Genomic DNA, 575354 nt, shown 5'->3' with positions numbered 1-575354 from the left:
TTGTTGATCAAAAGAAGCGCTGTGTATGTTTGTCATAGTTCCATGGAACGGTAACTGGGGCAAGCAGCGCCCACTGCCCGCGGCACCTCCACCCCAGGCCCCAAGCCTCTTTCCAGAGCCGAGAATCCAGGCCCTCCCCCGCCTGCCACCTGCCGCCCCTGCCCGCTGTGGGCTGCACGCTGCCCAGTGCACACTCACACCCTGCATCTAGTTCCTTAGACTCCCACACAAGCTTCCAGGCATTGGTGGTTGTGTCTTACCCCAGAGGGGCCCTAGTGTTGGGGTGAGTGTAGTAGCCTAGGAGAGAGGACCCCAAAGCTGTGGCGCCTTGGCCGGCAGGGCGGACCTCTAGCAGGTTTGCCGCTGTTGGGCTAGAGGCACTTTTAAAGCCCTTAGCGAATGTATGAGGTCAGACTTTTTATGCTTTGCAGAACCCATGAATTCCAAAGTCCAACAGTAAAATGTTGACCTGTGGCTCAGAAACATAATTCTAGTAAGAAGGACATCTCTGCTTTTGGACACATACTGCACTTTCCTCCTGGTCTGCTGGGAGCCCCACGGAATCGCACAGGCAGCGTGTGCCCACTCCCTGGGGCTGCCGAGATGGCCCACAGGCGCGGCGCGGCCCAATGGGGGAGAGATGCGCGTGCCAGCAGCAGGCCTAGGTGCGCAGAGTTTGGCTGTAAAGTCGGCCTGTGTGCGTCAGCCATGGCGGAGCGGGCTTGGTCGCTTCTGCTCCTTTGAGCATCACCCCCTGGGACATGAATGGCCGCATGAGCATATTGCTGGGCCTCTGCATTGTGGGTGGTAAACTTTGGGATTTTGTCAGTTGGCTTTTTCTTAGCTTTTCAATGGACTGTGAGAATGTAACAAAGAAGGAAATATATTCTTTACCCAGACACACCCAGCCTCAAACATTAAAGATTATTCTAAAGCTGGAAATAAAAATTGCTTAACTCTTACAATAGATGTGTTTGAAATAAATTAAAAAAAAAACTTAACCCAAGCCTCTTCCCTCTGCAAGCCAAAGAAAATCGTGTTTCATCAGGCTTGCTCTGAATGCTGGAAGGCTGAACCAAGGTCCCTGGGGCGGCCCAGAGCCGTGCATCTGAGTCTGACAAACTAAGAAGATACAGAGAATAAACCATCCCCAGTGGCCCAGGGCTGCTTCCCCCAAGTGCAGTCAGGCTGCAGCCGTTTGTCAGGAATGAGATTTCACTGCCTCTGGTCAAACTGGGTGGGACGAGTGGTTTGGCTGCTGCTCCAGACCGCCCGTGAAGGTGACTGCTGTCCCCGTGCGGAGGGCCCAGCTCCTCTGGTGCAGGCTCTTTTCTGCCCAGAGCTACACAACCACGTGGAGAGTGGTGACATGGGAAAGGAGAGAGAATGTCCTTCCTAGCTCAGCCTTGTCCCCAAGCTGTCCCTTCCTCAAGCAGGACTTGTCTCACATCCATCTGTCTGCTCCTTATCAAATGACAGCCAAGCACAAGGAAATAATTTTACATAAATAAATTCACACTAGTGTGTAAATGTCTCATGGATCCCTAATAATCATGGAGGGATTTGCACTGGTAAATGAGGTGCTTTGCTAAATGAATTGAATCTCTACCTACTGAATTTAAAAAATTTAAAATTTTGACTTCATTACAGACTCACAGGAAGTTAGAAAAATCACACACAGAGATTCTGAGGACCTGCCCCCAGCTTTGCACAATGGTGGCATCTTGCATAGCTGCAGTATATTATTAAAACCAGGAATGGCTAACAGAATCACAAATGTGGTCCCCAAGCACAGCGGGAAGCTGGGTGGGGTGACAATGTCTGCTTGACAAGTGTGGGGACGGAGTTGCACGATCATTTCTCTGACTCATCTCTCCTCCCCCAGCTCCTTTCTCAGCTCCTCTGACTGCCAGCAGCCTCCGAGGCTGCAGCCCCATCACTCTTCCCCGTACCCAGCCCTCCCCACCCCTGCTGCCTCATGGCATTGGGGTTGTGGGCTGAGCCTCTGGGGCCCCTGGGAGAGGGTTGCTTTCTTTGCTGGTCAGTGTCCTTAGCTTCCACTCCAGCTGGTCGCAACCCCTACTGTTCTGGGGTCCCGGGCTGGCCCGTCAGCAGCTGGGGGGGCTCAGCAGAAGGGGTGTCTCCTGCTGAGGCAGAGCCCTCAGGGGGCACTGTCCCTGGGGAGAGCAAGACGTGGCTTTAAACTGTGAGACCTCAGGTGCCCAAGAGGTGGGCGGGCAGGGTGTGATGACAGACCTGAGCTGGCAGGCGTGGGCAGTCCAGGCAGAGGGCACCCCAAGAGCTGATGGATCCCACAGTGTCCCAGGTCTTTCTCCCAAATGGTCCAGGACCTTGTAAACGCAGCTATTGCCGAATTTCATCAATGTCCTACCAACCGGTCTCCCTGCCTGTCCTGTCAGCAACCTGGGGACATCCTGCCAGGCCTCAGCGTGGGCTCAGCTCCCTGGCCTCGGCCACCGGTGGTGTGGGCACAGGGCATCTGTGCCCAGAGCTTCCTTGGGACCCGCCTGGCTGCACTGCCCGCAATCTCACCATGCCTACCTTTCTCCTCCCTGTTGCTCCGTCCCCAGTGATCTCTCCTGGGAGCCAGTCTTGGGGAACCTGGTCTCGGGGCCCCATCTGGGGAACCTGCCTGGAGGGAGCCCCCGTGCGGCCGCATGTTCTCCTCCCGCAGCCTGGGCGTCCCACCTGAGCACGCCCTCTCCTGAGCGCCATCAGCCTCTGGTCCACTCCCGCAGCCTGCGCAGGTGAGCGGCAGGGACTGCAGTGCCTTCTCAGGTGACTCGCAGGCTGCCCTTAACCACCGTTTCCCTTAGCTTTGCACGTGGTTGCTAGAACTTTCTCAGTGGATATATCCTAGAAGGAAAAATACATTAAAGGTTTTGCAAGCACCTTGAACCCTGTTGCGTTGTACCTTAAATGATGCATCTGTGCCTTCTGTGGGTCACCGGGAACAGCAGGGCGGTGCGTTAACCAACAGGAATTGCAGTCTGTCATCGCTCAGCTGTTTCCAAGCATGGCCCTTGCTCCAGTCACCTGGACGTGTTCCTCCATCCAGAGGATTAGCATGTGGGGCCCTGTCTGGATGTGGCATTTTACAAAAGCGTGTTACACTCCTTTAGACCTTGTGAACAGCAGGCTGCCGCAGTGCACAGACAGCAGGTGACACAGGTTGGCAGCTATGTGTCCTTTTCCAGAGTGACATTAGTCCTCAGGGACTCAAGGACCTTGGAGGGAGCTGGATCTCAGAAAGGAGGAGATCTTTACATCAGCTGCAGCAGCAGCTGGCGGAGATGCACTGGGTGCTTCACACCTGTCGCCGTGGCTGAGGGGCACTGAGCTCTGGCATGGGGCTGGGGACCAGGGACCTCTGGGGACTGACCATGGACAGTCAGGAGGGGACAGTAAGAGTTTCAGGAGGTGAGAGGGAGGCTGAGAGCCACCTATGTATTTCCTCCAAAGTCTGGTTTCGGTTGGATTCTGTTCCTGCAAAAATAAGAGAAATTGATAATAGTGTACCAACAACAAAAATCTCCCAGTGGGTCTGTAGGGAAAACAGCCTGGTGGGGAGAAGACAGTGAAGCTCCCAGGAAACCGCTGCTGGGGAGACACAGGTGCCCCCAGCGCAGCCGCTGGCCCGGAAGGCTAAGGCTGCGCTGGGCCCCGGCTCCCGCAGGAGGAAGAGACCCGCGGAGGGCCCGCTCCCCCCAGGCGGTGTGGCGGGGCCCTGGCTCCGGGCGGCACCCCCGGGCGGTGGTCTCTAGCCCTGGCCGTTTCCTGGGATTCAGACCCTCCACCAGCCGCCTGCTGACAACTCTCCCTGAGGGTCTCGCAGCCTTCCTGGTGGGCCGCTCGGCCCCAGCTGTTATCCTCCCCGTGGACACTGCTGCCCGCCGTGGAAGGGTGGGTCTCCTGGCCGCGCACTCCCTGCCCATGGCCCTTTGTGTCCACACTCCCGTCTGTGGCCTGTCGCGCCCTCGTGCCGCGTGCCTGCACCATCCCGTCACCCACAGCTGTCGCTGGGCAGCCTGCCGACTCTGACTTACAAAATCATCTTTCGCAGAGGCAACTGCCCATCTCCGTTCTGCTGAAATACCCTGGAAACTTCTCGCGGCCACAGGACGGAGGCCACATCGGTGGGCTGGCCTCCCAGGCCTCCCGGCCTTCCATGCGAGCTGCTGGCACCCTTCCCCTAAAGGCCCCGGGCAAACCTGGAGGACTCTGGCCCACCCACAGGCCACAGGGGACATGCAGCCAGCCCAGAAAGCGAGGCCGGGGCCAGAGACCCATTAGGACTGCTGGCTCTGAGGCTGGACACTGAGGCCCCTCGGTGCAGTCGCCACCCGGCCACTCCGGCTGAGGTGGCCTGGGGCTCCATGGGAGCCCGGTGGGAGTGGGGGTCAGGGGTCATGCTGCTGGCCGGCCTTGGGTGTCCCCCTGACCCCTGTCTCCAGACGTCTAAGTCCTAATGCCTTTCCTTCCAGGTCATTCTAGATCCCCCCACCTTCAAAACTGCCCCCTCCGTGCTGGCCCCTGACCGACCCCCTGCTCCTGCAGTCAGAGTTCTCTTTCCAAAGTGCACGTCCGATCCAGTCGCTGCGTTTCAGTGCTGTCCCACTGCTTTCGATTCACAACCTCTTATTTTGAAAAATTTCATATCTTCCGAAAGTTGGAAGAATGAGACATTGAACAACCTTGTACCTTCACAGTGACGAACATTTCGATCAAATCTCCCTTCTTCCTTCCCTCCCTCCCCCCCTCCGCCTCTGTCTCTCTCCCTGTCTCCCTCTTTCTCCCTCTTGGTCTCCCTCTCCCCCACCTCTGCCCCTCGACCTGTAAGTATGGAAGCACGCACCCTAAGCAGGCCACTGCCTGGGTCCTGGCCCAGCATCCCACCCACCGAGCGCGGCGCTCCACGTAGCGGGTGGGATTCGGAGCGCGGACTGGACTGCGGAGGCGGCAGAATCAGTCTCCCAGCCATGCTTCCCGCCAGCTGTGCCACTACTCTCGCAGGTGGGCAGCTCTGAGGACTGTGGCATGTGATGGGAGCAGGCGTCCCATGAACACACACCTGTGCTGACCCCAGATTCACTGTAAAAAGCATTCCTGGGTCCAAGGTGAGGTAGTGCAGGACCCACGTCACTGAGTCTGACCATTACCAAGTGTGGCCATTGCACTTATACATTTGGGGACGAGGGAGGCAACTTTCAGGTGGGTTTTGGGCCCAGGGACCCCATTTGATCCACACTGGGGCCAGGCTACCTTCATCATTTCACGGCCCGCACACATCCCAGCCTAGCAGACGCTTACGCTTCCTGTCCCAGGTGTCAGTGCCGATACTGACAGTGTCCAACAATCTCCTAAAAATTTGGATGCCCTCCTCCCCCTGGCCTGGAGGGTCAGGTGCCCCACCCGGCGTCTGTTACTTCTTTGTGCCTCTGGGAACCCCATTCTGTAATGCCATCTCCTCCCCGCTGCCCGTCTCCCCTGAGCGTCCAGGGAAGCCGATGCCCCTGTGTCACTGCATTCCAAAACATCCTGGCAAGTGGCTGTCCTCTGGCCCTTCCCACGGGGCCCGGTCACCTGGCACGCTTCTGGCCTCGCGTGTAGCAGAGCCCCTCCAGGGCGCCCGTTTCTCTGAGGCTCTTCATTCCTTCTTCCAGGATTCTCCTGCGTTTAGTGTGACCATTGCTCTCTCCAAGCCGCCATGAGCCGACGTAAAGGCGCGCCAGCCCCGTCTCCTGGGGCCCTGCCGGGATGTAAATGCTGGGTCAGGGAGAGTGCTCTGTGCGAGCGAGTTCCCTTGGCCAGCCTGGCCTGCCCTCTGCTGACCCTGCTATTCCAGAGTGGCTGGGCACTGCATTTCCTGTGCAATGCGGCCCCTTTCTTTTCTGAGGGTGCCCCGCTCATTCCGTGTGTGGCATCGTCGTGCGCCGGCCCTGGTCCGGTGAACCAGGAAGGGGCTGGGCTGACATGCACCATGGCACCATTCCTATTGCTCCACTTTAAACTCAGGTCCACGGGGTTCTTGCTTAATCGTGTTGCTCTTCCATCTGTTGAAAACCCTGGTTGCCACCAATACCACGCCTCTGTCTTATCTCACAAGACGTACGGGGGGCCTCTCGTGGCCTTACCAACAGCGACCTCAGTGCTTTGCAGTCCTGCCCGTCCTTTGCTTCATCCCAAGAGCAGCAGACCTTGCCATTTATTCCCAGGTCTACTTTGTGTCTTTCAGGAGAATTTTTCAGTTTCCCTCATATAGGTTTACCACATTTCTTGGTTACATTTTCCTGAGCATTTTATCTTTTTTACTGTTATTGTAATCTCCCCTTGCATTCTGTTTTTCTGATGACTGTATGTAAAAGTGTATTACTTTTGCCCAGATACATTGATGAGTTCTTTTATCATTTATATTAGTTTTATCATTGGTTCTTTTAAGCTTTCCAGATAGACTCTCATCATCTGAAAATAGAGGTAGTTTTATTACTTGTTTTCTAACTCTTAAGCTTCTAAATATTTCTTTGGCGACTGCGTTGCGTAGCACGTCAATGCACTGCCCTGTAGAAGCAGACAGCGGGACTTGAGGGCTGATGTTACACACTTCTCTGGTGAGTAGCAATATTTTATTTCATAAACATAACTTGAAAGTTTTTCTCTTTTTCTGGGTCTTGAACAAACTGAACAGCATTGGAATTACCTGGCCTTTGAAAGTTTGGTGGAATTCCCTGTGGATCCACACTGGGGCCTGAGGCTCTTTGGGATTTAGTTGTGTGATAACTTTGTATTAGTTTAGCTATAAAATGGGATACTTAAACTTTCTGTCTCTATGGGGATTAATTTTAATAAGTCAGATTTTCCTAGGAAGTTGTCACTATTTTGAAGTTTTCAAATTTATTTGCACAGTTTTGCAAAGCAGTTTCTTGTTTTAAAAAATCCTTTTATTTCAATGGCTATTTCACCCCTGTCATTTCTTATTTTGTGTGTTTGTGTTTTCCCCCTTTTTCATTATTAGTTAGCTTGTGGTTTTTTTCTTTTTTCAAATAACTGGCATTTAAATTTATGTATTAGTTCCACTGTTTTTTATTTTCCCAACTGATTAATTTTGGCTTTTATCTTTATTATTTCCTTCTTTCTGCTTTCTTTTAGAATACTTCATTATTATTATTTTTTGATTTACTAGGTAGAATATTTAATCTACTTCTTTTTATTGTCTCTTTTTAAGCAATGTAGTCATTAAACTATGAACTTTCTTCTGATTATTTCTTTAATTTTATCCCATTGATTTCACTGTGGCTTTTCCATAATTATCACTTTTTAAAGAAAGTCTACAGTTTAGGTTTGTTTTTAACCTTCGACCCTAGAGTTTTTAACTGACAGGTTTTTCTAATTGTCTGGTGGAAGGGACGTTTTGTTATTAATTTTGAGTTTTGTTTCATTACAAAGAGGAAATACTGCTTGTATTAATTCTGCTTTGTGGGATTTACTGAACTTTGCTTTGTGGCCTGAAATGCAGTTGGGTTGGAAGAACATTTTGAAGGCACATGCTCTTTGCCATGGAGATCTGAGCCTTATGTACACCTCACTCGGTGGGCTGCTCAGGTTTTCTTTTGGATCTGTTACTCACCTGACCCGTATTTAGCTGAGAACAGCATGTTCTGTTTGTGAGCCGGTTCCTAGCTCTTTCTCTTCCCTTCTTTGTAGTTACTATCTACTAGTGCTATTGCAACATTTGGAACTAGATATGAACATTTAATCTTTATTCTAAATTTGATCTTTTAGCACTATAAACTGTCCTTCCTGTCTCATGTAATGCTTTTTTTTCTTTTGCCAGAGTTCTGCCTTGTCATATATCAAGAACAGAGCCCCTGCTTTTTTTCTGTTTGTGTGTTCTCTGTTATTAACTTAACTAATCGTTTTCTTATAGGCATGTCTCTTACATGCAGCCTAGAATTCAACTTGGCTTTTTGAGTTAGTCTTAAACTATTTTTCATCTAATTAGAGAGTTATACTCTTTTAACTTATTCCTATGACCAAACTCTAAACTCTCCACCTCTGTCATATTATTTAATGTATATTAATCCTGTAAAATATGTTATCTTTCCTTGAGTTGTCTTACCATCTTGTCTGTTTTATTTTTCCTTTTTGTTTTTTCATTTGGCATTTAGGAAGGTTTGCATTTTTAAATAATTTTGGGGTACTTTTTAACTTAATATTTATATAAAATTTGTATTTATACACTATATCCCTTCATATACTGTCCTTAGTCTCCCCTTTTTATGTTATTTAGACTTTGACTATTTGGTTTGTCCGTCCTAATTATGTCTTTTGACCCCACCCATTACCACTTATTACCTATAAATCAGTCAGTGAACTTACGCTATTTTTCTGTTTATCTTCTCACTTTTCCCCCTTGTGAAAGCATATAACTTATACATACTGTTTTTCACTCATATCCCCACTGCTTTTCATTGTTGATGGTCTTAATTCTATGGAGTATCCATTAGTATGGAAATAGAGGTAATATACTTTTGTTTTTACAGATTGAAGATGTCCTTGAAACCATTGTGTATATTTGTCTGTTTCTAGATTTTAAAGAAATCCTGTGCAATTCAATACATTCTGTACTTGCTGGCACATTTTCTCTCTTTTCTCCCTCTAGGAACCCAGGAACATCTTAGATCCTGTTACCCAGTGCTATATATTTTTCTCTTTATTCTTTCTTTTGCCTCTCTGCATTTGAGTCTGGATATTTTCTTCTGCCCTTAAATTCCCTAATTCTCTCTTCAGCTGTGTCTAATTTTCTATTACTTTCATCTGTTGTGTTCTTCTGTTGATTATCTTTTATCACTTCTACAATTTACGTTTTAAAAAATTACAAGCTCTTTGCAAAAATTTTCATCTTGTCTTTCATTCACTTAAACATATTAATGATAATTTTAAAGTTTGTGTCTGATAACCCCATTATCTGAATCCCCTTTGGGTCCATTTCTTTTGTCTGTTGTTTCCCTTGGTTTTGATCCCTCCCTCCCTTCCTTCTTTCCTTTCTTTTTTCTTAGAAGCTTGGTTATTTTTCTATTGAGTGCAAGATATGGTATATGAAAAACTGTAGAGATAAATGACGTAAGGGATGAAATAATTGTTTCTCCAGAGGGGATTTACATTTGTTTCTGAAAGGCGGCTGAAGCATCAGTGATCCCGGACAGCCTTAATCCGGTCAGGATTGGGGGGAAGCTCGATGCTGTCCCTGTAAGAATGATTTATTTCTGGTCCACACATACTCTATAATCTTTAGATATTCCAAGAACTGTCTCCTTGGCAGACTCTAATTTTCCTCTTATCCCTATGAATCTAAAGCACTGCTCAGCTTCTCACTCCTTTTTCTGGAATGGATATAAGGCTCTGGGGAAAAGATGGGCTCTCTGAGTTTCTTCTTTTTTTTCCTGGATCTTTGCCTTGTAATGATCCTTTGCTTTGTTAGCCGTTTGATTTTTTTTTTTTTTTTTTTTTGGTTCAGCTTCTCTAGTTTTTCTCAGCTGAAGTATTTTCAGGAATTAGCTATTCTATCACTCCTGGAAATGGAACTTTCAGGTAGTTTTCTTACTATTTGGCATTTTCCAAAATTTCTACAGTAAGCATGTGTTGAGTTTACAATCATGGATAATTAAGGTATTAAAAATAACAGGTAAATGTAGAGAGGTATATTCAGGGATTGTGGATAAGAATCCCTGATCATTGCACTCTGCATTTCATTAAAGAAATAAAGGCTTCTGTATGTGGGGGGGCCTTTTAGCCTCTGCTCTGCGGGGCTCTCTGTCCGTTAGTTTTGCAGGCGGAAAACAAAATGACTGGGAGACTAAAAACACTGCAGGAATGTATAGTTGGCTGTCCTGTCGACCAGATGTCTGTGCTGCTGCCTTAAAATATATCAGGAACCTAAGGACTTTCTGAAAATCAGTCCAATGTTTGTAAACAGGAAAGTTACAATATGGACGGTGGAGTCACCTGGATTGTTTTTAAAAATAAATATTTTGAGTACTTCTTTTCATGTATCTTGAGCTTTCACCTCCTTTTTTTTATTGAACTTACTTTCTCTCCTTAGCTTTTGGATCAGTTGAAAACCCATATAAGTTTACAACATTAATAGCATATAACATTGCAATATTTTGCAACTGGAAGCCAAGTTAAACATATGGCCATTTTAATGTTATTTTGCCAAAGACCTTTCTTGGAATGTCTTTTATTCACTTTTAGGCAGATCTAATTATAGATGGAGTTTTAGCTTGCGTGTTAAGCACATGATCTGGTATTTCTGAACAAGAAAGAAGGGGCCAAATCTCCCCTATGGGAGCAGGCAAATCCTTGGGTTGTACTGGAATTTTTTTATATTAACTGTTCCTCCAGTAATATTAGTCATTCTCTTGGGTTTCTAAATATCTTACTTATAACACATCTCTATTATAATAGTTAATCTGCATAATGAAATGTGTAAAATTAAATTGGCTATCTTAATTTTTATGTTTATTGTCAAGTTAAGTTTTCAGTGAAACAGAATTTGCTTGTATGATGCCCAAATAACTATTGACAGCATGCTCTGCACCCTGCCTGTTGTCCAGCTGGCTAACAGTGACCTCTGCAACAGGCCATACAGCCCTGCTTTAGTGGGTGCCTCCTGTATGCTTATTCCAGTGCTGGGGCCTCTGCAGGCTATAAGCCTTGAATAAAGTGTGGTTCTTGCAATCTTGCTAGAAGGCCAGGGTCCTATCCAGTAGCATGAGGTGGAGCCCAGTGTTCACAGATACTTTATGTAGGTAACTAACCTTTCTGAGCTCCACCTGTAACAGCATCTACACCGCAAGGTTGTTTAGAGAGTTAAATAAGATCATACATGATAATAAATTTAGTTCATTGTCTGGCTTGTAGAAGCCATATATATATATGATTCAAAAGTTATTTTATTATTGGTAAACACTTTTGATTAAATTCTAGTGTTATTATATCTCTTTTTTTTCCACTTAAGGTTTCTGGCCTCTTTTTTTCCAGTTTAATTGGCATATAGCATTGTTTCAGTTTAAGGTTTACAACATAATGATTTGATATATGCATATATTGTGAAATGATCACCACAATAAGTTTAGTTCACATCCGTCACCTCACTTGAGTTTTTTTCTTGTGATGAGAACTTTTGAGATCTACTCTCTAAGCAATGTTCAGATATACAACACAGAATTGTTAACTGTAGTCACCATGCTATACATTTCATCCCCAGGATTTATGAATTTTGTACCTTTGACCCCCCCTTCACTCATTTCCCCTACCCGCCCTGACCCCCCCACGTCAGGCAACTGCCAATCTGCCCTGTGTTTCTGTGAGTTTGGTTTCTTAGATTCCACATGGAGGTGAGACCGTATGGTATTTGTCTTTCTCCGGCTTGTTTTTACTCTTGCACAGCCTCCCTTCCCCCTCCCTCCCTCTCCCATTTCTTCCATTGCACTCCTTGTCCAACGTGGGCTGGGCCTTGAAGAAACAGATGAACAAGGCAGGTACGGCCCTATGCTTAAGGAGGAAGGCCTCCGAGAGAAGACTGGCATTTTGAGTGGTGTTTTCAGTGCAGGGTGAGGGAACTGGGGAGAGGACTTAAGGGGTCGGAGCACAGGCTGATCCCTCTTCTGGCCTGTGCAGAGGTGGTTTGCCACTGGTCCGGGAGGATGGGTGGGTGGGCATGGGGAGGGAACCGGATTCCAAGTAGAAGAAAGAGCATATGCCGAAAGCCAGTTACTCCTTAGCGCTGGGTGAGGTTGAAATTCTTCATACTTATGCCTAGAGATAAAGGCAGTCAGACTTGTGAAGGTCAGAAATATTTTTGGAAGGGGGAGGGCCTAAGAACTTAACTTTATCCCAAAATTATTTAAAAAATAACTGGTCAGAATTATTTTGGGGGAGAATTTTCTGTACCTTGTAGACATATTAGGTACAGCCATTTAAAAGCAAATTCAGTTGTATAACTTTCAATATTCTTAGGCCAATGAACAGATTCTCAATCATTCAGTGTTACACATACATCACTATATTTTTTAAATTCCTACATCCCTACCCCCCAGCACGTGCACACAAAACATTACCCCAGTAGCCTCAAAATTTTCTGAAAAGTTGCTTCTCCTAAACAATTACAAATTGACTTGTACCCATGTCTACTTTTTCTTTTTTGCAGTATATTGGTTCTAAGGCTTTGAAACTCTTCAGTTCCTGGAAATGTGGAAGAGCCAGGCCCCCATTTCCATAGCTCCGATTCTAAATAGCTGATCTGTGTGGGTTTGGCTCAATCATGTTTAAAATTTAATAAAACTAGACAAACACTAGAAGTATCAGAAACCTAATGTGCAAGATAGATTGAATTTTCTAAGCAAGGAATGTTTTCCCTTTCTACTTGGCATTAAGAAATTAAGCATCTTTTCTTGATGTTTGCCTGGGCTGCCTGCCGCCATCCTCCAGGTCCCTGCGTGTGCACAAGAGCAGAGGAGAGGGCTCTGGCCGGAGGCCCACAGCGGGCGGGCAGATGCTGCCGCCAGGAGGCCAGCCAGGCGTCCTCGTACATCTGGCCCAGCCAGCCAGCAGCCCGGAGGTGGCCCTTATGTGCACAAGATGCCAAGTTGCTACATATTTCCAAACATTTGGAATCTTAATCCCTTTAGGAAGGAAGTTTTTTCTTAGATGCCATACCAAACCTGAATGGCAAAAATAATTCACATTGTTTGGAGTGGGTGGTATTGCAAAGAGAAAGGATCCTGAAAAAAGGGATCTGGGGTTTGGTCTGAAAATTTAGGGGTTGTGATTGGGCAAGATTCTTTGGTGATTTGGCCTTGATCTCCTCAACAAAATGTGAGTGAGGTGAGCCACCCAAGGCCATTTCAGCCCTGAGGCAAATCTGAGGAGAGAATAAGGTCTCTGCAAATTCCATTATAGCCATCCACCTCGCAAATGTTTCTAAGTAAAAAGAAAACAGAAACACTTGCAAGGTACCAATCAATGGTCCTCTCACCCCCTCATCCCCTCAATAAATAAGACCAGCAGATAAAATAGAGAAAGCCAGTGAACACTAGAACTCTCCAGAAACAGCTGTTGATAAAGCCTATCATGGGGCAGGGGGCTGAGCAGCTTGGCCTCAGATGACGCCCTCTCTGCCCCCTGCAGTGTCACATTCCAATGGAGGGAAGCAAGGTGGGTTATGACCCAGACCCGCTACCCTATGCCCACTGTGAGCTCTAAGCAGGGTGACTGAATGAGTAGGCAAGTCACCACCCGGCTTGTCTACACTTATCCCTTCTTCCCACTTCAGCTAGAATGAGACGACACCTACCACACAGCCCAGTGTTGTACAGGGCGGGAGGACCAGTAGGTGGTGTCTCCAGCTCAGAGAGCAATGGGCTCAACCTGGAGGCATGAGGCTAGTCCTGAGCGGGCCTAAGGGCAGCAAGGTTGGGTGGGACTGCAAGTCCTACATCAGTACCGACCAACCAGCCAACCAGCAGAAAACCCACAGAACACACCAGGTCCTGTGGTGCCTTTAGAAGCCTGACAACACAATGTACGCTCCCCTCTCAGCTGTTAGAGCCAGATACATGCCTTCAAGTATCAGAACCAACAGGCTGTACCTTGAAAACTTTGTGCAGGAAAGCAACTATAAACTAGTTCTCAGGAAGGCAAGGCGCTGTCAGGCATCACTGAATCTCATTCCTGAAAGAGTTACCCCGAAATTCCACTAGGCTATCAGAAGATAAATCAAGATTAAGAATTGCAAATGGAAAGTCCTCATATAGGACTAGAGGTAGATTTTCAGCATTAAGCATTAGAGATGAGCAGAAAATAACTGATTTGATTGCAAAATTGAATGAAAACACTAAAAAATGGATTAATGTATTCCATCACATTACAGCCTGAAAAAAAAAATTGCATGATCATTATCAATAGACGCAAAAAAGCATTTGACAAAATCCAACACGCATTCATGGTAAAAACGCTCAGCAAAGTAGGAACAGAGAGGAATTTCCTTAACTTGATAAAGAATAAAAACCTGCAGCTGACATCATACTTAATGGTAGGAAACAAGAAGCTTTGCCACTAAAATCAGGAACAAGGCCAGGATGTCCCATCATCTCAGCACTCCTTGTCAGCAGCACGCTGGAAGTCTGAGCTAATGAAATACAAAAACAACAACAAAAGAGGACATGCAAGTGACACAGATTGGGAAGGAAGACAGACACATGTCTTTGTTCACAGATGATGTGAGTGTCTATCTGGGAAATCCAAAAGAATTGACAAAAACCTTCTGGAGCTAAGGGATCATAGGAAAGTGGCAGGATGCAAATTAATATACAAAAGCCAATTGCTTTCCCACATATCAGCAGTGAACAAGTGGAATCTGGAATTTAAAAACACAATAGCATTTATGTTAGCACCCCCAAAATGGAAATACTTAGGTATAAATCTAACAGAATATGTATAAGATCTATATGAGGAAAACTACAAAACTATGATGAGAGAAATCAAAGACTTGACTATGTGGATAGATGTTCTATGTTCATGGATAGAAAGACTTAACATTATCAAGATATCAGTTCTTCCTAACTTGATCTGCAGATTCAGTGCAATCCCAGTCAAAATCCCAGCTAGTTATTTTGTGGATAATGACAAACATTCTAAAGTTTATAAGGAGAGACAAAAGACCCAGAAGAGCTGACACACCATTGATGGAAAAGAACAAAGTCGGAGGACTGACACCAACGCAACTGTAAGACTCACTATAAATCTGCAGGAATCAAGACAGTGTGCTGTTGGCAAAAGAACAGACACATTGATCAATGGAACACAATAAAAGTCCCATAAATAGCATCCCATAAATATAGTCAATCAATCTTTGACAAAGGAACAAACAGCACAATGAAACAAAGATAGTCTTTTCAACAAATGGTGCTGGAACTGCTAGACATCCACATGCCAAGGAATGAATCTAGACACAGACCTTAAACTCTTCACAAAAATTAACTCAACAGGGACCACAGACCTTGAATTTAAATGTGAAACACAAAACTATAAAACTCCTAGAACACAAAATAGGAGGAAACCTAGATGACCTTAGACATGAAATAACTTTTTAGATACAACACCAAAGTCATGATACATGAAAGAAATAATTGATAAGCTGGGTTTCATTAAAGTTAAGAACTTCTGTTCTCCAAAAGACAATGTCAAAAGACAAACCACAGACTGGATGAAAAATTTGCAAAGGACATATCTGATAAAAGACTATTCTCCAAAATACAAAAAGAACTCCTAAAACTTAACAAGAAAATAAACAACCTGATTAAAAACTGGGCCAAAGACCTTAACAGACATCTCATCAAAGAATATATACAGCTGGCAAATAAACACATGAAAAGATGTTCCAGGGAAATGCAAATTCAAATAATGAGATACCACTACACACCTACTAGAATGGCCCAAATCTGGAACACTGACAACATCAAACACTGCTGAGGATGTGGAGCAACAGAAACTCATTCATTGTTGCAGGAATACAAAAGGCAGCAGCTGCTTTGGAAGGAGTTCAGTGTTTCCTTGCAAAGCTAAAATTTGCAATACTCTTACCACATGATGTAGAAATTGCACTCCTTGGTATTTACACAAAGCAGTAAAAAATGTATGTTCACATAAAAACCTGCACATAGATGTTTATAGCAGTTTTACTCATCATTGCCAAAAACTGGAAGCAACCAAGATGTCCTTCGGTAGGTGAGTGCATAAATAAATGTTAATGACACTAAAAAGAAATGAGCTATCAAGCCATGAAAAGACATGCAGGAAACAAACGAATATTGCTGAGTGAAAGAAGCGAATCTGAATAGGCTGCATCTTCTGTGATTCCAACTACATGACACATTGGAAAAGGCAAAATTATGGAGACAGCAAGATATCAGTGGTTGCCAAGGGCTGGGGGGAGGGAGGCATGAATTAGCAGAGTACAGAGGATTTTTAGGGTGTGATGATGCTTTATGTGGTACTATAATGGATGCATATCATTATGCATTTGTTATTCCTGATTGTTTTTTTTTAATCTATGGATTTATAATTTATAAATTATGTTTGTAACTTGCAACAGATTTGAAAAATTTCAACCATTATTGCTTCAAATATTGTTTTTCATCCCCTCTTCTTCCCTTCTGATATTCATATGTTAGGTAGATTGATATTGGACTCAAGTTTCTGAGGCTCTGTTCAGTTTATTTGGGTCTTTTTTTCTGATGCTTCAATTGGATAATTTCTTCAAGTTTATTAATTAAATTTATGCAATGTTCTGTACTGATAATCTCATGGAGTAGAGTTTTCCTTTTGGATGTGGTATTTTTCATAGCTGTAAACTTTGTTAGAGTTTACAGATTTCTTCAATATCTCTTCCTATGCTTTCCTTTAAATCCTTGAGCAGCTTGGGCATGTTTATGACAGCTACTTTAAAAGTCTTTGTCTTCTAATTTCATAATCTCTGTCATTTCTCTGTTCTACTGACTGATTTTTCTCCTGGTCATGGATCACATGTCTCTGCCTTCTTGTGTCTAGTAATTTTAGAGCAGGTACTGGACATTGAGATGATGCCTTGTCCAATATTAGATTGCATTCTCTCCCTTTAAAGAATCAAGATAGTGATTTGAGCTGCTTGTGGGCCCATCTAACCGTTTTGAGGCTTATTTCTAACTTCTGTTAGGGCAGATGTCAGTCAGCCTTTACTCTCCAGGTAGTGAGTAAGTCCTACCCACTTCAGCTGGTCAGAACTAAAACACTGCCAACGCGTGTGAGTTCTGGCATCATTTTGCTTATAACTTCCCAGAATTTCTTTGTCTACCTCATGGAGTTTCACTCTGTCTGTGTAAGCAGCTTAAAGCTGAGCAAGAAGGGACACCTTTGGGGTTTGTGGCTCTTTCTCTGTGTAGCCCCCTTCTCTCTGGTTCTCTGCCTGCAGGTTCTACCCATCCAGAGACAGGGAAAGAGAAGAACAAAGATTTGGGGGAGATGGAGAAATGTGTTTTTAGTGGCTTAGTTTGTTTTTAAGATAAGTACGTGAAGCATGTTTATATACTGTGGCTGAACACCCACATACCCAGCAGGGAGGGTGGGATGAAGATTCAGAAGACAGAAGAGGCCACTGATGAAATGAAGTTTCCAATGAGAGCTGAGACGAATCCAGAGCTAAGAGTGAGTTTATGCTTAGACAAGAGGACAGACCTTTGTCCTCAGAGAAGGGGACAGTGTGGGGGAAGCACTGAACCACAGGGCCCTCGCATGTCCCACACAGGCCACGTGGGCTGGGCTGTACCGTGGTCTGACCCAAGGGGCGGCAGAAGGCCTGGGGTCCTAGGAACAACTCAGCAGTCTTGAAGGAGCGCGTCTGGGGCCCATTTCCCCTCCACCTCCCTGTCTTGCAGAAAGCTCCCTCTCGTGACGGGCTGCACAGGTCAGCGCCTCATCCACCTCTCTGTTCTGATGAGACCTGGGACTCCCCCCGGGGCCCCTTAGGGCACAGCTGCAGCTATAAAGCCACTTAGGTGTATTTCAGAGTTGGCTGTTCTGTGACAGAGCGGCTGCTGCTTATGGTTGCCACCTGCTCCTCTGGTTTGCTGTTGTCCTGGGAGACTAGGGATGCGAGAAGCTGATAAGATGGTCTTGCTCCTGTTGCTTGTGTAAGTCATAACTCTTAGTAACTCTTACAACTCTGTGCAAGTCAGACTCGGGCAGAGTCCGTGGGAGCAGGGCAGCTCCGGCTGTGCTCAGGTCACCGCTGCCTGGGGACAACCTGACTGTGTGACAGAAGCAATGTGTGGAAGCAGAGCATCTGGGGAGACAGACAAGTCTGGAGTCACTCATGGTGGTGCTCATTTTGTGCCAGAAGAAGTAGGCAAGTTTTTGTGGGGCAGTGGTAGGGAGAGAGCGTGCAGGAGGCATGGAAGTTGGCATGGAAACCGTGGAGCAGGACTGGCTGGCACTGCCTCGGAGTTAGGTCTTGTGTATCTGTTACACAGCGGGTCTGTGTCCCGCCGGGGCCACTGCCTGCGGAAACGCGGGCCTGGCTGCGGCACATGCCGTGACAGCCTCCCGCAGAAGTGCAAGGCGGAGCTGTGCGCTGCCTGGTTTCGGGTATTCTGCCCGGGGCGGCACGGTGACTGTCCCAGGGGGCATATCCCCGTGTCCCTCACAGTCCCAGGAGGGCCCCAAGTGTCACAGAAGCGTGAGGAGGGACTCGGGGGATTGCTCAGTCCATAGCGACAAAGCTTTAGAAATAACACCCTTGGTTCAAGCAGCATCTTTCTCAGAAGCTGTCACAGTGGAAATGCAAAAATAGAACAACTCCACTGGGGGTCCAGAATTAGGCTCCAGAGGTCCTGGTAGGAAAGCCATCTAGGGTTTTTGTGGGGTACAGTTCAAAACCTGCAGCCTGGTGCAACCCCATCTTTGTGCAAATGGGGAAATACAGGCCGAGAGCAGAGAAGGGCATGCCCGAAAGCCACACGGGCGATCAGAGGCGGACGGGTTTCCCGCCCTGTTTCCGGTCCTGAAGCCGGGGCCTCTGTCCTCACCATGTTTCTGGGGAAACACCCCAGGGAGGTGGTAGGCGGCACAGGGCCCAGCAAGGTGTGTGCGGAGCAAGGTGGCGAGGGGACTCCCTGATGACACCAAAGGTGGCTAGAGGGGGGGACGTGTGCCACCTCTTCCCTCACTTAACAAATACTTGTTGAGCACATGCGTGTCCATGTGCCAGTAGGCACAGGGACTTGGCAGTGAGGATGCTTCTGCCCTGTGAGCATGAATCCTCACAGGGGGAGAGCCCCCAGCAATTCATGCGTCTTTTGAACATAATACTTACACATGATAATAAAATTCTGTGTTCACCATGTTCTACATGCACTCTTTTGGGGTATGTATACAGTCAACAGTTAATTCTAGTAGTTTATTTGCTTCTCAGGCCCACATCAGCTTATGGATGAGAAATCTGGAGGTTGCAGTTTAAGTGACTTGTCAACCTGGCACAGCTGGGAAAGAACCAGAGCTGCTGCCCAGCGGGGTGGGGCCCCGGAACCCACGCCCTGGTGCCTGCCCAGTGCTGTTGCGCACCACGTCTGACCATGTTCCAGTGCTACCTTCTCTCTGCGCTGTGTGAACCCACCATCCTCGTCTTCCCCCTCCTCACAAGCTCAAGGCCATGGTGGGAAGGCCTCTCCTCTGGGGTGGCCACAGTACTCTCAAGTGGGCAGCAGGGACCCTGGGAGTGGCACTGAGCTAGCCCAATGGGGCGTACGTGGGAGCACGTGGATGGCAGGGGCTGCCTTCCGACCCCGGAGCCATGTCACCAGGAGCCAGCGGGCCGGGGTCGCTCATGCTGACTCCCGGGCCTGGGGAGTGGCAGCTAGGCGGGCAGTTCCTTCATTCCTCCTGTCCTTTCCTTGGCAAATGCCACCACCAGGGGTCTAGTTGGAAATCTTGTTAGGATTTGCTCACAAGTACAGGGTATTTTCTGGAACACTGAGTGCAGCTGAAGAGTGAAATTCCTCCCTCGAGAGTCCCCAGGAGAACGTTTGAGTTTACTGAAATCTTAGCAGCGGGGAGATCATCTCACATCACAAACGCAAACACCGCCAGCCTGGGAAGTCTCTGGTCGCTTAAAGGTCCTCGCCTCCTCCTCTCCTCTAGGAGAAAGGAATGCTTGCTTACGACTGGGGCTCTTTGAACGTTAGCCTGTTAAGCAACAGGATGGTCTCATCAGGGTTGATTGTTTGAATGTAATCCCCGAACTCAGAAAGTTTCTGGGAAAATGGAGCATTTGTATGTGGATCTTAGGCACAGGGCATTTCCGTGAAGTGGACTCTTTCCCTGGGTTTCTGCGTGATTCGCGGTGGCCTTCGCCAGAAGCTGGCGGGTCCAAGTGTTCCACAGATGGAAGTTTTCAGTCAGGCTGCACAGACCCGAGACCAGGCATTTGGGTTCTCCCCCAAACATGATTCATCGTGTGATCACCAGGATTTTGATGAAAGGGGGAAAAGCAAACTCACTTTTTTTGCTTGTGTGATTCGTGTAACTGTTATTCCAGAACCTGGGTCCCGTTCCATTTTGGCCTTCCCCTCGGCAATAGCTTCCTTCGGCATTCTATTTTTGGTCATGAGCGTTCATTTTTTCCTAAACTTTCATAACGTGCAAGCCGTCTCCACGTCCTTCCCCAGAAGGCTGGCCATCTCAGAGCTCCTGCTGGAAGCAAGAACTCCTGGCCCTAATTGTGAAACATGTTCTAGTGCAGACAGGCGCCTCGAAAAGCAAGCTTTCCTTGGAAGCCTGGGGCCTGTGGAGCCCAAGCACTCGGGGAGGAGCCTGAAGTCAGGGCCTGCGGGAGGCCACGGGAGCCCGTGGACAGGAAGCGTCCTGCCTTAGCACGGCCAGTGCGTGAGTGCAGTCCAGCCTCCACCGTGACCAGCGAGGAGATGCCACGCCAGCGGCCTGGCTGGCTGCGTCAGCTTCCTCATCTCACAAATGGCACGTGGGCGGGAAGTGCCTGATACAGGCCGGGTGGCTATGCTCCTGGTCCCTTAAATGCCCAGAGACAGAGGCAGCCCCTCGGGGAGCTCACAGTCCGGCTCAGCGGTTCTCGGGCATCTAGAGACTGCTTCCGCTGTCCTGACTGAAAGGGGGTGTCGCTCCTGGCATCCCGCGGGGCGCTGCTGAACGTCCTGGAGGGCAGCCCTCATGACAGAGAATTATCTGGCCCAGATGTGGGTACAGCTGAGGCAGAGACACCCCGCCCTGACCAGGCAGAGGCCCAGGTAAGCAGGCCTCTGAAGTTCAGTCCGACGAAGGTTGCAGGAAATCCCTGAGCCAGGAGCCCAGGGCCCCTGCCTTGTTTACTCTAAGGCTGAATTAGTGGGTCAGACTTGCAGTGACCCCCCTACAAAGCCCCCAGGGCCCACCCATTTGTTAGGAGTGCCTGCTGACAAGGACTCCTACCTGCCCCCAGCACCCCATCCAAGGAGAGCCCAGCACAGTGTGTGCATTTGAAGTGCAATAGCTGCCATGTGCCAGACGCATGCTGTGCATGTGTGCTCCATGGGGTCATTCACACCTGCACAAGCCCTGTGAGAAACGTCCTAATCTCAACCTACATTTGAGAGCCAGTGAGTGGTCAGCCTAGGGACCTGCCCACGTCTTTCTGCCCCTGAGGCCTGTGGCTTAACCATGATACCATGAGTGTCTCTGTAAAGGACTGCCAAGGCCTGCCGTCCAGGTGGTCTCCCAGAACAGTGGCTCAGGGAAAGGGCACCCCAAACCAGTGGAAAGTTCCAGAAGCTCTGAGCCCTGGGAATAATTCAGTGAAGATCTTAGGCAGATGACTCAGTGGCTGGTTCTGTGAGATGGAGCCCGTGCACAGCTGGTCCCCCAGCCCTGCAGCCCTTGGCATGGAGTCCGGGCAGGCGCCAGCCTCCCGGGAACACAGCAGTTCTGAGTGTGGCCCCCAAAGGTCGCATCCACATTGCCTGAGATTCAGAATCTTGGGCCCCACCTCAGACCTACCGAATCAGAAACCCCGGGATTGGGGCCTGGCTGGCTGTTCTGGGACGAACCCCCTGGGTTATTCTTGGTGGCCAAGAGGGAGGAGAGGAGACCCACAGCGGGTCAGCAAAGTCCCACGACGGTTCAGAGAGCTGTGCCCATGCAGGGGGAGCCCGGGAGCCCGTTCAGGGCGGCTCCTCCCAGCTCAGCAGCGAACTCAAACCAAACCTGGTGCCGCCACAATTCTGCAAGAAGCAGAGGATCATTTCTAAGATATTTGTGTACTTTATGTTAAGTATGGTATGCTTTAAATTTTAGAATTTACAGAAAGCAACTGTCAAGTGAATCTTTGATAAAATGGCAAGGAGCAAACAGGCTTGTAGGGGGCACTGTACGTACACTGCCACTGGAAGCTCCGTGGGCCAACGGGGGTCTTGCAAAGGCCGCATGAAGACCCCGCTACCAGCCTTTAGGTGCATATGCCAGGTAGGAACGGGGTAGGAGCTGGGAGGCCTGCGGCAGTCATGCCGTGGCGCTGAGTTTGAGGAAGTCGAAGACAGGTGATCAGGACTTCTTTGGGTAAAAGCAGGTGGGGGAACCCCAGACCACGTTCACTGTGCCTTTGTGGAAAGGAAGAGCGGTAACTAGACTTCTCCTTGTGGCTGAGAGGCGCCACGCAGTGCCGAGTCGGGGGACGTCTGTGCTGTGAGTCAGGGGCTGCTTGCTGCTGAATGAGATGGATTCAAACGCCCATTCCAAGCCCTGGCACAACCCAGTGCTTCTCAGAAAGTCTGTAACTTCCTGATAAAGTTTGCCTTTCTTTCTCTCTTTCTTAAGCTTAAAAAAAAAGAAAAGAATGTACATTATTTTTAGAAGAGTTTTAGACTTGCAGAAAAATTGAACATGGAGTTGCATGAACTTCCCAGCAGTGCCCATGCCATTAACTTGTTGCGGTAGTGTGCTACATTTATTACAATTAATGAACCGGTATCGCCACGTTACTAGTAACCAAAGCCCATACACTTTATTCAGATGTCCTTAGTTTTCACATATGTTCTTTTTCTCTTCTGGGACCTTGTCCTTTGTATTTAGTCACTGTGTGTCCCTAGCTGCCCTTGGCTGTGAAGTTTCTGATTCCCCTCTTTGACGATCTTGACAATTTTGAGGAGTAGTGGTCGGCTGTATTGTAGGGTGGGCCTCCGGAGAAGTGGGTCTGATCTTTTTCTCACGATTAGGCTGCAGCTGTGGGTTTTGGAAACAAGACCACAGAGGTAAAGCGCCATTTTCATCGAGAATACATACTCTCAACATGGCTTGTGAACAGAGATGTCGACCTTGATCACCTGGCTAAAGGGACGGCCGGGTCCCTCCGCTGTGGAGTCTGTCCCGCCTTCCTTCCCACACTGTCCTCTCTGGAAGAGCGCCCCTGGGCACAGCCTGCCCTTGGCGTGGGGGGCTGTGCTCCCCTCCCTCACAGAGGCGGCCCTGCACACTTCACTTGGAACTCCGCTCTGGCGGTGTGTCCCTTCTTACCCACTGATTTGTTTTTATGGAGATACAAGTGATAGACAACATTATATTAGTTTCAGGTGTACACCGCAGAGATCTGGTATTTGTACATGTTGCAAAATGATCACCACGTAAGTCTAGTCAACCTCCATCGCCACGCATGGTTACAGACTTCTTTTCCTTGTGATGAGAATGTCTGAGACCTGCTCTCCGGCACCTTTCAGACATGCAGTGAAGTTAAGTGTCCCCAGGTTGTGTCCTTGTCTCTTCTCACCCACTTGTTAATCTCACCAGTCATCTGTGTCCGTCTGGACTCGTGGATATTCACTTTGTACTTTGGGTCACGATCCAGGACCACATTTTGTGGCTCACTCTGGGCCTTCAGCCACTGGGGCTCTTACGTGGCTCCTGTGTCCCCGTGACAGGCCATCATCACAGTGTTTCTTCCCTTCCTTCCTTCTTTCTTCTAAAAATTTTAATTTTTAGTGTACTAACTTTAAATTTTCTTATTTTTATTCTTTGGAGCACTTTTAGGACTGCTTTATTTTTTTAGAGCAGCTTTGAGTTCACAGCAAAATTGAGAGGAAAGCACCAAGATTTCCCAGATTACCTTCCTTGCCCGCCGGCCTGCACAGCCTCCCCCATCGGCATTTGTCACGGCTGGTGAGCCTGCACAGAGACACTGTCACCACCCACAGGCCACGGTCTCCATGAGGTTCTCTTTTGGTGTCGTGAGTTTGGACGAACGTGCGGTGACGAGTTCCCACCTCTGTGGTTTCATACAGAGCAGTCCATCCGCTTCGACAGCCCTCTGTGCTCGGCCTGGTCATCCCTCCTCCTCCCCAGCCCCAACCACTGATCATTTACTGTCTCCATAGTTTTGCCTTTTCCAGAACGTCACAGAGTTGGAATCACACAGTGTGCACCTTTTCAGATCGGCTTCCTTCGCCCGGTCATGTGCATTTAAGGTCGCTTCATGTCTTTTCATGGCTTGACAGCTCATTTCTTTTTAGTGCTGAATAGTATTCTACTGTCTGGATGGATGAGTTTATCCATTTACCTACTGAAGGGCATCTTAGTTTCTTCCACTTTGGGCAGTTATGAATGAAGCTGCTAGAAACATCTGTGGCAGGTTTTGTGTAAACCGAAGTTTTCAGATCCTTTGGATCCTTCTCTCCCTTCCTTCTCTCCATCCTTCCCTTCCTCCCTCTCTTTTTCTCTCTCTCTTTCTTATTTTGTGCTCCAGGCTTATCTCACTTTCTTCTGCCCCAGTCCTAGCATCAGCCATTTCCCTAAGGACCCCTGGCCCCTTTGCCTGGGAAATGATATTAGAAACCAAGATCTGGGTGTTAGGTGTGCTCGTTGCTGCTCAGGAGCCTTTTAGGTTCTTTAATGGCCACACAGCAAGGAAATACATGTGTATATATGACCCCGTGTGCATACATATGTTTATAAATATTGCTCCATGCAGCCACCTGTGTGCGTATTAGAGTAAGCATGGGTTCTTACTGATGTCTCTGTGACCCAGCACCTCACCAATCATTCTAGCCTCCCCCCATACTGATTTGCAAATTTCAGCTCCAATAGTGGGAACTGACTTCCAACACCCGCCATCTCTACTCAATCACTCAATTGCAGCGTACATGTATAAAAGAATCAGACCTGTTAGCGTAGCCCGATGGGAATAAATTCTAAGAACGGAGCACAGTTCAAGTGTGCCATCTCTTTTGCCTTTAGTCTTACAGACTTTGCTCATCTACAAACTTATTTAAGTCAGAACTTTTTCACTCACCCCTTCAGTAGTGGTTTCATATACGTGTAATAAATTCTGTTCTCTTATCAAAATCTGCATCTTTTTCTGGGATTTGCAAAAGCTCCTAAATAATTTTTAAAATTTGCATACATTAAGATTTAACAACTATATTGTAAAGTTTTATTTATTTTGACAAATGCATGTCATTACAGTGTCCCTGAATTTCACCTACTCATCCCTTCCTGCCTGCTTCCAAACTCTTGACAGCCACTGATCTTTTTACTGTCTCCACAGGTTTATCTTTTCCAGAATGTCATATAGTTAGAATCATACAGTATGTAGCATTTCCAAACTGGCTTCTTTTATTTAGCAATATCCATTTAAAGTTCCTCCCTGTCTTTTCAAGTCTTGATAGTCATTTCTTTTTATAGCTGAATCCCATTGTATGGATGTACCAGTTTGTTTATCCATTCACCAACTGAAGAAGACCTTGGTTGTTTCCAGTTCTTGGCAATGACGAATAAAGTTGCTATATCATCCATGTACAAGTCTTTTTGTGTGGATATAAGTTTTCAATTCAATTCAATTGCAATTTCTAGTTTGTATGGTCAGACTATGTTTAGCTTCATAAGGAATTGCTAGATTGTCTTCTAAAGTGGCTGTGCTCTTTGTCATCCCTACCAACAGTGAATGTTAGCTCCTTGCTCTGCGACCTCAGCAGCATTTGGAATTGTCAGATTTTTGGATTTTAGCCATTCTAACAGGTGTGTTGTAGTATCTCATTATTTTAACTTACAATTCCCTAATGATATAAGCCTCTTTTTATATATAATTTACCATCTGTACATCTTACTTCATGAGTTGTCTGTTCAGATCTTTTGTTCATTTGAAAATTGAGCTGTTCATTTTCTTATTTTTGAGTTTTAAGAGTTCTTGGTATATTTTGGATATGAGTCCTTTATCAGATATGTGTTTTGCAATTATTTTTCTCCCAACCTGTCATTTGTCTTTTTATTCTATTAACAGTGTCTTTGGCAAAGCAGAAATTTTTAAATTTTAATAAAACCTAACATCAATTTTTAAAAATCACGGATTGTGCTTTTGGCGTTGTATCTAAAAACTCATCACCAACCCAAAGTTATCTAGATGTTTCTCCTGAGCAATAGTCTAAGAATTTTATAGTTTAGCACTTTACATATAGTTCTGATCCATTTTGAGTTAATTTTTTTTTTTTTTAATAACTATTTTTTATTGAAGGGTAGTTCACACAGTATTACATTACATGAGTTTCAAGTGTACAACACAGTGGTAGAACATTTATATACATAATTCTAGGTTCCAGCTATCACCCTACCAGGCTGTTACAATATCTTGACTATATTCCTTATGCTATACATTACATCCCGGTTACTAATTTATTTTACCATTGGAAGTCTGTCCTTCTTTTTTTTTTTTTTTTTTGTGAGGGCATCTCTCATATTTATTGATCAAATGGTTGTTAACGACAATAAAATTCTGTATAGGGGAGTCAGTGCTCAATGCACAATCATTAATCCACCCCAAGCCTAATTTTTGTCAGTCTCCAATCTTCTGAGGCATAACAAACAAGTTTTTACATGTAGAACAAATTCTTACATAATGAATAAGTTACATGGTGAACAGTACAAGGGCAGTCATCACAGAAACTTTCGGTTTTGCTCATGCATTATGAACTATAAACAGTCAGTTCAAATATGAATACTCATTTGGTTTTTATACTTGATTTATATGTGGATACCACATTTCTCTCTTTATTATTATTATTTTTAATAAAATGCTGAAGTGGTAGGTAGATACAAGATAAAGGTAGAAAACATAGTTTAGTGTTGTAAGAGAGCACATGTAGATGATCAGGTGTGTGCCTGTAGACTATGTGTTAATCCAAGCTAGACCAGGGCAATAAAACATCCACGTATGCAGAAGATTTCTCTCAGAACAGGGGGGGTGAGGTTCTAAGCCTCGCCTCTGTTGATCCCCAATTTCTCACCTGATGGCCCCCCTGCGACTGTGCCTGTCTTAGGTTGTTCCTCCCTTGAGGAATCTTACCCGTCTCTGGCTAACCAGTCATCTTCCGGGGCCATACAGGGAAATGTGAAGTTGGTAAGTGAGAGAGAAGCCTTATTGTTTGAAAAAGTTAGCTTTTTACTTCTTTGCATATTTATGCCCTGTGGCTTCTATGCCCAGCATTTGTCTTGAGGTATCTTTACCACTTGGAAGAATTATGATACTCGGTAAATTTGATATGAGGCACGAATTCTATTTAAGGGTTGTAATTAGGAAGGAAGAAGAAAAGCTATAGAAGTAGCAGGCGGAAGAAAACATGGGGAGATTGATTATTTCTTTGACATATCTTCTTGTAGAGTAACTTCAGCATGTATAGGTTTTAAGCTACTACTTAGATTGCGCACACACATTAACATAATAGGAGTATAGTTACATAACCAAAGCATATCTGTAATTACCAGCCATCTGCAGTGAAACCAAGAAAACCAGTTAGGCACCTTAGGCATTTGTGAAAACTTATCTATGATATGGTGGATATTGTCCAACTGAACTTGAACAGTCTGAGAGAAATCAGACAAATTAAAACAACCCATTCCTGGGGACTGTTCACATGCCATATGTTCTTTTAACAGTAAATAGTTTGTAGTTGTAAGACTTTGGAGCGCTACAATTTGCACTTCTCTAAATTCTTGGTTGAGTTCCAACAGTATAGATCCAGTCCAATTTTGTTGTTTTACTGTATGCACAGGCCAGCTTAGATTCTCCTTCCTCATTCCCATGGCAAGTCCAGGAACTGGTGGGATGAGTGCATCTACAGCTGTAGCAGTGCGTGGATCTTTGTTGGGGTTTTTTGATGATCATCTTCTGGCATGAGTCTTCCAGAGAGTGCAGATGATGGAAGTTCTTTTTCATATCGTATCTTAGTTCATTTTCGGGGTAGCCCAATTAGGCTTTGATCCTCTGTATAAACACAAACAGACCCTTTGCCTACACTTTTATATGCCCTTTATACCCTTGTGTAGAACTCGTTGGAGGTTACCACACAGGAACTGCCCTTTTTTTTTTTTTTGCTATCACTAATCTACACTTACATGACGAATATTATGTTTACTAGGCTCTCCCCTATACCAGGTCTCCCCTATAAACCCCTTTACAGTCACTGTCCATCAGCATAGCAAAATGTTGTATAATCACTACTTGCCTTCTCTGTGTTGTACAGCCCTCCCTTTTCTCCTACCCCCCCATGCATGTTAATCTTAATACCCCCCTACTTCTCCCCCCCTTATCCCTCCCTACCCACCCATCCTCCCCAGTCCCTTTCCCTTTGGTACCTGTTAGTCCATTCTTGAGTTCTGTGATTCTGCTGCTGTTTTGTTCCTTCAGTTTTTCCTTTGTTCTTATATTCCACAGATAAGTGAAATCATTTGGTATTTCTCTTTCTCCGCTTGGCTTGTTTCACTGAGCATAATACCCTCCAGCTCCATCCATGTTGCTGCAAATGATTGGATTTGCCCTTTTCTTATAGCTGAGTAGTATTCCATTGTGTATATGTACCACATCTTCTTTATCCATTCATCTATTGATGGACATTTAGGTTGCTTCCAATTCTTGGCTATTGTAAATAGTGCTGCAATAAACATAGGGGTGCATCTGTCTTTCTCAAACTTGATTGCTGCATTCTTAGGGTAAATTCCTAGGAGTGGAATTCCTGGGTCAAATGGTAAGTCTGTTTTGAGCATTTTGATGTACCTCCATACTGCTTTCCACAATGGTTGAACTAACTTACATTCCCACCAGCAGTGTAGGAGGGTTCCCCTTTCTCCACAGCCTCGCCAACATTTGTTGTTGTTTGTCTTTTGGATGGCAGCCATCCTTACTGGTGTGAGGTGATACCTCATTGTAGTTTTAATTTGCATTTCTCTGATCATTAGCGATGTGGAGCATCTTTTCATGTGTCTGTTGGCCATCTGTATTTCTTTTTTGGAGAACTGTCTGTTCAGTTCCTCTGCCCATTTTTTAATTGGGTTATTTGTTTTTTGTTTGTTGAGGCGTGAGAGCTCCTTATATATTCTGGACGTCAAGCCTTTATCGGATGTGTCATTTTCAAATATATTCTCCCATACTGTAGGGATCCTTCTTGTTCTATTGATGGTGTCTTTTGCTGTACAGAAGCTTTTCAGCTTAATATAGTCCCACTTACTCATTTTTGCTGTTGTTTTCCTTGCCCGGGGAGATATGTTCAAGAAGAGGTCACTCATGTTTATGTCTAAGAGGTTTGTGCCTATGTTTTCTTCCAAGAGTTTAATGGTTTCATGGCTTACATTCAGGTCTTTGATCCATTTTGAGTTTACTTTTGTATATGGGGTTAGACAATGGTCCAGTTTCATTCTCCTACATGTAGCTGTCCAGTTTTGCCAGCACCACCTGTTGAAGAGACTGTCATTTCGCCATTGTATGTCCATGGCTCCTTTATCAAATATTAATTGACCATATATGTCTGGGTTAATGTCTGGATTCTCTAGTCTGTTCCATTGGTCTGTGGCTCTGCTCTTGTGCCAGTACCAAATTGTCTTGATTACTATGGCTTTATAGTAGAGCTTGAAGTTGGGGAGTGAGATCCCCCCTACTTTATTCTTCTTTCTCAGGATTGCTTTGGCTATTCGGGGTCTTTGGTGTTTCCATATGAATTTTTGAATTATTTGTTCCAGTTCATTGAAGAATGTTGCTGGTAGTTTCATAGGGATTGCATCAAATCTGTATATTGCTTTGGGCAGGATGGCCATTTTGACGATATTAATTCTTCCTAGCCACGAGCATGGGATGAGTTTCCATCTGTTAGTGTCCCTTTTAATTTCTCTTAAGAGTGACTTGTAGTTTTCAGAGTATAAGTCTTTCACTTCTTTGGTTAGGTTTATTCCTAGGTATTTTATTTTTTTTGATGCAATTGTGAATGGAGTTGTTTTCCTGATTTCTCTTTCTGTTGGTTCATTGTTAGTATATAGGAAAGCCACAGATTTCTGTGTGTTGATTTTGTATCCTGCAACTTTGCTGTATTCCGATATCAGTTCTAGTAGTTCTGGGGTGGAGTCTTTAGGGTTTTTTATGTACAGTATCATGTCATCTGCAAATAGTGACAGTTTGACTTCTTCTTTGCCAATCTGGATTCCTTGTATTTTTTTGTTTTGTCTGATTGCTGTGGCTAGGACCTCTAGTACAATGTTAAATAACAGTGGGGAGAGTGGGCATCCCTGTCTAGTTCCCGATCTCAGCGGAAATGCTTTCAGCTTCTCGCTATTCAATATAATGTTGGCTGTGGGTTTTTCATAGATGGCCTTTATTATGTTGAGGTACTTGCCCTCTATTCCCATTTTGCTGAGAGTTTTTATCATGAATGGATGTTGAACTTTGTCAAATGCTTTTTCAGCATCTATGGAGATGATCATGTGGTTTTTGTCTTTCTTTTTGTTGATGTGGTGGATGATATTGATGGACTTTCGAATGTTGTGCCATCCTTGCATCCCTGGGATGAATCCCACTTGGTCATGGTGTACGATGGTTTTGATGTATTTTTGAATTCGGTTTGCTAAAATTTTGTTGAGTATTTTTGCGTCTACATTCATCAGGGATATTGGTCTGTAGTTTTCTTTTTTGGTGGTGTCTTTGCCTGGTTTTGGTATTAGGGTGATGTTAGCTTCATAGAATGAGTTTGGGAGTATCCCCTCCTCTTCTATTTCTTGGAAAACTTTAAGGAGAATGGGTATTATGTCTTCCCTGTATGTCTGATAAAATTCCGAGGTAAATCCATCTGGCCCGGGGGTTTTGTTCTTTGGTAGTTTTTTGATTACCTCTTCAATTTCGTTGCTGGTAATTGGTCTGTTTAGATTTTCTGTTTCTTCCTGGGTCAATCTTGGAAGGTTATATTTTTCTAGGAAGTTGTCCATTTCTCCTAGGTTTCCCAGCTTGTTAGCATATAGGTTTTCATAGTATTCTCCAATAATTCTTTGCATTTCTGTGGGGTCCGTCGTGATTTTTCCTTTCTCGTTTCTGATACTGTTGATTTGTGTTGACTCTCTTTTCTTCTTAATAAGTCTGGCTAGAGGCTTATCTATTTTGTTTATTTTCTCGAAGAACCCGCTCTTGGTTTCATTGATTTTTGCTATTGTTTTATTCTTCTCAATTTTATTTATTTCTTCTCTGATCTTTATTATGTCCCTCCTTCTGCTGACCTTAGGCCTCATCTGTTCTTCTTTTTCCAATTTCGATAATTGTGACATTAGACCATTCATTTGGGATTGCTCTTCCTTTTTTAAATATGCTTGGATTGCTATATACTTTCCTCTTATGACTGCTTTTGCTGTGTCCCACAGAAGTTGGGGCTTAGTGTTGTTGTTGTCATTTGTTTCCATATATTGCTGGATCTCCATTTTGATTTGGTCATTGATCCATTGATTATTTAGGAGCGTGTTGTTAAGCCTCCATGTGTTTGTGAGCCTCTTTGCTTTCTTTGTACAGTTTATTTCTAGTTTTATGCCTTTGTGGTCTGAAAAGTTGGTTGGTAGGATTTCAATCTTTTGGAATTTTCTGAGGCTCTTTTTGTGGCCTAGTATGTGGTCTATTCTGGAGAATGTTCCATGTGCACTTGAGAAGAATGTATATCCCGCTGCTTTTGGATGTAGAGTTCTATAGATGTCTATTAGGTCCATCTGCTCTACTGTGTTGTTCAGTGCTTCCGTGTCCTTACTTATTTTCTGCCCAGTGGATCTATCCTTTGGGGTGAGTGGTGTGTTGAAGTCTCCTAGAATGAATGCATTGCAGTCTATATCCCCCTTTAGTTCTGTTAGTATTTGTTTCACATATGCTGGTGCTCCTGTGTTGGGTGCATATATATTTAGAATGGTTATATCCTCTTGTTGGACTGAGCCCTTTATCATTATGTAGTGTCCTTCTTTATCTCTTGTTACTTTCTTTGTTTTGAAGTCTATTTTGTCTGATATTAGTACTGCAACCCCTGCTTTCTTCTCACTGTTGTTTGCTTGAAATATGTTTTTCCATCCCTTGACTTTTAGTCTGTACATGTCTTTGGGTTTGAGGTGAGTTTCTTGTAAGCAGCATATAGATGGGTCTTGCTTTTTTATCCATTCTGTTACTCTGTGTCTTTTGATTGGTGCATTCAACCCATTAACATTTAGGGTGACTATTGAAAGATATGTACTTATTGCCATTGCAGGCTTTAAATTCGTGGTTACCAAAGGTTCAAGGTTAGCCTCTTTAGTATCTTACTGCCTAACTTAGCTCGCTTATTGAGCTGTTATATACACTGTCTGGAGATTCTTTTCTTCTCTCCCTTCTTGTTCCTCCTCCTCGATTCTTCATATGTTGGGTGTTTTGTGCTGTGCTCCTTCTAGGAGTGCTCCCATCTAGAGCAGTCCCTGTAAGATGTTTTGTAGAGGTGGTTTGTGGAAAGCAAATTCCCTCAGCTTTTGTTTGTCTGGGAATTGTTTAATCCCACCGTCATATTTGAATGATAGTCGTGCTGGATACAGTATCCTTGGTTCAAGGCCGTTCTGTTTCATTGTATTAAATATATCATGCCATTCTCTTCTGGCCTGTAGGGTTTCTGTTGAGAAATCTGACGTTAGCCTGATGGGTTTCCCTTTATAGGTGACCTTTTTCTCTCTAGCTGCCTTTAACACTCTTTCCTTGTCCTTGATCTTTGCCATTTTAATTATTATGTGTCTTGGTGTTGCCCTTCTTGGATCCTTTCTGTTGGGGGTTCTGTGTATTTCCGTGGTCTGTTTGATTACTTCCTCCCCCAGTGTGGGGAAGTTTTCAGCAATTATTTCTTCTAAGATACTTTCCATCTCTTTGCCTCTCTCTTCTTCTTCTGGGACCCCTATAATACGGATATTGTTCCTTTTGTATTGGTCACACAGTTCTCTTAATATTGTTTCATTCCTGGAGATCCTTTTGTCTCTCTCTATGTCAGCTTCTATGTGTTCCTGTTCTCTGATTTCAATTCCATCAATGGCCTCTTGCATTCTATCCATTCTGCTTATAAACCCTTCCAGAGTTTGTTTCATTTCTGCGATCTCCTTTCTGGCATCTGTGATCTCTTTCCGGACTTCATCCCATTTTTCTTGCGTATTTCTCTGCATCTCTGTCAGCATGTTTATGATTCTTATTTTGAATTCTTTGTCAGGAAGACTGGTTAGGTCTGTCTCCTTCTCTGGTGTTGTCTCTGTGATCTTTGTCCGCCTGTAGCTTTGCCTTTTCATGGTGATAGGAATAGTCTGCAGAGCTGGGACGAGTGACGGCTGGAAGGACTTCCCTTCTTGTTGGTTTGTGGCCCTCCTCTCCTGGGAGAACAGCGGCCTCTAGTGGCTTGTGCTGGGCAGCTGCGCGCAGACAGGGTTTCTGCTTCCTGCCCGGCTGCTATGGAGTTAATCTCCGCTGTTGCTGTGGGCGTGGCCTGGCTCGGGCAGCTGCTCCAAAATGGTGGAGTCGTTGGAGGGGGAGCTGCTGGGAGGCTATTTATCTCCGTAAGGGGCCTCCCTGCTCCCTGCAGCCCAGGGGTTAGGGTGCCCAGAGATCCCGGATTCCCTACCTCTGGATTAAGTGACCTGCCCTGCCCCTTTAAGACTTCCAAAAAGCACCCGCCAAAACAAAACAACGACCACAAAAAAAAAACAAGAAAAAAAATTTTTTTTTAATTAAAAAAAAAAATTTTTTTAATTAAAAAAAAAAGGTGGTCGTTCGTTTTTCTTTATTCTCTGGTGCCAGCCTCAGGCCTCTGCTCACCAGTCTTTCTGCCCTGTTTCCCTAATATTGGGGTCCCTGTCCCTTTAAGACTTCCAAAAAGCGCTCGCCAAACAAAACAGCAAAAAAGCAAAAAAAAATGCTCGCGCGCTTTTCTTATGTCCTCTGTCGCCCAGCCTCCAGTGCCTGCTCACTGTTCTTGCTGCCCTGTTTTCCTAGTATCGAGCGCCCTGCGCTCTGGCCCGGATGGCGGGGGCTGGGTGTTCGGCAGTCCTGGGCTCCGTCTCCCTCCCGCTCTGCCTGCTCTTCTCCCGCCGGGAGCTGGGGGGAGGGGCGCTCGGCTCCGGCGGGGCCGGGGCTTGTATCTCACCCCCTTCGCGAGGCGCTGGGTTCTCTCAGGTGCGGATGTGGTCTGGATATTGTCCTGTGTCCTCTGGTCTTTATTCTAGGAAGGGTTGTCTTTGTTATATTTTCATAGATATATGTTGTTTTGGGAGGAGATTTCCGCTGCTCTACTCACGCCGCCATCTTCCGCCCCTCCCATTTTGAGTTAATTTTTGTGTGTTAGGTTTACCTCTGTCTCTGTCTCTCCCTATATACCTACATAGGTGGATATCTGTGTCTATATATTTTTTGCATATAGGCATCCTTTTAGAACTATTTGCTAAAAGGAACATGTTTTCTCTATTGAATTGCCTTTGTATCTTTATCAAGGACCATTTGACTATATTTGTGTGGGCCTATTAATGGGCTTGCTATTCTATTCTATTGGTCTATTTGTTCTTTCATCAATACTACACAGCCTCGATTACTGTAGCTTTATAGTATATATTGAGAATGGGTAATATCAGTCCTCCAGCTTTGTTCTTCCTCTTCAGTATTGTGTTTGCCATTCTGGATCTTTTCCTATACGCTTCAGGATCTGTTAGTATCTATAAAATAACTTGCTAGGAATTTGACTATGATTGCATTGAATCTGTAGATCAAGTTGATAAGAACTAATATCTTAACAATATTGTCTTCTAATCCATGAACATGGGGCATCTCTCCGTTTATTTGGATATTCCTTCATTTCTTTTATCAGAGTTTTTTTTAACTTTCCCCCTTATAAATCTTATATATGTTTTATACTTATACTTAAGGGTTTCATTTTTATGTAGATGTAAATGGTAATTTACAGTACATTAATTTCAAATTCCACTTGCTCACTGCTGGTGTATAGGAAAGCAACTGACATTAGTGTATTAACTTTCTATAATCACTTCCAGAAGATTTGGTTGCTGTTATTGATCCTCTCATAATCATGTCATCTGTGGATTAAGTTTTATTTCTTCCTTCCCAATCTGTATACCTTTTATTTCTAGTGCTTATCTTATTGCACTAGCTATTGTCATCAGTCTGTAGCATTTCCAAACTGGCATCTTTTATTTAGCAACTTTTATTTAGGACTTCCAATACCATGTTGAATAGGAGTGTTGGAAGGGGACATCCTTGACTTGTTCCCAATCTTTAGGGTAAAATATCCACATTTCTCACTGTTAAGAATCATATAGCCATTGGATTTTTGTAAATGTTCTTTATCAAGGTAAGGAAATTATCTTACATTTCTTGTTTGCTAAGATCTTTTATCATGAATGGATATTGGTTTTGTCTGAAGATCTTTCTGAATCAATTGATAAGGTGTTATGACCATTCTTCTTTATCTTGATGTGATGTATTACATGAATTGATTTTCAAATATTGAACCAATTTGTGTATGTAGAGTAAATCTGACTTGGTTGTGGTGTGTAATTCTTTTTACACATTGTTGGATTTAATTCGCTACTATTTTGTCAAGGACTTTTCCTTTTCTGTGTAGGAAATATTGGTTTGTAGTTTTTCTTTCTTGCAATTACTTGTAATTCTGCTCTTGGTATGAGGGTAATATTGACCTCATAGAAAGAATCAGAAGTGTTCCTCTGCTTCTGTTTTCTGGAAGAATTTGCAAAGAATTGGCAATATTTCTTTAAATGTTTGGTAGAGTTTACTAGTGAAATCGTCTGGGTCTAATACTATATTTTGGAAGATTATTATTTGTTGATTTATTTTCTTTAGTAGCTATAGGTCTTTTCAGATTAGCTGTTTCTTCTTGTGTGAATCTTGGTAGTTTGAGTCTTTCAAGGAAGTGACCCATTTCATCCTAGATATCAAGTTGGTGGGCACAGAGCCATTCATATTATTCCCTTTTTAACCTTTCAATGTGCATGAGATTGGCAGAGATGACCCCTCTTTCATTTATGATATTAGTAATTTGTTTATTTCCTTTTTTCTTGGCTAGCCTGGCTAAAGGCTGCCCAATTTATTGGCCTTTTCGAAGTGTCAGATTTTGGGTTTGTTGATTTTTCTCTATTGATGCCCTGCTCTGAATTTCATTGATTTCTGCTCTATAGTTTCTTTTCTTCTGGTTGCTTTACGCTTAAAGACAAGACCTTTAAGCTCTGTATTTTTCTGAATTCCTCGTGGTGTTCTGTCTTACTGCTTGTTTTTTCATTCTTTTTATAAAGAATGTGACCTGAACTGCATGGAATAAGGTGAAACAGCAGATGTGTGGACAGCTACCTGTAGTTACCCTGAAACAGCAACTGAATGCAGTGTGACAATGTGATGGCATTTTGAAGAGGGGGGTACCTCCCTGACTGCTGTTACTTAGCCTTGTTACTGTTGGAGCTGGAAAATCCGAAGCACAGCTGAATGCTGTGTGTGCCTCAAAGTACCCCCTCCTTGTCAAGGAGTATTTTCACAGAGCCCCTTCTGTCATGGTGAGACCTCTCAGGACGCAGATCTTGCGGGAGTAAGCATCCTAAAGCACATCTCCACCTCACCACCACCCAGAGGAGGGAGGGGAGCCTCGGTCTGCAAGCAGCAGGATCCACTCCTGGCCCCTTCTCTTGCAGATCAGACCTGCTCAAGTGTCACTTAGCAGTCAGAGTAATGGAAAATCGGACCCCTTGTTTTGCAATCCCTGCCATTTTCTTGGAGATTAACTGAGGTGTCAGTTTCATTGTGATAGCAGGGTGGTTTGGAGGACAGCTCAAGAAACATAAAGGAATCATTGTTCAAAATCTGAATAAGCAACAATGCCATTTTTTTCTCCACTGCAGACCTATCTTCTTTTAAGTATGCAGGGTTGCCTGGATTTCCTGTGGGAACTTCCAGAACAAATCAGGTGATGTTGGGCCGTGTGAAGTCTGGGGAATCATGTCTGCAGTCTTACTGGCCAATCTCAGTTAAACTGAATGGTGAGAGCGATTCTGGAGTAGAGTCCCCGGAGGCTGGGGGAGAGTCAGGTCTCTCTGATTAACCCCTTGCCGTTTGATCGGGCCCAGAACAGTGGGGCTGGAGCACAGACTCTTACATTCAGACCTCATTTCTGCAAATGCTAAATTTTTATTCACTCTGATTCCAAGAGTGCACTTAAGCCCCTGGGCAAGGGAGGAGGGGAAGGGCTTTCTAAAGGGTAGGGGTGAGGGCATGCTCCATGTAGAGATGTGCCAGCCTCCCTTAGACGGGCCACTCCAGCAGCAAGCGGAGACGAAATGGCCCCATCTTAGTCTGCCAATAATCATAAGTATGCAATGAAGCGCGAAAACCCATGGGAAGAGCGTGACTCGATGGCATGTCTCCTGCTTCTGGAGAGACAGTGGGAAAGAGCTTCTACTCTAGGGGAGTCAGAAAGTGTCCACACTGCCACCCGCAGGCAAGCCAGAGCTGGGCACCATCCTGGCTCTTCCCTTCCCTCGAGTCCATCACCCACCCATCCTTATCAGCGTTAGATCTAACAGCCTCCTTGCCCTGTCTCCCTGCGTCACCACCCCAGTGAGCTAAATGGGACTGTGGTTACTGCCATGTTTCCAAAGAGGGGCCTGAAACAAGTAAGATCTGCCCCAAAATCTTATGCCGAGGGGGTGGACGGTGAGCTGAAAACCCCAGTCTCCTCGTACTGTGTCTTTCTTCTATGATACCCCGGTAGCTGTCACCTCTCCTTCAGACACCAGACATCCACAGTGCGGTCAGCTGCGGATCCACCCTGGCTGAGCGAGGCTGAGAGTGCAGATGAGGCTACAGAATGGGGCAAAATTGGCCAGCCTTAAAATTATGTCACCAACCTGGGTTCTACCAATGGATAGAAACAGACGACCACCTTTAGACAGAAACAATGAGGTTTAAGTGGGCAGTCTCCACTTTGCGTTTGGAAGATGTGACTTGTTCAGGGTCACCCCGCTGGCTGGTAGCAAAGCCAGACCAGAGCCAGGTCTCGTAGGTTCAGGTCAGCATGCGCTCAGCTACACTGGGCACCCGGGACTGGCACAGTGCAGCTGTGGATGCCAGTGCAGCCAACACCTTGCTCTGGGCATCTGTTCCTGTATAATAACCCACTCTAAATCCTAGTGGCTTAAGGGACTAGTTGACGTGATCTCTTGTGGTCCGGTGGGTTGACAGGGCTCATCTGGGCAGGTCTGACTTGGGAGATGCACTGTCCTTGCAGTCAGGTGGGGCCTGGGGACTGAGTCACCTAAGGGCTAAGCTGGGCTGGCCATCCAGTGTGGCACGCTCATATGGCCTGCAGTGGATGCCTGTCAGCTAGGTGCCCCCCAGACCCTGCATGTGGCGAGCCACGTGGCTTGAACCCCCCACAGCATGACGGCTGTGTCTCAAGGGCATGCTGTCCGGAGAGTGTCCTAGGAAGCGGGAAGGGAAAGCTGCCAGACCAGCTGGTGGCTACACCAAGCCAATCCCTTGTGCTCAGTGGTTACAGGAGCCCTGGAGTCAGCCTGGTTCCAGGTAGGAGGAAGTGCATTCTGCCTCTTGGCTGGGGGAGACACGAGGTCAGCTGCCAAAGAGCCTGTGTGGTAGACGATGCTGCGTGAGGCCGTCTTGAGAAAAATATGATCTGCCACCCAATCATGGCAACCGAGGTCCGACAGGCTGAAGGGCTGGGCCTTTGGAGAAAGCCTAGGAGTCCCACCCACTGCCCACGGAGGAGATGGAGCGCACCCTCGTGCGCCGCCAGGCCGGTAGCTGTGTGGGGCTCTGGACAAGCCTGGATCTGGGCTCAGGAGACTGTCCGAGAGTCGTGGCGCTTGCCCAAGCCCAGCTCCCTCAGGGCCCCAGGTTCTCATTGGAAACCGGGGACAGGACCACACGGAGATCCCTCTGGGGACAGTCAGTGAGTCCACCTCATCCACGGACTGACTGCTCATGCAGGCCCAGCCGCCGGTCAGAGGTGTGGTCCAGGCACTAACTGGAGCGGGAACTGTGGAGGACGGAGCCCTTGGTGAACTGCTGCTCTGTGTGGGCAGCACCCTTGGAGGGTGGGAAGGGAGATGCAGGTGAAGGCACCGGGAGCAGCCATGGGCCAGCCGGTCAGCTAACGTGCAAAGCAGAAGGGTCAGCTGCAGGCTGCTGGGTGTTGATGGTCTCCTCGGTTGTCCTGGGGCCACAGGGGGCCCAAGTGCTGCTTGCAGGTAATGGCTTGGTGCGGTGGTAAGTCCTGTGTTTAACAGGCTGACTAGTGGGCCAGAGGGGACGGGCTGTGGCTAATGAAACATGCAGGTGGCCACTGGTGGGTCAGTGGCCACCAATGCCACAATGGTCACCGTGAACTAAAATAACCAGCAGGTGGGAAAGTCCTGCCCTCAAAAGTCCCCTCCTCCACCTGGAGGTGAGGAAGCCATTTGTGGTTCACCCACTGGAGACTTTGGGAGCACCCACCATGTGCCGTGCTCCCAGGAGATGGGCACGGCGAGGTGTGGTGAGATGGGGCCGCCAGCCTCTAGAAGGTCACAGGCTGGTGAACTAAAAACTGGTAACACTGAAGCCTCTGCCTGGTGAGAACAAAGTGCTTTTCCTGATGATGTCGGAGAACTTCAGGGACCAGCACAGCCCTGCCCTCAGGGATGAGGGACCCCCTCCTGTCGGTGTATCCCCGAAGGTTCCTGATAGTTGAGCCAAGGGCAGTGCGAGCCCCTCGTACTCCCCCAGAGTGCATGCAGGGCCACAGCCCAACACGCTTCCCATGCCCCAGGGCTCTGGCCGTAGGGCCTCTCGGACCCTCTGGGTCACCACCTGCAGCCTTGGCCCCGCCGTCCGTCCCTGTGTGATGCTTGCCCTCCTTTTCCCCTTCTGCCACTGTCCCTTCTCCCGGACAGGGGGTGACTTGTGCTGGCCCTCCTGCCTCTTGGAGCCTCTCAGCAGGCGGCGCTGCCCACCCCCTTAGGTCCCCAGCAGCCGCTGGCCTGAGTCCTGCCCCGCCTCCCGCTTCTCAGGTGCCAGGGTGCTGGCCTGGGGTCCTCACTGCTCTCTGCTGTCGCCTTGCTGGGCTGGGGCCTCTCCACCCCTCACCTGCTCCAACCACACCTTCTCAGCTCCTTCAGGACCCTGCCCGGTTCCTCCTCCCTCCCGAAGGCACGTCTGACCCTCGCGGCTGAAAGCTTGGCTAAACCTTGGCCAAGCGGGGTCAGGGGTCAGCAGGCCTCTCAGGGAGCAGCCCCTGGAGTGAGGCGGACCAGGAGCTGAAACTCGGGCTCTTAGCTCAGGCCCCACAGGTAAAGCGAGGGACCCACTTGACTGAGGGGTCCAGTTCTGCAGTGGTCTTTCCAGAAGGGGGGGCCTGCTGCTTACGACATCCTAAATGAGCAAGCACGGGGCCGATGACGGGAGCCTCGCTGGGCCCTGAGCCGGGCCAGGGACGCCACCTGCCTCTCAGTGATGTGGCATCCCGGCAGGAAGGAATGGGTGCTATCCTTGATGTCACGGGGCATGTGGTGACTGTGCAGGCCACCCACTGGCACATGGCGGGGACCCCAGGGTCTGTGCTCATGACCATCACCCCCGTGCTGGATGGTGGGACAGTCTCAGCACTCTGCCTCTGCGGGGCCTGTCACGGGGAGTTGCATCCCTGCCCCAGCCAGACCTGCCAGCCAGGCCTCCCCCTGCCTGCAAGCCCACCCTCCAGGCTGCCGAGTCCCCCTCCGAGATTCCCTGCGCACCACTCCTTCCCCAGCGCTGGCCGTGGGGCCTGCACTGTCCCAACAGCGCCCTTGCCAGCCTGAAGCCCAGTCCTGCCTCTCCAGCCTGTGGCCCGCACATGCCCCATGTCTCTTCTAAGTGCAGACAGGTCCCATGCTGCCCCCCCTTCCAGCCCTTCCCAGTGCCCTGGGGTGACCGTTGGCAGGGACTTGGAGCCCTCTGCAGCCTCCCTCCCACTGCCCAGCCTGGGCTCCACATCCAGGGCCTTCCCTGGCACACACACTCTGAGAGCACGCTCTCCTGGCACCTTCTGAGGCAGCCCTTCCCAGGCCCCAGCTCTCAGGCTGGCCATCCCTCCCCCAGGCACCTTCCCTCACCCCCAAAGGCTGGGTGAGGTGTCTGCTTGCCCCCACCGCACCTGGTACTCCTGGCCCATCGCCCAGCAGCCATACGAACAGGGCAAGGCCTGCCTGCCTTTGGAGGGAGTCTGCAGGCCGGCGGAGTCAGCGTGTGCCCTGCCCTGCTGCAGGGCGAGGCTCAGTCTGCCTGTGGGGCTGCCCTGTGCTTTCCTGCTGGCTTTCCGGATGTAGTGCCACGTGCAGCTGCCAGGCAGGAGCTGTGCTTGGAGCTGCCGCACACAAGGGGCAAAATCCCCTGACCTCTGGCAGCTGAGAGCTGAGCTGGGCAAACAGTGGGCGTCAGGGACAGGATGATGCCCTGGGAGACCACCGGCTACTCTGCTTGGGGTCTGCAGTGTTCTGAGGTTACCACTGCCCCCTGGGAACTCCTCAAAGACCGTGCTTGGGGAGGCCTGGAAGGCCTCCACCCGGTTTGCTTTGCTTGGCTGGCCAGCGTGATCTCCGGGAGAAGGCAGGCTGTAATTGATCTGTAAAGTTGTTCATCTTCACTGGGTGCCTCTGAGCCACAGAAAAGTAGGGCGAAGGGTGAGCCACGAGCCAAAGGCCAGACTCCACCCTGACCCTCCCCTGCGCAGGCTCCAAGTCCACCTTCCCGTGCCTCAGTCCCCCCACCTGCCGGCAGGGTGGCGATCCAGGCTCTGCCCCTCACGGGGCGTTCAGCTAACACCGAGAAGGCTGGTGGAGCACCCCGGGGACCGCCCAGGTCAGGGGCAGCCCGAGGCCAAGGCCAGAGGCTGCGGGCAGAAACCCTGACTGTGCAGCCCCAGGGGCCGAGCTGTAACCCTGGAGCCCGAGGGCAGCCAGGTTTGGTGGTGACACCCTGTGGCGATGTCCCGGTCCCTTCCTGACCTTCCAAGCATGGCTGTAGGGCTTTTACTGCTTAAACACACGCTCCTTCCATTGGCTGTCTTCCGGTTGAATCTTACAAAAGAAATGTTGCAAAGTGAGAAAGGCCGCGGGGCCGGAGAGGCGAAGCCCAGGGCGCCCTGCCAGCGCCGTCCCTGGAGCCGAGGGTGGCCCCGTTGAGGACCCGCCCCGGGCGCTCTCGCAGACAGACACCCCCCGCCAGGCGCGGCTCTGGTTCCCAGGTGAACATCTGCCGTGCCCCGTAAGCAGCAGCGGTTACCGGTCACCCCGACGTCACTCCGTAAATCTGCACGACAAGTCGGTGAGCTGGGAGGGGCCGGCAGGTTTATGAGGTGCCGTCGCTGTGAGTAATGGGCCCAGGAGCTGGGCAGGAGGGAGCGGGGGAGGGGAAGGCGAGAGAACAGACATGCGTGCGAGTGTGCGCGCGCACACGTGCACACGCGGGGTTGCAGGCCCCGCCAGCGTGGGCGAGGGACGCTGAGCGCATTTCCTCTCAGTTTACTTCTCAGCCTGCATCTGCCTTGCGCTAGAACATGAAAGTCAGGAGGGGGACAGGGTAACTGGGCATCCAGGCGCTTGCCTTGAGAAGACTGGATGCTCGTAGTGTATGTTTGTTTCCTATTTTGCAATTTTGATTAGATATTTGGGCCTCGAGTAGATGCATTTGGGCCTCGAGTAGAGAAAAAACCATTAGCCTATTGTTCACAACAGGAAGGCATAGGAATGAGAGGAAGCAACGTGTACCGCGTGCCTGCTGTGTGCTGGGACCCCACCGCCTCCGCGGTGCACACGTGGTGCTCCAGGTAGTCCTTATGGCCTCACTTTGAAGAGGCGTTGCTTTCTGCCTTTGCCAAACAAACAAAATGAAGCTTAATACAGTGTCCAAACTGAGATAAAAGGACAGTGCAGGGCCAAACCACGCTTGCTGGTACCACTGCGTGTGCTTGGTCTCATACATCCTGGCGCATATAATGCGTGCTTACTACGCGGGCAGCAAAACACAGCTGCACACCTCACAGATCCTCCCCAGAGCTCATCGGCTTTACTAAGGGTGTGAGTTATGTGTGAAACTGTACAAATCTTTAGAATCCTCCCCTTGGAAACTTGCATTTCACTTGGAGCTGCTGTCGATGCCTGGTATCTGTTCAGCTTCGCCCGTTGTCATAGCCTACAGCACTGAAGCTGGGGAGCTTCCGGCTCAGGAACCTTCTCAAGCCGCGAGCCAACGTGCACGCTGAAGGGGCTCACCTGATGCTGGCTAATCAGAGACGGCGCGATGAAGGCATAAGTGAGTGAGACCAATTTTTCTCGATATTATGGTTTAACAAGTGGGAGCACACTTGTCAAGTTCAAGGTCATGTAGAAATGAACAAACATGTGCAACAAAGGGCCATCACTCTGCTGTCACTACTAGTGAGGTCAGTGGGCTCCTTGGAGCCCAGAGCCCTTAACGCTGGCCGGCGGGAGGCAAGCCTCACCCGTCTGCACACTGGGGGCACCCATTCTCCGACAGCCAGACGCTCGGGCGAGAGGCGGGTGCCACTGCCTGCAGGAAAGGAGGCTCTGGCGGGGGGCTGCAGCAACGCCTCACCTGCACACAGCAGGGGCGACAGGCTGGAGGCGAGGGGACGGCAGGAAGGCACAGCGGCCCGTTCAGCAACAGGTGATGAGGTGCGGCAGCAGGGACGGAGGAGGACGGGACAGCTAGACGGGCAGGAGAGCGTGAGACAACGCTGGCTCCGATGGCGTGTGAGGACGAGGACAGGTCAGTGGCGCCCCCAGGTCTCTAGCGCGGCTGTTGAGGTGAGTGAAAGGGCAACCTTTCTGGGCAGAGGGAGAAATGAGGGCAGAGACCATTGTCTCAGAAACCAAATGAGGAGAAACGTTCCAAATGGGACATGGCCCACAGGGCCCACCTCCGCCTTGGAGCAGGTTTGGGAATACTGGAGCACGGGCGCAGCGATTCTTCTGTCTGTACCATGTCTGCAGACGCCAGTGCCCAAAACACTGGATAAAGTATGAAAAGAAAACTGCTTTTCATAGGTGAGGCTGGGTTAGTGCAGAAGGAGAGGAGCTTGTCAGAGGCTGGAACGAGTGTGCTGGAGATGAGCGTGGTGGAGAGGGCCCTTCGCTGGGGTCCCGCCCGTCCCTGCAGGCCTACAGCCTGCACGTAACGGGACATTAGCTCGGCGACAGAGTGCAAACCTGGGGGCTCGAGCCAGACTGGGAATCAAATTAGAGAAACTTAAATAAAGCCAGAACCCCTGGCATATGCACTTGAGGAGGTAAAACCTGGGAGAAAAACAAGACAGCTCGCCATGCTCAAAGGACGGCCTCAGTCTGGGGGTCTGAGTAAAGGAAAAGTATCCTCAGAGAATTCCTGACTTAAAGCCCATTCGCATGACAGTTTGGGACTGGAATCCACACTGTGACACTCCATGTGTGGGGAAAAACAGCTGCCTTTAGTTTAAAGAAGTTGCACGTGGGCTGATTCCCCAGGCACATAGAAGATGCAAATTAGGAGTAAGCTTTAAACTCAAGCCTCAACAGATAAAATACTACAGAACACGAATGAGCTATCAAAAATACAATTCACTCAAAGAAACAAGCCATGAAAAGTAAGAGTCAATCAGAAAATTTCAGAATATGATCCACAAAGATCAAAGATGCAATGATCAGATACTGGAACATAAAGTACACTTTTTATTTGTTTCAAGAAGTAAAAAAAATTTGAACACATTGTGGCAAGAAATTATCAAATAAATGAACAAGAAGAAACAAAATAGAACCAATCAAATTACTAAATATGAAAAATATAGCTCAAGCCAAAATTCAGTAGACGGAGTAAACAAGAGATTAAATACAACTGAAGAGAAACTAAGGAAATTAGGAGATAGAGCTAAATAATTTACATGGAATATAAAATGTAACAGATGGAAATTATGCAGAATAAAGAGATAGAGGATGGAGAGATTGGGAAAGAAGCAATATTTGAAGAGATAATTGAAAAGAATTGTCCACAACTGTTGACTCTAATACTCAGATTAAGAATCTCTAGAGAACAGAAGGCAAACCATTCATTCTAGAAGCCTCATGGTGAAGTGAGGGAGGCCCCAGACAGAGAGCATCTAGAACTGGAGAGAGAAAACAGGTTGCTGAGGGGGTAACTGCTAGACAGCTGACATTTCAGCAAGAGAAGCCAGAGGGCAGTGAGTCACGGCTTCAAAATGTTTAGAGAAAATAATTCTTGATCTAAAAGTCTACGGCCAGAGCATCTGTCTTCCAAGAGTTAGGGTGAACTTCCACTAATGAGGAATCCCGAGATTCCTCAGACTAAAAAATGGAGAGAACTCGCACCTGAAGGCCTCTTTTGCATGTAATTCTAAAGGCTGTGGCTCAGGAAGGGCAGTGGTCCCAGAAGGAAGGGTTGGACTCGGCAGGAATGGTTTGCAAGCAATAGTGCCACATGGGTGAGTTTGAACAGTGATTGTCAAAGCAATAGTAACAATGTGTGATCTGCGGATGGAAGAGAAACAAGATAGCCGTACATCCATGAAGCCGTGAAACATTCTGGAGTCCTTTTCTAGAGAGAAAGGTAAAGATGTTGTTTTTAGAACTTAAGTTAAAGAAAGTTGGGAAATAAAGGGATAGAAAAAAGGCAACTAGCCAAATGAAGCTGTTATGGCTATACTAATATTAGATCAAATAAAAGCTAAAGTGAAAAGCTTTACTAGAAATAAAGAGGGTCAACATATATTGATAAAATGTTCAGTTTAGCAGGGAAATACGGTATTTTCAGTCTTGGTGACCTAATAACATAGCTTTACAATGTGCAAAATAACAGTTAGCTGGACCCCTAAAAGAAATTGACAAAAGTCACCATTAAATGAGTATTTTAACTTACCACTGCTAGTAATCAGTAAGTGAAAAAGATGATGTTCAGAAAGGTTAGACAAGACTTAACCAATGTGATTGGGAGACTGGGTCCACGGAGCACACGTAAAGCATCGCACCCAACAACTAGGGGGTGCCTTCAGGGCATTTCCAAAATCTGGCCCGATATTAAGCACAAAGCAAGTCTCAACAAAATTTAAAGAATTGATACCATGTGGACCCTGTTATTTAACCATATTGCAATGAAGTCATCGGCAAACCACAAAACAACAGCATGGCTATTAACTTGTCACTAACTCTGGCCCAGCCTTGCTGACAGACCGACTCGGCACGGTTGAGGACACCAGGCCAAACCAGCACTTCTCTTGATGAACCAGAGGCAAGTTTTGGCTCCAATCTGGAATGGTTCCCGGGGTCCCCCATTACTCTAGAACGTTCCTTCATCATCATTCTGCTCAGCAAGGTCATCTCCATGTCATGTATTCATTCAGCAAATACCTGTCAAAGTTTCTGAGATTAAAAATTCTCCCATGCTGTCATTCTTTATTAGTTCATGGGCAAGTCTCCCTGCGCCCGAGTTTTCAGCGTGAACCACCCCACAGCCTGGGAGGGTTGCAGGGACGGAAATAAGGGGTGCCCAGTAATGAGAAATTCTGTCCTGGGGCTGTGCCGAGGGCTGAGGAACACAGACTGGCAGGTTGACCTCGCGTGGCATGTGTGCGCACCCAGGCTGGTATGGGCGCTGCAGAAGCAGAGTGCCCTGCAGGGTGACTGGCAGTTTTCTGGGCAGCTATGAAGAGCTTGCTGTAATGAAGGGAGAACCGAGGTGAAATGTGGGGACCTGATCACACCACCAGTACATGTTCAAGGGCTTCATTCCGTGGGGCCGGCAACACTAGTGCTGACCAAGCTTGGGTGTGCAGAAGCATTCTCAAGCAGAATTTTAAAATTTTGACTATAGGAGGCCAAGGGTGGGCTAGAAGGCCAGCTTTAACCAACAGAGCCACGTGATCCCGGCACTGAGTTCACACTTGCGCTCAAGGTTAAAGGGAAAGAATGTCCGCAGACCGTGAATAAACAATGCATTTGCCCCAGGTGAGAGCCAGAGGATTCCATGGCTTAGCGAGAAAACTGCTGTGAAAGCACAAAGCACACGGACCCACGTGTGCAGGGCCGCAGGCCCCGGCTGACCTGGCTTAGTGCCCCATCCTCTTTGGGAGAGGCAGACGAATCTCAGCAAAATAACATCATCCACTCATTAATTTGATGCTGTAAATAGTGTCTTAATGGTTTTAATCTTATTACATATATTTATTTCCATTTTTTGTTTTATAAGACCTGTTATAAAGGGTCAGTACTCTGGTTTATGTTTCAAGTGATACTAGAATAAGAATAATGTAAAAAAAATGCTGGGGATCCATAAAAAGTGATTTCCTTAAATGAACCCATATAGTCTTCAAGTTTGAGAAATCCTGATCATTTTATTTTTCTTCCTAAAAATATTTGCATATATGCACCATAACACTGATATGCTATAACATTTTGCTTTTTTCTTACTTTTTTCAATGTTTAAAGCTCTGCTTTTCATTATCAAAAAAGCTAGGCTGTTCTCTCAGATGCACACTGTCAAATAAGGAGCATGACATTCCATTGAATTAGGCTTCATAAAATGTTGCAGCATACTTTTTAAAAAAGATGATGAAAAATGTGAAAACATCAATGACTTTTTATCAGACTTGCCTTCACCTCCAGAAAAGACTGGAATTAATTTATGGAGCCCTGAAACAAGAAAAGGGAGACCGAACAGGCCAAGTTCTTTTTCAAATAGTAAAATGGAAACTTTTAAAGGCAAATTTTTCTCATAGTTGTCATTCTGGCAAAAGTAACCTTGTAGATCCACACCATACTTTTGAATTTGGACAAATCCTGTAGCTGTCAGGTGAGTGACGGCTTGTGTCGGGCGTGTGTAAAAACCAGCTCACCCTGTGTGCATCGGGCAGGTTTCACTTAGAAGTCACTCTGGCTCCTCCAAAGGAGATCGTGTTCCTTTGAAATTCCCTTACAGAATAAATTCCATCTCTGCTTTTTATTATACATTGCATTAACTCTTATATTAGGATAAAAAGAAACATACTCAGTTCTTTAAACAATAGAAAAGGGCAGTGTCACTCTCACCAGGCTTTTCTTTTGGAGGGGATTCTAACAATCCATATCCTCAAAGGCATTTTCATTCTTTGGGGATATTTGCAGGCCAATTAACAGCCCCTTGAAAATAGTATAAAAGTTTTCTCTCCATGCTTGAAAAACCACCCACCCTCTTCCTGTTTTATCTGAATAAGGACACACATGCTATTTAAGAAGCTTGGGACCCCAGAGGACAGAGGCAAAGAATGTTGAGGTGCTTCTGTGTGGAATGTTCTGGAAGGAGACAATCTGTGGCCCGGGGGAAGCCGCTCAGTCTATGCTGCAATAGGCTAGCCAGAAAAGGACAACCTCGGGCTGTCCCAGTTTACCAGACCTGCCTCCTCAGTGTGCCAGAGCCCTGGTTGGCTATTGGGAGTGGATGGGATATGCAGCGAGGAAGCGTCGTTCCATTTTGGCTTTAGGGTAAAAAGTTCTTCCTGAGTCAATGCTGATGTCCCTGAGTAAGGGCTGAAGGCTCAGCATGGGGTCTTGATTATTGCTATAAGAATAAACAAGAACTTTTTAACTGGAAAACTAGTTTTCAACTCAAACTCAGAGAATGAAGAATAGTGGATGATTTAATATATTCTTAAGTCACTGTCATACGGGCAGTAACACTCTCCTTTGCTTTTAACAGTGCAGCTTTCTGCATATTTTATGTCTTCTAACTGTGCTTTTCTTTGAACTTTGTAATTTCTAAGATGTTTGTATTGAACATCCAAGTGCGAGCTGAGCCATCATCAATGTATTCTTTTACCCAGCATATTATTTATTATAAAAATATGAGAAAACATGTCATAACTTATTTTTGAGAAATGCCACCAGTATCATTATAAAAAAAAATTTGGTACTTTAGGTCCATTATCAGAACTAGCGCAGGATAGGATTCCTGCACCCGACTGGATTTACTGATCAGAGTCTTACTGTTGGTCAGCTGAGCTTCAGAGGTTTACCAGGCAAAGACCTGCACTTAATCCATAGGTCACCCTCCCGTTTATCAGCGAGATCTCATTATTGCTGCTGCTTTCTTCCTTCCCTATCAGATGGCATGAAAGGGACGGAATGGATACGTGCTTCAACACGCAGCCGAGCTACGAGACAGCAGCAACGACGTCCTTGCCTGTGTCCCCCTGCGCCCTCTTTTCTCTTGTGCAGTAGACAGAGGGGAGCTGCTGTCTGACCACTTTCACTCTCTTCTCCTGCTCACTCTGCCTGCTAGCACCCTCCAAGCACTTTATTGGCAAATCAGCGGTATATTTAGGGTTTTATTATGACCTAGGTTTGATCCAGCTTGTGAGAGAGCAGGTGAAGCAAAAAAACTTTGAGAGTTGAAAAAGTACAATATCTGAAATACAAATTGTGCTGGTGGGCTTAACAGAGGATTGGAGTTGGCAGAATCAAGGTTGGTGAACCTGGAGAAAGATGAACAGAAAAGGCTCAACCAGAAAAGTAAAGAGAAATAGTAGAAAAGAATGCAGGGTTCAGTGACCTGGGGGTGCAACGAATCTGGAAGTGACTGTCCCCAAAGCACGGTGTTAGCTCTTTGCTATCATGCTGTTACACATGAAGTGCACGCCTCCCTTCCTTCAGCCTCCTAAGAGCCCCCTGAGAGGGACTGGGGCCTAATTGCTCCTGCATCTCAGCCAAGTGCAGCGTGCGACACATCCAGTGCTCAGTAGATGTGCAGCAAATTGTTTGCAGAACTACTTAGAAGTGTGAAACAATCCAAGTTCCCCAAAGTAGGGAAGTGGTTAAACCAGGTACCTCTGTGTGATGGAACAGATCACAGACACTGGAAATTTTATTTTTGAGGAATATTTAATGACATGAGAAAATTCTCCTGATATGGTCTTAAATGAAGAGAAGGTATACAACCTTTATATACAACATGAGCTTGCTTTCCCTTACAAATTATATCTTTTCTTTCAATCAGCATGTTTGTTCCATGCACATTACTGCTAACCGTCACTGTTCGAGGTGCTAGCTACAGGTATGCGTGTGTGCATATATATATATATATAAACAAGCCATGTTCTCATGGAGTTTGAATTCAAGACAGGGTAAAGAGACAAAGCAAAATCCCTAAGTTGCATATTTAAATAGGTGACAAGTGCTATGGGTTAAACAAGACAGGAAAGGGATGTAAGTAGTTACCTGGGAAAATTTTTAACAGGATTATCAGGAGAATCATGCAAACACTGAGCAAAAACTTGAAGGATATGCAATGAAGCCATATGGATATCTGAGAGAAGACTGTTTCTGTGTGTGTCTGTACACGTGTGCTGTGTGTATGTGTGTGTGTGTACCTGTCATGTAACTCTGGGCAAGGCCAGAGGCACTCAACTTCAAGGGGATGTCTCGGCCTCTTCATCTGTGAAATGCATTGATCACTTACGGTGTCATTCTGGGGAAAGAATTTGAGCAAGCCCTCTGTGAACTGTAAAACAGCATAAATCTTAAGAGAACCTGGAGCAATGGTCACCTATGCATTTGAAGGGGTGATACACTTCTTGAAGTACATATTTTTCAGTTCTTTTGCTGAGATAAAGACCAGGTAGTTGGGGAGAGGTTAGTTGCAGGGGGTGGGGTTTGGAGTGACCCTATCTTAGGATCAAACCACACTTAAACATGGGCAGTGGCTCAGAGAACGTGTTAGAGTCTGTGCTGTGTTGTCAGCATTTCCCAGTTCTTCTGCTGTATGTGGCTGGGCATTGAGTGACCTCAGGTCTACATACAGGAAGAATGTAGTAAGGAAACTCCAAGTGCCCCTTACGAGGTCCTGGCGGCGTGCAGTTCAGTGCCGTTTCTAGTCTACAGTAAACTGGCTCCATTATCATCCTGTGGAATGAAGAAAGTTCAATTACTCTTTTTCACTCCTCTCTCTTCCCATCGCAGAAACTTAAATCTGAACATCTTCATGAAGTTCCTCCTGTTAATTTTAGTGGGAAATTAAACCCAGTGAGGATGTTTGGAATAACTTCAATACTCCTTTCAACTGAAGGATTAAAGCTCAGTCCTTTCACTCTGAGTCCTGCCTTTCGTTGAGGGTTACTTTGGTGAAGCCAGGAACGTATGCCCTGGTCGCAGTGAACGCACCAGTATAGCCATGAACCCTACCACCCAGCAGCCCAACTGTGTGCCCCAGTGTCATGGGCGGCTATCCCATGCAGCCCTCTGATGCCAACCATGGCTACGGAGTCCCTTCAACAAAGTAGACAGTTGGTTCATGGCCAGGAGGGCACTCCTAGAGGCCTTTAAGGTGACATATTGTGGATAAGCCCACCCATGGTTTTGAGCAAGACCTCTGATTAGATTTTGATTTTGGGGGTTGCATGGATTCAAACCCTGCACAGTGACCCCATGAGGGGGACTGCTTTTCCCTTAACTGCCCTTCTAGGGTGGGTCGTCTGGATCCTTGGCCCGCATACCCTTATCTGCCTGCCTCTTCTGAAGGCCAAGCTGCATGCTCGGATCCGGATGCCCAGGTGCCCAGGTGCCCAGGTGCAGCCCTGGGGCCGCAGTGCTGAAGAGGACAGCTCCCCACAGCCCTTTGCGACAGGGCCGGCCAAGCCATTGGAAGCCAGGTGCCTCTCCCCCACAGGGGCAGAGGTGAGAGCTACCATCAGGGGCAGGAAGTGCATGTTTGGCGTCCCTGTGCTTTGGAGGAGCTGCGGTGACACATGCCAGCTTTTCCTTATGCAAAGCTGGCCTCCAAATGGACACCCTCCGCTTGGCGACCCCCTGCATTGCTTACCCCCTGACACACTCACCCCAGGCTGTGACCCCAGCGCCTGCAGAGCTGTGTAGCAGGTGAGAATTCTAATTATAGCAGAAGTTATCATCTGGTGATTATTCCTTCGAAACACTACATGGAACCACATGAAGTCATAATTCATTAAATGACTGATTAGAAAAGGAGAAGTGAGGAAAAAGGGAAAAGGAGAAGTTCAGAGGTTTGCGGGATCTCTGAAGAGAGGTGAGGCAGCACCTGCTTTAGGAAAAGCAACCGTGTGTATAAATTAACTGGCTTCTTCAGGTTTGTTAGCTAGAAAAGCAGAGGAGAATGTTAGAACAGGCTGTTAGTTTGTGATACATTATTCCGCTCTCTATACGTTATTTGTGATGCATTATTCCACTTTCAACCTCCCAGCTGCCCGTACCTACTGGTTTTGTGAATAAAATGGTTTTCAGAACAACAAAAATGGGAGCTAATATTGCTTTCCAGCTGGATTAGTTAGTGATTGATTGTGATCAGTTTGCATGAAGATTAAATCAATGCACTCAAGTCTCTGGGCGAGGGCTTCTCAGGGGCACTCAGCCGACTTGCTCAGTTATCATTGAAAACATTTTCTCCTGGAGGCCTGCAGGCCAGTAAGCTCACAGCGCAACATCTTTGAATTTGTCTGGTTCTTTCATATCTGAAACATAATGTCACTGCTGTTAGGTTTGAACTTCCTCGTGGCATCCCAAGAGGTGGACAATAGAACTGTTATTTTACAGAAGTTGGGACATTGTGTCAAGTTCTCATCAAACCTCACATCAGGTGGACTGGCAGAGAGCTGCCGGGAGCAGACGCTGGCTTTGCCCCTATGCGGGGCACACAATCAGGGTCTCGGCATTTGGTCAATGTTTCATGTTTTTCTGTTTTCCCTCGTTTGTGTGATGCACTGTGGGGCCTGTAGAAAAGGTAAGCAGGCCTGGGTTTCTTAACAACCAGCTCAACCACACAGTGCAGAACATAGAGCCAGAGTCTGGGGTGGGGGAGGGCGGGACTGAGTTTAGCAGGTAGGGGACATGAACCAGGAGCTTGAGCAGGGTGTCCAGTGGCCCCGAGCTTGGGTCCTTCAGTCCTAAAAGGAGCGATCCTGACTCCTCGGGACTGCTGTGGGGATTGAAGGAGATGATACCTCAGCACACCTCTCCTGAGCCTGACACGTAACACACGCTTTCTGACTACTAGTCACACTCTGAATCATTACTCAGAGTATTGGCTCTTAAGGGAAGTGCCTCTATGTCCTGTGTGCCTGTTAGCTGGGTCTACATAAATTTTGCTATGTGTGGAGACGATACATTCAATCTGTTCATTGGCACCTTTTCACATTCCAGGTAGCAGAGCTCCTCGGGCCCCCAGGCCTCCATAGCAGGAATGGGGAGACATCTGCAAAGCCCTGGGTGCTCCAGTAGGGCCCCAGCCCCTCGGTGAGTCCCCACCTCAGCACGCCGTCTGACGTGGAGGTCGTGTGGTCCAATTCCAACATGCTCAGGGTGGCTCAGGCTCCCAGCAGGCTCCCTCCCCGCCTCTCACCTTTGGAAGTCCTGTCTCCACTCTGTCACTGAAAGGGCCCCTCACTGTCCTGCTCTCCCTTCAGGTCAGAGGTCCTCCGAAGCCCCACTGGCTGAGGGCTGTTTCCACTCCCAAACCTGTGCACCCGAGGCCTGCAGATGCTGTAGGCGTCCCGGCTGCATCGCAGTCACGGACCCTGCTCACCCCCCAGAGACCCCTCACTGCACTCCCGCCCCTCCTTGCTGCTGTCCCCTGAAGACCCACACTGCTCCCTCCCTAGCTTAACGATTCCAACTGCTGGCTCATGGCCACTCGCACCAGCAACATTTCTCTCTTAATTCTGGAATGTTCTTTATCTTTGTAGATGATCCTGCCCATGACCTGGTTCCTCTATGCTCAGTCTACTGCCCCCATTGACCCATGTGGCATACTTTTCCCATTGTCACTAGCCATCAGGTCACTCTTGATAAGAGCAGCCTGCCTGGTCTCAGGTGCCAACTTCCACCTGCTCCTTACAACTCACTCTCCCAAGGGCACTGGCTCAATGTTGGGGCCAAAATCCCATTCCTTCCAACACCTCTTCATGGCCCCACATTCTCTCACATCCTTGCTGCCCTCCCTCCCCAGCCGGAACGTCACAATCTATCACCATCATTCCTACCTTGCCTACTTCCCTGGCCCTGCTCCCCCATCACCATCCTCACTCTCAGACCAACTGTCAACAGCACCTGGTCTGGCCACAGACACATGTGCTCAGAGAAAAACACAAGGCATGCCGGCCAGTCTCTCTACGTTCATCCCCACCAACTCCAGGCAGGCCCCAAGGCTGCCCAGCAATGCTCCTCTACCCCTCTGGGCCCTCTGTGACTTCACCCATTACTCTCTTGACCTCTCAGACTGTCACCACACCTCCCATCCCATCCCTCTCCACCACAAAGGGTCCAGACAGCCTGGAAGCCCCATGTATCCTGGATAAGACTCCCCTTTCCCTGCTTCCACTGCCAGTGAAGAGGAGGGGACCCAGAGCTCTGCAGCCCATGGCACGCTGACTGCCTCATCCTTCCCTGCCCTTCAGCCCCTTCATATGCCATTCTCCTTTCCTCTTTGTAGGTTTTCTATTTCCACCCTTTTCCTTCTGCCTGAAAGACTGCCTTTAACATTTTGTGTAGCTCAGATTTCCTGGAGGTGAATTCTTTCAGCTTTTATGTGTCTGTAGAAATCTTTATTTCACCTTGTCTATGAAAGATAGTTTTGCTGGGTATAGAATTCTATGTTGACAGTTTTCTCTCTCAGTACTCTATTATAGATTATATAATTATATATTGCCCCTCTGTTTTCTGGCTTGTATTTCTTCTGACAAGAAGTCTACTATCATTCTTTTCCTTCTTCCTCTCTCTGCAATGTGTCTCTTTCTCCAGTTGATTTTGGTCTCCTTTTTTCATTGGTTTTAAGCCATTTATAATTTCTTCATATTTCTTGTGCTTGTGATTCATTGGATTTCTTGAATCTAAGGGTTTATAGTGTTCATCAAATTTGGAAAAATGTTGGCCATTATTTCTTCAGATACTTTTCCTATCCCTCTTTCTCATTTCTCTATTTGGGGACCTCCAGTTAAACATTTTTTAAGGTTTCATGAAGATTCCCTTCAGCTCCCAGATGCTCCATTCATGTCCCTGTGTTTCATGGTGGCTAGTTTCTATTACCATGTATTCAAGTTTCACTGATCTTTATTTCTGTGATGGGCTATATGGAAACAGTTTGCTCCATTTGGGTCTTGTTTTTAAGCAGTGTTAGGGCCAGACCAGTGTTTAGACTTGTTTAATTTTGCGTGGCTACTAAGCAAACTCCTGAGAGCTCTTCCTGGGTCTTCGTGAACTTTGAGTCTTTGTACTCTGGCTGGTGGTCATAGGATCTGTCTGAAATCCACATATTATTTCCTTTGAACCTTTAAAATGGTTCTTTTCTGTCCTCTTGCAGTTTTCTCACATTTATGTGCTGACCAGTCCTTGGTTTTAGACTCCAGAGGAGAGCCCAGGGCAGCCCTATGGAGCCTTCTTCTCTCCCCTCTTTCTTTCTCTCTATGAGGGCCTTCCCTGCAGTATTCTGCCTCACACAGTCTCGCCATCCTGGACTTCCCAGATGTCCAGTTCCATCTCCTCAACTTAGACAACCCTGGGTTCCCTTTCCTGGCACCATGGTCTATAAATCCTTTCTAGGTCATAAACTGGGAAACTTTGGGAATTACCTCATTTATTTTTCATCTCTTAAGGGTTACCATCTTTTATTACCTGATACTTAATGTCTTAAAAGCCTTTTTAAAAATATACTTTGTCTGGTAAATTGGCTGCTTCAGACAGGAAATAAATCTAGTCCCTGTTATTCCATCTTGGTTGGAAACAGAAGTCTGACCAACTGTTAAAATTTCTGTGGATTTAATCTTAAATTATTTACTACAGAAAAATTCCAGGAACCCTTAAGAAGATAAGATAATTCAAAGAAAGTTGTGAGAATGAGCATCTTAAATTATAAATTGAATCAAGTTAAGAAAGTAGTAACAATAGAGTAATCACAGTGTGTTTGCTCTGATTCAAATTAATGAAATTTCTTATCATAAATACACATCAACACAAAAAGCAGGGCTATAAAATTAATTTGGGGTAAAGAAAATCTGGGACATTGTTTTTACAATTTAGAGTAAAACCAGCCAGGAAAAATAAATTCAAAATCAATATGTGTAATATGTATAATCTAAATCTAAATGTGTGTAAATCTAAATCAATATGAATAAATAATTATTTTTTTGCTGGAACATTAATATTTATAAAAATCAGCTTGTTAGCAATTAAACCAAAATGGGTGACATAAAGACATCACACTTTTTAAGACACTTTATTCATATGTACGAAGTACTTTTAAAACTCAGCAATAATAAAATAACTGATTATAAAATGAGCTGAAGACCTTAACAGACACTCACCAAAGGAGATGTACAGATGGCAAATAAGCACATGAAAAGGGGCTCCAGGTCATACGTCATCAGAGAAATGCAAATAAAGCAGCAGTGAGATACCACTACACATAAAGTAACCAAAATCTGGGACACACTGACACCCCCAAATGCTGGTGAGGATTGGAGCAACAGAAACGCTGATTCGTCGCTGGTTGGGATGCAAAATAACAGCCACTTTGGAAGACAGTTTTCCAGTTTCCTACAAAACTCAATATGCTCTTACCATACACTGCTGTGATCATGTTCCTTGGTATTGACCCAGAGGAGCTGAAAACATGTTCACACAAAAACCTGTATGCAGATGTTTATAGAAACTTTATTTATAATTATCAAAAATTGGAAGCAACCAGGATGTCTTCCATTAGGTGAATGGATAAATAACTGTTGCAATACAGACAATGGAATATTATTCAGCACTAAAAGGAAATGAGTTACGAAGCCATGAAAAGACATGGAGGAATCTTAAATGCAGAGTTCTAAGTGAAAGAAGCCAGTGTGAAAAGGCTACATACTGTATGATCCACACCCGCCCAGCACCCTGCCCCCGCCACGCCCACTGGGATCCCACGTAACACAGGCCTGAGCCTTTCATTAGCGCTTGTTATAGAGCAAGTTAAATTTGACCTCTGGCCCTCAACTCCACCCACCCCGTTATCACGCCAGATCCTAACTTCAGCTGCAGAAACTGCTAACCACTGCCAGAAGGGCAGCCCTCACCTGGCCCCCAACAATTTAAAATACTTCAGAAGACCATAAATGTCTTCAGAAGAAGTCACAGTCAGTCGGGAAGCAGCACGGAGAGCCCTTGGGTCAAAAGCATGGCACACAGGGATGACCACAATAGCCAGATTCACGCTCATGCTCCAGGCCCTGGGACACTGCAGCCTGGTGGGACGCGGTGTGCTGCCCCTTCCCCATTCCCTGGCTTTGGCCTTTGTGTCTTGGATACCTGAGACCCCCCTGCCCCTGCTACCATCCAAGCCCCCATGGGCACATGTCTTCAAGTGCAGACTGTTGGGCATGACTGTGACCATGCAGGAAAGCAGGTGTCCCCTTGGCTTCTTCAGTTCGAAGGAGAGTTTGAAGCCCAATAGCCAAGGCAGCTGCACCCAGAGGAGGCTTGTGGGGGTCACCCACCATCACCCGTGGCTGCCAGGGTCTGGGGAATCTGGACACAGCCATCCTTACCATGCAGCGGGCATCAGTGGAGGGCCACCCTTTTCAGCTGGAGCTCCCCGGGCACCAGCAGACCCGCTGCTGGACTCACCATCTCCAGTGGGAACTCAGAAAGGTAAGAATTCTGGCTCCCAGTGCACAACAGAAGGGGAGGGAAAGTGAGGCAAGAGAGCAAATGATGACCAGGGGACAGCCTGGAAGACTTCCCAGGGGAGGTGATCCTTAAGAAGAATTCCATAGGCAGAGAAACATGGGAAGAGATGTTAATAAACATGGACAAAATTGCAGGGTATGAGTGAAACCGACTATTGCAGTTATTCATTCAGTGATAGATCTTATTTGTGCTGAGCATGTCCTGGCAGAGGGCCTGCGCTGGGGGCAGGAAATAGATTCGCCCTGGCCCTGCGGGGTTCATACTCCTGTAAGAAGGGACCAAGTCAAGACTAGTTACTACGAGAGTACCTAGTAGTGACAAATCATGAAGTGCTGTCAAGAAGCAGACAAACAAGGCCCTGTCACAAGGAGTAGTGGGGTGAGACCCACTGAGGTGGGGGGCCGGGGAGGTGGGCAGCCAAGGAGCACTGACCCCACATTCGGGCTGGAGGAGCATCCCAGGGACGTGCAGGCACGGAGTCGGCGCTGGAGCCGGGAGGGAAGGGATGGGGGAGCGGGGCCGGCGTCTTACCGTCTCCTTTCCTGGGGGGAGAATGCCGCTTGGCGCTCAGCGTGCCCTAGGGTCTTCAGCGCAGGAGTGAGTCACGCCCTCTTGGGGTTAGAAACGTGGCTGCAGGGGGTGTGGCCGGCAACTGCAGCTGCCCAGGGCAGGAGAGCGATGGGCGTGCAGAGGAGCAAAGGGGCAGCTGGGAGACGCACGGGGCCGCGCGGATGGCACCAGTGGACCGTTTACAGTCATAGAGTCACAGCTGTGGAGTCTGAGATGCCAACCGACAAAGGGACATGAAAGGGGGCCAGGGGCGCCCACTTGGGAGATGCCTGGATGTATTTAACTCCATGGGAGAAAGGCGAAGTGGCCAGGACTGAGCCCCGGGACCGTGGGTGTTTAGGAGGACCCTGCTGAGTGGTTGAGGGGCAAGTGGCAAGCTGGGCTGGGGTAGGCGACGCGCCAGCAAGGCTGACATGACTGTTAAATGTCACAGCGCCCCCGACTGGCCTCTGGGGCAGAGTGAGGCCTGTAGCCACCGAGACCGCCACTCTGGAAGCTTTCTTTTCCTCCCCTGTGGACTGGGACGGGGCCAGTTGGGCTCCTGACTCCAGACCCAGGGTGGGCTCAGACCCCCCGAGAACAGATTCTCACTGGGCCCAGGAGGAACGTCTGTCAGAGAAGTGATTCAATACTAAGGCCCTGAAAGCTGCTCGTGAGCTGTGAGACGGGGGTCATGTGCGAAGCTGCAATCAGGAGCCTCTTGTTCTGCTGATTTCTGAGAGGCCAGCGTCCCCGGGCCTGTGCCCATGGCTCTCAGCTCCCAAACAAATGTCAATGGCAGCCACCAAGGAAGCCCAAGCACTCAGAGCCTCAGACTTAAGGCCACCTTGTGGTCTAAGGCTTGGCTGGGAACCAGGGTCCATTCAAGCTCGAGGCAGCATGGATCATTCTAGAAGGTGGGATGTGGCTCCTAACTCTTTCTCTGGCCTCATCCATTTACTGCATTTTCAAGTTTGCAGTCAAGTGTCAGCAGATTGCTTTCTTTTAGAAAATGTATTTCTTTTACCAGCAACTTTCTGCAGAAGAGACTGGGGAGGATGTTCCACGTGGGATCAGTGGGTGTCCGGGAGGCACCACTCGGCTAATGAAAAACACTCCCGGTGTTCCCGGCTAATTTGGTTTCCTGCCAAGACAAATTTGCCTGAGTCACTCCTCCGTCCCAGGGGCCCTTTGGTCTCCTTGAAGCTGTGAACCCCTCTCGCCATCAGGCTGCACCCCGGAGAGGGCTGCGCGCTGTGCAGTGGCCATGCAGGGCAGCCCCCCTTTGATATTAGCCAGAGGTGTGGCTAAATGGAGTGCAAGAGAGAAGCGTCCTTCCTTTTAGTGCCAGCCTCTCGGCCCATACCTGGCCCTCTCCTCTGAAGCCCTAGGGCAAGGAGGGGTCTGAGAAGCGGTCATGGATCGGCATGACCCACGAGGGGTAGGTCCACGGGGGACAGCGTGACGTGAAATGACAATCTCCACCTTCCCGCTTCACCAAGACCCTGTCGTTTTTCTCTTGGACTGAGAAAACCCTTCCTGGGCCTTGGACGGGCCTCTGCCCCTCTGGCTGCACACACTCACATGTCTCACTGCATACAGTGGGAGGAGGTGACCAGCACCCCTGGTTCCCACTGGGGATATCAAGCTTGCAGCCCTAAGCAGGCTTTTATGAATGACCCACACGGCCCCACTGGGGGACTGGGCTCAGCACAGTCATGGTTCTCCCGTGGAGCCCTAAAAGACTGAGTTCTGATCCCATGTGACCTCACAGCTGTGGAGACCGAGGCAAGCCCTGCCCCTCCCACGGAGCTCAATGGCCTACACCCAGTGCCCCTGGGCCCTTTTGTGCAGGACCACCTGGAGACAGGGGTGTGAGCTCAGGCTGCAGACTTGGACAGGGGGTGCCCAGCCCCAGCCTCTGTCATACATCTCCAGGTGGAGATGGGATTGGTGGCTGAGAGTACCAAGGACAAGCTGATGTGCAATTATGTTACGTGTAGCATAAACCGTATGGGATGCGATTAAGTCAGCAGAGTCCACCTTCAAGTATATTCTGCCACTTCAGGCAGAGTGTAGCACTTACAGCGTGTGCTTGCGTTTCTCCATCCTGGCCTCTATGTCAATGTTTTCATACATCCGGCTTATACATAAGCATAAACCCTGTAATATGTTGCTATTGCTTACAGTCAACTGTATTTTAAAGAGATTTATATAATAAGAATAAAAGTAATATATTGACTCCTGTGGTTACCACTTCTGGTCTCTACATTCCTTATTTCCACATGGTGTCCTTTTCCTTCGGAAGGACTTTCCTAAACATTTCTTGTATTATGGGTCAGCTGGCGATAAATTCTTTCAACTTTTGTCTTTCTGATTTTAAGAAGGCTGTTTTTACCTTCTTTCTTGGAAGATACTGTAGTTGGGTATAGAATTAAAGGTTGATAGCTTTTTTGTTTTTGTAATTTAAATATGTTGCTCTACCATCTTCCCATCCACAGGGCTTCTGATGAGAAATCTCTCATTTTTGTGCCTCTATACATAAAATGCCATTTCTCTCAGGTCATTTTTTTAATCGGTGCCTCCATCACTGGCTTCAAGCAATTTGATTATGTGGCTTGGTGTATGTAGCTTGATTTATGTTCACTGAACTTTGCTCTTTGAGTTTAGAGTCTTCACATCAAATTTGGAAAAATTTTTGACTCTTATTTCCATTTTTATTCAATTATGTTTATATGTTCAATATCTTTTCTTAAACTTTGAACATATGAAATATAGCTATGATAACTGTCTTGATTTTTTGTCTGATAATTCCAATATCTGCATTGGTCTTGGATCTGTTTTGATCTATTAATTTTTCTCCTAATTATAGGTCCTGTTCGTCTTTCTCTTTGCCTGCCTGGTAATCTTTGATTGGATGCCAGATATCAGGAATTTCTCCTCATTGGGTGCTAGGTGCTTTTATACTCCTAAATATATTACTGAGCTTTTTTCTGGGATACAATCGAGTTTCATGAAAGCAGTTTGAGCCTCTTGAGTCTTGCTTTTAGGTGGGATGGGGGCCTTGTTTAATTCAGGGCCCTTATTCTGCATCACTGAGGCAGGGGCTGGTCCTCCACCCAGTGCCTGGTAGAGGGGGTTCCAGTCTGGCTGGAACAGGCACTGTTCTCGGATGTGTGTGAGTGCAGGACCCTGTCCCTCTAACCTTTCAGGCAATTCTTCTTCTGGGCTTCTATAGTTTTCCTCCATGTGTAGATTAGAAATCAGCTGAGCACTTGAGGGTGAGTCTCTGCAGACCTGGAAGTGCCCTCCTCTCTGGGACACTGCCTTTCAAAATGCAGTGGCATTAATCTCCCCAAGCTCTGAACTCAGGGAGTCCACTGGGCCAAGGTGGGGCCCTCCCTGTACTGAAAGCCCCAGGCGTGAGCTGAGCTGCTGGGGGACTCCCCTTGTTTTCTCACCAGCCCTCAGGGAACACTGCCTCTCACTGCTTGAGGCCAGTGTCTTACAAAATGTTCTTACATATACCTGGTCTGTTTTCTGTTTGTTTTTGTTTCAGTGACAGGGTCACTTTGATCCCTGTCCCTCTGTCTTGGCCAGAGCAGGAAAGTCTTCAATCCTATTTCAACTCTGTCCATCCCTGCTAGGTTGTTCTAGGTGTTGCATCTTTCATCTTTTGTGGAATGGTGACTGGCACTCAGTAGGTGCTGAATACCTGCTGGTGACATGGATAAAGGAGCACATGAACTTAGCCAGGAGTAATGAGGCAAGAGGAAGGCCTTTTTCACAAGCGTAAAGCACGCACCTACTTTCTCATCCTACACTTACTGTATGGGTTTTGTTTCTTCTCCACGATGCTCTTGAGGCCAAAGAGTCTGCTGCACTTATTCTTACAACTCCCATAGGGCTTAACAACTTTGTCTTGAGTACTTTAGGCTTTTAATAAATATTCGTTTAATAAATAAACAAACAGAAGACATTCACACATGCATGTAAACAAATTTGGGTTGAAATATGAATATAGCAAATTATATTTCCACCCAGCAGCACCCCTGCACTGGCACTCCCAGTGCCAGCCAGTCGCTGCCCCTGGAAAAAATGATGATTTGAAAGATGCAACGTAACTTTCAGATGAGAGCCCTGAGTCTTTGCAAGGATTTCAGGTCATTGTGGGATGGAAAGAGTGAGGAACAGAGGAGTTAAAGCAGAAATGTTAGCTGCCATTGAAATCAACCACAAATAAAATCTTAAAGCAAATCAGTTGGAAAACAAGTGAGTCTTTACAAATGTGAAAATGGGGACAGTGCCTGGCAGACAGCAGCTGCTCACTACATCGCCTTAATTCAATAGTCATTCGGTTACTACGGACCGAACTTCTAGAAGGAACTCTGTCACCTCCGGGACAGTCTTTTATGCAGATGTGGCTGATGGGTACGCAAGCAGGCTGATAGCAGGAGCTTCCAAGCCACTTGTGACAGGGACAGGTGTCAGCCTGCAGGGAGGGAATCACACCTGTTAGCTGGGGAAGGAGCTTTTCCATTTTCCTCCCCTTTTAGGCAAGTGCTCCCTGTTTCTGATCTGGTACCAGAACTGGTCACCAGCACAGCCCTGCAGACACAGCCTGTAGGTCTCATTGGGATGAAATCAAGCTCCTGGCATGTGGCGAAGCGGGAGGCCCTCAGAGCCTTGCCCCCCAGTCTGCACCCCCTCCCCAGAACCTGCGAGATCGGGGTGCACAACATTCGATTTTTAAGCCCTGAGAATTTTGTCACCTGGATGACTTTGCACGTAATCCGTATCTAACCCTAAAATATTTTATAGCAAGTTTTACTGTTAAATGGATTCTTTTTGGTAAGTACCAGAGCTTCTATTTTTGGAGAGTCTCAGCTCTTCAGCGGCCTACGCATGTGTTCTTCCCCGGAGCCTTGAAGAAGCTGTGGGAGGCGCCGAGCCCCCTGAGGCCCTGGGGGACTCCAGCAGGAGCAGGCAGCCCCGCGTCCGCCCGGGGAGCTGACAAACCGCTGCGCGCATCGCCCTCTCGTGGCCACACAGCAGCTGCAGCTGCAAGGGCACGTCTGAGCTGCGGACACGTGTTCTCCATTAGGAGAGGCCTTGCTGACGGCCGTGCACACACGCACAACTGTGAGCAAAGGAGCCGTCACATCGGGATTAGTCTCCCCTGTCCCGGGGAAATAACGTGAGCATTACATTTTGTAAATCTCAGAACTGTAGACCATCATTTTGGATGTTCAAAATCACAGGATGTCCAAGCTGGCAGGAATGTGCGAGATGATCTTGTTCCAACCCCTCTTTTGTAAAAAGTTAGAGGTTAAAGTCCAGAGAGATGAGTAACTTACCCACGGGGAGCTGGGTCTCCTTTCCCTTGGCGTCCAGCCTTCCTCCCGAGCTGGGACAGTCTCTTCCCCCAGCCTGGCACAGGGCCTTTGTGCCGGGACCAGACAAGAGAGGCTGATGGCTGGGGTGACGTGCAGTGAGGTGCTGGGGGGTGGGTGGAGGCGGCCGGGATCAGGGCCCTGGTCTTGTCCTGGATCAGTTTTGTCTTATTTTCTCTGCTTCTGTCTCATCAGCTGGGCCACTGATGGCTGCTCTGTGGCCTCGTGAAGCAGTTCATGAGTTTTGGTGTCTTTTTTTTTTCTTCAGTTTGATGTAAAAATAAACTGTTATTTTTTTTTAAGATTGTGGTAAAATATACATAAACAAAATTTACCATCTTAACCATTTTTAATTGTACAGTTCAAGGTCATTTAGTCCATACACACTGTGTGCGACCATCCCCACCATCATCTCCAGGAGCTGTCACCTTCCCAAACCGACCCCCACCAGTCAGACACCGAGTCCCCAGGCCCTCCCTGAGCCCGAGTCTAGGAGTTCCACTTTGTGTCTGTATGACACTGTATTTATTTGTATCTCTGTCAATGTGACTACTTTAGGGACCTCACTCAGTAGGTGTCCTTTTGTGACTGGCTTATTTCCCTCAGCATAATGTCCCCAAGGTCCACCCACATTGTAGTGTCTTTCAGAATCTTGTTCCTTTTTAAGGCTGAATAATATTCCTGTGGGTGGGGAGACCATGGTTTGCTCCTGTATCCCACAGTGGACGGACACAGGGCTGTTTCCACAGGGCTGCGGTTGGGTTGAAGCCCAGCACTGGGGCCTCCCGCTCACCCTCTGAAGGACGGGAACTTGCAGCCAGGAGGAGGAGGGCAGTCACACGCTCTCCGAGAGTGAGTGTGTGTGTCCCCTGGAGCCAGGCGGCCGGGCAGCCCTCACTCGAGGTCCTGGGTGTGCTGGGCAGCCTGGATGCCCTCCTTCTGCTCAGACTGCAGCCCAGGCCCAGATGCTGTTTGAGGTTTGCAATTGAATTCTGCTGGATCTGGGACCTGAAATATGCCTTCAGTTGATCGGAAAACTGGTTGATTTGTTGAATAGGAAGTTCTCCAGTGAGCAATCACCAAGTGCATCAGACAGAAATATCCTCAGAGGGAGTGGGTGGTAATGATTCTGTTCCTGTGAAGTTAAGTGCTGGAGTCAGCGTCAGGAAAATGCGACATGGCCCTGAGCGTGTCTCAGCCATTCTCTCTCCACGTTGTTCTATTTCTCTGAAAAAAACCAAAACCTGCCCAGAACTCGTGCCACCTCTGCCTTCTCACCTCCGTTCCTCCTGAACGTAACCGTGCAGGAAGGCGCGTGGGCAAACCTCCCGTGGGTGCCTGCTTCCTGTTCGTGTGTGGCTCACCCTTCAGCATCTCCATCGACTGGGAAGGTCCATTCCTCGCCTCAGCATTCATGCGAGCCGGGAGCCTCCCCAGTCATACCTACAGCATGGGGCCAAATCAAACATTGTATCGCCCTTGCTGCAACTCTCCATGTTCCTTGCTCTCTGTGAACTTCCCTTTAAAAACCCTGCAACATCATCACGATTTTCAATCAAAACAGGATTACTGCTCCTCCCAGATCACTACAAGCTCAAGGAGTCATATGTAAATGTCTCCTTTCTTTGGTTTCGCTGAACGAATGTCCTTTGTCCAAATGAGGCAGTAGCCCAGGAGGACCTGCAGTGTTCGGGCACCAGACGCAGGGAGGCCCTGCCCACCCAGGGGTCCCCACCCGCCCACACCCTCTCTCCCTGGGCTGCAGGCGCCACGCAATTTCAGGCCCTTGAAATGCAACAGGCAAAACGTTAGGAGGTTACTTCTTGTTCAGTCCACAAATATGTGCAAAGAGAAAAAGTTATGAAAAGCTAAGAAAAATGCTCAACAATGAACCGTGAAGCTGTTCTGTCTTTATGAGTTCTAGCAAATTGCTTCAGAAAATGAAAGTGCCGTACAAAAACTATTGGGAACTAGGGTGTCCTGTGTGAAGCCGTCACTTGGTCATATTCTGGAGGAAGAAACGGCTATGGTGACTTTAAAGTTCTGAATATATTTTAACTATAGCCTTGGTTAATTATGACAGGATTTTTAAACAAACTTTTGAGTTTTCTACCTAGATGATACTCCACTGAAGTCTTTGAAAAACTAATTTTTAACACTGAAAATGTGTTCTCATAGCAATTCCTTAATTTCTAATAAACTTAAGACAGATGGTTTTGTACTTAATGGAGTTTTAAAAATTATTTTTAATTTTCACTTACTTGAGTTCTTAGAAAACTGCCAGTTGCTAAATTGAAGCTTAAATGAATAGTTTCTTTATAACAGTTAAGAAGGTAGCAAGGCCTTACCGAACAGTTTCATATTTTATTAATTAAACATAAGAAGTAATTTAAAGTTATACAGGAAAAGATCCATTGAGATCATACAGCTTTCTCTTTTGGTAGAGCTGGGTGAGGTTTGAATTTTGAAATGCTTGAATGCAATTATTAAAATGAAGCAAAACCTCTGAGTATAATATTGGCAAATTGGGTCAGCCCAGGTATAATTTCATTTTCATTATCTTGCTTTGAAAAAAAAAAATCTTTGGCTTTATTGAAGGCTCTTTTTACACTTCACATTTTGGTAGAAATATTGTTAATTCTGAGCTTATTTTCCTAAAAGGTTTCCCTTGGAGGAAAAAGGAGCTGGCTTTAAATTCTATCTTCCTATTTTTACGGCAGTGTCCCTGACACAGCACAGTGATATTTTTGATGAAAATGTCTGTACCAAGCCTCTCAGTTTTCCTGAATTTGTTTAGATAAAAGAGGACAAAATATTTTCCATCTGTAATTTTTTAGAGGTATAAGACATTAAAAAAAAAAAACCTGCCTTAAATTAGCAATGGAAATAGTATTCTTTGTCTCCAATCATTACTAAAATTGAAAATTATTTCTTTTCTCTAATTCTGGAGCATATATAATCCTTACACAACATCTGTGCCCATATGTACACATAGATACACTAACATAATCATTGCAGAGTAGACCGTTTTACTAAAATACATGCTCCTAGTGTTTTAAAATAAATGTGTTTGGCCTATCAACTTATTATATAATAAGGACTTTATTTAAAGATTTAGGCTTGGGATTATGGGTTCTAAACTGAGCCCTGTCATGGGAAGTACATCTTATAATGAGAAAACAATATAAGGGGAGTGGAAAGTTTACTGAAGCTGATTCGACACCATGTTCCAGTTGACGTTCACCCTGTAGAAGTAAAATGGGAAGTCAGCCCATCCAGCCTAAACTCTGCATGTCAGCAGCCCAGGATGTTTGGAAAAGAGTTGATTGTCCCTTTGTCTGGGCACGAGTGAGCCCACTCCCCTCTCCCGGCCCAGACCACTGTGCCTTATTCTATCTCCGTGATTTCCTCGAGCTGTCTTCTTGAAACAGGCTGTGGAGTCCTTTATATTATCATGCAAGTGCTCCCAACAGATTTATGGCAGTGGACACACCTGGGGGGACTCCCACCCCCACATACACATCTAAAATTCCTGCCACGTTGTCTCTATCTTTGAGGAAAAACAAATCTGTGTACTTCCTTTTGGATTCATTCCAAAAGCTGACTGGCCCGCGTTAGGTCCCAGCACTGCTCCTGCTTGTAAAACTTTGCAGGTGTGTGGACTGTCACGCAGTCCGGCTGGAGGGACCCGCTCCAAGATTTCCCTGTAATTAGCAGGGCTTCCTCTGGCTCCTGTAATCAGCTGGTAACACCTTGCTGTTTAATATCACAGGCAGGCAGTTACAAACAAGGAAGGACCTACTCCTGAAACTAGAAAAACCTCAGCTTAGTAACAAACATAAAATCCATCCTTATTCAATACAGAGGAATTTTGTTTTATTGTAACAAAACACAGGTCTGTTCCCGATGCTTTATTTTGATGGAAATTCTTTTTTTTTTTTTTTGAGCAAGCAATCTCTCTGAGCAAGAAATAACGTATCTTTTATTTTCATCACTGTGATCTGACACAAAATAGGGAACAATCTTTTACTCTAATCAGTCCTATTCCTGTTTCAGAAAACGTTTGAGCACATAGGTTTAAAGAAGTGAATATTCCTTCAAAAATTACCATTATGTCGTAAAGATGACCTGCAGGTTATTTTCATTTAGCAAATAACTGTGATTTCCTTGAAATCCACTTTTTTATGTAATTAAAGGTATTCATTTGAGGATTTAAATGTGCTTTAACATTTTAAACGGCCTTAGTGTCTGTGCAAAATGCAGTATGTTGAGCCCAGCGCTGAGTTCAGTGGCACATATAATTTTACCAGTGCCCTGTAATGCGTGCTGTTGTTCTCGTAATAACAGTTTAAAATGCTAGCGCTCCAAGGGAAGGAATTAGGAGATGGTTTGTGCTACACCGGGGCTGAGGCTTCTGTTATCCTGGCCTCCTTTGAGTCTCCCAAATGAGTCCCAAGGCTTGATTTCTTACAGCAAGGCAGAGAGAGGGTCTCCGAGCGTGTTTATTGATACAGAATGTTCAAGACTGACAGACAGGCCTTTGCTTATGATCAAGCAACTTTCTGTGCAAATCTTATGGAATGTGGCATTCCAGACTTTAAAGGGAAGGGGAAATCGCTATGGTAACGGCACACGGGGGCTGGAGAAGGGGAGCCCCTTGGGAGCTCAAAGGCCAACAGAATTTTAAGCATTTGCAACTTAAAGAAGAAGAAGGGGAAAACTCCAGGACTCTGCCAATTCTGTCTACAGAAATGGGATACTGTTAGAGGGTCCTTCAGAAAGATCCAAATAAACACAGCTCAAGCCTGCACAACAGGAGCTGGAAAGGACAGTTGGCTGAAAAGGTAAGGTAGGTCCTGGCCTTTTCTGTTGAGGGATATGCTGACGCTGCTTAATGTCCAAGAAGGAGCAGAGTTTGGGAAAGAGGCCAGTGACCGGCCAACAGGTGTCCTCGGCTGGGGCTGCCCCACCCGTCCGCTGCTGGCCGCCCAGGCGCCGGCCTCTCCCAGCTGGAAAGCCCAGTGCGTCCGAGGGCAGCCTGGGGGCCCGGCTGGCAGAGGTCTCCGGCGGCCAGGCGAGCACACAGCTCAGAGACATGCAGAGCCTGGCCCAGCGCAGCCCGCCCCTGGGCTCTGTCTCCCAGCACTGTGGCAAGTCTATGTTTGCAGCAACAGCTCTGATCAGCACGGAAATCTCGTAGGATCCCAAATAATAAGCTTAGGTGAGTGGGTGGAGTGTAAAGGCGACTATAAACGGGTGTGATTTGCGGCTGTGGTACCTGCAAAAGGGTAAAAAGGTAGCAGATTTACTGACGGGCCTACTGCGACCTCACAAAGAAAAGAACTTTAGTACAGTCGCCCACCCCATGCCCCAGAAAGGCCATTCTGCAAGTGGAAAGCAAGAGGCCAGTGGTAGCTGGTCAACCGAGTCAGCGCGCTGGTGTCCGAGGGCCTGTGAGAGCTCCGCAGCCCTGGCCTGAGCAGGAGCCCCACATCCACCCGGGGCCTCGGCAGGGCGCCCAGGCCCAGGCTGGGGTATGGACAGTGGATGCAAAAGGCACTGGAGGCCAGTGGGACAATCACAGGACGCAGGGGCCACAGGCAGGGCCTCCTGGTGCAGGGGACGCCTGGGCAAGCTGGGGGCTCTGCACAGTGAAGGCAGAGCGTGCTGCTGTCCTGGGAATTCGGGCAGGGTTAATGCAGCCCTGTGTTCCATGGGGCCGGACCCCAGCAAGCACACAGCTCTCCCCAGACATCACGACCGCCACCTAATCTCACAGTGCTATTCAAGGCACCCGCTGCAGCTATTTAAAACAACAGTAGTGCCAGTAGAGATGAGGACCGGGGGACGCAGGGCTCCAGCCAGCCCAGGCTTCGGCGGGAAGGCAGGGCCGGGGGAGCTCTGATGCCCCCGCAGGGGCCTTTCTTGGTTCCAGGCTTTCCCACCCAGCTGGTGACCTTGGCTGACTCATGCTGACTCTCAGAGTTTTAATTTTGTTGTCTGTAAAGTGGGTCTAACACCCTCTTTGCCGCCTCCAGGAACAGGCAGGCAGGAAGGACAAAAGCAGGTGCCGGCGCAGTGAGGGAGGGGCAGAGGTCGGCAGAAAGGGGAGTCAATAAGGGGCCTTGGGTCTCCTGATTGTAAAAAAGACCAATGGCTGCCACAACAGTGTTGAAGAATGCAGGGAAAAGCGTGAAGGAGAAACTGAAGACAATTCCTAACTGACTCGGTGAAGCCAGAGGGAGCTGTGGGTGATCCCACCTTCTGTCCCTCCGCACTTGCAAATGGGCCACGAGGTACAGTTTTTGTTGTGGTAAGATACCCGTTTTAACCATTTGGAAGTGCTTGGTTCAGTGGCATTAAATACTCTCACGTCATTGCGTCACCAGCGTCGCCAGCTCCGGAAGCGCGTCATCTTCCCAAGCTGAAACTCTGTCCTCATTAGACGCCAGTCTCCACCCCCCCTTCCCTGCCCCCGCCCCCATCCCACTTTCTGTGTGCACGAATCTGATTGCTCCCCATACCTCATCCGAGCGGACCATATAGTATTTGTGCCTGTGACCGGCTTATTGCATTTAGCAGAAAGTCTTCAAGGTTCATCCAAGTGGGAGCGTGGGTCAGAACTTCCTTCATGAGGCTGAGCACTCATGTACCCTAGGCCACATTTTACGTACTTACCCATTTACCCGTTGATGGGCGCTTGGGTGCTTCCACTCCTTGGCTGTTGCGAATAATGCCGCTGTGAACTTAGGTGCACAAATCTCTCCGAGGCCCTGCTTTCAGTTCCGGGGGATGCATGCCTAGAAGTGGAGCTGATGGATCTTACGGCGATTCTGCATCTGGTTTCTCTGAGGAACCTCCATGCTGTTTTCCAGAGCGGCTGCCTCATTTTACATTCCCACCAGCAATGCGCGATGTTCTGATTTCTCCGTTTCCTTGCCAACACTTGTTATTGTATTTTATTTTTTTTATAACAGCTACCCTAATGTGTGTGAAGTGGTATCTCATTGTGGTTTTGATTTGCAATGACCTATGATGAGTGATATTAAATATGTTTTCATGCCATTATTGACCATTTGCATGTCTTCTCTGGAGAAATGTCTGTTCAGGTCCTTTGCTCATTTAAACATTGGGTTATTTGTTTTTTTTGTTGTCTGATATGCATAGATTTATAAAGGGTTCTTCTTATCCTGTATATGGGAGACCTCTCTCCTGGGAGATAAGCGGGCATCTGTGTCCGCGGTTCCCAGTCTGTTTTTCGGCCACGCCCTTGCTCATGACACAAGGGTCCTGTCATGGTTAGAAATGCAGGCTCTGGTTCAGACCTTGGTTCCAGCCCTTGCCAGCTATGGATTCCTGGGCAGGGACATTAGTTTTCTCACCTGTAGAATGGAAATGTAATGCTCACTGCACACATTGTGTGGATGGAATAAATCTATATAAAATGCTCAGAACCTCCTTGGAACACAGGAAATCCGCAGGAGAGTCAGCCTCCTGGTGCGCCACCACCGGCCCTCGTCCCACACGGTGAGCCCTCAGTCTGGTCACAAGACAGCCCAGAATCTTGGGGAGGGGGGCTCCTGGATGTGCTGACAGAGGACCTCTGGCAGCCACAAGGACAGCCGACAGACGGAGGTGCCCGGAGCTGCCTACGTGTCTCCTCTCACCTCGTCTCCTCCCCACATGACTCCCCTTGGGTGGGAGACCTCATCACCTCCATCTGTGGCTGGAAAAACCGACGCCTTCAACAGGTCAAGTCACTTTTCCAAAGCCCCTCAGTTGCCTAAAGCACGGCCAGGCGTCACCTGGTATTAGAGGGCTGCCGTTGGCCAGCCCCACAGGAGGGGTTTGTCCTGACCTCGAGCCGCACTGTGCGTGACCAGAGATGGTATCTTGGTGGTGGTGGTGCTCACACAGCTGTAGCGGCTTGTCAAAAGTAAAAAGGCTGAATGTTACTGAATGCAACCTTAATACAAAGTGGGAAGAAATCAGCTACACATTTCTGAGTTTGCATGGACATTTTTTGTTTTAGTTTGAGGGCATTTTGTGCTGTTCACATGGTGAGAGACCCTCAGTCTGCAGACGTGGGAAGATCAGGATTCACCCAGCCAGCCTCATCCTTCCTGGGAAGGCATGAGGCCGCCGGGAAGTCCACGTGCTGATGGCGGGCTCCAGGCTGGGCATTCCTGCAGCACGTGAGCCAGGCTTGGACGAGCAGCTGCCGGGGACCTAGGACGCTGCCTATGCCTCCCCTTACTTCTGAGTGCCGTCATTGAACTGAGGGCCTCAGTCTCTTCTGGCTTTAATACCTCACTTCTTTGACTCTGACCCTGGCTGAGTCTAAACTGACATAACCTGTGAGGTCTCTGGTGCCACAGCTGCCTTCTGGAAGCATCTGTAACCTCACTGCTGCTCTATGGGGAGGATGCTCGCAGAGCAACCGAGCATGTGTTGGAGAGAGACAAAGCCAAGGGAGCAAAGGGGCCCTCCTCTCCCCTGCCCCCGCCCCGTGCCTGCTTGCCCCTCCAAGGCCTGGGCCCTCTCCCCCTGCACCTGGACCTCTTCCGTCCACCCTGCTCCATGTCGGCCCCTCTCTCACCCCTCCCCGGTCTTCCCACCTCTCTGTAGCCTTCTCCCGGCTCCTTGTATCTTTCCAGACTCAGAGCACAATTCTCTCTCTGCTCTGCTGTTCCAGAAAGGGAATTTCAGCCCAGCCTGGGTAGGCATTTCAAGGATGTGGGACTGTGAAATGCATGTTGGCAGGAGGCAGAACGCCTGGGTGGCTTTTGAAGGCAATTTTGTTGAATTAGTGTTGTTGGCATTAAACATACACACCACATACACTTTCTTTCTGCTATCTCCACATTTTGAGCAAATTCAATGTAAATGTGATGGAGGGTGACCATAATATCTCTTTACATGTCAAATATTTTAAAACCAAATCTAATTTTCTGATGAACCACTTACTGATTCAAAAATAGGTAGGAATTTTGGCAGGTGATGGACGTTTCATATCTTGGTTGTGTTCATGGTTACACACCATGCTTTTTAGTTCTGACAAATGCCAAATTCGGTCTTTTGAGGATGTTTTTTACTGAATGCAAACTATGCCTTAAAAAAATTAAAGGAAAAACAATAGGTCACATAATGAAGACGTCAGTGCATTCGACAGATATTTGAGCCACATGGCACCATCAGCCCATTGACAAACGTTTTCCGTTTAATTAACTGACTCCATGGTAACTCTGAAACCTTAGAAAGAGCCCACGTCCAATTCTAAATGTAGATCAGGCAGTGGGCGCACACTCTGTCTCCTGTCTTTCTGGTCCTCCTCCTTTTTCTAGGACCACCCCCCCACCCCCACCCCCGTCTGGAGAAAGCATCTTCCGCTAGAGGACCAGTGGTCCTAGAAGGGGCAGGCCATCCAAGCAGCCCGCCCTTGGGCTCTGGGGACAGGAATAATACCTGCATGGCTGTCAGCCTGCTCCCCCAGGCAGGGGGCTGGTCGTCTGTGGGGAGCAGGCACAGCACCCCGGCAAATTGCTAGCAGCCAGACCCTTCCTGGGTGGAAGAAGACAAGAAGCAGGTGGTGAGATGGAGCTCACGGACCTGGAGGAACAGGGACGAGAGAGCCCCAGCAGAGCCCTGCCTGGCCCCCCTGCGGGAACTCAAATCCGGTGCGCAGCACAGGTGTGCTCAGGGACATCTGTCCTCAGTGGTCCCGTGGCCTGACCGTCTCTGCAGCGGAATGTCCTAAGCAATGAGCCACGCCTCTTGGTTTGGAAACAGTACTGACTTTTTAAAGTGCCCCTACCAATTCAGCCTTTTAAAAAAAGCCATAAATTATACATATACTTTAATCCAGCAATTTCCTTCTAAAACATTAACCTAAGGAAATAATTATACATTTGTGCAAATATTGATCTGGAAGCATGTTCATTGCAGTTTTGTTTGTCATCATGAAAAGACAGAAATAACCTGGAGGTAAAATAACGGGGGATGCAAACAAGCCACCCACACGAAGGTTAATGCTATGCAGCCTCTACGGTGACGCTGGAGGAGAGCTGACAAAATGGAAAGATGTCAACAGTGTGATTTTAAATTTTAAAAGCAAGCTTTAGAAGAGCAGGGTGGCCTTTCTGTTGCATAGAAACGATACGTGAGGGAGAGGAGAGGCGAGGATGTTCTCTCGAGACGTGGACAGTGAGTGTCTCTGGGAGCAGGATTTTGAAGAATTCTTTTAAAAAAGCCCATATTTACTGTATTTTTCAGCAATGAACATGTACTGCTTTTGTACTAAAAGGAAATAACAAATTTTTTATTAAAAAGTAACAAATAAAAGTAATAGCCACCGTTCCCTTTTCTAAAGATCTCATGGCACAGAGGAAGAAATCAAGGCCAAATGTAACTGAGAAGCGAGCCCGGGGGGCGCTGACCTGGAGCCACTCGGGTTGTCAGGGGTCCTTCTGGAACATGGGCACCGGGTGGCCAGTAAGGGAGGGATGGCTGCAGCTGCCCCGGGGCCGGGCATCCCCTGGAGACAAGGTCCTGGCAGGGCCCCAAGGTGACTCCTTGGCACTTGGGTCCCATTAAGGGAAGAAGGCCCTGGATCAGGCTGGTGGAACGGCAGGCACACAAATTTGATTAGCATCAATTCTTACGAAGAACACCCCAGTTTATAAATATACTGTGCTCATTCTTTCTAAGTGTACAGTTTGTGGCAACATTTTGTAGTTTTCAGTGTAAAAGTCTCTCACCTCCTTAGTTAAACTTATCCTAAGTATTTTATTCATTTTGATGTTAATGTACATGGAATTATTTTATTAATATCTTTTTGAGATTCTTCCTTGTTATTGTATAGAAATGGACCTGCCTTTTGTGAGTTAATTTTGTACCCTGCAGCTTTGCTGAATATGAGTTCTAACAGGTTTTTGTTTTTGTTTTTGTTTTGGTGGAATCTTTAGGAAGAGGGAGGTGGGCCAGGGCAGACGGGCATCAACAGCGGGAAGTGCAGGGAGGCCCAGCGAGGCTTTACAGGCATTAAAAGATGCCTCAACAAGAAAGGCAGGCATGCCTTGCACCATAGTCCAGGCAGAAGGGCTTGAGAGAGCCTCCTACCAAGACCACGTTCTTTGGGGGTGTGGGTCATCCCTGCTGTCCTTCTGAGGCCGTAGCAGGAAGTGCAGCTCTAACAGAGAAGCTATGTAGGAGTGAGGAGCAACTTCTAATAGCACGGCGCCCAAGAAGGTGGGCTGAGCAGCAGAAACGACGATCACAGCGTGCTTTCTCGCAGGAGAGCAGATGTGATGAGGCCGGAGGTGAAAAGTCATCCCATCCCCGCATGCACCCCGTTTACTCCTAGCTCTGGGTCTGCGTCAACCTCTGGGTCCTAGCACAGTGAGGAGCTGCGGGAAGGGGGCAGGGGGCAGGAGACCACGAGGAGTTGCAGGCCTGTCAGTCACAGTAGTGAGACCAGGCTCACGTGCAGAAAATGGACTTTGTAGGGAAGAAAAGAAATTTCTAAACATTATCTCAACATGCAGAAAAAGAAATTACAAGACAAAATGATAGACAAAGAAGACAGAGAATAAAGATCCAACATTGAAAAACAGAGAAGAGACAACAGATATCAGAGTGACAACAGAAGGAGCCTGTCCTGGGCTGTTGGCAGACGCCTGAGGGTGCCGGTCGGGAAGCTTCACCAGCTCACTACCTGGAGTGTCACTCACGTCCTAATGAACACTTTGGGGAAAGGGAGAGAAAGCAGAAGAGTAAACGACAGAAGAGGGAGCATGAAGCTTAGAACTGATCATACTATGTTTCAGATAACAAGACTAGATATCATAAAAATATGAATTCTTCTTGAATTCAAACTCAAATTCCTACAGGACTTCTCTAACTTTATACAAATAGGTGCATCTGGAAAGAGTGAAAATGGCTTCAACAGATAAGGAAAAGAGAGGGAAGGAAAGAGGGGCAGGGCAGGGAAGCCAGGGGACCAGCCCATCTAGACCCACAGGATTAAATGGCCTCCTGCTCCTTACAAAGGACCCAGCAGTCATATGTCTGTGTCTGCTCCAAACACTTAGAACTGCTGATTTGAATTTAAAATATTGAGTCAAGAGAAGCAAGAAAGGGAATTCTGCAGTTCCCAGAAATAAAGAGGAAACTCTTAGCTCAAGCAGTCAGCAGAAGTTGCAGTTGCATGTTCCAAAGAGGTGGTGGCCGCCAGTGATCATGAACCCCGAGGGCCTGGAATCGCTCCCCTTATTGGAGTCTAGGAGAAGAGAAATTGGAGAGTTCTGCACCATGCTTACACAGGGCAGAAAAATTTCTGTGTTTTGGCCCCAGGTCATGGCTTGGAAGAAAAACTTCCATAAAAAAGCTCTGAAATGAGAAGATACTCAGTTTGTGCTCTATGTAGGTGTGAGGCCCAAATTCACACTTATCCTCCTGGGATGTGGAAGCACCAGGCTGCAATGCAAGCTCACACACAGGAATTCAAAACAGGCAAGTAAGTCCCTGTCAAATGAGAGCAACCACAGAAGCCACCCCACTAAATGGGAGAATTCACACACAGAGAACTAGACTTGAGTAATCTGAATGAAACTCTAAACTAAAAATACTTCAAATACTCCAAGAGCCAAAAGAAGAGGAAAAAAATCCTTAAGGTAGGCAATTATGAAATAAATATAAGCAAATTTGAAAAACAATCAATTAGAAATCTTAGGTCAGTGAATTAGGCAAAAAAAAGCTCCACTAAAAGACATGACGTAGCTAAAGAGAGAAGTTGTCAACTGGAAAAAAGTTTGAAACCTCATTAGCATACAGCACAGAGAAAGATGGAAATGGAAATAAAAATAAGAAAGTAAGAGACATAGAGAAAAAAATCAGAAGCTTATATATGTATCTATTGGGTGTTCTAGAAAGAGAATTATGAGACTTGGGAATAGGTGATATTTGTAGAGGAAATGCCTGAGATGTTTCCAGAATCGAAGGAAGGCATGAGTGCTGTGATCTAAAATTATCCTCAAGTCCTAGAAAGGGTAACTCCAAGCAGACTCATGAAGACAGAGCACAACAAAATGCCAACTGTCAAGGATAAGGAAAAATATCTTAAAAGCTACCAGGGATAAAAGGACAGACATGCAATAAAAAATAACAGTGAGGTGGCTTTTGAACCTCATCAGCAGACCAGATGCTAGAACATGGTGGGCTAATCTGCACAGTGATCACACTCGTGGACGCTGACCTAGGGCAGACAGACCAAGGGAACGGAGTAGCCAGCCAGAGAGAGGGAAGGGTACTCGACAGAGGAGATGGCACAAAGTAATGCAGGTGGGGGCTAGTCAGTAAATGGTGTTCATGTACTTGGTCAGCCATATTGAAAAACATGCTCTATAGCTACCTCATACACCCGCCATCATTAGAATGAAGAGTTAATTTTTTAAGTAACAATAATACAAAATGTGCTATGATTAAGTAAAAAAATGTGTTTAGACATTGATGATGGTCAAAGAAATGCAGATCAAGGCGGTAAGTTCTCAGTAGCAGAGATGTTTTTAAATGTTAATGTCCTGCTCTGGGGACAGGGAGAGTGACCCAGTATTCTTGACCAAGGCAGGGGAGGGGACACAAACTGATTGAAAACTTTCGGAAAGTGATTTTGAAGGATGTATTAACAATGATCAAATGTCCATTGTCTTTGACTCGGTAACGCTATGCTGAATCATCTACTTTAAATAAATAAGAAAAAATGGAGACAATGATTTATGAATGAAGATGTCCGTCGCAATGTCTTTTATAGTGAAATTGGAAAATAACCACAATAGCCATCATCAGAGATATGTCTTTAAAGAAGCAATGGAAAATTAAGTGATGAAATATTATACAGTCAGTATAAACTATTTCCCAGGAATTTTTAGTAGCAGAAAATGTATGTGGGATAATGTTCAGTGCAAAAAAGCAGGTTATGTTATTGCATATAAAAAATGGCCACAGGGATCTTTTAAAGAGCATATGCAGCTGTGCAATATCTTCATGATTATCTCAGTGGTAAATTACGGAGGACTTCTGTTCTCCTCTTTCTGTTTTTCTGTATTTTCCAAGTTTTCTGCCATAAGTATGACTGCTTTATAAGCACAACAAAATAATGAATGTTCAAAATAGTAAAACCCCTGCTAGAGAGAACATCCTCCGATGTGAACTTGCCCTGTGGTTTAAAGAGGGGCAGGAGATATTGCCCACGGATCCTGGGTCGGCGGGTGTCAGAAACTTTTCTCTGGGGTAAAAGGATGCTGGGCAGAGCAGCTGTGAGTGAGTGACTTTGATGACAGTCTTTGTTCTGGGACCCGCCGTTCGTTTGGTGAGAAAGTTCTAGAACAGTAAGTGCCCTTAGGCCTTAGATCTCTGCCCATGAACTAGGCTGCCTGTCGCCTTCTCTCCTTTCCACAGAGGATCGAGTCTCAACTCAAAGAATTACGTCCATTGCACCGAGGCTGCCAAGAGGGAGACCAATTAGTACAAAGTAAATATTTCCCCATCAGGAAAGTGGATGGAGGCCACCAGAGCACTCCTCTGAAGGCAGAAAGCCCGTGGTTTCGCACACTCCGGGCCAGCCACTGTCAGGGATGAAAAGACGGGAGAAGGCCCCGCAGCCTCCTGGGCCCGGGCCGGCTGGGCAATTAGACCTCAGCATTTACTCATGGAACTAATTTTGCATGTATTGCTCCCATTTCCGTCTGCAGATAAAAAGCAGAGATAATCAGCTTGGCGCTGCGCGCGGATGCGTCAGCAGCCCCTGGCGGGACCCCTTTAAAGCAGAAGGACTCGCAGGGCCGGATTCTGAGTCAGGGTCAGACCGTCCCGCCCCACGGCCGGGCATCGTCCTGGGCGGGTCTGTCGGGGACGCCTTCGCAGGGTGCCCACCGTCTGCGGGAGGCACTTCGGGAAGCAGAAGGAAGGCTGCAGCGGGGCATCTTCCCACGAGGAGCCCATGGCCGCCGCCGCTGTCCTCACTGTCCCGAGCCCCCTCTCCACTGCCCCCCAGCCCCCCTCACTCTGCTCCACCCCACGGGGGCTCACCGACTGCCTCCCTGGATTCGGCTCTCGCCGAGTCAATAGTTAATAATGAGAAAGCCGCCTCCCCAGCTGTGAACCCCCCTGGCCAACTCGGGCTCCTGCAGAAGCGCCCCTCGGGGAGCGCACGGGCTGCGGGGCCCCTGGGGGGCAGCTGGGAGTCTGGAACTGTGTGAGATGCGGGCTCACGAATGTCCTCACCTGTCTTCCGACCCCCCTTTATGACCGTCAGGGCAAAACAGCAGCGACGGCCGAAATCAGGCCTCGCAGACCCACAGGGCAGCAGCCGGCGAGACAAGTGCTTGTAAAACTGAAGTGTTTTTGAGCTAATTGAAAAGAGAATGGTCTGTTTCTCCCCTGGAGTAATAACTACTGCCTCTTTGAAACTGAAATTAAAATACCAGAAAGAGAAATAGATTACTTAATATGTTTTGAGATTTAAAGTTAACTTTGTTATTTTTAGAACGTAGGACGGTGTTTTCCCTGCTCAATCATATATCAGCTTCCTCTGGAAGTTTCTGAAAGGCCCTACTACCACTTGTACTGCCTTTTCCAATTAAAACGTACTTAGAGGAACGTGAAATGATTCGTTGATTCAAACATACTCTATTAATCTGTGCCGCAGTGAGGACCTTAATATTGACGAAAATTTGCCTCTTGGGACAAACAGACTGAGTCTGGGGTATCTCCCAGGGTGGGGGATCAGATCCAATAACTTTTGGAAATAAATATGGCGATTCTCCTATAAACCTTAAAAGTTGCTTTCTGTTAGCTTCATTGTATTTGAAAACAAAATAAAGGGGGCTTCAAGCATACAGTTGCTGTTCGAAACGGACACGAAAAATCTGAAAGCGCAAAGGAACAAACAAAGGTAGCAAGCCAGGCGGACAGGCCAGTTTAGTGTCTGAAAAGGGATAACCTGGGTTTGTATCGATGCACGTTTTTACCCCTGAAGTCAAATAAACTGCGTTTGAGAGACCCTGCACCTTGTGCGGCATTTGGCTCCCAGAATGCACACGGGTGTCCAGCCCATTTTCTGCCTGAGCTGTGTCTCTGAACAGTTGCTACTCGCTTTGTGGTGGTTACTGTTATAAGCAGAAGCTTATCTAAAAAACGTTGAAGGAAATAGAAGAAACAGCCCCTTGAAAATCTGGTGGTGAAGGTTCTGTAAAGAAGAGTCGTCTCTTCTGCTCCGTCCAGGGGAGGAGGGGCTACCTGCGGCACCTGCTCCCTGTCCTCGCAGGCAGGCGCGGGGTGGCCATGGCCTGTCCAAGCTGGGTGCTGCTGCGGAGTGTGGGTGAACTCTCTGAACTCTCTGAACCGCGCCTGGGGGCTTTCCCGCCGTGCCTGAGCCCTGAGCTGTGCTGTGAGCCCGGGGCAGAGAGGCACCCAGGAGACACCAGCTTTAACAGGACCCTTGTTCCGAGGCAACATTGGTGTGTGTAAGGCACCCCTATCCCACTTCCATGCCCCTGTACAAGATTTCCAAAAACTGAAGTCTGGTGCACTTATGCCGATGGCGAGAGAGTGCCCAGGATGTACGATACGGTGACAGCAGCCTCCAGGGTGTAGGCCACGTCGACCTCCTACTGGCCAACTTCAGCCGCCAATGAGGAGCAGACAGGTGCTCCCCGGCATCCGGGCTCCTGGCCGGCACCTTCTCGGCTGGAGCCCACAGGCCTCCCCCCTACTCATCCAGGAGGCTGGTGGGATTCAGGTCCGGGCAGTCATGGGACTGAGGCCCTCTGTGCCCCGAGGCGGAAGTCCACATGGTGGCTGTTGGCTCTTCAAGGTCAGCAGGAGACTCTCTCTGTCCTCTGGACCACCATGCACAGGGCTTGTCTGATTAGGCCGGGCCCGCCCAGGGTACTCTCCCTTTTGCCATGCTCAGAAGGAGAGGCTTACACGACCTGGACACCGGGGCCGGGCACTCATGGAAGCCACACTGGAGTGTGCCCACCATGTCCTCCTGTCCCCACGGTCTCTCCCCCCTACCCCGCGGCACTTTCGGAGCAGCTGGCTTCTCACCTGGCGGCTCGAGGCTCCAAAACGGCAGTCCCCCGCCTGTATCCTTCATGTGTCCTTTCTTCCCTCCTCATGTTCCAAGCCCTCCATTCTCCTTCTGCTCGGAGAAAGTCCTGTGGTATTTCTTTCAGAGAGGGTTGGCTGGCAAGAAATGCCCTTGGTTTTCCTTCATCTGAGGCATCTTTGTCCCCGTGCATTCCTAACGGATAATTTTGCTAGACATGGAACTCGGGGCTGGCAGCTCTTTCATTCCAGCTCTCGGGGAATGTCGTGCCACTCCCTCTGGCTTCCCTGACTTCTGCCGAGATGCCCACCGGCGTTCAGACTGTTTTACCCTGGGTGGGGCCTCACTTGTCCCTCACTGACTTCAAGATCTTTGCTTGGTCCTTAGTTTTCCGAAGCTTAGGTGTGATGCACACCGGCATGGGTCCTCTGAATTGTTTCCTGTTTGGGGCTTGCTCAGCTTCTTGGATCTGTAGGTTTATGTCTGCCAAAGTTGGGAATTTTCAGCAATAACTCTGAGTACTGTTTCAGGCTCTCCTCTTTCTCTCCTTCTGGGAGTCCAGTGACATGAATATTAGATATTTTGCTGTGATCCCACAGGCCCCTAGACTCTGTGGTGTGGTTCCCAGCCTATTTTCTCTCTGCTGTTCAGACGGGGTAATTTCTGTTGTTCTCCATCCAGTCCACACGTCCGCACTGTGCTGCTGAGTCGGCCCACTGAATTTTTATGTTCATATTTCAGTTACTGTATTTTTCAAGCATCCATGGACTTAAATCATATCTTTATTTTAAATAGATTACACGTAACTTTCAGACTGCTATATTTCTCACCATGTCCTTCTATCCCATATTTCAAACCTCACTTAGGGTGGAAATGCCTTTTAATGATTATTGTGCACTTTTAAAACCGCAACACCAAGCCCCCAGAAATACTGACTTGAGAAAAGGTCAGCTCTGTGCTGGAGAGATGCCGGCCCAGTGTCCGGAGCATTCCTGACTCATGACTTGCACGCAGTGAGCCTCTGTGGTTTTTGCTCAAAGACACAGGTCTTCCTGTGCACAGCTTGGTGAGGAGATCAGGTCTTCCACCCTACTGCTGTGCTGGTCCTAATTTAAAGATCCTTAAGATAGAGCCTGGAGTTGTGGGGAAACCCCTTTAGAGGCCTGGGGGCCTTCCTGCCAAACAAGCAGGCCTGGGTTATGAGACAGCCTGCCCTCAGTGTGGCAGACCCCCCACTGTAGGTGGGGCTGTGGGTCTTAAAGGTACAAATGGCCGATACAGCCTGACTTGAATGCAGGAACTTGAAATCAGGCTCAGACACCCAAATTAGAAATGCCAGAGTGTGAGTGACCTTCAGCAGTGTATTTTGAAGGGTCTGTAGGTCAGTTGTGCCTGGGAACACCCCCGGAGGCTCAGTCACTCCGGCCAGGAGTCCAGACCCCAGCTTCTGGGGCACTCAAGCTGACGAGCCTGCAGCGAGCTCGCTGGGGCAGCTGGGCCAGGGCCCACTCATCTGGGCCGTGACCAGGGCCTCTGCTGGCTCTGCGGAGCCCCAGCCGGGTGTGCTGTCCTCCCCTCAGGGGTGCGGGAACTGAGCCCCCACCTCTCTGCTGTCTTACAGCCCGGGGAGCAGCCTGCGGTGGCACACAGCTGCCACCTCTGCCCTGTCTGTGCTCCAGCCCCTCCCTCGCCTCTGCTAGTGGGTCTTCAGAGCCTGGGAGGGGCACCAGTGTCTTGGCATCTGCATTCTCTGTGTCAGGGCTTTATGAAGTGTCCTGGGGCTGCCGTGACTATCACAAACTTGGTAGCTTCAAACAACAGAAATTTGGTCTCTCAGTTCCAGAGGCCAGAGGTCCAGAGCCACAGAGGAAGGCTCCAGGGAGGGTCCCTCCTTGTCCCTCTGGCTCTGGTGGCTCCTGTCAGTGGGCTGCCTCAGCCCACCCTCTGTGTCCACCTGCACTGGCTCCTCTCCTCTGCTGTGTCTTCCCTGTCCCGTGTACAGACGCCTGTCATTGATTGACAGCCCATCAGATAATCCAGGTGGCCTCATCTTAAGATCCTTAACTTCATTACATCTGTGAAGCAAGGTCACAGTCACAGCTCCAGGGGTTAGGACGTGGACATATCTTTCTGGGGGCCACCACTCACCCCACCACAGGCCGCAGTCACCCTGAGGGACAGTGTCTTCTCCCAGTCCACCCAGAACCACCATGGTGGCGCTCATTCAGCTCCTTCTACGATCGTCCTCCCCTCTTGGGAACTTCGTTCTCGGGGCTTAGTCGGCTCCAGGCCCGCCTGGGAGTGATGCTGGCCGCCTGCTCATCCCGACAGTACCCCACACAGCAGGAAGTTTTCACCTACCCCCTAAGCTGAATGCACTCCATGATAAAAACATTGTTTTTTTTTCAGTCATCTGGGAATCAGAACAAGAAAGTTCTCCAGTTGACTTTGCCACATCTGGGTGCTGATGATTCATGAAAGCACAGCCTCATTCTGGTTTCCATTTCAAGTGATGTTTACAAGGAGTTTAAGCGGTTGTCCCTCAAAGAGACCTCTTTAATGTACGGCCACTTGCTTCTCTCAGAGCCTGGCTTCTCCGTTTAAAAGCAGAATAACATTTTCCACAACCATATCATAGGAAACATTGGAAGGATTGACAAAACTCCTACTGGCAAATTCATTTCAGATCTACTGGTCTGCAAGTATAAGATGTTGCTATTTTATTTGCTAATTAAAACCGGTCCCCCACCCCCACCCCGATTTTGCTTTCCTCCCTAATTTGAATAACAAAGAGAAACAGAAGGAGCACATCTGCTGAATCTTCTCAGATATTTCTGAATGTGGGGTAGAGGGAAAACATGAGACAGCAGCACGGACGCTGCGGAAACCGAGGCTGTGCTGACGGGCGGCTGGTCAAAGCCAATCGAACAAACGTGTCGCCATTTCTGCCCGCAGTGAGGCCTCGGCTCTCCGACCTCAAGCGCGGACCTGGGCCCTGTGCTGCCTCCTGCTCCCTGATGACAGGACTGAGTCGGCGCAGTCCTGGTCGACATGTATTTCTTGATATACTTTCTTCCTCGTCTCCACCCTCACCTTCAGTTTCAGCTTAAAAAACAATGCTACTTACATCAGAATGTCCAAGGATCAACTTGGAAAGGACGCGATGGAAGGCCGACAGATTAATATGAAGTTAATAGGAGCCTAAAACTAAACATTTAAATATGTTGCCGAATAAGATTTTTTTAAATGTCTGTTTAAAATGCGATTTGTGATTCCATATTGCTAAATAAGCCAAAAATGAACTTTTTTGACATCTTATCTCAGCCATTTGGCATCGTACCCCCAGTGCCCTTTCTGACTCTTTTCTTGTGTCCTGATCTTAGTCGTGACCATTCAAACACAGATGGAAACCACCACAACCCTGAGGGCGAGGGCAGGGTCTCCGCTCTGATGGACACGTGTTGCGTGCTTCCTGTACAAGGACCCCCCTTTCCGGAGGCCAAAGGCTCTGACCAAGCAGCCCTGGACAGAGGGTTCTTGTCTGCGTTGGAAAGCCTGAACAGAAACCTCCACAAGGAGACGGCTCTCTGCGGGGGCAGCTATAGGCACGGACGTGGGTGACCGGCTCTTAGCCGCCTGGGAGACAAGGTGGACGGGATACAGCAGAGCCCAGTGGACTCTCTCCCTCCTTCAGGCGGCGGCAGGAAGTCACGCTTCCCCGCTCTCATCCTAGTGATGCGGGCGGGAGTGGGAGCGGGGCTGACCCCGCGGGTTTGTCCCCGGTCCTGCCCGTGGTTCCGCCTCAGCCAACCAGCTGCAGGGCCTTCAGAGGCCTCCGAATGCTGCCCGCAGGGAGCACTGCTGCCGCGTCATTTAGGGCCGTGTGCCAGCACCTGTGCCGCCTTTTTACCCACCAGTTCTCTTAGAGCCCTTGAAGTTCATCTGCATGGTAGGAGGGGGAGGGGCAGGGGGAGCCCAGGGAGGTGGGGGAGGGGGAGCAGGGGATCCACAGTCTGAAGAAAACCGGGGCTTACGGGGAGCCGGTGTCGGGAGGCAGGGAGCGCAGGGTTCGGATGGGGCGTCCGCACCCGCCCCTCTGCGTCCTCCGTCTGTCCCCGCCCCAGGGCGCACTCAGGCCCACGGGCCGCTGTCCCCCCGGCTGTCACAGCACCTTTCTGCCGTGCCTGTTTCCAGCCCTCGCAGCATTTCCCCCACCGTCTGCACCAGGGCAATCCCTTCTCCAAGTCGTCAAGCAGTCAAGAGCAAAGCCCTGGCCCCGCATCCCACGCACCCCAGCCCGACCGCTTCGCACGTCCTGGCCCTTCCCTTCGGCTCCCAGGGAGAGTCTGTCCCTCCCCGGGGACAATTCTCCCACCCTCCATCACGGCCCGTCTCCCAGGAGAGACTGCCGGCCACCCCTGTCCTGGGAGGCCCTGCCCGGGGCCCTGCTGCTGCTCCCCTCCTGCCCACCCCCGGGAGCCAGGCACGCCCACCTGCCCAGGAACCTGCCTGACATCGGGGACACCGCTGCCCGCCTCGCCCCGGCGTACGCCAGCGGTCCTGCCCATGCTGCGTCTCTCCCCCGCCGTCTGGGCGCTAGCAGAGTCAGGGCGCGTCTTCCTTCTCTGTTGCCCCCAAGAGATTTTCTGGCCCTTTCCTTGGCTGATTCGATCCATCTCTTCCCAGCCGACCGCCGGGCCCTCAGCAGCGCTGCTCGGGGTGCTTCCCTCCACTGGGGTACTCCCTGATGGACGGGGACACGCTGGCTGGTTGCCAGGACTCCCACGTCTCTTTCTATCCATTCTCGGAATTCTCAACTGCTTCCAGAGCCTCCTGTCCTCTCTGGGGTCTCCTGACAGAATGGACCCGGGCTGATGGGGGTCCGAGCCTCCAGCCTCCTCACCCGACCTCCAGCCAGAGCAGGGAGTCTTATGTGCCCCATTCCCTGAGCCGTTATTGACCTTCCCGGGCAGACCGCCTGCTTCAGATCCTGGGTCCGCCTCTTTCTCTCGGCGGGGTCCTTGGTGACACACACAGCTAGCCTGTCGCCCCCTCCCCTCACCTGAAGGCTGGAGAGAACATCAGCCCTCCCTCGGAGGCACTGTGTCAGCCGTGGGGCTGCGGCTGAGTCGGGGGACCGGCCTGCAGAGGCGGGCCTTGGCTCTCGGGTCCCTCCTGCTCTTAGGGCTCACGGCCTCTCGGAGACGACGGGCCGTCCGTGGCAAGAGCTCCGCGCCAGCTCGGGCCAAGGTGGCACTGCTTCCGCCTCCAGGGGGCTCCAATGACGGGTCTTCACTTTCTGTGGAAATCAGAATCAGCCCCTGTTGCTGGGGCCTCCTGGTGACACCTCATGAAAGCAGAATCAGTGACTACTCGGTGCCTAGTCCTGCACAAAGCCAGTTGCAGGCACCCCTTCCTGAGCCCAGGCAGCCCCGGGGCCTTACTCTCCCCACCTCGGGCAATGCTAGTCCTACAGGGCTGACTCAGCACTTCCCTCCTGGCCCATCTCGAAGGCTGCCGCTCAGCCACTCTCTAGGCCACCATTGTCCCCACCTAGGGCTAGGCTTCTTTTCCAAGAAGTGAGCCAGAGAAATCCCATGTGCCCTTGACACCAGAGCCAGCTGGTGCTAATTCACTGCAAAGCCACCCCCTCCTCGTGCAGACCTTCTGGGAGGTGTGGTGCCTCCCACAGACCTCGGGAAGAGCTGTGTGGCACCACAGCGCTGAGGGCATGAGCTCCGTTCAAACTGTGCGACGTGCCTTCCAAGGAGAAACTGTGACCCAGGCAGAAGCAGAGGCCCAGAGTTCTGCTGAGTCGACCAGGCACAGGGTGATTCGTAACTCCAGGATTCAAATATTCTCTTATCCAAAAGCTCAAGACACTTGCTCCAGACATACACATTTTTTTTCACTCAAAACTGTGGGAGACGTGTGGTGGCTGGGAGACCTTGTTTCAAACCGGCTCGAGCTCTGACCAGCTCCATGGACGTTAAAGTAGCTTGACCTCTCCAGACCTTGCAATAAAAAGATCTAGATCATAAATGTTACCACACCGAGTGGTGACTGGGGAGGGGCGGCATGAGAGAGGGACACTGGGGGGTCCCCACCTTAGTCTCCTGAGACTATTTAATTTCCAGGAGCCCAGTGTTTCTATCTACATGGTGACACGTTAGTAACTACGACTTCCACAAAAGGGCAGGGGGCGGGGGGAGCTTATCAGGAACCTTAAAAAGGAAGATGGAAAGTGGTAATTTACTTCTGATTCCACTTTCCTCGGCCATCAACCTCTCTCAGTGGTTCTTCAAAGAGGACTTTGAAGAAAATGTGTTTTTCTAATATCTTTATTTGCCAAAAATGGAAAGAATGATCTCATTAGACTCAGAGCTGTGATTTCACTTTAGGTTCAGTGGGAAGGAGAAACTAGCTCCTTGGTAACAAAGCCCATTAAACACACACATGTTCGCTAACAGCAAGTGGACATTGGCAGAACCCCTGTCATTTAATTCTAAAAAAACACTTTATATTCTGTATTGCAGACTATTAAAGAAGAAAGTACATTTGATTCCATTTCAATTCAAGGAGAGTTTAATTAGCATCTGTGATGGCAAGTGGTTCGGCCCATTTTGTCAGGGGTGTGGAGCATGTGTGTTGGTGCCGGGTCCCGCTTAGGGAGCACACAACCTTGTTGCGGGGACAGGAGCTCCTCACGTCTGATCGTTGGTACTGACTATAATAACCTTACTAAAGCAGCAGCGGACGCTCTCCGGGCTCTGTGTGCACGGGGCTCTTCTAAGGCACTGTCAAGAGCCACATGCACCGGGCTCATCAGTCAGTCGACCAGGACTCTGTCAATGCACGTTAGTTACCAGTCCGAACGACTTTGCTCTTGTTCGGTGCCGTTGGAAGGGGCCAGTTGTACTTTGACCACTGACTGGAAAGACCTCAGTATGGCCTGAGCTCTGTGGAGGGGAGGGAGCAGCCCCGACACTGGGCGTGAGGCTGACTCAGAGCTCTCGCCTTAGACCGGCTTCCTCACCGCGGACATTTCAACTCCTTGGAGTGAGTGAACTAAGAACACTCCAAAGCAGACCTCCTCATCCTAATCTGTTCCCATAGATTTTTCATGGCAGCCTGCATTTTGCCAGGCGTCCTGACTCCTTTACATCTTGACGAGAGCTGACCATGTGCTGGGAGGGCATGTGGCCATGAGGCAGCGGTAAGTGTCGCCCTGACTGCCCGCACACCAAGCCTCCTAAAGGCTGTGCAGTTTGAAGTCCACTGCCAAGCGGTCGTGGAGACATGTCAGATTTGGACAAGACCCCGCCTTTCACCCCAAGATCCTGAATAAGACAGGTTTTCATGCCCAGTTGGTCCCAGTCATTATTCTAATTGAAATTCAACTTCTTCTAGAGTCACACTTATTCCTTAATTTTACACATCAGACAGCAACCCTGAATGTCAAAGCTAGAGCAGTACAAAGTGATTTTTAAATCAACAATAAACCAGTCAGATTTATCTGTAGCAAATGTCACTGTTTCCTTCATCCCAGGTCCTAAAACACACTGGTGGCTGTTTCCTAGGGTATCCTGCCTGTGTGTCTGGAGCTCAGTATGTTTAGGAGAGGGGCTGTAGCAAATATGTAAACAGCATTTGAAGGATGCGGAGTTGAGTCTCTCTGTACCCCTCCTGCCCAAAAGGACCACTGCTGATACCACTGGACGGCATCATGGGACAGCTCCACATCTTTTGGGGGTAGATTTTGACAGTGAAAGAATAATTACTGATCATAATGAAGCGTCAGTACATAGCCATCAAAACCACTGCCGCATTCAGTCAGAGGTGTCACACGGGGCCCTGGCAAGGATGACCCTTAGAAGGAACACAGCAGTTAAGCAAATCTAATTGCCTGGAGGAACAGAGGCTCCTCAGACCTACTTCAACCAGAAAAGCAAACAGTATTAATGGGGCTGCAAATGCCCGTTCAGCCCCAGCAGTTGGATTTACCCTAGGCAGGTGGTCCAGAAAGAAGCTGTATTAGTTTTCTACTGTTGCTATAACAAATCACCACAATCTTGTGGCTTAAAAGAGCACAAATGTATTAACTTACAATTCTGGAAGTAAGAAGTCTCAAATGGGTCTCAAGCATCTAAAGCTAAGGTGTCATTTGCATTCCTTCTGGAGGCTCAGGGAAGAATCTACTTCCTGGCCTTTTCCAGCTTCTAGAAGCTGCCCGTCCCCCCTGACCCATGGCCACATCACGTCACCCAGCATCTGCCTCTGTCGTCCCACTTCCACCTCTCTGACTCAGACCGTCCTGCCTCGCTATCGTGAGGAGCCCTGTGATCACAACAGGCCTGTCCAAATAACCCAGGACAATCTCCCCATCACAGGACCCTAAACTTGGTCACGTCTACAAAGTCCCTTTTGTCAGGTAAAGCACCATACTCAGAGGTTCTGGGAGTTAGGACATGGATGTCTTGGGGTGCCATTATTCTGCTTCTGCAAGAATTGCGCCCTGATTCAAAGGACAGTGGTGCTCCTTCTGGGAGGGGAGTCATGGGAAGTGAGGTCCACCGTTAGACCCCACTTGGGGTCATTTGTGAAGAGGGAACAGGGGCATGAAGGAATAGCCTGGAAAATGCAAGGCAGTACGTGTGGGGATGAAAATGAGAACGATATCTAACACCTGCATTAGGCTTCACTCTTTTGCACTCTGTCCTAATGATGACAGTTTAGTGGGAGCATAGCATTATCATCCTAAGTTATGGAGAAAGAAATTGAGGTTAGAAAATTTTGAGTTATATGCACAAGCTCACAACTCTGTGCATCTGTCATAAGTGGTGAGATCTGAATACAAATTGAGGCCTGAGTGCTCATCTTTCTCTTTATGGTGAGTTTAAATATTTAAGAATCATGAAAATAGAAGACCTAGCTAATGCAAGAAAAGAAATAAGGTGTATATCTATTGGGAAGAAGGAACTCTGTCTTTGTTTGCAAATGACATGAATGCCAATGTAGAAAAATGAGAATCTACCCAAAACTCTCTGAACTACTAAAGAATTATATCCACACAATGATAAGATACAAAAGGCACTCACTTTTCTATATACCAGCAATGAACAAGTGGAATGTGAAATTCAAAACAGAATACCATTACATTAGCACCACAAAAATATGTCTAAGTATAAATTTTAAAAATCTGTACAAGATCTATATGAAGAAAATTATGAAACTGATAAAAGAAATCAGACTAAATGAATGGAGAGCTAGTCCATATTCATGAAAAGGAAGAGTCAGTATTGTCAGCATGTTGGTTTTTCCCGACTTGATCTACAGATTCAACCCTAATTGAAACCCTAGCAAGTTATTTTATGGATATTGACAGATTCTAAAGTATATGTAGAGTCAAAAGGCCCAGAATAACCAGTACAATACTGAAGAATGTTGAAGTTGGAAAACTGACACTACTTGACTTCAAGGCTTACTATAAAACTATGGTAATTAAAAATAGACAGAGTTTTGTAGACAAAACTACAGTAAACAAAATAGATAAATAGATCAATGGGGCATAACAGAGAGCCCAGAAATACACCCATGTAAATACAATCAACTAATATTGACAAAAGGGCAAAGGCAATACAATGGAGCAAAGATATAGCCCAGTGGTGCTGGAACAACTTGACATCCACATGAAAAAAATGATTCTAGACACAGACCTTATGCCCTGCACAAGAATTAACTCAAAATGGATCAGAGACCTAAAGCAAAGTGCAAAACTAATTACTGCATTCCTAGAAGATAACACAGGAAAAACCTAGATGACTTCAGTTTGGCAATGAATTTTTAGGTACCACACCAAATAAATGCACAATCCATAAAAGAAAGAAATGATATGCTGGATTTCATTAAAATTAAAAACTTCTGCTCTGCAAAAGACAATGTCAAGAGAATGAGAAGGTAAGACAGAGTGGGGAAAAATATTTGTAAGAGAAATATCTGATAAAGGATTGTTATCCAAAAGATACAAAGAACTTTTGAAACTCAGCAATAAGAAAAGAGACAATCTAATTCTTAAAATGGGCCAGAGACCTTAATAGACATCCCCACTAAAGAAGATACATTTGTAGCAAAAAAGTTGCACCACCTCCTGTATCATCAGAGAAATGTAATTAAAACAAGATGTCACTATACATCTATTAGAATAGCCAAAATCCCAAACACTGACAACACCAAATGCTGGTGAGGATGTGGAGCCACAGGAACCCTCATTCATTGCTGGTGGTGATGCAGAATAGTACAGCCACTTTGGAAAACAATTTGGCAGTTTTTTGTAAAACTAAACAAATTTCTTTCATGTGATTCAGTAAACATGTCCTTTGGTATTTACCCAAAAGACTTGTAAAAGTATTTCCACACAGAAGCCTATGCATGGATGTTTAAAGTGGTTTTACTCATGATTTCCAGAATGGACACAGTCAAGAAGTCTTCAGTAGGTGAATGCACAAATAAACCGTGGCACATTCGGACAATGGCATGTTATTCAGCACTAAAAGGAAATGAGCTATCAAGGCATGAAAAGATATGGAGGAAACTTAAATGCATATTACTTAAAAAAGCCTATCTGTCATGACTATGTACTGCATGATCCCAACTATATGACATTCCGGAAAAAGGAAGCTATGGAGATAATTCATAGGTCAGTGGTTGCCAGGGGCTTGGGGGAGGGATGAAAAGGAGGAGCACAGGGGTGAAATACTCTAATGATGCTATAATGACAGATATATGGCATCATACATTCACCCAAGCCTATGGGACGTGCACCACTGAGTGACCCTAATGCAAACTGTGGCCTCTGGGTGCTGAAGGTGTATTGGTGCAGTTTCATCATCGTGATGGAGGTGTCAGTCTCCTGGGGGATGTTGACAGCAGGGGAGGCTGTACATTGAGGGTTCAGGGGGCATCTGGGAATTCTCTTCCTCTCAATTTTGTTGGGAACCTACAATTGTTCTAAAAACAAAAATTAAAAAAATAAGAATCATGAAAGTATCCTTTCCATGGAAAGGAGGCATTTTTCATTATCACTTTGCAATGGCATGGCCTTATAGGAAGGAGCCATCAGGTTTAGACCCTCAGATACCAGAATGAAGCATCTGCCTGTGATACCAGGATCTTTAAGGCCATGATGCACGATGCCAACAATTTCCTGCTGATTCCTGTAACTTTAAGTCACTTTGACAATGTGCGCTGTCTGTTTCATGTGCTGTTCACAGAACTGTGCTTCATGACGTAAGCTATAGACAATGCAAATTTGTAAAGTATGATTAATGTGCCATGTGTCAGAGGAAGGATCAAAGGCTGAGTGTGTGCGTGCTCCAGTGTGGTAGGACGTCCTTCCAGAAGTTCAGGGCTCTGAGGCTCTGTTCCCTGCAGAGAAGAGAAGGGGGAAACACAGCTCTGCTCAATAAGAGGAGAAAAATCAAAGCAAAATTTACATGGTATGAAACATTTTCATGATCCAATAAAGATCAGGAAAGTTGGAATGGTGAGAAGAATGGGGCCAGAGGCCAAGCACGAGCTGCCGTGTGCCCAGCACTGGGCGCCTCTGGGGAGAGGTGAAGACGCCGATGGCTCCGGGTCCGTATGCAGCCCAAACCCGGAGGCGCCCTTCAGCATCTCTGTACCTGCCCTGGGCCAGCTGTCCTATGCAGTGCAGACTCCAGCTGTCAGAGTTCTGCCTCTTCAGGTTCTGGCCTCTTTACGGCAGTGCTAAGACAGCCTCGGTAGTACAGTAGGAAGGGTCCAGAGGACGTGGGCCTGCCAGCCAGCACCAGGGAAGGGACCTGGAGACTAGGTGGGCAAAGAAGGAAACTTCCCCATGGCTGCTTCTAAGAATAGAATCCAGGCCAGGGAGGGTGAGGGCCAGGGTGCAGGGACCTGAGCGGTCATTGCCCAGGGGGAAGGGAAAGCTTGAAAGAGGCTGGGGTCCGGAGAACACAGGAGCAGCCCAGGGACAGGATGCACAGAGCACCAAGAGGCTTTGGCTGTGCTGGGGTGTCTGATCCCCTAGGAGTAGGTTGTCTGTTTAATTGTCCAAAATTGTCACTTCTGAGAGTAACAGGGAGTGCTCTAATATTCACACTACCTGTGAAATGGTTCACACCACCCATGAGGCGCTGTGGGTGGAAGAGGGGAAGCAAGGACCCCACAGGGGCCTCCGTGACGCGCCTGTCTCACCCAGTGCACGGCAAGGATACTTAGGACTCTATCCGTATGGGCCCCGAGTAGGATGAATGGCGTTACTTTGTGACATTAGTTTTTGCATGGGAAAGAATCACATTTGGAAAACTGCAGGAGTCTCACTTTTGAGAATTTACAGGTTAGCTTCCTTCAAGACTTGGAAGACTAGTGAAATTATTCTGACAAAGAGATTCATCTGATGCAAGTTGAATATGAACTTTGGTGATGAGTGATCCAAAGACAATCTAAGTGCTTCTGCCGACCGCAGACAGTTAGGACGGGGGAGGCAACCATGCCACGTATCTTCACATGCCCGCAACAGAGACCAGCTGGGGGGCAGCTGCAATGAGGCATCAGAGAGAAAGGCTTTCAAAATCCAGGGAGGGAGTTGTTTCTGCTTAGGCTGTAACAAGCCGGGAGGACATCGCTCTGACGCTCACCATGAGAAGCTGCGTAATCTAAGGATCGTAATTTTCTTGAGTCCCTTAGGGAGCTGGTCATAGGCAGCAGGTAAACTAAATTGCCAAGAGTGACAAGCCCCCTGGGGAGATCTGGGACACATGATTTATTTCATGTTTGATGGGGCATAAAAAGAGGTTGTTACCATACAAGCAGGCAAAAAATAAAGGGCTGAGATGTAGTGATTTCTTAAATGCTGAATATAAGTGCATTGGGTTGAATGGTGGTTCCTAAAAAAGCCATGTTCATGTCCTAATCCCTGGAATCTATTACCTTACTTGGAAAAAGGGTCTTTGCAGCTGTGATTGTTCAGGATGTTGAGATGAGAGATCATCCTGGATTATTCAAGGGAGCCCTAAATCCAGGGACAGGTTTCCTTAGACACCGACAGAGGAGGAGACAGACACAGAGGCAAAACTGATGTGAACACGGGGGCGGAGGTTCGAGTGGCCAAGGATGCTGGCAGCTGCTAGAGGGAGAAGAGGCGAAGGATGGAAACCCCCCTTAGGGCCTCGGAGGCACTGTGGCCCTGCCCACATCTTAATTTCTGACCTCTGCCTTTCAGAACTCAGAGAGTAAATTTCTGTTGTTTCAAACCACCATCTGTGTGGTAATTTGTTACGGCAGCACTAATAAATGGATACAATGGGCTGAAATGACAGCTTAGAATCTCTGGTCATTCTAGACATGAGGGGAGTCTGAAACTCATCTATCAACTTTTTTTCTATAGCCCTTTACCAAGTACTTTCAAGAAAGGCCCTAATGGAAGGGGCCTTGAGAGAGTCTGTCTCAGTGGTGCTCAGGCACAAAACCCTGCCTGCCTCGTGGACCTTTGTCTGCTATGGAGCAAAAGCCACATGGTGGAAGGGCCATCCCAGGGCCCAGGAAAAGGTGCTCTGCCTCAGGGCAAAGGAGGAAAAGCAAAGGCAGCTCCCTGCAGCGGGGTAGAGCCCAGCTTGAGCCCAGGACCCGCACCGATCTTCCCGCACACTAACAATGCAGAACCAGGCTGTCACGGGGCAAAGGCAGGAACGCTGGAAGGCCTTGCTCCCGAGACCCAAGAGCATAGCCGTCACCTGGAATCTATTACCTTACCTGGAAAAGGGGTCTTTGCAGGTGTGATTAAGTTCAGGATGTTGAGATGAGAGGTCATCCTGGATTATTCAAGTGAGCCCTAAATCCAGCGACAAGTTTCCTTAGACACCAACAGGGGTCTGAACGCCACCACAAGGGTCTGAACCAAATAAACTGTCACAGCCCATCCCTGGGCGAGGGTCGGGAATGTGGAGGAAGCTCCTTTCTATGCACAGACGTACGGGGCACCCTGAGAGGTGAGGGTACGGCAGGTGTGTGGAGGAGCACACCGCAGTATTGCAGACCTAAAGTAAGCACAGAGGAGGGGCAGCCCTCCAAGGAAGACATTTAAAGCCTGTGGTCACTGAAGGTAAGTCTAGTAACAAAAAACACCAGTCACTCAACTACTGAACAGATGGGCTCAACTTCTGCACCAGCACCCTGTCAGGAAAGTCATGCCCATTTCTGGGCATAAATACTATTTAAGTCAGTCTCTACCATTCTCTCACATGCAATGTCCCATATTTAATAAAAAGCAAAAATTGAGAAACACACAAATCTTATTGTCAAGAGACAAACAACCAGTAAAACCAGACCCAGAGATTATCTAAATGTTGGAACTATCAGACAGATTTACAATAACTAATTAATGTAACAAAAGATAGGAGATACGGTGGACAACATATATGAACACATAAGTTTCCGTAGAGAGGTATTATTTTAAAAAGTCAAATGGAAAGTCTAGAAATTAAAAAACAATTTATTTTTAAACCCTCACTATATCAGAGAAGAATTCCTTTGGCAAGCTTATTAGAAATTTGGACACAGCAGAGTAAAAAAAAAGTCATTGAATTTAAAGTTAGGTCAATAGAAATCATCCAAGCTGAGCCACAAAGAAGAGAAAAGAAAAGAGTAGGAGAAAAAAAAATAGAACATCCAATATGCCCTGTGAGGAAATAGAAAATGATCTAACATGTAATTTTATTCCCAAAGGAGAAGAGGGATTAAGAGATTTGGATAGGACAAAATTTTGTGTGTTAGTAGTGGATAATTTACCCAAATTTAAAAAAGCAGCAAACCGAAAATCAAAGACACTCAAAGTATCTCAAGCAAAATTAAAAAAAGAGAATGACACATTTAAACACATGACATCTAGAAAGACAATAAAGCGACATCTTTGAAGGACTGAAAGAAAAATGCTGTCCGACCAGAATTCTAAATCCTGAAAGCAAAATGGAGATTTTTTAAGATCAGCAAAAGCTGAGTTAATTCATTCCCTGCCTCCTTGCACTACTCAAAGTATTACAGCAAGTTCTTCAGCCAGAAAAGGTATGACATCAGGGGCACCAGATGCATATGTGGATCCACACGAATGAATGAGGAATGAACATAAATTATACCTTAATCTCTTTCAAAGATTATCAGCTATCTAAAACAAAAGAAGTAGCAATGTATGAGAGGATTTATAACATATGCTGAATCAAAATGCATGATAATAAAAGTACAAAGAATAAGAGAGAAAAATGGAAGTATTGTACTGTAAGTTTCATCTACTATGTGGAAATGGCTTAAAGTATTTGAAGATAGATTGTTAAAGATGAATATTGTAAACTCTAAGGCAACCACAGAAAGAGAGAAAGACTTGTAGAGATAAGCCCATTGTAAGGTAAACTTTAATACACAAAAACATTTAATTAATCTAAAAAAGGCAAGAAAATGCAAAAAAAGAAACAATGCATTTATTCCAAAGATGGAATAAATAGAAAACAACAAGCAAGATATGATTTAAAGTCAACCATATAAATATTTACATTAAGTATAAACTCTGTTTAAAATTCCAATTGCAAAATTGGAAAGAAAGCAAGAAGACCCAACTATATGCTTCAAAACATTTTTTAAATATAAAGACATAGAAAGGTTAAAAGCAAAGGTATAGAAAAATATTTTGCAAACACTAATAAAAAGAAAGCTGAAGTAGATATTTTAATATCAGGAAGACTAAACTTCAGAACAAGGAATATTATAAGGAACAAGAAAAAAGAGGGACCGAAAAAATTAAGCATTTGTCAGTTCAAGACAACATCATAATCTTGGACAGTGACTGTAATGGGGTGTGGGGGGGACTTGATAATATGGGTGAATGTAGTAACCACAATGTTGCTCAAGTGAAACCTTTGTAAGATTGTATACCAATGATGCCTTAATTTAAAAAAAAGACATCATAATCTTAATTGTCCCTATTGACTGTACTTCAAAATACATAAAGAAAATGCTGAAAGAACTAAAATGAGAAATGGACAAGTCCACACTGTGAGCTGGACATTTCAACACCCCTTGTTCAGTAATTGATAGAAAAATAATATACGAAAAAATCAGTAAGGCTGTAGAAGATTTCAAAGGTAGTGTCAACCAACTGGACCTAACTGATATTTTTTAGAACTGCACCCAACATTGTCTTAAAGTGCACACAGAATATTTGCCAAGGTAGAACATATTCCGAGCCATAAAACAAAACAAAATTTAAAAGAATGAAATAGTACAAAGTATATTTTCTGACCACAATGTAATTAACCCAGAAATCAGCACTAAAATAAATACCTGGAAAACCCCCAATATTTGGTTATTAAACAGCAAGCAATCCTTGGGTCAAATAAAAAAATACAAGATAAATTAGAAAATAATTTGAATTTAAAAGAAAAATGAAAATAAAACATACCAAAATTTGTAGGATGTAATTGTTAGTTCTTAAAGCAGTTCTTGGAGGGCAATTTATGTCCTCAACTGTTCGTATTAGCAAAGAAGACAGAAATCAGCTACTTAAGCTCCCATCTAATAGACTGTAAAAAGAAGAGCAAATTAAATCCAGAGCAAGTATAAGAAAGAAAATAAAGATAAGACCAGAAATAAAGAAAACAGAAACAGAAAACTAATAGAAAAAATTAATGAGATAAAATTGATAACCACTTATCCAGACTAAAAAGAAAAGAAGAAAGCCCAAAGTGCAAAGATGAGAAATAAAGCAGATTGTATATAAATTAGACATAATAAGAGAATGTTATTAACAACTTCACAACAAAAAATTGTATAATTTAGATGAAATAGAACAATTCCTTTAATGACACAAGCCACCAGGAATTCTCCCAAGAACAGGCAACCTGCATAAGTCTCCATGTGTTATAGGAAGAGAATTTATAGGGAATTGAATTTCTCTGGGTTCTACAAAGAAAAGGATAGGCCCAAATGGCCTCAAGGACATATATTACCAAACAGTTAAAGAAGAAACAATACGAGTGCCACACAATCTCTTCCAGAGTGTAGCAGAGGAAGAAGGAGTTCCAGCTCACTTTAGGGAAGCCCCATTACTCCACATCCAAACAAAAGAAAAGATACTGCAAAGAAAAGATGAACAGACCAATGAACCACACTAGATACAAAAACTCCTAACAAAATGTTAGCAAATTGATCTGACAATATATAATAAAGATAATGTTTAAATAGGATTTATCCAGGGATGCAAGCTTGGTACAACATTTAAAATCAATCAATGTAATCTGCCATATCAACAGACAAAAAAAGAGAAAAAAAATGACCAATTTAGTAGACAGCAAAAGAATATTTGGGCAAAATTCCATATCTATTCATTATAAAAACTCTTAGAAAACTAAAAATAGAATGGAACTTTCTCAGTCTGATAAAGAGAAGCTATGAAGAACCTGCATCTAACACCGTACTTAATGACAAAAAAATGAGTGCTTTCTCCCTATAACTGGGGGGAAGGAAAAGATTGCCACCGTCACCATGTTCTTTAACATTGTGCTGTAAGTCCTACCCAGTGCAGTAAGGCAAGAAAAAGCAGTACAAGGAACACAGGTAAGAAACACCGAAAACCCTTTATTTGTAGGCAACATGATTGTGTAGAAAATCCCCCAAAAGTTTAGAGACAAAAGCTCCTAAAACAATAAGTGAGTTTAACATGGTCACAGACATTGGTCAGCATACAAAAATGAATCTGTCTATATACTATTATTGAAAATTGAAAAATAAGAAAATTTAAAAGCACCATTTACAATAGCACCAAACCAAAAAGAACAAAAATAAATGCACAGGTGTAAATCTACCAATATATGTACAGGATCTATATGCTGCAAAGTATAATACACTAATGAAAGAAATCAAATAAAACCTAAGTAGATGTAGATATACCACATTTATGGATTTGAAGACTCAATATTGTTAAAGTCTCAACTCACCCCAGACTGATCTGTGATTTGCTGAAATTCCAATCAAAAGACCAGCAGACTTTTTTTTTGTAGAAATTTAGATTCTAAAATTTATGCGGAGATGCAAAGGACCTAGAAGAGCCAGAACAATTTTGTAAAGGAAGAGCAAATTTGGAAGACTTCCACTATCTTACTTCAAATCTTACTATAAAAGTACAGGAATCAACAGTGTGCTTTAATGTAAAGAAAGACATATATATTAATGGAACAGAATAGATAGTCTAGAAATAGTCTTGCACATATAAGGCCAACTGATTTTTGGCAAATTTGCAAAGAAAATTAAATTGGGAGAGAATATTCTTTCTAGTAGTTCGTGCTGGAATATGAACATCAATAAACCTCAACTATTAGTTTACACTGCACACCGAAAGTAACTGGAAGTTAATCACACACCCAAATATAAGGGCTAAAGCAATAAAAATTCTAGAATTACATATAAGAGAAGATCTTTGTGACACTGAGTTAGGCGAAGATTTCTTAGATAAATGATACGAAAAGAACAAACCATAAAAGAAAAAGTGATGATAAATTTGACTTCATCAAAATTGAAATCCTTGGCTTTGACACTGTTAGGAAAATGAAATGACAATCTGAAAACTGGGAGATAAAACATTTGCAAAATACATGTTAAATAAAGGGCTTACATCCAGAATTTATAAAAATGTTTTGTATATTCAATAAGAAGAAGACAAGTGGCCCAGACAAAAATGGGCAAATATTTGAACAGACCCCTTCAGCAAAGAAGACATGCAAATGGCAAGTAAGGGCATTTAAAGATGTTCAAGTCTGGAAATACTTACAACGCCAAAGACTTAAGAAGTGGTCAAAAAAAGGATGGGGGCTTATCCAGAGCACACAGGAGGCAAAGGGAAGGTGCCCCAGGGACCCAAGCTGGGACAATCAGAGCAATTAACTAGTTAATGATAGCACTGAATTATAACCGATAGTGTAAAAGAAATATGCATGAGTCAGTTACTGATGCAAATAAGCAACTGAATGAATTCATGAGGAAGAGGAACCGCTCTTCCTCACAGTAGAAATCTAATTAATCAATGTAGAAGAAATAACGGAAATAAAAAATCACCACTAGGCAAACAATATAGTAATTGTTGTTGGCGAGAATTGTGAATAGATGTTATAGTTACTGAATGAAAATATGATGAAAAATAGCATATCTGCCCAGTATCAAAGTACCACCCTCCCACCCCCTGCAGAGATAGTTATTAATTCGGAGTGAGCAATTTCCTAGCCAAAGGGAAAGTCGCTTCACAGGGGAGAAAACTTGGCAGACGCGCCCTGGCCTGAGGCACAGCGTCGCATGCCAGTGTGAAGCAGCTCCCATCAAGACTTGCTTCTGTGGTCTTGCTGCCCAGGTGCATAAACGCCATCTGTTTGTGAGGAAACGCCGGAAGAGCTCAACGGGAGAGACACGCTTTAAAATGACTGGTCAGAACTTGTCAGGAGCGTCAAAGCCGTGAAAGACAAAGAGAAACTGTCGCATGTTGGAGAATATCCGGAAATCTGACAGGTAAATGCCACGTGGTTGCCAGGATCAGATCCTGGCCAAGAAGGGAACATCAGCGGGTCTCAGGTAGGTTTCCAGATGAGGTCACCGTGTCACCTGTCAGTGTTCGTTTCCTGGTTTCCACAGGGACACTGGGTTTTCCAGGGTTGGAGGAAGCTGGAGGGAGGGCATAGGGAACTCCGAACTCCTGCAGCTTTCGTGTGAATCTAAAATCATTTCTAAAAATGGCATTTGGTAGAAAAGATTGCCAACACCATTCGTCCTTATGGGAATGGAAATGCAGACCACTCGGAGACACCAGACGCCCACCACAATGGCCAAAATCGACGACTGACAACCGCAAGGGTTAACAAAGATCTAGAGGAACTGGCTTTTTTTTTCCATTTTTTAAAAATTGTGGTAAAATACACTGTGATGATTAATTTTGTGTGTCAACTTGACCTGGCCAAGGGGCTCTCTACGTCCGGGTGTATCTGTGAGGTTTGAGATTTGCGTTTGAATCCCCTGTGTGGGTGGATGTTAGCCAATGGCTGAGGTCCTGAGTGGAGCAAAGAGAGTGGGGGCTGCCGGGCCACCCCCTGCCGGCTCTGCTGCAGCCGGGACACCAGTGTCCTGCCTCGCACCCGGACTCGCACCGTCCCCTTCCTGGTTCTCAGGTCTTCAGGTTTCCCAGGTCTCCCACTTGTGGACGGTAGACTAGGCATTTTTTAGTCTCTGGAATTACATTAGCCAAGTCCCCATAATAAATCTCTTCCTGTATTTATATATATGTACATATGCATGTCTATATATACATGGGTTCTGTTCCTCTGGAGATCCCTAATACCCACAACATGACATAAAATTTGCCACTAGAGACGATTGGCAAACTCACAATGTCATGTGGCCACGCCCACTACCTGATTCCAGAGTGCTCAGCACCCAACGGTAGCCCTCTACCCACTGAACAGTCGCTGCTCTCTAGCGCCTGCCCTCAGTGTACCTGGGCTTTGTTTTAATCAGGTGTGCTAAATACGAAGACCCTCATACACAGGCATGACTGCCATGAAAGAAGAACGTTTTGTTCTCACAGACCCCTGGGAATAGGAGGCTGGGCATGCCCCGCGGGCCATCCAGGAAACAACAGGGTCAGTCAGGAGGCAGAGCGGGGGAAATGGGAGCGAAAACATTGACTGTGGTTTTGTAGGAAAGGTGAGGCAGGGTGAGCAAGCTGAGCAGCTTTAGGGTGCTGGGTATTTAATACTTCCGTAAGACCCCAAGATGTCAAACATCATAAAATATAGAAAATAACAAACATGATTAATACTCCCTCCTACCAACCCTTAGCAATCACTAATCTGCTTTCTGCGTCTTTCGGTTTGCCTGTTCTGGACATTCTATATAAAGGAAACCATACAACATGTTACCTCTTTTCTGACTTCTCTCCTTGAGCGTCATGCTTTCGATGCATGTCATGGCATGCCTCAGCGCTTCACCTTTAGATGGCTGAATAACACCCCATTGTGTGGCTGCATCACGCCGTTCGTCCGTTCATCCATTCATGGACATTTGCGTGGTTTCCGTATTTGGGCCATTGTGACTAATGCTGCTATGAACATTTGCGCATGACTTTTTGTTTGAACACCTGTTTTCAGTTCTTTTGGGTCTACACCTGAGGGTGGAATTGCTGGGCCGTATGGTCATTATATAATCAACTTTTTGAGGAACCACCAGACCACCATACACAGTGGCTGTGCCATTTTCCATTCCCACCAGCCATGTGTGAGGGCCCCAGTTTCTCCACATCCTTGCCAATGCTTGTTATTGTTGATTATAGCCATCTGCCACTGAACCTTCAGACACTGTGGTGGGAATGCAAATTGTCCAGTTAAAATGGAGAATAGTCTTGCTATTTTAGCTAACTTTAGTTTCTCCTAAAGTTAAGCATATCCTTACACAGGGCTCAGCAGTCATAGCGGTATGTCCATATAATGGAATATTCAGCAACAAAAAGGAGCAAATTGTAGATTCATGCAGCAATGTAAGATGAACCTGAAAAGCATTATGCTAAGTGTAAAGAGCCAGACACAAAGGCCATGTCCTGTGTGACTTCATGTGTAGGCCTTGCAAACCAGGAACATGATGAGATTAGTGGCTGAGAAGGGCTGGGTAGGAGGAGGCGCTATAAAGCACGAGGGAACTTTCTTCAGTGATGGGAATGTTCTCGATTGTGGAGGTGGTTCCACATTTGTCAAAAGGTGTCAAAGTTTAGACTTAAATTGGGTGTGTGTTTATTGCTGGTGTATTATCCCTTGAAAAAAATGGTTGATTAAAAAAAAGTTGACTGAAACCCAGTTCCCCAGCCCACAGACAGATCCCTTTTCCTGATTTAGTGTGTGGAATATGCTTGCTTGCTGGCTTAGGATCTCAGCGTCACAGGACACAGCCAGGGAGCCAGAGGAGGCCACGCCTGTGCGGGAAGTGGGGCCGGTCACACTGACGTCAGCTGCATGTACGTGGGCTGGTTTTTCGTTTCTGTCTCACTTGATGTTCATTGGCTCCCTCACCTGCCCTTTCTCTCTCCTCCACCACCCCCCTCTTCACCAAGCTGACTTAAATTTGAGCATAAAGATAATATCTAGTTGTTAGAGGAATTCCCACTCCTTACATTGTTAATGATGATGAACTGAAACATTACACATGGAATTTTCCTAGAAGAAAATACAATATTCCAGGTTCCTTACATAAATTATTTAAAAGTGGAAAGTTAGTGCAAACATTTTATTTCTTTAAATTGCTAGGCCCTATACAGCCACAATATGAGCGGTGATGACATATACCACTTGGTGGTGAGCTACCTGGCCATGGGCTTCAAGGCAGATTCACGGTGTACGAGCAATACTAATCGTATGGCCTTAGAGATATAACATATTTTATATTCCAGATATTCCTGTCTGACCCAGAGAAAGGAAGGTGACATTTTCATCATTTGATACTGTGGTTCATTAATTTTTTCTCAGGGAAATGAAGTATCAATCAAAAAAAAAAATAAAGCTAGTTTCTTTTTTTTCCCTTCAGATAGTGTGTCCTTCGAGGTTAAGCATGAGGGCCTTTTTGAAGAGGAGGAAGGAAAACTCATCAGGGCCAGAAGAGGAAAGACAGGATTAGAAGGAGAGGCCTGGAGCCAGCAGGCCCCGCGCCCCTCCCGGCTTCCAGCCAGAGCAGGCCCAGAGCCCCCGTCTGCACCCACGAGGGGGGGAGCGGAGCCCCCCCGGGCCGCCCGGGCACCTTCTCCGGACCGAGATAAAGAAGGAAAGAGGGAAAATGGAATTGAATGAAGTAATTAAAATCCTTTAAAAAATTGTGTAGCCTAGAGAGGTTATGTCTTGCCTCATATCCCTATGTAAACATACACACACACACACACACACACACACACACACACACACACACACACACATTTTCTTCTTTAAACAAGGATATCCAATCACTCTCTCTCCCGGTCACTTGGGAGTGCCCTGCAGCCTGGCTCCCCGCCACTCTGGTGACCTCTATAAAAGAGAAGTTTGCCATACACCCAGAAGTGTTTCCCCCAGACCACTTCTTTGATGCATTTTTATATTCAACATATAATCAGAGTTTTGACACACACGTTTATTTCCTTAAAATGGTTTAGGTCAAACCTGTATGTTTATTTAGATAAGTGTTCAGGACTTTTTAAGTCAAATTTTCAACTCATGAGTTTAAAGTTTTCCGAAGGACATTTAAAAACATGTACACAGTTTTAACTTAAGATCTGCTAAAGCTCAAAAGTGTCACGCAGAAGAGAGACTGTAATCTTTAATGATAAAGTACTGGAGACGGTAAATTCATGTGCCCTTTTCAGGAAAGTTTATGACCAGGCCGCAGCAAGGCAGGGACTTTATGAGGGGCTGGGGCGTGTGCGGTCACCAAGGGCGCCCTGCACATTATTTAGACAGATTAAAGAAAGTCACCCCCGGCCCCATGGCCTGGCAGTGCCTCCCCCTGGCCCCAAGTGTTTCTAAAATACCACCAACACCAAGCATTCAAGTGAGATTTTTCCCAAACAGGGATCCAGTTTCCCAAAACAGAACCTAGATCTCATCGTGTTATGGGAAACTTGGGGATCACTCACCCCAACCTGTTACTTCCCAGAGGGGAAACGGAGTACTGTGGAGAGGAAGGGACTACTGAGGTCATCCCCAGTGGATGACGGGATTCAGAATCCCGACTCCTCCCCACTCTGTTCCGTTTCTGCTCTTCCACACAGCCTGGCCGAGGATAGGTTTTAACTGATTTTCTTACAAGATAAAGCAGTGTTTAAATTGCGTGTCTTCCCATTCCCGACTAGTATATGTGAAACTTAAAATATAATATGCAGCAGGAGGAGAAATGGGTGACTGCGACCTGCCCAGTTAACCCCAAGCCTGGCTCTAGGGGACTCGTGATCATGCCAAGGCAAGTCAGATCCTGCAGCTTCCCCTTAAATGCCCCTTTTCCTGTCCCCCACCCCCTCTCCAGCCCTGCTGGTCCCTGGTTCCCGAGGGCCTGGTTTCTTGGCTGGCTGGCAGGCTGGGTTTAGCAGCCTCCTACTTGGCTGTCATCTCCCAGCTGCTCTCAAAATCAAGGCCGCTCATCATTTCTTTCTTAGCACTCTCCTGTGGCTCCCACGGCCTCCAGAAGGAATCCAGACGCAGTGACTGGTCCTGCAAGACCCTTGACTGCGAGGCCCCACCCTTCCTCCGCGATGCCCCCACAACGCAGAGCACGTGGCTTGTTCACGGCCCAGCCTCTCTCCCAGAGGGAGCCCCCCATGCTCAGGATGCCCCCCCCACCCTTCTGGTGGCCCCCCACTACGACCCACACAAACCTGGTTGGTTCGTTGGCCCCCAGGTTCCGCCCACATGGCAGAGGTCCAGCCAGCTGGGGTCCCGTGCCTGACTTGACTTCCGTGCTGGAGCAAGAGGAGGACTCATGTGATTTGTGGTGCCATCCCAGAAGGGTGGCCTGGGAGTGTCATGCCTGTCATCCTCAGACACAAAGGGGAGGCCCCTAGCCCCAAGAGAGAGTGGGAGAAGAGGAATGCCTGTTGTGAGAACTCCTGGATCCAGCTGGACCTGAAGCCGCCTAGCCTGAGCTCCCTCAGCAGTGGGCCGACAGATTCCTTTTCTGGTAAGCAGGCTCAGGTTGCATTTGTATTGCCTGCAACCAAGACAGTGCTGGCTACTGAGAATCTGACCCTTCCAGCCACAGGGGTCCCCATGGAGGGGACACAAATGCCTCTGGTCTCGACACATTCTCTTCTCTTCCTCTGAATGCTGTTCCCCACCCCACAGATGGTAGACATGGTAGACTTACCCTTTGCTAACGTCTTTTTCAGCACCCCAAAACTGCTGAGCTCCCCATTCAGTCCTCAGTCTGGGTTCGTAACTACTCTACCCCTCACTGGGCGGCACTGTGATTTATCTGTTTATGTGGCTCCTAATCTACTTCTTAGCACAGTTTTAAACACAGTGATAATTAATTAAAAGGCACTGCATTCACAATCTTTTGTCTTTAATTAGTTTCTTCCCACACTGTGCAAGAAGTGTGTGTTTTTTATTAGAGCATAATTGCAAGTCCTATTATCTCCCCACCAACCAGAGTCAGCCTCATCTGCTGGCCTCCAGTTGAAAGTGCAAAGTTTGAAGAGTAGAGGCTGGGTGGGGGTGGGGGGTGGAGAGGAGAAGGCAGAAGATGGGGGTGGAAAATTTGAGGATTAAAAGCAAACAGCGCAGGACAGTGAGAACTTGAGCAAGGAACTACTTGAGCAAACATCTACTCAATTTATATTAAATGATGGAAATGAGGTTCCCATCTGGGTGATCAGGATTTGCATTTGTCGCATTTCTTGCAGGGGGTGCTGGGGAGGGGAGAAAACGTGCTTTCCTGATTCATGAATTAAAGGTAAGCTAAACTAAATCTGGCCACCCCAGAACAACACTGGATGATAACCTTGCCAGTCCCCTCAGTCGGGCAGCTCCTGGGAGGTGAGACCTTCCCAGCAGGACCAGGATGGCCTTTCAGGGGACTCAGCACCACCTGGTACCTGAGCGCCTCTGTGGGACAGAAAAGGAGAGGGGCCAGAGCTTCCACAGCCTGCGGCTCCAGTCTTCCCTGTGGGGTCTCGCTTCTGGCCCCAGGGCACTGCTGGCTGCTGGACCGCCTACCCTGAGGGATCCGAAATGAATGGCTGCCCCTGAGAGTTGCGGACACAGAGGAGGTCACAGGGCAAGCTGTCTCCTGGGTTTACCTGCAGCCTTCCACGCTAAGGAGGGAGAGCGCAGAGTCACCTCCAAAGCCTGCTATTTCTGCACTTGCATTTTAGCTTTTAAACCATTGATTTTGAGCAACTTGCAATTAGAAAGGATGGCTTGCACCTATGTGTTTATCTCTGCTCTCTCCTCAAGTCCACCTAAAATTGGACTAGAGGAACCAAAAGGCAACAACCAAGATCTCCAGGAAAACAGGAGAGGAGGGGGCAGCAGGCATGCTCAGGAAGGTGGGCGGAGGCTGCAGGAGGTGGGGAGCGACTCGGTGGCTAGGGTAGGACACAGATGACAGAGCAGGCCGGGGGCTACCACTGGGGAGCAAGCCGGCTAGTCTGGGTGCAGAAGACCCCCCCACCCCTTAGCCAATGTCAAGCCATCTTCTGAGTCCCCTCCCTCACCCCAAGAGGCCAGGTGCTAGCCCTCCCCCAACCCTGGAAGGAGCGGGAGGTACTCTGGAGAATTTGAGTCAGAAACCATTCAGATGGTGGGTGAGGTGAGGGGTGGTACCAGGCAGCGCCGAGAGATGCGAGGGCCTAACCTGAAAACAGGGCAGCTGTGTGAAAGTCGCATTCTGAATGGTGAGAGCCCTGCCCACACCTCTTCCTCCCTTGGTGCCCAGGACCCTGGAACCTGGGCTGATGCCCCAGAGCAGGTGGAAGAATTGCTCCCTAGAGACAGCAGGCGGCCACAGTGAAAAGGGACAAACGTGGACATGCACACGCACACACACACACACACACAGCTGCCAGTCAACTTTTTAATGCTGGGCTTGGCTATGGGACTGACGTTAGCCCAGGGGACATTGCAAATCCAGTCCAAGTTGGAGGCGCTGCTCAAGGGGGCTCGTTCTCTTTGGGCCGTGGTTGGAGTCCCGAGACCACAGTGGGAGCGGGCCTAAGCTAGCTTGCTGGAGAAGCCACATGCAGCGGAGCTGAGGTGCCCTCGCCGGGAGCCTACCCACCGCCAAAGCTGTAACTGAGGCCATCTTAGAGCCACAGGGTGATGGCAGGTACGTAGTGACACCAGGCAGGACTGACTAAAAACCCACACGGGTGGATGCAATCCAGAGGGCTGCCCTACGCCCCCGTGAGCAAATGAAACAGGCGGTGTTTCTAAATACGCAGGTGGCTCGTCATGTGACGGTCGATACCTGAGACAGACTAGAAGAATGTGAGGAAGTCACATGGCTATCTGGGCGGCAGAAAGTTCCAGGCAGGTTCATGTATGGGCACCTGCACTGTGTGGGGAAGGGGCCGGGAGGCCCGCTGACAGGAGCGGGAAGCCAGAGTCCTAGGGCAGGCGGGCAGAGCAGAATAAGGCAATATCACTGCCAGGTTGGGCTGGCCTCACAGATCATGGTAAAGACAGGCTCCTCCTTCGTGTGAAACAAGGCCTTTTGGGGCTCAGAGAAGGGCTAGATCTGATTGCATCACCTTGATGCAGCTTAGCCATGTGAGTGGTGTGCCCTGGATTTCCTGGGACTGGCTGCCACATCCTGGGTTAGGTGAGCTGGCAGGAATCCTTCATAGTTGGTGCTGGGTCCTGCCACAGGGGCATGTCTCTCTTGCGACATTCATTGGCACGGATGAGGTTTGCAAAATGGTAAGGCAGTCTAACTGTTCAACTCCATCTACTGGCTGGCATGCATCAACAGAGCCATCCATATTCTTAGCAACTCTTACGTTACTTTGCAGTATTATGTGATAAGAGAGGCTGGTTACACTCTTGATTCTTTTCCTTGATTTACCAATTTTTGGAATCTTGAGTCAATTTCCTACCATCAGCTGCAGGTGGTCAATAACGTTTTTATTTGGTTGACATGATACACTCGTGGATTTTTACCATCTGATATGTCTCCGTCCACCGCAGTGATTGTTCTTACTGACACTCACCTTGTGCCATGTTTGGCCTGTGGAGACACCTTCAGGTTCATTCCTGAGTCCTTCTGATGTGACCCCAGTGGTCACTGGTCTCTTCCTGGCTTTCTGGCATAACATGATGCTCCAGGCTTATCTTGTACATGTATCTTAAGTTGATCTTAAGTTGATCACTTCAAAGAGATACCAAAGTCTGGTGTTCACTGCCACTGGATCTAGGTTTTTCCAGTAGTTAAGAACAGAAATACACTGTTTGAGAGAAACTACACAGTGAGTTCATACTGTTATTTCCAACAGATTTAGAATAACATGGTCTTACCTAACTTCTTTCATTTTGTATTTGTATTTCGTTTTCTTTTGGCTGGAAATCAATTCTCAAAGACTTAAACATAATAACTTTTCTTTCCCTTACAGTTTTAGAATGACTGTAGCAATATTGTTACTAGAATGAATGTGGAAAACAGGGTAAGCCTTTTGCCATTCTTTTTGGCCTTACAATATCTCCCATGTAGGGGTGTATAGTCAAATTACTGTGTGTATAGCTATCTTAAATTTTTCCTGTCTGTATGGTGAAGCCACTAAGATGGTACAAAAATTAGGTACATCTGTCTGATTTTGCCTCTGACATTTTGGGATTTTTTTTTCTCATTTTGATTTAAATTTTTATGATTATGTAAAATGTGCATGATTCCAAAGTCAAATCTACCAAAACAGGGTTCATGGCGGGGAGCCCGGCTTCTGCCCCAAGCCCTGCTCTGGCCCCCTTTCTGTTTATGTCATCATTGATCTTTCCATTGTTGTTTCTCAACTAAAATGTGGTATATGTTCTAAGTGAAAAAAAAATCCTAACATGAGCTTGTTGCAAGAACAACTTTGACTAGATCTTAAAGGCATTTATAAAGCCAATGTCAGTCCCACATTACAAGCAAATGTTGTTAATGTCAAGAAAGCCCCACATCTCAGGGTGAGGCCTACTGTCCACCTTCCAGATCAGGCCAGAGTGTGGGGGCCCCAGTCACGGCTCTGCTGGGGAGAACAGGGCCCATGCTGGCTGCTTGGTGCAGGAAATGACTTATTAGAGGGTCTGATGGATTTGCTGTGTAGCTGAGTAAACAGGCTCTCGGCAGAGCTGACTTCCAAGCTGTACCCTAGAATCAGAGATGCTGCTTCCCAGCACCAGGAAAGCAGTGACCCCAGAATCACCCTGGAAGCGAGGAGCTGCCCCCACCGCATGCTGCCAGCTCTCAGGCCTGCCACCCTTGCTGGGCTCATGGCAGAAAATGGGCCCTCATGCCCTGCCTCCAGGCACCCGGTGACCAGACACCACTGCGGAGGAACACCAACCATCTCTAACCCCGGCCTGGCGAGGATGTGGCAGAAGGCACGGTGCTTTGTCTCCCACATCCCACAGAGTGCATCTCGCAGACCAGGGCTGCCACGGTCTGAGCAAGGCCATTTTAGCCTGCCACCCCCTGGCCCTTGGGAGGGAACAGTATGAGGATGATGAGAAGGCCAGTGGGCACCCCCCCGCCCCCCCACCCCCACGGAAGGAACGTTGTTGCAGGTAACATTAGATTTGCAAAGGCAGAATCATTATCACCGCTGCTGGCCATGTGCCTTCTTGAGCGATTTTCAAGGGAATTTTTTTTTTAAAGGAGACTCTTGCCTCTATGTTATGTGCGCCTCGGACACTGGGTCCCTGCTCTCTGAGTCGGACACCCCCTACCGGTGTTACTCCGGTGACACGGCAGGTGAGTGGCTCTCAGGCCTGACTGCCAGACAGCGTTGTTCCTACGCCCATCAGCAGGAGGAGAGGCAGCGGGGCGGGCCGGCTCCGAGGCAGGCTCCCTCCCCGCTGAAGGCTCTCCGGTTCTGGGACGGCGGATGCCACTCATTTGCGCTGGGCTGGAAACACGGTCCGGGGCCTCGGACTCCCTCACATGAGTGACACAGGGAGTCGGTAAAAGAGCAGCAAATCCCGCGCAAAGGCGGGTCCGGGAAGGAGCAGGCCTGTGCGACGCGCGAAGCCCAGGAGGGGCTGCGCCCCAGAGCGGACGGGACGGCGGGGCACCGGGCTCCTCTCGCGCTCGTTTCTTACATTTTTATCTCCGCAGTTTCCAGAAAAATATGTGGAAAGCTACTTGGCTGCGCGGCGTAAACCTCGGGCCTGCGGGGTGGGGCTGGACGTGGAGGCTCCGGGGACCCTTAGTCCCGGGATAGCGAGGCCCGCCGCTCGGGAACAAACAGCGCTGGCACGCGGCCATCCGCGCGCGAGGCCTTCCCTCCCCGGGGCTCTGCGGGGCCCCGGGGCCCGCCGGGGAAGGTCCCCTGGAGCCGCCCGGGGTGGCCCGAGAAGCCGTGGAAGCCGGGCGCTGCGCAGGCCCGAGTTCAGCGTCAATAAAAGGGCCCGGCCCGCCCTCGATCACGCGGCCTGCCTGACGGCCCGGCTCAGGCCCGGGCCTAATTGAGCCCGGGTCACCTGGGAATAGGTTCAAAGGCATCAAAGCCGTAAACCACCTCCAGGCCCCGAGCCAGAGCGGCCTGGCGAACAAAGAGCCCCCCCCGAACCACTTCAAACGCGCCCGCGCTCGGCGTCCAGATGGCGCGGGGCCGGGGTCCACGGTGCCGCCCGCCGAGGCTAGGCCCCACGCTCCCGCCGCCGCGCGCCTTCTTGCTGGGCTGCCGGCGGGGCCGCGCATCTCCCCGCAGCGCGGAGCGGAGGCTGGGCTCCGGCACCAAGGGCCTAGCGGCGCCGGCGCCCTGCTGCCCGCACCCCGGGCACGGCCGGGCAGGTGGACGCGGCGGCACCGGGCGCTCCCGCAGAGGCTTGCTGTGGCGCTGAGGTTTTGAAGCACTTAGGGTCTGCGAAGGCCGTCGCGACCGGGGCTCCCCAGCAGCCTGGGGTGAGAAACGGTTCCCGACTGGAGGCCTGGGCAGAGCGGGCGCGTCTCCAAGGATCCCCGTGGCGTGTGCGCGTGGAGCTGCGTCTCCAAGGAGACTCCTGAGTCCGCATGCCCGCTGTAGGCGCACCAGGACCCCTGCTCGCACAGGTCCCCCAGCCCAGGACTCACTGCGCGCCCTGGGCATCCGAGGAGCACACAGGCCCGGGCGCCTCCGGAGGCTCCCCGCCGCGTCCTCACCTCCTGGGAGCGCATCTAGGGTAAGACTCGCCTCCCGCGCCCCTGGTGCCCCGGGATACAGCCCCGCAGCCCAGCGGGGCTCGAGCTCCACGTTAGGAGCCGACAAAGCTGGGTGGGCAGAGCCCAGGGCGCGCGGAGGCCGGAGAGTGGACCGATCCCGGGGAAGGGGAGAGAAGGCCAGCCTCCCGGGTGCCCGCAGCGGCCGGAGCCGACCGGGGAGGCAAAACTGAAAGTGCCGCGCCGGGGGGCGGGGGCGGCCGGCGAAGGCTCCAGAACTTGTCCTGCCCCCGGCAGCGGCGGCCAATCAGCGCGCCGCCCTCGCTCCTGACAACTATTTAGCAACCCAGCCCGGCTAGAGTTTCCAAAAAAGTTAGAATAACTTCCTCTCCCGGAGACCTCGGTTTTGCACAAGCCGGCCTTGAAATCAGAGCCTTTCGAGCAGCTCCGGGAGCGTGTGCTCGGCGACCGCGGGCTCGGCCAGCGGCGCGCGCTCGGCGCCCGGCGCCCCCAGCCCCACGCGCGCCGGGCGGACGTCATGGAGGGGGGCTCCAGCTCGCCCGTGTCCCCCGTGGACAGCCTGGGCACCAGCGAGGAGGAGCTGGAGCGGCAGCCCAAGCGCTTCGGCCGGAAGCGGCGCTACAGCAAGAAGTCGAGCGAAGATGGCAGCCCAACCCCCGGCAAGCGCGGCAAGAAGGGCAGCCCGAGCGCGCAGTCCTTCGAGGAGCTGCAGAGCCAGCGCATCCTGGCCAACGTGCGCGAGCGCCAGCGCACCCAGTCGCTCAACGAGGCCTTCGCGGCGCTGCGCAAGATCATCCCCACGCTGCCCTCGGACAAGCTCAGCAAGATCCAGACGCTCAAGCTGGCCGCCAGGTACATAGACTTCCTCTACCAGGTCCTGCAGAGCGACGAGATGGACAATAAGATGACCAGCTGCAGCTACGTGGCCCACGAGCGCCTCAGCTACGCCTTCTCCGTGTGGCGCATGGAGGGCGCGTGGTCCATGTCCGCCTCGCACTAGCGCCGCGCCACCCGCGTCTGGACCCGCGCGCCAGGGTAGGTGCTGCGCGCGACGGACGCCCTCCGCTGCGGGGGGCGGGAGGCAGGCGTATCCGTCCTCGTGGGGGCCCCGTGGGCGCGGTGGCGAGGATGGGTGCGCTCTGCCTTCCAGACACAGATAGGGGATGGGAGGTTCCGTGGCCCAGGGGCCCCCTTGGGGCCATTTGCAAGCTTCCCTGCAGGGTGTCAGTTGGGAACGGGCGGACTGGTGACAGTGCCTTTTCGGTCCTTGGTGCTCCTGGGGGTAGTGGGTGACAGTCGGGGAGCGGGCATCAGGAGAACCGCCTGGAGCAGGCCAGGCGCCGAGAGAGGGGAATCAGCTGCCTTTGCGTTCCTCGGAGCGGAGGCCGCCCGGGCAGCCGCCCGAGCCGAGTGGTGCGGGGCTGTGGCCTCGCGCCCCTCCCGGGAGCAGCAGAGCGCTTCGTCGTGCGGTCACCCGTTCTGGCCGGCTGCTCGTGCAGGGCGTCCCGGCTTCGAGAGCCCTGCCGCCGGTGCCCTGGCCGGCTCGTAGGCGCAGGGGTGCGGGCCGGCGACCGGGTTTGCCTGGGGTGGGCGGGAGGACTCTGCCCTGCGCCCGCGGCTCCGGGGTCGGCGCAGCCCAGAGCCGGGACCGCCCTGCGCCTGGAGCGCGGGAGACAGAGCCGAGGCCGGCCGGGGCAGGCAGGTGGAGCGGCCCTGGAGCTGAGAGCCTTGGGTGCCAGCCGTGAACCTGGAGAGTCTGGGTGGGGGCTCTGCCCGCCCTGCGTGCAGAGAGGGGTCCTGGCTGGGAAACAGGTTTGCGGGGAAAGGGAGGCGGTGCGGAGAGGCAAAGGATACGCAGCTGCCGGAGCATTAAAGTTCTGGATTCCTCTGGAAGAGCGCTCGGGGTGTCCCGCACCCGCTCCCTTTCACCAGACACCTTCGAAGCCCCTTTAGACAAGCCCTAGATGCGGAGGCGCCATCCTTTCCAGGACGCCCCGTGAGGCAGCGGGCATCTCCCGCCTAAAGCGCTCTCCGGGATGGCAAGGTACAGATTTGGGGCAGGGGGCATAAAAATCCTTCCTACTTAGTTTGCTTTAGTTTCTTGCTAATCTTGCAATGTTTTTATAAAAGTCTCTACGTGACACAGCAGGAATTTAGATTAATCAAGAGCATGCAGCCGCCCAACCTCCCAAACATACCTATTTCTTTCTTTCTTTCTTTCTTTTTAATGTGGTTCTTTCATATCCACAAATGTTTTTGCTATTGGCCACAAAAGGCTGATGTAGCACCCGTGGCTTAAATTTTTTTTTTTATTTGTGCCACTGGAAATTCTTTTGGTGAAACAGCTCCCTAAGATAGTGATTGTTCCATAGGTTTTTTAGAAAAGAATTTTTAGCAGAGAATAACTAATGGGACTCTTCTCCTGTCTTTGTCAAAAACAGATGGAAAGTGTCTCAATCACATATTTCTCTAGGAAAGAAAGTTTGGATTGGTGGAGTACTAAAATGCTACAGTGGGATAATACATTAATTCTGGGTTTTGCTGCCTAAATTATGAGCTTCCATTAGTTAATACCATTTACCATTTATACCATCCATAGTTTACAGCACATCTGAAATAAGAACAAACAGATGAGGAATGTCATCTTTTTAAAACATACACATACAGCTTTGTTTAAGGAAAATGTCAACAGAATTATCATTAAGACTTCCCTCCAGAAAATTATTGAAGACAAATACCAGGAAATACTATCTTAATGCAAAATTTAGTAGGATTATTTAAAATTTATTTAAAATAATCACATTCCTAAAACTTAGAGACTCAGTCATAGACCACAATTAAAGATTATGTAAAAATAAAAGGTAGTACTTATAATAAATGACAAGCATTGAGGTATTTTTGGGAAGAGCCCTTAAAATGTAACAGATAGCACATTCAGCTCTAGAGAAAATGTTCTATATGGGGGCTTGATTATTTTTATATACTTGAATGTAACTGACTAGTTCCAATAAACCAGTTTCTCTAGGTAGATAGATACCCACTTTGTACAAGAAAACTAGGGATATATGGAAATTCTTGATACGTTGATGAGTCTGGACACACCTTGTTTTTACTTATCCAGGGAGGTCAGGCAAATATTTTGATATTCTTTTTGTTTTAAACCCATTAGTCTCTGTGAGTATAAATACAGCCATAATGGGTTTGATTTCCTGAAAATGTTGCTAAATGGTATTTGTTATTTAATTGTGACATTTTAAGGAAGCATTAGTTATATATATATCAGCAAAGAATTTCTAGACCTTTCAGTAATTGTATATGATTTTAATGTCTAATGTGAGATGTTTTCACATGTATGAAAAAAGCTGTGCCAATGGAACAACAACAATGAAAACCCTAATTGCCCCTGATATAAAGAGAGACACAGGAAATGGTGGAGTAGGGCTGGTGCTAATATTTATCTTGACTTTCTTCTTTGGCCTAGTATTTAAAAACACAAATAGACAATAAATCAGGTGTCTTTGGACAGTCAGCTGGGTTCATCTAATCAGAAAATCTCAAATGGAGTTTTCAGGATTCTCATTGAAAGCCTGAGCCTTAGAAGCAGGGTCACAGGCACCTGGCTTGGAAGGTTGGGGGAGATGACATTACTTACAGGACATTCTTCCTATTCTCTGCTTTACCCTAAAAAAAAACTAACTTGTGCAGTATGCACAGATTTTCAGTAGGTTACTGTGTTCAACAAACTTGTAATTTTTGTGAGAAATTTTAGACTTTAGAGAACAGAGTATGTATGACCTTCTCACTGTGCAGTATATGAACCTTTTGTCCTCCTTCCTGAAAACTCACTGCTTGGAGGTACTTGTTAACTGTTATACTCAGAATGCTAACTGGTCTTCATAGAAAATTAATTACTGTGAAGAAGAGAAATGCAAATCCCAGGAGAACTTTTGATTGGTCAGAGTAGAATGAAAGACCCAGCCATCTGAAATATAAGCAATGTTTTGTTATAAAATACCCATTGATAAAGTGAGCGTAGGGAGCTGACCTCTGTTGTGTGGGTATTGCTCCCTTAAATATCTGTAGTTCTTTCGTCCTTGCATAAAGGAAGTCTTGCTACCCATCTGGCCATGGTGGGGGCTGCAGGGATGGGACTTTGAGAGTGGCTGTTTGGGGTCATTTAAAAAACTTTACTGAGATTTTCTGAAGATAGTACTATTTTCAGACAAGACTGAGCCTAAAATAATTGAGTTTTCAACATTCTTGCTTCTCTGTATTCTGGGTAGACAGCATGAATGCCAGATTCCTTTTGCCTGGCAAAAAGATCATAAAGTAAACTCTTTCTGAGCAGAGCACTATAACTCATAACTTTAGTTTAAATCTGGGCTTTAAAAAAAACAAATATTTTAATAAGCCAATTTTAAAGGCTGAGCTTTTATGACAGTTTTTAAGCTTAGTATTTATATTAATCTATTCTCACTGGTGTCTTTAAAAACCCTGTGAATGCATGCTGGAATGTCTGTTTATGTTTGTGTCTTTTCCTGGGAAAGGATAAATGTGCTGCAAAAAGCAAACCAAATACAAAGTTCTCCACTAGCAAAGAGCTCACGAAGAAGGCAATAAAATTCAAAGATGGGATGAATAAGTTACTGTAGCCAAGAAACAGAAAGCCGTAAAGAAGACATGGGCTCTAAGAGATACAGGCATGAATGCGTTCAAAAGGAAAGCCAACACGAAACACTAAAAACAGGAAACACGAAGATGCTCTGTGTGGGCACCTGGGTCTGCACATGTGATAAAATTGTATAGGATGAAAAATATAGAAATGCATACACATGCCTGCATATGTGCCCGCATGTAAAACTGGTAAAATCTGAATGAGGTCTGAGGTTGTGCCATGTCAGTTTCTTGGGTAGTAATCATTGCATTATAGTTTCGCAAGATTTACCACTGGGGGACACTGAGCAAAGAGTATGATGGAATTCTCTGTGTATTATTTATTAAGACTTCATAGGAATCTACAATGATCTCAAAATAAAAAGTTTAAAAGGAAAATATTCTGAAGATTGTACTGTTTTCAGACAAGCATTTCTTCTCTGGCCATCCCCCACTGCCCAAGAATTTTTAAAAATTCTGTGTTCAAATGAACAAATTATATGGGGAATTATTATACCTTATCTGAGAGTAATAAACTAAAAATATGCTTTAAACCAAAACCCACTTTTTCCCCCTTTATCCTTGATGTCATTTCCATTGTTTTTACAATGTGAGGAATCTCAACATATTTCTAGTATATATTAATTAGTTAATTAAAGGCGGTTACTTACAGTTCTTAAAGAGTAGAATCCCGGAGAGCTGAGAGGAGAAATACCAATTGATGCAGTTATCCCGCTGCTAATAAAGAAAATATTTTTTTCAGAGAAATTTTAGAAATTATTTACCTGAAAGTGATGTATTTACTTTTAAGAGACTAAATCTATACTGACTTACATGAAACACACGTGGACACACACGACTCCAAAGCCAAGATTTATGAAAATCATTCACCAAGAAGTGTAGAACTGTACAGAGAGGGAGAGGAGACAGAGAGAGAAAGATATCAATCCTAAACTCGGTCATGGCTATTTTAAATGAATATTCGTTTGTCCTAGGAACATACTTTGTGTTTTGGTTCAGTAGTAAACCTTTGAATGCAACCGAGTTACATTAAATGTGCTTTAATTTAATGTTTATTTAGGAATGAGATACAGTGACATTAACGATGTGATTTTCGTGCTGATGTAAACCGGAGCACAGTGGGACTTTTCTTCCGTGATCAGGAATGGCCGTCATGTTAGAAGTAGGCTGGGATCAGAAACTGGGAGAGCCAGCACGTAATTCTATTCCAACATGAGAGAAATTTTTAGTGGTTAGTTGAAAATAGAGTCATTTTGAACCCACAACAGTGTTTGACACACTTCGAATATCTGTATTATGTTGTCCATGACTGTATTGTTCAGAATAACCTGGGCCTGTGATTATGTGTGAGAAAGACTGTGGCCGAGTGCTGCGTGCAGGGTGTCTGTTGAGGCTGCGTGTTCTCACTCCCTATCCCAACATGATATCATTTTCCTCTGTTATTTGACCAGGAAAGATTCAGATAACCCAGCTTCTCACGACGTCTCTCCTATAGAACTGTAATTTTACATCTCAAATCCTAAGATCAATGCCTTTAAAATTGGGCATATCCTTCCTTTCTTTAGACCAAAATTTCCCCATCAGTTATAAGAAGGACAGGGTTGAACCGAAAGAGCTTTCAGTTACCGAATTCAGTTATTCTGGAAAATGCTCTTTCTTTTTAGCTCACATTCAGTCTTAAAAAAGTAGCCGTCTGCTTCTTTTGGGGGGAAATTGTAAATTTAGTGATGGCTGGCATTCGGTTCCAATTTCTCACTGTCTGATTTGATGGATGTAACCATTTGTTTCTAGGGATGTGCAGAGCTGTGTGTGACTGACGGGGAAGATGTGGGCACCAGCCTTGATTTTGATTAACCCTTTGATGGTGGCCGAACATCAAACCCGAGCCTGTGGCTGCGGTGTATGGTGAGGTCACAGGCCAGGGCTTTTCCAGAGCAGCGCGCAGGACAGGACAACGCAGGGGCAGGTTTCAGCCTTTGGCTGTGAACAGGGAGGAGTAGGGATCCTCCGTCTGACTGCCCCATGGAGAAAAAAGTACCCCAGCTTCCATTAATGCCGTTTTTCTATTGTTATACAAATAAAATGCCAAACTAGCCTTTCTGTTAAATTCTCTATGAGTATGTATCCCTCATCTAAAGAAAAGATTCAAGAGATTTTCGCCTGCTTTGGAGGCAAGTGGGGGCTCCGGGGGGGGGGGGGCAGCTTGTAAAATAAACAAACTTCCTGAAAGAAAACACAGGCCAGGGTTTATAGGCTCTGACTCCACTGCCACGGTGGGCTTCTTTGTGTGTTCCACTTTGATTTAACATTCTGTAAGGTGAAATGCAAGCAGTCAGCGTGTCCTTTCAGTCCTGAGATCTGGAAATAAATGTTGAGTCGCTATTTCCTTTCATTAATCTTAGTCCTCTCGGTAGATCTGGGCTACGGGGAATGTAGAGGGATCAGAAGTCAAAAGCCATTTCCCTCACTGAGGCGGCGGACCTGGGCTGCAAAAGGACAGGTCACCTCATGGTCTGGGTCCATGTCTCAGACATCTGACCCATGGGGCAAGCAGGAGGCAGGCCATCCGGCAGGGGCAGCAACATCTGGGTCCCGTCCCCAAGGCTTGTGTGGATCTAGACCTGCTCCTGATGAGGTTGCCTTGACACGTACACAGCAAGGCAAGTATCGTTTCTCTGGGAAATGCCCCGATCACCTCAAATTGGAAAGGAAAGGAGGGAGGAAAAGGCATTATTTTCTTTCTCAAGTTGAGCATCAACACATCTCTTTTACATAACTGGGTTCATTTGATGAACAACATCTTCACTGAAGATTAATTTTCCTGAATTTAAATCATTCCAAACTGTGTCCTACCTGTGTGTGTGTGTGTGTGTGTGTGTGTGTGCGCGCGCACGCCAAACCACAAACTAGTCAAACTCTTCAGAATACACCCAGCCAGCGATTCTCCTCTTTCCTGCCGTCTGTGTGCACAGGTGGAAACCTAAAAGGAGATCCTAGCCTTTGTGCATTTTTGTGATTTGTGAGCATTTTTCTCCAGTCGGCCCCCTGCCGCCAGCAGCCCGGCACACAGCACACACTCTCACATTTCCTCTCTCACTGAGGTCTCATCTTAGTATTATCATTAGTAACTGAGGCCCATGTATGAAGGTTTCATATTATAATGAGTAATAAAGAATGAGGGAAAAGCCCAGGTCCCTATCACACACTGTCAGGATTCTTGGAGTTGAGCATTTCTGGAGGTCCTGAAGTTCAGTGCAGCTCGGTAACAGATGTGCCCCCAGGACCCCCCACCCCAGCTGTGTGCTCAGTGACTCCCTCTCCCCAGTCAGTGTTCGTTACTATCTCCTAAGAAGATGTTCCATTGACATTAGAACAAAAGCGTCAAAGCAGATACGTGCCCTCGGAAACCTGATGTGTCCTCTCCTTGCTGTGTTCTCTGTAAACGCCGTCCTCCCAGGCTGCACGGGGCCATGTGGCGTGTCCAGGGCTGGCACGCCCTGGTGTCTTCCGCGGGGCGAGGTAGTTCTCCGTGCGCACAGCGCTGGTCTGTCTTGTGAAATTGCCTCGGCGTGATAGAGTCCACGTGGTGAAAATTTTAAGGGCAGAGTTCATGTAAGGCTGTTTTGCTGGACGTTAAATTACTGCCAATCCCCAAACTCTCTTTTTGACTTTTTTTTGAAGATAGAGACTGTCTTTTAATTGGACAGTAAGCAAAAGGCAAGGACTATGATATATCTACTCTCATGTCAAATGTTATTATGCTAGGTGCATCTTTACTTTTCAAAAATGAACAATGTCATATAATTTCATTGTTGAGCAATTTAATCTCCTTGTATGTCTCCAAAAACTTGGTAAACATTAATCTACCATTCGCATTTATAATATGAAAAAGGTGACTTTTTTGGGAGGGTATGATAAACAGGGAAGGTGATGTGTGGGGAATCTCCCAGGATGGGGTAGTTGAGGGGGCCGGGGCCCTTTAATAAGAAAACAAGGTCCTGGTGTGTGTGCGGCGTGTACCCCCTGCTGCAGACGCTCCCTCAGGCCTCTCAGGAACCTACAAGATGGTGGTTTATCAGAATAAGCACCCTGCCTGTCTTCCCAGAAAAACACATCAGTGCTCCCGAAATGATGCCCAGGCAGGAAACCTCCGGCGCATGAAAACTCAACAAGCATCCCACCTGTCCCCAGGCATCAGCATTGCCCTGCAAGAGGCATCAGAGTGGTGCCTGAGGTGGCTGCTGCCTTGTGGAGCCTGCCACAATCACTAGATGCTTGGCCGCCCAAGAGAGCATAGGACCCTACAGGCAGGGTGCTCGCCGCTTCTGCACATGGGCAAGGCCCCTAGCAGGAGGGTCTGTGTGACTTGGAGGGACCCTCCAGTGACAACAGAGGGGAGCAAAAGGCAAGGACCCGCTGGCTGGTTGCAAATAGCCGCCCACCGCCCTGTCCTTCCCGGACCTCCAGGCTAGATGGGCTTGGAGCTGCTCACTGACCCACCCCTTCAGGTCAGGCTGATGAATGTGCTAGTGTGAGCCCAGCACGGCTCAGCATTCGCCAGGGTTAATGAAAGGAGGTGGTAATTCAGTATTTATTTCCTCCAATTTTCAAAGCTGTAGATATAAGAGAAGATCATGCCTGCCCCCTCCAAGTGCAGTGGAAACAGACCCTGTAAAGCATGCTTCTGCCAGAACGGCCCCTCTTTGAACCGTGATAAGGGTACATTCACAGGTGACACCCTTCGTGCTGGCTCGGTCCTCAGAAGGGTGTCAAAGTGCAGATCCTTGGATCCAATGTCGTGAACGATCAGTTTGCGTTGTACATTTTTTTTAAGCTAACAACAAGTATCGCTTAATGTTATTTACATAATTTTTGCTCTTTCTAACCAGAAAGAGGGAGAGGGAACTCTCGGAGCAGAAAGCAAAGCTGGCACACGGTTCTGGTCCCTGGGTGGCCCGTTGCCTGATTCTTCACAATGTGAAACAGCAATTCCTGTATACCGAGGGCTCACAAGTGTTCGTGACTATATGTAATCAATGTGACTCCACAGTGGATTTTGTGATTTATTGAAGTCACAGTTTCCAAAATAAATCGTATGTCATTCTTTTTCTCAGCGAGCTTCTCCCATGTGTTGTTTTTCTATTTGGGGAAATTTTAATTGGAAACTGAAGGCCGTTGCCTTTGTGGGAGAAGGCTAGCTTCCCAAGCTAATCTGTCGGGCAAACAGTTGTCTTGTGTCTGGGGGACCAACTAGTCCCAAGTAAGACTTGAATGAAGTTGCGTGTGGGCTGGAGGACATTTCTGCCCTTGGCCCTACCGTTCTGTGGGACCTTAGGCAAGGCATAGCCTCTCTGAGACTGCTTCCCTATCTACAAAATGGTGGAGTGAGTTTCTGATAGCCCTGCAGCTATGAAAAGTCTGAGAGCCAGTCTGAGCCAGCCATTTCCTAGGTGTACACCCCAAAGAACTGGAAGCAGGTGCTGCAACGGGAGTTGGTGCATGCCTGTTTATAGCAGCACTGCTCACGGTAGCTAAGGGGTGGCAATGGTGCAGATGTCTAACCTCCCCGTGAGGGAGGGGTAAGCACAATGTAACGTAGCCATATAGCAGAGGAGTATCCAGCCATAAAGGGAAGGAATTCTGATTCATGCTACACATGGATGAACCTTGAAAACATTGGGCTCACTGAGAGAAGTCAGACACAAAAAGACCAAATATTGTTTGACTCCATTTATATGAAGCATCCAGAATAGGCAAAAGTGGATTAGCAGCTCTCAGGGACAGGGGAGGGGGCTGGGGACATCCTCTTCTATGGGTGTGGGATTTTTGTTCCAGATGATGAAAAATTCTGGAAACATACAGTGATGGTATTTGCACAACAGTGTGAATATTGTGCACTTACTTCCACTGAATTGTATGTTTTAAAATGGTTAAATGATGAATTTCATATCCTGTGTATTTTACCACCCCAAATCCCCAAAATCCGATGGCTCATACCATGGGCCTCCCTGGTTGCCAGTAGGAGTTGGGACAGGAGGTAGGCTTGGCTTTCAACTCCTCTCCGCTTTCCCCAGATGTCACCCAGTTCATCCATGCCATTCACTGCCTATCAGAAAATTCTCATCTAGCTGAGCTGTGCCTGCCTAAAAGCATTTTCCTTTCAAAATCTATTTCCTAACATGTTCATTAAAAAAAAGTACCTCGATTCTGATAACACACTGCACCTTTTGTCCCCCCTGTGATTTCAGTGGCGTGGCGATGTCCCTCTGGGAGCCTCCGCACAGTGGGTTGAACTCTCACACTTTAGGGGACGGGGACAGGGAGGGAGCGGCCCCAGGTTCTGCACTGCTTGCGGCCCACCCGTCAGCAGAGAGCATTTCCCACCTGCAGCGGGGGTGACCCGTGAGCATTCAGCCCGTCCTGCCCAGCAGCGAATGGGTTGGCAGGGACCCTCCAAAGGTCGGTGTGCCACCAGGGACAGGGTGATTCCTGAGCAGTGACAGCTGTGGTTCCCGGCTGCTCCTCTAAGTGAGTCCCTCTTCTTTTTCAGTGCCATGCTGAGGGCTGGACACGGAGCAAGGGGCAGGGGGTAGCTGTGTGCCTGGTACGTGGGTGCTGTCCCCAGAGAGGGATGCAGGAGGAGGGTGGCACGAAATCATTCAGGGCCACTTGGGTGGTTTTCTCCCCTTCGCTCTTTTTTCTGTCCTTCCCTCCCTGATCTGCTAACCCTTTGCACACGTGCTGAGTGAGCCGCCTGTGTCCCTGGGTCGTGGCCGAGAGGATCAGGCCGGAGAGTGGCTCTTCAGCTGTGATTCACTTCTGTTTCTTTTTAAAATCTCCACCTTTATGGTGTTAACACTGTCAGCCTTTTGAGACACTTACAGAAACCCCGAAGATAGTGCTGGGCTCATGGACTGTGTTTTGAGAATCCAGACGGAAGGGCTCAGAATGCAGGACAGATAAAAAGGAGCCTGGCCAGGAGGGGCAGGTTGCTGGCAGCAAAGGAAACTGGGTGAGTGGGTGCTGTGCCCCATTCCTGGTCCTCTGCCCCCCTGCCAAAGAGGAAGCTGCCAGGGAGGGAGGGAGGGAGGGAGAGAGACAGACTCCCAAAAGCTGCCAAGAGAAAACTCTGGCTAGGGGCAGCAGGACAGGACCCTGCTTGCCTGCCCGCCCTCCTGGCCTGGCAGTCGGTCTGACAAGACCCTGGGTCTCCTGCCCAAGGCAGACGCGTCTTGCCTCGACCCCGTCAAGCGCCACGGGGGCTCCTCCCGCGGCTGCCAGGCAGGCGGACCGTGTCGCCCACACCAGCAGCGCGGCACGCTTGCCCTTCCAAGGGACGCTCTGCTCCTCAGTCTGGCCACTTCTGCTGCTTAGTAACTGAAGCGGAGGCCCGGCCACGTCCACACGTGTGCCACACGCTGTAGGACACAGGGGCCAGCGCTCCGGTCTGGGTAGGGTGTGTGGAAGGACACACAGAGTCACACTGTCTTTGACTGTCCAGCTGGCTTTCAGAAGCACTGCCCAGGTCGCCCTTGGTGCACGGTGCACAGAGTGACCCCTGCCCCCACTCCCCGTCCTTCTCGCTGTTCCCGAATCAGGTCGGGCCTGGCACCACAATGTCTACCCGGTCAGCTTCTCCCTAGAATATCACTACCAAGGCTAATAGAAAGTCAAGGTTCCCGGTGGACCCAGGGGCTGCATGAATTCTGTCCCCTGGGGCCCTCTCACTCGGTCCAGCAGAGATCGCCTGCAGTGTGTGGCCCCACCCCAGATGGAACGCAGCAGGGACACCCGGGTGGCTGTCCCACAGAACCTGGCAGTGACAGGGAATTAGGACATTTCCCGATGTGAACGCTTTAGAACAAGCCCTGGCTCCTAAAACTGAGCATAAGCCATAAAGAAAAAGACTAACTCCAGCTAAATTCAAAGTTTGAATGTCTTTATACCAAGAGACCATGAGAACCAAAATTTTAAATTATGCCAAGAGAGACAAAATTTTAAAATGAACCGGGAAGGAAGTATTCACAGCCTATTTTATAGTGGATCAATGTTCTTATGAGACAAAGAGCCTTTAAAAACCCAAAAGATAACAGACAATCACCCAGTAGAAAAGGAGGGTAAAAAAAGGAATTTACAAAAGAAGAAATTCAGTTGGCCAGTTAATATGAAAAGTGTTGAACTTCAACAATAATCTAAGGAATTCAAAATAAAATAGGGTGATACTGTTTTTTAATTAAATTGGGAAAAATATAATCATAAATCCCAGTACTGAGCGAAGCGTGAGGAGCTAGGCCGTCTTGTCCGTGATGGCAAGATGACCAATAGTAAAGCCTTTTGAAGGAGATCCTGACAATAGTTAAGAAAAAATTAAAAAATTTTGAGTACCCTTCAAGGGAGCAGTTCCACTTTCGGGAATTATCTTAAGTGAATGGTGGTGGGTCTGCTGCACAACAAGGAAAATCATCTCAGCTGTGCTACTGTTAGGGAAATGTTTAATATGTCCTGGGCTGCATGGGCTGTGGTCTATCTATGCACCAGAACACTACACAGTCAGCAAACTAGTGTTGTAAACTATTTGATAACCGAGGGAAACGGTTACACACAGGAGCAGATGATAAGATCCCAGCTTGGAAATCCGCATTGTGGGCACGTCGGCTGCATAGGTGAGTGTCTCTGAACCAAACGGCTGATCAAAGATCCTTTCCTGGTGTTCTTACTGCTTTGCTTTATTTTCCAGCTTTTCTGAAAATGCTGTGTATCACTTTTGCAATCTGAGGAAAAGTGCTTTGTAGAGGTGGAGTGGAGAGGGCACACACCAGCCCCCCCCGGACTCCGGGTAGCCCCCCACACTCCTGAGCAGTGCTTCCGTGAGACCGCCGTGCCCTCTAGGGGGGCCCACTTTTGCCCCCAGAACTCTCACTCCACGTCACAGCTGTGGACCCACCTGAAACGATACGAGAAAGGGGCCCTTCAATATAGATTTTTGTATCTTATGCAATTGGCCACTCAAGACCCTGTCCTCATTTTCATGTAGTGCCTTTCGTGCAGGATAGTTCGACCCATCCTCCCAGCATGGAAACCACGGCCCCGCCGGGCTCCCTAACGGAACCCACAGGCAGCTCTGGGCGACGAGGACTGTGTGTCAGCCTTCCTGCCGCATCTGGGGGCCTTTCCGCGTGATTAATTACAGGAATGAGCTCATCCTTGCCCCTGCGTGGCCACCCCTTCTCCCCCATGCTTGGTTTCAGCGTCTTCATTTGTCCTTTCTTTGAATTCTTCTCTAAATGTTTGGGGATATATGTTCTTAATCGTAAACCGCTGCAGGTTTCTGGGAGCAAGCAGGGCAGATACAGGGACCTCACCGACTGTCCCCCTGACCCACACAGGGAGGCAGGGCATAGAAGGACCCCAGCTTTCTCCTGGAGGCATTCGTCTTCATGAGTCACTGGCAGCAGAAACTTAAATCGCTCGTCCCAAGTTCCTGGCCGTCTGTGGTGTCGGCGGATGTTGGGGACGGGAGGAGAAGATGGCAGTGCTCTGGACTTGCACCTGCCCCTCCTTGCGGGCTGGGTTCTCCAGAACCCTGGGGCTCCGTTGTTGGCAGCCCATCAAACATCTGAATAACACCTGCACCTCCTTGGGGCCCCCAGGCTGAGCCACGGCTCCGAGTCCCCTGTTTCCTTTCCGATGTGCAGCCGTAATCTGATTGTGCTCAGCCTGCGTTCTTTCACCCCGGGCTGCACTGGATGCAAACTTCTGGCAAATTCTGGGACCACATTGCCAGATGACTGAATCCTTTTCAGAAAGATGACTGAAATGTTTGTCGGTTTCCATCCTGGCGGGCGGACTGGCCCCGAGGCTCACAGGAGGGAAAGCCCTGTGTGCGCGCCTCCGCCGGGTCCTCACCTCTCACTCCGCCCACCAGCCCCCTACGCGACGAGTGGGCCTTCGATTCTCAATCCGAAACCACAGATACCTTTAGCTGTAGAGACATAAAGAAACCAAGAGGTTAACGGGTTAGTCCCCGACGTGGGCCTCCTGCATGAATCAGAGCCGACTGGGGAGCAGGGGTGACTCAGAGCAATGGCTTTGTCTTCTGGCTGTGCAAATAAACAGAGCAGGAGGGCCTGAATGGGACACCAGGAGTGCTGGGCAGGGGGCAGCTCCCAGTGCCGGAGGGTCAGCATGGGTAGGGGCCACTCAGGCAGCCGGGACCCAGGCCGGACCGAGACCAGGAGACACCAGGGCAGAGAGGTTGGTGCCCACGGGGCATAGCAGGGCCTCCAGGAGTCGGAGGAGGTGGGGAAGTGTGCACAAGCCTTGGTGAGCTCTGCAGAGATGCTGTGCCCCCAGACCCAGCCACCCTGCCTGTGTGGGCATATGAGGAGCAGTACTCTGCGCTCTGCACCCCACAAGGCCCTTTATTGCCCTTCCCTGAACTCCTGTACTTGAAGGAGGGGTCCTTGGGGTCTCCTCTCTGTGGGACCCTCTATGAGGTCCAGAGCATGAGGTCATGGCAAAGCCAGGCCTCAGGAGCCTGTGGAGGCAGAGGACCCTAGGAGTCCCTTGGGGTGCAGCGAGGTGAGACCAGGACTCAGGGTGGCTTGGTGGGGTCCCCCACCCAGGCCTGGCTGCCAGGTGGTCTGAGTGGCCCTCTCTCCTGCTCCAACTGGCATAAAGCGGGCAGAGAATGGCAGCAAGGGCCCCCTGCCCAGGAACACAGAACAAGGGGCATGGGCAGGGGCTGAGCACCCACAGCGCAGGGCCTGGCGTGGGTGGTTGACTGAGCCCAGCGCCTGGCAAGTATTGTTATTTTAATCCTGAAAATGGCCAGTGAAGTTGACGGTCTTCCTCCCATTTCCCAGGTGGGAAACTTTGGGGCCTAGGGGCTCAGCTGAGGGCACCCAGCTAGCAGTGGGCAGAGCCAGGAGCTGTGCCTTCGGAAGACTGTCTGAACAGTGAGGTTTCCCTCTAGTCAGATATGGCCCAGCTCCTGTGCCTGGGACGTGTTGGTCCCCTGGAGGTCTCCACTTCAGGCGAGTTAGTGATCCCCAAATGCAGAGGACATCCCCAGAGAGAGCAGGGGCTGGGGCTGGATCCTGGCCAGGCCCCTGCGGCATCTCCTGCACCCCTGCCTGCTGCTCACGGGTGGCTCGGCCAGTCCGCTGCCTGGTGGAGGCAGACTGCATCTGGGGCTGCCCCACACACCTGTGCCTCTCAGCATTGTGGGACTCAGTGGGGCAGGCCGGGCATGGTTCAGCTTGGACACAGGAGTCCGCTGTGCAGAAGTGGGCAGGTCAACACCCCCCAAGTTACCCCCCTGGGCATCTCTTGGCCCTGGTGGTTCACCTGCATGTCTGCAGATTAAGCCTTTGAATTTGCAGGACCCAGGGAACGACTGGGTTGCGTGGTGTGTAGAGCTGGCTGGTTTGGAGTTTGTCTTCCTGTCGTGGTATTAGAAACACATTCCTTCCTACCCAGAGAACCCCATGACCTTTATAAATATGTGGTATAAATAAATAAGATTTAATGCTCTCAGTCAGTAGGGAACCGTCTCCACCATGCCAATAAGTGATCAAAGGGGATGCCCGCTAATGGATTCCTGTCCTTCCACCCAGAGACCAGCAGGGGACGGACGGACCATCTTCCTGGGCCCGTCTTTCGGGACCTGCGGTCCCCTCTCTGCTGGTCATTCTTTGAAATTTTTTTATTAATTTAATCTTAAAAAAAATTAAAACTACTTTTTAAGACTAGTTTAAGGTTCACAACAAAATTAAGCGGCTGGTACAGAGAATTCTGAGATGCCCTCGTGCCCCCAGGTGCAGCCACCCCCATCATCAGCCTGAATCCACCGTTTACATTAGGGCCCCTCTTGGGGTTGTACGTTTCGTGGGTTTGGACAAATGTGCAGTGACACGCCCCGCACCTCTGGTACACAGAGCAGTTTACTGCTTTAACAGCCCTCTGCACTCTGCCTGGTCATCCCTCCCCGCTCCCCAGCGCCTGGCAACCACTGATCTTTTCACTGTCTCCGTAGCTTTGTCTTTTCCAGAACGTCACGGGGTTGGAATCGCACAGTGTGCAGCCTTTTCCAATCGGCTTCGTTCACTTGGTGATACGCATGGCGGCTCCTTCATGTCTTTTCACGGCTTGATAGCTCATTGCTTTTCAGTGCTGAGTGGTATCCTGCCGTCTGGAGGACCAGTTTATTTATCCATCACCTACTGAAGGGCATCTCGGTTGCTGCCAAGTTGGGCATTTGGAGTGAAGCTGCTATAAACATTGTGTGCAGGTTTCTGTGCTGACATAAGTTCTCAGATCCCTTGGGTAAATGCCAGGCAGCAGGATGGCTGGAGTCCCGGTGAGAGCGCTTGGTTCTGTGAGAAGCATTGGGCTGCCTTCCATTCTGCGTTCCCACCAGCAGCGATGAGCACTCCTGCGGCTGTGAATCCTCGCTGCCCCAGGTGTTGGCAGTGCTCTGGATTTTGGCCATTCTCACAGGTGAGGTGGCATCTCGTTACTGTGCAGGCCATTCTTCTCGCTGTCTGCCAGGGGCACTTTTCCAAGCCACCCAGCCAACGTAACGCTTTGAATGGCTGATGGAATGAAATGTGTGACATGCCCCGCAGGCGGTGTGGCACCCCCAGCCCTGTCAACCTTAGTTCCGTTACGCAAACCTGCTGTGCTGCCCCAGGTCCCGTCATGGCTGCGGGTCCTGCCTGCTGTCCCTGCTGCACCACATCTCCATGCCTGGCATCGTCTACGATGAGCTGCATGGGGCCGGGAGCAGGGGCTGGCCCAGAGCAGGTGCTCATGAGGACAGTGGAGCGAAGGAGCGAATCCAAGAGCCTGCCTCCTGAGAACATCCGCCTCGTGCTCTGTGCCCCCGTGCTGCTCTCCTTCAGCTGGTGTGCCCCCCGCCGCCACCCCTGCCCCCCACGCCCTCTTCAGCATCCTTCCTCGGGGCCTGAGGCCATCCTTCTGCGGCACTGCTGTGAGCCCCTCAGCTCGCCTGGCCCTGTCGCTGTGACTCTCCAGGCGCGTCTGTCTGCCCGTGACCCTGTGGGCACCTTCAGGACCACATCTTGGTTGTGTTCTCCCCTGCCTGGCCCAGCTCACTGCCTGGCCCATGGATTGTTTATAGGGCGTTTGAAGGATGCAAAACGGGGATCATGGGAAGATCCTCCATTTCCCTACCAAGCACACAAAGAATTTATGTTGTGTCTGTGGTGCACAGATACTTTCTCTCTTGGGACAGGAAAAGGCACGTGTGATTTCTGATTCCCTGGCTGCCCTCTGAGCAGAACGCACCCGGCAGGTTGGTGATCTTGGACTGGGTGCCTTCTGCGGGCTTTTTCCACTCAGGAAGCCAGTGACAGTTCGCAGGAGGGGACTGTGCAGGTGTAGGGGCCACATCCCCTAAACTGCTGGCTGTAGAAGGGGGTAGGGAGCAGGGGTTGGGAGGGGCACTCAGCACATCCCCCAAGGGGAGATCAGAGCAGGAAGAGGTCTGTGTGGACCGTGGAGGGGAGATCGCCACCTGGGGGAGTGAAACGCCCTAGCTGTGTGCCGTCTCCCCCGCCCGCAACACACACGAGCACACACACACACCTCAGTGAAATCCACGCTTCCCACCAGGCTCTGTGCAGTGCTTTGAGGCTGGGGCATGACACGCAGAGCCCCCAGCCTGGCTCCTGGGGGGCTGTGATGGGAGACAGCCACGGCTGGGTAGCTTCAGTGAGATGGAAAAGAGCGTCTCCCAGGGCTGCACACGCCCACCCGCCTGCTGTGTGCTGGGTGCCTGGGCCTGGCACTGGGGCACCATCATCAAACGTACGTCTGGAGGCTGTGCACAGGCTGCACCGGGTGTGGGCTCTGCGGACCCCTGAGTGTCGCGTCCCCAATGCCTGGAAAGCAAATGCTGAAGGACAGTGCCATCCTCGTCAGAAGGAAGCTGGTGGGCTGGTGGGGAGGCTGGGGAAGCAGCCCTCGGGCCCGGGGGCGCATCCCTAAGGGCCGTGGGAAGGAGCATGGTGGGGACCAGCTGGCAGGTGTGCAGACCTGGTGGAGGAGGGGCTGGGCTGAGGGAAGCCTGCATCACAGGGTGGGCAGGGCGAGGGCCAGTCTCCAGACCCAGAATGGCAGGGATGGAGTGTCCAGGGGGTTCCCAGGAGGACCAGCCCAGGGGGTGGCTGGCCATCCTGGTTCCCTCTGCAGGAACCTGAGCCACCGGGGCCCCCTGGGTGCACCAGCTGCAGCTCCCAGAGGGCGGGCAGGCTGCTGCCTGAGCTCATCTCCCATGCCCACTGTGCCTCTGGTGGCTCTGCAGCTCTGGGGGTTTAGCAACAAATGAATGAATGAATGAACACCCTGGCTGTGGGCTTTGCTCGGAGGTGCAGCGTGTAGGCCATCCGAGTCACCCAGCACCGCGGCACCGCCAGCCCGGACCCTTGTTCTCCCACCTCAGCGTCACTCTGACATGCTACCCTCGACTAGACCACAGGAGCCCAGCTGCCCTTCTCCAGAGAAAGGATGCTGTTCCCAGGGCAGGCAGCCCAGCGGCTCTGGTGGGACAAGCCGTGTTCTGAGCTGGGTGATTCTCTGGGACCAGGGCCCCCAGCCATCTGTTGCCCTCACATGCAGGTGCAGCTGGCTGGGCCCATCTGGGCCCAGCATGGACAGGATGTATCCTGCTGGCTCGGCAAGTACTGGGGGCCTGTGTGCCAAGCACTGAAGCATCCCTCAAATCCCCAGGGCAGTCCAGCGACAGGGCTGGGGTCATTCATTGCATTTTCTAGAGGCAGCTGTGGGTCTCAGAGGGGCCATGACGCTCAGGGCAGTTCATGTGCTGACAGGTGGCTGGTTTGGGGTTGAATCTATGCCCTCCGACCCTGAGATGGTGCCTTTTTCCCAGTCTCCAGAGTCCTGTGGTCATGAGGAGAGACCAGTGCTTGGCCTGTGCTCCCGGGTGCCCGAGGTCTGCGCGGGGCAGCTGGATGATCTGCCCCCCGGGACCAGCGGCTGCAGGGACTGACCCCGAGGACCGAGGGGTACCCCCCGATAAGGTGTGATGGGCTGTGTTGTCAGATCACATGGAGCGGGTGTGGGGGATACAGATGCCCGAGAGCACCAGCTGTACCCTGCAAAGGATGGGGCTAGGGGCGAGTCCGCAGGAAGACATCCATGTGTGCAAAGCCCGCTTGGAGAGTGGGCAGCGCAGGCTCGTGTGCGCCGAGCGGGAGACCCCGCGAGGAGGGAGCCCTCCGAGAAGTGATTTCCCAGGAAGCCTGGCATGGGCTCCTGCAGCAGCTTACCTGGCACCTTGGGAATGGGATTTCGTATTTCCAGGAAGAACAATCTGGGTTCTCTCAATAAAACCTTCAGGGGGCTGGCAACAGAAGCAAAAATAGACAAATGGGACTATATCAAACCCAAAGGCTTGTGTGCATCAACAGATGCAGTTACCACAGCAAGTAAGGCGGCCCACAGAACGGGGGGAGCTCTTGCAGATCGATAGCCAGAGCATATGAAGAACGTCTACAATTAACCACAAAAGAACCCCAAATGTTCTGATTTAAAAATGACAAAAGACTGCAATAGGCATTCTCCAAAGATGATATTCAAGCAAGCACATGAACAGATGCTTGGCATCACTGATCATAGGAGAAATGCAGATAAAACCTCACCGATGCACCACCTCACGCGGGTTCTGTTTTGTCCATTTGTCCCGCTGCAAAGCAGAGAACAAGTGCTAGTGGGGACGTGGAGTGATTGGAACCCCTGTGCACTGCTCGTGGAAACAGAAGACTGTGCTGGTTCCTTAAAGACGTGCAGGTGGGGCTTCCGCATGGTGCAGCGGTCCTGCTTCTGGGTGTAGGCCCAGAGAGCTGGACGCAGGGTCTTCCGAGAGATGGCTGTCCACCCACGCTCAGACCGGCATCACTCCTAACAGCCAGAAGGCAGAGGCATCCTAAGTGCTCACCCAGGACTGATGGATAAAGTGTGGTTTGCCACACAAGGGAGTATTATTCAGCCTTAAAAAGCAAGGAGATTCTGACACTGGCTATGCCACAGATGAAGCTTCCGGACATTACGCTCAGGGAAATAAGTAGGCACAAAAAGACAATGATGGTACGATTCCACTTGCAGGAGGTCCCTAGAGCAGTCAGGGTCATAGAGGCAGACTGAGGGAGGGGGAAATAGGGGATTGTTTTGGCAAAATGAAAAGTTCTGGAGATTGGTTACACAATGTGGATATTCTAAATATAATTGAACTGTGCACTTCAAATGGTAAAGATGGTGAATTTTATGCTACAAAGGGTTTTTCTGAGGTGGGAATAAACTTGTCTTTTTTTAGTCCAGGTATGTTAAATATATCATCTCATTTGACTTTTACAAACTAAAGAGATAGGTCTTTTTTAATTGAGATATAATTGACATATAACACTATATTTCAGATAGGCAACATAGTGATTTAATATTTGCATATACTGTGAACCAGTCACCACAGTAGGGTTAGTTACGTCATCATACATAGGCACAGAATTTCTTTTCCTTGTGGATGTGAACGTTTAAGATTTTCTCTTAGCAACTGTCAACTACACAATCCAGCGTTCATAACCACAGTCGCTGTGCTGTACCTTACATCCTCAGGGCTTAAAATTGAGTATTTATAACTGGAAGTTTGTACCTTTTGACCCCATTCACCCAGTTTGCTTGCCCCTCACCCTCCACCTCTGGCTACCGATAATTTGTATATCCATGAGTTTGTTGTTTTGTTTTAAGATTCCACATGTAAATGAGATCACTGGTATGTGTCTTCCTCTTTCTGACTTATGTCACTTGGTATAATGCTCTCAGGGTCCATCCGTGTTGTGGCAAACAGCAAAAGTTCCTTCTTTTTTATAGCTGAGTAATATTCCGCTGTGTATATGTACCACTATTCTTCATCCATTTATCCACTGATGGACACTTACGTTGTTTCCATGTACATAATGTTGCATATGTTTTTTAAATTACAACTTTAAAAGCCTTCAGGAGGGGTCCTGCCATATTAACTGAAAAAGGAGCTCCTTGTGGGCAGGGTTGCTACCACAGGCCCTGGTGGGGTCTCGCCCTGCTGAGGTTCCCTAGCTGGGGGTCCTGGGTCAGTCCTAACTGTTCAGGGCCGACTTTTGGGCCCCCACACTGAGTGGTTGGCCCAGGCAAGGCTGTTTTTTTTGCTCACTTGCCTCTTACTCCCGGGGGCGTGAGTTCTGGGCTGCCATGTGAGACACAGGTGGGATGGCAGTCCGAGCTCAAGGGCCAGGACTCTGGCCAGGCCAGCCTGGGGGCTCGATGGGTCAGAGGGGAGCTCCAGGTACATGGCCCTGGGGTGGCAGGGCCCCCGGCACCTTCCGCCTGGAAGAGCCGCTCACCAATTTTAGAGAGGAGGTTGAGTCAGACCTTTACAGAAATTGTTGCCCCTGAGCATCTTTCTGTTTGTCTGCATTTAGATTTAGTAACTTCGGGCCAACTCTGAAGAGGGAAGGGTGGTGCTCTTTCTTTTCTAAGAACTGGATTAAAGGTCTATCAATTTGATACAGATATGTGTCTTCAAGGGCACTCAAACAAAAACCTTCAGCTGTTCTTGGAATTGTGAATTACGAAATCGCACATGCAGCGCGGGAGAGGTGGCCTGCCAGGGAGGCAGGCACGTCGGGCCCAGCAGGTGCCCACTTGGCAGAGCAGCCCCTGGGCAGCTTGGTGAACAGACAGCCAGAGGCCCCCGTCCTGCAGGGGGAATATCCGAAGGTCACAGACATACGGCCGGAAGCGGGTGGTTCAGAATAGCTGGCACTACGTGAGGGGTCATCCCCTCAGAACCCACCCTTCATGCTGTGGGCACTTAGCACCAGCCGTCGGCAGCCCTTATGCTCGCGCTGGGACGCGGAGCTGGTGGTGATTTGGTCTCTTCTTCGGAGGATCCCGTCCGGCAGGGAGACAGATGTGTAAGCAACCAGTTAAATACCACATGCTTGTGTTGGGTGATGGTGAGGGACACAGGAGAGGGCCCAGTGAGGCGGGGGGCCGGGCGAGCAGAAAGGTGGTTCCTGTCCCCACGGAGCTTGCCCTGGTGTGGAGGGGCAGCACACGGGGAACACAACAGAAAGCAGGTCCCTGGGCAGCCGTCACAGGTGCCGTGACGGGGAGTGGCCAGAGGCTGGCGTCTCAGTAGCCACTTTGTGTCTTCTCTGCAGGGGCTCCGAGCAGGGAACTCCGTGGAGTGGGTCCCACTGAGACTGAGGACCAGCAGTCCATGCCGGAGCCCAGGTGGAGGGCGCAGGAGCGTGCCTGGGGTGTGGGGTGTGCACGGGGGCCAGGGGGTCCGGGGATGCTGCAGGGAGGGGGTCGCAGAGCCTTCTGGAGCACGACTCAGCGTCCTGCTGAACCACCCGCCGTGGGAGGATGGAAGCAGAACCTGACCAAGAGTCACATTTGTCTTTGAGAGATTTGATAAGTGAGGCTGTAAGGAAAGTTCTGGAACATCTCAGCGCCGAAACACAGTAATGGAATGTGCTGGCTCAGGTCGTGTTAATGAGAAGCTGGAAGCCTTGTCCCACCCCCCGCCCCACAGCTCGTTTCCTGTCTGTGTTTCCGAACCCAGCCTGGGACTGGGGACTGCTGCACGCCGGCTCCCAGCCCTGTCGGTTAGTACTTGCTCAAGAAAAAGCATCCTGACTCGCCTGCAGTTCTGCATGGCACGGAGATGTGGTCCATGTGTCAGGGAGGTTGGGAGCCCATCTGGAGGACACCAGGCCCACGGCAGGCAGGCAGCACGCCGAGGGCAGTGTGGCGATGCATGGGGACCGTTTCCCCAGCTTATGGGGTCCCAGGGAATCTAGGACCAAGGCTGGCAACCCCAGGGGTTTGTGACCATCATATTTCAAGGGAAACAACAACTGGGGACATGGCTGCCAAGACACTTTCATTAAATCCTGTGTATTACTAAGTCTGGAAAATGAAAACCTAATTTGCTAAAAAACCCTGAACTTCATATTCAGTATTCCTCTTCAGTCCCATGTTATTGGGCTTAAAATGTTCTATTTAGTTACTTAATATTCTTCTTTTACAAAAGAATGGGAAAAATGTAAGGATGCAGGCAGATGAGACGTCGCAGTGTGCCCCTGTGCCTCTGCAGCAGCCTGCCGAGGTCTTGCGATGATTTGTGTCATGGTTGGACAGCGGCCGGCTGACCTGTCCCTGCTGGACGCCGGTCTGCACCAGCCCCACCCCAGTGCATTTCCAGCTGCCAGCTGGTATTTTTCTAAAGACATAAATCTTGGCCCATTGCTCTTCTGTAGAATCTGCAGAGCCTCCCCGACTGATGATAAAGAGGTGGGCATCCCTTGGATGCCCTGTGATTCAGGCAGGAGAGGTGCCTGCCCTGGGCACCCCTTGGCACATGAGCCGTCCGGTGCAAGTAGCCTGCTTGAGTGGAGTCTGTTTTGGCCTCTTTCTGCCACACTGGCCTGCTCCTCAGGGAGCCACCTGCCCTCATCCAGGCCCTGCCAATGGCTTCATGTAGGATGTGTGAAGGAGCAGTAATGAGTGAGGTCAGTCGAGGATGAAGCCAGTTGGGAACGCTGGCAGGATGGCAGAGCACGCACAAATTGCACAGGCTGACTTTCTCTCACTGCTGGAAGATTCAGGAACAATGCACAAAATGTGACGTACATTCATGGGCCTTCCTCCTCTTAAAAAGTTTGACCCATGTGGGCGAACCTTGGCGGGTGCAGTGACACCTGCAGGTTGTCACCATCTGGCCCCAGGGGACCCAGATCAGCCTCTTCACTCTGGGCTGGGACAGTAGGCCCTTCAAGGGACCCTAACGGCAGGTGAGAGGGAAGGTCCAGCTGCAGGTCCCAGCCAAGGACAAGAAGGCCAGTTCGGAGACCCCTTAATGTCCCTCCCCAGCCTCCTCCAGGGGGAAACAGATTTAGCCAAAAGATCAAAGAGGAGAAAATTAAGTCTGTGTGCTAGGGGTCAAATGTCCTAACAAAGGCTCTGCCCTGTGGCTTTACTCTTCCTGTGGCTGGTGTGTGCTTCATTAGGAAGCTGCAGAGTCGCACACCACCTTGAACAAGCACCAGCTCCCAGGGAGCTCGACATTTCAGGACAGATGGGAGCCAAGGCAATGCCGTGGGCTGCAGCTCCCCGGCGAGGGCCGCAGGAGTGCTGTGAGTCACGCCCACAGATTCCCGTGGCATCAGTCAATCAGCCGACTTTCTGGGGGTCATGGGGCTTTGAGCAGCTCTCCCCTGTCCCCAAGCACTAAAAGAGTAAATAAAGAGATGGACAGGTTACCTCACAGATCCTTGGCAAAGACCCCTGGAATGAAACAACTCGGTCCCAAGGGAAACTTTACTTTAGAAGATTCTGATACAATAGAAAAAAAGTAAAAAAAGACAAGGGAACAGGTTTCTCATGGAGCTCCCCCCACCTTGCAGGGCTGGAGGGGATGCCAGGGTGGGGGTGGGGGCCTGGCAGAGCTCCATCTCACCCCACAGGGAGGTGTCCGAGGGTGACCAGGGCTACCAGAGGGGAGTCGAGGCGAGGGGACTCTCCCTGACTCATGACTTTTTCCTTTACTCCTAAGAATTTCAAAACTGAGAGCAAAGAATAAGAAAAAATAACTGCAAAATATTTCATGAACTGTCTCCCAGAGAGACGTCAGGCTTAAAGTGTGTTCTGTCTGGATGACTCTCTTATTTCCAGGATGGTTCAGATAGAAATTAGGCACCTTGTGTGCCAGCTCCCCCTGGGGACTGAGAACTTTGTCTCCCTTTGGGGACAAAACCCCTCTTTGGGGTTAGTCCCCAACACCCAGAAACTAGTTCAGAAAAAAAGAACCCCTTTCGGAGTTTTTACCATTCTATGATACCAAAACCCTGTCCAAGATAAAAAACAATCAACAAAAAGCAACTAGACCCATATCATAAGGCATTGAGATCAAATTCTAGGTAAAGTGTAAGAAAAATAAATTTAGCAGTGTTTCAAATGAATAAGGCACGTGACTAGGAGAATTTATTTATGGACTGGAAGGGTAATTTAGCGCTCTGGTACCTTTGCTAGGGTTTTGACTTACTCTGACATTAAAACTGTTCACCGTCTTCACCTCAATTCAGCATATCCACAGTCCCAAGAGGAAATAATCGCTTCAGTAAATGCTGAAAATGCAGTTGAGAACATTTAACATATTTTGGATATTAAAATCTCTCTTTTTGGTAATTTAAACCTCCATAAGCTACAATAAAAAGATTCTTTCTCACCTTCATAGAGAGCATCTATTTCAGAAGCGATGTCACAGTGAGGTCACTAAATATAAGCCAAGAGTTTTCACAAATATACTGTTTTGTTACATTGCCTTGAACTTTTAAAATGATTCTGTAAACAAGAAAAAGAAATAGAGTTAGGTCTACTAGAAAGCAGAACAATACAAAATACTGTTTGGAGATAAAACAATTGTCTACCAGGAACCTTGTCCCCCACCCATTCCCCAAAACAGAAATCCATTCAAAACCATTCAAAGCAATTTTGAGGGGAGGCCAATTACTAATTGATGATAATTTTTAAAACATACTCATACATGTCAGCAATAACTGATCAGATCATATAATGAAACAAAAAGATGCCGTTCACAAAAACAAAAAATACAATACCTCCTCTACACTTGATGAGAAAGGTAGTGAACTTTTTTGAAGCAAATCTCTCAGCTTTGCTAACAATTTTTTTTGAATGAGAAACTCTGCTTACTATAAGGCTGTTTGGAAATACATATTATTGTGAACATGCCATTTATTTCCCAACCTAATTAATATATTTAATATGATCTTTAATGCAACAAAATTATTTCCAGGTGCACATGGAAGACCAAGATGGCAAACATATCTGAAAATGTATGATGAAGAGCAATAAATGAAGAGAAAGTCCTGGCACTGCCAGATACCTTTCAGGGCTCCTGTATTGAGATTGGCATGGGGCGGGGGCAGGTTGAGGACTGAAAGCAAACAGAATGAAATAGGACCACGGAGAACTTAGGGACAGCCTGGCTGTCTGTCACACTCAGGGCAGGTATACGGCACAGTTTCCATGAGTGTAATTCCAGAAGGCTGGGGTCTGCTGGGTCTGTGCAGGAACAGCCATGGCGATTGTGAAGGCCAGAGTTCTCTACCTGCACCCCCAGCTCTCCAGGGGGTCCTCCGCTTGGCTGCACCCCGCCCTTGTTCACGAGCCAGCAGTGCAGCAGTTAATGCCCAAATCTCTCTGTTGTCAGTGGGGTGCAGGGCATGCGCCACACAGCCTGGCCCAGACCCCTTGTCATAGGTCATCTGGGACACCCGGGCACAGCCCACTCTGGCTTTTCAGAGTTTCAGGGATGCTTTACTTTTCCCCACAATGTTCTAACCTAGGGTTAAATGGCAACCAAGGACTATAAAGTCTAGAGCATCATGAAAAAGTGGGTGGCTCCCTGCCCAGGCCCAGCAGGCCTACCTGGCAAATCACAGCCCTGCTCAGGTCTGGGTGGGCACCCGGTGCCTGGCCGCTGTCAGAGACAGCCTCCCGGATGCTGACAGTGCAGGTGGAGGGCCGGCTTGATCTGTTTTCCAGGTGACACTGCCATCCCCATTTAATGTGGAGTCTTTTCCCGCGGGAGATGACGCAGAATGAAAGCATTTCCTCAGGACAATATTGACGCATGGTTTTAGCCTTAAACACCTGGCTGCCTGTGACCATGCGGGCAGGTTGCGTGGGGAGGGGAGGATATTGGTCCAGCATGATGGGGTCTGCGCAGCCAGCTGGAGCCTCGTGCATCATCTCCTCACAGCTGATGACTGCCTCTTTGTCTTCGTACCGTTACATTTAATGTTAATGTTAGTGGCATCATGAGGATTCATCTGTCAGACATGCCAAGTGAGGGCATGATTGTGTAGAAGGGCTGAGACACCCAAGCGATGCAAAGTGAGACCTCAGTGTGAAGGATCCTGACTGCAGGTCAAGGGGCAGCACACGCTTCACGCAGAGGAGGAATCCAGCAGGCCTGGGAGGCAGGAGGGTCCAGTGCTGTCCAGTCCACTGGGCACACGCTCCCTGCCAGCTCCCTCCCCGCCGAGCCTATGCCCCCCATGTCGGGTCAGCCCTGTCTTCGCTGGCCCCGCATGGTGGAGAGGTGTGGGGTCAGTGATCTCCTGATGACATCCATTATCAGGTCCTCTTGGACCGAGTGCCAGTGGGTGGATGCCCCTCATAAGGTGACGTCCCTGCCCCAGGACCCAGGACAGTCCCAGTGGGTCCTGGTCTCTGATCCTGATTATTAACAGTGCCCCCGTTCATGCCCAACATCATCTCACTTTAGATGCTGCATCATAGGGTCATCCTGTCTGCAAACACACACACACACTCCCTCAGGCCGTGCTGCAGCACTGGGCCATGACTTGGGGGCTGTGTGTGCATCAGAAGGTATGTGGACATGCCCAGCTAGGGAGGCGTGTGCTAAAAATCCCTCCCCTGTGATTCTGGTGGCCTGGCCCACCCCACAAACCAGGGGTCTGGTGTCAAGCCGTGGGGTAATGGGGAGCAGCAGGGCCCCGACCTGAGCCGAGCACCAGCCCCGGGGCTGTGGACCTCACTCTGCCAGCCCACCTGGGCCCCGTGGAGGGGAGGTGGGATTCAGCAGGGGCTTCTTAGGGCCACTCGAAAGGATGGTCCCTGCAGAGGGGCCTCAGTGGCTCCCATTTCGGGGGGGCCTGCTGAGGACAGCAGAGGTGCCCATGTGGGTGATGGGCCACGACATGTGGGGAGGGACTTGGGAGGGGTTCCCCAGGGTGAGTGTAAGCCTGGAGGGCAAAAGAGGACCCCTGACAGAGCCCTGGGCTGGCAGCATGTTGTGCTGGGAGCAGGGGGTATCATTGTTAACATTACCACCCCGTGCACGTGGGCCCCACTGCCCAGACGGAGGAACTCGGTGTCACTTCCCTCTTTTCCATGAGCCCCGACAGAGGGTGCTTTTGGCATGAACGAGGGGGGCCATAGAGAGCAAGTCAGCACCTCCACGCCCTTCTGCTCGCCCACTCACGCCTTCACCCCGTCACCCACGCCCTCTGCCTGCCCCAGCTGTAGGGAGGGTCGCCACCAGGCTCCCACCTGGGTGGGCTCAGAGCGGGCCCGCCTGCTGTCTGGCTGGGCTCTCATCCCCGTCACGGCCCAGTCCCTCTCGCCCCTGCCCTGGTGTCCCGAGGCGTCTGCAGGCCTGGACGGGTTCCAGGGGAGCTCTGTGTCTGCAGGCATTCACCAGGCAGTGCTCTCTGAGGGCACCTCTGGGCACGGCAGGGGCTGCAGGGAGGAGGAGGCACCCACCCGCCCAACGCCCGGGCCTTCCATCCACGGAGCTATGTGGCCTCCCAGCATCTCCACGAGTGAGGTGCTGGCCCGTCTGTCTGCCTGCCTGTCTGTCTGTCACACAGTCCGTCTTGCTTACGGGGCGCACGAGTCAGGATTTCAGTCCAGGCCCCCGGGGCTCCCAGCCTCCTCTCCCCGCGGGGCTCCCAGCCTCCTCTCCCCGCGGCTCTGTGCTCTCTGGGACTCTTTCTGGCACCGTGCTGCCCACCTGCGTTAACTGGCCTTCCTGACTCGCCGGGACCACAAATAAGATGGTAGCTGGAAAACAGATCAGTGCTTCTCCACTTTGGTTCTGTGGCCCGAACAGAAATGCAGAAGCCGTGTGTCCTTCGCCGCCGTGCCAGTGTGCCCTGCTGTGCACAACAGGCGGCACTGGGGATACGTGTGAATGTCGTCTGGGGTGCTGTGGGCTCGTGGTGCTGTGATTTCTGGGCCCCTGGGCTGCTCTGACTGGTCTTCTGAGCAGCAGCCACTCACACTCAGCTCGGCTCCCCCCGCCCCTTGCTGCGCTGGCCCCTGGACCGAGGAGTTAATGATCTGCAAAAACACTCCGATTCCTGGGGAAGCTCCTGGAAAGGAGCGGGTTTGTTTGTGACTCACACTGTGCTTTGTTCCCGGTGAGGGAGCTTCCTGGGCCACCGCCCCGCGCCCTGTGAAGGGACAGCCCCAAGTGAAGAGGTCTCTGAGGAGAAGGCTTCTTTTAACGAACAGAAGCGTGCTTCCCGAGCAGCTCTTCAGAAACCCGGAGCAGCCCTGGGCCCTTCTGGGTTTGGCAGCGGCCCTGACCTCTTGCCCTCGTGTGCGACTGGTCACAGCCTCGTGTGCACTGGGGCGGGTCGCCCAGTGTGGCCCAAGGAACAGAACCTGAAATCGTGTGGCCAGAGATGCCCTGAGTACCTATGGCCGCCCGTCCTGACCCCAAGGTGAGACGGGGCCGGGCAACCTGCGGTCAGTGCGGCCCCAGGACAGGAGTGGCTTCCGGCCAGGTGGACGTGAGCGTGTCCTCGCTGGTTCTCCCCTCCGCCTTTATTTTTCCACTGATTCTTCTGGAGAGCCGGGTGAGGCCTCTGTGTGCCTGGCCCTGCCTGTCTGCTGGGGATGCTGGGGCTCTCGGGGGCAGAGCCCTGCTCTGTGATGGTGGTCGGGCTGGGGGCTGTGCTCCGCCAGCAGAAGTCACCCTTGTGGCCTGTCTGTCCTCACCACCCTGTGAGCGCTGGTGGGGGCCAGCAGAGCCCCACGGTGGGGTAGGTGGGTGCCTGCACCATGTTACTCATTTTTAAATTCTCTGCTGATTTAAAACCCACTTGCGCTCACTTCTGCAGCCGCTTGTCTCCAAGGGGCGGGGCTGACTTGACATTAAACAGGAACAGTAAGGAGAGAAGACGGAGAGAGAGATGGGAGAAGGGACAGGAGACCAAGAGAAATGGGGGCCCCAGATGGTCCAGCCCAGCTCTTAGGGCTCCTTTAATTCCACAAGAAGGAAAAGGATTGGGATCTTGAAGACAGATTCAGCATTTGAGCAGAAGAATTTTCTGGAAGCCTGGCCAGGGAGGAACTCTGGGCAGGCAGAGGAAGGTGAATAGGAGGTACCCCCAGGTTCAGGGCGTTCAGAGAGGGCACGTGGATGCCTGGAGAGGCAGGCGGCGGGTCAGGAAGAAGCTGGCAGGGTGTCTGTGCTGGATTCCCAGCTGTGAACGCGCGTTACTGGCTGTTCTCTCCTTTGCATCTGCTGGACTTCAGGGACTAACTGTGACTGAGTCCCTCGCGGCAGCCAGGAGGCCAGAGCCGCGGGCCCGGTCAGTCCGTCCTCCCTGCAGCATAAGACGCCACGGCCTTTCCCTCGTGTTGTCTGGATTCCTTCTAGCCTCCTTCAGAAATCTCCCCCCGAACCAGGCTCCCCCACCCCCAAAGAAGGTGCTCAGAGTCCTCACCCTGAGGAGAGGGATTTATCAGATACCAGCTGAGCCCCCCCCAGCCAGAGGTGGGAGTCAGCACTCAAATCTTTTGAGATTCTAAAATATCATGAGTCCCCCAGGACTATGGAGACCCCTGAGCCAGATCCCCTGCTTCCATCCGGGAGAATGAAGGTCCAGCCTGTGAGCCAGATGTGGCCAAGGTCGCTTGGACAGCAGGTGGCAAAGGGAGACAGGAGGGCTTGGCCTGGTCCAATGGAACCTGCTGTGCACCAAGGGCGAGTTCCAGAGCTGGAGTCCCGAGACTGCTGGTGTGGGGCATCTCCCTGCCCCTGCCCCCTCTGTACCTGTGCTGGGAGAGCCTGAAAGGAGGTCTGAGCAATGGTGTGATTAGCAGTGGGCTGGAGGGGCGCGGCTACCTCGGACACATGCCTCCAGGCAGGCCTGGGGCTGGCGTGAGCAGCACCCTTGTGCTGAGGTGTGAGATGGTGAGGCGGGTCGGAATATCATCTAATTACAGAGAAGGGCTGAGAGAAGGGGCCGGGGTGCCACAGACCCACCCCCAGTGCGGGCAGGGCTGGACGGAGGCGGGGTCCCACTGGTGCTGGGCGGTGGGGGAGCCTGCTGACGGGCTGGGAATGCCTGCCCCCTACACCCAGCCTGCTCCTGGAGGAAGATTGCAGGGCTGAGCTGAACACACTCAGTTTTCTCTTCCCAAGCCCACCAATCACTGGCCACTCCAGCTGCCCCAGGTGGCAGGGGTAAGAAGCCGGTGGGCGGGGGAGCAGGGGTTTCTTCCGCTGACCCCCTCTGGGGTGGGCAAAAACATCTAGTGTAGGATCCACAGAAAGACCCGCCCGCCTGAGAAGCCCAGAGCAGTGTGGGGGCCATCCTGGACTGCTAGAGCCTTCTTCAGCTTCCCAAGCCTCTCCGTTCTCAGATAGCTACCACACAGCAGAGATGGCGGGGACGCTGGGCCACCTCCCTCTCAGGGTCTCTGCTACCTGCTCTTCAGAGCGGCCTGCCTGGCTGCTCTCAGGCCCTGGGGGCGCTGGGGGCTGGAGGGTCCTCTCCCCTGGGCCGTGGTCCTCTCTGCTCGACCTTCTCCCTCTCAGCGCCCACACGGTGCCCCAGGACCCTGATGAAGGCTGCCTGGTTCAGCCAGCTCGATTCAGTCCAGGTGCAGAGGAAGGAAATGAAGAGCCAGCCTCCTGTGGGCTTATTGCGCACGCTTGGCCCAGGGAAGGATGCAGCCCAGAGATGTTCTTCATGCCTGTGCCGCTTACGGCTGCCTAGTGCTCCCCATGGCTCTGCCCAGGAGAAGGTGTCTGGGTCCGGGCGCTGTGCCTCCCGCTGTCTTAGCAGGGGTGCTGGTCAGCAGAGCAGCCGAGACTGTGCGACCGCTGAGCCTGACGGGGGAGCCCCTCATCCGGAGCTCCCAGGACCCTGCAAACCCTATTGAAAAAGCTTCTGCGTAGCCCTGGGGAGATGAAGGCACCGTTATGGGAACATGTTAAGATCACTTTCTAAAGGGAAGCAAGGTGTTTTTTACATTTTAAAGGTATTTGTAATTTTAGCTTACAATCATATTACTAATCACTTTCCCACTGAGACCTAAGACACTCAGGGGCTCCTCTACAGCCCACAGAACAGCCCCGAGGTTCCCCCCTCTTGTGGGGCCTGAGTCCGGGGCTGCCAGTGAAATGACATTAACCCTTGAACCCCTGTAAATATTGAAGGTCGTCGCTTTACTTAATGTTAGTTATGTCTTCAACTCAACAATTAAAATACCTGAAACTCAAGCCTGACTGTACTGAGCGGAAAGTGGTTTCTTTTCACATCCTCTTGTTTCACTAAAATATTTTCATTTATGCTTCTCTAGTCTGTGAGACATGGTATGAGGGAGAATTCATCTTTCTTTTCAGAAGATACCACAGAATTGCTGGTGCTTTAAAGATGAACAGACTATATGTCCCAGGGGAACCTTCACGCCAAGGACACCGTGCTGCCCTCCTGAGAACCAGGTGGCCGTCACTTGGAGGAGAGAAAATCAGGGGTGGCTCTTTGCAGCCCCATGATATGTCCCTTGGCCCCACACCACCTCAGTAGGACAGGCATGTCAGTCAGCAGTGAGGACCCCACTGTCATCAGCTTAGGGCGGAATGTGCATCACTGTTCACCTGAGGGCTTCCCCTATTGCTGGCTTTAATGAACACCTCACTGTTTCATCTGGCGTCTTGCTCTCCACACCCTTTCCCCGTAATACTGAGCTTCCTGGCCACGAGTTTGCTACCTGGAAATCTTCAGGAGTCTGATCCAAATATTTGGCAAAGATTCATGTGACTGAATTATCGGACAGTTTCTCAGGTGGCCATCTACAAATTACTTTTTGTGTTTGCTATAGCCTTGTTTAAAACCTTGAGGCAAACTGGTTGGTACACGCGAAGCCTGCCTGTCCCCGTCACACTGCTCAGGACGCCTGCGCAGGATCTCTCGTGGTCCTGGAGCCGCAGGCAGGTGCCCTTTGCTTTGTGAAGTATTTGCCTGGGAAATTGTCTAAAGTGAGTCATTTCAGATTCATTTTCAGAGGAGCTCAATTTCTACAGGCACTTCCATTAAAGTTTTTTTATTTGTCCTCAGACTTTTCCAGGGTGTAGCCATGGTGTCCTTTATTTGTTTACTGAATGTGGGTCTCCATATTCCACATTTCCCTAAAGTAGCTCATATTAGATGTTGAAAGCCTTTGGGTCGTTTGCACTTATGCTAAGCATTATTTGACTTCTAATCTCTGGTCCAAGGTGTGTGAGCTTGTTTGCAGGGTCCTGCCTCCATTTCTGGTTTTGTTGACGCGTTCTTGTCTCTACTGGCTTTCGTCCTCTCTACTTGCTTACAAGTTAGTGCTTTATTTTAGAGTGAATTCACCCTAAATTCCTTAAGACTGCACAGAACATCTGTATCACATCTATTTATTGACAAAGCTTGATTAAAGGGAGTCTAGAAAGAAAGGTCAGTTTCTGGATCAGCAGTTTAAAGTAGATGACTGAATTCCCTTATAAACACTGACATGGATGCTGTTTTCCATATTCATAGGGTCTGTTTCGGCAAAGGAAATTACTATAGGATGTTCAGCTGGGGTTCAAATGGTAATTAAATGCATTAAAATGGGCAGATAGGAGAAGGGGTTCCCTCTTAAGGAGCAGTAGTCTTTGATTTAGTTCAGAACTATTGTAGCAAATATCCAGAGCCATCAGCTGCTCAGCTTAATAATAACTCCACATTTTGTTTTCTGTATCTTAGCTCTGCTATCTTTCGAATAAAAGTAGTCATCTCCAGCTTCTGGAATTGGGAATATCGTTGCAATCAATGAAAAAGTACTCGGGAGTATTTGGGAACACACACAGCTGTGCGGGTCACGTGTGCATCTGTGATTCCCGGGCCAGTTCACCAGAAAGGAAGCAGCTGGAAGTGTTGCTTGACATTCACGGGATCAGGAATGTTCTTTGAAGAAGAGGGATTTTAGCACCTCCCCTGGGTATGTCCTAGCGCCCGCTCCCTGAGTTGCAGCAGGTTCTGGGGTGAAGGAGGCTGCTCTCCATCTACTCTCGAATCCTTGGCCGTCCCTGGAGCTCCTGGGTTCAGCAGGGACGTGGAGGCAGACAGAAGCCACTCCCACAAGAGTAGCTGGTGTGACGGAGCTGTGCTTAGCCCCGGGCTTTGCCCGCCTTCTGGGTGACAGGACAGCTAGTGACAGTGTGTGTGTATGATCTCTACCCCCAAACTGTGAAGTCAGTACATAAGACTGGAGCAAGCTTGGGACCAAGGTGACCCCCTCAGAGAGAGAGAGAGTGTGTGCGTGCATGTGTGCGTGCGTGTGCATGTGTGTGCGCGCGCATATGTGTGTGTGCGCGTGCATGTGTGTGCATGTGTGCGCACGCATGTGTGTGCACGTGTGCATGTGTGTACCCGTGTGCATGTGTATGCGTGCGTGTGCATGTGTGCATGTGTGTGTGCGTGTGCATGTGTGTGCGCACACATATGTGTGTGTGCATGTGTGTATGTGCGTGTGCATGTGTGTATGTGCGTGTGCATGTGTGTGTGCGTGTGTGCATGTGCGTACCCACGTGTGCATGTGTGTGTGCGTGCATGTGTGCGTGCGTGTGCATGTGTGCGTGCATGTGTGTGTGTGCGTGCGTGCGTGTGCATGTGTGCGTGTGCATGCACGTGCGTGTTTATGTAGTACTCAAAGAAAACTCTTTTTGTATTTACACTATAAAATCAGGCTACTTGAGTTATTTAACCTGAAGTATATGGTCAGTGACGTCGGTGCCTGAGGCGCGGAGCAGGATTCTGTCCCTCGAACGCCAGCAGCCTCATTGTTAATGACTTCTCTGAACGTGAGCGATCGCTGAGGGCTTCTTAAAATTAAGTGAGCAGGAGCCCGCGCGCCTGTGGAGCAGGTAGAATCAGCCCATTTCATAGATGAGGAAGGTCTCGCAGAGGAGACATGAGCGGGCTGTGCGCTCACAGGCTGACCATGGGGCTGCGGGACTCCCCAGCTTCAGGCCGGGGTCCCACCCGCTGCAGCAGAGCAGGAGCTCCAGGGCTGCTGGCTTCCCCAGGGTGACCCGCAGGGCGTGCTTCCGTTTGTTCTCACAGGCTTTGCTCTGACGGTCCTCGGCATAGGAGGCCAGTTAAGAGCCCGCGATTTCACGAAGCCTGTGATAAAGAGGGGATGCGTTCTGTGTATCGCACAATCTAGGGGGTTGGAAGTTTGAACCCCAGAAACAAAGTGTTGGGAATGAGCTCTGTCTGCAAGAATCTGATAGATGTCCCGTCCCTTTTAGGAAGAGCACAGGTAACACGTTTTCCAGAGGCAGCCCCAACTCCAGGTGCTTTAAGATTAGCAGGGTGACCCTGATAGTGTCCAGAGGGTGGGACCCCTGGTCGACTCCCTGTGCCCACAGCAGAGCCTCCTTCTGACACCCATGGGATGCAGCTCTCAACACATGTCCTGGCTGGTGACACGCTGGAGCACCCATGCGGGCATCCTGTTCTTCTTGGGTTAACTGGGGGCTCTCTGGGCACTAGCCTCCTCCTCCTGCCAGTCTGGATTCCTGCCTCAGCTTCTGTTTCTGTACCCACTGTCCCTAGTAAGCTTTGTGGGCTCCCAGGGGTTCGAGGTCGGTTGGGGGCTGAACAGGAGGGTGGGGGGGTGCAGGCTGTGGGACGTTCTTCCCCTGGCAGATCTACTAGGCCAGCAAGCAGGGCTGACCGCTTCACCCCGGAAGAAGGAGCCGAGGTCGCGAAAGGCATGTGGAGGCCCAGGGATAAGGCAAGTGGAAGTGCAAAGGTCAGGGGCCCCCCTTGGCTTGAGGCACCTCACCCTGGAGGCTTGCGCATTTGCCAGGTGAACTGCCTGTCTGATAAACCTGCTGTTGTTGGGGTCTTTGCTGTCTCGCTGTCCGCTTGCCCTTGGAGAGATCTGAGTGCCTCTCCTGTGGGGCTCATCTTGCCGAGATGTCCTTCTGGTCTAGCAGCGGCCGAGTGCAGGGAAGCGGCTTGCAGGAGAAGCTGTCTTCAGGGCAAGCGCGAGGGGGAGCCCACCGGAAGGTGCCAGTGAGATGCTCCTGGACCACCTGCCCTCCTCTGCCGCTCCTGGCGGCCTTCACCCCGTGTGCCTTCTGCCTTATTTCATGACATGCCAGCGTGTCGCCTGGCTTGCGTGACACCCGCCCTGCAGCCCGCCTTCCCTCGGCCCCCAGAGCCTCGGCTCTGCCAGGCCACCTCCAGGGGCGTCGGTTCTTTCCCGGCCTCAGCGCGGAGCCACCCCAGCCACCAGCCCAAGAACCCAGGGTTGCTCACTCCTCCTGTCCTGCTTCTAAGAGCTGATTTTGCTGACCTGGGGGCAAAGTCTTCCACACTTGAGTACGTGCTGGTTGGTTTCTAAGCATGATGTGTTTCCCAGCAGAGATCAGTTTTATTCACAAGGTGCCAAAATTTGAGAATGTGAAATGGGCAGAAAGTAACTGAATCCAGAGTTTGGGAAGCAAAAGGCTTTTCCTGTTGACAAAGGGCAGGTTAGCCAAGCCCCCGGCTGCTCTCCTGAAAGCTGTGGTACCTGCAGTGCCTGGAGTGCACCCTCCACTCCGGGGACCTGTGTGCTGTTGGTTTTTCCAAATCCATTATGTATCTTAAGCGTCTGCTGAAACCAGGGTTCCCAGATTTGCAGGACTGAGGATTGGGTCACACTGGGGTCTCCCCATCACTTAGTGAGATTTTTCATCCTTCTGAATATGCTTGAGTTTATGCATGTTATTTCAAAAGTCACATATTTTATCTGGGTTGTTGGAGAAAAGATGCCCAATAAAATAGAGTTAGGCATGATTATATCTGTAAATAGTGTAACATTTTAAAAATTGCTTACTTTTCTGAGATTAATTTTGGGAACTACAAGCCGGCAGTGTTTAAGGGAGAACTCGTCATCAGAGCCCATTCATTGCTGGAAAACACTTTTATTGCCCCACTTTTTATATCATTCAGGGGAAAGAGTCTCAGAAATGCTCCTTTGCCCTCCCAGGGCCTGTGCTGCTCCCCCACGTGAGCCGGGTTCCTCCTGAACAGACAGTTCCTCCGCTGCGTGAGGAACAGCTTTGTGCCGTTCCAAGCCTCCGTGTGTCTGTGTTGGAACGGGGACTGTGCCAGCACCTCCTCCAGGAGACTGCTGAGGCCTGCGGCGGGTCCCGTGTGCAAGCCGGGGCCTGGCCCCAGGGGCACTGGGCGTTGGCTGCCGTCATCCCGGGTCCCGGCGTCAGCACCTGGCCCCATTCCACTGCCCCTGCTTCCCCTGGCCACCTGGCTGCCCCACACGACGGGGCCCCGTGGCTCTCTCCGAGGGGGTCCTCCCTCCAGCAGGGGGCGCAGCTAGCCAGCTGCACACGCCGCCTTACTGGCCAGCCAGGCTCGGCTCCCAGCACCTGACCCTCTGCACCCCCACATGCCTGCATCCCCAGTTCTGTCATGGAGAATGAGCCCTGGGTGTGGATCTGGGGGACCGGATTCAAATTCTAGCAAAGCAAGTTACCTGTTTCCTCACTTCTTCTACGGGGGGTGGGGGGTCACATCAGCTTCCCTCATAAGCTGCATCTGGAGCCCCCAGTCCCTTCTTGGGTTCAGAGCCGAAACCTGCTGGGTGAACCTCGCCTTCAGAGCGTCCTGAGAGTTCCTGCCGTTCAGCACGATGACCACTGGCTTCCCCCCAGGTGCTGCCCTGGGGTTTCCTACGCAGCCCTGGGGTCACCTCATCCTTTCCCAAGCCACAGCCCTGGGTCTGCTCTCGCCCTTGCCGATTCTCCAGCACTGCACCGCCCTCCTGGGGTCCTGCCCCACCTGAGGCCCTGCGGTCAGGCGTCTTGGCCTCAGCATCCCTTTGGGCCCAGCCCACGGTTATCTCTGAAAAGCAGGTCTGGTCACGAGTGCCCCTTACACTTCCTCTATCTCCCTGGTGCCCCATGGGGACCTGCCAGTCTCTGCCCCGCCCCTGAGTCCCAGCTCACCATCCCCCCCCAGATCCTCACCTCCCCCCAGGCCCCCTCGCATGTGCCCCTACACCCTGACCTCTGCCTGGGAAGCCCTCTCACCCTTCCACCAGGGACCAGACGTCCTGGAAGACCCAGTTGCAGCCCCCGAGTCTCTGAAGAGCTGCCCAAAGCCCCGCGGCTTGGGTGTCACGCCTTCCCTGTACTTGCAGACCTTTATTAGTGCCCCTGCCATATGATGCTGTGTCACTTACATGTATAGCATATATTCATGTTTTACAGAAAAATGGTTGTATGTCTTTGTGTACTTGCGTTATACCTTTATTAGAACACTTACTACATTTTACTGTAATAGATTGTTGTCTGTTCCTGAATGAACTGGTTGAGACGGGAACCAAGTTGAGTGCCAGCACCCGGCAGTGCGCCTGGCTCACTGGGCCACCGACTAATGTCCTCTTGAGGGGCTGCTGCCCTCACTGCGAGGGGGTGTCTTCAGATACTCATTGATCAGATGTGTAGAGACATGTATTAAGTCAGTGCCTCTGGGCTGGGACCCGTGTGGCAGGTGTGGGAATGAAGTCAGTCATATGAGGGGGGTATTTCCAGCCCAGGGCTCAGCTGACCTGCGTTCTGGTGGTGATTCTGCACCCGCCTGGTGACGTGGGATAAGTGGTCAGTCCCCAGGGCCAGGCCCTTCCCTGCATCTCTGAACTGACATCACTGGGTGGTCGTCTCTAAAGGCACCTCCTGCACTGCCAGCCTGAGGCAGGTGGCTTTTCACTCCACCCCCTTCCACCCGTGGGTTTTATTTGGAAGCTGAATTTAGTGACATCTGCAGAAGTCATAATGCACCCGTCGAAGTAGTCCCTGGGTCCGGAGGCCCTGCATCCCTGCAGGAGGCTGCATCCCCTCTTGCAACCTGCCCCTGGCTGCTGGCCACACCATCTCGGAAGCTTGGGAGTGCCCCGTGCAGCATCCCGCGGCTCATGGAGGAGAAATGGGAAGGCCGCCTGGGGAGGGAGGCTGGACGGGCTGGGTCCTGAGATCGCCAGCGGGAGCCCTGGGCCGCCATGCCGCAGATTCCTGGGAACCGGGCAGGGCCAGCCCAGAAAGCCAAGGGGCTACTGGGGCGGGCTCGGCAGGGCGGGTCCCTCGAGGACGTGACACAGGGAGGCACCGAGCCGAAGGGATCGGCAGGCAGAGGCAAGCTGGCCCTCTCCCCAGGCTGCTCTCAGGCTGACTTCTCCTTGGCAGAGGGCCCTTCCAGACACGGCCTGAGTCCCCGAAGCCAAGCCCAAGGACAGAGGGAGACAGAGAGACAGCTGTGCTTCCAAGCTGGCGGGGAGCTCCCTCCCGGAGGAGCACCGCCAATAGCTCTGCTATAGGCCACCAGGGAGCCCCGGCATCATAAATATGGTCACTGCTAGCAGAATTCCTCTTTTTCTCACACATGGCAGGTGGGCCAGGGTCAGAAGCCCAGAGTCACAGAGCTGGGAGAGCCAGGGCCCCCTCGCCTGCCTTCACCCTGCCCTCTGCCCGCCGGGAGTGCAGGGCCCCACACAAGTGGCACCTGCAGGTGTGAGGCTTGTCACAGGGGCAGAGGGACCAGAGGGCACAGGAGGAGCTGGGGCAGCAGGAGCAGACGGGCCCGCTCCCTCCAGACACACGGCCATTGCCGGCATCAGAGCTGCCTCCCCAGACATCTCGCCCCGACCTGCCTCGCAGGAGCTCTGGGGCTTGGAGACGCGGAGGTCTCTTCCGAGCCGTGTGGAGTGGCCAGCGCCCCAGGCATTCCTCTGCATGGCCGCAGACGCCCATCACCCGCTGCCGTCCTAGGAGATGTATGGGCGTGATGGGGGCTCCTGCCGCCCAGCCCTTCCTGGGAAAGCAGGCCCTCCAAAGGGGAGTGGGCCGGGCCCCGCCCTGAAAAGAAGCTCCTGGGTCTTAATCCTGGCCTGAGCTGCAGCCCCGAGGCCTCCTTGCCTAATGAGACCACTGGCCTAATGAGAATCGCATGGCCGTGGCCTCCGTCTGGCTTTTCGAGAAAGGGCCCAGATCTGTCTGCTGATTCCTTCTGCCAGCAAAGGGAGACCAGGGTGTCCTGCCTGTCACAGCCACGGCTTGGTTCAGGGACTGCTTATAGACAGCTTCTTCCAGGGTGGGGACAGCCAGGGCAGGGAGGGCCTGGGCAAGGGAATGAGTGGCTGGGCTCGGCCATCTAGAAGGACCTTGTACAAAGGAATGAATCTCACACCTCCAGTTGCTTCTGGATTTGCATTTGTCAGGGAGACGGACCGCCAGCCTTCCACTCACCCTCCCCAGTGCCCCCACCCTCCTTAGGGGCGTTCACAGGGTCCTTGCATTTCTGCTTTAAAAGTCAATTGCAGTTCATTGTGCCTGCCGACCCACAGAGGATGGGCAGGACCCCACCTGCCACTGTCTTAGAAGTGGGGGTAAATTTTGTGATTAGGCATTTCGAGTTCTCTGTCCTTCCAACCCTCTGCTGCACAGAGGTCGGCAGGGCCAGGAGGGCCGTGAACTGCGAGCCCCGCCGTTGTCCATGGGCTGCCCTCCCCCCGCCCAGCAAGGCCGGTTGGACCTGCCTCTCCCAGGGCCAGGTGAGCCTGGCACTGCCCGCTCGGGGACAGTCCTGGGTGCAGCCTGCTGCTCTTCCCGGTGTCCCAGCCTGGCTGGACCCACCTGCAGACCCAGCCGGAGGGAGCCTCTGCATTCTCTCCCCGAGAGCAAAACCCCTCATTTCCTTTGTGTGTGCACAGGCATTTGTCCCACCAGCAACTTCTGGGGCAAGGCAGCCCTGGGAGAGCAAGGTTTGTCCACCCTGGCGGGGCCGGCAACAAGCAAGGAGGCTGCACAGACCAGCCTGCGCTTGGAGCCCAGAGCCCCCTTCAAGCCCCTACCCAGAGGGAAGAAGAAAAAACCCCCTTCAGTGGGCGGGGTAGCCCTGCTCAGTGTGCCTGGGGGCCTGTTCCTGGCACCACTGGTAGTTCAGCCCATTTGGACGCAGGTTGTCTGCACGGCTGTGTCTGCTTTGTGAACCGAGCACCCCCAGGCCTTCTGCCCACGGTGGGACCGGGAGTCCTGCGTGTCTGGCTGAACTGGGCTCTCGGGCAGAGCTGCAGCCGGCCGGCACCCCTCAGGGCCTGGCTGCCAGCGGTGGGACAGCCCCAGCAGGCAGCCTCGAGATGCCCAGATCTTGTTCCAGACTTGTCTCTAACCAGCTGTGTGCCCTGGCAAGTCGTGGCATCTCAGGGGCAGTCCAGCTCTGCCCAGGGATGTGACGAGGCAGGCCGAATGGGCTCAGCCCGTGTCTTCAGCTTGAGAAGCAGCTTAGGAGCTGGAGACTATGCCAAACACAGGTGTGGGGTCCCGGTCCTGGGCGGGGCCCGACCGTCTGTGTTCCTCACGCACTCCCGCCCCACGCCGATGCTGCCGGCCAGGGGCCCCCTTTGGAGCGGCAGAAACCGAGAAGCACGCGAGCCTAAGAGCACATCTCGGAGGGGGCCGGGCGCGTGGCTGCTGGGCGCCCGGCGCCGCCGTGTCTGCCTGATCTCCCCACTGTAGTCCCTCCTTCAGAAGGTGTCTGTTGAGCACCTGCTATGTGCCAGGCGCTGTGCTGGACACCGGGGACCCACGAGGAAGAGACAGTGAGCGTCCAGCGCTCTTGAGGCTCCGGTGCTTGTGGGACAGGGTGTCGCGGGACAGGTCACAGGCCCCCCGGCACCCATGTGGTGGTTCCTCACATGGCCCGCGTTTGGGGTTCTGCCGGCGAGGAAACCGAGGCCCAGAGCGGAAGCCACTCTTCCCAGGCTGCCCTTCCCTGAGCGGCAGAGTTGGGGTTCCCAAGGCCTGTGCTCTCAGATCCTGTCTCTCCCGGGGCTCCCACGGAACAGAACACACGCAGAGGTGCCCTTCCACAGCTCAGCGTCGGCTACGCTGTGTGCTCAGCGCCACATTTCTGGAGGTTAACCCTTCAGCATTCCTCGAATAAACCCTCCTGGTTATGCGGAATTGGTTCTTCTGACACAGAACTTGCTTTGCCGCTGTGTTACTTAGTATCTTTGCGGTTAGAATCATGGGAGACAGAGACCCAGCCTTCGGCTCTTACGCCGTTTGGACAGGAGTCAGTCACATCGTGGGTGCAGGGGGCAGATGGGACATCTCTGCACCTTCTGGCAATTGTGCTGAGAACCTAAAACTGCTCTAAAAATTGAAGTCTATCCTAAATAAGTGAATAAATAAAATAAAATGGGAAGTGTTTCCTCATCTTTAAATTCTGGTATAACTTAAGTCATGTAGCTAGGAATGATTTGTGCATAGAAGCTTCTATTTAATGCTTGTGTTAGACAATCTGGTTTCTTGTTCTTTGTGGGGTAGACGCAGATCTTTGATAACCTGGCCAGCGTATCTTACAGTTACTGATACATTCCTGTTTCCTACTTTTTCTTGAGCGAGTTTGGTAAATGGAGTAGCGAATTGGACAGTATAATGAGTGAGAGTCCAGGCTCACAGATCGGACGGCCTGGCCTCCATTCCTGACACACCATGCGGACGTGGAGGATGGAGGCTCGGGCCCCCGGGGACCCAGGGGTGTGCCCCTACTTCAGCTTTGGCCTCTGAGGCTTCCCCCAGCACGCCGATTGTTTGTTTTGCAGTTGGTGGGGGGCGGGTTAGGTGCTAACACCCAGAAGCCCTGACACCTTCACCTGGTGCAGGACTGTCTCACGTGCCATTCTCCCCAGATGGCCCCTGACCGGGCCCTTGAAGGCCCACGTGTTTCTTGCTCCCTGGCAGGTCATTGCTCTTTGTCCCCAGGAACTCTGGGCGCCCTGGGACTGCCGGTCAGCAGGTGGCTTTAGCACATGGGAAGCCACCCCACCCTCGTCTGCTGCTTTTCAGTTTCTTTTAATGTCTGGAAGCTTGAAGGAGGATCTCCCCCCTCTTGGTATCCAGAACTTTCCCTGTGGCGTGGCTCGGTCTCCTCCCCAGAACTCTGTGCTCCCTTTTCGGAGCCCCTTGGCCTTGGGGCACGTGGACACACCCTCTGTGCTTCCTCTGTGACTGGACCTGCTCCCCCCCATCACGTCCTGTGTCTTTTTGATCCAATGCTGGGTGACTCCCGGGTTCAGTCTGTGATTTACCGATTGTTTTTCATTTGTGTCTGTTTTGCCATTTTGCTTCTATTATTTTAAAAACTTTCCACTTCCACACTTGCCGTGATTTCCAAGAGCCTTTCTCTGTGTCTGGGTCGGTCCTTCTTTGCAAAACAGGCTATTCTAATTTTATCTGCACAGATGCCTCTGGCTTCTCCCCGGACGATAAATTCCACTTGTCGGAAAGTCTGAGCCCCACGCTATGGGCCATTTGTGAGGCGCTCAGCCCCGCGACTTCCCCTGCCATCCGTAGCCACCTCGTGTGAATCACCGTTTGTTTTCTCCTCATATTCACGGCACTTTAGATGTTGGGGTGGCTGGATCCTTCCAGCCAGCTCTGGGGAGCCATGTGCCCATGGTCAGGAGGTGGCGTCCAGGCTTGGCGAGGGGACAGAGGGCCCCAGCTGAAGGATGGCACTCCACAAATGCCCAAGAGGGAGGAGGCCGGCCTGTGCAGGATGGGCTGGCTGCCCCCGTGGTAGGAGCGGCTAGCAGCTCTGGCCATGGGGCTCATGACTGTTCATGTCCACTTTACCCCAGGAGCCCTGGAGGTGAGGGGTCTTTGTTTCAGGCGCAGCGAGTGGGAAAAGGAAGCCACAGATGGCAGCAAGCACTAGAGTGGACTGGGCGACCGACGTCAAGGTCCCCGAGGCGAAGATGCCTCCCCGTGTCATGCTGGAGGGATCCCAGCGAGAGCCCGGGCATGCCCGGGACACCTGCTCTGTGCTGGGGATGGTGGCCACAGCCTGGGTTTCTGTGGGCAGCTCCTAGCCTCCTGATCCTCACTTCCTTCCATCCAGTCTCCACGGCAAAATCCCAGGGTTTTGCGTGTGTCTCCACGTGCGTGTGTGCCCACGTGTGCGTGTGTGTGCCCACATCTAGAGGAGGCCTCACGTCTGTGCCCGCTCCCCACCCTGCCGTGCTCCTTGGGTTCTATGAGGTCCAGGGCGCTCTGTCCCTTCCCTTCCTGGTCACACGGTCACTGCACCTCCTTTAAGAAATCGTCATCATCTGCCTTTTGTTCCAGTGGTTTACAAATGTGCTTCTCCCCTCTGGTTTCTTGGATTCATCTCGGGGCTTTTCAAACGATGAGCAGCATTCCTGGCACGTGACAGACGCTCAGTCTGTGGCGATGGATCAAAGGCAGGCAGGCGGGAAGTGGGGATGGCGCAGAGCTGGAAAGGTGGGTGGTGGGCTGAGGAAGGCCTCATAATAAGCCCTTCCCCCTGAAGCCCGCCCCTGCCTCCCTTTCTAGAGAGGTCCTGCTGGCCTTTCACTGCCTGGGTGAGGTCTTGGGGTATGGAGTCGAGTAAGACCCTTTGCTGTGTATTGGCAGCCGATGATGTGGCCTGGAGAGGAGCCGGGCACCCTCTGAGTCCAGCCACTGCCGCCCCGCCAGCCGCCCCCTCCCCGGCAGGGAGTGAACTACCCAGGGGACGCATGCACATGGCTTCAGGTGGCTCTTACGTGCGGGAGGCAGTCCTGGGCCCCAGATGTTTTGTATTTGTTGCTGGGAACCCACCCCATCTGCAGACACGGCTGGGGTCAGGGTGACATCAAGGGGGCCGGGCCCAGAGGCTCTCGGACAAAAAGACTAATGAACCTGCCGCTCGTTTCTTCTGAGCCCTGGGCCCCCGTGGGCATGTGAGGAAGCCCTGCACCCCACTGCTGCTGGGGGATGCCCCTGTCGTTTGGCTTTTCATGGATGATTTTGTATTTCCCCTTGGAGGTTTGGTGCAGCTCATATATCAAAAACTGTTGTAATTATTTCCTCCCACTGAGGAAGGCTTCCATTTAGCTTTCTCTAGCTGCCCCCCTTATTAATTATCTAATTACAACCACATTCTCCAAGAGAAAGCAGCCTTTTGACTGTCTGCCCAGGGCCACTTAAGAAGGCTCACATATTTGGAATGCTCTGAACTTGAAAAAAACGAGGTGTGTGTGTGTGTGTGTCCATGCACATGAGTTTTATAGGAAATGTGTTTTAGCCTCTTCAGAACTTCGCCCTGATTTGGCAAAGGTTTCTAGGGTTCCCGAGCCCCGGGGTTTCTGTGCAGAGCTCTGCTTCGTGGGGACGAGCTTGGGGCATGGGGAGGAAGCCCGCGGCTGGCGGCGCCGGGGCCCACGCTCTGACACACGGACGTCGGGGCTGGCCACAGACACACTGGCTCCCAGCTTCTCCCCAGCACATCTCCCTAAGCCTGTGGGTATGGACAACAGCATGTGGGGTCTGCAGGCCACCCTCTGGATCCCCAGCCTGTGTCCCCTCGCCCGGGTGCTCATCACGCCATCCGGTCTCCCTCCAGGCAGTGAGCACCGCTCTCTAGCTGCACCTTCCTTGGTGGGCACAGGCTGCTGGGGGAGACAGCCCCTGCCAGACCATCTGGCTGCCAACCCGGTGCCTTCCTGGCTGACCCCTGGGCCGTGGTGGGGGTGGGAGGAGGCGCTCCTCTGGACGGGCCCGTCACCAGGACCCTCTGCAAAGCAGACGGCAACCTGAATGTGCCGCGGGTCCAGCCTCAGTTCTGCCATGATTGACCCACACGCTCCTTGGCGCACCTGTCACATGAGCTCCAGGGGCCCCCTAGGGATGGGACAGCTAGGTCTGTCAATCGCGATGGTGGGCGCAGAGTCACATACAGCACCACACACCACACACAACCACACAGACGTACACACACATACCACCTGTAACCACGCAGACGTACACACACCCACATAACCACACATGAGTGAAATGTGAACAAGCGTGTGGGCTGCATGGCTGTTGACTCTCTGGCTGTGGTGTGGCACTGGACTTGGACAAGATGACACCACTGGGGGAAACTGTGATAGGTACATGGGCTTCCTCTGTACTGTTTTTTTTTGCAACTTCCCGTGAATCTATAATTATTTCAAAAGCACAAATTTTAAAAAATCCCTCCCTTGACAGCAATGCATCCCGTGTCTCTGGCCTCACCTCCTGCCCCTCCTCAACCCTGCAGGGCAGCCTGGCTCTCCTCGTCAGATGCCCCAGCCCCACGTCGCTCTGGCACCACCCCTCCTTCAGAGGTCAGGTCCCCTAGGTCAGGCCACACAGATCCCACTCACTCCCTAGGGAGTAGGGAGCCTGCCGAGTGCCAGGTGGGGGCGTGGGTGTCCCCAGGGGGCAGGAGATCTAGCCCCTCAGGGTCGGAGCAGCAGGAGGCTCCTCGGGGCATGGCTTGCAGATGCCCTGGTGGGCCGACTACTGTCACCTGTCAGTTCCTGCAGCAGGGACACGGAGGGGTCCGCAGAAGAGCCGGGCCTACTGTCTGCCCCGTGCCTTCGAGCCTGGCCCCACCTTGATGAGAGGGGCCGAGTGCTCCAGGGTGCCAGGCGCTGCCCCGGTGCTCAGCCCCGCTTCCTTGTCTTCCAGGCTGTCCTTTGGGGCTGAGGCGCTAGCAGAATGGGATGCACCCAAGTCCGTCACTTCTGAAACCTGAACGACCTCAAGGAAGCCGCCCACCTCTGCTCTCAGCATGGCCTTAGACAAGGGGACAGCAACAGCATCGATGGACACCCTGGACCACCCGCTTCCCTGGGATGGTCCCCACAGAGGCAGTGGCACTCACTGTCCCTCTTGCCCATGACATGTTCATTGTCATCCTTGCCACTGTTTGGATTTTTCCTCTGGATTTTATTTTTTGGGGAGGGGATTTATTTTTTCTGAAAAATCTCTAGATTCAGGACCACATTTGTGAGGATTTGGATTTTGGATTTGGATTTCCCTCTAAGTGCCTTTTTTAAATGTATTTTTTTAATAAAATAGAAATGCATTCCTGTACGATTCTGTTTAAACTGGACCAAGGCTCTCAGACAAAGAACCTCGCCTTCTTTCCTACCCCATCTCTCTGCATGATTGTTTCAAATAAGCCTGGAATTCTTCTCACACCTCTGTTCCTTTTCTTCCTGACTCGCTCAGCTATAACCATTTAAAAAATTTTTTTTCTGTTTCAGTGTATATGTTGCTTATTTGTTTTATTTATTGAGATATTTTTAACAAGCTCAGTGACTGCAGTGTGGCCCTGTATACTGCTCCCCCTTCCAGGAATAATAAAGACCTCCATGCAGCCTGGTCTTTGTCTCTTCTCTTCCGTAGGAGAAAGTTGGACAGGTTGCAAAAATGACTTTCATTTCACTTTTAAAAGGACAAGACAGGACGTGAGGCATTTTATGCCATGCATAACTCTGTAACTTTCTAGAAGCTACCGTCTCTAATGTGGTCGAGAGTGTTAATAGACCCAGGCCCGGGAGAGCAGGTGAGGTCAGCCTCCACCCCTTCTACGCTCCATCTGCCTCCCCTGAAGCCTCAGCTACTGGACGTGATTGCTCTCTGGACCATTTCCTGTTTTAGATTGAGACCACCCATCCTGGGTCCCATTCCTGCTGTCCAGGGCCAGGGAGTCAATCCTGGCTCTGTGGAGACCCTCCCCCCCGTGGCTTCACCTCCAGGCACGCTGTCTGTGCCACCCCTCCACGCTCCTCTGAAGGGGTCGCTGTCTGTTCCGAGCGGGTCTGGCCCATGGGTTAACCAGGAGTTCCACGCAGCTGGTCAGCCTCTTGGGCCTCCCACACACACGGTGTGGTTGGGGAAGGAGCCCCTGTCCATACAGGTGAGGAAGGAGCCCTTGCTGGGAAAGCCCAGGAGCATCTGGCGAGGGACGGGTCCTGGTGGGCAGGCCACAGGGCAGACGCGTCTCCACGTGGGGCAGGGAGTCCTTCACCCCGCCTGCTGGCCTTAACCTGTCCGTGGGCAGCACTGGGGGTTGTGGGTGGCCCCCAGGATAAGGGCTTCCAGCTGGGGACCTGCAAGTCACCACCCTGAGCCCCCCGGAAGCACACACTGGATACAAGGATCTGCTGGACGGAGGTGTCTGAGGACAAGAGGCCACACAGACCCCACTCAGCTTCCAGACAGGATCCTGGGGATCAGGGGGGTCTCTGGCAGGTCTGTGGTGGCCTGTGAACCTTCTCCCTCCACTCCTACAATGGTTCCCAGGCCCATCGGAAAGAGAGGTGCTCTGGAAATGCCAGCCTCACCACACCCTCTATCACCCAGCTGGATGGGTCCTGTGCTCTTCTCCAGGGCCTGGTCCCTGCGGCACGAGCCCCAGCACCCACTGCACATGTCCACACGCGCACACACACACCCAAACCCTTGTAGAGACCTGGAGACGATGGAGCTGGGCAGCTGTGTCCCTGACAGGGGAAGCCTGGCCCCCGAGCTGTCCTAGAGGGCCCTGGAGAGGCCCACCAGGACGATGGCACCTCTCCTTGAAGCGATTCACAAGAAGAATGATTCCAAGTCACATCACACAAAACCGACAGATGGAACGGCCACAGAGAGCTTCGTTCTGGGTCTCTAGATTGCAAAATTCATGCTGTTTCTCCCAGAGCTGGAGCTGACGGCTGGTCTGCCTGCGGAGTGGGCGGCCCTGGTGTACCCTGCAGGTGACCAGGCCTCGTGAGCCACCCGTGACAGGCCCCAGGCGTGGCCACAGCTGAGAGCGTCGGAGGAGCGGCGTCTGTGTTGCCGCCGGAGGTGGGGTCCTGCAGAGGGGTGCCCTCCGCAGAGTCGCTGGAAATAGTCTGTGGGCCCAGCAATGCAGGGAGAGCACTGCGCCTGGGCCCCCATCACCCACGCCACAGACTTCCTGGGTCCCAACCCCTGCCCTGGTCGGGCCCTTGTTGCTTGTGGCCATTTCAGCTGGATTTCCTGTCTGTTTACGATGCAAAAAGTCCTAACACATAATGTGCTCAAAATTACCACCAAAACAGAAATTAGGTCACTGTTGGCTAGCAACTGTCCTGCTGGCAGAATTTTGTGAGAGGAAAAAAGTAACCTTTTTTGATATATTGGCATCCTAATAGCCCACATCCAAATGGTAACCTTTACAATGACACCAACGAAAATGGAAACTGAGTCCAGGTGAGCGGGAGTCCCCTTCGCACCCGCCCGGGGCAAGGAAAGGTCTGCGGGCATCCTGTTCCCGCTGATGGAAGAAGAAAGACAATGAGTTTTCGGATTTGACAAAACACAGCAGAATGAACAGCAACAGCGAATGAATGACCTTTTCTCTCCATTTCTGCATCTCTGAGGAAGGAATAGTGGAAAATAAATAAAACCTACGAGGCTCTTGGGAAACTTAAAGTGACAGCCTATGGGCCTGTAACCTTGAAAGCCACAAAGGGCACCCAGACTTTTGTTGTCATCACTGGGAGCTGTGTGACCTCCACCCTTCTGGTGCCCAGACCCTGGAAGAAGTTTTGGGTGCATGTTGGAAGCTAAGTCCAACCTCTGGGTTCCTGAACTTGAATGTTCTGATTTAGGTCATGTGACTCAGGGCCACCAGACCGACAGGTGGGGATGACACTCATTTCTGAGGGGCACACTAAAAATAAGCTTTCTCTGGGGGTCAAGATCCCCAAAACCTGTGCTGGCGCTCTTCCTGCATCTGCGTGTGGCTCTCTCCCAGGAGGGCCGGGACTGCATGGCTCCAGACAGGTGGGCGCAGGTAAGCTGTGTGCCTGAACCTCAGATAACCGCGTGCTCAGATCAGAACAGCTCTTGACCTTCCAGGGGCCGTGGGGCTAACTCAGCACAGAGCTGTGTTTTTCCTCCATTTACGTATTTTTTAAACAGACTCCACAAAACAGTATGCTACTTCTTTAATTTGTTACTGACTTAGTTTTGTTCCGATTTTGAAAACACATCATTTTGATGCCAAGATTAACAAAATCTGGCTCTTTATGATGTTGGAATGGACCCAACAATTCACAGATTTAAAAAAAAAAGACTAAGCTAATCAAGTTGGAAAAAGTTGTACATTCTGTTCATTGGATGGTCCTGCTGACCCCACAGACCCGGACCCTCCCCGCTGTCCATTCTGGGAGTTGTAAGAATTAATAAAACAAAAACACACAGAAAACTCCCTGCCTTAGTTTTTATGTCCTTTGTGTTAACAGTGTCTTCCTGCCCACCTCTCTTCCGTGTAAACAGCCACATTGCTGCACAGCCACCCCCAGCCCTCCCACCCTGGTCCCCTGGAGCAGGGAGGGGGCTGGACCCAATGGCAGCCAACTGCTGAGCGGCCACGGGCCCGTGGCATGGGTGGCCTGCATCAAAAAGATGAGCTGGGCCAGGCAGAGCCCTCTTGGGAACTGGGAAACAGAGGCTGATCTCATTGTGGGGTGGGAGCTGAGCCGCAGCGGGGGTGGGGGTGGGGCGGACACGTGGGCCCTGAGCAGGCTGGAGAGAGAAAGCTGCCGGATATGTGAGGAAACAGAGAGAGCTGGCTGGGGGGGGACCGTGCAGGGACACAGGGGACCTCGCCTCCCTGGGAGCAGGTGCAGAGCAGTCACTCTGACCCTTGGTGCCCTCTACTTCTAGACGGTACACTCCACGGTACACACTTTTGTCCAGAGCTCTTTTCACGCCTTTCTCATTACCTCTTGACTCATCTTTGGGTTCCATTTACTACTGAGGATTAAGCTGCGTGTTGTGATGTCCTGACTGTATTTCCCTTGGGGCATCGGGAATTTCTCATTCTTTGCCCAAGGCTTCCCAGCCACCCACCACGTGATGTCCCGGGTCCATCCTGTGCAGACCCTCGAGGGACAGAGCTAGGGAGTTCACACACTGGGGCAACTCTGAAGCCATAGGACGGTAGCCGGAAGATAACTACCCTTTCATGTCACAGGTGGACGATAGGCGCCCATTCTCCATGGTCACTCAGAGGCCCCCCGGCAGAACTGAGCCTCATGCCCAGGATGCCCTCGGATCGGCTTTCCCTCTGCCGTTTCACCTGCCCAGCGCCCTCTTCCCTCGCTCCCTGGGAACTGCATGAAATAATGCAACCTGTACCAAAGGCTGTCTCAAATCCTGCTTGGAAGGGAAAGCCAATCCTTTTCTTGAGGCAATGTAAATGACTCTTTCCTGCAACCAAAATAACTCAATCTAGAAGGGCTTTTAAAAAACAGTTCAGAACCTTCACTTCCAGGAACATGGTAAACTAAGTTACTGAAGCCAACTTACTCAAAAAACAAAATTTCTGGAAAAAGCATTTAAAGATCCTTCTAAAAGCAATGAAGAGTGAACAAGATAGTAAGAAATCAACAGACTAAAATAAAGGGGAAAATGGGATCCAGTGGGATAAACAGACAAGTAAGTTGCTAGTGGCCAAAGGGCATTTGAAGATCCAGGCAAACTGACTGCAGCTCTGACGTGCAGAGACCCCCCAAATGGACGTCTGCACGGAGACTCATTCTACGGCGATCTGAAACCTCCCGGATGGACCCCTGCCTTCCCCGTACCTCACTCAGGGGCTCTAAGGCAGCTTGGTGCTGAGCAGAGCACAGAGGAAAACCCACCTGAGAGAAGTTGTAAACACAAGCTAATCCTGATGCTTACTGCCCCCTAAATTTATGTCACTTTGGTGGCAAAAATAAAACAAGAATAAAATCTAAAGAAATTTTCAAGTAACCCAGAAGAAGGCAAGAAAAAAATGACAGATAACTGAAAAACAGAGAGAACAAACAAAAAGAACAAAAATACAGACTTAAAGCTAAGGCAGTGCAGAAAGGAAAACTTATAACACTAAATGCATACCTTAGAAAAGAGCAAAAGCATCAAATCAATAATCTAAGTGCCTACCTGAAGAATTTATAAAAAGAAGTGTAAAAGAATTCCAAAACAAAGAAGAAACAAACAGTGAAAGAAAGGGAAGAAAATAATAATAGAAATAAATGCAATTGAAAACATAAAAGCAATAGAGAAAAATCAATGAAACAGATTTGAAAAGATTAATAAAATTGACAAACCTTTATCAATACTGGCTAAGAAAAAAGAAAAGAAGACAAAAATTACCAATATCAATAATAAAACAGGGAACATCAGTACAGGCTCTTTACACATTTAAAGGATACTAATGGAATGCTGTGAACAACTCTGCATAAATTTGTCAACTTAGTTGAACTTGATCAACTACTCAAAAAAATAGGAATCTGCTACAACTCACCCAACATGAGATGAATAATTTGAATAACCTATAAGTATTAAGGAACTTGAATTCATAATTTTGAAACTTAAAAAAAAAACACCCCAGCATTTCAGGCATAGATGGTTCCACTGAAGAATTCTACTAAATGTTTAAATAGAAGTAAGCATGAATTTTACACAATTTTTCTCAGAAAATGGAAGAGGAGGGAACACTTCCCAACTCATTTAATAAAATTAGTGTTACCCTGATGCCAAAACCAGAAAAAAAACAATACAAAAAGAAAACTATAGACCAATATCTCTCATAAATATAAGTGCAAAGATCCTCAACAAAATATTGGCAAACAAAATTCATGAATATATAAAAATAATTATATACTATGACCAAGTGGGATATATCCTAGGCATGCAAGTCTGATTCTCTATTTGGAAATGAATTAATATAATCCATCAAAGTAAAGAGCTAAAGAAGAAAAATCAGATAACTATATCATTTGATGCACAAAAAGTATTTTAAAATATTCAATATCCATTTATGATAAAAAATAAAACTCTCAGAAAAATATGCATAGAGAGGGACTTCTTCAACTTGATAAAGTGTCCCTTTGAAAAACTTACAGCTAAAATTATGCTTAATGATGAAAGACTGAATGCTTTCTTCTTAAGATTGGGAATGAGGCAAGGATGCCCACTCTTATTTAACATATAGCTGGAAATTTCAGCCACCTCAGTAGTCAGACAAAGGAAATGTGTACTACTGGAAAAGAATAAGCAAAACTGTCCCTATTTGCAGATGACATGGTGTTCTGCATAGAAAATTCTAAGAAGTCTATGAAAAAGCTCCTAGACTTGTAAATGAGTTCAAAAAGGTGACCAGATACAAGACAAATATATAAAAATCAATTGTATTTACATATACTGATAATTAACATGTAAACATCAAAATTAAAAATGATACCATTTATAATCGTTCACAAAAACTTGAAATTCTTAGGTATAAATCTAACAAAACACGTGTAGGACTTGTATGCTGAAAACTACACAATTTCGTGAAAGAAATCAAAGGCGATCTACATAAGTGGAGAGACAAACCATGTTCACGGGTTGGAAAACAACGTAGTAGAGATACCAATTCTCCCCAAATTGATATACAGATCTAATGCAACTCCTATCAAAACCTCAGAAAGACTTTTTTTGTAGATATAGACAAAATCATTCTAAAATTTATATGGAAAGACAAAGTAACCAACAGCTAAAGCAATTTACAAAAGAATAAAGTGGAAGGAAGCAGCCACAACTCAATTTCAAGACTTACTGCATCCTACAGTAATCACACTTATGTGATATTGACAAAGGAATAGACATAGAGATCAATGGAACAGAACAGAGAACACAATAATCAACCCACACAAATACTCCCAACAGATTTTTGATAAAGGTGCAAAAGCAAATCATGGGGGCAAGACAGGCTTTTTAACAAATGGTGCTGAAGCAATTGGATATCAAAAGGCAAAAATCAAACTTCAAGCTAAGTATCTTTTTTAATAAAGTGTAACTGAAAATGGATCACAAACTTAAATACAGAACCTAAAACTATAAACTTTTAGAAAACAAGGAAGAGAAAATCTTCAGATCTAGAGCTTGGCAAAGAGTTGTGAGACTTGATACCAAAAATATAATCTACAACAGGAAAGATTGATGAACTGGATGTCATCAAAATTTAATGGCTTTGCTGTGAAAGACACTAAGAGACAGAAAAAAAAGAAATAGTGGGAGAAAATATTTTCAAACTGTGTGTCTGACAAATGACTATATCCAGAATACATATACCGAATTTTCAAAATTCAACAGTAAATAAAATCAAACAACTCAATCAGAAAGTGGGAAAAATATTTCAACAGACATTTCATCCAAGAGGACATACAGATGACAAATCAGCACAGGAAAGATCTTCAGCATCATTAGCCAACAGAGAGATGCAAACGGAACCTGAAATGGGTATAACTACACACTTACAATAATGGCTAAAATAGGAATAAGTGACACCAAATGCTGGTGAGGATGTGGAGAAATTGAATCATTTATACCTTGCTGGTGGGAATGTAAAATGATAGAGCCACTCTGGAAAAGCAGTTCGTATGTGTCTACAAATATTACATGTGCAACTGCTATATGACCCAGGAATTTCACCTCTGGGCACGTATCCCAGGAAATAAAAACTTATGCTAACACAAAAACCTATATACACAAATGTGTATAGCAGCTTTATTCACTATAAACCCAAACTGGAAACAACCCAAATTTCCTTCCAAAGGTAAAGAGTTGAATAAGCTGTGGTCTCCCTGTTCCAGAGCAGGATACTCAGCAATGAAAAGGCATTGACCACCGCCACGTGCAGCGGCCTGCGTGGCTCTCCAGGGAATCACGTTGAGTGACAAGAGCCTATCCCCAGAAATTACATGTCATGATTCTACTTGTTTGACATTCTTGAAATGACAAAATTCTAGAAATGGAGAACAGAAAAGCAGTCACCAGGGATTGAGAAGAGGAGGCAGAAGGGGGCTGGGTGTAGCCACAAAGGGACCATAGGAGGGATCTCCATGGTGGTGCAATGTGGAATGATGGGGTGATGGCCTGTTCCACATGTTGGCTTTATCAATGTCAGTTTCTTGGTGGTGATAATGTCCTACAGTTTGCGAGACATTACCATTGGCAGAAACTGAATAAAAGCTATTTACGATCTCTCTGCATTATTTCTTACAACTGCATGCAAATGGAAAGTTATCTCAAAACAAAAAGGTTTAAGTGAAAACAAGCAAAAATGCATCAGAATAAAATTGTTTGAAGAAGATACTCTCATTTCAAGAAGGGAGAAGGCCCCTGCTTGTTGTGATATTGGAAAGAGCAGTGACTGGTATAGGCAAATTTGTGCGATCACAGCTGCACCTTAAAAAGGGCACCTTCAGCTGTCACTGCCTTGCTCGGGGTGCCCCCCTTTCTATGTGAGAGATAAAATGCCTCATGTTTAAAAAGCCTCCAAAATCCTCCAGACATTTTTCTTAGCATATAGGATCTGTTGAATAAAGTACGGAGTTGACTGACCTTTGGCCCAGCGCACTAGCCAGCACTGCCAGTCCAAGGAAGGGGCTCAGCCTCCCTCGCTGCGTGTGCCATGGTTGGGCATCTGTCCCCTTTTCAAACAGACACGGACAGCTCTGCCCCATCCCATGCCTGTCAGCTGTAACAGGAAAACGGTGTGGGTACGCTGCAAGGTCCCTATCTAGTTTCTTCAGCAAAGTGCACACACACAAGTAGACACAGAGGTGCTTGGGGAGCACAGTGGGTCTCATCCTTTTACTCCACGGCCGCCCTTGAGGCCCAGGGTCCACAGGCACTGCCTTCCTAAGTGTCCACCTGCTTGTCCTTGTCCCCATAGCTCAGTGGCTCTGGCCCTTCTCACATCCTTCCCACCATCCTGCTCTCCCCTTTTTAGGTAAAGTCCTGTATTTCCAGTGTTTCTGTCAGCCTGGGTTGTTCAGAGAAACAGAACCAATAGGATGTAGAGATGTGGGAGAGGAGGCCGAGCGCAGGAATCGGCTCACGACTGTGCCGTCAGGGAAGCCCGGTGATGTGCCCCCTGCAAGCTGGGAACCAGGAAGCCTGCGGGTGTCATCAGTCCAATCTAAGGTACAAGGACCAAGGACTGCAGCGTCTGAGGGCCGGAGGTGGAGTCCCAGCTCAGCAGGGAGAGGGTTCACCCCTCCTCCTGTGTGTCCTGTAGGGGTCCTCAGCCGGCGGGGTGATGCCCGTCTGCCCTGGTGAGGGGGGCTTCTTTACTCAGTCCGCCAACTCCAAGGCTGATCTCTTCAGGAAACACACTCCCAGACACACCTGGAAATGTTTTACCAGCTCTCTGGGCTTCCTTCAGCCCAGTCAGGTTGACATATAAAATTACCCATCACAATTTATTCGTATGTTAAAAATTTAAAACATCTTTGTAACAAAGGGTTTGTTGCTGTGATGGTCATTCCTCGTGCCGGCGCCAGGTTACACGGCGGGGTGGTGCCTACTTTTGGAGCATGTTCCCGTAGCTGCTCACGCCCAAGGCAGCCCGTCCACACCACTGCCTGCCGTATCCAGCCAGCCTCAAAGTGCACCATGGACCGAGGGCTGAATGCCTCCCACAGGCCGTGCCTCCTCCTTCTCCACTGCCTGTGCCGGCTTCTTCAGTCCCACAGGCCAGGCGCTCTCACCATCGCCATCCATGGTTAGAAAACCTGAAGTCACACAGGTTAAGTTGCAAGCCCGGCGTTATATGACCAGCAGAAGTGAGATCCCAAGAGTCCTTGCTCTTGACCCCCATGTTTTCCTGCCTCAATCTTTAACATATGCACACACACACACACACACACACACACCACGCCCTGCAGCTGGGACAAATTCAACCACCATTTGGTCCATCCCAGTTTTGGAGGACAGTATTACTTCTGCCTGAATAGCAAGTTGTTTATTATCTGAACTCAAACCCTTCCACATGGATCAAGGGTAAAGACAAATTGCCCCATGCAAGTATAATACATTTTATATAACCCACATAGAGGGCTGCAAGTTCTGTGCACACCAACAAGTTGTACGTACAGAGATTAGCTGGCATGTCTGCACGTGGGGTGCGCTTTACAACAGAAAGCGAAGTGCCTCTTCCCAACTCTGGCCTGGGGACGATGGATGAGGTCGGCCCTCAAATCCTGACTCCTAAAGGAGCACCAAGCTGTGGGTCCTTGGTGGCCCAGCCACGTGGCCGTCAGCTCTGCAGCCACGGTGCCACACAGGGACTGAAGCCACTTGGACAGAAAAATATATGTTTGGGTGTCCTGTTCTCTTACTCACTGAGCTCTGTGTCAAATGCTTTCTGCCTCATCTGCTTTCCCCACCACATTTTGGGAGTGAGTGAGTGACTGTCTGTCTCCACCACCCAAGCTTTCAAGCAGAAGTCCGGTCAGCCAGCACGGCCTTGTGCAGTCAGGTCCAGCTGGAAGAGGGGACTTGCAGCCCGCGGTGGCGGCTGAGCTGGGAGCCCAGCAATTCCCTCGGCACTGGCTTCCACTGTTCTCCTGGGAATCTGAGCCCCGGAGCACACAGCGGGTCCATCAGTCTCCTGCTGGCGGGGCGGCCCCAGGAGGGAGATGTCCCTGCCAGCTTTCCTGGGAACACCCCCCCACAGCCTGCGCACGTGTGTGCACACGCACACAGGCACACACACACACTCCCATTAATCAGAGCTCTGTCTCCATTATCTTCCTGACCTCAGGCCAAAGCTGCCTTGCTCGAGGCAATTCCCATCGCATGAGGACCGCGGATACTTTCCGAGGGTTGGGAGGGTTTTGTCAGCTGGGTTCTCGCCAGCATGAGTCACTGTCCGCCTCTTCTCCTTAATTAGTGTTCTGGGAGTTGCTGGTGTAACTCTGGTGAAGGCTAGAGAAATTAATCAATGCATATCTTACACTTGAAATGCAGTCATAACCGCCATCCGGCCAAATCCCCCGGTGCTGGCACACGGACACTTCAAGCTTCTCCTCCTCTTCGGTTTTTTTTTATTTGTTTGCAATTTCCCACATGCTTAAAACTTGTCTTCTTCCCTTGATCTGGCACTTTCCTCTTCAATATTTTTTTCTGGGAGTTTTTTTTTATTGTTTTCCCAACCAGGGCAATTTCTCAATCCACTGCATACCATCTGTCTCAATAAAACGGTTCTCATGGACCCTCCGGCCCAGGAGGACCTAGCACACGCCTCCCCTTGGACACAGTCCCGGGGCGTCCGCGCACTTCCTGCGCTTGTACGTGGCCACATCAGGTCCAGACAGAAGAGGTCTCCACTGAGCACTGAACCAGCTCTCCACCCCGTGCTGCCCCAAACCCACGGCAGCCTGGCAGGTGCTGGAACACCGCAAGGGTGTGCCTCGTGAGGGTGCCCAGTGTGCTGATTATCACGTCCAAAATGGCCCCCATGTCACTTGAGAGACTGAGATACAAAGGGACAATGGCCTGACCAAACATAAAAGTAAACCTCCAGCCCGCAGCCGGCAGCCTGCAGCTCAGGAGCCCAGCCCCTTTCCCCCAGTGTCCGGCCCGGGAAGCCAGCTGCTGCCGTCGGACCTGTGGGCAGTCAGACCACTGCCTCTGCTAACAAGCCAGGAGGCCAAACACCCACAGTGTACCAACCAGCCCCAAATGGCCAGGACTGGGTTAATAACCGACAGCATCTCTCATTTCGTCCCTGCTTCCAACTCAGGGCCTGCCAGAGAAGGCAGGACTGTGAGCGACAGCGGCTGACTCTCTCACTGCAGTGGGCCTGGGGTCAGCAGCCCCCTTCTTACATATTTGGTGGGTCTTAGTTTATTTCCACACACTTTGCACTGGAATGAGTCCCATTTCAGGGCCCAGGCAGCGTGGGCTGCACTCCTTGGGACACCTGTGGCTCTCCTGCTCTCCCGTGATGCTGAGGCCCCTTCTGGGACCTGTTTGTGCCCCAGGCTGCAGTGGTCCTATGCTATGGGGTCCCTCTAACTTATCTCTGATGTTTTTGGAAGTTGATCTTTGTAGGAAACCTTGCTTGGAGGCGCGGGGCCAGTGAGCACGAGCTCAAGTTTCTGCCGGCTCCCAATTCTTAGGCAGCAGCATGGGCCTCCCCCCGCCCTGGGGGTTGGGGTCCCCAGCCTCAGCCCACCCCCCACCATTGCATGTGCCCAGGACGCCCTGCTTTCACCTGGCGGGGTTTGGTCTGGTCCCTCTTTGGGAATGGCTTCCTGCATTCCCCACCTAGCTACTCCCTACGTGTCCCAAGACCAGCAGTGGTACCTCCTCTTCCAGGAAGTTTGCCCAAGCTTGGTGAGACTCCACACCTCTCGTTTGTTCACAGCCCCTGTGCACCCCTGCATCCAGGCATGGACTCCGTATTGAAGCCTTTTTCCCTGTGGGGCTGATGCCCTCCCAGATACGGGCTGCACTGTCCATCCCATGCCTGCGTCCTCAGCCTCAGCACGTCCCAAGCCCAGCAGGTGTCAGAACACAGGCTGGGACTACACAGCATCTGCCCACCCAGCTGGAGAGATGCGGCAGCTTTTACACCAGGGAAGTGCAGGATGCAAGCTGTCTTGCAAATATAATTCTGGTGTGGGACGGTGGGTGCAGGACACGGAGGGGGACGGGATATTGGAAGAAGAGAGATGCATTCTCGCAGTGACCCAGGTGAGCCTGGCAGCCAGAGCAGGGTGGGCAGAGGCTGAGAGTCCTGAGTCGTCGAGGCCTCTGCGTGCTCTTCAAGAAGGCAGACTCCGTGTGGCCTTGGGATCTCTACCCCAAATGCCCCTAATCTGACTTCATGCTTGGGTACATAAAAGGACCAAGTTTGCCAGACGTCTGGACAAGGATTTCTGCAACATGGTGCCACACAACTGGGAGAGGGTGAGCACAGAACTTGTGAAGGAACCAGGTCACTTTTGAGGATGAAAGGGTGACACTGATCACAACAGGACACCACGGGCAGCTTCCTGTTTGGTCACCTGAGTATACAGGTGAGCTGCTCACTGTGGAGTTAAACCGGCCACAGGGATGGATCAAACAGCAAACAAACTTCACTTTGAAGAGTGATGCCAAATCCCTGACACCGGCTGTGGCATCGCACAGGAGGGAGACCCCTGCGGTGGCGTCCTGGAGGTGCTCTGGCTGCAGGGGCAACGCAGGTGGGGCCACCCAGCTGCGCTCCCCTGCCCACAGACGGACCCCACGGACCAGGGGACCCGGGTCTCCAGAGCGCGGCAAGGAGATCTTCTCTCCTGTCTCTGCTGGAACAGCCTGGCCCCAAGGCCTGGGAATTTGGGGCCCCTCAGGCACAGGCATCAGAGGGGGCTGCTCAACACCACCTGCAAGGACACTGGGGGCTCCTCCAGTCCCAGGGAGCGGGTGAGCACCAACCGAGGGCCCAGCTGGACGATGGCGGCTGTGGGGGACAAGCCAGAGCACCTGGACGAGAAGGGGCTTCGTGCCGAGGGCAGCCCTCCCCAGGCGATGCCCCCGTGGAGTCGGGGAGGGCAGGGACGTGGCACTGCGAGCCACTTATTCCTGGCCACGTTTTTATAGCCTTTTCCCCCAGAATGTAGTCCATCTAGAAGACGTGATGTTACCAGAGGTCCTGTCGCCAGTACTCATCAACTGGAGATCATTCCCTGTTTTGAAGCCTCGGGTCTTTTCCTGCCAGACGCAAACCGTGCCGGCTGGTCTGCCGCACCTCCACCCCCTGCTGACTGACACGACATCCCCAAGTAGTCACTTGGTATCTCCAATCTTGTTCAGCTTTTCTCATCATGTGATAGGTACTCAAGGAATGCTCAGAAACAAATTATACCAAATTATACCAAAGATAGGATTTCTTGTTGAAAAGATAAGATCAGCTGATGACCCCTCAGATACACGGGTCTGCGGCCTTCTGGTCTTTCTTATTCTGCAGCAGGGTTCCTCAGCCGGGGGCCACTTCCTCCCCACAGGCATTCGGGGACATCTGGAGGTATTTTTGTTTTTCCCAGCGGGGGGGAGGGTGTTACCAGTAGTGGAAGCTAGGGTGCTGCTCAACAGCCTGTAACACCCAGGACGTCCCCCACCCCCAACAGAGGATCTGGCTTAAAGTGTCAGTAGTGCAGAGGTCGGCCATCCCTGTCCTGGGTTAATCCAAATATCCCACTCATTTGTTTGATTTGGATGAGCTCATGGCTTTAGTGACCAATTTCAGCTTTTTCATATTTAAATGCATTTGTTTTCACTAAGAATACAATCTACGTATGTTTCTACTAACATGATCTATGTCCATTTTTATTATTTTCCCCTCTAGTTTCTTAGCCTTCCTGAGATCGTAAATTGAGACCACTGGGTCAGTTTCTTTCTTTGATAAAGAAAACGTGTCAAGCCCTGAAAATCTCTCCAATTCTGCAGTCACAGTCCTTCGATTTTTGTGTGTAATTGTTTTATCACCTTCCATTGAAGTGTTCCACTGAATTCTGCATTTCCTCCTCATCCATTTGTCACCAAGGAAAGTGTCCCCCTCCGCCAAGTGGCTGCAGCCCTTGTGTACATCTCGGTTACTAGCGTGCTTCCTCCTGTGGCCGCAGGGCGGTGCTCTGGCCTGTTGCTGATGCTCACTGCGTCCCTGTGTGCAAACGGAGTGGACAGCAGCTCAGCCCGCCTGCACCCTCCTGAACCCCTAGTAGCACTACCCCAGCAGGTGTCTTGACTTAGATGTATAGGACTGTGTGTCACTGGGCAGAGACAGAGGGTTTTGCTCTCCTCTCCTCCCCTCTCCCTCCCCCGTCCTGTCCGGCTGCCTCTTCCAAGGCGGCCCACTCAGGCCACCCTGCACCCCTCCTGAGATGCGCCCCGGGTCCTGTCCAATGGGGCCTGGACATAGGCCTCCCTTCCTCCTCAGCCAAGCTCGGGTCCCTGATTGGAGCAAAGCACTGGACCCCCGGGAAGTGGGTGGGCAGCCACATGGACGCACTGGACCCAAGAGGCGGATGGGCAGCCACATGGATGCCCTAGGAAATGTGGGGACTCTGGGTCCCTTGGCCTGCTGGCTGGCACAGGTGGCCCATTCCTCCCTGTTAAAGACAATTGCTCTCCACCTGCCTGTGGGGTGCAGAGACCTCTGCCTTGTGAGGTAACATGCTCCCAGGTCTCACCCCAAACTCCCCTCCTGGCCTCCAGAGCAGTAAGTGGTCAAGTCACAGTATCACCCAGCTGGGGCCACTGAACCTTGCTGAAGTGTCCCAACAGAGCCAGGTATCCTGAGGGAGCCGGCACGAGGGTGGGGGTCAGGTTGCTAAGGGAGAGGGGGTGGCCAGGGAGTGCCTGGGAGATGCCTCTGACTGTCCTTCCAGAAGCCTGGAAGGGCCCGTCCACACAAATGAAGGGGAGAACTGCCATGGTGGGCGGTGGAGGGGGTCAGAGGCTCAAAGATGCACGTGAGGCCAGCAAACCCACCAGAGGGCTGGGCAGTGAGCAAGGCCCCAGGCACTCTCGGCAGACCGCAGCCTCTCGCGTGGGTCGGGGAGGGGCCAGCATCTCTGAGAGCTCAGTGGGGGCCGTCCTCACATACCCGGGCTCCCAGACAGCACTGGGGATCACAGAATCCTGGAATATTAGAAGGCCAGTGTGGCACTAACCGTCGGGAGCAGGGTGCCACCTGTGTGGTGGGTGGCAAGTCGGAGGGCAGCCAGGAGAGCCTGTCATGCTGGGAGCTGTGGGGGTGGTTAAGGGAGCTCGCCTCCGGGGCAGGGTGGCCTGGCAGCAATGCGCATCCCAGGACAGGTCACCCTCCCTTGCCTGGCGCACGTGCCCGCACAGGCAGCACAGTATACCAGACTGGGGAATGCTTCAGCCTGGGAGAATCGGACAGCCTGGGATCAGAAAGCCTGGGCTCAGAGAGCACAAAGCCAGAGAGGGCGACCCTATGGTCCGGGCTTGGGCACCAGCCCTCCACAACCAGGCGGCTTCAGCCTCCTCTCGAGTGCGTGGACATAATAAGAACGCCCTGCCTTTGCAGGAAGTTGCTTCGCTGTCTGCAGGACTGCAGGCTGTGGACAGCCCCGGACAAGCCCAGCCCTAGTGCAGCACCAGAGGCCACCAGAGAGTCCACTGCATACGTCACTGGGCCTGGGTGGCCGTGGACATCGTCTTCCCAGACACAAGTCCCTTGTACATTTTTATCTCACTGCGAGGCTGCAGGTCGTCAGGAGTGCCGACTCCCCAATTCCCCTTGAGAAAGAGGAGAGGCATCCCAGGTGCGGGCGTTCCCTCGGTGCAAATTTTGTTCTTACCCTAAACCTTCCTGGCAACAAGCCTCAGAGAATTCTCCAGAAACAGCACTCTTCCCCCAAGCATCTGCAAAACCCAGATTGTATTGAAGGTTTTGTTGGGAAAGATTGACAGTGGTAGCTCGCGGCGCCTTTCCTGCCTTGCTCTCTGGCGCCACCACTGGGCAGGCCCTTCTCTCCCTGCCGCGGACAGCAGAGGACACTGTCCCCTGGGCGTTTCGGATTTCTTGCCCTTGCGGTACCTGAGGTGCTGGTTTAAGCTCACTGACACCCCTTGGACTTTGGAACACAGCCCTGCTGATCATTCTCCTCTGGGGTTGTCTTTGACCTGCAGGAGGTCCCAGGAAGCAAAGTGACCCACAGAAAGTCCGCTGACATTGGAGGCAGGAAGCTGCAGGCTGAGTGGGTTCCTCCACAGATTAGCCCCCTGCTTGGACAAGCTCATTAACCTCTGTGACCCTCAGTTTTTTCATCTGGGACCTGGAGTGGAGCCTCGGGTCAACCTGATGGAGGGCCTTCCTCTGCTACCCAATAAAATAGGGATAAAAACTCACCAAGAACAAAACCCAGCAGGCCACACTAGAAAGTTTGCATATGGTGTGAGAAAAGGGTAGAGCTCATATTTTGCACACAGATGTCCAATTTTTCCAGTACCATAGCTAAAAAAAGGCTGTCCCTTCTTCCAGTGAATTATCTGGGCATCTTTGTTGAAAATTAAGTGATCATATCTCCTTGAGTCTTTCTGGATTCTCTGTTCTGTGCATATATCTATATGGTTATCCATATACCAATGCTACGTCTTGATTTCTGTAGTTTTGTAAAAAGTCTTGAAATCAGGTGGCATAAGTCCTCTGGTTTTAATTCTTTTCACTTCTAAAAAGTTTATTTTGGCTATTTTAGGCCCTTTGTACTTTTCATGTAAATATGCAATCAGCTTTGTGATTTCTATCCTAAAAGAAGCTGGTACAATTTTTAGTGGGATTGCTTTAAATCATTGACCAATGTGAGGCGAACTGACATCTCAATAGCATTGAATCTTGATTCATGAACATGGTATAACATTCAATTCAGATAGATCTCCTTTAATTTCCTGAATATTTTGTGCTTTTTAGCACATTAGTCTGGCATGTTTTTTAAGCTTATTCACAGTGTTTCATATTTTGATGCTATTGTAAGTGATAGTATCTTTAAAAATTTCAATTTGCATTTGGTTCTTAGTGCACAGAACTGCAATTGATTTTTGAACATTGATCTACTATTCTGCAACCTTGCCAAACTTATTACTTCTAACAGCTTTATTACAAATCTTTTAGGATTTTCTGTACAGACAATCTTGTTCTGTGCACAGTTGTTCCTCTCCTTGTATGAGCTCCATTTCTCTTCCCTGTCTTCCTGCCCTGGTGGGGCCTCCAGCACAGTGCTGAGTAGAAGCCCGAGAGCAGACACCTTGCCTTGTGCCTGACCACAGAAGGAAAGAATCCCATTTTCTTACCATAAATTGTGTCAGCCATAGAATTTGCGAATCTGATTTGTCAAGTTGAAAAGTTATTTGATGTTCCTAGTTTTCTGCAAGGTTTTTGCCCCTATTGTAAATAGACACTAAATTCTGCCAAATGCTTTCTATGCACCTACTGACATAGGTGGTCCTAATTGTCCTCCCCCGCCCCCCGATGATCTGCCTCCTCCACCATCTTACAGCCCCCCTCCCCTACCTGATTGGGTGGGAACAGTCTGTGATGTGGGGCAATTGTTGGACCTATTGAACTGGACCCGGGAAAGGCCCAAACTGCTCAGTGTGTTGGCCCCCACCAGGGAGGGATCTTCAGGACAGACCTGCCCCGATTAAGAGTTCAGGTCACAGATGCAAGCGCAGACTCCCCGATACACCAGAGAGGGCCATGGCCAGACAGCCAGCTCACACCCAAGACCGAGGCCCTGTGCCCCAGGAAGACAGTGCCCCTCAGAGCAGAGGCCTACAGCTGGAAGGGGATTTGCCTGGAACCTGCCTGAGCTCCTGGGAGCTGTTTTCCCATTTTACAAATAAAACTAGGGTGCTCACCCATCCAGGGCAGGAAAATGTCCAGGTTCCCCTCCCCAAAGGAAGACTGTTTTAATAATTAATCCTGGAACCACCAACCTGCCAGGCACCAAGCATTTCCCAGCCAGACACATGCGTCTGGGAAAGGAGAGGAATGGATGGAAATGTGCTCAGTGGGTGTCTTACGGGAGGCAGGCAGGGGCAAGGACGACTGCTCACCGGCCTGCCTTCTTTCATTCCTGCATCATATCAGATAATACATTCTTACTGAGAAAGAGGCTGGGAGAAGCAGAAAAAATCACTAGGAATATTGCATACTGAAAATAGATCTTATCTCACATAGTTAAGCAGAAACATTTTGCTGGGATATGTCAATCGCTGGGAAGAAAGCAGATCTGATCATCTAGTGGCGCGAAGACAAGACACGCTGATTCTTTTCCGTGTACCTGGACGTTTTCTGGGATGACCAAGTTGTTCAAGATGCTTTTTGACAGGTAATATTACTGATCGCAATCACTCATCCCTCCTTTCTGGCAGGCAGGCACTCTTAACTTTGTGCATGAACTTGAGACTGGCTTGGCCAGTGGCATGGGAGCAGGTGTGACCTGTGCCACACCCAACAGGCTCGCACCGCCTCCTGATCAAGGGGTCTCAGTCAAGAGGATGGGATGCCCCAGAAAGGGGCTCTTCAGCCTGGCTGGTGAAGACCCAGAGAGCAGACACCCAGCCCACCCAGCCTGAGCGTGAAACGGGAGGGCTGCGGTCCATGGGCATCCGGGGCTTGCTTGTTCTGTGGCCTGACCTAGCAAAAGCTGACCAGTAGGATACTGGAAACACCTATGGAGAATGTTTCACGTGATTTTTTTCAGATGGGGCGTTTGTTTCTTAACAAGATAGTTAAAACATTGTTCACAGCACACGATGAAATATTTATTCTATGAGTTTTCCTGTGCGTACAGCGTTGACCCCTGTACCTAGCGGCGAGTCTGAGGACCCAGGGTCAGCGTCGGCTCGTCTATAGAACACACGTGTGATCATGTACACGGCACTCACTCCAGGATTCCCTGAATACCCTGCGGGAGAACCTTTCTTGGCCTCCCCACCGAGAACCCACGAACTCCTAACCCGCATTCCCAGAGTGACGCGTAGATAACAGATAACTCGTGATTTGTTTCTTGTCTATCTACCCAACTAAACATCAAAACTGTTGGTGGATGTTCTGATCATCAGTGTACCTTCAATGCTTGACCCTTGGCGCAGCGGCTGGTATGTAAATAACAGCAAGATAAAAAGTAATAGCCTCGTTACTAGGTGCGTACCAGGCAGCAGGCTGCCTTGCCTGGGCGTCATCTCCCTCAGTCTCCACAGCGACCTTGAGAAGTCTGCACTCACTTGGCCCCATTTAACAGACAAGAAAACCGAGGTTCAGAGCAGGTGAGCTGCCCAAGGTGTCACCCCTGGGAAGCAGGGAGGCTGGGAGTCAGGCCCAGAAGGAGGTCCGGGGCTCACCTGGCGCCTGTCCCGGGGCTTGTCGGCTCGGCAGCTCGCGCGGCACCCTGGGCGCCAGGTGCTCTCTTGAGAAGACATTGTTTCATCACTCCAGTCACTTCGGGGAGTCTTTCCCTTACACAGTGGAAAGGACATAGTTCACCCATATTCTACAAAGGGCTTGACAGAGGGGACACAAGTAGAGGTTTTCTCCTCTGTCCCCCTTCAATATGGCAACTGAAGTTTCCTCTTTTTGTGCTACTTTACAACCCATAACTTTTCATCTGTCTCTTCCCATGATTCCTTTTCTTGAATTAGGAATTAACTCTGCAGCTTTCCCACCAAGGGCTGCGTGCCAGGCATTCTTCCAGGCCCTGGGTCTTCACTGCAGCCTCCTGACCTCACTTTCTGCTCAATAGCTTGGCTGGAACCAGAGAGAGGATTTCCAACCTTTGCAACATCCCAGCCGTGATCAGAACACCCAGGTATCTGAGAAAGAAAATGAAAACTAGTCCTCCCACCACTTCCCACAAAATGCATGGAGGCCTCCGCACCTCCCAGCGTGGCTTCGGAGGTTAAGCCGGACGCAGTGGGAAAGCGCGTGGGACATGGCTGCATCCGCGTCATGATTCAAAAATCCTAAAGGGACCACACAGCCCGGGCACCCTAGCTCCGAATGCACCCTGCACACCTGGCCACACCACTCCCTGGCTTGGAGCCCATCCAGGACACCAGGGTGAGGCCCACTCCAGCCCTGCCAGGCAGGCTTCCTGAGGCCAGCCTCCTCCCTCCTCTGGCCTCACGCCCACCCTCATCCCCACCGCCAGGTGCTGGCCCCAGTACCTGCGGACCCTCCCCACCAGACCCCGGTGTGGGGCCGTGCTGAGCCCCTCAGCCACCCTCCTGTAGCTCAGCACATGCCTCTTTGCCCTGAGCCCTCTCTGCCACCATCATTGGCAACCGTCATTGACTGGGCCCGGCCTGGTCGCCCTGTGCCGGGACAGGCGTGCCCCTCACTGTGGGGTCTGCTGATGTCTGTTGGACGTGTGAACATGTGATCTCACTGCACAGAAGCCTCTGGGGATGCCTGAGAATGGAGGGCGACCGGCGCAGGCCCTCCGTATCCTGACTGCACCGGTCCAGCAGGTAGAGGCGTCCAAGGCAGGACGCAGCACCCCGCCCGTGGAACACCCAGCTCAGAGCAGGGTGGCCCCGACGGCCTTGTGATGGTTCGGACTAGAGCTGTTCTAGACCCTCCTTGCCTGAGAATCTAGGGTTCCCCCATCACCGCTCCATACTTCCCACCAGGACACACAGGTTGTCAGCCTGACATGGAGGCTGCAGTGTGTCAAATTGGTGGCCCCAACAGATGCGGCCCAGTCAAAACCTCTGCTATGCGTGAATGTGATCACATTTGGAAAAGGGGTCTTTGTAGGTGTGATTAGGTCAAGAATCTTAAGGTGAGACCCTGCCAGCTTCCCTGGATGGCCCTGGATCCCATGACAAGTGTCTTCATAGGAAGAGAAGCAATGGGGAGCCCTGGAGGGGGGCTGTGTGAGGTCACAGGCAGGCCACAGTGAGGTGTCAGGGGCACCGGAGCAGGACAGGGGCTGGGGAGCCTTCCCTAGGGCCTCGGAGGGGGCACGGCCTTGCCCACACATCGATTTTGAACTTTTGGCCCCCAGAACTGTGAGAAAACACATTTCTGTTGTTTTAAGCCACCCGGTTTGTGGTGATTTGTCACAGCAGCCCCGGGACACTGACGCCCAGGCCCTCTGTGGTCTTGCCTGGCTCCCGCCTTCCTCCTCCAGCACAGCCGACATCCCAGATCCCCTGTGTCCGTGCAGCGGCTTCCTTCCCACTGCAGGTTTCTGTTCAAATGTCATCCCCACCCCCGGAGTCCTAGCCCTCTCGCCACCTACGGCGCAGCCCCTCACCCACTCCCCTCGTCTGTCCCAGAGTCGGCCCCTTGCACCCACCGGAACTCAACTCCCACCAGGCCAGGCGTCTTGGTCTAGGCTGGTCCCTGTGCTGACGTGTCCCGTGCACCTGGAACGAGGGCCAGCGCATGGTAGGTGCACAGCCCATGTTGGTGAGTGAATGGATGAGACGTTCGGGGGCAGAGGGTAGGCTCTCTGGGAGGTGCTAAAAGGGAAGGACAGCCTAGTGCCGAGGGCTCACTGTGTGGGCTGGGCTCGGGGTGAGAAGTCCCCCCCCGCCGGTGGGCCCCGAGTTAGCGCCCCCCCACCTCCACGGGAGGAGAAGGGATCAGCCCATGTGAGACTCAGAGACGCAGCGTCCCTCGGATCAGACGTCCTCGGTGTGCCACGGAGAGCCTGCCTCTGCTACTAAACACCCCCTTGTTTTTGTGTGGGCTGGTTTCAGATATTAAGTGTAATAGCAGATGGGGAGGCACGTGATATTTTCTCAGTAAATACCGAGCCGGGCCGGGGCCGGCATCCATGCCAGCTGACCTGCAAGTGGAAGGGCCCCAGGGCTCTCTGGCTGCAATCACGTGCTGAGAACGGTCGGTGCTCACTGGACGGGGGCCTGGCTCTCCGTGGCTCTGCTCCATCCTACGAATTCCTGCAGCCGAGGAAGCCAGCTCGGGATTCCCAGCAAGCCGATGTCACCCGCGGGTTGTCCTGCTGCATCTGGGAAGGCGTTTTTCTTATCCATGACATCCCCATCTGAAGCCGAGAAAGTCCTTTAGAATGGAAGGCGGGGGGACTGAGGGTGAAGCCACACCTCAGGAAGGGAGGGGCTCAGAGTCCCAGACACAGCGCAGTGCCCAGGTGCCTGGGAGTGACCCCTGCCTGCTGCAGGCCCTCAGCTAAGAGCCAGTGGGGGGGACCTTGGCAGCCCCAACATAAAGAGGAGGCAGAGGCTTGGCAGAGGCCGACTGGCGTTGGTAAGTGGCAAGCCCGAATGGGGCCCCAAGTCCCTTGGTGACCACGGTGGGGCACCCCAGTTATATCCTGGTGACCCCACTTGTTTTCACCCTCCAGGGTCTTCTGGAGCTCCCTAAAAAGAGGCCTTTGCAAGAACCATGAGCTCAACAGGGTTAGGGGGTCCTGAGTTCTGGGACAGGCGGGGGTTGTCGCCAGCCCTCGGTGACTGGGATGGTGTGGACGCCTGCCTCTTGGTTTAAGCAGGGAATCCTGAGGCCCCCCAGGGTGCTCAGAGCCCTCAGCACTGGGAGGTGCACTTCTGGACTTATGACTATAACTGGGAAGCAGTGAGAAAGTTCGCCCATTTGAAACGATGCCCGGTATTTCTTCACTGAGATGGTGACTGTGATCACTGTCCAGGCATCGTGTCTCCACCCAAACCTGGAGGTGTCGAGCTCACGCCGGGCTGCCCCGAGATTGCTTCCTCCCGAGGGTTGTGGCCTCTGCCCCAGAGCTCCCCCCCCTCAACCCGCACCCCCAGACCCCCTGCCCTGACTTCACCATTGTATTCTTTGCATTTTCTCACCAGCTGACGCTTCCTTCTGTGGCATCTGAACTGGTAACCTTGTCACACCTGGTCAGCCCCTGGCTGGTGTGCTGAGCCTCACACACCAGGCCTGCAATCCACATGCCTGCCTCCTACCCCGCCGACCCAGTGAAGGAACTTGATGCTTCCCTTCTTTTCAACCAGAGACATTTTTATGCTCTGATTCCTAGACCAGCCCACGGCCTCTCCCACCACACACTCACATGTGCACAAAGTCCAGGAAGGTGTTTTTATGAACCTGCTGACCTGCATTCTCCTGTTCCAAAGCCGTCCAATTGGAAATGGCCGGAGCGGCAGCGTTGCTAACAAAAACATGGCTTCTCCCGGCATGGCCCCCATTTGTCTGCTGCCTCCGTAGCCCAGCTGTTGACACCTCCTCCAGGAGGCCCTCCAGGGTTCACTGGGGGCAGCCACCTTCCTCGGCTTCCATGTTCACAGTGCAGAGGGCCCAGCTCTGACCCCAGCCTGTCAGGCATGTTCACCTCCATACATACTGAATTTAATCCCTTATGTTGAAGAGGCTAGAATAGAACCGTCCAGTTGGCAGAGGAAACTATTTGAGAATGGCTGAGGAAACCTATATGACTCTTTCCTCCTGGGTTGAAAGTTGCAGAGTCGAGTCATCATACGGACCTCAATACCAAATGCACACAAACAGTGCTGAGCAGAAGGGCTCACTGGATGTAGTGGAGAGGGCTGGCACCCTGGCAGCCTGAAACCCTGCTCCTGCTGATCAAGTAGTCATGGGCATGGGCACTGGGCAAAGGGCATAATCCCCTCGAAACTCCAGCTGTCTCATCATCCAGTGGGGAAAGTGAGGCAGCCTTGGAGACTTGTAAGGCTTAGTGATGTAGACAAAGTCATGACTTAGGGGCGAGCGCTACCTGAGGACGTTCTCATCCTCTGCTGGCTCTGCAGAGCCTCAGTCTCCATAGCTATGAAAAGGGATGCTTGCTCCCATCTTACATCATCATCAGCGTGGGTGTGGAACCAAACAGGACACTGCGTGGGAAAATGCTTTGCACATGGGGGCGTCGGCACAAATATGAGCCATCGTGCTTCCCAGGTCTTATCTGCAGACCTTAAAGAAAAGAAGCGTGTTTTGAAGGCCTAACTGTCTTTCCCTCTGTGTGTCTGCACGCTCAGGGATACGACCTTCAGCCCCTCCAACTTTAAACGACAGCCCCACTTCCTTGTCCCGAGTGGGTGCTGAGGGCTGTCGATGGCCCGCAGCCGCGGGAGCCGTGTCCTGAGCCTCCACAGGACTGGGGCCTTTGTCTCGCCAAAGTCTGGCACCCAGCCCTGAGCCACCATCCGTGCTGCCCCTGAAGCATGGCCATTTGACCCCCAGTTCCTTCCCAAAGTACAGCGGATAGCTCCCAGGATGGGAATGCAGGGGCACCAAATGGAAATTTATGCGACAAGGCCTTCCAGGGAAGCGTCAGACTCATGATGGGTTTGTTCAAAAGTGAAGTCCACGGGCTGGGGCCTCACTGGCCACCTCTGCTGACCCGGCCCTGAGAGGGGAAGATGGGGTTGTACCCACAGGCTACGGCAGGGGCCCCCCACCCAGGGCTCACATCCCAGAACAGCGGTGGGGGCTTCCCCAGGTGTCTGGCCCCCTGGGGGTCCTGGGGGCTGCTTCCCTGGTTCCTCCCTGTGGTCCTGCTCCCCAGACATTTCCTTACAAAGCAAGGCCTCCTGGGTTGTGTCCTGTCCCCCGGCCCCTTGCCTAGACCCTGGGGCAGCCTAAGAAGGACGGGGGACGTGCTTTCTTGCCAGTCTGTCAAGGAGCCCACGGAAGTGCCACAGCTCCGGAAGATGGCTTCCACCTGGGTGCAGATCACTGATTCGCGTGGCAGTGAAGCTGACGCAGGGGGGACCGCGGCAGGATTAATGGCAGGAGCCACTCACAGCGATGGGGGGAAGGAAAGAGTCCCGCAGGGGTTGTTCAAGCGGCACGTGGCATGGGACTCAGGCGTGGGGCCGAGGCTGCAGGTGGCCCTCCCCTCCTGCCTCTCCTTTGGGGGTGTCCAGGCTGCTCTTTGCCTGTGTGAGGAGGGCACGGTTCATGGCTTTCCTCCCCGGATCCTCATGCTGCCCCCAAACCCTCCAGGGGGCACCAGCTCCTTGGCACCCAGTCATGCTGGCACCCAGAAGTAATCAGATGCACAGCAAGGGGTCTGTGGTTGTCACCAGGAAGGGGTCAGCTTGAGGGACGTGGCTACAAGAAGGGGCCCTGTCTGCAGGCAGACAAAGGACCCCACGAGGAGCAACACCTGGGACAGTGGCTGGCTGGTTGCCTTTGCGGTGGGGCTGCCCTGGGATGGGCCCCCTGTGGGAGCTCCCAGGAGTTATGCTCCTGGCCTGGTGTCCCAGGCCAGGCCAGAGGGCCTGAAGGCCAAGGGCTTCATGTCGGTACTTGGTGAGGGGCAGAAAGAACAAAGAGAAGCTGAAGGTCAATGTGAAAGTGAGAGCAGACGCATCTGACCCCTGCCCTGTCTGCACGTGACCCAGAGGAGACTCCACACGGTGCAGCGGGCTGACCTGCTGGGGCTGAGCCCCCGTGTGTGGCCTGTCACCAGGGGAGAGACAGGTTGGCCCAAGCACCTGTGGACGGGCCATGTCCCGGCCCCTCCTGTCTGTGGCAGGTGGCCCTGTGTCCTGGAGGGGGTGCTCCAGCACTCCCAGACCCCTCAGGGGCCCCTAGACGTGGCCCAGGCTCTCCTGCTGCCTCTTCTCTTCTCTTGTACCCACACGTGGACAGGTCTGGCTTGCTGTCCCTGTGTCCTCCCCTGAGGTGGGGACAACAGCAGCTTCATCGAGACATGACGGTAGAAGCCTCAGGAAAGGGTGCCTGGCACACCACAAACACCGACCAGATTGCACCGCCCTTGTTATTGCTAACACCGTCGCGCCGCAGCCCCGGTTGCCCTGTGCCTCGATCGGTCTGCACCCCTGCTGACCTCCACCTGCACGCTCGATGGCTCCAGCTGCAGTCGTCCCGGCGGACCCAGCACGCTGGGGCGGACCCGTATCTCCCCACAGACCTTACCTGCGTGAGCGCTGGGGAGGCGCGGGGGTTGGGGGAGCGGTGAGAACCCTCAGGACGTTTGAGGGGGTGCAGCACAGGCAGCCGGGGAGCGGGGCGCAGAGTCCTGCCCAGCGGGGCTGGGGCCATGGGAGGACCACAGCCTTGTGGGTCTGAGGTGGGGAGTGGCCCGTGAGGTTGAGGTGCCCAGGAAGGGGCTGGCAGAGGCGGGTGCTGACCCCCAGGGGGCCAGGCTGTGCTTTCCGGGCCCTGCAGCTCAGGGCTCAGCAGGCTGAGGTCCCAGTAGGTTCCTGCTCTGAGGGCACCATGCCCAGGAGGGCGTCCAGGTCCCTGGAATCCCTGATCCCACTTCCCCACTAAGCGGCTCCTAGCCACCCTTCAACTCTGGGCACAGCTGCCCTGGCCCCTGGGAGCAGGCTCCGCCCCTGCCTCAGTCCATATGCCTGTTGTACAGCATTAGCTGTGCCCCCCTTCCTCCTCCCTGTGGGTCACCTGCCCGAGGAGGCCCGAGGCAGCGGAGTGGCTGAGCCCGGGCCTCCCAGGTCCCTGTCCGCCAGCCGGACGCTGGTCAGGGCCGTGTTGGATGCTCCTGTGCCACCTGGTGGCGGCCATCTGCAACTGCAGCAGGCCCTGAGCTCTGCCCAAGGGGCTGACCCTGTGCCTCCCCGGGCTGACCCAGGGGGCTCTCTGCTCACCCCAGCCTGAGAAGCTTTGCTGGTCTCCTAGCTGCCAACAGAGGCTGTGTTGCTCTTCTGTGGCTCCCAGGCCAGGCATGGTGCCAAAGCCCCTGGAATCGGCTCCCTCCCCAGAGGCCATAAGCTTTGTGTGAGGCAGTTAGCTGCCTCCTGGCGTCCAGTGACCCCTGTGCCCCTGACCCCAGAGTCCAGGGGAGGAGATGCAAACCCCAGGCTGAAGCTGAGAAGCTCATGCACCCCATTGGGGAGGAGGGCGGAGGTCGGGGTCAGGGGAGACGGCGGTTGCCCAGCAATAATCTCCCTGGGGACCCCTGGGGACCATGTAACCTGGCAAGGCTGAGGTCCCTGACCGGGAGGCCCTCCACCCAGACCAGTCTAGGAAACTGTTCCAGATTCCTGCCGCATCCCTGGGCCCCGGCGTGCGCACACGTGCTGCAGAAACCCGAGGAGACCGAAGAGGGGCCGTGCTAGGCCCCAGCCCGAGCACGGGCGGTCGGGGGGGGGTCGCTGGGCCTTCGCAGAGAAGGTAAGGTGAGGGCGCGCTGGAGCCCGTGCGGCTCCCCACAGTGACCAGGGACATCTCTGCAGGGGTAGCCCTGCGCGTGGACCAGGGACTGCCGGGCCCTGAAGCTGCCCAGGAGTCCAGGCGAAGAGCACCTCCCGCAGAGGCCCTCCGTGAGGCCGGCCTGCCTGCCCCCTCAGGCATGTGGCCCTCCCTCTGCCTGAGGGGCTGGGCTGAGGAGCACAGCCAAGGGTACATTTCTGGGCACAGGAACCACACCCCGTGGCACCCCCAGCTCTGTGCAGAAGTAGAGCCCTTATGTTGACCCGGGACTTCCTCTCCTCCCCAACAGCACCTTGGCCATGTGGCAGGTTCCCACTATTTGAGTCCTGGAAAGAAGGGAGTAAGGCCCTGATCCCCTCCTTTCCAGATGACCACAGCCCACTCGGACCCAGCAGCCTTTAAATTCCTCAGATCCATGTTTTTCCTCTTTAATTTAAAAGAGAGAGAGAGAGACTTTAAGCTGGTACATCAGGCGCACCTTGCCTTGGCAGATGTACGGACACCGACATTAACACCTTGCTTTGTATGTATGAGCATAAACTGTGTTAGCACATAAAGGCTCTGACAAGTCCTGCAACGAATACAGCTTAGTGTTGAGCCCAGTATTTTGCCAGCCTATGTGATCACGGAACCATTTCTACATAACAGCATCCAACTGCACTAGGAAGTCATGCAACTGGGGGGACCGGCTCCTCCAGGATTTGTCCAGCTCTGCCTGGGGGTTGGCTGATCGATCAGTAAACGTTCTGTGTCCCGGGAAACCCCACTGCCAGGCAAACCCGCAGAGCTGGTCAACCTGCATGAACCCACTTTGGGAAAACTGATCGAATAAATTATTTCCACAGAACATTCCACATAATTCTTCCTTCACTTTCTCACATGTTTAAAAGAAAGAAAAAAAAAAGGACAGAAACTCCGGACGAGAGCAGCTGGACCATTGAACCAAGCAAAAAGCCCCCAGGTTCAGGGGGAGGGAGAGGAACGGGAGTGGGGGTGGGAGGGGTGGTCCCCTAATTATCATCAGGAAGGGAGTGCCCCCCAGGGGAGGTGTGGGCATCCATCAGAAGCCTCTGTGACCCTGTCCAGACAGTGAAAGATTCCTGGATCCTGGAAAGGCCAATAATTCATGAGGCTTATATTTCATCTAAGACTTCACAGTTATTTATTGGGAAAATATCTTCTCCACTAGGAGGAAGGGAAGACGGCCTTTCTCCTCCTCCTCCTCCTCTCTGTCTCCAAGCAGCTTGGCTAGAAACTGCATTCCATCCCTATCCCATGTCCCTGGGGTCCATCTCTGTGGCTGACAAGGCAGAGATCTGTCCCCAGGTCACGTCACCGAGAATTTCCCTGGGCCTTTGTAGCCTCTGCCATGGATGCCCCAGACCTGTGCCATGTCTAGCACATAAAATCTATGCGGGAACCATTTTTTCCTTTAGACATGTTGGCCTATTTTTTTAACTCATAACATAACAATAAGATGGAAAAAAATCTAATTTAAAAACACCCACAATTCTCTCCGCCCTAACAAATCGTGCTCATTTTTCTCTCTTCCCTTCTGGCTATTGTATGTGCTCATACAGAACCATTCCAGGATTATAACCATGCTGCAAACAGAAGTTTGTGCTCTGCTTTTTTCAATAAACACATCCTAAAAAGCTCTTCATAATTGTTTCAGAGAAAGGGTGCATACCATTCCAGTGAGAAAATGTACAGCCATTTACCTACCCTTTTGCCTAATGCAGATTGAACATTTATTCTAATTTTTCATTTTGTAGCCAACATTGTAACGAACATCTTTGCACATACAGCCTCTCCTCTGTCTGGATTATTTATTGGTCCTGCGGCACTTCGGACTCCTTTGAGCACCCTGAAGGCAGCAAGACACTATTTATTATTATGGCTGGGAGCTAGAGGACACAACACTGGTTTTGTTTTTGTTCTTCTTTTTACGAATACAGATGACTACATAAACCATACGTAAAATTAAGAATAATTGCAGGGTGATGTCAGTGGGAATGGTAGATCAAAGACCTCTGAAAACCTTCTATATATAAGCAATGAGAACACTGGCAAAAATTGTCAAAATCAACTTTTTCAGAACTCTGGAGACAAACCAAAGGCTTGCAACAATCTAGGGGGCACTTATTCAGGAAAAAGGGCTGAATGTCAGTAAGAACAGTGGGCTCGGTGGCATTTTCCCTCGTCCTGTTTCCAGCAGTCACCAGCTCATAGTCACAGTGAAAGCCAGCACCCTGTAAGCCACTGCAGGCGGCAGACGGAGCTGGGGCTCCCACAAAACCCCATTCCCAGAGGACTGTCATCACTGTTGGTCCCATTTCCCTGGAGAATGGCGATTGTTCATCATCACAGCAAGCTGAGAGAGTGACAACGATTAGCGCAAGCAACAGGATACAAAAAATTAAGAGGAAAAACCGAAGAGAGAGAGATGTCCTTTCCAGAAGGGGGGTTTGAAAAACTCTGACTTACTCTCAGGAATCTGAAAGACTGTGCATGTGTAGCGCTGTGTACACACCCAGGAAATACCCGATGAGGCCTTGGATCTTACCACTGGCTGCTGACTTGAGGCTCTGTGCAAGCAGAAGATGAGGGCTTATGCAGAGTGTAAGAGAGCTTGCTTGAGAGCTGAGGATCGCCCCCAACACACACACGGAGCCCTGTGGCTGAAGGCTGAAGGCTGGGGGACTTACTGGCTCCAGGAAGTTAAGAAAATCTCTGTGCAATCACAGGCTGCCCACTATGCTGAGCATGGCCTTCAGTGGTCACACATGGCAAGAACACAGAGATAGGTCAGGAAAGTCACTCAATAAGCAAATCTCAACAGCAGCAGCAGCAATAAGGCCTGAGGAGGAGAATTTGATTCCCAGAGTTGCCATATTCTATGATCTAAAATATTCAATTTTCAACAAAAAAGTATGAGGCAAGCAAAGAAACAGACAAGTATGGTCCATACAGAGTGATCAATGCAGTCAACAGAAATTATCCCAGAGGAAGCCAGATGCTGGACTTAATAGACAAATGATTTAAGTCAGCTACTTAAAATATGTTTGAAGAACAAAAGGAAAATGGGAGAACAAATAGAAGATCAGTAAAAAGATAGAAATTATTTGTAAAGAACCACATATAAATTCTGTAGTGGAAAAGTGCAGCATCTGATATAAAACCTTCGCTAGATGAATTCTCCACCACATTTGGGCTGTAAACAGAAATAATCCACAAGCTTGGACATAGATCAGTAGTTTTCCAGTTTGAGGGACAGAAAGAAAAAGAATGAAGAGCCTCAGAGATGTATGGGGTACCATCAAGCATACCGACATTTACATAATGGGAGTCCCTGAAGTGGACGAGAAAAAGGGAGGAGCAGAAAGAACATTTGAAAAATAACGCACCGAACTGCTAAACTTGATGAAAACCCTTAGTCTACACATCTAAGAAGCTCAATGAACTCCACGTATGTTAAACTGAAAGATGCCCACACCTAGACACTTCATAATTAAATGGTCAAAAGCCAAAGATAAGGAGGGGTCTTGAAAGCAGCAGAAGAGAATCCACTCATCACACAATGGGATCCTCGACAAAACTGATGGCTGATTTCTCATCCAATACCACAGAGGCCAGAAGGCAGTAGGATGACGTGCTTAATGTGCTCAAAGGAAAAACTGTCAACCAAGCATTCTATATACAGCAAAACTATTTTTCAGAAATAAAGAGAAATTGAGACATTCCTTGATAGAAAAATTCCAGAGAATTTGTCATTAGCAAACCTTCCCTACACGAAAACTAAAGGAAATCCTTTAGGCTAAAATGACAGGACAACATACAATAATGACTGGAATCCACATGAAACAATAAAGAACACCCAAAAAGGTAACTATGTCAGTAAATATAAAAGATTTTCTGCAAGTATCTTTCTTTGCAACTCTTCTTTTTCTACCTTATTTTAAAACCAACTTCATAAAACAATAATTATAAATCTGTGTTGACGGGCTTATACTCTATATAAGTAATCTGTGTGACAACAATAGCACAAAGGAGGGAGAAGTAAAGGTTCTATATAAGGCTGATGTTTTTCTGTCTTATTAAAATTAAGTTGGTAATAATCTAAACTAGATTACTACACATTGAGATGTTAACTGCAATCCTTGAGGAAATCACTAATAAAATATCTAAAAAACATATAGTAAAAGAAATGACAAGGTAATTAAAATTGTATACAGGAAATATGCCTTTAGCACACAAAAGAAGCAGAAATAGAGAAGCAAAAAAGACATAAGATATGTAGAAAGGGGTGCCAATGCAATTCAATAGGGAAAGAGTAGTCAGTTCAACAAATGGTGCTGTGACAATTAGATAGCCACATGCAAACAAATGAAGAGCACCATAAGACAAATAACAAAAATACCCTACCTCACACCATATACACACACACACACAAAAAAAAAAACTAAAAAGAGATTAACCTAAAAGATCTAAACCTATAAAGCATTTAGAAGAAAATAGAGATATAAATCTGCATGATTTAGGATTGGGCAATGATTTCTCTAAATAAGACATTAAAAGCACAAGCAACTAAAGAAAACAACAGATAAATTGGATGTCACCAAAATTAAAATTTGTTATGATTCAAAGCACATTATTAAGAAAGCAAAAAGGCAACTGACAGGATGGGAGAAAATACTAGCAAATCATTTATCTGATAAGGGATTAGTCTAGAATGTATAAGGATTTCTTACAACTCAGTAATAAAAAGGATAACCCAATTAAATGGGCAAAGTATCTGAATAGATGTTTTTGCAGGGAAGATATGCAAATGTCCAGTAAGCACATGAAAAGATGTTTGACATCATAAGTCATTTGGGAACTACAAACAAAATCACAATGAGATACCAAACCTACCAGAGTGGCCGTATCAAAAACATGGACAGGAACAAGAATTGAAGAGGATGTGGAGAAACTGAAACATTTATATATGTTGCTGATGGGAATGTAAAATGGTGCAGGTACTTTGGAAAACAGTTCAGAAGTTCCGCAAAATGTTAAACATATACTTTCCATATGACCCAGATAAATTCCACTCATATGTATATCCCCAAGAGAAAACAAAACATATACATATGAAAACTTGTACATGTATGTTCATAGCAGCATTATTTATAATAGCCCAAAGTGAAAACAACCCAACTTTCCATCAGTTGAGGAATGGATAAATAAAATGTGGTGATTCTACAGTGGAATATTATTTGGCCATGAAAAGGATGAGGTGCTGGAACATGCTACCACATGGGTGGACCTTGAAAACATTATTCAACCTGAAATAAGGCAGACACAAAAGGCCACATATTATGATGCTATTTATAGGAAGTATCCAGAATAGGAAAATCCATAGAGACAGAAATTAGGTTAATGGATTCCAGGGCCTGGGGCTTAATGTAACTACTAAAGGATATGAGGTTTCTTCTTGGAGTAATGGAAATGTTCTGGAATATGTAGTAGTGATGGGTGCACAACTTTGTCAAAAATACTAATAGCCACAGAACTGTACACTTTAATGGATAAAAACATTATGTACAATATGGTCTCATTTTGGTAGAGACCAAAGGCAATTGTGTGTTATATATATTTAGAAAAAATCTGGAAGGATATATTATAAATTATGAACAATGGCAATTTCTAAGTGATAGGAATAGAACATTTGCATCTACTCATTTTTGTTTTCCAATTTTCTACATTAAGCATGTGCAGCTTTTGTAAAAAAAAAGAATTCCAATTAAAAACAAATGTAATTTAAAAAAAATTGCAAAGCGAATTCCTTTGTAACGGAGAAACAGAACATCAGCAGGGCCCGGCAGCCTTTCCTAGTCACAGCCTCCCCCTGCCCACCCACACTAGGGGCGGCCACTGTCCTAACTTTTGTGAATAGCCATCACTTGTTTTCTTTATTTAAATACACCCCTGCATTTATCCCCAGACATGCACAGCTGTGCCTGGTTTGAACGACATACGAGTGGAATTGCACTGGGTGTTTCTGTTTGGGGTCTTGCCTCCTTGGCTCGTCATGTTTGTGAGTAAACACACCACGAGTCATCTGTCCGCTGTGCACTGAAGGGCATCGGGGTGGTGACCAGAAGAGCTGCTGTGATGATTTGGGAATATCCTCCTAGCGCCTAAGGGCACAATTTTATCTCGGGCACAGAGGGGGTGACATGGCGCACAGGGACGCACACCCTCAGCCTTGCTGAGAAGTCTGCACCCCCTTGGCTGTGTACAAGCCCCTGCTGGGCCGCGCCCTCAGTGACATGGGCACGCCCTGTTCTCTGGTTTCTGCCAGGCTGGCGGGCGGGCGGCGCTCCCTCTCTGTGCGTCACTCTGCGCTCCCCTGGCCACTGATGAGGGGGCGTGCACTTTCGGGGTTTTGTCGGCCATTTGAATGTCCTCCTTTATGGAGTGCCTCTGAAGTCTCTTGTCGGGTGCTCTGGGTCCTCTGGTTTGTATCATTATTACTTTGAAGAAATTCTTTGAGTGTCCTCGATGTGAGTCCTCGGACAGGCATGTGCTTGGCAAATGCCACCCTCTGTGGCCTGACTTTCTGCCCCTTAGTGAGGCTTGTGGTGAACCCGAGGGTCCTACACTTAGTGTAGACAATATAACTGCCTTCTCCTTATGGTTAATTCTGTGTCTTACGATTTCTGACTCCAAGGTTATATGATCTTCTGAAAACTTTATAGTCTGACTTTTGTTTTCAGCTTTTGATCTCCCTGGAACCGATCTGTGTGTGTGATGTAATGCAGGGAGGGGTCTGTTCAGTTACCGGGGCCATGTAACAAATTATTCCCAAAACTTCTGTAGCACAAAACAACCACAGATTTTGTGGGTGAGGAATTCATAAAGGGCACAGTGCAGAAGGTTTTCTGTGTGCGTGTGTGTGTGTGTGTGATGCCCCGCAGAGTCTGGGTTGCAAGGAACTTGTGAAGGCTGATTGCTGGAACCTTCTGAAGACCCACTCACCCACACACCTGGCATTGGAAGCCACCTCTCAGGTGGAGACCTCATTGTCCCTTCACAGGGCCGACTGCTCCAGATGGGCTGGCCCTGGCCTCCTCCTGGCCTGGTGGCGGGGTCTCAGGGGCGGGCACCGAGAGAGCCAGCTGGAGCCGGGAGGAAGATGAGCTGCCTTCACGACCCGGCCAGCGGTCTCTGAGCTCCTCCCGCACGTGCCGCTGGACGGGGTGCTCACCAAGGCCTGCCATGGACCACAGAAGGTGGGCACAGACCCGGCTCTCGATGGAGGAGCTCCAACATCATTTTAAAAGAGATGCAAGATGAGAGTTAAACAGGTGCAGGTGTCCTTGAGAAATATAATCCAACACGGCATTCAATTCCGTGTTCCCGTCTGGACAGCCACTGTCCCAGGGCTGCTTATGGGAAGTTCATCCTTTACTCGGAGATCTGAAAGGTCACCTCTTGCCTATGCCGAGGACCTCTCTACGGGACATTCTGTTTTGAGATGTTCTGTTCCATTATTGTGTTTGCGCATCCCTGGCCAGTATCACACTCTCTTCATTATTACAGCATTATAATAAGTACAGGTGTTTCATAGTTTAGGTACCCACGGCGTGGCTGTTCTAAAAAATATCTTTATTCTCCTTGACATTTCCTATTTTCATATATATTTTAGTGTCAATTAATGTCAAATTCCTCCCCCCAGAAAGCTATGAGCATTCTGATTGTGATTGCATGCACTCTATATACCCAGTTGGGAAGAAGTTACATCATTACATGTCAAGATTTCAGATCCATGAACATAATGTATGCTTCCATTTATTGATTTATTTTCAAAAATGTCTTCCTAAAATATTTTTCCCTCCATAGAATTCTTGGGTATTTTGTTTAAGCTTGTCCTAGGGATGTCATTTTTAAATGCTACTTTTAAATATATATATATATATATATGTATGTATGTATGTATTTAGAAGTGTAATTGATTTTTGTATATTGATTTTATACCCAGCAACTTTGTTAGATTCTTGTTCATTCCAAGAAATTCATCTTAGATTCTTTAGCCAAACAATCATAATAGCTGTGAATTGTCACGGTTTTGTCCCTTGTCTTCCAAACCTTCTATTGCTTTTCTATTCCTGGCTTTACCACACAGGCTAGGACTTCCGGGGCGGTGTTGACCATGAGTTGGAGGAAAGAGCATTTTTGCCTTCTTCCTGATCTTAAGGGAAAAGATTTCATTTTTTTCGCCATTAAGAATGATGTTTAAATGTAATTAATTTTGCAATCAAGTTAAATTAAGTTGCCTTCTATTCATAGTTTGCTGAGGTTCTAAGTCGGTGTGGTTTTTTAGTCTATGATGATGTGGTGATTGTCTCCTTTAATCTGCTCATTAATTTCCTGTGTTAAAGCAACGTTACCTTCTTGAGAGAAGCCTACCCTGGAATTCCCATTTTGGAATAGTGGCTCTTGAAGGAACCGTGCAGGCTCAGGGCTTTGCCTGGGTCTCTCCTCGTGACGGCCTCTGCCTCGCTGACGATGTTCTCCAAGAAATGTATTAATCAGCGCTCTCCAGAGAAACATAGCCAGTAGGATGTGTGCATATATATACAAAGAGATTTATTATAAGAAATTGGCTCATGCACCTATGAAGGCTGACAAGTCCCAAGACTACAGGGTGAGTAGGCAAGGTGGAGACCAGGAGACCTGACGGTGTACGTTCCAGTCGGAGGCCAACATGTTCGAGTACCAGGAAGAGCCGATGTTTCTGCTTGAGTCCAAAGGCATGGGGAGAAAACGCCCTTTTGTCCTAGTCAGTCCTTCAGCTGATTGGGTGAAGCCCACCCACGTCAGGGAGGACAGCCTGCTTCACTCACTGTATTGATTTAAATGTTACTCTCACTCAAGACACGCTCACAGAAACACCCAGAGTTCTGTTTGATTGGATATCAGGGCCCCCCGTGGCCCAGTCAAGTGGATGCACAAAATTAAACATCACACTCAGGGCAGCCATTTTTACCACAATTTCTATTTGAACTGTCAGTTCTGCTCTTAGATGAGCCAAATAATCCTGCTATTTGTAGCCAATCTGTCCCCGTGTTTCCTCAGAGCACTTTCTCCTGTAGAAATAAACACAGGAGGAGAGCGGGGCCCGCCTGAGGCCGCTGAGCTCTGCCGGGGACTCAGCCGCCGTCACTGGGTTCGGGGGACGCAAGGCAGGCGGGGGACCAAGAAAGCGGCCTGCGGACAAAGGGAAGGGTTCGGATGCTCCCTGCCCAGAGGCTGCGGCTGGGGACGTGTGGGAGGGCTGACTAGAGACAGGGCGTCCTGTGTGGTCAGTTGGCGCTCTCTGCTTGGTCCAAACTTGGACAAAAATTAGGGCAGCCCTCAGTTATTGATCAAGTCTTGGTCATTCGGGGCTGATTGCTACAGGGCTTGTTGTCTCACGGCTGAGTTTCACTAGAGATGCTGGTCTGACTTCCTACAAGGAGACTTGTAGACAGCGGCTGGCTTCCCAGGCTGGTCACCGCAGCTAAGGGGCTGGCTTCCTGGGCTGGTCACCACAGGTAAGGGGCTGGCTTCCTGGGCTGGCTGCTGTAGGCTGTGGTCAGAGTGCTGTTTTCATATATGGTCTGATTAGACATTCACTTCTTTGCAGGTAACTAAAAACCATGAAACCCACTTGGCTTCTAACCTGGTTTATCTGTTTTTAGCTGTAAAAGTCAGTCAGGATCAGGTGTCTGATTTGGAGATGGGGAAGATAATTACTAAATGATCCAGATTTGTTTAAATGTTTTTCACATGGCTTCCAAGAGAGGGTCTAAATGATTGAGGAATGGAAATTTGTTTGTAGGGAAAATATATTTTAAAATAGTATAGATCGAAGTTTGAGAAAACCAAATAGTCGAGGTCTCTCACTTGACGGGGGTCAGCCTGACCGTGGCAGATCTATACCGTGGCGTGAATATGTGTCTTTGTGGATCAAAAAAGCTGCTTCTCCTAAGAACAGAAGTACCAGAACCACTGAGACAGGTGCAGTTCAGGTGAATGACTATGTACTTAACCATGATTTTTAAAAATGCGTATTTTGATATGTGCAAACTTTCATCCTCTGTTCTTTTCTAAATATTACACAGCATTTTTCTATGAACTTAGATGGGAGTCCACTCATGTCAGCTCTCATTGGACTTTCCTGGAGTTCCTTGGCCCCGGGAAGTCCCCACAGGACTCCTCAGGTACCTCCAGGAGGTGATCAGGGCTCCATCAGAGAGCGGGGCCCCCAGGGGCACTCGCAGAGAGGGTCCCCACATCGCTGCCCGCCATTAAATCCTTATGTGACAGGCTGCTCCGTGTATGTGAAGTTCAGGAGGCATATGCACATGCAGGTGACGTCACATTCGGAATGATTTATAAGGTCAAGCTCTTGAGTTCAGGGCCTGGCAAGCCAGCAGTCATCATTCCCGAAGAAATGAAGCCGCCTCCCAAGTCCACTCAACCGATGAGACAGCTGAGGCGGGCCTGGTGAGAGACACATGGAAGATGTTCTCCATACAGAGGCAGGAGCAGGGGAGCTGGGCCTCCGTCCCCGACCTTGGGGCATGAGGCCCCCGGAGTGGGGGTCTGGAGGGTGACAGGTAGGACCTGGGAGGTCCTGGGGCAGGTTCCCCGGCGAGGGCCTCCCGTCCACCCTGAGGAGGCCACCCACCTCAGGAAGGGACCCTCAGCTGTGTCCCTAAGGGGCTCACCAGGGGCCCCAGGGGCCAGGCTGGGGGAGAGGCTCCTACTCTGAACTATGGGGCCCCAGGGGCTGCTTCAAGGACAGCGCTTTCTTCGTCAGACACGAGTTTCCTGATTTAACCCTCTCCTCTGCCCCTTGCACCGTGGTGGACTCCACGGGCCCAGCTGCCTGTGTGAAGGAGGGGAGTGGCCCCCCACACTGTCGTGGGGCTATCGCCTGAACCGCCCCGCACTGGGTCGGCGGGACAACGGCACCCCCTCTGACAAGGGCAGCGGGGAAGGGTCCCCCCTCGCACACGTGCAGTGGTGGTACAGTGGGGGCTCCGGTAAACAGCAGCCCTGCAGGGGATTCTGGGCACCCTCCAAGGATGGAAAGCTGCCCGCCAAGTGGCCTCAGCCTGACCCCAGTCCCAAGGGTCCCATTAGGGACAGTGGTCCAGAGCCTGCTGGCTGCTCCTGGTGCCCCTCGCCCACCCCTCCAGACTTCCCCAAGGATGGAAGGCACCTGGCCCACCGTGCCAGCCCCACCCGTGCTGCCCCTCCCCGGCCTGTGGCCGGCCTCCTGGCCGCCCTCTCCCGCGGCAGCCCCCTCTGGCCCTTCCCTGGGACTTCACCGTGCACCTGCCTTTCCCATGAGAAAAACTGGCTGTGGCTGAACCGGACTGGTGGTCATCCCTGCCTAGTTGGAGGAGGAAGGGGGTCCTTGAATTTGCCCACCACAGGTCACCATTCCGTGGGGGCCCAGCCTGAGGCCAAGCGGCAAGGCACACGGGTGAGCCGCGAGCCAGGCTGTCTGAGCTCTGCTCCTCGCCCCGGCCGGGCAGACTGGCACAGCCGCCTGGCCCCACCTGAGCTGTGCACCACGTCCAGACACCACAGGTAGACTTGCAGGTGTGGGGCGCCCGTCTCAGCGGTCCGGGAGGTGCTCAGGTCACCTCTTTCAGGGATTCATCCAAATAGCCCCACATGTAAAACTCTCCCAAGCAATTTAGGGAGAAAGGCTTGCTCGCCCACAGGGTGCTGTGTGCTGAGGGGTCTAGGCTCCGGCTCTGGGGTAGAGGCAGCTGGGGTCAGGGGGGAGGCAGGGTCAGGGGAGGGCGGGGTCAGGGGAGGGCTGGGGTCAGGGGAGGGCAGGGTCAGGGGAGGGCAGGGTCAGGGGAGGGCGGGTTCAGGGGAGGCAGAGGTCAGGGAAGACAGGGTCATGGGAAGCTGGGGATAGCAAGGGCCTGGGATTAGGGGAAAGTGAGGTCATGGAAGGGCTAAGATCAGGGGAGGCTGGGGTTAGGGAGGCCGGGGTCAGAGGAGGGCCAGGTCGGGGTGCGGCAGGGACCAGGGGTGGGTACAACCCTGAGCATCTCCGTCTCTGGCAGCATCCCCACCAGGGCACAGGCACCTGGGGCCATTAACCCAGTGCACCTGGGAGAGTCACCTGGGCAGGGCCAGGAAGAGGGAAGGAGGCTGGTTCGTGATGCATCAGAGGCCTGCCTCCTGCCTCAGCCCCACTGGACTTCAAAGCCAGCACCTGGAGTCGCCAGGGGAGGCTCCGCCTGTCCCCCCAGGGAGACCACCCCTCATCTGCCTGGTTTCCGGAGTGGAGGTCAGAGGGCAGGCAGGGGCAGCAGGGCACCTGTTGCCTGTTGACCCCTGACCCTGTGGAATATGTTCACGTTTTAAATTCGAGAAGAGAACGAGAACAAAGATGGACGGACAACACGGGCCCTCCCGTCAAGATGCGGCCCAGCCCCTGGGAGCTCCCTGAGTGGTGGGAGGCACAGAGCCACGGAGACATCATTTGAAAACATAAAAAGCAATGTGAGGTGGCTTTTTGGCCTGTGTGTGGAGAAAGGGTCAAAACTAAACGAACAGCAAAGCCCCAACAAGACAGATTTCACGACTGGGGGAGGAAGCCGCTTCGGGGGTGCCCCGCAAGAGTCTAATCAGAAACCTCAACTGGAGTTTAGCAAATGATTTGCTGTTTTGCAGAGGGAATGATTATAATAATAACTTCAACAATTTCCCTCTGCTTCAGAAATCTTCTGCTCTGTCATCAAGCAAAATGTAAGAAGGCTAAAGCAAGCCGGCTCCCTGTGTGGTGGCCCCCGTGGGCCGACCGTGGGCCCTCGCTGGGCCACGCCTGGTGGCCGAGGACTGCGCCTGGCGTTTAAAGGGAGAGCCCCTGCGGCAGCCTCGTCTCTTCCCCGCCTCTTCTCTCCTCTCGGTTTAAGGACTCACAAGGTGCCGACTCTCAAAGAAGGAATCCAAGCCCCTGCTTCTGCTGGATGCAGACCCTATAGCTGCCAAATTTAGAATAAGTAAGTGACAAAGCTGAAGGGTGGTTCGCTGCAGCCTTCCTGGCACGTAGCAGCAGTGTGGCTGGAAATCAAGGGTCTGTCTGTGAAGGACGCCAGCTGCAGGGCCACCGCAGTGGGCCCGGAAACTGCTCGCAATCCTGGCAGAGCCGACTGTGGAGCCAGTGAGGCTCCTTGCCCTGAGCCCCAGGGTCCTCCGGTCCTGCCTGCCCGTCCGCTTACCCTGCCCTCATCCTCGGCGCACCTGTAGGTGGCGCTGGTTTGAGGCTGACCTCCGGCTGCCAGCAACAGAGACCAGCCCCGCCCCGGGCAGCCCCGAGTCATCATCATGGCAGGCTCCAGATCCCATGAGGCTACGGACATGAGGGCCCTCCCGCTGCCTCAGGCCAGAGCACGCGGTCCTGGGATGGGCCCTCCTCGGGTCGCATGCCCTGCTCTGGTCAGTCCCGGGCAGTGGGATGGGACTATGGACGGCCCAGTCTCATACCAGCCTGCAGACAGCGGTGGGCTGCATGGTGCCGGCGGCAGTCTCCCCATCCAAGGTCTATGTCAGTCCACCTTCTACTGGCCTTGTACCCGTGGTCTCCCCAAAGCCTTTCAGCCTGCAAAGGATCCGGGCGTTCCCCTCCCTGGACCCTGACCGCTCCCTTCCTGCCCACACCCACCCCACTGGCCCCCCACATGCGGATCTTCCCCACCGAGCAGGTGGGGGTGGACACTCTGACTTTGGGGTCAGATTTCTCCGGCTCTCACCATCATCCCACCTCTCACCCTTGGACTCCGCCGCTGACCTGAGAGATGGAGATGACCTGGGCATCTCCGAAAGGACAGCTTCCCCTCCCTGGCCATTCTCCACGTACCTCCGAGCTGCCTTTCTGGAATGCCAACGTCTTCGCATTTTCTTTTTGCAGCAGGGTCTGCACCCCCGGGGTGGCTGCACTGTAGCCCCTGGATTAGAGGTCGCCATCCACTCCCTCCCAGAAGCCGTGGGGGAGAACAGAGGCTCTCAGTGTGACCAATTTGACAGTTTCCTAAGGGGCAGTCCAGCTGGGGATGGGGACGGGGTGGGTGGGTCGCAGAGGGGCCAGCACTTCCCTGTGTGCTCTGCATCTCCTTTGACAGCTTTGACTTTGGGGATCATGGTTTTTTTTTCACATAATCAAAAAATTAAATTATGTCAACAAAGGAAGGAAAAAACCTAAAATTGTACACAAACAGAAACCAATGGACCCAACGGCACTTCAAATGGCAGACGTGCTGTGACAAAATATATACTATTTTGTATACATTCCATGATTTATAAATGAGTAATTATGCTGATGTGGGGAAAGGGAGAAAAAAACGTGGAATTGTAGAAGACAAGGAAGAACGCTGTGGGGCCGGACAAACATGAGAAGTGTCTGTGTGAACTTGGGATTTTAAGGTGTGTGTGTGTTTCCTTATTTATGTAGGTCTCTTGCCTCTGCCCATTGAAAGGGCCTACAAACAATGATTCCCATCAGCCGTGAGCACACCAGAGGCTGAACTTGGTCTCTAAATACCATCCATTGTCCACTAAAAGAAAACCAGGGGAGGGCGGAGCCAACATGGCGGCGTGAGTAGGACAGTGGGAATCTCCTCCCAAAAACATATATACTTTTGAAAATACAACAAACACAACTAGCCCTAAAAGAGAGACCAGAAGACGCAGGACAGTGGCCAGACTGCAGCTACACCAGCGAGAACCCAGCGACTGGTGAAAGGGGTGAGATACAAGCCCCGGCCCGGCGGGACCCGAGCGCCCCTCCCCCCAGCTCCCGGCGGGAGAACAATAGGCAGAGCGGGAGGGAGACGGAGCCCAGAACTGCCGAACACCCAGCCCCAGCCATCCGGGCCAGAGCGCAGACACAGTACGTGCCCAGGGGGCCCTGGATACTGGGGGAACAGGGAGTAAGACCTCTGAGCGGGTGCTGAAGCTGATGCCCCTGTGACAAAGAAAAGCGGGGGCTTTTTGAAAGTCTTAAAGGGACAGGGACTTAACAGCTTGACGGAAACAACCCAGGTCACAGTACAGCAGCTGGAAATTACAGGTAAAACCGGGTGCACTAACTCCCTGGGCAACAGCTCTGAGACCCCTCACGGAGGCAAACAGTCAAGCAGCCCCCCCATCCATCACCCCACCGGGCGCTGCGAAAGCAGAGAAGCAGCCTGAGACAAATTCCGCCCACAGAAAGGGAAATTTCTCCCTTCCGGCCAGGCAAGACACAAAGACCCACTCTACACGCAATTACCCAACACAAGCCACTAGGGGTCGCAGCTGTCCCAGTAAAGAAAGGCCAGTAGCAAGTGAAAAGCTTGGCCCTCCCAGCTGACAGTCAATAGCACCTGTCAACATGAAAAGGCAAAAAAATATGATCCAGACAAGACTAACCCAGACAGCTTCGGCATCGGCTACATCTTCCCCTGAGAAGGAACCTGGGGAGATAGATTTAGCCAGTCTACCTGAAAAAGAATTCAAAACAAAAGTCATAACCATGCTGATGGACTTGCAGAGAAATATGCAAGAACTAAGGAGGGAGAATTCAGAAATAAAACAAGCTCTGGAAGGACTTCAAAACAGAATGGACGAGATGCAAGAGACCATTAATGGACTAGAAAACAGAGAACAGGAACGCAGAGAAGCTGATGCAGAGAGAGATAAAAGGATCTCCAGGAATGAAAGAATTTTAAGAGAGCTGAGTGACCAATTGAAAAGGAACAATATAAGAATCATAGGTATTCCAGAAGAAGTAGAGAGAGAAAAGGGGATAGAAAATGTCTTTGAAGAAATAATTGCTGAAAATTTCCCCAAACTAGGGGAAGAAATGGCCTCTCAGACCACAGAGGTACACAGAACTCCCATGACAAGGGATCCAAGGAGGGCAACACCAAGACACATAATAATTAAAATGGCAAAGATCAAAGACAAGGACAAAGTATTACAGGCAGCCAGAGAGAAAAAAAAGGTTACCTACAAAAGAAAACCCATCAGGCTATCATCAGACTTCTCAACAGAAACCCTACAGGCCAGAAGAGAATGGCATGATATACTTAATGCAATGAAACAGAAGGGCCTCGAACCAAGACTACTGTATCCAGCACGAATATCATTTAAATATGAAGGAGGGATTAAACAATTCCCAGACAAGCAAAAGTTGAGGGAATTTGCCTCCCACAAACCACCTCTACAGGGCATCCTACAGGGACTGCTCTAGATGGGAGCACTCCTAAAAAGAGCACACCCAACATATGAAGAAGGGAGGAGGAGGAATAAGAAGGGAGAGAAATAAAGAATCATCAGACTGTGTTTATAATAGCTCAACAAGCGAGTTAAGTTAGACAGTAAGATAGTAAAGAAGCTAACCCTAAACCTTTGGTAACCACAAAGTTAAAGCCTGCAATGGCAATAAATTCATACCTTTCAATAATCACCCTAAATGTAAATGGACTGAATGCACCAATCAAAAGACACAGAGTAACAGAATGGATAAAAAAGCAAGATCCATCCATATGCTGCTTACAAGAGACTCACCTCAAACCCAAAGATGCGCACAGACTTAAAGTCAAGGGATGGAAAAAGATATTTCAAGCAAACAACAGAGAGAAGAAAGCAGGTGTTGCAATTCTGGTATCAGACAAAACAGACTTCAAAATAAAGAAAGTAACAAAAGACAAAGAAGGACATTACATAATGATAAAGGGCTCAGTCCATCAAGAGGATATAACCATTATAAATATATATGCACCCAATACAGGAGCACCAACATACCTGAAACAAATATTAATAGAACTAAAGGAGGAAATAGAATGCAATGCATTCATTCTAGGAGACTTTAACACACCACTCACTCCAAAGGACAGATCCACCAGACAGAAAATAAGTAAGGACACAGAGGCACTGAACAACACACTAGAACAGATGGACCTAATAGACATCTACAGAACTCTACATCCAAAAGCAACAGGATACACATTCTTCTCAAGTGCACATGGAACATTCTCCAGAATAGACCACATACTAGGACACAAAAAGAGCCTCAGTAAATTCCAAAAGATTGAAACCCTACCAACCAACTTTTCAGACCACAAAGGCATTAAACTAGAAATAAACTGTTCAAAGAAAGCAAAAAGGCTCACAAACACATGGAGGCTAAACAACACGCTCCTAAATAATCAATGGATCAATGACCAAATCAAAATGGAGATCCAGCAATATATGGAAACAAATGACAACAACAACACTAAGCCCCAACTTCTGTGGGATGCAGCAAAAGCAGTCTTAAGAGGAAAGTATATAGCAATCCAAGCATATTTAAAAAAGGAAGAGCAATCCCAAATGAATGGTCTAATGTCACAACTATCGAAATTGGAAAAAGAAGAACAAATGAGGCCTAAGGTCAGCAGAAGGAGGGACATAATAAAGATCAGAGAAGAAATAAATAAAATTGAGAAGAATAAAACAATAGCAAAAATCAATGAAACCAAGAGCTGGTTCTTCAAGAAAATAAACAAAATAGATAAGTCTCTAGCCAGACTGATTAAGAGGAAAAGAGAGTCAACACAAATCAACAGTATCAGAAACGAGAAAGGAAAAATCACGATGGACCCCGCAGAAATGCAAAGAATTATTGGAGAATACTATGAAAACCTATATGCTAACAAGCTGGGAAACCGAGGAGAAATGGACAACTTCCTAGAAAAATACAACCTTCCAAGACTGACCCAAAAAGAAACAGAAAATCTAAACAGACCAATTACCAGCAACGAAATTGAAGCGGTAATCAAAAAACTACCAAAGAACAAAACCCCCGGGCCAGATGGATTTACCTCGGAATTTTATCAGACATACAGGGAAGACATAATACCCATTCTCCTTAAAGTTTTCCAAAAAATAGAAGAGGAGGGAATACTCCCAAACTCATTCTATGAAGCCAACATCACCCTAATACCAAAACCAGGCAAAGACCCCACCAAAAAAGAAAACTACAGACCAATATCCCTGATGAACGTAGACGCAAAAATACTCAACAAAATTTTAGCAAACCGAATTCAAAAATACATCAAAACCATCGTACACCATAACCAAGTGGGATTCATCCCAGGGATGCAAGGATGGCACAACATTCGAAAGTCCATCAATATCATCCACCACATCAACAAAAAGAAAGACAAAAACCACATGATCATCTCCATAGATGCTGAAAAAGCATTTGACAAAGTTCAACATCCATTCATGATAAAAACTCTCAGCAAAATGGGAATAGAGGGCAAGTACCTCAACATAATAAAGGCCATCTATGATAAACCCACAGCCAACATTATATTGAATAGCGAGAAGCTGAAAGCATTTCCTCTGAGATCAGGAACTAGACAGGGATGCCCACTCTCTCCACTGTTATTTAACATAGTACTGGAGGTCCTAGCCACGGCAATCAGACAAAACAAAAAAATACAAGGAATCCAGATTGGCAAAGAAGAAGTCAAACTGTCACTATTTGCAGATGACATGATACTGTACATAAAAAACCCTAAAGACTCCACCCCAGAACTACTAGAACTGATATCGGAATACAGCAAAGTTGCAGGATACAAAATCAACACACAGAAATCTGTGGCTTTCCTATATACCAACAATGAACCAACAGAAAGAGAAATCAGGAAAACAACTCCATTCACAATTGCATCAAAAAAAATAAAATACCTAGGAATAAACCTAACCAAAGAAGTGAAAGACTTATATTCTGAAAACTACAAGTCACTCTTAAGAGAAATTGAAGGGGACACTAACAGATGGAAACTCATCCCATGCTCGTGGCTAGGAAGAATTAATATCGTCAAAATGGCCATCCTGCCCAAAACAATATACAGATTTGATGCAATCCCTATGAAACTACCAGCAACATTCTTCAATGAACTGGAACAAATAATTCAAAAATTCATATGGAACCACCAAAGACCCCGAATAGCCAAAGCAATCCTGAGAAAGAAGAATAAAGTAGGGGGGATCTCACTCCCCAATTTCAAGCTCTACTATAAAGCCATAGTAATCAAGACAATTTGGTACTGGCACAAGAACAGAGCCACAGACCAATGGAACAGACTAGACAATCCAGACATTAACCCAGACATATATGATCAATTAATATTTGATAAAGGAGCCATGGACATACAATGGGGAAATGACAGTCTCGTCAACAGATGGTGCTGGCAAAACTGGACAGCTACATGTAGGAGAATGAAACTGGACCATTGTCTAACCCCATATACAAAAGTAAACTCAAAATGGATCAAAGACCTGAATGTAAGTCACGAAACCATTAAACTCTTGGAAGAAAACATAGGCACAAACCTCTTAGACATAAACATGAGTGACCTCTTCTTGAACATATCTCCCCGGGCAAGGAAAACAACAGCAAAAATGAACAAGTGGGACTATATTAAGCTGAAAAGCTTCTGTACAGCAAAAGACACCATCAATAGAACAAAAAGGAACCCTACAGTATGGGAGAATATATTTGAAAATGACACATCCGATAAAGGCTTGACGTCCAGAATATATAAAGAGCTCACACGCCTCAACAAACAAAAAACAAATGACCCAATTAAAAAATGGGCAGAGGAACTGAACAGACAGTTCTCCAAAAAAGAAATACAGATGGCCAACAGACACATGAAAAGATGCTCCACATCACTAATTATCAGAGAAATGCAAATTAAAACTACAATGAGGTATCACCTCACACCAGTAAGGATGGCTGCCATCCAAAAGACAAACAACAACAAATGTTGGCGAGGCTGTGGAGAAAGGGGAACCCTCCTACACTGCTGGTGGGAATGTAAACTTGTTCAACCATTGTGGAAAGCAGTATGGAGGTACATCAAAATGCTCAAAACAGACATACCATTTGACCCTGGAATTGCACTCCTAGGAATTTACCCTAAGAATGCAGCAATCAAGTATGAGAAAGGTCAGTTCACCCCTATGTTTATCGCAGCACTATTTACAATAGCCAAGAATTGGAAGCAACCTAAATGTCCATCGATAGATGAATGGATAAAGAAGATGTGGTACATATACACAATGGAATACTACTCAGCCATAAGAAAAGGGCAAATCCAACCATTTGCAGCAACATGGATGGAGCTGGAGGGTATTATGCTCAGTGAAACAAGCCAAGCAGAGAAAGAGAAATACCAAATGATTTCACTCATCTGTGGAATATAAGAACAAAGGAAAAACTGAAGGAACAAAACAGCAACAGAATCACAGAACTCAAGAATGGACTAACAGGTACCAAAGGGAAAGGGACTGAGGAGGATGGGTGGGTAGGGAGGGATAAGGGGGGGCAGAAAAAGAGGGGTATTAAGATTAGCATCCATAGCGGGGTGGGAGAAAGGGGAGGGCTGTACAACACAGAGAAGACAAGTAGTGATTCTACAACAGTTTGCTACGCTGATGGACAGTGACTGTAAAGGAGTATATAGGGGGGATCTGGTATAGGGGAGAGCCTAGTAAACAAAGTATTCGTCATGTAAGTGTAGATTAATGATTAAAAAAAAAAATGCAGTTCCTATGTGGTGACCTCGAATGAGTTCTACACAATGATATAAAGGGCATATAAAAGTGTAGGCAAAGGGTCTGTTTGTGTTTATACAGAGGATCAAAGCCTAATTGGGCTACCCCGAAAATGAACTAAGATACGATATGAAAAAGAACTTCCAACATCAGCACTCTCGGGAAGACTCATGACAGAAGATGATCAGCAAAAAAAAAAACCCCAACAAAGATCCACGCACTGCTGCAGCTGTAGATGCACTCATCCCACCGGTTCCTGGACTTGCCATGGGAATGAGGAAGGAGATATCTAAGCTGGCCTGTGCATACAGTAAAACAAAAAATTGGACTGGATCTATACTGTTGGAACTCAACCAAGAATTAGGAGAAGTGCAAATTGTAGCACTCCAAAATCTTACAACTACAGACTATTTATCGTTATAAGAACATATGGGATATGAACAGTCCCCAGGAATGGGTTGTTCTAGTTTATCTGAATTCTCTCAGACTGTTCAAGTTCAGTCGGACAATATCCACCATATCATAGATAAGTTTTCACAAATGCCTAAGGTGCCTAACTGGTTTTCTTGGTTTCACTGGAGATGGCTGGTAATTACAGGTATGCTGTGGTTAGGTAACTATATTCCTATTATGTTAATGTGTGTGCACAATTTAATTAGTAGTTTAAAACCTACACATGCTGAAGTTACTCTACAAGAAGATATGTCAAAGAAATAATCAATCTTCCCAGGTTTTCTTCTGCCTGCTACTTCTATAGCTTTTCTTCTTCCTACCTAATTACAACCCTTAAATAGAACTCGTGCCACATGTCGAATTTACCGAGTATCATAATTCTTCCAAGTGGTAAAGACACCTCAAGACAAATGCTGGGCATAGAAGCCACAGGGCATAAATATGCAAAGAAGTAAAAAGCTAACCTTTTCAAACAATAAGGCTTCTCTCTCACTTACCAACTTTACATTTCCCTGTATGGCCCCGGAAGATGACTGGTTAGCCAGAGACGGGTAAGATTCCTCAAGGGAGGAACAACCTAAGACAGGCACAGTCGCAGGGGGCCATCTGGTTAGAAAATGGGGAGCAGCAGAGGTGAGGCTTAGAACCTCCCCCCTCATATTCTGAGAGAAATCTTCTGCATACGTGGATGTTTTATTGCCCTTGTCTAGCTTGGATTAACACATAGTCTACAGGCACACACCTGATCATCTACATTTGCTCTCTTACAACACTAAACTCTGTTTTCTACCTTTATCTCGTATCTACCTACCACTTCAGCATTTTATTAAAAATAATAATAATAGAGAAATGTGGTATCCACATATAAATCAAGTTTAAAAATCAAATGAATATTCATATTTGAACTGACTGTGTATAGTTCATAATGTATGAACAAAACCGAAAGCTTCTGTGATGACTGCCCTTGCACTGTTCACCATGTAACTTATTCACTATGTAAGAATTTGTTCTCCATGTAAGAATTTGTTCGTTATGCATCAGAAGATTGGAGACTGACGAAAATTAGGCTTGGGGTGGATTAATGATTGTGCATTGAGTATTGACCCCCCTATACAGAAATTTATTGTGGTTAACAACTATTTGATCAATAAATATGAGAGATGCCCTCACAAAATATATATATATATATATAAACACACTTCCAATTGTAAAATAAATAAGTAACCGGGATGTAATGTATAGCATAAGGAATATAGTCAAAATATTGTAACAACTTGGTATGGTGATAGCTGGAACCTAGAATTATCATGTATATAAATGTTGAATCACTGTGTTGTACACCTGAAACTAAGGTAATGTAATACTGTTGTCAATTGTCAATTACCCTTCAATAAAAAATAAAAAAATAAAAAATAAATAAAAAATAATAATAAAAAGAAAACCAGGGTTCTTTGGAGAAATGGTTGATTTCAGGGCTGAAACAAGCAAGATCAGCCTAGACAGTCTCATTCTACCAGAAAGTTAAAATGTGCTCAAAATATGAGAATATTAGAAGGAAGGGGCTTCCGCTGGTTAAACCTAAATTTTCATTTAAGCATGAAAATGAATAATGATAACAATGGACTATAACACACTGCATTACATTTTAAAGAGACAGAGACCATGTCTCCATATTAATTTTAGAAAGCAAACGAGAAGAGAAGGGAAATTTCCTCCATGGTAGAATATAGCTCGTAAATGTGGATGGAATGACAACAGTTAGGAAATCATCGTTCTGCACCCAAGAGAGTGATGAATGTTTCATGTGAGAATCGTCGATGGATGCTAAACTCAATGAACCCGAGCACATCAGGGAACCATCTACCTCCGTAGTTTCAATGTACTCCCCACAGGCTGCTTGTTAACTACGAAGCACAAAGGGTGTTTCTGCAGTGGAGAAATCGGGCTACACCTCCTGACCGAGCGACCAGAGTACCCCGCCAGCCAGAGGACAAAGGGACTTGCATGTCTCCTGAAGCACTGAGGACGCAGCCGCCACCAGACAGACCCGCACTGAGGGGCATTCTGCCCACTGACCTGTACTCCTCAGCAATGTCGAGGTCGTAAAGACAAAGGACACCCCCGTGCTCGCGGCAGCATCATTAACCTCAGCAGAAAGGGAAGCCACCCAGGTGTACCGCTCAGCCCTTTGCAGTCCTCTGTAGGCCGACAGGTGCTGCCAGCTTACAGACGCCTGCAAGTCTGCACCCCTCTGTCGCTCGTGAGTGCCCTGCGCATCTGCTGAGAGCCCCACATCCTTCAACTCCACCATCCTCACAGCTCCCCGGGAGGAATGAGAACAGAGGGCCTGACGGGAGCCGGTCTCTGAAGCGCCAGAGACCTGCCCCCCGGCCCTATTCCACCAGGTGACAGATACAAGGTAGGTCTGAGCAGAGAATCCAGGGAGGGCCCCAGCTGCCCCCTCACCATCTCCCCGAGGGTGGGGGTGCAGGGAGGGGTTCCCAGAGGGCTCCTTGGCCTCCCAGAGGAGCCCTGTGGTCTGAATCTAGCTGAGGGCAGCTGTAAGGGCTGCCCCTGGGGTGTCTGCATGTCCCCACACAGCGGGGTGGACGGCCCGCATTCCATGGGGCACACAGCATGCCCCTGGTGCTCTTTTCCTGAAAACCCTACACTTCTGGGCAAGCTGCCGCGTGCCCTGAGTGCCCTGGGCCCCTGCTCTGTGGGCCCCGGTCCCCTCAGGCCAGAGAGCTGCAGCCTGCACCCCAGTCCACCCCCAGGAGGCTCAGCACCGCTGGCCCCACGTTAGCCCCATGTGAGAACCTGGGGGAGCGGGCTCTGCACTCGGCCTGGTGTGCTCCTTCTGCGAGGCTTCAGCGGTGGTCCTGAGCTTGCTGCGCGGCCGGGCGCGGGCTGAGCTCCTTTAAAGGGTGGAAAGGGGAAATGTCAAAGGGAAGCACAGCCTGACAAAGCACCCCCTTCAGCTCCCCCACCCCGGCCGCCTCGTCAGGACTGCGCCAGCCTCTTGGCCGGCCCACCAGGGCCCGGAGCTTCTGGCTCCGCCACATTTAATAGTAAAACTTCCTGACTCTGCTCGAGCTCGCTGAAGTTTGCCCTCCAAAACTCACTGCTGTGGTTGGCATGTGCAGCAGAAATTTCATAACATCTTTATTATTTTGGGAAGGGCCTACTTGACCTTTCTATGACTTGAAATTAACACTCAGAAAGCTCAGAATCTCTCCAATATATTGCCTTTCAAGGCCCTGAAGCTTTATCTGCCCCTCTGCCAGGGGATCTGTGGTGAGGCCGGTGCCCCCGAGAGCCGCTGTGGGCTGGCGTGGCCTTGGTGGCCAGCATGGCATCCCCCTCGGCCACTGGGAAAAGCTGCGGGAAAGCGCTTTCCCCGGCCACACGGTGCCTCCGGCATTCTCTGGTAACACCAGAAAGATTAAAACTTTTACTCCCGCCCTGGACCCAAAACTGTTGCTCTTGGCTGCAGAACCACACAGTAAGAGTAATTAGCCAGGAGGGCCGGAGACTTGGGAAAACAACCGCTGGTTTAATAATGTGGAGAGGACCCTTTACGAGGGCCCAGGCGCCCTGCCCGCCTCCGTCTCTGCAGGACGGCTCATGACCGGGTCCCAAGAGGGGCTGCAAAGGCACAGGAAGGCACTCCTGCCTTCAAGCAGAGGCTGAAAGCATTTTGTAAACTCTGAGTAATTAAATGGCAAAACCTCCCATGAAGGCAGGGCGCTGGGAAGGTCAGGCCAGTAATGGTTAAGGAAAGAGATCAGAGGAACCAGGCCCTTCCTGAGTGCGGGGCCCAAACGGGCACCTTCGGCAATTTCACAAGGACTGGGCCGACCTAGTGGCTGGGGAGGCAGACCTCAGGGTCCTGGGGCAAGTCCACTCTGAAGAGCCAGCCTCTCTGTGCATCTGCGTAGCCCCCCCAAGAGAAGGCAAACCCATCCCGAAGACAACACTCGGTAAAGATCTGGGTTTATAGTTTTAAAATAGGTATTTTTAAATATTAGATTATTTCAGGGCCATTTACTTTTTTAAAGGAGTCGTTGTTCAAATGCAGGGAGACAGGGATCCCCCTTCGGCTCCTACTTGTGCTCTGAGATGGGGAACCGAGAGGAAGGTGGGCCCAGGAAGACAGAAGCTCAGTGGTTGGCGGGTGGGCTCTGAAAACACCTCGGCTTCCTGACCACAGAGCCCGTCGCACAGGACCCGCGACCGTGTGCCCCTGCATAAAAGTGAGCTCCTCAGCATGCATTCGAGAAGGCGTCCTCACTCTGAGAAGAAATGCAGCCGCTTTAACTCTTGACCAAGGTCACCCGCTAATGGCAGGAAGAGCTGAGAATAAAACTCCAGTCCTGCAGCTCCGAGCCCCGGGCTCTTCCGCTCAGGGCTCCACTTCCAGAAATCCTCGCCCCCAGGCAACGGAGAATCACTGGTGAAGCCCCCTGTACGAACACCCCCCCTCGAGGAGCCCCACCCGGGGTCCCAGGGGTGTGTCCATCTCAGTGTTCAGAGGGTGACCACGGGCTTCCTGCCTGAGGGGCACAGCCCCCTGCAGCCCCAAGTCAGGGAGGGTTAATGCCGAATGCTCAAGAAGCTCAGAGCAGACCCGCCCGAGGACGGGACTGCCGCTCAGGATGCTTGGCTGTCACCGGCTCTCAGGGGCTCCCCTTCCAGCTCCGCCCGCTGCAGGCTGGCGGCCTTCTGTCTGCTGGCCTGCTTCCGTCCCGCCTCTGGCTCCTGGCTTGTGTCTCGGCATCTTTTCCCCATAGGAAGGGCTGGATCGCCTCACTGGCCATCATGGTCCACGGCAGAAGGTCCCTGCTGAGCGGAGCTCTCCCCCAGGCCAGGGGAGCGCCATCAGGCAGTCCACCCAGGATGGGCTTCGGTTGGCTTCCTGCCCTGGTCACTGGGCTGTGGCCAGCCTGGCTCAGTCACGGGGTCAACGCCCTCAGAAGGGAAGTTTGGGCGGGGGTGGGGGGCACCCAGGAAGAAATAAAGTGGAGTCTAACTTTCAGTGGCCAGCAGCTCCGGCAGGAACAGGGAAGGGGGCCAACCTCGTGCAGGTGCTACACCCAAGCTGGGGAAAACCCATTTGTGCAGGAAATGCGTGCTTCCTAAGTGCATGCAAGCCACAGCAACTCGTCCTTTGCGATGACTTGCCCGTCCCTGTCACGCGGTACTTCTGGTTACCGCTTCATGGGAGATTGTCACTGGTTACAATTATTTGCTCCCCCAAACAAATAATCAAGGTGAGATCCCACCCGCTGACCTCAGTGATTCGGGCAGAGGCGTTCAGAGCCGCCTGTGCTTCCGTCCTTCTGTCCTTCTGCGGCAATGCCCCAGGCCCAGCCGCTCTGTGGGCCGGGGTCCCAGCCCCAGAGTGGGCCGTGCGGCAGCAGGGGCCTGGCGTGGAGGCTGAGGAGCAGCCTGGGGCTGCGGTGGCCGACCCCAGGGCTGGCCCGGGAGCCCGCCCGCACCTCGGCGTGGCTGGGCCCTCCCTGCCTGCGGGCCTGCAGGCCGCTCCGCCGTACATCTGCCTCTGCCACCGACCCGTATTTGTATTCGCTTGCCATCCTTCTTTTCATTCCTTTTTTAAACCTGTTTCTCACTCATTTTCTGTGTATCTTTGTAAGGCAGCATTTTGCCGAGTTTCGGCAGGGGGACGTTTAACCCTACAGACTCATTATACAGGAATTCAATCCTTTATATTGAAGGTGCAGACTAGAATTACTGGAATTACTCTCTAATGTGATATTTCACTCCCCATGAATTTCCCTTGCTTCCCAATCTCTTGGCCTTTTCCAAGCATGACAGGTTGTGAGAGTCCTTCTTTCTCCTCTGAGATGGTGTGGGGGCTCCGGGCTTCATTTCTAGTCATTGTCTGGCTCACCTTCAGTTAGTCTACGTCCTTTACTAAATTTTTTCTAATAAAGACCCAAGTCTTTACATCCTCTTCCTAAGCAAGAAAAGATACTCAGTCTATTTTACCATATCTTTGTGGTTATGACTGTTTATACACGAAAAACAAAATGGATAGTATTCTCGCAGTGAACTGTTAATGTTACGGGTCTACTGAACAATTGCCACGTGGACGAAGGCTCACGTCCGCCCTCCGTGGGGCCCTCAGAGGGGTTCCAGGCTGTGGACCGGGTCTCCCCGCAGGGCCGCTGGTTCTCGGCGGCATCCATTCGGATACCCTCCTCCCGTCCGGAACCCGCCCCCCACGCTGGGGCTGCCCACCGCGCCCCCACCCTCCCGCTCCTGTTCCCATATGGTGGCCCCTGTCCCCACCGTCCCCGTCGCAGAATGGATTCTTGCTGGGCTCCCTATGGCCACCTCCAGGTCCACCTGTCCTCCACTTGATGGCATCGGACTAGATTATATTCCGTCTACTGGCTTCTTTCTACCTCAGTGACCAGCTTTTCCATTTCCACGTTTCTAATTTCCCATTTCTATCCATTCTGTTTTATTTGTCAGTTTTGTTTATTGCTCATCGATCCTTTGGGGCTGTTTTGCTCTAGTGTTTTCATTTAGTAGGGAAGGACTGTGGATTTCATTCACCCGTGTACGGATGCACTTTCGTTTCGGCGTTACTTACCCTAACGAATTTGTGTCTTTAGATTTCCAGATCCGTCTTTGGTAGGGGGAGTTTCTCTCTCTCTCTCTCTCCTCTTCCTCGTTTCTCTCTCCTGACCTCCTCTCTTGCCTATCCACCCCCCACCCCTGCCTGCCTAAAGGTTTCACGTGCTCCCACCCCTCCTGTGGGGACCCCCTCCTCGAAGCAGGTCTCCCATCACCGGCTTTGAGCTGTCCTCACGCAGAGCGCCAGGCACTTCCCACAGGCTGCCGGCCAGGCCCTGCTCACGGGGCTGCTTCTCCTACCTCCCTGGGTCCTCGGCTCCATCGAAGCGCTCCGCGGGAACTTTCTTTCTGCCGCTTCCTTCCAGTAGGAGGCCCTCTGAGCAGCCGGCCAGCCTCTGTGCCCCACCCGCCCCAGACAGGCCGTGTGGCCGCGATCACAGCCTCTGCTGACTTCGGACCTGGAGCCTAGCACACACCCAGTTCGCACCCCACTTACTGCCTTGTGTCTGTCTCTTTCTGTCTCTGAGATGTTTTCCTTATTTTGTCATCTGTGCCTTCTTAAAATATGTTTTCTCTGTTGTCGCTATGGATCTGGTGCAGAGAAGGGGCCTCAAAGCATGAATTTACAATTCCATGTACCATGTTGTCCAGAAATCCGGAAGGTTCGGTTCTTTATTTTCTTAATTAATTTAACTGCAACTTTGAGCCCCACCTGAGGCTGGCAGAAATGCAACCTCCTCCCCTTCTGGCATCATTCCAGAATCAAGAAGCTCCCACATGTCAGAAATGCTCCAGGGGCCACGGGCAGTCATCCACCATGGTGGCCACGCACCGATGTCCTTCTGCCCTCAGGTTGACAGCCACGCTTGGAGCTCAGGAATCCTCACCAAAGAACCGCCGTGTGGGTCAGGCCTCCGCGGGGCCCAGCGTGGTCAGCCCTCTGAGCTCCTCCTTCCTGGACTCTGCCGCTGGGCTCTGCTCAGACCCTGGCCCTCCGGGACCACCAGTCTCTCTCCTCTTCCCACCCTCAGGAATCACTCTCTCTCCACCCCACTCAGCCCCGGGGTTTAGGGTTTTGTGAAGTGGGTTTAAGTTTTTACAAAACACAGAAAGAGCTTTTGGCTTTGAGCTGCTTTGGCTTTCTGCCCAGGGAGAAAGAAAAATCCCTGAGGCAAAGAAAGTACAAAGAGCTGGGGATCTGCTGGGGGCCGGATGAGGGAGACGCAGGAAGCAAGGTAAAGACGGACGGTCGCTCGCCCCAGACTGTCCCATCGCACGTCCTGTAAGAGCTGGTAAACAAACCACCACTGCCATTCTGAGACGTGACAGTTCTTAGGGGAAGATCCGACAGCCGCCAGTCCCGGAGCCCAGGCCTGTGGGGTCACTGAGTGGAGCAGCCGCACTCCACCCGCTGGTCCTGAGGGCAGCCCGGTGATCAGTGGCCGCTCGTGGTGGTGACCCCGGCTTACCGACAAAATGACAAAACGGCAGCAGGTGAAATTGTGTTCTTCGTAGTAAGTTGGGGGAGAATGTTTATGGGGCTTGGAATGCATATCATCAAAACAGTATTCTTTTGTTAGAAGTTTAGCTCTTCCAGAGATAAGCCTCAGGGACCTGGGAACTTCACGGGGGCACCACAGTCTGCAGCAGTGCAGGACGGGTGAGGCGCCCCTGCGTCTGTCCTGAGGTCTGAGCGTGGCTGTGCTCACGGGGCACCAGGAAAGCCTCGCCCCTTCGCACCTCATTGCCTCCATCTGTAAGTCACAGAGAAGAGGTGGGGGTGTGGTGTCACCGCCAGGAGCGTAAGAATGTGACCCTAGCTGGAGTAAGGGACTTGGTAGATGCAGTTAAGGTAAGAGTCTAAGGTGACATCATTCGGTTTACGGAGGGCCCTAAACCCAAACACGAGCATCCTTAGAAGAGGAGGACGAAGACCCACAGAGAACGGGACAAGGCCAGGAGAAGGCGAAGGCTGGAGGGACACGTCTACAGGCAAGGAACAGCAAGAACTGCCAGCAGACTGAAGGCTACGAGGCGGACACGGAACGGCTCCACCATGCCGACGCCACCATCTGCGGCTTCCGCTCTGCAGGTCTGTGGGCACATACATCTGCGTTGTTTTAAGCTGCCCACTTTGTGGCCATTTGCTATGGTGGCCCCAGAAGACGAACACAGGAGGTGAACCTGCACGGCCTCGAGGATTCTTTACCAACCCAGTCCACGGCTGGGAAGCGGGGTCGTGCCCGTGGAGAACCTCTGAACAACCTCGCACAGGTGCTGCGCCCCAGCTGTACCCATCCCGCCTCGGCTCCAAGCTGCCTGGAAGAAGGCGCCGCCAACCCTCGGCTGCCGCGCCAGGACACAGCGCCAGCCAGTACAGCTCATGGGTGACGGGCTGCAGGCTTCAAGGCGCTCAGCCAGGAAAAGAGGAGACTTAAGGGGTTGTAAGGAGTGACCTTGAATAGTTGAAGGCTTCTCATTCGGAAAAGAGATCGATCTGATTTTTTCAGTAGTTCCAGAGGAAGCCGTGGAGGGGGAGGCAGGTTTCAGTTCAGTAGGACGGAATTTCCTACGGGGCAGGGCTGCGGCCCGCAGAGCAGAGCTCCTCGTCCTCGGCGGCTCGGCCCGTGGTTGGACCCGCAGCCCTGAGGCCCTGGACTCTGGCTCCTGGGAGCCTGCTGTTCCATGGGCTGTTAGGCCTCACCTGTGCTGATTCAATCCAACCGTATCAAAATCCGTAGCCAGCAAGGCCCAGGAATCTGCATTTCTATGGCCATCTGGCCCCCTGGGGTGTGCACCTGGCCAGCCAGCCCCAGCTCCAGGCCCTGCCCCTCAGAGGACCCGCCGGACCATCTGCCCAGCCTCATGAGCTCTGCCCTTTCCATGCCCTGGGTGCAGCCCATCCTCTCCGTACAGCCCTGGCACCCACAGACATCAGCCTGTCTTCCAGTTTCTGAATTTTGACCAAGATTAATAATGGGAGACCATTTCTTATGTCTCTTCCTCCCAGGTTCTCTGAGACCCGCCTCCTCCAGGAAACCCTCCCCAGCTGCTCGCCCCCGTCTGAGTTGGCAGGCGATTTCCTTCCTTCACGGATGCTCGGCATTTGTAAATGTGTCCCCCTTCGTGTTATGTCCTGGGTTTTTCTCTGTCCCTCACTAGACCGTGAGCTCCCTGGGAGCAGCAATGCTGTCTTATTCATTCTTGCAGCCCAGTCCTTCCACGGGCTCCTGACACATCGCAGGTGTTTATCTCCATTAGGATTAGGTTGAGCTGCAAGTGCAGGCTCCAAATTAGCACTGACTCAACCACACATGGTTTTGTTGTGAAAACTCCACAGGAGGGCAGCCCAGGATGTTTGAGCAGCTGGGCCACACACGCCATCGGGATCCGGGGCTCCTTCCTCTCTGCACCACCATCGCCAGGCAGCCCTCAGCCAAGATTCTGTCCAAGTTCTGACTGGTACATCTCTGCGTCAGGTGGCAAGGGGAAGAGATGATTAGGGGCATACACAGCCCCTTCCCTTGAGGATGCTTCTCACACATTTCCACTTGCATCCCATTGGCCAGACCCTTACCACACAGCCACTCAGATGCACGGGAGGCCAGCAGGTGTGGTTTTATTTCAGGCAGCCATGCATGTGGCTAAAAACAACTCCACCTCTAGGAAATACAGGGACAATTGGCAGTGTCTGAGTGAGGCTCAGTAATTATTACTTGAATAAGTAAACAGCCCAATGTGGTCCTAGAGAGTTTTCTGGCACATCCTTCCTTTGTCAGGGAGGGTGTGCTACTGCTGATTAGGTTTGATCTGTGCACATGTTTTGTCTACCCCCAGGGTTACAAACCCTGAGAACAGAAACAGCTCTCCTTTCTCCCCTATTATTTTCCCATTGTCCCTTACTTCTCTTCCTGTCCCCACAGTACCAGGTCCAGCTCCCTGCACACAGTAGGTCTGCAGACGTCTGAGGCCGGTGAAGATGGTACCAGGGGCAGCAGTGCTTCTCTGCAGGGTCTTTTGAGGCCTCTCATCTGCCTTGAATGGTTTCCAGACGGGTTTTACTGTTTCCTAAAGCCCAGGACAAATACACGGGAGACCAGGGCAGGGCCATGAAGATACTCTATTGGAAAGGACTTTTATATCATGGCAGCAGTGCTCCATTAATCCCCGAATCGATGAACAGATGCTCTGGATGGAGGTAGGAACACCGCCCTCTGGGCTGTGTCTGGGTCTGAGGGAGGCGAGCAGGTGCGGCCTCTGTCACAGAGTCATGCATCTTCATCACTCAGGCCCATGATCAAGACTGCCCTTCACCACAGTTGTCTCCTCTCTGCTTTGACGGGTCAAATCCTTTTCTCAGCCAGACTTCCGTTTGCCCTGAAGCGGGCTGGCAGGTCCATCAGACCAGGCTGGGATTGTGCATATGAGTAACATGCACATGCTTTACATTTTAAGATGAGGAGCAATTCTTCGTGTTTCCACCTAAGTTCACACTGTCGCCTCACACCAACAAAGGCAGGCAGGAGCCCTGGGCTGGGCCTGAGTCTTGCCCTGGCACCCTCCTGAAAACAGAGGACTCTGTCCCTTGCCCCGCTTTGTGCCCTTGGCCCCCGTGTACAGATTCTCTGAGTCTCGCTGGTGCCAGTGTCCACGGTCCCTCCAGGGCCCTCTGCCGTCTTCCTCACGCCATGCCCACCCTGACCTGACTCAGCATGTACCCCGAATCCCTGCTTTATTCAGCAAATAGGTGGGGAGCCTGTCCCAGGTCAGGTGTGGTGCGGGGCCCTGGGACACAGTGAAGAACACACTGAAGGTGGCCTCTGTCCTCCTGGGCCTCACAGTCCAGTGGGGAGAACAGATGCTCACCTAACAAAACACGAGACATGTAATTTTAAATAGCATCACCTGCTTTCAAGAGAGGGGCCACATCTAACTTAGGCTGGGGAGAGGGGATGCCTCCCAATGGCGTTGAATCTGGGGCCTAAAGGTGTTAACCCAGCAAAGGGGGTCATGGAGTTGGGATGGGGCCCGAGGAGGATGAGCCTGGCGCTGTCCCACGGGGCTGGTGCATGGCAGTGGTGCAGGGCAGCCATAGGTGGCTGGCAAGGGCAGGTCCTAGTGGGCACTCTGTAGCTTACTGTGGGCAGATGGGGAGCCACGGGTGGGCCACTGGGCAGGGAGGGAGGAGCCCCGGGTGGCATTTGCTCAGAGTGCTCATGCAGTGACACAGCCCAGAGTCCTGCCACACGGCAGTGGGTTCCAGGCGGGATGAGGAGGAGTGGGGCTGCCCAGGAAGGTCTGGTATGGCATGCGCCACATGGAGTGCCCTGACACCCCACCAAGCCATGCCGAAGAGAGGCCACCAGCCCTGAAAGCAGCCCCCTGCAGGGGAGGAAGAGCATCTGCTTCGCGTGCTCACCTCAATGCCTAGGCGAGACGGGCCACCGCGCACGGGCAGTCAGCCTGCGCCCTGGTCCCGGGGGGCCTCCTGCTTGGACGCCCAAGGTCTAGGAGATGCTCAGGGCCACCACTCAACTTTCAACCTGTCCGCTCCGGGAGCACGAGGACACACAGGAAGGGCCCCGTCCAGGGCAATGTGCTTCTCCAAGCTCGGCCCGCATGATACGTGGGAAATTTCATGGCTTCTCCTTGGATTTCTCTGAATATGTATTTTATAGGGTTTCCTCCTAAAAACAAAACAAAACAAAAAGACTTCTATGAGACTTTTTTTGAAATTTAATTAAACATATAAACTAAGAGACTTGGAGGATTTGACACCTTTTCGATAGGGACTTTTCACCTCTAAAACTGTGATCTATTTCTACACTTACTACATTTTTATTTTATATCCTTCAAAAATATTATATCCTTAATAAAAATTCATAATAGAATAGACTTGTTTCTACTTTTCTGCATTTAGGAACTTCATCTTTCTAATGGAAACTTTCATCTTTCCAATTAAAAATATTTTTGTTACTGTTGACAATATAAATTTTTCACTGTATATTATAAAATATTTTTTCTGATATAAAGAAAATGATTTTTATACATTTCATATATAGCATACTAAAATGTCTCATTGGTTATAACAATTTTAGGTAATTTTTTTGGAATTCCTTTAGTCAAAATCACCATCAAATGATAATATTTTGTTTTCTATTTTACTATTAATACTGCTTTATTTTTCATGTCTTATTGTGTTGGCTAAGATTCCAAAACATGGAAACAGCTTCTATTCCTGACTTTAATTAAAAAAACCTTTAATAATTTACACATATTAAATATGACATTGTTTGTTGGCATGATATATAGTTTCTCTATCAGATTAAGCAAGAATTCATCTATTCCTACTTTTCTAGGAACTTCCATATCAATTTTGTATCCACTCAGAATGAAAGTAACAGTGTGACTAATAATTCCTTAAATAAATGGGAGCTCATTTTCTTAGATGAAGTAGTTAGATGATAAACTCTGTGAGATGATGTTGTATCTTCACATATCTTTCACTCACTCTGACAACAAAATAATATCACTGTTGGGAACAGGGGCTCCTCTTTTATCTGATATTTGTAGATGTCCCTCCACTGCTTTTAGAGTCCAGGCTTGTAGACGAAAAGTCTGACACTATTCTGATTCTTTTGCTTTTTTAAATAACATATTCTTTTTGATTGAAAATTTGTTGGTTACACACATAAAAGTAAACTCAAAATGGATTAAAGAGTTGAATGTAAGTCATGAAACCATAAAACTCTTAGAAGACAACATAGGCAAACATCTCCTGAATATAAGCATGAGCAACTTCTTCCTGAACTCATCTCCTCGAGAAAGAGAAACAAAAGCAAAAATGAACTCATGGGACTACATCAAACTAAAAAGTTCTTGTACGGCAAAGGACATCATCAACAAAACAAAAAGGCATCCTACAGTATGGGAGAATATATCTGTAAATGACATATCTGACAAGGGGTTAACATCCAAAATATATAAAGAACTTACACACCTCAGCACCCAAAAAGCAAATAACCCGATTAACAAATGGGCAGAGGACATGAAGAGACGGTTCTCCAAAGAAGAAATTCAGATGGCCAACAGACACATGAAAAGATGCTCCACATCACTAATCATCAGGGAAATGCAAATTAAACCCCCAATGAGATATCACCTCACACCAGAAAGGATGGCCAGCATCGAAAAGACTAAGAACAACAAATGCTGGTGAGGATGCGGAGAAAGGGGAACCCTCCTATACTGCTGGTGGGAATGTAAGCTAGTTCAACCATTGTGGAAAGCAATATGGAGGTTCCTCAAAAAACTAAAAATATAAATACCATTTGATCCCAGAATCACACTCCTTGGAATATACCCAAAGAATACAACTTCTCAGATTCAAAAAGACAGATGCACCCCTATGTTTATCACAGCACTTTTTACAATAGCCAAGATATGGAAGCAACCTAAGTGTCCTTCAGTAGATGAATGGATAAAGAAGATGTGGTACATATACACAATGGAATACTATTCAGCCATAAGAAGAAAACAAATCCTACCATTTACAACAACATGGGTGGAGCTGGAGGACATTATGCTCAGTGAAATAAGCCAGGCAGAGAAAGACAAGTGCCAAATGATTTCCCTCATTTGTGGAGTATAACAACAAAGCAAAACTAAAGGAACAAAATGGCAGCAGACTCAGAGACTCCAAGAAGGGACTAGTGGTTACCAAAGGGGAGGAATGTGGGAGGGCGGGTGGGGAGGGAGGGACTGAGGGGTATCATGTTTAGTACACATGGTGTGGGGGATCACGGGGGGAACAGTGTAGCACAGAGAAGGGACACAGTGGGTCTCTGGCAACTTGCTGCACTGATGGACAGTGACTGCATTGGGGTGTGGGTGGGGACTTGATAACATGGGTAAATGTAGTTACCACATTGTTTTTTCATGTAAAACCTTCATAAGAGTATATTCAATAGTACCTTAATAAAAATTTTTTTAAAAAAGAAAATTTGTTGGTTATTTTTCTCTATGGAGAAAGTAGAGTTTTTTCAATTTTTACTTTTTATTCAATTTAATGTAGGAAATGTTTGCATACTACCCATCTGAATTGTTCATGTCAATGAGTTTGGACAAATTTATACATCACATATTCTTTAAAATTCCCATGACACTTCAAGTCATCTCCTGGCCCCTGACAATGACTGGTCTGATTTCTATCATTACAGATTAGACTTGGTGTTTCTAGAAATTTCATATAAATAGAATAATACAGTATGTATCCAGAGTTTGTTATTTTTACCATGACATAATGCAGATGTATCTTTTCTCATCAGTCAAAACCTGAACTTGAGGTTGTCCCCAGACCTTCCTCAACTTAGGGGGGTTTTCTTCTAATATTTAATTACTGCCTTTCCCCATCTGTCTGGTTTTGTTTTCCCTGATCTGGAACTTCCATTATTCTCACATCAGATCTCCCGGATCTACCTGCCAAGTCTCTCGTGTTTCTCGGGGTTGCATCTATCTCCTATCATTCTGTTTTGTCTGTTGAGATATTTCTTGTCCTTTTTCGTGGGGGGACCCCGGTCAGGGTCTGGATTGTGACCTCTCCTTAATCAAGCTGTGGGGGCTTTAATGTTGAATCATATTTTGAGGCTTTAGGAATTCTTCTTAGTGTGGGATCTAGAGCTTCTCACCAGCTGCCACCAACTCTTGGTTCGGGCATCCCTCTGGCTGCCCACTGCTGTTCGGCTTGTCGCCTGTTCGGACGGTGCGCTGACGCTCCCCTCCGGTACCTCGGATCCCCTCCGGCCCACCTGCCACACTCGGTCCCACAGGAGCAGGTTTTTCTTTTTCCCTTTGTCAGAAATGTGGGGCTCAGGCCTGCTGCTGGAATAGCTTTAATACCCAGTAGGTGGGTGAAACCAAGGGGCCCCATCCTGGGGCTCCCCGCCCTGCCTGAGCCCTGCAGGGGATCCCCAGGCCCTCTTCACTTGGGAGCAGAGGAGACTCAACACCCCATGCAACGCTCCAGGTGTTCCTGCGGGGACCGCACGGCCCTCCCTCTCGGGTCAGCTTCCAGCAGGGCCTGGGTTCTGGCACTGGGCTCTGACCCAACACCACCGACCGCCCAGCGGACGGGTGGGTGTGTCCACGCAGCTTGCCCAGGCCCCCGCCATCTCTGGACTCTGCAGAGGGGCTGGGAGGGGAGCGGGGACTAGGGTGGGCCTTGGTGCTCCCCGAACACCCTCCCAGCCCTCCTCCCCACCCCAGGCATGTTTTGACACTTTTCTTTTCAAAATACAAGTGTTTTCTATTTGCTGACCTTTCTAGATGACAAGTGGCTGACAGTTACATGCTATTAGCAGATATTTTTCAGGAAAATAAACACAGTCTGCCCTTCAAGGTACAGTTGACATTTTAGTAAAGGATGAGAAAACATATATATATATATATATAATATATATATACACACACACACACATACACACATATACATATATGTATATATATATATTTTTTAAGAAAACAATTCTATGGAGATTGTAGTTTGAACACTAGTGTTTGGGAAGTTTTCTACTGTTATGTAAACTTGTGAATTAAAACAATATTTGTCATCTACAAAAATACTTGTATCTGGACACTTTAAAAACTTAAGGACAGAATTTCCTAACCTGTTTGAAAATCTTCCAAATGCCAGGATCTAGGAAGCTTTCCATTAGCTAAAAACTTTTAAATACTGCTTTTCCCAATTAACTCACAAGAGCAAATTTTTACATCAGGAAGAGGGACACTCACTAGGCAAAATTTTAACAGAAACCTTTGCACAATTGATGGGAGGGACTGAAAGTTGAGTTCATGATTCAGTAAGTGCGGCCCATCAGTGCATTCCTCCCTGTGGGCCTACGTGACTGTGAGCAGTTAGTTAGAAGCAGCCCTTGAATCACAGCCTATCAAACCAGACATAGCCAACAGCCTGTTCACGTTAAAGACAAGAGTTTCTGTGTCGGTGTGTTTCTGAAGCATAGTGTACAGTGGTGGGGCAGCATATGTACATGATAAACAAATATATGGATTCGCTGAGGGCCTTTTTGTTGTCTCAGCTCCAAATCTGCCCTCTCGGCCCAGCTTGGTGACACTGGAGCTGCACCCTGTGAACGCATCCGCTCTCAGCTGGCACACTGCCAGGCCCGGCGTGCGAGGACACTGGAGGGATGCCACGAGGCACGGTGGGTAAAGCGGCTGCTCTCCTGGCTTCGGAGCGTCATTCCCAGCAGCATGGGGCACCCCTGGTGAGTTTCAGGGCGCACCACGGTTCTGTGGCCCCTCAGAGGCAGCTGCCCAGCACGTCCCAGTGGCACCCAGAGGGTGTCTTCCCGGGGCGTTTCCTGGCATTGCTCTGGGGCCTCCTGGGAGTTCTGCAAGCACCCTGGATGGGTCTCCCTGGGTCTCCTGAGGCCCTGGCAAGCGGCTTCCCAGGGGCTTGTGTGGCACCCCAGAAGACAGGTTCTGCACAATTTCTGCCCTCTTCAGAGCTGCCTGCCCCTCAGGAGCTTGCCTCTGTTTCTAGATAATTCCTTATGCTTGATTTTCCCTTTTCAAACCACTCTGTGGTTGCTGTGCCCTGATCAGAATGAGTGCTTACCCAGGCCTGGGAGGGTAGAGATACCCCCGCTCAGTTGGCTGGGGAGGTCCCTGACGAGGTGTCGTGTGCACACAGGGGGGCTGGGCCCTCTTGCTGACTCTGCCTTTACACCACAGTCACTGCTTAGCTTCAGGACAGGAAAACACCCCTCACTTATTTCTGAGCACCCCTCAGCCCGCTGTTCCCCTCCTTCTCCGAAGCTTTGGCAGGAAGAGTGGTCACCAGAGGGGTGTGCAGAGGACGGGGGACTGCTGTGCAGCCAGGTACCTTTACAAGGACAGGGAGCGGGCAGGCATGGCAGGGCATGGGCTGAGGAAGAGGGGATGGGACATGGGCGGGCAAGGCTTGTGGGCAGGGCTTTGCACACTGTACCAGGGCAGCCAGAACCCAGGGGAAAGGCATGTGGCTGCCCACCAGCCCCTGGGCCCTACAGCCCCGGACGCCAGAACTCTGACAGCCAATCACCGTGTCCTCAGGGCTTAGGGAGCAGCCAGAATGGAGAGGCCCCAGAGTGAGCCACACACCCCCTGCAAGGGCCAAACCAGCATCTCCTGAGTCCACTGTGGGGCTGTCTTGCCCGAGGGTTTCATCCCCAGGCAGGTTCACTATGGGTTCTGTGAGACAGAGAAATGACAACAATGTTCTTTAGGTAAAAGAATTTATACCTGGACTTACTCTCCCAGTGGTGGTTCGAGCCCTAGAATCATGTCTGCATACAGCAGCCTGCAGGTCTGTAATCTGCCTGTGCCTCTGCCCAGAGCCCTGGGCAGAGCTCTTTATATAGTGACCCAGTCAGTAATAGCTCATTGCCCACGGGTGTGGGAGCATCAGCCCAGCAGCAGGCCAGTTACATCATCAAGTAGTTTAGGGTCAGGTGAGGATCCTGCCACAGGAACTTCCGTTTTCCCCACAGGGGCTCATGCCTCCCTCCCAGTTGTGGCAAAGAACAGGAAGACAGAGACCAGGTACCACTGGCCAACTAGCCATAGTAAGCTGGGGGCCACAGTGCTGCCTGGCACTGCAGGTCCTGCCGGGTACTGGTGGGAGTGAGGGGCTGCCAGGTGCTATGGGTGTCACTGCTACTGCTGAACACTGCTGGGTTCTTCCAGGTGCTGCCGGGTGCTGCCGACACCATTTTTCTTGACTATGAGGTGATTTAAAAGGCAACACACCTGCAAGGCGTCCAGGCGGTCCCCAGAGAGCAGCTCCTCCGTGTGTCGGGCCCCAGTCCCCTGCCGGCATCCGGGCCGTCAGCCCCAGCGAGCCGTAGCTCTTCCAGGTGCCCCCGAGCCATCAGCAGGGGCGACTGAAACGACCCTCTCCCGACCAGGTCCCGCACAGCACTGCTCCCAGACATGCCGGCGGCCGTTCCCCTAAGAGCAGGGCGGGCGGCAGGGAAGGCCAGGCCTTGTCAGGGAAGCTCAGGGGCGGCCTCGTGCTGCGGTCCGGGAGGCTCCCCAGGCTTGCCGCGGTGCCCCAAAGGCTCTGAAAAACTCGACGACCAGCGACATACACCACTGCCATGTGGCGTTTCGCAAACCCATTCAGACACGAACACTTGGGTCTTTTAAATGAAGCAAAACCACTGACGATCTGGTGGGCTGGTGGGCCGTGGAACCCCAGTTTGGGAAACTCTGGATTCCCCCTTCCTCCGGAAAGAACAAGTCACTTGCTACCCAAGGGAGACCCCGGCTGCCCCCCGCAGGCCCAAGTTTCCTTCAGAGACAAGTCAGGATCCTGGATGCGGCGCGTGCGGCCGAGCCAGGCGGTGGAGGGCGCTCGCAAGGCTCCCGGTCCTTGGAGGAGCCTGTGGACGCCTCGCCACGGAGCCTGGGCTGCGTGTCCCGGACGAGGCTCAGCCAAGGAAAGACCTTAGAACAGAGCGCGGCTGCTCAGAGGCACTCCCAGGCCCGGGGCAGCAGGCGGCAGCTGGGGGCAGCAGGGGGCAGCTGGGGGCAGCTGGGGGCAGCTGGGGGCAGCAGGGGGCAGCTGGGGGCAGCAGGGGGCAGCTGGGGGCAGCTGGGGGCAGCAGGGGGCAGCTGGGGGCAGCAGGCGGCAGCTGGGGGCAGCTGGGGGCAGCAGGGGGCATCTGGGGGCAGCAGGGGGCAGCAGGGGGCAGCAGGGGGCAGCTGGGGGCAGCAGGGGGCAGCAGGGGGCAGCTGGGGGCAGCAGGCGGCAGCTGGGGGCAGCTGGGGGCCAGGGCAGAGTCTGCGTGCTGACCGCCAGCCGCCCCGCCTGCTCTGGTGGGGCGGCCCAGCTGCAAATCGAGCTCGGAAATGACCCCCGTTTGCCTTCTCACGGTGGCGCAGCTCTCGGCCAAGGCAGGTTAATCTTGGAGCGTTTTAATCTGCTCAGCAAAGCATTTCCCCCTTTGGGACTCGGGTGATTCATAAGAGAGAACTCTCCCCTTCGTGGAGGAGGGCTGTGCATTAAGCATTTGACTTATGGGGGAAAATCCAAACATACATAATTTTTCTGCTAAAATTGGGGATGGTGGGATGGTGGAGGATTACACACGACCTCAAAGTTGCTTCATTTTATTCCTCAAGGAAAGACATTTATCTGGCTGTTTTAGAAGTCTCCTTTAAAAAGTAATAGGAACCTTGTATGATGTAGAGCTTCAGTGGAAAGTTCTCCTGAAATGGGAACCTGTAAACGCCTCACATTCTCAGCAGTGAAGGGCTGGCCACCCACGCCAGGGCGCGTCCGTGTGAAGGAATGTCATGCCGCGCTTAAAAGTGATCAGTGGGTTTACTAGAATCAGATAAAAAACGTGGTGAAGTAATGTTAAGCAGAAACATGCCATGTGTGTATGCCGCCTAGGAGCCTACAGTCTAGGTGCCCTGGGCCCCTGGCTGGTCCAGTGGACGACCTAGGGGATGAGCATGCTAATGGGGCAGAGGGCAGGGCGAGGGCCCAGCTACCAGGCCCGGCACCCTTAGCAGCTTGTGCACATTCATCTTCCCACAAGTAACGTCGCGACCTGCTGGCGTGCTAGGAAAAGCAACGGGCTTGGCGTGCAGAGCCCCAAGCTCCAATCTGGCAGTGTGGCCATGGGCTGGTCACTGCCCTACACAGCCTGTGCTTCTTGGTGGCAGAGGGAAGCAGGCGTTGAGTGCAGGGTGGGGACACACGGTAGCCACACACCAATGGGCGGTCACCTGGGAACCCCTCCTGCTGGTACAGAGTAAGGAGTCGGTGAGCAGCTGGGGTGGTGGAGACCAGAGGACATCCTCAGACAGGATGCCAAGCCCAGGGAAAGTTCTGTCTCATATTAAATGAACCAAACTTGGCAGCCGGACCATCTGGTGGTGGGGCAGAGCCGGGAGGTGTCGAGGACCGACTGATGGAAGTGTGGATGCAGGGATGCAGTAAGGAAGGGGGCCGTCTCTGTGGAGCTGAGTCTCCACCCTGCCCTCCCTCAAGGGTGGCAAGCCCCGTTCCTCTGTATGATGAGCCATGCACCATGACCTCCATGGGAACAGGTGGAGAAGGTCACCCTTGAGCTGGGGCTGTGGTGGGCAACGGGTGTGTGTCCTATCTGTGCACAGCACCTGCCACGTAGTGAGAGGGCATCAGGGGTGCTCAGGGAGGATAACCCCCTGGTGCTGTGTGGCCTGGCAGGGGTGCAGATTGCCGTGCTCAGCAGGTGGGAGCGGGGCCTGGCCTCCCTCTGCCCTTGTGGCTTGCTGCCAGCACAGGTCCCAGCATGCCCCTCCTGGCCCACAGGTACAGCTCACTACAGGTGACAGGATTTTAAAGACCCGCATTAAATTTATTTACATTCTCCTTCATCCCGTTGACTGCCCACTGACTTCACAGAATCCCAGCCAACGAGCTGAATCTCTGCAGCCTGCTGACAGCCACAGCTAAGGGCTCAGGGCCACCCTGGCCTGGTCGGCCACATGCGGTCCCCGGGCCTCCCTTTCCCCCTCATCCTCTCTCCGAGGAGGAGACTTGGCCCTTGTCTTGATGTTGCTTTCTCGAAAGGATGTCAGAAACCTGGCTGGAGGCCCCACAGCCTCCCTGGGCCCGCCCTGCCTACGCCCGCATTCCATCGGTCAGCAACATCTGGCTGGTCTGCCAGGCTGACGCGGGCGAGCGCTCCTTCCGGCCCTGTGTCTTCTCGACCTGACGCCCCTGCAACGGGGACCCTGGCCCGCGGTGCTGGCTGGCGCCTGAGGTTTGGCTGTGAGAGGCGTCCCTGCCCCCAACACCACCTCCTCCATCCGTGTGTCCAGGCTCCCAAGATTCCAATCTAATCAGACAGCGCCCTTCATCTGTTCGCGAGTGCAGGGGCTGATCCTCTGACCAGTGTGAGGTAAGCACTTGGCCTGCAGCCCCCAAGTGTGTTGCTCACCAGCACTGGTCCTGCAAACATTCTGGGACAAGGCAAGGCTCTCTGGGGAAGGCCGTCCCTCCGGGACGATGCCACCTTCTGCAGGGCAGGCTCGGTCCCAGGAGCAAAGGGCAGTGGGGGCCCTGCAGAAGGGGCGATGCAGTCACCAGTCACCCTCCGGAGGCCCCTGAGCATTTTGGAGAGGGTGGGTGGGCCTCAGGGCTGCGGAGACTGCTGCTGGCCTGCCCTCACACCACAGTCCCGGGGGCACTCCTCCTCAAGTTGCTGGCCCCAGACGCTGAGTGGGTGCATTCCTTCCCTCACCTCTAGAAGCCCCCCGTGGTCCTCTGAGGGGAGGCAGGAGCCTCCGCCAGGCTGAGCAAGTTACCACGGCTGAAGAGGCCAGAGACATACCACCCGGGGATGGGTCGGAGCACCCAGCACTGTGTCTATCAGGGCCTTTTCTGGGTGCTGTCTTCGCCTAAGGGCACCCCCAGTCCACATCGAGGGGCAGCAAGGACCCAAAGAAACCACTGACCCAGGAGCGCCCCCTGCCAGGCCCTCAGCCATGCCTGCTCCTGCAGGGGGAATGGAGGGAGACAGGGGACAGTAGTTGTGCTCACAGGGGCTTCTGTCCCTGAGCACATCCACACAGACCCCTCCCTCCAAAGGCCCTGGGTGGGGGGGCAGTCTTGGGGATCCCTCCCTGTGGATGGGGGTGAAGGAAAAGCTCCTTGCTGCCCAGAGGAGCTGAGCAGTCTTTCGGCGGGCCCTCTCAGTGCTACAAGGGCTTTGAAGTTGCTTCTCCTGCCGAGGATGTCACCCCCACCCCCACACACAGTCACATACCTGGACATGCACACATGTGCATGCAAGGTGCCACCACATGCACGTCCACCCCGTACACATATGCACGGTCACATGTGCACCCTCTTCGGAGCACTGCGATCCTCAGAGAGCAGAAGTTTTCAAGTGAAAGCCGCCCCACCGCTCACCCCACCCTCCCTGCCTCCCTGCCTCCTTCCCACGCTGATTTACCGCCCCCAAGACGGCTCCCCACAGAGCATGAAGAAGCCCAGACTCCCCGTATTTCCTCATGGATTACACTTCCTTGCCAGAGAAGTTCAAGGTTGGGTCAGATGCTTCCCCTTTGCACTGTGAGCTGCGTTTTCCCAGCCCCCTGTCAGGCTGGGTCGGGGGTGTCCATCTGGGGGAGGCAGACCCTGTAGGGACAGGGTCGCAGGGAGCTGAGTGCGAGTGATGGGCATGCCACGTGCCTCTGCGGACCCCTCACGACAGTCCTGTTCCCTTGTGCGCGACGCACTGGGCAGGCGGCAGCGTGTGGGCAGGGGAAGGGCTGGTCGCTGAGCCCATCGGCGGCATTTCTGGAGCACCTTGTCTGTCAGCCCAGGCTGGGCACTGGCCGCGGAGGTGCCCCGACCTCCTGGGACATCCGGTCTGCCTTCCTCCGCGGGCGGCTGCCCTGGTCCCTGCCCCCTGCACCGGGTCGGCCCCCGGCCTGGAAGCAGCCCAGGGAGGGCTCTGCGTCCATGTCTTCATGAATGTCCGCGGACGCAGGAGGCTCAGCAAGCCTGCCATTCCCGACGGGAAGCGCGTCCCAAGGGAAGGCCACAGAGGCGGAGGCAAGAGCGGCCGGACTTTGCACTTGGACTCGGTGAAGGAGTATCTGGGTGCAGCCCCAGCCCTGCCATTATCTCATTTTAACACTGGTCGTTGCTTTTCTAATTGATAACCTTTTCTCTTATTAAAAATCAGTATACATTTGTTGTTGAAAATGGAGGCAGCACAATTAGATCAACAAAAATGAAAATGCTCAAGTGCCCTCTCACCACGCAGAGGGAGGCACTGGCAGCGTCCTGGCGGCCGAGCTTCCAGAACTTCACGGGCACATACATCATTAGCCGTCTTCCAGTCCCCAGATCGGTCGTTCCGTATCAACCGGCCTCCTGTTGGATATTCAACCACTTCTTTACAGTCAGAAACAAGGAGTTGCAGTGTCCGTGTAAGAGCACGTGGGGCCAGTCCCCAGTGATCTCCCGGGACCTTCCGGGGCCAAGGCGCGGAGCCTCTGGTCTCCTTCCCCTCAGGTGTGCTGGCCACACCCTGGCAGGTGCCCTGTGGTCTCGCTCGTGCCGCGAGGCTGGAAAGAAGCCTCGTGGTGGGAGGACTGATCCTTCTTTCTTACTTTCTTATGGACTAGAGAGCTGCTTGTGCACATACAGGCCTCAGAAGGGAGGCCCCAGGGAGTGGCCCACCCAGGACGCAATGCCCCAGGCCCCCCAGGAGCCAAGACAGGGCTTCCCTTCAAGACGGCAGGCCAGCTCCCCTTCCTCCTCTACCCACAGGAGAGTGAAACGGAAGAACCAGCCTGGAACAATCTCTCCATCCCAGGAATGGTGAGGAGTTTCTAGAAACAAGACCAGGTGGGATCTTGGAAGAGAATGAATCACAGTTGAACAGCCCATGTCCAGAGGGCAGCTTCTCCATGAACCCCAGGAATCCCGCACCCCATGAGGGAGATGGGAGTGCTGGGTGGCCATGGATGTGTGTCAGACCACACAGCCTGGGGTGTGGTGCTGAGTGACACAGGCACATGGGGGACAGCTGTCGCTCCCAGGAGGGCCCTGAGCAAGAGTAGAGAGTGTGGCCACGTGGACCCAAGGGCCACCGGACAGAGGGGAACTGGGCCTGCCCTCCTGCCTCCCGGCGAGCCCTCCTTCTGCCTGCGCCCCGGCCCAGCCCGCTGCTGCCCTCACACAGCTGTTCAGTCTGACGTGTGCTTTCTCTGCAGGCGACGGCTGTATGTTAACAAGGTTATAAACGTTCCCTAGAATTGCTTGTGAATATAAAGATGTGCAGAAAACAATCAGACCGAGGGGGCACGTGGGTGTTGGGAGCTCAGCTCACTCCCTGGCCGAGTGACTCGCAGGCAGCGGCGCTGGGCCACCCGGAACCGGTCTCCGTCCAGAGGTGGCAGCTTCCTGCCTCGGGGGCGGCCTGCGGGCGGCGAGCTCAGAAGGAGCAGCCGCGGGTGCTGGGGCCTCTACCCCCGCGGTCAGGGACTGGCTGGGGTTCTGGGACGGGCCCCGCTGCCCGTTTGTTCCCTTTCTCAGAAATATTCTGAATAAAAATGCTTCTGTATTTGTGTGTATCAGAAATATGAAGAGCCGTCAAATGTGGGAAGGAATATTGTCTGAAATCCTACCATTTACGCTGAAGTTGGACTTTGTCGCAGACTTGGCCTGAAGCCCCGAGTCAGAACCCCATCTCCACGGAACCAATCCAGTGTGTGCGGCCCATGCGATCACCGTGAAGGGACCGAGTGCACCCAGCATCCACCCTGGGAGGCCAGAGGGTCAGGCCACCCAGCACACACCCAGCCAGCTCCCGGGTCCTCACAGTGACCGCCACCTACAGCCAGCAGCTGGTGCCTGCGGGGAGCGGGCAGCACAGCCACCACCCCGAGCCCCACGCTAGACTGGAGAAGGCCGCTCCTCGGGTGCCATCACTGTGAGGTCGGGGCAAGGCCGAGAGCAAGCCGCAGATGCCTGTCATCTTTTGACTTGGCTGTGGCGCTCTTGCTGCGTTCCACGCAGGTATCAGCCCAGAGTGGACTGGACGTTTGAGGACACTGGTCCTTCATCACGGTTTGAGAAGGGTGCATCTGCAGTGCGGTAAGCAACAGCAGTCAGTCCCAAGAGCAACATCAAGCACCCTCGAGCTGCAGGTCCGTGCCTGAACTTCTACCTCAGATGAGCAGGCGGTGGGGAAGCCCCGTCACTGAGGTGGCTGCCTGCATCCACTGACTCAGTTAGATGACACCCCTCGTGGAGTTTGCAATCATTATAAAGACAGATTAGACACTTGGATAAAAATTATTGGTTACACTCCAAAGAAAAAGATGGCAGTCAGCAGATAGGAGCCATCCCAGAGCGCCAGGCTCACACGGGCTTCCTGCCGATGGCATTTCCCTTGTGTGGCCCACGGGGGATCCAGGGCTTCCCTGCCAGGTGGCGGTCCGCCGTCTGCGCCATCCTTGTCTCTTCCCCCAATCTCATGGCAAAATAGTGGTGGCAAGCTGTCGGATTGGGTCTCAAATATTTGGCAGTTTGGAGTAAAGCGGTCACCTGGCAAATTAGCCCATCAGCAAACTGATCTGCGGTGCAGCATCCCCACACTTGAGCAGGTGCCATCAAGAGCCAGGGAACTGCAGGGACGGAGTCTTGTCCTGAGAGGGTATGTGCTAGCGGAGGCAACCAAAAACCAGCAGACAAGCCAAGAAACACGCAGAGGGCTGCTCTTCAGGGTGAGGTGCTGGGCACTCCAAGAAGGGGCGTTTGAACTGAGGCATGGACAGGAAGTGGGAGCCGGGCGCCATCTGGGGAGCTGGAGGGGCCTGGGCAGGTGCAGGAAAGCCAGTCAGGAGCTGGTGCAGACATACAGCTGACAGAGGACGCTCCCCTGGGGGAGAGTGTGATGGAGCAGATGGAGAGAAACATCCAGAAGCACTTCCTATCTGGGCAACTCCATGCCATGACCCTGTGGGGTACGAATCAATTATAAACGCCATCCTTTCCCCAGAGTCGTTAGTCTTGTGTCTGAGTTGTGATTTCTTTCCTTTTCCTGCCCCTTATTTTAAACCCCAAACCTAAGAATGATGAACTAAGACCCCCAAAGCCTCCATGGGTCATCTGGAGGCTTCTAGGGAAATAGGACAACAGCTAGTTTCCCTCTTTGCTCTAACCACTAGGAAGCTCAGAGCTGGGTTTGCATGCACCCCTAGCAGCTGCGCAGGGAGACGTGGTGTGCATTTTGGGTGCTGTCCTGGATCCGCCCTTCACTTCTTCTTTCTCTCCCTTTGCTCCAGTTTCTTGCACAGTATTCGCCTTGTTGGTGCTGGTCCCAGTGAAGCCTGGGGCGGGAGGCGAGGATGCTGCCCAGGACCCCGCGGCTGCCTTGGCGTCCCTCCTGACTGCACAGGGATGTGGCCTTCCCAGGGCCGGGTTCAGTTTGAGGCCCTGGGCCCTCAGTGCTGGTAAACATCCCTCAGACGGAAACCCATGGATTGTCTTGTAATTTCTTCCAAATAGCGATGCTGGCGTGTGTCAGGGGCCGTGGCAGTGCGATCTTATTGGGGTTCTTCCTTTTCTCGGTCCCAGCAGCTCCTTCCCACAGTGGCCATGGGCCCTTGGGGAGCCAGCCCCCTGACTGCTCCTGTCTGGGCAGCGCCCCTCATCCTCCTGGGGCAACAAGAGCCCCAAACGGCGGCGGGGGCTGCGCTCTGCAGTCCCAGCCCAGCGCCAGCCACGCTGCAGGGCCAGGTCTGGACACACCCCCACCCCACCTGCGGCCCTGTGTGAGCTCCCTACTCCAGGGGAGGGGACCCTGCATCCCAGGGCCCTTGGTGACTGGGTCACTCCTAGGTGATTGCTCAGGCCCCACTGGAAAGACCCAGAGCGCACCCGGAGGCTGCTCAGAAGTGGTCGGCCCTCGGCGTGTCGGGTGTCACCGGGTCAGCTTCACCTTCCCAGCTGGTGCCCAGGGCCAGCAGAGAGCTGTCCTCAGGCCACCCTGCAGTGTCGAATCCCCTAGACTCCAGACTTGGCCCACCTACAAAGACGTCCGTGTGAAAGGAGAGTCTGTCCCTGGCCGGAGTGACCGGCCTTCCCGCCAGCTCAGGCCCTGCTTGGCCCGGCCACGGAGTGTGGGCGCAGCCTCAGCCACCGGACGTATTCGGCGGCGTACATGGTGTCCAGCTGTGACGTGCGGCTGTCGGGCTTCGTGGCGTTTGGTTCTTGCATTTTATTTGGGGATTGGTTTTCTCTCAGCAAGTCTATTCTTTATAGCCAAAACCTTTTAAAAGCCTATGAATTTCTTAAGATCTCCCTCAAATGCGAGGTGTGGGTCACGTTCTGTTGCCGCGTGTGCACCCGCTCTGGCAGGGAGTCCCCAGGCCCGCAGGGTGCGCAGCTCACGGAGTGCGTCCTTGCTGTCTGTGCAGACCCAGCCAGGGAGCAAGCCCACGTCTCTGAGCTAACTGCTGGTCCTCAGAGCTTACGTTAAGAATCCCTGCTCACAGTCATCCCGGAAAAATAGAGCAAGTTTAACACAAATAAATGGAGCCATTTTGCTGAGAAACTTAATGATTTTCTCCTTCAATGGTTATGCAGTGAGTCATATGATGACAAGTTGAGTCAAGAGGAATTTTGCTGAATTAAGGCTTTACCCAGATAATATTCATCATGCTACAGCCCTGTTAACACGTTAAGGCTCTCCCGAAACATGCATTCACAGTCCATTGTAAAGGCAGCCAGGAGACAGAACCATTGGCCATCACCCACTGGAAGGCCCTGCCGCCAGTCTTGCTCAAGGACCCCCCTCACCCCCCATGGCAGGAACAGGGCCTGCCTGCTCCAGGGCCACAGAGAACGCCCAGAGACCTGGGAGCGCTGCCCAGCGCCGCCTCCCAGCTGGGATCACCCCCACCTGCCAGCCGGAGTGAGGACGTCCGCGGGGCACCCCAACCGCCTTACTGGCTGTGGTGCAGGAGGTGGGACCCGGGGGGTGTCGAGCCCATGTGGAGGCTGGGAGGAGGGGAGCAGTACAGCGCCTCACGCAGCCGTCGGCGCCCCATAAAAGAGCAAACATCGTTTCCACCTCCATCTGTTTTCTTTTTCAGATAAAATCTATTTTAGGACAGAGGCATGCGCTCCGCTTCACCAGGCTGGCCTCCCCAGCATTCGGACACGGCCTCCTCTGTGGGTGGCTGCAGCTGTGGCCGGGCCGCCCCTCCAGCATGCTCAGAGCTGGGTAAGGGGTCAGACCCTGGGAGTGCCTCCCGCTCTAGCAAGCCCAGGGAAACTGCCCAGAAAGAAGGGTGCGAGGCCCTGCAGGTGGCCTGCCGCTGCGCCCCCCACTACTGCATGTCCCCCAGGCTCCCGGACCCCCATGCTCCCAGGGCCTTGCCCAGCCTGAGTCCCCTGGCAGGGGTCTCCCCAGGCAGCACGCAGACCCTGCGACTTGGTGCCAACAACTGCAGAACTTGGACACACAATCCTTCCCCAACTGGCAACTCCGCCCCCCGACTCCCCTGCAGAGTGGGTGGGGGCCCCCTGTGAGTGAGGATCTGCTTTAAGTGGGACAGCTTTGTCTCCAGGCCTTCTCCGCAGATAGACAGGGTCCTAGTACTTCCAGCTTAAGGCCTGGTGGCCTTGCTGGACGTGGTCCTCAGAGAGCCCGGGTCAAACCCACCGTAGCTCTTGAGGCTGCATTCGCACACGGCCGAAACGGTCCGCTTCCCGAGCACGTCGGAGATACGCCTTCATCTGCACTAGGGCGCTTCCCAGTTAATGCCTGTCCAGCCCATCACCGTGCCCCCAAGCTCCGCTGCACAAGGCTCTGCCCAGCAGGGCTGGCATCAGCCAGAGTCAGCCCAGCTCCCTGGCAACCTGGCCTAAAATTCAGCTTTGCTGAGTTGAATGGCTTGAAGCAAACATTAACTCGACTTGGTGGAGGGAAGAGAAAATATACAGCCAAGTTATGATAAGAGAAAAGGCTTCATTCAGCCCATTTTCAGCAGTGAGAACACACATTTCCTGGCCTATGAAGAGCATTCCCGGGGGTCTGTCCCTGGTCCTGAGCCGACGGGAGCAGCTGAAAGCAGGCAGAGCTGGGGACTGGAGGGTGGCAGGCACCTGGGCACTCACCTTCCTCCCGGCAGGGCTGGCCTTTCCCCCCTCCCAGGGTGCAGCCTCGCAGCCTCAGAGTGTTTGTCTCACTTGGGGTGTATTTTGAAATATTGGCAGTCTTTGTGGGGCACTAGGAAAAATAAGAAACAATAAAAAAAAGAAAGGGTTTGGACAACAAAGACTAGAGACAAAGAAGTGGCCTGAGAACCCAGAATAAACGTCTTCCCTGGTGACAGGGGCAGGTCTGGAAGGAGCCGGAATGGACACGGCCTGTGGGGCATGCAGGACAGGCTGGCTGGGCTCTGCGCAGACCCCCGGGGGCCCCCACGGCGCAGGAGACAGCAACGCACTCCCCACAGCCCATGAAACTGATGGGATGGCGACCCGTTTCCGGGCCTCTGTGTCTGAGACGGGGCGGCCCAGCCTTGGCCACCATTGGTCACGTCAGTACCACGCTGCATGTGTGTTTTGGGCAAATTTGGCATTTCTCAGATTTTCAGCCGTGTGCACCCACACAGCTACTCGAGAGCCCAGAGCCCCAGCCGTGGGCCCGCACGTGCCAAGGCCCTGTCGGGCAGGGTTGGCCAGCACAGCGGGCCGCTGTAGGTGGCCTTCAGCAGCCTGGAAGGCCCTGCCCTCTCGGGGTGGAGATGCCAGAACACCAGGCCACCAAGCCCTTCCCCTCGTCACCCTGGAGAGTTTAATATTCTAGGATGACACAATCAAAACCAGATGTTTCTCCGAACAGGAAAGGGCCACGACCAAACTGCCCTCAGCCTGCTCGTGGACACAGACCCTGGGCGTGGCACGGGCCTGAGCGTGGGGGCCGGAGACGCCACCACAGGCTTCCATCTCCTGCTCTCAGCCCTGAGCCTTCCCTCCCCCAGCACCCCCTGTCACCACACCCTGCCCAGTGTCCCCAGGAGCCTCCCTGCTCCAGGCCGGCCTCATCATCTCTCAGTGCGGCCTCCCAGCGGCTGGCTCAGCCCTCGGTTTCCCATTGCCAGATTCCCAGCCCCACTCGTCAGGGTGAGCCGGGCTATGGGGGTCACAGGGTCAGGGTGCTGGCCAGCACATGAGGAGTCTGTCCTCGGGGCACAGGGCCGCTGAGGTCTGGCAGGGGTGTTCCCTGGTGCACAGCGTGCATCAGAGGTTCCCCGGGAGGGCTGCGCCCTTCAGAGCCCACGAGGAGGCCGCTCATCTCAGCCCGGTCTGCCTGCTCACCCCCATCCAGCTGCGGCCTCCGAGCCACGGCCACCACCCGCAGCATAGGAAGCCCCCCTCTCAGACACCAGCCACTAGCAATGCCCCTGCCTCCCCAGGCCACCCCTGCAGCCATGCCTTCCTCAGAATCAGGGACCAGTGCCTGGTCTGTGCCTAGTGACATAAAACACCCTTGCCATACTCAAAACGGTTGTTTCTCAAAGAGAAATGGACGAATCATTGTAGAGACTAAAAATTGCCATGGTCGTCCACGAGCAGGGTGCCACGTGAGCACAAAAACACAGGACCGCGAGCAGCGCTGCCCAGGGGACCCCTCGCGTGCGGTGACGGAGCCCTAGGGACACGGCGAGCATGACCGGGGGCTGGGTCTTTCGCTTCATTTCACTTCAATTAATTTAGGTTCATTAAGTGACACGTGTGGCCAGTAGAAGTCCTGTGTGGGCCCCTGGGGGCCCACGGACAACGCGCCCAAAAGGTCAGAATCAAGTCATTTTTTAACATGGGATTTTAGAAATGCAAACAGCTACTGAGACACAGGAATGAACCTGATGTCTGTCCCTGGAGAACGTCCATCACGCCAATACAGTCTCAACGCAGTGTCGCCAGTAATGCCCCTAACTGGGCAGATGTCCGGCCGCCCCTAGAATGCACCCAGGGGAACTAGCCTGTGAGGGTGGGCCTGTGCCCCAACGGGCGAGGGGTCCGGGCAGAGTAACGAAGGGGGCACCACACGCCTAGGACTTGAAACTGAAGTGCAAACTGTTGGTTTCTGTCCTGAGGGGCACGTGGCCACACCCTGGCCTGTGTGGGCGACCCTCTTCCCAGAGGCTGCAGGGCTGACAGCTGCCCTCGCCTCACCCGGGCTGCACCGCTCTGGAGCTGCTGCAGGCGCAAGTCACAGGGATTTGGGGTGAGGAGGGGCGAGGGGGGTGGTACCATTTGGTGCAGGGAGGCATTTATTCAATGAATAAACACTTTGTTGATGTTTCCCAGAAGTCATTTTCCCAAATAAAATGACGTTATCAGTAAACGCCCCACCGCCCCCACTCCCCGAGGAAGCACCACAGGAGAGGTCGCGGTCCCAGGAGGCAGCCCCACCCTGGGCTCCGGAGGCCGCGCCCCGGAGTCCCACCTGCACAGGGCAGTGGCAGCAGCTGTGCCCGCCTTGGGGCCCAGGCGGGACAGGGCAGTGGGGCTTGAACGGCGCCCGGAGTGCACCTGGCCGTGGTGGCCGATCTCCGAGCGGATCCCCTGCAGAGGGTGCTCCCGTTGGGGCGCTGCTGGGCCCACAGCAAAGGAACGGGGCGGCCCCACGCGCGAGGGAGGGAAGTTTCACCCCAGCCGAGGCCCCCAGGGGGTCGGCCCCGCCACTCCGCGCGCCACTGCGGAAGGCAGAAAGCTGAAGGCCACGCTGCCCCTTGCAGCGTGGCTGGGGATGCGGCTCTCCTGAGGAACGAGGGGGGCTGTGGAGAGGGGGTTCCTGCCGCCGCAGCGGCGGCCTCCTCTGCCCCGCGCCGCCTCAGGGATGGGCTCAGACGGTGCGCAGGGCGTCCAGCCCGGGACCTGGGGCGTGAGCTCTCCCTACAGCCACGTTCGTTCCTCGCACGGAATCCCACCTCCTTAAAGTAGCTGAGCGGCTCTGGACTCCCGCCTCGCGCACCCTCGGCCGGGAGCCGGAATCCCACGTGGCCGGGAGCCGGGCGATGGATCTGCTGACGAGCCCGGTGGGCATCCATCGGACGGCCGCAGGGCCGGGAAACCGGGGCAGGGGCTCTGCTGGGATGGCAGCTGATGGATTTTTCTTTTATAACAACTTACTTACATTCAGGTATAATTTATGTCCCATTGAATTCACCCTGGGAAGCGTGCAATTCAATGGTTTTCAGTGAATGTATCACCACTGTCCAATTTTCAGACATTTCCCTCATCCCAAACCCAAAGTTCCTCCTGCCCATTGCGGCCCGTCCCCGCCCCCCACGGCACCCCAGGTGACTACTGAGGTCTCTCTGGTCCCACCATGTGCCTTCTCTGAACATTTGATATGAATGGAATCTGGCCGCCTGAAGGCTTTGCCCTCGACTTCTTCACCCAGTGTCGTGTTCCTGACCCGCACCCGCATGCATGGTCCAGGGGCCAGCGCTCTGCTTCGTGTCGCCCCTGATGGGTGTCCCGCTGTGTGGGAAAGTCACATGGGCTCAGCCAGCTGCCACTTAGTGGCACTTGGGCAGCTGGCAGCCTCTCACGAGTAGTGCCATTTTGTGCATTTTCACACAAGTCCCTTCGTTTCTCTTGGGGATTGTACTAGTCTGTTCTGGCCACTCAGATACAGAGATGGACGGCTTCTAAACAACTAACACGCATTTCTCCCAGTTCTGGAGGCTGGAGGTCTGAGACCAGGGCGTGGGCAGATTGGGTGTCCGGTGAGGGCTGCCCGGTTCGTAGACGGCTTCTTCGCACAGTCCTCACGTGGCAGAGGGCCAAGGGGGTGCTCTGGGGCCCCTTTCAGAAGGGCACGGATCCCATCCATGGGGCTCCACCTCACGAGCCGATCCCCTCCCTGAGGCCCCCCCCCCTAACCCTTGGGAGTTGAGATTCGAACATCTGAGTCTGGGGGGACACATTCCGACCACAGCAGGCGGGTACCCCAGGAGTGGGGCTGCCGAGTCATAGGTAACCCTAGGCTTGACGTTTTCAAGAGCTGCCAAACTGTCCGTCCCCCAAAGTGGCTGTGCCACCTCACATCGGCACCAGCGATGTGGCCACACCAGCTGACATCCCCCGGCCCGGGGAGAGGGACCCGCCTCTCCACGTCCCCTCACCTGTGGCCGTCTCTTCGGTGCGGAGCTGTGTCACTGCGGCTTCGATGTGCAGTAGCCCTAACGATGGACGAAACTAAGCATCTTTTCATGTGTTCAGTAGCCATTTGTACATGTCTGGTGGACGGGTTATTTACATCTTTTGCCCATTTTTAAACTGGATTGTTTATCTTTCTATTGAATTGTAAAAGTTCTTTATAGATCCTGGATCCTTTACCAGATACATAATTTGTAAATAATTTTTCCTTGTCTGTGGCTTGTCTTTTCATTTTCTTAATGGTGCCTTGTGACATGCAAAAGCTTTTAATTGAGATGAAGTCCAAATTTATCATGTTGTTCATTCTATAGGGCGTGCTTTTAGTGTAAAACTGAAGAATCCTCTGCCTAAGTCAAGGGCCTAAAGATTTCCTGCTGTTTTTTTCTTCTCAGTTTTAAGTTCGGTCTATAATCCACTTCAACTGACTTTCCTTGGCAGCTTTGATGAAAATCAAATGCTCATAAGTGGCAGTATGTATTTATGAACTCTGAGTTTCCACTCCATCGACCTATGTGTTCGCCCTGTACTGACAGCATAGTGCGAACTGGTTTTATAGAAATAGCCTTAAAGAAAGCCTTCTCAGCAACTTTCAAGAAAATTTTACAATCTGGTAGTGTAAGTCCCTCTGATTTTGCTCTTTCTCAAGATTGCTTCAGTTATGCTCATCCTTTGCAGTTCCAAGTAAATTTTATGGTCAATTTGCCAATTTCTACCAAAAAAAAAAAAAATCCTGCTGGGATCTTTATAGGATTTCATGAACTCTATAAATCAATTTAGGGAGAATCATGATGCTGAGGATGTTGAAGTCTTCCAGTCCATAAACATGGAACGTTTTCCCGATGACCTAGGTCTTCTGTGGTTCCTCTCAGCAATGCTTCTAGTTTCCAGCACAGAAGTCCTGGACTCCCTTTGTGGGGTCTGTTCCTAAGTGCTTCATTCCTTTTGGATGTGACTGGGAGTGGAATTGTTTCCTGACTCCATTTTTGATACCTTGTTGCCAGCCTGTGGATACACAGCTGATTCCTGTGAGCTGATCGTGTATCCAGTGACCTTGCCGACCTTCTTAGACATCCTTGTTTTGTGGCTTCATTAGGATTTCCTACTGTGTCATCGTGAATAAAGGCAGTTTTACTTCCTCACTTCCAATCTAGATGCATTTATTCCCCAGCCTGATTTCATTCCCTAGACTCCCACCCACCAGCAAATGTTAAACAAACATGGAAAAAGTGGACATCCTCGCCCTTTGCCCAGCCCTGTGTGGAAGGCATCCAGTCTCTCGCTGTTACGTATGGTACTAGCTGTAGAAGTTTTTAGCACCCATTATAAAGTGCTTTCCTTCTATTCCTGGGGAGTATAGTTTTTCAAGCGCCTTTTCTGTGTGTATTCAGATGACTGTTTCATTTCCCTTAATTCTATCAACGTGACATATTACTGTCTTGGGAAAGCTCCCTGTTTTCCTTTACACCTCACACAGAACACGTCTGTGACCAGATGTGTGGGTCTTCCACATATCAAGCACTTCTGTGGCACCAGCTGGGTGTTGTACAGTTTAGTCCAATTCTGGCACTAACGGAGTGAGCACAGACCCCACAGGCCAAGGGCTCTGTCCCACAGGACTGACCCTTCCACTTGACACACCAGCTGCGAGTCCAGGTCGTCACCTGTGCCTCTGACTGGCCATAGATTGGGGTCCCCAAGGCCCCCTTCTGGAGGCTCAATAATTTGCTAGAACAGCTCACAGAACTCAGGGAAATACTTTCATAGGTTTACTGCTTTATTATAAAAGGATACGATAAAAGATCACGATGGAAGATCTGGGGGAGGGGTGCAGAGCATCTGTGGCTTCCCAGGGGGGCCTGTTCCAGTATCTCCATGTGCTCAGCATCTTGGAAGCTCTATGGATGCCATTCTCGCAGGGTTTTTATGGAGGCTTCCTCACATCGGCATGATCACTAACTCAATTACCAGCCCCTTTCCCCTCTCCAGAGAAAGAGGGCTGGGGCTGAAGGCACCAACCTTCTGATACTCCAGGGCCCCCCACCAAGAGTTGCCTCATTAGAACAAAAGATTTTCTTATCATCCAGAAAATTCCAAAGGATTTAAGAGTGTTGATGTCAGACACTCCTGTGACTCAGGAAATTACAAGGATTTTATGAACTATGTGTCAGGATCCAGGGTCAAAGATAAAAATATTAGCAGGAATGGAGGGCACAGAGCAATATATCGATTTATTATTTCACAATTACATCAATTGATTTTCAAATGTAACACGAGCCTTGCATTCCTGGGATAAAAACCACTTGGTTATGGTGTATAATCCTTTTATATATTGTTGGATTCAGTTTGCTGATGTTTTGTTCAGGCTCTTGGGGGTTTATGTTCATGAATGTTGGTCTGTGATTTTCTTTTCTTGGGATATCTTTGCTTGGTTTTGGTATGAGAGCAATACTGGCCCCACAGAAAAAGGGTTGCCTCTTCCTTTATTTCCTGAGAGTGCTTATGAAGCATTAGTATATTTCTTTGTTAAATATTTGATAGGATTCATCAATGAAGCCCTCTGTGTCTGGGCATTTTTTGGTGGGAATATCTGTAATTACTAATTCTTGTTCTTTTTTTTTAAAACTTGTTATAGATACATTCACTGTGAATACATTTTAACTTTTTCTTATGATTTCCTTTAATATTGGGGGGTGTTTTTTTGAGAAATTATAAACAATAATAAATAAAACACTCCTTCATACCAACCAGAATATTCAACAGTTAATACTTATTCATATTGGTTTCCAATTCATATTGGTTTTCCAATAAAAACCAGGAGAGAAAATAGTACCAGTAATATGCCAATTATGTTGGTAAATGGAAACAAGTATACAAAATAATATTGAGTCAAATAAACTGACCAGAAAGTAGACAGACACACTGATGGGAATCAGTCAAAATATGTGCATAACAGGTTCACCAACAGAAAGCAGCGCTGGGAAGTGTTACCCGCGGAAGGAAAATCAAAAGAGCCTTCAGGGGCTTCGTGAAGCCGCTGCCACAATTTTAAAAGGTCAGGAACCCTGCAGACAAGGCAGGTGCTTTCCTACCTGGCTGACTGGCTGAATCCAGAGACTCTGTGGAGGTTAGGGAATTTCTAAAGGCAGACTGGAAATTCCATATTTCTGAAGTATGTGGAAACAAATCCTAGCTTAGGGGAAGATTCATATTTGAAATATGTGGCTGGTGTTCTCCTTAAGAGTTTTGCCATATTTTGGAAACAGTATGGCAAGAGATTATAGCACAAAACCTCCAAGTATGGAAGGATAAACTGGATTCCACCACCACCACCCCCAACCTTTCTGGGAAGACATAACCCAAAGGTCAGAAGCATGTCCCTTGAAACACAGCAATTAGAAGTAAACTGAGACTAAGCACAGCTGTGGTCAAGCCCTGACCCAGATGGATTCTTAAATGGATATAGAGAAAAGGAGGTGCCCACCAGCAGAAAAATAACATTGCCAGCAGAAAAATAACATTGACCTCAGGCTCTATGGTTTTTTTATATACAATGCCCAGATGCAATCAGAACTCACAAAACAGAAACAGGAAAATGGCACTTCTAATCAAGAGAAAAATCAGCCAGTAGAAGCAGGCACTTGGAAAACCTAAAATTGAAGGTAGAATTTAGACAAGGACTTTGGTATACTGTATTAAAGAGGACAGAGGAGCAGATGGAAAAATGTATGAAAATATGGAGAAACTTAAGAAAGAAATGGGACAGGTATTCCAAACCAGCCCAGACTGGGAGACAGGGGACAGAAAAGAGCCAGGGTGAAGTCCAAGGACACCATCAACTCCTTCCCACCCCGGTGGCCTGGTCTGTGGAGCTCCATCCCAGCTCTACCCGCTTCCCTCCTCTGGCTGCCTTCACGTCCCCGGGAGCTCTCTGACTCCCAGGATGCCGAAGGCGTATTCGCCGCCCCCCTTACACCTGACCCCGCGGCCCCCACGGCGATCACAGCCACGCCCTCCCCTGGCCACGGCTCATCCAGCAGTGGGTCTGTGTCCTTCCCTCTGTCTCTCCTCTGTGAATTGCCCTCCCAGAGAACTAAATCTCCATTTCACAGCAAGGCCTGACTGCACTTCTGAGTTGCCACCAGTCCCTGGAGAACCACACTTTCCCGGGTCCTCACAGCTTCTGCACTGGATGCAATTTAGGTCCAGCCTATTCGTGAGGACTTTGGTGAGGTTTGGAGGCAGGAATGGGTTACTGTGGCCACTGGAGGAAGGTCAGCAAGTGCGTGTGTTCTGGTGGCCAGAGTCCGCATCCCGATGTCTGGACATGAGCCCTGTGGGTGTGAGCAGGAGATACAGGGTGGGCAGCGGTGTCAGCACAACGGCGGGTTCCTGGCCTTTGGGGCCGGGACCTACCTACGTGGATGGTACACATGGACCCCTACGCCTGGGCCTCCAGCCCTCACGGCGTCTTAAATCATTCCTGCCCATGCGAAACCATTTCTGCTTTTAACACCTGAAACGCTTCCTCTGAACCTGCAGGTTGCCATATCCCCCTTGTGAAGAATCATCTGGAAAGCCCTATCTTCCCTCTGCTTACATACCATGGGCACAACTTAGGGAGGGTGGTATTAAAATGGGCACCAGGCAGCCTCAGCCTCCAGTTCCTGGGACTTCACCCCCCTTACAGGGCCGGTCGGCAGAGCAGACGCCTCAAGGCTTGCACTTGTCCATCCTGGTCTGTATTTTTTTTTTGTCAAACTCTGAATGAAGACATTCAAGATCTGTTCACTAAATATCCAGGTGGCAGAGGTCAGCGATATTTGGGAAATGGAACTTAGAACCCAAAAGATCCTGAGGCTGGAGTGGAGACCCGCGGCCAGGAAGCTGTAGTGTCTCAGAGGAGGATCAGCCCTGCATGTGGTACTGGGGCCCCAGCAGCGCACCTGGGTGTCCCTGCACGCCTCCGGGGGCACCTGAGCGGCAAGCAGCCCCTCGGGGGCTCATCTCCTCATGCCTAAAAGGAGGGTGCGTTGGCTCCCTGGGCTGCCCCACGAACGGCCACAGACAGGGCAGCTCAAAAAGAAGTTGATTCTGTCCCCGTTCTGGAGGCGGGAAGTCCTAACTCAGGGCGCGGGTGGGGCTGTGCCCAGGGGGGGGGGCTGCAGGGGAGGGTCCTTCCAGCCTCTCACAGCTCCTGGGGGCCCCAGGCGCCCCTCGGCTTGCGGCCGGCTCTTCTGGCCTCTGCCTCTGTGCCCACACAGCCTTCGCTTCCCTCCCTGTGCAGCCACTCCGGTATCACTTCTGAGGATGCTTGTCACTGATTAGGGTCCACGCAGCTCATCCACGGCGATCTCATCCTAAAATCTCAATCACATCAACGAAGTCTCTTTCCAGACAATGTCACATTCACAGGTTCCAGGGACCAGGACAAGGCCATCAAGTTTTGTTGGCCACCATTTAACTCCCTGCAAGGGCTTTAGACAATAGAACCTATAGCCGAACAGAAAACGCGTCAACCGTCCGGCCCCTGTCTTCTCCGCAGCCTCGCCCTGTGGCGCCCGCCACCGTCTGTACTCACACTGCCCCTGTCGTCATGTCCTCCAGCTCCCTGGCTGTGACCACCACCTAACCGCCCGCCGCTGGGCCTGTCCCCCGGGCTGACGATGTGAAGGTCCAGGTGCGGAAGTGCTGCCTCCGGCTGGAGACCTAACCACGCCGTCAGCTCGGCTCCCACCCTGCCCTCATCCGCCCTGCGCCTGAACCTCAGTGCCTCGGACCCCACTCCTTCTCATACCTGTGTCACATCAAATCCGTCAGGAAGCACCCCGCCATTTCCTAAGTGTACCCAGAATCTGACACCACATCACCACCTCCCTGCGCACCTGCCTGGGTGGCTCAGTCCTCCGCGCCTCCTAACTGCGCTCCCGGGGCGGAGGCGCAGCCCCTGCGCACCTGGCCGGCCTGCCCCCTTCTCGCTGGCGCTCCGACGGGGTGGGCGCAGGGCCCCCACCTACCGTCCGCCGCCCCAGCCCCCCCACCTGGCGGCCGGCTGCCCACCCAGGCCCCCAGGGCCCGCGCGCCGCTCTCCCCGCTCCCAGCGCGGCTCGCCTCCCAGCACGACGCCCTGCCTACCTTCCGGGGCGCTGTGCGCTGCGCGCCTGCTCCGGGCCCCTCGTGGGCGTCCGTCCCGCCCGCCGCACGGCGCCTGCGCTCTCGGCAAACCTGGGCGCACGTGGGGGGAGGTGGGCGTCCGGGAGGGGCAGGCAGGAGCAGGGCCGCCTCAGCGGGCCGCCGCCCTCGGGCCAGCGGAGCAGGGCGCCCGCGGCCCGGCGGTGGGAATCAAGGGCTGTTCCCGGGGGCGGCGGTGCTCCCCGGGGTCTTCCAGCGTGGCCGGCAACGGCGGAGCTCCGCCACAGAGCCCGCCCGGCAGGGGAGGAGTCTAGACTTCCAGGCGTCGCTGTTCCCCGGGAGAGGGGGGACTGGGTTGCGACGTGTGACATTTGCAGGCGGTCACCTAGGTCATCACGTAACCGGGGTCGGTGCCCTGGAACCAGGATCGGCTGCGGTTCCAAACAGCGCCACCAGGTGGCGCCAGAACCGCACAGGCCTCCGCAGGTGGGGCCCCCCGCAACCTCCCCTGCCGGGGGGGCCTGGCGGATGAGGTCCCCCCGAACCTCAGAGAGCAGGGAGCCCCCCCGAGCCCGCCCTCTCCCTCTGCTGCCCTCCTGGCCCCGCCGAGGAGGAGAGGGTCCCAGGCCCCCGCCCCAGGCGGAGAAGCCCGGAGATCACTCCCCAGGGTTAAGGTGACGGCGTGACGGTGCCCTTGGCGCTCGGCGCCCCAGGTCCCCTCAAGGGCCTGAATTTCGGGAGGGGGAGCTGGCGGCGTGTCCCCGAGACAACCCCGCACACCCGGGCGGGCGCACGCAGCTGCCCTGCCGAGGCCCCCTCCAGGCGCCCGTGCCCGTCTCCGGGGCACTTGGGTGCAGTTGGCTCTGCAGGCGGGACAGACGCGGCGGGCTCGCCAGTCCTGCGGCCTCGGGGGCCTGCGGCGACGGCGGCTCCCTGCCCGGCGTCGGGCTCCACCCTCCCGCAGGGGCTGTCCTTCCACAGCCGGAGCTCCGGGCACCCGCCGGCAGGGACCGGGGTGCACCGACGCCCCCGGAAGGGGCCCCCCGGCTGCCGGCAGCCCTCCTCTCTGGCCTCCGCCCCGGCGCACACTCCCCACGGCTTGGGCTCCGAGGCCCGGGGGAGAACCCGGCCCGTCCTGTGCATCGGCCCAGCCAGGCCCCGCAGGCGGCTGCCGGGCACCCGGGCAGACCACGGGGATGACGAGCGGCAGAGGTCCCGGGCCGGGCGGCGGCTGCGCGAGGCTCCAAGCGCCTGTCAGGGTGGCCTGGGCCGGGCCCCGCTCCCTGAGCACCTCCCGCCCGCCGCATCTCGCTGGACGGGGGACACAAATCAGACCCTGTCCCTGTGCCCAGGATTGCCGTCGCCCTGCCTGTGGGGCCACCAGGGACCCAGACAGAGGACTGTAGCATTGTCCTGAGATGTGGGGGTGGTGGTGAAGGCCCTGAGCCCGCCCCCAGAGAACATGGCATCACAGGGTCGTTGGGCTCCCAGAGCCCTGAAGACCCGACTCCCCTGGGGACCCCAGGTTGAGAACCCCTGGCGGAATGGGCCACCCTGTAGGCGTCCCACGTGCTGATGTGCGCCCTGCGATGGAGCGCACCCAGGAAGGCGGGTAGTCTCCTTCGGTGGTGACAAATCACCAGGAACCTGGGGCTTAAAACGGCAGAAACATGTTGCCACGCGGCCTGTGGAGCAGAAGCCTGAGAGCAGGGTGTCGGCAGGGCTGCCCCCGCAGGCTCTGGGGTGCGGTCCATCCCACGTGGCTTCCAGCTGCTGGGCCCCTTCCCCCGTCCTCTGCCTCCAGCCCCGCTCTTGTCCGTGTCCCCTCTCCCAGCTCTCACTGTCCTCGGATGTGTGGCCCACAGGGTAACCCATGACGATCTCATCTCAGGATCCCTAACTGAATTACATCCACAGAGACCCTTTTCCAAACAGGGTCACACTCACAGGTACCAGGGGTTAGGACATGGGGCGTGGCTTTTGGGGGCCACATTCACCCCTCTGTGCCTGTCTCTGAGGGGCTTGCTCTCAGGAGGGGGTGTCTCCCAGCAAATACGGGCTCTGCCCCAACCCAGCTTGGTCCAGGGAGGGGCTGAGGCAAGGTCAAAGATGCACGTGACCCTTGGAGCACAGAGGCTCAGCCCCAGACCACGAACCACCCTCCCTGGTCCCTGACCTCCCTGCTCCAGGGCCCACCAGCGGCTCTGGCTGTCGGGAACCAGCCTGCTGGGGCCCAGAGCTGATCTCCCCCCTGCTGACCCGCTACCGCACCTGCTTATCGAGTCTGCTCCCCAGAGGCCTGGTGCCTTTGGGGAACTGGAAGCGGAACTCGGCCTGAGGTCACCGTCTGGAGGGAGACTCCCGGGGACAGCCGGGCCCTCGCCAGCTGCCAGGCTGTGTCTCTAGGGAGCATCTGAAGGAGGGGGAACAGGAAGGCTTCACTCCACCGACACTGAGGCTCAGGGGATGTGGCTGCCCGCCAGGAAGCCCTGGAGAAAGGGCACTGCCAGGGGCGGGCACAGCAGGGCAGGGCCTGGAGGCAGGACGGAGCGTGGCCAGCAGGATGGGGTGGTTGCCGGGTGGGCGCTCAGGGAGGCCTGGGGCAGAGATTCAGCAGGGCTCACGCATACGGAAACACGTCTATGCCTGAGCAGGAAGCTCTGAGATGGGTGTCTTGTGTTCAGGGGCAGTGGGCCCTGGGCAACAGGCTGTGGCGTGGGCACACAGCCCTCCGGTCCAGGCGGCTGATGAGACAGCCGGGGGCCACTCAGGAGAGGCGCCGAGGGTGAGCAGAGACGGGGAGAGGAAGGCAGGCAGGAGACTCGTGGGCCCTGCTCCCGTGTCCACGGGGCGCCTGCTCAGCATTCAGCCCCCTTCCTCACCTGCCCCATCCCTGCCACCTGAGAGGTTGGCTTCTCTGTTCCACGATGCACATTTGTCATATCTTCACGTCCCTGAACCTACCTCAGAATTGGCAGTACAACAGCTTGTGGGAGATTGGCTCCCCAGGCAGGACTGGCGAGGGGGCCGCTGAGCTGCCGTGCGGTCCCAATAAAGGCTTTGGCTGGCAGGGGCAGGGGCTCTGAGCTGGGCAGCAGCTGCCCTGGCCCCAGGCAGCAGGGGGCTGACCCACGTCGTAGCCCCGGTGCAGGCAGAGGGCTGCAGCCTCCAGCAGGGTGGGCAGCCATAGAGGCGGGCAGTGGGCCCTTGTTCCCGGGGTTCTGGGCAGCGCATCACAGCACCCACGGTGCCTCCTGCCCCCGAGAACTGCTTTTAACAACTTTAACCATGTTAAGTATCTTACAAACAACGATGTCGCAGCACAAAGGAAACGCTGTGGGGCGGTAAGAAGATGGGCGGGAGCCCTTCTCAGCTGACCTGAGCTCTGGGCTTTACGCACCTCAGCCTCAGACCTGGGGCCTGGGCAGGGTGGCTGGGGAGCTGGAAGGGGCCCCCGTGGCGACTTGGCCAGGCAGATGCCCCCCACACAAGGGAGACGGGCCTCTGGACCAGCTGGCTTGGGGAGGCCCCCGCCTGCCCTAGCTGGAGGCTGGCACTCAGGGGATGTGCTGGGGATATCTTCCCTGCACGGTTCATGTCCCTACAGAGCCACTGTTACGTGATTTGAAGAAACTGTTCTGTGTGACAGACATTGGGAAAAGGAGCCTGAAAGGCCATCTTGGCTAATTTAAGTAGGAATTACTTAATTTAGTAATTAAGTAATACATTCTCCTTTCAATCAAAAGTAGAAAACATAATCCACATTTTTTATCACAGGCGACTTCCTCCCTTCCCTGTTCAGATGTGTCCTCTGAAGGCACAGCTCTGTTTCTCAGTGATGGTGATTCTGCACAGGACAGGTGCGCCTGCGTTTTGCCCCATCCACCCCAGCGCGGGCACATCCATCCAGCGGGAGCCCGTGTCGCCAGCCCGCCCGGTGGCCGCCGCCCACTCACTGAGCACTTAGGCATCAGCCAGCTCCCGGTGGTTAAGTATTTCCAGGTGTTTCCAACTTTTTGTTAAATAATGCTGAAATGAGCATCTCTGAACAGAAAGCGCTCTCTGTAATTAGATTTATGTCCTTGGGGCAGATTCCCCGAAGTGAGGCGAGCAGGTGAGGCGCAGCCACCTGTAAGGTTCTTCCTGTTCTCTTGTCTGTCCTTAGCAGTGACCTTCCTGTCTGCAGTGACCTGTGAGCTGCTCATGTCCACACCCCCTCCCTGGCATTTGACAGCTCAAGCCATTGCGGGTATAGCCCCCAAGAAGTGCTTCTCCTTCCGTGATCTTTTAAAACATTTCTCACAAGGTTTACTAGTTTTCTGTGTTTATTGAACAATTGTACTCATCTTCTGTGACTTGTCTGCTCATGACTTAAAAAAATTTGTTCAAGTTTTGCAGACAGTAAACACTAACTCTTTAGAGTTTTGCTTGGCAAGGTCAATGCTATTATTAGTTTGGAGCTTTTACATTTTATTTAGTCCCCTTTATCAGTGCGCTTCCTTTGTGATTTCTTATTTCTAGGGCTTCTTTTTGCCTTTCCTTATGGAAGAGTTCAGACACGCACACAGGGGGCAGATCGCGCAGCCAGGTCCCCAGCTCTCAGCCATTCCCTTCGCCCCAACCTGGCCTGCTCCTGCCCGCGCACGCGGTAACTTTGCAGCAAATTCCACACTCCGGCTTACTCCTACCATGTCCCTTCTGTGACTTAAAAAGACTCCTGGTCCTGCCGTCCCTGGAGCCATGAAGGCTGGACACCTGTTCCTTCACCTAGAACCTGTTTCTGGCTCCACCTGGTGTATTTAGCCACCTGGATTTCTCTTGACATAGGGTGTGAAATAGCAAAAGCGGCCTTGCTGCAACAACGTGACTGGTAATTCCAGCTCAGTTCACTCACTCCTCTTTTTAAATTCCTAAGAAATGGTTGTGTTCCCACCCAGGATGGGCTTCTCTGGGTTCACGTCTGACTTGTGGAGGGCCTCCGTAGGCTCCTGCCTCCCAGGTCCCCTTCTCAGAGTTCTGACTGCTGCTAGTGTCTGTGAGCTCTGCCCAGGAACTTTGGGACTGTTATGTAAAATTTGTATACCAACCGCCACCCCCAGGCCACCTGAATTTCGGGTAGGATTTACCGAGGCCCTATATGAAGGCAGCTGGCATCTTCTAGGGTCTTGGGCATTTAGGGGTTTCTGGCCTCTTCACTGTTACTCCAGGCCTTCTGGGAGAGCCTCACCCCACAGCGGAGAAAAAGAAGGGTGGAGGGGAGAGTGGGCCAGGGAGGGATGGGCTGCAGGCACCAGAGAGGAGGGCAGGAGGGTGTGCCAGCCAGGAGCCCCGCCTCTCCACACCAGGGATGCTTCTGTTCCCTTCACCAGACCCTTCGCATCCCGTTCCTCGGCCTCTCCAGCACCTGTGCCCAACTGCCACTCAAATCTTGGCCTGAAGCGGCACCTGATTTCCCAGGAGGAGAATCCACTGGGCAGTGTAAGGGTGTGGGCATAGCTTAGCCCGGAGTAGGGCCGCTGACACTGGGAACAAGCCAGCTTCTACTCACACCCCAAGGACTGCCCGCAGACTGTGGGGGACACAGGTCTTGGGCCACCTGCCCATCTCCCCTTTCACAGCGGAGGAAACTGAGGTCCTCTGATGTCACAGGTCCTGTGCCGCCCGATCTGCTAGGCCCCCTTCCCAGCAAGGAACCCAGGAAGCTTTAGCTGAGGAGGGAAGGAGAGGCCCAGAGGGATGCCCCGCGGGAGGGACGGTGGCTCACCTACACCCGGTCTGCACCTGGCAGGGGCTCCCCAAAGACCCCTTAGGAGACGGGCTTCTCCCAACTGGGCTTGTCCAGCAGTGAAACCAAGCCCTGGGTGGTGGTGAGACCCCTGTCACCAGGAGGCTTCCCGCAGAGGCTGAGAGGCAGCTGGTTCTGAGCAGGGGCTGGGAGGCTGAGCCCAGGGCACACTGTCCCCAGCAGAGTGGCCTCCTGATGTGGAGGCTGGGCCGGGGGAGAGGAGAGGACGTGCCCCCACCCCTGCCCCTCGGTGGGCAGGGTGTGTGCATGGGGAGCTCGGAGGGTGCTTCTGGCATCTGGTGGGTGGGAGCAGTCGACATCTACACTGCGCAGGACGGCCCCGCCCGGGCATGAGCTGGCCAGGCGCCCACAGTGCCAAGTGGACAAGGCCTGCGAATCAGTGTCATCTGGGAAGCAGAAGTCAGCGATGAAACAGGCTGCTGGGTCCAAATCCTCGCCCTGCCTCCCTCTGGCTGCGGAGCCAAGGCCAAGCCTCCCCTCCCCCGAGTGTCAGCGGGTGACACCACCCCTCGCGGCCTCCCGGGGTTTGCATTTCAGCAGAGCTGGCCCAGGGCCTATGCATGAGCCCTCGCGGTGGAGCGCCAGCCCTAAGGGGCCCGTGCCGGGCGTGTCTCCAGGCTTCGGGATTCTGCAGGGCGCTCTCTGTGAGGACATTAGCCTAGTTTCCTAACTCCTTAAATTCGGGATCAACTTCATAGGGAAGCTGTCCAGCGGGTGGTGTGTCTGAAGCCTGTGATGATACGGAGGATGCTCATCAGAATTTGGACTGTCGATCAGACCAAACCCTCTACTGTGGCTTGGCAATAATCAAATGGCCCCCGAATTCTCCTTGGAAACACATCTCAGTATGCCATTTGTCGCGTTCCTCCAGGAAGGCTAGTCTGCCTGGGATGTTCAGTTGGTGAAGTCACCCTCTCTTAATCAGCATCCCGGTGGATGGCAGAGCCACCCCTCCCTGGCACACAGAGCTCATGTTTCAGGAGGACACATAATCTTGCAATAGGCTTCTAGCCAAAGCATTTCCCTTTTGCAAGTGTTTGTATTTGTACGGTTGTGAGCCAGCTGCCCTTGGAAATATCAGGACAAAATTTTAATTGTGGGCATCCCCTTTTTCTTACCAAACTCAGTTTTATGGTAAGAGTAAGAATAGATCGAAAATAAAGCGTATGGTAATTGGCTTGTGGACTTCCTCTACGTTTTTCCTTCTCTTCCTGACCAGGTGTCGCAGCCTCTCGGGGCTGGCTTGCGGGTGCCCCTCACCCTGCGCTCTTCCTGCCGAGCCTGGAGGCGGCTGGCGAGGTTCCAGGTCAAGGACAGGGGCTCCGAGCCGAGTCCAGGGCTGAGGGTCCTCTTTCTGTTGCCCCTTCAGCAGCAACTCACCTTGAACCTTTGAAAGCTTCAACAATTCTCATTCTTGAGATGTTTTTTTCATTTCTAATACAGTGTCTACCGTCTCTTTGAAATGTCTTTCAGTGTTTCGGAGACGAGGCAGCCTGAGCGGGCGTCCCCAGCATCCCTGCCCGGGGGGCCTGTGTACCCGGCTCCTGCTCCCTCCTGAGTCCTCTGGCGTCTCTTGGTGACCCCCTTTCAGCCACGCGGACCTCACTGGCCGTCAGGGTTGCGTGTGCCACCTTCTCTCCTAGGGACAGCACGTGCCTGGCTGATTCCAGGCAGGGCAGGCCTCTGACTTGCTAGGACACAGCTGTGATGATTGCCCTCCTGTCCTTGGTTGGCTGTGCCCACTAAGAGCCCAGGAGGCACCATGGCTTACCTTTGACCTTTCCATGGACAAAGGTGCATTTCAGGTAGAGATGCTGACCTCATAGGCAGGCCCCTGGTGCCATGGCACCCACGGTGCAGTGGTCCTGCGTGAGCTGGTGAGGTCTGCAGAGACGTGGCTTGGGCTCTGTGGCAGAGATGCCAGCGTCTCTCAACACCCATTCCTCCTTGTCCTGTAAGAACATAACCGCTGTTTCCAACTGGGCACGTGGTCATGTGCGGGGAAGACAGCATTTCCCAGCCTCCCTGGCAGCTGGATGTGACCACGCTGTGTCTGGGGGTTAAGCAGAAATGGTGGTCACAGTCCGGGAAGCGTCCTTGAGGAGGCATTCGGGGTTCCGGGGCAGCCCTAGACGCATGCAGGAGGGGCAGGGGATGGCCCAGTGCCCCCTGGTGCAGTGTATCCCCGCCAGCAGGATCAAGGCAGGTGGGACTCCTAGGGGCCTAGGAATTCAGCTCTCACTTGGCGCCCTGGGTCTTTTAATATTTGTCAAAAGCGGGGGGCGGGGTGTAGGTAGAAGATACTTTAGATTACTGCCCTTTGAAATGGATTCATAGCTTCTAAGTATTTAGACATATGTGAGGCCAGGCTAATTCTTGCCTCCAGGCCTGCAAATGTTTGTGGTGGGCTGGGGCGGACCCTCAAGACCGCCCCACCGTGCAGGCAGGAGCTCTGGCATCGCGTGTGAACTGTCATCTCTGAAGGGGCTTCTGTGAGCGCTCCAGCCCTGTGTGGCCCCCACCCTGCCGTCCTCTGGGGAGTCAGGCTGACCTCAAAGAGGGAATTCCTGTCAACACTGAGACCATGTCAGGGAAATCTAACACCCTGCAACTTTGCCCAAAGGGACAACTTGCTGGGTCCCCAGAATTTGCAATATTATCTATGTTTCATGAGAATCAGATTTAAAAGACACTATTTAAATTTTAACACAATTTAGTTACTAAATTTTACGCTTTCATACACTCAAACCTCAGATAAAGCATTTTTAAGTGGAAGAAATTGAGAACAATGGACTGTTTGGGTTTGGGGGCATAAACCCCAACACTTGCACAACTCAAAATACCGAATTTTTATCCCTGTGTCCAAATTGGAACTGGCACTACCATCAGATAACTATAGTATGTTGCTACTTTTAGGTTCAAATCAACAAAATAGTTTAACCTGCCAACAGGCTTATTTTAAATAGGAATATTAAATACATTTTAAAATTAAAGTCCATGTCTTACATATTTATTTAAACCATGTATTACCACCCATTAATTCTTGGCTAAAAGGTTTGGTATCAGCAAGATGCTGAATGAGTGGTTTTCAATTTATAACTGTAAGCTTTCAAGCGTCCACTTTTTTCTAAAAGAAGGTGTTGGGTCTAGAAGCTTAGTGACCCCGTTTGGTGTGCCGACGGCGGACTTACACATCTGATTTGGAGAGAAGGGACAGTGGGAGGGCATCGCCAGCTTCAAGCCCTCGCAGGGTCCTGTGGCCGCCCAAGGAAGAGCACGCCGCCTCCAAGGGGCACAGGAGCCAGGTCTGCCCACGGCCCAGATGCCCGGCCCTCCTCTGCTCACGCGGAGGGACGGGCTGAAGGACACAGTGGGGTCCGCATGTGGCCTGGTTGCCCCTGCAAACACACTGCAAAGGAGATAAAAAGGGAGGTGAGCCCGTAGGTCAGAGGGAGCAGCGAGGGACCCCTCGGTCACATGCAGTGTGAGGCCCTTACTTGAATCCTGACAAAAACAAACCAACTGTAAAATACAGAGAAGCAAACAGACAAAACAGAAAACAGGACAGTCAGGGAAATCAGTGCATAGGCTGGGTCTCAGAGCAGGCTGGGGGGCGGCTGAGCTGCGGAGTGCGGTGCGCTGCTGTGGCAGGTACAGAGAGGGCGCCCCATGGTGGAGGGGTGCCCGCAGGGGCCGCCGGCGGAGGGCCTGCCCTCTGGGGTCTGCTCCAGTCACCTGTTTGGAGGAGGGTGTAGACCGGGCGCACCTGCGGGTGGATCTGGAGCTGCTGCCTGGTGTGGACACACGGGCTCAGGGAGCCTTCTCTCTGCCTCTGATGTTTCGGGAAGAATCTCAAGTCTAGAAGGTACTTGAAACTTAAAATGGATAAAGGATTAGCACCAAAATGAATTTTAAGACTCTTCTTCTCAGCTCTGAGAACTGACCAGGTAAACAGGCCAAGGCCAGTTGTGCAATCATTCATTCAACCCGTTTGTTGAGATACAATCATGCTTTAATCTTCGGGAGACGGGAGCGGACCAGACCATCTCGATGCTCATCTTCCAGGCGGCGAGGCCGGCACGCCAAAGGGATGACGTGTGCTGGGAGAGTGGCAGGAGGGGGCTGCGGGGACTGGGCGCGCGAAGCCTGGGGGGACCAGGATGTGGCTGGGTGAGTGAACGGCGGGCATATTCCCAAGGCAAAGTGGGTGGAACTGACTGGTAAACCAAACTAAGTAAGCCCAGGAGAGGACGCTCGGCTCCGCTCGGCTCTGGGCAGCCTCCAGGGGTCTCGGCCCCACAGTGCCTGTGCCCCAGGCAATCCTCTCCCTCTGGACACACGTCACCTTAGACCCGGTTGTAAGAGGACTGGGTTCTGTCCAGGGGTGGGATCTCCAGTCGCCCTGCCTCACTCGCTCTGGGGCTACCAGCCCTCCTGACCAGCCTGGGGACGCGTGTGCCCGTGAGCTTGAAGTGCAGCAACTTACTCTGGAGTTAAAAGAGCGAGAAGCGAAGATAGTTACAGATTGACCGCAGGCACTGTAAATACGTACTTCATAAAAAATGTATTTCCGTTTATAGAAACAGAGCTATGCAGGAAAAATGCAGGCAGTGGAGAAGAAGTCCACACCCCAATTCTAGGGAGGCAAGAAATACAGGGGCTGTAAAACATTACTGCAAACATGAGACGTGGGGATGCAGATAATGTTATTTTCTCTCCTCAATGCTGGTGAGGCATTTCATAGTTTCAAAAGGTAAAAAAGCACCGACACTTTATCTCATATAGTAGAAAACTGTTTTCAGATAAAGTTATTTAAAAGATGTGTCACAAAAAACTTAACATTTTAATAAAACCAAAGAAAAGCTGCCCTCATGACCTCCTTGCCCGGGAGCTAGATTCACTCTATCTGGGTTTCTGTTCCTTTGTCTGTTTCAGAAAAAGAGAACCCTTGTTGGGGCAGGAGCCTCTCATTCTGGGGAGATCGATGCATAGACTCTCGGGAACACCGGTCCCCGGCCCCCCGCCTCCTCGTGCCCCCGCATGAGTCACCCGCCGCCCGGACGCCGTGTACCGAGGCCCCGACTCTAGCTCTAGCTCGACCTCCCTTCTTCCAGGCTGGTCAGGGGGGATGGCTGGCCGGGCTCATTCTGGGGCCCGCACAAGGGGGCTAGCGGCCCCTGCGGGGCACAGGTTGGGGTCCTGGGAAGCAGACCCTTAGATGGAGCTCATGCGGGTGTTTATGGGGAGCTCCCTTAGTGAGGCGGCTGTGATGGGGGGGACAGAGGGGAGACAGGGCTTGGGGAGGGAGAAGAGGGAGTTAGAATGGGCCTCTGTGGGCCCCCCACCCCAACAAAACTGTCTAGTCATGACTGTAGGAGCCTGGGAGGGGCTGCTGTCACTGGGACGCGGAGCTGCCACCTGGGGGCGGCAGTGTACAGGGGGGCTGGGGCCTTGGCTGGGCGCGGCTGACTGGCCACGCAGGGGAGGCATGGGGAGACAGGGGAAAGTGGCTGAGCCTGTGCCTAGTCCCCTCCTTCTGGCCTTGCTCACCTCTGAGGTCATTTCTAGCCCAGCTCGCCGAGGCTTGTGGAGTATTCCGGGGAAGAAATAGGGCAAGGGCTTATTATTGGACATTTAAACTGAAGACAATCCCTTGGAACCTGCTTGTAGGGCAAAGGGGGCTGGGGCACGGATGGGTGGGGGCTCGAGGGACCATCCCCACAGGGCCCCAGACAGTGAGATTCAAAGAAGACAAGAGCACACGGAGGAGGCCAGAGGTGGGAGGCAATCAACGCTGTCTTTATTTACACCACAAGAGCACAAGTTGTCCCATGAGGTACAAAATACTGGACTTCTGGTGAAGTGCGAAGAGAGGAGGACATTGTCAGTGAAAATCCACCCACACAAAACAAGAATGAGAAAACCAAGAACAAAATCTCCACTGAGCAAAAGAAAGACCCGCTGGGAGTGCAGACAATCAGAGACAACTGGTTAAACTGCAGGAGAAACAGGTTGCTGCTCCCAGTGAGGGGCCCGCAGGTGGGCGGGGGCGGGAGTGGGTGTCACGCAGGACGTGACAGCGGTACCGCCTCTTCTACTGCATGTCTGCAGTGGCTCTTGGGTGAATAGGGTCAATGCCCCTCTAATGTATATATTATATATATATGTCACTCTCATAAATTGGAAAACAGCGCCTCCACTATGGAGCACACACACCAAAACCAAACAAACTGTCCGCTTTCTTTTTCTTTCAATAGGAGACTTTTAATCATGTCAGACAAAGTGAGTGGAGCTAGGAATAAGCTCCACTTCATTACAAGGAAGAAATGGTTTCCTTTCGATGCAAAGTATAGTTTTAAACCACAGTGCTTGCACGGTTCACGACTGCTTAAAGTGAAATCTTAGTCATACATCTAAAAGTAATTAAAAAGTCAACACAGCTGTGTGGAAAGGGCTCTTTAGGGCCCATCCGATTCTCCATCAGAATAAATGGTCGCCAGGGCCAGGGAGGGCAGCGCGGACCTTGCCCTGTGCTGGGAGAGAAAGGGAAACAAACCAAACCAAAAAACCCCAAAACTCCTCCAAATCAACCCAAGAGAGACAGGCAGTTCACTTTGAATTCTGTGTAGTTTCCCTAAAACACTGTTTCCACATAAATACAATAAACTCTATTATTGGTATGTCACAAGTGCTAGATAAACTTTTTTTTCTTAATATGACAAATGTTTAAGTAGCTCTTTTTATTTTTCTTACAATAAAAAGTACAATTTCTTAAGAATAAGTTCAATAAGACGCAAACGTTCCCCCACTCTGTTTCAAGGCTTCGTTTTACAGAAAAATTTTCCATCTTTTGTGTCTGCAAATGTCACAAAGGTGGGGGAACAAAAAAGGCATTTTTCTTCTTCCCCAAAGCTGCCGAATTTGGCGTGCAAAATCCGTATACAATATAAAGACATGCCGGTCGGACAGTCCATGCAACCTCCAGGTGTAAGAAACTTAAAAAAATATATTCATATATATTTATATATATATTTATATATGTATCAATACCCATAAAACACGTGGGCCCAAAAGTCTATGAAAAGAATGGAATGAGCACGTGGCTGTGGGCGGAAAGAAGGAATGTTCCCGTTGAAAGATAAGAACAACGAACTCGATGGCTAGTGCTGAAGGGAGCCGACTGGCTTTTGTGTCAGACTGATACAAGACGGCCCTTCCTCTGGAAACAGACTTTAAAAGTAAAGAAAAACCAAAATACTTTGACAAAGTGGCCCTTCAGAACCAGGGGGGCTGCCAGGCCCAGCTGGTCCGGGCGCGGCCCGGGAAGGCTGCCTGCTGGTGGGGCGCGGGCACGTCACGGTGGGGCTGCGAGGCGGACCCCACGAGTCCCAGTGGTATGGTGGGGCCTCCCGCGCAGGGGTATAAAGTGCTCGCTTGCTGACCCCTGGCCAGTGCCCCCAAGGCCTTTGCAAAGGAAAAAAATGGCTAACGGTCCGAGGCCCAAGAGGGCAGGGAGGAGCCCTCTCTGACACGGCGGTCTTGCCGAGTTCTGGCGGGCCTTCCGCCATCTGCCCTGGACGGCTGGCCCTGAAGGAGGGCTGAGTGTGTCTTCAAGAAAAGAAAAGGCTACACGGTAATGCTTTAAGCATGTCTGTGGAGCTGGAGTGGGCTGACAACACATGCTCCCCTTGCCAGGCCCTGGGGCAGAGGCCGCCTCCCTTGAATCAAAGTCAAAGAAAATCCCCCCAGTGAAAACTAGGCTCCCAAGAGGTCCACATCATCCCATCCTCTGAAGAATGTGAGCTGATGTCTTCCTCCCCAGAGCCCAGCCAGCAGCGGAGGGCAGACAGCGGGGTCCACAGGGTTGCGCCAAAGAGCAGGCCGAGGAGGTCAGAGGACCGGCTGGCGGGGCCCTGCCACCGCTCTGCGCCAGGTGGGGATGGAGGGAGGTGGGGCTTCCTGCTCAGCTGGGCTCCAGGGCAGAGAAGCCAGTCAGGAGGAAGTCAAACAAGGCCCAAGCCCTCTCCGGCCCGCTCGCAAAGCACGGCCCCGCGCCTGAGCGGCAGCAGCCCAGCGACCAAGCATTTGGATTCACTAGGTCAGAAGCCCAGCTGTTGTCGTGTCTCTTTCGGAAGCTACCCTGTAAACATTACCAAACTCAGAAACGTGGCTTGGGGACCCCTCCCACGGGCACGCTGTGTCTGAGTTTCCACAAGTCTCAACTCGACACATGCTTTGGGATGAAACTGGTGGCTTCAAGTGCTGGAAACTAAGTTACCAGTAAAAAGTGACGGTCAGTTACTGTTAAAAGAGAAAAAGCACAAAAACTGCTGTCCTGCTCAGGAGTATGTCCTGTCCCTGCAGGCTTGCCACAGGCTCCACAAGCCAGGGCCTGCTGCTCCCACCCCAGAACCCTGGCTGTGTGGCTGCCACAGGAAAAACCCAGAACGGGCACTGGGCTCCACTCTGGCCTTGTGCATTGCCGACGTGCTTAAAGGGTCTCTGGAAAACTGAAGTTAAAACCCTATCCTGACAATGCAGTCAGAAGTTTAAGCATGAATTTCAGGAACCCTGACAGCCCATGGAGCCCAGCAAGCAGCCAGCTCAGTGTCACGGGCGACCCTCCCCACACTACGGAGGGAAATACACCAGCCCTGCGATACTACTGGCGTGGAAGAGGGCCAAAAGCCCCCCGGCTTCTGCATACAGCTACTGCGACGGACTCTGGTGTTACTGTGCAGACCTCAGACCCCTCTTCCCATTCAATGCTCGCTTCTGGAAAATAAATCTGATGGCAACAGTTCTGTATGCCATGGAAAACTGCTCACTGTACAAAAATAAACAAAAATGAAAATAATAAAAAACCTTTAAAAGTTAAAAAAATGTACAAGCAAGAATTTAGAAAGAAAAAAGGTTTAGACATTACTACCATTCAGAAAATTGCTAAATGGTGAGGAAAAAAAAGTGAAATTCACAAAACAATGCTTATTCAGGATCTCTTTGTGAAAACCTCATAAAAAAATCAACAGCAAATTTATATTCTTTGCTATAAAAACTCATTAGGTACATATGTGCATGGCGGCTTGGAGCGGAAAGGGGTTCTGCTAGAAAATAATCAAACTGAAAATACAAACTTGCAGGGGGTTGCCTAGTGGCAAATGCGTTGGTGATCTGAATGCTGTCCAATCTGGAGTTCAAAAATACATGTTTCAAACTAGATCCCTTTCCATAAGCACCTTGGTATCTAATTCACAAGTCATTCATTTGCCAGGGACCTTTACAGTCTGCATTTATTATATATATATATACTTTTTCTATATATAAATGCATTATAAATATTTTATCAAGATTTCATAAGAATCAAGTTTCTTAGCTTGGAATACATTGGAATATATATTATACATATATATATTTATTTATACCTAAAATTTAAGCAATACTTCATGCTACTTGCTTTTAATAAAAAGCATTCCGATCGTAACACTGACAGTGTGCCTAGGACATGCTTCACAACCAAATGGAGATGTTCAATTATTATGTGATATACAAGAAAAGAACACTTTGGATTCAGTTAAAATTTGTTGGACTTAGAAACCCCCAACAGTATTTGCCACTTTTTGGGAACCACCTCCATTTTTCTCAAACAGCAATAAAGCGAAACAAGGGCTCCCCGCGGGCAGCCCTGCAGGGCGCGGCCGCTGCACCAGGGCCCCGCCGCCCAGCCACAGGAAGCTGTCCCGCCGGTTCCTGCTGTTCAGTTTTTCTTAAGGCATTGTTCCTCGGGCTTCAGAAAACCCCGCCACAAAGATCCATCAGAGCAATAAAAAAAGGCACAAACTCGCACGTCCCGAAGGTCCGGGGCCAGGGCCGCCCCCGCGGGCGGGGAGGCAGGCGGCGCCCCCCAAACCCTCCGGTCAGGAAAGAAGCTACGAGATGAGTCGAGTGGTTTACACGGGACTGCGAACCGTGGGCCATAAACGTGAGCACCAGTTTTCGTCAAGTTTGGTTTGCGTCATTAGGTCTTTGATTTGCATTCTGTTCCTCGTGACAACGAAATGGCGCCGACTCCGCGGCGAGCTGGCCCGGCGTCCCGGGCCTCCAGGGGCCGCGGCGCCCCGCGCCCGTCCCGGGCCGGGGGTCGGCCCGGCGGCCCGCGGACTCCAGGCGAAGGCCGGCAGGGCGCGGGGGGCGGCAGCTCGCTGGGCGGAGCCTCCAGACGGACGGACGGACGGGAGGGCCGCAGCTGCCGGGGGCGGGGGGCGGCTACAGGGGCGGCTCCTCCTCCATCGGCTCCTCGTCGGGCCTGGCGGGGTGGGGGGCGCACAGCGCAGAGGGGCCGGCGGTCAGCGGCCGAGCCGCGGGGCGCCCGCCCTGCCCGCACCCCCTCCCCGAGGGCCGGGCTCACCTCTTCTCGGCCGCCTCGACGCCCACGGACAGCGAGGCCATGGCGGTGACCGTCTCGGCTTCCTCGTTCTCGCGCTTCTGCGCCTCGACCAGGGAGTACCCCACGGTGGGGCAGAGGCGCTGCAGCGGCCGCCAGTACTGGCCTGGCGGGGGGCGCGCGGTTACGGGGTGCGGGCCGGGGCTCCTGGGGAAGCCGCCGCGCTGCCCGGCCCCTCGCGGCTGGGGCAGCGCCGAGTGGGGGCCACACCCTGACTCTGGGGGCAGGTGCGCAAGGAGACTGCGCCCCGGGCCAAGGGGTCTCCCACGGCCCGCCCGCTGAGACGATGCCAGGCAGTAATCCCCTGTGGTCTGAGCGTGCGGGGGGCATGAGGGCAAGCTGGGTGGCCTGGACTCAGCCTGGGGGGTTGCTGGCTTGCAGGGCTCCTTATCGGGGAGGGTGGTGGAAACAGCTCCAAGGCCAGGAGCCCAGGGCCTGCACAGGGGCACAGGGCAGACCCGGGTTCCACGAGCTACAGGGATAGTCTCAAATGACTGGGTCATGCCAGAGACGTCAGACAAACAGCCGCCCATGCGGTGCTGTTCTTCTGAGCCACATGGGCAGGAGGCAGAGTCCCGGGGCAGTGTGCCAGCCCCCTGGCTCCCCAGGACCTGCCACCTCGGCGGGAGTGCTGGCAAACATGGCCTCTGCAGGACCAAGGGGAAGAGGCCAGACTCCAGGCATGGCTCGCATCTGCACCCCTGCAGCTGGGGACCTGAGCAAGCGCCTTCACAGACCCCTGCAGCCTCACGGCTTTGGCCAGGAGATGAAGCAGCCGGCTGTGGGAACTGGCAGGTTAAATGAGCCCACAGCTATTAAATGCTTGCTCAAAGGGAGGCCCTGATGGGAGGCAGGGAGACAGAGAGGAGCCGGAGGCTCGGGGCTCGGGGCAGTGGGTCCTTGCCTCCCACCTGCTCGGCCCTGGGAGGGTCCCTGCTGAGCACACGGCCGGACAACTTACTGTGGATCTCGATGACCTTCTCCATGGACCGGACAGCGTTGGCGTTGGGCCTCTGCTGTAAAACCTTTTCTGGGAGAGGATCAAGCTGGAAAATGGTGTAGAAAGGATGTATCACTCCCGTGTGCTGACACGCATGTTCAAAGTCAGCATCTGTGTCTTAAGCGTACTTGCTAACAGAGAAGAGAAAATAACTTTAAAAAGGCAAATGTGGCTTTGGTATTTATTATGCAACTTTTTCACAAAAGCAGATTTATTTTCTTTCAAGTATATTTTGTAGGACACTCTCGGTAGATTTAGGGGTTCCTACATGAGTAGGACCAGATGGTGTTCAGGATGGGCTGCTCTTGACGGCCCCAGCGTGGTGTCAGCTGTTCACACCACAGCATTAAACATTCTTGTTTACAAGATAAGGGATTTGAAAGTGACATTTCCAAAAAGTAATCATTATTTCTCCTAATGCAATCAGTTTTCTTCCAGTAATGGGGATAAAAAGGTAAACGGAGGGAAGTGAGCAGAATCTTGCAGAGATTTAATCTCTGCTCCAAGTTGCCCATCCATACTGGCAGTAGGTGACAAGGAATTCATTTACACGTCCATCGGAGGGCCACGGGGCAAACTGGAGCATCTGCAACAAAACTCCCACACCGGTTGGTTGGAACAGATCATGAAAACCAACTGTTAAAACCTTTAAGTAACTGGACAAGCCTACAAAACTGGGGGTGATCTGCTGGGTTCTGGAAAAGAGTGGGAACCTGGCCAGGGAGGTAGGCGTCCCGGGGAGGGGCCCTGGGCCACATGGGCCTGTGCTGGAGTAACCAGTCTCACCAGCAAGTGGAGCAGGTATGCGTGCACAGCTGCTGAGGAGAGCTCTGTCTTCAGCCCTGGCTCTGACCCTGAGAATCTGCTGGTTCTATAACAGCGAGCGGAGAGCTGTGGTTTGCAGCCTGATGGTGGTGCCTCCTGTGAGGCATTCGTCCCCAGCCAGGCTGCCAATTATTGCTGCCAGTTCCAAGAAGCATGAGTCCCCAAACCAAACCCCATAAAACAAGGAGAATAAGACTTCTAACAGCATTCTCCAATAAAAGGGGTCATGCTCCCTGGCGAGATGGAATGTTCTAGGGGCTGAGGTGGGACTACAGAGGAGCCCAGGTGGCTTGCCATGCCAGGGAGTGAGGAGGAGCTCCAGCCGAGACAATGAGGCATGCCCAAGGGACACACAGGCAGCGGGAAAGACGGGCACACAGTGCTGGGTCACACTCACATCCGTGAGTCCACACTGGTACACACTGGTACCCTATGCCGAGTGCATCCACAGAGCACACATGCAAAGGGGACAAGGTGGCCAGACGATGGGGGACTCCGACTGGCGCTGCTTTCCAGGGCTCATACCAGCATCCATGAGCTGAGCCATGTGGAAGGCCCTGTCCTGACATGACAGGAAGTGCTGAGAAGGAGACCCAGCCTCTGCAGCCTCCCCAAAATCCCTCGCCCCAGTCCCATCATGAGGCAGAAAAATAAGACGAACATGAATTCAGGGATAGTCCATAAAATGCCTGACCGGCACTCCTCCAAACTGTTGTAGTTACGAAAATCAAGGTAACACTGAGAAACCTCCCTAGCTCAGAGATGTAGTGATCAGGTGTGCTGTGGGGCCTCGGGTGGGACCCTTACATGCCAGGGCTGGTTTCTGGATGGCGACAAACATCCCACACTCATGCAGGATGGTAACAACAAGAGGAAATTATCAGAGGGGTGTGTGGGCCCCACCTGCCAGCCCTGCACCTTCTGTCAAGCCAAAGCTACCCAAAGATTAAAAGTTCATCAAAAAACTGCAGATTTAGATGCCCAAAGAATGCAGTTACAGAAATTATTAGTTTCAAACTATAAGGTAAGTGTGTTAAACATACACTAAAAATAAAAGTAAGACCTTAAGATATGATGAAAGCACTAGAGATTACTGAGATGAATTGGGAGATTTGAAAGAGAGCCAAACAGAACTTCTAGAAAGAAAAACATAGTAGTAGAAATCAGAAACTCAATGAGATCCACTACTGAAGAAATGACCCAAATGTAGCCCAGAGACAAGAGGAGTGGAGGACAGGAGAAAGTCTCTGTTTACCCTTTTGGGGTCCCCAAGATTGTAGGGTGAGGATTAGTAAAGACATCAATCTTCAATTCAGGGGGAGGATGAGACCCAAGCAGGAAGAGTTGAAAAAGAAACCTCTATCTAGGCACATCAGAGTGAAACTGCAGATCAAAGGCAAATAGAAAATCCTAAAAGCAGCCAGAGAAAGCAGACACTCTCCAGGGAGAAGCAGTCAGGCAGACACCAAGTGCTGCACAGCAGAGGAAGCAAGACAGCGCTGGCCTGTCCTCCCCGTGTGGAGATAAAACAACTGCTAGCCCAGAACTGAGTCCACTGAAACCATCAATCAAGAGCGAGGGTAGAATAGTGACTTTAAAAACAAACTGGGAAACTGACATGTGAGTCCTTTTTGAGAGCAAGTCTATAGGACACACTTAAGGCTGAATGAGACGAACCCAGATGGAAATCTGAGAAATGAGGAGTGATGAGTGAAGAAACCAGTGCAGGAAAGGACAGATACAAAGGGGCCCCACACCACAGTAACAGTGATGCCCGACAGTGAGACTGAAGAACAAAAGGGAAGGGGAACAGGAGACACTGGTCAGCGACTGCACGTGGCCTGGGAGGGGGCACTGGGGCCGGGGCTGCCGGGTTTAGCAAATGAGCAGAGAGAACACCAGTTACATTTAAATTTCTGATAAGCCAATAATTTTTCAACATAAACATGTCCAAGCAGGCCCTGTGTTTAACCTGCAAGGCTACCTGGGGCCTTGGCTGTACGGGAAATGTGAGGTCACTGGCCATATCAAGGGCACGTGCAAACACCTGTACAGACCACCACTAGAGAGAAGCGGTCAGTTGTACATTTTCCTACTCTGTAGAGGGGACAGATGGCATGTGGGGAACCCTCCATCACACTTAGAGAAGGAAAGAAAAAACAGGAGGAACAAAGTAGGGACCATGGTCTCTATTTATGGCTCAGATTGTTGGACTGGATATAAAAAAAAATAGGGATCCTCAGCCTTGTGCTATAAGAGAAACATCTGAGCACAGGAAGAAAGACTAGGATGGAAAATGATATGCTTCAAGGAGGCGGCTGCCTAACATCTGAGCTCTTTGGCACCACAGAGTTAAGAGAGAAATCATAACTGGACATAAAGAAGGTCGCCATATAGTGATAACTTCAATTCATCAAAAGGATATAATGACTTAAAATTTGAACATGTTTAGTAAAATTTCCTTGAATGCATGAAGTAAACATTGACAGAACTAAGAGATATGGACAAATGTGCGAGCAGAGCAGGGGATCTGACATGTCTTCCTTAGATGGAGCAGACACAAATTGACAGAGGAAACCAAAATGTGGGCAGCAGTTGGCGAGCGCGGTCCTAGTGAGGAACAATTACTCTTGTCCTACACTCAACCCTTCCAGAGAACAGAAAAAGAGAGGACCCCTAACTGTCCAGAGCAGACACACGATTTCAAACATATGTGGAGCCTCTACGCACACTGACCGCACACCGGCCCTTAAAGCAGGTCTCTGCAAAGTGTGAATGCCAACAAGGCCTCCTTTTCTACCGCAATGCAATTTGTTCAAAGTTGACAACAGGAGGAGAACCATGAGCCCTTATGAAGTGAAAAGACATACCAATCACGGGACAAGGAAGGAATCTTAATAGAAATTAGAAAATGCTTAGAAACGACAAAGAAGGAAAATGCTATATGTCAGTGTGTTAGATGCACCTGGACACTGTGCTGTGGGGCAGCCATACCTGAGAGGCACATACCAGAAAATGGGCCCGAAAAGTAGGTACTGGATTCAAGAACTGAGCAAAGGAATGGAACAGTCTGAGCAGGAAGCAAAGGAAACACAGAAAAGGGGCAGAAAGGAACTTTGAAGAGAAAAAAAGACACAAAGATACTTGTAGGTCAAAGCTGAATCTTTGAAATGACTAATTAAACTGACAAATTAAATTGACAAGTTCTCATAGGACTGAGCAAAAAAAACTAAAGAGGAGACACAACTACATCAGTCAGGAAGAAAACGGCCCAGGACGACTGGTGTGGCTGAGATGAAGGATGGAGGCCAGCGCTGTGACTGTCAGGGATTCCGCAACCCGCTGAAATGGCCTCATTCCTGGTACAATGCAACCTTCCAAAATTAAATAATGACTAAATGAGTCATTTAAAATATTCAGTCGAAGGAAACTCACAGTCCAGGAGAGAAATCCTAGTGAGGAACAATTACTCTTGTCCTACACTCAACCCTTCCAGAGAACAGAAAAAGAGAGGACCCCTAACTGTCCATTTGTCCACCCACCCACCCATCCGTCCATCCATCCACCTTTCTGTCCACCCATCTATCCTTTTGTCTGTCCATCTAGCCATCCACACATCCATCTACTCATCTGTCCCTCTATCTGTCCACCCATCCAATCTCCTATCTATCCCTCCATCCATCCATCCCCTCATCTGTCTGTCTGTCCGTCCATCCATCCACCTACCTGTCCATCCCCCCATCTGACAATCCACCCATCCATGCAAGTTCCCCCTCAAGAACAAATAGGAAAAATCTGGTCTGATAGGCAATGGGCAGAAGACATGAAGTTCACCAGAAGAGGAAGCCCGAGTGGCCAGTGGACCCAGAAGATGCTTGGCCTTGGTGGGGGTGAGGATGACTGCGTCCCCCACCTGGGTGCTTCCTCTCTTGGGGCAGGGGTCCCGGGGACTGACCACTGAGGCTTGAGGCCCCCGGAGGCTGAACAATGGCTTCAGAGGACAGCCGGGACAGCCGGCCCATACCGAATTCAGCGCCAGCACGCTGCTGCGCCCAGAAGCCAGTCAGGCGGTGGGCCTGGTCGCGGCCCTGGGAGCCGCCCTGGGGTGCGGCGGCTTGTCTTCAGGAACAGTCTGATTGCTGACCACTTTCCTCCTGAGTCCCTGGGGCCCTCGGTTCCCTCCCGCAGCACAGGTGCTCTCCTGTGCCCACAGACTGCCCTCGCTGGCCCTCACTGCCCTGCTCTCTGGCCTCACCTTTCTGTAGCTGCCAAAATCCTCCTGGAAGAGGACCGGGCATTAAGAACAAGTCAGCCACGAAAGGCGAGCGTTATGAACACAGGTGTTTCTCACTGCCTGGGCCCCATAGTGAGAGCCTGGCTGTCAGTGCTGGACATAAGGGTACCTCCTGAAAAAGCAGGGACACTGGCCCTGCTCCCCAGCACACAAGCTGCCCTTTTGCTAAGCAGGCAGCTAGCGACTGAGGTGACTCCCAAGGAGGTACCCTGGGAGGGGGACACTTCACCACTGTGACTGCTGTCATATCTCGCGGTGACCATGATGGCAGGCCGGAGGGTCTGGGTGCAAAAACCGAGGGCGGGCGAGGGCCCCCCTTTCCGGGTGTGTCAGACCCAGTGGGAACAGGCCCCAACTCGGCGGCCTGCAGGGAGCACACGTGCATGGACACACAGGCTCCATAGCACCTGCTGGCTGCTGGAGTGGTGGTGGCCACAGGCGGTGGTGAGCACGTATGCCTGGGAGAGAGGAGACGCCACCGACGAGGAGCAGGCAACCAGCCCTTGGACTGGGTCGACTAGGCATCCGTTTCTGTCTCGGGCACACACACTCATTTTTAATCACTTGAGGTTTACCCATCCACACCTTCCACAAAGTGTAAGAACGTAACAAAGGAGCCACATTCCTGGGTGAGGTTTTTTACCAACAGTACAGTTTCACCTAATCCTCCACGACCATCCACTGGTAGTGGCGTTGGCTTGAATAAAACGGTGGCATTGAACCCTGAAAGCCACATGGTTGAATAGAAAACCGCCTCCAGCGAAGCCCTGCCCTTGGTGTGACACCTGGCAGGGGGAAGTCTGTCCCACGTGCCCGGAGGCCCTCGGGGCTGGAAGCTGGGCCAGCTCACCTGGGTGCCCACCCACGGGGCCCCTGCACCTGTCTACACTGCATGTTCAGTATGTTTAAGAAATTTTTCGTTGTCAGTTGTCAGTGACGGTTGCAAACAACCTAAAGCTGAAACCGTGAGGTAGAACGGCGCCTGGGAGGGAGGCGGCCTGCAGACACAGTGCGCTGCCGTGGGCAGCTGCCTGCCGTGACCGGCTCCTCTCCTCTCCGTCTCCCTGTCATTCAGCCGTCTCTCCAGGCAGCTCGCTGCCGTCCACAGCTGGCTGCCCGTGTGTGCACCAGATTGTCCAACACGCCATATATCAACCCTCTTCAAAGGCCGCAGGGCAGAGAAGTGGGGCTCGGTCCAACTTTCTTGCATTAAAAAGATTTTAAGAGACTTTGGTGAAACCAGCGCTTCCTGCTTTTTGATGTGTTTTAAGTAAAAGAACACTTTCTTGCTGGAAGAGCAGACACATCCCGAGGGAGGAACAGGCCCTCCTGGAAAGCTGAGTTCGCTATTGTTATTTGAAAAGTCACCAGCTGTAAGGATCAAAAAGCTTTAGGATGGTCTGATTCTATAAATCAGTTGGTGTTTAACTCTAGCAAAAAGTGGGAAAAGGTGGTTTTATGTGAACACAGGTGAAATGTGGTCACCTTAGAAAGCAGATTGGCATTTTGTTCAAGAATATTCCGGCATATGATTAGTCAGCTCACCAGAAATGAGAGATGCCACCAGGGTCTTCAGTCTGCTTGCGACTTTGGGTAAAATGAACCTCATCCACGACGAGCAAAGGCCGTTGGGAGAAAACGGAGCCCACCGGGTGCCCGCTCACCTCAGGTCTGCTGTCCACACCCCTGGCACTGGCCAGTGGCCACCCTAACAGATGGCGCCATGGGTGGGGGGCTGTGCAGGCAGCTAGCTCCTTGCCAGAGCCGGACTCCTGCCCTTGGTGCCGGGGTTCAGACTCCCCTCCTCCAGCCCGAGCTCGGCCACCAAGCGCTGCTGCCTCAGGGACCGGCTCTCGCCCTCCCAGGGTCACGTCCGCACACCGAGTGGGCCTCGTGGAGCCTTCTGGGACCAGGTGTTTGGCAGCCCCGGTGCTCCTCCCAGCACCACCCCTCCTGGGGTTTCGGGCCTTACCATCGGGTCTCTGGGCAGAGAACTAAGTGGAGTGGGAGAAGGCCCTCCCGTGCGGCCCACCTGCAGCCTGAATGAGGGACGGCCATGTGGGTGGTCTCCACCCTGGCCTCCCACTTCCCCGCCCACTTCCTCTCCATGGGACATCTGGGTGCCCCAAGGGGCCTGCAGATCCAGGCACCCACCCAACACATCAGGCCCCATTTCTGGCCCCTCTCCGAACCCCACAGCCATGTGGCTTCCAGCCTCACAGCAGGGCCTCCTCACTGGTGCTTCCTTCAACTACTGGTGGGGACCAGCAGGAGGGTAGTGCGGGGACAATGGTGCCCTCACTGCACACCCCACTGTGTACAGTAGGTGACTCCACCCCTACTGAAGAGCATCCTCACCTAGCCTGGCCCTAGAGGAGCCCCAGGTGAGTCCCAGGGGAAGACATGGGCGGAAAGCTTGCAAGCTGCCCCCAGGGGGCCTCCTGTGGGCCCTGGGCACCTCCCCACTGTGGGCTGGGCCAGTGACCCTGGGTGCTTGCCCGGCACCACCCCAGACACCAGGAGCTGGTTTCTAGGGCCCACACGGTGATGCCGAAGAGCAACAAGAGAAGGCTAGGCTGCAAGGGACCCTGGACCCACCCCACGCTCCTTTGATGGAAACAGAAGACACAAATGTGGCCCCACGTCCAAAGGCCTGTGGATGGATTTAAAATCCCAAGAAGAGCACAGTTCAGAAATTTAAATGGATGCCACAGGCCAGTCGGTGCAGCCACTGGGACACTCAGCAGGCTGGACAGCATGGCGTCGCCTGGGCACCAGCCCACCACCCTGGCCATGCACAGCCGAGGGGGCTCCCCACCTGGAGGGGGCAGCACCTGCCCGGTGTCACGCCAGAGGGTCGACCCTCAAGGTGGGGAGATGGGAGTCCCCTCTCCCGTGCAGACCCCCTGAGCCCCTGGCCCTGTATCCCTGTGCAGTCGGAGGGGCAGACGGGGTGGCTGGGCAGGAAAGCTGTGGTGAACCGGGACCCCAGCTGCCCAGACTGCAAGTGACGCCACCCCCAGAACTGGCCAGAGAGCCTCCCGAGAACCAAGTGCCTAGGGAGGACATCAGATCAAAACGCTCTCCGGGAAACCACACGGCAAGGCGAGCAAACGGAGGCCTTCAAACGACAGGCTCTCGGACCATCTTTTCAAGAGGAAAGGGTTCTTGACAATCTTTTTACTCATATCCTTCCGGCCATAATCACATAGTTTTGTCGACGGTACAACAGTCCTGCTAAGTGGGGGGTGGGGGCACATAGGACGTGGAGCTGAGAGCGCAGAGAAGCAGCCACACGTGGCTGGGCCCACAGCCTGTGAGGGGCCAGGCCCCTGGGCTCCTACCTCATTTCCCAGCAAAGCTGAAACACATGCTTCCGAGGCGTCACAAATGGCCGTGAGGTCGTGGCCGCCCTCCAGGGCCAAAACAATCCGGCCGCCAGCCAAGCCCATCAGCTGCTTCGTCAGGTACCCGAAACCTGCAACGGGAAATGGGAGATGTAGGCAGAGGCCAAGGGTGGCCTGGGAGCCGACACCTGGCAGGGGATCAAAGCACGCAGACAGGCATCACATCACAGCGAGAGCCCAGGGGCGGGCACACCGGAATAAGTAATAGAAGCCAGGTTTGACTGTAATAAATTCACCCAAGAATTTTGGTTTGGGATTCTTTTTGATCTGTGTTGGAGTAGGAATTACGGTTTCAGCGCTTTGATTTTATAACGCCTCAAATCATCTTGTCTGAGGGGCAGGGGGACCCCAGGAGAGCCCATCAGCTCTCTCACCCTGGGGCCACAGAGGCTAGGAGGGAGGAGGGCCACAGGGTAGGACAGTGGGCAGCCGGGACCCCACTGGAAGCTGCCTAGGGCTCTGGCTGGCCAATGCGCCTGGCGCACACATACACAACACGTGGGCCTCTCTGGACTCACACATCTGTGTCTGGAACCCCTGGCCCCTGTCAGTTGCCACAGTCCCTCCACTGCTCCCACACTGCCCTCCCCTTGCAGAAATGTCGACCAGCGAGGGAGCGGCAATTACCACCCAGGGCCAGAACAGTCTGACATTTATCAGGGTTGGTGGAAGCTATGGCAGGCTGACTGGTGGCCACGTCACAGGCTTGCTGTCAGCAGGCCAGGCTAACGCCGGGGGGTGTCCCGGCAACTGTGGGTGCTGGCCATAACTTCCTGAAGCCTTGGGCTCGCCTCTGTTTGGTGAAAACAGTGACGCTGGCTTCGAGGCTGCGTGAGGACTAACAAAGAGGCTTGGGCTGTGGTGGCAGTGAGGCTGTGCGCTGAGGAGTGCTGGCATGGGCACTCTCTGCCCTTTGCCTGGTCACTGGCAGCCTCTGGGCCCCAAGGCCAGGGCAGGCAGGCTCTGAGGGCCCTGCTCTGGAGTGCAGCCCCCCGAGGGCTGCCTGCTGCTTCCTGGTCTACACTGTCCCACTGTGTGCCCTGTTCTCTGGGGCTGCCAGCACTGCCATGTTCTTGGGAAGACGTAAAGAGGAGAGTTTCCTTGTGACGTCACGGAAAGGGAGGCTGGAAACAGAGTGACCTGCTGGGAGGAACAGCGGCTGCAGGCTGCGCTCTCGGGCAGTCCACAAAGCCACTTACATTTGGCAGAGAGATGGTAGCCGCCCAGGGGCGTCGGGTGGCCCTCCACAGCATCGAAGCCCGATGACACCAGCACCACATCCGGGGCAAACTCGTTTGCGATCGGCATGACCACCGTTCTGCGAGGGGCAGGAGAGACAACGCTGGCTGAGCGGAGGACAGCCATGGCGGAGGGCTGCCTGCCAGGCACAGTACCAAGGCCAGTGGGCTCAGGGCTCTGCAGGAGCTGGACTTGATGGCTCGCACTCAGTTAGAAGATCGGCCCAAGAGTGACCATGGTTCACTGTGCAGATGACGTAGGAGTCCAGACCAGCTGGCCCTGGTCAACTGCTCAGTGGGAGCGGCAGCACAGGCAGGTCCCCAGCAGGCTCTCTGGCATACTGTGGATGTGATCTGCAACTGCCACAACACCAGCTGCTCTAACTTGGAGGAACGGAGCCAGCTGCCCGGTCTGTACAGGACCCCGCCCTGACCTGTCCCCCTCCTGCAGGCGGGGCCGGCTCTGCTCTTCACGCAGGCCATGAGGACGGGCACAGCCGTCATCCCCTGCACCGGGGACACAGAGCTGCGAGTGGCTGAGGCGGCAGGAGAGGCCCTCGCACCAGCTGGCCGGGAGGGAGCCCACACACGTCTTGTCTCCCATCCACCACAGAGGGCCAGAGCATCCGCAACGGATGACCGGATGGCCAGTACGCATGCGTGCAAGGGTGACACGCCAGGTTAAATACTAAGAAATACAACACTTAGGATCTTTAAAGGGAAAACATGAACATGTTTAAAAGAACTAGCAGATTAAAAGTATAAACACCCACTGAGAAGCTGGGTGGTTAGGTTATGTTAGGGACACAAGGAAAACAGCCTACCTGAAAAGAGGAAACACTTGTTAACAAAAACCACGCGGGAACCTGCAGCCTGGTCCCCTCAGCAGGTCACGCACACGCGTGCTCACGACTGAGCACGCATCACAACGGGAAGGCAGCACGTCACCTGTCACTTGGACCTGCTCTATTCGACTTTAATCATCACTGACTTTCGGAGTCTTTCCCTGCTCTGTGGGTAAGGAGCGCAGGCTCACAGGGGCCTGGCGGCCACGCTCCTGTAGCAGGCTGATGGGTGATGACCTCTGCCCTGTGGGCCTCTGCTGGACCCGTCACCCACCCCCATGGTGGGGACGGCCAGCTTTCAGGTTCCATCTCAGGCTAGAAGGCCCTCTGCCTACTTCTCAGAGCTGCCCAACTTCCTGCTGTGCCAGCAGGTGCTCTGTGTTCTTGCAGTGTCCACCTGCTTGGGCCCTATCCACTTGCCTTGGCCTTGAGGGCTCATACAGCTCCCCAGAGGCCCTCGCAGGGAGGAGGCTGCGTGCGCCTGGCCGGGTGACAGTCCCTTCATACGCTGCCAAGCTCTGGGGACACCTCAGCCAAAGGGCGGCAGGGCCGGCTGTGGAAACCCCACGGCCTCTCATTCAGCTTTTACTACTAGATGAACATGCCTCTTCAGTCAGCAAAGCCACCTCCACCAAGTACCAGCTTTGGCCAAAAGAAACAAATATGCTCAGTCTTGCCTGTCACACCACCCAGCACTGCTCTGGATGGCAATGCTGTGCAGGACCTGACTCAGCGCTGGGCATGGCTGAGGACCCGCCAGGGATGCAGGGGCAGCTGGGATGCTATCCCAGCCCGGAACATACGCCCAGCCCCGAGGACCCACTGAGCGAGCACTTCCATGGGAGCGACGTCTGCAGGGACAGCCTCCGAGGCACCCCACACTCCTGTCCGGGCTCAGAAAGGGCCATGGACACGGTGTCCGCTCCACCCCGGGCACCTCCCCAGCTGGGAGACACTCTGGAGCCCCAGAGGGGGTTGGCGGAGACTGGGGCTGGCTTCCGACCCACTCTCTGCTTCGTGGGCCACTGGGGGCTGTGACCAGCTCAGCTGCCCAGGACACTGCCGCCGCACAGGCTGCTCACAGGGGACTCCGAGGACCCAGGGTCTGCCGTGGGGACATTCTCTGGGGCCCGAGGAATAGGCCCATGACTGCAGGCCGGAGGTCGGTACATCTTCCTGCCACGGGTGTCTCTGTTGCCAGGAAAATCTGCTCTTGTCAAGCAAAAGTGGCCGCACACAACAGGTAGCCACATGAGCATGGCTGTGTTCCAATGAAACTTTACTCAGAAAATACATGCTGGGTTTGGCTTGCAGTTTACCACCCTGTCCACGCTTCTGTCATGACAGCTTTGCTAGTGTTCTTCACCATGTGATACTAGCCCGATTTTAGTGTTTCCTGTGTCCAGTGGACACTGCAACAAAAGTGCACACCTCCGCACACACAGACGTAGAACAGTGGCCCTTAACGAGAGCACCAGCTCAGAGCAGGCACGGGGCTGTGCTGACAGTCCCGCTGCAGCGCTGGAAGCTGAGAAGTGCGTGTAGGCAGGCAGAGGATACATGGACCCAGGACAGGCCGTCTGGTCTGCCCTGTCCAAGGTGCAGGGCACGGTCCCCTCTAAGGACCTGGGGTTTCTGACGGGAAGCAGGGCCCAGGAGGCCGCTCTCTACCCTCAGTGCTTTCACTGCATCATTCCAGGGACACTGGTTTTTAATTATTCTCACAAAGTTCTTGTCACATAAACTTTGTCTTCGGTCAGAGTAACCGTTTTAGCCACATGTTTGGTGTGGATTTTAAAGCCAGACGGTATTCAGGGAGAACCAGATGCTTTCTGCAGACACTAGCTTGCTCACCAGGCTTCGGACCGAGACTGTCTTGAAGAAAGTGCATGCCTGGGCTTTGCTTCTTGCTTTGAAGCACTGTTGAGCTGCTTTATTTCTAACTGCACCCCCCAAAACAGCCCTGTTAAAAGGATCACTAAAAGAAGGTAATACGAAGAGAGCCCCCTGGCGCCTCTGCTTGGTGTGCGGCGCCACCCCCAAGCCACCACGGCGGGACGCGGACAGTGGGTTATCCTGTGCTTGCGTGTGGCGCACGGGCACGCGAGTGGGTGCAGGGACAGTCTGTGCCCACGCGCTTACTCCCACCTCCAGGCTTGGAACCCTCCAGGTTGTAACCCAAACACTTGCTCAAGCTCAGAAAGCCTGAACTGGCACTAAGGGCCGGGAGGTGTGGGGGCCCAGGGCCTGCTTTCAGTGTCCCCCCCGCCCCCCGGGAAATGGCACCTCCCCTCGATGGATTGGGTTTCTTTGTAAGAGACGGCGGTACCCCAACCCTGTGAACCTGCCTCCTAGAACCCCCAGATGACGATCCCAGCCAGGAGCCCCATGCAGGGGGGAGGCAGGGCGACCTCCGCTGCCCGACAGACGCTGCATAGAAAACAGGGAAAGTGGCCTCACATGTTACTTCTAGAATGAAATTTGAATGAACAGCTTAGTCTCTGAAAACAGAAAGACCAAAATCTGTGCCGTAGGTCTGCTCTTAAAGGGAGTTTCTGTGGGGTCACTCTGAACTTCTATAGGGCAGCCTGGGGGCACAGAGGGTGGGCTGGGCGCTTCCTGAGGCAGCAGCCCATGAGCCAACCGCCTCAGCGAGGGTGGGCACGTCCCTGAGAGAAGAGGCGGCAAGTGCCCTCCCCGCACGCCCCTAGCTGTGGTGAGAAGGGCACCGTCAGGGGCCACCACCGGGCCCGGAGCCCCAGGCCCCTGGCTCTGCATGGGGTTCAGACGGGACTGTCGAGCCCGGGAGCAGGCCCCACTTCAGGGCAGCTGGGTGGAGCCCTCAGTGCCGCCATGCCTCCCCACGCCCCACTGGGGCTGGCTCCTGGCACGTCCTCACCGGCACAGTGCTGCGCCCTCCCACGGGCAGACCTGGTTTCTTATGAGTAGCCACCTGACGTCAGATCACAGGGGGTCAAATGTCATGTCCAGAAGCCACGATGGGGTCCAAATGCAGTAACTGATTCAACAGCTGGGTCCAACTTTCAGAAAGAAATGATCTTTTGGTTTGTCCCGCCACGCACACCCGGCAAACTCATGGCCACCACCACCCTCGGGGCTCTCGGCCGTGTGCTCCCGCCTGTGTGCTCCCACCCGCGCTCCATCCCCGCGCGCCTGGCTGTGTCCCATCGCCGTCCCCGGCCTGCACACACGTTGCTGACAGAGGCTCTTGGACCATGTGGGCGGTCCAGGCCCGGGTGCTCCTGGCTGCCAGCACCCACGCCATGCTATGCTGCCCTCCCATCCTCCATTTAGCATCCCCTTCCCTTTGCTCCCCCTGGGAACAGATGCCAGAGACAGCCTGCCCGTGGGGGACACCCTTTACCCCACAGCCTCCTGAGGGGTGAGTCCCCACGGGGCTGGGCATGAGGTCGGCCTCGTCCTGGGGGGCTGGCCCAGCAGGCCCCGTGCTCGGCCCCGGGCCTTGCCCACCACTCCCTTCCTCTTGCTGTGTCTCTAGCCTCGCCTCTGCCTCAGTTTCCCCAGTCCTTTCCCGGTGCCTGCCTTGCTTTCTCCACTGGGCACCCACGTCTGGGCCCACGCCTCCTGCCAGCTCCTGTCCCTCCCCTGCTTTTCGCATCACGGTCCGCCGGGCACACATGCTGTCCTTGTTCTCACACCCGGTTTCCTCCTGAGCCCAGGACGTTCGGCCCCCACCTCTACACACTCCTTCCTGGGTGCCAGTGGCCCCCCAACCACCAGGTCAGAGGGAGGCTTTCTAGCCCTTCCCTGGAGATCTGCTGAACCATGAGTGGCCACAGCCAAACGGTTCCCTCCACGTTCTTCACCTGGAACCCCCCACCTCACTGGATTCCCCTCCGACCCTTAATCCTCTCTCACTCATAAATACTTCCTATTTCCTGAGATGGCCGCTCCCCAGTTCCCCCAGCAGACTTGCCTGGGCTTGTCCACTGGACCCAGCCAGAGTGGTATACCCTGTCCCAAGTCTGTCACCAAGCTGCCACCAGAAAGCCACTGAACTGACAGCCCAGCCGCTTCGCTAACCTGGTAGGAGCCCCGGGGCACACACCCCAGTGACAGGATCACAGTCAGGCTCCCTGGGCGGGCCCCACACAGGCGGGTCTGCAGCCGCTCCCGCGGGAATGTCCTCCTGCCTGACGCTGTCCCGGCTCATTCCTCCAGGACTCAGGAAGCTTTCTCCCCAGCAGGGCCAGGTGCCCGAGCACGTGCCATCACCATCCCGTGTCAGGGCACTTACCGCCTGCCCGGGGCCCTGCCGCCCCAGTTCTCTCCCACCTCACGGGCAGGCACCACGCGCCCACCTCTCCTGTCCCCAAGCGCGCGTCTCAGGCAGGGATAATGAAGGTCGGCTACGTGTGAGATGGCTACACTCTGAGCTTCTGGCTTATAATTTTGCTTCTAATATCATTGTACAATATCCTCAGATAAAACTTCTATATGGAAAAAGATGTGGATGCCCTTATGTGTGCTGCCGTTAGTGAACAAGGCCTCACGGCTTGGATCAAGTATCTGTGAGGTGACGAGTGCCGGTCCTTATGCACAGGACAGGCTCTGTGCATGTGGCCATGCCACCTCGCTAGACACTCGCACTCGGTTAAAACAGAAAGTATTCTGCATATTTTGCTGTAAGAATGAAAAATAAAAATGTTAAAACACCTTTTTTTTTTGAAGTGACAGACGTTACAGAGCCACGCTCGGAAGGGTGGGAGATGCACAGAATCTCCCAGGTGCTCGATCGAAAGGCACGTCTCTGTTCACTAAGAGATTACAGTTCCCCAAAGAACGCTCAGTTTCCCTGGCACCTGATAAACTGTGGCATCCTTCAGTCGAGTCAGGATGTAAAAGCCCAGTCCCACGTCCTCGCTGGGGTGGGGATGTGCTCGGTCGCCAGCTGGCAGCTAAGTGAGGGGTCAGGACCAGAGCGTCACTGTCTGCCCCGCCAGAGCCCTCGGCCTCTGCTCAGCCAGCTTCAAAGCGTCTCCGGATTAAGGCTCCCTCCTCCCCTGCAGGTCTCCCAGCTCAGGGAGAAAGTGCGGTCACTGCTGGATTTCATTAGGGGCAATTTTCTTATCTCTTCTTCATCTTGGGCTTGATCTCCTGAAATGCAACCTGGCAGGTAACGGTCTGAGTGACAAGGTGCTGGCTTCAAGGCATGCTTGTCCCATGGGCCCCCAAAGGGGGAGCAGCACAGAAGAAAGGGGGAGACGGCTCCTGGCCCTTCCTCTCCACCAGATCGATGCCCAGGGAACCATAAATTATAAACTTCAAAGTGCTATTTAACATTCAAATCAATAAAAAAAAAATCCCTGAAACAATTTTCTGTCTTAAAGAAGCTATTTAAGCTTTAAAAAGTTCATTTGATAAGGTATCATCATGTGCACACTTGGCAGAAGATTAAAACAGAATGTCGACAACACCCCAGAGTGAAGGGTTCATCTTGAGGCTGGCTGGGGTGGGGGCCACGTAGGACAGCCCAGGCCCACCCTGCCCCGGGGCCCTCGGGCAGGCTGGGGCAGCCAGCGGGGCCTCCAGGCAGGACCTGGCGGGAAGCTAAGCAGTGGCGTGGAGGCAGACATCGCTGCATGGCTGCCACCCCAGACCCGCGTTGGGTGAGTTCTGCCGCCTCCACCTGCACCAGAGCTCGGCCCCCAGTGTACATGGGGGCAGTATTTTCACCTCTCGAGGCCAGCCTCTGGACACTGCCATTTCCCAAGAAGCCCCTTGTGAGGGAGGTTCTCAGGTGGCAGATGATGGAGGGGTAGCTGGTGTGCCCCCCGGATGGGCAGGGGCAGCCCCTGGAGGGCTGTGCTGCGCAGGCTCGGCTTCCACAGAGTTTAGCTGCAGACGTTAGCAAATTCCCCGATGTTGTATCTGTCTGGGGGAGTCCTCCCTTAAATTAGGCAGGGCAATTATCAAAATTACATTACATTTGACCAACAGTAAGGAGAAACACAGGAATTAAACTAACAAGATGGGCAAAAGAAGTGATTCTGGTGAAATTCAGGGCAGGCCTTCTGGACGGGGACTGACCCCACCTGCACTGTCTTGCCTCCTGCCTGGACTGAGTCAACTCCGAGCTGGTCATTTCTACGAACCACTGAGTGACTGGGGATGGGCTTACACCTTGGGGGCAGGTCTTCACCCGCCTGGGGCCTGGTATGGTTTCAAGAGGAGCCTGAAGATGCTGCAAGGGGCCCCACAGAGCAGGATGCAGAGTCTAGAGCAAACCTTTTACAGATATGTCCTTTAAGGGACTCTTACCCGCTAGAGCCACATGTGCACACACACGTTCAACAGAGGTGTCATGTATACATATGCCTGCACATATGTGCTCTGTATTTAGATGAAACGAGAATGAGAATGGAGTTAGGAAGAGGTAGGAAGAAAAAGTCACTGGTCACCTTATAGGCTCTGATTCCTAGTACAATTGATGGTGCCTTCTAGCAGGGACCGGAGGTGTGCCAGTCTTTACCCCCGAACAAAACTACTCAGAGACCCCAGAACTCACACCCGGCGGGGACACTGCCCCCGAGCCGCTCCTTCTTGGGCAGGAGGGAGCTGCTGGGTAGAGAGAGGATAAACCCGTGCGGCTGTGCATCCATTTCTGGTTGCAGGAATTCCTTTAGTCTGGCCCAGATCAAAGTAGAAATCGCCAGTTGATGACGCAGGCAGACCCTGGGTTTACCCCACAGCCACGTTCCAGTGACAAAGGGCTGCAAAGGCAGCAGGCGGCGGGGGCGCCTCCGGAGTGTCTGCATCAGTAGAGGAGGAACATTCGTTCCTGTTTTCCATCATCTCACAGAGGTTTGTCGGTAGAAAAATTAGGACATTGTGGAATCTTTTAGATTTGAGCATCCATGTTTCATTAACGAAACTTTTGATGCCTTGTGCTACCTCCTGGCCTCTGTCTCCATCACTTTCTTATAATCAAGACCCAGAATGGATTCCTGTCTTTGACTTAATGCAGAAGACAGGAACAGACCAGAGGTGAGAAGACAGAGCCCAAGATGCCACCTGCGGCTTGAACAAGCCCAGAGAGCCTGCAGCCCCACCTGCAGAACGCAGCTCAGAAAAGAGCATCTGGACGGAGCCCCGAAGGACACCGGAGGCCCTGGCCAGCTGAGCCGGTGTGTCCACAGGGTGATGAAGGTCGAAGAGACAGAGGAAACCCAACAGGAGCCAGGAGCTCTGGAGTGGGGGCCCCCGCTTTTGATACATGCCGTGCAGGACAGGAGGCTGCAGTACTCACCTGAAGGCTGCCAAGTACTCCACATCCCCCATGGGGGGATCCAGGCCACCGGTGAAAGCCACGTTCACGTTGAAGCCCACGCCGGGCCCCGTGCCCACCTGCGAGGAGGAAGTGCGTCATGGCCCTGGGCCGTACCTTCCCCACCAGACACTGGACTGGGGGCTTAGGGCCCGCGTGACGTGCTTCTCGGTATGGGTGAGCGGGCCTGTCACGAGAAGCAACAACCTGACGCACTGACCCCAGAACAGAGTGTTTCCATGGGATGCCGGCTCTCAGGGGCACCTGCACGTGGGGGGCTGCAGACAGCGGCCAGCAGCGTCTGAGGACCGCGGCTCTGCGCACACACGCCAACAGAGGGCGGCTGGACAGCGCAAGCGAGGCTGTCCTTGCCAACCCCTGCCAAGAAGACAGAACCAGAGGCCGCTGAGCCTTTTCCGCAGTGGGCTCCCCACTGTAGGGATTTATTCAGAGTGGTGGGGGCTCAGCTGGGGTCAGGGGTCATGAAGGCACCTCAGGGCCCGCTGCTCCTGGGGCCCCAGGGCACTCGGCAGGTGAGAGGAGGCACGAGTGCACTGCTGGAGGGACGGACAAGAGGGGCGGCCTGGAGCGCCCTTCACTGCACAGTGGCCTGTCCTGGAAGGGTGCCTATGCTGACAGCCATGAGTCCTCAGGCCACCTGTGTGACAGCCAGGTGACCCTGTCCTCTGCTGGTACTTCACACAAATGCAGGCCATGTGAGCACAGGCAATGGAACCAGCTGGCGTCCATCGGAAGCCACGGTCCAGGCGTGGAGGACATGAAGCCCTTGTGCCCATATGTCTGTCCTCTCACCTCTAGGGGTCCCTGCCTCGACCCCCCTCAGAGGACCTGCACCCTGACGGAGGCCCCTGCTTACCTCGTCTGGGGCCCCACTGCCTGGGAAGAAGTTCCCGTCATCGTAGCGGTGCAGGGAGATGTACAGCACACTCGGGTCACCATAGAACGCCTGCTGGGTCCCGTTCCCGTGGTGCACGTCCTGAGAGGGCGGGCAGAGCCACTCAGCGCCAAGGTGCCCGCCATGTGCAGGATGCACCGGCTCACTGCTAGCCAGGGTGGCTGACTGCAGGGAGTGCGCAGCCCTGAAGTGGGTGGTAAGCACCATGACCATGGTTTGGGGCCATGGGGGAGAAGGCAGAAGCCGAGGGGCCCTGTCTGGGCCTGATCACTGCCCTGGTACTCGGTGCCTCGGCACGTCACAAGGCCCAGCAAGAAGGAGGGGGCTGGCATTTCAGGCCAACCAAAAGACCGTGATTTCCCAAAGCCATCTGATCAACTCCTGGCTCTTGCTCTGTCTGTGAAAAGTGCACCATTTTCTCAGCCCCTGCTGAGAGGTTGCTGACCATGGCTATTCATTTTCAAGTGTGTGTGAGGTGCCATCTCTGTACTGGACATTCTGTGCCAGACATTGGGATCTGGCAGACCATCCCATGGGCCAGTGTGACAGGCCCACACCAGCATAGGGCTCCCAGGCGCCAAACTAAAATGCAAAATGCTTCCTCTAATTGCATGCTCACTTGTTAAAAGCACAAATGTGGGTGGTAGGGCTTCCACTAGGCCTGAGGCGATCGCCCCCAGGTCAGAGATGGAGAGGCCGCCAGGACAGGCAGGCGTGCTTCACACAGGGTGCATGGCGAGCTGCATGCATGGCAGAGAACTGCACGTAATATCTTTGTCTCATTTATAAAGGTTATTGGTGCCTGTTACAGAGAACATGGGAGGAGAGCTGTAAATAAGGGGTCGTAAGGAACAAGCACGAAAGGCTGGGCTGCTGTGAAGACACGCGGGGGCTTCCATGCCCTGAGCTTCCCTGTGGGCGGTGGCCCTGAGCAGGCAGCCTCCAGGGCACTCCTGCAGCCCACGGGCCTTCTCCAAGGATGCGGGGGACACCCAGGCGCTCTCCAGCTGTGGCTTTATGAGCCAGGTGTACCCACTGCACTGCTCACACCGCTTTGCCAGCATTTCCCACGGCCCCCGAGGACGGGCTGGAGGGTCTGCCCCCCGCCCCCCCGGCCACGGCACAGGCTGTGCTGAGGCACCCCGGCCTCCACTAGTCCTGGCCGCCTGCGGGCTTGCTGGGCATCCTCGGTTCTGTTTTGGTGTCTCTTTTCCCAAAGTGGGAAGGACTTTGCAGTACAAACGTAGAACCACCTCATATACCCAGCCTTTTTATTTTTCCTTACAAAATATGAAAGGAATCATAAATACCAAAGACAACATTCCCTCCCACTCTCTGTGTATATATGGCTTGAAAAGGATGATAAACGGACACCTTGAATCTCCACCCACAGTGTAAGGACCCACTTCCTATTGTTGACACAGAGCAGTTTACACCAGACTTTACCCTCTGGGGTGGTGGGAAGTGGCACCTCCCGGAGGAGCATGGGAAGGAGGTGGAGCCAGCATGCATGGGTCATCCATGTAGAAGGGCGCCTTCATGGGGAGTGACTGAGAGGCACAGGGTTCAGCTGGGGAGAGCAAGCACGGCCCGAGCCCCTGATCGGATGCTGGAGGCCAAGGTCAGCACATTCCCTGCCTCCCAAAAAAGTTTTGCCAAGGGTTCCGTTCGGCAGCCGCCTTCACCTATGGACCCATGTTCAGGCATCACAAGAAGCCGGTCACCGGCGGGACTGGCTGACTGCAGTATAAAGGAGACCTGTAACCGGCTTGGCTTTTATTTCGCATTGTGAGGTAGTGTCCAGGAAGTTAGGTCCCTAAATCCAAATGCCGCCGAAGGCAGAAATGCCCACCTCCTGTCTGTACACATGGGACCATCTGCCCGGGGAAGCGAAGTCGGACTTGCGGTCTCCCCGGCTCTCCCTGGGAGCAGCCTACTCACCCAGTCCACTATGAGGGTCTTGCTCACATTCAGCCTCTGCTGGAGAAGCCTGGCTGCGACGGCTATGGAATTGAAGTAGCAGAAACCCCTGCGGGTGAGAAACAGGAGAACTGGAGCAAAAACACAGGTTTGGATCAGTTTTCACACAGCTCACAGCAGAGCTGGCAGGAGCCCCACGAGGTCCTAAGGGGTCTGGTGAATGCACAGTTGCTGATCAAGCAGGCTGCACCCGACGGGCAGGCTGCCAGTGCCCCCACGTCAGGGTGCCGGCACTTTCTCTCGCTTCACACAACGCTCAGCGACCCCATCAGGAGACGCCTTGGTCCCGGAAGCCGGAGCTTACCCAGCTGTGCGCTGCTGCTCTTTCGGTTTCTAAGGCGTACAGCATGACACAAGCAGTCGCTCCGCACTTAGCTGATTCCTGAGAGGTTTGTTGAGACAAACCAAGCTAAGAAGGTGGTTCACGTACAAACAAGACCTAAACCTAGGCTTCCCTGTGCCTGAATCGCCACAAACACCGAGAACGTGCGTGGTTTGGTGTCTAGAACGCAGGCCAGCAGGCTGGAAGGCCTCCCACGCCACGCACTACTTCTCCGAGCCTGAGCCCCCGCCCCGCCCCGCCGGCCTCAGGACCGGACGGCTCCGTGCAGCGCAGCGCCAGGCCAGCTTCCACTGAGAACATTCTTTCATGCCGCAACGTGGTCTGTTTGGGTTTAGGATGCAGAACAGCCGATGACTTGGACTCAAACGAGAAAAGTACCTCCAGAGAAATGAAACACACACACTTTCTCCCAAGGAGCACGGCCGTTCTGGCCACAGGCCACCCAACGGTCCCTGAGGCAAGGCTGCGAAGACTAGCCTAGTCTGCTCTTGGCTGGTACCAAGCATCTTTTGCACCTAGATGGCTCCTTGCTGAAACACCCATCTGGTCCCCTGGCTTCCAGATTTGAGATGACGGCAGCTCCCGCGGGCCTACGAGCTGAAGCCAGGCCCCCGCAGGCGGCACGGGGCGGCCCGCAGCTCCAGCGGCTCCTGGTGGCCGCTCCTCCTCGCCACCCTGTGCTCTGGCTTCTCCCACAGGCACTGCCCCTGCTTCGCCGTCCAACAAAGTGCTGCGCATTGTCCAGGCACAGCCCAGGTGGCGCCTCCTCCCGCCCCCACTGCAACACCATGCGTCTCGTCTGCCACCTGTTCACTGGGTGGTGCCCGCGTCCCACGGGATGGCACGTCCGATTCACCTTCAGGCAGCCCAGGCACTCTGTGCACGACTGCTGAGGCCCTGAGGACAGTCCGTGTGCCCCTGCCCGCGTGGGCCCCTGCCTGCCGCTGTTCTCCACAAGCACGACGGATCCTGGCCAATCCGCTCAGATGCCTGCATAGTCAGGGGCATGCTGAGCCCAAAACAGAGTCCAGGCAGCTGGCCCGTGTGGCCACAACCGGGGGACCTCAGCCTCGTCAGCACCAAACCGCCCGCAGGCCGGCGGAGGCCATGCGAGGAAGCACCAGAGGGGCCTGGCTGTGGTGCTCAGACAACACGACGCCCCACGCAGTTTACACCTCCTCTCCTGGTGTCTTGCAATGACCTGGGCAGCCAGAGTGCCCTGGACTCGCTCTGGAGACCCCAGACCCCTTCTCCTCCCTCCACACCACTGGTCCAGGGCAGCTCTCCATCACGACCCCTCGGTGAGGCTGACCTGTGTGGCTCCCGAGGGCACGTCTAGGTACCTGGTGCCAGGCCGGGGACTGGGGCACCACAGACCCATGCACACTGCAGGGGCTGGTCACCAGCAAACCGAAGGGGCCCCTTGGACTCAGGGGGTGGGGAGCAGATCGCGCATGTCCCACCCACGCGGCGCGGCCTCTCTACTTACATGGGCGTGCTCTCCTCCGCGTGATGTCCGGGGGGGCGGACCACAGCAAAGCCGTTCTGCACAGGACACCAGACAGGTGGGGAGAGACAGGGACAAGAGGCGGGTTCCACATCAGTGAGGAGCCGACCACGGATTCAGGCCATGTGCAAGGACACCCCAGACAGGCGTGGGGTGAGGGGCTGGCTACAGGGTTTCAGACCCCGGGGTCCCTTCTTCCAGGGGGTCTACTGGGGGATCACAAGCTAACGGGAGGACTCATCACTGGCACTCATCTCCAGCGGCCTGTGGGGAGGCTCGCAGCTGCGTGGCTTGGGACTCTGGGTAGGAGTGGAAGGGGTGGCTTTGTTCTGTGATCGTGGCCAGTAGCCCAGGAAGCAACGGGAAGGGGATCCTAGTTGTGGATGAGCTGGGAGGGGCCTGGGCTGCTGGGCCCACGACTGGAGCCCTGGTTTGGCCTTAACACGCCTGTCTGTCCTTATTGCAATTCAGTTCCCAAGGGAGTGAGCAGCACAGAAGAAAATACCCATGAACAGAAGAAACAGCTCAGAGGCTGGGTTGCTGCACGCCCTTGCGTAGGACCTCTGAGTTGTTGCTATAAAGTACCGACTGCCAACTGTTCTACATATGCTGCAAAGAGAAGTGGGCAAAGGAGCATCCCTTGGTCGACAGCAACAGGAGGCTGTGTGCGGTCAGTGTCTGTCAGGCAGCCCGAGGGGGCTGATCACCAAGGACCGGGCAGTAGGAAGGGGTGCGCGGTCTGCCGCAGCGGCGGGCTCAGGGTGGGCCAGGGCGAGGGGCGCTCATGTGGGGCCCACCCGCAGCACACCCAGGACTGCAGCACCTGCTCCTGCCCATGAACGCCTGCGGACCTGGGCACCCTAGGCTCTTTCGGGGGCCTGTTTGCAACAGTAACTCGAGGACTTGAGGATCTGCCTCTCCCTCTGAGCGGGCACCTGCCCTGTGGTGAGCTGTGCCCTGCAGGAGCCACAGTGTGGTTTTCAGCCCAGGTGCACAGGGGTTGGCAGTTCCACTTAAGAATGTCCCTTATGAAGGGATAAAATTTACCAGATTAATCAATTCTCTACCCTTGAACACACACCGTAACATCCCATGTAAAGAAAAGGAAGGGCCAAGTAAATAACCAACCAAGCCTGTCACCTCAAGGAAGACATGGGACAGAATCGTCAACCACGGTCAGATGCCCTGATAAGACAGCTGGCGACACCAGTGGCTGCAAACATCAGTGATTCTGGGGACGTTGTATAATCAAATGCGTCAAGATTTGAAAGAGCTACATAATCCAATCAGCCTATCTCCCAATGTCCAGTGGGCTATGTTCCCAAAAAGGTCCACTGAACCTGCAAGAAGGCCGGTGGATTTTAAGGGGTAGCTCACAGGTGGATTCACTTTCCCCTGCAGCTGATCTTCCAGGAACCATCACCTGTTGAACTCTGGTATGGCGCACAAGAACATTACGAGAGCCCCTCAAATCCCCCCCTCCCCACCCTCTGCCTGCGCAAGGCCAGATTTTTTTCATGTCCTCCAGCCACAACATGGCATCTCCACAGGCGGATGCAGAAGCAGGTATGGGAAATCCAGCCGATCTACTGAGCCAGACGTCACTGCTCTTTTCAAGTTAATGAAGGTCTTGAAAATTTATGTTTTAATCTCTACTATGGTCAATGCCAATGACATAACTCACGCAACAAAAGCTGTCTGGGCCCTTCACCAATTTATGAGTGTTAAGTGTTTCCAAGACAAAGACGTGAACTGCTGCAGCATCGTGGACATAGCGAAAAATGTGGAGGATGCTCCCTGGGCTGCGCGGTGGCTGACAGATCTAACGGCCCACCCTTCCCTGGGTGCAGCCATCCTCCCCGTCACAGCCACCTTGTCCAGAGGGTGAATCGTGGTGGGCCGTCCCCCCCTCCTCCTGGCTGGACCTCTCCAGGCAGGTCTCCTTCCAGGAGCCCACTGCCGCCAGCTCCTCACTGACCTTCAGCTCCCCCGTGGCCACCTTGAAGACCAGCTCCACCACACAGCCCACGGCCAGGCGGGCCGCCCCTGACGAGTGCACTTCGTTCCAAATGGTGTCACTGTCCACCTGCGGAAACACCACTCCCTGGGTGAGGCCACGCCCTCAGGCAGTCACCCCCACCCCCAGCACATAGGCCGGCAGCCCCTGGGGCCAGAGCCTGGCGAGCTCTAGAGCATGCCCAGCTCAGTTGGCCGTTCTTGAAGCCATGCCAAAAAATACTAAACAGACAAATCATACATGTGTTTTTACCCTTTTCTGAGGCGCCCTTTCCTTCCTCGGTTTCCCCAATATACCTGAATGTTGAGGTTACCTAGTCTTCTTTGTTTTTTTGACAACTGCAGCTATAACACCAGTGAGTGAAATGGAAGAAGTGGCATCAGAGGTCTCTTCAAATTATGACTGTATCTTGTGCTGAATTAAATTAGAAGTGCCTGATGTTTGACAGGAGGAGCTACACAGGAATGGAACACGAGGCGGGGAGGGAGGAGATGGGGATATGTCGGAAGCATCCTGGTGGGGCCGTGCACCCCGCTCTGCCTGGTGACAGCGAACAGGAAAATGGGTGCAGCATAAACAAATAGGCACATTAGATTGCTTTTTTTTAAAGCTCTGGCTAACTTAAGTGAGAAAGAAGACAGAGACTTCATAGCCAGCTCTGCAGAAAACATCCCCATGTGGGAAGCTGGGGGACTGGGGAGCAGCAGCCGGCGCTGGGCCCCCAGGGTCCAGATCACGGTCGGGCCCCGATCTGCAGGCGTGGGGCAGCCGGAGCCTTGGCTGCACACGGGGCCACGGCTGCCCTTCCTGGGGATGGCCCGGCCGGCCCAGTGAGGGTTCTGAGATGCTGCATGGTGCCAGGCTGCTTCCCTGTGACAGCGTCTGCCAAGCCCATCTGAGAACCGCCGTCTCACTTCCCCAAATCCACCTCCTCCGAGCACCACACTGTGCTTTGGGCCCTCGGAGACGGGAGGCCTGGGTATGTGCAGGTGCACACGGCCAGGATCGCCATGTGGGGAGGGTGGATTTCTTTCAATGAAGTGAAGCTTCTTTTTCAAAGCAAGGTGACTCAGAGTCCACTTCTGAGGGGTTCAGGCTGTTTCCTGAGGAGTGTCACTCCGTGCGGGCTCTGCTTTGCAAGGGCCAGGCCTGTGTCCTCTAGATAGCTTCCGAATGTCGGAAGGACACTGCACATTTGCTGACTCTCCAGTGTTGATGTTCAACTTCGAAGGACTGGCTTCTGCTCTAAATAACACTGTACTGTTCACTGAAATAGCCACTCAAATAGAACGACTCTGGACCGGTATTGCAGCCAGAGCAATGACTCATTAAAATCGAAGGTGACCAGCCAGCTGGGGGATCTCTGTGCCCTTGATGCACGAGCCTCTGTGCCTTTGGAGAGGACGGCGGTGCCTGCGGCAGGCCAGCCCAGGGGCTGCCCTCCTGGGGACTGGAGGCAGTGTGGGCGACATACTCAGATGACTTGTCCTCAAATTACAATGATTTGGGTTATAGGCCTGAGTGACCAGAACCAGAGGGAGAATGGACGGCCCTTCCATGCACTTTGGGCCATGCCCTGCTCCTGAATGACCCTGGGACAAGAGGTCCTGTGACCTCTCGCCCAGAGCAAGGGACAGACCCAGGCTGCCTGTCCCCAGGGGACCCAACAAGTCTTCATACCGCTTCAGGGCCTATGTCCTCCTCCAGCTGCTGGCCAGCAGCTCCCCACGTGACCATCCTGGATGTCAGGTTAGAGCCCCGAGTTTTACAAGCACGAGGCTCCAGTGAGGGAGGGTGGCTGGGGCACACTGCCCAGGACGCCTGCTGGGGGCCAGGTGGTATTCAGCTGCTGGGGCGGGAGTAGGTGTCAAAGGGAAGAGCAGACAGCCCCCTCCACGCCTGTCCAGTGGGGACAGAAAAGGGCAGGGGAGGACGGGAGAAGACTGCTCGTGGAGATTAGTGGGTACCCTGGGCGGCAGCTCCCAGGCTGTGAGGGAAATCTGCCCCCAAGTCTTCACTGCAGGGGATAATCAGGAGATGAGCAAAGCCCAGGTTTCTCATTTTTGGTTTCAAAAAAGGTAAGACAGTTTAAAACCTCTATTTAACATAGTTAAGGAAGAATGGTTTGAAACTTAAAAAGCACCATTAAACAACCTGAATGTTTATTCCAAGTAACTTTCTGGAAAACCAGAGCGGCCTCTCCTTACCTGCCCAACATTCCCTCCTGCACCCCAGCTCTGAGGGTCCTACTCTGCTTTCCCGACACCCCAGGGCAGCACCTGGTTCTGCAAGGAGCTGCTGAGGCCCAGCGGGGCTGCGGCTGCACCAGCAAGTCCATACGAGCTGGGCTGTGGGCCACACACCGTGGCTGACTCTCTGCCCACTTTTCTAGCGGTAACTGGGGAACAGTAGAAAGGGAACAATCCCTACAGATATCCCATGGTTCACACTTTCCAAAAATAATCCAGACCTCTCTGCCTACTTCGACTTGGTGAGATTTTCCTTGGTTTCTGGAGTTTTGTGCACGATGCAAAGGTGAATGCTCGTCTGACTGCTGGTGCTTGGACCCGGGCTTCGCACTGGGGAGGGCCACCTGGCTGAAGGCCCCAGGCCCAGTGCCCAGTTAGCTTTCATTTGCAAATTGTAAGTCTTGCCTTGCACAGAGCACTGGCTGCAGGGCAGTGCAAATCCAAAGCTTTTCAAGTCTGGCCAAAAATTTGCCCTGAATTACGAGATTGCAGCCTATTTACAATACAAAATAAAATAACTCTAGGAGGGCTTGGTGGCGGTATGAATAAACGCCGTTTATTCTCCTTCTGACGGGATAATTTTCAAAGCTGCGATTTTTGTAAAGACTCAGGAAGAAAACAATTTTGTTTCATTTCCCTAACAGAATCCAGACCCCAAGCTTCACCCTGAGACCTGTCATTGTGGGCACAACGAGCCGTGCAGTGAGGCCTGGACGGCCATGAGGTCCACTAGTCCGGCTGGCGGCCTGGGCCTCTCCTCTGGGGAATGGAGGCAATGTTTGCTGGGCTGCAGAGCCTCAGTGGCCGGCATACAGGCCGGAGGAGGCTGTGTCTTGCCCTCCAATCAACCCCAGTTCTGTGTTCTCACCCCTTTCCCCTCATCTAAGAGGAAGGGATCAGGGGGCTGGGGGAGCCCCTTCTTGGTTACGTGTGCTGAGGGAGCAGCGGGCGCCTGGACTGCACAGTCCTTCATGGTTTGGGTCCACTTCAGGGTCAGGGAGAGCCCGCCTTCTCCTAGGGTGTCCCTGCCTAGGTCTGTGTAAGAGCACATGGCTCACGGGGAAGATGCAAACAGCCCAGCGAGCAGCCCTGCAAGCTTCTAAACTCAGAGCCCCGCCTGGGCTTTGGGCTGGATGCCGGATACAGCATCAATACACACCTGCTAAGCAATGGATTCAGGACAGGGGCCCCCCAGGTAGCAGAGAGCAGCCTGCAACCCACACCCCATTTCCTAAAGAGAGCCATGGGTGCCAGACGGCCTTCCCAGGAGGAAGGTGCCCGAGTCCAGCCAACAATTCGCTTACAGGCTCACAGAGCCTTTGAAGCCACACGTGTGAGCAGTGGGCCAGCTCGCCTGCCAGAACATTTGTGGAAAACACCTGGCAGTGATTATCCACTTTAGAAAGTAAGGCAGTGATTTCTGTGGCCACAGGGACCCCAAGAACACACAGGACATTATTTACACATTAAAGAAATACTTACCCCTACACCACCACAGGGCAGCCTGACAAACACCGAGGTGAGAGAGCCTGTGGGGAGAAGGAGCGCCGAGGTCAGGGGTGTAAGCTCGCGGTGCGCCCTGGCCTGCACAGGAGTGGAGGCGCCGAAAGGTGCTGGTACCCAATTGCCGAGGGACAACTGATTCACCCACGTGGCCTGCTGCCCCCACAGGCACCTCGCGTGCTCCATGGTGACCGCACACTCCTTGTGGGCAGGAGAGACACCCACGGGTGGGCCTCTGCTTCCAGCCTGAGCTCATGTGCTGTGTGTAGAACAACACGGGAGGCTGTGTCCAGAGCAAACCTTGGGTCCCCAGACTGGACCTGGCCCCTGGGTGGGCTTCTCCGCCACCATGCCTCTACATTCTGAGGCTCTAGCAGCCCCCCTGAGCTAGAAACGAGAGGTGGCCCAGATCACACATGTAGTGAGCCCTTCAGAGGTGGGGAGATGGTGTGGGAATGTTAATAAGGACAGCCTCTCCCCTTTACAAGCTACTGTGGATGTGGCACAGCTGAGAAACCACGACGCATTGATGCTGGCCACCTGGAAGGCTCACCCGTGCCCAGGGCACAGAAGCAACCCCCCACCCCCGCACCCCTGCCCAGGGCCCAGGTCTGGACCCTGAGACAAGGACCGGACTGTCTCTTCCGCGGTGAGACCCAGTGCTGGTTGACTAGCGGCCTGAACCTGCCTGTCAGGAAGGACCAGAGCCCCACCCCACCCCACCGCCAAGTGTGAAACCCCGGCCGGCTCTAGCGTGGATGCCTGTGCTCAGGGCCAGCGAGAATCTCTGTGCTGCCTGGATGGGCTGGGGCCCTGGCCGCTCCCCTGATGCCCTGCCCTAGCCTCCAGGCCTTCCTGGCAGGTTCCTTGGCCCAGCTTGGGACCTGCTTTCTGGACTTGGCTGGGCTGTGCCCACTGTGGGGGCAGGGGCACTGCCACCACCATCCTCAGCCCGATCCAGGTCCCGGCTCCCACTGTGTGCTTCCACGATCACGCTACTGGGACCACAGGAAGAAAACAGGCCTTGGTCACAGGGACTGCTCTGACTCTTGCCAGGACGGCTACCTGCAGAGGGGCTTTGATGAGGTCTGGGCTCCAGCTCAGGCTGGCTCCTGGCTTGGACCATGCCAGGCACTGAGCCGCCAGGGACCACACAGGGGACCAGGCCCCAGGTGCACCCTCCTTGGCCAGTCAGCTTTGCTGCCCACAGACACTCTCATGTGATGTTCGGCTCACCTGGGGCAGCAGCGAACATCACACTACCCCTCTGCTGCCCCCTCTAAAGCACACACTCCGGGTCCTGCCCTGGGTCTGCGTCTTCCAGAAGCCTGCCCGTTCTCCTCCAAGCACGTCTCGCAGACGGTTTGCTGCTGGGATCCGCAGCTCTGCTACATGTAGGTAACATCAGTTACACCGCTCCTCAGCAGAGTGAGGGGCCTCCGGCCTGACCGAGGGCCTGGGGCATGTCTGCTGGGCTCTTTTGTGCATCGACCGCTGCCCCACAGCTGTAGCAGTAAGTGGGTCTGTGAGTAGGTGGATGGGGCCAGCCAGGCCAGGAGGGGACTGCCATCAAGCATGGCTCCTGACTGGGGAGGCTCAGCCTGCACTGTGATCCTGGGGCTGTTGCAGGGAGGGGATGGGCTGGTAGAGTGGGATGGGAGCAGGAAGACAGGCTGCAGGCACCTCGCTGTCCTGTGGCAGAGTCACCGCATGGCCTGTTTCATCCACCGAACCACGGCCAGTGGCACATGCCACTCCCTCTAGGCCCCGTCTCAGAAACGTGACCACCAGGGCTCGGGGTGGCCTCCTGATGGGTGTTCCTCCCACCACAGACTATTCCCACACGCGGGAACATGCTGCGAGGGACCGGAAGAGCTTTCTCCCAATTCCAGGGTTCGAAGGTATGAGCTCGTGCACATCTGCGTATGTGTTTGTATACATGCGAGCGAACGAGATCTGGGCTAAGACGCTGGATTTCTGTTTCTGAAATTGGAGCCAGTAATGTCTACACTGAAGTCACAGATCTTCTGAATATTTGGGTTTTGCTCATCATCCAGCAAACAAAGACCAAAATAGTAAGAAAAGGCGGTATGAGCACACCAGTGCACACCCCTGTGTGAGTGGGCGGCGGGACGCGAGGTCGGGAGGTGAGGTCGGGGCAGGGAGGCTGCTCTGGTGACAGGGCTCCCGGTGCAGAAGGCCTCTGCCCCCGCCCCTGGGGACTGCTCCACGTGTCCTCCGCTGGCCTCTGGTGGCCTGGGGCCACCATCTTCTACCAGGCCACTGAACATTCAGGCCAAGGCACGGGGGACGATGCATTCGAGGCCACTCTTGCTTTTCCAGTCATGGAGGGCGGCTGACAGGCAGGCTGGGGCGCCGCGGGCGTCAGGGGGAAGCTGCTTTTCCTCTGTGCGCTGAGCAGGGGGGCCTTCTTGTGACCTCTCACCTGAGAGCTGCCAGGCAAAAACTCAGCTACCAGACCAGGCTGCCTTCCCGGGTTCCTGCCACCGTAGGGTGAGCCCTGACTTCCAGGAACGTCTGCAGCAGTGCCCAGTCAGCCCCCTCCAGCCTCCGCGGTCCAACTCGCCCACCCGAGCTGTGCCATCGCACCACATTAACCACATGGCTTTTTCTGCACAGCTTAGAGATTTGTGGATTCAATTAAAGGAGGAAGGGAAGTCACACAGAAGTGTTTAAACACCTAATTAGGGTTATGTTAACAACATCTGAGATAATCACCCTGCTACCATGTCTGGTATACTTAAGACTGATGGTAGTGAAGTTTGTTGGTTAGGACAATCATCAGAAATTCAAAAATAAGTCTCAAGGAGCGGATGGTAACCCATCAGGAATCCTCCTAACAATGTGAAAAGATCTTGAAACTCAGAGTTTAGCAAAAAAGAAAAGGAAAGCCAATGATTATAATATCACTAATGGAAATTAAACACACACATACTTGCAATATATACTTTGCAACATACTGGGCCACAAAATAAACACTAAACACTCAGATGGCTGTGTGGGGGGTGGGAGGATGACAGGAAACATTCAACAGGAAACCACAGCAGGAGCAGGGCTTCCAGGGACCCCAGACATTGGCCTGAACCCAAGGGGACACACCTTCCAGCCACACGGGCCCCGGCAGGCCGTGACGACAGGTCCGCAGGGGAGGGCCAGGCCCTCCCAGGACACTCCTGTACTGCCTCCTGAGGACCCCACACATCCCATGCCTCTCCTTTCTTTCTGGTCACCTCTATCAAATGCAGTTTGAAACTAGCTTAAAAATAGGTCCATTCTCCTGCGGTGAACTCAGCCCACCCCCACCTTCCACACGGGAAATTCTCCCAGCTGCCTGCTGACCTTCACAAGTTTGAAGACCGATGCTCGGCAGGGGTGAGACCGACACCCGGCCCTTTGAGAAGCAGGGTGCACTTGGCCCTTTAGGAAGGAGGGTGGGCAGGGACACGCAGTGTTTGGGGGAGAGCTGCGTCCGATGCCGCTCTGACTGCAGGACATCTTGAGGCCACCCTGAGAATTCCCAGCCATGGGTGACGTTGGGGGTGGCACTGGTGTCAACAGAGAGGAGTGCTGGACAGAGGAGAGCACCCAGCTGCATGGCCCCATGTGGAAGCACGCGTCCTGGGCTGGCTGCGCTCCTCTGCACCCGCCTCCCGCCGGAGGCCCTCGCCCTCTCCACTGTCTTGGTCCTCAAAGGCTCCTTTCCAATGCACGTGGCCTGGTCACAGGCTGGAGGCCCGCTCTTCCTGCCCAGCTGGTGCCCTGGCTCCTGTGCTGCCTGGGCCCCAGCCCTCTGCCAGCCGCCTTGTCCTCCCTGCCCTCTGCCTGGGTCCTGCCACATGGCCACGGGGCTGAGACCTGGGCACCTGCATGCCCCTCAGAGTTGGGGGGCCATGGCAGCCTGCTGGGGGCTGCATGGATGGCACAGCCCTGCAGACTGTGTGGTGCACGTCCACAGCCTGCGTCACCAACACCAGGCACAGCCGCCCACGGGACTGGGAGCCTCTCCCGCTTCTGGCTGATTGTCCCCACCTCGCCTCACAGTTTTGCCTCCAACTGTGCATCCAGAACTGCAATGGCTGAGCTTTGAAAAGATGAGTTGAGCAGCAAAAACAAACCTCGCCTTGTAAGCAGGACACGAGGGCCTCTGTGAAATGACGCCTCCCAGGACGAGGCGGGTCTGTGGCCTCTGGGTCACATTCTGGCACCAGCCTGTCTGGTGTTCTCAACGAGCCTTAGAGAACAAGCTCATGGCAGCAGGAGCACCTGGCAGGGCTGAGGACCAGGCCTGCCATGTGGCTGGGAGGGGACATGGTGCCAGATGTCCTTCTAAGCCCACTAAGAAGCCCTGGCCAACCTGGGCAGCAGGGCCTGGAGAGAGGAACGGGCTGCCTGGCCAAGACAGGAGAAGCCAGGGAGGACCTGGGACAGGTCAGCAGCATCAGTGATCGAGGGAGACGGCCCGACAGGTGGGCTCTCAGCCACGTTGTCCGGGCTGTTTGGGATGCTTCTACGTGGGGTACATGGCCGCCTCCTGGCCCTGCCTTTGCCATCCTATTGGACTGGCCTCCATGACTACTGTGGCGTGAATGCTGGCGTCCCCGCAAAGCCCACACATTGGAATCCTTCCGCCAACATGATGGCGCTGGGCAGTGGGGCCTGTGGGAGGCAGTCAGGTCATCGGGGGGGCTCACGAGGCGACTAGTGCCCAAGGACAAGGCCTGGAGAGCTCCCTTCCCGCCTCCAGCAGGGAGTACCTGGAAGAGGCCCTCACTGACCAGGCGCCACCCTGATCCAGGCCTTCCAGCTTCTGGAACTGTGAGCAGCCAATTCCTGCTGCGGACGAGCCCCATCCGTGGCATCAGGTCACGGCAGCTGGAACGCCCAGCACAGGGGTGGGCCCCCTGCCCGCGTCCCTGGCGCCTCTCCAGGCCTCCTTTCGCTTTGGTGCAACTTGTCCTCCAGCAGCCTTGAGACAGGCTGTGCAGAAGGTGTTCCCAGGACCTCAGTGCCCGCAGAGGCCTGTTTCACGCTCGTCCTTGGCCTGCAGTCTGGGGACCTCAGGCTGGTGGGACTCCTCTGCAGGGCCGGGTTCTGCCTGCCGCTAAGGAGCGCTGCGCCCTGGCTCCGCAGCCTGGCTCCCTGGAATCTCACGCCATCTTGTCTTGTCCCAGCAGCTCTGAGGTCTCCCAGCGGTGCTAGGCAGTGGGTCCTCCCAGCTGAGATTTGTCCCCCCGCCTGAGGGCTGGCTTGCGGTCACTTCTCCAGAGGCCCTGCTCCGCAGCCCCACGCCAGGAACACCCCCTTGACTTCTTACTCCTCTTCTCCTTCCTCCAGCTCCTCACTTTCCTGCCTGCTTCCTGGGGGGCTGACTCAGTGCACCCTCGACAAGGACTCGGGACCCGCGCACTCACGTCACCTCCCCTGAATGCTCTGAGCCTCCTTTTCTACTGCACACATCCACGTCATGCAGGTGTGACATTCTCCATCTTTAAAGATACTAGTGAGCTTTCTCTAGTCCCCTACGGGAGTCCGTCTGCCACGCTGCTTTGCACTCAGCTCTTCTCCCTGCTAAGTACTTCCTCAGGTGCAGCTGAGCTTTAGCCACCCACGTGTGACCAAGAGTCAGGACCCACAGCCAGCTGGAAGCCCGGGGCCCAGGGTGGGCTTACGAACTGTTAGCTCCACCAGGGAAATCTCGGGGGGCTATTTGTTGGGGTGCCCCTGATGTGTCTTTTGAGCTGGTCATTCCCCAAAGAGGGGTCTGCTACCTCTGCCAGAGGGTGAAGGTCGGTCAGCACGTGGGGAGCACAGCAGGGCAGCAGGCAGGGTGGTGGCACCTGCCCCAGCCTGGCGACCCTGTGCTGTCTGTCCAGGGCCATGGAGTCAGACGGGTGTTGAGATCCCTTTGGCCCACTCTTGTCTGAGCCCCTCCCTGCCCCCACCCCAGGTCCAGAGTCTCTGTAGTCGCTGCCCCTGGTCACCCAACTTTAGGGGCTGAGTTGGGTGATTTCTGTCCCGGCGCTGGCTCAGGAACGCGCTTCCTGGCACCTGCCGTCCGGCTCTGAGGTCCACCTGCTCGTCAGCTGCCAGGCTCTCCCGCGGCTGGCTCCCAGCAAGTGCTCACATCTTTTAAAAGTCCTGTTCCCACAGGGAAAGGGTCTCAGAAGCAACATGACAGGCCACCCTAGGCCAGAGCCCACGTTTCCTCATGGCCTCCGGATCCCTGCTGTCCAAGGGCAAGGGCCACTCTCGCCCTGTCGGGTGGCTCAGGGCCCATGGAGTGCCCAGCACAGATGATGCGCTCCATGAGCAAGGGAGCGGATGAATGAAGCCACATGGCAGCCGGATCCTGTGAGGTCCCAGGGTGCCCAGCACGGGGCCCGGTGCAGAGGGGGCTTTCCTCACTGAGAGGGCGCAGCTCAGGGCCCACCGGCTTCCCCTTGCCCGGTGTGACCCCAGGGCGTGTGACTCCCAAACCCTGACCCCTTTCCATGCTCTGGCTCACGCCCAGGGAGCCTGGGGTGAGTGCGGAGGGAGAAGAAGCCCGTGGACGGCGACGATCCAGTTCGAGGCTGGGAGGCTGGGGCAGAAATCACCCAGGAGGGTGCTGACTCAGGCGGGCCCTGGAGCCTGAGAGGCACCACCTCCTCTCCCGTGGCAGGAGACACCTGCCACCTGGGTCTGTCCACCAGGCCGCCGTCCCCGACAGGAGCACCCCCCGGCCGCCCCTCACCCTGCTCCCACGAGCCGGAAGCTGGGCTCAAACCCGCTCCAGGCTCACCACACAGGAACACGAGCATCCCTGTCAGCCTCCAGCACCCAAGCTCTGCTACTTAAGATTCTGCAAAGCCAGTGGTTCTGGGTCTACCTTGCATCCAACACACGTGACACAAGGTGAGAAGCCTTCATGAATGCTGAGAGTGAGAACTTCTCCAGCCCCTCAGCTCGGGACCTGGCAGGCAGCACGGAGAAGGCCGTCCTTGGGGGATACCCGCCGGCACAGCCACTGAGGCTGAGGGAGGACGGCAGGGCTTCCAGCCAACGCAGGGTTGGAAACACGACCTCAGGCGGTAAAGGTAAAGAAGGCCTTGAAATACCTAGAAGTTTCTTACTGTCCAGTTTCTGCCTGTTGAGGGGGTTTGTGCCGTAGAGCAGGGTGTGGGCCTCTGAATGCACTGTCTGCAGCTCCTCCAGGGTGGCCTTCCGTCCGCGGATGCACTGTAGGGACACGAAGCAAGAGGTGCTCACGTCTCTCACCGGCCCTCAGGGCTCAGCCTCCACAGACAACCATTCACACGAAAACCGTCACCCAAAATTAAACTGAATTTCATATGTGGAACACAAAGGTATTTGATGATTGCAAGGTAGGACGCAAACATCTCAACGCGATTAATATTTTAGAATGTTCACACTTCAACTGTAACTTTGGAAAACGTTTAGAAAGATGATTCCAGCCTCCAATCCTTCACCTTTACTGTCACACAAGCGATTGGGCCGCAGTTCCTCTGCTTGCCAGCCCCTCCCCCTGGCTCTGGTCTCAAAACAGAGAAGAGGGCCAGAGGCCGTGGCGCCGCCCGCCGGTTCTCCGACCCGACCGAGAAGGGGGAGATGTGAGCCTGCCTGCGGGGCCTCAGATCGCCCGCCCAGGCCGTCCGCTCTTTTCTTTGATTTGGAAATTCCTCAAATCATCACCCCTAGGCTACTGCCCTCTTATTGCAGGAAATTAACATACAAAGCACTCTTCTTTAGTTGAGCTGCATTTATTTAACCTTTTAAAAGGAAGGTGGCTTCGGAAGTGAGATTAAAGTGTCTCGCAATAGGCGGCCTTCTAGGGAAGAGGACACCCCTCCTGAGGCCTCGGTGGGGCCCACCCGGGGTCGGGAGGGGCTCGCCGGGTCTCCGGAGGCCCACGCGGTGCTCCGAGGCCAAGGGCGGGCGGGGGCTGTTCTCGCCAGAGACCGGGGACCGGCTACCGCTCCTGACGGGCTGCGGGCCTCCCAAGGGCCGTACACTGGGGGTGCCACGGCACCCCTCTGCTGCCCCGCCCAGAAGGGGGAGGCTCCAGCTCCGGCAGAGCCCCGCCCCCTCCACATCCCGCCCAGGTGGCCCAGCGGAGCAAGGGGGCTCGGCCGGGAAGCCGGGGCTCTGGGCTTGCACTGCCCGCCGGTCCCCCAGCGTCTCTACTGTCAGAGGCCGACTCCCGCCAGCCTGGCCCTGGGCCCTGCCTCCTCAGAAGGCCCGCGCTGGGAGTGGGCAGGTGAGGCCGGTGGTGGCGGGGACCCCGCAGTCCCTTGGGCTGAGTGGACACGTGTCACCCTCTGAACGAGGAGGTACGTGCCAGGCGGAGCCTCTCCACATGCATCGAGGGTGCCTGGCTCTGCGTCTCTGGTTGCGTGCTGCATGGAAGGCCACGTTAGACCCAGGCCTCCTCCTGACCACCCTACCACTCGGTCACCAGAGCCCCAAGAGCCCTCTCCTCCACCCACCCACCCCCAGGTCTCCACTGGTGACGAGGTCAGCCCCTCCCCCACGGTGCCCAGTGGAGGCGGAGAGGATCCAGGGTCCCATCCCCGGTCTCTCCCGTCTCACTCCTAGTGCTTAAGTTCCCCCTCTGGCTGAGAAGCCGCCTCAGCGGTCCCCGGGCCTGAGTGGCCCTGGGAGGGTCCCAGGACTTCAATACCTGGAGCAGGCCTTTGGAGGAGGGGGAACAGAAAACTGCCGGTTTCCTCCCAGCCAGTCCACTGGGGCGATGCTGCCTCCCAGGGTGCAGCCTCCTCTCCTGACCTGCCTCCTCCCAGAGGCACTCAGGCAGGGCTGTGGACGCACCTGTGTGAACGTCCCCCCAGGAGTCCCAGATCGCCATGGAGCTGCTAACGGTGGGCCCCTGGAGGACATGACTGGGACCTTACGTACTCTACACGGTCCAGCTTCTGAAGGGCAGGACAGGGGCGTGGGCAGAGGCAGCCTCCCTGAAGGCAGCCATGGGCAGTAGGAAGGCGTTGTGGCTTCTCTAGAAGGCAGCCTGTACCCACAGGTGCCCAGCACATTCTGGAAACGCTCGCAGGCTCTGCCCAGGCGGTCACACCTGCCTGATTCCCAATGGCCACCAGCAGCCTTACCTCGCACTTGCCCCGAAGGCCGGTCTCCTGCAGCCGGGACCAGATGCTCTGGATCCTGCCGGCGTGCTCCGGGTGGCTGTTGGTGTTCCCGCAGGTGCACTGGTGCTTCAGCATCAGCGTGTCATACACGAGGCCTGAGCAAGGCAGGGCTGCTGTCAGGGCCGTCGACAGCAGGCCCACCCCGGGAAACGGGGACCCCCCACTGGCCCAGAAAGCTGCCCGAGTCTGCAGCGTACCCTGCTTCCTAGGAGTGGATGGAGGCCAGCACGGCAGTCCATCCTGAGGGACGATTTGCCAGGGAACACAAGTTCGCTAGAAACCAAGTGGAGTTCAGCAAAATGAAGGCAGAGGCGGGGCTGGGTGCCCCTGCTCACAGCACCCACCCAGGTATGAGCTGCCACCACCCTGGGGCCCGTGCGCAGCTGGCTATGCCGACACAGGCCACCCCAAGGGCTCAGGGCTCTCAGGGTACGAGCTGTGAGGTGCTCGTGCTGCAGAGGACCATGCTGACTTCCAGAAACAGGAGATTTTGGTCCAAAATCCAGAGTCTATCTGTCAGGGACCAATCTCTCCAGAAAGTGGTTCTGGTGGACTGAGAACTATCTGAGGTTCCCGGGGTTCAGAAGGAAGACCAGACTTGGCTCCTGCCCTTACAGGCTTTGAGAAGTCTGGGATACTAACATGGAAGCAGTGCATTTGAAACCAGCCTGGAATAGGAATAACTAGAGACTGGAAATTTGCACTGACCCCCGAGGCCATGGGCCTGTTCAGGATGCAGCTGACAGCTGATTCCTGTGGGCACCCAGCACAGAGCCAGCCTCGGGACCTGCAATGATGAGGTCGCCCCTAGGGAGACACCCAGGTCACCGCCAGCCAGCCTGGCCTCTGCTGCATAGGGGCAGTGACAGTCCCAGAGGTCTTGGTGAGGACGATGCTGTGAAGGTGGAGATGAGGTGGGAAGGCGGGTGCTGGGTACCCCACACAGCTCCCTCCAGGGCGCACTGCTGTTTTTCATGCCTCACCTGCAGGGGGTGAGGGGGAAGGGGATTCCCCAGGGTGCCAAGTGTGGGGGTACCCTGCCGCAGCACTGTCTATAGTCACCTTCCACTCCTGGCCTCCCAGGGTTGTGCAATAGGAAGGCCAGGCTGGGTGAACAGGTGCCCTCAGCAGGCAGCTCTCTGAGAAGGGGTTATCTGCCACCAATACCTGCTCGTTCTGGCAGAGAAAGCTGGGGACCCCTGTGCAAAGTAAAGTACATGGGCTAGGGATGCAGCCCCATGGCTGCTGCTCCCGCATCTGATGCTGGAAGGTGAGGCAGCATCACCCACATGGGCAACGAGCTTCAGGGGGCTGCCTGTTTCTACAGGGCCCAGTTGGACACTGGCCTCAGGGTGTATTAGTCCCAGCACCTCTCTGCTCAGTCTCTTGTGAGTCAGGCTCACAGGAGTCAGTTCCCCTGTACTGGAGGAATCCTGGGTAAAAAATAGTGCTGGGGTCAGGGTGGGGCTTCCGGCAAAAAAGCAGGTCAGGAGCAGGCTTACAGGACCCAAATGAGAAACTCACCATCAGCACACTTAGGTGTGTGGGCAAGATGTGTATACCCAAGGGGGTTCATTCTGTAGTTTGTAATGTCAACATATGCACACAGATGTATGTACATGCACATGTATACAAGGTCCGCATGTACACATGTGCTTAAACTATCTAGATTTCCATCAGTATAATGAATGTGGCCTGTTCATTCAACAGCATCACTGTGATGGAACAGTTTGCTGACACTTACTGGGCATGTGACTAGAAACTCTGGGGTGGTCACCACTGTTATTTCATCTTACAGAAGGAAAACCGGGGCCCAGAGAGATGGAGGTGCACAGATCTGCAGTTGGTTAGTGGTGGAGCCAGCAGGGGGCCCCACCCACAGCAAAAGAACAAACCGAACGGGGGCACGTGGACTTGGAGAGGCGGCCAAGACAGGGTGTGAGCACTGACCAGGCACAGGGCACAAGAGGGCCCATCTTTGTCAAATAAGCCGTGTCTGCTTTCACCTCTGGCTTTGTGTAGAGCTAAACCTGGAAGATTTAAACCAAATTGCTAACAACGGCTACCTCTGGGAAGTGGAATTAGGGGCAACTGTTAATTTCCATGTTTCCATCATGTTTTATTTTACCCTGAACATGTACTGTTTTATAAAGTTTTAAGAAGTACTAACAAAGACAGATTAAGAAAGTGCGTGAACATGGGCCACTGGCTGGGCCCGTCCTGGTGACGGCACACACATGGGCACCGTCCACGGCGGGCACCTGTCCTGTGGGCCATTCCACCCTGGGGCCTGGACTATGGTCTCTGTCACCTGAGCTGTGTCCTTGCAAGAACATATCCAGCCCAGCCGGTAGCTACAGGGTCTTTTGCTCTGGCACGGATCACCTGCTGAGGCTACTTGTGACCTTTTGCAGTTTTCTGGTTTGCTTTCTGAAAAGCAACAATTTCTGGACAATTATGATTTAAATTTTTCTCTGAATATGAACTGTGACCTTCTAAGCCTGGCAAAGAGAACTGAGTCATAGTCAGCCATTGCACACTCCAGCGTGCAGGCTGGCAGGATTGTATAGGGACTGTTCAAAGGAAGATAAAACCATTCTGTGGTCAGGTAACTTTTCTTGATATGTCACTGAAGAGAAGTACTACAGGAGCGTGAAGGTCTGTCCTGGCCACCTGCATGCTGGACTGGCTGGCGCTGGGCCATGGGGACCGGCTGGCAAGCAGCCTCCCTCCTGGGGGACTCCTGTTCATGAGCCCAGGGCTTGGACCCGTGCCCACCTCGCTCACCTATGCATCCTCGCTCCTGCCATCTGGGCGGTGCCTCTCGGGCAGAAACTGTCCTGCCCACGGCCCTCTCCTTGGCTCTCGCAGGGGTGGGTGGGGTTTGTGAGATGGCACAGATGGGAGCATGCCTGCCAGCAAAGAGCCCGTGTACCACCACCCAGAGGGCAAGTGCGCAGGGGCTGGCACTCCTGTGGTCTCGCTGTCAAGGCCCTGCTTGGTCAGCTCAAGGAGGGGACAGAGGAGAAGGGCAGGTACATTACCCTGCTGACCACAGACAGGAAGCTACCCTGCTGACTGCACAGCCATGTGAGCTCACAGGTGCACTTTTTTCTGGAGGAGACTGTGATTCTCTGGGAAAGGGGAGGTGGGCTTTGTGCCTGGGACAGACCCTCAGGCTCACAGAGCTGGGAGTGGGAAGGAAGCTTCAGTGACTGAACCCAGGACTGAGCCCGGGTGCAGGGTCTCGGGCCAGGTGTGTGGTTGCTGGTCCTCCGGAACCGTCCTCGGCCCCGCAGGAGCCCTGGGGGCCCACAGGGCTGGAGCAGGCAGGCCTCAGAGTGGCTGCTCCAGTGCCCACCTGCCCCAGGGCCCACCTGCCCCAGGCCCCACTGCACACATACCTGTGGTGAACCTTGGCTTGGCGGGAGGCTCCTGCACAGACATGGGGAAGGTGGCAGATGCTGGGGAGGACTGAGCCCGGGACAGAGGCCGGTGGCCGCCGAAGGACACAGGGATGCCGGCGGCCTCCATTGACGCCTGGTAGTTCCTCAGCTGGTGGATGCGCTGCTGCTCCAGCAGGAGGGCTTGCTGGGGGGCGGGGGGACAGTGCCTTGATGCCGTGTCCCCTCCCACCTCCTGGCTGTAGAGCTTGGGTATCCCCTCCTTGCACATCGTTTACCCACGTGCAGCACGCACTTCAGGAGCACATCAGGGGCAGCCATCTGGGGACGGGCCACCTGATGCCTGCAGGCAGCCCTCTTGGCAGAGGCTGCCACTGTCCTGGTTTTGACCAGGAGTACTTCATTGACACACCGGACATGCGGTCAAATAGCCACGGAGAGGGGAATGCTAGCCCAGCTCTGCCCACCAGCGTTTGTACCTCCTGCCATCTCACTAGCCCACGTCCCCACTCAGGACAAGGCTGCTGAGGCCAAGAAGAAACACCCCCTGCTCGGGCCCCAGATGCCCAGCCAGGGGCGTGGCGGGGTTTGGGAGGGTGAGGATGCGCCTCTCAGGAGGCGGGGACCCAGATGGATCGGCCCCAGGACCCTTTTCTATCACTGTCTTTCAGCTAAAATAACCAGAGAAAAGGGAGTGGATTTAACACACACTTTCATGAAAAACTCATAAAAATTACATTTCTATGTGAAGAGCTCGTGTCTACAAGAGTGAAACCGCAAGGATCTCAAACAGGAAGTTTTGGGAGCTCGAGTGTGAAAGGGCAGGTCTCTAAGATGCTCGGAAGCAGGCACAGCCTGCCGCTCCACACAGGGCACTGCTTCGCGCTGCTGCGGAAGCTGCACAGGGCCAACTCGTCACACCACTCCTCTCCTCTGGGCTTGGAGTCAGCGGGAACGTACGCAGATTCCAGCAGAGGCCGCAGAGGCGGAGGGAGAGGCATGTGCCCAGGGCCACAACAGAGGCGAGAAGTGCTGGGTGGGTCTGTGCAGCGTGGGGCCCTGCCTGCCTGAGGAGGCAGACCCCGAGGTGCGGCCTGTGGGAGCTGCCAGGCCCGCAGGGAGGGGCAGAGCAGAGTCCAGACGCAGCACAGGAAGAGGGCCTCAGATGCTGGGGATGCGCCCAGTGGGCCCTCTCTCCCTCGCTTCTGCTGGCGGAGCTCCCCAACTCTGATGGGCTCACACACGGCCTCACAGATGCCTAAAACCAACCGCACCTCTCTCGATATTCCCAGTTTACAGAAAATTGGATACCCCGCCTTGTGCTTTATGCCTGCAGATCGCCGAGTGTACCGCCAGGTTCCCCTGACAAGGAGTTCTGTTTGATATTCCCGAAGAACATGGAAAACAAGTGTTTCTAATAATTGTCTCAAGCTTGGAGTACAATAAGGCTGTTTTTCCTAAACAAATGCTAATCATTTTATCACCTGCATTAGCCGTAGAAATTTATATAAGTACTTTCCAATTTCATATCAATGTACTAATAAGACACTGAATTTCAGTTATAAGAGATTTCCTTCCTTCATAACCTTTCGCAGCCCTGCCGACACGGGGATGAGGGCCCATGTCGGGCCTGTCCCACTGAGGCACCGGCCACGCTCACCAAGGCTGTGCGGTCCGCAGAGCAGTGAGGACAGAGGCTGCCTGCTTGCCTGTTTTCCCTTACTGCTGGTTCCAGAGCACCCTGTCCACAGCGGTTTGGTGCCTGGGGTGCTGATGAAGTGGCCAGACAGAAATCAGACAGGCCACGTCTGAAGGAGAAACGGAAAAGCACCATGAGCCCGGCTGGGTGCAGGGCCCACCCTGAAGGGCGGAAGCTGGGGCTGGAGGGGGGGGCCTGCCAGCACAGAGGTCAGAGGACTGAGCGGAGCCCCCGCCACGGGAGGCTTCCCCAGTGCAGCCGGGGCGGCAGTGGCCCGCGCCCTGGGCTGCTAGAGCCCTGGAGGAGCTCAGCCGGTGGCCGGCATGAAGTCCAGGGAGGAGGGAGAAGACGCGCCTGGGGCCCCGGAACCCCACACGCAGCCCCACTGCTGAGGACACAACCAGATTCTGCTTCTGGGGGACCCTGGCTCTGTGTTCTGCTCACCAGGGATAAGGAAACTTCCTGGTGGCCCTTGGGCTTCTAACATGGGGTTTCCAACTAGCTGGCTGGCTACCCTAATGTTTGGTTGACCTGGAAGCTTTATTTTTCACTGTAAATTAGTAAATAATTGTTGGATTTATGCATCAGTCTTTCATGAGCTTGGCTTTTGCATGTCAGTGCCCGGGAACCTTACTGGCACTAGGTGCCTGGGTCACACTGCTTCCTGGGTGTGTAAAGATGGCCACTACTGCCTCCTTGGCCCCAAAAGGTCCTGCCTACCTTTTTGATTAATTACGAAATCACCCTCCCTGCCCCTACCTTCAGTGATTATGTTGATCCTTCCAATATCTGGATTCATGTTAATCTATAACCTACAGACCTGAAAGAAAACTACCCCTAGGGAGTTCTGTTTAGCATCTGGCAGGAAAGCAGTGCATAAATGCCCAAGGTGGACACGTGGCCAGTATCTCTAGGGGCAGCTAATGCAAATAGGCACAAAGCTACACCTCCCACTCACCCACCAGGGCGGGCGGATGAGGGCCTGCGAAGGCAGGGGTGGGAGGGAGAGGCCCTTCAGTTCCCACGAACCGTGGGCCAGGAGGCGCTGTCCAGGAACGGGGCCCAGGGCCGGAGGGCCTGCCGGTCTCCGTCTCCTGCCCGGCCGCCCGCTCCCACCTCGCGTGCCCCTGCCCAGCATGGTCACCTGTCTGAAGAGCAGTTCCTGCTCCGAGGGGGGGCGCTGGCCTGGCTCCGCCTCCCGGGAGGGCTCTGCCTCCTCCTCGTCACTCTCGACGGGCTCCTGCTTCACCTGCACGCCCACCAGCGCGTGCGCCTCCTGCTGCCCCGAGCGCCGGTCCAGGTAGGGCTCCTCCAGGAGGGCCTGGTGCTCACGGAGCTCCTCCTCCGTCTCCTCAGGGTGGCTCTCGGGCTGCCGGGCCGGCTCACTCTGTTTGGGGATAATCTGCAACGCAGAGGTAATGAAGGGCAACAGATTATGGGACAGCAAAAGGCGATCAGACTCCGAATCTGGAAACAATGGGATGGTGACAGAAGGATATCACGCTGAGCCAAGGCCAGCAGGTGCAGTGCCATCACTCACCCATGTGGCTGGGTGCCGGGCGCTGTCCGTGGTACTGAGAAGTAACGCCGAGGCCCAGCCAGGCCTGCCCAGCCCCAGGAAGGGGGCCGACTGGCATCATGGCTTTAAGAAATGCGAACTTCTCTTAAAGCCCCCAGACCTCGCTGCTGCAGAGAATGACCCTTTCCACCACCTTCTGTTTCTAGGAAATGTGCTTTCAAGGAAGCCTGACGTCCAGTCACTGAGCATTGTGAAAAGTCCCTCTAGACCGCTCGCTTCTCACCCACTCGCTGCAGTCCGGTCTGCACCCACCCCCAGGGGCGGGCTCGGGGGCCCCTCCGTGTAAGCCTCAGTGTCCCACAGCTCGTTACCGGGGGAACCTGGGGCCCAGATGTGTAGGCATGCACACAAAGCTCGGCTGAGTCTTGCTTTGCTGTAAGAAAATGGAGAGTTTGGATTGGGCTAGGGATTTATTTTACATGGTTATTCCTAAAGTCACTTAACACCACCATTTTAAAGTAGAGCATGACTGAAAACCAAGCCACAGAAACCCCTAGGCACTTTCTCAGCAACGACTCCTCAGAACACCTTGACCCGGCAGAGAGAATTCGAGCACAAAGAGCTGCCTAGAAGCAGCACAGTTCAGTTTTCAGGGGCAGGGAGGCCAGTGAGAGGGGATAAGGCCAGGAAAGCGGCACACAGGCCAGAAACTCCATTTCAGGTAAACCATCCACCATCCTTCTATCCAGTTTGCTTTGACTGGTTTGACCAAAATTTCATAAAAATTTTGGCACTTTGAGATTTATGATTGTCTCTTGTCAATCACATCTTCTTCCTACACACCTGGAGCCCAAGAGACCCCGTTATGAGCTCTGCTGGACAAAGTACATTCAGGCCCCAGACTGACCTCCTGCCTAGGATGGGGGTGGGGGGCAGGGAGGACCATCCCTGCCAGCTGAGGGCACTGGGCCTCTCCCACACCAGGGGCCACAGCACACAGCAGGGCGAGTCTCGGCTTTGGGGCTGATGAGGTCATGCTCTCATTTCACTGTCTCCCATGGCCTGGCACAGTCTTACAGGTCATAGGATGGGGTTTATGGAGCAGTTTGGGGGGGTTACCGAGCAAGTGATAGGGGGCCTAACAAGGTGGCTAGACGACAGACCTGGTGAGTGGGTGTCCCAGAAAAGGTATGGGGGAGGTCCTGGAGGAGGGAATGTCAGCCAGGATGGAAACGGGAGTGGCTCTGGGCCTCCAGGAAACAGACTTCTGATGAGCTAGCTGGAGGGCGGGGCTAAGGACCCGGAGGTGAGCGTCAGGGTGAGGGGACTCCGGCAGCAGGGGGACGGATACAGGGCCAGGGGCTCAGAAGGCTCCCAGTACCAAGGGCTTCGCCCTCCTGTATGGGCACGAGAGCCTGTGTTTCTCAGGGGGAGGTGCATGTCCCTGCCTGGCCACAGAGAGATACTAACGGTTCAGACTGGAATGTGGGTGGGGTGCTGGGGGGCGCTTTGGGGATTCAGCCGGGCTGGGAGGAAGCCGGCAGAGGGGCTGGGCCGAGGGCTGGGTGCCATGTAGCTGCCTGGTGGGTGCAGACAGTGAGCAGGCGGCTGGGCCCTGCACAGAGGGAGGCGGCGGGAAGGAGGTGTGGAGCCCAGCCAGAGGATGTCCAAGCCAGGGCAGGGCAGGGAGGGGACACTGTCAGAAGGGGGACCCAGGGGTAGGATTCAGGAGACAGGCTGGGGCTGGAGACTAAAAGGGAAGCTGTGAGCACAGAGGGTCCTTGCAGGGGTCACGGAGTCTGTGCTCCTGGGGCGAGTCCAGGAGCCACAAAGACCAAGGGCCCCTCAGAGGAAGGCCAGGGGGCCAGGAGAGAGTGGCGTGGGTGGGGCGTTCACCTCTCTGTGGGGGGGATGGGAGGGACCAGGCCCTGCTGGACGCCAGGTGGGACAGGCGTGAGGATATGTCAGAGCAGAAAGGGGGTCAGCGGCCAAGAGCAAGTGTCCTGTGGACAGAGTGGCTCCATCCTCCGGTCCTCCAACACCTTCTGAATTTCACAGCTACGGGAAACATGTCAAGAATAGCTCAAGAAACCCACACGCCTTTCACCCGGATACAACAGGCGGAGGGACAGAGGCCTGTGGGGACAAGCTGTCCTCCTCTGGCCTGTGGGGGCACTGCTACCCCTCCAGACACCTGCTCCTACGGCTCAGGGCACCGTCCCCCTAGGGGCCTGAGGGGGAAACCGAGTAACCCTATCTACCAGGTTGAGCTAGTCAGCTTTCCTCCGTTGTTCCCGTGTCACTGTGGCCTTTAAGGTCGGGCCCGCATCTGGCTACAGATCACAGGCAGTGTCCGGGGGTCCCATCCATCCAAGGTGGCATTGCTGACATGGCCACCAGGACTCTGTGAATGCCCCCAGATGTGGATGAGGCCTAGTCTGTGGGGCGTGGCCTGGGCTGGCGCCATGGGCAGGCATCAGTGGGTGCGGCATGCCCTTGCAGAAGCCTGGGTCAGGGCCTCGTCTGCCCGGGCCTGCGGTGCCAGCTCCCTGGTGCTGGCAAGGGCGCAGGTGGGCTTCTCCTGGGGGAAGGCGCCGCTGCTCACGGAGTCCGGGCTGGGCTCCACTTCTGTCTGGCCCATGCTGGGAATGTGTAGGAGCCCCAGCTGCTTCCATTCACGTCCGTGGCCCCCACGGGCTGGCCCGCCAGCTTCCTGAGGCCTTGCCCGCACCCCACAGCCCTTGGAGGGTGGGTGGAGGGCTCCCGGCCATGGGGAGATGGGGGTGCAGCTCTGCCAGGGGATGAAGGTCAGAGGGGCCTGGCAACTCAGGAACATGGAATCTGTGCACAGAGCGACGTCCCAGGGCCTCCTCCCAGACGATAAGGGCGCCCGAGCAGAGGCCTCCAGGCCCCCAGAGGAGCTGGGGCTGGGCTCGGGCTGAGGCTTCCCAGAGGCTGGGGATGTGCCAGCACTGCTGTCCTGAGAACTCGGGCAGAGGTACGCGAGCTGCTGCAGGCCCCCTGCAACTCACTTCGGTCCTGAGGCAACAGGCAGCTCCTGAGGGCGGCGGTGGCCTCACAGAACTCAGTGCCTGGGGGGAAGGCCTGGGAGGGACATTGCCCCCCACAGTGACGGGTGGCTCCAGGCCGTGGCCTCTTTGATGCCGAGCAGGCTCTGCCCTCAGCGCTGGTGCAGGGGCTCGGTGAGCCTCCAGGGCAGGCCAGACAGAGGCCTCTTGCCCCTTCCCCACACCCTCCTTCCCTCGTGCTCTGTCTCTGAAATGCAGCCCTGCTTCCTGCTGGCCGGGCCGTGGGCTACACAGCAGAGCTGGCTCTGGGCAGTGAGGCTCCTGCCCACAAATGCCACAGTGGAAATGTTGGCAGTGCCCAGCAGCTAATAGGCAAACCAGTCAACCATCTCCCAGGACTTTCTGCCCGCAAGAGTCCCTTTTAATCAACTCAGTGAGAAAAAACACACTCTGTATTTGGAACATTTTCTAAAAGCCAGAAGTTCAGGTCCAAAACAAAACTGGTAAACAAAACGTGCCAGTATTTAAAGACTGTTGGACATGCTCATAATTAGACCACCCAAGTGGGTGAGTCCAAGTTTCCATATTCAAAACCGAGAATGCTGAGTTGAAGGGTAACATCCATCCCCAAGGGGCACAGCCAGCCCAGGCTCTGCAGTCAGGCCGTCGTGCGGCGCCAGCAGCCGCTCGGGGTGCGCCTCCAACGGTGAAGCGCTGAGCTCCGCTGTGCATGTGCATCGGATGTCTGCTTTTAGGAGAAAGGAGAAAGCCGTTCCGCTTCCACATGCACTTCCTGCTTCCCACAAACCAGATCCCGCCTGAAGCTGTGCCCAGATGCAACCGCAAGCCTTTATTAACCACCACTGCATGAAAGGCGCTGGGCACTAATGACAGACGTGAACACAGCTAGCAGGTGCCAAGGACCACTCTGGCGGGCCTCAGACAGGTTGCAGAGCCAGCTCCTGGTCCTCCTTTTCCGCCTCGAATGGTTTCCAGCCTTGGTTCAGTTTTCCCAGCTGTGGACCTCGGGAAAACTGGAGCGGCCACATGGGGCTGCATGGAAGGCCGTGACTGGGAAGGCTGTTCTTTCAGGTGACATCCTTGAGGTGACTGCACGCAAAGACAGGGATGGGCAGGCAGCTGGTCATGCAGAAAATGGCTGCCATCCGCGGGCATGCACAGTGGACTGCAGGACAGGAGGCTGCCAGGAGCTGGGCTCAAGTGCCATCCGGTGACCTGCCCCAGAGAAACACCATTCTTCAAGGTGGATGGTGGAGATGCTGCCGCTAGGCAGCGCCAGTGAGGCCATGGCCCCCGAGCCACCCAGCAGAGCACGTGTAAACACCTCCATCAACTGCAGCCACAGCAAATCAATCACTGAACACCATCCAGGGAGATTGCCCAGCCTCTAAATCATTCAAGAATGTGCTACATATGAGTAGGTGTTTCCTGTCTTCCTAAAATCTTCTACACTCTCGCACAGATAATGACACAGTAAAATTAAGCAACCCAGGCTGGCATAGAAAGGGTGGATGTGAAGTGCCCCTGACACCTGGGAGCAACACCTGGTGGTCCTGTCTCCCCACAGGATGCAAGTACCTGCCCTGGCCATGAACACAGCCCCCATTGCTAACTGGCTCTGTGCTGTCTTGACAGCAGAGCTTACAGCAGGCGGGGAGTTCTGGGATGGGGCGGAGACTATTTCCTAGTGCCTGGGGACAGCCAGGGCCTTGGCTTAGCCTGCGCTGGGTGCCCTGTCTGGGGCAATTGGCCATTCAGGACCAGGGCCTGGGGCCGTCTTCTCAAGCATGTCCCACAGCCCTGTGTGCATGGGGGGCACACTGCACATGGGTGCATTTGGGTCACAGTGGACTGTCACCTCTGAGGGATGCTGCCAGAGAAATTAAAGCCTGTGGGCCACTGTGGGGGACTGAGCCCTGGCTTAGTGGCAGAACAGGCCCGGAAGATGTGCTGTCATTTCAACAAGCAACATTGAAAAGAACACATAGCAGTGTGTCAGGCCCCTGAGCCCACCAACAAACAACCCCTCCTGGAGGGCCGACATTCCTGCAGGAGAACCAGGCGTGAACACACGGCGGGGAGGATGGCATGGTCACTGCAGACAGGGGGCAAGGGAAGAGGGCGGGGCAACACGCCCAGCTGGGGCCACCAAGGTGACCTCGGGGCCCAGACGGAGGGAGCCAGGACCAGGGAGAGTGAGGGAGGGGCAACGACTTCCTCCTTTAGAGACGGGCCTCCTCACCCACCACCCGGAAGGGCTGGAGAAGAAACCTGGTGAGAGAGAGCAAGAGGGCCCGCTGCCGGTCAAGGCAGGCTGCACTCCATGTGCCAGGCCTCGAGGGCGTGTGCTGCCCTCCTTACCATCCCACCTTCACATGGGCACAGGCGTCTGGATGCTCAAGCCTCCCAAACGTCCCTTCGTGCCCAAGAGCTACCTTGTCCCTAATCCCCGCTTCATTCCTCCGGGAAACAGACAGAAGGGCCGACCTGTGGGGGACAGGCAGAGGACCGATGACCAGGGCCCACCTGCAGGAGGGAAGCCATGCTTCCTTGGGAAAGAGGCCCACTGAGAAACACGCCTGGCCCAGCCGGCCCGGTGTCTTCTGCCTCCGGGGGCTGCTCAGCCATCTCTGACCATCCCCTCCTCTTTCCCCACCAGCGCCACAGGAGGGCCACTCACGGACCAAACTCCACACCTGAAAGTCATGGAACTGAGTGGGTTTAGAGTGCCTACAGGGTTGCATGACCACCACCATCTAATTCTAGAACATTTTCATCCTCTCGACCAATGTCGTTTCCACTGGCAGTCACCCCCTGCACCACTGAATCTGCCTGCATTTCACACAAATGAAGCACACAATACAGTATTTGGTCTTTTGTGTCTGGCTTCTTTCGTTCAACATCATGTTTCAAGGTTCATCCGGGTTGTAGCAAGAATCAGACTTCGATCCTTTTTATGACTGATATTCTGGGGTGTGGGGGCCACATTCTGTTAAGTCTGTCACCAGCTGTGGGCATCTGGGCTGTTTCCATGGTTTGGCAATTATAAACTGTGCTGCTATAAACATTTGTGTTTAAGACCTATGTGGATGTGTGCTTCTGCTTCTCTCGGGTGTACGCCTGGGGGGAGTCGCTAGATTATATGGTGACTCGGCTTCACCTCTGCGGAGCTGCAGGACTGTTCCCCACAGCAGCTCACCTCGTTCTCTAATATCGAAGATGCTTTATTCTACAGGTCGGCATTTCAACGTTTTTCCGAATAGTTTCCTGCTGTCGTAAGCAACATAGCAACACTAACCTTTCCTGCTGAAAATGGGCCTCTGAGTGGCTTTCAAGACTTTGTGGACACGGAGAGCGCTATGGGCTTCCTAGGGTGTCAGTCCCAGGGTCAAGCAGGGCGCCTGGGGAGTGTGCTTCTGGGGCCGCACACCATGGTGGGGTCAGGGCCTTCTGCTGTGGGTTTGCGGAAAGGTCAGCACCCTTAGACTTACGGGCAGCGACTGCAGGGGCCGTGCGGGCGCCCCCGGGGCGGACAGGGCGGCGCACTCGCAGGGACGCACCTGAGGGGCCCGAGCCCAGGAACCCAGAAACCCGGGCCGGCCAGGCTCCCGAGGAGGCCCCTCCCCACGCCCGCCCCTCCCCAAGAGGCCCCGCCCCGCCCCACCTTGCTCAGGTGCAGCTGCTGCTGGAACTGCTGCTTGTGCTTCTCCAGGAACTGCTGGTGCTGCTGCTGGATGACCAGTTGCTGCAAGGCCTGCGCGCTTTGGGGCAGCGGTGCCGACTGCGTGCGGCCCAGCGGCCGGTGCTGCCGCAGCTTGTGTGCCGACGGTGCCGCGCGCTCCGCGCCGACCAGCGGCTGCGCGTGCAGGGGCAGCGCTCCCAAGCCTGCAAGACGCGTCCGCGATGAGGGCCGCGGGAGGGTGGGGGCCACGGGCGCTGCCGGGTGCCTCCGCCATCCCCCAACCCCAGCCCACCTTGACCGTGCGCCACCCCCCCGGGAGACCACCCCCCGGCCCGCCTGCACCGCGTCCTCCCATGCCCACCCACCAGCCCGCCTGCACCACGCGCCCGCGAACCCCGGGGCAGGGCAGCCACGGAGGCGCTGCGACGGCTTCAGGCCCCTGAACGGCTGCCGGGGGGGCGCCCCGGTGTGCTCAGAAGGCCGCAGCCGCAGCTCCTCCCGGGCTGGCAGAAGACTCGTTTGGGAGGAACACTGGGCCCGGGGAATCATTTTAAGGGTCTCTTAAGGCTGTGACTGTGCGCACAGAGGTATTAGCACCCTTAGAAATCCTGAAGCGAACTGTCAAAACCTCTTCGTACAAATTTTCACAAAGGTTTTGCCAAATTGCTTTCCTCCCCGCCGCCCAGGCCTCTTGGCCACACCTGGACCTAGATGTAGTGCTAACGAGGAGTCTGTACTGATGGGAGACATCTGTTTTAATTTGCATTTCAGTCGTTTCACAGTGCAAACTCTGCATGGGAACTCAGGCAGTTAAACATTTTTTCTTTCTGCAACCTTTCCACCCACCTGTATTTCTTCTTTTGCAAATTGTTGGTTCCAGTAGTTTACCATTTTTCCATGGTTCTAGGGGAAAAGGGCCCAACAAATCCTTTCCCTGCTACCTGCTTATCTGTTCTCAGGCCACCCTTGTTGGACAAACCTGAAACAAAATCACGCAGCCCGAAAAGGTCAGAGGTGTCTGACTGGGGAGGAAGGGAAATGAAATGCACAGGCCACAGCAGCTCCCGGATGCCCGGGTGGACACCTCCTGCAGCAGGCACCTGCCCGAGGGGGCCGTTTCCCCCCAGTGAGTCTGTGTGGGGAAGTTGGGGTTCCTATGGGCAGGATCCTCACTGAACTTAAACCACCTGTTGATGTAACTGGCCTGTTGCTGGGCTACCGCTTCCACACCTTTAGGCAATAAGCCATTATTGCTCTACATAGAGAGCTCGGCCCAGCGCTCTGGGCAGAGGCAGAGACACTAGTGCTTGACCTACCGTGGGGAGAACAAGCCAGGTAATAAACCCTTTCACCCCAAAGAACGTTTTGATGTCAGTTTCTTTGGTCACACTGAATCCATAGTGAACTTGCCCAGGGGTGAAACCCACTGGCAAGACAATTGGCATAGTCGGCAGGAATCATTGCTGACCAAGGAAAAAGGCTGGCTGCCCTTATGGGAGGGGTGCTTCAGTGGGCTGCCCCTGTGAATGGGGAGGCAGTGGACTGTCCCCCAGTGGGTATGTGGTCTGAGGTGGCTTGCCTCCTAGAGGACTGGGCCCCACCCCAGGACGGGAGGCAAGGGGAGGTGACACCTGAGGCAGTAGGGGTGGCCCCTGATACAGTAAGCAGATCCTTTGAGAAGCAGAGTGCCCGGGAGGCAGCGGGGACTGTGGGTTGGCTGCTTCTCACAGTATTAAAAAAAGTCTACAGAAAAGAAGGATACACTTCTGTAAAAGATCCAAGAATTGGCAGCACGAGAACACGAGCTGCAAACTTCTGTGGATTCCCTGAAGAAGGAAACGGCATTGATGTGACAGGAGGCAGCATGAGAATGCTAGGTGCTGTTGAAGAGGTAAAAGACTCCTTACAGAACAAGACGGCAGCACTGCCAGGTGCTCTGAAGGAGGAAGAGGCCATCAAGGAAAAGGACGCACTCCTGAGGGAAGCCCAGGTGGAGGCGGAGCGAGAACGGCAGCTGTGAAGCACGGAGGTGAAGGTAAGAGAGCTGCTGAAGCCTGAGCTAGCATTGCTGTGGCACAGGAGAAAAGGTAGGTAAAGGTTGTAGCAGAGGAGGCACTCAGGGGAGTGGAGAGAAAGGTGCCATCAGCCCCAGAAATGGAGGAGCTGGGGAAGGATGAAGGGGTGGTGCCGGGGGCACTGACCCCTCTTGTACTGAAAGCACACCCAGTGGTTATAAAGAAAATAAAGACCCAGCAGGTTCCCCCAGGAGAGGAGCAGCCCCCTCCCCAGGTCGTGGAGCACTCTATGCTCTGCTCCTACACTCAGGCTGAGCCGGTGGATTTGGGCTCCTGGTTTAGTCAGAAGCCCTCAGACTCAATATCAGCTTGGCTCCTGCATCTGTGGGACTTAAAAGTGGATGGAATTGTTCTGCCAGGATCAGAGATGGGAAAGCTGGCTTCCCTGACAGTGCAGCCTGCCTTGAGGCAGCAATTATAAAATGCACATCAGACCCCAGGGAGTCACTCCCTCCTCGATTGGCTTATGGCTGCACTTTGTGCTGCATGGCCCAATCAGGGTGATCTGCCATCCTCTCCTGTTAGATGGCAGGTGTATGCTGAGCTGCAACAGGTGTTATGAAAGCTAGGCATAAGAAATGCCATCTGTAGTCCAGAGAATTATGGCCCAGATGAAGAGATTTTCACTACTGGGATGAGAAATATTGTGCTTCAAATGGCTCCCACATACCTCTTTGGGTCTCTAGTGGCCATTCTTTCCCCTCACTTAGGGCATCCCATAAGTGAGGTGACATGTACAGTAGCAGACTTAGGAGAGGCTGAAGCAATGAGAACACAGAAAGAAATAAGGTTTTCTACTCAGAAGAAGAATTTAAAGGGCCCATGAAGATTACAAGGACCCAGGTGTGGGTTGGTTTAATACGGGCAGGAGCAGATGGAAGGAAATAGATAGGAAGACAAATAGGATCTTACGAGAGCTATGGCAACAGCTGAAATCAGGGCAGAGTTCCAGCCATTAAGACCAAAGAGGCAGAGGTCAGAGACAGAGCCACAAGTCCAGCCTGTGTGTCTGCAAGACTTCCTGCTGGGGAGTGAGCCAACCTCACTCGAGTGCACACAGGAAGATGATTGGGGAACATGGTTCGCCTGAGGGGAAGGTCAAGGTACCTGCCCTGGGGGACCAGGGGTGGGGACCGGAGACCACATGTTGAAATAACTATCCATTGGTCCCCAGTGAACATACGTGTTCTGGCTCTGGTGGACACTGGGGCTGAATGTTCACTGATTCACGGTAACCCTGAGCAGTTTCCCAGGACCACCACTATCATAGATGGATATGGGGGGAAGGCTATCAGAGTGAAACAAGCCCAAATCTCTTTGGGAATAGGGTGTCTACCCCCAAAAGAGTATACTGTGTATATATATCTCCTATCCCTGAGTATATTTTGGGGATAGATATCCTGCAGGGTCTATGGTTGCAGAGTATGTGTGGTGAAGGCAGTTCTGAGGGGACATGCTAGGCACCCGCCCATAGCTTTGCCTGTGCCTTGGCGGGTGACTAATACCAAACAGTTTGAACTGCCTGGAGGGCATAAAGAGATTGGAGAAACTCTCCAGGAGCTGGAAAAGGTGGGTATTATAAAGCCCACCCATAGTCCTTTCAAGTCCCCAGTGTGGCCAGTAAAAAAACTGAATGGCTCCTGGCGTATGACTGTGGATTACAGAGAAGTGAATAAAGTCATACCCCCTATGCATGCTGCTGTCCCCTCTATTGCAGGCCTGATGGATACCCTCAGCCATGAACTAGGAACATACCATTATGTGGTAGATCTTGCTAATGGCTTCTTTTCCATTGACATTGAGCAGGAAAGTCAGGAACAGTTTGTCTTCACATGGGAAGGATGGCAATGGACTTTCCCCATCCTTCCACAGGGATACCTCCACAGCCCCACCATCTGTCATAGACTTGTAGCCCAGGACTTGGCTCCATGGGAGAAACCGCCAATGGTGCGGCTGGACCATTATATTGATGATGTCATGCTCACATCCAATTCTCTTTCAGATCTAGAAGGTGGAGCACCTAGACTGCTGCAACATCTACAGGAGAAAGGATGGGCTGTGAACAGCACCAAGGTTCAGGGACCTGGTTTGTCTGTCAAATTCTTGGGGGTCGTCTGGTCAGGTAAGACCACAGTGATACCAGAAGCAGTTATAGACAAAGTCCAAGCCTTTCCTACCTCTACAACTGCAGCATTGCTACAGGAGTTTTTGGGTCTTCTAGGCTACTGGAGAGTGTTAATACTGCACTTGGCATAAATTCTGAGCCCTTATACTGTTTGGTACAGAAGGGCATCAGGTGGAACTGGGATGAGACATGTGCATCTGCCTTTACTACAGCAAAGCAGGCAGTCAAGGCCAAGCAGGCCCTGAGTGTGACAAGACCCATCAAGGCCCTGTGAGCTGGATGTTCATGTGACTGAGGATGGTTATGGCTGGGTTCTCTGGCAGCGGCTTGAACGAACTCACCAACCTATTGGATTCTAGCCACAACTTTGGAAATGGGCACAGGTACGATACACTTTGATAGAAAAACAACTGGCTGCCGTGTATCACAGCTTGCTGGCTACAGAACCCATCACTGTAATGGCCCCAATAAAGGTAATAACAACCTATCCCATCTTGGGGTGGGTATGAGACTGGACCCAAAAGCCAAGGAGTGGTGTGGCACAAATGCCCACACTGGCCAAGTGGGGTGCTTACCTACAGCAGCATAGTGCCCTCTCTAGTAGCCCCGTGAGTGAAGAACTCCAAGGCTTACTGGGGCCAGTGAAATATACTAGTGAAAAGGAGGAAAAACTTGCTTTTGAACAATTAGTAGCAGAGTCCCTATAGGGAGGGAAGAGCACCTATACCCGAAGATGCATGGTACACAAATGGCTCCAGCCGTGGGCAGCCCACAAAATAGAGGGCTATAGCTTTCCATTCTAAGACTGAGACAATATGGATGGAAGATGGTGAGGGGAAGAGCAGCCAATGGGCAGAGCTGCGGGCCACGTGGCTTGTGATCAGCCAGGAGCCCTCCCCTATAGTTGTCTGCACTGACAGCTGGGCTGTCTATCGGGGCTTGATCCTGTGGCTACCAACCTGGTACCATGCCAACTGGCTGGTTGGTCATCGACCCCTTTGGGGACAGGAACTATGGTAAGACTTATGGGCCTGTGGTCAGACTAAAATAATTACAGTATACTATGTGACAGGTCATTTGCCACTGTCATCCCCAGGAAATGATGAAGACGATAAATTGGCCCAAATACGTAGGTTAGAAGGAAAGACTGCCTCTGATGTAGCCCAATGGTTACATCAGTGTTTGTTGCATGTGGTGCAAAAGACAATGTGGGCTGTAGCCCATCGGTGGGGCTTACCTTTGACCTTTGAAGAAGTTAGTAGAGCCCGGCAGGAGTGTGTCATGTGCTCCAAAAGGGACTTACACCAAGTTCCATAGCAACATGGGACAATAGCTAAGGGGCCTATATACCTCGTCAGGTGGTAGACAGACTATATTGGGCCTCTACCTGGGTCAGAAGGATATCGGTTTGTGATGACGTGTGTGGACACAGCTACTGGACTTCTGGTTGCTTTTCCTACCCATTGTGCAGACTAGCAGATGACCAAAGGGGGCCGGGAGCACCCCTTTGCTGCCTATGGCCAACCACAGGTAATTGAGAGTGATCAGGGCACCCATTTTATTGAATATACACTATAAGAATGGGTGCAACAGCTGGGAATCAAATGGAAGTTTCATGTGCCCTACAATCCTACCACAGCAGGCATGGCAGAGAGGCACAATGGCTTGTTAAAATCCGGACTAAAGTCAGATACCAATAGTCTGCAGGGATGGTCAGTCTGGTAATCTGGAATCAAAGAAGAATCACTGAAGCCGAGGTTTGGCCACCAGAATAACATCCTGCTGCCAGCACCAACTGCACTGAACCCCAGAGACTCCATTGAGTGGATGTGGCCTTGGACTTTTTGACACATGGACCAACGATGGCTGGCTCTCCTGGCACCCTGGGGACAAGGCCTGGAAGCTGGCCTCCTGTGTGTTCCTGGAATGACAGCAGAGTGGCCCCCAAAGGTCACAGTAGTATATCCTGAACGGCCAGAAGGTAGGAGCACCTTACTGGGGATTTTTGTTCTATCGTTATGGCCAGTGCCATGTACCTCCACTAGCACTATATACAGACCCTTCTGTAACTCCCATGGGGAGAGGAGTAAAAGCATGGTACACTAGACCTGGAAGGGCCCCCCTTCCTGCTACGGCCCTATCACAGGACCACTCTCTTGCTTGCATCCTACCTGACGGACAAGATTGGCCTATGTTGGTGGCATTAAAACATGTGTCTTATCACCCCTAAGGTCTTTGTGGATTGGGAACTTCCTCTGGCTTAAGGATTATTATAATTTTTGTTACCTGTATCAAATTCTTGTTGTATCTTAATTTTTGTTATCATCTCTAAGTTGTTGTTATTCTCTGTTGCTGCTGTGGAATCTGGTTACAGTGCTCCAGCTTTCTTGCACAGGGACCATTGCGGAAGACTGAAAGAGTGTAGATTGTAAGGGAAGAATCCTGGAGGGGTGGAGTGTGGGGAAGTTGGGGTTCCTATGGGCAGGATCCTCACTGAACTTAAACCACCTGATGATGTAACTGGCCTGTTAGGCTACCGCTTCCACACCTTTAGGCAATAAGCCATTATTGTGCTACATAGAGAGCTCGGCCCAGCGCTCTGGGCGGAGGCAGAGACGCTAGTGCTCGACCTACCACAGGAGAACAAGCCGGGTAATAAACCCTTTCACCCCAAAGAAATGTTTTACTGTCAGTTGTTTGGTTACACTGAATCCACAGTGAACTTGTTGGGGATGAAACCCATTGGCAAGACAGTCTTGTGTCCTCAGATGTAGCTGAGCCTAAGACCTCCCGGGGCACAGCACCCCTAGTTTTTTCTTTATCTCTTTGTGGGTGGGGCTACTTCTAAATTTAAAATATTTAGTATGCAAATAGAGTACACACAGAAATAAAAGATTCAGCCCTGGCAAAACTGCACCTCATGACCTTTCCAAAAAGTTGATCAACTACAGTCCCCTAGACGTCCCTTTTTATCCAACCTCATGGTTTTCTGGAAAGATAAGTTACCTTAAATTTTATTAACTGTTTGGCTATAAAATTAAAATGAATAATTCAATAGGTAGAGTCCTTTCAAGTTTCCTAAAAACTAGTTTAAAAAAGATAGGCACCCTCCTAAAGAAGTATTTTGGAATTCATCAATTATTGATCTGGGTGTTGTGGGGGAATTCAACTATCTCATAGGCTTCTACACTTGGGGACAAATCATAGAAAACCAAATTATGACCTTTAAGTAGCAAACCCATTAGCGGCCAGATGGTTTCCAATTCAGAACCTACAGACGACCACTCAGATTACTAGCAAGAGCTTCTGATAACAGACCTCTAGTGGTTCCACATGCACTGTAAGCCTTCCGGGCATACACCACCGTACATTAGGATCAGCCTCTGCCCTGGCTGACGGAGCTGTCTGCAGAGGCTGGCTGCACCTGCTGGGTGAGGCGCAGGGCAGCCTGGATGCTGGGGCCTCCTTCCCTGGCGCACCGGAGGCTCATTCTTCCTGCCCACTGCACCAGCAGAAGGCCCTGTGGGGTCTGGTGAGCAGCCGGCATCTGACACTGGTGTTGGTGCAGAGGAGGGCCCCTGCTGTGACTCTCTCTCACCCTCCCAGTGGGACCAGGATGGCTGCTTCCCAGGGTCCATGCTAGGTCATAAGGATGACAGTTCCTAAGTGAGCACCCTGGCATTTACTCAGTCATGCAGGGCCTAAGACTTCCACACTTGGCTCTAATTAGTGAGTCTGCAAACAAAGCCCACTTAGACACATCCCACCACACACAGGTCAAGGGGATAACGATGAGGCCAGGTGGCTCTGGCGTCTGGGACACCCCTCAAGTGCTGGCCTGTGTACAGTGGGTGTCTGTGTAAAGAGTGAATTCACTAGAGGAATGACTCAAGGCTGCCTGAGGCTGTGCAAATCCATTTGGTGTATTCCACTGCCCTACATGCCACAGAAAAAGTCTTTAAAACCTTCAAAGGAGAATAAACCTGACAAGTCAGGCCTAACTAGTACTTTGCAATCTGGCTGCACATTAGCATCACCTGGGCGCTATAAGAAAACCCTTGGGGCAGCAGGGGCCCACCTGGGCCAGCGGCTTCAGCTGGAGCTTCTGAGGAAGGTTTGGCCAGGGCTGTGGCCACTGGTTAGGTCCCAGGTAATGGAAATACCGAAGACTAATCTGGCTCAAGCCCTCCTGAGACTCGCTGTTGGGGCGAGATGAGTAGAGGGGAACATGTGACCATGGATACAGAAACCAGCAGCCCCCAAGCTCAGAACTGCGACAGCCTGTCGGTGCCCTTACCACACTGGTGGCATGCCCCATGGGGACTAGAGGCTGGAGTGACAGGGAAAGAGTCATATTCACCAGTTACCAACACCTTCTATCTCCATGTGGCCCTGCTCCCACCTATACACCTGCGATTCCTACCTACAATCACAGCACCACCAAGCCCCCTCTCCAGGGAGCCTTCCCAGCCCATGTGCTACACGGCCCCAGCGCCCAGCTCTCACTTGTCCCAACTACTGGTCTGGAAGCTCTGCTCTCTGGCCACACGAGTCCCGTGCAGGGCTGGGCAGCCCGGACGAAGCACAAGTCACAGCTTCGTGTCAAGCTGTAGACACAGCGCACACTCTGTCAACAGTTTCTGCCCTGGGAACGACTGGCTGCCCGGGTGAGCACACAGACACGATCTCTGGGGCATATCAGGGCTCAGCTCTCAGAAGATTCAAGCCAACAATTACTGCCTCTCCAGTGCCTCACTTGGGTGGCTGGTAAGTGAGGACACGTGGGCCAGCCCAAGGTGGGGCATCCCATGGGCCAGTGGGGAGAGGGGGCACAGCACCAGAGGCCCTGCACCTTCGCTCACCCCTGGACCCAGGCCAGCACCTCCCAGAGGGCTGTTTCCAAAGCGCTGTGGAATTGTGTCTGCCTCTGACTGTCTGTCGGCCTGCTGCGAGCATCAGCAGGAAGGGGAGTCCGCGGGCTGACCGCTCACGGGAGCTCAGGGACTGACGACGGCCGACCTGTGGCATTCCTCCTGGCCCTGCTCTGCCACCAGCTGCCTCAGAGACTTGACCTGCACTTGGTTTGACCCCAGGAATATTTACCGCATACCTACCAGGCATCAAATGCTGAGTGGGCGCTGGGGGGCTGTGGGGCTCACAATGTTGCAGTAACCTGCACAGAACAAAGTGTCTGCTCTCCAGGAGGGAGTAAGTCAAGCCAGAGAGACAGAGGCACAGACAGTGGCCAAGCTGAGGCAGAGTGCACTTCAGTGATGTGGGCAGTGCAGCAGAGGAAGGTCACGCTTGGCCCCAGGACAAGGGGCATGAGGGCTCGGCCTGATGAAGGGGAAGGGCTTTGAGGAGGAGCAGGGGCATCTGGGAGCGAGTCTTGTCAGTGTCAGTAAATGTACACGTCTGGTGTGCTGCACAAGGGCGGAGCAGGACCCCCCGGCCTCCACACTGAGCCGGGCTTCACTTCAGGCCAGTACCAGCCAACAGAGCTTCCCTGCCGACGTGGCGATGTATGTGCCCACTGCTCATCAGCCACGGGCCACGTGAGCAGCCATGCCCCATGGGTGACTGAGACCAGACTCTTACTTTCGACTTCAGTTTCGATTTAAGTGAGAGTGGCTGCCATGCTGGATGGCCCTGCTCTGGACAGCAGGAGGGCTTCCCAGGCCTGGGGGAGCGTCTGTGGGGCAGGAGAACAAGCCTGAAGGGCTGGGAGGCCCGCCAGGAGGCATCTTCCCACTAGCCTGTCGGGGGTGAGCCCGAAAAGTCCTTGCATCAGGGCGGTGCTCACCGGGAGGGCCCAGGGAAGGGCCACAAGAGGTGGGGAAGGACAGATGGGGCAGGCTGGCCCTGGGCAGGCAGACAGGAGGTGAGGGAGAGAGCGAGGCTGAGGGTGAGAGGTCAGAAAGCCAACCACAGCATCGAGGGGCTGCCCTCCTGCACTGAAACACACACCTTGCCGGACCCCCCACACTTCAGCGAGGCAGATGCTCCTGTCACCCCCTCTGTACAGAGGAGCAACTGAGGCACAAAAATGGGAGACTTCCCGGGGTCACAGAGCGAAGGATGCTGCTGGGACAGAAGAGGAGCCTGGCTCTGGGGCAGCAGCCTGCCTCCAGCAGTGCCCTGGCACCGTGCATCTGCAGTGGGAGACACTGTGCAGGGGAGGAGCGGCCTGTGGACTGGGGCAGGTGGCGCACAGCAGCCCAGGCGAGGCACTGGGCAGGGCGAGAGCAGGTGGGGCCCCGATGCCAAAGGGCCTGGGAAATCGAGCACCAGGAAGTCTCAATGCCAACAGGAAAGCCATCGGCAGCTGCTATCACAGAGGGCCACCATGCTGCACACAGAGGGCAGCAGCAGCCACGTGGTCAACCACCAATGGACACAAAGCTCAGCAAGCATGGGAGCGCTGAGCTTTCTGCAAAACTGTCATCCAAGCCCCATAAGAAAAGGCCTCTTCCAGGGACCTGAGATCCGTGGACTGTGGACAGTAAAGTGGCTAAAGGACGAGAGGACCCATGAGCAGACACTTCTCTGACCACGTACAGGGAGCAGAGTGGGGGGGTCCCAGAACCACAGGGGGCAGATTTATCTGACCTTTTAATAAATGATGAGAAAGTCGGGCTTCCTTCCCCACCCACACTCCTGACATCTGACCTTGAGCACCTAACAGATACAATTTCAGAAGAACACCTTGAAGCCCAAATGCTCGCACCCCACTGCCCGAGAGTCAGGGAGGTGCTGGGAGAGCTTCTGCTCCCCGGCACACAGGGGCCCCTCAGCTCTGCAGAGAGCGGGGACACCATCCGACCTCTGGGAGACTGACAGAAACACAGTCACAGGACTAGGGGAAGGCAGCGATCCCCACTGGGACAGGACACGGGGTACCCAGGCCAGCCTGCTGGCTCGGGCGAACCAGGTGCTCAGGAGAGATGGGTGAGAACAAAGCAGGAAACCAGCCGGACTGGCCAGGCCGGGCCCAGGCGCCCACAGGCTGGCGCTCTGCCCACCTGGCCGGTCTTCTCCGCCAGTGTGACGTCGAGTACAAGTGTGCAGCTCTGAGCTTTTAGATTTTAATTCTGCACAGATACAGATTTGCAGGAAGCCAAGACGCAGCTCTGGGTGGCACACTGGCAGGAAGGGAAGGCCGTGCGGGAGGGCGCCCGGTCTGCAGCACACCCACCCACGCCATTGCTCCTCACCACACTGCCACACTGCTGGGATGCATACGTGACAAATTTCCTCTGCTTTTTCTAAAAGTGACCACCCTCAGGGCACAATTCGCCAAATCTGACTGCAAGTAGAAACTGTCTAGCAGAGTCAGTCTGCACTTCTATCACGTATTCAACTTGGTCCACATGGAACTGTAAATCGAAAGGGCCTCGCCTCCCTGGAGGAGCTCAACAGAGGCACAACTGGCATCTCTATTTATTCTGAACCCAGTTTTGCAAGTGAGACTGAGCTTTTCCAACCACATGCCTAAGGTGAGAAGGAAGGTGGATGCCCTGGGCAGAGGGGGACACAGGCTTCCTCGCAGGGCCATCCCTGAGTCGACCAGGCACGGTGCCAGGGGCCGGGGGCGGGGGGGGCGGGAAGGGGCCTGATGGGTGCTCACCTGTGACAAGGGGCGTCTGTGCGGGCGGCGGCTCCAGCAGGACCATGTGCTGCAGAAGGGGGTTGTGCGTGGCCCCACCGTCACGCTCCAGCGGTGCTGTGCCCAGGTAGGGGGCGAGGTGGGCGCCAGGGAAGAGGGAGATGCGCTGTGGGAGGGTCGGGAGGGCGAGTCTGTCGGCTTCCTGCGGGCCGGCTGCAGCCTGCAGAGGCATGGGCGGTGACACGGGGCTCAGGGCCCGCCACACCGCCCTGCGGCCCACGGACGTCTACTTACAGCGGAAGGGCTGGCGGCCGGAAGTCCCAGTGTGATGTTGGGCAAGGATGGCGATGTGTACAGGGGCAGTGGGGCCACAGACGCCTCTCGAGTCACAAGTCTGTGTGCCAGGCTGGGCTGCAGACAGAACACAGAGTCAGCTACAGCCCGGCGCTGGCCAGGCGCCGTGGATGCAGCTCAGGGTGGCCGCGCCGGTTCTCAGGCACCGGCACAAACACACCGGCAGAGTGTTGCCCACAGGCCAGCACGATCTCACAGCGCTGAGGCAGGGGTCAGCCCACCATTGGGCTTGGCTGTTGTCATTCACACTGGGTACTCACTGTAAAACTGCCGGGAGAGAGTCTACGAGAAAATATTTTAAAATACGTTCCTAGAGTTGGGAATGTCTTCCCAGACATAACGTCAGAGGCAGAAACCAGAGGAAAATGATGACTGAAAAAAAGTCACCTCACATGCAAGGGAAATAACAGTGATCCTATCAGCGGCGTGTAGACAAAGGTGAGCACAGAGGGCTCACAGACCAATCAGCAATGTGGGGAGCGTGGCGAAGACGAATCGCCAAAGGAGGACCAATATTTGGGGAGAATAAACTCATGAAAAAAGACTCAACTGTCAGTCATCTAAAAATGTATTTAAAAACCTATCAAGCTGGCGAAGCATTTTTAAAAATGATAATACCATCTTAACCTGGAGCAACAGAAACACCTAGTAGGTGGATTATAAATTGGTGCACTTTTTCTACAGGACAATCTGGCAAGCCACGTCAAAAGCCTTAAAAATTGATTTAACCTTTGATTCTAAAATTCCACTCTTTGGACGGTCTCTCAGAAAATAATGCCAGCTGCATGTGAAGATGTGGCCCCAGGAGTGCTGACTGCAGCCGGGTCCCAGCTGAAGAGAGGTGGCACAGCCAGCAGCGTGTCTGGGGGGGCGTGAGCAGAGGTGCACTTGCACACGGGCACACTCAGGAGGCCGGGGCTTGGCACCTCAGTGACGGTGTTAGCTTAGAAAAACAAGTTGTAGAATCACGAACTCCTAAAGAGCAGACTTAGACTCCCAAGCCTAAGTCAAGAGTGTGATGGGAAGGACAGACAGACAGGATCAGCAGCAGCGTTCTCCGTGGATCTGAATTTCTGTGATGATCTAACATCTTTTTCCTTCTAGAGTGAACATTCTTTATTACAAAGGACACTGTTTTATGCACCAGTCTACAGCCTACACAGTAAATGTGTGCTCATCCCATGAGCAAATAGCACAAACAGAGCGTCCTGCCGTGTGGCCGGCCGGGCAGAAATCTGCACAACAGAAAAGAAGGGGCCAAAGCACAGAACAGGCTTCCCCCTGCTTCTCATGGCGGACTGCGTGATTCAGGATGGGAGACACTGGGGGGGCTTTAAGGTCCCACCTCCATGGGAACCAGTCATGAGCAGGAAGTCATGACAAGTCCTTGTAAACAATGGGCCGTGGGCAGCCCCACTCCTGCCGCAGGACAGAGCGGTCATTCCCAGGGCATGCCTGTCACACACCTCCTGCGCCTTGTTCTCGCCCGAGGGCAGACCAGGAGGTGCGGCTTCTGCACTCGGGCAGCTCAGGGTAGCCTGTCCTGGGGAAAGTGCTGAGCCGCCGTTAGCTGGTCACGTACACATTGTACAGTAGTGATTACAGGGCTGCTGTGGAAAGCACTTTTCCTAGACAAAAATGTTTTTGTTGGGAGTTAAGGAAGTATCAGCAGTCTATGCTTGAGAGGCATGACCGAGATGGCCAAGGAGAGATTTCACTCAGTTACCAGGAACAAAGCAAGCGGGTATTCTGATCCTGGCAAAGTTACCATCTCTCTACAACCAAGGCTACGTTTTCACCTATTCTGAGAAAGGAAGCCCCTCCTGGGAGTCATGTGGTAGGTAGGCCTGTCCGCATCCACCAGGTCAGCATCTCCATCCGCCTCTGGTGGCCTTGCGGGCATCCCAGTGCCCACAGGAGGTCAGGGCCAGGCTGAGTGCCTGCGGGCTGCCTCTGAATCACACACGCTGCTATGAACCAGATGCAGCACCCCCAAAGAGAGTGGTCCCTGGAGCTGGGAGCCCCACTTCTTCTGCGCTGGAGGAGTGGGTGCTGAGCTTCCCAGGTTAGGGATCTACAGCAGAGAAGCTGCTACGAACCCAGGCCTGGCCCTGCTCCCGCCACACGGCCTCTGGGCCAGCAGAGAAGGAGCCGCCAGCCCTGGCTTCCGGAAGCCTGCAGGTCCTCAGGGAGCCGCCCATTCTCACAGTGCTTGAGAGCGACGGGACACCCAGGTGTGGTCAGACTGTCAAAGCTCTCCCCTGCTGGTTACTTGTGAATTCTTCTCCTTCTTCTGTTAATTTGTAGTAGCTTCATTTGTATTGAGGCGTGATTTGTAAAAATTAGTGAATTTAAACCAGAACTGTGTACATCTACTCCAAGGAGGCACCCTTACAATATGCCCTGTGAGGTACATAACCAACTATATTAATGAAAATCAAGGTCTGTGACATGCTGTCAAGCGAGGCGTGTTTCAGAAAGCATGCTAAGGCCGGTGACAGGCCTCAGCTGGGACTTGGTCTCACACTGGAGGACTGTCACGACTTCCAATAATCTAAGTACTTAGGCTGAAAACGACAGGCGATAAAAGAAACGGAAGTAGACGGGGAGATGAGTATGAGAAAATGGGGACTCGGCAGACCAGAGGCAGCAGTGCCAAATCCCAGCTGCAACCCGTTACCAAAAATCTGGTTGTACAGAAAGTGTCCAGAAATTCGAAATGAAAACGCCAAGCGCCTGTGCTGTGAACTGCAGCCAAGATTTGTGATGCCCTTGGAAGGACAGGATTCACAGGCAAGAGGCAACTCTGCTCTATGCCTCACAGCCTCCTCGAGGTTAGAGGGAACTCAGGACTCGGGGAGCCTACCCTCAGGGAACTCCTGGCTCACGTCACATGAACTCAGGGCCCCTTGTGGCCAGCCGGGCCCGGGGCCTGCTGAGTTCCTGGGCACGGGGCAGGTCCGCCTCGCCCGTCGGCCCACTGAGTGTGTCGAAGCAGGAGCCTGGCTGGCCATCTGGCCCAGGGCTGCCCAGGGAAGAGGCTGCAGAGACTGTGGGATAAATGGAGGGAGCATCCAGAATAAAGGGAAGCGAACGCATGGAGTGAAGGTCCTGGGACCCTCTGCCCAGAAGGCCACCCGAGCCAGGTCTGGTTGAGGGCCTCACGTGCAGCCAGCCCCAGGCCCTCCACCTGGCTGGGAAGCTGCCCACCTCGTCTCCCAGAGCATCTCTCCTCTCCACCAAATTCCCATGTCTGCCATCATTCCCTGTGATTCCAGAACCTTCTGTACCCACATTCCTCCTAAGCTGCAGCAGGTTGACAGGCAGGGGTGAGGGGTGCTCATCGCTGTGGTGAGGCTCATGGTTCCTGAGATGCCTCCCCAGCACCACCCTGGCTGTGCCGTCTGATATCCTAACTGCCACCCCATGTCCCTCTGGGCTTCCCTGATACGCAGGCAGGTGGTTTGTTGGCTAACATTTTAATCTGTGTTTCTCTACACGCAAGAACTGTGTGAACTGTCACCCAGCAATGGTTCCCACGGGCTCCCACTGCCCAGCCACACGAAAGTGCTGGCAATGTGGGAGCAGGGCACAGACTGTCAGCTCGCCGTCTGAACTGACCTAATGACACCTGTCCTTGGGAGAGGTTGCAGCTGGCCCTCAACCCTCACGTGGGATGACTGCATTCGATTAGTAGCAGGAAGGGGTTCGCCTCACTACCCGCCTCCCCGACCCGGCTGCTGCAAAGGGCCAGTGCTGAAGGTCGGTCCCCAGGCAGAGGCAAAGCAAGTGTCGGGCACTGACCTCGGCTGGCAGGGTGGGCACGACGGGCGTGAGCCCGTTTTCCGCGCTGACGTTCCCGGAGCTGTTGTTGGGCGAACTGGGCGCGGAGCCCGGTGCGCTGCTGCACGCGGAGTCTGTGGGTGGAGAGACACTGGTGAGCCTTACTGGGCCAGAGAGCAGGTGAAGGGCATGGCACGCTGGCTGGGGCTGTACTGCCCTTCCGGCAGTTTCTGCTCTTGGCTTGCTGACTGGAAGGAATCCCAACAGGGAAGAACAGGCCTGCCACCCCCAACAGGGATGTGAAGCTACTTCCCGACTCTCAGGTCTGCTACCCAGCCCTCTGGAGCTTTGCAAACCCCAGCTCCAAAGATGCCCTGCTGTGCCTTTTAAGATGTGCACACTATCAATTGCATTCCTTCTTTGAATTCCAAGATTTGAAACACAAGATAAGCCCTTAAACATTTATTAATATTCTAACAACAAAAGACCAAAACACAGAAGCCAAACGACTTTGAACAGGGAAAGAAAGGCCAGACCTACTGTGCTACCGCCTCTGGGGCTCACTGTGAGCCAAATCCTCACAGTCCCTGCATAACAAGCCCCCAAGGGAAGGGCGGTCCATGGCGTCTGCGATCCATCGGTGATGTGAAAGCACACCAAGGCGCTCCCCACGTGGCTCCGCAGGTCCAGGTGGGTCCACACGGCCTGCGGGGACCAGGTCCCCCCGCATGCCTGTGGTCAGGACAGGAACAGGCTCAGCCTACATCTCCTCTTCTCTTCCAAAGGAGCTGCCTGGACACTTGATGTTAAGATGAGGGTGTTTTTAAAGTTGTGTGTGTGTTCTTGCTTGGTTTAATGGCATTTTAACAACAGCATCTTCTGGTTAAGACCTTCCAGAGACACTGCAACATGACAGACCTGCAGGCTCTTCTGCACGTATGCCATTCACGTGGACCAAACACTTAGAGCCCCCGCACGGCACCCCCTGCACCAGGAGGACGTGGAGGGAGGCTGAGGGGTGTCTTCCTGAGCAGGCCCTCGAGGGAGGTGTGCTGAGCCAGGTCACCCTGCAGAGCCTGGAGGTGGGCCAGATCCCGGCAAAGCCTCTCCCATGGTCACTGACAGCCAGCAGCTCAGGGAGCTGGCTCACGCCAACTCCGTGCTCCCAGGGCTGCTGGAGGCTAGCGCCCTCAGAGCTGCCCCGGCCCCTGGTGGGCCTGGCAGACTGGGGACTCTGGTTCCCAGTATGAGGCTGGGAGACAAAGGGAGGTCCAGGGAGTGGGGGAGCTGAGTGCAGCCACCCCAGACTCGGTTTCAGGAGCTGCACACCTGTTAGCTCTCTCGTCCCTCAGCCACCCCCGAGGAAGGCACAGAAGAGGACACTGCGGCACAGAAAGGTGATGTTTCTGCCTGGGCGCACACAGCTGAAGGGAGCCCCCAAGGGCAGGTGCACTCCCAGCAGGCCGACCGTGGCTGCTCGATTCCTCTGGACAAGCAGCTCTCTGTCTGGGGAACAGCCTTGTGGCAGGTGGCCACATGGCAAGGACACCCTGCTCTGCTGGGTCTGCCCCTTGGCTCAGGGGTCTGGGGGCAGCAGGGACACCCCGCGGTCCTGATGCTGACGGCGCACTGGGCCAGCCCCCCTCCCCGCCCCTCCTGCCGAAACCACACTTTCAGTCATGCTTACTCGCACCGCACTGTCAGGGCTGCCGAGAAGGCCACCCGGGCTGAGCAGGTGTTTACGCATGAAGGCCAGGTCTGCTTTCCCGGCGCCCGCCGCCTCCTCTCACTGCAATGCGGCCCGCTGGGGCCCCGCCTTGGGCACCTCTGTTGTCATCCTGTTTCCAGCTACACACCAGGTTCCATCAAACCCTCCTTTAAGATGCTCCTTGGGGTAGTGTCACCCAATAAGCATGCTGGCATGTGTGCATGGGAAACCAGAACAGCTTTTTGGGGCAATAAAAGATATTTTTCCCCATTTCCAAATTCCCCCATTTCCAGCTCACTCACTGATTCCTGATTAGTTCTCACCCCAGTCCAGCAATCTGGTCTAAAGAGCAACTGGGAATGTGCCATCATGGTGCTATCTGCACCAGCACAGATGGGGTGCCACCAAAGAACTGGGAGGTGCTGCGCCCAGCGAGCGGCAGACAAGCGCACAGACGGCCTGGACTCAGCAGAGGATGGCGCACGGCAGGAGGACGGTAAGCTAGGCCCCAGTGCGGACAGCACTGACCTCTTCAGTGTGTGGAGGAGCGGCTTACCTTCTTCTGCTCTCTGGCAATAACATCTCAGAAAGGCAGGCGTGACTCTGCCTTGCCCGCTGCAGCTCGTCTCAAGATCATCGTGGCTGATTCAGGACCACGTCCTCACCTCTGACCTTCCCACCGCCCATGGGCTGGGTGGACCTGCTTCTGCACCGCCCTGGCTCTCTCCTGCTCAAGAGCCTTCACCACCTCCCCAGGACCTGCCGGAGGGGGTCCCTCCCTCTGTTCAGGATCATTCTTCCTAGAAATCCTTGTTTTCCTGTGCGCTGGGAAGTCAGCTCTACTCAGAGCTTTCTCCCACCTCCAGCAGAGTGGGGGTTCTGTGTTGGCCGGGAAGTCACCACTGCTGGCCCCTTGGCCAACTGCACTTAACTGTCCAGCTTCCCTGGCCCTGCAAAGCTTCCCGCCCTGCTTGGCTGGCCTCCTTAGGTCTGTGCTCTCTCCAGGACACAAGCTGTACCACTGGGTGCGGCATGCGTCGCTTGTCAGCTGTCCCACACTGGGCAGTCTGATCTCATCACGTGCACACAGCCGGGTGTGACTCATGGCAGCAGCAAGCAGTTACGGGTGGACGACATGAGCACTTGATCCCACACTCTGAAAGAGGCCAGCTGATGACTCGGTAGCACCACCTGTGTGGCTTGGAATAAAACCAGGTGGCTCATTGGTCCACTGGCGCTGTAGCCCACGCGGGGCACTCCCCGAACAGAACAGGGCTGCATCTATGTGTAGATGCGTTTTAACTGCAATTCCCTAAGCCACGTGGCATCACCCCAGTCGCTGAAACTTAGTGGGACTTCCGATGGCAGTATTTCCTCATCTCTTTAGACAAGGCCTCTCATGGAGCAGCCAGAGGGCAGAAGACAGTGACGGGATGTGGTTCCCAGGGCATGAAGGCCTCAGACGCTTTATTACGTCAATCCACAGATATCCCAAGGCAGGCGTTGCACAGCAGGGCTGAAGAAGCCTGGAGTCTGGCGGGACAGGGCGCACAGTCCCTGCATGGCTGCAGGTCAGGCAGCAGCCAGAGCCCTCACCTACCCTGGACACCCAGAGGCTCACAGCAGAGTGTGGGAGAGGTGCTGAGCTCTTACTCACGGAGCCCACCGCCTCCCAGGAGGTGGCACTGAGGACTGCCACTCAGGGCCTTGCCTTTCACATCAAACACTTAGCTCTGTGCACACACGTTCCTCCTGTTCTAAGCAGCCCTGTTAGCTTGGTGCTGACACCAGGAACAGGACATGTGCCCTCAGGGCATGGGGCTGAGCTCTCAGGACAGGGTGCACCTGAGGAAGTGTTCTGGTGCAGGGGTGTAACTCGAGGTGGGCCACCTTGGGAAGTGGGTGCGCCCCTGGAATGGGGTGTGCCCTCTGAAGTAAGGTGCACCCTCAGGGTGGGGGTGTCTTCAGACAGGGCAACCACGGGAAGGGGCTTCGCCTGGTGGGTGTACTTCTGCATGTCCACCACCAGATGGGGGCCGAGAACACGCTAGGAGAAAGCCAAGGTGGCTGGCTGGCTGGCTGGCTGGCTCCCTCCCTTCCTCCCGTCCAGCAGCCCACCTGCCACTCTGCCAGGGAGATTTTAATGCTCCCCAGGGGTCCTGAGATTGTGCAATGGGCAAGGGAGCACGTCAGGAACATGTGACTCACCACTAATAGGGCAGGACTGGTTAAGAAACCTGCCTTAGCAGACACCTCAAGATTCCTGTAAACATCCAGTGCAATGTCACACTGGCTGCTCTCGGCGTACCTGGGCCTATCAATACCAGCTTCTAGTGACAGATCCCTGCAGGGACACCGCCTGGGGCTCTCGGAGACCCACCCTGAAAGCACTGTGGGGATATGGTGGCCATGCAGAGATGCAGGTCTCAGAGGGGCTAAGGGAATCACCGCAGCAGCAGAGCCTCACAGAGGGCAGCAGGTGGGGGCAGTGGGATGTTAACTACTCAGCTGACATACCTGTGACATCCAAGGGACGCTTTTTAAGAGCAGTAACCACTGGCCCATCTTTCCTGCGTAACAGGGGGCTGCTCCGTCTTTCAGCCACCTTCTGCTTTAGCCTGGACCGTAATTTCAGGTTTGGTTCAGAAGCTGCGTGGAAAGGAGATGCCATTACTGCCAGGCAGATGCAGCTGTGATCAAGGTATCTCGTTAGTGGTTTAAAAATGTGTATGCTGGGTGGGTATTTGCCTAGCGCGGGTGTCATTCCAGGGCAGGAAAGCGGCGCCCCTGAGCCCTGTGTGCAGGGCAGTTTCAGTCTCATCACGAGTCCCAGGTAACAGGTAAAATACACCCGATGCCTCTGGCTGAATTTCTCCAGACCCAGGTTATGTGTGAGTTGGAGGTACCAGCTAAAGTAACGCTGTTACTGTGTTTTACCAGCAGTGGGGAGAAAACAATCAGGGATGGACGGCTCAGGGCTTTGGCCCCGGAATGGTACTGTGACTTCTGCATTAGCCACCTCCCTGCTCACTGTGTACCAAAATTCCTCCCAGATGTAATGACCCATAAGCACGCTGCCTACTTGTGCTCCCAGAGTGAATGGCCAAGAGGGTGCCGTGGCCGGTCCCGTCCGAGGAGGGCTAGCCAGCCAGCTTTCCACACCTGCGTGCCGGTGAGCACCCAGCTCTCGGTGGCCACCTGACCACAGGGCACAGGTGTTTCGGCTTGGTTTGGTTAGGTTATGAGCTCTGCTTGTGCGGACAGAGCCATTTGCAAATCTCCAACTTGAAGCCCACAGTGGCTCCGGAGATTGCCGGGACTGCCCCCAACCAGCAGAGTTGCACACCTGGGGGGCCGGTGTGCCTTGGGACGCGTGGTGCTCTGGTGAGGCTGCCTGGGGGAGGGCTGCCTCGCTGCGTCAGGCTGCCCTGTCTGTGCTCCCTGCACAGGCTCTCACAGCCGCGTGAGGCCGTCAGCTCTCAGTGAGGACGGCAGGAAGCCTGCTGTGGAGACGTGTGAGTTCTGAGGTCCTACTTGACTGCTTTCAAGCCTCTACTACTTGTACATTTACAAATTAGTGAGTTTTTACCCCCTAATCAGCAAATCCTGCTGTTTTTAATCTTTCTGGAACAAGAATTTCACTGCTCTCTAGAGCAACAAGCAATACGAATGAGTTTCCTGGACTCAGAGTAAAGATGGTCGGAGTTACGAGAACAGGCACACGCGCATCTCCTGGCTGCGGTGATGCCACCCTCTGGGGAGCACGGGGAGATGGGCCGGTGAGTTCTGGGTGACCCCGAAAGAGGCTGCGTGGCCAAGAGCAGTTGCTCTGTGGGCTCTGGAAGCAGGAAGGAGAAGCAGGCCACCTAAATGGAGCCTCCCAGGCTTCTCCAGCTGCGGCACCTGCTCTGGAGGGCACCCACAGGGCAGACGCCCATCCGGCCTCGCAGAGCTCAACATGAGCAAGCACTCGCTGATGAACAGGAGCATTCGACCACCAAACAGCCTTCCCAGCAGCCTACAGAGGCCACTGCTTATGTCTTTAATGCTTATCTTGAGATCACTGAAGGTTCACATGTTTCATTCATTTCTATTTTTCTTACCATTATCTAAAGAGAGAAAAAAGCCCCAACTCTACCTATTAACAGGCAAGAAAACAATGGCTCTTCTCCTACGACCAGTCTCAGCTGAAACGACTCCGGGCCCAGAGACTGTCTGTCCACCCCGGGACAGAAGCTGCCACCACAGGGAGAAGTGGCTTCGGAGCGTCCAGCGCAGCATAGGCCCCATCAGAGGCAGCTCGTCGGCCCCTGACCCTGCCGTGGGGTTCCCTTTTTGTGGCGGCCCTGATGTGGTACCAGGAGGAGGTGTGTGGGTGGTATGGTGGTGCTGGGTCACCCCAGGGCCAGCGCCTGCTGACTGACAGCACTGGCCAGGTCATTGGCTGGGCAGCCACACTGCCCCTCGCCCACCCCCTGCATCCCCCAAGGACCCAGGCTCCTGGCGTGACCTCAGCCTACAGGACAGGCCCCACCTGCCCCAGACAGCCGCTGCTGCTGGTCGTCAGGCCTCCCCAACCCCCAAGCCTTCCCCACAGCGCAGAGCAGCGGGGTCGCCGCCTGAGTGCTCGTTTCTTTTTTTCCTGCTCCCCCCTCCTCCTTTTCTAACCCCTCAGCACTTGAACACAGAATTCCAAAACACCCGAAGGGTCTGTCCACCACCCTCATCCTGGGTGAACTCAGTGGTGCTCATCCTGCAAAGCGGTACCCAACACAGGGCTCACCGCCCTCCCTGCATGGCCCCAACGCATGCAGAGCCCAGGGCCAAATGGACACCAGGAGCCCTGTGCTCAAAATGTAAAGAATTTCACTCATGATGGTGACAGAGCATTGCCAAGCGGGGGCCCTGCCTGCAGCAGGGTTTGAAGCACAAGGGGGCCCCCTGCACCTCACGGGCACTGCCTGGGGCCGGCTGAGGCCAGGGCCCTCCCCATTCCTCTGGACCTCCTCAGACTGACTCTTGTGGAACATGCCGGCATGGGCACCGGGAGGAAAGGGGGGCAGCCTTCTCCCAGGGAGCCACCTGCCCCACCAGCTTCCAGGTCCAGGTTCTCCCTATGGTTGCCGCTGTGTGGGGAGGGGGTGTGACTGTGGCTCAAGGGCACCACTCCTCCTGCCCTCCCGCTCTCTGGCGGCCTCTGGTCCAGGGTCAAGCCCGCGGAAACGAGTCATGCAGACCCCTCAGAGCAGGATCAGTGACTTACAGTGCAGCTGCTCATAAGCATACTTCTTGAAACTTGAAAATGTCTGTAACACCCAGACAGCCTGCATGGTGGCCAAAGCTTAGGACGCAGGCAAATTGCCGCCCCCTGCCACAGGGGCAGCCAGTGAGCTTAGGGTGCACAGGCCCTGCCACAGCTCCGCCTGCACCTGAGACCCTCAGACACATCCCTGCCAAGGCGGCCAAGGGCCATAAACACAGGATACACTTTGCTGCTTCTCACAGGGCTGCAGGCGACCTGGCAGACCCAGGGCGTGAGAGTGGCGCCCTAGGAGGGTTCCAGGTGAACAGACACAGCCTGCCTCTCCAGGGGAAGCTGTGGGGCCAGCGAGTTTCCTTCAAGGCAGCCAGGTAGGTGACAGGTGGAGGATAAAGCCACCCCAGCCTCCATCTTAGAATTCGACTCCAGCCTCCGCACCTGCCCCTCACGGGCAGGAAGTGCCTCCAGGCTAGAGGCGGGCCTGTTCTTCACTCACCCTGACGCCCACACTCACTCCATGAGGCTCTGACTTCCCGGAGACTTACTCACAGCCCCATTGCCCGCAGGGTGGGAACGTCTGAACTGCCTGATGGTCTGGTGGAGTAGGGGGCGCAAGTGACCCTGGCTGCGCACGATTGGGAAGCAGCGCTGTCCCGGGGTCCAGCTCCACGCCTCCAGCTGGCGAGGAGGCAGAATGTGCGCAAGGAAGGATGCGCGGACGTGGCTGTGGCCCCGGCACGTGGACAGAGCACACAGTCGTGCAGGGAGCCGCCCCTCCGTGAGATCTGGAAATGACAGCCAGGGGAACAGCGCAGCCACGGGACAAAGCGGAGTGTTAAAAGATGACTTCAAGAAAAAGTTGAGAAATTTGGTAAATGGGAGTGAAAAGGCCCAACATCTAATTTAAATAATGCCCAGAGAGGACAGAGCAGAGAAAATTGCAGACATGACTGAGACACACCACTCCCCGGAGGAAGGCCTGGGGCCCGGGTGGCCACGGACCACAGCCCAGGCCAGGCAGGCGCCGTGCGCTGTCCGGACTCTGGGGCCGGCGTCAGCCCCGAGCAGTGCTGGACCCACGACAGCCGCCCTGAGGCCGAGATAAGATCGGAGGCTCCCGAAGGAGCGCGACTCCTGCATCCAGCCGCCTCGCCGATCAGGTGGCGGCCCGAATGAAGGCGTTACCAGCAAAGACCCTCAAAATGTGTCCCGCGCACTACTTCTCAGAAAGCTACCGAACATGTGCCCGACCAAAACGAAGGCAGGAACCAGGGATGAAGCAGCGGTGGAGTCAGGGAAGGAGGCGGGTGCCCGGGGACACCGGCGGGGCTGCAGGAGGGGCCACGCAGCCAAGCAGGAAAGGCTCCCCCGTCTGCCAGAAGGTGCGGCAGAATTAATGACGTACAGAGAACGAAGCAAATGTAGAAGAATGGCTTAAGGAAAACCAAAGTTACATGAGAGTTAGTGCAGCCACAGCACGCTGCGTTTATGTGGGCGTCCTGTACCTCATCCGTCGTAACGCAGGGCGGGGGGTGGTTCCTGCTGTGTCTTGCAGGGCTCTTTCATTCATGTACATTTACTTTGATAATAAAAAAACTGTGCAAGGACAAACGGCAGACAGGAATATAACTTTTGTAGCACACACGTCAGAGACAGGATTGATGTTAACATATAAAGCATGACTGCAAAGCAACAAGAAAACACTCAGTGGAGAAGTGGAAGGATGAACTGCCATTAAACATACTCCCCTGAACACCAACGGGCTCTGCCCATGTGCCCAGCATGGTTCTGGATGCTGGGCACAAGGGGTGGGCAAGACACAGCCTGGCAGGACCCTGAGCTCTGCGGCAGGGCCACACCGCGGCCCAGGACCTCAGCCCCAGGGTCTCCCATGCAGTGCCTGGCCCCTGCTGGCACAGCTTCCATTCCACTGGAACACAGGAAACAGACACCCACGTCACTCACAGTGACAGCGCCACTCGCTGAAACATCAAAGGGAGCCTGTTCTCACCCTTCCGATCAGCAAGAACGGCCTGTGGTCATGCCCCGCAGTGACGGGGGTAGTGGGCTCTCACGAGCTGCTGGTGGCATTTAGAAATACACATACCCTTTGAACTGGCAGTTCCATCTTTAGGAATCTATCCTACAGAAACACTAGCACAAGTGCCCGTATTTGTTGGCAAAATAAAAACTCAAAAACAGTTATATAATATCCTTATACTGCAATACAGAACAATATACACTGAAATGGAACAGTACTCATGATACAGTATCAGTTGAAAAAGTTACAGGACAAAACGTGAAGCAGGTATTTTTGTTAACAAAAAGACAACTGCACACACACAGCGCACACAGACACACACCCCTGCACTGAGGCACAAAAAACATCTGGACAGATAGGTACCAAGTTAATAGCAGCAGCTGCCTCTGGGAAGTAGGTTCAGGATGTACGCATTTAGTTTGCTATAAGCATGTTACTTATGCAACTTTTTAACAAGGGAAAAAGCATTCTACATGTGGCTTAAAGTTGTGTGTTTTTCTACACCCTCTACCCTGCCCAGTCAATGTCTCAATAGCTTATTTCAGTTGGCCATCAAGCTCAGTGTGGTTATACTGCTGAACAGTGAAATATGAGTATTTGAAAAAGATGTTTACCATCTAACTGTCTTCACATTAGAAGCTCGAGTCTAATGTCAAAGTTTGGGAGCTGGAACATAGGACAACGTGTGAGCCAGGTTCTTGATAAGGAAGCTGCCTAGTATTCAACCATGCTTGCCATCTCTAGAAGTTTCTTTAGAAAAGCACAGCAAAGCCTTTTTAAGCCTCTGAACACACACAGATCCGTTCTAAGAGCACAAAGTCAGCGGAAGATCGCCGACCACAAAAGCCCCCGAGGCCCTGAGGGAGCTGCCCGCCTGACAGCTGGACACTCCGCTGGCCTGCACCCCTCGGCACTGCACCGGGAGCACCCTTCTTGCTTGAAGGCCACTGAGAAAGGGCAGATCCCACTGGCCCTGGCCCTGGCCCTGAGTAGGGGGCCGAAAGGCCCTGAGTCGCTTGTGCCCGACGCTCACCACGTGCCCCGAGGGAGGAGCGCAGGGTGCAGTCGGTGGATTCTCGCCGGTGCTGCGGGCTGTCACTGCACCAGGACAAGATGCAGACCACTCGGCAATCGGCATTGCCTGTGAGTGAAATAGCCCCTCCTAAACGCGGAGCTGAGCATCCCAGGTGAAGACACAGCCCTGCCCTTCTTCCTGGCAACTGGCTTTCTCTCCACGCTGACATAAAGTCAGCTTCCCGTAATACCCAGTTCACTAGCATGTAGGGGAAAATTCATTTACTTATGGATGTTTTATGGCTACAGGGCAGAAGTAACCCACCCTGGTACTCCCCAGGCTATGCCCACAGCTTCACCTCTGGCAGACCTCAGGGCAGGAAGCCCTGCTGGGCTGCAGGCTCTGGAAAGGGGCCCTGGGACCAGAGGCCAGTACAGTGGGCCAGGGCCTCCCAGGAGACTCAAGACGGCCCGATCCACTGGGCCATACTGCAGTCAACGCCCAGCCCTCCCTGCACCAGCCCGGGCTCCCTTCCGCCTGGCCCCCCAGGTCCACTCTGAGGGTCTTGGGTCTGGACCCTGTAGTCCACCTGCTCCTGTGGGACTGGAGGCCACTGTGAACCGTGGCCTATCCTCACCTGCTCTGGTAGTGCAGGGCCCAGGGCATGCTCAGCAAACGCCAAATACAGCAGGGAAACAGGCCTGTGCTTCTCTGGCTCAGGCCCTCCGCACTGCCGGGGCAGCACCCTAGGGAGACAGGCCTTGCTAGGCCCTCCTGGGACAGCGGGGAAACCAAATCTGGATCCCAGCTTACTGGGAGTGGGCATGGTGGGTAGGCCCAGCATCCATGAGGGTCCCCGCCAGCCGCTAATGGGCACACGTGCTCTCCCCATCATGGAATTTGCTCTGGGGCACTGGGGGCCGTGGGAAGAACCATGAGTGCCAGTGCTCCCTGCACAGCATGACGGGAGAGTCAGAGGGATTTTCAGTGACTGGACTGGGTAAAAAGGTGAAATGTGATGACCCACAAGCACTCTGATGGCAGTACAGGTACACCACTGACAGGACACACTGACAGGCAGGGAGACCCACAGGGAAGGGGGAGGGGAGCCCCCGCCCCGGCCCCGCCCCTCCAGGCACCAGGCTCCGCCTCCTGCTCAGCAGCGACACAGTCCTGACCCCGCCCCCTCCGACCTGCCTATCATGCAGGCGGTACACACAGCCACGGGTCTGCAATCTACTGAACACCCTTGGAAGTCACCGCACAGTACCTTACCGATGGGCAAGCAAGCGCAGCGAGGCTGCCTTCCCAGGGCATTGGAAGGTGAGGGCTGGCCTCCCCTCGGAGCTCTGCCTCGCCCAACAAAGAAGGGAACCGTCCTGTTTCCCATATCTCATTTCCTGGAAACAGCTGCAGACTCGGGCCATCAGTGCCAGGAGGTACAGAGCGAGGTGGATGTTCCAGAAGGAAGAGCCAGAGGAGTCCTTTGCTACAGGAACGAATCCAGGCTGGAGGCTGAGTGTCTTCAGCCCAGTGCCCAGACTGGTGCAAGGACCATAGGGACCTGGGTGCCCTGAGCCAGCCCAGCCTGCCCCCAGGTCACACCCGGCTGGGGGCTGCACCTGCACTCAGTGTGGCGATTCTCCACGGGGCCCAGGAGAGCGACTCCTCAGGAGCACCAGCTGGGCTGTGTTTCCTAAAACGACGGGAGGACAATCTCCGCGGGGGCCAGCTGGCCCGGTGTCCTGCTGGGGGAGAGTCCACGGCCAGGATGCCATGTCCGAGGAGCCTCCGAGGCTGCACCGGACAGTGGGGGCCACGCAGAGCACAGCTTCCAGGGCTGAGGTTTCTGCCGCCACCAGCATGTGGGAAGAGGACGGTGGGTGATGACAGGGTTTGTTTTGTTCCTGTCTTGTTTCACTAATTAAAAGTCACAGAAGGTGGCAATTTAAGAGTCATAAAAAATTCACAGCGGCTAATACCTTAGAACACATTAACATGAAGATGCTACCAGACAAAAAATCCCCGAATATGACAAAACTCAGTTTGCTTTTAAAAGTGGAAAAGCACCCTCCCTCCAGCCCAGCCATGGACTCCAGTGCTTGGCTGGACTGCAGGCGCTGGCCAAGTGGGGGTGGCCCGTTGACGTCAGGCGGCATGGTGGTCGGTGATGTGGGACACTTCCCGGATGTCTTCATGCCTCAATCTGAAGATGCTCAGAAATTCAGAGCGGGGTGGTTGTTCCGGGTGGTCCGGGAGCAGCAGGGCGAAGGGGCAGACGCCACCTCGCCTGCTCCATACCGTAGAGGCAATGAGCCCGGCCACATCCCAGCGGGAGGTGGTGACGCCCTCTGTCAATCACGGGGGTGGGGACTGGTCTCGGGCTGGCGCCTGGATTCAGCAGGTGGGTGCTCGGGTGGTGAACACCGGCCAGGAGCTGGGACATGAGTCCTGAAACCCAGCAGAGCAGGGCGCACCCTGCCGGCCAGACCTGGCTGTGAATGTCGGGAGTTTGTTTCCGCGCGGCCTTCCCCAAGGGGGTCCCTGAGGAAATGGCTGGGGTGTGCTCGGTCTGGCAGAAGTTGGTGGTTGGGTGGTGAAAGGGCCCAGGGCCTCCTAACAGCCTGGCCCACAGGAGCAGACCCTGCGGCCAGGCCACCTCTGAGCACGCAGCGAACGTGACCTCGGTCACCCCTCAGTCCTGGCAGGTGGGTGCTTACAGCTGGCAAAACTCCAGGAGGCACACGAAGCTTCCCCCAGATGGCAGCTGAGGAGTGGGGCGCCACCCAGCCGGGCCCCGCCGGCGGGTCCCGAGGAGGCAAGGGCTCGGAGAGTCCAGGCACTCTTCTCGTGAGTCGGGACAGGAGCGAACGCCACCCACAGGCCCCCAAGGAACAAGCACGTGCGGGTGACAGTGTGGCCACGCACTTCACACGTGTGTGCATGGTGTGACTGCCCATCAGCCAGAGAGGTGGGCAAACTGTGTGCAAGGTCAGCGTCAGTTAGGGCAAAACAAAATCATGGGATTTCAAGTGTCTATCATATTTACTGAAGATCACTGATTTAATTCATTCAAAGCATTCTGTAACTCAAATTACATTTTTTGAAATCTGACATTACAGAGCCTGCAGAGATGCACAGATGTAAATCATTTAGCATCAGCAGCCTCAAGTGGGGGAGCAGAAGCCTCTGGGGGGATGCAGGACACCTGACTGCACTCTGCTCCCTGAAGTGCTTAAACAGTTCCTCTGAAATCCTCACATTATTAGTATTAATGTGCAAGTGATATCTTTTTAAAAACTTAATAATGCGATGAGTTCTTAATTAAGTTCTGTGCATTTTCGAAAGCACGTCCCGAGGTATGGGGAGGAGCCCAGCAGCTCCCCGGGAAGCTTGGCTGCGGTCAGCACTGTGGCCCCAGGTTCACGGCAGACGGTGCCTCAGGCTTTGCTTCCAGGAGTCCCGGTGGGAGAGCAGACCAGCTCAGAGCCACAGCCACAGAAACAAGACCAAAAGGGCCTCGGGCACAAAGATCACAGCCCCCCAGCCCTGTGGGTCAAGGGGCTGGCTCAGAGGTCACTGTCCACACCCGGAGTCTTCCAGGGACCTTTGCTGCCAGTGTTCTGGGCCAGGTTCCGTGCATCCTAATAGGAGCCGGCCTCCGGCTGGGCAGACCTCGCTTGCTCGGTTGAGGGGAAGAGCCATCCCCAGTGAGCACTCTGCCCGTGTTCTGCTTGGAGCTGGGGGTGTGAGCACATGCAGGAGGGTGCTTCGGGCCAGATGGGGAGGTGACATCATTGCCCTTCCCTGGGGCCCCAGGGAGAAGAGTTGGAAGTGTTTTCCAGCACGGCAAGGGCCCTTAGCAAGAGGTGGATGGCCAGGCCCTCGGCCCCCTGCTTCCTCCTGTGCCATGCTGGCTGCACCCAGGGCAGGAGGAAGTGGGCATCTGGCCCCATTTTGCTGATGGGAAACAGGCCAGGAGAACCAGGGACCTGTCACAGAGAGCCACAGAACTCATGAAAGATCCAGACCAAACCCAGCGGGGAGCCCACGGCCTCCACTCCTGACCCCCTCATGCCCTCAGAGAGAGGGCAGCTCCCTGCTCCTGTCATTCCAGGACCAGGGCTCTGGGGCAGGCGCGTTCTGTGCCTCTGGGCCCCAGGGTGTCTCTCTGGGCAGTGTACCTGCCGCTCACCGTGACCCATTTGCTGATTTGAGGGTGGCTGACCCAGCACCCGTCTCCCGAAAGGGGGGTGGTGTAGGGGTCAATTCAGGGGACGTGGCCCAGGTTCCTTTCTATGGAGCCCGCAGGCTCTCTCTGGTGAAACCTGAGACCCTTCTCGGCAGCTACAGGGGTGAGAACCCCACATTCAAACAGAAAAGACAAGCTCTGCGCTCACTTTCAGCAAGTAAGGGCTTCCAGCCAAACCAGAGCCCTGTCCATGTCTGCAGGACTCTCTGGCTGCCTCAGAGGGTCTCTGCCCACCCCTCTAACACCCTGGTCAAGGCTCCAGAGCCCAGCACCAGTGCCATGGCTGACTGATGGGGCAATGCCCCTCACACCCCTGGGATGCTGGTCAGGCCCTCCTCCAACTTCCAGCTCAGGGTCCGGGGTCCACTCTCTGTGTGCCACCCCGAGTCCTCTCGGGCACAGCTCTGCCTACTGAGAGGCCCCAGGGCTTCTCAGACATTAGACGGGCTGGCAGGTGCCTCAGCCCCATGCCCCAGTGCCTCACCACAAGGGTGAAGGGCCATGCGGAGCTGCTCTAAAGCATTTCGGTAAGACAGAATGTGTGTTTATGATAGAAAAACCTTGCCAGAAGCCTCATTTCCGTGAAGCAGTGTGCCCCAGGGCCCCTGCAGCCCTGCCACCCAGGCTCCGCCTGCTGCTCCTGGGACCAGGGCACGCCCCCCTCCAGTCCTGCTACAGCTCAGGCCCACACCCAGGGGGACAAGGCCCCAGAAGGCCTTCCTACTCTGGCTCTGCCCCTCCATCCCCGTGCACTGCCCGCAGCTGTGCTGCTCTTTCCTAAAAGCCACTGCCCACTGAAACCATCATTACCACTGGACAAAGTCCAGGAGAGCTGCACCCGTTTGAACACCCTGTCCCTTCTGGTTCGTAACAGATGCTGCCCACAGCCCTGAGGTGCCCGCCTGCAGGACATGGTGCGTTTCTTTCTCATACAGATCTCCCTTCGCACTGGGGCCCCCCGGCTGGCCGGGCTCTGAGGGCCCCCACTGACTGGCTGGCCGGCCACCTGGAGGCCCACTACCAGGAGGGGCTGTGTCCATGCGCCCACCGTGGGATGCTTTGGGCCGGAACACTGCACGGCACACTGACAGAAGAGGAGTAAACCGGAACGTTGTCTAAACCTGAGCTGGAGTTTTAAAAATTAGGGATGCATATGTGAGGTGCACTGCCTGAGATGTGAATGATAGGGAATGCCTGAGAATTAAAACCATTTTAAAATGGTGCTCTAATAAATAAAGCAAATACTTAAAAGCCAGCGGAGAATACTCTGTCTGAATACAGAATCTCAAGAGTGGCTCAGCACCTGGGGAGTGCGAGGCACCCTAGAACCCCGACCTGTCCCCCACCAGGGCAACAGCAAAGCCAGGACACTGACCTGTTTTACGGAGAGGAAAGTCGTCTTTGGCGTCATACATGCCCAGGACCGGGTGATTGTAGGAGGCTGACACACCGCTCTGGGGTGGGGAGCTCTGGTCCAGGGAGCTATGCTGAGTTTTCCTGGAGAGAACAGGCAAAGACAGGCTTCATTGGCCGGGGGCAGGGACTCCAAAGCCCGACCAGCTGTCCCCGTCCCATTCCCTTGGGGTGCCTCGGGTCGAGGCTGACGAGTCAGCAGCAACACTGAGCAAGGAGGGCGCAAATGCTCGCTTCTGGCCGCCACCAGCCCGGCCGCAGCACTGGGGGAGCAGGGTCCTGGGTGGCCCCTGGCCCGGGGCTCGGGTGTGCACTCTGGCTACCAGAGCTGCCTATCCGCAGGGCGCAGGGGCGGAGCAGAAGGGTGGGCTCGTGTGTAAGGAACCAAGGGCTGTGGCTGGAGGTGGCTGAGATCTGTGGGGCACTCTGGGAACAAGGGCTGGCGATGTTTGCACCACGTGGGAACTTCTCTTCAGCAGAAACGGTGCCACTTCATGCGTGTCTTTACCGGGACAAAATTGCCCTGTCATTTCCCCTTCCCAGGGGAGGGACAGGTTGCCAGCAATTAACACCTTCTGCCCTGGGAGTTGGTCTATGAAATCTTTCTCCTCTGAACAGACAAGCAAGACTCAAACTCCTTAAAGTGGCTTGACAGAAGCAGGCTGCCACAGGAGGTCCAAGGATCAGGCAGCGAGGGGATGTCAGGCCCTGGGGTGGCGGGGGGCTTGCTGCCCCAGGATGGCCTTCGAGCTTGCAACTCTTCCTGGGGGCACTGCCAGCCGAGTTTTGCTGGAAGCACTGAAGGTGTAACGAATTCTGTGAGTCTTTAAACTGTGTAATCTGCTTAATGACTTGAAACAAATTTGCCAACTTACTTATTTGGAATTTCTTAGACTATTTATTTGAATACACAGTACTCCACATCCATGCACCTGGTGTTATTTGAATTAAGAATGTGAGCTTGTAAATGCTTACAGGTGGATATTTAAATATTTGGGAGCAAACTAGTGCAAAGAATGTGCTGATCACAGAGACCAATCCAGACAGCAAGGCCTGGATGTTAGGGCCACGGGGCCTGCCCAGCTGTGCACACGAGCAGAGCTTGGAAGCCCTAGATCACTTCCTGCCAGGCGCCCTCATATCCCCACTGCCAGGATGCAGCTCTATCGTCTGTGTCGTCCAGGATGGGAGCCAGGCATTCGGGCTGCTTCCATTCTTTGGCCATAATGAACAATGCTGCTATGACCATAAGAACACAAGTGTTTGTATGGACAGAAGTTCTCATTTCTCTGGGTAAACACACAAGTGGAGAATGACTGGGTCATAGGACAGGTGAATATTCACCTTCATAAGAAACTGCCAGACTGTGTTCCGAGGCGGCTGCGCCATTTCACCTCCCACTGGTGATGTGTGGAAGCCCAGAGGCCCCTCACATACGCCAAGGCTTTGTTTATTAAATTTCAGCCCCCAGTGGGTGTGAGGTGGTTCTCTCATTGTGGCTTTGACTTGCATTTCTGATGACTTCGGACCTATTTATGTAAACTCACTGGCCATTTGCACATCTTATTTGTGAGTTATCAGTTTCAATATTTTGCTTGTTTTTTTAGTAACTTGCTTGTATTTTTACTATTGAATTGTAGGAGCTCTTTATATATTTTGGATATAAGTACTCCATCAGATACAGGCGTTGTGCGTGGCTTCCTGTCTGTGGCTTGCCTTTTATATTTTCTTAATGGTACCTTTCAAAGTTTCTAACTTTGAAAAGTCTAATTGTTTGAGTTTTTGGTTTACGAGTTGATGACTCTGGTGTCCTAGGAAGCCTGTCCACCATTCCTGCAAGGTGGTGAAACCTGTTTCTTCTCGTCCTGTTGTTTTGGCTACACGTTCAGCTTTGTGACATTTGTGCTGGTTGTTGGGTGCAACGTGAGGCTGGGCGAAGGTGCTGTTGCAGGCCTGCAAAGCCCTCGTTTTCTGACAAAGATTTTGCCCTCACAGCACATGAACGTGACTGCTCACTCCACGATGTTCAGCTTGGGTGACAAAACACACTGGTCATTGAAGATGGGCCCCACTGTCCGTGTGGGTGACCCCTGTTTCCGTCATCCCCACATTTGCTACCATGCTCAGGACTTTCTAACTCCACAGCCTCCCACCCTGCCTCACCGCTTGAAGCAGCGGGGGCCCTCGGGCCCCCAGAGGAGCCTGGGGTGACCCTGCGTACCCTCACTTACCCATACCAGTAGCGGGGGTCGCTGGAGATGCAGTGGTTCAGGTTGCGGTGTGCCAGCGCTTTCTTCTTGTTGAGGACAAACTCCTGCAGCTTCATCTTCACTTCGGTGCTCGCCACGGCGCCTGGAGGGGAGAAAGCACGGGGCTGGGCGCTTGAGGCTCTGGCCTGGGGAGGCAGCAGGGAGCACCCGCTGCGGGAAGAGCGAGGAGCAGCTGGGAGACAGTGGGATGCTGATTCGGGATGCTGCTGACACCAGGAAAGCTTTCTCAAAGAAAGGAGGACAGGAGAGGTTCTAATAAGAGGTCTGCTTCCCGTGAAGATCTTTACATAATTGCAATCTATTTAAAATGCAGAAGTAATTAGCATAAAGACTTATTGTTACCTAACACAAAACCCACTTGTGAAGGGTTTTTAAACCTTCACATAAAGAACACTCCGAGGAAAGCCCGGGCAGCCTGGTGGCTCCTCTCTCACCACAGCAAAGGGGGAGGCATCTCAGAGAGCGGGTTTTGTGCGGACTGGGGCGTCACACCCACGGCCAGGGCACGAGGGCGAGGCACGCCTCCTGGGCAGGCTCGCAGCTGGCCAGCTAGGCCTGCATGCCATCGTATCGGGGGGTGCTTCTGCCCTTTCCAGCCTAGCAGCTCCTTCCTCAGGCGGAGTGCGTCCCACCGACCTGGAGGGAAGTGGGACCGTACGTTCTGTGGTTTCTTGTGGGCTGGTGGTTATTCGCAGCCCCGCCAAAGACACCTACATATTTGAGAGACACGCTCCGATCAAAGTCCAAGCCCACCAGGCTAGCGCAAGACCTGTCGGCAACCTGTCTGTTCTCAGAGCTGCGATCAGAAAGCACAGCACTGGGGACCCACCCTTCTGCTCCATGATGGCTCGCCTGCCCCTGGTTACAGGGATTCCAACCGCATTTTTAATGGTGGGAAAACACTCCACAAGGTGAGGGGAGGTTAGTTTGTACAACCACTTCCTGACTGCTTTCAGAGCATCATGCTGCTGTTGCTGGAAGCCAGTTTGCAATCAACATTTATGAGTAGGTATCACTGTTTGCATTTAGAATTGTTTGCTTAGAGAGATCAGCAAAACCTCTCACTACATGTCACAAAAGTGGTGCGACAACCCCCCCCCCACCCCAGCATCTCTGAAACTGCTTCCCAAATGCCTCTATACACTGACCACCCTGAGCCACCCCATCAGCCATGCACCAGGGTAGGCACCCATGTGGTCATCAGTCCTGGGGATGACCACCTGAGCCTTGTCTTTATCAGTAATCAGGATTAACACCAGCTGCAAATGAGAAAGCTGGCATCTTGCTGCCAGGTCCTTGATAACTACCTGGGTGTGCACCTTTCCCTCTGGCGATACACCCTGATGTCCTTTGGCTTATCTTCCTTTCGAAGGCTTCCTGCACTGTGTGTGGTGGCAGTGCTGCAGGTCTGTGTTTTACCTTTATCCGTTTGAGCTGTATGGCTTTTCATAGTAATACACCCACCGTGAGCCTCCTACATGCTAGGTCTGGCACCCTGAACCCCACATTGCTGCTGTAAGTGATGGCGTCACCCTGAGTGGTAGAGGAGAGCATGGGGGACTCGGGGAGCCTCCACTGAGGCCGTTCTGCTGCGGGGGGGTTACACCAGCGCTGCTGCTCTACTTCTGCATTTGCCCTAGTCTGTTTCCTTTCAAAATTTGATTAAATCCCGATTTTGTGATAATAGAATATACATGTTGGGCTCTGCTGCCCCCATTCCTGGAGTACAGCTCCCGAAACCCCTGTAATTCCCTAAGGGACATGAGCACCACGAGTCTCTTTTGTTCTGGGGGGTGACTGCGGGTGGGCTCCCGCGTGGCTCCTGGGCAGGGCTGGTCACCAGGAAGGCCAAGCCATGACCAGAAGCTTGGGATTTTCAGCTCCACCCCCCATTCTCCAGAGAGGGGAGAGGGTCTGGAAAAGGAGTTAATAACTGATCATGCCTACTGGAGGAAGCCTCCGTAAAACCTTAATAGTACAGGGTTCAGAGAGCTTCCACGATGGTGAACACATCCAGATACCAGGAGAGTGATGCACCCCAACTGCACGGGGACAGATGCTCCTGTGCTCGGGACCTGCCCAGACCTGAGCCCGGGTATCTCTTCACTGGCCATTCATCTGCACCTTCATCATATCCCTTAATAAACTGATAAGCATAAATAAGTGTTTCCCTGAGTTCTGTGAGCCACTCTAACAAGTCAGTGGAACCCGAGGAGGGGTTTGCGGGAGCTTCGGATCCGTAGCTGGGTGGCCAGAGCACAGGGACAGCCTGGACTCGCCGTGGGCCCCTGAAGTGGGCGGCGGCAGGCCTGCGGGACTGGGCATGCGCCTCAGACCCCGTCTCCAGGCAGACGCTATCAGGGTGGGGTCCGGTCGCGGGACACCCACATGTGCGGCTGGCTGTGGGGAGACCCTCACGCGCGGTGGCAGACGGGAGGGCTGTGTGGGCCTGGCGTCCATGTAAGAGTAGAGGGGAGCACAGGAGGGGGAGACTGGGGTTTTCCTGATCCACATGGTAACACGCTTGTTTTCATGAAGTCTATTCTGGTTTTTCGATCGTGAAACCTTCCGTTTCCTGTAAGCTCTGACAGCGACCTTCCTCTCACGGGTTCGGTGAGCAAGCGCTTCGTGTCACCTGTTTTTCGGGTGGTGGGCTCTCATTCCCTCGGCTGTCGGCTGTTACTACTTTCTCACATTTCATTCTGATGTACATGAAGTGGATTCTGGGATATGAGATTATATGGATGATTCGACAAACTGCTCACAGATCGTGAACATTGTCAGAGAGCCATGCCTTTGCCGCCTTTATCACGTTCTAGACGTTCTGTTGTCACTGAATCTTTGTCTAGCTGTGAACAGGTCTGGGTCCCTGAAGGCAGCATCCCACTGCAGGTAAGCCATGACGAACCTGCCATGTGCTGTGGACAAGGGTCAGGCAGCTACACAGCCCTTGGAAACCGGGTTCTCTGGGGCTGTGGCAGTACCTGGATGGGACCAGCGCATCCACTAAGCCCACCCCAGAGCTCCACGGAAGGGCCCACCAGGACAAGGGATTCAGGCCTCCCGGGGACTGAGGGAATATGGCCATCAACACCCAGGAAAGGAGGCCCACCCGCACCAGCGCCCTGCTGGGTCAGCTGCGCATGCAGGGCATGCTAAGGGCATGGCGGCTGCCTAAGGGCATGGGCCTACAGAGCTGAGAAGCAGAGGCTGCAGGAAGGCAAAGCCAGACCAGGTCGTGGGGAGTGAGCAAGGCTGTAAGCGCACCTGTGTGCTTCCGGGCAAGGCTCCTTGGGGCCCCAGTATACCTGAGGCTAGACTTGAATAGGACTTCTGCATGCTGCAGCCTGGCTGTCTTTCTGTAAATGGACTTGTCTGAAAACCACACGTGCACAGACACTGACACCTGCTTGTAGCATGTGCAGACACACAGTCACCTGGCATCCCTAACAGCCTGTGGAGCCAGGTGACTGGCCAGGTGTAGCAGGGCTGAGCGTTTGCATACACAGCGTCCCCGACAGGGAGTAAGGAGAAACACAGGGGCCCAGGCTCCTCTGCCTGCAGGTGCACAGCAAGCTCCACCTCACCAATTAACACCCAAAGGTGGAGCAGGGAGCTCAGATTTATCCTCTTCTGCCGCTGGCAGAACCAGAAAGCAGCCAAAGAGAAGGATGCTGAGGAGGAGGAGGACCCAGAAGGCCAGTTGGAGGCAAGGACCCTCACGTTCCAACGGCCGCCCTGGGAGGGGAGGGCGGAAGGCAGAGCTCTTGTGTGTAGAAGGACGCTGGACGGTCCCCAGCCGACGGGACCTGGTGTGAGCCAGCCTTGCCTTCTCAAGGAGGTCTGCTGCTGAGCATCCACTTTCCCCACAGAGGGAGGCGTGGTCCTCGCCTGTAAGCACCCTGGGAATGGAAGGAGCCATGTGACTGTGCTCAGGGAGCCTCCACCTCCCGCCGCCTTGGCCGCGCCCTGGGCTCCCGAACCCTGAGAAGGTCAAAGAACAAAAGCTGGGCCCCAGCAGAGAGGGCAGGTGATGACCAGTGACAGGCAGGGACAGCAACACAGGGCAAGGGGAAGTTGCCTGCCCAGGAAAAACACTGGCCTCTCTTCTAGCCAGGCTGTGGTCCTCCAAGGCACCTGCCAGCCTGGGATGCAGAGAGGGCCTTGCGCCCTGAGCCACCTGCAGTGTCCTCACAGGAGGTATGTCTGCAGGCTGAGGGATCCCCAGGGTGGCCGTGCACAATGGCCCCTTGGCCACCTCAAGGATGGGAGAAGACACTTGCTAGGCTCTTATGGAATCAAAGGAAAATAAGCCCAACTTCCGAATCCAGACTTCCTCGTCCATAAATAACATTGAAAGCTCCTTCCTGATCTTAATGAGTTAAACGAATCCCACAGTACCTCCCTGACATGTCAGACCAAGTCTATGTGGCATGGTTGCAGAGTGGACCCTGGCCAGCCCTCCTCCGGCCACCATCAGCTGGAGGCTGGTTTCCTGGGTCCCTCCCCACGGGGGGCAGTGAGCATGACCGGAGCGCCATCCCCACGCGGCTCTGGCCTGGAGCAAACCCAGACTGCGCCGAGCTGCAGGTGCACGGCAAGCCCCCCTCTCCGCCCTTCCTAAGAGCGAATGCGAAAGGGAAGATGCTGGCCCTGATCACCATCCTAGGCACTCAGTCATCTCCCAACAGAGTTTCCCAGTTGAAATGAAAGTTCCACAATCAATAACACATTCAATTAGCAAATAACAAGTGTCTGAGTTTTACTAAAAAAAAAAAAAACAACTTATCTCATAGTGCTTATCCTTCCCTCCCTTGATGGGGTTCCCAGAGACGCTGGTGTATTCTGGCACCGACTCGGCTGCTGGGGACGCATCCCTGCATGGTGGCGGAGACCTGGGCAACAGGCGAGTAAGTGCCCAGGAGCCGGGCGGGTGGGGGCCCTGTGGCGGGCAGAGGCAAGGGGCTGCAGCTGCGCGCAGCGGATGGATGGCAAGCCTGTGTCTGTGTCCAGCGTGGCTCCTGCCTGGGGCAACCCCACCTGCCTCTGAGGAAGACCAACCTCACAGATGGGCCAGAGAATTACTCCCAGGATCAGTTGTCCCATCTTTTAGCACCAGCCTGTTGCACTAATTTTTCAACAAAGTGAGCGGAGCAACGTTCCTCAGACGATGGCACCTTGTTCCCGCTGGGCTGTGCTGGCACACTGCAGTGGGGCAAATGGAGCCGCACCAGTGCTGAACTGCTCAGGGGCAAGCTGGCTTCCATTGGAGTTTTCCTTCGAATTTATGTTAAAAGACAGCGTATCTTAGCTTCTTAAATGTAGTTAATCTAAATTAAAACTTAGCTGAGTAAAGATCCTGTGTTTGTGCTGAAAGAGCTGGACAACTGCCACAAATTCCAAGAAAATCCCTGTTCCATCAAATTAACAGCATTAATTGGTATCAACAAGTAAAAGAAAACTGCAGAATTTTTAAAAAATTAAAAGTACTGTAAATGTTTACAAGAGTGACAAAACTTTAAATTAAATATTCAATAAGAAATTCATTAAAAAAAAAACCCAAGAAACTAAACAACAGATGCTCTGCACTACATTTTCAAATGCTTAAAACCTGGAGCTGCTTCATGCCCTTTGCATTTCCCGCACAGACGCTCTTTAAGCGGCGAAAACAACAGTCCCCTTCATAGGTGAGGCCACTGGCGTGGCCAGCTTAACCGAGGGCGTCCACCACAGAGGCATGCCCGCTCACAAGACCACACTCTGAGGGGTGCAAAGCTGACATGAGCCGAATGCCTGGACTGCACACAGTTTATGCCTAGTAATAAAACCTGGCCACCCAAATCCACAAACTAAAAACCACCAGGGCTGCTGCTGTCGACAAGCTCAGAGGAGGCAGAGAACATTCCGGCGCTCCCATTAAGGAGGGTGATGTTTTGCAGGTAGAGCATAAACTGTTTTTGACTTATAAACAGGTCTAAAATGTCTCCTAAAGTCAAATCTTTTCCTGTTTTGTGAGGCTTAAGATGTCATTTTTACTGGAAGTTTCTGGTAAACTATAAGGAACTAATTTAGACTAAGCTGCTTTTTAGCAATCTGAAAACCTGGTATTTGTTGGCTAGCAGGGGCACACATCAATTAACTGATGCTTGCAATTTAAAGTTCATCCTCTGATTAACGACGATTTCCCTTCTCCAAAGGAAAACCCTAAGTAGGATGCATGGTGGGGTAGGAGCCAAGCCGGAACGGTGGGCAGGGAGGGAGGACCTGGGCTGGGGCCTGTGCCCTGTGTGCAGGCTCGGCGTGCACACCCGCCCGCAGCAGAAGCTCCTCCCCCAGGGCTCCTGTGAGGACCGGGCCGCTTTCCATGGTGGAAGGAGCACTCAAATGACAGGCCACATGTGGCGGGCCACGGAGCCTCCGTGACACCCTGATCCCTAACACGGAGCAGGAGGACTCCATGAGACTCATGCCTTTCAACCCTGGCTGCACACAGGCTCACCCAGGGAGGTCTAGGAAGAAGCTGCTGACACCTGCCCCCCACTCCGGATCGGTGCAGCAGGGCACCTGGGCGATCTTCCTGGCGCCGCCCGCTGCACCCCCAGCCGGGAGGGTCCCTCACACAAAGGCGCCAGCACGCGCGCAGCTGCGGATGGGCTGTCTGTGCACCGGCCCGCCGCAGAAACCCTGCTCCGTGTTCCAAGACCACGGGTGTGCCAGCCAGCCTGACCCGCTCCTGTCCTCGTTTCCAGCGTTGCGACGCTTGGTCCTCGCTGCGCCTGTAAGTCATCATCTCATCCGACCGAGGAGACACAGCAAGTACGCCATTCAGATTTACTGACCACTGTCAAATATTCACACAACAATTAGGTCTCACATGGCATAAAAACTCTACCGATGCGTTTTCTACAGTGAAACTCTATCAGACAGTTAAAGTGAAAGACATTTAAAGTATATTTGTTATTCCACAAGGGAAATGCTGCAATAACCAATGATTGCAAAAGCTGGTAATTTTATAAAACCTATTACTAAGAACTCACAACTTACAAAATAGAGAAATAAACCAAAGATGAAGAGAACACGTTGGCTACATACTTTTAGGAAAAAATCCTTTTTGAAAAAGAAAATGTTTATAAAAATGTATAAAATAATATAAGCATAACACAGATTAGATTCTAATTCTAATTCAGAAACACTGATTAAATCAGGCTGAAGAACTGAGAGTGTCTGCTGTTTATGAGGCACCAAGAAGAGAAGGCAGAGAGGAGAACAATGCTTTGTGCTCATTAAACCAACGAAGGTCCTGACCCCAGAACATAAGGATGCCAAGAAAAAGGGAGAGAAGTCACCAGAGAAATGGGAAGAGGCCAGACAAGCACTTCAGAGAGGGAGAATCCAGTCGGCCAGGGGACACCTGAACGCCTACGGTGCCAAAGATGACCACAGGAACGCGGCCAAAGCCACACGGAGATGGGGGACTGCACAGGCCATGGGAAGTGGTGCCGAGGGGGACAGAGCCACCGGCACCACCAGAGCGGGGGAGGCGACAACTGGCATGACTACCCTGGAAACCAGCTTCATATCTGAAGGTGGCATATGCGCTGGCCCAGGTTCAGCCATGTCACTCCCACCTGCCTGACAGCGGTCCCAGGACAGACGGGGCAGCAGGGCCTGGGCAGCAGCGAAGGCAGCCCTCACGAGCATACCGCCAAGGGAAGGGGACAAACAGACACCCACGAGTCCACGGCTCCACTTATGTGAATTTCCAAGGCAGCCAATCACTCTTCCAGTTAGGCGTCAGGGAGTGGCTGTTTGGGGAGCAGTGTGTAGAGGCCTGGGGGCCTGGAGGCAGCTATGCAGGACGTGTGCTGTGGGCAGGTCCCTGATGGCCGTGTACACAGAAAACGGCACTTTTCCGGACGTGCACCCAAAAGCCATACAGAAGACTTAAAACAATTTCCAACCTACTTTGCAAGGAGGCTTAGACACACTGTGTGCTGTTGTGCACGTATGGATTAAAATTTAATGGCTGACCATTGTCAGTAGCTGAAGATAAAGGATTTTTAGGTTGTCTGAGGTTTATGTGTGTTAGTGGGGTGTGTAAACACATCTATTTTTACTCATGAGTGTTAGAAGACTAAGTTGCCCTATAGCATTACACCAAATCCTGGTACAGGAGAGAAATGCACATCTTGACTTATTTTCAGTATTTCCAGGGAACAAATGAGTTCAACTGAGCACTGGTGGCCAGCGGGAAGTGAGGCCCAGGGACGCAGCCCTGCTCACACTCCGCTGCCCGGGTCCTGGCGTCTCCTGGAAACAAGGTATCACCAAAAGGAAGCACCAGCACACGAGGGACATGCCCCGCAGCCACGGCCTGGGGGGGCCACACGCCCCGTGAGGGCACACAGGCCTGTGCACTGGTCACGGTGGAACAGACTGTCCTCACTGTGCGTGAGCCGGGGTGCCCTGTGCCAGCAGCTGGGTAGCCAGCAGGTGCTGTGGCTCAACCCCAACATGCACAGGGCAGTCCCCCAGACCTTCCCAAGGGGTCGTCTCCTGGCTGAGATCAAGTCTGGGCACTTCCTGGAAGGTAACAGACCGTATAGGTCTCCAGACATACAAGCACATTGCTATGAAAAGCAAAACTTCCAGTCAAAAAAGCGAATGTGGAAATCGAGCCTGGGTCATCCTGTGTCCCCGCAGCTGGACCTGGTTTTAAGGCACTCCCAAAATGCTCTCAAAGAAAAGAACTTGGCAACATTTAGGACAGAACTCACAGTGGCAACCTCTTTGCCTCTGGCACACTTCATTGCTTCTTTCTTAAGTCTATTAGGAGCCTGACCAATAGCTTTCAACCTGCTTCCATCACACCAAGTGCCAAATGCCCCTTGCAGCCCCCAGATGAAGACAGTGGACTACCTACCGCTTGCCTCTGAGGCCAAGGCGCCCGGAAGCACCGCCGCCCGGCGGGGCAGGGGGTCTGGGGCCCTGCGTCACCCCCCCGCGCTCCCCGCACTCACTTTCTTTGCCCTTCTCCTTGTTCTTCAGTTGCTGCAGCTTCTGCTCCCGGTGCTGCTTCTCCAGCTCCTGCTCCTGGCGGTGCCTCTCCAGCTTCCGCTGATGCTCCAGGAGCTCCTGCTGGTGCTTCATGGCCAGCAGCTCCTGCTGGTGCTGTGAGCAGGGAGGGGAGACAGATGTCAGAGCGCTGCGCCAGCACCCGGCCGACAAACACAAGGAAATGGAGCCGGCGTCCTGTGGCTGCGTGGCTCTCGGTGCAGCCGGCACTGCTGGTCAGCCCCACATGTGAACGAGGGCCACTAGGGGCCCGGGTGGCTCCTGGCCTTCTGAGTGGCAAAGATTAAAATAAAACCATTGAATTGCTAGAAGAAAATTTACATGAAGATTTATGAAACCCCACATGTTGGGATGCCTTTTTGAGAATGACATAAGAGCATGAAATGGTATGGCCACTCTGGCAAGCTGCTGGGCACTTCTTACAGAGCTGAGGACACTCTGCCCCGAGACCCGGTGATCCCACTCCCCGGACTTACCCAGGAGACATGGAAACTCCCGCAAAAAGCCCTGTGGGAGAACGTGCATGGCAGCTTTGCTCACGACAGGCCAGATGGGCCCCCACATCCCTCAGAGGGAACACACGGACAGATTGTGGGCTTCACGTGCCACAAACTGCCCAGCAAGGGAAAGAATAAACCATAGGTAAACAGGAAGACCCGAGGGACAGCAAAGCCCCAGAGCGAGCCTGCTGGGTCCTGCGGGGGTGTGTGGGGAGGGCCCAGGAGGGTGTCAGTGCTCAGTCTCTTCCCTGGAAGTCCTGCTGTGGGAGCCCTAAGTTGGGGTGATAGTCAAAGGCCACCTCTCGGGGCAGGCAGGGCGATGAGACGGCGGGAAGGAGGCGGCACTCATGTGGGTGATGGCTACAGATGCCCCAACAGGGTGCTCAAGATCTCAGTGCTGTCGAGTGTATCTCCAAAAATGATGTCATTGACTCCATAAAATTGTCTTATAACAAATACCATAAACAAAATTAAAATGCAAAAGATGAATGGGGAAACCTTTGCAGTATTTATGGTACCCAGATAACTCCATGCCTACGTGGCTGTTATAAATCAGTAAGAATATGGCAAGTAGCCCCTAAAAGGGTGACAACAAGAGGTTCTCATAAGGGGCTAAAAATAAATGGGAAAAAAATGTTCCTCATCACTGGGGATCAGACCCCACTTTCGCTTACTGTGTCGGGAAAGGCAAAGAGGAACACACAGCGGTGCGGCTGGCCTACGGGGCCCAAGCTCCTTCTCCAGCGCCGGCCGGCTGAGGCCTCAAACTCCAGGAGTCCGCCAGGCTGCTCGTGTCCTGCCCTCCCAGAGCGGGGAGCTCTGTCTGCTGGCTCAGTCTGTCTGTCTCTGGATCTCTGTGTCTCTCCCTGTCTCTGCCTCCATCTGTCTCCCCCGGAGCTCACTCTCCTCCCAGGGCTCCGGCTGCACCGACTTGCCTGCGAGGCTACACCCGCCACCTGGCGTCCATCTCCTGAGGACCTGAGGGCCTCGGTGAGCTGCACCACCCCCAGCGCCTGGGACAGCCGCCAGGCTCCTCCTGGCCCTCCCAGCTGTCTCCCCACAGTAAGGTCCCCCCGCTTTTCCGTCTTGGCCCATGGGCCTTGGTCTCCTGCCCTCACTACTCCCCTCATCCTGGCTTAACTCTCTGGGGTCCCCTATGAGGTGGGGGCAGGCCTGTCCTGCTCCTGGTGTGGAAGGAGAAGGGCCGGTGGGATGCTGGCATCCCAAGTGGTCCCCGCACTTCCCACGGAGGAAATACAACATACACCACGCTTCCCCCGGCGTAAGGGACCAACCGTCTAGATGGGGAACGGAAGGCCTGAAACGCCCTTTCCCACAGGCTGGGCACTCCAGCACCAGCACAAGTGACCGATGGCGACCCACAACCATCTCCCGAGGTGGGTCTCGCAGCAGAGGAAGGGCGGGCCCAGAGGCCGTTCCCAGCGCGGGGCTCAGCCTGGGCGCCGGCCAGCATGGGGACAGAGGGGGGAAGGTGGCGGAGCGGGAGGCCGGCACACCCCTGCCCAGAGGGGGTCCCAGCGGTCTCTCCCCTGCTCCCTGTGCCTCTCAACGGCTCTGTAGGAGGGCACTTCTCTCAGAGCAGCAGGTTAGAACAGAGGATGTGCAGCGGCTCAGTGGGGGAGGGGCAGACTCGGGGGACCAGGGACACAGGCAGGGGCAGCCATCACAAGCGAGGGGGTCCTCAGCGCTGCTGCCCCAGCCCCTTGGTGGCCTGGGGAGTTTGCAGGGAGGCTGCCCAGCTTTTCCTAAACCACCCACTGCCCCAAGAAAACAGGGCTGCCTGATGGTGCTCAGGCCAGGAAACCAACACATGGTACTTGAACAACAGATCTCACAATTAAGTATATGGTGTTACCCACACCCCAAAACTCCCTACCTACAGCCCTGAGTTCCCTTTCAACAGCCAAGTGTTCATTTAATGTGTAAATGAGGCAGAAACTCACTTAATATAGTCCCATAATATTTACTTTCAGCCAGAACCCAGAAGGAAAGCCAGATCTTTCAATTATCATCACAAAAAGACTGGAAACACCACCACAGATACTGGTGATTAAAATTCACAGGGCGACAAAACTCCCAGATAAACAACATTGTCCTGGCGCTCTAATGAAAGCAGCAGTCACAGGGCCACTGTGGCCCCCGGGCGTGCCTGCAGCAGCGCCCGCACCCCCATCTCCTTCCCGGGGTTCCAGGCCACGCCACACGTTGGACGTACAGAAGACCCGAGGACCCGGATGTATCCTGAACCCCTAAAACAAAAGGCGCGAAGAGCACACCCCGAGTCTGACGACTTGTCCACAGCGCACCAGACATTTCAGGCCTGCCCGTCTCTTGCCCGCTGGCCTTGTCTGCCCCCGAGGCATGATGGAGGCATGGGAAACTGCCCTGGGTGGGCTCCCCGAGGCAAGGCTCCTCCACCCCCCATGCAGTCAGCGGGGGTCATGGCCTGTGGGCTTCAGGCTGTGAAACACGGGACTTTGAGAGATGCAAACCTTAAGTTAGGTAAAATCCACACAGTTATTTGCAGTAAGTACCTCACTCACACGTGTGAAGGCCAAGACTGTTCTATGGGGGAGAGAGATTGAGAAACTATTTTTGCAACTGAAGCTACTATGAATAACATACAAGATGTATACTATCTAGTTTTCTAAGGAAAAATAAACCAATAATAACAGATGATGTTACTCTAACCAGAGTTTAATGTTGAACTGACTTTCAAGCCAACACTGAGCTCAGAATAAGAATAAAAAATTAGAACCTTAGAATTCAGACTCTCTGACACTGCTTTGGAACTGAATTACCAATCTTCCAGTGGCCCAACGAGACTTTCATAAAAAGTAAACTGAAATAAAACCCCGCTCTGGGAACAGACAGCTACCAGAGACAGGGACTCACCCCCGGCCCAGCAGAGGGCCGCTGTCCACCAGGGGGCTGGCCCCTGCCCTGCTCCCGGTGTCCCTCGTGGGTCCTGGTGGTCGGCAGTGCTCGGTCAGCAGGACTGTGAGCGCCCAGGCCCGATGAGGCACATCAAAGCCACAGGGCCCGAGGCCAGGCCTGCATACAGTGCCGCCCAGAACCCCACCCCTGAGCTGGGACCACACAGTACTTATGGCTGAGTCCTGGGCCTGTTAGATGCCTGGCTGCCTGGAGCCCAAAGTGCCCTGTGCCCCCTGGGGTGCCCCGAGGGCCATAGCCTCTCGGGAACCCAGGGACACCTCGGGTCACATGCACACAAGGACCCCACCAGCCAGGGCACCATGAATTTGCAGTGGGCTTCTCTGGAGTCAGGGCGACCCCGTCCCGACATGCTGCTTACTCAAGGAGGCAAATGCACAAAGAAGGACGCTGGGACCCTGCCCTCACCTTTTCTCTCCAAAGATACTGGTCTGACCTCTGAGGCTGCCTCCAGGCCAGTCACACAACTGAATCCTGGCTTCAGAAAAAGACCCCCGGCCCACCAGCCAGCAAGGAGCATCCCATTTCCCTGTGTGGACTGAGCTCCACAGAAATATTCCTGTATAAATATAAATCCTAAATAGTCGGACTTTTATTAACCATTGAAAGTCTAATGTGTCTTGTGCCCATCTGCCCCTAGAATCACACACCCCACGCAGAGATGCACTGGACCTGTCCTGGGAAGCGGTGAAGGGAGGTGACAGGCAGCCCGCCCAGCACCTCCCCTGCTCCCACACCAGGTGATCAGGTAAAAGGCTCCACCCACTTCTCCTTCCTTTGCAGGTGGCCAGGCTGCCAAGGGGCCACACCTAGGTGCGTTAAACAGGGCCAGGAGGAAAGGACAGGTGAGCTGGTGCCCTGGGGCTGGGACCACCAGGTGTCCACGTGACTCACGTCCCAGCTGAGGAAGCCAGGCAGCCTGGGCCTTCTCCATCATCCCAAGCAGTCTGCATGGACTTTTCTCACAGAGGGACTCTGTCCAAAGCACTGGGGCTCGGGGTGGGGGAGGCCTGCCCCCGGCCTCTGCACGGCACCCCAGCCCGTCCCCGAGGCCTCCCACACTGTCCAGGCCCCTGTGCCTGCCATCACCAAGAGTCCGCTGCCCTGCCACCTACCGCACTGTGTGACTCTGCAAGGAAAAATGAGGAACGCACAATGTTTCCAGGGACTGGTGTGGTCAGAGCCAGAGAAGCGCCATAAGAAACGTGTTCCTGTGTTCGGCAAAGGCGAGAGGCCCTCTGCCCAAAGCTGGGCTGGCAGCCCTGGGTATGCATAAAGCCACGGGAGCTTGCCACGGAGATGCGCATCACTAGCTCACTGGCAGGCAGGGGCAGTGGCCTGACATCCTGTTTGCCAGGACACTGGTCGTGGAGAGAGGAAACGGCTGTTGAGCAGTCTTCTCCTACTGACCAGCGGCTGCTGACCTCCAGGAACATGTTCTTCGGCCGTGCCTCTGTGGGCCGCTAGTGGCTAGAATGTGCTTCCTACTGCAGCAGGGCGGGGACCTGGGACAGGCACCATGCTTAACTTTTCTTGCCTATGATGAAAAATACCCAGATATAAACAGTAGAGAAAGAACAGGGGATTCCATCTTAAGGCTAAGATTCCATTTTAAAACCAGGGAGTTAGGAGGTAAGATTCCTAGCATATTCTTTGCTAATCAGACAATAACCCACCCTATCTTAAGGCAGGGCAGGTAGTCCTCACGGATATGTTCCCAGTGCTTGAGGGTCACCACTATCTTGGAGAAGAACAGGGTCAATAAATTCCTTGTGTTAAGTTTATCTTACAGAATATCTAGAGGGCTGACTATGGATGGAGACAGAATACTAAACCCTGAAGTGCACCTCCTCTCAGGTTGCCCACACTCCCCTTTCTTTGAGTGTGTACTTTTTGCCTTAAATAAAGACTTCTTGGTGCTCAACTTACGTTTTGTCTCTGCCCTCTTTCAGTACTAAGCATCTTTGTTACTTTGCTGTTTCATTCTATTTTCTAGACTTGGGCACAAGTCTTCACTCTGTCTCTGTCCTACTTCAGACAAGTAGGGAAGGGCTACTGAGATCTCTGATTTGGGCTTGCAAGTCCCCTGGGTGACCCGGGCAGGACCGCAGCTGCACAATCATGCTCTTTAGAAGCCTGCCTGAAAATCTCTTTGTCTTTGGGAAGTTCCCAAAACATAATCTCACTCCACCCAGTGCTCAGTGGCTCCCCGCAAATCCTAGGGTGGTAGGGGCTTAGTCCCCATGCCATGCAGATCCAAGTGGACACTGGACACCAGGTGACCCTGGCTTCAGGAGTCGGCAGGGGATCTGCCCCATGCCGAGCAGGCGTTCAATGACCGCCCCTTCCCTCCCTCTGCTCCTCCTTGCTCTCTGCCGCCTGCATGGCTGCTGCCATTCCTGGCTACTCTTGCTGTAATGAATTCCTTCCATACCTACACTTGTCCAACCTGCTTGAGAAATCTTTCTAGTTCAGCGTCAAAAGCCTCCCCCCGTCCAGGTTGAGGTTTCACCCTGTGTGCAGGGAGGGACCTCCCCAGATGCAGCTGCCTGGCAACACCATGGGGTACTCAAAAATTCCTGAACAGACACTTCTCCAAAGAAGACATACTGATGGCCAGCAGGCACATGAAAAGGTGCTCCACGTCACTAGTCATCGGGCAGTGCAAATCAACACCACAGTGAGATGTCACTTTGTACCAGTCAGAATGGCCACTATCCAAAAGACAAGAAATACCAAGTGTTGACGAGGATGTGGAGAAAAGGGAACCCCCTACACTGCTGGTGAGAGTGTAAATCAGGGCAGCCACCGTAGAAAACAGTATGGAGGTTCCTCGAAGAACTAAAACAGAAATACCATACAATCCAGTAATTCCACTTCTGGGAATTTACCCAAAGAAAACAAAATCCCTGATTCACAAAGATATATACACTGCTATGCTTACTGCTGCATTATTTACAATAGCCGAGATATGGAAACAACCTAAGTGTCTGTCAATTCATGAATGCATGAAGATGTGACACACACACACAACGGAGTATATTCAGCCATAAGGAAGGATATCCTGACTTTGTGACACCATGGATGGACGTAGAGGGTATTATGCTCAGTGAAATAAGCTAGGAGCATCAAGACAAATACCATATGATTCACTTATATGTGGGATTTAAAAACAAAAGGACAAAACAGAAATAGACTCACAGACACAGAGAAGAGAAGACGGTTGCCACAGGGGTGGGGGATTTACAGGTGGAGGGCGCAGGAGGGCACAGACGGGAAGGCCCACTTCCATCTCTATGTTGCTGGGTGTCCCAGCTCCAGCCGGAGGCACCATGTTCCAGCGTGCTCACCACCCTTCTCCTGCTTCCAGCGCAGCCAGCAGTGACAGAGAGCCCTCTGCATTTGTTACTCACATTCCTACCCAACTGGCCACTACAATGTCACAAAGACAGAGGGTCGGCCTTCAGCATGGTGTCTATGTGAGAGGGGGTCTGCATCAGATGGGGTCTGCCCCACACAGGCCGGGACCCTGCACCCCAGAGCCTGTGGCTCTGGCGTTGCACGGATGGGGAGGAGTGGGGAGGAGAGAGGGGGAAGGAGGAGGCCTGGGAGTCCACTGAGCTGGCCCAGACAAGCGCTGCAGGATCCTGCGTCCCTGAGGTCCCAGAGGAGCCAGTTGGGTGCAGTTCTGGTGAGGATGGTGGGCCAGCTGCACTGCACCATGCATGTACTTAACGCCACTGAGCTGTGTGCCACAAGATGGATGAGATGGTAAATTTTATGTTATGTATATTTTATCACAATAAAAAAATGCGTCAGGGATGTAGTGGTTCTTCAGAGTTAAACTCAGTCACCGTAAGACCCAGCAATTCACTCCCTAGTCAGCACCCTGAGGAATCGAAAACAGAGACTCAAAAGCTCCTACCTGAATATCCACAGCAGCTCTATTCACAGTGGCCGGGGGGAAGAAAGAACCCAAATGCGCACCCACAGGAGGGTGGTCACACCCCTGAAGGGTGTGCACTCAAGGTCCCGGAGGCAGGTAAACGCTGACCCCCAACAACGTGCCAGCCGCGAACACATCGCACAGGCTGAAGGCCAGACACAAAGCCACGCAGTGTGTGATCGCGTTTACATGGATGCCTGGGGCAGCGGACGCACAGACAGCGAGTGGGTCACTGCTGCTGGGGGGCTGGGGGTGGGGAGGGGCGGGGGGAGGGAAGGGGAGGGCCTGCCAAATGGCTGCACGCCTTCTTTTTGGGGTGATGAGAAGTTTGCGAACTAGTTGTGGCGATGGCTGCCCAACTTGGTAAATGTGCTGAGTCTCTGAATTGTACACTTTAAAATGGTCAAATGACGAACTTCACCACAATAAAAAAAGTAAGGGAAAAGCTAAGTCTTTTCCATAAGAGAAAAGGTGAGAGAGACAGGCTGTTTCTTGTAGGGAACCCCATGTCTCCCCAGCTTCCGGCCGGCCTCGCAGGCGCTCCCAGCAGCTCCAGGCGGCTAATGGGAGCAAGGCCAGGAAGGGCTGAGGGCACCAGGAGAGGGCATCCTGCCCTGGCAAAGTGGGAAAACTCACTTGCTGTGAGACGATCAAAACCCAGATGAGCACCAGACAGCCGTCAAATAGCTCAGAAGATGATTTAATTCCACAGCACCCAGCACCCATCCTGCCAACAGGCTCCTAAGGGGAAAGGGCCAGGCTCTCTACACACAGGACCCAGAAGGCCTCTGCCCCTGGGGAGTGTCCTACTGTTCACGCATGGAGCCAGGGCCGGTGGGGGCTTGGCTCAACACCATGGAGAAGAGGTACGGCCCCAGCACGGAGCTGCGGAGCGGCCCTGGGGAAGACCGGGCCTGGGAGGGACGGTCCGACTTTTCCTGGGACCCTGCAGGCGCACAATCAGGAGGGGAGGCTGCGTCCTCAGCTGCCAGGACCCTGAGGCAGTGAGCTGTCCACAGCCAGGGCCCAGCACTGGCGACACGGCCACCCCCACATGCCATCACAGGTAGCTTTCCTGTGGTTACACGAGTTCAGTTACTGCAGCTAAACAAAAAAGGAGATGATGATTATTTGCAGATGACACTGTCCATCTAGAGAACATGAGATAACCAATTAGAAATTTCTCACTATTAGGACTAGTGAGAAAGCTCTCCACATTCAGTGGCTAACAAATAATAGTGAGCCAAGAGCTCATCTATGCACTGGTGGTTGCCAAGAGAAGAAACATCCTATTCATAACAGAAAAACAGTATAAAATACCCAAGACTAAGTAAATACAGAATCTATAAGCCTTACATGGAAAAAACCGGAAGCCTTTTCAGAAGACAGAAGCCTCCAATCAGAGGTAAGACATATTCTTAGGACTAGAAATTTAACATGAGAAAGTTATTAGACCTTGTGTCGGTTCATTAACTGGCTCCAACTTAATTTCCAGAGTAAGTTTGGAGGGCTTTGTGAGAAACGGCTCTGAAATGTGCCTGGAAGAATAAATGGGCCAGACAAGCCAAGGGGAGTTTAAAGGAAGAATAAGTGTGTGGGGAGCGGAGACCCAGCCAGGGGCTGCCACGCAGTGTGGGGCTCCTGCCGAGAGCAGCACGATGCTGGCAGGGGCACGGGGAGCAGGCTGGGGTCACTGGGCACATAAACACCACCTACTCTGGGGCAGAGGTGGCAGTTTTAATTGTTCAGGAAAACGTTTTGGTTCATGAATGAGGATAGGACATTGTCAAGTGACAAGATGTGACGGACACTGACTTTATAAAGAATACCCATTCATGGTAAGAAAGAGACCAGCACTGCAACAGGAACACAGCAAAGGAGAAACAGCGAAAAAAGCGCAAAAAGTCAATTAGTGTATAGAAATGTGTTTACCCACCATCAACCAAATGCAGACACTGTGTGAGAAGAATGGAGATAGAACGTGAGCCAGCCCGACTGCTGCGTCAGACCGTGGGGTGCCGGGCCCACCCAGAGGCGCTTGCTGTGCGGCACTGGCTGCTCCCTGGGCACGGGGTGGGGACGGCTGCGCCTCCCAGGCAGGCTCTGGGTGGGCCAGTTCACAGCGCTGCCGTGGGTACCGCTGCTTTACTATGCTGCCCATGGAGTCAGCACGGCGTGTGTGTGTGAGACAGACAGACACGTGCACACTCAGGACCGTGAGGGTGTCAGCAAGCAGCACGGCGACAGGAAACAGAAGCCAGAGCCACGTGCTTGTCCGGAGCCAGCAGCACCATCTCAGTTCTGTCTGAACAAACACATGATTCATGCACAGGACACGGAAAATGGAGAAAAACTGGAAAGGACCTTAATGTTCAACTATTCAACTAGAGGTTCTTTGAATTCATTACAGTTCATTGTAAAATTACAATAAGACCAGTAAAAGCATAATCTTGTAATGTATGTAATGGTAATAAAAAAAATGTGAGAGTAGGACCCCAATTCCATAAAACTACAGACACACACAACAATTACATAATATAAGATTAAGAGAGCTCTCCTAGATAATAGCAACGGAGTAACATTTTCTTCTCTGCAATTTCCAATTATTCAATAACTAACATTAATGACTTCTGGGATCAGAAAGACTTATTAGGATGAGAACATTCCTCATAAAATCAACACAGCCAAGGATGCAAGTATATAGGCGGGCCTGCTTCTCTCCCATCCACTAGGCAGCCCCGAGCCTGGGCCACCCTGCCCTCTGCTGGGCCTGTCACCGGGCAGCTGGCCAGCCAGTCCTTCAGGGCTGCAGAGGAGGGTCTGTGGGGCCGGCCGTGAGGGGCACTTAGGACGGACCATGCCTGGGTAAGCAGACATCATCCCCACTCCTCTCCAAAGACTAACAGGGACAGAAGAATACTTTAAAAAGAGGTACAAATCCACAAAAACAAAGCCTGTGGGAAGTGTAGACAGACAGCAGGCTTGTCGTCAGAATTCTGGGGGGATGCAGGGCACATGGGTGACAGAGATGCCCCAGCAGAGAAGGCTGGAGCTGCCATGGGGAATGGGTGGCGTGCTGCTGGGGGTACCCTGCTGTCTGCGTCCATACTGTGTTCTATAAACAGTGTGCAAATGTTTCCAACAGTGAAAATGAACATGTGACACATTTCCAGGGCACACACAACACACCAAAACCTACATTTATAGACACGCCACTGCCCATGGATGGAGGCAAAGGCACGGCACACCTGAACCCAGGACCGGTGCACGGCCCAGGGACTGATGCGGCTCATGCTGGGGGTCCTGTGTCCAGGCCCACAGCCCTGCCCCCTTCCCCCTCTCATGGGCACCTCGACCCCAGTCGCAGTCAGTCAGGAAGGATGCCCCCTAGAGAAAAAATGCACTTCTGGCCCCGGTTTGCTGCATGCCCCAGCAGCACCCATTCCGTTGGTTCATTCCTGTATGAATTCTCACTTCAGCCTTGAGACCTGCACTGGCCTCTTGCTGAGCTTGGAGCTCTGAAGCCAGCAGATAATCCGCTAGCCCCTAACAGCCTGCCAACACCAGACTGGATGGTGAGGCTGCTCCAGGTCACCCAGCTGCCAGTGGCCAAAGCTGATGACAGGAGTGTGAGGGGACCCAGGCCCGCAGAACTGCTCAAACGACCCTCAACACGACGATGGCTCCTGGGGTTTGTCATACAGCAAAAGCTAACTGAGACACTCTCACGGAACGGACAGTGAGTGGGGTCATCACCCTCAGGTGGGAAGGGCCCTGTTTATACACTTATATGATTACATTTCCTATAGGTGTATATGTCGTAACTTTTTATCTGCATAAATTAAATATTCAAATCACTGATTCTTATCTAAAGATGTAACATTCAGATTACAGGTACTATGAAGTACAAAAACCACATTCTTGCCTCATTACACTTAAAAATGGCCTGTGGTACAAGAACTGTGGGGCTGAAAACCGCAAGTGCGATCGCCAGTGTTTGCCCGGAGCAGCGCTCGCAGGCTTCTCGGAGCGTGGGGCCAGACCACGCCGGGGGCGCAGGGACGAGGCTGCCGGGAAGAGGGGATCACTAACCCCAGGAAGGCCAGGAGCCAGACCGGAAACGGCACGTAGCCATCCTGAGGGGTGAGCTCTGCATACCACACAGGCACGAGAAGGCAGGCCCCAGGGCTTTCTCTAGCAGAAGGCAGGTCTAAGTGCCAGAAGGCACCCAGGAAGTGGCGAAGCACCCATGTGTGTGTGGGGGGGAGGGGCAAGTGTACCCTGTCTGTCTGGCAAGTGGGAAATCACCGTGTTTAACAGATGACAAAGCTGGCCCGCCAGAGGCACGGAGCACAGCAGCCCTCAGGCCTCACGATCCATGTGGGAGAGAGGGAGGGCGGTGGGAGGCAGGTTCCACTGGTTGGCCCTACAATGACTTCTAGACTGCAGCATTAGAAACGTGCATTTATTTGATAAAATTTAAAAAGGTAAAAACACAACAAACCCCCAAAGCAGCAAATCTCGGTAAGGGTCTTTCAGTCACCGACTCCAGCCCAGTTGATGGAACTGTTAACTCTTGTCAGGCATAAACACCGCGGCCCCCAGCCCCTCCCTCCCTCCGTCCTCCTGTCGGAAGGCAGTACCAGTGAGCCACGACCAGCCAGGGGCCCACGTCAAGTACAAGGACAGTTCTGGGACCTTGTCAAGAACTGGGACTTACTTACCCAAAGAGCGCGACTTAACTTACATTTAAAAACTGTTTCCTTTTTAATCACAAAATTCTACTCAGATTCACCAATGATTTAACGATGATTTAAATGGAGCTCAAGAAATCTCTCTGACAAACACCACTGCCAAATGCCCACAGTGATGCAAAGGCATGTGGAGGGAGGCTGAGTCATCTGACCAAAGCCGGCTGATGTGACAACACAGTTAGGAGGTCTGAACGGTGTCTATGATCCCCATCCTAAATGCAAAAATGAAATGATTAAAATGCCAAGCCAACGGCCAGGCCTGGTCGGCTATGTGGCGCCCACTTGGGGGCCCACGGGCTCTGATGTGAGGACTCAGGAGACCCCTCCACCTCTAAGCGGGCACACAAACTCCAGAAGCAGCAGACAGAGAGAGGCGAGGCCCCAGGCCACCCCCCATAGCCCTTGTGCTCCAGAGCGCTGCCCCACAGCTCCTCTCACTCACGGGGCTGACTCCTCAATTCTCATGGTTTCTTTCTTGTAACAGCTACAAATTCAACTGACACACATGAGAACACAGAAAATCACTGTCTCCTTGATCCCTGTTGGCACAGGAACCCACCAGTGTGAGTCCAGGACACAGCTGTCCAGGCACATGCCGGTCGAATGCTCCCTGGTATATTAGCAGGTCGGGGACACGTGTGTGCGAGGGACAGTGAAAACACAGGAAAAAGGCAATTCAACAAGTGGCTCTGAGCTCCCTCCTCGAGGCCCTGGGCTAGGCCTGCAGGAAAGCTGGTGAGGGGCAGCTGAGTGCACAGCAGGGCCTGCCATCCTGCTGCAGGGATGGGGGGCATGCGGGGGCACATGGTACCCTGGCCTGGAGGCGAGGCGGCCAGGTCAGAGGAGGCCTATCTGAATGGGTGGGAGGAGACCGGTGTGGTGGTCCCTCTGATTTCTAGGATGGCAGATGTGGGACGGCCACCACTCACCACGGCGGCTGCCCAGCAGGACACAACGGCACTCAGCATGGACTGGCCGCATGTCCCGGGTATCACAGAGCTGGGTCTGGTTTGAGTTGCTTTTAGGAGTCACAGAAACAGCTTCAAAGACAAAGGAAACAGGCAGCCTGTTGGGGGCTCTTGTCAGTTGCTAAAAGGCCTGCAAATCAAGGCTGCTGGGTGGGCTATAAGCAGCTCCCGGGAGTGGCTTTCGGCCGGCCTGCAACCATTTCCCATGGCCAGCCTGACACAGACCTTTCTCCCATCCTAAAAATCAGAGTCACGCTGCTACGCCCAAACACAACATGGTTGGGCCTCGGCGGCTAGCGGGCCCAGCCACGCAGACCCCACCAGCCCTGCACGGTAGCCGCCAGAGAAGCAGGTCACGTGTGTGGGAAGTGAGGGGCACGGTGCGTGCTATCGTGGACCCCTCAAACGCCCCACCCCAAGCCCAAGAGTGCATCACCAAAACAAACTGAAGGATCACAATGGTAGCCAATTTCCATGGAGACCAGTAACATCTTTAACTCGGGGCCCCCAGGTTGCTCAGAATATTGCAGGTGAACGGTAAGGCCTGGACTCCTAGTAGTTCAAGAAGGCATCCTGACCTTAGTCTGTCCGATGTGGCCTTGGGTGGCCAGCTGAGGCAGGACGACACACCACAGAGGCCACGGCAACCCCCACAAGCCGACAAAAACCAAAGCGAGGCCCAAACGCCGAGGACGCAGGGCCTCTGCGCAGCTTCCCAGCCCAGCCTGGCTAAGGACAACGCTCTGGGAGGTGCCCTCAGAGGCACTGCTTGCCGTGGCCCCCACGAAGCACGGACCAGGAGCTACCCTAGGCCCCCGCTCGGGCACACAGGGCACTGGGACGCGGCTCACTGAGCGGGCCTACGGGAAGTCTGCGGCCAGGTGATTACAGCCTCCTCCCCCCGACTGTGATGACTACACGAATATGCTGTGCTCATGTACACAAGGAGGGCAAGCTCCCGTGGTGAAGGCAGACATGGACAGGTGCACCAGGTACTCTGCGGGGCACATGCCACCCGGGTGTGGTCTGATGCCTGCGGCAGCCAAGGCCAGGCAGAGCCACACCCGCCCACGGCCATGGGTCTCCATGGAAAGGGCACGGGGGGTCATCGGGGGAAGCCACAGGGGTGGGCTTTGATTCTCCACATCTGCTTTACCCAGAGCAGCAGCCACAGACTGTAGGACACAGAGCACCTAGAATGCAGTTGGTCCACGTGGAGATTTGCCTGTATGTGCCTAGTTGCAATGGTTTGTTTACCAAGACTTAGCATGAACCTAACACTTTAACATCAACCCCACATTAAAAAAGTACTTTAGAAATATGAAGGTAAATACAACAAACAAACTTTGATGTTTGGTAGGCAGGTCCCCATGGCACCCAGCGATCCCTGCTCCTGGTTTTCTCGTCTAGGCCCGTCTGGATGTGCCGGTGTTGGGCCACGGGACCAGCAGATTAAGGCTTTAGAAAGGGTGCGCCCCTTCCAAGGTCAGGCCACAGAAGACACCATCAGCTGGATGGCTCCCTCTGAGGGGGATGAGCGGTGGGAGTAAGCACTGCAGCCCCAGCCCCCTGCCCGACAACTCCAGCACCACCCTGAAGGACCTGCTGAGCAGCCCCCTGCTGAGTAGCCCTTGGACTCCCGACCACAGAGACCGGACATGGTACATGTCTGTTGTTTAAAGCTGCTAAATTCTGGTGTCATTTGTTACACAGAAATAGATGACTCACATGGCCTGGGTGTTTTTGCTCTAAGGTGGCCACCAGACCTCGTCAAATTACCCATGTAATTTTAACATACCCTACATTAATTCTACTGGACAGTGTCGTTCCACGTGGCTCTAAATTTAGAGTGAGGGCCCGTCAGAGTCACAGACACACCGCGGGCCCAGCGACTGTATGGTGCAATGTCCCTACGCGTCACCAACACGTTTCTTCCCAGTGTATACAATTGTAAAATCTGGGATCATATTAAATATGGGTAGAGAGTAAATACAAAAGATAAACTAATTTCTTATTCCATTTAGGTGAAAAGAAAATATCACTATCTTTTTCCAATTATAACAGACCTATGGAAAGAAACAAGATCTGACAAGTCCCAAGAGAAAATAAACATGGTTTGGAAATGGCCATGCGGACACGACCGCTGTTACATTCTGGTGTTTCTTCTTGCCGATGATTTTCCTATTCAGGGACACATCTGACACTTTTGGATGAAAGTACATGGAAGGCACTCTCCCCCTTGCACGTGCACGTCCACATCGGGGCTCTTAGACGCTGCTCCCCACTCTAGGCTGTACCCTCCGTGAGTCACCTAGCCGGGGCCCCAGGGCCAGGCACACCGGCGCCCAGTGCCTCGGCACGGTGAGCTCTGCGGTGGGCTCCGCAGCGGGACGCCTGGCTGGGCAGCGCGGTGTGCAGGCCGTGGGCAGGCAGCGCCCAGACTCACCCTGACGTGCTCGTGCAGCTGGGCCTCGTGCTGCCGGGAGAGCTGCTCGTGCTGCCTCTGGAACTCGGCGATGAGGATCTGCCGCTGCAGCTGCTGCTTCTGCTTCAGCGCCAGGAGCTCCTGCTGCAGCTGCTGCTCGCGGACGGTGGGCTCCGCCACGGGCAGCGGGAACTGGTGGTCCAGGCGCAGCTCCATGGGCACCGCCGGGGGCGCGACCGGCAAAGGCAGGGCCGAGGCCACGTCCGCTGCGGGAGAGAGCACAGCGCAGAGCCCGGTCACTCCACGGTCCCCGCAGGCCCCCCGCCCCTGCCGCCCTCCCTCCCGTTGGGGGACCCACATGCCGCGGGACCTTCCCCGTTGCCGATGTCTCTGCCCCTCTCTTGCCCAACAGGCCTGGAATGCAGGATGCAGCCACCCTGATGGACCCAGTCCTTCAGCACCGAAGGAGTGGGAGGTCAGACCAAGACGCACTCACGCACTCGCCTCCCTCCACCCCACCTCCGCGCGGGGAGGCCCTGCTCCCTCAGGACCCTGCTGCAGGCATCATTTCTGAAGGTCAACGAAGAGAAAAAGGAAGGAAATGGCTCTGAAGAGCTAAACACCAGTGAACGAAAGCTAACTGGCCTCAGCTTTTCCACTCCTTTTTCACGAAGCCAGTGAAGACTCGTGTGCATGAACCCCAGAACAGTGTGTGCCATGAAGTGGTCCAGACAGACGCTCAAGACGGAAAGCCGTTTCCATGGTGAAGTGAGCACCCTCTCAGAAAACATGTTTATGGACTGCAGCCAATAAAACGTTCTCCCGGCTCACGGTGCAGCACATCCATCAGGGTTATGTGCTTCTGTACCTCACAAAGAAATAGGTTTTCCCCATCGTACTAATGTACTGCCAAAAAGGAGCTTCAAGTGATTGTGATTAGAAACAGAAGCTAAATCAATCTTAATGCTTACAAATCAATACCAAATTAAAGTGAGAAAAAGAATGCAGAAGGAAAGTTTTAAATCATGGATATCACAGAGCAGCCCGGTGCGGGCACTCTTTTGATAGCAGGCCTATGTCTGAGAAGTACAGAGGTGTGTGTGGCACGCGCTGTGAGTGTGGCCCTGCAAACTCACTACCGTGGTGCCCCTCAAACACACAGGTGAGCCCCTGGGCTCCACTCATGGCTCCCTGAGGCACTGCGGTGCCAGCCCGGCCAGCCCATGCACCTCTGCACATCCTTTCCAGAAAGCTCTCCTACAACCTGCTCCAGGCTCAGTTTTCATCAGCTGACCTACCTCAGACCTGGAGGGCAGAGGGCAGGAGACCAAAGCCTTCAGGGGCTCGAGGCTGAGACAGGAGCCCAAACTGAACAGACCAGGGCCACCAAGGACCGGGTCCTCACCATTGGGCCACCTCTGCCTGGACCCTTGCAGGTCAGGCCATGCTGTGCACTGACCCTGCCCCAGTGCCTCCCTGAGAGTGCCCACCCACATGCCCTGGGACCGACCCCCTGGCCGCAGGGCCTCTGAGTCCAGACGTGGCCCAGCTCCTTGGGAAGTGTGTGCTCCACAGCTCCCTGGCCCCAGGATCCTGGACAAACATCCCGTGGGTCAGAGCATTTCTGTGGTCGCCACCCAGGTAGCAGGTCCCATGCTGGCGGTAATTCTCATGAGGCAAGGCCAGCGCACGCTGCTGACAGGGAGGCCTGGCTTCTGGCCCCCAGGCCAGCTCCATCCAGGACACTCTAAGCACTGGTGTCCTCGACTACACCGGGGCCATCATTCCTGCAGGGTCCAGCTCACGCAGGCCACATCCAGGATGCTGCCCAGGCACAGCGGTGCCCGGGACACGAGGCACTCTGGTTCCTTCACTGAAATCGCTGCCTTTCCCGCCCTGGGACCTGCAGCCAAGCCCTGGCTCCTGGTTGGCCTGAGCGCCACCCCAGGTCCCATGCTGAGTTGACAGATGCCTAGAGCCTGTGGCAGCTTCCACACCGGAGGGCCCAGCCCCAGGCCTCAGGGAGGGGGGGCCGGCAAATCCCAGCATTCGATCTTTATGGTGCATAGGCACAGGATCAATACCCATGGATTGTTCCTCTTCCGCCTCTTTCCCCAAGTCAGTGATGCGCAACTGCCAACGTTTTAAATGCACGTATGTATTTTTGTCCAAATGGGTACCAGGCCTGACGTATTAACAGGATTTCACATGTTATTTACATGAGAAAAGTCCACACACATAATAAACTGTCTTCAAGAACAGAAGTAGGCTCTACCATGCCACCACACACAAGCTGGTAAAGGCTGGATTTATTAATTTCCTTTCTTTTCTGTTTCTGATCATTTTCATCACAAAATACAGCAAAACAGAAAAACTGAATAAATAGTACCAGTTTTATAACACCTCCATATTTTCCCCATAGTTTTAGACTTTCTTTTAAGGAATAAAATATGGAGGCCAGGGAGGAAAGCTCAGTGAAAGAACTTAAAATGTGCCTCGGATGCTTAAAGGAAACTGGTTCAGGTGTTCCTTCCTCAGCAGGGGGCTACAGCCCTGCCTTCCCAGGTGTGGCAGTGCGGGGCGCTCTGAACACCGTGCTGCGGTGACTGTCAGCTTCACCCACGCCCTCTCTGAGCCCACTGACCGGGTTCGAAAGCTGTTCTCGTTACCTGGTAAGGTCACTTCAGAGTTCAGGCGAGTCACTAACGCACCTCCTCAGGTTAGCCAACCTTGCTTTCACAGATAAACCTGACTCTGTTTTTCCGGGCTGCTGATGGATTATTGAGAACGTCTGAGTCCAAGCTCATCAGCAAGACCGGCCGACTGATGGCTTCCCCACACTCTCCTCTGGTCAGGCAGGGGCGAGCGAGCAGAGGTGCGGGGTGCAGTGGCTGACAGGCCAGGTCAGAGGTGTCTCCTGCAACGTGGTCCCAGGGGGCTTACTTACTGCAGGAAAGGGATCCAAGTACTGCCTTGGTTTACCATTTTGAAGTATCACATAGAACTTCATTCTTATGCTAACAAAGTCAAAAGCAGAGCAGAGAGAATGTAAAGCCATGTGTAACCTACATCAGACACATGGTGACCATGAGAACTGCACCGCGGTAGGGCCAGGCATGGGCACTCACGGGCACGTGCGCTCAGGACCCCCAGGGCCTCCTGAGGATCACTGCCTCCCCCGCCTGGCACACCCGGCGGGATGCCAGGTGCTGGGAGGTGGCCCGCCATCCCCAGCCCACCCGTGCACCAGCTGCAGAGACCAGCACCACGGCCCCATTCATCCAGTGCGTCAACTGGGACTTGTACTATTTCTGTATCAAAAACGACTTGAAATGCCATGAGTTCCCAACAGAAACTGCTAGCACTTTTGACCCAAAGCACCCTGGAGAAAACAATAAAACCTTCTCTACTTAAAGAATGTGGCACCCAAACAACAGAGCCTGTATTCTCATGAATATTTTATGGTGGAGTAGAAAATTGCTTTTATAGGTTGTGCCTTGAGAAACATATTAATACAATCAGACCCATGACGTTAGTAACAGCACAAAGACTACATTCAGAGTTTCAAAAAGAAATGGCCTGTGCTGAGAATTACAAGTTCTCAATCAGAAATAGAAAAAAATCTGTTAAGTCTCTTTTTTTAAAAAAAAATAAATGATCATAAAAAGGATGCTGTAATTTTCCATGACATGGGTGAAGTCCTCTTTTCATGACACCCTTTCATGTCATCATACAGACATGAAATAAAGAGAAACGCTATTCTTTAGAAAACAGCCAAAGTTTAAGGTCTGTTCACGTAAAGAATGACTCACTCAAATCTTGGGGAAAATAATAGGTATTTCAACTGTGTAACCATGATTTCCTCTTACACTGACATTTCTGCCTATACATGAGGGCGGGGGAGACGAAGGCCATGGCGGGGTTAGGGGCAGGCACTGCTCATCTTCAAATGCCCTCATCTTCCCTTGAGAAACGTGTCACACGTGAAGAGCACACGTGCTGGGAAAGAAGAGGGGCACAGCAGTAACCATGGGCACCCCTGCCACCCCAGGAGGAGGCAGCTCAGCTCCCTGCCCCCCATTGCATGCCCACCCCCCAGCAAGGCGCTGACTGCTAGGCACCCCCTTGCTTCTCCTTGTGGTCATACCAGCCGTGGACGTGTCCCTAAGCATGTGTTCTTCATCAGACAGCAGGGAGCACAAAGGCAGCAGACCAAGAAGGTGGTAAAGGTTCCTAGGAACATAAAGTCTCAGGCCCAGTCTGTCCCCAGACCCCAGTATAGTTGGCAAGAAAAGAGCTCCTTCTGGGGCAAGGTCATGAGTGACCCCAGGAAATGGAAGGCTGGCCTGCTGTGGTGTCCCGTAGGACCTCCTGGACCAGAACTGCCCCGCACCCCACTTCTGTGCCTACTGCGGCCAACAACGGTCCTCAGATACGAGCCAGGCAGAAGGCGCCAGAAGGCGCTTCCGCGGGTGAGGAAGGCCAGAGGCAGGGAGGGGAGCAGGCAGGGGTGACGTGGTCCAGGCACGTCAGTGCCGAGGACGAGTCCGGGACAGGCTCCCGTCTGCAGGGCGAGAGGCCTGCAGCCCTGCACACAACGGCCAGGAGGCTGCAGAGCCCCGCGCAGCCAGGCCCCTGGGGTCCCGCACAGCCGCATCCTGGGTCAGCCTGCTTGTCCTCCCAGGGACTCCCTCCGTCTGCATCCCGCTCGGCTTCTCTCCTGGCTCTTCTCTCATCTGACAGGCACTCAGGCTCCAAACGCGCCCTGGGAGGCCGGGCTCGGGGCACTGTCTGTGGGAGCCTGGACTCACGCTCCCCTCACTGCATGGCTATGGCGGCCACGGAGGGAAGTCCGGCTTCAAAACCACCTCCCGGGGCTGTGATGGCCCATCCCCAATACTGTCCCTGAAATTGTCAGGCCCTGATTCCAGATCCTTTGGCTTTTCTCTCTGGATGTTAATAAGATCTTCTCCTTGTCCCCATGATTGGGACATGTCCAAACTGGAGGCTTGGCGAGGCCTTTCTCCCTCCCACGCGGCGCTTGGGCCCCGGGGCAGCCCGCCCTCCGGCTGTGACCGCGGCCCTCAACGATCTCAGCAGCGATTTCCCTTGTTTTCTCCCACATTAGGTTCTGATGGGGGTGGCCAATCTCCTGGAATGATTCACTAATTCTCATTTCCTCTCTTTTCCTTTCCGTTATCTTATGCTCACTTCACGTGAGACTTCCTTAAATGTATACTCTAACCTTTTCATCACGTATTGCATAATTTTTGCTATCGTTTTTAATGGACAAACCATACAGGCACATTGAGGAAACAACGGCCCCTGAACGTTCTCTCTTACACCGTCCTGTCGACATTTCACGGACAGTATCTTCTCTGAGGACAGTTGGGATGACTTACTGGGTTTCTTTTCTCTACACTGTTTCCTCCGAGCTGTTAGATTTGCTTCTGTCATTCCTGCTAAACCCATCAGCAGGTGCCAGGCAGCTACGGGAGGTGTCCCTGAGCAAGTGTGGAGCCATGAGCCACAGATGGAAGCCGTAAGCAGAGTGGGATTCTCAGTGCGAGCCTCCCCGGGGGGTGCGTGGCGCTGGCATTATCAGATGCCCAGGCTCAGTACCTGCAGGGCTCTCCTCTCGGGCTGGCTTCACTCCCCAGGAGGCGCCCTCCCATCTCGGCCTGGAGCACAGTGGCTGAGCCTACAGGGCACTGAGTCTCTGTGCCCAGTGCCCATGGCAAATACGGTAACTTGTGGCCCGCTCTTATTGCTGTGTCCCCACACCAGGGCCTCTGGACTATGTTATCAGGGAGAAAGCTTCCAGCCGGCCACCCCATGGGGGCTCAGGCGCCCAGCGCAGCTGGCCAGAGGCTGGGAGCCCACCTGTGTCTGCTCCGGGCCTCCTCCGATTCGGCCTCCCCTTCACTCCTGGTCCAGAGGGAGACAGAGCTCTGGGGCCATTATGGGCTTCTTGGGGGCAGCTTGGGACCCGCCTTATTTGGTTGGCCAATCACTTGGGCCAAATGCACCTCTTTCCCACCTCCAGACATCACTGATGTTGGATCTTCTGTTTTCCCATCCTTGTGAGCTTATGACCTTCTCTGGAATATATGTTTTCATTTTTTAAGGAAAATTTCAAAACTACACAAAGGCAGAGAAAATAGATTAGCCGATGCCCAGGGACCCATCCCTGGGAGCCAAGAGCTGCCACCTCTCGGCCAACGTCATTTCCCCATGTTCCCACCTGCCCCCTTTCTGTCTGCGCTGCAGAAACCCACCATCACCTCTTTATCCACAAACACTTTGGAAAATATCTCTAAATGCAACTCTTTCAAAAAACCCAATCAAATACCATCAACATACCCAAATTAATAATTCCTTACAGTACCCGATAGGCAGAAAGTGTTCCCCCCTTTCAGAGTCTCACACATTTTTTAAATGTTACTCAAATCAAGACCCTAAAAAGGTCCACACACTGCAACTGGCTAATACATCCCTAAATTCTTTTTATCAGAGGTTGATAATAATACAGTTTTCTTCTCCCTCCTACCTGCACCCCCTCCTATTTATGGGCCAAAGACCCTGGGCACAGGTCCCGTGGAGCTGCCACAGTCGACGTTTGGCTGACCACACCTGGGTGCAGGTGAGCCTGGCTCCCAGCCCCCGTCCGCCCTGTAAACCAGAGTGGGGTCTGGAAGCTCAGTTGGATTTGGCTTTGATCCCAGCAAGACCATCTCCCCAGGAGCAGCCCCTGCCTCCTCAGGGAGGCCCGGCCCCCCAGCGCCTGTCTGCGTTGTTAGCAGGGACACAAGCTCACCACCTAGAGGCTTTCATCAGAGCTGCGTGGAGTGCTTTTCTCATCCCGCCCCTTCATTTGCTGCCCAGACTGTTTCTATAAAGAAGGACCTGAACTAACTACCTTATTACCCTGCTGGATGTTAGGGTAACAAGGTTTCAGAAGGCAGGCAGGGCAAGGGCTTGATTCTCTTCATTTTGTCAACCTCTGAAAGTAATGAGTTGAACCCCAACATATTCCCAGGTGAGCAATGTGGAGGGCCTCTGTCCCTTCACGGTCGTAAGGGACCAAGTCCGCTGTGGTTCTGTTCTAATGCCCTGAACTGCGGGAGCCCTTCAGGTGTCCCCCACCCAGTTGTTGCAAAACCCGTTGGCAATCTCTGGAGAAGTTCCGTTCTGCTGTGACAAGATGTGTCAGGCTCTTCTTGCACATTTTCTGACCCCCACATGGAATCAGACATTTCTCCAAGGAGAACTGGGTGTATGGGAAGCAGCACTTGGAGACCCCAGAGTGGGTGTTAGGGTGAGCATCACCCGCTGCTGATGTACATATTGTTGATGGAGTCTTGTGAATTTCAGGCATGGGCAAAATCAGATACATGTGTTCAATTGCCATCTTGGCATGGAACTTCACAATGCATGACTTATTAAAAATATCATTCAAAAAGACTGAACACTCATAATCAAGTTCCATTCAAAATACTGATTTATATGCAATATCATGTTCCCCAAAGGTGTTCTTAACTAAATTGTAGTTATTCTATTTAACGCTGTGCATACATGTAAAGGGGAGACTAGGTACAGAAGCCAGAAGCACTTTTGAATGTAAAGATTTAAAAATATTCTGTAAAGAAAGTATATAACATTAAGTGGCCTCACCTTAACTTCATACGTAAATAAGTATATATACCATTTTTCTTAGCCTTATTTAGATGTATATACACAATGCCGAAGAAAGAAACTTATGTTTACAATTCACTGTAACTTAAATTATGCTTACAAAATAAAAATGAAAATATTATATGGCATAAGAAGAGGCATTGTTGCATTGTTTGTTCTTTTCAACTGAGATGAAAATGTAAAGAAATAAACAAATACAACGCATGGAGAGGTGTGTAGATGCTCTAGATGCCCCCATGGGAAGGCGCCCCACCCGTTTGGGCAGAGAGAGAGCCACTCATGTGGGGACACTGAGTGCCGCCCTCTGAGCTGCGCTCTGTGTAGTTTCCTGTGGTTCTAGAAATTAAGAAGGAGCAGCACACATTCAAGGCCCTGGTTTGACCCCTGCTCTGCCTTCCAGACAAGAAGGGAGTTGATTACTCTTCAAAATCCATGAGATGAGAAATATGCTAGAGCGGCCACACTACAAGTGCAAATGGCAAGCCCAAGCCTGAATCTGGGCGCCCCAACCCCATGCAGCCAAGGAGGGCGGCACCCTGCTTGCTTGGCAGCAGTGGGTTGCAGAGAGAACACAGGCCGGACCCAGCTCCGCTGCAGCATGCTCAGGGGATCAGGCACCCCGAGGCGTTGCGTGAACCCCCACGAGCGCACTTCCCACACCAGTGGACCTGCTGGACGGTGGTTCCTGCCTTGATTTCAGTCAGGACCAAGGCAGGCCTCCCCTGCAGTTACTGGTTGGTGCAAGAGCCCTACAGTCCAATGCTCTCTGAAACAAACCCTCTACTTTCTCTGAAAAACTTCAGGACTGGGCCAGCCAGGGGATCAGATCAGCCCTACAGGGCTCTGCTCAAGACTGACTACCACCCCAGACACATGGCCAGGGGGTCAGCACCACCCTGTCAGCACCAGGAAGATAGTTTTAAAAGCCCAGGCCAGCCAAGCCTGCCTGCTGAGCACAGAGGTGCAAATAGAAAGACACTACTTCTAGTGCTAAAAACAAGAGCTCTGACCAGCCCCAGGGGTCTGCTTCACTCCACCGTCTCCTTACTCACTTGAGTCAGTGTTCACCTCCACCCAACTCGGTCTCCCCAAATGACAGCTCTTCGAGATGCTTCTTGTTGGCACAAAGCCTAGGATCCATGGGTACCCATCGATACACTCAGAAGGCCTGGATTCCCTGCCCCAGCAACTCCCCTGGAAAGGCGATCCCATGAGTTCCCGTGGCCTCGCTCCCTCCTGCCGGAGCCCTGCCACCTATGAGCTGTCCGCTGGCCAGAGAGCACATTCCTGCAGGGCAGGAGGGGCAGCCATGGGGCTGTACGGCGCTCTGCAACATGCCCTCTCCTCGTCCACACGCTGGAGAGTAGACACGGCCGACACTGGTGAGCATGACATGGACTATGGACAATGGTCCTGCAGTCTCCTACTCCAGGCAACAGGGCAGCCTTTCCAAGGAAAGCTAAGGAGAGAAAGCTATGCTGGCCACCATGGTGTCGGCACCCAAGACATGCAGTGGAGGCTCCATCTCACCAGATATCCACAGTGGCTGGAGGCCAATGCACACATGCTGGGGCAGGGGTGACAGTGCACACTCTGGGGCCAATGTGAGTTCAGATCTAGCCAGGGGGTCTGGGAGAAGGCACCCTGGCCTCCAACCTCAGCTTTCCTCCATCATTCAGGGGCTCAGCAAGATGCCTGTCATAGGGCAGTGCGGGTCCACGTGGGAAGTGCTGGCATGTGGTAGCACTGGGTGTGTGACCTGGTGTCCATCCTGGGACCAGGGTGCACCTTTTGGCATCCAGAAGGGGCAGTACCCTTCCTATTTGTCACTGGCAGAGGCAAGCCCATGCTGCCCCAGGGTTCTTGAAGTCTGTTCCCTGAATACAGGCCCAGAAAGTACTTTTTATGCTGAGGATGCTGATCACAGCAGGTGGAACCTGGTGGTCGGCAGGCCAGGGTGACCCCGAGCAGGGCACCAGCTAAGTGAACAAGCCCAGCAGAGGCTGAACTGCCACGGCCAGATGGATCTGCTGAAAAGCAGCCCCGTTCTCATCCACTGGCTCTGCAGACCAGGCAGCAAGCACTCCCTGGTGGACCCAGCCCTGCAAGCAGCTCAGCCTTCCAGAGGCTTCCAGCAGCAGAGCCTTCCCTTCACGTAGGGTCTGCAAGGGGAGGTCTGGCCTGCCGCTGGGGCTGAGGGAACAAGTGAGCACAGAGCCTGGAGCCCTGCCCCCCACAGCCCTCAGGGCCCCAGCACCCCATGGGGCACTGGCCTGGGGAGCGCCCTCCGTCAGAGAGAGTGTGGTGCCTGCCCAGCAGGAGTGGACCTACTTTTTGGATGCTGGGCGCCTGGGGACAGTTCTGCTCTGGTGTAAGAAGGAACACCCTCAATAATCACGCTCTTTCTGGCAAAATCAGCGGTAGGGTAAAGGATAAAAACTGTGTTGATCATGCTCAGGTTTTGGAAATTCCTACTTTCTATGTCACCCAAAGTGCAGGACTCTGATTGGAAACACAGTAACACACTTTCAGGATCCCAACAATGGAAGAGCCAGCAGTGACTCCTTCTCCCTCCCCCAGGTCACAGACCATACAGATCACTGGCTTCCAGCTGAAAACCCGCTGACTAGACGGACTTGGGATTTTATAAATAGTTTGGGGTTACCATCCCAGGTCCCCCTTCTTTACAAGGCAACAGAGGCACAGCTGCAGGGAGGGGAGACATGCAGCCCCGTCAACACCTCCGTCCCCTGGCCACATGGGGCCACGCGGCACCTTCGCGCCCCCTCCTTTGAGGTTCAGGAGTGCGAACCAACCCCAGAGGCAGTGGCCCACGGAGGCAAGAGGCCAGTGGCCTGTCGCGTGCCCACCCACTCAGTGCCCTTGCTGGGTCACAGCAGCCGGTGGAGGGGCCCCGGGTGTGACAGACAGGAAGCCAAAGAACCAGAGCCGGTGTCAGGAATGGGACCCGAAGCGCTCTAGCTGGATGAGGCAGCCTGTAATGAGCGTCCACTTACTTTCTGACGCAGTCACCCCCTGGCTTTCCTGCGGGGAACTGGGTGCTGGTCCTATAGCAGCTGCTCAGGAGCTCAGGGCAGGACACCCCCCAACCCTTCCCTTGTGAAAGAATAAACAAGTTCTTTGTAGTCCAGGAGGATGAGGGCAGACTTGAGGCCATCTGAACATTTCTGCAGAAATCAGAAGTCATCACTGCTGGAGGCTGATGTTCCCAGCCCGCCCCCCACCCCCCGCTACCCCCCCCACCCGGCCTCCAGGACTCCCTACTGTGACTGCCCATCTTCTGGGCCCATCTCCCTGTCACCGGCCAGGATCCCCCTGCCTGGCTCTCCCACCACCCGGCCACGGTGGGTCACAGCCTGCATCTCGTCCCAGACACTATGATCCAGGGTGTGTGCACCCCTGTAAACCTCCACTTAGGCCAGCACTCTGCAGAGGACAGTGGAGAGGAGGCCGAGGGTTTTCCAGAACTGGCAGAACACATGAATCTGAAGACTCTGAAAGCACAACCAAGCAGGAAAAAATAAAGCAAACCAAGATGATTTCGAAGAGGAACTGCAGACCCCAAAGGGAGCTCAGCAGGTCTAGTCTGTGAGTGATGACACCCTGTGAGGCGCAGCTGTGGCTGGAGCAGCGCCTCGGCTCCCGGGCCAGGAGGACATGCCTGCCAGGCTGGAATTATTTGTGTGGGAAACAGCCCTTCAGGAGTAAGCACAGAGTATTACAGATACATGCCAGACTGAAAACTAGAACAGCTTAAAAACATGAGGACATGCCTTCAGTCAAGGGGAAAGCCCACAGAAGGTCTGAGGTGCAGGAGGAGAGGAGCAGCAGAGAAGCTGGAAAATCCGGAGATAAACCCAAACACTGCCTGAACTGCACGCCAGACCAATGCCGGCACCTGACCTGGGGAACTGAACCAAGCAACGGAAGCGCCGCTAAGCAGCAGTACGGAGACAGGGTCAGTGGTCTCAGGACATACCTAGGGGGTGCAGGAGGGGCAGAAAACACTCTGGCCAGAGGTTTTAAGTTCACATAGTAATATTCTGCACTTAACTTCTAGAAACAAAGTATATAACTTCCAAAGCACTGGGGGCCCGAAATCAATCAATAAGAATTTTAAGGAGAGAAGAATAACTGCTGACCAGCCCACACACAGCCGGGCACATGCCCACCCAGGTCCCACTGCACCTATGAAGTCCTGTCAAAATTAATCACACTTGAATCTGGTGAAACCTCTAGCTCTAACCACCAATTTACAGAGAAGAAAGGCAACAAAGGTCCATTTTAAACGACAAATCAGGGTAGGAATAAAGCAAAATTTAGAACATAGGAAAAACTGTAGAACAAACACCCAGTATCTTCCAAGATAAACTGGAAGCCCCCCATGAAAAACAGGGGAAAACCTACAGATTAACCAGACTCTGTAGGATGGACATACCAATCTCCATGTAGGAATGTTAATTAGACTCCGAGCCAAACACTACACTAAAACACATATATATTTTAACCACAATCAGGGACATACAGTCAGTGACTACCTGATAAAATTGCTAATCTTGTCTAAATACGGAAGCGACGCCGGTACAGAGGTATGAAATGAAAAGCGCCCTACCCTTCAGAGCCTGGCCCTGGGACAGCTAGAACTGAGAGGACCCTGTGCAGGACTGGGCTGCACCTGGCTGCCAGGGTGGGGTGGGCGCGAAGGCGGGTAAGGCCCAGTAGGTAGCCGGCCACTGCCCAGGCTGCGTGCACATGAGGGCTCTTTGCTACCCTCTCCACCTGAGTGTCTACAACTTCCTGTGACACAAAGTAAACTTAAAAAAAATATTTTTGATTTCTAAATATGAGTCAAAGAAATCACCACCATTTAAAAATAGAGTGTAAAGATAGTGAAAAAGTAAGAGCATGGGTCTTCTCTTATTGTACTTAGAAGAAAATAGATAGCTTATATTTGACAATAATAAGGACACAAATTAATAAGCTAGTATTAAGAAGTTAGGAAAAACAACACTAGAACAAAGGAAAACAGATGGAAGGAAATAATAAATATAAAATGAAGTGGAAAATATTCATTACATACATTAATATATATACCAACACAATAAAAAATTGGTTCTTCAAAAAGGACAATAGGCAAACTTTCTTAAGAGTGATTATTTAGAAAATGAGAGGAAGTTTCAAATTAAAATCGTTATAAATTAAGAGGTCACCAAACTTCAGACATGGCAGATTAAAAATATAAGAAAACACAATAAACAACTTTTAGCCAAACAACTTTTAAAACCTACATAAAAAAGACACATTTTTGAAAAACATACCTCCCCCAAGTTAACAAAAAATTCAAAGTACAGTAACCCTATCATACTAAACTAAATTGAACCAATATTTTAAATCTTCCCATAAAGATCATATTAAGATCACTACCAACTTTTCAACTGACCATTCAATCTTAAATAAAACTTCAAAGAGAACAGAAAAATAAAGAGCATTCCTGAGCTCTTCTATGAGGTTAGTATGAGAACTTGTTACAAAAACAAAGACAGTAGAAAATAGAAAAATTAGTCTTAGTCATGCATGTAGCTACAAAAATCCCAACTTACTAGCAAGCTTAATGGAGCAGTCTATAAAAAAGATAATAGACCAAAATAAGTGGCATTCTAAATGAGAAATGCAACATCTATATAAAATATCTATAAATGTAATTCACTTTAATGGTGATCATTTTACTAATGAAAATAAGCATATTATAAAATCCTATAAACACTCATTATAAAAGCTCATAGCAAACTAGGAATGATAGAGAATCTATTTAACCTCAAAAAGGGTACCTGTTTAAGAAAAAGAGCAAATATTATTTTTAATGGTGAACCTTGAACAAGATTCCAGTTGATACTACCCCAGAGGATGCAGTCATGATACCAGCACGAAGGGAGGAAATGCAACCAGCAGGATTCAGACTTGATGACTGTAAATGCGAACTCACACACACACACACACACACACACACACACACACACACACACACACACACAGAAGTTGACAGAACTAAGGAGGACTTTCAATTTAACCAGGTGCTGAATGAGACCAACTCAAAACCCAAATGCATTTCAATATAATGCAACAGTAGAAAACCACTATTTAAGAAAATACAAAGCACCAAAAATCAAATTTAATAAGAGATAGGAGAGACCTTTATGGATAAAAATCATACAAGATTGTTGACAGGTACTTTAAATGGCTGATGTAAATGGAGAGAGACACCATATTCAAGGACAAGGAGACCTAATACCATAAAGAAATCAATTCCCTCTAAACTGATTGATCCCAGAGTAGTGCATGAACTTGACACAGTGACATCAAACTACACAAAAGAATAAACGCAAATGCCACCAAGACGCCTCTGAGGAAGGTGGGGATGGTCCTCTGCAGACACATGGGAGAGATGGAGCATCTAACAATTATGTCTGTGGAAAGAATGCAAATTCATCCTTATTCATTCCATAGGCCAAAATTAATTGCACATGGATTAAGACACAAATGTGTAAAGCAAGACCTAAAAACTTTGACAGGACACTATTGGAAAGAAAAACTCAAGATGCAAAATGTGCTTACTGCCAAAAACAAATGGGCAATCTGACTCCATTTACATTGAGTTTCTGTTTACTAGACACTATTTAAAGTGAACGACTGAGTCCTGGAGATGTCCAACACTATATATAATTGAAGTATAAAGACCCGTATCTATAACACTTAAGTAGCTCCTATAAATCAGTATGAAAAAAAAGAGGAAAATAGCAAAAGACATGAATAGGTTTTTCACAGAAGGCTCTTAATGGCAGAGAACAGGGCAAAAGTGATGGACCACATTAGTGACCAAGGGAGACAAGCAGACCACCGTGCAGTCCTGGCTTACACTGCCTGCTCTGAGGTCACCCAGCTCCGGAAGGCGGCGGGACAGTCAGCAGGCAAGGAGCAGGTAGCACTGGGGTGCGTGGGCCTTCTGGAAATCATCGGCTTTCTCTTGCGAAGCCAGAGCCCGGCTCTGTGACCCCACAACTGCACACCTAGGTTATCCATATTGAAAAGCCCCTGCTAGGGTGCACAGGGAGAACAGTGTAGGACAAGCCCAGGTCAGCACGATGCCTATGGGATGTTTAGGGTGCAACTGAATTTAGAAGTGGACAGGGATGGGTTATAGTCATGTGGAATAACGTGACTAAACCTTAGAAACAATACTGAATAGAAACAAACAAAAAAAGCAGGTTTCAGATGACTGTCAGTACGATACCACTTTGCAGAAGCTGAGCACGGTAAGACTAAACAGTATGCTGTTGGAGGATGCAGACATATCTATCAAAACCAGTTTTTAATGGTAAACAAGTCAAGGACAAACACAAACTTGAGAACCGTGTTGATGTGAGTGGTGGACTACAAAACCCCACGTGCATCACCAGGCCGGGGAGGAAGAGGGAAAGGGGCTCCCCTGGGGGGGCCTCTCTCTCCATTTCTCTCTGGGTCTGATTCACTGGGGGTTTTAAGGTCCTCTGATAATAAAGGACAAATGGCAGTTTGAAACTCTACCTTCCTGACTTCTTAGGGAAAGAGTGTGTGCTCGTGTAAAAGAGTGAAAAGTCACAGTGGCCAACACGAGCCTCGCATCCCGAAGGAGGCTGGGATGAGGCAGCCAGAACCTCCTGGGAAACTGACCCCTGCCCAGGGCACCAGGAAAAGTCAGCACCCTTTACCAGCCTGGCCAGAAAGACTGCTCACGGCACAGCCCCGTCACAGAGCCTTTCAACCACACTCCACCAATGCCGAGAGTCGTTTATATTTAAACATACAGTCAAAAACAGGGGCAGACGTTGGTTCTTTAAGGATTACTTGAAAGGTGAAATGAAAAAATCTTAAATGCTACATAACTGGGAATTAGAAGCCATCCAGCTTTAATCACCCCCAAAAAACCCTGCTTACGAAAAACTCATTTAAATTCCACTTTAAGTTGACCTATTCAAAATTAATTTTATATGAAAATTTTTGACAGAAGGAAATAAATATATTGCTTCTTTCATCTTATTTTTTTTTAATGGAATAAACACAGAACTGGTGCCTCACAACATAAACTCACTGAGCAGTATAAAATCCAGCTTCCAGAAAGCTGGAAATAATTAAGGAACGCTCTGTCCTCCCCGAGGGCCTGGCCTTGCTGCTCTTCCCAGAATGCGAACGTCCCATTTCTAAGAGCGACAGTCCCCAGGATGGTCCGGGGCCCCCCCAATCACCCTGATGGGGTGTCACATGAGGAAGAAATCAAAGCACTGAGATTTATCTTCACATAAACATAATTTCCAAGATGTCTGCATTTGAAAATGCCATCTTCAAGTGATGCTGCTCAACTTGAATGATGTGGCCACCAGCCAGCTACAGGAGACCCCCATTTTGGGGGTTTTGTCCAAAGGAAGGGCCGTGGTCACTAACCCCCAATACTCAGGAGCGAAGGCTGCAGAACCAGCTTTCAATCCCAGGTGGGGACTTTTCCCACTTTATGTTTATCGGGCTGTCAGGTGTTCTAAAGGCAGTTTACATGTTCCCCGGAATCCAGCCTCTTCAAGGGCCTTCAAGGAGGTGGACAGCTGCTCAGCCTTTTCTTCAAAACAGAAGCAAGCAGCCCCCCAAGAAAACAAGCAAGCAAAAGGGGCAGCCTCGGGCATCACCGCCGGGCCTTGCGGAGTAGTCACGTGCTCTGCGGGCACGAGTTCAGGCTTGAGTTTGGAGATGAAAAGCAGTCGTGCTCCTCAGCCTGATAGGTTCTCAAAACCACTTCACTGTGTATAGGGTCATTTTTAATAAAATCTCCTCTACAAATAAAAAATGCTCTTAAAGACTCCTGTAAGTTCCAAAGGGGATCAGTGAAGATGTGGGGAGAATAGTTATCTACTTCATGAAGGTATTAGTTTCGAAGCCAATGACAAGTGTTTGTAAAATGAAATGGAATCCATTGAGTCTCTGACTCAAATTGTGAAAAAGCAAGCGGAGAAGGTCTTTACACCCAACTGCCCCTGCTGAGCCAGCGGGGATGCTGACTCCGACGTCTAAAGTGCTTCTTGTGAAGAACAGTGCAGACTGGTGGTGCTCAGTCCACCCCTCTGAAAACTCCACTCTGGGGGCAGCAAAAAAGTGACATAAATCTTTCCAAAAACAGATCATGAAAGGAGACGACAGCCATGGAACCGGGAGGTGGCCTGGCCAACCGGGGTCACACGTGACACTGGCCTGGAGCCAGGACGGCCGGGGGCCTCGGAGAATCTGACCTCCGAATCCCTCTAGCCCCCACACGCCAGGATTACCCCTCTCCACCCCCAAGGGAAGCTCCAGGCCGAGGGCAGGGCAGGGCGGCTGATTCGCCGCAGCGGGCACGGGGAAGCCGGGTCTGGACTGCCAGGCAGGGGTTCAGAGGGTACAAGCGGCAGAGCCAGGGCGACGGACAAGAGGCCGTGACAACCGGGACCCGCAGGGAGCGGCCAGGGGAGGTGACGGGTCCATCAGGACACCCTGCTAGCTCCTGAGATACTGGCCAAGCGTTTAGGAGAGCCTCCAGTGTCAAAACTGGAGAAGCGAGTCAGAACAGATGCTGCCGCACAGCCTTCTGGAGCTCACGCCTGCTGCCCCTCGGGACTCCGCCCTGAAATGCAGGGGTGGGGGGAGGCGGGGCGTCCATGTCTCTGTGATCCCCCCAGAACCGGGAACGGTGTGGGGAACACGGAGGCGGCCGCAATGCTGGAGGGAGGACAGTGGTGAGAGGAGGCGGGCGTGGCCCCATTCACTGGCCCCTCAGCGCGGCACCACCCGGGGCACTGGGCCCAGCAGCTGAGCGACCCGAGGGCCCCTGGCACGGGCGCTGCCACCTCCTCGGTGGGAGATGAAAGCGGCCTCATAGGCCCGAGCTGACCGCAGCCGCCTGGCTGCCACACGGGGATGTGGGTGGCCACGGCGCCAACCCTGCTGCTCCCTGCAGGCAGGCCGGCATTCTGCAGGCTCCTCTGCCTTCCATCCTGTCCACAGAGGCACACCAGGCTTGTGTTTCTTCAGCTCTGCAAGTGGCTGAGCCCTTCTCCTGGCTCCAGCAGCAAAACACTGGACGTACTTACCTAGCAAAGCAGCCTGGGCACAGTCCACATGCGCACAGTGGGACAGGGCATCATGCGGCACGACTGGCATGAGTGTGCCCCCAGTCTCCGCAGACACCCCGCAGTGAACACGTGGAACAAGCCTCACCCTCCACGGGGGAGGCGGCCTCAAGGTGAGTCACGCGACGAGAAGGACCGGTAGACAAGACTAAGCCCCTGGTAATGCCCACTTTACAGGTGTGGACACTGAGGCACAGAGAAGTCTGCCTGAGGTCAGCTGAGCTGGTCTGACAAAGCGCTAGCACAGTTCCAGTGGCAGCCACATGTGACAGGTGCCTACACACTTAGTGGCTTAAACCGACCACAGGCTTATTCGATGGTGCTGGAGGCCCAAAGTCCAGAAGGGCGTCAGGGAGCCAGACTGAAGGCACCTCCAGGCTGCAACCCTCCTGCTCTGAGGGAGAGTCTGTCCCTGGCCACCTCCGCCTTCTAGAGGCTTCCTGCATCCCGGGGACTGGCCCTTCCTTCTGCTCCGAAGCCAGCAACAGCCATCAGTTTGGCCTCTGCTTCTGCTCTCCTATCTTCTCTGACTTTGACCCTCCTGCCTCCCTCCTATAAGGACCCTTGTGACCCCACTGGACCCACCAGATAATCCAGCATATTCTCCCATCTCAAAATTCTTAAGCACATTTACAAACTTTCTTTTGCCACTTAAGGTCACATAGTCAGATTCTGCATTAAGACACGAGCATGCTGCGGGCTCCGTTATTCCACCAACCACACCCTGGCTTCCGAGTCGAGAGGAGGCTGGGGGACTAGAAGTTACGGGCCGGTAGGGAGGCACGTGAATGTCCAGATGAGAGGCGGCGGTGGTCTGGACCGCCCTCAGAAAGGTGGAGGGAGCGGGAGACTGTCAGGCTTCGTGCATATCCAATGACGCCCCTGAGACACTTTTGTTTTAATCTTTTCAAACGTACAACCCAGTGATTTTTTAGTAAACTTCCTAAGTCATGCAACCATCACCACACATCAGGTTTAGAGCGCTTTAGTCTCTCAAACGCGATTCCTCCTTCTGCACATATTTTAAGGGGAAGCAAATGCCATTTGCTAATTGGCTAAATAGGAGATATGACAGAAAGAGGACTCAAAGGTGACCAAAGGGCCTCAGGGGACGAAGGTGCCACTGAGTGGGAGGGAGGCCATGGGAGGAGCGGGTTTTCAGGGCAAAGCAAGAGTCCAGTTTCGGACATAAAGTCTGAGATGCCTATTACACACCCGGTGGGTGCTGGAAACACAGTTTGCTCCAGGACCTGGAATTCAGGGGGAAACAACCTGCCAGTGGGCTGAAGATGAGTGGCCAGGGCAGTGGGCGGGTACCAGGAGTGTGTGGTCCTGGGACAAGGTGCATGCAGAAGAACAGCACGGTCCACTGCGTCAGTACAGACAAGAGGCCCTGCAAGATGAGGGCAGGGACGTGGCATTTGGGAATCTGGCTATAAGGAGCCCTGGTACACACAGCAACAGGGGCTCTGTGTGGGCACCAGGGAAAGCTGGGCTATCTGCAAGATGCTGCAGACCCACCAGGAGGTGGGACCCACAGCCAAGCTGTACTAGCTCATCTCCCCTGAAATGAGTGGTGGGCAGCATCAAGGCCTGGTGCTGACCTCACTGAACCTGGGGCAGTGAGGACTCAAGGAAGTGGAGCTCGAGGGGCAGAGGGATGTATTTCCAGCCACCTGGACCCCATCCTTCCTCTCGGGGTCAACAGCACCAAGGGTGGCAGCCCTGGGAGACGCCCCCGCAGCAAAGGCCAGAACCCTCTCCAGAGCCCCACCTGCCCCCAGCAACCAACACAAACACAGGAACAGAAGCCCCAGACCAGCCCGGCACCAGCAGCATGAGCGTGCACTCGGTGGCTGGCCGGGCCAGGGCCCTCGCCTGTGGCTCTCGCGCAAGCGGCCACACTGCGGGCTTCATCAGAAACCACCAGGCAAACAAGCACAGAAACGGCTCCCTGAAAAGGATCTGGGGACGGGCACAAATGAACTCCCCCGGCCTTATGCATTCCTTTGACCCAGCTCATGAAGGAGGTGCTATATCCTATCATGCAAATTTTTTCTAAAATGTACTTTAACACATTAAACCCTAATTTGCCTAAAAAGTTGAATACATAAACTCTGAAGTACATACATATATACATATACGTATGCTCATATTTTATGTAGTTTATACATTTTAGTTAGCACCATATTATGCATTCTTTTCCTCCAGGAATCGCTGTGAGTGCTTTCCCCACCACTGAATATAAAAATACACATACATGTTTATATACATACATACACATGCATCTATATGTACTATTTATACTGAAAATTCCATTCAAAATAAAAACTGGAATGTTCTCATTCATCTTCCTAGAGGGGAAAACAAAGCAAAAACATTTCCAAACATTGGCTCAAAAACATTGAACATTGTATTTAATTAAGCTGCCCTTAGAACAAACAGTACCAGTGATGATGACGACGCTTCGATGACACTGCCCTTTGCTGACCACTTACACCTCCTCATCGTGGGCACCTGGCGGGAGGAGAGCAGCCCACACCTGCTATCCCCAGACCTCTAATGACCAGGACCTTCTGAAGAACCGACAGTTCACTTCTTCCGTTTTTAAATCTTATGCTGTACTGAACATTCAGGCACAAGCCCTCAGCGTTTTTCTTAAACCTGATGCCCTTCACGAAGCACGGGACCTGGCGCTCTCCATGGAGTGAGGCTCCTCCAGTGTGACACCTCCCCGTAAGCTCATTCCTCCTGGGGTGACCTGGTCCCGCCCTACGAGGCGGCCTACAGGTGCAGCCCTAGACCCTGGGGGGCCACTGTCCAGAACGGACAGCACAGCCCCCCAGGTAAGTGACGCTTTACCATCTGCACAACCACGAGGAAGGTTATACTCTGCCCTCCACCTGCCTTACCAGGCGTCTTTCTCAGCAGGTACAGAAGCTGCACTTGAAGAAAGATCTTTCCGGGCACCTCACACCCTCAACAACTTCTAAATGCCATATCCCTGGGGTCTTGGGCAGGCCAGAGCAAGCGGCAAGAGATAAATTTAAATGAGTTCAAATTCTCATTTCCCACGCCTGCCAGCATGTAATCCCCAAGAGCGGTCCACGCAAACGGAACCCCTTGGCCATCCTGAGGACTTGGGGGACAACCAACTAGACATTCCATGACCCAATCCTCAGTCACGGTCAGTAGGCCTCAGAGTGGGGGTACATGCTGAGCTCCACAGGGAGCCTGGCAGCAGAGCGTGGGCACAGCGCCGGGGGAGGAGGGCTGTGGGGAGCCCACAGCAGCCTCAGGAGGGGCCCCTAACCCCTTAGTGATGATCAGACTGACAGGCTGCTTAGACCCCACTTTGGGGACCCCAACTTAAAATTCCTTGCCTTTTAAAAGGAAACAGTAATAAAACAAACCAAGATGTGTATGTGGGGAAACAGGGCACATTCATTTTCTCCTCTTCCTTAGTGATAAACCAATACCATTTTAAGGTTAACAACTCAATAAATGGCAGTGGTAAGCATATTATTTAATGGGTCATAAACAGAATCACCAGAACTAAAACTATCGCTACAACTAACAAAATCAGAAAGTAAAAAAGAGAAAAGACGTAGGAGAGAGCGTTATCTGATCTCTCATGGGCTGTCAACAAATGCTACTTAAAGTCGCCACATCAAGACAGAGTCATTCAGCTAAATACATGGACTTATAAACGGTTCCACAAGACCTAAATGGGGTGCTGCCTTCCAGATGACCAGCAGAGCGACAGACACACACCAAATGAGAGGAAAGCATGAAAGCTCACGGACATGAAGCCACAGACAGAAAACAGAGCAGAAAATGGGATGAAAGCTCAGGACCAAATGTGTCTGTCCCGCCACCAAGTGTAAACGGAACATATTCTCACAAAAATGATCAGACTGGGTGAAAAACAAAACTGAACAATGTATCATCTACATAGAAAAGAGCAGAGCTGAGAGACACAAAACAAACAAAAAAGCCACCACGGACAAATGGTACCAGCAAGAAATGAGGTCAAAATGTCAGTGTCACAAAGATTAAATCCAAAGCAAACACTAAACAAGATACAGGCCCATTTCCTAAGGGTTAGGGACACAATTTACCATGGGGATATGATGTGGGAGAGATGTGCGTCTTCTAGGAAGAGCCAGAACACGGAAAATGCCAGAAAATGAGAAGGAATGGACAGAAACACAGTGTCAGATCTGAACCTGCCCTTGTACACATACGACATCAATGCCACAAAACATAAGTATGCAGAGGATGAGTGGGGTAAGCAATGCTCCAGCTAAGATGCACCTCAAACCCTGTGCCACAGAACAGTGTACACTTCCCCCTGAAGCCCCCAATGAACACTTAAAAAAATCAGCACACACGCACCCCTCGGAGCGCTGTGCTTCGCTCTGTGGTGCTTTGCAAATACTGCAAATTTCTTACAAACTGAGGGCTGTGGCAACCTTGCGTCAAGCACATCTGTCAATGCCATTTTTTCCAGGGCGTTTGTTCACGTAGTGTCTCTGTGTTGTGATTTGGTAATTCTCACAATTCTCCAAAGATTCTCATTATTGTTGTATCTATTACAGTGATCTGCGATCAGTGATTACAACTCTCTGTAAGCTCAGATTATATTATTATTATTATTTTTTGGCATCAAATATTTTTTCATTAAGGTTTGTACACTGCTTTTTAGACAGGATGCTACTGCATACTTACACTACAAAACAGTGTAAACCTAACTTTTATATGCACTGAAAGACCAAAAAGTCATTCGATTGGCTTTATTGCAATATTCACTTTATTGCAGTGGTCTGGAACCGAGCCCCTTTATCTCTGAGGTGTATCTGTAAAGAACACAGAAAATGTCCAATACATACACAAATACGCAAAGTACAGACCATAATCCCAGAGCACTGCTACAGAACGAGAAAAAAAAACTAGAAAAACAAAGTTCCAACGATAGGAAAACTGAATGCCTTCCTCTTAAATACTTCAAAATGAAAATGAAGAAATTTATAACACAAAGATAGTGAACACATTACATACTGAAAATTTCAGGAATTGCCTAAAGTTGAGCTCAAAGAGGAATGTAGTCTTACATGCTTCAGTGATTAAAAAAGGGAACTGAAACAAATTAAGCATTGGACTCAAAAAGTTCAAAAAAGAACTAGAAACTTAAACCATAGGTTGGGCAAGGAAAAAAGAGGAAGAAGACAATAGAGATTAAGGACATTAAAGGGATTACTGATTCAGGAGACAGAAAATCAGTCAAATTGATAAAAATTAGTGTGGACAAAGTTTGCCTGGCCAGAAACCAGTCTATAGCATTAACAAAACAAAACAAAAAAGCCCCTTCATTATGAAAATCCTCAACGGCACCCAGATCTAGAGAGGACACAGTGAACACCCAGCGTCTTGCCAGTGGGTTTCAGCCCAGGGCAGGTTCACTATGGATTCACTGAGACTGAAAAATGACAATGGAACTCTTGGGGTGAAAGGGTTTCATACCCATTATTCCCATGGTGGCAGGTCAGTCACTAGAATCCCATCCACTCGGAGCGAGTCTGCAGGCAGCAAGCCGGTCTCTGCCTCTGGGCCCCTCTGCCCCACAGCCTCTCAGTCTCTGTCCTCGGCGCTGCCCCCACCTCCAGCCTCTGCTCTCCTGCAGTGGTGCAGCCCAGGACCCTGGGTGGAGCTCTTTATATAGGGTCAGTAATAACCTACTGCCCACACGTGTGCAGTGAGCAAGCCCACCAGGGCCAGGGGAGGATCCTGGCCACAGGAACCTTCACACGCTCCACACCTGTGTATCTAGCTTCAACAATGATCAACATTTGCCATTGTTTCCTCTATTAACATCCTTTTTTTTTGTCATTTCATAGAATAAATATCTCAACTTTAATATGATAAAAGATGGAAAAGTGAGTCATATTTTTTAAACATACTTTTCTCACTAACATTATGAATTAGAAAAATAATCAGAGTCCCAGGAAGTTGCCGACAATATAGAGAAGCCCCAGGTGCCTCAATCAGGCACACCTCCAGGTGTTCCAGTGCATGGGGCAGGGGGGGTGGGGTACATGAAACCTCCAAACCAAAGACTAACTCTTCCCACGTATGTCACATTGTTAAGAATTGCTTCAAATGTATGACACACTCAAAAATCTCATTTTCAGCCAACCTTTCCATCAGTGGAGAGCCATCCTTATACCGCCCACACGACTGGCTTTGATTCATTCTGGCACATATTCTTTTCAAAAAGTCCTAATCAATGACAAGCTGAAACTACTGGTTATTATGGATTCTGAAGAAACAAAACTTTCCTTAACAGATCGCTTCAATGTTTCTTTTTTATGGAGCAATAAGCTGCCTCAGCCACAAAGAAAGCTTTACTCAAACATGTGTTCCAAATCTGATTCTACAGAAAATGAAGTCCCTGAAATACAAATGTGGCTCTACACTGGTTGCCATTCAGGGGCTCCAACAGCCCTTCCTATACAAGGTATCAGAGGTAATTCTAGTTCAGAAGCACACGTGACATCTCAGTTCAGTATTCCTGGCCTTCGTGACAGCCATGATGTTATTTTAATGGAATCCTGCATGCATAAGTCCCTGTGTGCTGGCTGAAGCAGCTAGGATTCTATCTGGAGCAAGGAAAACCATCTGTACGCCTGAGCTTTGAGACTTAACGATGAAGCAAGTGTTAGATTTTCCCCCCACTCCCTATTTCAGAACTATCCTTAAAGTTCCTTAGAAAATCCTTTTAATGTTTCTAAATTGTACTGCATCCCCCAAGAAGAAAACCTGTCTTTTGGAAATATTTGCAAGCTCAAATTGAGCAAGAGCTGTAAATAAAGACCTGGCCTGCAGTTGGGAACTTGGCTTTCGAGAAGTGCACAGGCGTACTTCCGGGAAACTGTAAATAGAACCAGGCCTTCCCCCACACAAAAAACGGTGAAATGTACTTTAAATTCTCATATATAAATGCAGCTAACTCAGGAGAAACACAATCTCCAGAAATAGGTGAGGCAGCGATCCACCTGAGACTCCGCCCTCCTAGTCTTGGAGACAAGGAGTTACGGGACAAGAACCCTAAGATCAGGCGACCACAGCGCAAAGACAATGACAGGGGAAGGTGACAAAGCCCCTTGCCTTTGGCTGAACACTTACTAAATATGAAGTGCTGTGCGTGCTTCAGCTCCCGTGGTCCTCCCGACCCCAGGAAGTGGTCCCACTGGGGTCGCTGACACGAGAGGAGTCCTAAGCTGGATAGGGGTCAGCAGTTTGCCCAGGTGGTTTAGCCAGAAAGTGTGGACACCCGGACTCAGATCTGGCTACATCCCCGGAAGACCTGCTCCCACCCCACAGCCCCCGCCTCCCCCACTGCCCACCCGGGAGCCTTGGCTGTGCTCAGGGCAGCACAAATGACAAGCTACTCTATGAAACCCATTCTGATTACCCTAAGCTGAGTGGCTAGAAATACACTGGAAAATTTACGATAGTTCCGATGGTCTAGGAAGACCACAAATCCCCTCTGTAACTGTCCCTGCCGTCTCACCACATAAGGTCGAGTTCACATAACACGAAAAGGAACGGCTTTCAGAATTTCCTTCTTAGCAACCTCCAAACGTTTGGCTATTATTCCACCTAACAGCCGGGCTGTCATAGGAACCAATATTACTTAATAGTAACAGTTGAAATATTTGGAAATAGAAGGTGTTTCTTCCACTTGGTGGGAGGAGGAAAGAGGGCAGCACACAGGCCAGCCTGAGGCAGGGCTGTGCTTCTCGGGGTGAGCGGGCCTGTTCCGGGGCAGGGGCGGGAGGGGGCTGCCCTCCTGCGTGGCCAGGCGCATTCCACCCGGGCTTGGGAACCAGCATGCCTGGCCCCACCTCTAACACCCAGCAAGGCATGCGGCCTCGTTCTCAAGGGCTCCGTGGGGCATGTGGGGGTGAGGTGGGGGAAAGCTCACAGGCAGCTGGAAAGAAACATGGGACTTGAGAAGGGGGTCAGGCTCAGACTTTAGGTCTAGAAGAAACACCTGGGATGCACGTTAACAGTTCAGCTATTCAAAGTATGTGCAGCCTTGGGGAAGTCAGCCTCTCGCAGCCGGGCTCCTAACCTGCAGCCAGCCGCTCCTCAGTGCCCTCATGGGCAGGATTAAGGGCCAGGGACACAGAGCACGTGGCTGAAGGAAGGGTGGGCAGCCCCTGTCACTGTCATTACTGCCGCTGTCGCTGTAGCCACCAGCAGCCCAGTGCCGGGAGGCTGAGCGCTTCCCCCAAGGGCGGCGAGTGGCCTGCTGTCCAGCGTGGACCCACGCTCACTCTCGCCACAGAGCAAGGGCTCCTGATAAATGGAGCGACAGGACACTCTGTGAAGCACAATCCAGTTGAAAAGGCACTGGTAGCTCTAAGCAGACACTGTCTGTAAAAACAATTATAAACAATGTCTACCTCACAGACTCTGGCACATTGGAGAGTCAGCCCCCGGGGACAGTTCGTCCCACACCATCTCTCTGCCGACAGCTCTTGGTGTTCAGCCCCAGCCTTGGTAGAACCACTTTCCCAGCATCCTGAGTGGGGAGCAACTTTTCAACAGCCTACATGGGCCACACCGGCCCTCATCACCCTAAGGTCAGCTTGATCTGTGTCCCCCCATATCCATGGCCACTCCATCACCCTGGTGCTCAGAGCCCAAACCCAGACTGGTTCCCTCCCAGACTGTCTACAACTTCAGTAAACCGATCTCTTTCCAAATATTTCTAGAATCTGAACAATTTTCACCTTGCCCCTTGTCTCCACCCAGCCTGAGCCAGGCTCCCTGTTCCTGCACTCCCACGTAGCCACATGTCATTCTCTGCAGAACGACATTGGTGGTGTCACCCTTCTGCTCAGAACCTCCAGGCCCCCCCCCCCCCACTCATTCAAAGGCGAGCCTCACTGCACTCGCGGGCTGCCAGCGCTCTGTGACCTGCAGCAGCCGGCCCCCTGCTCTCCTGCCACAGGGCTGACTCACCTCTCTGCAGCCTCCAGCTGCCCCAGCACCCGCAGACTCTGCCCAGCCTTCCTGCCCTGCAGGTCCTTCAGACCTGCCCAGCAAGGGAGGGAGTGCCCCAGACAAATGTCCTAAGGGCAAGGCCTTCCATGACCCCTTTATTAAAACTGCACAACCCCCCCTGCAGGAATTGTCCTCATGGCTTTTCTCCAGCTCTTAGCACCTTCCCACACCTCTCGGGTTCTGATTCACAACCACCATGCTGGGTCTAAAGGCATACATAGGACCCAGCAGCCACAACTAGAGAAGTAAGCCCTTCTCAAGCACATAGTAAAGATTCATGAAAACTGACCATAAAGCAAGTCTCGGCTAAATTCAAAGACTTAGTTGGCATTTTCTAACCATAATGCAGATCAGAAATCAATCCCGAAAAGATTACTTGAAAAACTTCAGACCTTCAGATGAAAAACACTTCTAAAGATCTCACTTTCAAAGAAAAAAGAGCTATGAGGCAAACTTCAAAGAGGCTACAAATTAAACATTACAAATTAAAATACTATGGATTAGAACTCATCAAATGCAGCTCCACTTGTCCCAGAGTATATACCCCCATATGCTTCCACTGAGTGGAAGGAAGCCTAAAAAGTCATGCACCACCCAAAGTGTAGAACACCTTAACACCCTCCCCAAGCAGAACACAGACGAACACAGGCATCAGCGAGACGGGGCACAACCGCTCGCCAGCCCGCGGCCCCAGCGCCAGCCACCTCTCTGAGGGACAGTCGCACAGCCGGAGCCAGACAGGCAGACACATGTTGGGCCACAGCCTCACAGGCCTCAAAAGGTCGGGGCTCCTCCGGCCTCCAGAGCTGCCTGCCTACCAGACCCGGGAGGGGCCCGGAGGGAGGGCCAGTGCGGGGAGAGGGGCCAGCAGAAGACCCCCAAGCCCCTCAGGGCTCCTCCCAGGGCCGGCCACGCACAGGTGCTCCACGGCATCCGAGGGACCGGAGGGGGGGCCCATCCTGAGGACACCAAGAGCCTCCTGCCCCGCCTTCTGCCGCCCTCCACCCCCACCCCCAGCGACAGCCTGGCTCCGCTGGGTCACTCTGGAGTTGGCCTGGTGGAGGCACACTGTACACTGGGCACAGCTGCGGGCCCCAGAACAGAGGCCTCTCCATAAATGCTGGGCCCAGGTTGGTGTGGCGAAGGCGGGCAGTTGCTGGGTGACCATAGGACACTGACAACAGAACGAGGACACGAGTGACAGAAGTGGTTGCCCTGACTGGGGCTGAGTGCCCTCCCAGACCCCGGGTGAAGGTGCATGCACTCTCTGGGCACATTTTGCTCAGGCTCCGCAGCCCTAAAGTGCAGAACACAAGGCCAGGAATAAAGAAACAGACAAAAAGACAAAAGGCATTTTGCTTGTAAATGACATCACGTCAGTACCTTCCCAGAAGGCACTTCTGCCCACCAGGAAAATGTCACGGCCATACAGAACTGAGTGGGGACCTTATAATCACTTTGAAATATCCCACGAGGACATTAAGGGACAGTTTTCTATTTTCTGTCTCAGCGTAGACCCTGGGGTCACTGCCACATGCTGGGGAGATGGCCTCATGGCTCTGGGTGGCCGGGCTGCCCCTGCACATGTCCACTTCCTCACGGCTCCTGCCCGCCGCAGGTCTGTGCCACAACCACAGGAAATTCAGTGGGGTGGAGCAGCTCGCAGTAAACATAATACCCCCCACAGCCTGTTCCCCCAGGGACGGGCAGGCCTCTTTCTCCAGGAGCACCAGGAGCACCAGGACAGGGCAGGAGCGGCTGGGAGGGGTGGGAACCGGCGGGGTGGGCCTCGGGCAGCAGGGAGCCTCCTGGTGAACAGCGGCCGACTGGACAGCATCATTTATCCCCATTCCCTGAGGTCCCACTGAAACTGTATGTGGAGCTTGTTTTTTTTTTTTCTTTAATCACCAACCGAAATGCAGACAAAATACAAACAGGAGAGAGAACAAAGTTCCTAAGTCAGAGGATCATGGGTGAGTAACAGGGGTCTGCCTTCCCTGGTACATGCCCAGCGGCAAGAAGGGTGGTCTGGCTCCAGCACAGAGCTCCCGGGGCTCAGGAGTCAACCCCGAGGCCGGGAGATAGAGCACCTGTTCCGAGAGCCCGAAGCCCCCAGACCCTCCCACGCCCCACAGAGCTGGAGCAGCCCACAGACTTGGGTGCCAGGAGGGCCAGGGCGTGTGCTGACAGCACTAGGTAAACAGAGGCTGTGCACTGCACGTGAGCTGCCTGGTCACCTTCCCTGGGATGCAGGTGACCTTCCAGTGAGGCTCAGGGCTGACTAACTGGCTAGAAGACAGGCCTGACCAGGGCAGGGCGCCCCCAGGGCCCAGCACCAACTGAAGATGAGCGGGCAGCAGGATCGCCAGACAGTGAGAACAGTCATCATCCAAGGCAGAGCCCAGATGGGACCATGGAGGGACCTCAGTGTGCCAGCAGACCGCGCTGCCCCCAGAGAGGAGGGCAACCCCATCAGCCGGAGACCAGGATGCCTCTGTATTTGGAGGAACACCATTCCCAAGTTCTGTCAAGTTTACAGGTCCACCATGGAGCCAGCTGCCGGACAGCAGGTCACATCGTCACACTGGGTGTAAATGTCACTTCACTGTGCCAGGGCCACATCCTTGGGTGAGGCACAGAGGCTGCAGGTGAGAGCTGGCAGACACCCAGCAAACAGCACCCCACCTCTGCTGCCAGTGTCCTCTGGGCCCCTCTGATGGCTCCGCCCACCAGAAGAGCAGGGCCCAGAGGGGGCCTGATGCCACCAGGCCTCCCATCAGGCAGTGGGCCTGCCTCCATGCATAGCCCTGCGAGTCTCCGTGGCCCTGTCCCTGCTCACTTGTGGCACTCCTGGCTGTAACCCTGAGAGGGTGGGCCTCGGCGAGGTCTGAGCAAAACACTAGGAAGTGTAAGCAACGAGCACCACAAGCTAAGGGCTGCATGTCGACTCCTGCCTTGCGTGTGGCCGGGCGCCCCCTGCAGCACATCTGTCTCCGGCAGCAGGCCCGTGTGCCCCAGGTTTCTGAAAGCCCAGAGAGGGACACATGGAGCACACGTGCCCCATTAGCGGAATGGCCACCAGCCAAGTGCAGCCGGGCCTGGGGGCTCACAGCTGAGATGCCGAGAGGTCAGGCCACTGGCTGCCGACCCACCCTAGTGGTTTTAAGGCCACTGAGGGTGAGTGACAGGGGACCAATGAGGGACAGGGGCTGGATTAACATTACATAAAGCAGGAAGGAAGAGCACGGCTTGTCTTTTCTCTGGAAACGCCAACTGTTGGCACAAAATCCCAAACTCTATCTCAGAAAGAACTGTACTTGGGGAATAGGCTATTTCCCAGTTTGTAAATTCCACCTATAAGAGAATTCACCAGGGACTCGAGAGAGCAGCAGCAGGGCCTCAACATGCCTTGGAGACTCATCCTACGGGAAGAGGGCCACGCCGAGGTCTGTGCTCTGAGCCGCCCTGTCTCCCTTTCCTCAAGCCCCCAGGTGGCAGGATGGTCCACCCCGTTTCTGGGGGTTGGCACCACCACGCTTCCCACTGGCTGAGCTGCTGAGGTTCTCAGGACAGAGATCAAACCCCCATGCAGCTGCAGAGCGTCCGCCAGGGGCCAGGACTTGCCAGCTGGCTTGGGCATCACAGTCCTCTCTCTGGGGACCCAGCCCCACTCCGGGCTCAGCAAGGAAGACAGATATGCCAGCATTAAATGTGAAGTAGGTTTGGATGTTCGATGGAGGAAAACACAGACATACTCTACCTCTGCAAAATAGTGTTAAGAGAAAAGCCCAAATTGATTCAAACCCTCATGGGAGGCACATTCAATGTAATTCAAAAAATTTTGATAGGCCTCTGTGGATAAAAGGAAGGTTCCTGTGGCCAGGATTCTTACCTGGCCCTGGTTGGCTAGCTCACTACACACGTGTGGTCAATGCATCATTATTGACTCCATATAGAGAGCCCTGCCCAGGGCTCTGGGCTGCACAGCTGCAGGAGAGCAGAGGCTGGCGTGGTGGCAGCATCGAGGACAGAGACTGGGATGGCTGTGTGGGCAGAGAGGCCCAGAGGCAGAGACCGGCTTACTGCCTGCAGACTCGCTCTGAGTGAAAGGGATTTTGGTGACTGACCTGCCATCGTGGGAATAAAGTTGGGTATAACCCTTTCACCCCAAGAACATTCTACTTTCACTTCTTTGGTCACATTGAATCCATAGTGAACTTGCCCGGGGCTGAAACCCATTGGCAAGACGGCCTCCCAGCACTGGCCAGTTTTGCTCCATTTAAGCAGCAGGCCTAGGGTACCATCGTGAGGGCTTTGGGGCTGATGGAGGGGAGGTGGTCACCCTGGAGGAAGCAGGAGAGCCAAGAGCCTGGGCCCTGGCAGACAGAGGGCTGCTATAAGCAGAACACAGGACCAGGAGACGGTGGGGAGCACTGCAGAGGCCTCCCACATGCCACGCGTCCTGCCCCTGGTGCTCCCACCAGGCGGAGCAGCCACGCAACCAGAGAGGCAGCAGGCCCAGAAGCCACGGGGCCCACTGGAGGCAGGCAGACCCTGCTGCCCCCAGGCCAGCCAGGCTGCCAAGCCTGACTCTGCATGCCCTTTGTACAGCACCCAGCCAAGTGGGAAGCAGGGATAGGGTGTGTACCGAGTAAGGAGAAACGGACCGAAAGGGATTCTGCACTTGTGCCACACAGAGGCGCTGCTCCGGGCACTGTGGGACCCCAGACAGGCACTGCCTATGGACGTGTGGGTCCGACCAGAAGGGGTGCACAAATGCGGGTTGGGCCATGCAAGGGGCACCGGGCAAAACCGGTGCCCAGGAGATCCACAGCGAAGGCTAGGCAAGGAGGCCTCCCGGGCGGGCAGGCCTTGGAAATGACCCCTTTTGACAACTCGAGTGGTAATAAATACTCTGCCAAAGAGGAGAAATTGGAATGTGAGGATTCCTGGGCACCACCCCTAGTGACAGGGTGGGGACACGGCAGGACAGAGCAGGACCACATCTTTCCAGTCCGGAACTACTCGTGGCTATAAATGCACCTGTTCCCCAGACCTGACTGAGGCATTTCCAAGCAGCTCATAAATGCACACAACACCTGCACAGCCTCCTTGGGTGAAGCTGTGATGACCCTCAGCTGCTGAAGTTGGGTGGGCTGCAGACCCTTAACCCTCACCCAGTCATGGCCTCACGGGATGGAGGCAAGTGGAACCTTCCCAGCATTTGTTTAAGGAAGTCAAACTGAATTGTTTTGTCAATTTTCAAACTGCTAGATTTTACCTTGATTTCTTTATGTTCTATATTTCATTTTTCCCTCACAATTTAAACCAAACAAACAGGAAAGGCTCTGTGGCACCTGCTACTCTGGGGCACACGCTGGCGCTGTCCTGTCTAGCCAGTGTGCCCATGCGGCCCTACCTTGTGCCTGCAGCTCTGTACCTGCGGAGGGCGGCCGGGGACGGGCAGAATGGAACTCGCCCTTGCCCCGGTCTGAAGACCACGATGGCTGAGTCAGGAGGGCACCAGGACCAGGAGATGGGAGGGAGCCCTCTTCTTCCCGCCTTCCTGCCTGGCCCTCCAGCGGGAGTCCCCCAGGGCGGGATTGTACCCCTCCCAAAACTCAGAGCCCCGGTTACAAGGAAGCCTGTGACGAGCACCCTGGGAGGAGCACCCCGGGAGGCACATCATAGAGAAGGTGTGGTTACCAGGGCATCGCTTTGTATGGTAATTAATAGCTTCCTGTGCCAGGGAGGCAGGCTTCCCGAAGCTCTACCTGACGTCACACGTGTTCTCCTCGTGTCTGCTTCACTTTTCCTCTCACCAAGGCAAACTGAACAGCACGGCCTGCCGGGGAGGCAACTCGGCCCCAGGCACCAGCCAGCCTCAAACAGTTCCTGCTCCGAAGTTCAAGAGGAAGGATCAGGAAATTCAATAACCCTTTTGACAATCTGGTGTCAAACACCCTTTAAGATCTGGGAATCCATGGCTAAAGCCAAACCTCACTTTTTTATAAGTTTGGATAAGTTCTCTACAGAAAGTCGTTTCTTCAAGATTCTTGCATTTTCTTTTAAAAATTACACTTCTGTTAAATAACCTTGAAAACAAACCTCCCTAACTCTTCACAGAAAAGCTTGTCAGAAGGGTCCATTACAAAGGGTGATGGGGGCCACATATATATCTGGGGAACCTGCAAAAGATGCTTTCCTTTAGCACAGCACCATCCATCCCCCGTCGGCACCCTGCCCGCATCAGTCCCCCAAGGTCCCTCCGGCACAGAAGCTCACTGCAGCCTCCGTGGCCGTCCTGCCCCAGAAGCACAGCCAGAGAGCAGAGACCGGTCCCTGCACTATGGCTTACGTGCAGGGTGACCCTGGGAAAGCGGCCGTGCCTTGAGGACCCCACTCCCCTCCGTGGGACGGTGGTCAGGTACAAAGGTGCTCGGTCCCTGTGACGAGAAGCTGCAGTGATGGAGGCGCGCCCCTCAGCATGCTGGCTGGCTCACAGGGAGTGCTGAACACATCGTCAGGACATTCATACCCTGCTGTCTTCCAGGTTTTGCTTTCCTCCCCTTTGCTCCTGGATGACTGAGGCATCTCCTTGACCCTTCCACTCAGTTCAGGCTGATGGGCGTCCACAGTGTCCGTCACGTACCATGCAAACATAGTGCTGGAAGCCAACACCCAACATATTCGTACAGTAACTTTTCTATAAACATACATCCATTTAAAATCAGGACAAAGTCTATTATTTTTTTAAAGTTACAAAATGACTCAGAAATGAATGACTTAACTGTTTTTCAAGTTCCCTACAGGCCAAGGGGAATGTGCCACCCAGGACAGTGCACCGTAGTGACCATCGCTCACCTTCTCTTCTGTCCTCAAACTCCAACACCTGCCCCCACAACACTGACCCGATGACCTGGCTGCCACCCACATGCTCCCACCAAGACACCACCCTGTCTCTGCACCCCAAGTCCTCATCCATGATGCTGCCATTCCACCTCCAAAAAACAACTCCTTGCTAACAATGAGTAACACTAAGAGAACATCCTTTTGTCTTATGGTAGGCAAATGGCTCCATTTTCTTGCTTTTATGTTGGAATTATTTTACAATTAAGATGTTTAAAACAAGAAAAAAAGAAATACCAAAAGAAGGAAAGATGTGTTTACACATGAGAAGTTAAAGGGGAAGGTGAAGAAATCAGAATTAACCCAAAATAAATAGCATTTTAGCTTTTTCCTTCTGATACTGACTTTTCAAATAAAGAGATATTCTTGCATGAATTATCTCAAGTCTTAATTCCAGATGGCACATGAATAAAAGGTATGAATAGTGTGTTTTTATTTGAAGACTTTATAAAGACTACCTGCATTTAAAGAGAACCATTATCAGAAAAAATTTGTTCTGCGCATGCCATCTTTCACAACCAGGAACAGCTGAGAAATAGGATGAGGTCATTGTAGGGGTGGGAGTAGGGGGCACATCTGGGCACTTTTCCTACTCAAAGTAAAAGCTGTGTGTTCAAGGGGCCGAGCTCCCACGGTGAGCATCGGGGTAATTCTTGCAAATTATACAGGTATCGGTTTGTTTTTGTTTTCATACTGCCAAATGTCAAAAGAGTACTTAAGATTAAAGTCGATTGTTGGAAAATGCAAGAGCAAACTGGGATTGACATGAAATTACATCTGAAAGTGTTTCTACTCTCATATCATAAAAATGCATATTTAAAGAAATTTTCATATCCATTTTCAAGTCATTATATAACCTGAGGTTAATATTTCTTTGTAGAGCGTGATACAGGGGCTTGAGTTTCAGGGCGCGCTGTGCCCTGGGACAGCTTCCAGGACGGCTCCATGGCAGGCTTCCTGGTGCACAGGACGACCAGCCTGTGTCCTCTCTTCTGCGCCTGCTGCATGCAGTGGGTGCTGCTTCCACACTGGCTGAGAATCATGCTGTAAACACTGACCACCAGCAATATAGAAAAAATGCGACCCCACCAAAAGGACTGCGCTGTGGTTGAACTCTGACCCACGGGAACCCCACTACAAGGAGGTCAAACGACTTGCTTCGATGTCATGGGGCACCCTCCCCCCAACACCACTGCTCGAGTCAGATGGTTCCCCCAGAGAAGGTCAGGGGCATCGCAGGGACCGTTTCCTAGGATCCTGAACGAGCGCGGCCGCCACGCCACATGCGGTCTTCAGGTCCTGTCAACAGGACCAGGCGGTGGCACTCCTGCAAATCAGACGTGTGTTTGATCTCTAGAAGCACCCCACAGAGAAGGGATGACCACCAATAAGAAGTGAGAAAACAAAACAGACACCAAGCCACTTGCCCAAGGTTGGGCGCTAAGCGGGTCGCCAGGACTCCAGGCTGCCCTGTCCACACCCGAGGTGCACCGCCTATCCACATTGACCCAGGAGCTGCTCACCAGCTCTCCACTGCGCAGTGAGCTTCCCACTCTGGAAAGAGCACTCTTCTTTCTGGTTCACTGGGAAACAATACATATTTACACTGTTTTCACAGCCTGTCAAGCTATCTGAAAAATCTCCTCTGTCCCACACCTCACTGAGCCATAGGAAATTGTCTTAAATGAACACAAGGACTCTGTTTTTAAACAAAAATAAATGAACTCAAGGGAGAAGGGCAATCAGCATTGTTCATGCAGATGGAAATAAAAACCGAGCATCTTCATCCACTATGTCAAAGCCCACCCAGAAGAAGGAAAGCCTGGAAGGGAGGGTGTGGAGGGGAAGAGGAGGCGTGAGGGCAGAGGGAGGGGCTGGAGCGCCTTCTGGAAGTGCTGCAGAGAAACCACCAGACCTTTGTTCCTTGGGGAAATGCCAAGAACATCCCTGGCAGACTTCAGGAATCACTATGCAGAGAAAGAAACTGTTCTTTGACACTTCCAGCCTCTTTTTTGAGGGGAGGTGGGAGGCATGGGGAAGGGGAGGCAATGTGCAGGTCTGATGGAGGCCAGGCAGAGGCAGGCATACCTCTCCTTCCCGGCCAGCCCTGCCCACAGGGAGCAGGCAGAGCGGGCCACGGGAAGGTTGGGGCCCAGGAGGCGCTGCAAAGGGAAGACCACAGAAAGAGGCCTTCAGGTGACAGGAGAGCAAGGGCCCCATCCTGCTGCCCTCAAGAGGCTGCTGAGAACCTTGTGGGGTGTGGCCACAGTTCCCTTACACCCTAGGCATTCGGGGGTTCGTTTACCCTCAGTAAGGCCAAGTGGCCCCAAAGCACCAAGGGTGCTCAGGCTCTGAGATGAAGTCCGGGGAGATGCTTTAAGAAAAGGAAGAGGAAAAGGCTGTTTACAGCCTAGATTTGGAAAACGCTGCTTAAAGCGGAGTATTTAGAAATATCATACAAGGAATAAGAGATTTATAATCACAGTTGATGCCTTTTGGTCAATCAGACAATCGAGAGGTACTTAGGAGACAACGTCATTGACTCAGTTTACCAAGGAAAGCCCGGGGCTGGACAGAGTGTGACCTGCCCGAGGCTGGTCCTGCCACAGCAGGGAACTCCGGGCCCCAGTTCAGGCTGGGACCTCTTTCCTGCGGACTTACAAGGATGAGGGCGTGGAGCTCACCTAGCTGGCCGTGTGTACCTTTGGGGAGAGCACCCCAGTCCTATATAAATAGCATCGAGCCAACGCCCAATTCGTTTCCAAGACAGACAGCCTGTTCTACCCTGGAAGAGAACACCCAACTTCAAAGGACCTGACAACCCACCCCTTTCTCTCCATGTTCACCTGAAAAGCAGGGCCTCCAGAAGCCCATGGGGGTGCCCGGCAGGCTGGGCTAACTGGCTTACCTGTGCTGGGCATGTGGTTCACGCGGGCAGGGTTTAGCAGCTCCACGGGCTGGTCTCGGCCAGAAAGTCCATCTGGAGGACAGAGAAAGCATTTGGCTTCAGAAACTGCTGGCATTTCAATGAAAACACTCAAGAGTCCGTGAGGAGCAGCTCCTAGCAAACGATGGGAACGCGTGCGCATCCTTGCTTTTAAAGAGCAACTCTAATTCCATCACAGGCTATTCATTTACCAAATCAGAAAAGGAAAGGCCCTTTGTAGAATAACCCAAACAGACCCCAACTGAAATACAGCAAACTCAAGTCTCTGGCCTTAGGGCATCTGGCTTGGCCGGTTGGGCTCACTCTTGCTGAGTGACCACATCACACCTACTTGTGTTTATAGGAAGTCAGCTTTTCTGCAGAGACCACAAGCACAAAGACAGTGAGAACAGAAGCTGCCCATCCTCTTCCCAACCCTGACAAATGGCCTGGATGCTAGGGAAGCACAGCCTTGGGGGGCATTAGTAAACCACAGGGTGTGCTGTACACATGCAGGGACTCTGAGACACCCAGAAAGTGCTCAGGAGAATACCTGGCCAGGTACTTAGAATTTAAGGGGCCTTCCCATTTAACTCCACTTCCCGATTGCATTCATGACTCCACTACCCCTTCAGGGCTCTCTGAAGATGGAGCTGGAGCCCGCCCACCCCCCACCAGAGTGGGCTGCATTTAGATTGCCTCAGATTTTCCATTTTCTCTCCAATCGAGAAGAAGGAAAACTTTGGCAGAACTTCCAGGAATCACACTTTTGGTTTAAAATTAGCCTCTGACAAGTGGTGTGAACGCCTGCAGTGACAGGCGCGTCATCACAGACGCTGACGTGGTGGGGTTTCTCTCCACTGACTTAAGGGAGGCATCGCCGGGCCCGCAGAGCAGCCATCAGCTCCCTCAGGCAGACTTCCAAATCGAGACAGAATAGGTTAAGTAACATCAGGCCTATTGATATAAGAAAACCTTGCTTTTTACCCAAAACAGACACCACCTTGAGCAGCCTTCAAGTTTAGCATTACGTACCCCACGGGTCTCTGGAAATGTTCAAACTCCACAGACAAAAACAATGACCACGAGGATTTCCAAAAGCACATTCTGGGGATCTAAAGACCCTCTCCAGGAAGCGAGGGAAGGGGTGAGGCCCCCTAAGGTGCCGCCATTGTGGGCCCGCAAGAGCCTCACTCACCTCCCCCATGGCGAGGGACAAGGCCACTCTGCTGTCCCCTGCAGCTTCAGCTGCTCAGGCCCAGCTCAGAGAATCAGACGCAGGTGCCCACGGTCTCCTCTCCCAAAGCAGCAGCCCGCCCCAATTCTGGCAACTTTAAGGTATCAAAATAGTTCCGAGAACACACGAGGCATATTCTAGGACAGCTCCCTGAGCCCAGAGAGGAACAGGCAGGCTGCAGTTAGGCCTCAGAAGCAGACCCCAGGGCCCAACACCCATCCCGACGATCTGCACCAAGGGCTTTTTTCAGGAGCAGGGCCACCCCTGATGGCCTGACTGTGCAACTGTAAGCCTAATGCCATGCAACGCCTTCCTGCCACTCAGAAAGGGACCTCCAGACAGTAATGGAAGTATTCTTACACCTTTTTCCTGAAAATAAACGAATGAAATTTATTTCAACCATAAATGAAACTTTCATTTTCAAAAATGAAAATCTCATAATAGTATATATACATCTTTAAAAATTCAAATCCCACTGTGAGCACTTTCAGAAACATCAGAAGACACTTCTGAAATCTGAATCCACTGCAACTTTCCAACTGGCAGGGGTCAGGAGCAAGGTGCACGGCGCACTCTTCCTGGCTCCCACCATCCGATTCACGTCCCCCGAAATGCCCTCTGTGGCCCTCTCCTCCATACCCACCCTTAGCTTCCATTTGAGCAGAAGCTCTAAAACTGGAAACAGTTCACAAACCCAGAAGCTAGAAGTTTCCTCATTTTACTAATGAGAAAACTCCTGCTTCTAGGACGTCCACAGCAGTGCTGGGGCCGGCGTCCAGCTAATGTGAAGTCAAGGCCCTTCCTCAAGTCTGGGATTGGTCTGCTTGTGACTGCCCCCAGCCCTGAAGGTCTGACCACTCCAAACCCATTTGCACAAATGATGCATAACACGCTTTTATCCACACTAAAGTGGGAAGACGCACTTAATCTCCATGCAATCAATCCAGACAGTAAGTTAGATAGGTCATTCCTGGTGCATTCAAACATGTCGCCCATGGGTATTAAGTGACCATATGGTTAGCTGAGTCCACTCATCCACCAAATGTCCAGGTGCTAGGCTGGGGAGTGTCCGCCCAGGCATCAGAAAGCAAGCAGCCATGTCTGTGAACTAGTTGGATGCCGTAAGATGCTGCCCTTTGGTAAGAACATATTCTTTTCAGTTTTCTAGAAATTTTGGAAACTTGGACCTGAAAAGCGAAGGAGGGCATGAATTATAACCACAGTGTGCTTTCCTTTCCCCCTCCGGAGTTCACAGAGGCTTCTATGGAACCCACTGGAAAACTCCAGCATGGCAGAGACAGAGCCTCAGGGCCGCATGGCTCAGGAGCCACACAGGGAGGACACACAGCTGCACCCCGCCTGCCCCAACAAAGCATCACCAGCGGGCCTGGCAGACGTGGAAGCAATTCCGACGACACCAGCAAGACGAACAGGACAGAAGAGCGAAAACACCTTAAGATGTCAGACAGAAAGGTTCAGTCCCTGGCCTGACATAACCGAGGGTCTGCACTTCACGGCCAGGCAAGAAGGTACGTTTCTTGGACCAATAAAGAAAGTACGTGAAACGCCCACACACAGGTTACTTAGTGAGGGGGGCTGTGTGACCTCCCTGCCCAAACTAGCCTCCGGCCCCCCAAGCGCCACCCAGACCCACCCTGACTGAGGGATCAGCATCTCATTAAGGTTAAATTTGCCCTTTCCTGAGGACCAGTGACACTGAGCATCTATTCACATGGTTACTGGCTGTTCTGAATTCAAGCCTTTTACCATTTTTCAAAAAATTGAATGAGTTGCCCTTTTCTTACTGATCCATAGGAATTCTTTACAAGTTCTGATGGGTGATCCTCTATCAGTTATAAAGATTCCATCTCAGGGACTAGCTTTCTTTGCACACCAATCTTTCTTTTTTGGGTCAAGTTTAAGACATTCTCCCCCACCTGGAAAAATACTTTATCATATTCTCATCTGGAAGTTCTGTGGTTCTCTCTTTAAGTGGAAGCCTCTCAGCTCTCTGGTATTAATTTTTGTATAAGGTATAAGGTAGGGTTTTTACTTTTTTTTTTTGCCAGGAGAACAGACGAACAGAACATCTGCTCAGTTACAAGCCAAATCTCTGTCCAATTGGCCAATTTCTTTATAACCTACCCAACAGTTATACTAATTACTGTAACTGTACAACAATTCTTAATATCTGATAGGGCAAGAACCCCTGCCTTCTTCAGATTCAGCTCGGACGGTACCGGTCCTTGACCCTACCACGTAACCTTTGGAAGCAGCTTGCTAATTCCACCAACAAACAGACAAAAGCAGCTCTGCGTGGGACTGCACTGTGTCTGGAACCTGGGGAAACAGAATCTTAATATTACATCTTCCAATCCATGAACATGGAGTATCACTTCATTTCTCTCAAAATGTTTTAGAATTTTGAGTGCAGAGACCTTAAAACATCTTTAAATCTATTGCTAGGTATTTGATATTTCAAGTAAGATATTACATATGGTATTTTAAATTCCAATTTTTGTTTGATGGTATATAAAAAACAGTTTTTTTGGTTTTGTATCCTAGCATCTTGTTAAACTCATGTTCATTCTAATCATTTATTTGAAGTTATTTTGAATGTTCTACATGCAGAATCATGTCACCTACAATAATGGCCGAGTGTTCTTCCTTTCCAGATCTTGTGCCTTTTACTACTTTTTCTTGCCTTATGCTGTTGGCTGGGACCTACAGTACACAACTGCATAGAAATGTGCCTGAGGACACCCTGGGCTTGTTTCTGATCTTATTGGAAATGTTTTTAATACTTCACCAGTAAGTATAATGCTGGCTATAGGTTTCTGACAGATGATACTATTAGGTAAGGAAGTTCTCCTCTACTCCTGGTTTGCCAAGACTATTTAAAAATTGTATATGTGCACTTAATTTTATAATATTTTCCTGTATCAGTTCATATTGTTAAATAATTTCCCCTTCCACTTGGTAATGGGGTGAAATTCCTTTTCTCATGTCAAACCGACTTTGTATCCCTGGGATGAACAGACTAGGTCCATGAGTTCTGAAGCAAAGAAAAGAACAAAGTCATAAAGGCATTAAGGGCTCAAGTCAGTGCAGAAGTCCCCAGCACATGTGATTCCACAGAGCAGGAGACCTAGCGCCACATATCAATCGGCCTTAGTCCCACACCCCATCCTGTCATAGCCACAGAAGGACTGCATAAATTAATATTCTGAGATGTGCACAGTGAGGCAGGTTTAATGTAGGTGAATCAGTGTGGCAGGGGTGGCGGAGCCGCACACCACCCCCTTTGTATCACAGTAATACACGCATCCCAAATTCCAGCAGAGCTGGTTTCCAGACACACGGCTGTGAAATCCTGGGTATTTGGCAGCAGTAATCACTCAAAGTCTTCATTCCAGCCAATTTTCCTACCCATTTTTAGTTTTTACATACTTTTTATTTTGAACAGTTGTGGAATCACAGAAAAATTTTAAATAGCACAGAGGATTCTCACCTCTCTGCATGTGCTTCCCTAGCACCGGCACCTTACATCAGGATGGGGTGTTTAAGGTTCATTTGCTGAAGTCCACGATGATCCAGATTGTCCCTGTTTTCCCTTGCTGCCCTTTTCTGTACTCCAGGACCCCACCCAGGACCTTCCATGGCTCAGGTGTCAGGTCTCCTGAGGCACCTCTGGGCGGTGACAGTTCCCAGACTTGCCTGATTCTGATGACCTTGGCCATTTGGAGGAGGAACGTCAGGTATGCTGCTGACTGTCCCTCAGCTGAAATTTGCTGTTTTCTCATGGCCGGACTGGGGCGATGGCTCCAGGAGGGCTGGGAAGGGGCTGCGCTGTGCTCACCACGCGTCACCCAACCAGTGGGACACACCACTGCCATGGCTGACCTTGAGTGCCGGGCTGACCTGGGTTTGCCGGTCTCCAGCATAAAGGTGCTACTTTACTTCCCTTTCTATAGGACATCTTGGTAGAAAGCCACCATGGGCAGTCCACACTGGTGAAAACCACATGAGCTTCCCAATATGTGTGCGGGTCCAGAGTCAATATGTGTGCACCCACAGGAGGCAGCTGGGACCCCCAAGACAGTGGGCAGCCTGGGTCCCCACGGAGAGGGCAGGAATCAAGGTGCAGACAGGCAGGGTGAGGCCAGAAGCTACCAGAAGTGCTGCTGGTGCTCAGGGAGGGCCAGCTTGGCCTGGGCCGCTCTGCTTACAGCCCTGCTGTGACCCTGTGTGCTCGCTGTGCATTTCTCAGACTCACTGGGCATCTCAGAGGAGAGGACAGCAACAGGTCTATCTGGAAGATCTGTGTGAGAATGAATTCTGTATCTCCAGGGTGACCCAAGGCCCGGCAATGAGTTACCGTATTTTCTAGACATAAGAATAATAGCATTCTTCCCCACCTGCCAATCTGCTGTGGACTCAAACCTAACAGAGACTCACCCACGTGCACACTCACAAAGGAAGGAGGTCCTCCCTGGCAGAGGGCTGAGCTCTGCAGTGTAAGTCGGGGCTCTCGCTCTGCCACAGGGACTGCTTACTGCTCTGGGGATGCTGTGAGGAGGCCCTGGGGGGCGAGTGGCCCGGCTTCCGGGACGCGGGGGTGGACCTTCTGCCCATGGGGGTGGCCTTGAGCTGGAGGGGACACGACACGGGGTGTCAGGACCAGGGCCTCACCTGACGAGGGGGCATCCTAGCTCTTCCCGGCCCCCTCATCTGGAGCCGCGAAGTTCTAGAAATGGAGGCCCTGGGAGGTGGGCAGCACCTAGCTCTGCAGACAGGCGGCAGGTGCTGACCCAGAGACCCTGCATCCTTAGACACTGACCAAAGGAGAAATGCCAGGTTCCTAAGCTCGGGGTATGTGTGCTGCTGTGCAGGACACCAGTTTGAACAAAACAGGTTAACCTTTCTAGGACAAAAATTCCACAGGGCTCTCCTCTGGAGAAAGATGGAGGTGGAAGGATTGCCCACCGGCTCAAAGGCCTAGCCAGAGGCGGCGGCTACAACAGGTGTTCGTGCCCAGCACCCCCTGGTGGCTGTGGGGGGTGTGATCACACAGCAAGGGAGTTGGCTGAAGGGGGGCGCCTGTCTGGACCCAGGGGCCAGCCTGACTCCCCACCACCCTGAAGCCAGCATTTATTTCCCTGCACCCAACCGGTGGAGTTATTTTACTGGAAATTTGACCCCCCACCATTTATTTAAATTATAAAAGGAGACTCAGACTGAAATCACAGCTTAGGGATGGAAATGATTCCAAAACACTCTAGCTCCCCTGGGCCCTTCCCTGACCCCAACATCCTACAGGCCTCTGACTCCCACCCCCATCAGGCCTTGGCCCCCACTCCCCACCCCCCTAGACATCCAGCAGCTCCCCGAGGCCCAGTGACACTCACACCCACACAAATGCTCCCCAAACCCAGGGAGACCGAACTGGTGCCTGCCCCGTGAGCCCTAACAGTCCCCAGCATCCAAGTCCACAAGCATTTCTCCTCGCTGTACAAGCCGCCACAAGGCACCAAGCTCCGTGACCCAGCTGCATCTGCCTGTCAGTATGGGTCAAACCTGAGTGGGTGCTGTGGGTTCCTGAGGCATGGCCGGCACAGCGTATGTGGTTCCCTAGAGAAAATGAAAAAGGAAGACAGATTCTTTTTCCTAAGCAATCTTTCTTCCTCCAGGAAAATCAGCAGACTTTAAAAGGTCAAGGCTCATCTTCGAAGTATTCCTGCCCCTCCCTTGAAAATCAAGCCGAGCCCAGGGTACCAGTTCATAGTAAATGAGTTTAAAGACACCTGTTCAAAGATGTCTGGAGGCTATGACCAGTCAGGTGCAGAACGGGGAGGTCCCAGGACGAGGGCCCAGCTCCTTCCTGGGAATAGGAGCGGCCGAGGGGGACAGACTCGGCCACCTAGGCCAGCCTCAATGCCAGCACTCTGACTTGAACAAAGGGCTATAAAAACACGGCCAGTAAAAACTGACAGAGCTTGGGGAAAAGATGTCTGGGAATTATTATTCATCTTCTTAGTGTGATAAGGGGACTGAATCTGTTAGAAACACACACTGAAGTATTTATAGGAAAACACTGGGTTTGTTTTAAACTCTCCAGGACATAAAGGTTGGGGAAGGGACTGATGAGGCGGACACAGCCCAGAAGCTCTGAGCTCTGTGACTGGAGACGGGCACAGGGGCCCACTCTATGCATCCAGGTCTCTCTTTTATCGCACCTGTTTGAAATTTTCGTCATAAAAGTTTTCCAAGCAACGCCAAGAATGAAGACAAGCCCCCACTCTTTGGCTTAACACCCTCTAGATCATCGGTCTAACTAGTTCTCTCACTAACACCCCTAACTACCTGCAGTTTCTTAGCAGCCCCTAGCTGGGCAAGCAAGCAAGCCCTCCCAGCTAACATTCAGCCCAACAAACAGCCCTGGGCAGCTGACATGCGACAAGTAACAGGACACAGGGCCTTGCCTACGCCAAGCTGACCTCAGCAGGGCAGGCCCAGGCCACCGGGGGCAAGGGTCTGCGGCAACACGCCCTCGCCCGGCTTCCCTCACGGGCCCGGCAAGGCTCACTTTCTGACACTGCAGCCTCAGCTGGGGCAAATCAGACCAAGCGTCCCTGGCCCCAGGCGCTCGGACACCAGGCAGAGACGGGGCCACGCGTGGAGGAGACAAGACAGAGCACGAGCACTGGGGGAAACGCCACAGCCTGTTATTCGGGAATGTTCTTTGGGGAAATTCTAAAGTGGACAAATGCCACTAGCCACACCTGAGATGTGATCCAAAAAACCAGGCCTTGGTCACAAGGGTGGAACACAGGGGCTCAGACCATAAGCTGTGGGTGGGAGTGCTGAGAAGAGCTGCCAGGCTGAGTGGGGTCCTGCCCCGTCCCCATGGGGCCCGGGCCTGCACAAGGCTGACCGAGCGAGCAGGCCCAGAGCTGCGGGTCAGGCTGCGCGCAGGCGGCAGGGTCTGGAAGGGCAGATGGAGCCGGCTGTGCCCTGCTCAGCCAGGTCCCTGCTCAGAGGACGGTTTCTTGGGGGAAGTGTGTCTGCCCCTCTCCCAGACGGGCCTCAGGCTCAGCGCCCCCCCGCACCCCCAGTGAGATGGCACCCAGCCAGCAGGCTCAGCTGCTCCCTGCCAGGGAGCCCGACCCGGCTCAGCCGCTCATAAGCGATTTAGAAAATCAGGAGAAAACGTCCTGGCCCGCCTTTGAAAACAGATCCCTCGCTGCTCCTGAGAGGACGTCCATCTGCCCTGCGGGGGGGACATAACTGAGTGAGTCACCTCGAAGCTGTTCCCAAGAATGCTGGAGGCACACAGGCAGGGAAAACAGCCTCAGCATAGAGGGCGCACATTCCTCCCAGGCTGTGCAAGAAAGAAAACACCAGAGGTCACACGGCGGCGCCGCCGAAGGGCACATACAGCCCGCACGGGCCCCGAGGACTGACGCGAAACAGTACATGGGGCAGGCTACCGCAGGAGAGGCCAGCGACAGCGAGGTGCTCAGGTCTCAGAAACACTAGAACAGGTCTGACGTCCACCTGTAAAGAGCCGTGCTTCTCCTGATGGCCCAGACCAGCTGGCACATCCGAGAAAACCCAAAGGAACACCTGTTTCAGCTGAACTGACCACTGTTGTTTTTCTGCAGGTGTTCTATTTTCTGAACACCTCTGAATGGCTGAGCAGTCTAATGAACAAGCGTCACACCTAAATGGAAGCCTTCACCCAGACAGAGGGGCCCAGGTGTGGGAGGAGGCCGTGTCCTGGGGGCCCCGTGGCATTCAAGGTCAGAGACGCCTCGTTTCCACCCCACATACAGCCTTCTTAGTAGGCATGTTACTTAGAATGGCTGCTGAGTGGTGATGGAGAGGTGCAGAGAGTAGGTAAAACAATGTATACAACATACAAGAACACACGCTCCTCCTGTTACACCTGAACCTCGGACATTCATGCCTGGCCTTCCGCACACAGGCCATGCATCCCACCCGGTACCAAGGCATCTGATCGGGGGAAAAGTGGCTTCTGAAAATGTGAGTCAGCAACCAAAACCACTTGATGGATGAGCCATCCTCCCAGAATGCTGTCCACACAGCTGAGCATTAAAAATTAGCTGAAAAGCATCTGGTTAAGTGACAGGAAGCCGGGAAATAGGTACATATTAATAAGCAGCTCGTGAGAAATGAGTCATCAACTCAAAACAATAAACCAAAAATGGCCATTTGGAGAAAGTCCATGCAGGCACATTAACTGTGGGGCTGGCCTGTGTTTAAGGGGAACGCACCCCAGGAGGGCCGGACAAGGTGGAAAACAGCCATGGGCCCTGCTCACCCTTTCCCCAGATGCAAAGGCCTCAAATGCATTTCCCGTTCTTTGTGTAGAAAAAGGGCCCTTTGCCCTTCTACCTTTAATGCAACATTCCAAAGTGACGGCAGCACCCGTAAACTCTGGCTGTGGAGGGTCTACCAGCCCTGGCGGCTGAGCCCCACAGCAGCCGCCCGGGGGGCACAGGCCCCCAAGGGCCCTGCAGTGAAGGTCTGCTGACAGTGTGGGGTGGCAAAAGCCAACAGGCAACTGGGCTGAAAGACTTTCTCCTCGAGCATTTGTAGGACATTTGCTTCAATTCCCTGAAAGCACATTTTGTCTTTCTAAACTATTGTTCTTGCCAGATCTTGCTAGAACTGAACAACAGTAACAATACAGTTTATTTACATTCCGAGTCAGAAGTGACCACTAGCTCCTGCCAGGTACTAACTGTGGGGCAGGCACCTAAGTGCTTCATCCACATTTTGGCTTGACTGGTCCTCAGCCAGGGCATGAATGGCATAGATGCCACTAATCACCCCATCTTACAGGCAAAGAAACTGAGACAACAAGGCTGTCTTGGTCAAGGCTGGGCCAGCGCTGCTGTTCTCCACGCCCACCCCAGGGTCGAGGCCCACGTCTCCTCGTTTCCTCACTCCTCCACCCACCCACCCAGTGCCCCTGAGCTGGTTCCCCAGAGACTGTCACGATCTGGGGCACAGCCTCGGGCAGCACTGAGTCCCGCACCCCAGCCTTCCGCCAGGGAAGAGATGAGGACACACACAGGAGCAGATGGTGTGTGCCGTCACATGCTGGAAACAAAACTCAGACAGGCGGCCTGTGGCTGAGGCCGTTCCTCCAGATAAAGTGGTCAGAGGGCCCACGGGAGGTGATGGCACTGGAGCAGACACCTGCATGACGTGCGAGGAGCCACGTGAGCTGTGCCAAAGGAAGCATGTCCTGGGGAAGGGGCAGTGGGCACAGAAGCCCTGAGATGGACCGAGTGGGTGGGTTCCGCACAGGGTCGGGTGAGGCTGGGAGGGAGGACGGATGGTCAGGATGGGACTTAGGGTTTGACTCGCTTTAAAGCCTCTTCTCCCCTGCTGAGCAGGACAGTAACCAGGGGCAATGGGAGGGCAGGGCAAGCTGCTGGGAGAAATGGTTTGATACGGAATATAATCTGAAGGTTAATTCACCAAGATTTTCAGATGGATGAGATGTTACAAGACAAGGCCACTGATGGGGGAACAAAAGAGAAAGGAAGGGTGGTGGGTGCAGTCGGGCTTGCTGGAGAGAACGCTGGAAATCAAGAATGCAAGTTCACTGAACTGGTCAATTCTGAGACCTGCTCTTCAGTTTAAAGAACAAACAGAACTTCTAAACCTCCTCTGATGGTTTCCTTCTGAATTTCTCCGTGGGAAAAATACACCAAAATGTTTAGGGGTTCTAGTTCAAAATTCAAGTTGACATGTTTTAGATTTTCCGATCACACTCTTTTGCTGGTTTATAGACTCAGGCTGCCCGCCCACCCTCCCGGCATCCTTTACACTGCCCTGATCCTGCCAGCCACACTCACCCCACTGCCGGAGGGACGCCTGTCTTTGAGATACTTGTAATTTCTTTAACTGAGTGGCTGAAAACAAAAGGAAACTAATATCAAATGGTACACACCCCACCCAGAAGTATCCCACCCGGAGATAAAGTTCATAAAATAAGCTACGCTCTGCGTCATTTATCTGCTGGTCGCTCCACGCTGGCTCTGCCCCAGCACAGATTATTTCCCCTTTGTGACACACGGCATCCCCGGGGCAGGCCTTTGTTTCAGAAGTGGCCTCCTCTGCAAGACAGCCTAGGCGCTTGTCACCTCCTGAAGGTGCGACCAGGTCACCATTAGCAAGCACAGATGTCCCCTGACCAAATCGAATGCCCTGGTTTAATTTCACACCTCTGACAAACACTGCAATGAGCAGGAGCTGAGTGCCTCTAAGCCCCCGCCCAGGCATCAGGTGGGGAACAGAGGCCACCCTCAAGGGCCCCAGGCTGGGGCGGCAGGCAGCAATCACGCCACTTCGCCCTCAGCACCCTGGCCTCCAAGCCTGGAGCTGCACCCACAGGCCACAGGCCCTCCCACCAGACCTGAGAGGGTGACGATGAATTAGGGAATCGCGTCTGTGTGACCAGAGAAAGAAAACTGCTCACCTGTGGGGGCTGGGGACCGCCAGGCTGATGGAGGACAGGCTTTTAACAAGAGTGGTTTCTGTATCACAAGCTTTAAACCATTTCAAGAAGTTTTATTTTCTTTAATTTCTACACTACCTAATAATATGAGGCACATTTAAACAATTTTTATCTATTTGCTAAACTTCTTAAAACAATTAAAGAAAAATAAAGAGGGGACAGGCCAATCACGCTGCCCAAATGCTGAGCTGTTAGCACTCAGCTGATCTGCGGACAGATTTCCGGTCTCCCAGCCCTGGTGTGGAGCTCTGACCCCACCTCCATGTGCGCCCACGTGCTTCCTGATAGCCTGGACCAGGCTCTGCCGGGCATGAGACCGCCAGTTACTCCAGGGTGTGAATGGTGCTCAAGACAAACTCCCCAGCTCCTCGGCTCAGGAGTGACTCCGCACGGCCCCCTCCCTCAGAGCTCGCCCTCCCGGGCCCTTGGAGGAGCTGCTATACAGTGTGTAGAAAGCGCTGTGACAGTTTTGTTACACACAATATGGATGTGCTCTACAGATTACAACTTCCCCCAAATCAGACTAACTAAACCTTATCATTAGTCCTTTTATAACTGTTTTTATACAACACAAACTTCAGTTTCTAAAAATACAGTCATTAAACTGTATCGTGTTCTGTGTTAATCTTCCAAAAATAGAGCTACTGACAGGAGCAGCGATTTGCTGTTAGACATTAACAGTGGCAAACAGAGTTGGTGGCAGGATAGGCATTTCTGTCCTTCCATTCTTCCAGCCTGGTTTTGGCGTGACCCAGAGGGGTCCGGGTGCCTTCAGCAGCTGGTGCTGAGGCTCTGGCCGTGCGCCAATGCCCAGGTCCACCCCAAGGTGCCCTTGGCCTCAACAAATGACCTCATCAGTCTGGGCCCCATTTTCCACATGCTGTACAATGGGGGAAATGATGCTCTTTGCCTCAAAGGACAGAGAGGAAAAGACTTCCATCCGAGGGGTGGTTACTTGCCGAGTTTCAGCAGTAATCAAGAGGAAAATCAAACGGTGCAGGGGCCGGAATGGAACAGTAAGGCAGCTTTTGTGGCAGAAATGCCCCTCCTGCCCTTCGCAAGGCCCTAGAGGATGGGCCAGCCCCCTTTCCCTCCAGAGGACACGCCACACCATTTCCGAAGAGCCACCGTGCTCAGAATGGCTTTCACAATGACCTTTCCAAATGTTGGAAGCATCATGGTCCAAAAACAGATATATCCACATTTTTAGATTAGAATCTCTCATCTTCCATGTTTTGTAATGTAGTAATATTTTAATTAAGAAAAGTAGGGATAAAACCTCCTCCCTCCTCCAGCCTGTGAACGCACACTTACTGTCCGGGCTGCCCTCTCCCAGCAAACCCAGTTAATGCCGCACTCACCTGTGGCTGCCCAAGGAAGAGCCCGCCAGCGGGCCTCAGGGGTGCAGGCCCCAGCTGGGCAGGCCCTGCCCAGCACGCGTCTCACACACTGGGCAGCCAGAAGGCAGAGCAGGCGCCTCGTGCTCATTTCCACCCCAAAAGCTTACCCCCTTAGTGGATGGCACGGAGCTGACCATGTGTCTTCACCCTCTCATGGGGCACTATGTTTCTTGGAACAGATTCAAGTTATTCAACACTCAACTCATGAAAAATCACACACCACTCACTGTACTAGCTTGTGACAATACCCAGAGTCATGGGACAAACAAAGGAAATTTGTAGAGATTATACCAAAACAAAAAAGCAGCCTTTCTCAATCTGTAACCAATTTCTTTGGTTACACATGTAGAGGCAGATTATGCCCAACCACTTGGGCATGAAGGCAATCTGTAATTAAAATGGGAACCCTGAGGTGGGACTCGGTGATGGCTGATCCAGTGTTTAAATGACCGCACACCACTGGAAAGAAGGGCAAGCCTTTAACCCAACTACAGAAAAAGAGGAACTGGAAAACGATCACGGTCGCGTCTGTGCTGCTTGGCTGATGCTCGGAATTAACGGGGACGTGTGTGGTGAAAACCAATTTCACACTTTGGAAAACACAGATCCTGCTAGTGTCCAAAATACATAGTTGAACAGAAAACAAAGTTAACCAGAACTTCAGGTTCCAGAACCCTGCTAGACTTAATAAATGAGCACCCCCCACCTCACACTACAAGAAAATAGAAATGTGACTTCAAAACAGAATAAAATCCTGCCCCAATTTCACATGTAGACTTGAGCTCAACAGAAAGGGAAGGTCCCAGGTGTGAGCAGGGAGAAGCCATGCGAACAGCTCTGGGCAAGTGCACTAAGACCCAGCTGCTTGTCTCTGGGGCCACAGAGTCACTAGGGCTGGCCCCAGGGGTAGGCAGGTGGCGAGGCCACGAGCTTGTCCCAGCAGGAGATTCGAAAGTAAGACACCTGCGTAAGGATGGAGCTCGAGAATGGCCATCCAGTTTATGGAAAGGGACTGGACAGGTGCACCTGCTAGGTCAGGGAGTCCCCTGTGAGAACAGGACCCCACACCTAAACCCATGTGGGGGCCACTCCAGACTCATCATTTGGGCAGTTCTGAAGTCCTAGGTCTAGAAATAAGGGTAAAAACTAGTCCAGAACCTGGAAACGCCAGAGCCCCGGGAAAGCAGAGAACAGCGGCTCTCTATGGATAGAGCCCCAATCCAGGGTGCAGGAGACCCCTGAAGAAGGAAGAAAGGGAGGGAGGCAAAGAAGGCGGCACCAGAAAAACCCTCCTGCTGAAGATGAGTTTATAATGAAAACTGAAAATTACAAATGGCACATGGAAGCAACCAGCTAACCCAACAAAACAGAAATGACTCCAAAGTACCCAAACACTAAAACAATATGGAAGAGACTATAAAACATACATGTTTTTAAAAAATAAGGCATTGAAAATAAACTATAATGAAAGAAAGAAACCCTGGAAAATGAGACCAATAGAAAGTTAAAAAAAAAACATTAAATATAGCTAAAGTCAGAAATAACTAATGGGATGACAGACCTAGATAAGTAACCAACATAGACCTACTATGAATTTCCAGCGGAAAGAAAGGAGGAAATGCAGAAAAGGTAATATCCCAACACATAATGAATGAGAATATTCCACAATTCCAGGTACACAATGAAGTGGGCAGGAGGGACATGGGACAAGCATTATTATTTTTTCCAGCCAGTGATGAAAAATGCCAAGATATAAACAGTGTAGTAAGACTAGGAGGGACTCCGTCTTAAGGCGAAGATTCCATTTTAAAAACAGGGAGTTAGGAGGTAAGATTCCTAGCATATTCTTTGGTAATCAGACAATAACCCACCCTATCTTAAGGCAGGGCAGGTAGTCCTCATGGATATGTTCCCAGTGCTTGAGGGTCACCACTATCTTGGAGAAGAACAGGGTCAATAAATTCCTTGTGTTAAGTTTATCTCAAAGAATATCTAGAGGGCTGACTATGGATGGTGACATAATGTCTGTCACCAGAGAGACATCATGAGACCACATGTCAAGCCTACACCAGCCCCATGCCCTTTGCCCCATTCTTGAAATCCTTAAAAGACAGAATCCTAAGCCCTTAAGTGTACCTCCTCCTCTCTCAGATTGCCCACACTTCCCTTTCTTCAAGTGTGTACTTTTGCCTTAAATAAAGACTTCTTGGTGCTCAACTTACTGTATTTGTCTGTGTGCTCTTTCAGGTAAGCATCTTTATTACTTTGCTGTTTCATTCTATTTTCTAGACTTGGGCACAAGTCTTCACTCTGTCTCTGTCCTACTTCAGACAAGTAGGGAAGGGCTACTGAGATCTCTGATTTGGGCTTGCAAGTCCCCTGGGTGACCCGGGCAGGACCGCAGCTGCACGATTGTGCTCTTTAGAAGCCTGCCTGAAAATCTCCTTTCTTTGCCTTTGGGAAGTTCCCTGAACGTAACTGCCCTCCATCCAGTGCTCTGCGGCTCCCTCAAATTTTAGGGTGGTAGGGGCTTAGTTCCTACACCATGCAGATCCGAGTGGACACTGGACACCAGGTGGCCCTGGCTTCAGGAGTCGGCAGGGGATCTGCCCCATGCCGAGCAGGCGTTCAATGACCGCCCCTTCCCTCCCTCTGCTCCTCCTTGCTCTCTGCTGCCTGCATGGCTGCTGCCATTCCCGGCTACTCTTGCTGTAATGAATTCCTTCCATCCCTACACTTGTCCGACCTGCTTGAGAAATCTTTCTTGTTCAGCGTCAACAATTCTCCCCCACCCAGGTTGACGTTTCACCCAGTGCGCAGGGAGGGACCTCCCCAGATGCAGCTATCCGGCAACAATAAGAGTCCTTAGATTTAAGATTCAAAGCAGAACAAGTACAATCCACACCAAGACTCAGCAACCAAGTATCAGAATATCCATCAGACATGGAACAAGATCATAAAAGCACCAAGGCAGAAAGCAGATGACCTAAGAACAAACAACAGCTGGACTGAAAACTAACTTTTCAATAGCAACCAAAAAATTAAAGGCAGTACATCTTCAAACTGCTGAGTGAAATGCATGATGCCTGCAATTCTAAACCCAGATAAACTATCATTCAAGAAAAAGGGAGGAAAAAAAGACATTTTTCTGACAGAAAAAATTGAGTGTTTCACCCTCAGAAACTATTGTTGAATTAGCAACTAAACGACTGTGCCAAAAGAAGACAGTCATCTCTGAAGCAGGAGCAGGACGCTAGAGGCAGCAGGAAGGTTAGGTGCTGGGGGACATGCTGGTCAATGGCTAGGTGGATACAGAGTTCCACAGTTTGAGACTTGCTTTCATGATGTGTGACACTGGTGCCTCCAACTTCTGTGTGTGTGTGTGTTTCAGAGTCACTGTCTAAAACACATGGTTGTTTCCTCTTAATAATGTAAATCCTAAAAACAAAGTTTCCTCTTCACTTTGACAGCTGGCAATTCATGAGCAAATCAGTAGTTCGTTTCGAGTGATTAAACAGGACTTGTGGCCTGTACTTTGGTGCTGTGCTTCTCACTGACACCCCCCCCCCATTCCTCCTCTCTCAGTGCCCTTAGGTAGCCCTCAGTGGTGGAGAGTGAAGCACAGTTGGCTGTGACACTCAGCGCACAGGCACCCAAGCTCCTGGCACCACCCACGGCTCCACCTGTCCTCACGGTAGAGGCGGCAGCCGCTGGATATGGCACAGGTTGCGGAGCTCTTTGCAGAAGCAGTCTGGGACCCCCAAGAATAGGGTAATAGCTCATCAATCCCACTTTCAACAAAAAGCCTACCACAAGTATGACTGACAGCAATCAGTGCAATGTTCCACTTGACATCACACATGCCTGTCAGAGCGCCCTTTTCTGAAATCATCCACCCCTGTGCAAGAGCCACCTCTTTGTGAGAAACAATCAGCCAAAGATTGCTCATGCTTTGTTACACTCAGAAATTAGTTAAAAGTAACCAGTTCTTGGAAAAGGATAGACCACTTTATGCAAATACTTTTTGCAAAGGCTCTCTATTAATACAAATATTATGTTTGTCTTTTATTTGACTGTAAACAGCGTCTGTTTTCCACAGCAATGCCATCACTTCGCAGTTTGCACTGAGCGGCTCAGGTGCGTTCCAGCTGCTTTTCAGAGTTTGGACCAGATTTCCAGAAAGTCAGTCACGGAGATATGTTCACTGAGGAGCAGAAAGCCAGCAAGTGGGGTGGGTTCCTTGGAAGCTTCTTCTTTTTTAAGGCAGGAGAGAAATAAATCCAAGAATGAATTCCAGAGTTTACTTCTGGGGAGGTTTGGCTTTGCGTGTGTGTGTATGTGTGTGTGTGTTTTTTTAGTAGTTTTGACTAAGGAGAAAGTTAGGATTGCTTTTTTTTAAATCCTCTGCTGGGAAAATACACTCAGAAGAACACGTTAGAAAGAAAAAACTGGGTGACGTCAGACTATCCTCAGAGAACTGGACCCAGGACCAAGGCTGATCCTCCCAGAAAGCTCCGGCCTCACCCCATGCATTCTCCTCAGGTGAGGACATGATCCGGAAGGCCCCTGACAGTACTGACATCCTAACACATCTCTGCCTCTGACACGAGATCGTGAGTTCCCAGTAGGGACAAGATCTTGTGAGTTTTTGCATCTGCGACCCTACAACAATGACTAGTTCAGCAACAGCAAAGACTGGATTGGATGGCTGGGTATATCATGCTACATAGGGGGAAACAGATAGGAAAAAAGTCGCCCCAGGTCCTTCAGATTTAAAATATTCACTTCCAAATTCCTACCCAACCCAGAGTGCCTAGAAGCAGTTTGACCTCAAAACATTCATAAGGCTAATTTTACCACTTCGTTTGTATGCAATGCAGATCTGCTACCAAGCATACCAGGTATCTTCACAGAACAGACCAAGAAAGAAGAAACTGAAACTGTCCAGGTGTCCCCCAAACAAACACTTGTTCTCACATGAACCTGCCACTGCACGCCACATCAACTATTCAAACAACTCCTTGGGTAAATAACAGGCTGAACCCTCTAGTAACCCCTTTAACAAGTGAGCTGCTAATTCCATTTCAGACGGACTAACTCCCTGGATGCACTGCCAACCGACTTGGGCGACTCCTCGCTTCCTTAATCCACACAGGAAGGGATTCTGACTTTCGACCCAGTATACTCTGAACATCAATATCTGATGGATAAACATGCTTCTTAAGAAACGCAAGGGTAAGGTAAAGGTGAAATAGGTGACCTGGCCTAGTCTCGCTACAGAGAACCACCAGAAAAACGGAAACCATGCAGAGAGGAAAATGGTCGTAAGATTGTGTGTATTAGGGTTCCATTTTAAGGGTTTGGAAAAGAACAGCAAACTAAACTCAAAGTAAATAATAAAAGCAAAAATTAGTGAAAGAGAAAAGAGATATAAACAGAGTTAAAACCACAACTTGGTTCTTTCAGAAAACTAAAAAAATGGAAAGACCTCTCATGCAAATGAGAATGAAAAAGATTTTGACTGTCACAGCTGGGAAAGGGGAATGCTATGGGCGTCAAGTGGGTAGATTCCAGACACACCATTGAACATCCTAAAATGTGCGGGTCAGCACCTCAAAACAATTAGCTCGCCCAGAATGTCAGCAGTACCCATGCAAAGAAACTTCATGATTGGACCCGCAAGCATTAGGAGGACAAACAGGAGACTCTTACAAGAATCTTTATGCAAATATTCATAAAATAGAAAAAAATGCTAAAAAGAACAAAAATACCAACATACCAAAACTGACATCAGAAGATAAATACAGGTTGAATAGTCCAAGAAACTTTAAAAAAAATATAACCTGGAATTTAAAACTGTCTCACAGAGGAATCTGAAGACATAGATGACTTCACTGGAAAGTTCTATCAAGACTTTCAATTAAGAAATAATTCCAGTGTCACACAGAGTCATCCAGAGAATACTCCTCAACACTTCCATGAGACAGCATTACCTTGATACCAAAAATTGACAAGAGAAATAAATAAATACCTGCAAGTCAAGCTTAATCAGTAACACAAAAGCAAAACTCGTAAAATATCAGCAAACTGAATCCAATGACGTATGGAGAGGATACTGCATCGTGGTCAACATGGGTTCGGTTCAGAAATGAAAAGGTTGCTTTAATGTTAAAAGAAAAATCAGTTAAGAGTAATAAACCACCAATAAAATAAAGAAGAAAATCTGTCATCTCAACAGCGACAAAAGAAATATTTGATAAAATTCAACATATTCATTGGGGGGAAAAAAAACCCTCACAGGAAACTAGGAACAGAGAGCCACAACCCTGTTCGCAAGGAGTCCTCACAAAATCAGAAGACCTACAGCAAACCCCACCGTCAACAGCGACGCGGTGAGGGGTCTCCCTTTGAGATCCACGACCAGGCAAGGATGCCCCCAGGCCAGCTGTACCGGTGTCCCTAGCTACTGTGTGAAGGAAGGAAAAAGAAATAAGAAACGCAAAGGAAAAATAAAGCTGTCTACATTTGCAATCAGCTTGCAGAAAATGCAAAAGAATTTACAGATAGTACTGGACTTCAGCAAGGTCAGTCAAGGACAATACACAAAAACCTGTTGTACTTCTGTGTGTGTACCAGAAACAAAGAGAAATAAAAATGACTAATAGATAGCAATTATAATAGCATTAAAAAGTATCAAACACCAGGAATAAATCTAACAAAAGATATGGAAGACCTCAGTGAACCCCTGGTCTGGGCCTCCTCACTGTTGCTCAGACACTTATTCGGGGATCCCCCACCTTCCCTGGCCTCCCACCCCATCCTTCCCTCTTTCCTCATCTGTTTAAAATGCTCTTGCCAAGGCAATCTTTCCAACAGAGCATCTTGAAAACCCTTTCACCATGACCCACAGTCCGTATTTCTCTGTATTGGTATGTGGAGACATAGTCCATACCCACATAGATACCCTGGAATCAAAAGTTTTAACAACAATAACTTATCTTTCTTGCAGTTTGTTCTTTTATATTCTTCTTAGTTTCAAGGTTGTCAGGACCCACTCACCAGCCATGATGGGTGCTGGCCTCGGCTCTGAAGCCCCTTGCTCATGGGCCTGTAGGCAGCCCCTTCCTGCCCTCTGCACCCAGCTCCCAACTCTGGAAGGCTTGGGTCCACTGCCTGCACCCGGTACCTGGGATACCCGCCCTCCCTCCCCCATGAAAAACCTGTGCATTTCCCCTCTTATGGAATCAATTCTTTTGAACCTTCAATCGTAGTGATCTATGCATATGACATGTCATTGTCACCACACTACTAAGCCCCATTGTCCACAGTGTTTTATATATGGTTGGCTCCCAGTGAAGGTGAGGAGCAGTTCAAATGCGGACAGCGGATCTGAGACATCTGAGCCATTTGCATGGATGGGCAGCTGACTGGAGAATCATGTACAGCAAAGCTCAAGTTGGGGACAGGGCCGCAAGGGAAGTGCCCTGAGGATCTCCAGTGGTGGGCTCACACTTTACACCCACCCCAGCTTCAAGGCTATACTGATGAGCGGCAGCCTGTGGGCCCTGGCATGGTGCTGGGAGTCTCTGGAATACACAGCACCCTCTGTCTAGAGCTCAACCACACCACTTGGTCTGCTCGGCCCCAGGGAGGCTGGGGGATTGGAGATTTCAGAGCACAGGGGAACACTGCGGGGGTGCAATAAACGCCCCTCCAGTCAGGGTCCCCCTGCGAGCTGCTCCTAGCGGAGGCCTGGGACTCTCCAGTATTTTCTGTTCGGCCCAAAGCCCGTGGGACAGCTTGCACCCCAGGCTGTGGCTTCCGAGTGGGAAATATGGCCAGTAGAGGAGGGGGATGAAAAGAAGTGAGGTGGCCATTATGGCACCGAGGGCATCTGGGGGCCAAAGAGACAGGCTGCCAGCATACAGCCCCCGCCAGGGGAAGACGCTGCAGCCTCGAAGCCAAAGGACAGCCCTTCCCTCCTCGGCTGCCCCGCCCCAGCATGCCCGTGACAGCTCGCGCCTCCACCCCGGGCCCGCCCCTGTCGGTGGGAGAAGCCCAGCCGTGGGGTTCAGTGAGAAGACCGCCACCAGGGGTCCTGTGCAATGGGGTCACTCTGCCAGCCTCCCATGCAGGCCTAATGACATGACATGCATGCAGACACACGCTTACTGTGGTGTCCTGCCTAACGGAAGACGAGGAGAGCCTCTGTGTGAGAGCCTGGGCTCTGGAGCCAGACCAGCACCCCAACCAGCCGCCCTGACTCTCAGCTCGGGTATCAAAGTCACGTTTCTCAGCCTTTACGTGTCCATTTCTTCACCATAAAAATGCATGCACAGCAAATCACTCTTGGAAACACCAGCCTTCAGTGGCTGCCTAGAACCTGGGGTCCATAGAGGGCCAAGAAGGCGTCCTAGCCCGCAGTGGCTCACCCCAGCCTCCCATAGGGCCTGCCCACCCCAGGGCCTCACCTAGCAGGGAAGCAGGAGGCAGCGCACCCCACTGCACTGCGCCCATGGGCAGAGAAGAGCCACTCCCAGGAGGAGGGCACTGAGAAGCCGGTGAGGGCGGAGGAGGCCCGGCCTCGAGGGCCAGCACAACACTTCCCAGAGGATGCGTATGGGGTGTGTAGTATGTATGTACGGTGTACGTGTGTGTGGGGGTGTGGGGGGTGCCTGTGCAAGTGTGTCCTGGGGAAGGTGCTGGGTGAAGGTAAGATCACTTGCCCTTTGACCCACCGATCTGGAAATTAGGAAGCAAGAAACATGCAGAGGAACGGAATTCCCTGAGGTCAGGGGCTGAGGGTGGGTGAGGACCTGCTGGATGAGAGGGGGTGGGGGGTCACGTCCTCAGACCAGGGGGAGGAAGGCCCTGTCCAGATGCCTCCACACGTGCCCCCTGGCTTCACGAAGGCGAAAGCCAGCAGCGCCCCATGGCCCCCAGCCAGGGAGGGCATGAGAACTCCTGCTCGCGCTCCTCTATGGGTCACCTGCCTGCCCAGCTGTTACCCAAGCCCGACACCAGGCCAGCCTGCTGAGTCTCCCACAGGCACCCACCACGGCCACCCAGGGAAGCTGGCTTTGCAGGGACAGCCTCCTGGTGCCTTCACAACCTGAGGAGCTATGGGGACAAGGCCAGGTGTGCACATCTCTCCCCTTCCTGGGGGAGCTCACAAGCCCCGGAGAAAACCAGGAGGGGGTTCCTACAAAGAGGATGGGCGAGACTGTGGCTATGGCCCAGGCACAGGAGAGGGACACAGGATGACCACCGGCAAGTCAGAGGGCACTAGAACTTTCCCTCCCTGCCCTAGTGGGACAGGCAGCCTCCCCTACCCGGTGGCAGGCACACTGCCATCAGGAAGGGAAAGCACGCCTTCAGAGAAGCCCGAATTCGACCACCTGGGCACCCTGAGAGCGCTGCGGGATGGTCCCCTCTGTGAGGTCCCTCCCCTGGGGGTGGCACCTTCCCCTGGGGGGGGGGCTTCAGACAGAGATGCAAGGCAGGTCTGCAGCAGCCTGCAGGGCCTGGGAGCAGAAAGGCACATGGAGGGCACTGTTGACCCCCAGCAGGGACGCAGCCAGACTGCCCATCCCACCACGGGGTGGGCACTAAATGGTCTGGGAGGTAGCGCGGCCCAGCTGCACCAGAGGGGGACTCCATGCAGGGTTCCATGCAGCATGTTTTAGCAGCAACTATTGGGGGAATCCTAAATTTCCTGATGTGAGGTAGGATTTTTGTGGGATTACAGAAACCCTGGCTCAACACCACTGCCACAACAGCACACGAGAGGCAGGGCAGAAATTCGGTCTCCGTGGAGTTACAAACGGAAGTGATGTATTCTCCTTGAGATTCTGAAGATAAAGAGGCAGAGAAAGGCTAATTATGAAGCAGCTTAGGATCGCCTCCATTTGCCCTTTCCCTCACTTGACCTCACCAGAGCTGAGGTCACGCCGTGGGCCCAGAAGGCCCTCCCCGTCACCAACCCTGAGGCCCCACGGCCAGCAGAGTGCAGCCCGGCGCAGGCAGCATGCGGGGCCCTCCAGTCTGTGCATGCAGGGACGGCCTCTGAGGTGGCTCTTCCGAGGGCCAGTGCCCAAGGTGAGCAGGACAGTGAAAGTGAAGAGCCTCCAAGCTCCACCAGGGGCCAAATGCAACCCCAGGGGCAGCAAGGCCCAGGAGGGGCTCACGCTGTAGGCAGACACACTGAGACTGAGGAGGGAGCGCTGCCCTGCACAGACCTGTCTGTGCCCATTGCATGCAGCTCACTCCAGAAGGAAACGCGTAGCTTTTCATTAGCATCTGTTTACTGTCTGAGCTCCACCTCTGCACCCAGAAGTCAGAGCTGCTCCAACACCACAGGGCCAGGTGCTGAACAGCTGCCCTGATGCCTGCTCACCAGAATGCCCAGCCCAGCCCCCTGCTCACCTCTCAAGCAGGTTGATGCCTGCCCCTTGGGGCAGGGGCCACAGTGCCCACGCAGGGGTGGCCACCTCTGCACCCAGGGGCTCCCTGGGCAGGCAGCTTGGCACCGACATTCGAAGGGCACTGCTGGGCCTGCTGGAGCGCCTGCCCCCATGGCCACTGTCAGAGAGCCAGGTGTGTGGGGCAACAGACAGGAGCAAGGGACGGAAGGCAGGCTAATGCACGCACCTCAGAAGGCACTGCCTGAGGGTAGGTTCTAGAAGGAAGTGGGAGAGGAGGATAAACTGGGCAGGGACAGTCAGGCAGGCGTCAACCATATGAGAGGATCTGGAAAAGATGGGTGGGGGGGGAGGCAGGGGACACATATTTGCTGCCGTCCCTGGGACAGGAGCGGTGAGCCCGCGGCTGGCCTGGTCACCCTGGCATGGCTGCTCACCACCTCCCGGCATCCAGTCCCATGTGGCTGGGCTGCCCAGGGAGCCTGAGGAGGGGCTGGCAGAGGGAAGGTGAGGGTGGCACAGGCCCGGGAAGGAAGGGCCTGCTTCGGGTCAGCACGGCCTGGCATGAGGTCCTTCCCGGCTCCCACCATTCCCAAAGCCCACCTGCGCCGACCTTGCTAAACCGCGGCTGGAACTCGGCACAGAGAAAGCAGGACGCCCCCATTCCCGGCTCTGCCCTTCACCTCCACCAAACCTGAAGCGCCGCTGAAGGGTCCATTGAGCTCCTGTCTGAAAACTTCAGCACAGGCATTTCCCAATGCAGTTTACATTCAGGAGGGTGCCGAGGAGCTTGGGGCCAGGAATGGGAACATGGGCTGGTTTTTAAACATCTGTTAAGAAAGTGCTAATGCTATACACTCCACAGAGGTCACACAGCAAATAAATGGTGGTCATGCTGCAGAAAGAAATGCGGCTGCCCACAGCACAGCCAGGGCGGCCACCCCGCTGAACAAGACAAATGACCTGCGGGTGAACTAATCCTATCTGGTCACCAAAGCCTTTCAAACAATACTGTATTTACACACCTACTCCCACCTGCAGAGGAGGAGGAGGCAGCTACTTGCAGTTGTGAGAGTAAATCAGCTTTTCTCAGTAGTACTCAAAGCCCTATGAAAGCACCTCTGTCCCTGTCCATCTCCAGAAACCCTAGAGAAGACTGGGCACAGCTTCCAGGCCTGGCAGGGCCTCTCTCCTAAGAGGGCCAATGCCCACACGGGGACCCAGGGACTGCCCTCTGCCCTCCGTGGTAGGCTGTGGCAATCCTCCCCTTTCCTTACTTCCTATTTGGCCTGACGTTGATCGTGACACCTCCACGCTGTCGCACAAAGCAATTTGTTTTTCTCTTATCCAAAAGTTGGAAGCTGCTTCAGAACCTACCAGGTTCAGAGACCCCTTCAGCTGGACTCCCTTCTCCCACCACACAGTAGGCCAGAGGCTGACTTGGGCCCTAGGGTGCAAGCAGCTGAGGTGGGCAGGGAGCAGGGCCTGGCAGCTAAGGCTCCACTGCAGCCAAGGGCAGGGAGTGAGTCCCGGGGACTGACCACCTCCCTCAGCCACTCGGAACCTGCCTCCAAACCTGGTATCCTCCAAGAAAAGGAGGCTACTGCCCCGGGGCCACCTGTGCACCAGGCTCCGTGCAGCCACCTGCCCCCAGGTGGCACACAGCCCTCCACACACAGGTGTGCCGACCTCCAAGGTAAAGCGCACCTCTAGGCAAACAATCACAGCTCCTAACAGTGCTCTGGAGGTCTCATCAAAAGAGCCACAAAACGCTTCCTTTTCAAACTTGTGATTTCTCAGCAAATATAACAGACTTTCTTATCAGGAAAGTTGGTGAACAGACTTTCTTATCAGGAAGTCACTCTGAGACCATCAATTGGTATGGTTTCAAAAACATTCCTCCTCCCAAGGACCAAGGGCTCACATTCAGAAACAGGCCTTCAAACAACAAAGGAAACCCCACTGTGTGCCCCTCCCAGGCCAGCCTTCAAAGCCAGGCATGGGGGCTGCTAGGCAATTCCCTGGCTCCTCCAGGACGTGGCAAGGGCAGCCCAGGTGGTGACTGATAGCTGGGGCTGGGTGGTCACCTGCTTCCCGGTCTTTGTCCCCATATGGATGAGGTGTCCTACTCTCGATGGCCTTGGAGGGGCATGCAGGTCCCCTCCAGGCTGGAGTTGAAACCTCACTAGGAGGCTGATTATTCCTGAAATGCCCCACGGCCGGACAGCCACCCCAGGGCCATGTCACCAGGGCCTAGCTGCCAGGGTTCTACAACGCAGTGGGTACCAAAGACAGCCAGAGCCCGTCAGGAGGCCGTGAAGGCAGCAAAAATCTGTAACTGCTCCCGGAAGGGCTCCGCACACTACAGCAGCTATAAAGGGAGTTGTACACTCAAGAAACCAGCCACAAGCCGGAAATGCCAGACCACAGCTCTGTGGCACTTCCTCAGGAGGAGCGCAGGGAGGGGATAAGCAGCCAAGCTCACTACGAGGGCTCTCACACGAAAGGGCCTGCGCAGAAGCAGCCCTCAGCCTCCATGTCTTCACTGCTCAGTGACAGGAATGAGCCCACGGAGAAGCAGCCATGGCTGGGCCCGCACCTGCGCACAGACCTCCTCTCCTGCACAGCCCCCATCAGCCTCTTCCTCCGCCGAGGACCAGAGACTCACAAAGTCTACGGTTACTCACTGCTGCTAGCTTCCAGGTTTTAGATAGTTATTCCTCATAGTCCTAACATGTAAACTTTCAGATGTCATCTCAGCTTAAAATAAAGCATTTTCCCAAAAAGACAGAGATCATCATGCACTTCTCAAAGAACTATACATCAAACTGCAAGCTAGAGTAGAATCCCATGCATGAATCAGAATTTTCTGTAACTCACCTAAATGAAGTTAAAGGTTTACCACAACAGTCAGAAAACGTTCACTGGACCGTCCTGTGCACGGCCTAATTCACTCATTCCCACTGTTGAGCTCCTCCATACAAGGGGCTGGACAGAGGCTCTTTCCCAGCAAGCCCTGGGATGCTGACAGTGCCGGCAGCTCCCCAGGCCAGGCCAGCGGCTGGAGCAGGGCCGGCCAGGCCGCTGTGAGCTCGCTGCAGGCCTGAGCCTCCCAGGGGACCGGCAAAGGAGGCGTCCTGGAGAGAGCAGGACCCACTCTGTACCTCACAAAGAGCAAGCAAGTCGAAAGATCACAGAGATTGGAGGAAGGTTTAGAATTTCTCAGGGTAAAGTGTGATTCTGAAAAGATGCTGAGTAAGTCACATGTCAAAGATGAAGATATTCATCAAGAAAGTAAACAAATTTCTCTCAGTGAGCTCTGACTTATATCAAAAAAAAAATCCAAGTATTTCATACATGCTTACTTCTATGCAGCATTTCCACAAACATGCTTTATCGCAGAACAGCGGGGGTAGAAGGGCCCCTCCCCATTTTAAGAAACACCTGGAGCACCGGGGAAGGCAGAGAGTCCAGTGTGACCGGCTGGCCAGCTGACTGCCGGCACCGTCAGAGGCGAGGCCCCTCAGAAAACTGCGTAAACCAGGGAAAGAGTGTAACGCCTTTCTGCCTTTTCACCACCATCACCCCAGGACAGGATCAGAGGGAGAACTAAGAGGTTCTGGGAGGAAGCCAGCACCAGGCTTCATGCAGAGAGGCCCCTGAGGACCCCAGCCAGGGAGGGACACAGACTGCCTGCAAGCCTGGACTCAGCCAGAGATCTACTGGCACCCCATCCTGTCCCAGCCCCCAGAATGAGAGAAGCCCACAGCGGGCAAGACTGTGAACTCAGTTGCTCACAAAGGAAGGCCAGGGGCCTGGGCTGGGGCATCAGGGCCAGCACGTCTATGGCTGAGCTCAGGACAGCCTCATCCCAGACTGTTGGGGCATTTCAGTTAGGAGGCACTGCTCATGTGCACACCAACACTTCACCTACTAGCAGACAACAGTCACCCAGGAACCACTCATCGCTTATCCACACACAAACATACACTCATACATGTGTGCGCACACATGCATGCATGTGCACAACAAAGCCAACACTGGGTTCACACATCCCCACCAGCTGCAGCTGACCTCGTGGCCTCCCGAGTGACTGGGGGCACCACCTCCTTGCCCTCGGGCTGGGCGCCGCCACACCCTGGGTGCCCAACAATTCTCAGGCAGTGCCATCCTTCAGTTCAGTTTCCTCCAGTGATCAGGCAGGATGGTGCCCCCTGGCCAACTCAGGAGGGAAAGATTCTCGTGCACACTGGCACTGCCAGCGGCTGAGGTTCCCCCTGGCGGCCCACCTACCACCATCAACTCGCCATGTGCTCAGAAGCCGAGTTCCCGTGCTGGAGCCTGAGGCAGGAAGGCAACTCCAGCCACGTAATTTACGGACACCGCAAGGCTGACACATACACCTTGACCGGGAAAGGCCACGCTGGGCACACAACTGATGAGTCCGAGGCTGGCAAAGATGGGTGTGGCCCTCACGCCCCACTGAGCTTCACCATCACTGTCAGGCCTTGTCCAGGCTCCTGCAGCCCCCACTCCTCAGCACAGTGATGGCACCTGATTGCTTTCCTTAAATGATGTCCCCGCACAAAACACAAGCAGGGACTGTGAGGATGAGTCAGCTCCGTACGGGTGGCCCTTGATTTCACAGAGCCACACGGTCTTTCTGGCACCCAGGCATCCCCAGGGCAGCTGAGCAGGAGCTTGGCCCGGAAGCAGCACCGTCAAGGGACTGCGCACAGCTCGCCGCTGGCCCCACACCTGATGTGTGAGAATCAACAGGTGACAAAGCAGAAACACACCAACGCTGACGCATCACACCAGAGACAGACTGTTAGCAAGTTGAAGGGCTGCATCCACAGCCTCCGCGGGGCTGGCTCACTGTCCCCAGGTGTCCCCCGGACAGGGAGAGGAGCAAGCTGACCACATGCAAAACTCAGGAAGCACTGCAGGGAGACAGAGACAAGGCGGAGACAAAAAAAGGAGCAACCTTCTAAGTGAGAATCCCGAGTGTCATTGTTGGGGGCTAAGAAACTAAACACTGTGCCCTAAGGAGGGATTTGAGAATACTTGTAAGTCTCCTGAGAACTAAGCTACTGCCCCAAACAAATAAGCTCTGCTTACCCTGAGCATCATTGTGATTTACTGTGCATGCAAAGAGGGGCTGTTTTTTGAATCACTAAACCAGCCACTTAACAGGAAGCGGTAAGACAGTGCTGACTGGTGTGCACGATGTGAATGTACCTGTGAGTAGCACAGGCAGCTTTCAGGGGGCTCTTAGACCAATGTACACACATAGACCTTGGAAAAACCAAATACAGAGTAAATTACATACTGGTAGTCCAGCTCTTGGCACAGAAAAACGTAAAGAAGCACTTCCTCTTTGCAAAAGATGGAGAATATCTGGGTTAATATGAATATGCCCTACTTAGCTCAAAAAATACTTGCAAATCAGAGGACTGGGTTTATTTGATGAGACATGGGCCTCTTCACTTTCTCTGAGGGAGAAAGCTTCAGAATTAAAACCAGTAAGAAGGCTTGTTTTTGGTATATTCTGTTTTCAGCCTATTCTGAAGTTACCCCAACTCCACAAGCTGCCTTCTAAGTTTCAACGTTGTCACTTCTCAAATTGCCAGGAACGCTCAACTGGACTGAACCAGCTGTTCAGAAAACAACCCCCCCCTCTGAATGAACACACAGGGAAACGCATCCCCTGGCGGCTTCCCTCTCTTGACAAGTGAATCCTCCCGACTCAGGCAGAGGCTGCCACTGCCCCCATTTTACAGAAGTGAATGATGCCTGAGTAGCCAAGTCTGACGACAGCAGGTGGCTGGGCACCAGGTCTGCACCCAGGGGGCAAAGCGCCTGCCCCCAGCCTCGCCTCCCAGGACATGCATCCCAGATAAGGCACTCTACAGGCTCTGTGACCACGATTAACCTGCCGACCCGGCAAACACCCCTCTGTTCATTACATGAGACTTCAGACGGTTTGGGAAGTTTTGTTGGGGGGAGGGGACCTTCTGATGCCGGGATATTCAACCAGACCAGCAGTAACCAATCTCAATGAAAACTCACATGATGCCAAATTCCAGCAAACTGCACACAATAAGGATGAAAACCATGGCAAAAAAACTAACAAAGAAACTCGGTTCTCCCTGTGAAACTTTCAATTTACTTGGCCATTTTCCCATGGGCCTTCCATTAACAACTGTGGGAAAAGCAGATCGTGGTTAGAACACTGCAGAACCCTGGGAGGCAGTAAAGTTAATACGCCCCTTTCCTAACAGCCCCAGAAGCCTCTCAGCATTGCATCTGGCGTGAGCAGGAAGCCAGGAGGCCTGAGAGGAGGGCTGCATCATCACTTTCCTTCTGATTTGACCTCAGCAGATACCTCGGATGAGACACCAAAAACACAAGTAATAAAAGAAAAAATTAACCAGGCTCCATCAAAATTAAGAACTTCTGTGCTTCAAAGGACACCATCTACCAAATGAAAAGGCAACCTACAGAATGGGACAGAATAGTTATAAGTCATGTATCTGATGAAGGAGTTGTATCTAGAATATATAAAGAACACTTGCAGTTCAACAATAAAAAGGCAAATAAACATTTCTGAAAAGAAGTTACACAACTGGCCAATAAGCCCATGAAAAGATGCTCAACATCATTAGTCCTCAGGGAAACTCAAAACTACAACGAGCTGCTGGCTCATACTCACTTGGACGGCTGGAGTCAAAAAGACAGAAAAGCAAGCGTTGAGGCAGATATGGAGATTTAGAACCCTCGTACATGCTGTTGGGAATGCAGAAAGTCGCAGCTGCTCTGGAAAACAATCTGGTTCCCACACAAAGTCCAGCAATTCCACTCCTTGCATGTACAAGACAAATGAACATACATATCCACGCAAAACCTGCATGATAATGTTGGCAGTGATATTACTAATAGCCCCAAAGCAGGAAAAAATCACCATCTTGAGATGAACAAGTTAGCAAAATATGGTCTATCCATACAATCAAGCATCATTCAGCAATAAAAACAAATGAGTACTTATACATTGTGCCATGGCACCGATGAACCTACAAACAAGCTGAACGAAAGACGCCAGTGCCAGAAAGACAGCATCCTGTCTGATTCCATTTCATGAGATTCCCAGTCTGTGGTGACAGAAGGCAGATGAGCGGCTGGGACGAGCAGGTACAGACCTAGTGACGGCTGCACAATGCCACGAGCACACTGAAAACAGCGGTCTGTGCACGTGATGTGAACTCTGCTCCATACAGCTTACCAAAGGATGTGCTTGAGTAACAGAGCCTGCACACGCCTGGAACACAGGAGGCCCAGAGGCATGCCCAGCATGGACATCAGCTTCCCAGAGATGTGTTCGGCTATCCTTCCTCTGGGCCAAGAGAAGGGAGCAGCCGCCTTCCAACTTGGACCAGTGCTGCCGCACGGAACTTTCAGGAAGACGGTCCGTTGGCACTTGGAAAGTGCATGCGGGCTGAGGAGCTGCTCCAGAAGGAAGGCTGGCATCCAAGGAGACTGAAAGATGGGTCCACTTTCCAGTCACGTCCTCGTCAGACAAAAGGGAGAATCCAATGTGGTCGTGAGTGCTGGCTGACCCCCTTTGGCGCGCTCTACGGCCACTGGCAGGTGCTAAGGGCGCAAGCACACAGGCATGTCCCATGCGGGGGACTCTGCCCCGCAGGGCACTGGGGGCTGCTCTTTGTCAGGACAGCAACATGGACCCTGTGATGCAGAGGCTGACAGGTGAAGTGACACCACCCTCCCACTCCCCACCTTGCTTTCTCAAGACACATGCCAGTAGCATGAGAATCTGGGGGCCGGGCTCTCCAAGGTGGGGGCAAGCAGGCTTTGTCTTAAAAGGGTCCCAAGGTGCAGACGCCCACTGGGGCCTCTGCTCTACACCCCCACTTGCCATAACCACCTTGGCCACAGCGCTCCAGCACCAATGTGCTCCCTTCCACCTGCTGGGAGAACTCCACACCTGCACCTCTGAACGTGGGCAGGAGGGCAGCCAGCTGCAGCAGGAGCCTCACTCCACACCTGCTGCCCTGCCCTCACCTAGGCTCCTCAGTCACCTCCTTCCCCACAGGCGAGAGCCACTGCCCACAGGTGATGGCTTGGGCAGGGCTCCAAACCACTGGTGTGAAGGCTGTGCATGTGGCAGACTGACAGTGCACCCAAAGATGCCCACATCCCCACCCCAGAACCTGGAAATATGTGACCTTAGGTGGCAAAGGGGACTTGGCAGATGTGATGATGCTAAAGATGGTAGGAGATGATCCGATGAATGGCTGACAGCAGCCTGGTGAGCCTGGAGCAGGTGCCCCACCAGAGAGAGGAAGCTCTCAGGATGACAGGTCAGATCAAAGGACTCAAGGGCCAACCTGAGGGGGCTCCTGCCAGCCAAGGATGGGGCAATCTGAACATCTATAAGAATAATGACAACAGGGATTAACATGCATGAAGTATGCCTAAACCCATGAGTTTACAATTACACTCATAATTAAGTAAGTTGATAAAACTCACTGGTCTCCTTTAGCTGATGTAAGGGAATGAGTTCATCACTCTGAAAACTGGCAAGTGAAGAAAGCATCTGCTCAACGACCTCTGCCCTCACCTTACCCACTGCAGGAGGCACAGGCGTCCAGTAGCCTCTGCAGTCCAGGGTCATCAGAACTGCTAACACCCTGGGGGGGGGGGGGGATCCAGCGAGCCCCGTGCTACCCGTGAGACAGTCTGGCCAGCCACACCAAGCTGAACCAGACCCAGCTCAAGACAGGAACACCAAGCTTCCAGACCCTGAGGGAGAGGGTGCGGACATGGCATCTGGAGGGGGTGCAGTGGCATCCCAGCTGGGGACTGGGCGGGACAACCAGCCAGGCTCTGCAAGGGGAGACCCTGCAAGAAGCCCCCTGTGCACATACTGAAACCACCACCACGAAAACCTGTGAGACAGCTGGGGAATTTAAACAACGACCACTGACAGCATTAAAGTATGGCTGTCTCGGCTGCGACAGTGTGGGGGCTCTGTGGTGAAAGGAACCCTAACCAAGCGGAAGGGGTCAGCGGGAGCTGCTTCCCAGCAGCCAGGGAGGGAGGCGGCCCCGAGCGCACCGGCCACAGGTCATCTGCAAGCTGGGGAGAGCCCCATGGTTATCACGGTTGTCCCCTCATTTTACTCATGTTTGGGGCTTTACGCAATGAAAGGCAGGAAGATCCCCATTGTGAAGGGGCTGGGTCTGGATTCGGGCGCTGCTCTGCTGTCCCCTTGCTGCTGTGGGGTGGTTACCGCAGACACAGCCTGGGCTCCGGCCATGGAATCACGCTCTGAAAGCCGATTCCGAGAGGAACGCCAGAAGGCGAAGGCGCCGTGACCACGCAGGCTCCTGCCCTAACTCCCCGGGCGGCCCTGGAGCACACTCCTGCTCACTGCCAAGAGGGGATGAAAGCCAGAACGGGTCAGCGTGCCCTGCAGTCTCCCTTACTGTAAGGGCACACGTATGGGGCTCCCGGAGAGACTGGCCATGTCGGGAAGGCGGGGCTGGGGAGTGTTCCCCTAAGGTGCTCTTCCAGCCATGTGACTAAGACATCAGCTACCTTCAACGACAATAAAAGTGACCTTTACAGCAAAAATGAAAACCCAGTTTGCCTACTTTAAACATAACTAAACCAACCAAGCCCCCAGCCAGCCTTGGGCCGCAGGCCTTATTCGGCGGGTGCAGAGCTGTCCCTGTGACTCCGCACGTGCAAACCTCAACCCAGGGCTGCACCAAAGGACAGGGCTCAGAGTTGCTGAGGCACATGGCAAAGCTAAGGGCAGGCCTCGCGGCCGCCCACACCCACCTTCCCGCTGGCCGTCCCTGCTCTGGAGCAGTCCCCTCGCCTGCGCTACTCCCAGCTGGAAGGCGGGGAGCACTGACAGCCCCTTTGACTGAGTTTTCTCACAGGGACGCTTCTCAAAGAGCTGTGTCCTAAAATGATTCTGTGACAGTGAAGAAAGATCACCGGCTGCGTCTGAAGCTGTAAACATTCCCGTAACTGTGACTGCGTCCCGTTAGCCGCAGGATTACACGCAGGGAAGGGCGAGAGCACCACTCAAACCACTGTGCCATCTCCTGTGCGACTAAGGGTTTCAGGAGAGCAAAGGAGCGGGCGGGGGGCCAGGCCGGAAGCCACCCCAGGCCTGCAGCCCAGACCACCGGGATGAGTGGCAGCCGCCTGCTGAGGCCATCCCTGGCGATCGTCCCCAACACTGGACACCAAGCAGCTGGCAAGGCCTGGCTCACGGCTGCTTTCTTCACATGTGGTTTGATTGACGCAAATCAAGAGGTAAGCAAATGATTCATGATTGTCCAAGCACAGGGCTCACACAGAAACGGCAGTAGCTCAAGCTTGCTGAGTCACCAAGAAACGTCCCAAGTTTCAGGAGGCGTTGCCAGTTTGAACTTCCACACACATGCGCACGTACAGGCTCCCAGACGTGCGATGGGAGCGGCAGCGCTGCACTAAAGGAAGAAATGCCCAGACCCCAGCCCTGTATGGGCGGCAGGCAGCAGGAGCCAGAGGGTCAGCGCCCACCTGGCCTGCGGCTGGTGCCCTGTGCCTGTGCTGGGGTGGGCACGATGGGCCCCAGGCCCCACTTTCTGGCCCCTCAGGTCCCATGCACACATACCTAGGACCTCACAGGGAGGTAAGAAGACCGGGGCTGGAGGTCAGAGGGCAGGGGGGCCACCTGAGGGGCTATGTAAGGGGAAGGAAGATGCAGCCCCCCACCTCCTGCCATGAGAAAATGTCCCAGAGAAGGCAAGGACTTGAAGAACGAGCAGGAACCTACCGGGGGTTGGGTGGGGGCAGGCGCCCTTCCAGGCAGAGGGACCAGCAGACACAAGGCCCAGCGGGCACAGAGAATAAGCAGTGTGGGGGCGGCAGGTGAGGCTGGAGGACCACGTGGTCCCAGGGGACCCCAGACGCCCTCCTCTGTGGAGGGGGTGCTGTAGAAGGGCCTGGCACAGGAGACCACCCAGCCAGAAGCCGGGACAATCTGCTCGTGACAGCTCAGGCAATGTGGGCGGGTCGGGGACGAAAGACAGGGTGAGTGGCCCACAGCCCTGAGGGGCCGGGAGGAGGCGGAGACGTGTGAAAACGCTCCTCAGACAGAGCATCCAGTCCTCTGTCTGACAACGGAGGGGTTCACGTCTACCCTGATGCCGGCCCCTTCTTCTCTCCCTGCCTGGGCCAGGGCTGTCAGATCACAGCTCCGGGTGCCTGGACCCCAGGCCTCTAGGGCAGCTGGTGGTGGTGCTGGAGGAAGGTCCCGAGAGTCCAGCATGTCCAATCTGCACCCCCATTCCAGAAGCCCTGGTGGACCTCCAACTGGGCGAGAAATGTCCCACATGGCCATGGGTACCTTTCCCAGGACTGATTCCTGGTAATGGCAGGACACGGCCCTCCGGCTGAGCTGAGGCTCTGAGCTGCCTGCTCCCTGGGTACAGCCACTCTTGGCACACAGCTGGCTTGCTCGACATGGCCCTGCTACAGAAGGGGGCTGAGAACAGAGCCAGGGATGGGGAGGGTGGGCCTAGAGCCCAACAGCAGTCCTCTGGTGAAAGCATCACTGGGAAGTCAGGCCTGAGCACCACCTTCCCCAGCCCCACATCCCCCAACTCCCCCACACACACCCCCTCTAGCACTGGGGAAATACCACTTGAGTGGGCCTGACAACGCAGCCCCGGGGAAACAAGGTGCCCTCCGGGGCCTCCGCCTGCCTCTGCCCAGGGCACCGGGACTCTGCACTGCTCGAGGCCCCTCACAGCAGGGACTGGGGCCAACTGACCTTGGGAGCCCAGTGTCCCCTCCATGGGCACAGCGGGGCTACACACTTGCTGAAGTTCATGTGAAGAAATAACCGCAAAGCACTTCAGCCACATGTCTAGGGAGCAAGCATGCTCCAGGCAGCTGAGCCTGACTTGCACCTCCGCTTTTCACACTTCCTGAGAGAAGGGAGCAATTCTTTCCTGTGTCCTGTCCTGCCAGGCCTGGAAGGCACAAAGGATGGGGCCAATGCAGAGAGAGAAGGCAGCATCCCAGCCCTGGGCCCAAGTGGGCACATGGGCCACACCCCTGAGAGGCAGGGGCAGCGGGGCCAGAAAGAGCTCCTTTCAGGTCTCGACAGCACTAACATCAACAGTCAACTGTGACACACCTCAGACCCCATCACAGGCCCAAAGGCTAATCTCACAACACCTGCACACCCCAAAGCTGGGACCTAGGTGTGGGGGCGCTTCGGTAAGCTCACCAGGTCTGCACGCAAGCACACATGGGCACCTCTGGACCCACCAGGGCAGGCCCAAGCACCCTGGCTGGCCGGTATTGGCATGGAAAGGCATCTCCACAGGGCCTGCTCAGGCACACCGTCCACACGCTGCCAGCTGGCCAGGATGGAGCCGGGCCTGAGGCTGCTCCTAGCACGTGGCTGCAGGCCTAGAGGCAACAAACCCTCTCCCAGCAGCCCGTCTCCTCCCCGGCCAAGGCCACCTGCACACTGTGCTGTGTCTGAGAAATACACGTGCCCTCACACCACCGGCTTCTGACCCTTGGGTCTCCGAGCCCTTCCACCACAGACAGAAAAGGCAGAGAAGAGCCCAGCAAGAGGGCTGCAGGCCGCACGGGGAGGAGGGCCGTGGCCCAGCCAGTCCCGAGGCGTCCTCCAGGGCTCTTCCCAGAAGAGGAGCCTTTGTCACCCCATGGCGATCTTTACAGCAAGACTGAGAAGTATTTACACTGGTTTTAACAACACTAATTGACAATCTAGTATTTGCACATAAATGACAATGTAGTTTGCAAAGAAAAAGTAAAATGTTTAAGTATAAGAACCTATCTCAGGGAACCAGGCATCAGTCAAGTACCTTCTGAAAGTATCGGTTTCCTTGGAATTCCCTTCTAGGATGGCTCTGGACACTCCCCATAAACACTGCTGCAGCCCTTTTCCTCTTTGCCAGGAAAGACTGTGATTCCAGGCAAAACCAGAGATGAAGGGTGGAGCAGGCGTGGCCGCATCCCCAAGGCAGGGAAGGAGGCCGAGAGTCGGAGGCAACCTCACAGAAGCAGCGGCCCACACGCCCTACCATCCCCGCAGGTCTCAGAACACTGCCAGGGGGCACCTGCAAACTGAACTGAGTGACGGCCTCCACTTGCAGAAACAAAGCCAGGGTTTGGAGCCCCCTACTGCCCCCCAACCAGGGTGGGTGAGGGCAGGGATCTGTGCCTGCAGGGGAGACTGAAAACAGGGATGAATAAATGAATTATTAATGAATGAGCCAATTGTCTACTTGGCACCAAGCTACAAGCTTCTGCTCAGCCTCCTAAGCAGTGCAATAAATGCACGAGGAGGGAGGGCTTTGTTATACCCACCTCACAGGTGGAAAAAATCAAGGCTCAGAGAAGCTAAGTACTGTTCTCAGCATCTAAGCGAAGCCAGGACTCAGACCTGGTCTCACTGACCCCAAGTCGGCCTCCTTCCTGTCCCAGCAGAAGCGAGTGCACTCGGTCCTCGAAGGAGCAGCAGGAAGATGGCCCCACCAAGAGGGCAGGTGGGACAGAGTCAAGGGAGGCAGGTGCCTGACAAGGACAAAAGCCCAGCAGCAGCAAAAGCGGAAAAGGTTCAGCGCACACCCGCCGCGCGGACACAAACAGCGGCCCCTTCACGCAGGTGACCAGTGGGGCCCAGCTCAGCCCCGCCAGCCAGGTGCCGGAAGGAGTTGGGAGAGGCCACTCAGGGAAAAACGCCGCCACGCCCTCGCCAGGAGAGGCAGAGCCAGGCTGCACCCATCAGCAGTGCCCATTCTGGAAGGTGAGCCGCTGGCACACCTTTCATGCGAGACCGACGGCTCTGCACGCAGCAGCTCTGCAGTCTCCCCACCTTCCAGAATCGCTGGGGTGGTGCGCCGTCCTCTCGGGGTGTCTCCTTAGGGGAACCTGCACCTTGGACTCCTCCCTCCCCCAAAGCATATTTGCCTCTAGAACCCTGGATTCCAGGCTTGGAGGAGAAGGGACTGGCCACGTGGCAAAGAAAAGTCCCCGAATCACCCGAGACACACACAGGCTGTTTGGTCAACCAAGGAAAACATGTTGGTCAAAATAAAAAACCCATGTAAGTGGAAATTTCCTTTCCACTCTCCCACCTGTGATTCTGCCAACAACCCACAAGATGGGGACTAAAGTGAGCCAGTGCCTGGGACTCTGGTGGCGCTCATCTAAAGGAAGGGCACAGCAGACCTGCGAACACCTCACCCCAGACCTCCTTCATGTGACGATCCAAGACCGAGGGTGGACACAAGGTCGCTCGGGGAAGCCAGGTGCCATCGCATCATGCATGTTTGGCAAGCATGACTAACCAGAACCCACGGTGCCTCCAAGGGGCAGAGCTGGGGCACAGAGCCCACAGCAGACGTAACGGCTTTGCTTGTCCCGGGCTGACCTCAAACAGTGTGGAGCGTGGAGGAGGGAGGCGTGCCCAGCACTGTCCCCCAGAGCGTCCAGGTCCCAGTGACTGCGGACTCCTCCTGTGCTGTCCATGTGCGTGTATGTGCTGCACACCTTTTCAAGAACAAAACACACACTCTTTCTAGGCACTCCTCCCCCCAGGAAAGTCACGCACAAACACACAGGCTCTGTGGCCGCAGCCAAAGGCAAAAGGTAAAGCGGGCCACTCACAGTGCAGCCTGCAGGAACTGTGGCCGTGAACTCAGGAGTGTCCCGATCAGGAAGAGAACTGCAGGACTTGGCCCGCAGAGCACGCAGGAGAGTGGCTGTTCAGCTTCTCTGGGGATGGGATTTAAGCTCCAATCTGAACCAGGGCGGGTCCCTGTGAGTCCCTAGGTCAAGGGGGAAGGCTTCCAGGAAGAGGGACTGGCAGGGTGAAGGCCCAAGGCCAGGAGTGCAGGGATCCCCCGCAAGCAGGGATCTGCGCAGCAGGACCCACAGCAGGGAGCAGGGCAGACCAGGCTGGAGCGGGAGCCCTCACGGGGCTGGGAAGCAAGAAGGGGCCTCAGCACCCCTGAGCATTTCCACCGTAGAGACCCAGAAGGCCCAGAGCAGATCAGAAGCAAAGCCATCACACAGTCAGGAAGTGGTGAGGCTGAGCACTTGGCACCTTTGTTCTCGGTAGGCTTTATTTAGCCCTAAGTTACGCAAGTCCTGTCATAATGGCTGTGTTGGGCAATCCACAGCGTCCACCCTTGGGGGGAAGTGGGGAGAAACAGGCACAGCGTCCTGCAGGAGGGACTGGGAGGGCGGGGCATGTTGGGGTCAAAGAACAGAAACACCTCCTGGACCTCTGGCTGAAACACCTGGGGAGGGCGGGACCACACAGTGACAGGGAGAAGCCTGTGACCTGCAGCGGCCTCTGGCCCCCAGAGATGCCCTGTAGTGGGGGGAGACGGCTTGGGGGCACTGTGGCAGGGATCCTCCAGCCAGCTGGAATGCCGACCTGCTGCCCACCTGTACTTTCATCAAACAGGACACTGCAAAATGTCCAACTGCCACAAATAGCTCTCAGCGTCCGCTCTCCCCTACTCCTTGCCACAGGCCACTGACAGACAGAACCAGAAGGAGCCCCAGAGCAGTGAGGCGGGGCCTCTGAATGTGACCTCGGCAGGCTGACAGCAGAGGGGGGACGGGACAGCAGCAGCTTCACTCTCGGGGGATGTGGCCTTGTGTCCTAGGTTGTCAGCACAGAGTCAGATCCAGGGCATGGGCGGGAAGAGGGGCAAGTGTGAGGGCAGGGAGGGTGCAGGACGGCCGTGAGCTGGTACAGACAAGCATCACGGAGTGGCTATGGCTTGGGCCAATCAGGGCAACTGAGTCTCCATCCCCGGGACCCATCCGAAGCCTCCAACGAGCATCCAGGACTGCCTCCCTGAGGAAAGCAAGGGGCAAGCATTCCCCCTCGGGCTCCTATGCCCCAGGGGCCAAGGGTGACCCTGCAGAATAGCCCCACTGCGCATGAAAGCCGGTCGAGTGCCCCTGGCGTGCACACCCAGTTACGCAGAGGCAGGAAGCCAAGGGCAGGTGAGAGCCACGCTACACCTGCGTGCGGCTGAGCCAGGCGCACAGATCGCGTGGCCCCGGTGGCAGCAGGGCGGGACAGAGCCCTGGAGGGTCTGCAGGGCCCACAGGGTGTGGGGCGCCGAGTGGCACACGGCCCGTCCACCCTTCCTCTCCGAAGAGCGTCCCCTCTGGCAGCAAGAATGAGCTCCCCACAGTAGCCAAAGTGAATGAAGCAGGGCAGGAGGGAGACAAGCCCAGGAGGCTCTGTTCTGTGGTGTTTTTAATATAAGTAAGTAGAGCATATTTAGAGGCTCAGAAAGAAAGGCAGAGACACCAGTGACCAAATATACAAGGAAAATGCTAGAAGGCATGGGATTGAAGCAGGAAAGTGCCCAACAGCCCAGTGTTTATCCGCCAGCTAGCAGCTTGGCACAATGTGTCCCCCCTCTCCACCATCTTGACGAAGTCACCTTTGGATGCCTAGGGGCCTGGCTTAGTTTGAGGGCAGGCAAGGGGCACAGAGAGCAACTGGCAGCCAGTACGGGGCCAGAACGCAGGTGGCTGGCACCCAGGTAGGGCTGGGTTCACCACCCTCAGGTGGGACCAAAATCAGAACTGGCACTCCCCACGGGCAGCACGCATGGCAGGGAGCAGGCAAGGGAGCCAGGAGGGACAGTGGTTGTGCTGGGCCGCCGGCAGGGCTCATGTTACGGGACCCGGTGACTCGGCCCAGGCGAGGCCGGCCACAGGCTGGGCCTGGCAGTGTGCACACGTCCTATCCCTGGGATGCAGTGGGCCCTGGCACCGGGCGAAGGCCACGCAGAGCCTAGACTGTCTGAATGGTGCCCATTTCTGTGCCAGAGCTGGGCTCACCCAGGAAACGGCCCACCACAGGGCCAGACAGGAAGGGCTGCTAGAGAGCAGCAGACGGCAGAGCCGAGAGTGGCGAGCTGCGGTGGGAGGAAGGTGTGGAAAACAGCCCTGGATGTGGGACCAAAGTGCACGTCAGACCGGAGCATCTGTCACAATCACCGAACCAACCAGCACTGAGACATCACGATTTACTGAGGTCCACGCTTCACCCAGGAGTCCCCAGCTTCTCCCAAAAGCCCTTTTTCTTTTCAGGACCCCACCTGGGGCACCACATGACATTAGCGGTCATGCCTCCTGACTCTCCCTTTGACCCTAACAATCTCCCAGACTCGCCCTGTTTTTGATGACCTTGACAGCGTGGAGGTGTCCTGTCCAACATGCCTTGGCTGGCAGACTTGCCTGATGTTTTCTCATGACTAGACTGGGGCGTGTCTCGGAAGGAAGATGGCAGAAGTAAAGTGCCCTCCTCCTTGCTGCACACCCAAGGTGCTCACCGGCAGCATGACTTTGGAAAACAGGACAGAAAAACAAGACCAAGTGCCAAAACCTGCTGGATGCACCTCACGCTGCACTTCAGGGACACATGGACAGCTTGTAAGAGGAGAAAGGCTGACAATTAATGAGTGTGCGTTTGACCTCGGAGGGTCCGCCCAAAGAAAGTGGGAGGAAAGCAAAAGTGAAAACCTAGAAAGTGAACTAAGACCAAGGGAATCAACAAGGTCAGAAGTTAGTTCTTAAACATCCAATAAAATGAAGACTGATCAAGAATTGCACAGAACCACAAATCTAGCAGGTGCTTAAAAGAGATTTCCCAATCAACTCCACAGCTGTAAAAATGAAAATTTAGATGAAAGGGGCAAATCCCTAACAAATTACCTTAATCTACAAGAATTAGAAACTCAAACTATTACTACTATAGATATCAACCACTAAGAAAACATGAGCCCCAAATAGTCTGAGATGAAGTATTCTGATTTTTGAAGGAACCAATCATTCTAATCTTATACAAATTCTTCCAGAGAATAAAAAAGCATTTGACATTAAAAAGGGAAAATTATAAAATCAGGAAAACAATTCCATTCACAATTGCATCAAAAAGAATAAAATACCTAGGAATAAATCTAACCAAGGAAGTGAAAGACTTATACTCTGAAAACTACAAGACACTCATGAGAGAAATTAAAGAAGATACCAATAAATGGAAACACATCCCGTGCTCATGGATAGGAAGAATTAATATTGTCAAAATGGCCATTCTGTCTAAAGCATTCTACAGATTCAACGCAATCCCTATCAAAATACCAACAGCATTCTAGAGATCAAAATACGAACGAACTAGAGAAAATAGTTCTAAAATTCATATGGAACCACAAAAGACCCTGAATAGCCCAAGCAATCCTGAGAAGGAAGAATAAAGCAGGGGAGATCTTGCTCCCCAACTTCAAGCTCTACTACAAAGCCAAAGTAATCAAGACAATTTGGTACTGGCACAAGAACAGACCCATAGACCAATGGAACAGACTAGAGTCCAGATATAAACTCAAGCATATGGTCAATTAATATACAATAAAGGAGCCATGGACATACAATGGGGAAATGATAGCCTCTTCAACAGCTGGTGTTGGCAAAACTGGACAGCTACATGCAAGAGAATGAAACTGGATCACTGTCTAACCCCATACAGAAAAGTAAACTCAAAATGAATCAAAGACCTGAATGTAAGTCATGAAACCATAAAACTCTTAGAAGAAAACGTAGGCAAAAATCTCTTGAATATAAACATAAGCAACTTTTTCCTGAATGCATCTCCTCGGGCAAGAAGAACAAAATAAAAAATGAACGAATGGATTACATCATGCTAAAGAGCTTCTGTACAGCAAAGGACACCAACAGCAGAATAAAAAGGCATCCTACAGTACGCGAGAATATATTTATAAATGACAGATCTGACAAGGGATTAACATCCAAAATATATAAAGAACTCACACGCCTCAATACCCAAAAAGCAAATAACCCTATTAAAAAATGGGCAGAGGATATGAACAGACAATTCTCCAAAGAAGAAATTCAGATGGCCAATAGGCAGATGAAAAGATGTTCCACATCACTAATCATCAGGGAAATGCAAATTAAAACCACAATGAAGTATCACCTCACACCAGTTAGGATGGCCAACACCCAAAAGACAAACAACAATAAATGTTGGCGAGGATGTGGAGAAAGGGGAACCCTCCTACACTGCTGGTGGGAATGTAAACTAGTTCAACCATTGTGGAAAGCAGTATGAAGGTTCCTCAAAAAACTAAAAGTAGAAATACCATTTGACCCAGGAATTCCACTCTTAGGAATTTACCCTAAGAAAGCAGCAGCCCAGTTTCAAAAAGACATATGCACCCCTATGTTTATCGCTGCACTATTTACAATAGCCAAGAAATGGAAGCAACCTCAGTATCCATCAGTTAGATGAATGGATAAAGAAGATGTGGTACATATACACCATGGAGTATTACTCAGCCATAAGAAGAAAACAAATCCTACCATTTGCAACAACATGGGTGGAGCTGGAGGGTATTATGCTCAGTGAAATAAGCCAGGCAGAGAAAAGACAAGTACCAAATGATTTCACTCATCTGTGGAGCATAAGAACAAAGCAAAAACTGAAGGAACAAAACAGCAGCAGCCTCACAGAACCCAAGAATGGACTAACAGTTGCCAAAGGGAAAGGGACTGGGGAGGGTTGGGTGGGAAGAGAGGGAGAAGGGGAATAAAGGGCATTATAATCAGCACACATAGTGTAGGGGGGGTCACGGGGAAGGCAGTACAGCACAGAGAAGACAAGTAGTGACTCTATAGCATCTTACTACGCTGATGGACAGTGACTGTAATGGGGCATGTGGTGGGGACTTGATAATGGGGGGAATCTAGTAACCACAATGTTGCTCATGTGACTGTACGTTAATGATACCAAAATTTTAAAAAGTGGGGGAAATTACAGGTCAATACAACTCAAGAACAGAGAGGGAAACATCTTAAACATTATCAAACCTGCTTCAGCCAAGTATAAGAATGGTTTATCACAAGCCAGGTGGATCCACTGCAAGAAACCAAGGGACATTTGATAACAGAAAATCTCTGAGTGTTAACTCAACATATTAACAAATTAAAGGGGAAAAATCGCATAATCATCACAGTAGATGCAGAGAAAGCACTTAGCTACTAAAACACATTCACCTATGAACTCAGTCAGATAAGGGGAATACAAAAACCTACCGCAACCATCACTCTTACATTGGGCATGTCCTTGGCCTTCCCTTCAAGGTCAAGGACCACAGCAGGGAGCAATGATTTCTGCTCCTGTTTGGAGCCCATCTAGGTCCCTTAACAAGCACAGGAGTAAGACAAGGAAGATAAATACAGTTGTAAGGAGAAAGAAGCAAAATTGTCACCACCACAGGTAATGTTCTGCGTCTTAGAAACCCCAAAGAGACCTAGAAAAACTTTTAAAAGTAATGATTTTAGGAAAGTGATTGGATATAAAAATAAAATAAATATCAATTTTATTTCCATATGCTAGCAACAGAAAACCAAATTTTTAGAAAGATGTGTCTTCAATAGGAAGAAAAACCCAAGCTCTACCAAAGAATAAATCTAACATAACACAAGGTCTTCATTGGAGAGAATGGTGAACATCTACTGAAAGGCACTGAAGATCCTGTCAGCGGGAAGATAAGGATGCAAAGGGAAGCTCCCAGTACTGGAACCTGCAGTATACCTATACTTCTCTGGAGGAGTCGTGCCCAGAAGAGCTGGAACACTCACAAGAGGGGGACCGTGCGGGACAGCGCCGTGCCAGCCGGGGACGGGCTCGCGTTCAGCTGAGCACAGCAGGCAGGTCAGAGACAGACCGGGCCTGATACACAACGAAGCGGGCAGTGTGGCTTCCCTGGGAAGGGTGCAAAGTTTCAGGCATTACAGTTACCAGATGGGAGAAGAAAATGAACTGAGCCCTATGTCGTACCATCCACAAGAATCAGGCTTAAATAGGACAGACAAAATATTAACAGTTACAGGAGAAAATATACACTTTTATGTCCCTGAGGGAGGGAAGGATTTTTGGTGTTGCTCTGTTTTTTTGGTAAGTATTCACTACAAAGGATACGTCAGTTTTTGGCTCAGACAAGTTGTAATTTCAGAGGAACAATTTTTGCCTATAACCTTCTTGTGTTGTAACATGTACCTGTTTGTGTGTTTCCGGACAAAGTAAGCTGACTGCAGTGTTTTAAATGGTGTCTTTTTCCTTCTTCCCTCGCCAAGCCTTTCCTGAGTCCCATGCAGGCTCAGCACTTTGCCACAGGACATGAAGAGAGGACACTTGAATTTCAAGGCAAGGAGGCAGCACTGGCGATGGGATGAAGGTAAGCTGAGCAAAGGGCAGCTGCCCAGTCGGCCCTCCGCACCGGGACCTGGGAAGGAGGCCCTGCTTCCCCTGCTCTGAGGCAGGAGTCCCCCGGGAACAAAAAATACAACTATTTTATCTAGTTTGTTGAACAGAGTGTGTGGAGGGCCTTCCCAACGGGTGGCAGGAGACCCGGGCACGAGGACCGGAACGCCCGGCACAGCGACCCGGGCACGAGGACCAGGACGCCCGGCAGAATGACAGTCCACTTCATGCTGCTGAAGGAGACTTGAGTGTGAAGGGCGGGTGGTCGGTAGAGCCAACAAACCCAGGGGCCTTCGGTATCACACAGAGTGTCTGGGGGCACAGGACTGGGAGGAGCCACCCTCACAGTGTGCAGACGGCAGGCAGGCCAAGCTGCAGCAGTGGAGGGCAGCGCACCCAACACCACCGAGCCCCCAACACGCCACCCCGGTCACTGCTGTTTCTGCGCTGCCCCGGAGTGGGAGGCGGGGTTTATATCATTCATTCAGCATCTGTCTATACACAGGGAGGACAGGGTTGAGGTTTATTCGGTAGTGACTGAGAGTGACTGAGCCAGCCAACAGGAAAACTGATTTTTTAAAAAGGAAAAAATCAACTCAGAGGGGACCCTGTTTCCACCTGCTGGTGTGACAGGACAGGGCTGACCTCACATTTCTCTTGAAACCTGAGTTCCTAACAAAGGGAACCCTGGTAGGATCAGCTGAAGGGCCCAGTGCAACACATTTTTATCTTGGGCCTTGCCCAGTGCCGAGGGACATGACGAGAAAACCTGAACCGTGGCAAGGAAATGAGGTCTTAGGTCGTGACCAGCCTGCCAGAGCAGGCCCAGGCCAGGGCGGAGGGCAGGGCTGGGGGCAGGGCCACGCTGGCGCGTGCACAAGCCCCACAGCTGGGACACCGAGCGGGCGAGCTGGAAACAGCCAGCTGACAGCTTATGTCGCCAGTGTTTTAGGGAGCATCGCAGCCTTTGGGAGGGGCATCTTCTGTGGGACAGGAGCCTGGCGGGACAGAGGGACTTCGGGAGGAGGACAGCTCCTCTCCAGAACTCCGGCTCGGAGGGTGCCAGTGCTCAGCAAGCCACAGTAGGGCCTGGAGCCGGCCTGCTGCTTAGACCTCACAACCGAAAACAGCTTTACAGGACAACCTACAATTAACACGGGACAATTATCTTCTTAATTTAGGTTAATCTCTTCTTCGCAGTACCAGTTGGCAGGTGGAGGGGCGGCACTGGGGACATCTAAGTGGGTGCTTTTTATTTTGCTCTTCCAAGTCTGCACACTTTAAATACTGTAAGGAAGATTGAAGATGTCCAGCACCTTCCAGAAAAGGGGCCTGAGTCCCGAGAGCCCAGAGGGCTCTGAACCCAGGCCTCCTCCTGCAAGTGGCCACACCCACATGGAGACTGAACCTTTGCTGGGACAGCAGAGCCCCTGGCTGTCCCCACTGCCCTGCCGGCAGGAAGGTTGCACTCCCCCACAGCGGGTGGGGCCCATATGTACAGTGGCCCGGGGTGGGCGCAGGCAGTGCTGGGTGCAGAGCCCTGGGCCCTGGCCACAGCCCCAGCAGCGCCTGGGCGGTCCCTGGCAATCACGGTGAGGCCCCAGGCCCCCAGGCCCAGCCTCGCAGTAAACAAAGTGCCCCAGCGGCCCCTCCTCGGCGAGAACACAAGCCCTTTCAGCATGTGTTGTTTGTTTGAGGCATGACGCAAAGGCCTTTGAGAGCCGCTGCTGCGACCGAGGCTGACGCGGCCCTCCACTGAGCCAAGGAATCTGCTGGGCCGGCCTTGACCACGAGCCCCAGCCAAGAAATCAGAGCAGCCTGGGCACCAGTGGGGCAGAAAACTGCAGACCGCTTGCACCTCCCACCCCCACTTAAAATGTGTATTGTTACTTCCAGAACAGCAAATACCAGCATCCTGCCAGAACAACGTGTCAGGTCAAATAATGTATGCGATTCAGGGACACCCCAATTCTCCACAATGAGAAGTCCTACGGCAGGAGTGGGGTTGAGGAGGCAGGGAAGATAACTGTTTCTTTGTTGTCCGTTTTCTTTTTTTGGAATAGGGGTAGGAGAGGTAAGCTTCAGAAGCCAAGGAGGCTGTGCTTCATGCGGACTTTGGGTGGTCAGTCCCCTTAAAGCCAGCCCACTAGTGCTCAAAGCAAAGCCCCATGCAGGCCCTTCAGCAGGAAAAGAATATTTCCAACTTCAGTTCCATCCAAACAGTAATAGGAAACTCCTTAGAATTTAGTTTCATGTATATGTATGTTATTTTTTAATTATGGGACTCCCCTGGCTTTCAGACTCGAGGGACTGCCTTCCTCTAACCAGTGTTTCTAGTGAATCTTTGTAAACACTTTGCAAGACCTTGGGGTTCCTTCCTGAAAACCCCATATTAGACATGTCGCCCTGCATTCCCCCAGCAGAGGCGAACCCCAGAGGGCAGCTCCCCCTGACCTGTGGGTTGAGGGTCAGGCAGGGTTCCCCACCATCAAGCCACAGTAGCAGAGCAGGGCTGGGTCATGTCAGTGGTGCACCCTGGCCTTCTGCAGTCACGGAGGTGACACCAACCTGCAGACAGAGAGGCGTGGCAGGGCTGCGGAGAGGGGCTGTGGGTCCGCAAGCTGGCAGCATACCGCCCAGGAGCCTGTGGCCACCCGCAGATTCCAGTACTGGGATGCTAGGTCCCTGCTCTGTGCGCAGCCAGGGGGACCGCCCCTGCCTCGCCACTGCCCTCTGCCCACATGCCCCTTTCAGGGTCCATCCCACCCTGTACTGAGATGCTGACCCTGCACCACCCAGACACACCTGACCTGCCTGAATGGATGGCAGGGACACTGGCACCCTCTTCCTCAGAAGACTTCAGTGGGAAAACATTCAATGACAAGTACTTGCTAAGTGCCTGCTGACAAGAGGGGCCCTGGCACGCTAAGAGCGGAACGAGGATTTAAATCATCCCCTTGCTGTAAGAAAAAGAAAGCAGATGTACCAGAAGACATTTCTAGAAAGAGCCAGGCCATTCAAATCGTACCCCCATCTCTCCCCCAGCCCCAACCCTTCACTTTGCGCCACACGAAGCAGTTACCTCTCACCAGGCAGGGGGTCAGGTCACATTCATGTGACCCCATAACTCGGACGAGGATCACGCTAAGCACACATGTGCTGCTTGCACTTTGGGAAGTTCCTTCTGGAAGCCGTGGGAGAGGCTGATGGGAAATCCGAAGTCTACTCAGCTGTCAGGAGAGAGGTGGCAGTGGCAGCAGGAGCAGAGCAAAGCAGAGGGATTAGAGCGACTCTGGAAGGACAGCTGTACTTCAGAAACTGAAGCAATGCTGCTGGTGCGGAAAGAGGAGAGTCCTGGGCAGCCAAGGTTTCAGGGTGCGTGGGAGGGAAGAACCTGGTGGGGAGCAGTTAGGGACACCGAGCAGGGCTCACAGCGCCCTGAGTCTACCCTGGATGAGCTCCGGCAAGAGCGCAGGGCTGGGCACGGCAGAGAGAGCTGTCAGTGTCAGCCTGCCTGCAGCTGTGGGCAGGAGCGGCTGGGGCAGGTCTTGGAGGCCTCGGAGGCAGCCCTGTCCCAGCCCCGGCTTCTCTGCGCCCCCCGCCCCCCCCCCCGGGGACACTGAAGACACGTGGTCAACGCTGATAAGCCCTCCGAATGGGGCAGAGAGCCAGAAAACCTATGCTGCTGTGCTCACTCAACGGAGGGGCGAAGTCAGCAACTAACCTCAAAGCCTCTGCTGGCCCAAGATCGGAGAGATCGTCGGGGCATCTCTGGGACGAGGCTGTCCAGTGAGACTTCCACTGCCATTGGCCCCTTGGGAGGGGTTTCCTTGCAATGCAGACGATGGTGACAGTAAGTGCGCGTGCAGAACGCAAGCAGCAGAATGCTACAGTCCCCAGGAAGCCAGTCCTGCGGAAGCCGCAAGACACAAGACACAAGACAAGGGGCGGGAAGGAGACACGAGCTGGTCCTGGGGACCGCAGCGACATGATCAGAAGAGGGCTCGGAGGAGTTTTCTTCCCCATTTTCAAACGTTTTTATTGTTTACAAGTTTCCTAAAATAAACAATCCCTACGTTCATGGCAGGAAGAGCCAGTCGCCGTCGCATGCGGAGGGCACCCCCATGTGTCTGCAGCGCTGCCCCTCCCCTGTTCGTCTGGTTTACTCTCCCGCAGAGCTTCACCTCACTTCTTGAATGAAATGTGCTCACTGAAACCAGCAGCACAATCACTGTGGCGTTCTGCGTGCACAGGCCGGAGAAGCGGCCGTCGTACCTCTACAGCCACCTTCGTTCTGAACGGGGGCGGGGGCAGCTTCTCAGGCTCCGACCTCGCCCTCAAGGAAGGGCCAGCAACGGGAGCGCGCGAGCAGCCGGCACACCTGCAGGCGGGCCCTGATCGCTGCACAGGAAAGAGCTGAGGGGCCCCTGGCAGTGCCCCCGTTTCACGGACGGGGCCACTGAGGCACACGGAGTCTCAAGCACTGCCGAGGCCCCCAGGCAGGAAAGGATAGCATGCGCACGGCCCTACTCTGACTGCCCCCGGCAGCTGCCCTGGAGCGCTGCCTGTCCAGTCGGGAAAGACTCATGCAGGACACACATCCAGTCACACACGCGGCGGGCTGGGGGTACGTGTGCCTCGGGAACAGCTGCTGCTGGCATCCCGTGGAGCACCCGTCATTCCCGGCCCGGTGTGGGGTCCCCGCCCGACAGCCGCCTGGAGCGCCAGGGCCCAGCTCCTGCTCTGCTTCCCCTGCTTCACTGGCTGTTGTCTCCGTTTGAATGCTGAGGGCCAGCTGGGCTCTGACACTTGGCTTCTAAAGGTCACGACATTTCCAGAGGCCTCAGATCCTCGCATGGCTGCCTGGGATCAGGGCCACAGTGCTGGCTGGCATTTAGGAGATGCCTCGCTGTTTTTTTAGGACTTAGCATTTATCTGATCATTTCTGGCTCTTTTTCCTTGAACACAGGCATTCAGCAACACACCTCAGTGATATTTCCCAACCTGCTTGGGGACAATGAAGTGGGTGCTTGTCACACACCTGAAGACGACCTTCCTGGGGTAGGGGCAGTTGGGGGGGGGGGGCACAGGAAATGGGTTTTTGACCTGAGCCTGAGAGATTCTCGGTAGCAGATAAATTGACAAAACACTGATTAATGGCTAAAGTTGCTCACCAGGCCTGCCTGCCTACATCAGACTATCTGGAACTATTTGCTCTAATTTCCCTTGACATTCAATATTTGGTTATTCCTGCCAAGAATGAAACGGTGATCTAGACGGCTTCCAAAAGGTGTTCCCTGGGGAGCTGGGAAAAAATAAAACAGCCTCCATTTCTGATTATTTTTGTATTTTAGAAACAGAATTAGCTTTACTCTACTCAATGTAAGGTTGGGGCTGTGCCCTACCCGGTTGCTGTCAGGGGCCCAGGAGGCCCTCCCACAGCCCGGACCGCCCTCAGGGCCTGACCCAGCAGCTCTGCACAGACTCTGCCGGCTGAGGAGGCACCTGCGCCTGCGCCTTCCCCTGAGCTGCAGGCACTTGCTCAAACCTATGGAATGCAGGCAGGCGTAGCCCCGTCAACGCAATGGGCTGCTCAGAGGGCGGGGCCCTGAAGTCGACCACTCTTCAGGGAGGAACCCCATGCTGTCCCCTGAGAGCTGTGCTCAGTGTCTCTGACCTGCCGGCAAATCACAGGAGAACCTCGTTCGAGATGTGCCCAGGTGACCCAGAGCCCAGGAGGACCCCGGTGTTTTCCTGCACATCCAATTTCCTCAAGAGGGCAGCCCCCACCCCAGTCGTTGTCTGCTGCTTCTGGCCAGGCCCCAGGCTGCACAACACACTGCCCAGAGGCTCAAGGCGGGTGCCAGGCCACCCTGGCCGGGGGAGCCACACGCCATCTGCCCACAGTGCAAATCTCAGACAATCCGCTTCCTGCTTCTGGTTGCCACGTGATGCTCAAGAAGCTGTTCTTGTCTGCTTCCTACTGGGAACCCCTCTGGATAAGGGACCTGGGGTAACAGAGCCAGGAGCAAACTCCAGCAGCAAACTTTAAACAACACATAACGGAAAAGCCTGGCTCGCAGTCACACAGTCAATGGCTTGAGGGTGGGCCCGCACACAGGCAGGTTGCTCACCAGCGGTCCAGGGGGCCACTGTCACACCTAAGGGCTAGCTCCCTTTAGAAGCAATGGCCATTCTACCTGCTAGCAGCAGCCATCCCTCTTTCCAGAGGTTACTGCTGTGGCAGAGCCCAACCGCCCTGCTCAGCGCTCCGCCACAGATCCGCATCTGGCCCAGGAACTGTGGGCACTGGGGCAACAGGCCGGGCTGCAAAGGGCCTGTGGGTGGGAGGCCAGGCCTCAGCAAGTGTGCCCCCCTACCCAGGACCTCCGTGGAGAAGCAGGAGCAAAGCTCTCTACAAGCGTTATTCCAAAACAATGCACACATCTTAAAACGAAAGCACCCACTCCTATGACACTGCTGACATGCCTACTGCTGCCCCTTCCGCATGATCTCAGCAGCCTGCAGACCAGTTTAACTATTCCAGGTGTCGCTCCCAACTTTTTCCAATCAGAATCTTTGTCGAAGCATTCTGCATCCTCCTTAGGGTGAAAAAAGGAGCGGCTGCTTCCCAGCACAGCAGCCTCTGAACAGACGCCAGGGGCGCTGTGCGGCCAAGGTCTCCCCAGAGCTGGCACTGGCCTGCCTGACCCTGGGGTCCTGCCTGAGGCAGGTCGCTGGCTGCCTGCTGGCTCTGCTTCTGCAAAGCCCTCCTCGGCCACCAGGCCCAGGCTACCCCTGGAAGCTGGCACACCCTCTGTCACAGAAGGGAGCTGGCAAGGCTGTGAGGGAGCCCAGGCAGGGCCAGCAGGTTTGCGGTGTGCGGCTGCCAGCACGTGCTGAGTACACACCCATCTCTTCTCCCTGGTCTGCACAGACACCCACAAGGTTGGCGTCACCACAACCCTACCTTACAGGGAGGAAGTGGAAAGGTCAAGTCACCAGATCAGGTCACCAGCTGGTCCAGAGCCCCATCTCACTATCTGCCAGCTCCGCAGACAGATCCCCAAGTCAGCCCAGCCCCCAACACAGCTGCCATGGCCCGGGCACAGCAGGATCACAATCTGATACACATGTGAAACTCTGCCTTCCTGCCTGTTTGGTTTGCTGGCATCATTTCAGGAGCCAGTGTGAAGGCCCATGTTGAGTCAGAGGGCTCTAGAGTCCAGGCCTGGACTTCACGGGTCAGGGCATGTGGCCGTGAGCCGGTGGTCACCCCACTGGGCCACAGCCTCCCTGTGTGTAAGAGAAGCTTACCTGAGGGTAGACACGTGTGAGAACGGCCCCGTGAGTGTGAGCTTGCACGCGCCTGTCCCCCCCACCACCAGCCCCTCAGTGGCCAAGGCTTTGCCCAGAGAAGGAAGAAACTAGGGAAAGTATTGACCAGATACCCGTGTAGTGTGGGTGTGTGAGTTTCTGGAACCCAGAGAAGGAAGAAACTAGGGAAAGTATTGACCAGATACCCGTGTAGTGTGGGTGTGTGAGTTTCTGGAACCATAATGGTGAATGCATGCACAATACATTCACATCATAAAAAATCGATGGATGAAACGCAATCAAGAAACCCCAAATCAAACAACCCTCCTAACCAGATGCTTGCACGAAGGCAGCTCAGGGCACAGCAGGTCAATGTCTGGTTGTTCCGGAAGCAAACAGAGCTGGGACCCAATCCAGGCTGCAAGACAGATTTGGCTAGTCCCCTGGACAAGCTGCGGCTTCTTGGAGGCTGGCAGACCACCTGGGCATCATGGGGCTCAGTGGAGATGCTTCCAGAACCTGACTCACAGCAGGGACCCACAAACACTATGGCCTTGGCATCTCTGGGGACTCACCAGGCACTTAGTTCAGGTGTATCTCACCGCAGACACTCCGAGTCCAGCACCCCGAGCCACCGCCGAGCCACCGCACTGTCGCCCTTCACTCTTACAGGAGACCCCACTCACCCTCATGACCCGCCCACTGCAGCCTCACTCCAAACTCTCCTTTATCCAAACCCGGATGAGCAGCACGACAGGAACGTTCGGCCACATGGCACTGGAAGCGCAGCCACAGCCCACCTGCCCGGAGCGCAGCCCTGCAGGAGTGACCCGCTTCATCCACAGGGGCAGGGCCCGCGCTCACCTTCACAGGGCACAGCGTTCTGAATCACTGAGGACCTCCCAGAGACTCAGTTCCCCAAAAATGTACTGTGTCAGGAAACACCCCTTCTTTGTCAAATATTGAAAAACTAGAATTGGGTGGCTGCCTGCCACCACGAATAGTCTCAGAAGTCAACGCATCAATGATTTTTCATTCAACAACAGAAAGGCTATACCAGGCAAAGACATGTTGGATGGGAACAAGGGTGGCAAACTGCCAGGACGAAGGCACCAGAATGAACTGAACACCTAGGCAGACGCTCGGACGCTGACACAGGAGGAGAGCAGGCCCTGGAGGCTCCCTTCACTGCACGTGCGCCGCACAAGGACAGCTACGAGCTTACTCGAACTGATGTCTCACAGGCTACTGAGCAACATTTACCAGCCAAGGCATTTTCAACAGCGCACAGCCAACAGGATTCCCTGCGCGAGGGGCCAAGGGTGGAATCACGAGGGAGGGCCGTCTACACTGGGTGGCTAGGTGGCTTTACAGACCCCGAGCTGAGTAAAGCCCATCTGGGTGCCCGCTTGCCTGCGCGTCCAGCTTCCCACCTGCTGCGAGCATGTAACATGAGCGGGACACAGCCGAAAAGCCAAGCCAGTGACAGACTCGGGCAGGAGCCTGCACGAACACAGCTAAGGACAGAGCAGGTGGGGGCTTGGGGGACAGCAGCAGGGGTTTGGAGGGGCGGGAGGGGTGGGGAGGTGAGGGCAGCCGGCACTGCATGAGGACTGATTCCCACAGTTGTATTTTGAGGTTCTCCTGAATTCCATCAATGAGCCCGTTTATCCTGCCCCTGAGGGAGTGTCTGTTCCTTAGACGGAAAGGGCCCCTACTGGGACGGTGAGTGTGGCCTCGCTGCAACAGAGGACGCTGGCGTGCCAGCTCCGTAACAGCCTTGAGAGGGATCCTAACTTCAGCACATCCTGAAGCTGCCCAGGGTGCTCATAGCTAGAACACCCCTGTTCCCAGGCTAGAACACCCCTGTTCCCACACAAACACTCTTTTATCCCAACCAGGAAATGCTAAGGGATTAGGCCTTCTATTTTCAAACAGCTGAGTAAAGAACAGATCCGACAGCCCTCAATCTAGAGCCTTCCTTCACGCTATACAGTAGGTGGCCACTTAAATTAAAATTAAATGATATCTAAAATTCCATCCCTCGGTCGCACTAGCCACATGTGAGCTGCTCAGCAGCACAGGTAGAGATCATTCCATCGCAGCACGTTCTAGATTAGAGGACCGGGGAGTCTCTTCTTTACAAAGCCATCTTGCAGCCCAGTGTCTCCTCTTCATCCACGTGAACAGGAAACCCCTCCCAGCCATCGTAGCTCTGACTGTGAATGTGGATCATGCTGGACTGATGCCCCAGCAGAAAGAGTGCACCCTGGGAGTCGTGCAAACACCCAATTTTCCCTCACCAGTTCCTACGAGATTTTTCCAGAGTGTTCTTTTCCTCCTCTCTCCTGTTCCATGCCTGTGTTTTGCTTGATGTGGGAAGAATGAGGCAGAAGGAAAAAGCAGAAGCCCACTCACTGCTCACTCTACTCCTATCCACGGAGCCCCATGTGGTCCCAGAAGCCTTCAGGGGGCCGCAGGAGACCCCTCTGTGGGGCCAGGGCCCTTTCTCTGCGCTCCCCACCCTCTGGGACCAGAAGGCCAGTTCTGACCTTCCCCAGCCCTCCAGTCTGCTCCTGCGCCCTTTCTCACCCCAAGACCTTCCTACAGAGCGCTCGGGCAAACCCCCACCACCCCGGCTGCTCGCCTCCTTGACTTACAGCAGCACCGCGCTCTGCAAGGCGGCACCTCCTCTCACCCGGCTCTCATGCTGAAAAGCCTGCCTCCCATTCCAGTCATATTGGAACGGTGCGTTCTTACAGTTCATGAGTTTCTAAGCCCTGTGGACTGTTCCTCTGGGCAGTGTGGCCCAAATGTAACTGTCTGCTCTCTGCTCAAGTGACCGGGAGTCTCAGATAAGAGTAGCCGGCCATGAATGCTGTCCGCTGGGCCTTCCACACTGGTCCTGCTCCTGAGCCCTGCCGATGCCTTGTTCGTTTGTCTCTTTGTGGAAAAGGACGTGCTCACTGCTGCAGCGCTTGTCCAGCTGTGGCTGCCAGACAGATGATCTGACCACAGTTTGTTTCTCCATCACAAACCTGGCTGATCACTAGTGCTGAAGAGATTATGCTTAAGACCGAAGCCACCCATCGTCTCTTCTTTAGAAAAAGCCCTAAGGCCTCAGGGACCGTCACTAGCATCAGCACTGCAGCAGGGTCGGCAACGGTCAGGAATTACTGCAGCCACGGGAGGAGGGTCCAGTGCAGTCAATGACCTATAATGATGCCATGAACATACAGCTCAACAAACCACCCAGAACATCTGCAACGCCAGGGCTCCCAGGCTGTGGAGAAAAACGCTGTAACTCTTGCAGGATCACTTTAAAAAAACAAGGACTATTGTGGATGGAGAGCAGTTTTCTCCAAAGGAGCATGGTGACCCTTCTCAGGGAATGGCAGGCAGGCCCAAAGGAACTTCCTGGTGGGAGCTTCCAGGGACCTCCAAGTAGGTCTGCTTCAGAAGCAGGATGAGATACGCAGGCCGGCAAGTTCACCTGCCCCTGAGCTTCCACCACACCATGCGGGCCGACCAAAGGGCTCGTCAAGCTGGGAGGCGGGAGCAGAGAATCTGGTGTCAAGGAAAACCTCTCTCCCGGCCGTGCCTCTCAGACACGCCAGCAGACCCAGGAGGGCAGAGCTTCCCTCCGGGGCGACTCCGCGAGGTGGTGCGCCCAAGTGCTCAACTGCATTTTCCCTTTTCCAGCTATGCAGTGTGAGGAAGCAGGTAACCCAGGAACATTTGACGGCCAGGACCCAACCCAAAATGCTGGCCCCCAAGGAGCACGCCTCCCTCCTGCCTGCCAGCACCGCGGCTGAGCTCCTGGGAAGCCCTCCTTCAGGAAAAATGTCCACTGGGGAAATCGCATGACAATCATCCACTCTTAAGAACCTTAAGGTTAAACCATCACCTCATTCCTCCCCAGCGTCCCCATCAAAGGGTCTTTGCTGAGCGTTTAGGACATGAAAATCAGGACTCCCGCTGAGCCAGAGAGCACGCGGGAGCCCGAGGCGGGCATGGCCCCTGGTGTCCAGGGCCACAGTGCCCCAGCTCAGCTGGGGGACAGGCCTTTCTGGCATGGAGATGGGACAGAGCGAGGACAGATGCGAGGAGGCCTGAAGCACAGGCTCCGGGAAGCCACCAGGGCCTGACAATGTGGAATTGTTGTTTCTTGTTTTCTAGCTAATACATTTATTTTTGTCTTTCTCCAGCACCAGGTAAATCTCACGTCCTCTTCTCATCAAGAACGGTCACTGGTGTAAAGGGAAATACTTGTCACCGTTTTGCAATCATCCCGAGGCACCTCTGGCGAGGCCAGTGCGCCCAGCTCGTCTGCGCCCCCCACAGCCGGCCCACGTGATGCTCCCCTGGATCCCTCGCCGTCGTAACAGTTTCAGGTCTTCTCGTTCTGAGCTCACAGTAGAGGAAACCGACCAGCTGAGTTGTTGCCTCAATGATTTGCTGATTACGTGAACACTTCCAAGAGGGCTCGGCACACCGTCCACGTTCTCATAAAAGCAGCCCACGTGTGACTGTCCTGCGGCAGCTAGAGACCCCACTCCACAGGTTAAAAAAGCCGTTCGGACAGCTGTGTGCTCACCCACACCTCCCAGGGGCCCGTCGGCGGCTCCGGAACCCACGCGGTCCCGTCAATGCTCAGCACTGAGGACCCAGCTCATGCCCCGCTCGGGTGCCTACTGAGGACCCCGCCTCTGTGCCCACAGCCTCCCAGCCCCTACCCCAGGCCCTCACTGAGCACACCCCACAATGCCAGCAGCCAGCTCTGGAACCCAGCTTCTCCATGGGCGACCCCTGACCTCAGACAAGCCGCGTGACCTCTGAGTCTGTTTCCTCATATACACACAGCACAGATGCAGCAAAGGCAGAAAGCGGAGCTTCTTAGCCCTCGATCCATGTGAACGTGGGCTGGAGTCCAAGGCCCCAAGCCTGATGCACGAATTTGTCTCACCTGCCATAAAGAACAAGCGAGATGAGCCCTGTAAACCCTGGGTGCGTCGTGAGCCTGAAATGGGACTAGGCGGTGGTGTGGTGTTGTGATCTCCACCAACAACGTGAAAAGGCAGATCAACACGCCAGGCCTAGTTCAGTTCTCAGGGCTCCATCGAGGCTCAGATGGAATAATCTAATATACATGAAAACATCCTAAAATCTCCATGTGCAAAGTAAATAGTTCAAGTCTGTTCAAAGTTCCAAAAGGCATGTGTTTCAGAAGAGAACCCAGGCCTGAGAAGGTTTACACAGATGGCGATGTCCCCCCTTTTCCAGGCTCCTGGAAACGGCTGGGTTCTGTTAATAGGCCCAGGGAGTCAGGAGCACAACTGTGGATAAAGGGAAGGCTCCTGGGCCAGGATCCTCCCCTGGCCCTGGTCAGCTAGCTCACTACACACGGGTGGGCAATGCGTCATTACTGACTCTATATAGAGAGCCCTGCCCAGTGCTCTGGCGACACGGCATGGCTGCAGGCGGAAGGAGAGCAGAGCAGAGGCTGGAGCAGTGGCAGCACCAAGGACAGAGGCCCAGAGGCAGAGGCCTGCTTGCTGCCTGCAGACTCGCTCTGAGTGAACAGGATTCTAGTGACTGACCTGCCACCGTGGGAATAAAGTTGGGTATAACCCTTTCACCCCAAGAATGTTCTACTGCCATTTCTTTGGTCACACTGAATCCATAGTGAACTTGCCCGGGGTTGAAACCCACTGGCATGACACCAACAATGGGGCTGTCCCCTTGTGCCCATGGGCACGGGGACTGTCTGTCCCCAACCTATTTAATAGATTAGGAAGAACACAGTGAACACGTCTGCTCTCTGGCAGAAACAGGATTCCGCCTGCGACTTTCTGAGGTTGGCAAAAATAAAATGTGAGGAGGCAAATGACTTGGAGTGAAGGTCTTCGTGCGACTGCTGAGGCCCAGCAAAGGGCTGTGGCAAGGTGCGCGGTCCAGGCCCACCCCTTCCCACGTCTCTCTGGAGAGTCCAGCGCCCCCTCCCCCAGTTCTCTTGGCAGAGCCCGCCTGCAGGGCAAACACACCTGTCGCCGCGTCGGCTCGGGCTAAAGACTCGGGAAGCCTGCCTCCAACCTAAGGACCAATGATAAATCGATTTGAAAAGAGCGAGTATAGCCACATTCATCTATGTATTTTTTTTCTGTTTTCTAATACTAATTAGAATCACCAACTGGTGAGTCTCACACATGCTGCTCATCTGTAAGTTTCCCAGAGTGGCGACAGGTGTATGGGGAGCTGGGTAGAGAGTTTGCCTGGCAAACCTGCATTCTCATTGCATTTTCTGGGCAGTGATAGACAGTCCTTCTCCTGCTCAGCTTTGCTGAGCCGGGGCAGGGGCGCATAGTGATCTATACGCCCTCTCCTGCGGTACCTGGGTCTCCTGCAAGGCCATGCCAGGGGCAAGTCTTTGAGCACCAGGCATGTTGTCCCAGGAAAGGCAGGTGGCAGGATGACACTACCTTCTGCTCCTTTCCCTTAGAAGCCACTCTGCCAGGGCCCAGAAAGGGGCAGGGCCTGTCTGTTTGCCTTTGTCTCCTTTTTTGCATTTCTGTACAGGTGACACTATTTCTTGCATGAACTATTTTCAAGACAGAATGCCAAAATAAGTCCTAGAAGTTTCCACATTTGTAGGCAGAATAAATAAATCAGTTTAGTTTTCAATCATGTCCAAATTATTTGCATATGTGCAGCTTACTTTCACTTAGTCACTAAATTCTAGCCACCCCCAGACAAATGGACCAATGAAACTTGCACTTGGAGTTTAAATGTATTTATACACACACACACTCACACAGGAACGCACACCATTAGGTCCGTGCTGATGAGTCCTCAGCAAACACTTTCCTGACGCCGTCACCTAAACACGTTTGGGGACACAGCTGTGTCTGCCCTCACCGGCCCTGATTTTAAATAATTTAGGGCAATCACGCACGTGGCAAATGCAGGGAAATACCAAGTCACCAGAATTTCAGATGAATGAAGTACCGAGGGTAAACTCAATAACATGGCGATTCCCCCACAGTGACATTACTCTTTGTCTTCTCGGCTGCCCAGCTTAATGCATGCGGATCATCATATTTAAGTATTTATTTGATGATTCAAGACCTCAGAGAACGCTTCCAACCACAGCCAGTCTTGTTTCTGGAAATTGATGATGGCTCTGGGTTTACAGGGCCTCAGCTCTTCCCTGAAGCCACTTTTCTGCATGAATCCCTAATTTCTGCTTGTTTTCCTATCACTTCCCATCTCTTCATACAGGAAGGCAGGAAAAGGTCAGCCCCTGCAGGAATTCCCAGGGCCCAACAGTCAGACGTGAGCAGGTGACCTGGATCCAGAGATCACTGACTTCCCTCACAGGCATCACCGCCAGGCCCGTCACTGGGTGTCCCCGCCAACGCCCGGCAGTGTTTGACTGATACTGAACCCAAGCCAAGCGGTCCTGTGGGTGCACACGTGTGGGCCACACTCAGCCTTGTCTTAGCATCACCAGGTCGGTACAGAGCTTCTGAGTCACTGTGCAAAACCCAAGTCGGAAAAGACAACCCTTCATTCCAAACAAGCCATGGGACACAGGCTCACAGCAGGGCCGACCAGCGGGGCAGGGTCCCAGGCCCCACATGTGCCCACCATGTTCCCCTAGCACCACAAGGCTGACAGCAGGACCAAGGCCCTGGGGCACAGTGCAGCCCAGCCCCCATGTCCAGCTGGTATTAAACAATGACAGGGGAGGAGTGGGGGCACTAAGGGCAAAAGCAGGACCCACCTCCTGAGCCCCAGATGATGACTAGTTTCCCACCCAGCCCCACACTGGGCGGGGGCCTTCTGGAAGGGGCTTCTGAGATGCATGGGGATGTTTGGGGCACATGGGGAGGGCATGAGCCCTGTGAGTCCTCCTGGTCCTGCACCCCGGGCCCAGCATGATGGCAACAGCAGGGGTCCCAGGGTTGTGGGCCTGGGAGCAGCACGATCACCCCCCCACAAGTTCACCTGCCCTCAAACCCTCCAGTGACCCCTTCAGGGCCCAGCTGTCAGGTCCTGACATGCTTTGCTTTTGTCATCAGGTGCCTGGAAGGGGCTGGAAAGCTGACATGCAGGAGGAGGAGCCCTGGGCCCTCAGCCGGGCGCCTGGGGTGGGCTCTGAGCCCCAGGGACTGTCCTCTGTCAGGCAGGGTTTGTACCCCGGACCCTCAGGAAAACATGGGGCTTTCAGAAACACAAGAAGGGGTTCTGTTGAGGAACAAAGCACTGCAGAGCCCAAGCCCGAGATATGACAGTGGACCCCCAGCAATGGGGACCCAGCAGGAGGGGCCCAGAGCGGCAGCACAGGCAGAGTCAGAGGCTGGAGAGAAAGTGGCCTCCACAGCATCCCAGCAGGTCCCCGGCTTACCTGAGGACATGGTGCTATTGCTCTGCGGGCCTCACGGGACTCAGCATGGATGCTGAACATGTGTTTCAAAATAGTCAAAGGCAAGTTCTGCTCAAGAGAATTGAGGAGAAGCACTACTTACTCAGATAATTTTCTAACAACAACATCTGGTCTGCCAAACACCACTGGGGTGGGTTTTTTTCAAGTTCTCTTTAGAGCAAACAAAATGGAGCAAGGCTGTTAGCATGTTTTCCATGTTCCCCCAGGACCAGGCACTAGGAGTGGGAGCCCCCATTTCCACAACATCTTGCTTTGTAAAGGGCATGACCTCTGCCCTCACCTCTGATGTTCACACACGGACTGAACACACAAGGCCCAGCAGCAAATGGCCAGCGACGGCCCCACATCGACCCAGAAGCCAAGGCCACACAACCGTGAGCTGGGAGAAGCCAAAGACGGGCCATCTCCTGTGGTCCTGCCCGGGCTGGGCCCCAGCCGCGGCCCCCACCTGCGAGATCCTTGACAATCCTTCACCTCTCTGGGCCTCAGTTTTCTCAATGTGAAACAGTGTTTCTAAAAGTACCTACTTTTATACGTGTGTCTGAGGGTAATGTAGACACTATGGACACATTGAGCATGGGCCTCGCCCCAGAAAGCACTCCCATGAGGACTGCCTGCCACCTCACAGATGAGAAAGGGAGAATCCTGTAGGGACGCCCGTGCGGGGCTGGAAGGAGCCGTGCGACTGGCTCTGCCTCTCGGAGCTGGCTCCCCGGTGGCACAGGACGACAGGATGGCCAGAGTGGTAGTGAGCACACATTTCCCTAATAAGAATTTAACACTTCCGTAAGGCTGTAAGCAACCCGGGAGGGAGGGATCACAGCCAAGATTCCTAGGCTGCTGTTTCCAGAGGGTCTTCTTAGCAAACTACAAGATGTGCAGCTCTTGGCAAGATAAGCCACCAGTGGAAAATAACAAAAATGGAGATATTCCTGGTATTTTATTTACAAGAGTAAAGTATGCAACCACCATCCATGGCTGGCTATAGCTTCCAGCTAGGGAGGCACTAAGCTTCTGACCCAGGCGAGTTAGTTTTTCAGGTTTCAAAAGGGCAAAGATTGGTGTTCATGGCATAGTCCATGCAGTGTGACTCCCAGGCCTGTGGGGTCCCGGCAGCCGGTCACCCAGGCACCTGCAGTCAGCCTCCTGAGACCCCAGCCCCGACAGCCGCCGTCGGCCAGCAGTGACCTTCCCGGCTCTGTGCCTGCAGCAGCGAGGCCCCGGCCCTGCGAGGAGATCAAGCCCCTTGCCGGCTGACACGCGGTCCCCTTCGTTCTTAAACCCAAGGACCAAGACCGGCAAAGGGGGGCCCGAAGCTGCTGCTCACCCACTGCAACATTCTGAGCTGATTCTAGGCAGCAAGTCACCAGGTCACTGGGAACCAGGCTCTGCGGTCACACAGCAGAGCAGGGAAAACCCTGTACAACTTTCTGAAAAAAGTCAATCACACTGAATTTGCACTTTACCTTCAGCCAAGGCTTCTGTTTGATCCAGAGCCCTCCGGGGCCGGTCCTCAGGGCGTCAGCCTGGAACACAGGAGAGAGCTCGAGCGGCGCCCTCCCAGCGCTCACCGACGAAGAATCCCACACGCTCCGCCCCGACATCTGGTTTCCATTCCAGCCCATGTTGTCACATTACATAACAGGCAGATGATATGCTGGGTCGCCGCAGGGCTCAAGGCTCGCCCAGGGAACGCTGTTTACACTCGGGCCCACGAGTGGTCACTGCACCAAATTTAGTGCAGAAGCCACACCATGCCAGGCTAGAACACGGCACCCCGAGTAAATGCTCTCGAAAGCAAGAGGCAGGACGGCGCTCTCGGGACTTGTTATTTACACTGAGCTCCATCCTAACTTCCCCATCTCATCCCACATTCAAATGTGAGGAAAATGGAAGCTTTCTGCAGCTTGGAGTTAATCCCCCCAGCTTGGTGCACGTGGGCTGCAGAGGGTCTGAAGAGAAAGGGCCAGGAGCCCCACCAGCGGCAGAGGAGCGGGACCCCGAGGGGAGGGGAAAGGATGACACCAGAGCCTTATCTGGGGAGCAAACTACCCCCCCTGCCTGCGTGAGAGGCCCTCAGGGCAGGTGTGAGGGATTCGTGCTGACCGGCGACCTGGTAAAGCTGGCACGGAAGCCAGGGACCCTTCCACAAGAGTGCTCCCCAGCCGCCCCATCCCGGCTGCCATCTGCCATCTCGCCCACCCGAGCACAAGGGAGGGTGGCCAGGGCACCCACAGGCCAGCTCAGGCATGACACGCAGGGACACAGAGCTTCTCCAAGGCTGTCTGGAGTGGCCCAGCCGCTTTGGTCAAGAACGACCAGAACCTACAGTGGAGGGGGGAGCCTGGCCCCCGAGGGGCTTCTTGTGGGGTGGAAATCAACCACTAAGCCACAGGACCTCTCACTGGCTTGGGGGTCCAGGGCCATCACTCGCCCCCCCATGTGAACTGTTCTGCCCTAGGGGATGGGAGGATTTCAAAGTTTTTCTTATTAATACACAGAAGCGGCAAAGCTGACTTGATTGGCAGAAAACCCAGCAAGTCAGGGAACCTGGGTCTGGTCTGCCCCCCAGTGCTGGGTGGAAGCCCCCACATGCTTCCATCCACCCCTGGCCAGTGCAGTGCCACAGAGACAGCGAGCACTCAGTCTTGGAGGGACAGCACTAGCATCCAGGGATGTCAGAGCTCACTATCCTCGCTGCCCAGGGACAGCAGGCCCGTTAGGGGAGAGCAGCATGCAAGGCTGAGCCACAGGAGACGAACATCCCCGTCCCCGTACAATGTCCCAAGAGGACCGGACGCTCGGGCCAAGGGAGGCCAGGCCCAGCAAGGGCATGAGTGGGGGGCCCCAAAGGGCAAGGGGGTCAGAGCCTCGGGCAGGACGAGCAGCATGGGCAGCCCCCGCCGCAGGGCAGACCAGGCCAGGAAACGTGTGTGGGAGTGAGAGGCCGCTGAGATGTCACCGAGCCCCCAGCCGAGGGGAGACAGACTCCAGAAGCCGCCCTTAAGCACACTGTCATTCTCCTAATCTGGGGCCCTTCCATGTGGTGGGTTGTGCTGGCCTGTCCTCACCCCATGGGGCCGGCTCCCAGCAAGGGGGAGGCCTGGACAAAGTCCCAGGGTGGCCAGCCGAGGGCCAGACATGGATGAAATGGCTTAGCTCCATCCCATGCCCTCTCACCTACTCCACTCCAGCTCAGCCATCACCACTGGGCCTTCACCAAAGCAGACCCTGACTTTAGTTGGCCTGTGCCACATCATCACAGCAACATGGAGCCAAATGCTAAGAAAGCTGTTCACCTTTCAGTGGAGACCTACAGCTGTCTTCTCATCGACAGGTCTCTTCAATTGCCTGTGACTTCACATATGAGCATTCAAACGCCCCCTGCACTGTGTGGGCCATGCTCTTATGGACCTTTCCATCTGGGAGCCATCAAGCCAGAAAGAGAGCTCCCAAAATGCAAACACATAGACACTCTGCCCTCATGAGCAGGGTCCCCATGGAGGTCTGTAGGGCACAGGAGCACTTGTTCGAACATTAGGATCAACTACAAACTTGTGCTTAAACCACAGAGTGGGAAGGTGGACCCGGCCCTGGAGGAGTGGCTGGGCAGGGATGGCCAGAGGCAGCCCCTGCCCCAGGCTGTGCCCGCCCCCTGTCCACCAGCCGCCTCGGCTGGCCCTCTCTCCCACCCTCCGTGCTGACTCCCCAGGCAGAAGTGTCTACTTGTTAGTGGACGGCAGGTCGCACTCTCTCATCCCTACTGCCGCCCTCAGGTTTGGGTTTCCCATCTGAGACTGTGAAAGTCCACCTCTATCAGTTGCCAAGGATGGAGGCCACACAAGGCCCCTGCATAAGCAACAAGGAAGACTGGTGGAAAGCCCTGGGCAGCCCCCAGACACGGGAGGACCCCAGGCCTCTGCAGAATGGCAACACTAGGCTCGGAGGCTGCACAAACGTCCAATGTCTGTGGGCCATGCTGGTTGGCCTGCCTGTCTGCCAGGTGAGTGCCAGCTCCTGGGTCTACATGTCCCCAGTTCAGCCACCAGACTCGAAGGGTCTCCTGCCCCAGCCCCAGTGGGAATGTCCCAGAGAGTGGCACCACCACCGGTACTCATAACCAAGACCAGGCTGTCTTTCCTTGGGGGTGGGGGTGCCCCTCCTATAAAAACAGACAAGAAACCAGTGCCCACTCCAGGCTCCTGCACCTAAGCCTCATATGAGAACAGCTGACAGGAGCTGCTGGCCTGCGCCGGGGACCAGGTTGCCACCCGGGCCGGGCAGCCTTCCTGGCACACAAGCAGGGAGGCCTGGGGTCACCACCACACTAGCTCTGCTCCGCGCTGCAGCGTTTGGCAGCAGCAAGGCCACACAGGCCGGGCGCGGCCAGTGCACGTCACATGTCGCACAGCAGCAGGATGAAGCGTTCTGGGCTAGCGTCAACTGCTGCGGCCCAGACGCTAACACCTAACTCCTGGCTCTTCTTTCTGAACATCCAGGAAGCGTAAAAGCCAGAGCACTAACGGCAAGTTGGAAAGGATTCAGGAAATGAAATGACCCTGAACAGGGAGGACTGGGCAGGAGCGGAGGCTGACACGCGTGAGGAAGGGCCCTGGGACTACTTCACAGGCGAGGCACACAGGGAGCAGCCTGGCCCCTCTAAAACCCATACCGGGGCTCAGCGTCCTACAGAGCTGTGCATTTCTGTTTTACACAGGCATTTGGCAGCATCTGCTACACTGCACTTCCACACATTCCCACACCCAGCCTTCCTAAAGCCTCCCCCAGGGGGACTCGGCTGCGGCCAGCCACTTCCCACGGGTGGCTCTGGGCCTGCCCCGAGAATGAAGAGCGCAAATGGGGTTACTTTACACGTTCCCCCAGAGCACAGACCTCAAGCACTAAGGCCAGGGTGGGAGGCTGTCGAGAAGTCTGTTCCATAAACATCGTGATGAAAACCCGTGGACACAAACATTGCCACCAGATATTTTCAGTTTGGACTCAAGAGACCTCAGCAATGAGACAAAACTGTCACCATCAAAGGAACCTGGACTCTGTTGTATGCCCACCACCACCCTGGTACACTGCCTCTCAGGGACTCCAGGCAAAACTGGATGCAGACCCTGCCAGCAGCCCGCAGAGCAGCAGCACAGGACTGCTCACTGCGGCGCCCACAAACACTCCCTCCTAAGTGACGGCAGGGCCATCCCCCTGACCTGTGCCCGGGGTTCCAAGTACACGTGGGCCAACAAGGCCACTGTCCCCACAGCTGGGAGACACCACCATCCCTTCCGCAAGCCCATTTTCCCAGATGGTGCAGGCTGCAGGCCCTCCTGGGGATGCCCAGAGTGGCAAACAGCACACACGTGTGCAAGCCTTCACGTTTCGCTGTGTGAAACGGCCCCTACTGTCCTCCATGCCAAAGCAAACACCTGATGGCATGCAGCTTTGTTATGAAAGCCACTCCACTGCTACAAAGAGGGACAAATTCATCCTTTCTCTGTGTGTTCAACTCAATTAAAACTTCCATATCTGCCTTCTATAAAAGTGGAAAACAGCATCTGGGTCCAGGACCTGGCGATTCAGCCAGCACGCCCAGAGTGTGCATGTGGTCTTTCTGGGACCGTCCCCCGGGACGCTCACTGGCTCCCTGCTGCAGGGGACACAGAGATGTCACCAGCCCTCCCTCTACTCTGTCTCCGCGGCCATCAGCAGTGACCTGGGGCAGGCTTCATTCCTCAGGCTTCTTCACCCGGAGGGCAGGTCCAAACCCCACCCAGGCCTGACTGTGAGGACAGATGCGCCAAAGGCTCCCAAGTGCCCCCGGTACCCATGCTCCAAGCACTGGACAGCAGGTGCTCCTCACGAGCTGGGTCAAGGTGCAAGGAGCAGAGGAGGCGGCATCCTGGCAATAAGCCTCGGCTGGCCTTGCCCCACACACAGTGGGAGCCCAGGGCTGCAGCTCCAGGAGTTGCTGGTGGTAAGAAGTCCTTTGCTGGGGCAAGTCCTCTGCTCGTGGGAGTGTGAGGAGAGGGGAGGTCAGAAGCTCTGCCCGTGTCCAGCACCCAACCTCTCCCTCTTACCAACATACACGTGCTCAGCAGCAGAGTGTGGCCTCTGCTTGAATTCGTTTCATACTTTTAAATACACTCCAGATGGAAACCCACAAAAGCGCCCGACAAGACCGGCTGATGTCAGTGTCCCCACAGCCGCCAGGCACAGAGTCCAGCAGTGGGTACGTGAGGTGCTTGGAGCAGAACCCAGGAGAGGAGCTGCCCTGGGAAAGCCCCACCCTGACCACAGAGCTTCCCAGCTCAGCCTGGACTGGTTCTGCCCATGTGAGGGGGATGTTGAACAGGCCAGTGACAGTGTGGCCTCTCCAGGGCTATCATCCCTGCAAGCCCAGGTCTTCAGCCTGCCCGCCTGAAATCACATACAAGTCTGTTTCTTGTGAGAACAAACGCCCTCAAAGGAAAGCCCCTTACCGCTGGAGACAGAGTAGGAGGGAGAAACCTCTGCGTCTGGCACGGTGGCGGTTTTTAAAGCCTCGAGCTGAGTGGGCAGCAGAGTGAGGAAGCCCCGCAGAAGGCCGGGCTCATGGAGGGAGAATCTGTAGGGAAAGGGCTTGGAGGCCAGGCCCTGACCTGAGGCGGCCCCAAGGCCACCTGCCTCAGGCACGGCTCACTGGGTGGCAGTTAAAGGCATGGGCCAGGGGACCAAGCTGGGGCCAGGCAGGAGGGGACGGACTGCAGCCCCCACAGGAGAAGCTGGCCACAGATCGATGCACTCTTGCCCAGGCCTGGCGCTGGCTGGGAGGGGGCAAATCAGAGAGAAGATCCCCTGGGAATCCATATCCACAGGTCACCTTGCAGCAGTTGGGGGAACCCAGGCAGCCCCCAAGACCGAACGAACAGCATGGCAAATGCACCCTGAAGTGCATCCCAAGTGTGGGCACCCAGGCCGGGGCCACCCAGCACCTCAGAAACAGATGGCCTCCCTGGATGAGCACGCTACCCACCCTGGGAAAGGGTCCATAAAATGCTGTAAGGGCAGAAAATTACAATCAAAAGTCACAAAATGGGGGGAAATGTCCAGGCAGTGGAAGTCAGGCCAGGACAGATTTCACTTACACGAAAACCTAATCTGACCACAAACAACATCTCAGAAGTAGGCTTGAAAACAGGGCCATTCAAGGAGCAGCCTCCACTCAGCAACTGCAGCACCTGGGCCCCCACCTCTTCGTGCCTCAGTTTCCTTCTACCAAAGCTCACCTGTGAAGGCCAGACCTTCCCCAGAGAAACACATGAGGGGTGAGTGAAGTTCCATGTGTTCCTGTTATTGCTACTGTCAAAAATGGTCAAGCACATCTGAAAATGATCCTATTAGAATGTATAGAAATAAAGACTGTATTAATTAGAATGAGCGAAATAATCAGTGTGACAGAGCTGAAGAGGGAATTGGTGAACAACAAAACAGCACTAAGGAAATGACCCAGATGCGACCCAAAGGGACGAGCCGGAAGGCGTGGGGGGCTGGGGGCAGCTCCCCACACACCCAGAGTTCCCAGAAGAAAGAAGTGGGACAAAGGAGAGGCTCCTGGGAAGAGAGGCACACTGCTCAATCAGTGGTGCTGGGACAGCAGGTGACCACCCGGGGAAGATAAAATTAGGTCCAATCCTAACACACACACAGGATTAACTCCACATGGACCAGGGGCCTCACTGCAAAGAGTGAAGCCAAGCAAGCCCCAGAGGGCTGCGGGGGGGCTCCACTTCAGCAGGGAGCAGAGGAAGGGCTGCTAACAGTGATTCAAACTCCAGATGCAGTTAAAAAAAGAAAGAAATCGGTAAGTCTGAATGGGGGGTGGGAGCACAGGGGTGGCACCTGGGGGGCTACATGGCAAAAGAACAGAAGTAGCGCCATAAAGAGTTCAAGACATAGCTGATGAACTGGGAGGAGGGATCTGTAACATATCTCTGACAAAAGCTACTATCTGTGATATAGAAGAACTCAAAAAAGAAGACCAAAATCCTGACAGAAACAGGCCAAAGGCATAAAGATAGAAAACGGCCCATATACCAAGACACCACTTCTTAGCCAGCAGATTTGCAAAAAGGAACCTCCTCTGCCTTCTCCCTGGTGTGGAAACAGGCGCTCAAAGGTCACTTGGTGGGAACGCTAAGTGGTACAAGGCTCCCAGCAGGGAAATCAGGCAAAATCTAACAATTATCTATCTGCTTATCTTTGGATAGAAATCACTTCTATAAACAAGTCTGACGATACAAGCCCCACAACAAAAAGGAGTGCAGACGCGAGGTCATTCACTGAGCACCTTTCCCAAGGGCAGGTGCTGGACTCAGCCGGGGGAGCCCCATGCAGGGTCTCTCGAGTGGCTTCCAGGACCTGCTCAAGCCAAGGGCAAATGTGCTGCCTACAGGATGTCTCTGTTGTACAAGGAAGGTGAAGTCGTACATGCATTTGTTCCTTTGTCCAAAAGGCAACTCAGAGGGCAGGGCACAGTGGGGGAAGGACAAAGGCTTGGCAGGGTCAGGGAACCCCCAAGTCTAGTTTCTTATGTGTTTCTGGCTAGGAACCGCACTCATGTCTCACATATTCGAAACATGAAAATAAAGTTAATAAGTGTAAGGAGGGGGAAAACACTCTAAAATGAAATACAAACAAACAAATTGAATAAACCATATCTGAAAAGAACAACACAACCACACTGGGGAGATAAGACTACCTACCCCATGTAGCTTTGGGACACGGTATTCAGACGACACATGGACTTTACACCCCACACAAATACTGAACTCGGGTTAGTGGGCTGCTTCTGCAAGGAGACTACCTGTTTCTCTCGGAGCATTCCAGGATCGAGCAAACCAGTGATGTATCATGGAGCCTGGGCGCTAAGCTTCATTGTCAGAGGGCAGGTAACAGGGATGGGAAAGGGAAAGCGCAGTCACGGATGTGGGAATGTGACTGAAGTTCCGTGTGTGCATGGGGCTTATGTGGACACAACAGACCTGGATGGTATGTGCATGCACACATGTGCATACATCCATTTCCGAGCTCTGTCTGCTGAGGGGGTCTAGAGCTTGCTTCCTAAATACTAGCCCCAAATAAAAGGAGCCAGGCTTCCTTGGAGACACAGCAGGCTTGAGGGAAGGGCAGACCAGCTCAGTGTATCGGAGTAAAGATTGCGCCCAGGGCTGGGGACTGGCCAGAGCAGCCAGCTGAAGGGGCTTCCCTCTGCCAGGCCAGGATGACGTGGGACCAAAAAGGATCATGACCACAGGAGATTACAACCCAGGCAATCGATCAGAATCCAAGAGTCCTAACTAGTGTAAATAAATTAACAAACAAATAAGCATATAAAGGAGAGAAAATGACAGTCCTTCCTTACAGGAGGAAGCCAACTACTGAATGCGGTAAGATTGATAGGTCTAGTAACTCCCCATCCAGCTACCATCTTCACACAACAGACTGAGGCCAGAGCCATCCAGGATGAGGAAATTAGGGGTCCCGTCCATGGAGCACAGGCTATTAGCACAGCCCCACAGCATCTCCCACAAGACACAGGCTCATCACAAAGGAGAGAACAGTAACTGCACTGCACAGAAACCTGGCACCGCCAGGAATGGGGCAGACAACGGGCAAACCCAGATGTGACGTGCCAGCACACAGCACTGCGGCCGCGAGCACCAGCCCAAAGACAGCACTTGAATCTAGTCACGAGGGACATGGGGAAACCCCAAAGGGAGGCACCTTGTACAAAGCAACTGCCTTGTAGTCTTGAAAAATTTCATGTCACAAAACATAGACTACAAGGCTGCTCTGTGTTAAGGAGACTTGGGGACATAACCACTGCATGCCACACAGGACCTGGGATTTTCTCTTGAGATAAAAGGTGGCGAGATACAACTGGCACAGAATCAATTGCAAGGCCTGGGGCTAGTGAACACTGGTGCGCCGTGGCATCGTCTGACTTTGCTCACTGCTCGTGGCCCTTCCTTGGGGCCCATTAGCTAGGGGGAGCACATTCTGACCACAAACTTTTAAATGGTCCTGAAAAAAATCACTTTACAAATAAATATATACAGTAATTCTTGGTACTATTACAGCTTTTCTGTAAATCTGAAACTACAGGAAAACAGAAAGTTAAAAGGGAGCCAGGCAGAGGAGGGAGCTGCCCGAGTTTCTGGAGAGCACACCAGCACACCCACGGGGGGCCCGCAGTGCCCAGCCCCACTCCAGTCCCAGGCGGGGGCCCTTGGAAGACCCTGATGCGTAGGTACCAGAAAACACACAGAAGGTTCACAAAGCCACGCTTGAGGGCAGCAACATCTGAAAACATGCCTCGCTGCTATCCACAGGAAGAACCAGTCAGTTGTGAAAACTCAAAAGGTGGATTTCTAAACACCACTGGAAGCAGACAGTTACAGCCACAGATAAACGCGAATCACTGTCCAAAAGTTTTGCTTTTAAAAAAATCATAAAAATATACAGTATGATTCCATTAATATAAAGTTCAAGAACATAAAAACTAAAGTCATACTGTTGAGGGACATGCACATATAAATTTTTGTAAAGTCATGGAAAATCAGCAACTATGTGCAAGCCCTGACCGCGGCCTCTGCCTCGCAGCGGGGGGTGCACGTGGTGCCACTTCCCTTCTTGGAATGATGTCCACAGGGTCTGCGGATTCTTTAGTGGGTAAAATATTTCATAATTAGACTTTACAATAAATGTGTGGAAAAAATCAAGAGACTGAATAAAGTGGGCTGAGAAAGTAATAAACCAATGCAAGAAATAAGTTTGGAGAGATGGAATGGAGTGCTGAGCTCCACCAGTTTCCGACAGATGATACCCGGTCCTCATTTAATAAGAGATGAGGACACACGGTCTGTGAGGCTCTCGTTATGCAGAAACCTGGAGTTTTATGTGACCAAGGATACCTACTTCAATATTTAACTATTCTATTAGTTATTGGCAAATACAAAACAGATTGATTATAGGCTTCCTATAATTTACGAATTTACCCAGTCTCTTTGATCCCTTCATGTGAACCTGTTTTGGCTTTTCACGCCCTAGCGCCCGTTGGCATCTCAAACGATGCTGAGAAGGCACACCACGGACTCAGTTGTGTTTGTGCAAGGCCCTAGAGGTTTCCAGCCGTGAAAATGGTTTGTTTCTGCTTCGCCATAATCCTTAACCTACTGACATAAATTATGTACTTCCTTGTGATTCAGGGGTTCTTAATGAAAACTGGAGTAGTTATTTATCCCATCCTTGTTGTGTTACACATTCTCCCATATTTGCAAGAATTCCATAGCTTTCCTTTAAAACAACATTCCTGCAGAAAGCTCCTGGCGGTAACTGTAATGTGCTCTTGTGATCTCCCCGGTGTTCTGCTTAGACCCTCATAGCTCTCTGCTCATAAGTAAAAGCCACTTACAATTTTTGCTTTATTGTTGTCTCCAACAGGTTCTAGAACAAAGGCACTCTGAGCTCATAAAATTAGGTAACATTTTTCCAGGTTTACAAGCTATCTTGAAGAGGACTGACACTGCCTAAACTTTAGGGGAAACTGAGTCACCCCCAAGGCACTGGTTGGTGCTTTTGCTCAGTTGGGTCCTTTACCAACAAGTGCCACGTCCATAAAGTTCTTCTTAGTGACCGCTCGTTTCTTCGTGGCAGAGAAAACGCTTTTCTTCTGTGTGAGCAGACATTTCCCAGTTATGTGCACTCCGGCTGACTTCTGACTGGGGCCGTCTAACTCCATCTCAATGCTGGGGAAAATTAGGAAGCGCTTTCCAGGCTTTTCCTGCCGTACCTTTCTTCCAGGTGACCCACTCTTTAGTTTCTTCAGAAGCCCGACTGTTTGCACTGCACACAGGTCGCTTCTGTCCTGCCGCTGACAGGAACCCACACCTCCAGGCTGAGCTCCGCCCCGGGCCCGATGCCTCCATGAGCCTCGGACACCCTCTCATCCAGGCGCAGGCAGTCCAGGGAGGCTGTGCTGAAATTTTCTAAGAACAGTGTGACTTCTCACTTTTGTGATAAAACAAAAAAAAACAAGCTTTGCTTATTGAGAACGTTTCTACCTCAGCTTCTAAGTGGATGGCTTTTCTTCTTTGCCCTGAGACTTGTCCAGGCTCCTCCTGTTGGTTTTCTTTACCACTGAGCACTCTTAACCTGTCTGTCTTCATTTATTTTCAGCGTGACCATTTGTTCGGACAGTTTAGGTTCAGATGTGGCATTCTAAAGACAAACACTAGCCTACTGTCTTCCCAAAAGTTGGCCTTTTTACAAAATGACACATTAGATGAGAACAAAAATTCTAGCAAATTCATTCTTCATCAAGTGGAATTTATTTACATAATAAGCCATAGCAAGTTATAATTAAATGTAACATAAATATAATACATAAGCCATTCAGTCATCTTAAATAGCTGCATCTCCCAGTGAGTGGTACCTGTGGGCTGGAGGGTGCGGTTGCCTCCCTCAGCTTCTGCTGTCCCTGAGGACCGCCTGCCCACTGAGGTGGAACCACAGAGAAGCCCTGCTCCCGCAGGCGCACACCTCACCCCTGATGACAGCAACACTTCACGCCTCTTCAGCCTCCTCAGGGCCTGAGGATCACAACCACGCAGGAAGTTTTTTTAAGTGCTTCTAGCAAATACATGCACGTGGACCCCAGACGGCTTGGAGCAGCAGTCCTCACAACCTTCAGTCTCAGGGCCTCTCTGTCCTGGTTAAAATCACTGAGGAGCCGAAGAGCTTTTGTTCATGGGGCTATCCCTACCAACACTTACCACATGAGAAGTTAAAACTCAGAATACTTAAAAATACTCAATTCATTTAAAAGAAACCATGAATGTCATTGAACATTAACGTAAGCCACCTGTCTTTAGGAAGAACTTAAGCACCTTTTCCAAAACAAAGCAAAAGAAAGAGTGAGCAGGTGGCTGCCTGGCTCTGCAGGGCTGGGTTCAGAGGCGGTCAGCGGGCCATCACATCTGTTCCCAGGCCCTGGCTGCTGTGACAGGTTGTTGAGGTGGGAGTGAGGAGGAAATCCACATCCCAGAGATGCGGCTGGAAAGGCGGCATCTTCAAGGCTTTTGCAGATAACTGCAGGTCGTCCCCCTTGATGCCATGTGCATGCCGGGCCGGCGGCAGTACAGTTAGCGTGGCACGGCTGTGAGCCCTGCACACTGGGGGGGCAGCAGCGCCTGCGCCACTAGGGGACCACAAGCACAGAAGTCTGTGCCATCGAGACACAGGCACGTGGAAGGCGCTGCCTCACGGAGATCTCCCCCACGGCGACATGTGTCACCAGGCCACACGCGGTAGACGCGTGCTCCGGAATTCTAACAATCGCTCGAAAGCTGAAATATCATCACTGGTGATACTCTGTCAGCTGCTTTCCTTAAAGTGACAGCCTAAATTCATTTTGGGGAAAACATCTGGCAGGTACTCAAGTCCGAATAGCCACCATTTATCTGTAAGTTCTTTCAAGTTAAAGTGGTGGCCCACGGAGAACATGGTTTGCTCAGCTGGCCACCTGGTCACCTGGAGCTCTCCATGGGGACCACCCTGTACCACAGCAGAGGCGCACGTGACCACATGGAACGCTACACAGACGTGTGCCTCCAGGGTTAAAGAAAGTAACAATAATGATCATGCCTCATGCAGAGAATGGAACTGGCTTTCTCACGCACAAGCCTCGTGGTGAGGAGCCCGCTGCCTGCCAGCACCGTCTGGGGCCAGGCCTGGAACCTGTGGGGCGCCAGCAGATTTGCCCACTGCTGGTTTCCAGAGAGCAGCGTCTCAGAACCCCACAAGCACAGCTTTTGCCTACAGACCGTCTGAAAGGTCTGAGACCCCAGAGGCCTTGGGGTACACCTTGAGCACCATTCACTTAGAAGTACGATAAAGCAGTAACAGACAGTTGACTCTTTAACATGTGTATGAACTGCATGGTGCACTTACATGCAGTTTTTTCAACAAATAAATTGCAAAAATTTTTGGAGCTGTGTAACAATCTGAAAAACCATTTACTTTTCTCTGGGTTACTTTATTATAAGAATATAGTATAGAAGACAAATCAAATATGTGTTCACTGACTTTATGTTATTGGCAAGGCTTCTGGCCAACAGCAGGCTGTCAGCAAAGATTTGGGGAGTCAAAAGTTATACTCAGATGTTTGGCTGTGGGTGGGGTCGACATCCCTAACCCCCGCCTTGCTCAGAGTCAACTGTATACTTATTAGCATAATACACCCCCAAAGGAGAAAAACTTCACAAGTCTCAGAATGAAATTAAAAGAAAACTGCACCAGCTAAAGCCAAAGATTGTTTATAAAAGAAAATGGAGGTTTTCATCCATACTGCCTGGATGGGGCACACCTTGAGCAGAGTAAAGATCAAGCTAATTTCCTTTTTAACAAGGGTATTCCATAAGACCCTAGCCACGTCGCAGCTCTACAGGGAAAGGTCTTGGCACTAAGACCTATGAAGAGCCAGCTCTGGGCCTGCTGGAGGGTGAGACAGCCGTGGGGAGGTGCCTCTCTGCCCTCCCAGGGAAGAAGCCATGGGCCTACTGACCCCACCTGCCCAGCTCCATCCCCTCTGGAAACAGGGGCCCCATAACCTCCACCCGCAGGTCCCATCAGGACCACCTTCCAGTCGGCCACATATCATCTCGGCCGAAACCACAGTGGTTCAGCACCCAGCTCTGCCCTGCCAGGGAGCCTGCGGTCACCGTGCCCCTCCCATGGTCACGTTACACAGAGCAGCCATGAGCGTGCTGTGAACACTCAGACGGCACTCCCCAACCAACCCCCAAAGCCTCCATCAAACTCAGAACACATCTCCTCTCAGGGCGCCATGCACCCTGCATCACCCTCTCAGTGCATCTGACCTCACGCTGGGTGGCAGTGAGGCTGCAGGCAATGCCATGCAAGGCCTAGGAGCACAAGGTGCCTGCATGATTCCTTGGGGAAGTGACTCCCTTCCTCACTGACTCAGTTTTCTCACCTGCACCGTGGGGCCACAGGGCCACAGTAGGGATAGCCACCTACCTTGGGATGTTGTCAGAATTGCACCTGGGAACGCACACAGCTGACCCTCTGAATGCTTGCCTACTGTCTGACCTCCGACCAGCGCCGGGGACTCACCTGCAGCTCCCAGTGCTGAGGACTGGCCAGCACATGGCAGAGACTCAGCCCACGTAAGCCTCTGACTGAACCAGCGGGATGGTGAGCAGGGACAGACGACTCTGCTGTCCCCACCCTGCCTTGGCACAGGCCCCCTACCTCCCAACAGAAGGCCCGGCCTGTCTCTCGGCCCAGCCCCATATCTGAGCTGGAGAAATGATGACACGGATCTCTGCCCCCAGCACCAGGCAGACCCTGTGGGTCTCTGCTGTCTGTCCCTTCTACTGCTATGGGGCACAGGCCGCCAGCCCTGCTACCTGGCATTACAGTATTATTTACTGCAGAATAAAACATTCAAGTCCCATTAATTGAGGACTTTTAACTACTGAAATGTTATGGAGCGGTTAAAAATACCAATTGGTGATACAATGCATGTAACAGGTACACATATAGACAGATACCCACACATGCACACAGACATCCCACTGGAGAACCTAGACAAAACTCTGTGGGTTTTCTCAGAATGAGGCCCCACTCAGCTAGGTGTGGTCTGGGGGATTACGGGATTGGGGGTTCCTTTTCTACACCTTTTGGCATTGTCTGAACATAAGTGGAGACTATAACTCAACTTTTAAAATCGGGAGGAGGGGAGTATTTTTCCTATTTATTAAATAAATTGCTTCTATGAAAACAAAATCAATACCATAAATCTGGCCAATTCTCTGAGAGCCTGTTTCATGGGGGAACTGCTGCTGGGCACCAGGCTGAATAAGACAAGGTGCAAGCTCAGTTTCTGCCTTCCTCGAACTCAGGCCAGTGAAAGCGGGGAGGAGGCCCACACCCCAGGCCTCTCCCGTCCCCTCCAGCCCGAACAGGGGCGTGGGGAGAGCTGGGGGCTCTGGAAGCACTGGGAAGAGGGCTAGTGGACACAGGGGCTGGGAAAGAAGGCACTAGGGACAGCTGGGGCTCACACTCCAGGAAACGCCTGCCTCCACAGCAAAGTAGTGTCACAAAACTTGGTTTTTAAACAGACCAGAACATGGATTTGCTCTTCAAATGTTTAAGCTACCAGAAACAGTGGAAATCTCAGTATGAAAAATATCCTTTGTAGCTTCCCTGTAACCTAACCTATAAAGAGTGTATCCGAAGGGGATGCACACACAGTGCAGAGCATCGGCTCAGCACTGATGAAGCTAATGTCACTTTTAAAATGCAAAAGAGTAACACAGCTGAAAGTATGAAATCGGGTATCAGCTAAGAAAAAAGGAAACAATGGCTGTAGCATAACAACAGGAAACTTTGAGTATCTGAGGAATGTTTTCAAACACAAAGTACTCAGATGATTCTGAATTTTAAACCCAAATAGAACATACAAAGGCAAAAACTGAACCATAATTAACTGAAAGACACACAGCCCTGAGGCGGCATACCAGAAAACCAATTCCACAACATCCTAGCCAGTGTGGACGGGATGTGGAAAATGAATCTGCACTGCATTCTGAGACAGAAAAGTTGCTAAAAGAATGAACATTAATAGCAAAAGAACCATAGCAATTTGGGTCTTTAAGTAGTTTCAATTAAATACAAGAAGAACAATATTTAAACTTAAATAAAATAAGTAAATCCTGTAACGAATAAATGGAGTTCCGTGCACAGCATACACCCATGTGATCTGCTCTGGCAGGGGCGAGGCCGTGGTGGGTGTGCAGGCACACTGCAGCTCCGCCCCTCGGCAGCTCCTCCAACAATGTACTGGTCACCACGCCCCAGGTCCCTGGGAAGATACTGAGCAGGTTTCCATGCAGATAAGCTGCCGGTCGGCATCAACAGTGAACCTAAGCTGATCTACACCTGCTCTGAGTTCTGCAGAAAGCATGTCAGCCATTCTCCAACTCTCCATCTCCGGAAAGATAGGCAAAATAGACAGGGGTGCCAACTTAGGGACACAGTGGCAAGGACTAGAGCCAGAGAAGGAGAAACTGGAATCGTGGCTGCAACATCCCAGTTTAGGAAGAGCAAGATCTATAGTGACCTGGAACTGTAGCTCATAATGCTTCAAAGAAAACCTTTAAAAAGCCACATCCTATTCACCAAATGGTGCTGGGACAGCTGGATCTCCACATAGAATGAAGTTGGACCCCTACGTCATACCATATACAAAAACGAACTCAAAATAGATCAACAACTTAAATAAGTATAAGAGCTAAAACCATAAAACTCTTGGAAGAAGACAGGAGAATCCCCGTGACTGAGGATTCAGTGACAGGTTCTCAGATGTGACGCAAGAAGGACGGCAACGAAAAGAAAAGGCAGACGCACTGGCCTTTATCACGACTAATGGCTTGTGTGCATCAAGGGGTGCGGAGAGTGGACAAGACAATCCATGGGACGGGAGGAAACATCTGCAAAGACACACCCAGGGTGCACAGAGAACTCCGACACTCAACAAGACAACAAACAGCCCAACTGAAAGACAAGCAAAGGGACGCACAGACATTTCTCCAAAGATCTACAAATAGCCAACAAGCACATGAGAAAATGCTCAGTTCATTAGACATCAGGGAAATGCAAATTAAAACCATAATCAGACACTGCTTCACATTCCCGGAATGACTATCATACAAAAAATGAAAAAAAAGGGAAAATGACAAGTATCAGTTGAGGATACAGAGAAATCAAAAAACCCTCTCGTTGTGCTGGAGCAAGTGTAAAATGGTGCCGTCTCTGTGGAAAAAAGTTTAAGGTTAGTGGTTTTTCAAAAGTTTAATATCAAATTACCATACGACCCAGCAATTCTACCCCTAGATATTTACCCAAAAGATTTTAAAGCAGGGACTCAAACAGATCCTGGCACACCTATGTCTGTGGCAGAATCACTCACAGCAGCTGAAGGGCGGAAACAACCCAGCCGCCCGTCAGTGGGTGAATGGGTCCGTAAAATGTGGGCTATACGTGCGTGGAGTATTATTTACTTAAAAATAGGGAGGAAATACTGACATATGCTACAGCATGGATGAACCATGGGCAATTAGCCAGACACAGAAGGATAAATATTTAATGATTCCACCCACGTGAGATACCTGGGATGGACACATTCACAGACAAAAAGTGGTTAGACGTTGCTCGGGGCTGAGAGGAGGGGGGCGTGGGGCGTGGGTGTTTAATGGGGACAGTTTTTGTATGGGAAGATGAAAGAGTCCTAGAAATAGATGATGATGATTACACAACACTGTGAATGTACTTAATGCCACTGAACTGTACACTTAAAAAATGACTAAAATGGTCAATGTAGTTATTTACATTTTGCAACATTAAAATGAGGCATGGTGAACAAAGAAATTGGTAACTAATATCCACGAGCCAAAGGAGAATAAGGAACTGCTGTATTAACGGACATAGAATAATCTTCAGAACATACACATGCAGAAAGCAAGAGAGTGGGAAAAAGCTACCGAGGGCAGGGCGTTTTTAAAACCTGTCTGATGTGCTGGAGGGCTCCCAGGAGTCTCCACTGAGTGCCCAGCGAGGCCAGTGGCTGCCCCCTCTCCCTCTGCAGAGCCCCACAGCCACAGAGCGTGAACTATCCCCATGGGGCAGAGGAGGTGAGCAGCCGCGTGCCAGCCTCGCTCACACGGGACATGCTCCCAGTCACACTCCTCAAGAGAAGCACCACGTGGCCCAGACTCCACCTTCTTAAGCCCTCCAAGTTCAAGGCATGACACAGACCACATCACTCACTAACGGTTCCCAGCAATCTGCACCTGCTTCTGGAAAACACCATGCTTTGAGCCTAACGTCTAACTCACAGCCTTCCTGAAGAGACGTCTCAGGGCCGCTGATGCACAGGGCCCCGAGGAGGCCACAGGAGCCGGTCTCGGCTGCGTCCTGCCAGCCAGCAGGTGTCTGGCACACTCAGCCACACTGCCCCTGCCTGTAATAGCAGGGCACCTACCCCACTCAGACGAGCCAGGGGCTAAGCGAGGCTCCTCTCGGAGGGCCGGGGACGCCGCGGAGGGCGCACTGGGTCTGAACACCTGCTCTCTGACCACGCTGTGGAGCCCTGGGGCTCTGGAGCAAGCCTCACCTCTGCTGCCGCGTGGAAGAGGGCAGGCTCTTCTCAACGGCACACAGAAGCTAATATTACCAACGCCTCGGATGTGTTTCTTATTCACGGATCCTACTTAAATTCACGGTCCTTACCACAGCTTGTGTGCACAGGAGGGCCAACACGCTGCAAGTGAAGATCCTGAAATCAGACCACCAGCTCGGCTCCCTGCGTGGGCATGGACTTGGTCTTGGGGCTGCTGTTCTACCCACAGGGGAAGTGTGCCTGGGTCACAGGATGGGATTCTGAACACGGGGCCTCGACACAACTCCTCACAGCGTGTCCTGTTCCCCGCGGGCACCCGGAAACTAGAGCAGCCTGGAGACCCCTCCTGCTTCTGCCAGCGAGCTTCACAGGCCCCCGGACAGCTATGCACTGCCTTCCTCCTGCTTAGCCTGCATGCCACCACCCCAGACAGCCATCCTTCCTCCTCCTGGAGGCCCCGTCCACAAGGCCCACCCTCGGCCTCGGCCGGATGCCGCCCTCCAGGGCAGTCACGTCCCGGGCCCACTCAGAACGCAAGCTCCTTGAAGACGCCCTGGAAGCCTGACTTTGCCTGGTCCACCTGCAGTGGACAACCACGGCTCGCCGGAGCCACTCACAGGGACCAGACGCCCGAGGCCCTGGTACCAATGCCGCCCGAGCCGCAGGGCCCTTCCCGTCAGCCCCGGCCACACGCGCTCACAGGGCGTGAGGGTGGCGGTTCTGCCTCTAGCCTGCGTGATGATGCAGCAGGGCCCTGCAGGGGCGCCTCGGATGGAAACGGTTCTACAGAAAAAGGCCAGGACGGGTTCAGCCCACGGACTCTCTAACGATCTCACAGCCGACGAAGAGGCCTGACGACGAGTCTGAGAGGACGCTACAGGGAGCCTGTGGCTCCGACAGCGAGGGCCAGGTGCACAGCCCCCGGCTTCCCCAGGGGCTGAAACCTCAGCGCAGGGCCTGGCGACAGCAGCACAGGCCCACGGGAAGGGGGTGACGCGCCCATGGGAGACACCGGATCAGGATGATGGGGGCCTGGGAAGAGGACGCGCGTTTCGGTAACAAATCCCATGTGCGCCCGCCCTCCACTTCCAAGGACGGAATGTGCCTTGCCAGGATGAGTGCCCTCTGGGAAGGGCTTTGGCATGAGCAGAAAGGCGCCGGCTCCTTCATTTCCAGCTGCCCCTGCAGCTTCGAGGGCAGGCCGGGGCTGGCTGAGCTTCAGGAACTGGGGGCTGGGCTCAGCTTTCATGCCTGGTCCGGACAATCAGGGGTTTATGACGACCGCCTGACGCAAGAGCTCCCGACGCCGCATGCCAGAAGTGAACCAGGCGCAGAGGAATTCTTTTTAAGAAACTACTTGGCGGCCGCTGCCCTGAAAGCCTGAGCTGTAAGCTGAGCTCTGCCTCCACACCCCAGGCACAGGGAAACAGCAGCACGTCCAGGACTCACAGGCCCAGGGGACAAAGTCAGGCACTGTCAGGCAGAGTGCAGGGCAGGAGCCAGAACCGGGGGTGGAGTCCTGCCCCTCCCACCCCCATCCCGGCCACATCTGCCTGGACAGACGCCAGGGGTGTGCACACACCCTCTCCAGACCTCATTCTGACCAAGGGGACTCCCAGCTGTGCAGACCCTGCAGGCAAGCTCTCCTATTGAAGTGATAGAGGTCTCGATCTTTTGCCATCTGTTTTAAAATCCAACTCTTGAGAAAGGGGAATTACCATTTACAGTCACTAATTAGCAAAAAGTTAAAAGATACGAAAGAAGTCTGGTCCCGGTTCCAACCTCAGCGCTGCAGGACTTCGGAGAGCCGGGTCGCGCACCCGAGGGCAGGGGACCATGGCTGCCTGGCTTCCCTGCCGCCCCTCCTCTTGCCTCCCATGCCCCCCACTTGTGCTGCCTGGGCAGCAACTCCAGGTGGGGACCATCTGGCCCAAGCAGGCAGGCAGCTCTCAGCTGGTGGGGAGGCTAACATGCCAGCACCTTGGCTCAAATCTGCTTTGAGAAATGATGTCAATGTTCACTCTGAAATCCCAAATGCTGAAGGGCACAGGGCTTTTATAGTCATCCAAAAGGGCCTGTGTCTGACAAGGGGACTACAAGGAAACCTGAAGATGCTCTGGGACTGGGCCTGGGCGTCATGGACTCTGGCTCCCGAGATGACAGAGACAGCTGGTACCCTGGGGGTGGCCAGGCCCTGGGCTACATGCCTGCCTCATGTGACCTTCACACCACACCTACCAGGACCCTTGGGTCCTCATCTCTCAGAAGGAAGCAGAGCCCAGAGGAAGGGTCTCTGGTGACTCAGGGAGGGGCCAGGGGGAGCCAGCTGGTGCACTTCCAGAGGCCACACACGGAGAGCAAAGGGGAAAGAGGAGGGCGCTGTGTGTGGCCCAAGTGCCCGCAGACCCAGTCACTGTAGCCAGACCCCCTCACCCATCACCACTGCACCACCCATTCTGCTTTCTGGTCCTCATGCCTGTGAGGGGGACACTCAGAAGGGGAGACAGCAGCTGCAAAAGGGGGGTCCTCTCATGCTAAGCTTGCTGGGGCGTCTGACCCAAAAGGACCATGCACAGCTCTGCAGTCTCACCCCTGCAGCGCTGCCAGGGGAGGGCACCACCTCCTCAGTCCCTACCCAAGGACCACTACCTCTCAACCAGCCCAGAAATGAGGCCACAGGCCACACTCATCAGCACACTTGCAGCAGAGCCGCCCAGGCAGGCCTGGCACTGGCTTGGGCACCTCCCAGGCCACAGGTGGGGGCTCAGCTGAAGGCGCCATGGCTACCTGGGTCCAGCATCCCGAGGCTGTGGGGAGAGGAAGGCCTCGGCCCTTTCTCCACAAGGCACCCTGAGCCAGGACAGGAGACACCCTCAGAGCATGAGCAAGCAAAGCACGTGGCAGCTGCTCTTCTGTCTGTTCCAGAGGCCAGACCAAGGACCACTGGAAACATTGGCCAGCTGCCTGCAAACAGGCCTCGGTGCCCCCAGACACACAGCAGGGAGAAGCAGAGGGAAACAGGAAGGCCTGAGCCCTGGCCCTCCATGACCGCCACTCTGCAGGGTGCTCAGAGAGTCTGTTCTCCACGGCCGAGTGCAGACAGCCTGCCTGAACCCCAAGGGGGGTGCGGGTGGTCAGCAGTCAGCTAACCTCCACACTGGATTCCACTGTTATCTCTGCAGAGGACACTGGTTCTGAAAAGCAACATAACTGTCTTACTGCAGTGTTGAGATGGTCTTCTAGTCATGACCTTGCCTCCTGTAGAGAAAAAATGCCAGCTTCCTTAAAACTAAGCAATCTGTAATTCAACTTGTAAATGAAATGTTACTTATTTTTAAATGACTTAAACTAGGAATTACATGAGTAAAATGTACTTTTACATGTAACAGACCAAACATGGTATTTATAATCTAACCAAACTATATGAAATACATGGGCTGCAAAATGGAAAAGGCACATTTTAATGTGGAAAATAGGTCCTACCCACAGTCTCCCCAATACCCCAAAAAAGCCATTAAAGAAACGAAGCATGCGCACCTGCTCTGAGAACAGAAATCCTGGGACCATCTACTTGCCAGCCTGTGGCTTGCTCCCGGCCCTTCGGCCTTGACTGCCACTTGAGTGCAGGGGCCTCAAACCACAGAGCGGGAAGCAACTGAGCATGCAGTGCAGCCCCCCGGCTCACCCACGACAGTGGGACCAGAAGGCCAAGCGCAGCACCCGAGATCCACCCCGCCCACTGGGGACCCTGCGCTACAGTGGTCGGGACACTAACGTCATGAGAAGCAATGTCTCACAAGTTATTTCTCAAGCTAAATCCAGAATAAATTCTTCATTCATACTGGGGGGGAAAGTGACTCGGTAAAAACCAAGCATGGAGGGGGTGGGGAGGGCAGGCTGGCGGGCCAGAGCTCCACAAGGGCACAGGGACTCAGAGCTGGGAGATTTGACCAGGTATAAGGTGTGACTTCAACCATCCCGTAAAATATCTGAACAAACGTGCCAGAAGAGCAGCTCAAGGCTGCAGATCTAGTTCCACCCACTTTAAAATATACCCAGCAGGTACTTCATTGCAACTGAAGATGAACACAAGCCCTTCCAGCCGCCTGGAAACCTCACACAAGAGTGGCTGTGTATGGGGAACAAACTAAAACCATCATCGCCACCACTGGAGTAAGAGCATCACCCCTGGCCCCAACAGGCAAACCTCCACGCTCACCTCCACGCTGGCTATAGCAAACTATGTCGTTCGTACCAGAGGGAACCTTCAGTCAAGGACAGGGAGGACTGTTTACCTTAAAAGGTGCATCATGTACTAGGGGGGCCCTGGAATCTGGGGAGTTGGCAGGGCATTCAGGACTTAAGAGCCAACAGATGAAGGACAGAGAGAGAGAGAAGAGGGCCTATTTTGAATCCACTTTTCCCCCAGAGGTACTTGCGGACAAATGAGCCTCCACTGGAGGGTGAAGGATGAGCAGCACATACCACACTCTCAGGACCCTGGGGAAATGAAGTGGGTTCAGAACCCTGCCCTGGTGGAGGGGCTCCTGAAAGCACCTTAGGCTTACAGCTGGGGTGCTTACGTACCAGGAAGAAAGACAAACCAGGCTGGCCTTCACAGACACTGAGATAAGACATTTCATGATAATAACATGGTAGTTATTCAAACCAGAAAGTATAAAATTCTCAATTTGCATGGGCTTAAAACAGCTTCAAAATATACAAAGGCAAAAACTGGCAGAACTAAAAGGAGAAACAATACTAATCCAAGATTACAGGGGCAGATTTTTTTAAGTAGCATTCTCAGTGACTGATAGGAAAAGCAGACAACAAAATCAGTACATAAGATCTGAACATCATGATTAACAAACAATGGCCATACATAAAATTGACAAATCTTCATGATATGTTCTCTTCAAGCATACATAAAATATTTATAAAATTGTACAAAACTCAGAATTTTTCAAAAACTGAAATTAATTATAAACAGTTAATTCAGGAACCACAATGAAACTGAACTAGAAATCATAACAAAAGCAAAATACTAAGAAGTTCACAAATGGTTGAAATGAACTACTGTTGTAAGTAACCCATGGGTCAAAGAAGAAATCAAAAGGAAATCAGACATGATTCTAAACTGAATTACAAAGAAAAATGACACTAAAAAATGTGTGCAACCCAGCTAACAGTATACATAAGCTAAATTTATGGCCTTAGGTGCACGTATTCCAAAAGACAAAAGTATGAAAAAATAATTTAATGATTTAAATATTCATTTCTAGTTATAAAACACAGCAAAGTTAATCTGAAGAATAAAGAGAAACAAGAGTGCAAATTGGTTTCTTAAAACTACAAGAGACAATCAAGAAAATCAAATATGCGCTTTAGAAACATTAATTATCCTAGCAGTCCAATGAAGGAAAAAGAAAAAGTACAAGGAAAACGTGAAGAATGAAAAAGGAGATGTCATTACAGATCCTATATAAAAACTGCAAAGACAATAGAAAGACAATCGATATCATTACATTTGAAAAGTTAGAATGAAAAAAATGCCGAGAAAAACTAAACTCATGAAAACTGACAGAAGAAAAAACAGAAAATCTAAATAGTCCCACATCAGTTGAGAGTGTAATTTACAAACTTCCACAAAGAAACCTCCACGATAGGTTCACCATTGAATTCTTCCAAATATTTAAGAAGGAAACTCTTCAAGAGAATCAAACAGGGATCACCAAACTATGCCCAGAGTCTGATAGAATCTGTGGCCTGATTTTGTACAACCTGCAAAGAAAGGGTGAATTGGTTTTTACATTTTTAAATGGCTGTTTTAAAAAATTAATAATGAGAAAAAAAATACACAAAATCATATGTGGTCCACAAAGCCTAAAATATTTACCATCTGACTCTCTAAAGGAAATTTTCGTCAACCCTGGAACATAGAAAGAGGACAGCCTCATCACATTTTAAATTAAAAACTAGCATAACCTCAATGTCAAGACCTAATAAGGATATTTCAAGAAAATTTAAGTCAATCTCATTCACGAATTTAAATGAAAAAAAATTAAGCCCCAAAGATGCAAAACAAATCCAGTAATATGTAAGAATAGTAATATATTAAAACCACGCTGGATTTATTAAGAAATGGAAGGTTGGCGGAAATTCAAAAATCAAGAAAATTCAGCACATAAAGGAAAAAAGTAAGTATGATTAATAGGTTGCAGAAAAAAATCTAATATATTAAGTTCAACTAAATGAAAGTGCCATTTTTGTAGACCGAAAAGAATCAAATTGTGCAATATCATAGAGTTCAACTTACTATTTTAACACCTATTCATGAGAAAAGCTCAGCAAACCAAGAACAGAAGTGCATGAATCTGATAAAGCTTACTTACACAAAACCTATAGCAAATTTCATAAAGATGAAATGACAAAAAATTTTTCCTCAATATTTGAACAAGGCACATAGATGTCCACTATCACCAGTTCTGTTTAACATTTGACTGAAGGCCCTAGACAATGCAACAAAAGACATAAAAGGTTTAAAAAATGAATAAAACATTCACCATCCACAGACAAGCTAGATTAAAAAAACATTGGAAAGAATCTATTAATAAACTAATCAGCAAATTCTGCAAGCTATTTAGACAGGTAGCTACACAAAAATTAATTATATTTCTAAATACAAACACATAGACAAAAAAAAAGAAAGTTAAAAACCAAAACAGTATGAAAAAAATACCTAAAAGCTAACTTAACAAAAGAATGAAAGACCTCTACCCTGAAAACTACAAAACATGATGGAAGATATTAAAGAAGACCCAAATAAACAGGAAGATGTACTATATTCATGGATTGGAAGATCTGAAACACATTGATTTTATATGCAAATCAATGTTAAACTAATTGAGATCCTAGTAGGTATTCTGTTGGCACTGAAAAGTTGATTTTAAAATTCATATGGAAATACAAAGCGCTGAGAACCAAGACAACCTTTAAAATGGTCAGAAGTTGGAAGCCCCACATTATCAGATATTATGATAATCATAAAGCTACATTTAGTAAGACAATGTTAGATTGGCACACAGACAGACGAGCAGACCAATGGACCATTATAAATTCCAGAAACAGACCCATAAGTCCACAGATACTTGACTCAAGACAAGGTGGCACTTAGAGCAGTAGAGAAAAGATGAATCTTTAATGAATATTGTTGGGTCAACTGAATATCCAAAAGGGAAAAGAAACCCTCAATTACTACCTCATACCATATTTTAAAAAAAATCCATTCCAGGTGAACCACAAATCTAAGTGATCAAAGAAGCTTATAGAAAATAATAGAGTATCTCCATGACCTCCAAGCAGGCATAAAGAGGACAAATAAATTAAACTATTTTAAAATTAAGAACTTTGTTCATCAAAAAAGTCATTAAGAAAGTGGAAAAAACAGCAAAGGAAATAACCAGCAACGGACTCACCTCTTGTCTATATAAATAATGCCTACAAATTAGTTTAAGAAAAATAAAGATGACCTAATTCTTTAAACGAGCAGAAGACTTGAATGGGCACTTCACCAAAGAGGACATCTAGCCGCTCAATGCATATATAGAAAGATGCTCAGCATCTTCAGTAATCAGGGAACCACAGATAAACCACAGTGGCCAGAATAAAAGAATGGGAGCACCAAGCAATGGCAAGGGCAGAGCAGAAATGGGTATAATCAATTGGAAAAGTGACTGGTACACACACATCTTATCAAAAAGAACACATACCATGTGGACCAACAGACACACACAAGGATGCTGTCGTAGTATCGCATCCAACCCCAATCTGGAAAGTACCCATATGTCATCAACGGTTGAACAGACACATTGTGATATGTTCATACACTGAAATATTATACACCCATGGAAATGAGCAAACTAAATTCCATGAACATATTGTTGAGTACAGAAGCCAAACAAAAAGGGCAAACATTCTATGATTGTGCTTATATAAATTTCAGAAACAGGAGAAACTAACCCAAGGTGTCAGAAGTTAGAAAGGCAGTTCCCAGGGGGCGGGAAGGTGCAGAGACCAAGAGGGGATGCAAAAGGGGCTTCGGGGCACTGGAGGGTCCATTTCTTCATCTGCGCAGCATATGGTGTTTTCCTTTAGTGAGAATTCTTCAAGCAAGGCTCTCAGGGTTTGTGTTCTTTACTGGACTTCTTTACACCTCGATAAAAAGCTCCCTCAGGAACAGGAGCTCTTGGGCAGCCCTGCTTATAGCAGCAACAGCGGAAATTCTGGAAACAAACTCAGTATCCAGCAATGGTGACTTGTTAAATGAATGGCATCACGTCCATGTGTGCAGCCATAAAAAAGAGAACTGGTCTTGTACTAATTTAGAATAATTCCCAAAGGAAAAAGTCTAAAAGCTAGGTGCTGAAGGGTCTACAGCACACTACCATTCATGAGGAGAGCGAGCAAGAGAGTATCTATGGATTTATTTAGCTCATTTTATCAACGGATTTTATTAAATACTGAATAGTCACCACAGAGCTTCCATATATTCAACCCCCAACCAGCTAGCAACCCCCACTTTCCCTCACTGACCTCTCAGGTAACCGGGGTACACTGCCCACAGCCAATGAGCCTGACCTCTCAGTAACCGGGGTACACTGCCCACAGCCAATGAGCCTGACCTCTCAGGTAACCGGGATACACTGCCCACAGCCAATGAGTCTGACCTCTCAGGTAACCGGGGTACACTGCCCACAGCCAATGAGCCTGAACTCTCAGGTAACCGGGGTACACTGCCCACAGCCAATGAGTCTGACCTCTCAGGTAACCGGGGTACACTGTCCATAACCAATGAGCCTGACCTCTCAGTAACCGGGGTACACTGCCCAAAGCCAATGAGCCTGAACTCTCAGGTAACCGGGGTACACTGCCCACAGCCAATGAGCCTGACCTCTCAGTAACCGGGGTACGCTGCCCAAAGCCAATGAGCCTGACCTCTCAGTAACTGGGGTTCACTGCCCACCGTCAATGAGCCTGACCTCTCAGTAACCGGGGTACACTGCCCACAGCCAACGAGCCCATAGTGACACATATACCCCAAGTCAGGACTCCCCTCAGCTTTCCTGGGTCTGGCCTAATGGCCTTCTCCCATCCGGGGTCACACATGACATCTGGTCGCCGCGTCTCCCTGGGCCGCCCGTGGCTGTGAGCTCCTCAGACTCGCCTTCCCCTGCGGCTCTGACAGCCCGGCACACGCCTCCCTGGAGGCTGAGGGTTTCTGGTGCTCGGTCACGGGAGGGCGAGCGTGTGGTAAAGAACCGCTCTCATCATAGAAATGTGCTGGGAACTCTGACCCTCAGTCCCCGCCTCTGCTGTCCCCACCAGCATGACAGACACCATGGTTCCGGGAGGCCTGGCGTTGCTCTGCCCCGGCCGGGCCCACGTCCAGGCTGGCACACCTCCCTCCTCGACAGAAAACTCTGCCAGAGGCTGAAGACCTCCTCTCCAACAGGAGGCTCCTGAACATGAACAAAAGGAGGCCTCAACGTGGCAGCCCGGGGACAAAGCAATGCTGCCACCCTAACCCACAGGGTGACTGGCCACGCCTGGCACTTCGTGGCTCTTCATTTCCTCCAAACTCCCAACATGCTTCCAGGACAGAGGACGAGTGAGCAGCACACCCACACATCTGCCCAGAACCAACGCTGCTCCCGAACACACAGCGGCAGAGGAGACCAGATGTACCCCCGAGGCCTGGCTGCACGTGACAAGCCTTCCAGGAATAGTGTGAGCCCCGCAGGACAACAGCTTCAGCAGAGGACCACAGAATCTTAATCAGCAGCTTGGGCCCAGCCCAGGCTTGGGGCAAGTGACAAACACTGACAACAAGGAATGCTGGCTCGTTTTTGCACACTGCTATCTCTGCAGGGGGAAAGAGCAAGGAAAAAGGAGAGCAAACCCCTCAGATTCTAACCCCAGGGGCTCTGGTCAAAGAGCTTGAGAAGGGTCCCAGCACAGGTGTGTGGATGGCCCTGGAGAAAGGTGCAACTTGCCCCGCCCACTGGCCAGGTGCCCAGGCTGCTCACAAACAGGCCTGTACCAAGGAAGAGCTGAGTGAAACAGCGCCCAGGTGGGTGGTCCTCACTCCAGCTGCATCTGTGTTACCTGTCCCCACGTGACCCCCCAGGGTGTCTCCCTGCAACCCTAAGCGGGTGCTAAGTAACAGGTCACATTCAAGTCCAGTGTTTATTCATGTTTGTGTTTCAAATCCAAAGCCAGAATTTGGTGCTCAGATTTACACATCACTATATAAAAATGAGAAAATAAATTCATATTATTTTTTTCTGGCAGTTTTCTAAATCTGCTGCAGGTGCCATGGATGTCCATGGATTCTGACGCACATTTAGAACTGACAGAGACCAACACACTTGATGAGAGGAGCTCAGCTAACCCAGGAGATCCCACAAACGCCCAAGGCAAAAGCGAGGCTCAGCTGTGGCGGGCATTTCAAGTGCCATCGGTGGAAGGTTCTGGAGTGGGACTCTCATGTCCCTCGGGGCGTGGCCCAGAGCTGGACACTCCTGCGCCATGCTGAGTCTGCCAGGAGCCTGGTCTCAGCTCCCTGGGGACAGAGCGTTTCCATCATGCACGAGTGCGTGGAGTTGACTTGAAAGGCAACCAAAGGAATCACGAAGGCACAGGAAACCTGCTGCCCTCTTGGACCCAAACCACCCCAGGTCAGGAGGAGCATGCCCAACCAGCCGGGGGTGGGGTGTGGTGGTGGGCAGGCCGGGCTGGGCTCACAGTGGATGTCGTCAAAGGGTCTGAGTTTTTGCTGTAAATTCAGGGCCACCCGACCTAGAACCCTTCTCCCCACTGCCTCAGTAGGAGCCTCTCAAGGGAGGAAGACAAGTTGCCTATCTGCCACACCACCAACTTCCTGTCAAGCTTCAACACAGGTGCCAGCCTGAAGGCAAAAGGTGGTCAGCCAGGTGTCCTTCTGGAGGGCCAGGGCCTGGTACAAGGCCACATGGCACACCATCAGGACACAACCAGGGACGCCAAGAAATCCCACTGGCACTCGTTCAAGGGGATGGCAGGGTCAGCACAGAGGTCAAGGGCACAGAACTGCGGTCGCCCAGCTACTCACTGGGCCCCTCCTCCAACTGAAGCCCAAATATTCCAGAACTGGAAGTTGTTGAGAAATGCTAATAGTATTCTTCCCGGAAATGCAAGCAACTTAAGGAAGACCCAGGGGCTCTCTTCTTCTCACAGACAGTACCGACATCTGAAATAATACTCCTCAGCCAGAGCAGACTCACCCCATAGGATTGCCTGCCGTGGCCCGGAGTCCCCCCAAATCTACTGGCCTTAAAAACACCACTCATCTGGAACTACAATTCTTGAGGCTGCCTCCCTGCAAACTGGTCCACCAAGGGCGCTTATTACAGGAGCCATGTGACAGCAGAAGCAGTGACCCCTCCAAACGCAAAGACACATGCTAGCCCCTAGTTGTCATGGGTCAAGTCCTATGACCCTATGGAGACTTCAAGGAAAGCCCAGCCGAGAACCAACAGTCACGTCTACATCCAGGCGAGAGCCCCGAGGCCATGTGAGTCTCACCCTGGGGAAAGGTGCCGGCCAGCTGAGCACAGGTGTATCATGGTGGGACGCAAACCGGCAGGAAGGCTGGACGTAGAATATGCAGGAGTGGGAACCCACCCCTCGTCTTCTCTGTCACACCTGGCTGGGACAGTCTCTGCAGCCGCCCAGGGCACGCAATCTCCCAGCTCCAGGAGGTGTCACCTCCAGGCGCTGCAGTTCCCCACCCCCAGGACACCCCCAGCCCTGCCGAGAATCACAGCTGCGCCAAGCCAGCCTCAGAGAGCTGACCTGTGCCACGTGCCTGCTGGTGTGGACACAGTCCCATCCACCCTTCCCGCACCTCCATGAGAACTGATGTCTTACAAAATGCTACCGTTGACCAGGAGACACCAGGGGCCAAAGCACAGAAAGACGCAAGAGCAGACTGTTTAATAGTCCCAGACACTTTCCACGTCTCCAGGTCTTCCGACACCTTTTCAAATGTTCCAAAAACTCTATCTACTGCTACCTAAGAAACCCACAGGCCCTGCTTGCCTCCCTTTCTCTGATCCTTTCAATGAGACTGAACTGAAGCAGTCAGAGCTGAGGACCCACATGCAAGAGACCCATCCCACCGGCCGTGTTCAGCCACGTGCGGACGGCAGGCATGCTGGCTAGGCGGCGCCAGGACTGGCGAGCAGAGGCGCTCTGTATGCCGGGCCATGCAGGGATGCGGGCTTTATGAATCAGCCCCTGATGCAGACTGAGTCCTGTGAACATGGAAGTGAAAGTGTCAAGAATACTGGATCACACTTCCAGTATGGGAGGGGAGAACTTCCTCCAAATACACCCCCAGACTGTACCCAGTGTGAACAGCCTAGAAATGTTCCTACAACGTCGAGAAAGCCTATGTGCTGAGAACAGATTCCATGGGACTTTGAACTATAGCAGCATCTCACAAGTCCTTTTGAATCCACAAATCAGTGAGACACGTGGTTGTAATAAAAGTCCAGTTTCTGCAAGTGACTTCCTAGGAAGGTTCACATGTACTTAAAAAGGAAAAAACTTGGCTATGAATGCAAACAAACCCAGATAGAATCCTTAGCTCTTAAAATGTAAGGTATTCTCTTTGCTTTAGCACCTGAATCACCAGATCACAAGGAGCAACCCTCTAAAAAAGGCCTAAGAATTTAAAGTTTCAAATGATAAACTGCCATTAACCACGAAGATCCCCCAGGAAAGGTACCAAAGGCAGTGACTTAAACAGTGACAAAACCTCGGCATCGGAGCTGCACACCAGTCAGGGCTCACTCCAGCCCTAGGAGAATACTGTTCCGCGCAGAAAACAAACACCCCAATTAGTGCTACTAAATAATTAACATCAAGATGCTTAGACAATTTTACATAATTCTTTACAAATGCTATTTGAAATGGAACAAAAATAAATAGATGTAAGATAGCTAAGTATTTTTAAAAAACAGTACTTTTAAGTGAGTCCTTTCAACAGGAAACACTATTAGTAAAAGTTAGAGAATGGCTGTAACATTGAACATCACTTTTCATGTTAAAATCCTACAGGCTCCGAGGTTGCATGTCAGCATTGAATACTCCAGTTCCTGACACGGACCACCCCAGTCAAGTGACAGCAGCAGGAACACCGTGGTGGGGAGGACGATGGGGGCTGAGGGTGGTGGGCAGCTTGAGGTTGAATGGGACAAAGGCCGCCATCGAACGCCGCCCGTGACCCTAACACAGCTGGAACTGTGACCCCAGGGCAGTCTTCCAGGGTAGCGGCCACCTCGCCACCTGGCTCGGCCACACTCCTGAGGACCACGGCCCGATCCCGAGAGGCAGGATTTGTCCTCTCTGTTCCCGCCTGCTCTGGAGGAAGGGGAAATGAGGGGAGGGTCAGACAGGGGGCAGCGAGCTGCGGTTTCTCTCCATCACAAGGCTCGTCACTCCTCTTAAAGGTCTATGTCCTGAACAGCTGATGATGTGGCTGAAAAACACAAAGCCAGATAATGACTCTCCAAAGTTTAGAGTTACCTGCCTCATTTGCTTTTTGTCATTTTCCTGCAAGTGTCCATTTTTTACCATGTTCTTATGAAATAAAAGGCTCCCAAGTGGAAGTGAAAAGTTTCAACCCAAATCTCCAAATGAATGTGGAGTGCCAGCCACCCAACCAGCTCTTTCAGCCCCAACTTCCCAAGGCGTGGCAAAGAGAAGCTCAGAGAAGGTCAGAAACATACTCCAGACACATTGTAAGCAGCCAAAATCCTAGAAATCCAACAGCAAGACCACCCTCTGGAAACTGATGGGACACAAGCATGTGTCCCAGGAGAGGAGGCAGGGGATGCAAGGCCCACGATCCCTTCTCCATGTCCACAGGTTCTTGGAACCAAGAGGCAAACAGACCCTGTGGATGTAGGGGCAACAGCCCTCCTGCTCAGACCCTGTGCCCGGATGCTCGTCTCCTCCAGGTAACCCCAGGTGCTTACCTCCAGGCCCAGGGCCTCGCCCTCTGCTCCCCACTTGGGCAGGAGAGCACCTGCCTTGCTTCCCAGACAACTAACGCGTCCCGACCTCACCCGCCCTTTCCGGGGCCTCCATGCCCCCCGCCATCCCTGCTCGCCACAGGAACCACACTGTGCCAGGGGGCCTGGTGCCTCTGCCTGGCCTGGGGGCTCCATGCCAGTTGACAGGATCAATTCCTAACTGGGCCTAGTGCACCCAGCGTCCAGCCAGCAAGGGGCACATGTCCCTCAAGGGCAGAGGATCAATTCTGGTTCCAGCTTGGCCCCTGGTTAGCTGCCCGACCTTAGGTATGCACTGGACGGCAGGAAGTATCAGTTTCCTCGTCGACAGGACAGGACAGTGGTGTTCCAGCTCACCTACCAGGCCTACCGTGCAAAGCAAGTGAGGCAACCACGAAGCCCAATGCAGAAGGAAGTCTCTGGGGCCTCCCGAAAGCTGAGCGGGGTTTGACTTGGAGGAAGTGAGTAACCGACGTTGATTTATTGATGTTGTAAGTTTTAAACATCTATGGTTAAATGGAGCCAGATCTGCGGCTCGAGCAGCCCACCCTGCACAGCCCGGCATTTGGAGGTGGTGGCACACCTGTCCCCACCCACCCCGCCCCCACCACCCATGCCTCCATCACAGCCTTTCTGTACCACGCCAAGCTGCACTCAATGGCTTCTAATGATCCCCCTACCAGGTTTTCTGTGTCAAATACATACCAGAAGTTCATTCTTAAACTTCAATATCATTAATTACCCAACATTCAGCATCTCAGAACTCAGAAATTTGCATTTCTACAATAATGGCTTTGAAGAAAGGACATACATGCAAATGTTCTACAAACTGTGTAAGAATTTTCAGAGAATTGCCAACACAAACCATCCATGCTCCATTGACAGTGAATTTTCTTAGCTCTTCATAACGGATGAGTATTCGTGGTTTTTTAAAGGCAAAACACAATTTGAGGATTAAAAAAAAAGTAGATTGAAAAAGAAGTCGTTATGTCTTCCTGATTTCCTGAACAAACCTTGACTGATTAAGCTCCCAGCTAATGACAGCATGGAGAACCCGGGACAGGGACAGTTCACAAGCTGGGCTGCTACCCACCCAGAGCAGGCCTGGAGTACACACTGGACAGGCGCAGAGCATGGGGTACCTTTCAAAGCTCCCCTCCAGAAAGTGGGAGGAGGCAGGCAAAGCAGCTCCCAGCCCACTGCCGGTCCCCTTCCCGCTCAAGCACACCTGTATTCCTCACAGTGTGGAACTGGTCTATGCTCCCCATGCCCCGACGCCAGCCTTGCTCCCCTGCCCAGAACCTCCCTGGGACCTGGCAACCTCTGGGGACTCTTGAGCCATCACAGGAAGGTCATGACACTGTTCTAGCTGTCACTGGCTGCTCTAGGGCATGGACGCATGCCTGTCTCTCACCTAAGAATCAGGACCCTGCTGGCTAGCTGCACACCACCCCTCCTGAAAGCCTGTGTCTGGGCTCCCCCGCCTCCTGCAAAGCCACTCTCAGCTCCCCAGCTCTCCAGCCCCCTTCTGTGGCCCAGGGCCTCACTTGGGTGCACAGTCCACCTGTCACCCACCGCTCAGAATTGATGTCCCCCCTGTGTTAACTGCAGGCCCTCAAAATTCATTTCCTCCTAACACTTTGCAATGTCTCTGAAACGTTCAATCATTGCAAAGCAGGATTTAAATAACATTAAAATGTTTCTGAGATAATTCCTATATTAAAATATAATAACCTTGGGGGCCAACTGGCTGCAATAAACAGATTCAAATCAAACAAGATAGGAGTGTGAAGGCTGAGGACGCCCAGGCCCAAGGTCGGGCCAGCGGGGGCAGAGCTGTGTCCAGACTTCCAGCACTGGTACAGTCTCACAATGTTTTGAAGAAATCAAATAGTATCAAGACTCACTCACCACTACATTACTGTTGACACTGACTTTTCCAGCTGCCTTCATGTGGATGGGATATTTCAAACTGAAGATTACAGACAGAAATCAAAGAATGTCCCTAATTAAAACATTGATCTTAAATATACAAGTATCCCTCAAAATAGCTACTCTATGTTTAACTAACCCTGTACATGCCTCTTACCAAGATGTAGGGGGAGACAGGACACTTGAATTGCTCTTTTCCGGTCCTGCTCAATCAGCTCCTTTATCAACAACATTTGGGTAACCCCACTGGCCCAGGAGGCTCCACCTGGGGCTCCCTGAGATGCACAGCGCTTCTCATCAACCCTCCTCCAGGCACAAAACATTATTGTAAGGAAGGTGAATTGCACTGGAGGGGTGGGATGGTGTTAAAAAGGTGGCCAAGTGACAGTGTCTCATTTCTGTAAGCCAGCCAAGTGACCAATATCCTGGGCACACTTGAGCCACAAGCAAGACTGCAGTGTGTCACCGGAGGGAAACACCGGGAGTTGCAGAAGGCAGGAGGCTCCACTTGTCCTGCTGGTGGGCCCTCAGTCTTGTACCAGGCACTCGCCTTCACAGCAGAGGCCTGGGTCCTAATAAACCCATCCTGACCTGTCTCAGCACATACCCAGCAGGGAAAGGTCTGGAGCACTGGGTTAGGCAATAAGCATATTGCAGAACCTCTCTGCCAGTCTTATATCAAAGAAGAGTTCTTTTAGACTAAATAAATCCAGGCCCTTTCCTCAGGCTGCTCACATCCTTAGAAATAGTTATTCGGAGCAATAAAACCCCAACAGCCAACAGTTTTACGTCAGAGAACCAGGGCCTGGCCCTGGCAAAGTTCAGAAAGAACAGCAATAAAATCATAATGCAAACCTCACCCAACACCAGAGGGAGTTTTAAAGAAAAACAGGGGACAGAAAAATTACACACATCAAATAAAAGGGCCACTTTATCACCAGAGCAAAGCCAACCTGTGAGTGTCAGAGGAGGCCGACTGCCCCCAGGCTCTCCCAGGATGGATGCGCCCAAGAGAGCCAGCAAGGGCCGCGGGCACGCGGCACCAGCCCCCTGGAGGTGTGCAGAGTGGGTGGGCTCTGCGCCAGGCGGCAGCCGGGCAAGGCTGGGCAGGAGCTCTGAGGCCGGCGGGACGGGAGGGACTGAAGACTGTGCGTCCGAGTGACCCTGAGGCAGAGGCAGGACTGGCCTCCTCAGGTAGAAAAAAGAGGCAACACCTAGAAATCTCCTGTCCGAAATAGCAAAGTGAACATTCAGGTATTATTTCTCTTTCACCCATAAATCCGCTAAAATGATAAAATATGAAAGGATTCACAGCAATGCTAGACAGTGGGAAAATGGTAGCATCAACTGACCAGAAACCTGGAGGAATTTCTGAGAAAATGTAAATCCCACGGGATCAAGGTGATGGGGCACAATCGGTAGTGAGCAGCCAGCCCATCACTCCAGCAGGAACAGCCTCGAAAAGGAGGGTGGGCCCAACTCCCAGCCCAAGACTGTGCTGGCAGGATGGGCAGCCTGTGCAGTGGCTGCCGGGGGCCGGCCCTACGGGCCCCTTGCCCAGCTCACAGGGGCTGCTCTGGAGGAAGGGTGAGCCCCGAAGGAGACCAGATGCTAGTGAGAGGCAGGCGTGCTCAGTGAGCTCCAGGCCCCGAGCACACGGCCACAAAAGGCAGCCCCATCCGCACCAGCCCCACGCCAGGCTGCACCCCACTGAGAGGGACGGAGACGGCAGGGGTCTGTGGGTGGTAATACCACACACCACCAGGCAGGGCGGAACTGCAGTGAACATCAATGGGCAAACTCCTCACATGAAAGGCAAAGACTGGAGAAAAAGCAATGCCCAGTCCTCTGCTGTTCCCAGGCAAGCCTCACAGAGAATCCCAGCAGGTTCAGGTTAAGTGGCAGGAGGAATATTTGTCAGCCAAAAGACACCAAATGCAGAAATGCTTCTAGGAGATACAAGAAACTTTTGGGCAAAGAAACATGGAAGAGAAATACACCATATTTTGTTAAAAGACCTAGCTACCACTAAATTTTTAAGCCCTGAAAAACACACTGAAACATATAAAGCAAAAATTGGCCAATAATGTAAAAAGCATATTATACACTATACATTAATAGAAAATTTCACATTTCCCTAGAAATTGAGCATAAAAAGCATAAAGCCATACTGATGCAAATAACTCAACTGAGTTAATATGTATAGATAACATATAGAGAATGCATACATGCACTTCTACATATGAATGAGAAAATTATATACATTATCAGTGTGTACACATAGACTTCTCCTGTCCAAATAAAGAGAAGCAAAGAAAGAATATTCTTCCTCTTCATGTATAAGATTTGATTATGTCTATACCAGGTCATACAGAAATGTGCACCCCCATTTATACAGTAATGTCAATTTAGCAATTTCCCCCAGCCTTGTAACAAGAATGAGACAGACTGAATCCACCCAACATGGGGCAAATACAGGAAATCTGGATCATAAACTGCAACAAAGTTGAAACAGTTTTTGAGCAATTTGAGAGCAAACCTGAGGGTCTAACTGTGCATGCCCACCGGCCTAGAAATGCTCCTTGGAATCTGCCCAACAGAGATGCTTGTGGAAGTGTATGTACAGAGTATATGGATAATAATTGTCCGGTGCCAATTTGGGGCTATTGTAATAGTTCTATAGCCGCATAAATATCCATCTACAGCTATCAAAAGCAAGTTAGTTGTATATACATAATGACATCAATAGGTGCTATTACATTAAAATGGAAAAAATAAAACACAGAACCCCACATATGGAATGATCACACATTATTAAACCATGTACACACATGGCCCTATACGAGACACAGGAAAAGGCATGCCCCAGTCCCCCAGGCACCCCAGCAGCCCCAAGTGGGAGAACACAGCAGGACAGCATCCAAGTCTACCTCTCACACTGCGACCCAGACTCTTAACTATGTTTTAGACCTTCTATCAGCCAATACGTGACAATTTAAACCAATAAGGCCTTCTTATCTAAATATAACCGGGAAGCCTGCTCTGCGGAGCAGCACATGACTCCGACCCCGGCTGAGGGAAGGCACTGTGGTCCCAGACAAGGGAAGGCATGTGAATGTTCTGGGCCAGTCCTCAAGGGAGACACCCACACCCTAAGCCTCTGCCTCCACTCTGCCCAGCTGGACCCCGACCCACACTGACAGAGATGTGGGTGCCTCAGGACGCCCAGCATCTGCCAGGCTGGCCACCGCCTCCCTCTCACACGGAGGCAGGACGGGCCTGATGCCTGAGTCCCTGAAGGCCCCTCCCTGGGCTAGTTCCGAGAGGGGCCAGGCCTGCTGGGCAACACGGGAGGGGGGGCTGCGGGCTGTGATCCAGGGCGCACTGTGACTGCAAGGGGACAAACAGAAGTCCTAAATGGATGTGCCCACAACACCCTGCTGCAGCTACACAGCCAGATGTACGTGGGTTCCAGTGCCGTCCGGCCCCTTCCTACCTCTGTGCCCTTAAGGAGAGTCACTTCCTCACTCCAGGCCTGAGATTTTTCAGGGCAGTATGAAGATTAAACGTGTGTGAAATGCTTTGGGGCAGCACCTGGTGAGAAGGCGCAAACACCAGGAGCGCTTCCCCAGATGCCAGTGACACTTCCCAGGACCTCTGGCTCCTCAGACTCTGCTCAGAGGCCCAGGCACAGCAACACTGCCCTGCGAGCTCCCAGGAACGAGAAACTGGGTAAGACATTAAGGCTCGAAATCACAAATGGACCTTTGAGCATTACCTCCCTAAAGCACAATTCTTTCTTACTGGCAGCAGAGAAATGTGTACGTCACTCAAGTCCGCATGCACATCAAGGTCAAACACCCAGCCCCAAATCTCTGTGAGATCTTCGTCAGGGCTGCTCTCTCTACTTTGCACTGGGTGCTGTCATAAACCAACAGTGGCCATTATCCAGAGAAAAAAAAGGTCTGAAATCCACGGATGAGCTGAGGCAACAGGCAACCTCGTTTCTGTGAAGGAGACTCATCTGCCAACACAGTGAGCGGCGGGCCGGCCTTACCTGGATGGCTTTGGGAGCTCATTGCTAGCAGCGGCTCTCCTTAGTGAGATTCAAAATGGCTCAGACTTCCCACATCAACAACAGCTCCACGGGGCGCCAGAGTCCCGCCAGCTCACGCTTGCACAGCACCAGGGAGAGCTGGGCCAGGGCCACGCGGGCTCCGAGCGTGCCGGCCACGTCCCGCAGACCAAGTGATCCAGGAGGAAGGAGGGCAGGGCTCTGCCACCGGCTCTCGGGGGCTGACCTGCGTGGCTGGAGAGAGAGAGGCTTTGGTCAGCTTGGACAGGCGGCACCCGAAGGCAGCGTCCGCCTAAGCAGACGGGATCCGTTTCCACTCTTCCTTTTACCGCAGGCAGGCAAAACTGTTCATATGGAATCGTTTCTACTGACACAAACCACTTGGGCTTTGTTAGTAAATATGTGGGAATATGTGTAGAACACATTGATGGAACAGCCGTTTCTTGACCTCAGCATAGTCAAGGGAACACATTTTAAAGAAAAATCTCTTTAAGCCCACTCCCACCACATTTTTCATTTGGGGCCACTCCCTTCCAGCCTATGTCTACAGATTTTCATACTTTACATAGTTGCAATCCTAGAGTTTAAGTCTTGTCTTGCCACTGGGTTTCAGCTCCAGGCAAGTTCACTATGGATTCAATGTGACCAACGAAATGACAGTAGAATGTTCTTGGGGTGAAAGGGTTATACCCAACTTTATTTCCACAGTGGCAGGTCGATCACTAGAATCCCGTCCACTCAGAGCGAGTCTGAATGCAGCAGGCCGGCGGTCTCTGCCTCTGGGACTCTGTCCTCGGCGCTGCCACCACTCCAGCCTCTGCTCTCCTGCAGCCTTGCAGCCATGTCACCGTGTCGCCCAGAGCACTGGGCGGAGCTCTTTATATAGAATCAACAGCCACGTACTGCCCACACATGTGTAGTGAGCTAGCCAACCAGGGCCAGGTGAGAATCCTGGCCACAGGAACCTTCACTTTATCCACAGTCTAAATTCAGCTTTTCTCACTTAACATTATACCTTAAATAGTTCTCCGTGTTTCCATCCTCAAAATTACCATTTTCTCAGTTTATCTCCATGTTCTGATCATAAAGGTACCCCGTGCCCATCTCGGGAAGGTATTCCAGAGGCACAGTGACGCCACGGGGGAGCAGACACGCGGCGACATGGGCAGCCCCCCTGCAGCTGCTCCCCTGAGCCTCCCACCCCCCCACCCCTGCGCCGCGTGTCCTGCTCTTGGCCGACACTGCACACAGGGCCTCCCCAAGGTCATGAAGAGCTCTTGGTGCCCCCCTTGGGAAGGCTGCCTCCTGCCCCGTCGGTGACAGAGGCCGCCCTCCCCACCCCGGGGGGCTCTGACGGGCCTGCCAGTCACGGGGCCCTGCCCCCAGAGCCACGGAGGCCCGCGACGCCAGCTGTGCTCCTCAGACCCTCTGCCGGAGACCAGATGCCTCCACTCAGCAGAGGAGCCCAGAGACGCGCACCCGAGCTCCCACCGCCACGCGTTCAGCATCACGGGAGGCTCTGTAAGCACTTCCCGTGATGTGCGGGTATGACCTTTATCATCAGGATATGGGAAGAAACTGAGAGGACGCTCCTACTTACCCTGGCTCAAGGCCTTTCTGAGGCTTCCCTGCCATCTTTTCCCTTAATAGTGTGGCAAGTTCCTGTTGTTGATTAAATCATTCAAGTTTGTTTTTTGTTTTTTTTTTTTTACTGCTTATAACCAAAAACCCTAAGCAATCCAGCATGTGAAATCTCCTCTGTGAAGTCTGTCTGCTGAGGTGAAAGAACTGAAGCTTGACTAGTGGAATCGGGGACATACAAAGACGGACAAAGCCAGGCAGTAAACACTGAGGAACCGCACGACCAAATGGGCGAGCGGCAGGGGACGGCGTGGCAGGGCTTGGGGTCCCCCATGTGTTGCTGGGCTCGGACCCTGAGCCGGCGGTGGAAACCATCAGTGCACCAGGGAGACCAATGCGAGGCAGCTCAGGGTCCTCACAGCACTGCCGGCTCGCCCCGCCCCACGCCCGAGCACCTAGCGGGCTTCGCTTCAGGACAGAATGCATGTGAAAGAAAGTATCATCCCAGCAGACTCATGTCCTCGTGCTGCCGCGACAAAATACCACGAGCTGGGTGGCTTAAAACAACAGAAATTTATCATTCCCAGTCCCGGATTCATGGAAGTTTCAGAATCTGAAACCAAGGTGTCAGTCAGGCTTCCTGAAACCAGGAGGGGAGTCCTCCCTGAGTCCTCCCAGCTCCTAGCGGCTGCTGGCAATCTCTGGCACCCCTGGGCTGGCAGCTGCATGGTGGCACACCCTGCCTTCACTGCCGCACGGCCTCCTCCCTGGGTGTCTGCCTTCACACGGCCATCGTCTTAGAAGGACACCAGTGCTCCCAGATTAGGGGCCCAACCAACTCCAGTACTTCACCTGAACTAATGCATCTGCAGCTCCCCTACTTCCAAACAAGGCCACGCTCTGGGGCTCTGGACGTCAGGACTCTAGACTGCCTTTTGGCAGGGACACAGCCCAGCCACGGCACCCAGTGTGCCCTACACTGGGCCCTCCTGACTGCTCCCATATTAGCTACCCAATGCTGCATGCACACTCCATGACCCCAGAAAGTGGGTTCACATCACATCCAGACCATGTTCTAATAGACCAGCTCTTTCTGGAAGCCACCAACATCGATGGAGGGACACACAGTAGGTGGAAAGGTGCGGGGCTTGAAAGGTAGCCCCAGGAGTCACAGGGCAGCTAGCCCATGTTCTGGCTGATTCAGAGGGTGACTGTGACTCACAGGGGATGGAGGGGAGGCCTGGCTGTGTCCTTCAGCCCAGGCCCTCTGCCTGCAGCCCACAGTGGATTCTGTGCCCTGGATCTGTGAGTGGCCCACCGGAAACACCCCACTGGCTGTGGATGACATTGCAGCACGGTGCCCAAGGGCAGAGGCCCCGAGCTCCAGGCCAGATTCTCGGCCATGTTACTACAGATGTGACCTTGAGCGAGTTACCTGACCTCTCTCCACCCACTTCCTAACTTTCGGGAGTGGGGGTGCAGATGGGGAAATGGCACTGTGGAAGATGCAGGGGCGTCGTAATAATGAACCAGCTGAAGACAGAGCACAGCGTCAGGGCCAGCCCGGAGCAAGCGTCCAGATTTTAGCTATTGATACTATCATTATTTATTTTAAATCAAAAGCTTCCAATACAGTTCTGACAATTAAAATGTGCCCTGGGGACAATCGGAATTCTGCTTCTAGCTAAAACAGGTAACAAAGATCATATCTACTTTCTCACACAAAACAGTTAAAACAGACAAAATATGTGAAAGTTTGGTTCTCATGAACATCATGACCCAAGGGCCCCACCTGTCCCGGTGACTGCTCCGAGGAGTTCCAGACAGCAGTGCAGGCAGGACACAGAAAATATCTGAAGAAATAAGGCCTTAAAATTTCCCAAAGTTGATGAAAACTATACACCATGGATCCAATTAGGTCAATGAACTCCAAGCTCAAAAAACACATAAAGGAGATTACACGTGAGCAACTTAAACAAATTGCTTAAAGCTTGGTTTAAGATAGCAGTTGAGAAGAAAAAAAATCACATCATAGTTTCACAGAAAGACAAAAATAAGGACAGCAGATTTCTCAGTGGGAAAAACACAAGCCAGGAGACAGTGAGCAACATCTTTCCAAGCACTGCCAGCCTACAGTGCTGCACCCCATGAAAATGTCCTTCAAAAACAGGTGAAACAGAGATGTTTTCAGATATTCAAAAGCTGAAAATAATCCTCACCATCAGACCCACACTAAAAGCAATATTTATTAAAAGAGCCCCTAAGGCAGAAGAAAAATACCAGATGGAATTTGAAGAGCACAGGAAATGGGAACCATATAGGGAAATAGAAAAGAGTCTTCTCTTATGCTGAATCTCTTTAAAAGAGAACTGTTTAAATCAAAAATAAGAATTATGGAGAAGTGTATATCACATGTACTAAGAAAACACATGTCAAAAAACAAAGACTGGTGGGGAAGAGGAAGTACAGGCAGTATGGCCTTACACTAGGCATGAATGGTGTAACGCTATGTGGCGACAGACTGTGGTAAGCTGAAGTTGCGTACAGTAAATCTAAAGCACCTCTCCAAAAAAAAATGGTCACAGCTAGTAAAGGAAATATAACAGTCATAACTGCAGTCAATCCAAATAAAGGCAGAAAAAGGTGAACAAGAACAAAGAAAACCAGCAAGATGGCAGCTTTAAGCCCAACTGTATCAATGACCAGATCAAATGGTCTGCACACCCCCAATTAAAGGGCAGAGGGTGGATAAAAATGCAAGACCCCACTTTGCCCAAGTGTAAAGAAGAATCACGTGAGGTAGGACTGAAAATGGTCTGGAGAGAAGGTGGTGCATTTTATACTGAAACAGAAGAAATCTTCCCCAACTGCATGCTGCCCACAAAGAACCCATTTTAAGTACAAAGACACAAAGAGGTTAAAAACAAGAGATGTTAGAAGATACAGGATGCAAGTACTTATCAAAAAGAAAAGCTGTAATGGTCACACTAATATCAAACATGATAAATTTTAAAGAAAGAATATCACCAGGGATGAAGTCCTTTTAGTAATGATGTCATCAAGAGGACATAACAATCTAAACATTTACTCACCTAATAACAGAATTCATACATGAGGCAAAAACCAGTGAAAGTGTATGAAGAAAGGGACCAACCAGTCCACAGTTACAGCTGGAAACTTCACCCTCTGCTCTTGGTAATTGTTAGAACAGACAAAAAATCAGATTAGAGAAGACTGGGACAGTATCCCGACTTGACCAAAATGGCGTTTCTAGAACATGCTGTCAACACCGGCAGAACACACACTCTTCATGTTCTTTTCAAACATACACACAACATTTACCAAGTCAGGCCGCTGGTCGGGCAATAAAACAAGCCTCAATAAATTTTAACAGACGCAAGTCAAAAATACAAAGTATGTTCTCTGACTGAACTGACATTAAATTAGAAATCAATACCAGGGAGGTATTTGGAAAACTCCAAATATTAGAAAACTAAAATTAACAGAAATTTGAAGATGTTTTGAAACAAACGAAAATGAAAACTCGGCATATCAGAATTTGCAGCGCTTAGAGGGGCACTTGTGGCGCCAAATGCTTAGATCACAACAGGAGGTGTCAAGTCAGTGATCTCAGGTTTCACCTTAAGAAATTATAAAAAGAATAAGTGACACCCAAAACAGGCAGATGAGAGACCATACCAAAAAGCAGAAATCAATGAAACAGAAAAGAGAAAGATCAGTGTCACTAAGATGATTCTTTGAGACGGAAATTAATGAACCTCTAGCTAAACTGATCATGAAAAAAAGAAGATACAAATTAACAGCATGGAGAATGAGAGAAGGGATTAACTACAGACCAGACAAATACTAAATAGGCACTAAGGGAACATTAACAACTTTATGCCAATAAATTTGACAATTTTAATGAAATAAGCGAGTACCTTATAAGACCCAAACTACACTACACTGTCAGTGCCCTGGGCATCCTCCTGGCTCCTGGACACATGGGGGGCCCTGTCTGCAACCTTCCAGGCATGCTAGGGGCCCAATGGGGATGTTTAACTTCCCTCCTTCTTTCTGCCTTTATTAATTAGAATTCTGCTGCAAGGACGCACTGTCACCTCTCCTTCTAGGTAATCGATTTCTATTTTTATCAGTATGGACTCGTGGATATGTGTTTTGTTCTGCTATAATCCAGTGTGATCCTTACTCATTTTGTTACTTGAGCTGGGGTATTGGGAGTTCCCTTAGGGCAGTGCCCACATTTCCCGACAAGCCCCCAATCTTGTGTTTACTTACTTCTTCAGCACTCCGCACTTTCTGGCACCACACCATGTCCTGCCACAGCCCTTAACAGAGCACATCTCTAAGGAGCCCTGGTCCCTCTCTTCAGAGACCTGCTACGCCCCGAGAGTGCAACATGTGCTCCTTACTACGGGGCGTCATGGTAGCGGGCGCCCCTGCAGATGGTATGCACATGTACAAACACATTCACATAGCTGTACCTGTCCACGGGTTTATACTTTTAAAATCATGAGTTTATACTGATATCGTGGATTCTGATCCAACATCACAGCTTGATTTTAGTCTCTCCCATTTCTGACTTTCAAATTTTTTCTCCAACAGGGAGAAACCTTGTTCTGATCACCCACAATATATTTACTTATTTGTTCAATTCCAGTTACAATTCTAATAGAATTAGTTTCGGAACTGCTGACTCACACACGAGAAAGGCGTGCACAGACAAGACACCAACATTTACGTCCAGTTCTCTGCACACTTAGCCCTGTGTGTCCCTGTGTCCCTATATGTCTGTGTCCCTGTGTCCTGTCCGTGTCCCTGTGTCCTGTCCATGTCCCTGTGTCTGTGTCCTGTCCATGTCCCTGTGTGTCCCTGTATCCTGTGTCCCTGTGTCCTGTCCGTGTCCCTGTGTCCTGTCCGTGTCCCTATGTGTCACACTTTTCCCAGGTCACTCAGAACAGTCCCTTTCTCCCGCACCCCCAGTGCAGCAGGATAGGCACGTGACAGAGCACGATTCATTTGTAACTATTTGTGTTTCTTTGGGTTCCCCCACATCCTGGTTGGTTTTAAGTTTGTTTACTTTCTGGTATGAGAAGACTAAGAAATACAAAATTTTTTTAAGTAGAAAAAATGTGTTCTAGATATTGGCAAATTAAATTTAAGATACAGGGTTTTTGTGTAAATTTCTCTTGCTTTTAAAAAAAGCCTTTTGTAGTATAGAGATTTCACACATACACTAAGTAGACAGAATAGTATGAGTTTGTAGCATCCAGATCAACTGTCAGCATCCTAACATTCTTGCTTCGCCTGTACCTCCTTGTGCATGCACTGAAATGCCCAACATCTAACTGTACAATTGTTAAGACGAGTACACCTATGTCACCTCATTACCCTATGAGCTTTTTCTTCTTTTAAATGCATTGCCAAGCTAATGAGAAATAAATACCTTTGACTTAATTTGCTCAGAATCCAGTTCTGTTATCAACAATGGGGCTTTTCAGAAAATCGTGCCCTCCTTACTGTGAAGAAGCCCCCACAGGTGTCTAGGCAGGGCAGAAAGGTGGGGGAGGGCTCTGGGGCAGGCCAGGTGACACACCAAACTGGACATGGCTTCCCTCCCCACAGGAACGCCAGCACAGACCAGCGCTCGCGGCCCTGAGGAGTGCTCCGGGGCCACTCCCTTCCACTCAGGCCATTGCCAGCCTGGGGGCTCCTCTGTGGCCCTTGCGGGGCCCTGCCGGCCCAGACACGGTCACCCCCCGGCTGCCTGTGGTTCAGGCTGTTGCAGAGCCAGGCTGGGCCAGGGCCCGCGGCCCGACGGGGAATGGGAGCTGAGGTTCAGAGAAGCAGAGACGGGAGAATCTGGAAGACAGTAGGCCTGGGAAGCGGAGGCTGAAGAGGCCACTGCAGAGGCGATAGGCAGAACTTCAGTGTCCAGCCTGTGACAATTCTACAAGTGGGACCCTAGACCAGGTGCCCGAGCCCACGGAGGCAAGGGACCCAGGTTCCAGAAAGCAGCAGGGGAGCCAGGCCCTGGCGGACGTAGGCAACAAAGGAAACCCCCAGGGCACCACGGGGTCAGGACCAGCAGCAGGGCGGGAAGTCAGAGTGCCTGCCAGAGCCTGGTCCAGCCAGGCCCATGCGCCACGGGGCCCACACCTGCAGGACTGTGAGGCCCGCCACTGGGCCAGGGTGGGCAGGACAGTCTGGTGGGCAGCCCCACTCAAGTGAACGCCACAGGACGGGGGTCACCCCTAGAGGGGAGCTAAAGTGCTGTGGCCAGAGAGGGGACAGATGGGGCAGGCCAATGCCACAGAGGGCAGCAGGGAACCTGAGACGCCAGCCCCAGGTGGGAGCAGGGGAGACCAAGTCGCCAGCCACCAGGCTTGGGGGGCTGAAACAGGGGCCCCTCACAGCCAGGATGGCCCCGGCCTTCCCAGCCCACAGCTCCCCATCACGGACTTGGCCAGTTTGTGACCCACATCTGCTGCTTGTCCGGTGATGATGCCGCCTACCTCCCACACTCGGCTGCAAGTGCCACCTCCTCCTTTTGGCCTGCTCTGGCTGGGACAGGTGGCACCGGGGCTGAGGCCTGAGCACACCGCACGGCGCTGCAATGGCGAGCTGAGCCACCTGGGACCAGTCTCTCGCCCTCTCTGGGCTGCTCCTCCCTGTAACCTAGGGGTTGGAGTGAACCGGCACCTGTGCAGGGTGTGGGCAGCACTCAAAGGACAGGCCTGTGTGGGTGGGGAGGCTCGGTGACCCTCGGCATTTGAGAAAGCCCAGCTCCACTCCAGGGCCCAGCAGGAGGGAGCCGTGGCCTTCCCCTGCCCTTCCCTCCACTTTGGGGACTCCGTGCCGCAGGCCCCGCGCTCACTCGCCCTTCTAGGGCAGCCCTCCCGGGCCCCACCTGCCCCACCTGCCTGTCCTGGGCCGCCCGCCCTGCCGCCGTCTCCCACAGGCCTTCTTATCACCCCCCTCCCTGCACCACCTGGCCGCCCTCCGCCCGGGCCGCAGCGGGACCCCACGGGCAGCGCCGGGCCGGCTGGGGGGCGGCAGGTGGCACCATGGGCCTGAGCAGACACGCGCTGAATGGGAAACCTTTTGAAAAGCTTTCCTGAACCCACCTCAGAAATCACCTCGAAAGTGACGCACCAAGCCAACAGGCAGGGCTGCCCCCTCCGGGGGCCACAGCAAGGACGCCCACGGTGCCCGCGGCCCTCAGGACGGCTGGCAGCGCCGCGGCAAGGGCAGGCCGCGGGGAATTACAGAGTAACCAGAGCGGCCGTACAGCCGCAGGCTCACGCCCCGACCGGAGAGCGGCAGCCGGACCCGCCGCGGGGCCCATCCCTGCGGGCAGAGGGCTCCGGCAGCCCGGTGCAGCGTTCACAGTATGGAAGTGGACTAGGAACTTACCGTTTTCATGAAACTCAGTGTCATATAGCTCCTTGTATCCCAATGTAAGCCTCGAACAACACGACATGAACCATAGATTATTGCTCTTCTGAGTAAACACATAGCACAGAGTGCTAAGATCGCCAAATCACAGGAAACGCATTCATGAATACTTCAAATCTGTATCTGTACACCGCTAACAGAGGATATGCTTCTGATAAATATCAGACAAATGTTGAACATATTATGACTTGAAATATAACTGCTTTTATGATCACATTCTTTGCTGACATAAAGTAAAAGCCCACATTTGGGAGGGCGAGCCATAGAGAGCAATCTGTAATTCTGCCTTACAAGCACCTCTAGAAAGATGGGTATGGTCCCCCTAGTAATTAGGCAATGTTTATATAAAGACATCTCTTTATTTTTGTTTCTGCTCGATACAGAATAAATGAAACTAAACGCGTCACTAAGGCTTGAGTGCTGCTACTAGTTCCTTCCCCGAATGTCCTGCATCTAGGATCATCTATACCTCTTCCTTCCTGCAGCTGCCCTTAAAAATTGTAGTTGACCTAATTTCATAAGCCATAAACCTTCCAAAGAGTAAAAGTCTTAGAAACCAGAAGTCCTTAATAGAACGTTCTTTTAAGAATCTTATTAAGTACCACAAAGAAGTGCAGCAGTGCAAAGAGGACATGTGCTCTCACTCATCATGATGCTGCACATCCCATCACCTGGGCAAAGAAGGACCACAGCTCAGTCCACACTCATCTCCACCTCGGCCTCAGCCTGCCAGGGTGGCAGGCGAGCAGCAAGCTGTCCGCTCAAAGAGAGCCAAGAGCGGCAGAGTGGGTGGCAGCCTGCAGCGCCCCCGATATGGGATGAAGACAGCAAACAGCCATTCCCTGATGGGGAATGAGGTCAGGGTACCCGCCTCGCTTCTATCGACACTGTACTGGAGATGCTAACCAGGACAACAAGGCAGGAAAAAGGAAGGGCACAGGACTGGAAAGGAAACAGTCTGTATTAGTCACAGACAATATACTGTGAAACATACACAGAAAACTCCAAACAGTCTACCAAAAACTATCACAATTCCTATGCAAATTTAACAAGATCACTGGGTATTATCTCAATATACAAAAATCTGTATTTCTACATACCAGGGACAAATAGAAAATAAGCTTTGAGAAAAGATGTCATTTACAATAGTATTCAATATCAGCAAATATCTAGGGCTGACTCTACCAAAAGATGCATAAGAACTTTACACACTAACCTGTGAAACAATACAGGTCAAAATCAAAGACCTAAATAAATGGAGGAATATACCACAAGCATAGACTAGATGATCCATGTGGCTAAGGTGTCAATGTTCCCCAAATTAACTGGTGGCCAATACAACCTCAAGCAAAATCCTACCAGAACTTTTTTGAAAATTGACAAATAAATTTTAAATTTTACACAGAATACAGAGGCCCCACAATAGCAATCTTGAGGAAAAGCAGGCCTGGAGGACTTACACTACTAAATATCAAGATTTATTATAAACCAATGTAATTAAGACATTGGTGTAAGAACAGACAAAACAAGGAACAGAATATTCTAAAGTAAGACCAACACAAATATAGTAATATGATTATAGCAAAGGCTTCACTCCAAATCCATAGGAAAACAGGGTCTTTTCAATAAACAGTGCTCAGGTAAACTGCTATCTATATGGAGACCAAATGAACCATGACCTGGGCAGCACATTATCATGAAAATTAGTATGAAATGGATCATAGACCTAAAAGTTAAAAGATGAGACAACAAAGCCTAGACTAAAAGACAACAGAGAAAAATATCTGCAGGTAGGCAAAGACTTCTTAAATAGATAAAAAATGCATATACATTTTGAGGCACCGACCATAAAGGCAAGAAAACATTGTACTGCATAAAAATGCAGTTTATCTTCAGTTTATCAGAAGACCCAGAAGGGTGAGAAAGCGACCCAGAGAGCAGAAGACAATCTGCCCGACATGCACCCAGGGAAGGGCCAGTATCCGAAATACATGAATGATTCTTAGAGATCACTCACAAAAAGGGAGGCAATCCAAATAAAAAATGGGCAAAAGATACAAACAGGTGTTTTTACAAAAGAGGATTCCAAGTGGTTGATCACCACAGGAGGAGAGGAAATGCAAACTAAAACCACAGTGGCATATCACCAATGGCTAAAACTTAAAAGCAGAGCAGAACCAAGTGTAAGCAAGGATGTGGAACAACTGGAGCCCCCTGTTGTGCCACGAGGATGTGGCTGACATGGTTCGCACGGGAAGCCCTGGGGGGCCGCACCAAGGATGAATGCACACAAAACGCCCGGCCCCAGCAAAGCCACTCCCGGGCACAAATCTGACAGGAATGCACACACTGCTTACCAAAGTCATTTATAAGGATGACAGAGCAGCATTATCTGTGACAGCCAAAAATAGGAGACCTCCCATAAGCCCATAAACAGTAGAATGGATAAATAAAATTGTGGTATCGTCGTATCACAGAATAGTACACAGCAATAAGAATAAACCATATGCAGCAACATAGATGAATACACTGTATGACTCCACTTACATAAAATTTTAAAGCAAGTAAAATGAATCTGTGCTGTTAGAAGTTAACCCACTTGCCCTTGGGAGTGGTAGGGAGAGCCCAGGAGGACAAGGGGCATATGGGTGCTGGTGATGAGCACTCTGTTTCCCAATGCAAAGAAGACCAGCAAGAGGGTTGCCTTGTGCAAGTTCCCCATCCAAACCTTCTGGCTTGGAGACAGCAACAGACACAAATCAACTACTCAAAGACTATCTTGCATCAGAAAAAGATTCAAAATTATACCTACTTGGCTGATCCATCCAACTGACACTATTTTACTAGACTTTCTGGCCAGTGGATAAAATTTTACATTTCTTGGGACTATATTCTTACAATCAGCCCCCCCACAGCAAATACTTGCCAGATCACCCACCTCCCCCACCCCCACCGAAGTAGCCCCCCAGAACCAGCACAGTGCTCATGCCCCGCCCGTGAGGAGGCAAGGGCAGGGGGGTGATTCACACGGAGGGGTTACATGAAAACCCCAAGGCCTGGGTCAGGTCGTCACACAGGAAAGCTATGTATCAGGTAATTTTTAATTCAAATATTTTCAATTAATTTAATCTGGAATTTAATTAAAATTAATTAAAATTTTAATTTTTATCAAAAAACAAACTCTTGACTGTGTGATTTTTCTGGGTCCTATTTATATGATGAGTTTTATCAACAAGCATTGTTTTCTTTAGTAAAAGATCCTTAATGAAATATGGGCTGTTGCCATGTTATGATAGATGGCCACATAGTAGACTTAAGATTCTTTTCCCCATTGATTTGTTGGGATAGATTTGTATTTTGGCTTCATAAGAGGCTCCACACTTGAAAGTAACAAAACTCCATTTCACTGTGTTCTAACAGGAGTAACACATGAAGCATTTCATTAAATCTGAGTGATGTCAGGTTCCACTGAGCAGAGGGCTGTGCAGACCTCTCACACCCAATCTGGAGGGACCAGGCCGGGCCTCGGGAGGCCAGAGGGGGCCAGGTCATTGGGCTCCCCCTCAAACAAACACTTGTACCCGCGTACGCACACACGCGCACGCACGCACACACACACACACACACACACACACACACAGGAACAACTGTCAGGAGAAATGTAGCAACAATTGCATTTATGAAAGTGCCTTCCACTCCTCCAGACCCCTTTTCCAGATGTCTGTCTGTTTATAAAGAGCTGTGTTTTAGTTTTAGCATGTATAAACTTCTTGATAAGATAAACTCTCTAGATGAAGGATCCATATGGATAAAACATCCAGATAAAATAATATTTGTTCCCTTTAGATGCTAAATAAAATAAATTCGGAGGAAAAAATCCCAGCAGGCAGGGGACACAGGGATTTGACTTTTAAGAGTGAGACTCAATGGATCATTTAACATCAAAAGGCCATGAACCATATGAGATAGCCAAAGGCCGGGGTGTCCCAGGCAGATGGCTGCAAGCCCCTAAAAAAAAAAACAGGACTTCATTCAGCACCCTACACAGGCCACGTCCAGGGCAGGTAACAGACACACTGTTAACCTTTCGACGGTGCCACTAGAAACCCAGGCACACCCCCTTTACCAACACCGTGCGTCGAACCCGCCACCCCCGGCAGTGAGCAGGGAGACGGTTCAGTGAAAGGAGACCCTGTCGGCCAATGACGAATCAGCTCCCATTAATAACACGGAGCCTCTTCCCTATCCTCCCAACCAGCTTCCACAAGCAGCCGTCAAAGTGCAGCCCGGGGTCCCGGGGACCTCGAGACCTTCACGGGAGGTCCGTGAAGCCAAAGTCACGGGGATGACACGAAGACGTCATCCGCCATTGTCACCGCCACTCCCTCGCGGGCAGACGGCGGGGCCCCAGAGACGAGCGCCGGAGGCGGGTGTGAGCAAGACTCAGCGGCCTTCCGCCAAGCCAGGCCCTGGAGAGACAGCAAAAATGTAAAATGATGCCTCTCTTCTCACTACACTTTTTGTTTCACAAAATAATTCTTTTCCATAAAAAAGGTTGTTATCTTATTACTGTGTAATGGGTTTATTTGGTTTTAAATGAGTAAGAATATTTTGGAAATGCCTTCATTAGTTTCTCACACAGTGAGCATCAGTAAATGTAAGCCATTTAAACAACAGCTCTTTGGGGGGCCCACCAATTCCTAAATATAAAGGGATCCTGGGACCAGAGTTTGGGAACCACTGCCATGCAGACATATTCCCGAGGACATTCTTCCTCGGGAGGGGTGGTTTCACAACTCCGAACATCAGGCGGAAGAAGCCGGCAGAGATACAGGGCCTGAACTGCGAGGACTTCCCGTAACAGTGAAGGTGACGTAGGGGATCAGGGACCGACTCGGACCCAAAGCAAGGCCCAGCCTGGCGTTTCACACCCGTCACACACCAGTTACCCGTTTACGTTTCATTCTGTACGTGAGGTGGTCTCATCAAGACAACAGAACAGCTTCTGTTCTGAAGCTGTTGGGAGAATTCAGGATGGACAGAAGTCAAACAAATCTGGGAAACTGGAAACTGCCTCTCCTCCTAGATCTGCAAGGACAGGCTCACTGGCTGCCCAGCCGGCTTCCCTGGCACAGGAGCTGCGTCCCCCTGGAGGGAGGGTGGTGAAGGGCCAGGGGCCTTGGCCGCTAAGGAAAGAGGGACACACAGCCTCCCCTCCTTCACTAACTCAAGGCACATTTCCCTCCCCTACCCAGGGGACCATTGAAGGTCCCCACAAAGCCCCTGTCCAATGGCATTACTGGGTTCATGTCCCTCTAACATTGACTTCCTAGCTCCATCTGGGGACAGGGCACAGAGAGAGCCCCAGGACTACCCCACCCTGTCATGTCCACCTCTTTGCCTTCTCTTAGGAACAGTGCCGTTGGCTCCCTGCATCACCAGACAGGCGACCTGGAAGGGCAGGTTCCTGAAAGCAGAATCCTGTTGCTTCCTGGGGACCAAATGGATTTAAAAGGCACGCACCTGACACTACGATCCCTAACCACAGATTTCCAACAACCATCCAGAAAGAGGAGAGAAAAGCAGTAAACACACAGAAGAGAAATCACAAAGTTCTGGAACCACCAGAACGGGAAGAGAAACCCAACCCCATGGGCACATCAGCCAGGGGCTCTCCCCGCGAGGCAGCCGGTGCTGTTCGGGTGGCATGAGATGCTCCAGTGGTCCTGGCGAGGGTCTCCTCCTGCTCTGCATTTGTACCCGGCTGGGCACGGGGCCGCCAGGGCCAGCACCACCTCACTCAGGCTTGTCCCTTGTCCTGTGTCCAATCCCTGTGTTGTGCTCCATCCTCTTCTCTTAAGGTATCATTTTAAAACCATCCTTAGGATAAATTACAGAGAGCTAAATAAATCATTAGCGCCTCGTGTGAAGTGTGAGCACAATGCAATCTCCTAATCTGATAACTGACAACAGCTGTGGTTTAGGGCCATCACACCCACTGTCCCCCGCAGGGCTTCCTGCAAGGCCACAGACCGAGGGTGACACCTTCCCCCAGGGCATGGGCCAGTGCCAGCCCCCACCTCAGCCCAGGGCAGAGCATTTCCTCAGGGAACCTCGGGCCCCTTCTCGGTGCAGACACCTGCCTCAGCCCGCACCCACCCCGTCTGTGGAGGCCTGGCGCCTCGCTGCTGGGCCCCACACAGGTGCGGACTGCAAGCACACTCATGCCACGGACTCACTCATACGCAAACCCACACATACACACTCATGAACACATGCACACACTCAGTGGTACACACACTGACAGCACTCACACATGCACAGCCAACAACACACATGCATACATGCACTCACATACAAACACACTCAATATGTGCAGGGACGTATACACACGAGGACAAACAGAAACACATATTGGTACACATACACACATACTCCATGCACACTCATACACACACTCACACCCACAGCAAACACATGCTCCCACACATGCAGCCCAGCATGGAGAGCTTGCTGGTTCAGGTGTGGCCGGGTGAGGCAGGGCGGAGGCCTGGAGCTTTGACCACAGTATTGCCACAGGCACATTGCATCAAGATGGTGAGCTGAGCTCACGCATCCTCCCGTCTCCTTAAACAAGCATCAAGGGAGAAAGCAGGTATAACCCAAAATAGTGAGGGGGGTGCATGCATTCAGAGAGCCCAACAAATGCTCCGTGAGCATCTAGAAGAGGCAGGCTAATGGGAGCTGCGGCAGTGCCCAGGGGGGTGCAAAAGGGACAGGCTGCCCGTGAGAGGCATGTGTGCTGAGGGCAGCAGGCGTGCCTCCTGGGCTCCTGCCAGGCTGACAGCCTCCCTGCAGGGCATCCAGCCCAGCCCCAGTCCCTCCTCTCATGGAGGCAGTGTCAGAGAAGAGGACGTGTGCCTGGCGGTCCCCTGCCCTGGAGTACAGGGGTCGTCATCCCACACTGCAGTTCCACTCTACTCCAGCGTGTATTCCCGTGGCCTAAAAGCAGGGCTGGCAAATTCTGGGCAACAGTGTTCCACGCCTCCAACCTCCAGGAGGCACTATCTGGTCACTGCCCCTTGGTGGGACCCTCCAGGCAGCACTCCAGGCTGTCACTGCCCACAGAGAGGCCTGAGGCAGGGGGTGCATGCTATGGACCACCCTGGCCCTAAGCATGGGTCCACTGCCACCAGCAATGTGAGCCGGCCCCTGCTGCACACGGCCCGGGTCCTGCCCGTGACCTGTGTCTTCCCAGCCTGCACTCTGCGTGCAGTGCAGGCGCTGGTGATGAACGCCTACCAGCCCCAGCCCAGACGGAGCCCAGGGCCCAGGTCTACTCTTCTGCCTTCTACTTCATCCCCCTTGGACGCTGACATTTCTGCTCCATCGTATCCTTAATATAGCCCGAGGGACCAAAGCTGAGTGACAGTTAAAAATAGTAGGTGGGGAGAGGACACATGGGGCTGCTGACCAAAGGCAGGAGCTTCCAGGGACAGGCCGGGGGAGCTCTGAGGATCTGAGGCGTGGCTCACCAGTCACGACAGAACATGACACAGGATTGTGACTGTCACTCTGAGTCAGCCCCCCCTGGACGGGGACCCCCTCCCTGCTCTGCACAGCTGGGCACTCATTCCCACGAGCACCCACAGGCCAAAGACATGGCCAGCCTGCAGGGCCGTGGCCCACCAAGTCTCCCATGGACAGCCTGGGCCTCACAGCCAGAGACAACAGCAGCCCTGGAGGCTAGCGATCCCTCTTCCAAATGCCAGCTTATCTCCCTGTCTCTGGTCTTGTCCCTGAAAGGCCTTCGGCATCACCTACACAAGCCCGGGAAAATGTCGCCACACAGCTCTGCCCTGCCTGTTCCATCAGCACAGGCTACTGGTGGCGTCATGTTCCCGTGCCGACGCCAGGTGGCTGGCAGGTCAGGCCACCAGGCCCCGGCAGTTCTCAGCACCCTGGAGCTCCAGGCCCCAGAGGTCTGGGCCCCTCACTCTCAGGGAACTACGTGCAACGTGTTCAAGAAGCCCCATCAGACCCCTGAACAAATCATCCCGTCCTGCTACTGTGCCCAGTCCAAGGTCCCCCTGGCCAGGGACGGGGTCTCCACTGCAGGCAGGTGCCCACACACCTCTAGTCAGGGAAGGCAGCCTCGGGGGCCTGGCCCTGGGTCCCTCTTAAGGACCCCGGGCTCACCAGCCAGGAAGGACCATCTCCTGTTAAGTCCTGGGGCCGCCCTGGCAGGGTGTGAGCACTGGAGACATACAGTCAGGCTGCCTCCAGGGAAAAAGGAAACCTGGTGGCCTTCACTATGGAGCCAATTAGCAGCAGACATTGCAACCTCAATACTTCTCACAATGGCAGGTCCCCACTCAGCCCACCCATCCTGATACCACAGTCTGCCTTTGCCAGGCCCCACAGTTCCTAAACTTCAATCCTGCCTGCCCCTGTATATCCCCTGCACCCCCCGAAAAGCCCCTCTTGGCCCTGCTCCCTGATGCCCACAGGTTAAAGGCTGAGACCTAGGGACACAGGAGGCCAGCTTGGCCTGGTTGGGCCTCTTCTCCACCCAGAACACCCTCCACCACCTCCTTCACCTAGTCCCCCTCCCAGCCTTCAGACCCCACGAAGCCCTGCTGAGCCCCCAGGCTGGGTGCTGCTCTTCCCCAGGGCTCCCCTCAGCTGCACAGCCAGTCACCCTCACCACCTGACGGAGACCTTCTGAGCCTCCAATCAGCAGCTTCACAGGGGGTCTCAAAAGAGGGAGGGAAGACTCATGCCCCTGGGCAAAATAGAGCTTCTGAACCAAGGCTATTGGTATGCAACAGCCACGTTCCTTTAGGGCCTGCCTGCCGGGCGGCCAGCATGGAAGGGCTTCAGACCAAAGGCTCCAGCCTGGTAGAAGAGCAGGCAGCCGGCAGGATGCAGGCTGGGGACAAGCCACCGTCCAGGAACATGACCCACTTCACTGGGCTGGTAGGCCAGGTACGCAAAAGGACAGTGGGCGGGGGCAGGGGATGCAGCACAGGCTGAATCGGCAGCCGCGAGCCACACCATTTAGGAAAAGGCATGATCAGGCTGGGGAGTCTGGGCCCCAGCACTGCAGAGGGCTAATGGTGCAGAGCGCCCAAGCCTCGTGGTGACCGGCCCAGCTGGAATTCTCCAAAGGGCCCCTGTGAGCTGAACACCCACACGCACGCTACATGTGCCTATGTGACGTAGTATATGATTTTACACCATAGCAATGTAACATATAGTACGTTATCTATACTTATCATATGTAATATAACATGTTTATACACACACGTGTATTTATATTTGCATATATATATACTTTTCTCATCCCATCTTTTCCTTTGGAGCTGGCAAAGGTTAGAACAATAAGAACCACATAGCTTTAAAAAAATCTAATAGATTAATGTTTAATGGGTAACAGAGTTTCAGGTTTGCAAGATTTTCTTCTGGGGTTTGGTTGTGCAACAATGTGAATACACTTCAGGCTACTAAAAACTGTTAAAATGGTAAATTTTATGTTATGTGGGTGTGAAGCTACACCATAGCGACCACAAAGATTTTTTTTTAAGCGACACACACACACACAGAGACAACGAACTGCCCAAACTATTTATCACATGGACATTTCCCTCTTCACATGCGGGGGGTCATTCTCCACTCAGCCCTGCAAACCCATTTTAGAAAATAAGGAGAGGTACCAATTAACTTCCCAGTGCCCTGCGACCACTTACTACTAAAGGGGGCTCACCGTTTGGCAGCACCTCTGGGATACGACAGGGCAATCGAATGTTCATGCCCCAATAACCTGAGAAAAAGACTGGAAATGACTAAAACACGCTCCCACCCCCAGCACACACATCAGGACATTTAAAGTATACTGGGGGTGGCTGAGCTGTCACCTGAACACGTGACTAACACGCACTGTTGTGATGAAGGCAACAGATTCTAGGAATGAAGAGTGAGGGTGCTGCCTGTCTGCACGCCTTTCTCAGTCATTACAATGAAAACCGGCAGCCAGTTGAGCTGTAGTGGGAGACAAATGACTCTCCAGCTTCGTTTTAGCATATTCTAAAAATGCAATTTACAACTCAGCAATATCCTTTCTTTTTATGTAGTCACTACGACACAAACATGCCTCTTTGTTATCTCTAACTACATCTACATGCAAAACACGCTCTAGCTAGGAAAATGTAAGTTCTGGGGAACTGAAACCCATTTATCAAATTTGAAAGAGAAATGAGAAGGAAGCGACAGAGAAGATGAAGATATGTTTTATTCACATGCAAAAAAATGTAAATCAAAGTGGACTTCATTTCCTCACCCCAACCTGGTAAATGACATATGGAACTTGTCCCCAAGTGGTTTCAAATTACCATTTATTTAAGTAACATGACTGTGTGGTGTAACCAAATCCATCTTGGCCCAAATGCAGTGTCATCTATTAAAATGCTAGAGCCAGTATCCTGCACTGGATGACAAGAGGGCTGGTTTCTCAGCATCAGCACTGGTGACATCACAATCACCTTGGGGTGAGGCCCCGGAGGCCCCGCACAGCACGGCGACTCTGGGAAAGGGCATGTCATGAGCCACAACCCCCAGTCCCATGGACCACTAAGGCTGGCTCACTGAGCACCACACGCAGCTCCGGTGGCAGCTCGGCCCATAAAGTGGACAGAGCGATGTGAAGCTCACACCGCCTGTGGGTGACAGGCTCTGATCTCACCCGAGGTCCCAGATCTCTGCACACACGGCAATCAACTACGGTACAGCTTCACACCAACAGGAGCTGATTCCCAAGCTAGGCAGGGCATGCACCCACGTAAGAGTAAAATTAGGCATCCTAATTATTAAACTGTCACTGAAAAAGCTGGGAATACCATGTTTTTTAAATGAATAGAAGAATTAATGGATTTCTTTATTTGCTTGCATTTGTGATATTAAGCCTGTCTTTTATTATCAAGGCAGTCATAAAAACATGCTTCTGCCACATATGCAAATTGAATCATTAGTATTTTTCCCAATTATAATGACTGCTTATTTGTATTGCTGATCTACTCTCCCAATTTAGCTCCCTTAATATTAATGATATTGAAAATGCTTTACTAAAACACACTGAGGCACTGTAAGAGAAATCATTTCCCTTATACGCCTTTCTGATCCTGTAACTGTAGGACCACCCAGTGGTGACCTCAATCAGTCACACAGACACTGGCCAGACCTCTGGAGCCCAGGGCCCTCATCTCTGAGAGTCCACTGGGAGCCAAGCACAGAGGGCCATGGGCAGGGGGCCCCTAGACTCCTCCCAGAGCCCCCATGGCAGGTCCCGGCCAGAAGAGGCCAGCCTGCCCCAGCAGTAGGTTATATTTTACCTAAACCATCAGGTGAATGTCCATTCTGCCTCATGACACATCCGTGCTCCACAAACGTTTGTTTGAACACTGTGGCATTTCTCCTAACTGCCTAGCTCACTAATTCCACTCCCTTGGAGCCAGGCCTCCCGCGGCCCCCTCATTGGCTCCAGCCCAGCAGCGCAGGTGGGAGCGGCCACCAGCTTCCTCGAGGCCCTGGCCCCTCACTGCAGTGCCCTCCGCGGCCTCGCCAGTGGGGAGACCCTGCACTGCTCTGAGTCTCGTTTCTTCCAGAAAAGGCACTGAGCACACCCTTGTCACCTGCACTTCAACTCTGAGAATTGACAGTTTGTGAGCAAACTTCCCTGTCTGTGAGTCAGGAATCAGAAAGGAAAAGGACACTGGCTGTTGGGAGATTGAGCTGGGCTTAGGGGACAGACCTGATGGAGCAGGGACATGGCCTGGGGCCATGGAGTCAGGGCAGGGACAGGGTGGGGGCCAGGGGAAGGGTAGGGACAGGAGCCAGGACAGGAGCTGGGGCTGGGATCAAGCAGGGGCAGGGACAGGAGCTGGGGCTGGGGACAAGGACAGAGGCAGGGACAGAGGCTGCGGGCCAGTTCCTTATCCCCTCAGCCAGAACAGGTGGCTCGGCACCTGGCTTTCCTGAGAACCATGGAGAACCCACAGCAAGTCCACAGCCCTCCACGAAGCAGCTGAAGGAATCAATGAAGAAGAACTCGCTTTCCAAACCCAACACGCCGTAAGACTGCCTGCTGATTAATTACAACTTACTCTCTTCTGCTCCCGGGAAAGCAGCGCAGCCAGGACGCCGACTCCACAGCCCCCAGGCCCTGCTCCAGCCGCAGAGCTCTCCTGCAGACACTGGAGAACGGAGGGAAACGGCGGTGGAGCGGAAGGAAGCGTGCAGAGGGAGGCCAGGCCCCAGCAGCCTGCAGGGCCTGAGGACAGGCATTCTGACTATGTCTCTGTCACAGAGAAGTGTTAAGAGGAAGACTCCCCTGCACCAAAAGGGGCAGGGAGCAAGGCCTGGAGACAGGTCTGAGTCGGCTGAACAGACACCAGCCGCAGGGCTGCAAAGCCCCAAACTCCTCCCCGTTTCTGACCTCTACAATGCCAATCTGTGTTAAAATATGTACACAGATAATATTTCAACATACAACAGCTTAAACAAAACACCCAAGTACATCAGCCATGGACCAAGGATGAGGAAGGCCTGAAGCCACTCATGGCTCCTCCCGAGCACTGATCCTAAGCAGGTGAGCTGGTCCAAGGGCACCGGTGAGCCCAGTGCGGGAGCCCGAACACGAACGCTCAGTGCACGAGGCAGAGGGGGTCTGCAGGAAGAGCCTCCGCCCTCCCCTCTCTTCTTGACTCTCAGCACAGGGACCTCGGCTTTACCCCACCAGACTGGTGTGGCCACAAGCCCAAGGCCCTTCTGCTGGGAAGGAAGCTCCCTCCCCAGCCCCTTGGGTAAAAGCTTCTACTCCAGGCCTTAGAGAGAAACCCTGAACCTCAGCTTCCCTTGAGCCAAGACCTCCCAAGCCTGTTCACATCATGGTGTGCAAAGAAAATGATCATAGCTCAGTGCACTGGGGTAAGAAGCTGGGGGGCCACCTGAGGCCCTGAGCAGGACTGCAGAGACTGAAGGAAAGGGACTTCAGTGGGGCGTGGGCACAGGGCAGCAGCGGAGGCGGGGGTGTCTGCCTCAGCCTGGCCCCTCGGAGTTGGAGCTGGAGCCCAGAGCTGGACACGGAAATGCATGGCCACACTCCACCTGTTTTTCTGAAGTCTCAGCTTCCGCCTACAAGGAGACCTGCACACAGTACATGGCGGCACAGTCAGCAGCAGGGCCCAGCCTCCGAGACAATAAGGCCTGACTTCTATGGGTCCCGCCCCTGGGGGCTTCTGAAGGGTGACACAGCAGGACTCAGAGGCCCTAAGTATGCCTCACCAGTTACTCACCACAATGCATGAAGAGGACAAAAGGCAGGGGAAACAAGGGTCAGGATCAGGGACCTCAAAGTTGTGATTATGGATTCTGTCACTACCAAAGGGACAGGGAGCCATTCAGCCAATACAGTAGAGGCGCTAAGGGTCCCCTGCACCGTCCTGGATGCCCCAAGCAAGCCTCTGATGCAGGCATAAAGGCCCGGGGTGCGAAAGCCCAGGAAACCGTGGCAGGCCCCTGTGGCCAGCCCTGAAGACCCTGCAGGTGAGGCAAAGGACCTGATTTTTATTCTCGACAATGGGGAGCTATGAATGTCTGTGCAGGAGCACCCTGACCAGGACAGAAGGAGGCTGAGGCGGGCAGGGCAGGAGTGAAAGACAGGCGACCAGAGGCGGGCTCCTAAAGGGGCTCTGGTCAGGGCAACGAGTCTGTGCAGCCGGACCACCTCAGCAGGGTTCAAGGCCACAGGCACTGGGAGCCCAAATCATGAGAACGGGGAGCTAGGGGCATGGCTATGAGGAGCAGCAGCCACTGTGGGGGGAATGGAGGCCTGGTCCAATGCCTCCTCCTCCAGGTCTCACTAGGGCAAAAAGGGACACCCTCCCAGGAAGGGCTTGGATGCAGATCCCATGGGCGCCTAGGGTGAGTCCAAGGTCTCGGGGACTAGGCAACTCTGGCTGGAGCCTTGTGGGTCACCCAACTCGGTCTGTGCCCTGAAAGGCAACAACATGACACCGGCAAAGGAAGAGCACCTGTGCTGAAGGACATCCCGTAGGCACACGGGCTCCAGGGCGACGGGGGATCCACAGGACACCCCGCCAGAGTCTGCAGGAGAGGGCGCCTCGCCCAGGGCCAGCGGTGCCTCTGACCACAGCATGCACACCCGACGGTGGCTGCCCACCTCCCGACAAAGCCCATTTTGCCAAAAATAGAAAGCCGAGTGTCTGCTCTGAGGGGGCAGCATCATGAGGACTGCACCCCGGCAGGGAGGATTTCATGGCCGCCCCACCCGGGCACACCCTGCTGCAGAACGCCTGCCACTCCTGAAGTCAGCCTGATAGCAATCAGGAGAGGCGCCAGCCATTCACATTTTACACACGGCACCCTCACCAGGGCTGTGCATCCCAGAACTCAGCCATGTGCTAAAGCAGGAGGAAGAGGAAGGCAATGGCCTGGACGAGGCCACCAGCTGGAGCAGTTTCTCTGACCACCAGCAACAGTGGGGCTGCAAACAGGGTGACCCACCCAGGCCAAGAGGCCACTCCAGGCTCAGCCCATGTCCCACACCACCCTGATGCCCAGGAGAGCACCTGCCTCCTACCTCCCCAGGAGGAAGAGCCCCTCACAGTCAGTGGTGTAGGGGCAGGTCCGAGGTCTGCCCCTCGCTCTTGTTGGGACACCTTCCACACCTTGGAGGGCGGCAGGGCCAGCATTCTGGTAGCAGGAACAGCCACTGCCCCTCTCTGAGCACGCACCTGGGCAGGCCTATGCCCCCAGCTGTCAGGGACATTCCCCTAATCCTGGGTCTGGTCGGTCACTTTGCTCTGACTGGGCGGGAGAGCACAGCAGCCTGGAGACGTGGCTGCACCAGGCTGTGCACCCAGGCCACTCTCTCAAACGCATCTCTCACCACCCTGCTTTTCCAACCCAGAAGGGCATCCTCAAACAAGGCTAGCACTTCCCACCTAGGGGCAGACAGCGTCCCGGCACGCTCCAGCCAGTGCACTGGAAAGAGAAAGGCATGGGCTCGGGGAGGCTGCAGGCCTCAGATGCAAGCCACCCGCCTCGGGTATTGGCGTCCCCAACATCGGCGGGGTAAGACGGGGACCAAGCCACAGGGGGGCTGAGGACAGACAGTATTTAAGCCACCACTGTGCCTGGCATTAAAGAAACACCACAGGATGAAGCTGGGCAGGGGTCCGTCCCAACCCAAGGGCACGTGAACCTATGGGGGGCAACACATTTCTTCAACTCCTGCCCCATGGCAGGCCCAGGAGCTGGGCCATCATTCTCCTTCTCTCACCTGATCCTGATGGGAATGCCAGTGTGTAAGCAAGAAGCCTGGGGTGCAGGGCAGCTGGGTAACCGCTGACACACTGGAGGGTTGTGTGAAGCCCAGACTTTAAAGCCCATCTGTCTGGCCCAAGAGCACATTCCTCCCAACAGGCCCCTTGCCTGCAGGAGCGCTTCCAGAACTGCCAGGCTCGGGCCATGTTTCAGCTGGCACGACTTGCCCTCTCTACCTTCTCAGGATACCCTTGGCAACTGCCCATCTCTGCTCAGGGCAGGAGAGCCGACATGGGTTTAGCCCCTTCCCAGAGCCTCCTCACTTAACTGCATGGCCCTCCGGGGTTGCCTGGGAGCCGCATCCTGAGGACAGCGAGAACAAACAGTCCCTGGGGAGCAGCGGCCAGTGGGCCACCCGGCCCCACCACCTCCTCACAGCAGGCTCCACTGTCCCACCCCAACGGCCCCCCAAGGGCATCTGCATCCAGCCCATCAGCCGTGGATGAGAGTGGAGGGGTCCCCCAACAAGCTTCTATCACGTCTGTTCACCTTGCCAACTGGCCAGTTCTGCCCCGTGCCCCTGACTTTCAGGACCTGGGGTGTACCCAGAAAGGAGACACAGGGAGGCCGGCATCCACTGCCACAGAAGTCCCGGTCAGGGCCACACTTCTGGCCCTTGCTGCACCCATCTTGTCCCTGTGACCTCCCTAGGGGACTGCCTCAGGGTTCCAGGAGACGAGGTCTATGGGGCATTCAGTACAGCACTGCACACAGAGGGTTGCCAGGAAAGGCTGCCCTGGACCCGCAGGTGGAGCAGGGGGCTGCAGAGAAAGGAGCTCCACCCATGGAGGACACTGTCTGCTGGTCCCCTCCTCAGCATCCCCTCTCCCCTTCTTGAACTCAGCAAGTCCCACAAGGGGGAAGCCGACCCCCGCCAGCTTCTGGAAGAGGATGAGTCACTCAGCACATCCCGCACCCCCGGCCATGGTGGCTGTTCAGGAGTGGACACGTGACCTAAGCCAGCTCAAGCACAGTGAATCCAACACTTTTGCTGGGACAAAAATGCTCTTCCCTGGCAGGCGTGAACCAACACGGGTGGAGCACTGGTAGCAGCTGACACAACTGTCTTAGGTGGGACCGGGAAGCTGACTCCCCAGACAGGGGAAAGAAATGAGTCTGTCATGACACTGAGGGGAGGTGGGGCTGGATCAAGCCCTGCCTGAACTCTTCCTTCACCTGCACTTTCTGGGAAAGCAAGCCAATCAGTTCCTTGCAGCACACAGTGCTCTTTGACCCCACCATGGAGAAATCCTTTCTGATGGAGAGCTATCAGAAATATCTTCCTGCTCAACACTGCAAGCTGCTCATAAAGGATTCCCTTACAGTACCTTTCCCGTAGCACCAGAGGGGACATGATCTGGACCCCTGCCTCCATGCTCCATTCACCACAGGCCACCTGGTCCTACCACATGGTCGCCCATCCCTGCACACACACCCGCAGAGCCACCTGGGCAGAGCTGTGCCAACAGGGCACCAGAGGCACCCAGCCTCTCCCGTCTCCAAGTCCCAGAGAGCGCCGCCCCTTCACAGCTCCACACCTGCAGCCCTTCCACCCAGGCCACGCAGGTTCCCTCAAGCCATTGCTGCCACGAGGAGTGGCCTTCTGATGGCAGAAGCAAGAGGAACACATGTCCTTAGGGCTCCCTGCTGGTGCCGACAAAGAAGTGGGAAGAGAAGAGGAAACTGGACTTGCAACATGCGCCCACATCATGCAGGGCAGCGGCCTTTTCTGAAACACCAGGAAGCATAATGGACAGCGAAGACTGGTATGAAATGCCCATCACTCCAGTTCATATATCATCCGCAGGGCCAGGGATCTTGGCACCACCGGCCTAGGGTGACACACCACAGCCAAGGCCCAGGCTCAAGGCAGCCACCGCCATGTCCAGGCCCGTATGCTGGGCAGCGGATGGCCCTGCAGGTATGTGACACGGACAGCAGCGCCCTCGGAGCCCACGGCATTTTGAGTGCAGTCCAACAGGCAGCTGGGCTTTCAGAACAGGACCTCTCAAAGCTAGAGTACCGCGAGGGCACCCAGACAACCTGCTCCCAGCGGGGACCCAGGTCCTTCAGGGCTGTGCTTTCAGCAGACACAGGCAGATGCCGAGCTGGCGCAGGGCCTCAGGGAGTCCTGCAGTTACGTAAGGGACATGAGGCCCAGTCACCAACACTCCCCTCGCAGACGACTCCCTGCTGAGACCTGCTGCAGAGGGGAGGAGAAGGGCAGAGCTCTAGAGAGTCCACGGGATCGGCACCGGCTCCCTACTTCCCTCAGCTCCTGTCCTACAGACAGGACACCGCAGAGACAAGCAGGGCCGGCCAGGCAACAAGGTCACGACAGAGCCTGAGGCCCCCAACCCAGGTCTGACTCAACATTCACGTTCCGTCCTTGACGCCCAGGAGCCACGAAGAAAGTCTACAGCTGTGCAAACCCATCCAGCGGACGGCACGGACGGCAGGTAAACCTGTGCTGTAGCGACCAGGCAGACTCACAGTCGGCCTGCACCTCACGGAAGCATGCGGGCCACCAGGGGAAAGTGTCGGAGTGGGTGCTGGGGTTCCCCACACGCCTCTTCTCCTCCATCAGCTCCATCCTCTGCTTTATTAGGAGAATCCCGAAAGTAACACTTCCTCAAGGTGCAACCCACATCTGGATAACTGCTACACGTTCTGAGCCGGAAGGACATCCCCACTCGGGGAAGGAGCTGAGATGCAGCTTACCCTAACTCCGCGCTGCGCGAGGCCGACTGTCCCATCAGCCCAGGGGTGGGCCAGATGCCCCCCCAACGGCGGCCCCGGGAGGTGCCAGCCAGCCCAGGAACGACTCAGGGTGCCCCAGGCTGACTGCCGCCCAGCCGACACCGGGGGAATCGCTCGGGCAGCTCCAAACCGGGCCTGTGAGAGTGAAGGAGAGCCGCCTGCTGCAGGGGAGGTGTGTGCGAGGAGATGGGGGTGCTACGTGCCCCAGGTGTGCGTCCTTCACCGCAACCCCCAGCCCAGAGGGCCAGCTATTACCACAGTCCTCCTGCTGGCAAAGAGAGGGTCTAAAGCATGGGGACGGAGAACTGGGTGAAATCCTACCTAGATTCAGAGTGGAGGAGGTTTACTCCACTGCTTGCTTCCCCAACGATTAATGACTCGTAAAGGTCCACAAGGGCCGAGAGTGGTTATACTCTCAATGCCCCCTCCTCAGCCACACGGCCGGGCCTCGTGGGTCACCGACCCTGGGGGGAGACTCCACCTCCCCAGGTAAGGTGGGGACCAGGCTCACCGGAACACCCTACCCTCTCAGCCCTCGGGCGCTCGACATCAGTTCTGAGGGGGACAGCCTTGAGCGGCGACCTGGATGACCCACACCCACTGCTGACCTGCTCGGTGCCCCCAGCATGATCTGCAGACCTGCTAGGGCCCTGCTTCCTGCCATGATACTCCAAATAAGAGTGCCTGCCAGGAAAGCCCCTGCAGGGGGCAAGCGGGCTCAGAATCAGTTTCTGACTCCTGATGCATAAACCAACAGCTAGCTGGATTAGAGGCTGGCTCAGGTCCCTTCCAGAATGTTCTCCATAATGACATCCACAGAGCTCAGGTCCTGACAACTACTCTAAGGAGTCCCGGACCTAGAAGAGGGCTCTGAAGAAAGGCAGGAAGAAAACAGCGCCTTACTGGCTGACAAGGCAGGCCTCGGGGCCATGGGCCGGGGCTGCCCCGCCACCCAGGGTGGGCAGCCCTGCCTCCTCACCCGCAACCCTTGGTGAGGGTGCCACAGGCCGAGCACACACTCTGGAGAGGCGCGGCTGGACAGTGGGCTGCCTGGGGGCCTCCTGGGAGGTGCCCTGCATGCCTACTTCCTTAACTGAGCTGCCTCAACCAGGTAGACCATGAGAGCCCAGGTACATCACACCTCACAGGAAGCAGAAAGAGCACGGGTTCAGAAGCCTCAATTAAGTACAAGCCGACATGCAGGTAAGAAGCGGCAAGGACGCCCTTCCCGGAGACTGCTCCCCAGCCAGCCGGGGTTGTCCAGCTCGGCCCTGCTCACACACTCTGGCCATGGGGCCCTCAGAGCCCAGCCACTCTCCAGCACTGATGGCCTCTCCACCCTGCTGCAGCCCCATGACTCTGGCTCTAGCTAAAAGGACCCACCCCATTCCTGGTACTCCCGCCTCCTGCCTCCCCCTCATCTGGGCCGGGTGCCCCCAGCGTCCCACAGCCTGGTGCACCTGTGCATGTTTACCTCCTCTTCCTCCCCATCCCCACCAACGTCTAAGCTGCTTGCGGGCACAGGCTGGCTCTTCCTGATCAAGATCAGGTCACAGGCCCTGCCCTGCATCTGCCACTGAGACCCCGCCATGGTGGAGCACTGTTCAATTCCGCCCTCCAGACCCCTCCCCAGGAACTGAGGTTGGGGCAGGCTTAGGATCTGTAAATTAATAACTGGCCAATTATAACTTTTAGGAAACACTGTCCCAACCGCCACCCCCCACTCCACCCACCAAAGGGAGAGGGGCGGTCACAAAAACTTCCATTCCACAGTCTGAAAAAGACCTGCTCCAGCAAACAGCAGCCCCGAACCAATGCTGGCCACTCCCAAGGGAACAGCACTCCCGCCTGGACTGCCAGCTCAGGCTTCAGGCCCTAAGAACTGACTTATTGCTTCAAGCTCAAACTTCAATCCAACAAGAGCACTTGACTCACAGATGGAACACTTCATCAGCAACACTCACAGCCTAACATTCACATTTGTAAACAGAGCTGACTCCAAAATGTTTATAGACACCACCATATTAAGGTATCATATTAAAATCATGAGGTTAAATATGAAATGATTAAATATGTCATTAATTTCAATTATGAAATAAGCAGGGGGAAAGGCCATTAATAAAAGCAGTGGCTGGCCACCTGGAACCCTGGCTGACCGACCACACCCAAGCCCTGCACATGAGCCCCGGCTGCGCACAGCGGCCCTGGCTGCCACTGGACAGTGGTGTGCTGGAGGCCCTTCTTCCTCTGCCTCACAGAATCCACTTCACTTGTATTTATGGCATCTACTTAAAAGCATGTAATCGCCAGAATTGGGACCAAGCAGTTCCCAGATGGAGGCAGGGAGGAAACAGGCCACTGTAGTCAGAGAACAAGCAGAAACCCAGAGGTGCCCTGAGGCCCAAGGACCAGTCCTGGCCAGGCTGTTCCCTCAGAGCTTACACTGTCCACCTTGCTCATTCACTTACAGAGCACCTGCCCTGCCAGTGCCCACAGAGCCCCAGCTGGTGAGAGGTGACACAGAACCACCACTGTCACAATAAGCCACTGAAATCACACAAATGGATCCTGCGAGGAATAAGTAAAAAAGGTTGTTAGGCTTATGTTTAACAGGGACCAAAGGGTGAGTATGGGTTGAGGGGCTGGGAAGAGGGAGATGAAGAGAAATAGTTCCAAGACACACCAACAATGTGTGCAAAGGCCCTGGGGCCAAAAGGGGAATTAAAGAGAGCAAGGAAGCAAAGAGGGCAGGGGGGCTGAAGCTTAGCAAACAGGACAGGTACTATCAGATGAGGCTGGTTAAATAGAGGCTAGGCTCACGCAGGCCTCCCAGGATTCTGAGAACCACAGGAAGCTGTGACACGTGACAGTTCTGCGTGAGGAACCAAGGGCACACAGATTTGCTTTGGGAGAGACCACTGAGGGTCCCATCTGCCGCCTAGATTGTGCCCACGCCCACCCAGACCCAGCAGGCTAGCTGCCCCTCAGACAACTTAGGAGTAAGTCATAGAAACAAAGCCCCTAAACTCCTCTATTGCTAAGAGTATTCATCAGCTTCCCAAGGACTTGGTTTTTCTCCTTAATAAATAACGGAATTGAGTACTCTTTCCCAATGGAAATACCAGGCTTTTCAAAAAAAGGATTGCTATTAAAAAGTAATACATGCTTAGAACAAAACTTTGTACATTAACAACATACATAAAAAGGCAATGAAAGTCCCTCGCACCCCCATTTCCCTGATACCCGAGGACTATTGCTATCACTTTAGAGAGCCAAATACTTAAAAAACAGAAGGAATCCTCTGGGTACTGTCCAGGCCCTGCTTTCTTAACACATTGCACACTTCTGTGCACAGATATTCTGCAGGGCTGAAATGCCAAAATATATTTAATAAGTATCACCGTTATAAATAATGTAGCAATAACATCCTGTTCATATCTTGATATCTATGTGCTTATCATATTCTTTCCTAAGAATAAATATTCCAGTAAGTACAATTGCTGGGACAAGGACAACGACCATTTAAAGTTTTGACATAACAAACTTCTGGAGAATAATTAAGTAACTATCATTAGCTCTCCAGAGAGAAAGAAGTAATAGCTAACATTTACATTGCGCTTACTCCATGCCAGGCCCTATTCTAAGCCCTTTCCCTATATTAATTTATTTCAATTTCACAAAAACCATGTAAGATAGGAATTATCATCATAACCAATTGGTGTTATCAAACCTAATCTTCACTACGAGAGGCATAAATGAAATTTCTGTATTAATAAAGCTAGGTTTTTTATATTAGCCACTGTGATTTGCATATATTTACATGCTTTGCTCATCCGGCAGAAGGGATGTTCATCCTTTTCTTGCTGGTTTGTAACCAACAGGTCAGTCTTTACATACTGACTATTAAGTTCATACAGGCACAGTATGTTGCGTATTTTTTCTCATTGGCTCTTAACGTCACTTATGGAGTCTTTTGCCAAAGAGAATTTTCTTTAATTCTCATACTGTTAAATCTTTCAGTATCTTCTCTTTAAGGTTGCTGGCTTGGTGTTATAAAGTAGATTAAATCAGTGGTTATATGGAGGGTCACCACGGAGGCACCCTGTGTAAGGCCCTGAACCTTCCTTCTAGGAAGTGAACAGGAGGCATGTCAGAAAAGGCAGCAGAGAGGCCAAAGTGGCTTGTACCCTGAGAGTCCCACCCACCCCTTCTCCTCACTCGCACAAACCCCAGAGAAAAGACTTGTCCTTAGAAGAGAACTCACAGCTCTCCGGTGACATCTCCACAAAGACACTGTAAACAGGCATGGCTAAGGTCTGTTAAAATGCAGCATCACTTCTGATGTGGGCTCCTCACCTGACTTGAGCCAGAAGATGCTCTGTCTTTCCCTAAAGTCAAAGCCAAAAGCCACACTACAGCACACACTGACCACCTGAGGCAGAAACAAAACCCCCTCCAAACTTGGTCCCAACAAAGGAGTCAGGGAGAGGCTGCAACCTGCGGGGCAGGCACTTGCCCTCTGGCTAGAAAAGCTGGGCTCGGGCCCAGCCCCTCAAGCGGCAGTGCTAGGGCACACTCCCACCCTTCCCCAGAGGCTGGGCCAGCCCACATCCCCAGCTGCAGGCATGGACTCCGGTCCAGGGACTGAAAACCCCACCACAGCCTGTTGCCTGCAGCCTCCCAGCACGGCAGTTGTCTCTCATTCCTAGTCTCCCTCGCTCCCTACATCAGGTATTAATCTATTACTCATGGCAGCTTCTGAGCGATGAAAGCCCAGCCGTTTTCAATAGAGAACGGTATGGACAAATTCTACAGGAGTGATGAAATGTTTCTTCTGCTCTGGCAATCAAGACGGCACAAAGTCGCCTTTCCTCTGGTGCCACCCCCAACATCAAAGGATGAGAATTCAAAGCCATTCATGCTGCATTGAAACCTCACAATGAAGCTGGAAAATGGAAGTCGATTACTGGGCATAAATATGCAGTAGTTAAAAGGAAAGAGTTATAACGAAATTAAACTGCAGCAACCCCACAATGTGTGGAAACTTCCAGAACTGGAGTCCTCCTGGTAAACATCAAGAGGGGCATCTTTATAAAGCAGGTTGCTGACTACTGAAAGTCAAGCTCTGGCACTCCAGCCGCACATGGCCAGGGTACCATGTTGGTCTGTCCAATTTGCTAGAGGAACAGCCCACAAGGCCTCTGAGAGCATGGCATCTGGAGTTTTATTTTGCATGGCTGTGAAGCTGCTGACCACAGAACATTCTCTCTGGCTTAGGGCTGCTGCTTAGGCCACATGTCCTTGGTCCCCTCCAGGCCTGCAAGGAGTCCACAGTCATCCCCCTCCCACAACCCTTGGGCTTCCCCAGGGGTACACATGCTGCCAGCTCGCCTTGAAGGAGAAAGGACTAACCCTAAAGAGGGCAGTGTTACATGTGCTGCTGCGGAAATCCTGCTCCTTTTCTGACGATTACTGCTCTCTTTAGGAGGGCATTTGATCTTTAAAATAAGAGCCCAGAACACAGAATGCAATAGAAGTCTTACAGTATGTCAGGGTATGTTTTTAAGGCAGGAAAATACATCCCTCCCACACAAATGTGAGTTCTGGGGAAAGATGCCACAGATCCAAGGGAGAGTATCTGGGAAAGCTTGGTCAGTCTTAAAAATAGATAATTGAACACAGATTTTAGTATTCTCAAGAGCTACCTGGAAAAAAAAATTAAATCTCACATATTTTTGATATCCAAAACTCCACTCTGATGAAACTTCTAATAGGGTGGCATTTTGCATTTCCAATTATAATAGAGTAATTGTGTTGCCATAGTTACTGCAAAATTCTGCAATAACTTTTGTTGCTTTGTAATTGCTGGAGGGTATATTTGTGTCCAAGCAGCCGAGTTTTCCTAATTCTTCTCTTCCCCCCCAGTCACCCGGCCACCTTTCCTGGCTCCATTCTGAAACGACCACATCCGCTTTCCGGGGACCATCCCCAACATAACACACAGAATTAGCAGAAGCAATTAAAACTCCAGGCACACGGTCATATTACAAAAGGAAGAGTGAAACCAGGCCAAGGTGCATTCCCACCAGTGTCCCCCAGTCTCACAGGGCAGGCGCTGGGCGAGGGCTGTTTACATGTTTCCTCCCAGGCCTTCCATGCTGAGGCGGTGGTGGGAATAAACAGAAAAGCCTGAGTAGAGAAAAGAGAGGAAGCAAAGTAACTACCGAGTCCCTTTCCTCCCTTACCCAGGGCAAGCGGAGCTGCTCTCAGCAAGCAATTAGGTAGGGCTCTACAGTAATGCAATTAAGATTTAGTTAAGAAACTCATTAGTTTTAAAATAACTTAAGTTTAATTTCTGCAACGCTTTATTTGAAAATTGTGTCACAGCAGGTCAATTTACAACAGGCAATAAAGAAAACACTCCTATCAGCCGCTGCAAGTTATTACAAATTTTTGATGTGCATTAAATGAACACTGGGTTCCACCCCCGGCCTTTCCTACTGACACGCAAGGTCTCGAGCTATCAGTGTCAAATAATTCAACGTTAAATGTAAACAACAGATAATACGCTTATAATTCCATGGTGTGTTTCTGCCACGCCGGGAAACGGCTCGCCTCCTCGGAGCAGGACGGGCCACATCCTGGCCTGGGGGGCCCTGCGGGCTACCGCGGGGGTCGCGGGGGCACCCCGTTCTCCGGCTGCGAACCCGGGCACAGCCGGGCCGGCGCACCCACGCCGCGGGCCCGGGGAGGGGCGCTTTTCTGCAAACTCACAGCCTGCACAAAGTTACATAAACGGCGCCCGCCAGCCCGGGCGCCCCCGGCCCACCTGCCGGGCTCGGCCTGGCGGCTTGCGGGCACCGGCCACCGACCGCCCGGCCCTCCCGGCCCGACCCCGCCGAGCGCCGGGCTGCAGGGGCAGGTCCACGCGGGCTCGCGCTCTGCTCCGGGGAGCCCTCGGCGGGAGCCTCGCGCGGCCTGGCGCTCGGGCCGGGCCGGGGCGCGGACCCGGGTCCACCTGCCGGGCCGGGCGGAGGCGTGGAAGGCGGCGGCGGGCTGGGGGCGGACAATGGCCCGCGGTTGGGCCGGGGCGCGCTTACCGCGGTGGCGGCGGGCACTCTAGCCCCGCGCGGGCGCTCGGAGCCGCATCTCCTCAGCCTGCGCCGCCACCACCGCCGGCGGCGGGCGGGCGCTCGGGCGGCGGCGACAGCAGGGACGCGGCCGCGGCGGAAGGGCCCAGGCTGCTGAGGCGGCGGCGGCGGCGGCAGGCGGGCGCGCGGGCTCGGGCGCGGCGGCGGCGGCGGCGGCGGCAGTGGGGACGGTGCTCCGCGACGGCGGCCCCACAACCTCCCCTCCTCATTCACAAAAAATTGACCCACGTTGAACCATGATGCTACTCCCCCCTCCAGCTCCGAGCAGGCCGTTCATTGGCCATCCCCGATGCCGGTCAGCCACCCAGTCCCCGCCCCCTGGCCGGGGGCTCTTCAACCATTGGCTGACGGAGCCTTGCATCACCTCCCCTCACGGGCCTCTCCCTCCTGCCCGGTTTCTAATGAAGTGCTCGTCAATTACGGCTTGGCCCCGCCCAACACCCGCCCTCTCCGGGCTCTAGGCCATCCTTCCATTGGTCCGCTGGGACCCCCTCCCAGGTACGGCCCCGTCTGCTCCCGCCTCTCGTAGGGCGGCAGCCAACCGCCAGGCCAGACGCCTTACGCAAGGCAGGGATACTCCGCCTCTGCCCGCCTTTCCATACACACGTCTTAGATCCCATTGGCTTCCGGAGCTGCCAATCGCAGGGGGCGGAGCCAGCAAAGGACGCTACAGGCGCCTGCCGCTGGGCGCTTCGCGGTTGATAAAGCGGGGAGCGAGGGCGGGCAGTGACTGTAAGCACGGGTCCTTGCTCTGGCGAACCACATTCGGCAACCCCGAAGAGCTGCCCTGCGAGAGGTCAGGACCGCATGCCTAAGTGCTTGGGGGCGCACGCCGGGGCACCGGCTGAGGCGGGAGACGGTAGGGCCTAGCCGCCATCTCCATCTTGGGCACTGGCATCGGTCACGTGGTGCTGTGTGCGCTGAGGGACGCAGGGGCGGTGCTGAGGATGAGTGCGCAGGCGCGGCGGGCCCCTCCCTGCCCCGCGGCGGGAACGCGGCCTAAAGGACTCGAGGCGCGGGCCTCCCCGGGCGTCGTGGGGCCTTTACGCTGCGCCTGCGCCGACGGGGTACGAGCTGAGCAAAGGCTCGCGGCTGTGAGCCCCAAGTGCCGGCGTTCCCGCAGACTGCGGCGGGTCTTGGGGGTTGCTGTGCGGACTGGCGCCGGCGGAGGCCTGGCCATCGGCGGGGCGGGCGGGTCTCCTGTTAGGGCAGCCCGGGCCCCAGGCGTCGGGTTGTGCGGGGTGGCAGCGCGGCTGGAGCGTCCCAGACGCGGGCATCCGAGTGCGGCCCTGGGAGCCGCTGGTTTGCTAGACCCCAGAAGGGCTCCACTCGCTTCCCCGAAACGTACCTTCGCAGGATGCTCTGCATCGTTAAAGGTCTTCACAGCCCAAAATGGTGGCCCCGCTCAGAAACGCCCTCCCCGCAACCACGTGCTGTTAAGTGTGTGGCGCCGGCTAAGGCGGCTGCTCTGCAGAGAGCGGGCTGTGGGGAGGGCGCGTCTCCTCGAGCGCCGGCCCGCCGCCCAGCGCCCCGACGGCCAGGCCTCCTGTGCTCGCGCCTCCCGCGCGGCCGGTCGGGGCGGGGACAGCGGCGGACACGAGTAGGGGCCGAGCCCCCCCGCCTGGGGCGCGGACAGCGATACCTCTCGTCGGCCTTCACGGTGAACTTGACCTCTTCGGCTTTCGTGGCCCGGATGCTTTTTCCGGAGAGAAAAGAGGGGCGTAACTGTGTTAAGGAAAATCGCCGCTCTGTGGTATTACCTTTTGTTTTATAATGAGGAACGTTTGAATTTCCATTCTAAGTCTCCAGAATTTAAAAGGGAATGAGAAAACAGGTCAGGTTAGTCATCGATTTAAAAAAGTTCCCGGAGGCAGAGCTGAACCCCGGAGCCCGACGGTCAGCCCGTGGGGAGCGGCGGCGGTGCAGCTGCCGAGCGCCGGGGCCTCTCCCCGAGGCCTCTCCCCGAGGAGCGGGCAGAGATGGGCCTCGGGGTCCTTCCTGATCGGCGTCTCTTGGGGGAAAACGGTTGCTGTCTAGATAAAAATTAAGTTTCCAAAGTGAAAATGCACAGCTTTACAATATTTAAATATCCTCGAGTAAGGGATGACTAGAAAGCCTTGGGCACTCTAAATAGAGTCTCCTGTCCTAAGATAGCTTAGCTTTGGAGCAAATGAATGACGAGTTGTGAATTTTAATTTAAGACACAGCTGAAGAAAATTACCGCCAGTGACCTGGCTGGTGATGGCGGCGGCACACTTAGCAGTTCTCATGTCAGATGGGGCAGTCCAGGCTGAGCAACAGGCAGATGATGAAAATTAAGGACAGAGTTGTGTCATGCAGGTAGTAAAGTGTATAATAGAGGGAAATGCTGCATATAAGACTAGTAAAATTAATTTTACAAGCACAAAATGAGATACATGTCTGGAAAAAAAATCACATCAAAGAGTTCAAGGATATAATCCTAGGCAGGATTAATTAAAAGGTATAATTCCATTCAGAGGAATAAGTAGTCCCGTTGCTGTGTGCCTGGTGGGCCTCCCCAGGATCCTGAGAGCCCCTCCGGGAGAGTGAGTACCTGGTAAATGTCAGACCCAAAAAGAACCCCGATTCCCCTTTCCTGAGAAGAGGAAGTTGGGAGCTAGGCAGCCGCATCTAAGGCTTTAGGTCTCCGAGGGGCTCTCTGGCTGAAGGAGACCTGTTCACAGCCAGTAAGAAGATCTCAATCTGATAGTTCTGCACAATGAAAAGTCTCAGACACAAACTGAGCACGAAGGGTACAGGGTGTGGCAGCCCGAACTCCAGGTAACATCCACTTGGGGCTTCTTCATCCAGACATTTAACAGAGTCCCAAACTCAAAGGGTTTTGTTTCAGGGAGAGAATGAATCCCACTGTTAAGGATACAAATCCTTAGATCAGAAATAAGGACAACCTAGAAGACTCAAAACCAAAAGAACCTAGAATTAGTTCAGCAAGGTGCTAATTCTAAATGTACAAAAAGAGAAGGAAGAAAGATAAACTGACAACAAAAATTATAAACGCTAATATTTGTTGAGCATGTGGCAGGCATTGTACTAGGCACTTGGCATGCATTAGAAAAACGTGATGGAAAATTCCCACATTAGCAAAATGAACATTTTAAATACCTAACATAATTACAAATCCCAATGGAGCTTCATGGAAACTGACAAAATGGTTGAATAGTTCATCTAGAAGAATGGGCATTTGAGAGCAGTCAGAAAGAAAGGTAATGGCAGAAACTGGTCTCAGGAAACAGCGTATCATCTGGGCTCCATGATAAAAACGTGGTACTGGCCAAAGTGGATGGAAAACAATGGAAAGTAAAGATACAGCCCCAAGCAAAGGTGAGAGCTCCATCTGATACCCAGCCAGCACATGCGCTTGGTCTGTCTGCGCCAGCTGCTCCTGGTCGGCATCTTTCCGGGCTGGTCAGTGCCATGCCTCATACCAGTAGGTAAGTATTTTGAACATCACCCTGTAAGGGTCTAAAATACGAAAGATGGCTTTTCAAATCTGAGAAAACAATGTGGTAGGCACCTGCCGTACATGTGAAAAGAAGAGAATAAAGTGATTCCTAACTCACGGAGTGAAGATGTAAGTGTTCAAAAAATAAAAGCTATAAAATTACTAAGAAAAACCTGTTAGTGGACATTTTTTCAAAGGGTAATGAGATACAAAAAATACCACCAACAATTGTAAAGGAAAATATTGATAAATTTGACTACTACAATTAAAATTTGGGGTATTATCAACAGGAAATAGGTAAATCCCAATTGTGGCCTATTCGTGCCAGGGAATGTTGGTCAGGAATAAAAAAGAATGAACTGCTGACACAGATGGATGACTGTGAGAAACATGAAAAAAGGCCAGTACGAAGGAGTATATACCATACACCATATGAGTCCATCAGTATGAAGCTGAGGGACCCCCTCAAACTGTGGGGTTGGAAGTCAGAACCCTGGTTCTCTCTGAGGGTGGGACAGGCAGAGGATCGGTTGGGAATCCTGCCTGAAACAGCCCCCCAGGAGCATGACGATACACATCTTGATTGGGGTGGAGGTCACACAGGCAAGTGTCTATCAGAACCCACCGAATGGAAGAGCTGTGCCTGTCACAGGGAGACTTACCGCAAAAGAAGAAATAGAAACAGGCACTAGCTGCCCCAGTTTGGGGTGGTGTGGGGGAGGGGTTGCATCAAAAACACAAATAAGCTTGAAAGACAAATGACAGAAAAGTGCACCCATCATGTTTCATAAAGGCTTAATCTTCACAGGGAAGAGGGCTTTCCAACTGAGACACAAGGATGAACATTCCAGAAACAAGACAGGCAGAGACATGAACAGCAGACATTAAAGACGTGCCCAATTGATATGACAAACCCACAGTCTGCTCCCTGATAATCAGAGGAACACAATGCTTTTCCTATCTGATAAAACCAAAGGTGAAAAAATAAAGACTGGAACACACTAAAAGCGGGTGTCAAGTGGCAGAAACTTGCAGACAGCTACTTGCCTAGACACAAGTAAAATCCTAAAATTGCAAATCTTTCTGCCTGGTAATTCCACTTGTAGAACTTCATTCCAATGAAATAAATATGGATGTTGATAAAGATTTACCTAAGAGAGTCACAGCAACGATTGGAAGATACATAAATACACATAGCCATAGATGTATGGATGCCTATCTATATATATGTATCTCCCAATTTTCCAAAAATAGGGGATTTAATATCATGGAAATAAATTCACACTGTAGTTTTCAAGGAAAAAAAAACTACAAAGCATCACTACAATATGGTACAGTCCTTATAAATGAAAACATTTTTAGACAAAAACAGGAAGATGTCCATCAACATGTTGCCATAGCTTGCTTTTGAGTATGCAGGACATGAGAGATTATTGTTTTCTCTTTGCTCATCCCAGCTTATTAAATTCTCCAGTGAACATGTATTAACTTTTGTATATAGAAAAAAAATTACCCAGAAGGACATAAAGTTAACCAAGGAACCTGTATTGCAAGTACCTGACTGAGTCAGGTGTTCCCTGAAGCACCGGATGCAGGACAGGCGGGGAGAGAAGCTGCCCAGTTGGAGATGGAGGCTGAGCAGGGGAGGGAAAGTTCCAGCTGCTCCCCGGGCCCTGAGGCCGCCGTCTCCTCCAGGCACCTTCTCTCTGCAGCCTGCCCCCGAGCCTGCCCCGCCGGGCGACGGAGGTCCGCGGAGCCGAGCCCTGAGCAGCCGCCCGCAGGACAGCTTCCCCACGAAACTCACCTGGCTGCTCCCACCCGGGTTCTGGGCGTGGATTGTTGAGTGGATGGAGCTGACCTGCTGAGCCGCTCAAAAGCTACCAAAGATGGCGATACCGACTTGTTTGTCTCATTTTCATTTAATGTGTTTTTTGAGATAAAATTTTGAGCTCATCAGCACATGGGAAATAGCTGATGTTGGGAGGAGGTGAGGCCAGGGGGGACCCAGGCAGGCCATTAGGAGGACAGAAGAGGGAATGGCAGGAAGGAGGGGCTGGGAGGCCTTGGAGGCCAGGGCACCTGGGCCAGGTCAGGGGAGCAGCAGGTTGTGCTGCACCTGCAGAGCCTGTGGAGAGCTGGTCTTGGGGCAGTGGCTGGACTGTGCAGGGCCCAAGGGACCCACAAGCATGCATGTGCCCTGCAGGCCCCTGTGAGATGGTTTGTGTCAGCCCCTCGAGCTCAAAGGTATCTGGGTGTGGGTGATAAAGTCTGCAGTGAACCAGCAGTACAGGAAGTGAACAGGTTTGGGGAGCTGGTATGGGAAGAACTGGGGGGGTGGGGCTCCTCTCCCAGTGCAGGAGACCCGAGCACGTCTGTGGACAGGAGGGAGGAGCCAGCCGTGGCCTGCGATGTCCAAAAGGGCAACGTGGACGTGGTGGAAGCCCCAGCCCCAGCCATCCCTAGTGTGGGTCCTGGGGCAGGAGGTCGACACACACCAGATGTCTAAAAACTGAGAGCGAATCAAGTTAACAAGCTGTCCAGCCAAATCCGCCCTCAGACGTGTGCTCTGTAGCTCTGGAGCTGCAAGTACCTCCTGGGGATCCCATGCCCTGCCGGGTCTTTCCCTTTCTCTTCCCTCCCCTGCCCCATTGGGCGCCAGATGGCACCTCATTCCTGTGCTTGCAGACACCCAGCCATGGGTCCAAGCCCACCCTCACCCACACTCCTGGCCTTTCCAGCCCAGAGGGCAGCACCAGTGTCCCGTCTACCTCTGCAGGACACTGAAAAGAGGCCCCTGCATGGGCGCAGGAATCCTGGGCCCAGTGACCTGGAGCAGGATCTAGAACAGGGAGCACGGGCCCCAGATCACCACCTGGCTCCACATGCTTCTCAGCTCAGGGAGGAGATGCTGGAGGGGCCAAGGAAGGCGTGTGCCCAGGCCAGGACCCTCCTGCTCAGGCCTAAGGCAAGTATCCAAAAGCTCGGGCACCCTGGACCAGAAGAAGAGATTTTAAAGGGAAGAAAAAGCATGCGTACAGGTAGGACATGTTTCTAGGTGTGGGGCGGGAGGTGGAGGCTGGCACCTTACTGTCATAATGGATATGCTCAAGACTGAGCAACAGGAGCCAGGGCTGGTGAGTGGCGACAACCAGCAGCACCGAGTGTGCCTGCCAGGAGCCAGGCGCGTTGCAAACGGCATTGCTGGAAGGCAAGCTGAGTGGCGCTATGAAAGGGCTTGCTGCGCGGTGCTGAGGGCTGTCGGAGTCAAAGGCAGTGTGTTTGTAAAGGCACCGAGGTCATTCGTCTGTCCGGCAGTGCTCAGAAGCCTACATGCAAGTAATTCATGTGGTTGGATGGACGGATGCAAGGCTAGTAGTTGGGATGAGGGACAGAGAAATGAGGACCCTGCAGGTACCAGCCACATGGGGGGTGGAATTCCTCATGGGGTCCAGGCTGGATGGGGCAGGAAGAGATGATGGAGAGTGGAAGGGCAGAGTGGAGGGTTGGGTTTCAATGAGATGCATCAGCAGCCGCTTGGTTTAAGAGGTTGAAGGAACGGAAGGCCTGGAGGCTAGAGAAGGGGTGTCACCTGCAGTGCAAGGTGTCGGTGTGGAGGAGAGGGTGGAGTGCAGGATTCTGGCAAGGAGGACGGTGAGCTTACCTGGAAACATTCTCATTACAAAACACCTGGCCATGCTGCCCACATGATAGCATTTTAAGAAAACACGGCACAAGAAGGTAAGGGAAATCCCCAGAGGCCAAAAATGAAAAGGAAGCAATGATCTGAAATCTCCTGAGCCAACGTTTGGGCCAGGAGAAGGCTTTGCAGGTCTCTGCAATCCAGGGTTTTACCTACTTTGTGAAGCCAGGTTCTCAAGCCCTGAATCCTCATGGAAGGACGGACTAGAGGGGAATCTTCCCACTGGAATGGAGACATGGAGACAGGGCAGCAACCCTCCTCTGCTCTCGGCAGGGAAAAAAGGCTCCCCTGAAAACTTACTGGAGGGCCACCCTCACTTGGGTTTGAAGTTATAGTCGTTGCAAGGCCTGGGAACCCTCAGGCCGAGGAAGCCACGTGGAAAGTGGTCCAGGTGTGGGAGACTCTTGGGGCATCCGGCAGAACCAAGCAGCTCTGATGAGGCAACGCTCAAAATGAGCTCACAAGCTAAAATTATAAAACCCAAAGGAAATAATTCACCACAGACTGGAGTCAGTGGAAAAATAAAAGCAGGATCACCCCTCACCTCCCACCCAAGAAGTTGACATAATATTGGATAATTTAATAGGCAGATGTTAGAAATTCCTGAGGAAGTTAAGGAAGAATTGATTACGTAACAAAAGAATAAGGCACTAGGGAAAAGAAAAGATGGACCAAATAAAACTTCTAGACATGATGAATGTAGTGATTAAAGAAAAAAACTCAGTGGGGGAGTAAAAGCTTATTAGAAACCATAGAAAACATGGCCAGCAAACTGGAAGATGTATCTGAGGAAGTGACCCAAATGCAGCCCAGAGAGGAAAGGAGAGGAAGCCGACACTGAGCAGGAGAGGGGTGGCTGCCTAGGTGCCCGGAGCCCACCTCCCCTCCCCAGGTGCACCCCGCCCCAGCCACTGGGACTTGCCTGCTCATAGCTCCCAGGTGTGCCCTTCTCAAAGTCTGTGCCTGGTCAGAGGGGTTACCTCACCTGAAAATGCTTGGAGGTCACCCCCTCCACTCCCAGAGGGCAGGGTCCAGGCCGATGTCTGAATGCTGCGGGTGGGAAAGGCCAGCCCCTGTGGTAGGGGGCCCGCTCCTGAGTTCCCAGGGGCGCCCGGCTGAGCTGAGGCTGGAGTCCGAGTCCCTCCTGGGCTTTGCTTCTCCACTGCCCTGCCCTGCTGCCCCCGCTGCTCCTGAGAGCAATTCCTCAGCAAGTCATCTGTGCACCGATCTTCACTCCACCTCCGCTTCTAGGGTATCTGTTCTACGGCCAGGTGTTACCCAAGGAGAGATTGGAGGAAGGGCAGGATAGGGATGAGAAGCTGCCAGACTAAAGAAGGAAAGGGGTCCAGATTCAGAAAGTCCTGCAAGTCTGGAGGGTAAGAAATAAAAGTGAGGGCGCTGGCCCTGCAGTGGTGGCACTGGTCAATGCCAACAGGAAAGAAGCTGTCCTGAAGGACCCCAAGTGGAGCGACAGTCTGCTTCCCGAAGAACGACTGCACCTGTTTTGGGCTTCCTGACCACGGTGGTGGAAGGCAGAAGCCACAGCTCCAAAGTGCCGAGACTCTTGGCTAGCCTAAAACTGTCTGCCAGCCAAACCTTCATTCAGTGATGAAGGAAAGATCATGGCATTTTCCAGACAAACATAGAGAGAGCTAAGCAAGGACACGCCGGGAAGGAAGGGCCTTCCACCAGGGAGCAGGCCAGGCAGGCACCTCACCAAGGTCCTGGTGCTCACGCTCCGGAGCAGCAGGACCAGGACTGAGCGCAGCTTGGCAGTGCCAGGATGCGCTGCCTGGACAGCCTTCCGGTGACTGCCAGGGTGCAGATAAACACCAGGGTCCTCCCCCTGCAGCGGGATGCTGAGGGCTGCTCTAGGCATTTCCCTGAGGTCCTATCCAGATGAGCTCCAGGTCTGTGAAGCAGTGAGGGGTGCGCAAAAGCACCCCATGTTAGCTGCTCTCCTTCCCCCTCTCACTTCCCTGTCCCCAACCTGGGTCCCAGCATGGCAAATAAACTGCATGTACTCAAGGATGGGTAGGAGCCCAGAGGGTGCCAGAACTGGTGCTGGGAAGCTGCCCTTTAGGATGGGCAGATAAGGCCTCACTCAAAATGAGCTCACAAGCTAAAATTATAAAACCCAAAGGAAATAAGTCACCGTGGGCGAGAGTCAGCAGAAAAATAAAAGCAGGATCACCCCTCACTTCCCACCAAAGATAGGGACACGGAGAGGTGACAAGCCTGGCATGGCCTGGCATGGCGGTTACTGAGGCCCGCACAGAGGCAGAGGGGCAGGGCAGGAGGGCATAGTGCCAAGCGGTATGGCACCGGGGTGATGCCGAGGCATGGCAGCTGTGCGGACGGCGGTCGGATGCAACAGAAGCCCTGAAAGGAGCCCAAGGCCCGCCAGGCTGCCGACACCTCAGGGCAGCGAGCGGGAGGCAGCACAGAATGGGGCGCCTGGCTCCCCCAGGGGGAAGGCAAACAGCCCCGAAAATCAGGCATGAGCTTTGCTCAGCACAAGGGCGGTGGAGTGACCTTGAGGCTGGCTTGGCACCCAGCAAGCCTAAAGTCTAGGGGGCGGCGGGGCAGGAATGGGGTCCTGACTGCACAAGGGGCTGGGGACCTCTGACTCCGCATCCTCCTCAATGTTCTGGGCCTCTGGAGCTGCCTCCCCCGGGCAGGAGGAGAGGCCCACGGAATCTGGGCTGGGACGATGCCTCTCAAGATGACGCCCACCTGGCTCAAGACCCGCCCGCCTGCCCCCCTTGCTTCTAGAACACAGGTCAGCTCCAGGCGTGGGCCATGGAGGGTTTCCAGCTCCTGCTGCAGGATGAAAGGCTGGGTGAACAAAGCTGCAGGTGTTGACTAAGGATAGGCAGGAGCAGCAGGCTTTAGGGTGCTGCCTGGGGAGAGCAGAGCCAGAGGCAGGCTCAGGGAGGGTACAGGCATGCGGTCCTCCTCTGGAACATAGGATTTGCCATCCTGGCAAGGACACCCAGAGCCAGAGCTGATAGGGATGCCGCATGTCCCCTGGAAGCGTGGAGCAGCAGCCAGCAGTGGAGAAGGGGCTGGGTCAGATGTGCCTGCGCTCTGAGAGTTAGGTGGCCCTGAGAGGCAGGCAGCTGAAGGGGTCCCGGTGGCTCTGAATCTTGGGGCCACATAGGAATTCTTCCTACCTTACCGAGTCTGTCTCCCAGGGGGTCTGAGGGGTTGCAGCCCCTCCCCCGGTCCTTACACCGGTCCTGGAGTGTGGATGTACTGACCCAGGGTACACGTGAGGATTGGCTCTGTGGCTGGGGCCAGTGTTTATGAATGTTCCCTATATACCTAAAAACCATGTTTGCTGATTTAGGAGTGCAGAAATCTTTCAGTACATGAACATTAGTTAAGCTTGGGATGGATGTACTTACAGACAGCAGAACCCACACTCAGGTTCCCGTGCCTGTGGAGAAGCAGCTATCGTGGTAGGAAGGGCAGAGTGGAGGCCCCTCACCACCCTCCCTGCCCTGACCAAGACAGTAGATCTGCTGCAAGAGGGCACTGGGCAGGGAGATCACAACTGTGTGAGTAAATCTACTCAGTCATGAGCTGTAACAAAGTGATAAAAATAGAATGATTGATGCTTTCTGGTGCCTATAACAAGGCAGGGGTGGCGAGCAGCAGGGGACACCGGAGTTTAAGCATTCTAAGATCCTCGTATTGTCTGGGGATTTAACTCTAGATACTGTTCAGCAAAAAGTGCTTGCTCAAATTTTAAAGAAAACACTAGAAGACTTGAAACAGAATGTACGACTTCCAAAGCAGTGGGAAGGTGGAGAGGGTTGGCAGAAGAAAAGAAAGGAAAACATACGTCAGTCCAATACAGGTTGGGGAAGAAGCACAAGAAAAGCATAGAAAAAGCGGGCTAAATGGCAAACCCAGACTGGCCCTGGGAACCAAGTCCCAATATATCAGTTATTACAGTGAACACAAACAGATGAAATTGTCTGGTTACAGACCGATTGTCAGATTGGGTTTAAAAATATACTCCATCTCCTTATTGTTTACAAGCGATAGCCCTAAATATGAGAATATTGAAAAGCTGATAGTCTGTGGGGGCAAAACATAATTTTCTAGGTCAGCTAATCAAAAGAAGTCCCTGTTATTGTAATATTCAAAATCATTGATTAAGAAAAATTTTTCATCAAAGACAAAGGTAGGTATACATAATGACAAGAGGGACATGCATAATGACATCAGGGAGATACATCAGTTTAAACTTCTTTGCATCTCATAATTTAGACTTAAAACAATATAAAGCAAAAATTTTAAACGTTCCCAAGAGAAATTTGTAAACCCACAGCAGTGGAGAACACTAGTCTTCCATAACTGATATATAAGATTTGAATAATGAAATTAACAAGTTCAGACTAATAGTCCCATACCGAGAGAATTCTGCCCTCTTAAATGAGCAAACACTTCCTGTGCAAGCATCTATAAAGAACATTTGCAAAAACTGGCCATGGGCACAGAACAAATTTCAATGTATTCCAAAGAACCAATACGATACAGACCACCTTCTTTTACTAAAATATGACTGAGTTAGAAAACAGCAACAGAAAGATAACTCCAAGAGCATCTATCAGCAAACTATTAGAACTAATAAGAGAGCTCAGTAGGATTGCTGGACGTAAGATTCTTATACCAAAATTCATTGTGTTCCTTCCTATCCACCAGTTAGAAACACTCAGAACTGTAAAGGAGATACTGTTTATAATGCAAAACCTCCATGGTACATAGGACTGACCTAACAAAAGTTGTGTAAGGTATTTATGGAGACAGATGTGAAGCTCTATTGAAAGATATTTTAAAAGGGCCCAAATAACTGGAGACACACACCAAATTTCATCATTTCTGAAATTTGCATTATTTTTCCACATTTCTAACATCTCAGAAATCAGGTATGCCTTAAAATTGACAGTGTGTTAGCTTTGTGTTATAGGTTATAGATCAGTTGGCAGTATTTTTCTGTCTTCATTGCACATAAAATAATGGTGTGCCTTTTACTTAATAGCATCTTGGATTCAATTAAATGAATGCGATGTACATGGATGGAAAGACTCAAAATAGTGAAAATGGTTATTCTTGCCAATGTATTTTATAACTTCAGTGCAATTTTTGGCAAGTTGTCCTGAAAATCATTGAACACAAAGAGTCCAAAATTGGCAAGGCAATTTTGCTAAGTACATGGTGGTGGGAGAAGGCATATTTATCAGATATCAAGATCTCTTCTAAGCTTTAGGTATTTGACCATGTGGTATTGGCTCTGGGGTAAAGCAGTGTAACAGAAGAGTCCAGACAGCGACACACATATGTGGAGGCTTGATCTATGACAACGATTGCATTACAGAGCAGTGGAGAAAGACTGCTTAATAATTGATGCTTGGACCATTGCCTAGCCATAGTGAGAAAAATAAAATAGAATTCCTGTCTCACACCAAACATAAAAACTCAGAGGAAAAAAAATCCATATGCAAAAAACAAAACTTCAGTTTTATAAGTAAATGTGGAACGGATAGTCTTATGACCCATGGAAGAATTTCTTATAAAGCTTTCTTGTATATAACACAAAAAGCATAAACGTTAAGGAGAATGTTAACAAACTTGACAGTAGTGTTCAATATCATTAGTCACCAGGGAAATGCAAATTAAGGCACAGTGAGATGCCACTTCACCCCTGTTTGAATGGCTAAAGTAAAAACAGTGAGGACAACATGGGCTGGCAGGAACACAGACCAGCTGTAGCTCTCACACCTGGTGGTGGGGGTGCAAAGCAGTACAGCCACTCCAAAAAAGTCTTGCAGGGTTTTTTCCAAGGGTAAACATACCCTATGACCCAGCGATCCTCCTCCCGGGTATTTGCCCTAGAGAAATGAAAATAGGTGCTCACACAAAAATCTATGCACGGATGTTTATAGCAGCTCCATTGCTAATATCCCCAAACTGGAGGCAACCCCGACGTCTTTCAGTGACTGAACGAACGGGTGTGTCCACACAGGGGAACACTGCTCAGCAACAAAACAGAATGGGCTGTCACGGATACGCACAAGCACCAAACCATGTGTGTGTGTTCATCATTCTTTCCACTTTCCTGTAAGCTTAGAATGTTTAATAGCGATACACAAAACAAACATACACATTAAATTATGGAGTTCAGAACCTTTGTCTCTCAATATTGTTAGTATTTGAACACTGGTGGTTCCTTCTTCTAAGCCTGTGGACCCCTACCCCCTGTTCACCACTGTACTTCCCCCACCTCGCACAGCTCCTGGCCCTCAACAAAGAAGGGCTGAATGAACATTATTTCCGTGATCCAGAAAAGACAAGACTTAAACATTGTTTCTTAATTGTGTTTAGGATAAGAGCATTACCAGTCATACAGTTGAAAAACTCATTAAATTTCATTGGCTATCAGTCTTAAGAGTTAAATTCTATGGACATTACTGAGTCCGTTATTTCTATGAGAAAATAAAATTATATTTTCACGAACAAGTAGTTTCTATTTTTAGACACAAAAGTCCAAAATATCGTAAGGGTAACTGAAACGAATACGTAAATGTGGACAAATAGTTTTTTACTTTACTCTTCAGGCATCCATGATGGGTTGAATTATTTTTGTTTAGAAGGAAGGACTTAACATGAGAAATGGTGTTTTGCCATGATTGCACTTTTAAGTGAAATTATTCTTTATTATTCTGAGCCTTTTTAACATTTGGCCCCAAAATATTGCCACTGCTTGTGAGGTCCAATATTAGAAGCCCTGCCTGGCCGTGACCTGAGTGCCCAAGCAGTCATTATGGGCGAGGGCCCAGGCAGGGCCTTTCCAGCCACATCGCACAACACCGATAGGTGCTCTTAAGTTCCTTGCTCAGGTGAGGACCGGCGGACACAAGGACCTGCCTAAGGACACATGTCTAGACTATAAACTCCATGCTGGGGCTCAGGGGGACAAGGGTCTTCTATTCACTGCCATGCCCTGGTTCTTGGATCCTGCCCAGCACACAGCAGGCACTCAGAGGGCATCTGCCGAGTGACTTATTCCAGGAACACCTCCTAAGGGATGGAGGTGGGGTCTGGACCGGGTCTCGCAGGTTCAAAGAATACATTTGTTTTTGAATCAGCGTCCCTAATTTTGGTACTACTCTCTCTTCAAACCCAACCCTCTGGGCATTTTCTTCCTTAAATGCTGGAGCACAGGAGGAACAACTAAATAATCTTTACTGAAGTGAAAAACCACGCTCCGCTCCATAAACTAGAGGTAAGAATAATTTAGAAAGTTTCTCCTCCTGCTGCCGCAGGACTTGGGGTCCGTCCTCAGGAGGTTCACACAGAGCCCCTGGCTGTTGCCCAGGAGCTCCTCTCCCCACAACCTCCCGGAGTTGCCGGGACCGTTGCTGAACTGGCCTGACTACCCGGAGCGCCAGAAAGCAAGCCATGCAGTTGCTACATGCGCACAATAACAGGACATCTGATTTTTTATTTTATTTTTTTCCCACTAAAATATTCGAGTGAGAAACATTTGGAGATTTATATTCAGGGCACAAGACCAAATGGCATCTGAAGCATTTCTTTGTTAAATGTAATTAATTTCTCCTGGCTTTTTTTTCTCCACCATGACAAACCTGGATCTGTACCATTCGTCCTATTTATAGGTGAATATTTCCCTTCCCTGAAGAGTCTCAGGAACAAGCAGGGAGAGGCCAGAGGGGAGCGGGTGGCAGCTTCCTGGGCTCCTATCAAGATGTGGAGGAACAACCTACACCAGGCACTTGGAATCTCTGACTCGAATTTTTAAAAAACAAACAAACAAATGGCCACCCTCAGCTGGGTTGCACCCTCTGTGAAGAAGAGGCTGAGCTCATTCTATCTCAGTGTGAATGGGCGTGCAAAAGCCACCCCCTGCACTCCCCTGGGGGTATGCATGTGTAGGGAGGAGGGAGACAGAAAATATTGCTATTGCTTCTTATTTTTCTTCTTTTTATTTTCTTCTAGAAAAAAGAGACCTCTTTGTAACACACACACACACACACACACACACACACACACACACACACACACACACCAATTAGAATCTCAAGAACTGTAGAAAGGAAAACTGCATAGAGAACGTTATTTTTCCAATAAAAGATACATGTGATCTGGCCCCTGGGTGTTGGTTTTAAGTGGAGATATTGACTTCCAGCTGACTGATGAGTGGAACATCTTTCTCTTGAAATATTGATAGTAGATTACATGAAACCACAAACTATCTCCATAAAGCACATCATTTCTAATCCTAATGGTGTTTTCTTTCCCCTGGATGACTGCTGCATTCACGATATGATGGCTTTATTCCATCCTGGGGAAAAACTTTTTACCATACTGCTAAATTAACTTGTCAAAAGGCTTCAAACTTCGGAAGCTTTCACAGCTCAATTCAGTGCTATTATTCAAGAGTGAATGGGAAGGCCATGGACTGTAAAAGCTTGCGAAAAATAAATTTCACAGGCTTTCATAGACTGAGTGAAATACTTACCTTTTGTTCAGGTCATATATCTTTATTGGGGAGTCTCAGAATCGCTGCATTTTGCCTGTAAATCCTCGCTCTCGCCCCGGCAGGCTGTGTGTGTCATCAGTTGCCCTTGAAGGTACCCTCCTGCTAACAAAGTGCCCCTGCTGAGCACAGGGAGCCCTGGACGCACAACCCAGTGCAGAAGGGAAGACAAAGGCCCCGCTGCCAGCGTGAACCTTGAATGTTTGAAATTCTTTTATTTTCGAACTGGATTCACAAGGGGTTTGATAGCCCAGTACTGCTTACAAATGCAAGCCGACTACCAGGGCAGGGTGCGTTCCAGGGTGGCACCTGAGGATCAGGGCGGGAGGAGCATGAAGACCTTAGCCACGCATGTCCGCAGCCTGCCTCGGACTGGGCCATGTGGGGCACTGCGTGAGGCCCACACGTCCAGCATCAGGTGGAGCCTCAGGCCCCCAGGATGCTCGGAGCACAGACCTCGCGTTGATCCTCATGTAGATGTAGCCCAAGACTGACCCGGGCCCTGCGAGACTTCCAGCCACGGGATTGCAAGGCCCAGGGCCGCACTGCCTTTTGCGCTCTACAGGGACGTCCTGTTTTCACAGAGTCACTTAAGTAGATGCCATTAGCAGGCACTGGCGCAGGAGGGTTCTGGACGGTCAGCCGTGGTGGCTGGGCTCCCCGCGCCCAGGTGGAGTGACGCCCTGAGCCCTCTGTGCCATCAGTGTCCACTACGGCCAGTGCCAACTCACAGTGCTCGACGTGCTGATAAAATGACCGATGGATTTTGTGGGCCACCCCCCCGGGAATGACCAGGTGACTCAGAGGACAAGGTCCATATGCAGAGAGAGATCCTCGTATTCATCATGCTCAAAGGCAAGTTCAGGTGCTTTCTCCTCCATGAGGACTTGATCCCTCGACCAGAAGGAATGCTTTGTGTGAGCCCTGTTTGGGATGCGCCGTTCTGTTCTTCCAACACCTGACAACACCCCTTGTGTAACGGCTGCGCGCCCACATCCCTCCGTCCCCAGACTGCGTGTCTGCGGGTCCGCAGGGTCCTCTTCGCCCTCCCCTACCCGGCACCCACTCCAGTAAGTCTCGCCCACCAGGCCCTGGGCGGGGTCAGGGGCTTCTGCGAGCTCCCGGAGGAGCCTGCCCGGCAGCGGGGGACAAGGGATCCCCTCGGGTCCCTGTGCAGGACGGAGGAGGCTCACAGAGCTCAGCCGGGAGTCAGGCTTTAGGGGGAGGCTGTGGCCGAGGCGCCTGCCCAGCAGCGGGCAGGCCTGGCCGGAGGGCGGCGTTCCTCTGAAACCAGGGTGGGCTTCCAGCCCCAGAGGAGCAGTCAACTCACCCTGCTGCCAGGCAGTGGGAGCACGTCAGACCCGGGGGATTCCGACCCTGGGGGCCCCACCTGGTGCCCCCGCTTCTGACTCCCAGCCCCTCTCTGGCCGGGCCACACGGTGCCCTTCCCGCGACAGGAAGGGCTTGGGCTTCTGGCTGGCATCTCTCTCCATCTCTCAGTTGTTCCCGAAAGCTGCGCTCATCTGCACCCTACCAGTTAGGAGGGCGGGGAGAGGGCACCGGCGAATTCTGGGAGCGGGAAGGCCACACTGAGGGGGCAGTTCGCGAGGTCCTCTTGGGGCATTCTGCTCTGCGCCCAGCAAGGTTCTTGGTGTTCAGCTGAGTGGCCTGAGGGAGTTGGAGGAGCAGAAGGGACTCGTATTTACTGAGCATCTGCTCTCACCTGGCTCTGTGCTCAGTATTTTACCTGCGGGCCATGTGACTCTCCACAGCACCCCCAAATCTCTCCCATTATTAATGCTCGATGCTCAGAGACTCTGAGCAGCTCCTCAAATCACACAGCTAACAGGTGACCCTCTGTCGGCCATCTCCTGAGGGCTTTCCCCACACACCACACTAGTCTCTGTGGCCGCATGTGGATGGAAAGTATGGCCCCTGGGAGTGGGATGCCCCTTCTGAGCATATGAAAATCTGGACTTGTGACAAAGCCACAGATGATGTTTTGTATTAACAGTGGACTTTCTGGTTTACCAGAGATTCTCTTAAATACTGAAGGTTTTTCTTTTTTCTTTTTCCAGTAGAGGTTTCCTGATGAATTCAAAATACAATTGGGAAATTGGAAATGTGACCTGCCAGGCTGTCTTTGTAAGAATACCAGCTTTGGCACAGCACACTTCTGTGTACCTGGAGAGCACTTGAGGGGAGCCCTTGGTGAGAAGATGGGGTCCATGCACGGTGCCTGCCTCAGGTGCCCTGGTCTTCCCACTGCCAGTCTTCAGCAGCATGAACTAGCAATTGCAAGAGGTGAGGCAGGCTAGGAAAGAAAAAGAATCAACTAAAAATGCTCCCTGTGTTTTGAGGACAGTGTCACTTTTGAGAAAATAAGCAGAACATAAGTCAAGAAAGAGGAGATGAAAACACCATCAAACCAGTAAAGAGGTCAGTTTGGGTGTGTGTACACATGTGCCCATGTGTTTTCATATAATAGACATATGCATGTGCCTTGTGGCAAAGGCGGCACCACGCAGCCAGGAGCCCAGGGCGACAAGACGTGGGTGGATCAGGCTGGTTACCAGGGACGTCTTTGCTTTCCAGGGGATATACTCCAGTGCCATGCCTCCCTCGCCCTTTGCTCTTTCCTGTTTCTCGTTACTGAGCCTGGGTGCAATGCTGGAGGTGCGGAAGCCTGCTGTCGTCAGGAGGCAACAAGCATGAGGGTGAACGTGGATCGCTAGGGGTGCCGGCGCAGAAGGCTGGGAAGTGCCTGTGCTCCTGATGGCACCCATGTGGAGCTAGGGTGGCCGTGGGCTGTCCACCTCCAGACTTTTTCATGAGAGGAAAATGAACCCCAGTGAATTTTAGCTGCTGAGGATGGGCAATCTTTACCTGCAGCCTAAAGCATTCCTAAGTGGTAGAAAATGTAATTTAAAACTTTTCCACCTATATTCAGAAGTGACAGGACCGCGGTGGACATGATTTAGCTCCCCATAATCTTCCTGAATCAGCCGCCTTTTTATCAAGTAGAAGAAACACCTGGTGCAAACACTAGTCAATGGATAAGTCCGCTTCTCGGGTGGAAGCAAGCGCTGATCTAGCCCCGAGGACCGGGCACTGGCCTCTGAGGCATGGGGTCTCTGTGCGCTGATGCTTTTACTGCCAGTGAGGTTAACATTGGGGTGTGTCCACTATTAACAATCCCCTAAAACCACGGGAGGGACGCTGTCAGCGCTTAGTGGGAAATGCCATAGCCTGGGGCTCAGTTAGTTCTTGATTGTTCAGGACGAAGCCCTCCTGGGGTTTTGCACCCGGCTGTTCTCTGCTCTTGCTCTGCCTCCAGTCTGTCCTCTTCCAACAAAGTCAGGAGTGGAAGCTGGGGTGCCTGATTCCAGGGACCCCACCCAGCCTCTCTTCTGCAGCTGCCCTGCGGGGTCTCTGTTCTCCCTCTGATACCTTTCACGCCATAGAGAGCGAAAGGCAATTGCAGATCACTTTTTCTCCGGTTCATTACCCCAGAGGACAATTGTACCACTGAGATCCCCTATATCTTGGAAGCAGGGGTTTTAATACAGCATGTTTTTATAAGTAGTTCCTTATTCACAGAGTGGTTTCAATTACAACAAAAAGGGAAACACTGTCAGAAACCGCATCTCATTATCTCAGGTTGAGACCCAGATGCCAACATCTCAAATGTAATGTTTCTCAGCCTTTTTCCTTGCAACAGAAAATTTTCGTACCTGAAACCTTCCTAATGTTCTAAAAAGTTATGTGAACGAAGTGAAATACCGTGCATTTATCAACAGTGCACGTTTTTATATGTGTCTGAGGAAAACACAAGCTCCTGGGCACTTCCTCTAGTTTATTTTCCTCTACTGTTTTTGGTTAGAGGTGATTTGAGGTTTATAAAAATATAAAGGTTTTACCCTAATTTAATTAACATGTATTTATACCTGTGTGGTCAATCAGGTTTGATAATTTAAATTAAATGAATTGTTACTGAAGCTTTTTATCGCATCAATCATTACCTGAAATTATATTATTATTGGTTTTCTTGCTGGTTTTGGTTTTCCCATAAGAGAGGCATTTTGATTTTCGTTTTCTCTGCTGGGTGCCCAGCAGAGTGGAATACCTAGTGCATAGTAAGTGCTCAGCAAGGATTTGTATTTAGTGATTCCTGACAACATAAATGTATCACACTGTCCTGTGGCTTCTCTGCAGCATCATGTTTAATTCCATAAGCAGTATTTTAAAAAAACTTCTGGCTTTTGCTGGAACGGCAACATTCCACACAATCTCATAATTCCTAGATTCCAATAGGGTTTTTCCTAGAGGATTTCTGTTCTCTGGCTTTGTCAAGACGAAAGTGCAGGTTTATTTATTTTGCCGTTGACATGGGCAACCATGACCCAGCGGCCCCCCTGGGCCGGTGCAGCTTGCTGGCTTGCTTACCCGTGACGGCAGCTGCTATGTGTTTATTTTGGTCATGTTCTTCAAAGGACCATTTCTACCCTAAAGTAAACAAACATAATGGAACAGCTGTGCCTGATAAAAACTCCCAGGCATAATCATCACCCTCTTGTACATATCCTGTGGTTTCAGATGTAATTTTAAAACTTTCCCTTAACTCTTGATTCACGATGGATCCAGTGGGTCTGATGGAACACGAATACACAACTGCCCAGCCATCGGGCACAGGAGGGGGACAGTCAGGGTCTTCCTTCTTCCCTTGGCAGTGGGGGTGACAGGCGCCAAGGCCTCCGTCCCGGGAGGCGAAAGTGGCTGGGAGGCTGGGGCGCAGTGGGGCTGTGCCTCTGGCCCCAGGGACCCTCACGGGAGCTCCTCATGTGGCCGGCCAGGCTCCAAGGCCACGCAGCTCCCCAGTCTCCTAAGGAGGTAGCCCCTGGCTAGACAAAGCCTGGGCACGGGGCTGCCTCCCCTACCATCCAATTCATTCACCAGATGCAGTCACCAGTTTCATACAGTGCAAGAGCTTTGATAGGAAGAAAGTGGTGACATCACTGAGCATTTGTTTATTCTACAAATGCTGCATTATCTTATCAGATAATATCTTCTATTATCCTTACTCACATCTGAAAAAAGTAATACACCTTTCCCAAATCATCCCAGGCTTTGAGATTCTCTTTAAACTACTAAAAATGTATGAGGATGCTTTTGATAGAAAGAACACATTGTGGGAGATTAAACCATGTTTTTAAAAATTGAAACATTCTTCAAAAAATTAAGCATAGGATTATCATATAATCCGGCAATCGCACTTCTGGGTACCCACCCAGAAAGAATTGGAAGCAGGGACTCAGTTATTTGCATGCCCACGTTCATGGCAGCATTATTCCTAACAGCCAAAAGGTGGGAGCAGCCCAAGTGTCCATCATAGAGAAATGGAAAAACCTAAGGAGGTTGATACAAACAATGGGACATTGTTCAGCCTTAAAAAGGGAGGCGACTCTGACACAGGTTACCACATGGGTGAACCCTGAGGATGTCATGCCAGGTGAGGTCAGCCAGTCATAACAAGACTGAATACTGTATGATTCCACTTACATGAGGTCCCAAAGTGGCCAAAATCATAGAGACGGGACTTAGAATGGGAGTTGCCAGGGGCCGGGGAAGAATGGGGTGTTGTTTAGTGGGACAGCATTTCTGTTTGGGATGACGACAAAGTTCTGAAGATGAACAGTGGTGATGGTTGCAGAAAAATGTGAGTGTCCTTAATACCACTGAATTGTGCACTTAAAAATAGTTGAAATAGTTAATTCTGTGCTAAGTATATTTTACCACAACAAAAAAATAATAAATAAAATAACATGAAAATGGAAACAAAGTGAATATTTGGAAAGGAAATTCCAGAAAATTCTTATGATGAAGAATAAAGGTCTTGTGATTATTAATCAATTCTCTGTCACATGGGGACTCCATGATCTTTATGTTCCTTTTAATGGTGGATATGGGTGCTAGGCTCCCTCCCCTGCGTTAGGAGAGATCTCCCGGAAGAACCTCACTGCCCTGCTCCTGCATTCGACACCCAGCAGAGTCCAGAATCCTCTCCAAGGCTTCTGAGCACACCCGTGGGCCCGGAGCCAGGGGAACCCCTGCAGTTCCTGCCCGTGGCCCGGTCTGTGGTGGCCTGCCCCCTCCCGTGTCTGCCTGGAAGCAGAAGCAAGCATTTCTCCATAGGTCCCTGGGAGCAGAATCGGGACCAAGTGTGCATCAGGGCTGCTCCCAGGCTGCGTTGCCCCCGTGTCTCTGCGATGTACTGCGGCATCTGGCCGGCAGGCGCCCCGCACTGCCCTTCTCCCCAGTCATCCTAACTAGTCATGTGCTTCATTTGTCTACATGAATTGCAGACACAGTTTGCCAGGGTCCGTGTGAAAGCTCGTTGGGATTTTGGTTAGAATTTCATTGTCTTTGTGATTAATGTAGGGGGTAGTTTGTGCCTGCCTCATTTGAATTTTCTTGTCAATGAATGTGATGTTTTTCTCCATCTTCTGAAGGTCAGATCAAGCAAAAAATCCTTCCATGCACAAATCGTTTTCTTTAGACAGGCACCGCACCCTTCCTGCTGGATTTGTTCTCGGGTGTTTTATGGTTTTCATGGATATTGTGAACAAGGGCTCTTTTCCTAGTACAGTTTTAAGGTGGATGCAGTGTGTGTTGTCTGCCATCCTGGCGCATTGTGAATTCTTATTAATTCTAATAGTTTGCTGGTTGATCAGGGCCTCTGTGCCGCGCAACAGCAGGGAGCACCACACAAGTTGCATTTTGTATAAATGGCAGCCCAGAGAGGTGAGCATCTAGGCGGAACTGCTTGATGCTTGTAGGTTGTCTGTGCGGATAATCACATCTCTGCCGAGAATGACAATTTCTTCCTCGCCTGTTTGAACTGCTGTCCTCCACAGTCCTCTTTCTTACTGTTGTTTTGGCTGAAGCTTCTAGTGAAATGCTGTGCGATGGTGAGGATAATGAGCCCGTTTCCTTTTCTGTGACTTTAATGACAAATGCCTCTGCTACTTCACTATTAAGCACAGTCGGTGTTTTTGGGTAGATGCTTTTTACCAAGGAAAGAAGTTTTCTCCTATTTTTAGTTTCCTAAGAGTTTTGTTTTCAATCATGCACATGTGGTTTTAATTCATCAAAGCTCTTTTATCTGGCAGATAAAAATTGGGATTCTTTTCTCCATTAATTTATTATTATAGAGAGTTATAGTGATCAGTTCGTCAGATGTTGAATCCCTTCTGGGTTACTTAGGTAAAGACCATTTGGACGTGATGTATTATTTTTTACATTCTTCTCGTGAAATTTAATATTTAATTTTTCAAGGAGAAAAATGCATTGCACAAACATTTCCAGTTTAACAAGCTGCTATGCACTGAGCATCAGAGTCCTCCTCACCCAGGAGGAGAAACAGACCCTGGCCCCGCATGCCCCTTCCCAGAAGCAGCTGCTTCTCACTCTGAAAGCAGCCATAGTCCTGACTCTCACTGTCCTCACTTCCTGTTTTCTTTATACTTCTCAACCCAAATATGCATCTGCAAACACTATGATATCATTTTGCCATCTTGAGCTTTATGTAAAGGGAATCACACACGTTTGCTGGACAGCAGGGTCCTTTCCTGGCTGTTCCCCCGAGGACCTGGGGCACTGTTTCTACAGCCTGCCATCTGTGTTGGTTCCTAGTCACATGGTCTTGTGTATTTCTCTGCCTGGTGTAGTGGGCCATGCTTTTTTTTCAGAAGAAAACTGAGGACTGCAGTGTGCTTTATGCTATCTTCTTTCAGAGGCATTCCATTTATTTGTAAGTCATGTGTGAGGTCCCTGTGAGTCACTGGCAAGCTGCGATCACTTTAATCCAATTTCAGGGTTTGAGAGACTTCGTGCGCCATCCCGATGATTCAGAGCTGGATGCAAGAGGTGGCTTGCTCAAGCCCATCCCGACTTCTAGGAAGTGGTGCGCTGGAGCCAGTCAGCACTGGCTCGTGAGAGCTTATTGTGTGCATCTTTTCCCAGCTGTGTGTTCAGTGAGGTCATATTGGTAGCTTTAAATTGGCTCTGCTGGGAGTATTTACACCATAGAAATTAGCAAATGTTACAAATCAGGGCTTTTTATCTTGGAGGGCCAGCTGTTAAAATTCTACTACCATATGAGTGTTCCTAGGGTTCAGCTCTTTAGGATGTCTACATAAAGTGTGGGTTGTTTCCTAGACTCCCTGCCCTTGGCAAGCCCCAGGCCCCGGTTTTCATCCTATAAGCCTGTCCGGGCTGTTAAATGTACAACCCACTCGTCTCTGCCTCTTCCACATCAGTTAAAGTCCATCAGCACAGAAGCAACCCAAAATGTTGACCTTATTTGGGTTGTTTCCCAGTTCTGGCAATCATGAACAGAGCTGCTGTAAATGCTCGCATATAGGTTTTTTGGGTGAGCACACATTTAAGTTTCTCCAGGACAAACACAGTGAGATTTTGCATCATGTGGCAAGTGCATGTTTGAATTTGAAGGGACCTCAAGCTGTCTTCAAGAGTGCTTGTACCATTTTGCATTCCCACCAGCAGTGTATGAGAGCACCAGTTACTCTGCATCCTTGTCAGTACTAATTGCTGTCAGCTTCTATTTATTTATTTACTTACTTACTTATCTATGCGTATTTACATTTATTTTATTTTTATTTTAGCCATTCTAATAAGTATGCAGTGGTGTCCCACTATAGTTTTAATTCCATTTCCTTAATTCCTTTAATGGTAAGGACCTTTTCATGTATTTTTTTCTATTTGTATGTCCTCTTTGGTGAAGTGTCTATTCAATTCTTCTGCTTGTTTTAAGATTGGATTGTTTATTTTCTCACTGTTGAATTTTGAGTGTTCTTTGTATATTCTGGATGCAACTCCTCTGTTGGCTATGTGATTTACAAATATTTCCTGTCTCTTATTTATATTTGTTTAGTTTATTTTTATTTCTTCCATTGACTTAGAAAAGCAGGTAAGTGGAACAGGAAGCAGAAGTCAGAAGAAAAGACCCATGTGTGCAAAAACAGGAAGGACTAAATGGTTATACACCATAACTTGGATTGCTCCAGGGAAGGTGATGGTGACTGGGAGTAATAGTCAAGAGGGCTGTAGTTTTCTACAATGCTTAAAATTTTTACAAGGACAAAGTTTATTTATTTAACAGGAAGCACATGAATATGTGAATATAGTTTACGATCTACCACCACCAACATGTCACTAAATAAGGGACATTTTCAATTTAATAAAACAAAACAAACATTATTACAAACACATGAACATTTAAAAAATTAAAATAAATATATTTAGCTCTATGAAAAGTCTGCACACACACATAATTCCCAAGGAAATCTAATTTGTTCAGGCATTTTAAGAATTGTTAAAGTTTGCTAAACATTTAGTGTAAAGAGCATGTCACTTAGAAACAGTCCAGCTGCAAATGATAAAACGTTAGACTGATACCAGTTCCAGCAGCCAGAGTCTCTCAGACGGGCCTCATGCACCTCCCTGCGCCCCTTGGGCATGGCCATCCCTGGGTGATTGAATTCTGTTCTCTCTTAGCCGCTGCTGGGGACCACACGCTCTGCTCAGCCTCGGGGGACTTGCCATTAGGACTGACTACTCACTTGTCCAAGGAGAGCCAGCCATCCCTCTGATAGTTTCTGGGAAGTCACAGTGACCAGCTGGGGTTCTGGTTTCTCTTACTCCTCATACCACATTGCAGGGCATGGGAGCAGACACCCTGCACAGCTGCCAACGGGTCTGAGGACGCAATCTGGAATCAGATGGAGTCAACACCTATGGGAAAATCCTTGGCCACTTCCCATAAGAGATGGGAAGGAGTGGGGAAGATAGATTCCTTTTCCTTCTTCCTCTGACAGACTAGTTCCAAGACATTTATCTGTCTAGGCCATCCAGAGACATCCAATATATGTAGTCAGTCACACCTGCCAAACAGTCCCCATGTCCCTCGGTGGGCAGTGGGCAGTGCGGCCATGCGTCATCACCTTGCCTTTATTCTCATCTTTCCTTGGTCTGTTGCCTCCTTTCCTACTCTTGCAAACTAAGCACTAGCACTGAATCCTTGCCTCAGGCTCCAAGAATAGGAAAGAACATATCTTTTTTAAGGAACCTAGGATAAGAAAGAACATTTGCTTTCTCACGTAACAACAAGTCTAGAGTTAAACAGGCTAGGGTAGTAAAACTACGCAAGTGTGTCCTTCAGGACCCGGGCTCTCCCCGCTGTCCCGCCCCACTGTTCCTCAGTCTTCTTGGTCTCCATAGCGATGCTGTCTCTCCATCTTTCATCTATGTTCAGGGAAGGAAAAAAGGGTAAGGAGTTACATTCCAGTAAGATTTTATCTTTCTGTTCAGAATAGCAGATGTTGCCCAGGACCACATGGCAACCACTCTCTTCAGGGCAAGCTGGGAGATTGAATAATGAATCCCATTCTCTACGGCAGAAGCCCACGAGTGAGAAGCGGGTTTGGCGTGAGTGCTGAGTGATCCGACCTAAAGGATCTGCTGAGCGTGGAGGTGGGAGCCCAAGGACAGGAGCCCCTCTACCGGCTCACAGCCTGTGCACCTTTCCCTGGGCTCAGCCAGGAGCAGACCGGTCCTCCGAGGCTCCTGCAGACCAGGGTTCCTCTCGTTCTTCAAGCTGCAACCTACGCCTGTAGTAGAAACTTTATTTTTTTAATTTTTTAAAATTATTTATTTATTTATTTTATTTATATTGCCAAATTACCCTGGAAAATCCTGAATTCAGCATTATAATTTTCTTTTTTTTTTTTTTTTGTAGATAATTATTTTTTATTGAAGGGTAGTTGACACACAGTATTACATTACATTAGTTTCAAGTGTACAACATAGTGATTCAACATTTATATACATGATAATTCTAGGTTCCAGCTATCACCATACCAAGTTGTTACAATATTTTGACTATATTCCTTATGCTATACATTACATCCCGGTTACTTATTTATTTTACAATTGGAAGTGTGTACTTTTTTTTTTTGTTTGTGAGGGTATCTCTCATATTTATTGATCAAATGGTTGTTAACAACAATAAAATTCTGTATAGGGGAGTCAATGCTCAATGCACAATCATTAATCCACCCCAAGCCGAATTTTCATCAGTCTCCAATCTTCTGAGGCATAACAAACAAGCTCTTACATGGAGAACAAATTCTCACATAGTGAATAAATTACATGGTAAACAGTACAAGGGCAGTCATCACAGAAACTTTCAGTTTTGCTCATACATTATGAACTATAAACAGTAAGTTCAAATATGAATACTCATTTGATTTTTATACTTGATTTATATGTGGATACCACATTTCTCTCTTTATTATTATTATTTTTAATAAAATGCTGAAGTGGTAGGTAGATACAAGATAAAGGTAGAAAACATAGTTTGGTGTTGTAAGAGAGCAAATGTAGATGATCAGGTGTGTGCCTGTAGACTATGTGTTAATCCAAGCTAGACCAGGGCAATAAAACATCCACGGATGCAGAAGATTTCTCTCAGAACAGGGGGGTGAGGTTCTAAGCCTCACCTCTGTTGATCCCCAATTTCTCACCTGATGGCCCCCCTGCGACTGTGCCTGTCTTAGGTTGTTCCTCCCTTGAGGAATCTTACCCGTCTCTGGCTAACCAGTCATCTTCCGGGGCCATACAGGGAAATGTAAAGTTGGTAAGTGAGAGAGAAGCCTTATTGTTTGAAATGGTTAGCTTTTTATTTCTTTGCATATTTATGCCCTGTAGCTTCTATGCCCAGCATTTGTCTTGAGGTATCTTTACCACTTGGAAGAATTATGATACTCGGTAAATTTGATATGAGGCACGAATTCTATTTAAGGGTTGTAATTAGGAAGGAAGAAGAAAAGCTATAGAAGTAGCAGGCGGCAGAAAACATGGGAAGATTGATTATTTCTTTGACATATCTTCTTGTAGAGTAACTTCAGCATATATAGGTTTTAAGCTACTGCTTAAATTGTGCACACACATTAACATAATAGGAGTATAGTTACATAACCAAAGCATACCTATAATTACGAGCCATCTCCAGTGAAACCAAGAAAACCAATTAGGCACCTTAGACATTTGTGGAAACTTATCTATGATATGGTGGATATTGTCCAACTGAACTTGAACAGTCTGAGAGAAATCAGACAAATTAAAACAACCCATTCCTGGGGAATGTTCACATCCCTTATGTTCTTTTAACAGTAAATAGTCTGTAGTTGTAAGATTTTGGAGCACTACAATTTGCACTTCTCCTAATTCTTGATTGAGTTCCAACAGTATAGATCCAGTCCAATTTGTTGTTTTACTGTATGCACAGGCCAGCTTAGATATCTCCTTCCTCATTCCCATGGCAAGTCCAGGAACTGGTGGGATGAGTGCATCTACAGCTGTAGCAGTGCGTGGATCTTTGTTGGGGTTTTTTGATGATCATCTTCTGTCATGAGTCTTCCCGAGAGTGCAGATGTTGGAAGTTCTTTTTCATATCGTATCTTAGTTCATTTTTGGGGTTGTAGTAGAAACTTTTAACCACTTATTTTAAAAAATGAAGAGCAAATGTTTAGAAAGAAAGAGACCTCACATAAACACCTAGATTCCTGGATTTCCTTGTAAAAATTAGAGGACTTGCCATGTTACTCCAAACAATGATTGGAGCTGAGGGGTGATTCTTGCTCCAGACGGTGCAGGTAGACACCTGCATTCCTCATGGTCAGCACTGGGTCCCACACCCTAATTCCCTGGCTGGCTTTGGGGGCCTTCCGAGTTCCCACCATCTGCCATAATTCATCTGCAGGAAAGGGAAATTCTGCCACCAAAAGCAGCTCTGATTTTAGTTGCTAGAGAATCATATTCCTTCCTCCTCATTATCTACACATGAAGCCTGGTCCTGTTTTTCCTTAAAGTGATTGTAAGGAATCTGATAAAATTTAGTCCCATAAAAATAAGGAGGTCATATTATAGAAAGGAGGTTATGATGTCACCATTTGGGCCAGTTCATTGCTATTCTTTTTTTTTTTTTTTTTTTTTATTTTTATTTTTTTTTATTGAAGGGTAGTTGACAACAGCATTGCATTACATTAGTTTCAGGTGTACAACACAGTGATTCAACATTTATATACATGATAATTCTAGGTACCAGGTATCACCATACCAAGTTGTTACAATATTTTGACTATATTCCTTATGCTATACATTACATCCCGGTTACTTATTTATTTTACAATTGGAAGTGTGTTTATATATATATATATATATATATATATATATATTTTTTTTTTTGTGAGGGCATCTCTCATATTTATTGATCAAATAGTTGTTAACCACAATAAATTTCTGTATAGGGGGGTCAATACTCAATGCACAATCATTAATCCACCCCAAGCCTAATTTTCGTCAGTCTCCAATCTTCTGATGCATAACGAACAAATTCTTACATGGAGAACAAATTCTTACATAGTGAATAAGTTACATGGTGAACAGTGCAAGGGCAGTCATCACAGAAACTTTCGGTTTTGTTCAAGTTCATTGCTATTCTTAACTCAACATCCTCATTCACAGATATTAAAGATTCAGGATTGAGTATTAATTTATGTAAAAGATCACACATTTTGACTCAATTAAAAATGTTTTATATTATTATCTTTTCCTACTTATTTTCATTTATTTCAAAGGAGAATATCAGTTAAGGTATTAAGGTATGTAATGTTGATAAACTCACGAAGTTGATAAAGGAGAATTTTGGCCAGAGTTGATAAGTACAATGATAAGCAATAAAATTGTCTCATGACTGCTTTCTTTTTTGTATTTATATTTAGAAATCCAGAAGTGCACATAAAAATATAGTGTTTTCAGCTTTTCTCCATTTACATTTGTTTTCTTGGCTGTCCTTAGAATATAATAAAGAATATATCTCTTACTCTATATTATCAGGCAAGACAGCATTTTAGAATATATTTATCAAAGCAATTTTTGACAAATGTCTGATGGAAATTATTTCTAAACTGCACAAAGATTTCTTTTTCTATACATGCTTTAAAATCCATAGTTTTACTTTATGCTAATTGGAAAATTAAAAGTGTATTTTACATATGCAAACACGAATATAGCGACAGAATATTATTAAGTGATACCTTGTTAGGATTATATGACTATGCCTTACCGAAAAGATATCCTGTTATAATGAACATCCTATTTGTGTATGACAAGATTATCCTTTCTGAAGAATCATGAAACATAAACAATTATTGAAATGATTACTGGGTCATATTGCATAATTATGCAATGCAATTATACAGTAAATTCCAA

General features: G+C 52.2%; 2 protein-coding genes and 1 long non-coding RNA gene across 21 annotated transcripts; 1 reads left to right on the top strand and 2 right to left on the bottom strand.

Annotated features, from left to right (window-relative positions):
* Positions 1–111981: 111981 nt before the first annotated feature.
* On the top strand, positions 111982–159447 carry TWIST2 (twist family bHLH transcription factor 2). 4 transcript variants are annotated; one of them, XM_057503369.1, is made up of 2 exons: positions 111982–112476; positions 158753–159447. In XM_057503369.1, exons 1-2 carry the CDS (start codon positions 112142–112144, stop codon positions 158817–158819), a joined length of 402 nt encoding a protein of 133 aa, XP_057359352.1. In that variant the 5' UTR covers positions 111982–112141; the 3' UTR covers positions 158820–159447. The 4 variants fall into 4 exon arrangements, with proteins under 4 accessions (XP_057359352.1, XP_057359351.1, XP_057359350.1 ...); XM_057503368.1 differs by lacking the exon at positions 158753–159447 and adding an exon at positions 138197–139002 and having other exon boundaries at positions 111983–112659; XM_057503367.1 differs by lacking the exon at positions 158753–159447 and adding an exon at positions 118090–118392 and having other exon boundaries at positions 111983–112659.
* An 18745-nt stretch (positions 159448–178192) lies between these two features.
* On the bottom strand, positions 178193–184061 carry LOC118920410 (uncharacterized). Its single transcript, XR_005027899.2, has 3 exons — positions 182237–184061; positions 181234–181466; positions 178193–179248 (listed from the first exon to the last, which is right to left on the bottom strand). It is a non-coding gene; the product is annotated as an uncharacterized LOC118920410 (long non-coding RNA).
* Positions 184062–258757: 74696 nt separating this feature from the next.
* Positions 258758–545438, bottom strand: HDAC4 (histone deacetylase 4). 16 transcript variants are annotated; one of them, XM_057503363.1, is made up of 27 exons: positions 545196–545438; positions 510856–511107; positions 410725–410796; positions 373954–374198; positions 358309–358459; positions 349250–349370; positions 346981–347102; positions 335555–335686; positions 331351–331463; positions 327487–327603; positions 327214–327412; positions 315369–315589; positions 308280–308537; positions 305437–305623; positions 301994–302127; positions 299972–300092; positions 292833–292879; positions 289063–289170; positions 287067–287122; positions 285196–285283; positions 283216–283335; positions 282321–282418; positions 274146–274264; positions 272884–273017; positions 264382–264466; positions 263385–263526; positions 258758–263282 (listed from the first exon to the last, which is right to left on the bottom strand). In XM_057503363.1, exons 2-27 carry the CDS (start codon positions 510875–510877, stop codon positions 263243–263245), a joined length of 3252 nt encoding a protein of 1083 aa, XP_057359346.1. In that variant the 5' UTR covers positions 510878–511107; positions 545196–545438; the 3' UTR covers positions 258758–263242. The 16 variants fall into 16 exon arrangements, with proteins under 16 accessions (XP_057359346.1, XP_036757090.1, XP_036757094.1 ...); XM_036901195.2 differs by having other exon boundaries at positions 510856–511099; XM_036901199.2 differs by lacking the exons at positions 510856–511107; positions 545196–545438 and adding exons at positions 459462–459647; positions 459814–460008.
* Positions 545439–575354: the final 29916 nt, after the last annotated feature.

Source organism: Manis pentadactyla, chromosome 6, assembly GCF_030020395.1.
Source record: "Manis pentadactyla isolate mManPen7 chromosome 6, mManPen7.hap1, whole genome shotgun sequence".
Classification (NCBI taxonomy): Eukaryota; Metazoa; Chordata; class Mammalia; order Pholidota; family Manidae; genus Manis; species Manis pentadactyla.
The sequence above is the reverse complement of the archived record's forward strand: the minus strand, read 5'-3'. Positions and strand labels throughout refer to the sequence as shown.

Coding starts and splice junctions, on each gene's coding strand:
- TWIST2 (XM_036901186.2), top strand. CDS start 112,142: ATGGAGGGGGGCTCCAGCTCGCCCGTGTCCCCCGTGGACAGCCTGGGC.
- HDAC4 (XM_036901188.2), bottom strand. CDS start 434,510: ATGGGGGCAGGCGCTCCAGCAGGCCCAGCAGTGCCCTTCGAATGTCGG. Junction 327,413..327,486: donor CGGCCGCCAGCCCTTCCGCT/GTAAGTAGACGT, acceptor ATGCCTCTGCAG/GCTGCAGCCGGCCCGCAGGA. Junction 292,880..299,971: donor GGACAGTAAGAAACTTCTAG/GTATTTCAAGGC, acceptor TTCTCCCCACAG/GCTCTCTCACCTCGGTGTTT.